General features: G+C 42.4%; 3 protein-coding genes across 6 annotated transcripts; 1 reads left to right on the forward strand and 2 right to left on the reverse strand.

Annotated features, from left to right (window-relative positions):
• Positions 1 to 172,018: 172,018 nt before the first annotated feature.
• RPA1 (replication protein A1) lies at positions 172,019 to 287,936 on the reverse strand. Of its 2 annotated transcripts, XM_089657719.1 has the most exons (17): positions 287,770 to 287,936; positions 281,013 to 281,060; positions 263,394 to 263,472; positions 249,672 to 249,780; positions 247,257 to 247,345; positions 231,303 to 231,377; positions 225,969 to 226,092; positions 220,858 to 220,960; positions 216,633 to 216,701; positions 207,775 to 207,967; positions 207,556 to 207,695; positions 206,671 to 206,819; positions 205,235 to 205,364; positions 203,750 to 203,926; positions 195,461 to 195,568; positions 193,923 to 194,009; positions 172,019 to 173,140 (listed from the first exon to the last, which is right to left on the reverse strand). In XM_089657719.1, exons 1-17 carry the CDS (start codon positions 287,803 to 287,805, stop codon positions 173,030 to 173,032), a joined length of 1,827 nt encoding a protein of 608 aa, XP_089513845.1. In that variant the 5' UTR covers positions 287,806 to 287,936; the 3' UTR covers positions 172,019 to 173,029. The 2 variants fall into 2 exon arrangements, with proteins under 2 accessions (XP_089513845.1, XP_089513852.1); XM_089657726.1 differs by lacking the exons at positions 263,394 to 263,472; positions 281,013 to 281,060; positions 287,770 to 287,936 and adding an exon at positions 249,945 to 250,084.
• Positions 287,937 to 288,048: 112 nt separating this feature from the next.
• On the forward strand, positions 288,049 to 379,404 carry SMYD4 (SET and MYND domain containing 4). Its single transcript, XM_089657713.1, has 11 exons — positions 288,049 to 288,176; positions 307,393 to 307,554; positions 319,369 to 319,513; positions 320,851 to 320,940; positions 337,630 to 338,617; positions 343,207 to 343,389; positions 363,489 to 363,646; positions 363,733 to 363,865; positions 376,564 to 376,680; positions 376,756 to 376,879; positions 376,955 to 379,404. Exons 2-11 carry the CDS (start codon positions 307,418 to 307,420, stop codon positions 377,118 to 377,120), a joined length of 2,241 nt encoding a protein of 746 aa, XP_089513839.1. The 5' UTR covers positions 288,049 to 288,176; positions 307,393 to 307,417; the 3' UTR covers positions 377,121 to 379,404.
• On the reverse strand, positions 377,735 to 486,504 carry SERPINF1 (serpin family F member 1). 3 transcript variants are annotated; one of them, XM_089657747.1, is made up of 9 exons: positions 486,348 to 486,485; positions 456,279 to 456,328; positions 428,471 to 428,553; positions 423,367 to 423,547; positions 419,686 to 419,841; positions 416,046 to 416,249; positions 409,063 to 409,205; positions 382,103 to 382,313; positions 377,735 to 378,995 (listed from the first exon to the last, which is right to left on the reverse strand). In XM_089657747.1, the coding sequence occupies exons 3-9, from the start codon at positions 428,543 to 428,545 to the stop codon at positions 378,733 to 378,735; spliced, it is 1,233 nt and encodes a 410-aa protein (XP_089513873.1). In that variant the 5' UTR covers positions 428,546 to 428,553; positions 456,279 to 456,328; positions 486,348 to 486,485; the 3' UTR covers positions 377,735 to 378,732. The 3 variants fall into 3 exon arrangements, with proteins under 3 accessions (XP_089513873.1, XP_089513882.1, XP_089513863.1); XM_089657756.1 differs by lacking the exon at positions 486,348 to 486,485 and adding an exon at positions 458,797 to 458,815; XM_089657737.1 differs by lacking the exon at positions 456,279 to 456,328 and having other exon boundaries at positions 486,348 to 486,504.
• Positions 486,505 to 564,562: the final 78,058 nt, after the last annotated feature.

Raw genomic sequence — 564,562 nt, forward strand, 5'->3', positions numbered from 1 at the left:
CAGATCACCAGAGTGGGCAAAGGAAACACCTGTTTCTAGTCATGTTGCTCCTTCACTGACCAAAATGCTACAGAATCTCCATCACCAGCAAGGGAATTAGCCTCATTGGTCAAGCCAGCAAGAAAACTGGTGCCATAGAAATGCTATATGAATGATATGCACGGAAGGTCCAGAGTTAACTTTGGGGAGGCATTGCCTCTTCTTGCCTCTCCATGACTTGGGCTTTGACTAACCCCTTTCTTAGTAGCAATATGGCCTCTACAGCAATAGCTTCCACCACTGATTTAGAAATGTGCACTGTGTGTAGTTTCCATATATCTGGTAATAAAACCAGACTTGAAGCATGTAGAAATTTACAAGCTAAAGAGTAGAAATGAACAGAAAAAGTGGTAGCACTGCTGAAGTGTAGTCAGATATTAGTGAGATGCGATTTTATTATAAATGGTATCCTTCCATGTTATCCTTCATAAGACAGTCATAGCACAACTGACAGTCAAAAGCCCTCCCTGGACCCCTCTGACCCAAACAACCTCAGACCCATCTCCCTGCTGCCACTCACTTCCAAACTCCTGGAGCGCTTAGTCTACAACCGCCTAAGCGCCCACCTAACTGACAACAACCTCCTTGATCCACTACAGTCCGGCTTCCGTCCCCTACACTCCACCGAAACCGCCCTCCTCAAAATCACCAACGACCTACTTACCGCCAAAGCCAAAGGCGACTACTCTGTCCTCCTCCTCCTGGACCTCTCCGCGGCCTTCGACACAGTTGACCACCCCCTCCTCCTTAATAAACTATTCTCCCTTGGCGTCAGAGACACCGCTCTCTCCTGGTTCTCCTCTTACCTATCCCGACGCTCCTTCAGCGTTTCCTACAATGGTGCCACCTCCCCTTCCCTCCCCCTCTCTGTTGGGGTCCCCCAGGGCTCTGTCCTTGGACCCCTTCTCTTCTCCATCTACACCTCCTCCCTTGGCAAACTCATACACTCCCACGGCTTCAACTACCATCTCTATGCTGATGACACTCAAATTTACCTCTCCACCCCTCACCTCACCTCCACTTTCTCCGCCCGCATCACTCACCTCCTAAACGACATCTCTGACTGGATGTCGCTCCATTTCCTCAAACTCAACCTCTCCAAAACCGAGCTTCTCGTCTTCCCTCCTGCCCGCGCCCCCCCCCCATCCTATCCAGCACTACTAACATCACCACCATCAATCCCGCCCCGCAAGCCAAAGTCCTTGGGGTCATTCTGGACTCTAACCTCTCCTTCCAACCTCATGTCAAATCACTGACAAACACATGCAGGCTCCACCTCCGCAATATCGCCAAAATACGCACCTTCCTTACCCCAGACACCACTAAACTACTTGTGCACTCCCTGATTATCTCACGCCTTGACTACTGCAACTCCCTCCTCACCGGCCTACCCCAGTGCAAACTCTCCCCGCTTCAGACCATCCTGAACTCAGCTGCCAGACTCATCCACCTCACCAGCCGCTCCACCTCTGCCACCCCCCTCTGCCTCTCCCTCCACTGGCTCCCTATCGCCCAACGCATCAAATTCAAACTACTCACTCTGACCTACAAAGCCATTCACAACACTGCCCCTAACTACCTCACCGACCTGATTCCCAAGTACCACCCTACCCGTACCCTTCGCTCTTCACAGGACCTCCTTCTATCTTGCTCCCTGGTCTCCTCCTCACACGCACGTCTGCAAGACTTCTCCAGGTCCTCCCCCATCCTCTGGAACTCACTACCCCAATCCATCAGACTGTCACCTTCCCTCCTCACCTTCAGGCGCTCCCTGAAAACCCACCTCTTCAGGGAAGCCTACCCCACCCTCACCTAACTGCTGCTCTCCTTCATTCCTCCTACCACTCCATCCCCCACAGCCACTTCCTCCTGTACCACTACCCCCTCCCTCCCAGATTGTAAGCTCGAAAGAGTAGGGCCCTCTTACCCCTCGTGTGCTGTTCGTAGCTGCTGTAATGTTTCATGTATTGTCCCCCCCTCTATTGTACAGCGCTGAGCAAACCCTTTGGCGCTATATAAACTCAATGTAATGTAATAATGTAATAACTGTTTGGTTATATACCACAATTAAAGACGGCCACCTTGAAATACTACATACACATAATTTCCACAGCAGAGAATGACATCACAAACTGTCATTACGACTAGTCAAGGATGCTCATTAAGATAATATAAAATGAGCTTGTAGATGTTTCCAGAAAGAAAGCAAATGTACGCCTGAGTCTCTGGAAAGATATCACAGGATATTTTCTCATTTGTGTCTGTCCCTCAGGTAGAGCTGTGATGTTGTCTCCTAGGTTGCTCACCTGTGCCTGTGTAGTCATGCCTATGTTTTCCCCTGACACCATAATCTTTATTATCCTTCTCTGGCTCTGCTCCTTCACATGAGGGAAAATGTGATAGTGCTAAGAATCACTTTATCATACTTTAGCATCGTTTATACTGTCTGACTGGAGGAAATAAATATCATCCAATTTTGCTATAGGAAACACTTAGATTTTTATTTTCTTTTAACATGCATCTTTATTTTGACAAACATAAACAGGAGGACCTTGTATGAATATGTGCGCAAAAGGAAAACTCTTGTCATTAAAGTAGAACTATAGGCAAAACTTTTTTTTTTTCGTTTTGGATAGAGCTAGAGAGGGTATAACCCCTGTCAGATTTTTTGTTTCTGCCATCTGTGTCCATTTGCGGAGATTTCCCTTCACTTCCTGTCCCATAGCCAAACAGGAAGTGAGAGGAAATCCCTGAAAATTATAGAATATCTTGGGGACCCCAGGTAACCAAAACTAGTGTCCCGATTGGAAGATTTCTTCTCTATTACTTCCCTGGGGGCAATCCAAAATTTGGGATTTTCTTTTACTTTCACTTTTAATGATAATGGTAATCAGGACAAATAGAGAGGGTGAATCTTCATAACGGGAACAGACATTACCAAAAACTGACAAGTATTCTAATCCCTCTCCATTCTATCCAAAACTAGACTGTAGTTATACTTTATGTAGCACTACCCCCTTAGGGGTCACTGAGTTTTGGGTCCCCCTACAGCTCTGCACAGTCAGGCAACACGCACAGTCAGTAAACAGTCCTTGAGCCTGGATTTGTGATTTTTATTAAGGTGTTTATAACTTGGTTGGGTTTGAGGGGTGTATGGGATGTGCAAGGAAACTGCAAACCTGAGGACAAACCCCTTAGCAACTATGTATAGATGTGGACAAAATAGTTTCTCCTTTAAGAGCATTCCAGCCCTCTGGTGTACCTCCTCAGACCCCAGATGGATCTGCCTCTTCATCCAGCTGCACTGAGGGTATTCCCTGGGGACCCAGAAACTGCCAATTTAGCTCAGCAGTCCCAAGATGAGAAGCTGGTTGTGTTTTCCACCTGAATGCCCTCTCCCCTTATCTGGCCCGGGGGGTGTAAGAGTGCTCACACATTCCTCTCTTGATAGCTTAATGGGTTGTTGGCTGCCTTTAGGCCTTTCATTGGGCTGGCTCCTTCCTTGCTGCTCAGGATGTCCTCCCTTGGAGACAGTGGCACAGTGGAGATCCTCTTCTCCAGAGCCTGCTTGTAGGTATGACCTTTCCCTGAGCCCCCTCCCAGGCTCTCACTCCATATTCCACCTGACACTGCCCCTGCTGCACAGGTTCTGCCATGTCTAAGGGTTGCCTTGGTCACCATGCCTAGCCTCCTGCCAGGGGATTGGCCAAGGTCCCTCAACTATGCAAATCTGAGCTTCCTCCATCCCTCCTCCAGAAATCTCTCATGTTTCTGAAGAGGTGGAAGGGCTCCAGAAGCTCTGACCCACAGAACCCTCCTAGCCTGTCCTGAGGTAACCTCTCTACCTCACTCCCAGGCTGACTCATCCCAGGCTGCTACTCAGCCTCTGTCTAAAATAAAATATAGTAACAAACTCTCTCTGGCTAAGCTGGAGGGCATTACACTTCAAGAAAATTGTGATTCTAAGGTTTAAAACCAGCTCCAGTTAAAGTGATATTAAGACCCACCCTCTCTCTCAGTGAGCCAATGGATTCACTGGTTGTGATTGAGAGCAGAAGGAGCCAATGGTTCTCACTGCTGCTGTTTCAGCCAATGAGGAGTGAGAGTCCCTGGAGAGCCGAGGCTCTCGTGAACATCGCTGAATCGCGATGGGGTTCAGGTAAGTATTGGGGGGGGGGCTGCTGCACACTGAAGGTTTTTTTTACCTTCATGCATCGCATGCATGAAGGTAAAAAAAACCTTGAACCTTTTAAAACCACTTTAAGATAGAGTCCTCTTTGCTGCAGGTTGGGATTTCATTAACCCCATAAAGACTGCCATCCCACAATGCGCTGTGGACAGGCGGAAGCTATAGGCAGAGGAATGTACCAGTACTAACACAGCGGGGCACTGCGCGCGCTCGGAATGCAGTGCACTCCCCCCCCCCCCCTCCACAATCAATCTAATTCATAACAGCTTTGCTTCTCTTCCTAGTGAGCTGTGATTGGCCCACAACTAGGGCCAAAGAGAGCCCAATAGGAGGTTACAAGGAGGAGAAGGCTGCTTATTAATAAAAACAGGCTTTATTTCAATCAAAAAGATGCAAAAAAACATAAAAGAGTAATAGATTACCTTCACATTACTTCACATTACTACAATATCAGTGCCATTACTACAGTACAGTATCTTTTATGTTTTTTGCATCTTTTGGATTGAAATAAAGCTTGTTTTTCTTAATAAGTCACCTGGTCCACCTTGTAACCTCCAATCGGGCTCTCTTTAGCGCCTAGTTGTCTGCAGATTAGCTGTGCGTAACGCGGATCGCACTATTTACTTGATATATTATTTTTTTAAGTACAGTGAAGGAAATAAGTATTTGATCCCCTGCTGATTTTGAATGTTTGCCCACTCACAAAGAAATGATCAGTCTAAAAATCGAATGGTAGCTGTATTGTAACACTGAGAGACAGAATAGCAACAAAAAATTCAAAAGAGATGCATGTCTAACAAATTATACACTGATTAATATTAATACCATCAAATATTGGGTAAGAACCTTCTTGGGCATTGAAAATGGGTCATGGATGGGTGTTCCAGCATGACAATGACCCAAAACACACGGCCAAGGCAACAAAGGAGTGGCTCAAGAAGAAGCACATTAAGATCCTGGAGTGGCCTAACCAGTCTCCAGACCTTAATCCGATTGAAAATCTGTGGAGGGAGCTGAAAGTTTGAGTTGCCAAACGTCAGCCACCAAACCTTAATAACTTGGAGAGGATCTACCAAGAGGAGTGGGCCAAAATCCCTCCTGAGATGTGTGCAAACCTGGTGGCCAACTACAGGAAACGTCTGACCTCTGATTGCCAACAAGGGATTTGCCACCAAGTACTAAGCCATGTTTTGTGAAGGCAGCTGCTATGTGTTGGTCCATGGCGTCATTTTTAACTTTTGAAGTTGTGATTGTCCCACAGATCTCCCATGGTACATGGGTTATCACCGCAACTTATACCATTCATGACAGCTCAAATCAAGCATTGCATTGCAGGAGCAACAATCTTTATTGCTCCTGCAAAGAAAAGTGTAAAATCTGTGATCATCTCCCCAGAGAAGAACAATGTTACTATGGTAACATTGAACTATTCTGATCAAAGTACCTTTTTTTATTAATAATAATAAAAAATAATGTTTAAAAAAATTAAAATATTGAGAACATTTTTTCTTTTTAATTTTTTAAAGGTTTTTTTTTTAACTTCATGCCAATCGACTACCCGCAATGTGCGGGCACGGGACAGCTCATTGCTTTCTATCTCTGTGTGTGAGCGTGCATGCATGCACACCCCCCCGCTGCCCCCCTTATCAGTCCAGTAAAAGAAGTGAGAATGCCACACTGTGAGTAAAAGCACTACATTTTACACACACATTAGATTAGCACATTTAACCCTTTGATTGCCCCTATTAACCCTTTGATCACCCTGTCACCCAGCCAGTGCCATTACAACAGTATCAGTATACAGAATTTTTCACTGATCACTATATTACTGCCACAAGCGACATTAGATAGCATGAGGGTCAATTACTGCACTCATGCTCAGGTCACTGATCACCCGCATTACAAGTATAGTGTTTGTACGGATCAATATATTGATCATGAACAGAACTATACTAGTGCCCCCTTAATATAGTGTCCCTAAAAATGCAGTGTTAGCAGGATCAGCCCCTTTTGCTGCCAGCATTAGCATTTAGCCCCTCCGCTGTTTTTCACTGAAGATTTGTATCAGTTGATTGTGGGCCAAATAATATATATGTACAACAATACAACGCCATCCACCCAAATTCAGCTCTTGCCAGACAATTCGCATGGAAACCTATCGCGGTTTCTGAATTTAGAACTTTATTGGGCCTAACCCTCAATATAGGTATTTCAAAAAAGAATGAGTTGTGGTCATATTGATCCACAAACCCAATTTATCATATGTCCATGTTCTCTATTACATATATGCCCAACAAGGACTAGCAATGTACTGGTACATCACTGGACTTTGAGTGGTTGTACTGTAGCTGCAGGCATCATCCTGGTATTGGTTTTTTTTTTTTTGCAGCTGCTGGTCAGATTTCAAGTAAAAGCAATCTTAGCAGCTAATTAGCCACTGGATCACTTTTACAAGCAGCATGAAGGGACTGCCGCTTTCCACGACTTTCTCGGGCTCTCCCATCCCACCAAGGAACCCAAAAATGCCACCAGTGGTTCCACTGGCTGACCATAGAACTGACAGGAAACCGGAATGTCTCCAATAATCTCTATGGTCTAAGAAATTGGGAAAGCATCTGCTCAAACTGATTTTGGTGTGATCAGATGCTTTAAGGGCAGAGGAGAGATCCAGTCTAATAAACCCCAGATCTCTCAGAAAAGAGTACCTGTCACTTTACATTTCCTGTGATAACAATAAAAGTGATCAAAAAAAAAAAAAAATAAAGGTGACACTGTGAAAAAAAAAAAATCTAAGTAAAATAATAATTCTAGTTCAAGATCTCTTTTGTAAATCTAAAGAGGTAACCTGTAAATGCATCGCCTATAGATATTAAAAATGTATGTAGTTTGTCGCTGTGGCACAGATGTGCACAATTTTAAAGCATGTCATGTTTGGTATCTATTTACTCTACGTAACATCATCTTTTATATTTTATCAAACAATTGAACAATATATTGTGTTTTGTGCATTAACATTTAAAAAAAGTGCTTTTTTTTTTTAAAAAATCTGCGTTCGAAAAATCACTGAGCAAATACTGTTCGATATAAAAAATTTCAACACCCGCCATTTTATTCTCTAGGCCCTCTTCTTTAAAAAATATATAATGTTTGGGGGTTCAATGTAATTTTTCTAGCAAAAGAAATGTTTTTCCATGTAAATAAAAATTGTCAGAAAAGGCTTGGTCTTCAAGTTGTTAAAGTCTATAATATTATGTAAGGGCTATAAGTGCATCGCAGATGATCTTAAAGGGACTTGACATTAAAGTAGAACTAAATGTATTTTTCATTTTGGATAGAGTAAGGGAGGGTTATAACCACTGGCGTTTTTTTTTTTCTTTTTTGCCATCTTAGTCCCATTGTGAATAAGTCCCTTCTATTCATGCCCCATAGCCAAAACAGCAATTGAGAGGAAATCCCTCCAGAGTGAAGGAGTCCCTGCTTGTCACCAGGGTTACCAGAACTAGGGTTGAAAGATATTTTGAAGATTTCTCCTCTATTCCTGTTCTGATAACTCCAAATTTGTGATTTTGTTCCACTTCCTGTGCTAATGGGTAACAGGACAAATAAAATGGATGAATCTTGTTACATGGACACAGACAACAATATAAAAAATTGTCAGATGTTGTAACACCTCTCCACTTAATCCTTGCCTTAAGTTATTCTTTAACAGTTCCCAGTTTCGGGTGCCTCCAGAGTTTGGCCAGTCCTGCCACTATAACCACATTCACAGACATGGTTTGCTCATTTTCTCCTTGCAGCTTCCAGGCTCGCCACTTAATGAAGAAAGGATAAGGATCCTTTGAAATTGCACTTTCAAAGACAAATCAAATCATTAAGATGAATGCAATTTTCAAATAATAACCTTTCTCATTAAAATAGCAGACTTCAGATGCAAGCATATCATTCTCTCCACTGCTGTGGTCAGCTATGGGCCTGCAATGGGCATACTTACCTTATTCCTCACTCCCCTGGCAGCCAGTGCTCTTTTCCTCTCTCTGATGCTCTGTTGTGGACAGGTCTTCAGCGTCCTTGCTTACAATGTAGGACTGCTGGTCCTGCATTGACCACGATGACATCTTACTGCTTTGAGTGGACTGGACTGTTTGTGCAGCTAACAGCTGGAAGGAAGCCTCCAGGAGCAAAGGACAAGGTAAGTATAACCAGGGGTGGACTGACAACTTATGGGGCCCCCGGGAAATAGGGGATCATGGGGCCCCTGTGTCCTTGCCCAAACTCAAAAAAGCCTATAAAAAAGGTACCAGGGGCATCTCATGGGGCCCCCTACTGACCCCAGGCCCTCCAGCAGTGCCCGAGTTTCCAAATGGTCAGTCCGTCTCTGGGTATAACTGCATCCCTATAGAAAAAAAATCTGCATTTATCCCTTGCAGTGCAAAGGGACTCCCCTTCAAGAGTCAATTTCTTTTCCCAGAGTTCAGCTTTAAAGATCATCATTATTGGCATTACATGATGATTGGGGATGGGCTTGATGTTCGAGTTGAACATAAGTTTGAGTCAAACGTATGTTCGACTCAAACATCGGCCATTCATGTGTTCAGCGCTCGGTGGGCTGTTGGGCTGTTCCCCTTCTGAGTGCCCCACAATGCACTGCGCTCTCACAGTGCATTGCAAGAGCCATGATTGGCCAAAGCAATACACCTGACCACAATTCAAGTGCAATCCTTTGGCCAATCACAGCACAATTGGCTGGTGCTAGCAGTGACGTCACCGCTAGTTCCACCCAATTGTTTACATCTGACCTGCAAATGTCAGATTGCGGTGAGTGCTTGCGATCATTGAGACCATTTTTGGGCTTTTTTTTTTAATTAAAGGACTGTCGGGGTTTTTTGTTCAATTAAAGGAACTTTTCAAATGTCTGGCATCTTAATTTTTTCTAAATTCAACCCTGTAGAGAAAGGGTGAGGATACAAGTACCCCTTACTCATTCACAAGGGGGGGCAGCATCAGCGTGCCACCTTATTTAAAGGGGTATCATGATGCTAATGCCCTCCATGCTCGCAGACCTCCACAACCACTGGGACAGGGTTGTGGGGAATAGGCCCTTGTCCCCACCGGGCCATGAGGGCACGTGGCCTGGTAAGCCACAGGGAGGGGGGCGCTCGATCACCCCCCCTTTCCTGGACTCCAGGCTTGTACTCGGATCAAGGGTCTGATAGGAATTTAAAGGGACCCAATATTTTTTTCCCCATTTTGGGGGGTGGGGTTTCCCTTAAAAGTCCTACCAGGCCTAAATGACCTGGTATGGCTTTTAAGGGGAACCCCACACACTCCTCCCCCATTTTTGGAAGGTGGGGTTCCCCTTAAAAGTCCTACCAGGCATAAAGGGCTTGGTATGGCTTTTAGGGGAACCTCACACACTTCTTAAAAAAAAATGTTTGCTTTGGGGTCCCTCCTAACCTTCTTACCAGACCTAAAAATGGTACTTTCACTGATTCATGTCTCTCAGGGCAGTACCTGATTCCCCATATCCCTTTTATGGCCAATAACTTGCATATTAGCCTTCAAAATGGATACTTTTGAACTTACAAGTTCCAGTCCCATAGATTTGCATTGAGTTCAAAGTCCACAGTTGAACATTCATTAGGTCTGAATGTTCAACCACGAACCAAACACGGGGGTGTTCGGACATTAACTGACGATGATGCTAACACTAGATATATGTAGTGCTATGTGTGGAACCTATCAAATGAAAGAATCATTCTCTTTTCCAAAGAACAATTCAAACCATCGAAATTCTTTAAAAGAAATTATTTAGCAAACTCAACATGCTACCTGATGTTCATAAACAATGTTTAAATATTCAAAGAATCACTGATGGTAGGTCAATGTATGGTCCTTCTTCAACAGGCAGCACACGTCTACTTTGATCTCCTTTTTTTATATTCCATCTATTGTTGTTTATTTCTATTCAATTAAATAATTTAAAGAGACAGAAAATCACTATTGAAATCATTTCCTTATATTTTCGTTCAAAATATAGTGACATATGGGCACTAAAAATGAATGTAATAAATTTTAAAAAATTGCAAAAACCTGCAGCCATTCTCAAAATATTCTAAAACCTTAGCTGTAAAAAGCTAAAATACCGAGATGATCATATATTTTTAATGTCCATTCATAATTACTATGCAGTCTACAGGTTCATCAAAGAACATTGTTCCACCAGTGCCATTCACTAGATTATTAAAATTGCTTAAAATTGTATTACACACACACACACACACATATATACATACATACAGGACTTCTCTGAGGCCTGGGAACTATTTCACAGGTTCCTCTGGGGTAAAATGATTGAGAAAGGCTGGAAACACCTACTTTGTGTTTACATTAGAGGGCTGACACGCTGCCAAGATTCTGTTCCAGTGCTGTGAATTTTGAAAAATTGACTTCTCCACAATCCTTATAGATACAAAGATGAATAAAGACATTAAAATACCTTTTCTGTTTGTACAAAGTATGTAAATACCATAGTGCGTATCATCTGGGCACAGGTTCAATTTGAGGTACATTCATTCCTTTTTTTAAAAGCTGCTGCTTCTCCTTTGCTGTGTCAGGCTTTGTCATAATAAAAATAAATCATGTTCGTCTCTGCATCGTGTGTATATTTAGTGCTAACATGCAGTGTCTACAGATACAGAAGTAATAAGACTGCTCTGTGATGTGAACTCTGTGATAATGGATGCACTAATATAGTGATTATTGTCTCCAGCTTCAGCCTTCTCTAATTTAATTGTACGGAGGAAGAATACATGTTGTAGTGAGTGATCTCCCAGTTCACTGGACTATTATAATGGAAACATCACTTCCAGACCTCTGCGACAAAGTGGAAATGTTAATAGATGCATAAATAGGATTCATGCAGACAGATCTATGCTGAATTGTTTTATATAACAAAAGCCGTTATTAATGGCATTAGGAACGATCTGCAATGCTGAGATGAACAGAGCATCATGTTAAGACAAGGATGAACAGAAGTGTTATACATAAAAAAACAACATTCTTTTCTCTTACGCCTAGACCATCCTGTGAATGTCAAATTCATAGTTTATCAAAGCTTTATTAACATAAAGCACCCATAGACCAGTGTTCGCAGTATAAGTGTAAGAGTACAGCAATTACAGTTTGTGTCTATTTTACTAAAATTTGACCTTATTTGGTTGTTTAATAGTTATGGGGAGCATGAGAATGAATTGAAGGGGATACGAAGGAAAATCATCAGACTCTCTGAATCTCAGATATTTTGTGGCCATTTCATCTTTCTCTGCAGGGACTGATAGCTGGTCTGTACCACATAATGGCACCACTGCTTATAACTATGGTCTCCAAACTGTGCCCAGATGTGGCCCCTCGCTTCTTTTTATCCAGCACTTGAGCCCTTATTCCCCCCACTGTCAGCAACAGTGAGACATAGTTCCTGCCACTAACACCAACAATGACACACTATTCCACCCCGACACCAACAATGGGGCACTATTCCTCCCAATGACACCAACGATGAGGCACTATTCCTTCCACTGATACCAATGTTAGGGCACTATTCCTGCCATCGATACCAGTGTTAGGGCACTATTCCTGCCACTGGCACCACTGATGGGGCACTATTCCTACCACTAACACCACTGATGGGGCACTATTCCTGCCACTGACACTAACGATGGGGCACTATTCCTCCCACTGACAGCAATGATGAGGCACTATTACTCCCACTGACATCAAGGTTGGGGCACTATTCCTCCCACAGACACTAGAGATGAGCGAATTATTCAAAAATTCGATTCGGCTGATTCGCCGAATTCGCGGAAGAAATTCGATTCGAGGCGAATATATTCGCTGCGAATTTAACTTATAAAAAGGGTGTTTCTAGGCTTCAGAGAGCCTTTATATTAGTGCAGAACACTGTACCTTTAATTTAAATGCCCTTGGAGTCTGCTGGGGAAGAGAACTAATACTGTCAGTCAGTATGACATGCAGATGAGTGCCGTCGATCTTAGAATCACCGCACACTTCACTCATTTGGGCAGTCACGGGGCCAAAACCAGAGTGTGGAGCCACAGTGTGGCGGTGGAGGCAGCAGCAATGGGAGGCCATACAGCATCCTATGACAAAATGGAACCCACCAGCAGTGTGAGGAGACCTGAAAGTGGCACATGGCAGAGTGTGGCGATGGAGACAGCAGCAATGGGAGGCCGTACAGGGACCCATGACACACTCTGGACCTGGCAGCAGCATGAGGAGGCGGTACAGGGGCCCATGACAGATTACGGGCCTGGCAGCAGCAGTGGGCGGGCGGTGGATGCAGCAGTATTCGGAAGCCAAACACAGGCCTCGGTTAAAAAGCGGAAGCCGTCAGCAGCGTGAGCAGACGACAGAGGCACATGGCACAGGGTGGCGGTGTAGGCAGCATTATTCTGAAGCCATACACAGGCCTAGGTTAAAAAGTGGAAGCCGTCAGCAGTGTGAGCAGACGACAGAGACACATGGCGCAGGGTGGCGGTGGATGCAGCAGTATTCGGAAGCCAAACACAGGCCTCGGTTAAAAAGCGGAAGCCGTCAGCAGCGTGAGCAGACGACAGAGGCACATGGCGCAGGGTGGCGGTGGAGGCAGCAGCAATGGAAGGCCATACAGCACCCTATCACAAAATGGAACCCACCAACACTGTAAGGAGACCTGAAAGTGGCACATGGCAGAGTCTGGTGATGAAGTCAGCAGCAATGGGAGGCAGTACAGGGACCCATGACACACTCTGGACCTGGCAGCAGCAAGAGGAGGCGGTACAGGGGCCCATGGCAGAGTGGCGAAGCGTAAGCAGCTTAAATTGAAGGCCATACAGAGGCCTATGTTAAAAATAATAACATGTTTGGGGCATGATTCATGGCGGATTTAGTCAGTTGTGTCAGGAACTGGTGGTTTGAAATCCAAACTAATCCACGCCTGATTCATTTTCACAAACGTGAGTCTCTCCACACTTTGGGTGGACAGTCGTGTCCTCCGCGGAGTTACAATACCTCCTGCCGCACTAAACACGCGCTCCGATGCCACGCTACTGGCCGGGCATGACAACCTTTCAAGGGCAAATTCAGCTAGTTGGGGCCAAAGGTCAAGTTTCGTTGCCCAGTAGTCAAGGGGATTGTCTACCTCGGTTGGCAGGGTGCTGTCCAAGTAGGCCCGAGCCTGTTGTTTGAGGTCCTGCTCCAGGTCCACCTGATGCTGCTGCTGCTGCGGCTGGTTAGTAGTTTCTTCACTGCGCTGGTGAAGAAAGCTACTCATCATCGACTGCAGACTGAGGCAGCCGCTGCTGGTGGAGCTGCCACTGCTCCTACCACCCCACCCCTCCCCTGCTGCCATGGCAGCGGAACGCGAGCGCACAGGGCCCACAGTGTCTGAGGATGGACGTTGGCGCAGAAAGGCAGAGACCAACTGACTACATAGGTGGTTTTTATAGTACTTTATTTTGGCCTCCCTCTCAGCAGGTGTGAAAAAGGCCACCATTTTTGAACGGTAGCGAGGGTCCAACAAGGTGGACAGCCAAAAGTCATCCCTCTGTCTGATGGTTATTATTCGGCTGTCGCTACGCAAGCAACCGAGCATGCTATGGGCCATTTGTGCCAAGGAATGCGAGGGACTCCCTGCCTCCATCTCCACAGCATACTGCCACGGTGCGTCTGGGTCCTCTGTCTCCTCCTCCTCCTCCTCTACCAGATGCTCCTGCTCCTCCACTCCTGTCCGCTGAGTGGAAAAACCACCCATTTCACTCAATAATTCCTGAGCACCAATGTCCTCCTCTACCTCCTTCTCTTCTTCCTGTCCTGCCCCCACAGGGGTCATGTGGCGTTGAGATCTGTGCGCCACGTCTACCGCACCCTGACCAGCCATTGTTAACAGCATTTGTTCCAGGACGTGCAACAGAGGAATGACGTCGTTCATCCCATAGTCCTGCGACTCACGAATAGCGTGGCCTCCTCAAAGGGCCTGAGCAAGCGCAGGTGTCACGCATGAGCTGCCAATGGCTGACATCTAAGTTACACAGGGAATACCTTTATCCGCTTTTAACATCAGGAAATCTGTGATGGCCTTTTGCTGTTCGTAAAGGCGGTCTAACATATGTAGGGTTGAATTCCACCTTGTTGCAACGTCGCAGATCAGGCGATGCTGTGGAATTCCGTTCTGCCACTGCAGCTCAAGGAGGGTGTGCTTTGCGGTGTAGGAATGGCTGAAATGCATGCAAAGTTTACGTGACATTTTAAGGATGTCTTGCAGTGGGATGGTGGATTTTAGGAACCGCTTGACAACCAGATTGAACACGTGAGCCATGCATGGCGCATGGCACAACCTTCCTTGACGCAGAGCAGACACCATGTTCTTTCCGTTGTCGGTCAACATGGTTCCGATTTTCAGTTTGCGCGGAGACAGCCATCTGTCGATTTCTCTGTTCATTACACTCAGAAGTTCCTCCCCTGTGTGACTACGTTCGCCAAGGCATACCAGGTGCAGCACAGCGTGACACCGTTGCGCCCTGCACATGTGATATGCCGGTCGGGTAATGGGACTTGGCACGGGAGTGGCGGCTGAGGACACGGCGGAAGAAGAGGTGGTAGAGGCGGACATCTTTGCTGGACCAAGGACGTGCAAACGTGGAGGCAAAAGCGGCGTGACCTGTCCAAGTTGCTGGTGCGGCTGTGCCGGCACCACGTTCACCCAGTGGGCCGTAAATGACATGTACTGTCCCTGACCGTAGTTACAGCTCCACACGTCGGCGCTGCCGTGCACTTTGGCAGAGACCGACATGCTCAAAGACTGGCCCACCATCTCTTCTACATGTGAATGCAGGGCTGGCACTGCCTTTTTTGGCGAAGAAATGACGGCTTGGCACTCTCCACCGCGGCTCGGCACAAGCCATCATTTCTCGGAAAGGTGCTGAGTCCACCACTTGGAAAGGGAGGGACTGCAGCACCAGCAACTTGGACAGGAGGACGTTCAGCTTCTGCACCGTCGGGTGCGTGCTCGCAAACTGTTGTCTCTTGGAAACGGATTCCAAGAAAGACTGCTGACGGAATCTGTGAAGAGAAGTAGCAGGAGAAGGAGCATCTGAACGAGCGGAAGATGCCAACTCCCCTCAGCAGAGGTGTTGGAACCTTGACTGGTTGATAGAGGGCGATTGACGTCGGGTGACGGAGCAAGTAATGGAGCGGGTGATGGAGCGGGGGCTGGGGCAGGCAGAACCGCCGTATCTTTATCACGGTTTTCCCAGGCCACCGAATGGCGACGCTGCATATGCTGACGCAACGCTGTAGTCCCAACATGGGCCCCCTGGCCACGCTTGACTTTCTGGCCACATAGTCGACATACGGCTACGTTTACTTCCTCGGGCGGCTTGGCGAAAAATTGCCACACCGCCGAGTAAAAAACTTTGCCCCCGCTACTCCTCACTGGCTGACTGCTACTTCCTCCGTGCACACCGGCACCACTACTGGCCGTGGTGGTAGGCTGCAGTGGAGCTGGTGCTCTACTCCGTGGCCGTTTGCCTCCACTGACACTGCTGCGACCCTGCTGCCTCCTGGGCAACCCACCGACTGTTTTGCTCGCTGGCAAGCTGGCACCCTCTTCTCCTGATGATGCGGAGGCAATAGCCTGATGACGACGAGGCTGCCAAGTGCGATCAGCCTCATCATCATCAATTAGGGTCTCCGCGTCACTACTAGCCCCCTCGGCTGCGTGTGGGTCAGGAGACAGACCTGTCTCTAGACCGGCTACCGAGCCACTCTCCTCGCCAGTACTTCTTCGCCTGGCTGCTGAAGAGGCGGATGTCTCCCCCCGTTCCTGACCGCCCTCTGTTAGCTCTTCCTCACTGTACAGTGGGGCTGAGCCCACAGCATGCGATACTTCGCTTGGTGAGGGAACACCAAAGGACAGGGGCAGGTAGAGGACACGTGATTTCAGTGGGCTTGCTCCCGGGCCATGCCAACTAACGGTTGTGTCTGACGTACCCACCGACCGTTGGCTGTAGGTGTCAGAGGTGACCTGGGAAGAGGAAGACGACCGAGTCAACCAATCGATGACGGCAGGGTTGTCGGTGGAGACACGACCGCTGGATGACACCGGGAGCACTGGCCTCTGGCTGCGACTAGTGCTGCCTCGACCCCTTCCTCTGCTGCCACGTCTGCTCGCTCCTGAAACATTGCCTCCTCTGCCACTCCTCTGCATGTTGTCTGACATACTCTTTAATTCAATAGTGGTTGTGAAGCAGAAAGTAACGATTCTGTGTCCCTGAGTAACAATTCTGTGTCCCCGAGTAACGATTCTGTGTCCCTGAGTAACAATTCTGTGTCCCCGAGTAACGATTCTGTGTCCCCGAGTAACGATTCTGTGTCCCTCAGTAACGATTCTGTGGCCCTGAGTAACGATTCTGTGTCCCTCAGTAACGATTCTGTGGCCCTGAGTAACAATTCTGTGTCCCTTAGTAACGATTCTGTGTCCCTCAGTAACGATTCTGTGGCCCTGAGTAACGATTCTGTGTCCCTCAGTAACGATTCTGTGTCCCTGAGTAACAATTCTGTGTCTTTGAGTAACAATTCTGTGTCCCTGAGTAACAATTCTGTGTCCCTGAGTAACGATTCTGTGTCCCTGAGTAACAATTCTGTGTCCCTGAGTAACAATTCTGTGTCCCTGAGTAACAATTCTGTGTCTGTCCCTGAGTAACGATTCTGTGTCCCTGAGTAACTATTCTGTGTCCCTGAGTAACGATTCTGTGTCCCTGAGTAACAATTCTGTGTCCCTGAGTAACAATTCTGTGTCCCTCAGTAACGATTCTGTGTCCCTCAGTAACAATTCTGTGTCCCTGAGTAACAATTCTGTGTCCCTGAGTAACAATTCTGTGTCCCTGAGTAACGATTCTGTGTCCCTCAGTAACAATTCTGTGTCCCTGAGTAACAATTCTGTGTCCCTGAGTAACGATTCTGTGTCCCTGAGTAACAATTCTGTGTCCCTGAGTAACAATTCTGTGTCTGTCCCTGAGTAACGATTCTGTGTCCCTGAGTAACAATTCTGTGTCCCTGAGTAACAATTCTGTGTCCCTGAGTAACGATTCTGTGTCCCTGAGTAATGATTCTGTGGCCCTAAAGTCTCTGTGGCCCTAACTCTGTCCCTAATACAGACAGGTCTGTCTCTCTTGAATGACCAGAGGCTAATGGAGAATTCTAAGATGGCCGCGATTTATAGCTCCACCATTACACAGTGCTGGCTGGCTGGCTGCTGATTGGCTAATGCGATCAGATGTCATGAATGAATGCATTATGGGTCAGCGCGCCTTGTCTGCGCGCCTTCCCAGAGATCCCCGCTCCGTCGCCACACATGTCGCCGCCATTTTTGGGAAAATTCGATTCGTGCATTCGAAGTTTGCTAATTTTCGGATTCGGCGCGAATCAAATTTTTCCTAATCTTCGAAACGAATTCCACTTCGCCATGTTAGATTCGCTCATCTCTAACAGACACCAAGGATGAGGTACAATTCCTCTTACTGACACCAAGGGTGGGGCACTATTCTGCCCACTGACACCAACGATGGGGCACTATTCCTCCCACTGACACCAAAGATGGGATACTGTTTACCCCCACTGACATTTTCTACTTCCGCTGGCCACAATCCAGCCCTCCTAAAGTTTGAAGGACAGTAAACGGGCCCTTGGAAACCCCTGGCTTATAGCATAGATGGCAAGCTACTTCCACTAGCATAATTACATAATCTCATCTATGTGAGAGCTTATAAAAAATGGCACCATTGTTTACGTGTGCATATGCAGCATGATGTCTAACCACTGCTTTGTTTGTAATATACTACATTCTTTTTCTTTTACCAAAATATTTTTTAAAGAAAGGATTACAGAATGGGCCCAGAGACCCCAAGACAATTGAATCAAGTCAGTGTACATGAGCACAATAGAAATTTTTATACAATGAGTGTAGCCCACAGTAGGGTAATAAGAGAACAGTAAAGAAAGGATAACTAATACAGTATATATCATCAAGAGATCAAACATCCATGTAAACGAGCAAAGCTTCAAGATGTCATATGGCAACAACATAACCCTACATAGTGGTCTACTTGAGTAGGTCTGTAAAAATGAGACTAAATATCAACTATAAAAGGACAATGGAAAATGCACATTTCTGCATGAGAAAAGGAAAAATACATATGATGGGTTGAAAGAAAAGATGTTAGTAGAGGCAGAGCTCAGATGAGGAAGGGAAGGATGGAGTGGGGGTGGGACAGGAAAAATAGGGGTGGGAGAAGAGGAAAAGGGGAGGAATAGGCTGCAAGGGAAGGTAGGAAGAAGCTTGGACTAGGAAAAATAGAAACTCCTCAAAGCATAAAATTCAACAATGGGTTTTAGAATTCAAGTAGCCATGTGGTATGTTGTGAAGGTGGAGAGTAATGGCTGAGAGAAGCTTGTCATGCGCATCATCTAGAATAGCAGTTAAATTCTCATTGATAAGTGTGCTTTGTATACAAAGTCTAACCTAAAGATAATTAGGGATGTTGACTTTCACACCTGGGCAATAATCTATTTGGTTGCTGTAAATATGTATATGGAAAAAAACATTCATTTGGAGCTAGGGATGTTTTCAATAGATTCATGGAGAAGGGCTTCCCAAGGATCCTTACAAAGATTAAACATTAGGATTTTATTGATCATGGTATAAATCTATATACATAAATGACGGACCTTGGTATGGATCCACCAAATATTTACCATATTCCTTACATTTGAGCACCCTTGAAAGCAAGCGGCAGGGTATGCCATACTGCATTTCACAATTCTTGCCAAAGTAAAACACCAGAAAGACAGTACCTATTACACTCTTTTTCCTTGTTAATGACTATATAGTATATTTGAGCAGTTAAGTTTCCAAATGTTATGATGCAAAGTAAGTATCATCAAACTACAAATTGTGCATTTCCTAAAAAAGGAAAAACTAAAGTACATTAAATATTAAATAAATACACAATTTCAGATGTCTACATAAAAATGTCATGATCAGCTTAATCAAGCAAAAAGCAGTAGGTAGTAGAAATGAAAAGGCGATGATGTAAGAGAAATGCTGGTTTAGTTTGCATAGAAAGTGTTGCAAGGACACAGCTGATTGATAAGGGGGATAAGAGGAAGCAGTTTTGATTGGACCACCTGACTTCAGAAGACTGTAGTTAGCGTTCAGATTTAGTGAAATCAAAGCACTAAGTAATTTTGCAGTAAAAAAAAAGCTGACCAGGGTGATATCTATGACCTGTCTGGATATTTCTTGAGCTCCAAGCTTATAAAATTCAACATCATGAAAGAAATAAGCTAAAGATTCACTAGTGCAGCACAAATATTATCTTATTTTAAAAAATATATATATATTTCACTAAGTTCTACTGTTTGCTGGGCAAAGAATTCTGATAATCTTCCCGTACAGCCCTGCTTGGCACTGGACAGCCTTGACACAAAAAAGTCCCAGCCAGACTATTGACCACCATGACTTCATTCCCTACTACAGCTATTCCATAATGATGGAGGACTCGCTCATCAAGAGTATTCAGCTACAAAAGTTAATGAGGCAATAGTGCGGTAGGCACAGGGCCCAGTTAGAACATTTTTCAATGCTGTGATTGACAGGACCAGAAAGCGAAGATCCACAAAGAAGAGCAAGTATTTCTGAGGGGGGCTGTAAGAGATGCCCTCACTTGAAGACAAGTTATTGTCCCATAAACTGAAAAAGACTAAAATACTGGACATGTAGAATTTAAAAATATGGATTCTTGCTTTATAAAAGTACTATGATTATTTATATTACCATATTACCATTCTAGTTATTTTTAATTTCGTTGCAAAGTCCACATCTGTTCAGCAAGTGGAGTGCAACCCAATGTAGATATGATTTAAAAACCACTTCATGTAGATCTTGACAGTTTTTATGTATGCTGCCTACAATGATGTTCTTATCATCTGCAGCTGCGATGGTATTACTTTAGATCTATGATCCTATTTTGGCAGCAGCCACAGGATCCATAAAGAAAGCAAAGGTACTGATGTCTGAATTAATAATAGAGTTTATCTCCAGAGTTCCAGCTCTGAATAAACTGAGACATGAAATGACCTTTTATAAGAGGACCTGTCACTTAAGTTCAGTGGGCCATTTTGTGAGATATGTATTTCAGTTATGTGACATTATTTCTACTCATCATATTACCAGATACTTTTTGACTATGCAATCCAATGCACTTCAGCTAATATAATTAAAGTACAACTAAAGGCAAAACTTTTTTTTTTAAATAGAATGCAGATTGAACACCTGTCAGGTTTTGTTGATATCTTTGTTCCTATTAGAGAGATACCCCCTTTCAAATTTCAAATGGTCACCATTTAAGAAGGTGCAGCATTGCAAACACTCAGAGTCCAGTGGAAACCGAACTTGCAACAAACCCCGTGGGGTGTGCAGGCAACCGACCTGGACACTCACAGGCTGTAACAGCAATGTGTAGCAGAGCAGGTCTTGGATGTTCCGGCAGCTTCTATCGTGAGGGGTGGGAAGTAGCCTGGTTGGTCCATACCCAAATGAGGGCGCTTCCAAGAAGGATGACGTGTCCTATGTGGGAAGGTGCAGCGTTGTAAACACTCAAAGTCCAGTTGCAGGAAACAGAACTTATATGAAAGTTAAAGTTCACACTTCACAACAAATCCGGAGGGAAGGCACCCAACCGGGAACACTCACAGGATGTAACAGCGATGTGTAGCAGAACAGGTTACACTATCCAAATGAAAAAAAAAAAAGTTTTATCTTCCGTTCTACTTAAAGTGTATTTTGCATAGGAGGAAATGCTAAATATAAGCATTGCCCAGAACTAGTATTTGTAACGGCTGTGGGAATAGTGTTTCTGCTGCAGATATTGCACTGCTAAAGTCATCAATAGACAGAGGGGGGGTTATTTACTAAAACTGAAGAGTGCAAAATCTGTTGTAGCTTTGCATAGAAACCAATCAGATTCCAGGTTTTATTGCCAAAGCTTAATTGAACAAGCTGAATTTAGAAGCTGATTGGCTCCCATGCACAGCTGCACCAGATTCTGAGTGCTCCAGTTTTAGTAAATCTACCGCAGGGTGTCAAATTACTAGCAACTCAATTTCTGGTTTCTTCCACTAAAGAATTAAACTAGTAGGACATTTGCTAAGAAAATAATATTCCTCCCTAAAGGTTTGACACCCCAGGCTGTGTTTTTTCCCAGAAATTTGTGCATGGGACTATACCAGTACCCATGAAAATACCCAATAATATATAATTTATATACAATATAATATATAACAGGTCACAAATACAGCATTTGATTGGTCCCAAATTCATTCTGCAGCAGGACAATAACTTTAAACATACATCCAAACCTATAAAGAACTACCTTCAGAGAAAAGAAGCATAAGGAGTCCTGAAAGAGATGGTATTACCCACTGATCTCAACATCATTGAGTCTGTTTGAGATTACATGACTAAAGGAACTAAGAAAACCTAACTCATCATCCACATGGTCACAGTGGGCCACACTATGTATAAGGAGTATGTTTTTTGTGCCCAGGAGTGACAGATGTTTCAGTACAGTACCCTGAAGACTGTCTTTAAAAATCAGTGACAGGTTGACAGACTTCACAATTGCATGCATTTTCCCACACATTGGAGTGGTTATATACTGTAAATAGTGCTCACCCCCGGAGAGACTGCTGAAAATATGCCCAGGTCTCTCTTGCTAGTAGAGAGGCTGCCTGCCACAAAAACCATCCAAGCACACAACATAGGCTCAGTCTAGGGGATGTAATTTTGTAAATTTTATTTGCAGAAACTTGAACAGGAGGGAATTTGAGGGTTCGGGATACCCCAAATCAATAGTAGAAATTCCACTATAGACCAAATCTTTACTCCTCTTGAAACAACCTTGACTGGAGGTAATAAGGAAACGCCACTAATTCTAGGAGTCTGTAAGAGCAGACCCAGTCCCTCCAGTAACCTCTGGCACTCAATTCTCTCTAGCACATGCACACCTGAGAATCCAAAACCAGGTCTTACAATGTCCTAGGACAGCTGCTACCACCCAGCTTCCACATGATACTCTTCAGTGAGGGACACAAAAATTCTTCTCCAAACCTGACACCAAGATGATGTCCTCCAGCAAAAATCCTTTAGCATATCTTCTCCAGGCCTTCAGCACAGCAGTTGTTGAGGCCCAAAATGCAACTCCAGTACATAGGCTGCATCCCAAGGGCAGCAGCCCCAGGACATAAATACTCTGAGCAGACCTCTGAAGCATTTATAACCACTCCAGCCACCTTCTGGGTAACCATTTCACAGGGATTGATTGAAGTCTGATAAATATTCATAAATCATTGGTTGACCCTCCTATTCTATTTTCCTCCAGAAGCAGACATGAGCAATCAACCACTGACCATAGGGAAACCCTGACCAGATCAAAAAAACTGAGAAAAAAAGCCTAAATTTAGCCTACATTTTGGCAGAGAGCTACATCTTCATACAGGGACAGATGAGTGACCTTGGATGCAGATAGTTTGTGTCAAAGGCCGCTCATCTGTTCCCATACAGATGTAAATGCTTGAATGAGCGTACAGCCAGAACCATTGTCATTGATTTGTATAGGCTGCTGGCTGCAGCTGTATGCAAACACCTGTGACTCCCCATCACAAACATAATTCTCCTTTGTACAGTCCTCTTTTGCCGTCAGAATGAGGCTTAAAGTGGTTGTAAAGGCTGAAGGTTGTTTCCCTTCATGTATCTATGCATGAAGATAAATAACAAACAGTGTGCAGCTCCCCCACACCCCCTATTACTTACCTGAGCCGGATCTTGATCCAGTGATGTGCATGAGAGCAGCGGCTCTCCTGGATCTCTCCCTCCTCATTGGCTGAGACACAGCAACGCTATACAGGTGCTGTCAATCACAGCCAGTGAGGGGGGTGTGGGGTGGGCCCGAGCCATGCTCTGTGTGTCTTATGGACACAGAGAGGCGGCTCGGGAGTGAGCATGCACGAGTGACCCCAGAGCAACCAGCTTGGGAGGAGCCAGGAGCACCAGCAGGGGACCCAAGGAGAGGAGGATCGGGGTTGATCTGTGCAAAACCATTGCACAGAGCAGGTAAGTATGACATATTTGTTATTATTTTTTTTTTTAATCTGAACCTTTAGTATCACTTAAAATCTACAGAAGAGTTGTGACTCCTTAAAAAACTGTGTGTGACTGTACTTAGGACAATTGATTTAAAGGCAAAGGGTGGACACACCAAATTTTGATTTGATTTTGTCTTTTTGTTGTTTATGAACTTTTTAGGTTGTTACATAATAAATAGAAAATAATAATTGCATTATTTTTGAAAGCATTCTTACTTTACAGCATTTTTTCATAAATGTCTAAAACTTTTGCACATTTTTGCACAAAAAAATAGGAACTGTAACCACTCAGTCATTCCTCCATATTAAGTATTCCATAAGGTGGTAAAGCCACTGTGGTCACCAAGGGGTGTATACGGTGTACAGAAAAATGATATTTTAATTCTTTGGCTTCACAAAATCATGCTCATTAAAATCAACACAGCACAAAATGTAGATCATTCCTTTAAAGATCACATTAATATTCAATGTTCTCCCATGATATTAATAGCCAAATAAACAGATCTGTTAGACTGACTCATGAAACAAGAGTATCTGGTCAGATTCAAATGCCAACAGCTGTTTCATAGTTTCAAACCACTTTGTCATAGAAAGAAAATATATTCTCAATAATTTATTATTAACAGAATATTATGTTCATAACTTTTAGTGTTTTATCCAGTGAAGAGTACTTAGAGGGATCACTAGACCTACAGTTTTTCAGCTAGAAGAACTATGCAGCTAAGAAATATAGTGATATATTAGTTGATCTTTTAGGGAAGAACAGAACCAACAAATGAAAATTTCCTTGAGAGGAAGGAAAATTTACTGCACTAAGATAGTATGGACACTATGAGGGGGATTTACTAAAACTGGAGCACTCAGAATCTTGTGCAGCTGTGCATTATTGCCTATCAGCTTCTAACTTCAGCTTGTTCAATTAAAGTGGTTGTAAACCTCAGACATGAAATATGAACAAAGCGTACCCCTCTATAGTGTGTACAATTCAGAGCACTAAGTGTTATTTCTGTCTTCTGCCTCCTTCCTCTGTTATCAGCATGAATCACTTCTGATCACTTTTTCTGACACCAAGAGAAAAATGCTGACAAGGGAGCACAGCCTGTGATTGACAGCCTCAGCTCTGTTTCTGTGTACTGCGTGAAGGGGGATGTATTCTTTCATTCCAATAAGCTCCAGAGCTCTCCTGACGGAGTGTAACTTCAGCTCCCCACCCCTTGCTTTTCAGAGCTGAGATATCCTGTGTAAATCTTGCACTTTGAATAGATGTAGGAGAAATAAAGCTGCAGATAAACAGGTACAACTTATGTAAGAGGATATGTTTTATCTCCATGTATCACCTGAGGCCAGTCACTTTGCCAGGTACAGTGCTCAGCATATGAGTACACCCCTTTTGAAAAGTAAAATTTTAATCAATATCTCAATGATCACAAGAACAATTTCCAAAATTTTGACAAAACTGAGATTTATAGAACATTTGTTTAGCTCATTACATGTAAGTAAGGTTAATATAACTTAGATTACAAAATTTTCAGTTTTAATCAAATTAGTTGATGCAAAAATGAATACACCCCACAACAAAAACTACTACATCTAGTATTTTGTATAACCTTTAGACCTCTAGCCTTCTAGGTATGAAATAAAAAAGTTGGTGACATATTGCAACATCTATCTTTTTCCATTATTCAAGATTGACCTCTTTTAGAGCCTGAATGCTGGATGGAGAGTGATGCTCTCTTCAGAATTCCCTGTGGGTGTTCGATTGCGTTCAGATCAGGAGACATACTTGGCCACTGTATCACTTTCACCCTGTTCTTCTTCAGAAACGCAACAGTGGCCTTAGATGTGTGTTTTGGATCATTGTCATGTTTGAAAAGTAACTGAATATTAAAAATTTACTTGTGAGCCAATAAGGTGTATAATAAACAGCTTCTATCAATAAGATCGCAGGCTATCTTGCTCACCCTCATAAATGTGAGTTACATGTGTTAATAGTGAATAAATGTATTAGGAAAATATATATCAAAATTGGTGATATAAAAGAAAAAAAAAAGAAAAAAAGAAAAAAATAAATAATAAAAGTCTACAAAATTATTCAAATGTGTGTCCTTCGATGATTAAATAAATAATCCAATTAATAAATGAAAAATATGAAAAATGAATAAAAGGTGAGATTCAATAAATATTGTGCAAAAACACAAAACGAAATTGGTGTAGAGTTCAGCAAGGATGAAATATCTGTGTGCTCTCCTTCCAATCAGCCTGAGGTGATGCAGGTGAAGGTTGCAGATAGAGGGCTACTATGTAAGTCTGAATGGTCATATGGATCTCTCCCTCCTCAGATCTTTCCTTGATCCAGCCCTTTAGGCATTCCTCATACGGATCATGTAAATAGAGAAAAGTGCATAGTGCTTTATCGTTGATAAAAATAAACACTTTAATTTGTGCTCAATATGCACTCACATTGATTAAAAACAATCTACACTTTGTATAATAGCCGCTTAAAGCGGTGAAGACCAGCCTCTCGGGTGTGCTCGCATACACTACCAGTGCTCGCCATGTAAGGATGCAAGGTGATGTCACTGCCCCTCCCCAACGCGTATTTCCACAGGGATTCTGGCTTCGTCCGGGGGGATGTAGTATCATCGAATCCCTGTGGATACAAAGTGTAGATTGTTATTATTATACAAAGTGTAGATTGTTTTTAATCAATGTGAGTGCATATTGAGCACAAATTAAAGTGTTTATTTTTATCAACGATAAAGCACTATGCACTTTTCTCTATTTACATGATCCGTATGAGAAATGCCTGAAGGGCTGGATCAAGGAAACATCTGAGGAGGGAGAGATCCATATGACCATCCAGGCTTACATAGTAGCCCTCTATCTGCAACCTTCACCTGCATCACCTCAGGCTGATTGGAAGGAGAGCACACAGATATTTCATCCTTGCTGAACTCTGCACCAAGTTTGTTTTGTGTTTTTGCTAAATATTTATTGAATCTCACCTTTTATTCATTTTTCATATTTTTCATTTATTAATTGGATTATTTATTTAATCATCGAAGGACACAAATTTGAGTAATTTTGTACAGACTTTTATTATTTATTTTTTATTTATTTTTTATTTTTTTTCTTTTATATCACCAATTTTGATATATATTTTCTTAATTCATTTATTCACTATTAACACATGTTTGGGTATTGATTGGCATTACAATCATGTATGGTTACACACAAGAGATCATGCAGCTATTAGAGATTTAATGTAAATACAGTTTTTATACTATATACAGGTAATAGGTCTTGATAGATCGCGGCATCTATATTTTCTTCATTTGCATGTTTGAAAAGTGCACGACGACCAGGGGGCATGGAGTGATGGTAGCATCTTCTCTTTATCTTGGTTTCATCACTGCAGAGTACAGAGTCCCAATAGTCTTTTTTTTTCAGCATGGACCCTGGCAAAATCAAGGTGACTTTTTTGTGCATGGGCTTTAGGAGAGGCTTCCTTCGTGGACGACATCCATACATGCCATTCCTCTGCAGTGTATGCAATATTGTGCCATGGGAAACAATCACCCCAGTTTGGCTTTCTACTTCTTTAGCTAACTGCAGTGAACTTGCATGTCGATTTTCTTCAACCTTTCTCATCAGAAGACGCTCCTGTCAAGGTGTTACCTTCCGTGGACAGCATGGACATCTCTATGAGATGGTTGCAGTTCCATCTTTGTTAAATGTTTGTATCACTTTTGCTACAGTATTCTGATAGATAAGGAAAGCTTTGCTGATCTTCTTGCAGCCTTCACCTTTCTTGTGTATTAGAAATTGTTTTCTTTCTCAGGCCTTGTGACATTTCTCTTCCATGTGGTGCCATTGCTGACAGTATAAATTGAAAGGTGTTTTCTTTGTTAAGTAATGCCCTTTTATAATCAACTGTTTGCTGGACACCTGTTTATTGAATAAGAAGACTCACCTGTAGTTGAATTCTTGTCAGTTAGGATTTTGTTGTCTAAAATTTAGCTTTGTTCCTAAGACTTTCATTGGGGTGAATTCATTTTTGCAACATGGTCTTGAATGAATTTGTTACTGTGGAATGGGAGATTTGCATCATGGATGTGCAGCTGAGAAATCTGCAGAAACTGTGTGATGCTATCATGTCAATATGGACCAAAATCTCTGAGGAATGTTTCCAAAACCTTGTTGAATCTATGCCATGAAGAATTAAGGCAGTTCTGAAAGCAAAAGGTGGTCCAACCCGGTACTAGCAAGGTGTACCTAACAAAGCAGCCGATGAGTGTATGTGTGTAATATATCACTACATAAGCTCACCAGACTTTAACCCCCTGGCTTCTTTTTCTTTGGTATGCTAAAAGAGAGGATGTACTCAATGAAAATTACAGATCTGAATTACCTGATGGAACGCATCAGGAATGAAAGTGCTATAACTGACAGAAATGTGGAGTTACTACATTGGGTTCGTGTGAATCTTGCAAAGTGCATGGAACTTTGCATCACAAATGGTGGCAATCACATTGAAGATGTTATTGATTAATATTCCAATTAAATAAAATGTTGAAAAATCTACTGAAATTTATTGAAAATATGCATTTTGCCTTTGTGCCCAGGCTTTAGGTACACCCTTGGTTTTACCTACCCTGTGTAGTGGTTTGGCACAGAGCAGCCCTGATCCTCCTCTGATCAGCTCACCCACCAGTGCTTCTGGCCCCTCCCTCCTACATAATGCCCCCAGAGCAAGCAGCTCTGTGTGTCCATTCACACACAGAGCCATGGCTTGGTCCCACTCCCTCTCTCTCCTCATTGGCTCACTGGCTGTGATTGATAGCAGTGGGACCAATGGTTCCTGCTGCTATCTCTGCCAATGGGGAGGGACTGGAGAGCCAAGGCTCTTATGCACATACCTGGATCGAGATCAGGCTCAGATAAGTATTAAGTGGGGCTGCTGCACACAGAAGGTTTTTTTTGAGCCTTAACAACCACTTTAAGGTGGTTGTAAAAGCTGAAGGTTTTTTTACCTTCATGCATTCTATGCACTCGCACCCCCTTTACCACTATTCTGAACCAAGACAGTGCTCCGCAGCTAACTGACACAATAGACATGGGCTAGTTCAGATTTTAAATACATTCTGAGCCCCTGTTGCAGATTTTACGTCACTTCCTGTCTGGTAAAACCTTTGTCAAACCTGACAAAGGCTCTAATCCTTCCCCAATTAATAAAAAAATATATATATATCATTGGGGAAAAAAAACTTTCACTGGACACACACTTTAAAGCCTCCACGCCACATGAATTCTCCATAATCTGATGGCTGTAGTTGGCTCTCACAGTGGTTACATGATTAGGTGTCCATCTCGCTGCCTCCTAGTCAAAAAGGTGACCAAGAGGAGAACATATTAACCTTTGAAGCATATGTGCAGTGCTGTGCATTAAAGAACACTTTTTTCAATGCCACGTATGTGTTTCGTGGTTGACAAGAAGTTAGAGTGGCTGTAAAGGCTCAAGGTTTATTACTTTCATGCATTCTATGTATGAAGGTAAAAAACCGTCTGTATGCCTTTGGCTCCCGCTGCTGTCAATCACAGCCAGTCAGTCAATGAGGTGTAAGGGGGGGGGCAAGGTGCAGCTTCGTGAATGGACACACGGAGCAGCGGGTGCCCCCATAGCAAGCTGCTTGGAGCACCAGGTAGAAAGAAGGAGCCAGGAGAGACTGTGGGGGACCCAAGAAGAAGAGGATCCAGGCTGCTCTGTGCAAACCACTGTACAGAGCAGGTAAGTATAGACATGTTTGTTTTTTATAAAAAAAGAAAACCTTTAGTATCACTTGAAGTACCATATAATGAAAACAAGCGGATTACACATTGTGGTGTATTGTTTAATCAACAAGCATCATGGGTGATTGGTATCATAATTACTGGAGAGGTTCCAGGCAGATTCAAGCTAGGTACATTAGCATACGCTAATGTGATACTCAAATAGCAAGTAAATGAGGTTACAAAAACATAATGCACTGATATACACTCACCAGCCACTTTATTTGGTACACCTTGCTAGTACTGGGTTGGACCCTCTTTTGCCTTCAGAACTGCCTTCTTTCTTTGTGGAAAAGATTCAGCAAAGTTTTGGAAATATTCCACAAAGATTTTGGTCCATATTGACATGAGTTACTGTTGCCTTTCTATCATCTCGAACCAGTTTGCCCATTGTCCTGTGACCTCTGACATCAACAAGGCATTTTCGTCCACACAACTGCCGCTCACCGGATATTTTCACTTTTTCAGACCATCCTCTGTACACCCTAGAGATGACTGTACGTGAAAACCCCAGTAGATCAGCAGTTTTTGAAATACTCAGACCAGCCTGTCCAGCACCAGCAACCATGCCACATTCAAAGTTACTTAAATCCCCTTTCCTCCCCATTCTGTTGCTCGCTTTGAACTTCAGCAAGTCGTCTTTACCATGTCTACATGCCTAAATGCATTGAGTTGCTGCCATGTGATTGGTTGATTAGCAATTTGTGTTACCAGGTAGTGATGTGGTGGAACCTAACAAACGTTTGACTGCAAACTTCGAACAGAGGGGACAATTCACTAAGCAGTATCTTACCACATCTGAGCTACTAAAATACCACGAGTTACAGTTAGGTCCATATATATTTTTTATACAATTTTCATACTTTTGGCTCTGTATGCCACCAGAATACATTAAAAGAAAACAATCCATATGAATTTGAAGTGCAGACTTTCAGCTTTAATTCAAGGGGTTGAACATAAATATCAAGTACAAATTTTAGGAACTGCAACCATTTTTATACACAGTCCCTCCATTTTCAGGGGTTCAAATTTAACTGGACAAATGAATATAATCAGAAATAAAATGTTCATTTTAATATTTTGTTGAGAATCCTTTACTCTCAAATTGCCTGAAGTCTGGAACCCATGGACTTTACCAAAGACTGGGTTTCCTCCTTTCTGATGCTTTGCCAGGCTCTAACTGCAGCTGTCTTCAGTTGTTCTTTGTTTGTAGATCTTTCTGCCTTTAGTTTTGCCTTCAGCAAGTGAAAAGCATGCTCAATTGCGTTGACGTAATTGATTCAGCCATAGCAGAATATTCCACTTCTTTTCCTTCAAAAGCTCCTGGGTTGCTTTTTCAGTTTTGAATCATTGTCCATCTGTACTGTGAAGCACCGTCCAATCAACTTTGCTGTATTTGGCTGAATCTGGGCTGACAGTATATTTCTAAACACTGCAGAATTCATCCGGCTGCTTCTGTCTTCTGTCACATCATCAATAAACACCAATGACCCAGTGCCACTGGAAGCCATTGATGCCCATGCCATCACACTGCCTCCACCATGTTTTACAGATGATGTTGTGTGCTTTGGATCATGAGCTGTTCCAAGCCTCCTCCACACTTTTTTGTTCCCATCATTCTGGTAGAGATTACTCTTTCATCTGTCCAAAGAATGCTTTTCCAGAACTGGTCTAGCTTTTTTCGATTTTTGTTGCAAAGTCTAAGCTGGCTTTTCTATTCTTTGGGCTTATGAATGGTTTGCACCTTGTGGTGAACCCTTAGTATTTGCTCTCGTGAAGTCTTCTCTTGATTGTAGACTTTGACAATGATACACCCACCTCCTAGATAGTGTCCTCACTTGTCTGGATGTTGTGAATGGGTTTTCCTTTACCATAGAGACGATCCTGCGATCATCCACCACTGTCATCTTCCGTGGATGTCCATGCCTTTTTACGTTGCTGAGCTCGCCAGTGCATTGTTTGTTTCTCAGAATGTACCAAACTGTTGATTTGGCCACTCCTAATTTTGCTGCTATCACTCTGATGGAGTTGTTTTTGAAGCCTGACAATGACCTGTTTCACTTGCATGGACAGCTCCTTTGAACGCATGATGTAGGTTCACAGCAATAGATTCCAAATGTAAATAACACACTTAGAATCAACCCCAGACCTTTTACCTACTTAGTTGATGAAGAAATAACAAAGGAGTAGCCCACACCTGGCCATGAAACAGCTTTTGATTCAATTGTACAATTACTTTTAATCCCTTGAAAAAGGTGGGATGGCTACTTAAGAACTGTAATTCCTAAATCCTTGCTGCAATTTGGATGTACATACTCTCAAATTAAACCTGAGAGTGTGCACTTTCAGCCTATATCCATTATATAACTATAGCTTGAATATGTTTTGGTAAATACCTGAAAAAAACTAAAATTGTGCCTGTGTCCAAATATATATTGACCTAACTTTATATTATTAAATCATGCTGTATTTTAGTAGTGAAAACATTCTTTCATATTTCAGCTGTCAGCTGTCAGCAGGGTTCCCAATGACAATGTAAAAAGAATTGCCGACATTGCAAAAAAACAGGTGGGGTCCCCCCCATTCATACCAAGTCCTTCAGGTCTGGTATGGATTTTGAGGGGAACCCCCAAGCCAAATTTTTTTTTTAAATGCCATGGGAGTCCCCGTGAAAATACATACCAGACCCTTATCCAAGCATGCAGCCCGGCAGGTCAGGAAAGGGGGGGGGAATAGTGAGCCCCCCCTCCTGAACCATACCAGGCCACATGCCCACAAAATAGGGGGGTGCTGTGGGGCAGGGGGGCTCCCCCCTAAGCACCTTGTCCCCATGGTGATGGGGACAAGGGCTTCTTCCCCACACCCATGGCTGGTGGTTTTGTGGGTCTGCGGGCAGTAGACTTATCAGAATCTGGAAGCTCCCTTTAATAAGGGGGCCCCCAGATCCTGGACCCCCCATGTAAATGAGTATGGGGTACATGGTACCACTACTCATTCACAAAAGAAAAGTGTAACATAAAAAAATTACAGTAGACAGTCTTTGACAAGTCCTTTATAAAAAACAAAAATTAAAAAAATGTCCCCCGAAGTAGATCCAACATCAATCACGATGCCCACCACCACTGCCAACCCAAAAAAAGAAAAACAAAAGGTTCCACTCTAGGTACTGGATCCCGCCATCTGACAGCTGTGCGGAGATGACAGTTCTTAAATACTGTGATGACATCACACAGGGGTGGGGTCACCCCCGTTCCGTGTGACGTCATCATGTGCTGTGATTGGCCAAAGCTTTGCACCTGATGTTTGGTCAGGTGCATTGCTTTGGCCAATCACAATACACTGTTATGGCGCAGTACATTGTGGGGCATGGCGGACGAGTAGCCCGCCAAACACCCTTACTGTTCGTGAGTTCGACGAACACATGAATGGCCGATGTTCAACTCAAACTTATGTGCGACTCGAACATCAGGTTCAATACTATTACCAGGCAATTGAACAAGTGTACCTAATAAAGTGGCTAGAGAGTGTATGTCATAATATTAATATCATTTAAATACTCTATATTATAAATTATTATAACAGAACACACACAAATCCAAACCCATGAGACCACTTAAAAACACTTCATAATAATCCATAGAACAACCCATCCAATCAAAAAAGATGTTATACAATGTATCAATCATGGAATGATAGTCAATTCAGATAAGATACCCACCAGTTATATGAAACAGACAAAATTAAGTAATAAAACATAGCACCAAACCACTTGAGAAAATGATATAATTACTGTAAATAAACCAATTACATTATATCGACACCATAGAATATATTATATTACATAAGTATATTAAATTATATCAACAACACCGCCACTAGTAATTTATATGAGTATATCCATCGTCATTCTACATAGCTAGAGTACAATGAGATTGAAGGAGAGTTGGTGAAGACCCAAAGGAAAAGAAAATAATTAGCAAGGTAATGATGAAAGGGATCTCCAGTACATGGCTTCACGCATGGCCTCACTACCCCTTCTCCAGAAGCTGCTGTCCAGTATGCAGGATACCATTTTAGTGAGGCTATTGTCACTCTAACTGCAATGGGTAATTTATTGCCCATTCCTGTAGTAATTGAACCAGAAGACCATAGAGTTGTTAGGCTACATTTGTATTCCTGCATTTCCAATGTGTGCAAGTGTGTTTCCTTTTTGCCACATTTTACCTGCTGTTCCATAACAGAAGCGGAATCCTTAAACTACATTACACTAAAATGAATAGGTGTGACTAGCCTTAGTGTTGTTGCAAGGTACTAAACTGACTGGCAAAGGCCAGAAAGCTAGCCTGCTGTTTTGTTATTACACTTGAGAATACTACAGAAATTCTAGAAATAAAATCAAGTGTAGAGCCACAACATGTACAGAGGATTGGTGAAGTTAACACAAAGGTACCTAAAGCAATAGAAGAATCAATATCAATGTACCTGGAAATTTTTTAAAGACTTAGTTGCTTTATACAAAAATACCATATTCTCAATCTCCTTGAAAGCACTCCAAAGATCCTCCAATTCCCGAGTCACTCTCACCTTTCTACAGCCTTCTGCTTTACAGAAGTGTAAAATAACTGCTGAAGTTTAGAATTATTTTATGTACTGAGCATGGTTAAAAGCAGTTTTATTTGTTACCTACTTCTATTACAAAATGGGGGTGTTATATGGTAGAACCACGTTGAAGCTGAATTTCAGGCAACTATCTAAATACAATTTACATTAAACTACATTAACGTAACTGTTTTTCCTGCACAAGGATTTGTATATCCAACCATCCAGTCCTGAGATTTTTACAGCTTTGCTATTTCTCTTTTTCATTTAATACTTCCAGGTCTCCTCTCAGCTTCCCCAGGCTTTGACTGAATAGTGAGGTTCCTCAAGTGACCTCTCTAAGAGGGATGCTAGGATTGTTATAGACCTGGGACATGTGATCAGCACAGGACCAATCAGCACTGTCCAGACAGAGGTTAGGGGTTCTGCATCCTCCTAGAGCAGAATGAAAACGCATCCTACAAGATTAACCAGTGCTTGGCTGGACACTGATAGAAGTCACAAGACTGTTCTAACTGCTGATGAGAAAAGGTATTTAGCAGTTTATATTTACTAAAATAATTGCATTTCCATGTTCTGTGTACTGTGGGAGACCAGATATAGTGAATGTAGGGTCCTGGGTTTAGTAACACTTTAAACATCACTACAATTCATTAAAAAAAAATTAAACTCTTCCATTACAGATGCCCAGCCACACACACAATATAGGGCCTCCCGGCCCTTTAAGGGGTTTCTGGGAGGCGAGGTAGGGTTTAGGGCCATGTGACAACTGTGATTGACTGTCACAGAGGTCACAAAATGGGACACGTTTATTTACATTGGGTACGCAAATATGCGGCCTCTTAACATCAAGGCCTAGCCTTGGAGAGGCTGCATATTTACATACCGTCGGCACCAAGGAGTTAAAGTTTTCTCCCCTCCCCTCCCTTTGTTCCCCCTACTTTATATCCTGCCTCCATTTCCCTTGCCCCTTTTCTTTTTCTCCTTGTTTTCTCCTGCCAAAACCACATGGCTCCCTGCTTGAGGCAGATTTTGGAGTTTATGCTGCTTAAAATATATTTACCAAAGTTCAGTTCTTTATCTGGGATTGCATCTCTACATGCTTTTTATCATTGACTATTTATATTTATTTAGTATTTTTTTTTTTTTTGCACCATCATAATGTGACAATGTATTACCAACATTGCTTCTGCTAACTTGTACTTTACTACTGTACTTTACTCACCCGCTGACCCAAACACCAGGACCGGGAGGCATGTGCACTCATATACATCCCGCTCCCATCTTATTTACCTCACTCTCCTTCTTCTCCCAACCTCAGGAGATATCTCCCCAAAACCCTGGTCCTCCAGTATCTCACCCCCACACCAGGCACCCTCCTTCCTCCATGAATAGCTACAATCCACTCAATTTAATCTCAATCCCCATGCTCCTAAAAACCACCCTCCCTTTTTCATGTGCACTCTGGAATGCCCGTTCTGTCTGTAATAAGCTCACCTCTGTCCATGGCCTTTTTGTCTCCCACTCCATTAACTTACTAGCAATTACAGAAACCTGGTTTCAAGCATCAGATTCTGCTTCTCCAACAGCACTTTCCTATGCAGGCTTTTTCTTGACCCACTCACCCAGACCCAGTGGTCGGAAAGGAGGTGGAGTTGGTTTGCTTCTATCCCCACTGAGCACTGCATCCAGCTGTTTTCTCCCATTTCTCTGAGGATTACAGTGATCTACCTTCCTCCTGGACCTCTGTCATGCTTTCTTGATGACTTCTCTGTTTGGCTACCCTACTTTCTCTCCTCTGAAATACCCACTATAATTCTTGGATATTTTAACATCCCCATTATTTTAACAACCCAGCTACATCCCAACTCTTCAACCTAACCACATCTTTTGCCTTAACACAATGGATACAGTCCTCCACTCACTCTGATGTGAATACATTAGACCTTGTTTTTTTCCATCTTTGCACTCCCTACAGCCTCACAAACACCCCCTTTCTTCCCTCTGATCACAATCTCATCACCTTTACAGTGTCCTCGTTTTCAAACACTTATCCCTCCAAGCAGCAAACAATTACCCGCAGAAACCTTCACAACTTGAACCCTGCTCCTTTCCACTCTGCAACTGACCCCCTCTATGACAGAATCTCTCCCCTGTCCTGCCCTGACCTGGCCACTGCTGTCTACAACAGTTCGCTTTCATTCACACTAGACTCACTTGCTCCTCTAACTACACGAAGTATCAGGCCCCTACCTTTACAACCATGGCAGACTGATGACACAAGAAATCTTAAGTGACATAGTCATGCACTGGAGCAATTGTGCCGTAAAACCAAATCTCAGCATGTAGCTGGCCAGCTAAGACCAGTCCTAGGTTGTTAATATGGTTCATATATGTGTATACCAAACCTGCCAATAACCTCAGTATAGTATATATGTGCATATGTTAAAGCCAAAAGCAAAATCATTGCTGTAATTTATGTCTTTGATTGTTACATGACATTTCTATACTCATTGTGTTAGCAGAAGCAGAAAAGGTAAATATGCCTTTAAGATTTAGTTAAAGATGAGCCAATCACAGACAGCCTCATACTGTACAGAGCCTTAACCAATCCCAGCCAGTTTCACATCTATGCCTGTGTAAAACTCCCTGCTAGGATTTTCTAGAGACACATGCTCACCAGACAGAAGAGGAAACAGACAGTTCCAATCAGAAAAGCTTTATGGAAGTAGAGAAGGCCAAATAGGTATTTAATACACTTGTGTGTTCCTATATTGTTTAACAGTGCAGGTAGATCTGTGTGTAAAACTGTTGTGTGTGTTTTACTTGTAGTTCCACCGAATATAACGAACTTATCGAATATAACAAACTTATTGAACTTATCGAATATAACGAATTTATAAATCCAAGTGAATTTATCAATCTATCGAAATATACAGAACAAATGTATCAAATCAAACCACTGTAATATGAAAGAAATAAGCTACTGTATGATAAATGAAACAAGCCATTGTAAGCAGTGTTATATGAAGAAGATTGAAGTTATTAAAGAAGGTAACTAAAGTATTCGGTGTGCTCTTTAAACCTACTGCATCCATAGAGCGGCATTGGAGGAATTATAGAGTACAGTCAGTCTAATCAAACAAAGAAACAGCAATTGCATAAATTTTCTAATGCCACAGCGCACTAGGCACCAAAGGGTGCTGCGCCTGCCACACAGCAAGCAGTCACCCTATATAAATCTGCTTTCTTAACATACAATTCCTCCCTTCATGCTGCCAAACAAGCCTTCTTTGTCACTCTTATTAATACCTTGTCATACAGTCCTCGTCGTCTCTTCTCTACTTTTAACTCTCTACTTTCTCCACCTCCACCCAGTAACTCACTCATTGCTTACGAGATTGCAAATCATTTCAAAAACAAGATTGATACAATTCATAGGGGCATCTCCACTACACAGACATCTATACTACTTAGCATACCTTATACTAAACCTCTCTCAACACTTTCCTCTTTTGATCTTGCTACTGAAGAGGTCACCAAAGTTTTCTCAGAACCCTTTCTCAGTATGTGCCTCCTGGATCCTGTCCCCTCTGAACTACTATGGTCACCGTCTTCTTCTGTCCTTTGCTCCCTCACTCACATCTTCAATCTCTCCCTCTCTAATGGTGCCTTCCCTACCCCTCTAAAGCATGCACAGATCACTCCCATACTTAAAAAACCCTTGCTGGACCCCACCAACCTGAACAACTTAAGACCCATCTCCTTGCTCCAGTTTACCTCTAAACTCTTAGATATCTTAGTCTACAATCGCCTGAGCTCCTACCTCACTGACAACAACTTTCTTGACCCTTTACAGTCTGGCTTTCGCTCACTGCACTCCACTAAAACTGCCCTACTAAAACTCACTAATGATTTACTAACTACTAAAACCAATGGCCACTACTCCGTACTCTTACTACCATCCCCTCCTCCTGAAAAAAAACTCCACTCTCTTGGCCTCCGAGACTCTGCTCTCTTCTGGTTCGCCTCCTACCTATCTCAACGCTCCTTCAGCGTTAACTATAACTCTGTCTCCTCCTCTCCACTTCCTCTTTCAGTAGGGGTCTCTCAAGGTTCTGTCCTTGGACCCCTTCTCTTCTCCATCTACACCTCCTCCCTTGGTCACTTGATAAACTTCCATGGCTTTAAATACCATCTCTATTCTGATAACACACAAATCTATCTTTCTACTCTTCACTCACCCCTTCAGTCTCCTCCCACATTACTAACCTACTAAGTGACATATCAGCATGGATGTCACTCCATTTCCTCAAACTGAATCTTTCCAAAACGGAGCTCATACTAATCCCTCCAGTTCGTGCCCCCTCCCCTAACTTCTCCATTAAGATCAATAATACAACCATCAGTCCCTCCCCTCATGCCATGGTACTAGGTGTAATCCTAGACTCCCATCTGTCCTTCCAGCCCCAAATCCAATCACTGTCCAAATCTTGTAGACTTCACCTCCGCAACATCTCCAAGATATGCCCGTTCCTAACCTCTGAAACCACTAAGCAACTTATTCACTCCCTCGTTATCCCTCGCCTTGACTATTGTAACTCCCTCCTCATTGGCCTACCTAATCGCAGTCTATCCACCTCCTCAGTCTATCATGAATGCTGCTGCCAGACTCATCAACCTTACTAACCGTTCCATGTATGCCATCCCTCTCTGCCAATCCCTCTACTGGCTTCCCATTGCCCAATAAATAAAATTCAAAACATTAACAATAACATATAAAGCCATTTATAACTCCTCTCCACTCCTCCCATGACCTCCTGCTCTCTAGCTCCCTTGTCTCCTCCTCCCATGCTCATCTCCAGGACTTCCCCAGAGCCTCCCCCATCCTCTGGAACTCTCTACCCCAATCTATCCGACTGTCGCCTACTCTGCCCACTTTCAGGCGATGTCTGAAGACCACTCTCTTCAGGGAAGCCTATCCCGCCTTCAGCTAATAACAAAATCTTCTATTCCTCCTATCAGTTCATCCCCCACAGTTATTACCTTTTGTACCACCAGGCCTTCCCTCTTAGATTGTGTGCTCCAAAGAGCAGGGCCCTTCTAGCTCTCTTGTATTGAACTGTATCGTTGCTGTATTGTCTCTCTTTATATTGTAAAGCACTGAGCAATCTGTTGGCACTATATAAATCCTGTATAATAATAATCTATCTGGGTGTTTTATGCAGCATTATCCCCTTAGGAGTCGCTGAATTATTTTCGGGCTCTCTGTCGTTCTTGACCCCACTCTGGAAGCTCAACCCCTGCTGACAGCACAGTACACTTCTGGACAGGAGAAATCATCTGGATGTTACCAGGCAATAGATTCACACACAATTTAGAGTAAAACTTACATTCTGCTTATATTGAAGTTAAATGAAAGCACAGTAAAGCAACATAATGTAATAGATGTGTGAAAAGCAACAGTTACCAATCTTAGCAACTTTAAGCAAAAGTCAATACGCACAGCAAAAAAACTCAATCAATTCTAGAAGTCCTGCAATTCAGAATTTGATTAATAGCCTCAGCCCTGAGATGTTTCATACCCCAGTGAGCAGAGGAACTACCAATAAGCAAGGCTAGGTTACTTTGGGCTCTCAGAGGCTGGTGAAAAGGTTCACCTCTGAGGCGAGGAAAGAGCTCTTTACCTAGAAAAGGGAATGTCTCTTTGACTGCAGTGAAAGATTTTCTGCACACACAGTGGGGCCCAAGTTGATGCACTACCAGAATTCGGATCTGCTTGGATGCAAATAAAGTACAAGTTCCTTAAAGAATTAATGCAAAGAACAACACTACCCCTTTAAGTGGTATTCAGTTTGGACAGTACCCCTTTAAAACATAGGATGAGATGCAGGTTTTACACAGGGGGTTTTAAGGGGTAGGCAGAAGCACTTGGTGGTAAAAGTTAAGTCCTCTTTAGGCCTCAATGGCAAATGGCAACAATGACAAGTGTCCCTTAATGAATGTGTGGCAAAAATAGAAGAAGTGGTGATATGGCTTAGTCTGAAGAGGGCAGACACTGCAGTGTGCTCTTGTGACTGGATTATGCTGTAAGTATGTTTGCTAATAGGCCAGGTGAACAGGCCTCAACATGTGCAACTTGTAAACAAATGTCAGTAACTAAGTAGAGAATGGCCAGCTTGAACAATGTCAGTAATAATTCAAATGGCTTGGGAATGGGACTCTCTCACCCGATCTGTGGCATCCTTCAGGTAACTGGTGGTCTTTCTGTAGATGAGGGCCCTCAGTGGTCCTGCGGTCCCCTCTTCAGAGATCCCTCCTGCCAGTAGCCACCAACAGGATGGTCCTCCAGACTTGTTGGCAATCTCAGCTGTCAGCGGTTTTTCTCTTTTCCTCCACTATCTCACTCTGGTCTGGACCTTCAGTGTTCCACACAGCCTTATCTTCACACCTGCCTTCTCACTCTCCCAGCTCACTTACTGGCTCCAGGTTCCAGGGCTGCTGCATATTTCTCTCCCCACCCACACACCAGCTCCTCTGGGAAATGTTGTCTTTTAATTCATTGTTTTACAGCAAAGTCCTGTGGTCAGCCTACAAAGTCCATAAAGCATTTCACTAGAGTGCGCTTGCCACTGAGGACACTGCCACCTTGTGTCTCTTTTAACATCCTACAGTCTAAATAACAAAAGGCGTTACATTTATACTAGTTTTGTAAATAAACTTTGATGTTTTATATATTTGTAGTCTATTACCAGTGAGTAACCCTAGATCACCTGTTATCTTTTTATCTACTTTGTGCTGGAGTCTGTAAAGCTGCCTCCAGGGGCAGCAACCCCAAGAGAACTGGAGCCCTCCATGGAGAGGAAAACACACCCTGGAAAGGCCAGAAAAACATTAATCATCTCCACAGCCACCTTCTGGGAGCCTACTTCCAGAGATTGGTTGGGGGTGTGATAAATATTCATACTCGTCATTTGACTCTTCCTGCTCTATATTCTGGAAACTTCTTCCAGAAGTAGGTTGGGGAAATCAAACACCCAGTTAGGAAACCCTGACAAGACAAAAGCAATCTACTGCTGCACTACTGATTACAGTGAAGTCAAAAACTAAATTTAGCCTAAGATCCATGGGCTGTAAATATAATATTTTTTTCTGCACTACTAGAGCCTGTTAAGAGTGTTCTATGTGAACCTACAAAATGGCTATTCAAGGCTAAGTAACATTACCTGGATGTCAGGCCCCCCAACTGCTGGTATTTACCATGCATTCCAATGCTTCTATAAATTATCCAATAATAGTGAAAATGTAACTGTCTTGGTCTTCTTCCAGAAGGTGGGAAGGGGGTCCTTAGTCCTTTGTAAGATTAGATCCAACCCAGAAGATACACATTTTTGGGGGCTCCAACAAGTAAAGTGGAGCAGCTGGAAGCAATTGGAAGGTGAGGGTAAATACCAGAGGGTTGGGTGGGATAAGGCTGCTAACATCAAATGACATATTTGCCATATGTCTACTGTTGCCTTATTTATCCAGAGCATATAAACTTCAGAGATTAAGACAACAGCACAGTCCTAATTAGTATTGTCAGGGCCAGGTGCAAACGTTTGCTCTAGTAAGTGTTATGTTGTAATTCCAGGACAACAACAAGGGGCAGAGGATTGGTTTGAATCTCAATTTGTGCACAGATTATCATTCCTTAAATCCAGCCATCTTCTGACAGCCAAATAATTGTGGGGTTCTATGGGAAGAGAGCAGGAAGAGGAACAAGCTGAAGCAGAGAAAAATACCAATTCATTAAAAATAGAATCTTTGAATAGTTATTCATTTCATGTAAATAATATTAACCATTTGTCCTCCTGAGGATTTACTCCCCTTCCTGACCAGGCCATTTTTTGCGTTACGGCGCTGCGATACTTTGACAATTGCGTGGTCATGCGACGCTGCACCTAAATGAAATTTACATCCTTTTTTCCCACAAATAGAGCTTTATTTTGGTGGTATTCAATTATTCAATTTCCTGTGCGTTTTTTATTTTTTTGCGCTAAAAAAAAAAAGACTGACAATTTTGAGAAAAAAAACAATATTTTTGACTTTTTGCTATTAAACATGTCCAGTAAAAAAATTTTTAAAAAATCTGATTTTTTTCATAAATTTAGGCCAAAATTTATTCTGCTACATGTCTTTGCTAGAACAAATTCCCAATTCGTGTAAATTAATTTGTTTACATGAAAGTTATAGCATTTACAAATGGCGGTATATATACTGGGATTTCTTTTTTTTTTTACTAGTAATGACAGCGATCAACGACTTATAGCGGGACTGCGGGACTGTGGATAGCATTCTGACACTGGGTGGGAACTGACTAACTGCCACTGACAACCCAATGACACTAGTACAATGATCAGTGCTAATAAAAAGCACTGACACTGTACTAATGGCACTGGGCAGGAAGGGGTCAACATGAGGGGCTATCAAAGGATTAACTGTGTGCTGTTTCACTGTGTGCTGTATCCATGTGCTTCACTGTAAGCACACTGCTTTGGATGGCTGTGCTGTGCACAGCCATCCAAAGCAGTGTGCACAAGTTGACAGGGAGGAGAACTGTTTTGTTTACAAACAGTTCTCCTCCCCATTGGAGATGCTTGGCAATCACCAGGCACCGGCGAGTAATCACCGGCTGGGACCCGGTGATTAACAGCTGCATCCGCAAATGGCGGCGCGGGTAGGGTTCACGCACGCCCCCTACCCAGAGATGCAAAGTCACGTATATATACATGATTTTGCACACCCGTGCCACCCTGTTGCAGTATTTCTGTTAGAGGGCTAATAACTGCATACTATGTAATTTTGATATTTGTATTATGAACAATATGGCAACTTTCTAACTTGGAAGAATTCACAGGCAGCTTAACTCTTAAAAAAGTGCAATGGTTGAATCCAACACAATTTTACTTCAGCTAAATACAGTCAGATGTTTTCCAGTCTTTTGAAGTGTAAGCAGAAAACGATTTTCTAAGCCCTGTCTCTGCAATAAACTAAAACTAACTGAAGAAACATGAGAAAAACAGGGAGGACTGTACAAAGTGGAAAAAAGGGGCGGAAAGAAGGGAATAAATCAATGGAACAAATAAACATGTTGCAGTGGTATTAAATTCCCATTAGGTGTCAATAGACAGCACCACACCAATGACACCATGCAAAACAATAGAACAAATAGTATGTAGGACACAACAAAAGTGATTGCAATGTGAAGTAAAAACAGAATGGCTGAGGACTGCAGGAAAGGAGTAAGTGTGCCTTGTGTTAAAGTTACAAAATTATAGAATGAAAGTGGAGACCAAGATTAACAAGGAGAGAGAACATTTAAAAGCTTGTCTGGCATTCCCTCCACTTTTGCTTTGTGGGGAGTGAATTTCAGTCCTCCTTTAGCTAGTGGCATGCTGGGAAAATAACTATGGTACAAGGGAGGAGGGAAAGAAATGTTACTCTCAGGCTGGGGGCATACAAAAACTGCACCTAACATATAATATATGCTGTGCCAAAAGAAAGAAAGCATAAATGAGACATAAGGTAAAAGGTTTAAATTTAACAAGTGCCAACAGAAAACACATTGATGTCTTTCTGTTATAGTGGACGTTAATTTGGATGAAATAAATAATGATCAACAAGATCTAATCCTGTGTTAAATAATGAAGCACTTAATCTTAAAAAGGAAGGAACAATTTTCATTTTTTAACTTGTCTCGCATAAGAGTTCTCTGTAACACACACCCTTCCCAGACATCCAATAAAACGCAATATTTCATTCATCAGCTGAAACTTCACAGTGCAGGATTTAATTTGATTGGCTGTTTTGAGATAATGCAGACTATTCTTCTGTTTGACACATTGATAAATAAAGCAGGATTTGTTTAAATGTCCTTTTTATTGGTTTCCTACATAATATAAATATAGTATATATAACAGAATACTGGTAAAGTCAGCATATTCATTAGCATTAAACATTTGTAGAATAACATTGTGGTTCTAATATTTATTAATCATGCAAAAACTGATGAACTAAGCTGTACTTTTCTGCATCTACCCACGAATGAGGGCGGGCTGCTTAATGTTGCCTTAAACAAATGAGAACCATCCTCGGCAATGGGCCATTTTATATTTAATCAAGGACATCCCTTGTGCATCCTCCCTCATATTAAAAGAAGTAATTAGGATAAATTGTCTCAATTAGAAGGTGGTTTTTTTCGCTTTGTATTCAGAGATTTTCACTCTGCTCATATTTTGCTAGGAAGCCTTCGATAGAGCAGGCCACTTGGTTCAAGTGTCTTGCCTTTCATTAGCTGGTGAAGAACGGCAGGCCTATGCTGTCATTTAATTCTAGGCTTGCATAAGGACATGGCTGTGAAGTTGCTCTGAGGTTTTAAGCTGAGGGATATGGCCTTTACCCCTGCTTGAGTGGAGATACAAAATAGCAACGTCAAGTGCAACACGCCAGACTGGAAGAGGGAGGGAGGGAGGTGGGGGACTGTGACTGTTTTACATCATGCACCTTGGGAATGGAAGTGTTAAAAGAGGCTAAGCATGAAAAATTCATACTTCTGGGCTGCCTTTGTTACGTCCTTCAAACTGAATGCATCGTTCTTTCTGTGTTCATTGGTTTCTCCAAAAACAAAAAATGTAACAATGCTTATACACCCAGGCAGTGGAATATACTGTAAGTAAATATAAGGAGGTAATGCTATGTAAACTGTAAACAAAAAAAACAATAAAGAGAATTGTTAGGTCAGTGTAACATATGCATGTTGTCATAAGGGACTAAACTGTTCAGCATAAATTTATGAACTGAAGTTATGAATAATTATACTTATACAGTACCTGAGCAGTCAAGGGGCCCCAGAAGAAGAAGAAAAAAACTGTGCCGCTTTTAAAAAATGTTAAAATATTGGTTTCAATACTAATTCAAAACAAATAACACATTTAAATAAATGAAATAAAGTGTCATAAAACCCAAACTACGAAAAACTCTCATTACATATTATATAATAGACACCTAAAAAAATGACATTTTACTCCTTCACAACTATACAATATATGTAAATGTGAGTAATGTGAGAGCTGGAAGTCAGTGTGGAGGATCTGCGGCTGCATTCTTCTAGTGGGAGCTGTGGAGGACCCAGGGAGGGGAATCCAGGCATCCTCTGCCCTGCACCCCCCTATGTGTCATGTACTATGAGTGAAAACCCGAGACAGGAATAATATTCCGGCAATGTTACGAACAAAGCAGTGTCATCATTCACAGTGCCCATCTGGAGAAAAGATGACCCTGATGGTGATATCTGGTAGCGGATTCTGGTGACCTTTTCTGTGGAGCTTGGATGGGGATTCGTATGGTATCCTGACCCGAGACCTGATGACCTATCTATGGCCTGGTGGCACAGGATTAATTATTGTGCATTTTAAACGCACATCTGGTGAGTGCGTTTTTCATCCATTCGTTTGGCTTGCACCTGTTGTCACTCCCGGATCAGGACGTCCACACACTTGGAATTGTGATCTCTTCATGATCCACACAATCATATTGAACTAATTATATCACTAATAATCACCTTAAGGTGATACCACGTATCCACATATGTTTGAAATGGCATGATATTGTGTATATTAAAGTGTATTACTATTTAGCGCTGCACCAACTTACTTGAATATATATGAGTAATACGTGCTACTGCTAGGGTCCAACTGTGTTCACATATAACACCATCCTTCTGATGAAGCCTCAGTGGTGGTGTAAAGCGTAAGGGGTAGGAGCTGGTGATGTATGGAGGGGACATGAGATCTGGGCAGAAGGTATAAGTCTCTGAATATACTTTTATGCACAGCTCTGTTTACTTTTTAAGGGGACAGTGGCAAGATAGTGCTACATTAGCATTCATGTTTCCACAAGCTGCAGACTCTTAAACTCATACCATCAGTTGTGGATCTGGGCAACATACAAGCTGGTATCTGTTGTGCACCAGTTATTGTGCTATTTTATTGCTTCTAAAACTTAGTTATTTTATGGATTATACTGTGATGTTTTAAAATATTCTCCAGATTTGTTTCAGTATATACAGTATATAATCATATGGAGGAGACACAGGACTCCAATAAGTCAATACAATGTGATTATCTCCCTTAAAGGGGCACTTTTTGACCGAAATTATAAAGTCATATATTTGAGGTGAGTTGCTTTATGGCAGTGGAGGGTACTTCACGAGGTGTTTGAAATTACTAAGAGTGTGGACACATGCGTGGTGCTTTATTTTTTCAGAAGAATACTATATTGATTATTGTAAGCAAAACAGTCACTATTGGATTATTAAGGAGAGAGTGAATTTGCAGCGATGAGTCAATTATTATTGATTTTTGTTATATATTAGAGTGTGCATACTCACAAAGCCACTAAAGCATTTGTTTTGTATAGAGTGAAATATACCTAGTTGATCCTGCCTTCAGCTGTCCCTCCTATCTTCTCTGTGTCCCCATTGAAGCCTGAGATTGTATAGACCAGCTGGTGACCTCTACTGGGCATGTTCATATTTCAGTTCCCCTCTAAGCTCTTTGATTCTTCCATTTTTTTATCTGTGCAGCCAGGTCTTTTTTCTCAGAGAATAGGTTCAGGAACTCGCACTGAGTCACTTTTTGTCCCCACCCCCTTCCCACCTCTGAGCAATGTTCCTTGGTTCCTCACACTATACACCTCCTAGTACCTTTTAGAGAATATACAACCAAGTATCATTTTGAGGTGATAAGAAATTTGTATGGAATTTTTTAATAACAATAATCCCCTGCAGCCAGCAACAATAGACTATCCCCAGCTACAATAGACCCCCCCAAAAAAAATACCCTACCCCAGCAACAATAGATCCCCCAGCAAAGACAGACCCCCCATAACAAAATACCACCCCAGCAACAAAGACCTCCCCCAACACCAACAGATCTCCAAGCAGCCAGTATCATAAGACCCTCCAGAAACCAGCAACAATAGACTCCTTCCTCAACAGTACATCCCTCCCAACAACATAAGACAGCCCCCAGCAACAATATATCCCCCACCAGCAACAATAGACCTCCGCAACAATAAAATATACCCCCCGTGACAATAGATCTCCCAACTGCCAGCATCAATAGACCCTCCAGCACCCCCCCCAGCACCCCTTTTCATAACATCCATTCAGTGCTGGAGGTACCAAAACTGCATTCCCCCACGTTCCTGCTGAAAAAAATCCCATATGACTATGGAGACACATGTGTGGGTGTATACATAGTGATAAATTACACCCCCTCCCTCCCTCCTCCTCCATGTCCTCCTATTGTTAAACACTCTGGGGGGGGGGCGTGACATAGTATGCTCATTGATTGCATTCACTAAGAGACTCACAAAAAGCTTTTAATATTTATCAGTATGAAAGTGATACTAAACCTAAAAATGTTTTTTACCTTAATGCATTGCTTGCAACTACACTCCAAAACACATTCTGCTACACTCTCTGAGTATGGCAATACCATATGTGGGAGACTTTTTTACAGCCTGGCCACATACAACATCCAAGGAGTACCTTCAGACATTATCCACTTTAATACCGGGCCTTTTTCTGACACTTTTTGTTTACAAGTACAATTCAGTATTTTTTCTACAAAATTACTTAGAACCCCCAAACATATATTTTTTTAGCAGAGGACCTAGAGCAGGGGTCCTCAAACTATGGCCCACGGGCCACATGCGGCCCGCCGAGGCCATTTATCCGCCCCGCTGGCAGGGGTGGGACAGGAAGGGACACTAAGTATAGGGGCGGGTAGGGGGCTGCTGTACCGTACCTGGCTCCGGTCCCAGTCCCATGACGATCTAGTCCAGGAAGCGCTGCTCCTTCATTCACTCTGGCCACTCCCTCACTCCTGCCGCTCAGCTCCGCCTCCTCACCGGTGATTGGGCGCCAGAATTGTAGCTCAGGAAAGGCAAACAGGCGGCCAATCACCTGTGAGGAGGCAGAGCCGAGTGGCCCCACGAACATCGAGTGAGAGAGAGGTCGGAGTGAAGAAGGACAGATGACAGGTAAGTGTGCCGTACTTATGGTGCTGCTGCAACCAGGTATGCTGGCTGCAGTAGCACCTAGGCTGGAGCAGGGGTCAGCAAGTTACGTGTCATTGGTGTCAGTGGGAGGAATAGTGCCCCATCATTGGTGTCACTGATACTAATGATGGGGCATTATTCCTCCCACTGACACCAATGATGGGACACTATTCCTCCCCCCACTGACACCAACGATTGGGCACTATTCCTCCCCCCCACTGACACCAACGATGGAACACTATTCCTTCCCCTCACTGACACCAACGATGGAACACTATTCCTTCCCCTCACTGACACCAACGATGGAACACTATTCCTCCCACTGACACTGATGTTGGGACACTATCCCCCCACTGACACTAATGACGGGGCACTATTCCCCTCCACTGACACAATGACGTACTATTCCTCCCACTGACACCAAAAATGGGGCACTATTCTTCCCAATGACACCAATGATGGGACACTATTCCTCCCACTGACACCAATGATGGGGCACTATTCCCCCCCACTGACACCAATGACGTACTATTCCTCCCACTGACACCAGTGACGGAGCACTATTCCCCCCCACCGACACCAATGACGTACTATTCCTCCCACTGACAACAAAGATGGGGCACTATTCTTCCCACTGACACCAATGATGGGGCACTATTCTTCCCACTGACACCAATGATGGGACACTATTCCTCCCACTGACACCAATATTGGGACACTATCCCCTTCCCCCACTGACGGGGCACTATTCCCCCCCCCACACTGACACCAACGATGGGGCACTATTCCTCCCCCCACTGACACCAATAATGGGGCAATATTCCTCCCCCCACTGACACTAATTCCTCGAACTGACACCAATGATGGGGTACTATTCCTCCCACTGACACCAATGATGGGACATGATTCTTCCCACTGACACCAATGATGGGGCACTATTCCTCCCACTGACACAAATGACGGGGCACGTTTCTTCCCACTGACACCAATGATGGGGCACATTTCTTCCCACTGACACCAATGATGGGGCACTATTCCTCCCACTGACACTAATAATGGGGCACAATTCTTCCCACTGACACCAATGATGGGGCACTATTCCTCCCACTGACACTAATGATGGGGCACAATTCTTCCCACTGACACCAATGACGGGGCACTATTGCTCCCACTGACACCAATGATGGGGCACTATTTTGCTCCATAAGACACACTTGGGGGGAAATGTCTGTGCGTCTTATGGAGCGGCTGGCCCAGTATTTCCACCGCCGTTGTATGTCCGCAGTCTCTGGTCATCTCCTGTACTGTGTCTGCATTTGTTCATAGTTTTTTTTTTTTTTTAAACTATAGTCCGGCCCTCCAACGGTCTGAGGGACAGTGAACTGGCCTCCTGTTTAAAAAGTTTGAGGACCCCTGACCTAGAGAATAGAATGGTGGGTTTTGCAAATGTTTATGTAACACAGTATTTGAGCAATGGTTTTTGAACACAATTTCAACACAATTTTACTAACAAAAAAATACACTTTAATTTGAATATTAATGCACACAAACACAATATAATGCCCAGTTTTTAGGTAAAATATAAACTATGGTGTTGTGCCGAGTAAATAGATAGCAAACATGTCACGCTTTAAAATTGTGCATGCTTGTGAAATGGCTCCAAACTTATTATTTAAAAATCTCCATAGGCGAAGCTTTATAAACTTTTACAAGTTACCAGTTTAGCGTTATAGAGGGGATCTGATGCTAGAATTATTGCTCTCGCTCTGACATTCATGGTAATACCTCACATGTGTGATGCGATTGCCAGTTATGTATACGTACAGGACCAACGCGTGTGTTCACCTTTGCACAGGAGCATGTGGGGACGAGGACGCTTTCAATTTTGTATTTTTTTATTGATGGGACACTGGTACACAGACAGATGTTTTTGTGCACTTGTACACTGTGACACACAGACAAACACCAACAGATATTGACGATCCACTAGTGACAGAGACAGATGTTGATCTTGCAGTGGTACACTATTGCAGATGTTGTTGTGCACTGGTACACTGTGAATGATGTTGATGTGTCATTGGTACAGATGTTTTGAGCACTGGTACTGGTAAAGGGTTTAATTCTGCTTTAACTATTCGAGTGGTGGCATTTAAACAAGCTCCCATCAGCTATAGCAGTCCAGAATTTGTACAAGTACCTATTTATACCTGGCTGCCAGATATGTACTGGAAGTATATCACATAAATATAATACTTAAACAAATTAAAATAAATGTATTAACCCATCACCATACCATCCTGATAACATTCAGTGTGATAAAACTCACTGGGCAAGGTACTGTGAAGCTGTCACACACGTGAGTGGCCCACACGTGCTGGAAGTTGAGATAGAGGTTTTTGTAGTGGTGTGGTTCTCAAGGCATATTGAATGCTGTCATTTTGCTGGGCAGAACACTTGTTTTGTGAGTACTCTTTGTTTTATTCTGATATTTTTGTGCTATGACGCTCTCTTCTCTCTCCTTTCCTTAATGAGATCATGAGGCAATATCAAAAGACTCCCTATTTATCATGCATCATCACACCACACTTTTTGATTATCTTTTGAAAACATGTCAAATAAATCTGGTGAAGGTTACACCGGGCCCTCTGACCCAATGGTACACACTACATCAGTACAGGGGTACACAGGGCCCTCTGACCCAATGGTACACACTGGGTCAGTCACATTAAAATAACTCTGGATCAATAAATATTTGTGATGTCCATGTGGACAGCAATATTCATTATATTAATTGGTCCATGTTGGACCAATGTAAGTATGCATATTGCATACCTGTGGCATCACAGTGGAAGTGGAGTATCATGGAGTATCACTATAGTACCTGCAATCACTACAGTTATCTTCACTATCTCTTTGATGATGTGCCAAATGGCTACCCTGCTGCATATAACCACAGGAAGTCGCCTGCATGGCATAGGTGCCATTCAGAGAGTGCACTGTATTTTTCTCAATAAATACAGGACATGCTCAGATCGGGCAAGGTGGGGATTGTGAAATCACTGCCCTGTTTCTTCACCTCATCCAATCAAAAACTGCTTTGCATTCATCAAGAAAAGTCAAGTAAAGTGTTCTCTGCATGGTGCCCATGCCGAGCGTGCAATGTCCTGCGGTTGCTATAAAGCAGGGTAGTCGCTCAGCATGGGACCTAGAAAACAGTAGAGATCACTGTAGTAGTGGCAGCCACTACTATTCTTTGCTTCCACAGTGATCCTGAGTGATCCTTGGTCCAATGTAACTATGAAAAAAAACATACCTGGAAATCAGCTTTTGGTTGTTCATGTTTGCTTATAGTTCTGCTTTAATATCATCTGAGCAGATTTTAATGACACTTCTTGCTAGGCTGCGTTTAATGTGCCATCCTGTATGGCCACAGATGTCTGTGGCTATACAATTCTGTAGAAATAAGCACATTCTACGTGTGATGAAATGTTAATTTTCTATAAACCTCACTCCCTGCTTGTAGCTATTATTTCTTTGGAGACCTATTCCAGCACTGATTGCTGTGCAGCAACTTCCTTAATGTTCTGTACACCAAGTTAAGACAATGCTCTTTTACTCGTATGCACTATGGAATAAAATGGGATTAAACAACACCCCTTATTTATTACATTATTCATTGACTCATCCAGGAAAAAGCATTAAGTTCTACTACTATTCAAGAGGTTCTAATCATTTTGGAATCAAGGGAGGATATACTATAGCAAATTACTTTGGCATGAAAGAATGAATATATATATATGGGTTAGTCATAGTAACTCCTTAGTGACTGAGTGGCTAATATACCTTTTTTAATGAACCATATCTTAGAGTATGTAGATCTTTTTCATTCATGTTTTTAAATCTTAGCTTAAGGCTGTAAAAAACACAATATAAAGTATATTAATGGGAAATATCAAAAATTTCATATTTGCAATTTCTTCTCTGCAATAAAACAAAATAAACTGCCTGTTCACAGTCATCTTTAAAATATACACAGCTCAGTGTACATTCCCGGCACACCTTGGTGCCAAGATGAACGAATGCTAGTGCGTTTAAGCAGGAGGTATGACATCCTGTGCCAGACAATGAAGACAGCCAAAGAACCTGACCCAGAACAAGCCCGGAACATGATGTCAGTACTGGCAAGGGAGCTCATGAATGTTGCATCGATGAGGTGGACATGAGTATTTGTAAAATTTTGTTCCCCTTTTAAAGGGGTTAGGTTGAAGTTAAGATGGACATAGATGACTCAGATCATTTGTATCATTAGGCTGATTGTAAAAAACTAAATAGATTCCCCCATCCACACAAACGGGCCGAAAGGGGGAATCTTCCTCTCTGTGCTATTGTATTCTGACATCAAGACTCCTCTGCTATCAGAATACACTGATGAGTATTGCAGCTGATCAAGTGGCTGCAAGCACTGATTGAATGATAATGTAACAACAGTCCACTTTGTGAGGAGTCGATCATTAGATCAACTCTTCTCAAACAGGAAAAGCCATAGATGGATCAAAATTCAGCAAGTCCCTGCTGAACCGGCCAAATTTGATCCATCTATGGCTAGCTTTAGGGTGAAAGCTTTTCTGATTCAAATTGTTGTAATGGTGACTTAGGGTCTTTGGTTCAAATCCTGACCAGGACACTTTAGTTGCTCACGTTTCCTCCCACGCTCCAAAGACATGCTGGAAGGTTAATTAACTGTAAATATGCCCAAAATGACTATTCCCTAGAGAGAAAAGTGCTAGAAATTCAAATTGTAAAAAAAATTAGTGAAGTAAAAGTAATCACAGGGTAGAAGCAAACCAATTTACTTGATGGCAATGCTAGTATGCTAGTAATTCACAGGCTGGGGAGGGTCCTAGACAATCCAATTTGAACCTCATCTCATGGTGGAACAACATAAATGATAGCAATATCTTGGGGTCATCCGCTCTCATTAAGATAGCCAGCACCTCCATGAGAACTCCAGACTGGAACACAACTAGAAGTTCCTCCAACCTGGAAGTCACGTCATGCTGATGTCATATCACCTGAGGAAAAAAAAAAACATTTTGGGGGTGTATGAACCCCCTTTCTCAAGCACCTCCTGCTGAAACATTGTTTTTTTTCCCTCCTCCTCTCTCTTTTCACTAGGGTCTGGCTCAGTTATCCTTCTCATTATTCCATTTTGGGCACTGAATTCCTGTATAAATTTCTGAACATCAGCTGCTAAATGAATTAGTGGTGCTCACTTTACCTATGCGCATGCATGTATTTGTGTTGGTTGGAAGTAACAGTAGAGCAAATAACTATGCTGTATTATGCTTGATGTGATATGAAATACTTGGATATTTGTACCTACCATATAATTCTATGGATATGCCTAATACAACTTTAATGCTAAAGCATTTGTTATGTGGTGCTTACTCTATATATTTACAAATACTGTACTAACAGATTGATACACTGTGGGGTGGTTTAGACACCCTGAAAAATAATCTATTGTTGATTGCCTAATGGTGTAGATCAATGTTTCTCAACCTTGTTTCAGTCAAGGCACCCTTTAAAATTATGGACAGTCCCAAGGCACCTTTTAAAATTATAGATATTCCCAAGGTACCATTTAAAATTATGGACAGTTTTGAGGCACCCCATTCTAAAATTGGGTACCTCAAGAATGTCCATAATTTTAAAAGGGCACCCCAGTCTAAAATGTGAAAAACTATTCTAATAGTGTTATATAAAGCAGCAACATCTACACATGTATTACACCCAACATTATAGGTGATTTATTCTTCCAAAGCAAATACACATTTGCACGCTGGCACTGACTAGTATTCCAGTGTTTCTCTTCTCCCTCAGTTTTTCTCCATCACTGAGCTAATATGACCCCAGCACTGACGGAGAGGGGTAGGTGAGGGTCAAACAAGGATGCTGGGCAGGTACCCGACATCCTCCTTATCAACTGATGTAATTGGTTGTCAGGACGTGGGTGGCTAGAAGGTTGTAATGGTGCACAATGAAACATCTGTGACTTTGTGTAGCTAAAAGGCAGGCTTGTTCCACCCATTTGCTTGTATACAAGTTTTGGGCAACTTTTAGACATTTTTTCCAAGGCACCCCTGAAGAAACCTCAAGGCACCCCAGGGTGCTGGTTGAAAAAGGCTGGTGTAGATAATAGTGGTGTGCAAACCTTTATTGCTAATTACGTGTGTTTTCTTTAGCATTATCATCAGTCAGATCCACCATGCGTAAATGAAGACAGATGCAAAAGACCAGAATCCACATAGCACTCCTTCCTACATCGCCCCTTTATTGGGATCCTCCTTCTGATTTTTTCTGCCTCAATGTAGACTGGACAGGACAGACCAAATAAATACAGCAGAACAAGAAAATTTACATTTAAGGAACCTCTAGCTCAACTTCAGATAATGAAATTAACATTTTCGTTCTATTACAACATAGCAAACGTATTTACAAATGAAATAAAGGGGTTTTCATTTTCAAATGCCTAACTAAAAAATAAGGGAACATACTAACAAAAATAAAGGTTTAAATATTAATGGTATAAAAATAGAAATTAGAAAAAATCAGCAGCATAATAGCAAAGAAGAGAAGGGGAGGAAGGAATTAATTAGGACTGATTTGGGCTAAGCATCACTAAGAGGTTGAGCATTAACACATGTTTTTCTTTTACTTGCAAAGTTTAAAAAAAGGTATTTATTTTCATTTCTTTTCATCAACAATTACAATAAACACAGAAGAAAACAGGAGCCCCATTTTACTTGCAAAGGTTGATTTAACTGACATCATATGCAGATCAAAGTTCATCTCTATCTAAAGAAGCTTCAAAGAAGCAACAATCACATTCCTTCACTGTAATTTCTTGACCCGGCAAACTCAATTCTTTAAGGGATAATTTATACAGTGTCAGAAGGATCTGCTCCTGTGTAATTAAAACAAGTCCCTGCTTTCATTTTGACAGCCGGGAGCTGCAGGGGAAGTAGAAGGGATTTTGCTGAAGTTTTGGTTTATTGTAACAAACCTTTTGACATCTATATGTTTAAAAAGGGAAATGCATATGGATGGATTGCAAAAGAGGACATACTTTATGAGTGTAGGACTACCCCCTTGGCAGTTGCTAAAGATTTGGGTCCCCCTATAGTCCTGCATAGCCAGGCAATCTTCATTCTCCACACAAGCTTGCATCCAGAGTCAGAAAATCAGTCCTTGAGCTTGTTTTTTTAGATTTATTAAGGGGAATTAGAACTAGGATAGGGTAAGGAGAGTATAGGATGACCAAGGGAACCAACAACTGAGGACAAACGTCCTGGACCTATTCACAAACCTTTCCTGCAGCACAGTCTCTGTTGTAGAACTAGCCAGCATCTTCTTGATGTACCACCCAGACCTTAGATGAACTTCTCCTCTTCACCCAGCAATCTGGAGACATCCCTGATCCATTTCCTGTTCCTTTAAATAGGTAATCAGTCACTAGTAGGGAGGTAATCTCATTTACCACCAGAGTGCTCCTTCCCCTATCCGCCCAGGGGTGCAGGTGTACTCACTCAGATCCTCTCCTGTACTGCTTGCAGGTTGGCTGCTGCTAGGAGGGAGCAGCCTCGGCCTATCGGCTGGGCTGCTCCTTCCCTGCCATACAGGTGGTCCTCTCTCAGGGGACCAGTGAGTTCCAAGCTTTCTGCCTTTCCAGCTCGAGGCTCGCAGGCAGGCCTCATCCCACTAGGGCTCCTTCCTCAACCTCACATCTTCCTCTCTCACTTCTCCACCCAACTCTCCTCTCCCACAATCCTGCCACTGAGCAGCCTCCAGCACTTTTTAAAGGTGGCCAGCCCCTTGCCAACATCTTACTGGGGATTGGCTAGGACCACTCAAGAGTGCAGCCAGCCGTTCGTCAGGTACACCCACTGCCTTCCTCCAAAAGTCCTAGAGCGGGGGAAATTCCAGAGAGGCTGGCCTGCAGAGCCTCTCAGCCCTGACTACAATTTGACCCCCCTCTGGCTATTACACCTGGGCTCCTGCTCAGCCCCTGTCTAACAATTGGAGTCTAGCTCCCCCTAGCTAAACTAGGAGGATGCTACATGAGCTAAACAAGATGGCGGTGGCATTCTTAAAATGGAATTTTTACCTAAATAAGAATTTGAAAAAAAAAAAGAACTGGTCTTAAAACATCTCAGAACCTCAAAAGGAAGATGATAGTAGAGAACTTGGCTCTGCCAGCTTGCATGAACATGATTTGAACAGGCAGGTCTGAATACCATGGAAGAAAACCCTATTTTTATCTATTCTTAAAAATGTTCCTTCCCCCCTCCTTTTACTTATCTTGCCTAACCGTATAAAACAAGACAAGCATACTTACCTACTTTAATCCACTCCGGTCTAGTGATCCTGCTCTCCGGTCTGGTCTAGTGATCCTGCTCTCCGGTCTGGTCTAGTGATCCTGCAGCTCTATAAAAGGGTGCACTCGATAGTCGCTGTAAATTTAAGGAGCAGTGAGGTCACCCATAGCTTTCTATGGCCCAAACGTTGTCAGTGTTCCCTCCTCCCCCTTGCAGCAGCCTTTTGCATACACAGGGGAGTCAGAGCTGCAGGATCATGTGACCAGCCTGGAGCAGATTAAAAATAGGTAAATATACAGATCTTTTTCATACAGGTTAGGCAGGATAGGTAGGAGGAGGGGGAGGGAACATTTTTCAGAATAGACATAGTTAGAATTTTTTTCCACTTCAAAGAGGAACTATGGTCATTTTTAAATGAGTCATACGTTTTAAGGAACAGACACTTACCAGTCCAGAAGTCCAGCGTTGTCTTCACCCTGGCTGGTTCTTTGCTGGTCTTTGGATATTTGGATTCTTGACTGTGAACACCGACTGTGATTTCCTGCTGTTTTACAGCAGGCTGCCCACTGTGCATGCCCAAGATCACCTGTGCTTTCAGGCTGGTCCTGTAGCCTCACCCTAGCGAGAAATGCAGAAATGGGAGCGGGTACCTGTGGGGGTTTACCCTGAAGGGGTGGGAAGAATGACAAGAAAGATGATTAGAATGTTAACCTCTTTGCGCCGGCCGCACACAAATGTGCGGCCTCTCGGCGTCTGGGCCTTGACGCCGAGCGGCCGCACATTTGCGTGCAATTAAGAAAAACATATCTCCTGCACGCTCCCAGCACACATGTCCGGTACTCACGGAAGGTCCCAATCCCCTCTTTCAATCGGGACCTTTCCCAATCATGTGACCGCCGTGACAGCGAATCATGGCGGTCACATGACCCTAAAACCCCGCCCCGCCTCCTGAAACCCTTAAAGGGCCGGGAGGTGCCGGCGCCAAGGGATTAACATTTAAATTATGTTCCCCTCTGAGGTTTGAATGAAGAATCAAGAGTTGGTTCTGGCCATCTCCGTGGGTTGCTTTAAAAAAGGCCTGGCTTCTTTCTTAGATACACAGAATATAACTGGATACTAACATTTATAGGTAAAGTTGATCCAGGGAATATCCAATTGCCTCTCGGGGGATCAGGAAGGAATTTGTTTTCCCAGCGGGATCAAATTGGATCGTGCTTTGCTGGGTTTTTTGCCTTCCTCTGGATCAACTGTGGGTATAGGAATATAACTTTTTTTTTATTATGGTTGAGCTGGATGGACATTTGTCAGCCAGATTAACTACGTAACTATGTAACTATGAATGGAGAAAATATCTTCACTTAGGGCCACTAGTTCAACATATACTACTTGTTTTGAACAGGGGGCCAGTGACCCCCAGTTAGGTTCTCCATCTTGTTTCATTTTATTGACCATGTTCTGGTAGCCTGTGCTGCTAAAGCAGTAAATGGTTTACGTATGAGAATCACAGAACCTCTAAGTCATGTGCAGGTTTGAATCATATAAACAGTGACCTCTGCTTTGCATGATTTGCAGCAGATTTCCTCACATTTCTTGTTCTACACCCAGAACTCTCCCTACAAGTAATATTTAATAACTATTTCCTCGCTGTATGCAATATTTAATTTTGATTACATTTTCCTCAATTTATTCAATGTAACAAGGTTAGACTCTCAGTCACTGTTATAAAAGCATTCATTGTAATAATAACAGTTTGCTTGTTGTGTAATTGTTGCTTAGCTACAAGCGATGATTAGTTTGAACAGTGCAATGTTTTTGTTCAGTCGCCCAGTGTTGTTTCACAAGAGCTTCGAGTGATTAATCTTATCCATAGAGTTTAATGTGATACATGATTAATGGCAGATTCGCAGAGATGCTGGCTGAGTCTTGGCAAGAAACACTCATTTAAAATACATAATGCTGATTTTTTTTTTTTTTTGTGTAGTGATTAACCTTGTTTTATTAATATTATAAACTATTATTTAATTGTAGTTTTTTTTCTAGCATAATTAATCTCATGAGATTTAACCTTGTGAAGGTACCCACCAGGGGCGGACTGACAACTCATGGGGCCCCCGGGCAATAGGGGATCATGGGGCCTGTGTCCTTGCCCAAACTCAAAAAAGCCTATGAAAAACGTACCAGGGGCATCTCATGCAGCCCCCTACTGACCCCGGGCCCTCGGACAGTGCCTGAGTTTCCAAATGGTCAGTCCGCCCCTGGTACCCACAGATATTCCGTAAGGTCATCCAATATGTGTTTGATAACTGGACAGTGTAGGATTTATAAACCACCACAGATAACAATAGCTGAGAATTTACTAGAAAACCTAGCAATACAGTAATTTAGCTGCAGCTGCTGGGTCATTATTATTTATTATTATTATTACAGGTACTTATATAGCGCCATCAATTTACGCAGCACTTTACACATACTGTATATATTGTACATTCAAACCAGCCCCTAACCCTCAAGGAGCTTATAATCTAAGGTCCCTAACTCACATTCATACTGTATATGCACATACTAGGGCCAATATAGACAGAGCCAATTAACCTACCAGCTTGTCTTTGGAATGTGGGAGGAAACCTGAGTACCTGGAGGAAACCCACACAATCCCAGGGAGAACATGCACACTCCAGGCAGGTAGTGTCATGGTTGGTTTTGAACCTATGACCACAGTGCTGCTAGGCAGAAGTGCTAACCACTTAGCCACTGTGCTGTCATTACCCAAATGGTTATATCCCTGGAATTTTTATTCTGGAAATGTAAACAAAGCACAGCACGTGACATCATTTCTCTGGGTAGCGCACACTGCACCCTGTATGTAATGGCTGCCAGGGGAGGACAAGCTGTGCCTGCCAGGAAAGGAGGCAAGGAGAAGGTAAGGAAAGGAGAAGGAGCTGTGCCTGTCAGGAAAGAAGGAGGGAGAGGAGGCGCTATGCCTGCCAGAAAAGGAGAAAATAGGGAAAGGTGGAGAAACTGTGCCTGTCAGGAAAGGGGGGAGAGGGGGAGGGAGAGGAGGAGGAGCTGTGTCTGCCATAAAAGAAGGAGGGAGAGAAAAGAGGAGGAGCTGTGCCTACCAAGAAAGTAGTAGGGAGGGAGAGGAGGAGGACCTGTACCTGCCAAGAAAGGAGGAGGGAGGGTAGGGAGGAGGAGCTGAGTCTGCCAAAAAAGGAGGAGGTAGAAAGAACAGGAGGATCTGTGCCTGCCAAGAAATGAGGAGGGTGGGAGAGGAGGAGGATCTGTGACTGCCAAAAAAGGAGGAGGGAGGGAGGAAGAGGAGAAGAAGCTGTGCCTGCCAAGAAAGAAGGAGGGAAGGAGAAGAGGAGGAGCTTTGCCTACCAAGAAAAGAGGAGGGAGGGATGTGGAGGAGGAGCTGTGCCTGCCAAGAAAAGAGGAGGGAAGGGGAGAAGAAGCTGTGCCTGCCAAGAAAGGAGGGAGGGAGAGAAGGAGGAGCTTTGCCTGCCAAGAAAGAAAGAGGGATGGAGATGAGGAGGAGCTGTGCCTGCCAAGAAAAGAGGAGGGAGGGAGAGGAGGAGGAGCTGTGCCTGCCAAGAAATGAGGAGGGAGAGGAGGAGGAACTGTGCCTTCCAAGAAAAGAAGAGGGAGGGAGAGAGGGAGGGAGAGGAGGGGGAGCTGTGCCTGCCAAGAAAGAAGGAGAGGGAGAGGATGAGGAGCTGTGCCTGCCAAGAAAGGAGGAGGGGGGAGAGGCGGGGTAGCTCTTCAGGGAAAGTGGAGAAGACAGGGGTGATCTGCCTCCTTAGGTTTTCAACCAGCAGGAGCATGGACATGGTCATGGACATGGGGAACTAAATATGCCAGCAGAAAGGTAAGTGCTTGTGTATGCAGTGTGTATGTACAGTTGTGTTTAAAATAATAGCAGTGTGTTGAAAAAAGTGAATAAAGCTCAAAATTCTAATAGCTTTTATTTCCATACACACAAATGCATTGGGAACACTACACATTCTATTCCACATCAAAACATGAAGAAAAATAGATCAAATTTGTGTTGTTCCTCTAAAATAATTGAAGAAAAGTGAATATTAGACTATTCAAAAAAATAGCAGTGTTTGTATTCTTCTTTACAAACTCAAACATTCACTATATAAACTGAAAAATGTTTGAAGATTTTGCTTTCCTTTGAATCACTTAATTAATATTTAGTTGTATAAGCACTGTTTCTGAGAACTGCTGTACATCTGTGTTGCATGGAGTCACCCAACTTCTGGCACCTGTGAACAGGTATTCCAGCCCAAGATGATTGGACTACATTCCACAGTTCTTCTTTATTTCTTGGTTTTGCCTCAGAAACTGCATTTTTGAGGTCACCCCACAAATTTTCTATTGAATTAAGATCCGGGGATTGGGCTGGCCACTCCATAACGTCAATCTTGTTGGTCTGGAACCAAGATGTTGCACATTTACTGGTGTGTTTGGGGTCGTTGTCTTGTTGGATCACCCATTTGAAGGGCATTTCCTCTTCAGCATAAGGCAGCATGACCTCTTCAAGTACTCTGATGTATTCAAACTGATCCATGATCCCTGGTATGCGATAAATAGGCCCAACACCATAGTATGAGAAACATCCCCATATCATGATGCTTGCGCAACCATGCTTCACTGTCTTCACAGTGTACTGTGGCTTGAATTCAGTGTTTGGGGGTCGTCTGACAAACTGTCTCCGGCCACTAGACCCAAAAAGAACAATCTTTCATCATTCCACAAAATGTTGCGCCATTTCTCTTTAGGCCAGTCAATGTGCTCTTTGGCAAATTGTAACCTCTTCAGCACGTCTTTTTTTCAACAGTGGGACTTTGCGGGGGCTTCTTGCAGATAGCTTGGCTTCACATAGGTGTCTTCTAATTGTAACAGTACTCACAGGTAACTTTACACCTTCTTTGATCTTCCTGGAGCTGATTGTTGGCTGAGTCCTTGCCATTTTGGCTATTCTTCTATCCATTCAAATGGTAGTTTTTTGCTTTCTTCCACGTCTTTCAGGTTTTGGTTGCCATTTTAAAGCATTTGTGATCATTTTAGCTGAGCAGCCTATCATTTTCTGCACTTTTTTATGTTTTCCCCTCTCCAATCAACTTTTTAATCAAGGTACGCTGTTCTTCTGAACAATGTCTGGAACGACCCATTTTCCTCAGAATTTCAGAGAGAAATGCACTGTAACCAGCATGTACAACATTTGCTGCCCTCCTTCCTTAAATAAGGGCAATAATTGCCACCTGTTTTTCAAAGAATGAATGACCTCACTAATAGAACTCCACACTGCTATTATTTTGAACATGCCCCTTTCAGTTAGTGACAGGGGCGGACTGACCATTTGGAAACTCGGGCACTGCCCGAGGGCCCAGGGTTAGTACGGGGCCCCATGAGATGCCCCAGGTACCTTTTTCATAGGTTTTTTTGAGTTTGGGCAAGGACAAAGGGGCCCCATGATCCCCTATTGCCCAGGGGCCCCATGAGTTTTCAGTCCGCCCCTGGTTAGTGATTCAATTACAGAGAATCAGCAGCATGCATGTCATGACTGTTGGGTCTGTTGGATTTCTATTACTCTACTACACCTTCTAGTAAATTATTTGCCATGTAGAAATATCATTTCTACCAAAAACAGTGATTGATCAGGTTAGTGATGTCTGACTGCTATTATTTTGTACACAACTGTATGTTGTATGTGTAAAAAGCCTAAGTAATGAATACCTATTTAACACCTGCACTCAATGACTATAATTATTAACTAAATAACTAAGAATGTTGTGGTATGTAACACTATGGTGCGCTTGCATAAAATTTCATTCTTAATCACAGTGCTTAAGCGAACAACCACCAATCATACAAAATACTAAATTATTAATAAATTGTTAATTTATAACATACCATATCGTGCACCTTGAAAGAAAAAGTCCAGTAACGTCCTTCAAGTGCTGTGTGCAGATATCCTTTATCTTGATCAATACAGTTCAAAAAGTGCTCTCTTCAGATTGTGCAAAGCAAATGCTAATGATCATGAAATGTCCTCTTGTGTTCAGCAGTGAGCCACCACCACATAGGAGAACTCACCAGACCCACTGCTAGAGTAGGTTAATCAGCACTTTCCCCCAAGGGGTTAATCATCCAAGGAACCACCACTCCTTCCTCTCATCACAATCAGAGATTTCATAAAAACAGGGGAGATAAAGGGCTCCAATAGTGTAAAAAAAACCTTTTTTATTTAGACAACTGACATATACAATTTAATATCCATAAACTATCATGCTCACATGTAACTGTTCATTCCACCCTCCACCTGTTTTATGTACCATTTTAATCATACACCACTGGCCTCACTATAACAAGCGCAAGCCCTGTTAGTGGATCCAAATATTCAGACTTCTCACCACAGCCAGGTGTCTCCAATGGACCAATGTTCCTTCCTATAACCCCACCTCAATGTACATTTCGTCATACTGATGTCATCAGGCGGGGATAGTGTCGTTTTTCTTTAAAGGTGCACTATATAGGATAATTTAAATTAACAATTTATTAATAGTTTAGTAATTTAGTATTTTGTATAATTGGTGGTTGTTGGTGTAAGCACTGTGATTAAGGATGAAATTTTATGTGTGCGTGTCTGTTGTGGCTCTGCTGAGAATTTCTGGTGAAGCCTTGAGTACTTTACCAACTGAGCATTCTCTAAGCTCCTAACACATGTAAAAGGAAAGCCATGCTATCTTTGACTATCTTACTGAAAAGCGGTTGTTATGGATAAGGTTCATGGATCACTGTCTTTTGGGTGAAAAAAAAACATATGCAAAAATTTTAAAACGTGCCTGTACAAGTGCAGATTCTAGGACTTGCTGTCTGGTAACAAAAATTGCCCTGGTCTAGGCCAAAAGGTCTAGCCAATGAGGAGTTGTGCAGAAAAAAAGCTTAGGTGTTGTGCCTTAGTGGACTCATGCAGTAATTAAATCCCCAACCCATAGTGCTACTACGGCACTCCTGGAATGCCACTCTCAGGAGATGTTTGAGATTGGTGACCGTCTGCTTTCCAAGACCTTGTCCAGACAAAGTAGCACAGTCAAATTAGGAGGCACGGAGCCCCTCAGAATCCTCCACCAAGGAATAACGCCTGGCTCCATCATACTAACAGAGATACTATACAGCTGGCCATCCCTGCCATAAGGCCAGAATGACAGTGGAGTATCCTTACTGGACGCTGTTAAGATCAGATAATACACTTGATCTTAACCACAAGGCGAGAAGTGATCCAACTTATTTTGCTAACTGAAAACAGTTGGAAAATAAAACATTGGTATATAGATGTAACAAATACTAACATTATATCCCCGCTTCTGGCCCACTTGCCTAGGTTAGGGTGCTGTCACTGCATCTTCTTGCAGATCTTCTCACCCTTTCATACAAGATCAGCTTTAATAGGTCAGAGGCAATATGCAAAGTACAGTAACTCAAACAACTGATATGTAAATATATCTCATTGATTTAGCTGTTATAAACAAATGGAAGATGAAATTTGATCGGCTTTTATGGGTTAGCACACTCAAATTTACATTGTGCTTTGCAAAGCACCATTAAATAAGCCTCATTCTGGCTTGAGGTTCAGTCACAGGACGGTACAATTCGTGTTTTGTTGGCCACTGTTTTGTAGGGTCCTATTATTCCATCTAACATTTGATGCCTCTTTTGTAATGAGCTGACACTCTGTGCTCACTTGTATAATGCAATGTAATGCGTGTTTTTAATTTGTGTGAAAACTGATGCTTCATTGTCTTTTAATGTGTATCTCTCTCTACAGTGTTTCAAAGCCTTTTGCTAATCATTGAAATGCTGCATCTTAATGCCTTGTGATACTTTAATCTAATGTTTCTTGGAAAGGTGCTTTTTTCACACCTAGTTTTCATTATCTGCCAGATGATACCATTTGAATAGTACTCTGAGATTCTCTTAGTATCCAGGGTGCTTATTTGGTTTTGGCACTGAGATCTTTTCTGCAGCTATTCAGAGACTAGCAAAAAACTTGCTTGCAGTTTGCAGGTCTATACAAAGCATTGGTATCTACAATGTTTTAAAATCCTTGGTTTTAGGTATAGCCAATAATTATATTAGTACATGGGGCCAGGGCCTTTTAAAACATTTGATCCCCAGGGCAAACATCTCATGGGTGAACCCTTTTCCACCCCCCCCCCCAAAGAAAAAGTCGCCTGAGAGTGCCACTTCCTGGGTGCAAAGAAATTCCAAATGTATCAACTTTAGACAAGTGTTTTAAATCGGTGGTTCCTCCCACTGCCACAAGACACTGTTCCTCTCACTGGACCCCAACCATGGGGCATAATTCTTGCCACTGACACCAACAAGGTGGCAAATACAAAGGATGGGACACTATTACCCTAACTAATAACAATGATAGGGCACTATTCTTCCTCCTAATGGAAACTGGTGCTTTGAATTTGTTTTACTTCCGCTGCCACCAAAGCCTGAGTCATTCTTTAGGCCTCATTCAGACAGGCATATTACAGAGTACACCTGTGCGAGGGCCGTGTTTAACTGCACAGGTATGCCGAGGTGTTTTGTGCATCCCCATGCAGGCAGTCCCATTCATGTCAATTGGGATGCATCAACTGCACAAACACATTTGACATCCATTTGACATCTATGCCGGTGCACTTGCACAAAGCCAAATGCAGACAGTGTACGTTCAGCGACGTGCACCCACATGTGTGAACCATACTTTACTTCCACATTTTCTACTCCCACTAGCCACAATCTATCTCTCCTAAAGTCTGAAGGACAATAAACTGGCCCTTTATTTAGAAAGTTTAGAGACCCCATTCCAAAACAAATCCTGGAGTAATTTGGCCTCTGAAAAGAGCAAGGGACAAAGTCCACCAAGCTACAGCAACCAATTAGCAGTCACCTTTGATCCTTCTAATTGCTTCAAATTCAGATTTTTTTTTTCTACCTGTTTCTGTTTTCTCTTCATTTATTATCCCAGAGACACAGCAAGAAGTGTGAATAAATCTATACAAAGTGAGAGGAAATATCCTCTTATCCCATTGAATATTTACCTCACCTCCTGCTCCTAAAATTATGGATGGCTGATGACAATGGTGACCAACAGGGAGTGCAAAACTCCCCATGGGGAACCCACGCAGCAATAAAAAAAACACGATTTTGCATGCTCCACTCCAATAAGAGGATCAAAGACTTTACACCTACAAATCTGCACCCTTAAGATTCCTTAATTATCCTCAGGCATTAAACACCCAACATCGGTGTAACACTCCCAGATGCTACTGAAATGTTAAAGGATAGGCTCACTTTGCGTAACATGTTACACCCATATTCAGGGTCTAACATCTTACTGTAGCACCAGCACCCGCACCCCTCCTCCTTCCTACCCCATTGTGACAGCTAGCGGGGGATCTTCTCCTCCTGCTAGCTGTCATTCATTCACAGAGTTCTGTGAATGGGAAATTACAAGTCCCGATAGTCTTTGTGGATGTTTGTCTGGTTTGTTTTAAAATCTCTAATGAAATTCTCATCATCTTAGGCACATGAACATTTTTTTCTGGTTCCCAAAAATGATCTTCAGGTCCATGTTTTTTTGACTGAAGCAAATGTAATTTGTTCCTGAAAATCCTGGAGTCAAGGCTTTTCTCAACCTCAAATTCTTCTTCACCTTGCACATCAACAGGTGGAAGGAGTGGAAGAACTCTCTCAAAACAAGATATTTTGTGAAAAGGTTTCAGTAATAAGTTATTAAAAAAGAGTGAATGTTCACCCTCCCTCCTAGATTGTAAGCTTGAAAGAGCAGGGCCCTCGAACCTCTCATATGTTGTATTGTTACTGTATTGTCTCATGTACTGTCCCCCACTATATTGTACAGCGCTGAGCAAACTTTTTGGCGCTATATAAACACTGTATAATAATAATAATAATAATCCTGTCGACAAGTTTTATGCAAAAGGTGACTGGAATTAATTTAGCTGATATTTGTTAAGGTCCCAAAAACATTTTGCCCAAAAAAGAAGATGGAACATCTTTAGAACCAGACTTTGTCATCTAGGAAAGGTACGCAGTGCTCTCAGAAGGCTTCTTGTAATTTTCCTGAACTTAACTCAACATTTCAAGTAATTTCTCCTGAGTCTCCCTTAAAATTATTTGCTTACAGCATGAATTGCTCTTCAGATATGGAAGTTAGGAATGAAAACTAGATGAAAACTTGCATTTAAGTAAAACAGTAAGAGCCCGTTCACAGTAGAACATGGTACGGGAAACCTACATTCCTTGAGGGTTTCCCAAACCGCATCCAAATCACACTGCAGTTGCAATCTGCAATGGGTGTCAATGTTAATAACACCCCAAATGCAGATCACACACGCATTTGCCTGCACAGGATCACATGGTACAGAAGTACCATGCAGTACAGTTGCAGTGCATTTACAGTTTTGATGCAGTAAGTTGCAATCTGAACCCATTCAAAATGAATGGGCTCAAATCGCAACACACTGAGCTGCATGTGAGTCACACAGGAATGTGCAGCACATTCCTGTCCGATTCCTAGTGTGGACCAGCCTTCAAATATTGAAAATTGGAGCTGTGCATAGAACTGTTTTAAGCAAATTATGCTGTTGAAAGACAATCCACCTAGTCATCATGAAGATAAGATATAATACCAAAGGTACTGTTCCAGTGTTTGATTGGTCCTCTCAGTCTGACTGTTATATTGAGGATGAAGGGCAGAAAACGAATTGCAATGCCTGGGACTGTGCAAAAGGTCTCTCAGAACTTTAAAGTGTTACTAATCCCACAACAGTAAAATCAGTCTATATATGCAGTTAAACATGCTTGATATACTTATTGTGGAACCTAAGGGGTAATCCTCTGCATTTTATAAAAATGCTGTTTGATCCTGACTTCTCTGATCCTCCCCTCCTTTCAGTGCCCCCCTCTTATCTCCTGATAAGACATATTGTGTGGAGACACTCTGCACATGCTCAGTTTTGTGTGTATTGCTAGAAAGGGTTTTTTTTTCTGGGGAGAGTGCATGTGATCAGCAAAAGGCCAATCAGCACTGTTCAGACAGAGGTAAGGGGTTCTGCATCCTCCTAGAGCAGAATGAAATATCCTCCTACAAGCTTTAACCATTGCTCTGCTGGATACTGATAGAAGTCACAAGACTGTTCTAATTGCTGATGAGAAACAGTATTCAGCAGTTTATATTTACTAAAATAATTGCATGTCCATGTTGTGTGTACTGTGGGAGACCAGATATAGTGAATGCCGGGTACGGAGTTTAGTAACACTTTAAGATAAACTGTACTCTTATGACAGACACTACATTCTCTGGGATTTCATGCAAATTTTTCCCAGTCCTTCAGCTCTGCAGTTGAAGCAGTAAGTACCTCTTTAGCGGACATAAAATAGTCCATCTTAGTGAGGCAGTCAATGACTACTAAGTTAGTTATCATGTCTTTAGAGGGAAGTAGATCAGCCACAAAATCCATTTGAATAGGAACCTCCATGGTCGTGATTGGACTGTTTCTGATTGGGCTAATTCCAATGGTAAAGGTCAGGGTGTTTTATTACATGCACAAGTCAGATATGAGACAACATGGTTCTTGACATCTTTTACATGTCTGGCCCACAATAAGGAATGTGATTAAAGTTCTTGAATCTTTGTGACCTGTAAGTTTAAAGTCATGAACTAGCTTGAGGATTTCTAACCAAGCAGATTCGGGTATATGGAGGTGATCAGGTTGAGTCCAGATGCCATTTTTAAAGGAGAGGTTAATGTTCCTTGGTGGGTGTTTGAGGTAATTATGCTAGCTATCTTTAAGTAGGGTCAGTTACGGTTTAGAGCTCCTAGGAATTTCTTCTGAAGCAGTATGGTACAGTCAGGGTTGGTCTCCTGAAGAGGCTCAGTTCTTGATAAAGCATCTGCCTTGCCCTTTCACAATTCACATAAGTATGGGATTACAAAGTTGATCTTGGGAAAGTCCCTGTGCTTGTCTAGAAAACAATCTTTTGCAAACAGGTGAAATCTAGGTTTTAATGAGCTGTGAGAACAGTCATAGGATGATTAGCCCCTTCCAGGAGATGTCCTTATTTCAATGTTGTAATTCTTTTCAGCAGAAGATACAGCTTGTCTGTGAAAGAATATCTCCCACAGTATTAGGGTCCACAGTCAGACCTTTCAGAGAAGTGATGTAACCCAAGAACTGGATCTGGGTTTGTTCAAATTCACATTTCTTTGCTTTTATGTAAAGATTATTCTCCCTTAGTCAATCAAAAACGATGCACACATGCTTGGCACATCACTGATAAATACTGAAATGTTGTGGGGGTAATGCAAAGGCCAAATTGCATGACTGTAGATTCAAAATGTCAATAAATGAGCTTGGAATTCATCATCTGGATGGATGTAGACAAATTTAGAAGCTCCATATTGGTCTAATTTGGTGAAAATCGGAGTGGAGCGGAGTCTAACAGTTCAGGAAGAAAAGAAGCAGATAATGGTTCTTAATATTGATTCTATTTAAATCCCTGTAGTCAAGGCATGGTTTAAGGTTCTGTTCTTTTCAACAAAGAATAGAGCTGCCCCAGCAGGGAATGTTGAGTGCCTGATGAAACACTTCTTTAAAATTTTACTTTTATGCAAGGCTCAGATAGAGAGTAAATGTGGCCAAAAGGTATGTCTGCCCCAGGTAGCTAGGACAATCATTAGGGCAATGAGGAGGCAATTAATCAGCATTCTTATCACAAACATCCTGAAATTCACTGTATTGTGAAGGCAATGGGGTTTATTTACTAACACTGGAGAGTGCAAAACTTGGTGCAGCTGTGCATAACAGCCAAATAGCTAACTACAGCTTGTTCAATTAAGCTTTGGCAAACAGAAAACTGCATGCTGATTGGGTTTCATGCACGGCTGTACCAGATTTATCAACCCCAGTTTTGTAGTATTGTGGATTGGATATTTCCTCAACTTGTGAGTCCTTGATCACAAGTTCTTTACAATGCTCTTTAAAATGATCTGAAGCAAAGGTAATGGTCATGTTTCCCAGCTAATGGAGGAATTAGGCCTAATTGCACATGGGATGTTTTCTTAACTCTCCTAGAAGCCTTTCCTCCTGGCAGTAGCATTTTGGCAAAAAAATTCCTGATGCTTGTAAAAGTGTGTACACGTTTAGGCATGTTTATGCGTGTTTAGCCATGTCAAGCTTTTGGGTGTTAATTCATTTCCTTGGCCAGAATAAATAATTTATTCTAGCCAATGAAATAATTAACGCTCATGCGCTAAACTCATCTAGTGTTCAGACACATTAAGATGACTTTAGAAGCATCAAGTGTTATATGTGCCAAAACTCTGTTGTTCCTGGACACACTGGCACTGTTTTTTTTTCCTGCCTCTAAACTCTCCTGCCACTAAAAACCTCTAAAAATATATGTATGTTTGCATGGACACATAGGGGTTGATTTACTAAAGGCAAATAAGCTGTGAATTGCAAGTGCACCTGCAAGTATACTTCAGGTGCACTGCAAGTGCAGTTGCTTTAGATCCGAGGGGACGCTCTGAAATGAGGCAAAGCTCTGCTGATTTCTTTCATCCAATCATGTGCAAGCAAAAATGCTGTTTTTTTATTTTCCTTGCATGTTCCCCTCAGATCTAGAGCAAGTGCACTTGCAGTGCACAGCTTATTTTTGCCTAGGATACCTAGAATATTAGGAAAAGAGGGTGATGCGATTAGCTGGAAACTGATATTCTTACAGTGATGATGCTCAATTTGAAGTTTAAGAACATTCTCATCGGTAATTGGCCCTGAAGATAAAGGCAAAATATCAACAGTCTCCATATCATTAGATGCAGATTTATTTCTCATTTTGATATGATTGTTTTTAGTAAATTCAGTGTCCATGAATCCCACAGCTCCAGATTCCAGCATAGCAGAACAAGGATTTTCATGGCTCTCAAGGATGATTTGGGTAGGAATGCCAAAATTAGATGGTTGGGTATTAATTATATTTTCTTTTTTGAATTACTGGTGAGAGAGACTGAGCATTTATTTGTTTAAAATACATCATTTGTTAGCAATTTACTGCATAATATCCCATCAGTATAGACAAACATTCTCAGAACGCTGACTTTCCTTTTCCTGAATAGAAATATATGCCCTAATTGCATCAATCTGCAAAGGTTCAGGAGTGTTGAAATCTGGACAAACATTATGATCCTTCTGTGCAGAATGACTGTAAGGAAAATGCATGCCTCAATTACATGCAAACATTCCTAGTCTCTCCTTCCTTCTTTCTGTGAGCTTCTGAATAAATTGTAATTTATGTAATTGAATGAACTTCTCGAGGTCCTTAGGAGTTTCTCTTCTGGCAAGCTCATCTTTAACTTGTTGAACTGACTTTTTTTGTGCTGATGGGTTCCACGTGGTATCTGCAATCCAATGTCAAAATTCAGCTATGTATTCATTAACATAATGTTTACTGTTCCGCAAACTATACAGCTTAGCTTCAGTAGTAGCACAGGGGTTGGGATCACTAAAGACTTGATTCATAGGGGTTACAAACTCATTGAGTTCACCCAAGATTGTACTGTCATATTCTACATAAGTGGAGGCCCAGGCTAGGGCTTCCTCAGTCAGTAGGTTAATAATAAACAGTGTCTTTTTTTTCTTCAAAATGATTGCATTAGCTTGAAACTGGAAGCACATACCACATTAGTTAGGGAACCCTCTGTAATGGTGGTGGTCTCTATTGAATTTAAGTGGTAGAGGCATATGAGCACGTTAGCCTACAGTGGCACTCAATCAGGAGCATAAATCCAGTTGTTGTCTCTACAGATTATGGATCTCCACTTGTTGACCTTTCACCACATTTTGAATTTCAGAAATGTTTTCTTGATAAAAAAACATCAAATATTTGCAATTTTGCAAATGGCTGCTTTACAAGAGCAATAGCGGTTGCCACAGTGGACTCAATGGTGGCCAGAATATTGTGCCATGATCTCAGGACAGGTTTAAAGTCCAGTAGCTGAAATATCTAACAATCTTTTGTTTCTCAGTAGGCCAGATTTGGTACACAAGCCGGCAGTAGTGGTAAAAAAGCATGTAGAAATGTAGTTTCTTATAGGAAGTTCAAAGAGGAGAACGGAGTTCAAAATTAATCAAGAAACTAGGCATCTAGGAAGATTTTCCAAGAGATCAGGCAAAGTGCTATCCAGCACTTTAGGTGGCACAGTAAGAAGAGCCATTACCAGACACAGCAGAGGCCCGTGGTTTGGATCTGGGTCATGATATTTCTACTTATTGATCAACTGTACTATGTAATCATCCATTTATGTTTTCTTTGTATACTTACTGTATTGTGCAAACCGTCAATACATTTGTTTGGAAGAAAAAAAAAGACAGGAAGCAACAGTTTAAAGGAGGAACAAGAGTATCTTTGGCAACTTTTGATAGACATTTTTATTATGACAGATAAAAATTAATATCTTGACTAATCCCTATGGCTTGGCTGTCTAATTGTTTAAATCCATTTAAGTTCTTTACACAATTAGTACAATGACCTTTTTCACAAAGCAGCACATACCTGTATTAAAGCCCCTGTCACCCTCTCTACTTGTCCTGTTGACTGATTTCACTAGTTCTGAAGGTGGGGGGAAAGTCCAATATTGTGAGTTGTCAAAAGGAGAGAAACATAGGGGAAGTCTTCCAATGGAGATACTTGTTCTGGTGACAGCTGTCTATGGGGAAACCTGATTAACTTTAGAGAGTTTTCTTTCCCCTCCCTGTTGTGTTTACTGAACAGGAAACTCTCGAGTGGAACACAGATGACCTAAGAAAAACCTGATGGGGTTCTACCCGTTCCTAAGCTTTGACTTTAGATATAACTTACACTGATGTTGTTATTGCATATAAGTGTCAGGGCTCCCGGGTATGACCAGAGGTGTGTGACTGACGCAGGGAAACGCAGACTTCAGATATGTTATAAACAATGTAATTTATTAACACTAACAATACAAACATAAACGCAGTGCAAACAAACCAACCAACCACCCACAGATAACAGTACATACAATGCAAGCGTCGTCAGGCAGGCCGGGTCAATATCAGTCGGGCAGGTAGGTACAGGGGGAGCAAGCGGAGAATGGTCGGGGTCACAGGCCAGGTTCAGCAGGTAGCGGGCAGCGTGGTACAGAGGGTCAGGCAGAGGAGAATGGTCAGACAAGCCAGGGATCAGAGCAGGGTCAGCAGAGAATCAGACAGGAACAGAGAGCAGGAACAGGATACAGGGCCCAAGAGAAACACAACACCAAGGCAGAGTCTGCAGGTCTGAATGTCCCTTAAATACACCGGTATAATTAGTTCCAGGTGTTTGACTGGCTGCAAGGTTGAGTCTCTGATTGCTGGGAGCACCCGCTGGCCAGCCCTGGTACTGCAGCTCATAAGGCAGCTGAGTCCCACTATTGCTGGCCAGTCCATTCCTGACAGTACCCCCCCCCTCAAGGAGCGGCCTCAGGACGCTCCAAACAGTCCTAGTTGGGCAAAATGTTCCACCGCCCGGTTCTGGTAACTGGCGGGATATCAAAGACTGGCACACCGGGCAGGACTCCGGGCAGCGGCACACCGGGCAGAGGCACATTGGGCAGGACTCCGGGCAGAGGCACATCGGGCTGGACTCCGGGCAGAGGCACATCGGGCTGGACTCCGGGCAGAGGCACATCGGGCTGGACTCCGGGCAGAGGCACTCCGGGCAGCGGCACACCGGGCAGAGGCACATCGGGCTGGACTCCGGGCAGAGGCACATCGGGCTGGACTCCGGGCAGAGGCACATCGGGCTGGACTCCGGGCAGAGGCACATCGGGCTGGACTCCGGGCAGAGGCACATCGGGCTGGACTCCGGGCAGAGGCACATCGGGCAGAGGCACACCGGGCAGAGGCACACCGGGCTGGACTCCGGGCAGAGGCACATCGGGCAGGACTCCGGGCAGAGGCACATCGGGCAGGACTCCGGGCAGAGGCACATCGGATTACCAGGCGAAGCAGCAGGCAGCGGGCCACCAGGCGGAGCAGCAGGCACCGGGCCCCCAGGCAGAGCAGCAGGCAGTGGGCCCCCGGGCGGAGCAGCAGGCAGCGGGCCCCCGGGCGGAGCAGCAGGCAGCGGGCCCCCGGGCGGAGCAGCAAGCACCGGGCCCCTGGGCGGGGCAACAGGCATCGGGCCGCCAGGCGGGGCAACAGGCATCAAGCCCCCAGGCGGAGCGGCGGGCGCCAGACCCCCAGGCGGAGCGACAGGTCTTGGGCCCTCAGGAGGGGCGACAGGCGTCGGGCCCCCAGATGGAGCGACAGGTCTCGGGCCCTCAGGTGGAGCGGCGGGCGCCGGACCCCCAGGTGGAGCGACAGGTCTCGGGCCCTCAGGCGGAGCGGCGGGCGCCGGACCCCCAGGTGGAACGACAGGTCTCGGGCCCTCAGGCGGAGCGGCGGGTGCCGGACCCCCAGGTGGAGCGACAGGTCTCGGCCCTCAGGCGGAGCGGCGGGCGCCGGACCCCCAGGTGGAGCGACAGGTCTCGGGCCCTCAGGCGGAGCGGCGGGCGCCGGACCCCCAGGCGGAGCGACAGGTCTCGGGCCCTCAGGCGGAGCGGCGGGTGCCGGACCCCAGGCGGAGCGACAGGTCTCGGGCCCTCAGGCGGAGCGGCGGGCGCCGGACCCCCAGGCGGAGCGACAGGTCTCGGGCCCTCAGGCAGAGCGGCGGGCGCCGGACCCCCAGGTGGAGCGACAGGTCTCGGGCCCTCAGACGGAGCGACAGGTCTCAGGCCCCCAGGCGGGGCGGCGGGCGCCGGACCCCCAGGCGGAGCGGCGGGCGCCGGACCCCCAGGCGGAGCGACAGGTCTCGGGCCCCCAGGCGAAGCGGCGGGCACCGAGTCACCAGGCACGACAGTGGGCTCCGAGTCAACTGGCATGACCGCTGGCACTGGGTCAGACATTGGATCGTCTGGCTGGACAGCGGGCATCGGGTCACCAGGCATCAGGTCATTTGGCTCGACAGCGGGCACCGCGTCATCTGGCAAGGCAGTGGGCTCCGAGTCAACTGGTATGACCGCGGGCACTGGGTCAGACATTGGATCGTCTGACTGGACAGCGGGCATCGGGTCACCAGGCATCAAGTCATTTGGCTCGACAGCGAGCACCGCGTCATCTGGCAAGGCAGTGGGCTCCGAGTCAACTGGCATGACCGTGGGCACTGGGGCAGACATTGAATCGTCTGGCTGGACAGCGGGCATCGGGTCACCAGGCATCAGGTCATTTGGCTCGACAGCGGCACCGCGTCATCTGGCAAGGCAGTGGGCTCCAAGTCAACAGGCACGACAGTGGGCACCGGGTCATCAGGTACCGGATTGTCTGGCTCGACAGCGGGCATCGGGTCACCAGGTATGACAGCGGGCACTGGGTCACCAGGCATCAGGTCATTTGGCTTGCCAGCGGGCACCGCGTCATCTGGCAAGGCAGTGGGCACCGGGTCACCAGGCATTGGATCGTCTGGCTCGACAGTGGGCATCGGGTCACCAGATATGACAGCGGGCACTGGGTCACCAGGCATCAGGTCATTTGGCTTGCCAGCGGGCACCGCGTCATCTGGCAAGGCAGTGGGCACCGGGTCACCAGGCATTGGATCGTCTGGCTCGACAGCGGGCATCGGGTCACCAGGTATGACAGCGGGCACTGGGTCACCAGGCATCAGGTCATTTGGCTCGCCAGCGGGCACCGCGTCATCTGGCAAGGCAGTGGGCACCGAGTCACCAGGTACGACAGCGGGCTCTGTGTCAATTGGCACGACAGCGGGCACCGGATCAGGTACCGGATCATCTGGATCAACAGCGGGCATCGAGTCAACTGGCCTAATAGGATCGTCAGGCTGGATCAGTTCATCATGCTGGGTAGAGGCATCAGGCTGAATGCAGGCGTCCGGCTGAGTAGAGGCTTCAGGCTGAATACAGGCTTCAGGCCGAGTAGAGGCTTCAGGCCGAGTAGAGGCTTCAGGCTGCGTACAGGCATCAGGCTGAGTACAGGCATCAGGCTGAGTAGAGGATTCAGGCTGAGTAGAGGCTTCCGGCTGAACCACGGAAGGCTGGTTCACCGGTTTGGATACTGGCAGGATGGTATTGGTTGGAAAGAATTTTCGCTTTTTTCTGGTTTTAACTACTGGAGCACTGCAAGTAAACGCAGGTCTGCAAACGAATGGAGCAGCTGGAGACAGAGAAGAGCTGGAGGATGGAACAGGAGAGGGAGCAGTTGCTACAGAGGGCTTTTTTACAGGGTTAAAGGCAGGATAGGTGCAGCGAGTGGGAACAGGGTACTGACATGCGATAGATAGCAGGGCAGGAGGAGCTGTTGGGAATGCAGGAATAGAGCTTTGAGGAAATAGATTAGAAGCAGGACTGGGTCTTTGTAAGCTGACTGAGGCTGGGTGCAACAAGTCTGTCCATGTCTGCAGTATGGGTTGAACAAAGCTGAGCTTACACAAAGCCTGTCTGACCAAAGACTGCACTGCGTTTATACAATCTCTTAGTGTCTGTGGTGAACATGTGGAATAACGCTCCAGAAAGTAACCCACATCATCCTCTAATAACCACACCAGGGACTCTACCTGGTCTGCACTAAATGGTGGCAAAAATTCATCCCTGCATTCGGGGGTACCAGATGAAACCAACTCAGCACAAACCTCAATCAATGGCTGCACCTCAGAGAACTCTGTGCCCTGATCTACTAGAACATGAGCGAGCCGTAAACATTCTAGCAGTTCATCCCGGGGATACTCCTTCAGAGTTTGATAAGCATACTCCCTGTCATCAAACACTAGCAGATATAAATACGCAACCTCATCCAGATCCATCCTTCCCATCAACAAACCAAGATGGCTTCCCTGTGCAGCCACTTCTGGTCAGGATTGGCCTTGGTGTAATATCAGGGCTCCCGGGTATGACCAGAGGTGTGTGACTGACGCAGGGAAACGCAGACTTCAGATATGTTATAAACAATGTAATTTATTAACACTAACCATACAAACATAAACGCAGTGCAATACTAAAACATAACACAGTGCAAACAAACCAACCAACCACCCACAGATAACAGTACATACAATGCAAGCGTCGTCAGGCAGGCCGGGTCAATATCAGTCGGGCAGGTAGGTACAGGGGGAGCAAGCAGAGAATGGTCGGGGTCACAGGCCAGGTTCAGCAGGTAGCGGGCAGCGTGGTACAGAGGGTCAGGCAGAGGAGAATGGTCAGACAAGCCAGGGATCAGAGCAGGGTCAGCAGAGAATCAGACAGGAACAGAGAGCAGGAACAGGATACAGGGCCCAAGAGAAACACAACACCAAGGCAGAGTCTGCAGGTCTGAATGTCCCTTAAATACACCAGTATAATTAGTTCCAGGTGTTTGACTGGCTGCAAGGTTGAGTCTCTGATTGCTGGGAGCACCCGCTGGCCAACCCTGGTACTGCAGCTCATAAGGCAGCTGAGTCCCACTATTGCTGGCCAGTCCATTCCTGACAATAAGAATTACTGCAACCAGCATAAAACATTAACCACAAGCATATAGATGCTGTCAGGAATGGACTGGCCAGCAATGGTGGGACTCACCTGCCTTTTGATCTGCAGTACCAGTGCTGGCCAGCGGGTGCTCCCAGCAATCAGAGACTCAACCTTTCAGCCAGCTAACACCTGGAACTGATGATGCTGGGGTATTTAAGGGATGGCCAGACCCACAGACTCTGCCTTGGTGTTGTGTTTCTCTTGGGCCCTGTATCCTGTTCCTGCTCTCTGTTCCTGTCTGATTCTCTGCTGACCCTGCTCTGATCCCTGGCTTGTCTGACCATTCTCCTCTGCCTGACCCTCTGTACCACGCTGCCCGCTACCTGCTGAACCTGGCCTGTGACCCCGACCATTCTCCGCTTGCTCCCCCTGTACCTACCTGCCCGACTGATATTGACCCGGCCTGCCTGACGACGCTTGCATTGTATGTACTGTTATCTGTGGGTGGTTGGTTGGTTTGTTTGCACTGTGTTATGTTTTAGTATTGCACTGCGTTTATGTTTGTATGGTTAGTGTTAATAAATTACATTGTTTATAACATATCTGAAGTCTGCGTTTCCCTGCGTCAGTCACACACCTCTGGTCATACCCGGGAGCCCTGATATTACACCAAGGCCAATCCTGACCAGAAGTGGCTGCACAGGGAAGCCATCTTGGTTTGTTGATGGGAAGGATGGATCTGGATGAGGTTGCGTATTTATATCTGCTAGTGTTTGATGACAGGGAGTATGCTTATCAAACTCTGAAGGAGTATCCCCGGGATGAACTGCTAGAATGTTTACGGCTCGCTCATGTTCTAGTAGATCAGGGCACAGAGTTCTCTGAGGTGCAGCCATTGATTGAGGTTTGTGCTGAGTTGGTTTCATCTGGTACCCCCGAATGCAGGGATGAATTTTTGCCACCATTTAGTGCAGACCAGGTAGAGTCCCTGGTGTGGTTATTAGAGGATGATGTGGGTTACTTTCTGGAGCGTTATTCCACATGTTCACCACAGACACTAAGAGATTGTATAAACGCAGTACAGTCATTGACCAGACAGGCTTTGTGTAAGCTCAGCTTTGTTCAACCCATACTGCAGACATGGACAGATTTGTTGCACCCAGCCTCAGCCAGCTTACAAAGACCCAGTCCTGCTTCTAATCTATTTCCTCAAAACTCTATTCCTGCATTCCCAACAGCTCCTCCTGCCCTGCTATCTACCGCATGTCAGTACCCTGTTCCCACTCGCTGCACCTATCCTGCCTTTAACCCTGTAAAAGAGCCCTCTGTAGCAACTGCTCCCTCCCCTGTTCCATCCTCCAGTTCTTCTCTGTCTCCAGCTGCTCCATTCGTTTGCAGACCTGCGTTTACTTGCAGTGCTCCAGTAGTTGAAACCAGAAAAAAGCGAAAATTCTTTCCAACCAATACCATCCTGCCAGTATCCAAACCGGTGAGCCTGCCTTCCGTGACTCAGCCGGAAGCCTCTACTCAGCCTGATGCCTCTACTCAGCCTGATGCCTCTACTCAGCCTGAAGCCTCTACTCAGCCTGATGCCTCTACTCAGCCTGATGCCTCTCTTCAGCCTGATGCCGGTACGCAGCCTGATGCCTCTCTTCAGCCTGATGCCTCTACTCGGCCTGAAGCCTCTACTCGGCCTGATGCCTCTACTCGGCCTGAAGCCTCTACTCGGCCTGAAGCCTCTACTCGGCCTGATGCCTCTACTCGGCCTGAAGCCTCTACTCGGCCTGATGCCTCTACTCGGCCTGATGCCTCTACTCGGCCTGAAGCCTCTACTCGGCCTGATGCCTCTACTCGCCCTGAAGCCTCTACTCGGCCTGATGCCTCTACTCGGCCTGATGCCTCTACTCGGCCTGATGCCTCTACTCGGCCTGAAGCCTCTACTCGGCCTGATGCCTCTACTCGGCCTGAAGCCTCTACTCGGCCTGATGCCTCTACTCGGCCTGATGCCTCTACTCAGCCTGAAGCCTCTACTCAGCCGGACGCCGGCATTCAGCCTGATGCCTCTACCCAGCATGATGAACTGATCCAGCCTGACGATCCTATTAGGCCAGTTGACTCGATGCCCGCTGTTGATCCAGATGATCCGGTACCTGATCCGGTGCCCGCTGTCGAGCCAAATGACCTGATGCCTGGTGACCCAGTGCCCGCTGTCATACCTGGTGACCCGATGCCCCCTGTCGAGCCAGACAATCCGGTACCTGATGACCCGGTGCTCACTGTCGTGCCTGTTGACTCGGAGCCCACTGCCTTGCCAGATGACGCGGTGCCCGTTGTCGAGCCAAATGACCTGATGCCTGGTGACCCGATGCCCGCTGTCCAGTCAGACGATCCAATGTCTGACCCAGTGCCCGCGGTCATACCAGTTGACTCGGAGCCCACTGCCTTGCCAGATGACGCGGTGCCCGCTGTCGAGCCAAATGACCTGATGCCTGGTGACCCAGTGCCCGCTGTCCAGTCAGACGATCCAATGTCTGACCCAGTGCCCGCGGTCATACCAGTTGACTCGGAGCCCACTGCCTTGCCAGATGACGCGGTGCCCGCTGTCGAGCCAAATGACCTGATGCCTGGTGACCCGATGCCCGCTGTCCAGCCAGACGATCCAATGTCTGACCCAGTGCCAGCGGTCATCCCAGTTGACTCGGAGCCCACGGTTGTGCCTGGTGACTCGGTGCCCGCCGCCCCGCCTGGGGGCCTGAGACCTGTCGTTCCGCCTAAGGGCCCGAGACCTGTCGCTCCGCCTGGGGGTCCGGCGCCCGCCACTCCGCCTGAGGGTCCGAGACCTGTCGCTCCGCCTGGGGGTCCGGCGCCCGCCGCTCCGCTTGAGGGCCCGAGACCTGTCGCTCCTCCTGGGGGTCCGGCGCCCGCCGCTCCGCCTGAGGGCCCGAGACCTGTCGCTCCGCCTGGGGGTCCGGCGCCCGCCGCTCCGCCTGAGGGCCCGAGACCTGTCGCTCCACCTGGGGGTCCGGCGCCCGCCGCTCCGCCTGAGGGCCCGAGACCTGTCGCTCCACCTGGGGGTCCGGCGCCCGCCGCTCCGCCTGAGAGCCCGAGACCTGTCGCTCCTCCTGGGGGTCCGGCGCCCGCCGCTCCGCCTGAGGGCCCGAGACCTGTCACTCCGCCTGGGGGTCCGGCGCCCGCCGCTCCGCCTGAGGGCCCGAGACCTGTCGGTCCATCTGGGGGTCCGGCGCCCGCCGCTCCGCCTGAGGGCCCGAGACCTGTCGCTCCGCCTGGGGGTCCGGCGCCCGCCGCTCCGCCTGGGGGCACGATGCCTGTCGCCCCGCCTGGGGGCACGATGCCTGTCGCCCCGCCTGGGGATACGATGCCTGTCGCCCCGCCTGGGGGCACGATGCCTGTCACCCCGCCTGGGGGCACGATGCCTGTCGCTCCGCCCGGGGGCCCGGTGCCTGCTGCTCCGCCCGGGGGCCCGGTGCCTGCTGCCCCGCCCGGGGGCCCGGTGCCTGCTGCCCCGCCCGGGGGCCCGGTGCCTGCTGCCCCGCCCGGGGGCCCGGTGCCTGCTGCTCCGCCCGGGGGCCCGGTGCCTGCTGCTCCGCCCGGGGGCCCGGTGCCTGCTGTTCCGCCCGGGGGCCCGGTGCCTGCTGCTCCGCCTGGTGGCCCGCTGCCTGCTGCTTCGCCTGGTAATCCGATGTGCCTCTGCCCGGAGTCCTGCCCGATGTGCCTCTGCCCGGAGTCCTGCCCGATGTGCCTCTGCCCGGTGTGCCTCTGCCCGGAGTCCTGCCCGATGTGCCTCTGCCCGGAGTCCTGCCCGATGTGCCTCTGCCCGATGTGCCTCTGCCCGGAGTCCTGCCCGATGTGCCTCTGCCCGGAGTCCTGCCCGATGTGCCTCTGCCCGATGTGCCTCTGCCCGGTGTGCCTCTGCCCGGTGTGCCTCTGCCCGGTGTGCCTCTGCTCGATGTGCCTCTGCCCGGAGTCCAGCCCGATGTGCCTCTGCCCGGAGTCCAGCCCGGTGTGCCTCTGCCCGGAGTCCAGCCCGGTGTGCCTCTGCCCGGAGTCCAGCCCGGTGTGCCTCTGCCCGGAGTCCAGCCCGGTGTGCCTCTGCCCGGAGTCCAGCCCGGTGTGCCGCTGCCCGGAGTCCTGCCCGGTGTGCCAGTCTTTGATATCCCGCCAGTTACCAGACCCGGGCGGTGGAACATTTTGCCCAGCTAGGACTGTTTGGAGCGTCCTGAGGCCGCTCCTTGAGGGGGGGGGTACTGTCAGGAATGGACTGGCCAGCAATGGTGGGACTCACCTGCCTTTTGATCTGCAGTACCAGTGCTGGCCAGCGGGTGCTCCCAGCAATCAGAGACTCAACCTTTCAGCCAGCTAACACCTGGAACTGATGATGCTGGGGTATTTAAGGGATGGCCAGACCCACAGACTCTGCCTTGGTGTTGTGTTTGTCCTGGGCCCTGTATCTGTCCTGCATCCTGTTTCTGTCCCTCTGCCTGACCCTCTGTACTACGCTGCTTGTTACCTGTTTTGATCTCTGGCTTGTGACCCTGACCATCCCTCTGCTTGACCCTCTGTACTACGCTGCTTGCTACCTGCTGAACCTGGCCTGTGACCCCGACCATTCTCTGCTTGCTCCCCCTGTACCTACCTGCCCAATTGATATTGACCCGGCCTGCCTGACGACGCTTGCATTGTATGTACTGTTATCTGTGGGTGGTTGGTTTGGTTTGTTTGCACTGTATTATGTTTAGTATTGCACTGCGTTTATGTTTGTATGGTTAGTGTTAATAAATTGTATTGTTTATCACATATCTGAAGTCTGCGTTTCCCTGCATCAGTCACACACCTCTGGTCATACCTGGGAGCCCTGACAGATGCACACCAATATAGAAAATAAAAGAAAAAATGAATAACAGTACATACTTTCAATGTACAACCAGGTATTTTCAGCAAAGGGACCAGTAGGAGTCCTAGTGGAATTGTGCACATATCCAGGTATACAGTTAAGTCCATACATATTTGGACACAGGCACAGTTTTCACACTTTGGCTCTGTATGCCACCAGAATTAACTAAAATGAAACAAACCAAATGAATTTGAAGTGCGGACTTTCAGCTTTAATTCAAGGGGTTGAACATAAATATCAAGTACAAATTTTAGGAACTGCAATCATTTTTATACACAGTTCCTCCATTTTCAGGGGCTCAAATTTAATTGGACAAATTAATATAATCATAAATAAAATGTTAATTTTAAAAATTTTGTTCAGAATCCTTTACTGGCAATGACTGCCTGATGTCTGGAACCCATGGACTTTACCAAAGACTAAGTTTCCTCCTTTCTGATGCTTTGCCAGGCTCTAACTGCAGCTGTCTTCAGTTGTTCTTTGTTTGTGGGTCTTTCTGCCTTTAGTTTTGCCTTTAGCAAGGGAAATGCATGCTCAATTGGGTTGAGATCAGGTGATTGACTCGGCCATTGTAGAATATTCCACTTCTTTTCCTTCAAAAGTTCCTGGGTTGCTTTTTCAGTTTTGGATCATTGCCCATCTGTACTGTGAAGCACCGTCCAATCAACTTTGTTGCATTTGGCTGAATCTGGGCTGACAATATATCTCTAAACACTGCAGAATTCATCCAGCTGCTTCTGTCTTCTGTCACATCATCAATAAACACCACTGACCCAGTGCCACTGGAAGCCATGCATGTCCATGCTATCACATTGCCTTCACCATGTTTTACAGATGATGTTGTGTGCTTTGGATCATGAGCTGTTCCAAGCCTTCTGCACACTTTTCTTCCCATCATTCTGGTACAGATTAATCTTAGTTTCATCCGTCCAAAGAATGCTTTTCCAGAACTGGTTTGGCTTTTGTAGATTCTTTTTGCAAAGTCTGCAACTTTTTTTGCACCTTGTGGTGAACCCTCTGTATTTGCTCTTGTGAAGTATTCTCTTGATTGTAGACTTCACTTGTCTGGATGTTGTGAATGGGTTTTTCTTTACCATAGAGAGGATCCTGCGATCATCCACCACTGTTGTATTCCATGAACGTCCATGCCTTTTTATGTTGCTGAGCTCACCAGTGCGTTCTTCTTTCCTTAGAATGTAACAAATAGTTGATTTGGCCACTCCCAATGTTGCTGCTATCACTCTGATGGATTTGTTTCATTTTTGAAGCCTTACAACGGCCTGTTACACTTGCGTGGACAGCTCCTTTGAACACATGATGTAGGTTCACAGCAATAGATTCCAAATGTAAATACCACACTTAGAATCAACTCCAGACCTTTTACCTGCTTAACTGATGAAGAAATAACAAAGGAATAGCCCACACCTGGCCATGAAACAGCTTTTGATTCAATTGCCCAATTACTTTTGGTCCTTTGAAAAAGGGGGGTGGCTACTCTTAATAGCCGTAATTCCAAAACCCTTCCTCCAATTTGGATGTACATACCCTCAAATTAAACATGAGAGTGTGCACTTTCAGCCCATATCCATTATATAACTATAGCTTGAATATATTTTGGTAAATACCTGGGAAAAAAACTAAAATTGTGCCTGTGTCCAAATATATATGGACCTAACTGCATATAGTTATTAAAAGTGAAACCTCTAGATGAATGTTGCAGCAAATCCCCATTGAGGGGGATGCAGCGTTTGTCTTTGTATCGGAGACCCAAAGACAAGATCTGCGGTGATAAGGAGACCCTCCAACCATTACCCAACCAACCTGGAATGCAGTCCTAATTATCTGACATTAATCAACTCTTCTGATCTAGTATTAGTAGCATGGACAGAACATGTGGCTGAGACCTTTTCTCTCTCCACTTCCACCTTCCAGGATCTTTTCCCAACAACCGCAGAGGCAGGAAGTGACACACATAATTATAAATTACAGTGTGGTACCAGCAGCTGACAGTAGAGGACAGCGGATTCCTACACATTGTTTTTATCTGTGTATTTAAAGAACATGAGAAGCAATTGGCAGCATTTGCAGATTTGAATTACAAACTACAATGTCCAAAATCCATTGTCTGAATAGATTGGTTTGATAGCTACCTCTAATTCTGTTGTTCAGTGTGACTGACCCTGTGCTCTGTAATGATATTTAGCTGTGGTACAAGGGCTCACTCCTCAATAATTATGTTAAAGCGTGGTGTACTCAGCACGCACTGCAAATGCAAATGTAAAAATATTATTTCAATATGTTACATTTTCCCCTCCACAGGAAAAATGGTGATATTTAAAATTAGGATACAAAATAATAAGATGTCTCCAATGCAGTAGCAGTTAATTTGTAGATGTTATAACTAACTCATCTGTGCATCAGTTATTTTATCTGTGAAAGCTGTCATTTTAATGGCAACAGACGCTCCTCCATTTAGTATGTAGATGCACTAGGGAGAAGGAGAATTATAATAAAACACCTCAAAGTGAAAAAAGAGAAAGAAAAGAGATATTCTTAGCATTGGTATCTAAGATGTAAATAGCTCATTATGTAATAATGCTGTAAAGGAATGATCTTGCTATAGATTTCAAAATCCAGCGTTAACTCTTTTCCTTCAGTTGTATTAAACACAATCTCTAGGCACAGATTAAAAATCCTTTAACCCTAAAGTGTTACTAAATACAGGACCGTACATTCACTATATCCTTTTTCCCACAGTACACATGACATGGAAATGCAATTATTTTAGTAACTCTCTATCTATCTATCTATCTATCTATCCATTCAGTCATATCCAAGCCTTGGCGATTGCATGGACCGTCACTCGTAAGCGACTTTTTCCATGAATTCTCTTAGCAATTATTTTACAGGGTAGGTTGCATGGTCTTTTCCCAACCCCTACCATGCAGGAAATCTTGCGTGGCCAGGGATATTTTAGTAACTATAAACTGCTAAATTCCTTTTCTCGTCAGCAGTATTTATCAGTCTTGTGAATTCTATCAGTCTCCAGCTGAGCACTGGTTAAAGCTTGTAGGTGGCGTTTTCATTCTGCTCTGACTGTCCTATGAGGCTGCATAACCCCTGACCCTCTGTCTTGACAGTGCTGATTGGCCCTGTGCTGATCACATGCACGCTTCCAAAGAAGAAAAACTTTCTAGCCATACACACTAAACTGAGCATCTGCAGAGTGACCCCAAGAGCTCTGTACTATCAGCAAATGGATTGGGGACAGTAGAAGAGTAGAATCAGAGAAGACAGGCTACAGTGTAATTCCTAGTCTGGCTTTGTGTGTAATAGCAGCAAATTAGACAGACTAAGGATTATATCCAATCAGGTGGAGTCTACTCTAAAGAATAAGACAGAAGCATAGTAGAAAATTGCAGCCAAAGGTTGTTGCTGTAGGTGAAGTTATAGAATTTGTAATCTACTTGATTCACATATGTCAACCGATTTCAGGCCTTGTACGCTTTCCTTTCTATCATAGTGCAATAATTCTGGATATATAGTAAGCATTAAAGTAAGTAGAGTCAGCACTAATTAAGTTTAATCTATGTTTCAATAGTAACATAATATCATCATTGTTTTTATTGTTTAGAGTGGTATCACATGCTCTTAACACAGTTCTCTAAACCAGTGGAACACATATACATACACTAATAATGACACTTTATATACACCTGGGCAGGGCTGCTGTTAGAAACCATGGGGCTCCATACAGCCAACCTGACAGGGACCCCCACCCAAAAAAATGTACAGCTAGTTTATTATGCTTCAGTAATGAATGAACACAGTGATTGGTACCAATCACTCATGTTCATTCAGAAATTACAGGGACTGATAAATGTAACATATTTCCTAGACACTTCCTCCACTCTCAATCCTGAAGGATACTATTGTACTCTTGCAGTTGCCAGTGGTAAGGAGAGGAGGGAAGCCGGCAGCACAGCGGGGGTGGGGGCACACATAGGGGGCCCTGGGCAGCAAGGGGAAATGTTTGGTGCACAGGGAGGGTGATGGTACTGGAACTGATCCCCTGTATGGCTCTCTGTGATCAGTTCCAGTAAATGCACCCCCCCCCCCCCGCTGTGCCGATCGCCCTCCCTGCCCACATACGATTTACCCAGCTGCCTGGGCCCCCCTGCAGATCTGGGCCCTGTACATGAGGACTGGTGGTGCCCCCTTATCCACGGCCTTGCACCTGGGTAAGTCTCCTATGTTCCAGTGCATCAAGCCATCTGAGTAAATATGTTTAAACACAATTCATAGAACTACCAAAAATGTATGCCACTATCATTTATCTCATGATCTGCTACATCAACAAAATATTTACTGGTAAATTTGTAAATTTTTTACATATTTTATAATATCCTTGTAATTATTGTCAATTACTTTTTATCATGCTATTTCTCTTATATTTTACTTTTGTTTAATGTTTTGCAGAATAAACTCCATAGGCAGTGTGTCAGGAATCAGCAACAGGGAAGCCGAAAGCTGCTACACTTAGGAAACTGGGACCAAACCCAAATTTAAAGTAGGATTTATTTACAGTGAAACCAAAATCCATCCAAACACCTGCAAACAGCAAACAAAGATATAAGTGAATCAAAAACCCAGTGACAAATTACCTAACTAAATAACCTAACATAGCAACAGAAATCCTAACTAGCGAACAAACTAAACTAAAAAAATTGTATAACAATTTCCGTATGAGGAACGGTCAGCCTATTGTCTGATCATTAGTATAGTGCTTTCATCAGCCGATTTTGACTTTTCAGATGAAAAAACTGAGGGTGCAAGCTAGAAAATTTTTTTCATATGTGAACACAACATCTGCTTTTTGTTTAATGTGTACAGTATTCGTACGGAAATAATCGTAAAAAACGTGCGCGATGAGAATCATGGGGCGACCCTACACCTCTTCTACGACGTTAGTGCATAGCTACATTTGTCTATGTTTGCCTTTGTTGGCTGGTATCGAGTCAATACCATTCTGACTACATCATGATACACTTTTGTGGAAAATCATTCAGTCGAGCGTACAATTTTCTCATAGTGTGTACTAGACTTAAGACTCTAACTTGCTGCTATTACACACAAAGCCAGCCCATGAACTACACTGTAGGAGAGCCTTCCATGTGAGTTTCTAATCCCACTATCAGCACCCATGTGGGAGACACACACAAGAGGGTGCAAACACCTCGTGCATTACCACCATAGAATTTATTCCAACTTTAAAGACAAATGGGTACTTACAAACAATTAAAAATGTCAGGCATACAACATGAATGTACCAGCCTAGGATGATGTGTCCCATAGTGAAAACATCTGGTCAGAAAGTTAACGTGTTTCGGGAGTCAAGCCCCCCACCACAGCACTGCAGCTCTGAGGAAGAGGGCTTGACTCCCGAAAAGCATTAGCTTTCTGACCAGACGGTTACAGGATGGGACATGTCATCCTAGACTGATACATTCATGTTTTATGTCTGCCATTTTTAATCATTTGTAAGTATCCATTTGTCTTTAAGGTTGGAAAAAACTGTATGGTGGTAATGCACAAGGAGTTTGCATCCATTTGTGTGTGTTTTTACAGTTGATTGGAGTTTTTCTGTTCTGTTGAGGGCTGCACCCGAGAAAGAATTCTACACCACAGCACATTGTAAAGCACCCTGCATTGAAAACTTAAGTATTTATTGAGGATCCATGTGGGAGACACCTGCTGGTGGACACGAGAACTACAACCTACCACTCTGGGAACACCAGATGTGATCCAGGTAATAGTGTACTCCCAGAAAGGGCGTGCTGTGTAACTTACTTTCCCTTAGCTTTCTTCATTACCAATTAAATTCAAGCTTTCATCTGAAGTTTTCATCTAATTGGTGACTGTGGGAATTGTCCGAGTATTTTTTCATTTTTTTTTATATTCAACTTTCCCTGGGTGAGAGACAGAGAATAGGGTGGTTCCAACATCACTAGCAGGGGTCTTCCAGGGCCAACAGATCACTCATTAAAGGAAGAGGGGTGGACTGGTGCAGTAAAGCAGTGTAAAAGTAAGAAAATGAATTGCTCAGCAGTTAGACAGAGCTGTCTGTACACAAGATTTCATTTTCAGTTTTGACTGGAGCGTACCTTAATGATGTGCAAAGACATTACCTAATCTTGGCAAGAGCTCTTCTGGTGTGTGAAGTTTTATTGAATCCAGGTGTAAATGTTACAGTAGTCAGCTATAAATCTGTCAAATATTAAATAGAACTTGTTATTAAATGCCATTTCATATGTATGCTTTATACTATTGATTAACCTGGAGCCATTTATATTTTAAATAAAATACATGCAGTTCCACTCAGTTAAAATCGTAAATCATCCCAAGGCAATTCAGTTTCTTTGATTATTAAACTTTTCTGTGAATTTTGTGGTACTGTATGAAAATCAAATCAGCAGTTATTAAAATATCAAGTGCTCTAGGTAAACCAAATTGCTACTTTATTCATTCACCATATGTTACAGTTGTAAATCTGCACTGCTATTTTTAGTTGTTTAACTTCAATATTGTGAGCCATAGCATAGGATAATGAAGATGAGATTTGCACTGAGAAAAAATCTGTAAGAAATGATCATCCATGGAGTAAGGGTACCCACATATATCCAGTTTTCTGTTAGCAATGCTTGGGTAGTATGGTGGTTGAGTGTCCAGCACCATGCCCATCTTCTGAGTGGAGTATCAACCAGTCAAAAGCAGGAACTATGCAGCACACTTTCCAATACTAGAGGAAAAAGTGCAGTTCTATGCACGTGGAGAGGAATTGCTGGAGTGGTAGGTGATGGGAATATAACTGCTGAAGAAATGCTGCTCAGAAATTGAGGTTGCTGGGTGATAGGTACTGGAGTTGGAAAGGTGGGCATGTACTGGGAGAAGCAATATATCTGAATTGATGAAATGCATAGGACAGGATCCTTAGAGACGTCATGTAGTAAATGCCCCCCCCCCCCGAGATGTTGCACACTGCTGCAACCCTAACAAGAGAGACAGGGGATCTGTGTATATTATTATGAGGAGAGAAATGTTTACTGTTGGGGATGGGGATATGTATTGTATATTCATTTGTGTGTGAGAGAGGTGTGTATACTGTATACTGTTGCAAAACCTCCAAATAAGAAGCCTCAAGGTCCCCAAAAATGTGTTACTATTATTAAGTAAACCAGGAGTCCCTAGTCACCAACATAATGAGAAACTACATAAAAGTATGGCTAGTTGTGGATATCCAAAATATTGGGTTTGTTTAAATGTATTCATATTGGAAAAACAAAAATTCAAAAAGGGCTGGTGGTCAGTGGCATACAATCATTTATTTATTCAACATAGACATTTCTAAAAACAGAAAAAATCATACCACACTCCACAGGTCCCGGGTAAAAACCCCCGAAGGGGAGTACCCATCAATAAACAGATCATTTGATAACAATAATATCTTTCACCATGAATAATGCTCCATATACAAAATTACAGTAGTATATAGCAGTCTTGTGACTTTTATCAGTGTCCGTCTGAGTAGTGGTTAAAGCTTGTAGGAGGAGTTTTAATTCTGCTCTGACTGTCCTATGAGGCTGCATAACTCCTGACCCTCTGTCTGGACAGTGCTGATTGCTCCTTTGCTGATCACATGCACCCTCCTAAAGGAAAAACAAACTCTCTAGCAATAAACACTAAACTGATCATGTGCAGAGTGACTTCTAGAGCTCTGTACTATCAGCAGATGGATTAGGGACAGTAGAAGAAGTGGAGGATCAGAGAAGACAGGATCAAACAGCCTTTTTACACAATGTGGAGGAATATGTGAGGATTAACCCTTTAGGTTCCACAGTGAGCATAACAAGCAAGCTTTACTGCATATAGAGACTGATTTTACTGTTGTGGGTTTAGTGACACTTCAAGCCTTGACTGATCTGATTGAAATTCCGGACTAAACAGTTCAAAAAGAGATGACTGCAATGTATTATTCTCTAGTGCATTAATTCAATCTTGAGCTATTTAATTCTGTAAACAACAGGCTTTAAAAGAGAAATAGAAGAAAACGTTAGAAAAGAAGCTGAGATCTTCCCGATAGCCAAAAGCTATGAATACACTAGATATGTGTGACTTGTTTCCTTACTAATCAAAATTCTGACAAAGGTTTCACCATTCGGAGATTCAGATATATCCAAATTTCACAATCACAATAGTAACAAATTTCAACAAATCCAAAATATATTACAACAAAATGAATTCTCCAAATTCAAATTTGAAAATGAATATGAACTTGAAACTGAATCCGAAAATGAATTTGAAATAGAAACATATGGCAATACATACAGTAAGGTATACAAGTGAAATAAGATGATGATTCCTACTTAGGCTCCTTTAACCACCTCCAGCCCGCTATATAGTCCAATGATGGCTGCAAGATGGTTCTCTCGTTCTAAGAGGACGTCATATGACGTCCTCCCATTCTCACCAGGCATGTGCGGCTCAGGGAGAGGTGCGCTGTGTTCCTCGGACACAGCGGATCACCGATCACGGAAAGAGCCGAAGATGTCGGCTCGGTCATGTGATCAGCTGTGTCCAATCACAGCTGATCACATGTAAACATGGAAATGCCGGTTATCTGCATTTTTCTCCTCTCGAGCTGTCACTCTGACAGCTCGATAGGGGAGGAGAGCCGGTAATCGGCATTCCTCGGAGGGGACATGTACATTGATCATCAGGGCACTGATGATCAGTGTAGCCCCAGCAGTGCCACCTGTCAAAGTCCATCAGTGCCAGCTGTCAGTGCCGATCAGTGCCACGTGCCAGTGCCTATCAGTGCCACATCAATGCCACACATCAGTGCATACCAGTGCACATCAATGCCACATATCAGTGCCCATCTGAGCTGCCTTTCAGTGTCATCCATCAGTGCCAGTCAGTGCCACCTATCAATGCCAAGCAGTGCCACCTATCAGTGCTGCCAACCAGTGCCACCTATCAGTGCCAGTCAGTGCCGCATATCAGTGCCTGTCAGTGCTGCCTATCAGTGTGCATCAGTGCCACCTATCAGTGCCAGTCAGTGCTGCCTAACAATGCCAGTCAGTGCCACCTATCAGTGCCAGTCAGTGCCGCCTAACAGTGCCAGTCAGTGTCGCCTAACATTGCCATATATCAGTGCCATATATCATGCCATGTATCAGTGCTGCCTTTCAGTGCCCATCAGTGATGCCTGTCAATGCCCATCAGTGCCACCTACTAGTGCCTCCTCATCAGTGCCCATCAGTGCAACCTATCAGTGCCCATCACTGCAGCCTCATTAGCGCACATCAGTGAAGGAGAAAAGTCACTTATTGACTAAATTTTATAACAAAAACTAAGAATAAATGTTTTTTTTTTCAAAATTTTCAGTGGTTTTTGGTTTGTTTAAGAAAAAATAAAAAACCCCGAGGTGATTAAATACCACCAAAAAAAAGCTCTATCTGTCACAAAAAAATGATAAAAATGTCTCATGGGTACAGTGTTGCATGACCGCGCAATTGTCATTCAAAGTGCGACAGCGCTGAAAGCTGGAAATTGGCCTGGGCAAGAAGGGGGTATAAGTGCCCAGTAGGCTAGTGGTTAAAGAATAGAAAATAATAGAATAGAGTAGAAAATAAAAGGCTAGAATATAAAAGAATGGAAAAGAACAGAATAAAACAGAATAGAATATAAAATAAAGGAATAGAAAAGAATACAATAAAACAGAACAGAATAAAAACTAAAGGAATCGAATAGAAAAAGAAATAAAATAGAATAGAATGGAAAATAAAAGAATAGAATATAAAAGAATAGAGTGATGTAGAATAGAATATAAAAGAATAGAAGAAAATAGAATAGATGTGAATAGAATCGAATAAAATAGAACATATATAGCGGTCTTCCAAAATGCAAAATTCAAATTTCAAATCAATTTGAAAATGAATATACGAAATGAATCCAAATATATAAAATGTATCCCTAAAATGAATCATTCTAACATAACGAATACGGCTAAATGAAATTATCTTAAGAAACGAATCCAAAATGAAACACATTTTTCCGTCATGCACATCTTTAGAATACACAATATTTCATGTTTACTGAATATAAAAGAATATATATTTTTTAGTCCTGTCTATAAAAAAAAAAAAGAAGAAAGAAAAGCAAGTAAAGTTCCTCCAAACATTCCATTTATTGGGAATTGTCAATAGTAGCACAATAATTTGTTCTGCCTGAATCGTAGTAATATGTTTGAATTCAAACATTTGCTACCTTGATTGTATCCTTCATATAGGGCTGGCAGTTAGGAAAATTAACTCATGCAAAACTGAGCTTATTTAGAGGGTTAACAAAGAAAAAGACTGTTTAAGTCAGAGATCATCTGTAGTATAATTTTCCAAAAGGCATTTGTTTTTTGTTTTTTTACAACATTGTTATTATATTATACGGAGATAACGACATCAATCAATATGATGTTGAAGGCCATTAAGCACTGTTCTCAATACTCTGCATATTGAAGGTTATTATGGTTAGTTGCAATGGATTGTTCTTCTATCCATATAAGCCTTACACGTTCTAAGTGTGTTCTGAGGGTAATCAGTACATATAATCCTTACTACATAACTGGAGTGAGACGCTCCAGGTATGAGAAACAGATATTTACAGAGTGATTTTGACAACCTAGCAAATGTCCCTCTTTTTGATCTTATATGTAGGTCAGCACTGAAAGTATCCTCCCCTCTCTGTTTCCTATATTTTCAACACCAGTTCTGTGCAGCAAATGTACAGCTCTTTGAAGTTTGTAGCTGTGTATAACACGTCGTGCTTTATGCTAATCTATATCCAAAAGATTAGCAGGTTGCACGCTCACATGTTAGGATGGCCATATATACAGAAAAGAGAGAAAAGTGCTTCATGGCAAAAGGGGAGTGAATTTGTAGCTGTGTAGTGTGGTTGGCCATAAACACAAATGAAAGAACACCCATAGGAGGAATGCTTCCAATTGTTAACGGCAAATTTTGCCCATGTGAGGTAAGAGACCCCTTTGTTTTGCTTTCGGAGATGAAGCTTGCAATTAAACCTTGTAGGCACTGATTAGTGCCCTCCATTTTCCTATTAGCTTGGGGTCGATTTGAATGAGAGACAAATAGATCAATTTCCAACTGACAACAGAAGGCCTTTCAAAAATGAGAGATGAATAGAGATCTTCAGTTTGAAAGAATGTTTATTAGAACAACATAAAGCCTAACAATCTCTTGTATGTAAAGGGTGGACAGTTGTTTTACAGAAGGCAGCTTTGGTAATGCCAAGAAATGGACCATGTTACAAAATGGTAGACTGTCATTGAAATGACAGTCTTGCCCTCAAAGGGAGGTAAGTGAATGATAACATCCATTGAGAGATGAGCCCATGGATGTTCAGGAGCAGGTAGCAGTAAAAGTTGGCAAAAAGCTAAAAGTCCTGGAAGATATTGATCATGCACAGCTCTCGCAACCTCTGACCTAGGCCATAGCTTCCTTCCTGAAAGATGGTCATCAGACAAAACTGGAGAGAAAAGGAATGGTGTTGTGAATGCCTGGATGGCAAGCAGACGTCATCATGTGGCTTTTGAAAAATAGTGAATCGGAGTTAAGGACAACAACCTGTTGGCAAGGGCATTGCCAGGAACATAATTTTCAGCCACCTGGACCAGAGATTAAAGGTAGGAATAAAGAGTGGCAATGTCCTGGGCAAAAGGGAGAATGGGGTGTTCCTCATAATAGGAAGCTGAGCACTGTTTGAAACTTCTGAAAAGAGTATCTACCTTAACATTCTTAGAACCTTGACAATAGGTCATGATGAAACTGAACCTGAGGGAACACCAGACCTTCCAGCAATTCAGGGGCTCTTGTGAGCCATACAGATTGTAAATGGATATTAGATCCCCTTCATCCAATATTGCCACTGTCCCAAGGCCCTTTTCATGGAGAGTAGCTCTCAGTTGTCATAGTTAGGCTCAGAGGGGGAGAATTTGCAAGAAAAGAATGCACAATAATGCAATTACTGTTAGAGGCACATTGTGACAAGACAGCTTCTGCCCCAGTCTTAGAAGCATCATCCTCCAATGAGAACAGCAATGCAGGGTCTGGATGCCTAAGGATAGCAGCTAAAATGAAAGCTCTATTTAATACTTCAAAATCGTAGATTGCTTCTAGCGAGCACAATTTAGGATTATCTCCTCCATTGGTAAGTTTAGTCATAGGCACTACCAGGGTTAAGAAGTCTTAGATAAACCTTCTGTAAAAATAAGCAAAGCCAAGCATTCAATAGAAAAAAGATCCATAGGCAGTGGCCACTGAAAAATGGCCTGGACGTTAGCAGGATCCATGACTCAGCCAGTGTTTGAGATAATGCACCCCAATGGGACCTCGAGTAGCATGAAAAACATTATTTCCAGTTCGGCATAGAGAGTGTTTACAAAACTTGGTCAAAGCTGCTTCAATATGATGTTCACGGTTTGCCAAAAGACCTGCCAAAAACCCCCACCCGAGAATGAGCTTGCAGAAAATCTAGACTCCCTGGATGCAGTTGAATAGCTTGCTCATCAAAGAGAGTGAGTACTGGTTGGGAACAGTAATACATTTATGTGTCTGCAGAATTCTGCTGTTTGTTACAGTCCACTATATCTCCCTCCTTCCTGAAGAAGCGGTTATCTTCCATGATACATGCAGAGAAATTCAGGAATTGCTCCCTTGGATACCCCATTGTTGATTTCAACAATTTCAATTTCAACATGGAACTGTTTAAAGCTAGATATTGAGAGTATATACTTTAACTATATTTTTCTTTTAGTGTGTATACACATAATATCAAATGGGTTTCCAAGGAGGGTTAGTTGTATGAAGGAATGTTCCTGTCAATAAGCAATGTGATTCACAGGAAGGTTTTTAACCATTTCATGGATTTTATCATGGTTTATATAAAATTTGGAGGTTTTTTTTAATGTCATTCAGTAGATCCTTGAGCACCATCAAAAGTCCAATTGTTTCAAAACTTGTTTACATGGGAATAGTAATGCAATTCAGGTCTATAGTCAATACATAACCTGAAAGTATCATCTTTTTCTCCACAAAAAAGAAGTCTGCACCAGCAGGAAAAGTGTAAGGGCGAATTAATTGTTTTTGCATGTTTTCCTCAATGTAATCATGGCCTGGTTTTCAAGTTTTGAGGGGGGTAAACTTGCAAGATCAAAGGGCAAGCCAAACATCGTAGAAGAAGAATGAGATCTGCTTTTGATGATGAGTTCTTAGGGTAAGTAATAGCATGGGAGAAAGGAGGTTGACCATATCTTGGGCTAGCAGATGGTTGTTGATAGCAACCAGGGAGAATGAGGGAACAACCAGAACAAGAGGAAGCTGATGCTAAGAGGCTAGAAGATTGTTTATAAAATATCGACTGGCCTGGGTCCACAAAGGCAGAGAAATTATTAAGAAGTATTGTTAGGAGTTTGGTAAGTAATGCAGGTAGGGACAAATAACTTGTTATGCTTCTCAAGGAGACTAGCAAGGCCTAGAGAAGTTGTCCCTGTTCCACTAGGCCTTCACATTTCCCAATTTGTTTATTATTTACATAACAGCTCACAAATGTCCCTTGGTATCACAATAGAGACAGCGGCCAAACTTCCTCCTGTGTAGCTTCTCCTGAGCAGAAAGGCGAGTGGCCCAAATATGCATTGGCTCATCCACTGAAACCCAGCCTTTCCTTTAAGTATGCCTACCAATACTTGGATGCCCCCAGGACTTAAAATGCTTGTAAACCCTTACATATACACTGTGAAGTGACTGGCCTCAGGTGATACACAGAGATTAAACAGCCTCCTACTAGTTGTACTTGTTTATCTGCAGATGTCACTTCTCTACATCCGTTCAAAGTGCTGAATTTTAAAGCTTATCTGAGAGCTCAGATAAAAGGGGGCGGAGGCCTGAAATTATACTCTGCAGAGCTCAGTGAAGGAAGCTCTGAGCGCTGATTGGAGAGAAGATACACTTACTCCTCCACACAGCTCACAGGAACAGAGCTGAGGCTGTCTATCTGATGGAGGTCCCACCCTGTCACCATTTTTCAGAGGAACAAAGCAGCAGATGGAAATAACACTTGTTCTGGATTGAGATAAGTACACACTGTACAGGGATATGCTGTGTTCATATTTCATGTCTGAGCTTTACAACCACTTTAAGGCACAGTGCTGTCATCATAGGGTACCCCAGCAACCCTCAGAGAGAAAGAGTTTACATACAGTAATATGTCAGATGGCTTCATTTTATGGGAAAGGTTCAAGGCAGGGACCATTTACAGGAGTTGCCCAGGATAAATGACTATCTGGATGCCAAGCATGCAGTGGTCAGGACAGGCTAGCAGTAGGCATGGGTAGAGTCCATTATCCAAACAAAGGCCAGGGTAGGTGACAATCAGTAGCATATCTATTATCCAGGATAGGGTCAGGTGGAAGAGGCAATCAGAGAGTAATCCATTTTCCAGGCAAAGAAAAAAGTAGCAGGAGAATCCAGAGATGACAAGACAGGGTTGACAGGCAATGGTACAGGAACCAGGTAGCAAATGCTATCTCAAGCCCAGAGCCCTGGGCTTGTGAAGCTCAAATAGAGCACCACAGTGCCACAGCCAATCAGAGATGAGACACATTGCAGAAACAGCCAAAGGTGTGTTCCCCCCCAGGAGGTGAGTAGGCAGATGGAGCCATTGGTGCTGCCTAGCAACAGGGGCAAAGCCCAAGGGGAGCACCACGACCATCCAGTAGGAGCAGAGGGGCTGGGGCAATATCTACAGAGCAGGGCCTGTTTCTGAGCAATGGACTGAAAGTCCAGAGAAAGCAGTAGGACTGCAAGGTAAGTGAGGCACTCCTAACTGCCTGCAATGACATACTGTAGGTAAGCAATGGCTTGTTTAAAAGCAAATTTTCTGCTATTTAAAAATATGTGAATGTTTGAATACCGAAAACATGGCCACTGTTACACTTTAAAGTCTTCATATAGCAGACATCCTGGTGAGATGAAGTTGAGGCATCAGCATGTAGGGCTATGCTTGATACTTGTAGTATAAAGCATTTTCTTTTACTTTGCCACAATTCTGAAGCTCAGGCCTCAGAAGTCAAACTACACTTTTCTGAAGTGTTGTCAGCATCTTTTTTCTGCATACTAGACAGTGGCAGTGTTCGAACACTATATTTTTAAAGTGAATTGCATAGAACAGAAAAATATGTGGTGTGGCATTTGCACTGTTAGATGGGGTAAAGTTATACACGTTTGTGTATAGCAGAATTCTGACATATGCCCATGCACTAGTAGTCCTCTTCTGGGGGGTTATGATTATGACATATGTTCCTCTCCAAACAGGATACTGTACTAAACCTGTAGATAAATAAGAGGACCAGAACCTTTACAAAGTGGAAGAGTGGGTTTCATAATAACATTGGCAGTGCCTCCACAGAGGATAGGGTCTCTGTAAACAGAAAGGATTCCCTTCCTGGGAATTAACCAGTAATCTAATCAATGTATTTGGAAGTAGAGGAACTACTACAACCAGCATAGAACATTAACCATAAGTATATAGATACACACCAGTGTGGAAATAATAGAAGCTTTATATAAGAAATGATTAATGACAGTACACACACTCAAAGTACAAACACAGGGCTCAACAAGAATCTTGGTGAAGTTGTTTACCTGTATATATATATATATATATATATATATATAGAGTATATGAATGCAGCAAAGTTCGGTTGCAGGGGCCCCTGAGGATGATCATGATGTGTTGTCCATTTTGGTGGCAGTGATCTGTGGTGACATGGAGATCCTTCAACCATTGTCCAACCATCCTGGATTGCAGCTTCTCACCAGCTCTGTCTGTAATGTGCCACTGGAACTCAAAATCCAGTCCCTAGTATTTTCTAATCTGTCATGCAACCGGACCTCTAACTGCCAGAAATTATCATTGGATGCTTAACCTTGCTCTAGCCCAGTGGTGGGCAACCTTTTTTTTCAACTGAGCCAAATCTCGCCAAAACCATGATTGAAATTTATTTTGAGAGCCACATTTTTAAAACTGAAAATACATCTCCCATATAGTAATTCATCCCCCATAGTAATTCATCCCCCATATAGTAATTCATCCCCCATAGTGTAATTCATCCCCCATAGTGTAATTCATCCCCCATAGTAATTCATCCCCCATAGTAATTCATCCCCCATATAGTAATTCATCCCCCATATAGTAATTCATCCTCCATATAGTAATTCATCCCCCATAGTAATTCATCCCCCATATAGTAATTCATCCCCCATAGCAATTCATCCCCCGTATAGTATTTCATCCCTCGTATAGTATTTCATCCCCCGTATAGTATTTCATCCCCCGTATAGTATTTCATCCCCCATATAGTATTTCATCCCCCATATAGTATTTCATCCCTCATATAGTATTTCATCCCCCATATAGTAATTCATCCCTCATATAGTATTTCATCCCTCATATAGTATTTCATCCCCCCATATAGTATTTCATCCCTCATATAGTATTTCATCCCCCCATATAGTATTTCATCCCTCATATAGTATTTCATCCCTCATATAGTAATTCATCCCTCATATAGTATTTCATCCCCCCATATAGTAATTCATCCCTCATATAGTATTTCATCCCCCCATATAGTATTTCATCCCCCCATATAGTATTTCATCCCTCATATAGTAATTCATCCCTCATATAGTATTTCATCCCCCCATATAGTATTTCATCCCCCCATATAGTATTTCATCCCCCCATATAGTATTTCATCCCTCATATAGTAATTCATCCCTCATATAGTATTTCATCCCTCATATAGTATTTCATCCCTCATATAGTATTTCATCCCCCATATAGTATTTCATCCCCCCATATAGTATTTCATCCCCTCATATAGTATTTCATCCCTCATATAGTATTTCATCCCCCCATATAGTATTTCATCCCTCATACAGTAATTCATCCCTCATATAGTAATTCATCCCCCATATAGTATTTCATCCCTCATATAGTATTTCATCCCCCCATATAGTATTTCATCCCTCATATAGTAATTCATCCCCCCATATAGTATTTCATCCCCCCATATAGTATTTCATCCCCCCATATAGTATTTCATCCCTCATATAGTAATTCATCCCTGATATAGTAATTCATCCCCCATATAGTATTTCATCCCCCCATATAGTATTTCATCCCTCATAAAGTAATTCATCCCTCATATAGTATTTCATCCCCCACAGTACTATTCCCCCCCCCCCCTTCTAGTAAGCCAAGTCCCCCGTGTCAATTCACTTACCTTTTGCGTTCCTCTCGCTGTCTTCCCGCGCCGTTCGGGTCTTCAGGGCGGACTGTGAGAGGAGCCTAGCTCCCCTCCCCTCACGTTCGGCACGCTGCCCCGCCTACACACATCCTGACAGCCACATCCGCAAGCCGGATTAAAAGGTCCGCGCGGACTTTTGGGGCTGCCAACCGAGAGGAGGCAGGGGAGCGGCCGACCGAGAGGAGGGAGGGGAGCAGGCGCCCGGCACACAGAAGAGCCGCATTAGACTGGGTAAAGAGCCGCATGTGGCTCGCGAGCCGCGGCTTGCCGACCACTGCTCTAGCCTATGCTAGTTAATGAGACCTGCGCTTAAACTAGCTATAAAAACCCAGACAAGAAGGGACAGGGTTAACTAAAATAACAGGAGCTATGTATAAACTCTATTGCAATAAACAGGTTCATCTACTACAATGGTAATATACTGGAAGGTGACCACTACACACATACATAAGCACAAATCTAACCTTCTGGCACTGTGCACGTGAGATAACAACAAGGCGACAGATATACTTCTGTCACCAGTCTTTAAATATATAAATATATACACCCAGAAGCTATAGGCAACAATAGCAAACTGTTAAACACAGGAACACTTGACTATTAATCCCTGGTTTTGGCATGGGTTAGATCTCCATAGCAGGACATGTGGTATTAGACGCTGTCTATCTTTCTGGGGTTTTCAACCAAGACACACAGAGACAGGAAGTGATGTACATAAACAACTCTGTGAACATCAAGCAGCATAGCCACTTACAGACAGTAAATGGCAGTAGATCCTTACACATTATATTGTGTAATGCAAATTTGGTCTTTAATATCAGTCTCTCAGCACTTATGCCTGTTGCCCCATCTTTTGCTGTGCAGACATCTGCTTGTGTCCTTGGGCATTAGAAGCCTTCACAAGATCATGTAACTGACTATTGTATGCACAGAACTGTGCTCAGTCAGCTGAGAGCAGTGTAAACAACAAGGAGCAGTGAGCTTCTCAAAGCTCAATTACAGCCCATTTTTGTTTTGGATAGACAAAATTATACTGGTTTTGGATAGAGTTGGTAAAAGCAATATATCCCTACTATGAAAGGACTAGCTAGTTGCGCACCAGGCTAAAGATATTCAGTCCTCCCCAATGCCTGTCTTGGTGACCAAGTGCCACAGAAATACTAGAAAAGCTTTCCAATGCGATTACAGAAGGGAACAAAAACTTTATTTTTTGTAAAGTAAAATATGTTTTAGCCTCTGTCTGCTTATGATTGCTGTCTGTGTCTTTCTGTGTCTTTCTGTCCTGGTGACCCTCATGTCCCTGATTTCTGCTGTCACAGGGGCAAGAAAACCTCCTAACAAAAGCTGGAAATACAAACCTCTGAGAGGCTCACAATCATTCCAAATGTATCCAAGGTTGAGCAAAAAGGCTGGTGTTGAATTTTAAATATGCCTGCATGATAAATGATGCATGCATATATGTGATAGAAAAAAAGCGAACCGAGGCTTTAAAAGAATAAATGTTACTCCTATTCGGAATATCTTTATGATAATCTCACTATAGTCTTTTCCCATATAGATTTTTTTTCTTTCTTCTTTTTTTTTTTTTGAGAAGACACCACAAGGAGCCATGACTCAGGCTAAGTCTGTCTAAAGAGATGAGCGTGTATCTTTCAATGCTGTGTCTGCTGAGAGTCGGAGAAGTGCCTTCCTCCAGGGAAGAAAATCGCTTTATTTTCTGTAACAAAACTCGACAGTGCACAGGAGCTGAACTGTTTTCATACATACTCCCTCTGACCAACTTTACTTTGAGAGAGCATATTAATTACAAAGTCAATACGAGTGGCTTTCATTAGTGTATTAAGCACCAGGATCGATATTATTTGTACGTCGTGAAGACTCTACCACAGGAAAGAAAAGCATTTTTGCCCCGGCAGTTCTAGATGTCTGTGTGGTGTGCACGAGACAGGATGAGCTGTAATAGGAAGCCGTATTAGCATCATGGACCGATACCAGATTAGGTACTTTCCCCTCTATCTTCTGCCAGAATGAGACAGGAGGGGGATCCACACTCAACATAAAAGGCACTGCGATCACGTTTCATTTTTTAATTGCCATATTATTTTCTCATACGGCACTAATCGTGTTGAAACTGCTTTGTAAACCCGGCTACACAAATAATGCGGGATATGAGGTGGTGCTGATAAAATACTGGCAGCGTGAAGACAAGCGTTCAGAGGATAGTTTCCAGCTACATGGAGCTTTCCCATCTGAATAGCGAGAAGCCAGCACAGACAGCTGGAGTTAATGTATACTAGTGTTATCTGCTGAGGCAATACTGTAAAGGGCATTTGCTGTGATTATTGTAGTCAATCAGCACGAGCGCCTTTGTGGAATGAAAAAGCAGAGATTTGCCTGCGCTTTGTAATAACCCATCTTTTCATTGTTAGGTGTTAACGGCAGACGCCGCTAATGAAGGCCGTGGTGGTAAATTGAAAGTTTAAAAGGTCAGGCTTCTATCAGGTGAGTAATGTGGATAAACAAAATGACTCATATGAGTCTTCAGAAGGGAATATATGTATGCCCAAAAAAAGGCAGGCAAAGGAGTGGCCACCAGTATTGCCTATAGGCCCCCTGTTGATTTTTTCCCCCCCAGGACCATGCTTTGTTTTTGTGGTGGGGCTCATCTTAAGCCAGACATAGATGATGTGATTTTATTTCCTGCAGTCATAAGTCGATTCCCCCAAATCACTTGATTCCCCCATCAACACAGACAGTGTTGATGGAGGACTATCTCCCCTGGAGCTATTGTGTTCTCCCAGCGGGGAGGCATAGTGGGGAGTAGGCCCTGCCAGGAGAACACAGTGATTATTGCTAGCAGCTATAGCTGACAAGCTGGTTATACCCATACAATCGAATTGGGTACAATCCGCCAGCCTATAGTTGGTTTGAATCTTGGTTGGGCCCTGCTGAACTGAAATTTGAACTATCCATGGCTGGCTTTAGTACAATAGCAGGGCATTACCTCACTTGGACCTGATTCCCTGATGAGAAAAGAGGTACAGACAGCACAGCACAGATCCACAGAATGAAGCAGGGAGATACTTGCTCTGTAGGTCCTCAGGTACACCTTTCATTCCAACAGAGTCTTATAAAACAATAGTATTGACATCAGCAAATTTCACCCCAAGGTTCTTATGTACACTGCAGCTGATAAACTCACGTTTAGAAGATGTTTAGTGTTTTTTTTCAGCAGCCCCGGAACTCACCCTAATGTTTTCCTATGTGTCCATGTACACATCTTCATCTACAGTCGTTTATAGGCATTTGAGTTTACAGTCGTTTTTTTGAACGCAGAAAACTTGCATTCAGCAGTCGATTCTATCAGCGTTTCTAACGCAAAACGCTTGTAAACGCGGCAAATTGTGTTTATAAGCTTTTGCGTCTGAAATTTTTTTTAACTCTTCCAGTTCCCGATGCTGTCCAGAGTCTTTTTTCATCATGAAAAATGCATGCAAAGCGTTTTCAAGGTACTCAGATGGACAAAACACTGAAAACCGGATGTTCCTACCAAGCTTGTCACACATTGTAATGACCAATTCACACTTCAGACCTCTCCCACCCTTGGAAACAAAAGATATGCTAATGACCATTTACACTTCAAATTCCTCATGAAGACCCCCTGCCAGGTGGCCTTAATGACTAACTTCACCAGACACCTTTCCCACCCTTGGAAACAAAACAAATGTTAATGAGCAACTCACACTTAATTATCTCAACACACACTGCTGTCTCTGCTTCTACTCTCTGTATTTCTCTGAAACAGTCTGAAATAATTAATAATTTACCACTTTTCAGTGCATTCTGGGCATTTGGGAGGTTCTCCTGTGCTTATGTTTAAAAAACACTTCTAAACGCAAACACACATAAACGCACATAAACGTACATAAACACGTTATGCAAACGCGGCTAAACAGGCGTTTTTTAACCTTTGTTTTCCAGCAGTCAGTTTCCATCGTTCAGAAGTGTCCCGTATACATGGGGCCTAAAAGACGTGAAAAAGTAATTATTAGAGGCAGGTTTGGGCAGGATATGACTGAACTCAACTTGAAGCTCTAATCACATTCAGGAGGTATATAGCGCAATGAATGGCAGTGCAGAGCACAAATGCACATAATGTGTTTTATTGCAGCACACATCTGAAAAATGGACCCTCAGTATCAGCTGAACATTCACTAATCCACACTGCCTCATTTTATACTAAGTAAGTTATCTCAGACTCTATTTAACCACACCTCTTTAGGCCACACTCAATATTCAGCTCAATGCAAACCACGCCCACATTTGTCACACGCAGCACTCCACTTATTTTTCTCAAAATGGCGGCCAGCTTATGATTTTGCTCACAGGTCCACTGCATTCAGAACACTCCTGTGACCAATGCTGGGACAAGGTCATCCAGTACCTAGGGCAAAGTTGCCACACTGTGCCCCCCATTATCTTCGAGCTTAGGTTGCAGCAGTCATCTACTGTCAAAATCACCACAGACAGTGCTGCTGGTTGAGTTTAACTGACAGATTAGGACTTTGCAGGATTTGCTTTCCTGCCCCCACTGGCAATTTCTACTACCGGGACATGAGCAATGTGGGGAGGAGGTAGCCAGGGTAAGATGGCAGAAGAAAGATGGAGAGTTGGGGGTTGGGTAAGCAAACCCAGCACTGTCCCAATCTAACAGCACTCCTGTATTTAGAAGCCAACAGTAGTGTTCACAGGGATACAGGAGCCTGGAGGGGAAGAGAAAACTCTGCCCGGCCTCCTCCCAACTCAATCCTCGCCTCCTCTAGCAGTTGGCAGTGCAGGTGTTCTCTCTCCCCCTTCTTTTCACCAGAACAGGGCTCCTGTATTCCTGTGAACACCACTGCCAGCTTCTGAATACAGGAGCACTGCACTGGCAGGAAGGAAGAGAGGGAGAGAGAACGCAGCCCACACCGCCTTTTGGCTTTCTAATTCTCCCTTTCTGCTTCCAGTGCTGGACTGACAGGAGTAGTGATGCCACTGTTGCTATTGTTGTCAGCCTTGTAAGTAGAATGAGCTCACCACATGGTGCCCCCATCCCTACAGTACACTACTGTGCAGTGAGTAGCCTCCCTCCTGCCCACCGCTTGTCCCACCTGTCACTAACACTGTACAAATGAGTTCAGTGGCTGGCCCTAAATCATAAGATGCAATCTGAGTTACCGCTATCAAGACAGAATTAACACTTCCTTTACAGCCAAGGAGGCTGCCATCTTTGCCTCTGTTTTATCTGTAATTGCCATGGGGCTGCCCATGTGATCAGCTGTAATGCAAGCCATTTGATGTCTTGACAGTTTGGCTGAGAGCTAACATAAGCACTCTATTAACTGTAATGGTTATCATTCATGACATGCCTTGAATGTAACAGTTAAATCTGTGCATTTCATTCCATTTTAAATGGGTCCCTTTTGCTGGTGTTAGGCTGCTTTCACATTGAGGAGTTTTTCAAGCGTTTTGGCGTTAAAAAAAAAAAACCTGAAAAGCTCAAGAAAACTGCTTCCCTGTGTTTGTGAATATATATCTATGTACTGTATGTTTTCACAGGCATTGTGCTTGTGGTGCGGTGTAAAAATTCCTGCTTGCAGCATCTTCGATGCATGTTTGGGGAGTTAAAAAGAACACCTCAAAATGCCTCTTCCTCTTGAAATCAATGGTAACCACCTCAAAAATGCTCCAAAAATGCACTGCACGTGTGGGAAGGTCTGTAAATAGTGACATGATGTGAAAGGGGGGAGCGCTAACGCTTGCAAAACGCTTGCAAAATGCTTAAAAAATGCCTCAAAAAGGCTCCAAAAACACTAGTCATTTTTCAAGCGTTTTTCAGTCGAACTAGTGTGAAAGCAGGCTTACTGTCTGCTGAATGCAACCGGAGGTATAATCTTCACTGTGGTGCACCACAAAGCGACACAGCCTCTCCAGCATGTATAGGGCTCTCAGGTCACCGATGAACTATGGGAGAGGTGCAGGGGTGGGTGGTAGGAGAGCTTTAAAAATGCTTATCAGCTGCTCTATTTCAACACAAGTGTAAACTAGGCCTAAAAAGGTGAGTCATATCATGTAGGTTCATTACCTATGGACCAGGCCAGGGGTGGGCAATTCATTTTTCCAGGGGGCCATGTGAGAAATTGGGACTGTTGTGGAGGGACAAATCAAAGTTTAGTGTACACTAAATACTTTGATTCAATCAGCAGCCTTAGTTGAACAACACTGCATGGGAAAGGTCTGTAAAGTGCACACACACTCTTATTATTACAGTCTGCTGGTCACAATGTTGGTGTAGGGCAGGCTGGTAAAAGCAGTGAGGGAGCTGACAGGTACAGGGTTAATTAACGATCTGCCATTCTGAAGGCCAATGTATGACTGATTGGCCCAGAGTGATAACTGGTGGACCTGCAAACACTGGAAGGAGAGAGCCTGAGATCAGTACAGCAGGGATTTCTGCAGATCCTGACCTGAAGTGAAGAATAGCTACATGGCTCATAGGGTTTGCAGCAAGCAGGCGTTAACACAGGAAGAACTTTGCTGGGTGGCAGAGTGGCAGGAGACCATCAGGACATCTCACTTTTTGTCAATGGATCTAAAGATCCACATTTTTCCACTTGGAAACAACGGTGACCTCCATCAGGGTAATCATCATTTTTAATTGATACTGCCAATAGTAATATATAATTTTCTTTATACTGATATCCATGTTATTCATTATAGATTTAGCCAAAGTGCTATCCATTGAGATCATCTTGTTTAAGGAATATCAGCCGATTGAGGTTGGCTATACGCAGTACAATTTTTTCTCATCAGCTAATATGATGATGATGAGACACCAAGAAGGTAAATAATGATTATTATAATATTTTCCTCTTCAGAGCTATCAGGAATTATTGGATTTAAGCTTGATGTGATATATACTGATACATGCATATGGTGACTCTTCCCAGATTTTATACTTATTGCACACATTTATCCTCCAGGATTTTCAATACTTATCACCCTACCATCCAACATTGATGAATACATGAGGGAAGTGCAAATATATTTCCAATATTGGAAAACAACAGGAACTTGAAACTGTGAAGATTCAACCATTCAGAATACTATCATTATGGACTCCCCATATACCATAACAACTTCCTATATATACCCCCCCATATACCAATAACGGTTCTCCAGCCATTTAATTGATGCAGCTAAGTGACTGTGCAAGACTTTTTTTGTTTTTATATTCACTGCTTTTATTTTTGGGATTGACTGTGTGTTCACCATGTCTACAATGCCTAACCTTTCCCATGATCTACATGATCTAACTAAAGAAAATAATTTGCATCCACTATTGATGGTGTTGGTTTACTCTGCATAGGATTTATAATATACCGCCTTTTTGGCAGTTTGCTCTAGTCAGCTGCAAACCTTTTTCTCATAAGCTCAATTCGGTGTAAAATCCACACCCCATACTAGGGTGAGTCGGAGAGATCCTTTTTGATGGGTAGTTCCACCCTTAATAATGGCATTTTTTCCTTTTGTATGAGCAACACTCCCCGACCAGAACTGAGCCTCCCTGCTGTACAGATCAGCATCTCAGGCTCTCTCCTTCCAGTTCTGGCAGCCTTCTACACAGACATCTGTCAGTGTGACTCTGTGACCCTGCCAGCTTAGTCCCTGGGGCATGCTGACAGTTGAGGCATCGAGGGCCCGACAGGGACAACCAAACGGCTGCATGGGGCCCTGGGACTGCAATTTAGCCAGGTCTAGACCGGAGCATTCTATCTGTGCAATAAAACTCATTTTACTGAGATCCCATAAATTATTCAGGTATACCTGTTGAAAATAGTGAAAAAAGGAACAGTTGTTAACATACTTATCTACTATCCTATAATGTACACTAGCATGATTGACAGGAACCAGAATCTATACGGTGTATGACTATATGCTGTAATCCGATGACACAGCTATCACATAGCAAGCAGAAATATAAGAATTTCTTACTGACATATCATAGGGTTGATGTGTCACAGATCTGAGTGGTATTTGTACTTTGGGTAAGCACAGATAAAACACGCCATCTATTTCCAGGGATGGCACTAAGATAGGGCAGAAAGCTGTCAACATGATGCCTCGCTTGCAGTCACTTCTCCTGTAAATTGGAGGTTGGCAGCATTAGAAATAAAAAGGTGGGTTACTACAATAGAAAGACTGATCGCTGCTTTTCAACCTATAATTTGTCAATCTTGCAGAGTGTTGAGGATCATTGTGCAGTGTGCACTTCTAAGGAAGGTCAGAGCCGGCGACTTCTCAGCAAGATATCGGCTTAGGAGGGGAGAAAGGATGGCTAGAAACTCTCAGCGCTTTCAGAAAAGGAGGAGGAAAAGAAATGGATGCAGAGAGATGCTGTATCAAAAGAAGCAAAGAGAGATGCGGGGAGTTTTCTAAAGTGTGAATTCGACCTCAGACGCCTTCTGTGAACTGCTGAGAGGAAGAAGAAAGAGGAATCTCTTCTCTGAACATCAGACATGCTCTCCCCAAGAACGCACAGTTCACAGCTCATCTCAATCAGATAGACAAAGATTATATTTATCCCATCAAAGCTTTAATGTCTCGTCACACATAGCAACCTCTATTGGAATTGGAATTGAATGCACTTAGCCTTGCAGTAACATCCCCACCATTATAGAAGAAGGCTACTATTTCATATATATTTAATAGCTTTTGAAACAAATGGTCAGAAAGCTTGCAGAAGGTATTGTAACAAGCATGACGTATTAAAATACACAGATTTTGTAAAGGGCTGGCTTTTATCCCATTGTGGAATGATGCTAATTAGTGCAGTTTATTTGGAGTTTGGAACTGTAATACACCATTTTAAAATAAAAAAAAGAGTTAAAATATGTTAATGTACAGTATATATATCCAAAGTCAAAAACTTTTTTAGCTGTGCATAGAATGGATAAAACTTTTTTTATCATTTGCGTCTTATTAGGGAAATTTCCCTAAACTTCTGACTTGTAGACACAAGTGAGAGGATATCTCTAAGTGAAAACAGTTGCTTCTAGAATTAGTGTCCTAACTGGATGATTCCTGTTCCAAAGACAACATAAATCTAGCTCTAGCACCACAGGGGCCGCTGATTTTAAGTGGTTCTCCCCCAATCAGTACAGAGGCCACCATCCATCCAAGCAACAGTCCATTCACTCTGACTCCTATAAACAGCCTAAGGTTGTCCTTTTGTGATTTATTGATGGTAAAACTTGTAACAGGACAGGGGTTGGGGATGTGGGATACTCCAAAATGGTTAAAGGTTGGCTGTGAGAGGACAATCTTCTCCTTAAGTAACTGTGAGTATTGGATAGTCTAAAGCTTCATAGCTGGGGACCATAAGGCAAGTCTCTGGCATCTGGTTAACTGGCAACACTGCACAGCTATTGGTACCCAGTGCAATCTCAGGAACACTGCACAGTTCAAGAGGGCATTCTTCTTAGCTCGGGGTCAAGGACACTGCTGAGGATGGAGGAATGACCAGTATCCTGAACCCTATAAGAGGAGCAGCTTTAGTCCAAACAACATCTGGCACTTATATCCTAAAAACACAGTTACTAGGAATCAATTCAAGGTCATTACTCACAAGTTCTCAGGACAGCTGCCACCTTCCAGACTCCTCCAGACACAATGCAGTAAGTGAGACAATCCTCTAGACCAGATGCCTTTGGTGAAGTCCTGCAATCAGTTCAAGATCACTTCCAGGTTCCAGCTCTGCCACTGCTGGGATCTCACAAAACAGTAACACAGTCCACAGGCTGCCTCCAGGGCAGTAGCCCTCCTGAGGCTTGGAACTCTCCTTGCTTGAGAAAGATAATCTCTCCAGGGCTCCAGACTATTTATCAGCTTCCCAGCCACCATCTGGGCACACCTCCCCAGGGATTGGCTAGGCCCTGATCAATATTCAAACAGGGGCAGGAGGAAGCACTCAAATTATAAGCCTGTAAAACCCTAAATAGCCAAACCAAACAATCACTGCTCTCTTGGTTACCGAAGGAGCCAAAAACAAAAGTTACATAGCATCCTAAGCACACAAATTTTGGATTTTCTGTCACTTCCTGGTTCCCAATTTTGAATATCACCAGTGAGGAATTACAGAGTTTGAACTGCATAAAATATTATTTTTTATACCTTTGCTGATTAAGCATGCTATGCAAAGTAATGGGTAGGTGTGTAAAGAAAGCTAGTGAAGAGCATGGGTCATGCAGCCTGTCTGCTTGAATGAGAGATAATCTTTGGAAGCCTGTTGAAAGGGGGTTGCTAATTATGTTTCTTCTTTGAATAAAACATGATGCTGATGGGGGTCTTGTATTTTTTTGTAGACATTAGCCTCAGGAATTTTGCGGTTCAGTAAGGGAGAAATGAATGCAACAGCAGTAAAAATGAATGGCAACATCCACTATGTTCTGCAGAATCTGAAAGAAAGAAGTTGGACATAAAAAACTGAGGTATTAAATGACCAGCATTCAGTGACTTAGATATTCTTTGAGATACTGCCTAAAAAGCGAGTGATTTAGAGCAGGGTTGGGCAACTGTGGCCCTCCAGCTGTTGGTGAACTAGAAGTCCCATCATGCCTCTGCCTTTGGGAGTCATGCTTGTAACTGTCAGTTTTGCAATGCCTCATGGGACTTGTAGTTCTACAACAGCTGGAGGGCCACAATTGCCCACCCCTGATTTAGAGGATAAAATTAGGGTATTAATAGTCCAACCTGCATTGTATCTGAAGTATGAATTGTATTTTAAAATGTTACTAAACCCAAAACAGTAAAATCAGTCTGTATATGCAGAAAAGCATGCTTGTTATACTCACTGTGGAACCTAAGGGGTTAATCCTCTGCATTGTGTAAAAAGGCTGTTTGATCCTGACTTCTCTGCTCCTCCTCTTGTTCAAATGTCCACATCTTATCTCCTGATAAGACAGATTGCACTGTAGCCATTCTGCACATGCTCAGTTTAGTGTGTATTGCTAGAGGATTTTTTTTTTCTTGTTAGAGTGCATGTGATCAGCACAGGGCCAATTAGCACTGTCCAGACAGAGGTCAGGGGTTATGCAGCTTCCTAGAGAAGAAAGAAAACTCCTCCTACATGCTTTAACCAGTGCTCTGCTGAACACTGATAGTAAAGTAGCGAGGATAGTGAAGTAAGTACCCAGACTGAATGGTGATATGCAGAAGGTTAAATGAAAAAAGATTGGAGATAATTATACTAGCAGCATTCAAAAACATGTTACAATATTAAAGTGTTACTAAACCCAGAACAGTAAAGTCTGTATATCAGTAAATCATGCTTGTTATACTCACTGTGGAACCTAAGGGGTTAATCCTTAGCATTTCATAAAAAGACTGTGTGATCCTGTCTTCTCTGATTCTCCTCTTCTTCTACTGTCCCCAATCCACCTGCTGATAGTACAGAGCTCATAGAGTCACTCTGCACATGCTCAGTTTAGTGTGTATGGCTAGAGATATTTTTTTTCCTTTGAAAATGTGCATGTAATCAGCACAGGGCCAATCAGTGCTGTCAAGATAGAGGGCCAGGGGTTATGCAGCCTCATAGGACAGTCAGAGCAGAATGAAAACTCCTCCTACAGGCTTTACCAGTGCTCAGCTAGATACTGATAGAAGTCACAAGACTGCTATATACTGCTGATGAGAAAAGGTATTTAGCAGTTTATATTTACTAAAATAATTGCATGTTCTGTGTACTGTGGGAGACCAGATATAATGAATGCAGGGTCCTGGGTTTAGTAACACTTTAAAATCACTATAGGCAAAGCATTCCGCCATTACTGCTCTTTAGGAGCTGACGCTGTGGCTTTTATTTCAGTGGTGGATCACTAAGGGCTTTCTACTTATCGGGGACTATTTAGATGGGAATCACCTATATTCTTCACAATATTGTTGAGATAAGCACCAACTACCCCCTAGTGAAATCTTTTGATATAATCAAATTGTGTCCTTTATCCAATCCAAACTTAAACTATTAACGGAACCCTTAAAAACTCACCTCTTTTGAACTCTCTTGTCGAGTTTCTGGTATACTGAAAGGTCGAATATCTACTATTTATACTTCCCTATTGATCCAACAACTAAGCTTCCCTATATGATACAGTGGGAAAGGGACTTACATACCTCCTTAGAACTAACTGATTGGCAAGATACGGCTTACGCTTTGTCCAAAATTTCTTTTAATGCTACACTTATTGAATCTAATTATAAAACACTCCTGCGCTGGTACCTGGTCCCTACACATCTTGCAGAAATGTATCCTAGCACGTCAACCTCCTGTTTCTGGCACTGTGGACAGGAGGGAACTATCTGCCATATTTGGTGGCAGTGTCCTATGGTAATTAGATTTTGGATTCATATATTTAATTTTATTTATTCAGTGACAGGAGTGAATATTCATAGGTCCCCGGAGATTGCCCTTTTTCAGAAGTTACCCTTGGGTATCCCCAAGAAATCGTTCAAACTGATTCTTTACATTCTCCTTGCTGCTAGAATTATGATAGCTAAAAGTTGGAAGCGATCAGTGATAGCACTTGATTATTTCAAAAATAAACTTAATTAGATAATGATTAATGACAAGCTAACTTGTATTCTTAAAAATACCGACTCAAAGTTTGTCAGTACTTGGGATTCATGGATTCACTACCTCTCCGTTCCTTAATGGGTACAGGGCTGACCCTCCTTTACGTTACTACTTTACTTTCCCTTTTTTTTTCCTTCTTTCTTTTTTTATTTTTATTTACATTTTTTTATTATGGCAATTTACTTTTGCTGTATTACAGTTGCAAGAAAAAGTATGTGAACCCTGTGGAACATCCAGGTGCTCTTTTGCAAACTTCAAACATGCTGCAATATTCTTTTTGGACAGCAATGGCTTCCTCCGTGGTGTCCTCCCATGTACTCCATTCTTGTTTAATGTTTTCCTTATTGTAGATGTGTCAACAAAAATGTTAGCATGTGCCAGAGATTTCTGTAGGTCTTTAGCTGACACTCTGGGATTCTTCTTTACCTCATGCAGCATTCTGCGCTGTGCTCTTGCTGTCATTTTTACAGGACGACCATGCCTAGGGAGAGTAGCAACAGTGCTAAACTTTCTCCATTTGTAGACAGTCTGTCTTACCGTGGACACATGAACATCAAGGCTTTTGGAGATACTTTTGTAACTCTTTCCAGCTTCATGCAAGTCAACAATTCTTGATCGTAGGTCTTCTGAGAGCTCTTTTCTGCGAGGCATGGTTCACATCAGACAGTGCTTCTTGAAACCAGTAAACCCAAAACAGGTGTGTGTTTTTTAAGGGCAGGACAGCTGTCAGCAACACATCCAATATCATCACACTGATTGGAGTCAAGGTTGGCTCACTCCTGGCTCCAATTAGCTCTGGGAGAAGTCATTAAGCTAGGGCCTCACATATTTTTTCCTCCCTGCACTGTGAATGTTTACATGTTATGTGTAATTAATCCATGGCAACATCTAATGTTTGTGTAGTATTATGTTCAGCAGACTGTGTTCTTCTATTGTTGTGACTTAGATGACGTTCAGAGCACATTTTATGCCCAATTCATGCAAAACTCCACGTAATCCCAAGGGGTTCACATACTTTTTCTTGCAACTGTATATGCTGGTGTCTGACTACAGGGTGATTATGCTTATCGTTATTTGTGTTTCATTGTGCACTTTGTACTTGATTCCTGTTTATTGTTGCGGTTTTGTTTTCTTGGCCTGTAGACTGCACCAGAGGGACTGGCAGATCCTGTACCTAATTGTTCAGTCCGATTCTTTCATTCCTTTATCTCATGACTGTGTCATTTATTTTCGCACATGACTATTGTCTGGAAATGTTTTACTTTCCTACTTGTTAGTCTTGTAGCTCTATATATTGTACAGCGCTGAGCAAACCCTTTGGCGCTATATAAACTCGTAGTAATAATAATAATAATAATAATATGTTGTTCTTTTAATAAAAACATTGAAACATAAATAAAATCACTATAGGCAAGGCTGAAGATTTTCATTCGGTCTCAACCCATGTTTGGTTAACCAAGAAGAAAGCTGTCAGTTCTGGCCCAATCAGCTGCAGCATAGCTGTACATACACAGTGGAGCCGGGATACTCATTAAATCACTGATGGGGATGTCACAACCATCCCTGCCCCTTTGTGTACATGCACATGCAGGGCCGGGAATGCCCTGGCTTCAGCTGATCGGACTAACACTGAGCTTCTTTCTAGGTTCATCTAAACATGTGTTCATCCCTAGTCAGAAGGAACCACAGCAGACAGTGGGAGACACGCACTTTAACACCCCTGGAAGTGTGGAATAGGTATGGTGTAGGAAACTGCTCTATAAAGCAAAGTTTTAGCAAATGGGAAAAAGGGCTAGTGTGAATAACACTGCTTTGTTCACCAGTTATCGTTGATGACAAATTTTAGTCCCCTGACAGGGTTGTAGAAATAGGAAGAGATAGCCTGGCCACTGGATACCTCATCTGGCCTGAATGGTTAACAGATAAAAGCAGCCTCTGGTGGATTCATTCAAACCATGGCTTGGCTGAATCGAGCTGAGGCTGATTTTACCTGCTAAACTCTTGGTGTGTGGCGGCCGGGCAATCTCTTCCTATTTCTATAGCATTGACAAATCTTTTGCCTGCATCCGCACTTGTCAGCGGCATCCAATTCATTGGACCTTGTTAGCCTGGGCAGGGGCCACTAAGCAGTTATTGCTTGAAGGTGTGGGTTCATAGAGAAAAACATAGCTTTGCTTAAAAGATGGAAGCAAGAGGCTGGGAAATGTGAGTTCAGTCACGAGATATTTTTATTAACATAAATGGGGTGCATCCCCATGATGCAAAAACAGACCATTTCCAGGACAACAAGAAGAGATCAATAGATGTATATTCTCTCTACTGGAGATCAATGCCTGCAGTGTATATGAAAGCATGATATAATAATGATCACCATATGATTATTTTAAAGCCAGGAATAATAGAATAGATAACTGTGTGCAACGTGGTGTGTATTATGGCAACGTTTGGAGACATGTTTGATTTTTCCTACTTCAAAGTGTTACTAAACCCAGGACCCTGCATTCACTGTATCTGGTCTCCCACAGTACACACAACATGGAAATGCAATTATTTTAGTAACTATAAACTGCTAAATACCTTTTCTCATCAGCAGTTAGACCAGTCTTGTGACTTCTATCAGAGTCCAGAAAACCACTGGTAAAGGCTTATAGGAAGAATTCCCATTCTCCTCTGATTGTCCTATGAGGTTACATAACCCCTGACCTTCTGTCTGGACAGTGCTGATTGGCCCTGGGCTGATCATATGCACTCTCCCAAGAAAAAAAAAAGAAAAAAACTCTCTAGCACACCAAATTGAGCATGTGCAGCTTGCCCCCAGGTTTTCACGTGAAAAATTCCTTACAGCTATTTCCTGCCATAGAAATACATATCTATATCTACTGAACAAAATACTGCAGCTAGTCCAGGATCAAGGTCTGCTCACCCATAAATGAATAAATAAGTAATACAGGGGCCAGGATCCACCCACCCCCTAAGCTCATGGGGGGGGGGGGGATTTTAGCTCTTTTGGACAAAGGTCAAAGTTGCTGATTTTGTATGTAGTTTTGTAAAATTTGAGAGTTTTGTGATTTTTTTTTTAAATTTGAGAGTTTTGTATGATTTTTTTGAACAGGGCAGTAGTTAGATTCTAGTTGCTGATCAAGAGGTGGATTGTTTGGTTATGATTCTAAGTATCATTTTGAGTGATTTTTATGGTAAATATGGGAAACATTAGAATTAGAGATGAGCGAATCGAAGTATCCGAAGTGGAATTCGAGTCGAATTTCGGAAAAATTTCGATTCGTGCCGAATCCGAAAAACAGCCTAATTCGGACGCGCGAATCGAAATTTTTCCGAAAATGGCGGCTGACATGTGCTGCGACGGAGCGGGGATGTCGGGGAAGGCGCGCAGACAAGGCGCGCTGCCCCATAATGCATTCCTCAACGACATGTGATCGCATCAGCCAATCAGCAGCCAGCCAGCCAGCACTGTGTAATGGTCGAGGTATATATAGCGGCCATTTTGGAAATCTTCATTTGCCTGCAGTCATTGAACAGAGGCAGACCGCTCTGTACTAGGGACAGGGACAGAGTTAGGGCCACAGAAACGAGAATTGGGGACAGAGAGAAGTTACTTAGGGACAGAGAACCATTACTCAGGGACACAGACTTGTTAATGAGGGCCACAGAATCGTTATTTAGGGACAAAGAAACGCTAGTTAGGGCCACAGAATTCATACTCAGGGACAGACAGAATTGTTACTCAGTGCCAGAGAATTGTTACTTAGGGCCACAGAAACGTTATTAGGGCCACAGAATTTTTACTCAGGGACAGACAGAATTGTTACTGAGTGCCAGAGAATTGTTACTCAGGGACAGACAGAATTGTTACTGAGTGCCAGAGAATTCTTACTCAGGGCCACAGAATTCATTCTCAGGGACAGACAGAATTGTTACTCAGGGACAGACAGAATTGTTACTGAGTGCCAGAGAATTGTTACTCAGGGACAGACAGAATTGTTACTGAGTGCCAGAGAATTGTTACTCAGGGACAGACAGAATTGTTACTGAGTGCCAGAGAATTGTTACTCTCACAGACACAAAATTGTTACTTGCACAGACACAGAATTGTTACTTGCACAGACACACAATTGTTACTCAGGGCCACAGAATTCATACTCAGGGACAGACAGAATTGTTACTGAGTGCCAGAGAATTCTTACTCAGGGCCACAGAATTCATACTCAGGGACAGACAGAATTGTTACTCAGGGACAGACAGAATTGTTACTGAGTGCCAGAGAATTGTTACTCAGGGACAGACAGAATTGTTACTGAGTGCCAGAGAATTGTTACTCTCACAGACACAAAATTGTTACTTGCACAGACACAGAATTGTTACTTGCACAGACACACAATTGTTACTCAGGGCCACAGAATTCATACTCAGGGACAGACAGAATTGTTACTGAGTGCCAGAGAATTGTTACTCAGGGACAGACAGAATTGTTACTGAGTGCCAGAGAATTGTTACTCTCACAGACACAAAATTGTTACTTGCACAGACACAGAATTGTTACTCGCACAGAGACAGAATTGTTACTCAGGGCCACAGAATTCATACTCAGGGACAGACAGAATTGTTACTGAGTGCCAGAGAATTGTTACTCAGGGAAGACAGAATTGTTACTGAGTGCCATAGAATTGTTACTCAGGGACAGACAGAATTGTTACTGAGTGCCAGAGAATTGTTACTCTCACAGACACAAAATTGTTACTTGCACAGACACAGAATTGTTACTCGCACAGAGACAGAATTGTTACTCAGGGCCACAGAATTCATACTCAGGGACAGACAGAATTGTTACTGAGTGCCAGAGAATTGTTACTCAGGGACAGACAGAATTGTTACTGAGTGCCAGAGAATTGTTACTCTCACAGACACAAAATTGTTACTTGCACAGACACAGAATTGTTACTTGCACAGACACACAATTGTTACTGAGTGCCAGAGAATTGTTACTCAGGGACAGACAGAATTGTTACTGAGTGCCAGAGAATTGTTACTCAGGGACAGACAGAATTGTTACTGAGTGCCAGAGAATTGTTACTCAGGGACAGACAGAATTGTTACTGAGTGCCAGAGAATTGTTACTCTCACAGACACAAAATTGTTACTTGCACAGACACAGAATTGTTACTCGCACAGAGACAGAATTGTTACTCAGGGCCACAGAATTCATACTCAGGGACAGACAGAATTGTTACTGAGTGCCAGAGAATTGTTACTCAGGGACAGACAGAATTGTTACTGAGTGCCAGAGAATTGTTACTCTCACAGACACAAAATTGTTACTTGCACAGACACAGAATTGTTACTTGCACAGACACACAATTGTTACTCAGGGCCACAGAATTCATACTCAGGGACAGACAGAATTGTTACTGAGTGCCAGAGAATTGTTACTCAGGGACAGACAGAATTGTTACTGAGTGCCAGAGAATTGTTACTCAGGGACAGACAGAATTGTTACTGAGTGCCAGAGAATTGTTACTCTCACAGACACAAAATTGTTACTTGCACAGACACAGAATTGTTACTCGCACAGAGACAGAATTGTTACTCAGGGCCACAGAATTCATACTCAGGGACAGACAGAATTGTTACTGAGTGCCAGAGAATTGTTACTCAGGGACAGACAGAATTGTTACTGAGTGCCAGAGAATTGTTACTCTCACAGACACAAAATTGTTACTTGCACAGACACAGAATTGTTACTTGCACAGACACACAATTGTTACTCAGGGCCACAGAATTCATACTCAGGGACAGACAGAATTGTTACTGAGTGCCAGAGAATTGTTACTCAGGGACAGACAGAATTGTTACTGAGTGCCAGAGAATTGTTACTCTCACAGACACAAAATTGTTACTTGCACAGACACAGAATTGTTACTCGCACAGAGACAGAATTGTTACTCAGGGCCACAGAATTCATACTCAGGGACAGACAGAATTGTTACTGAGTGCCAGAGAATTGTTACTCAGGGAAGACAGAATTGTTACTGAGTGCCATAGAATTGTTACTCAGGGACAGACAGAATTGTTACTGAGTGCCAGAGAATTGTTACTCTCACAGACACAAAATTGTTACTTGCACAGACACAGAATTGTTACTCGCACAGAGACAGAATTGTTACTCAGGGCCACAGAATTCATACTCAGGGACAGACAGAATTGTTACTGAGTGCCAGAGAATTGTTACTCAGGGACAGACAGAATTGTTACTGAGTGCCAGAGAATTGTTACTCTCACAGACACAAAATTGTTACTTGCACAGACACAGAATTGTTACTTGCACAGACACACAATTGTTACTGAGTGCCAGAGAATTGTTACTCAGGGACAGACAGAATTGTTACTGAGTGCCAGAGAATTGTTACTCAGGGACAGACAGAATTGTTACTGAGTGCCAGAGAATTGTTACTCAGGGACAGACAGAATTGTTACTGAGTGCCAGAGAATTGTTACTCTCACAGACACAAAATTGTTACTTGCACAGACACAGAATTGTTACTCGCACAGAGACAGAATTGTTACTCAGGGCCACAGAATTCATACTCAGGGACAGACAGAATTGTTACTGAGTGCCAGAGAATTGTTACTCAGGGACAGACAGAATTGTTACTGAGTGCCAGAGAATTGTTACTCTCACAGACACAAAATTGTTACTTGCACAGACACAGAATTGTTACTTGCACAGACACACAATTGTTACTGAGTGCCAGAGAATTGTTACTCAGGGACAGACAGAATTGTTACTGAGTGCCAGAGAATTGTTACTCAGGGACAGACAGAATTGTTACTGAGTGCCAGAGAATTGTTACTCAGGGACAGACAGAATTGTTACTGAGTGCCAGAGAATTGTTACTCTCACAGACACAAAATTGTTACTTGCACAGACACAGAATTGTTACTCGCACAGAGACAGAATTGTTACTCAGGGCCACAGAATTCATACTCAGGGACAGACAGAATTGTTACTGAGTGCCAGAGAATTGTTACTCAGGGAAGACAGAATTGTTACTGAGTGCCATAGAATTGTTACTCAGGGACAGACAGAATTGTTACTGAGTGCCAGAGAATTGTTACTCTCACAGACACAAAATTGTTACTTGCACAGACACAGAATTGTTACTCGCACAGAGACAGAATTGTTACTCAGGGCCACAGAATTCATACTCAGGGACAGACAGAATTGTTACTGAGTGCCAGAGAATTGTTACTCAGGGACAGACAGAATTGTTACTGAGTGCCAGAGAATTGTTACTCTCACAGACACAAAATTGTTACTTGCACAGACACAGAATTGTTACTTGCACAGACACACAATTGTTACTGAGTGCCAGAGAATTGTTACTCAGGGACAGACAGAATTGTTACTGAGTGCCAGAGAATTGTTACTCAGGGACAGACAGAATTGTTACTGAGTGCCAGAGAATTGTTACTCAGGGACAGACAGAATTGTTACTGAGTGCCAGAGAATTGTTACTCTCACAGACACAAAATTGTTACTTGCACAGACACAGAATTGTTACTCGCACAGAGACAGAATTGTTACTCAGGGCCACAGAATTCATACTCAGGGACAGACAGAATTGTTACTGAGTGCCAGAGAATTGTTACTCAGGGACAGACAGAATTGTTACTGAGTGCCAGAGAATTGTTACTCTCACAGACACAAAATTGTTACTTGCACAGACACAGAATTGTTACTTGCACAGACACACAATTGTTACTGAGTGCCAGAGAATTGTTACTCAGGGACAGACAGAATTGTTACTGAGTGCCAGAGAATTGTTACTCAGGGACAGACAGAATTGTTACTGAGTGCCAGAGAATTGTTACTCAGGGACAGACAGAATTGTTACTGAGTGCCAGAGAATTGTTACTCTCACAGACACAAAATTGTTACTTGCACAGACACAGAATTGTTACTCGCACAGAGACAGAATTGTTACTCAGGGCCACAGAATTCATACTCAGGGACAGACAGAATTGTTACTGAGTGCCAGAGAATTGTTACTCAGGGACAGACAGAATTGTTACTGAGTGCCAGAGAATTGTTACTCTCACAGACACAAAATTGTTACTTGCACAGACACAGAATTGTTACTTGCACAGACACACAATTGTTACTCAGGGCCACAGAATTCATACTCAGGGACAGACAGAATTGTTACTGAGTGCCAGAGAATTCTTACTCAGGGCCACAGAATTCATACTCAGGGACAGACAGAATTGTTACTCAGGGACAGACAGAATTGTTACTGAGTGCCAGAGAATTGTTACTCAGGGACAGACAGAATTGTTACTGAGTGCCAGAGAATTGTTACTCTCACAGACACAAAATTGTTACTTGCACAGACACAGAATTGTTACTTGCACAGACACACAATTGTTACTCAGGGCCACAGAATTCATACTCAGGGACAGACAGAATTGTTACTGAGTGCCAGAGAATTGTTACTCAGGGACACCTAATCGTTGAATTAAATAGTATGTCAGACAACATGCAGAGGAGTGGCAGAGGAGGCAATGTTTTAGGAGCGAGCAGACGTGGCAGCAGAGGAAGGGGTCGAGGCAGCAGTATTCGCAGCCAGAGGCCAGTGCTCCCGGTGTCATCCAGCGGTCGTGTCTCCACCGACAACCCTGCCGTCATTGATTGGTTGGCTCGGTCGTCTTCCTCTTCCCAGGTCACCTCTGACACCTACAGCCAACGGTCGGTGGGTACGTCAGACACAACCGTTAGTTGGCATGGCCCGGGACCAAGCCCACTGAAATCACGTGTCCTCTACCTGCCCCTGTCCTTTGCTGTTCCCTCACCAAGCGAAGTATCGCATGCTGTGGGCTCAGCCCCACTGTACAGTGAGGAAGAGCTAACAGAGGGCGGTCAGGAACGGGGGGAGACATCGGCCTTTTCAGCAGCCAAGCGAACAAGTACTGGCGAGGAGAGTGGCTCGGTAGCCGGTCTAGAGACAGGTCTGTCTCCTGACCCAGACGCAGCCGAGGGGGCTAGTAGTGAGGCGGAGACCCTACTTGATGATGAGGAGGTTGATCGCACTTGGCAGCCTCGTCGTCATCAGGCAATTTCTTCCGCATCATCAGGAGAAGAGGGTGGCAGCTTGGCAGCGAGCAAAACAGTCGGTGGGTTGCCCAGGAGACAGCAGCAGGGTCGCATCAGTGTCAGTGGAGCCAAACGTCCACGGAGTAGAGCACCAGCTCCACTGCAGCCTACCACCACGGCCAGTAGTGGTGCCGGTGCGCACGGAGGAAGTAGCAGTCAGCCAGTGAAGAGTAGCGGGGGCAAAGTTTCCTACTCGGTGGTGTGGCAATTTTTCCTCAAGCCGCCCGAGGAAGTAAACGTAGCCGTATGTCGACTATGTGGCCAGAAATGCAAGCGTGGCCAGGGGGCCCATGTTGGGACTACAGCGTTGCGTCAGCATATGCAGCGTCACCATTCGGTGGCCTGGGAAAACCGTGATAAACATACGGCGGTTCTGCCTGCCCCAGCCCCCGCTCCATCACCCGCTCCGTTACTTGCTCCGTCACCCGACGTCGTCAATCGCCCTCTATCAGCCAGTCAAGGCTCCAACACCTCTGCTGAGGGGAGTTGTCGCTCGTTGGCATCTTCCGCTCGTTCAGATGCTCCTTCTCCTGCTACTCCTCTTCTCGGATTCCGTCAACAGTCTTTCTTGGAATCCGTATCCAAGAGACAACAGTTTGCGAGCACGCACCCGACGGTGCAAAAGCTGAACGTCCTCCTGTCCAAGTTGCTGGTGCTGCAGTCCCTCCCTTTCCAACTGGTGGACTCAGCACCTTTCCGAGAAATGATGGCTTGTGCCGCGCCGCGGTGGAGAGTGCCAAGCCGTCATTTCTTTGCCCAAAAGGCAGTGCCAGCCCTGCATTCACATGTAGAAGAGATGGTGGGCCAGTCTTTGAGCATGTCGGTCTCTGCCAAAGTGCACGGCAGCGCCGACGTGTGGAGCTGTAACTACGGTCAGGGACAGTACATGTCATTTACGGCCCACTGGGTGAACGTGGTGCCGGCACAGCCGCACCAGCAACTTGGACAGGTCACGACGCTTTTGCCTCCACGTTTGCACGTCCTTGGTCCAGCAAGCATGTCCGCCTCTACCACCTCTTTTTCCGCCGTGTCCTCAGCCGCCACCCCCGTGCCAAGTCCCATTACCCGACCGGCATATCACATGTGCAGGGCGCAACGGTGTCACGCTGTGCTGCACCTGGTATGCCTTGGCGAACGTAGTCACACAGGGGAGGAACTGCTGAGTGTAATGAACAGAGAAATCGACAGATGGCTGTCTCCGCGCAAACTAAAAATCGGAACCATGTTGACTGACAACGGAAAGAACATGGTGTCTGCTCTGCGTCAAGGAAGGTTGTGCCATGCGCCATGCATGGCTCACGTGTTCAATCTGGTTGTCAAGCGGTTCCTAAAATCCACCATCCCACTGCAAGACATCCTTAAAATGTCACGTAAACTGTGCATGCATTTCAGCCATTCCTACACCGCAAAGAACACCCTCATTGAGCTGCAGCGGCAGAACGGAATTCCACAGCATCGCCTGATCTGCGACGTTGCAACAAGGTGGAATTCAACCCTACACATGTTAGACCGCCTTTACGAGCAGCGAAAGGCCATCACCGATTTCCTGATGTTACAAGCGGATAAAGGTACTCCCCTGTGTAACTTAGATGTCAGCCATTGGCAGCTCATGCGTGACACCTGCCGCTTGCTCAGGCCCTTTGAGGAGGCCACGCTATTCGTGAGTCGGCAGGACTATGGGATGAACGACGTCATTCCTCTGTTGCACGTCCTGGAACAAATGCTGTTAACAATGGCTGGTCAGGGTGCGGTAGACGTGGCGCACAGATCTCAACGCCACATGACCCCTGTGGGGGCAGGACAGGAAGAAGAGGAGGAGGTAGAGGAGGACATTTGTGCTCAGGAATTATTGAGTGAAATGGGTGGTTTTTCCACTCAGCGGACAGGAGTGGAGGAGCAGGAGCATCTGGTAGAGGAGGAGGAGGAGGAGACAGAGGACCCAGACGCACCGTGGCAGTATGCTGTGGAGATGGAGGCAGGGAGTCCCTCGCATTCCTTGGCACAAATGGCCCATAGCATGCTCGGTTGCTTGCGTAGCGACAGCCGAATAATAACCATCAGACAGAGGGATGACTTTTGGCTGTCCACCTTGTTGGACCCTCGCTACCGGTCCAAAATGGTGGCCTTTTTCACACCTGCTGAGAGGGAGGCCAAAATTACGTACTATAAAAACCACCTATGTAGTCAGTTGGTCTCTGCCTTTGTGCGCCAACGTCCATCCTCAGACACTGTGGGCCCTGTGCGCTCGCGTTCCGCTGGCATGGCAGCAGGGGAGGGGTGGGGTGGTAGGAGCAGTGGCAGCTCCACCAGCAGCGGCTGCCTCAGTCTGCAGTCGATGATGAGTAGCTTTCTTCACCAGCGCAGTGAGGAAACTACTAACCAGCCGCAGCAGCAGCAGCAGCATCAGGTGGACCTGGAGCAGGAGCTCAAACAACAGGCTTGGGCCTACTTGGACAGCACCCTGCCAACCGAGGTAGACAATCCCCTTGACTACTGGGCAACGAAACTTGACCTTTGGCCCCAACTAGCTGAATTTGCCCTTGAAAGGCTGTCATGCCCGGCCAGTAGCGTGGCATCGGAGCGCGTGTTTAGTGCGGCAGGAGGTATTGTAACTCCGCGGAGGACACGACTGTCCACCCAAAGTGTGGAGAGACTCACGTTTGTGAAAATGAATCAGGCGTGGATTAGTCTGGATTTCAAACCACCAGTTCCTGACACAACTGACTAAATCCGCCATGAATCATGCCTCAAACATGTGCCACTTTCAGGTCTCCTCACACTGCTGGTGTGTTGAATTTTTTGACATAGGGTGCTGGCAGATTACGGGCCTCCTATAGCTGCTGCCAGGCCCCTAATCTGCCATAGGCCCCTATATACCGCCTCCTCCTGCTGCTGCCAGGTCCAGAGTCTCTCATGGGTCCCTGTACGGCCTCCCATTGCTGCTGTCTCCATCGCCACACTCTGCTGCCATGTGCCACTTTCAGGTCTCTTCACACTGCTGGTGTGTTAAATTTTTTGACATAGGGTGCAGGCAGATTACGGGCCTCACATAGCTGCTGCCAGGCCCCTAATCTGCCATGGGCCCCTATATACCGCCTCCTCATGCTGCTGCCAAGTCTAGAGTCTCTCATGGGTCCCTGTACGGCCTCCCATTGCTGCTGTCTCCATCGCCACACTCTGCTGCCATGTGCCACTTTCAGGTCTCTTCACACTGCTGGTGTGTTAAATTTTTTGACATAGGGTGCTGCAAGATAACGGGCCTCACATAGCTGCTGCCAGGCCCCTAATCTGCCATGGGCCCCTATATACCGCCTCCTCATGCTGCTGCCAAGTCCAGAGTCTGTCATGGTCCCTGTACGGCCTCCCATTGCTGCTGTCTCCATCGCCACACTCTGCTGCCATGTGCCACTTTCAGGTCTCTTCACACTGCTGGTGTGTTAAATTTTTTGACATAGGGTGCTGCAAGATAACGGGCCTCACATAGCTGCTGCCAGGCCCCTAATCAGCCATGGGCCCCTATACCGCCTCCTCCTGCTGCTGCCAGGTCCAGAGTCTCTCATGCCATGTGCCACTTTCAGGTCTCTTCACACTGCTGGTGTGTTAAATTTTTTGACATAGGGTGCAGGCAGATTACGGGCCTCACATAGCTGCTGCCAGGCCCCTAATCTGCCATGGGCCCCTATATACCGCCTCCTCCTGCTGCTGCCAGGTCCAGAGTCTCTCATGGGTCCCTGTACGGCCTCCCATTGCTGCTGTCTCCATCGCCACACTCTGCTGCCATGTGCCACTTTCAGGTCTCTTCACACTGCTGGTGTGTAAAATTTTTTGACATAGGGTGCTGCAAGATAACGGGCCTCACATAGCTGCTGCCAGGCCCCTAATCTGCCATGGGCCCCTATATACCGCCTCCTCATGCTGCTGCCAAGTCCAGAGTCTGTCATGGTCCCTGTACGGCCTCCCATTGCTGCTGTCTCCATCGCCACACTCTGCTGCCATGTGCCACTTTCAGGTCTCTTCACACTGCTGGTGTGTTAAATTTTTTGACATAGGGTGCAGGCAGATTACGGGCCTCACATAGCTGCTGCCAGGCCCCTAATCTGCCATGGGCCCCTATATACCGCCTCCTCATGCTGCTGCCAAGTTCAGAGTCTGTCATGGGTCCCTGTACGGCCTCCCATTGCTGCTGTCTCCATCGCCACACTCTGCTGCCATGTGCCACTTTCAGGTCTCTTCACACTGCTGGTGTGTTAAATTTTTTGACATAGGGTGCAGGCAGATTACGGGCCTCACATAGCTGCTGCCAGGCCCCTAATCTGCCATGGGCCCCTATATACCGCCTCCTCCTGCTGCTGCCAGGTCCAGAGTCTCTCATGGGTCCCTGTACGGCCTCCCATTGCTGCTGTCTCCATCGCCACACTCTGCTGCCATGTGCCACTTTCAGGTCTCTTCACACTGCTGGTGTGTTAAATTTTTTGACATAGGGTGCTGCAAGATAACGGGCCTCACATAGCTGCTGCCAGGCCCCTAATCTGCCATGGGCCCCTATATACCGCCTCCTCATGCTGCTGCCAAGTCCAGAGTCTGTCATGGTCCCTGTACGGCCTCCCATTGCTGCTGTCTCCATCGCCACACTCTGCTGCCATGTGCCACTTTCAGGTCTCTTCACACTGCTGGTGTGTTAAATTTTTTGACATAGGGTGCAGGCAGATTACGGGCCTCACATAGCTGCTGCCAGGCCCCTAATCTGCCATGGGCCCCTATATACCACCTCCTCCTGCTGCTGCCAGGTCCAGAGTCTCTCATGGGTCCCTGTACGGCCTCCCATTGCTGCTGTCTCCATCGCCACACTCTGCTGCCATGTGCCACTTTCAGGTCTCTTCACACTGCTGGTGTGTAAAATTTTTTGACATAGGGTGCTGCAAGATAACGGGCCTCACATAGCTGCTGCCAGGCCCCTAATCTGCCATGGGCCCCTATATACCGCCTCCTCATGCTGCTGCCAAGTCCAGAGTCTGTCATGGTCCCTGTACGGCCTCCCATTGCTGCTGTCTCCATCGCCACACTCTGCTGCCATGTGCCACTTTCAGGTCTCTTCACACTGCTGGTGTGTTAAATTTTTTGACATAGGGTGCTGCAAGATAACGGGCCTCACATAGCTGCTGCCAGGCCCCTAATCTGCCATGGGCCCCTATATACCGCCTCCTCATGCTGCTGCCAAGTCCAGAGTCTGTCATGGTCCCTGTACGGCCTCCCATTGCTGCTGTCTCCATCGCCACACTCTGCTGCCATGTGCCACTTTCAGGTCTCTTCACACTGCTGGTGTGTTAAATTTTTTGACATAGGGTGCAGGCAGATTACGGGCCTCACATAGCTGCTGCCAGGCCCCTAATCTGCCATGGGCCCCTATATACCACCTCCTCCTGCTGCTGCCAGGTCCAGAGTCTCTCATGGGTCCCTGTACGGCCTCCCATTGCTGCTGTCTCCATCGCCACACTCTGCTGCCATGTGCCACTTTCAGGTCTCTTCACACTGCTGGTGTGTTAAATTTTTTGACATAGGGTGCTGCAAGATAACGGGCCTCACATAGCTGCTGCCAGGCCCCTAATCTGCCATGGGCCCCTATATACCGCCTCCTCATGCTGCTGCCAAGTCCAGAGTCTGTCATGGTCCCTGTACGGCCTCCCATTGCTGCTGTCTCCATCGCCACACTCTGCTGCCATGTGCCACTTTCAGGTCTCTTCACACTGCTGGTGTGTTAAATTTTTTGACATAGGGTGCAGGCAGATTACGGGCCTCACATAGCTGCTGCCAGGCCCCTAATCTGCCATGGGCCCCTATATACCGCCTCCTCCTGCTGCTGCCAGGTCCAGAGTCTCTCATGGGTCCCTGTACGGCCTCCCATTGCTGCTGTCTCCATCGCCACACTCTGCTGCCATGTGCCACTTTCAGGTCTCTTCACACTGCTGGTGTGTTAAATTTTTTGACATAGGGTGCTGCAAGATAACGGGCCTCACATAGCTGCTGCCAGGCCCCTAATCTGCCATGGGCCCCTATATACCGCCTCCTCATGCTGCTGCCAAGTCCAGAGTCTGTCATGGTCCCTGTACGGCCTCCCATTGCTGCTGTCTCCATCGCCACACTCTGCTGCCATGTGCCACTTTCAGGTCTCTTCACACTGCTGGTGTGTTAAATTTTTTGACATAGGGTGCAGGCAGATTACGGGCCTCACATAGCTGCTGCCAGGCCCCTAATCTGCCATGGGCCCCTATATACCACCTCCTCCTGCTGCTGCCAGGTCCAGAGTCTCTCATGGGTCCCTGTACGGCCTCCCATTGCTGCTGTCTCCATCGCCACACTCTGCTGCCATGTGCCACTTTCAGGTCTCTTCACACTGCTGGTGTGTAAAATTTTTTGACATAGGGTGCTGCAAGATAACGGGCCTCACATAGCTGCTGCCAGGCCCCTAATCTGCCATGGGCCCCTATATACCGCCTCCTCATGCTGCTGCCAAGTCCAGAGTCTGTCATGGTCCCTGTACGGCCTCCCATTGCTGCTGTCTCCATCGCCACACTCTGCTGCCATGTGCCACTTTCAGGTCTCTTCACACTGCTGGTGTGTTAAATTTTTTGACATAGGGTGCTGCAAGATAACGGGCCTCACATAGCTGCTGCCAGGCCCCTAATCAGCCATGGGCCCCTATACCGCCTCCTCCTGCTGCTGCCAGGTCCAGAGTCTCTCATGCCATGTGCCACTTTCAGGTCTCTTCACACTGCTGGTGTGTTAAATTTTTTGACATAGGGTGCAGGCAGATTACGGGCCTCACATAGCTGCTGCCAGGCCCCTAATCTGCCATGGGCCCCTATATACCGCCTCCTCCTGCTGCTGCCAGGTCCAGAGTCTCTCATGGGTCCCTGTACGGCCTCCCATTGCTGCTGTCTCCATCGCCACACTCTGCTGCCATGTGCCACTTTCAGGTCTCTTCACACTGCTGGTGTGTAAAATTTTTTGACATAGGGTGCTGCAAGATAACGGGCCTCACATAGCTGCTGCCAGGCCCCTAATCTGCCATGGGCCCCTATATACCGCCTCCTCATGCTGCTGCCAAGTCCAGAGTCTGTCATGGTCCCTGTACGGCCTCCCATTGCTGCTGTCTCCATCGCCACACTCTGCTGCCATGTGCCACTTTCAGGTCTCTTCACACTGCTGGTGTGTTAAATTTTTTGACATAGGGTGCTGCAAGATAACGGGCCTCACATAGCTGCTGCCAGGCCCCTAATCTGCCATGGGCCCCTATATACCGCCTCCTCATGCTGCTGCCAAGTCCAGAGTCTGTCATGGTCCCTGTACGGCCTCCCATTGCTGCTGTCTCCATCGCCACACTCTGCTGCCATGTGCCACTTTCAGGTCTCTTCACACTGCTGGTGTGTTAAATTTTTTGACATAGGGTGCAGGCAGATTACGGGCCTCACATAGCTGCTGCCAGGCCCCTAATCTGCCATGGGCCCCTATATACCACCTCCTCCTGCTGCTGCCAGGTCCAGAGTCTCTCATGGGTCCCTGTACGGCCTCCCATTGCTGCTGTCTCCATCGCCACACTCTGCTGCCATGTGCCACTTTCAGGTCTCTTCACACTGCTGGTGTGTTAAATTTTTTGACATAGGGTGCTGCAAGATAACGGGCCTCACATAGCTGCTGCCAGGCCCCTAATCTGCCATGGGCCCCTATATACCGCCTCCTCATGCTGCTGCCAAGTCCAGAGTCTGTCATGGTCCCTGTACGGCCTCCCATTGCTGCTGTCTCCATCGCCACACTCTGCTGCCATGTGCCACTTTCAGGTCTCTTCACACTGCTGGTGTGTTAAATTTTTTGACATAGGGTGCAGGCAGATTACGGGCCTCACATAGCTGCTGCCAGGCCCCTAATCTGCCATGGGCCCCTATATACCGCCTCCTCATGCTGCTGCCAAGTCCAGAGTCTGTCATGGTCCCTGTACGGCCTCCCATTGCTGCTGTCTCCATCGCCACACTCTGCTGCCATGTGCCACTTTCAGGTCTCTTCACACTGCTGGTGTGTTAAATTTTTTGACATAGGGTGCAGGCAGATTACGGGCCTCACATAGCTGCTGCCAGGCCCCTAATCTGCCATGGGCCCCTATATACCACCTCCTCCTGCTGCTGCCAGGTCCAGAGTCTCTCATGCCATGTGCCACTTTCAGGTCTCTTCACACTGCTGGTGTGTTTAATTTTTTGACATAGGGTGCAGGCAGATTACGGGCCTCACATAGCTGCTGCCAGGCCCCTAATCTGCCATGGGCCCCTATATACCGCCTCCTCATGCTGCTGCCAAGTCTAGAGTCTCTCATGGGTCCCTGTACGGCCTCCCATTGCTGCTGTCTCCATCGCCACACTCTGCTGCCATGTGCCACTTTCAGGTCTCTTCACACTGCTGGTGTGTTAAATTTTTTGACATAGGGTGCTGGCAGATTACGGGCCTCCTATAGCTGCTGCCAGGCCCCTAATCTGCCATGGGCCCCTATATACCGCCTCCTCATGCTGCTGCCAAGTTCAGAGTCTGTCATGGGTCCCTGTACGGCCTCCCATTGCTGCTGTCTCCATCGCCACACTCTGCTGCCATGTGCCACTTTCAGGTCTCTTCACACTGCTGGTGTGTTAAATTTTTTGACATAGGGTGCAGGCAGATTACGGGCCTCACATAGCTGCTGCCAGGCCCCTAATCTGCCATGGGCCCCTATATACCGCCTCCTCCTGCTGCTGCCAGGTCCAGAGTCTCTCATGGGTCCCTGTACGGCCTCCCATTGCTGCTGTCTCCATCGCCACACTCTGCTGCCATGTGCCACTTTCAGGTCTCTTCACACTGCTGGTGTGTTAAATTTTTTGACATAGGGTGCTGCAAGATAACGGGCCTCACATAGCTGCTGCCAGGCCCCTAATCTGCCATGGGCCCCTATATACCGCCTCCTCATGCTGCTGCCAAGTCCAGAGTCTGTCATGGTCCCTGTACGGCCTCCCATTGCTGCTGTCTCCATCGCCACACTCTGCTGCCATGTGCCACTTTCAGGTCTCTTCACACTGCTGGTGTGTTAAATTTTTTGACATAGGGTGCAGGCAGATTACGGGCCTCACATAGCTGCTGCCAGGCCCCTAATCTGCCATGGGCCCCTATATAACGCCTCCTCATGCTGCTGCCAAGTTCAGAGTCTGTCATGGGTCCCTGTACGGCCTCCCATTGCTGCTGTCTCCATCGCCACACTCTGCCATGTGCCACTTTCAGGTCTCCTCACACTGCTGGTGTGTTGAATTTTTTGACATAGGGTGCTGGCAGATTACGGGCCTCCTATAGCTGCTGCCAGGCCCCTAATCTGCCATAAGCCCCTATATACCGCCTCCTCATGCTGCTGCCAAGTCCAGAGTCTGTCATGGGTCCCTGTACGGCCTCCCATTGCTGCTGTCTCCATCGCCACACTCTGCCATGTGCCACTTTCAGGTCTCCTCACACACTGCTGGTGTGTTGAATTTTTTGACATAGGGTGCTGGCAGATTACGGGCCTCCTATAGCTGCTGCCAGGCCCCTAATCTGCCGTAGGCCCCTATATACCGCCTCCTCATGCTGCTGCCAGGTCCAGAGTCTCTCATGGGTCCCTGTACGGCCTCCCATTGCTGCTGTCTCCATCGCCACACTCTGCCATGTGCCACTTTCAGGTCTCCTCACACTGCTGGTGTGTTCCATTTTTTGTCATAGGGTGCTGGCAGATTATGGGCCTCCCATAACTGCTGCCAGGCCCCTAATCTGCCATGGGCCCCTATACCGACTCCTCATGCTGTGACGTTGCAACAAGGTGGAATTCAACCCTACATATGTTAGACCGCCTTTACGAACAGCAAAAGGCCATCACAGATTTCCTGATGTTAAAAGCAGATAAAGGTACTCCCTGTGTAACTTAGATGTCAGCCATTGGCAGCTCATGCGTGACACCTGCGCTTGCTCAGGCCCTTTGAGGAGGCCACGCTATTCGTGAGTCGGCAGGACTATGGGATGAACGACGTCATTCCTCTGTTGCACGTCCTGGAACAAATGCTGTTAACAATGGCTGGTCAGGGTGCGGTAGACGTGGCGCACAGATCTCAACGCCACATGGCCCCTGTGGGGGCAGGACTGGAAGAAGAGGAGGAGGTAGAGGAGGACATTGGTGCTCAGGAATTATTGAGTGAAATGGGTGGTTTTTCCACTCAGCGGACAGGAGTGGAGGAGCAGGAGCATCTGGTAGAGGAGGAGGAAGAGGAGACAGAGGACCTAGACGCACCGTGGCAGTATGCTGTGGAGATGGAGGCAGGGAGTCCCTCGCATTCCTTGGCACAAATGGCCCATAGCATGCTCGGTTGCTTGCGTAGCGACAGCCGAATAATAACCATCAGACAGAGGGATGACTTTTGGCTGTCCACCTTGTTGGACCCTCGCTACCGTTCAAAAATGGTGGCCTTTTTCACACCTGCTGAGAGGGAGGCCAAAATAACGTACTATAAAAAACACCTATGTAGTCAGCTGGTCTCTGCCTGTCTGCGCCAACGTCCATCCTCAGACACTGTGGGCCCTGTGCGCTCGTGTTCCGCTGCCATGGCAGCAGGGGAGGGGTGGGGTGGTAGGAGCAGTGGCAGCTCCACCAGCAGCGGCTGCCTCAGTCTGCAGTCGATGATGAGTAGCTTTCTTCACCAGCGCAGTGAGGAAACTACTAACCAGCCGCAGCAGCAGCAGCAGCATCAGGTGGACCTGGAGCAGGACCTCAAACAACAGGCTTAGGCCTACTTGGACAGCACCCTGCCAACCGAGGTAGACAATCCCCTTGACTACTGGGCAACGAAACTTGACCTTTGGCCCCAACTAGCTGAATTTGCCCTTGAAAGGCTGTCATGCCCGGCCAGTAGCGTGGCATCGGAGCGCGTGTTTAGTGCGGCAGGAGGTATTGCAACTCCGCGGAGGACACGACTGTCCACCCAAAGTGTGGAGAGACTGACGTTTGTGAAAATGAATCAGGCGTGGATTAGTCTGGATTTCAAACCACCAGTTCCTGACACAACTGACTAAATCCGCCATGAATCATGCCCCAAACATGTGCCACTTTCAGGTCTCCTCACACTGCTGGTGTGTTCCATTTTTTGTCATAGGGTGCTGGCAGATTACGGGCCTCCCATAGCTGCTGCCAGGCCCCTAATCTGCCATGGGCCCCTATACCGCCTCCTCATGCTGCTGCCAAGTCCAGAGTCTCTCATGGGTCCCTGTACGGCCTCCCATTGCTGCTGCCTCCATCGCCACACTCTGCCATGTGCCACTTTCAGGTCTCCTCACACTGCTGGTGTGTTCCATTTTTTGTCATAGGGTGCTGGCAGATTACGGGCCTCCCATAGCTGCTGCCAGGCCCCTAATCTGCCATGGGCCCCTATACCGCCTCCTCATGCTGCTGCCAGGTCCAGAGTCTCTCATGGGTCCCTGTACGGCCTCCCATTGCTGCTGTCTCCATCGCCACACTCTGCCATGTGCCACTTTCAGGTCTCCTCACACTGCTGGTGGGTTCCATTTTTTGTCATAGGGTGCTGGCAGATTACGGGCCTCCCATAGCTGCTGCCAGGCCCGTAATCTGCCATGGGCCCCCGTACCGACTCCTCATGCTGCTGCCAGGCCCGTAATCTGTCATGGGCCACTGTTGTCGCTTGTTGGCATATTCCGCTCGTTCAGATGCTCCTTCTCCTGCTACTCCTCTTCACGGATTCCGTCAGCAGTCTTTCTTGGAATCCGTTTCCAAGAGACAACAGTTTGCGAGCACGCACCCGACGGTGCAGAAGCTGAACGTCCTCCTGTCCAAGTTGCTGCTGCCAGGCTCGTAATCTGTCATGCGCCCCTGTACCGCCTCCTCATGCTGCTGCCAGGTCCAGAGTGTGTCATGGGCCCCCGTACCGACTCCTCATGCTGCTGCCAGGCCCGTAATCTGTCATGGGCCCCTGTACCGCCTCCCCATGCTGCTGCCAGGTCCAGAGTGTGTCATGGGTCCCTGTACGGCCTCCCATTGCTGCTGCCAGGCCCGTAATCTGCCATGGGCCCCTGTACCGACTCCTCATGCTGCTGCCAGGCCCGTAATCTGTCATGGGCCCCTGTACCGCCTCCTCATGCTGCTGCCAGGTCCAGAGTGTGTCATGGGTCCCTGTACGGCCTCCCATTGCTGCTGTCTCTATCGCCACACTCTGCCATGTGCCACTTTCAGGTCTCCTCACACTGCTGGTGGTTTCCATTTTTGTCATAGGGTGCTGTATGGCCTCCCATTGCTGCTGCCTCCACCGCCACACTGTGGCTCCACACTCTGGTTTTGGCCCCGTGACTGCCCAAATGAGTGAAGTGTGCGGTGATTCTAAGATCGACGGCACTCATCTGCATGTCATACTGACTGACAGTATTATTTCTCTTCCCCAGCAGACTCCAAGGGCATTTAAATTAAAGGTACAGTGTTCTGCACTAATATTAAGTCTCTCTGAAGCCTAGAAACACCCTTTTTTAAGTTAAATTCACAGCGAATTTATTCGACTCGAATCGAATATTGTCCACGAATTCGCCGAATCAGTCGAATCGAATTTTTCATTTCTTCGCTCATCTCTAATTAGAATCTTCCATTAAAGGGTTTTACCAAAGTTTAAATAAGTTTAGACTTCCTGTATTTAAATACTAATAGAGCCTAAAATTTCACGAGTTTTCCTAAACAAAATGGCTGCACAAGATTTTTTTTTTGGGGGGGGGGGGCTACAAGGTGAAGTAGCAAGAAATAAGGATAGTCAGATATTTTTTGGGAAAAAAGGAAACAATTTGACCATCTGCTCTTGGGAAGAGAAGGCTCTATTATGAGCATTGATAGCAAACGAATCATGCATCAGCCAATAAAACTCCCAAGTCCCTGTTTTAAATTAAGTTAAGCAGGTTTAGGTATCTTTGTTTGAATGTGTTAAATTAAGTTAACCAGGTTTTGGTATCTCTGTTTAAATTTATGTTCCTCCTAATTTTGCATTATTTTCCCTTCTTTTCTATTCTAAATGTATAAAGAAATAATTTTTTACACCTTTTGTGTAAACTGCTAAATACCTTTTCTCATCAGCAGTTAGAGCAGTCTTGTGAGTTCAGCAGAGCACTGGTTAAAGCTTGTAGGAGGAGTTTTCTTTCTGCTCTAGGAGGATGTGAAACCTCTGACCCTCTGTCTGGACAGTGTTGATTGGCTCTGTGCTGATCACATGCACCCTCTCTAGGAAAAAAAACCAAAAACCTCTCTAGCAATACACACCAAACTGAGCATGTACACGTGACCATGGGTTCAGTCTGTATCAGGTGGTCATTTCAAGAAGAGGAGGGGCAGAGAAGAAAGGATCAAACAGCCTTTTTATACAATGCAGAGGATTAACCTCTTAGGTTCCACAGTGAGTATAACAAGCATGCTTTACTGCATATACAGACTGATTTTACTGTTGTGGGTTTAGTAACACTTTAAGGAGTCCCAAAAAAAATGCGATTGCCATGGCCCACTTTCCGTGCTATGATTTGAATGTACTAATCAGCTGCCAATAATATATTGTAAACATGAAACTTCCTATTGAATCAACTCATTTTGACTCAACTCCCTAACTAGTCAAAGAATTGGAATTTTAAAGCGTGAATCTCTTAGAGTCCCGTGGTTCAGTTTTTGTTATATTATTCATTCAATTGTGGCTGAAATCTCCTGTAAAAGGATGTGGGAAGTTTGCTTCCTCAGCTTGTAACCAGGGGTGGACTGATAACTCATGGGGCCCCTGGGCAATAGGGGATCATGGGGCCCCTGTGTCCTCATCCACACTCAAACCACACCCAAAAAAGCCTATGAAAGTTACCAGGGGCATCTCATGGGGCCCCCTACTGACCCCGGGCCCTCAGGCAGTGCCCGAGTACCCGAATGGTCAGTCCACCCCTTATTTTGTTCACACAGATGAGAACTTTCATTGGGAACTATCATTTTTTTAAAATAAATTTGTCAGGGGGTTTGAGGTTAAGGAATTGTGCCTTTATATGTAAAGACTTTTAAAATCTAAAATGAGTACAGAGTGCAAAAGGGCAAAGCACTACACTGGGGGGACCCATGTTTTAGAACCACCCTCTTGAAGCACCCTACTATTACTAAAGGACGTGTGGGCTGGGGCAGCAGACTTGCAATCCTCCAGCCATGAAGAAACCATTTTCTACCTGTCTACTATGCCAGGCTGAACATTGATGCAAACCATATAACATTTTTGTCTTTTGAAATACATATAACTCCTAACTGAATTACAATACATTTGCTAAAGCAAGGTGCATAATAAACAACTGTCATTTTTGTCTTTGTGGCATCTTATTGCTGCCAATTTCCGGCAGCCTCTTCCTGTCTACATGCATGCACTCCACCAATGGCTACATGGCATGTCTCAGGGTGGGTTTCCTGATACTGATAACGCTAGGCTGTGTCTGCTTTAAGAGATTCCTCAGTCTCTTTTTAAAAAATTTAGGCCTGGTTCACATATATGCATTTAGCTTTTGATGCTTTCTCCAGGGCTTTTTGTAGTTTGTTTTGCATTTTTCTACAAGTGTTTTTTTTACCTCGTTTTGCATTTTGTTCAGTTATTTTTTCTTTGTTAAAGTGGAATATTTTTTGTTGATGGGCAGAATAAAAATGCTAAACACAAGATGCGGCAAAAACGCACTACCATGCATTTCAGCAGCTTCTCTATTGAACTCTTTTGTAGAAAAAATGCTGCTTTTTGCTTTAAAAAAAAAAAAAGTCCCCGACCTTTCCAAAAACACAGCAACTCAAAAAAGCATAGATGTGAACATGTTCCGGAGCCTAACACTCAGTTCACATCTGTGCTGGTGGTGCAACTGCGGGACCCGCACAAATACCTGCAGCCGCACCACCCACACAGAGGAATGATGGAGCCGCAGGTGGGTGCCATTAATTCTAAGGGCAAGCCGCCCGCACTGGAAATCACAACCGTACTGGGAACCGAGGTTCCCGTGTGGGCTGCGATTTTCAAAGAAAAGCAGAGACTTCTTCCCTGTGTGTCCCGGGGCCCGGGAGTCCATTAAAATGAATGGGCTCTCGTGCCCGCGGAAATCGTGGTCCGAAGTGAGTGAGTGAGTATCTGCCAAAATTAGATACCCATTCCCTAAAAAAAAAAAAAAAAAAGAAAAGTGAGAGAGGAGATGGGGAGGAGGAGATAAAGTGGAACTTCCTTTTTCAGGCGAAATGCAACTTTAAAGCCTTACTGCAGGTTGACTATGACTTTAAATAGCTTTTTTTGTCACAAGCTGGCCCAAACAAAATATTTTCTTAACTAACAGATGGGGACCTTCTCCTTTGCTGGAACAAAAGCGAGTCGGGCTAAGCACTGCTCAGCAGCTCATAGGAAGCTTTGTATTTTTAAGAATGTATACAAGGTTTCCTCTGATTGGGTGAGGTGGAGATTGAGATGTCACCTGCCTTCTCTCCACCTCAGCCAATCAGAAGAAGCCTTGTATTCATTATTTATTTTAGGTATTTATATGGCACTCTCAATTTACACAGTGCTTTACACATATACAGTACATTCACATCAGTCCCTAACCCTCAAGGGGCATACAATCTAAGGTCCCTAACTCACATTCATACATACACATACTAGGGTCAATTTAGACAGGATCCAATTAACCTACCAGCATGTCTTTGGAGTGTGGGAGGAAACCAGAGTACCCAGAGGAAACCCACACAGGCACAGGGAGAACATGCTAACTCCAGGCAGGTGGTGCTGTGGCTGGGATTCGAACCAACAACCCTAGTACTGATAGACGGAAGTGCTAACCATTTAGCCACTGTACTGACCAGTTTCATAAAATACAAAGCTTCCTGTGAATGGCTGAAACAGAGTTCAGCCTGTCTCGCTTTTGTTCTAGGAATGGCAGGGAAAGTCCCTGTACCGCTGCCAGAACACAGTGCTGTATATTGTATGTAGCTGATGCTTCATAGAGTACATACAGCACTGACAGCAGATACATCTGTTAGTAAAGTAAATAGCTTATTTGGTCCAACTTGGCCAAAACTAATTAAAGTGTTAGCTTACTTGTACAAAAAAATGTAAAGGTGAACTAACAACAGACATCCTCCTGGTCTCCGCTGTACTTAACTCCAAGTGTCAGCACCCCTGCACCAATGATCAATGTGACTGGGCTGACCAATCAGAATTCACCTGCTCTGTCCTGGAAGCACTGATGGAGAAAAGGGAGAAGAGTGTGGATTTCAAATCTCTGGATTGCTGCAGTGGCTGCAGGGGTGCTGACAGCTTGGTAACTCTGGAGGTAAGTACACCGGGAACCAGGGGTAGGTAGGGTGTCTGGTGTTATTTCACCTTTACATTTTTTTCTGTAAAGGTGAACTAAACACTTTAATAATACACAATGGGGTTGATTCACTAAAACTGGAGAGCGCAAAATCTGGTGCGGCTCTACATAGAGAGCAATGAGGAGGTTCCAGGTTTTTTTGGGTTTTTTTTGTGCCAAAGCTTAACTGAACAAACTGAAGTTAGAAGCTGATTAACTACCATGCACATAAGCACCAGATTTTGCACTCCCCAGTCTTTGTAAATCAACCCAATTGAGTTAGGATTTAGTGCCTGGTCACACCGATGCAACTTGTCATACAATTTGATAGTTTCAAATCTCATGACAAATTGCACCCTTTTGTCCGCTCTTGAAGCGGTCATATCGGTGCAATTCCGACTTCGTCAGAGTCACACCGATTTTGAAAGTACTGCACACACTACTTTTTGCAAGTTCAGGTACAACTTGCATAGACATTTGTGTCCTGCAAGTTGTAGATGTCTTGCAAGTCGCACCTGAAGTCAAACTGACATCTGACTTTAAAATCGTGCAACTTCACTGGAAGTCACATGATTTCAAAGTCAAATTGGTGTGACCGAAGACTTAAAGTGTTACTAAACCCAGGACCCTGCATTCACTATATCTGGTCTCCCACAGTACGCAGAACATTAAAATGCAATTATTTTAGTATATATAAACTGCAAAATACCTTTTCCTATCAGCAGTTAGAGCAGTCTTGTGACGTCTATCAGTGTTCAGCATAGCACTGGTTAAAGATTGTAGGAGGAGTTTTCTTTCTGCTCTAGGAGGATGCAGAACCCCTGACCTCTGTCTAGACAGTGTTGATTGGTCTTATGCTAATCACATGAACTGCTAAAAAAAAAAAAACCTCTCTAACAATACACACCAAACTGAGCATGTGCAGAGTGACTCCACACGATATGTCTTATCAGGAAATAAGAGGGGGACATTGGAAGATGGGGAGGATCAGAGAAAGCAGAATCAAACAGCATTTTTACACAATGCAGAGGATTAACCCCTTAGCAAGCATGCCTTACTGCATATACTGACTGATTTTACTGTTGTGGGTTTAGTAAAACTTTAATGTATACTTTAATGTATTTAATGTAAACAGCCACTTGCAGTCTCCATGGCAAGTCAAGCTAAAACAGAAAGTGCCTGAATGAGGATCAGGTTTAAAAACATTGAAAAATACTTTTGAAAGTTTCTTAAAGCATGTTAAAGCTTATACAAGACTTAGTGATTGGGTTTACATTCCCTTTAACCATTTGCCTACTGGGCACTTATACACCCTCCCTGCCCAGGCCAATGTTCAGCTTTAAGCGCTGTCGCACTTTGAATGACAATTGTATGGTCATGCAACACTGTACCCGTATGACATTTTTATCACACACATAGAGCTTTCTTTTGGTGGTATTTTATCTCCACTGGGTGTTTTTTTTGCACTGTAAACAAAAAAAGAGCAAAAAATTAAACAAAAAAAAAGTTTTTTTTGTTTCTATTATAAAATTTTGCAAAGGGGTAATTTTTCTCCTTCACTGATGTGCGTTGATGAGGCTACACTGATGAGGTGGCACTGGTGGGCATTGATGAGGCACTGATGATGCTGCACTGATATGCAGCAATGATGGTCACTCATAGGTGGCACTGATGGGCGACGCTGACTTAAGGCACTGACTGACAGCCCTTAATGGCAGCACTGACTGATGGTACTGACTGGCGGCAGTGCTGGGCACCGATGGGCAGCAGTGTTGGGCACTGCTGGGTGGCACTGCAGGGCAATGATCATCAGCACCTTGATGATCAGTGCCGATCTCCTCTGTAACAGCTGCTGGTTATTGGCAGTACTTTCCTCACGCTATGACTGTGTGAGGAAAGTGCTGCAGATAACTGCCAACTGTATTTACTCCATGATCTGCTGTGTCATTGGACACAGTTGATCACGTGGTAAAAGACCGCTGTGATTGGTCTTTTACCTCATCACATGATCAGCTGTGTCCATAGGACACAGCGATTACAGAGATTGCCGGGTGGGTGCCCCTGGGGGTGCACGGGTGGGCGGATTCTGGGAGGACATCATATGACGCCCTCCCAGAACTGGGTAACTGTGCTGTAGTCATCATTTGGCTATAGCGTGGTTACCAAGTAGTTAATGTTAAAGGTGACTACCAGAAACAAAAAGCAAAAAATCCTTCAGGTAAATACTGTCAGAGCCGAAATGCATGTTTTTTTTTTTTTGCAAAACCCTCCTGATTTGTATATCACTCAGTCCAGGTTATATCTCGAATTCAGTAGATTGAGTCTATCAAATCTAGCTACAGTATAACTAGATCAGGGGGCTCCAAACTTTCTAAACAAAGGGACAGTTTTGTCCTTCAGACTTTGGGGCGGCCGGACTGTGGCCAATTTCCCTGGCATCTGTGGGAGTAAATATCACATTTGGTGTTAGGTGGAGGAATAGTGCAGCATCGTTTGTATAATTTGGAGAAATGGTGCCCCATAGGTGGTGTCAACGGGAGAAATGGTGCCCCATAGGTGGTGTCAACGGGAGAAATGGTGCCCCATAGGTGGTGTCAATGAGAGAAATGGTGCCCCATAGGTGGTGTCAACGGGAGAAATGGTGCCCCATAGGTGGTGTCAACGAGAGAAATGGTGCCCCATAGGTGGTGTCAACGAGAGAAATGGTGCCCCATAGGTGGTGTCAATGGGAGAAATGGTGTCCCATTGTTGGTGTCAGCTGACAGAATAGTGTCTTGTATCATTTGGAGGAATAGTGCCCCAAGGGATAAAGGCAAGCAAAGGGCTGCATTCGTCCCCCAGGCTGCAGTTTGGAGACCACTGATCTAGATTATTCCATATCTGTAGGCAACACCTCTGTCTTCCTTAGGTTTGTAGAATACACAATTAAAGTATTCCCATACTCTTAATATACAGTTATCAATATAGAGTATGTAATTGTGTTATTAAATGCAAATTATTGTATGCAAAGAAAGTTTATTTTCTGTGCATTATGTGTGACACTAATAATATTACTGTGCATATTAATGTGAGTGTGATTCCATCGTAACACAAACTAATTGGTAATTACTAGCTAGATAAATCTGTGAAAAATACATTTTTACCAGACTACATGACCTTCTAATTGAATCAGTCAGAGAAGGAGCAGAGGAAAGTGTGAAACTAGATAGGTAAAGATTTGTCACATAAGTATTACATATGCTAGTGAAATACTAGGCAGGATTGCCGTAAGGAAACTCTCTAATGAGCCTTCCACACACATAATATAGAGATAAAGCACTGATTTGATTTCATTTTTTGTTTTATATATATAAAAATAATGCAGCGCTACTCACATACCCAAAATTAATTAATATAAATATAAACAAGTGAAATGATATAATATATATAATATATATAAATAATCAGTGACACACTGTGTAGGTAATACCAAGTGGTGGGATACTATAAGGGTCTAGGACCCAAAACTCTATAAACGTGCTATAAAATCCTTATTGAACCAATAAGTGAGAAAACAGTGAAACAACGCACATCCACAAAGTGTAAACCATAAACTAAATATCAAACGTGATTCTATCCTAAGCAGGATAAGATGATGGTAGTGAATAATAGTCCAAATGGGACTAACAAATGGTGAGTCTATATCAATATAGACTCGATTACAAACGCATAAACATGCAAACCTGCTACATGTGCATAAAAATGCAAAATACAACAAACATGTATCTACTAGTGCCAAAACATAACTACCAAATATATACCAAAAAATAAAATACAAAAATTGATTGACATATAAAACATAACAATGGGTGAAAAAATAAATATATATACCAAAATAAGTGACAAACGATATGTGCCAATATTGTGATAAACCACACACTGTGATCAAACTATAAATGTCTGATCTGTGAAGCAAAGTCCAGAGCGGTGCTATCTACACCACTCAATCCAAGGCAATAAACACACTCGTGCGGATGTGCAGTGACTGTGAGAAACTGCGGCCGAAATCCAACAGGTGGCAAGATTAGCCTCTTCCTTAGAACTTCGACCCATAAGGATCAAAGCGTTTTTGGGATCACACCCTCAGATCCTCCAAGCATATATTTTATATTTTCCAGCGAGGGCTGGAATTCTGCTTTAAGTGATGCTGGGTGTCATTCAACCTGGAAGATTTAGGACATCGTGTGGCAGAAATGAGTACTGCAGGAGACAGTAGGGAGTATTGCAGACTGAGCTTTTTTTTTTTTTTTTAACTTTTGGGGAAAAAAAAAAAAACAAGACTTAGGCACAGTCAGGACCCACACTTGTTTGTAAATCTTTTTGGGGATTAAGGCCTAGCTTCACATTTACTGTCTTTTTCAAGTGATTGCATTTTTATTTTTAAATAGCATGCAATGGTTTTGCACAGAGCACCCCCGCTCCTTCTCTTCTCGGGTCCCCCGCCGGTGCTCCTAGCTCCTTCTCCCTGCTTAGTGGCTTGCTAGAGGGGCACTCATGCAAGCTTGAACCCAAGCCATGCTCTGTGTGTCCATTGACAACACAGAGTACAGCTCAGCCATGCCCACTGCTCTCTGGTTGTGATTGACAATGGCTCCCAGAGCTGCCTCTCTGCCCAGTGAGAAGAGAGAGAGCAGAGAGAGGTGCTGCTCTTGGGTGCAGCACTGGATCAAGATTGGGCTCAGTTAATTATAGCGGGGGGGGGGCTGCATACAGAAGACTTTTTACCTTAATGCTTTCTCTATTTTTAGAACCACTTTAAATAGTTCATTTGGGTCAAGCTGGCCCAAACAAACTATTTACTGCATTGACAGGTGCACTTGCTGGGCACTCTGTATATGAACTGCTATGTGAAGTATACAGTGCTGCGTTCCCGGCAGTATGATGGGAACTTCCCCTTCCACTCCCATAAAAACATAGAGTCGGGCTGAGCACTGCTCAGTCAATAACAGGAAGCTTTGCTTTCTATGAATGAAGACAAAGCTTCCTCTGATTGACTGATGAGGAGAGGTAGAGAGATGACGTCACAGTCTACACCTCAAGCAACCAAAGGAAGCTTTGTATTCATTCATAGAGTACAATGCTTCCCATGAATGGCTGAGCAGTGATCAGCCCAACTCGATTTTCTTCTAGGAGTGGGATGGGAAGTTCCTGAATGCAGCGCTGTATACTGTATGTAGCAGACTCTACCAGCGCAAGTGCACCTGTTACTGCAGCAATGCGTTTGTTTGGGCCAGCTTGGGTGAAACAAACTTCTTAAAGGGACATTAAACGCAGAGTTATGCTTGAAAGCTGAATACCGGGATAAGCAGATATTGTCTAAGTACATGAGACGTGTATGCCTACTGGAATCTTGGTGTGCTCTGTGTATTTCTTCCAGATCTGTGCAGTTATACAGAGTGAAACTTTGCCTCTGCAAAGGAACTTCCTGAAATAAATACCAGTCACTGCGGCTCTCTCAATCCCCTCCTCTAGTTTTCTGCCTGTAGTGGATGGGTCTGCTCAGCCCCTCACACAGCTCTACTCTCTGCCCAGGCTATGTACAGCACAATGATGATTTGCAGTTAATATTAGGGGTCGTAAGGGCATTGGATGCACAAAGTGGATTTATATTATTTTGTGGCTACTGAAAGGTACAGGTCCTTGAAAAAGTATTCATACCCCTTGAAATTTTCCACATTTTGTTATGTTAAAACCAAAAACGTAAATGTATTTTATTGGGATTTTATGTAATAGACCAACACAAAGTGGCACATAATTGTGAAGTGGAAGGAAAATGATATATGGTTTTCAACATTTTTTACAAATAAATATCTGAAAAGTGTGGCGTGCATTTGTATTCAGCCCCCTTTACTCTGATACCCCTAACTAAAGTCTAGTGGAACCAATTGCCTTCAGAAGTCACCTAATTAGTAAATAGAGTTCACCTGTGTATAATTTAGTCTCAGTATAAATATAGCTGTTCTGTGAAGCCCTCAGAGGTTTGTTAGAGAACATTAGTGAAAAAATAGCATCATGAAGGCCAAGGAACACACCAGACAGGCCAGGGATAATGTTGTGGAGAAGTTTAAAGCAGAGTTAGGTTATAAAAAATATCCCAAGCTTTGAACATCTTATGGCACACTGTTCAATCCATCATCCGAAAATGGAAAGAGTATGGCACAACTGCACACCTACCAAGACATGGCGGTCCACCTACACTGACAGGACGGGTAAGGAGAGCATTAATCAGAGAAGCAGCCAAGAAGCCCATTGTAACTCGGGAGGAGCTGCAGAGATGCACAGCTCAGGTGGGAGAATCTTTCCACAGGACAACTATTAGTTGTGCACTGCACAAATCTGGCCTTTGAGAAAGCCATTGTTGAAAGAAAGCCATAAGAAGTCCTGTTTGCAGTTTAAGAGAAACCGTATGGGGGACACAGCAACCATGTGTAAGAAGGTGCTCTGGTCAGATGAGACCAAAATTTTACTTTTTGGCCTAAAAGCAAAATGCAATGGGATTGAATTACTAAAACCAGACAGTGCAAAATGTGGTGCAACTCTGCATAGAAACGAATCAGCTTCCAGGTTTTTTTTGTCAAAGCTTAATTGAACAAACTGAAGTTAGAAAGTGATTGGCTACCTTGCACAACTGCACCAAATTTTGCTCTCTCCGGTTTTAGTAAATCAATCCCAATATGTGGTAGAAAACTAACACTGCACATCATACTTGAATACACCATCCCCACCGTAAAACATGGTGGTGGCAGCATCATGTTGTGGGGATGCTTTTCTTCAGTAGGAACAGGGAAGCTGGTCAGAGTTGATGGGAAGATGGATGGAGCCAAATACAGGGCAATCTTAGAAGAAAACCTGTTAGAGTCCTGCAGGTCAATGACCCTAAACATACAGCCAGAGCTACGATGGAATGGTTTAGGTCAAAGCATATTCATGTGTTAGAAGGCCCCAGTCAAAGTCCAATCTAGATTCAATTGAGAATCTGTGGCAAGACGTGAAAATTGCTCTTGCATCCAATCTGACAGAGCTTGAGCTATTTTGCAAAGAAGAATGGCAAAAATGTCACTCTCTAGACGTGCAAAGATGGCAGAGACATACCCAAAAAGACTTGCAGCTGTAATTGCAGCAAAAGGCGGTTCTACAAAGTATTGACTCAGGGGGGTTGAATACAAATGTACGCCACACTTTGAACATATTTGTAAAAAATTTTGAAAACCATTTTACTTTCCTTCCACTTCACAATTATGTGCCACTTTGTGTTGGTCTATCACATAAAATCCCAATAAAATACATTTACGATTTTGGTATGAATACCTTTTCATGGCACTGTATATTTGCATGCATTTTTGTGCCTGGAGTTTCGCCTTTTTTTTCAATTTAATCCATCACTGGAAATTATGCTTCCAGGTGGGCTAGGCAGAAATTGATCAGGGACGTATATGCTTTTAAGCCATATTAAAAATGTTAAAAAATTATTTGAGCAAGAGGTTCATTAGAACATTCTCCATTCATCACTCAATCCAGTAAGGGAAGGGTCAGATCTCAAATGTGGCAGATCAGTTTACTGATCTTTCAGCTGCCAATAGGCCCACTGGAATGTTGACTAGTAGAGTTGTGTTTCAGCTTTGGTAGGTGTTATGACAATTCTAAAAAAAACATTTTGCTCTGCAAAACTCTGGAAATACACTAGATTTTCCTTGTGTAACATCGGGAACATCCAAAATTGTACTGGAGCCACAATGAAATGTGTGTTCCATAAACTTCACAGCCAAACACAGCATTTTATTATTCTATAAAAGTTATAGTTTACAGGACAATTCCAGGCAAAACACAAAATACTGTTGTAAAATTTGTCAAATAAAAAGAAGTGCATGATTTTAGTTTGGCTGACTCTAATCAGAGTGGCTATTTGCGATTGTTTAGGTCTGTTCTGTGGTTCACAGGCTGCGGATTTGATTACTTCTCCTGTCTTCTAGAACCGTCTGGATGGTTCTGGAACATAGGGGTGTAGTAAAACAAATGAGCAAAATTAATATTTATAAAAGAAGTTGTGAGCGCTATGAAAACAAAAAAAGCAGCCACAGCATCAAAAAAGGATACCAAAGAACCTTACAAACCATATAACATAAAAGATGCGGCGCTATAGTATAAATAAAACGTCCAAAATATCAATATATGGTGGTTAGGTGATTGATGTGATCACAAAAGTTATATCACAAGCAAAGTGACATGCGGTGCAAAACCAGTCCTTGTGACAGTTATTTTTCTTCAAAGTGCTGCTTCCATGCAGTAAACGTGAAAAGGATAAGGCTGTGCACTCACCAGATGCACAGTGTAACTGCGCATTTAGAGATATATTATCTCCACTAGATCCACAAGTAGCTTCAAGAGGTCAGGTCAGGCCAGATATTCCTCCACCAGCTGGATGTTGCTAGTAATCCACGGTCTCTCTCTTAGGTGGCTCTATAGGTGATAAGTGACTCACCAAGGGCCACAAAGAAAGGAGACCAATAGCATGATACCGTTTTAACAGATATTTATTTCATATACAGTATGATATAGGTGAGGAAAACTAACAATCACTGACCATGAGGTGAATAGAAAGATGGCCGCCGGGACCTCCGTGGTGCCAGCGGCAGAGAGATAGTGACGCTGTAGCTCCTACCCTAAGGTCACTATCTCTCTGCCGCCGGCACCACGGAGGTCCCGGCGGCCATCTTTCTATTCACCTCATGGTCAGTGATTGTTTGTTTTCCTCACCTATATCATACTGTATATGAAATAAATATCTGTTAAAACGGTATCATGCTATTGGTCTCCTTTCTTTGTGGCCCTTGGTGAGTCACTTATCACCTATAGAGCCACCTAAGAGAGAGACCGTGGATTACTAGCAACATCCAGCTGGTGGAGGAATATCTGGCCTGACCTGACCTCTTGAAGCTACTTGTGGATCTAGTGGAGATAATATATCTCTAATTGCGCAGTTACACTGTGCATCTGGTGAGTGCACAGCCTTATCCTTTTCACGTTTACTGCATGGAAGCAGCACTTTGAAGAAAAATAACTGTCACAAGGACTGGTTTTGCACCGCATGTCACTTTGCTTGTGATATAACTTTTGTGATCACATCAATCACCTAACCACCATATATTGATATTTTGGACGTTTTATTTATACTATAGCGCCGCATCTTTTATGTTAAAATGAATATTTATACTGTCTCAGCCAATCCCTATGGGAAGAGGGCACAGAATGCTGTTGGGAAAGTGTATAAATAATCTGAAACCAGAATTGTTTTGTCCCTGAGGAGATCACAGCCTAGAGGGGCTGATTTCCTCCCAGGCCACATGCCACGTGTTTGCTGATCATTGTGGTCCCATCTAGGCGAGTAGGGAGGCAGGTTTTTCTGGAAGTTTCGGGAGCAGATTGAAGGGGCCTGTCATCTGTGGATATAGCCTGGTATCACAGAGGGAAAGTGGAAGGCTTTGGAAGGAGGCAGCCAATCATTTGAAGACATTTGTGAGTACAGACAGTTGTAAGAGATCCTAGAGACTGTGAGCTGTTGCCACCCCGCTGGTATTATAGAGTCAGCAGTGTGTAAAGGGGACATAGTGTTCAGTGACCCAAAGAGCTCAGTCTATTAAATTCTTAGAGAAAGGACTTTGCTTGGACTGTCCAGAAAGGAAGATTAATCTCCGCAAGATACTGCTCCAACACTTAGTCCGCTCTTTTACTTGTGCAAGGACTTGGCAAGTGTCCTCCTATTTGTACATAGTTTTGGAGTATCTCACTTAATTCCCTAACCCCATCCAAGTTAGTCAAAAAGAAAAACACCAGAAAGAACCCCTGAGCAATTTATTGAGCCAAAAGAGTGACTGTGACTATGTGCATGGCTGCAGGGAAACTACTGGGAAAAGAACCCTGGGCATCATCCTAGCAGCTCCTGCAGGGGTAGCACTACATGTATCTTTTTTTTTAGAAACAAATTTAATTGTGTGCTTTTTCTGGGGGCTCTGGATAACACTCTAAACACAAGATTTGACAAACAAAAATTGCCATAAAAGAGTTCTGCGACAGGACTTTTGGTTGTACTGTAGCTTGTAATCACAACAGGAGACTCACATCACACACAATATTATGAAAGTTTGCTGGTAATTGTAATTCTGACCGAGTTCTTTGAATTGAGTTTTAAAGCAGAAACCTCATTCTACACATTTAAAAACCCACTAAAGCTTCAGCAACCCAAAACAGTCCTGCAGATCCTCTCAGCTCTTTGAGCATACACATAATCTCCGAACAGTGAAACTCATATCTAGTTTAAGTGAAATGTGCAAGGCACAGTGACATTTCAATTATTATATTTTGCTAGAACATGTTCAGAAGAGATTTGTGGACATTAAATCCACACCTTATAAGCTTAGAACTGACATGCTGATAAGATAAAGCTGATGTCTGTGGCTTTGCTTACTTTGCACTTCAAACCATAGCGTGAGTTATTTGTCATGGCACTGAGACACAAGTGTAGATAATGGATTCATTTGGATGCTATAGACATTAACTGAATTATCAAACACATTGATGTAGGAGGATCATTTTGGTTGCAGCCATGCCAAGAGATAAGCAAGGTCAGCTACTTTCATTGGTGGAATTATGTGTGCTAGAGATTACACCATGTACTGACAACCAAAACCCGTACTAGATGATTGAGTCAAAAAGAGGGTGGTTTTAGAAATTACATTTCCAAAGAGGTAAAGATTTGAACATCTTCACATGGATAATGGAAAATAGGTGAGATACAGGTGAGGATACATAACAACTAGAAAAAGGTAGATGGTTATCTTTTAAAGTCTTAAAAATTCTGCAAAAGGAAAGGTATTTATCGGTGTCTGTGCCGGCTTTTACCAAAGGCTGAAAGAGATCAATGTCACTGAACAGCTTAGGCTGTGAAGGAGTAGACAGGCAGTATTAGGAATGGCCTTTCCATTAGTTTGTCTCAAGTTGTTCCACTAATTCTACTAAAAGCAAAGCCTATCGCAGAGTTGCACAGAAATATAAAGATGTGCCCCTATAGGCCTCGTTCACACAAGGGTTCACCTGTGTGAGGGCTATGTTCTGCCCGCATGGGATGCACAGATGTTCCCAATTTGACATAATATAGGTGTGGATGTGGGTCCCCAAACACACACATTGTGAGTTGGGGGACTTGCTCAGATGTCAAATTGGGAGAAGTGGCTGTGCCTATGCAGCCGCTGCATCCTAATTGACATGAATGGGACTGCCTGCATATGGATCCACACCTATGCATCATACATGGCCCCCACACAGGTATACACTTAAAGTGGAACTATACTCACCTTGGTTCCAGTGATGCGGCATCCCGATCCTCCCCGTCCGTCTGCTGACATCTTCGGGCGGCCGTCTTCTGGGTTTTGATCGACGGCCACTGTCATTGGCCAGGCTGGGATGACCTCACTCCCATGCAGTTCGGTCAGATTTGGCATTCCTGTATTTGTACAGTGAGTTGCAAAAGCGTGGCTCACTGTACAGGGAGGACAAACAGGTAAGTAACTTTAATGCAGAAGAGACAGAATTTGCTCACCATTTTTTTTTTTAACCTAAAGTTCCACTTTAAGTACATCCATGTGCATGAGGTGATTGGGGTAATGATATTTAGAAGATTTCACTCAATATAAATGACTTACGCAGGCCATATGTTATGCATGTTATGGGTTCAAGGAATGAAAATTGCTTGATTCCCAGTCTGTGTTGATAGGGGAATCCCTCACGGAGTGCTATTGTGTAGTGCCGGTGGGGAGCCTTCCCCACCGGCAGAATACAATGATCTCTGCTGGTGGCTACAGCCTCCGGCAGTGGTTTGAAAAAAAAAACCGCCAACAAGCCAGTTTTACTGAAATGCAACGTAGTTTTTTTCTTAGCACACACCTGCTCTAATCAGGGAAGTGCCAATAGACTGCTAAACATGGAGTCTGTGCCTGATCAACAAGTTAAATTGCTGATGCCCCGTTTAATGGGTCATTCTGACTGTTTCTGACTTTGGTCTGACAGTTCATGCTTAGCATTTTCTTGTAAATTGTTTGAACTGCATTAGTACTCAGCTTTTCTTCATGTATCTTGATCAGCCTGTTATTTCTGCTACCATCAGTCATCTGTTTGTCTGTGTCTGATCTGACCTTCAGTCTTCTGACACTGCTACTGTCTGCTGTTTTCACTGACCATGTATGAGTACTTTCACTGCTCTAGCTTCTGTCCTGCTTGTTAGTCAGCTGTGCTTGCTGGTGACATGGTGGGTCCAGCGAACTCCATGACACAATGTAAAAAGACCAAAAGGGAAATAGGATCCTGTTAATCTGTCTGACAAACAAAAATTGACCAATTTTGCTCCCCAGTAAGTAAGAATTCCAATTAATTGGTAGTGGCAATCTTTAATGCTACAAGATGTGGGTGGCTGTATCAATTTATCTGCCCAATATATTTGCTGTCCAGCACTCTTAATAAATGAGTACAGGGCAGAAGAAAACGGAACATGTTTTCAGTTATTTACACAACCCTCTAGCTGACAGAAAAGGAAATTATAGTTATATATGCTCAGTAAATCTCTTGTACACCTCTGAGCAAATATTAGCTCATTTAAATTAGTTTGGATGCATGTTGACTTCACAGCCATTTGCATTTTCCCCTCCTACTCTATAAACACACTTTGAAACATGATTAAAAGAGAACAATTAAAAGAATAAAAGAAGATTGTGTTTAAGAAAACAATTAGGAAACACTGTCATGCTTGCAAAGCTGGGCTATATATTTCTTCCTCTCTGTTAGTTCTCATGTCTTGGCAACTGAGCTGAGTTTAGACTTATTCAGTAAGACAATGTGCAAAGGTCATTAACCTACAGTAGTCCATGTTACACATATTTTAGGTGAACAAAGATCTGATTGGTTGCTTTGCATGGCTTTACTAAATAGGCCCTAATTAATTTAAATTAGCATAAAGAAAAAATACTAAATAGAAAACAAAAGACCAGAAATTATACGTTTGCCATTTCACAAATGACTTTGGGTTTGTATGCGGTCTTTCCTAAAGCGTCAAAGAAAAAAGAAAACAGTCAGTAGTTTCCACATTCAATTGGATTGTCATTTTAGTAATGTTGATGTTTCATTACTCTTCCAAGTGGCTTCCTCAGGTGAAATGAGTATTGGACACACACCTCAACACTGGTACCCACATGGGCAAATCAGTCATCATATGGAGAAGTTACAGCAAGGTCTGGATTATGGTAAATTAGTTTAGCGGAGTAAAAGAGGCTGTCTATGTCAAACTAGAACAACTACTCCTAAACAGGGGTGGCCCAAGCAATTTGAGAACAATCCACACCTTCAGCCATGTAACTCAATCAATGAACATTTGCCCAAGACTTAGGCAAGCCATAGGTGATGGAGGAATTGCTTGATTCCCCCATCAACACAGTCAGTGTTAATGGGGGAATCCCTTCCACAGCACTATTGTGTTCTGCAGATGGAGAGCCTTCCCTGGCAGCAGAACACAATGGTCACTGCTAGCGCCTATAGCCACCGGAAGGAATCGAATGCAAAAAATCCGTCAGGTTGGCTGTACTGAAGTCAATGAATCGAATTCAGTACAACTAGCCTGCCCATAGATTGGTCGAATCTCGACCGGTCCCTGAAGTCCCCTGAAATTTCATCCATCTATGGTCGGTTTTAATTCCACTGTGGTGAATAGGGATAATCTAAAAAAGAAGAGGATGCTTTCAGTTTTTACACATTAAGTCATGTCTGAGACAATAAACACTTACCTTAACACATTTCAAGACACTATTTTGATTAAGGTTGTTCATGAAGGAATAAATGAAGACGACTAATGACTACCAACTATATTATGATCTGGATAAATACAAATCTTCATAGATATAAAGGAAATACCACACTTAGTGAAAAGTGTTTTCTTCATCCAGCACCTGTTACTTTGGTTGAAGGGAGTCAATGGAGCCTGGACAATCATAAGCAAAGCTGCTCTCAATTGGAACATTTGACATCACAGACGTCAGCATACATAAAGCTCAAAAGACTTCAGTAAGGCTACCTTATGTTCATTCTTAGTTCTGTTAAAATGAGATTAGGCTTTTATGGATGCAACATTGCTCGATTCAGGTACCACATAATTTTTCCAGGGTAATGACTTCTATCTTTCTACCCCAAAACCAGCATGCACTGTTAAATTAATTATTAAGTATTGTGAAACATATACCATATCCACACCTTTGCCTGGAGAAGGCATTAGCTAGAGAAGCAACCAAGGGACCAACATAAAGGCAAAGGCCTTCTGTCTACTACAGTTGTACTAGATCCACTGATGTAATGAAATTGCTTATTGTGACTTCACTGCACCCTGCTTCTCCGCCTCTTTTCCTGGCTGCAGGATGTCTGGTATTATCTAGTTCTTTCCTCCCCCGCTTGACTGTCGCTGGCTCACTCAGTTTATTTATTGGATTTCTTTTAATTATGGTGTCACAAGTTAGCCTCCAGTTTCTTGTTTGTGTTCTTATCTTCTTCCTGCAGTCCTGTTCCTGATCCCTTCCCATGTGTTTGTCTGTGCTCATCTATGGGCGTAGTCTGCCATCCTCTGGGTTTTATTTCCTTCCCTTCCATAACTTCCTGGCCCGCCTCCTTGTTTGCCTGTCTATATAAGACGCGCTCAGACTAGGCCACTTTGTCTGAGCAACTTCCTTGTTGTCGGAGTTCCTGTGTGTTACTACTGTCTGAATCCTACATCAACTACTCATGTACCGACCGGGCTTCGTTCTCTAACATTACTTGTTTTCCACCTGTCCTGACCTTGGCTTGCCTATCGGATTCTGTTTGTCTCCTCCCATTATACTCTGCTCCCGCGAGAGGTCTCCTCAACCTCAGCTGGGCGTACCTGGGGGCCGCGACCTGGTCCCAGCTTGCTGCAAGTCCATCCCCACCATCAGGGGCTCTGGTGAAAAAGCAGGCTGGGGCTAAGACTCCGCTCCCTGGGGAACCCCAAGCTGAGAATCAATAAGAGCTCACTACCACAGGTGCTGACATATGGAGGCATGTGGACGATGCTTGGGATGGCCTGAATGCAAATGCAGTCTACCTAGGAGAACCCAATTCTCCAGACATCTGTACATCAAGGCTTTTTGACATTTGTCTAAAGTCTCCAAATAGAAAATTCACTACTTGCAGCAGTAGTGATGGTTTTTGAAAGCATTACTGAGGCAGAATGCGTTGATATTTTTAGGAAGCTATGTACAGCATTTTGCTGCACCCCCCAGCAGCCATATCTCTGCATAGGAGAGATACCACAGAGGTCCAGTGATGATGTCATTGGTGCTAAATTAAGGTAGTTAATGAACATGTTAGTGGGAGTTGGGGGGATGGTACCAGGAGGAGCAAAATATAGGCAGATTAAACCTCTGCTTTTTCGGTTACAGTTAGCTTGACTTACATACAGCATTATCATTCTAATCCAAATACAGTCATTTCAGTTTAAAAACAAGGTTATTTTTTCTAGTAGTTTGAGCAGGGACACACAATTTTATATCAGTGGGTAATAGGCCTGTTTTGTCCCCCAAAAGAAATTGGCCAGAGGCTGTCCTTGTTCTCATTGATGCAAAACTGTTCTGTTGCGGGCCAATTTCTCTCAAACGCAATATAATTCAACACACACAGCTCACAGCAGAAATTTGCCATGCCGAAGCTGACAGACCTCCTGTGCATGCACAGGACTGATGTCATTTCCATCCAGACAATGAAAGCGACCAGTGTTCGATACCTGGAAGCCAGCTGCTCAAAGATGTCATCAGCAGGCAGGGAGCTTCAAGACGTTGCATCGCTGAAGGCACAGTAAGTATAGTTCCGATTTAAGAGTTAAGAGACCACAGATAAAATTGTGTGAAATACTGTTTGCATTTACAAAAAATACATTTAATGATGTATTAACCACTTGCCGTCCGGCCACTGTATATAAACGGCTGGAGGGTAGCAGTCCAGGGGCGGGTTGCCATTCATAAACGGGAGCAAGCAGCACCGTGATCCGGTGCCTGCTGTATCCTCCGGACACAGTGGAACACCAATCGTCGTACAGGACCTCTGTGCGAAGTCCCGATCATGTGATCACTGATTGGCCAATCAGTGATCACATGCAGAGCAGTAAGCAAGATGTCACTTCTGACATCATTGCTTACTACGTGTGAAATCTGTGAATGATCACAGAGGTCACATGGTACAAGGCTATTCACAACAGCCTTGTACCATGTGACAAGCTGTGACCAATCACAGCTCACACAGTATTTCTCAATGGCTGCAAGAATGCAGCCAGAGAGAAGGAGAAATGATTGCTTTTACAGCCTTTATGGGTATAAAAGCAATCAGTGTAAAAAAAAAAAAAATCTTCATCACCCCACAAGTAGTACAGTGTCACCATGGTGACACTGTACTTCTAGGGTGACAGCATGTAAAAAAAAAAACAAAAAAAAACCAACATAAAAAATAAAATAAAAATGTAAAAAGAATTTTTTTAAATTAGAATTTTTAGTTATAAACTAATTTGGGTTATTTTTCTTTTACTAAAAAGATAACTGAATAAAGATTTATGATGACATATTATTTATATGCTAAATTTTATATGAAAAACACTTTTTTTCTAAATTTCTGGACTTTTTCATTTATATAGCAAAAAAAAAATAAAAATCCCAGTGGTGAATAAATACCACCAAAATAAAGCTTTATCTGTCTCAAAAAAAATGCTAAAAAATGAATATGGGTACAGTGTTGCATGACCGTGCAATTGTCATTCAAAGTGTGATAACGCTGAAAGCTGAAAATTGGCCTGGACAGGAAGGGGGTGAAAGTGTCCGGACTTTAAGTGGTTAATGAACACAGATCAATTTGTGTATTTTATATCTGTTAGGAGTTCAGCTTTACAATATGAGGTCTTTGCCTTTTTCCTGGGTGCAATATTTCTTTAAATACATATTACTAGGTGAAAGGGTTAATAGTTAACTAACCTCTGCTTTAGGCTTACTAACTTTTGTTCTCATGAACAGGAGGTTTCCTGGAGAATGGAATGTTGTTATCTATGTAGGCGTCTCTAGGTCTTGAAGAATTGTAGATGTTACTATCCTGTCTGATAGCTTATGACATGCCACATCATTGTTTATGGTAACATCTATAACGTATTCTGATTGGTGCTGCATGGAAACAACCTGAACTATTCAGTCTTATCACTATACTCAAGTCATAATAAAGATTTCTGAGTTTTGCATCTCAAACTTTCGTATCTGACTTGCATTATTCGCAAAGTACTTTGTATTATATGGAATGATTGGATGGAGAGAGCCGGCGTAACATTGAGCTCCTAACAAACTGGTGTCAGAAGTGGGATTCGAACCCACGCCTCCACCTCAGCTTGCATAATATTGCTTCTTTGCAGTGACGATGGGTAACTCCCAGGGTGGGGGGAAGTACCCAGATCCTCCAAAGCCACCATGTAAGCTATTGAGAAAGGAAATTTTTAAAGCTGTTAATTAAAGAAAACGGATCAGCTCTAGAAAAATCCCAGCCACCAGTTAATGAGACATGTAAACAGTATGTTCATGAGTATTGCCTTGGGATTATTATTATTATTATGATTAACCCATGGGTGGACAGGATAGCAAAATGGTCAGAGACTGAGTAGTGCCAGTTCTTTTTCCTAGAGATGGCGACAAAGATTTTCACATGTATATGATAAAGGGTTTATGTTTAGGGGAAAAAACTGCCTTTCCCTATTTTGATCCAGATCCTGATTGGGATATGAAAAATATAAAAGGGGGAGTGTTAGATTGGTTGAAACACGCTCCAGGATACAAGCACCCATCACAAACCCCTTCTGCCCCAATAGGCAAACAGGATAATAATCCTTTCCTTAACACCTCTCTGAACCCCACCACTACCCTTCCAGATTATACTCAACTGTATCCTCAGCTCTCTAAGGATGAGAATTACTTGTCGCATAGATGGAGGAGACATTTATTGCACTCTGCCCCAGCCGTCTCCCACTGATCAAGAAGGCCGTCTGGCATTGATCGATAGTGATGGGGAGGATTCTTCGGAAGAAGTGTCAGTTTATCAATGCGTGAAATTAACAAAGAATGGAAAGAAACGAAAGTTATATTGGGGAGGACATTAGACGAGATTCAGCAAACTGTGGCTGCTATGTTGCCCAGGACCAAGAAGGCAGAAAGTAAAAAAAAGGCAAGGTAGTAAGCAAGGCAATAAAATCAGGCAGACAAACATCAATGGTAAAGGAGCAGACAGTACAGGAGAGGGACGCAGCAAGTGAGGAGTCAGAAGATACAATGGAAGATGGAGAGGCGAGTCAGCAGGAGCAGGATAATTTAGAATAATTTGGTAGGTATCATTTGATCTCCAGAAAAGACATGGGAGATGGTGTAGGAGCCACCCAAGCTTACCCTTACATCATTGTAGGAAATGATGTGGTGATAAACCCAGTGGAAATAACTGAAGTTAATGACATCAAAAAGGTTGTCCTGGTCCTCAGAAAAACCTCACTACTGCCATCAACTACCTGAAAAGAGCAACTCAGGATCGACAATGTTCACAACAGGATATGAGGATAATCATCGACGTAATTTTAGGATATGATATGGAATCAGGTTGGGATTGGACTAATGTGCCTACCATTCATGAGCCGTTTAAACCAGATGTGGACGAGTGGAGAACTGCCACAGGACAAAAACATGGTGGGGCTATGCACCCGGTAGCCTATTTTTCCAAAGTAGTACCTGTGCCAGTGGAAGGCATGCTGGCGTGCCTAAGAGCTTTAGCGGTGTGTGCTATGGGAGTGGAGGCATCTATGGCTATTACATTGCGACATAATATCATATTGCATACCACACACCATGTATTGCAAATTGTGAAGAATCGTACCACACAGCACCTGACGGCTCAGAGAGCTAGTGGGTATGAGGTTATTCTCACTTCCACTGTTAATTTATCTACAAAACGCTGTTCTCCAATTGCAGGACCAATTGCTGTTCTCAACAGCATGCTGGGTTTGAAATCTGAGTCCGATATTACTCCTGAGGAACATGACTGTGTCTCAGTTATACATGAAGACACCTCCCCCAGAGCTGACATGTTAAAAGAACCAGTTGAAGGTAGTACTGACATTTTTTTTGTTGACGGTTCCTATAGGAGACCTAATGACAACACATACAGTTAAGGTCCATATACAGGGCTTAACATTTCGAGTCTAGACCTACTAGCCAGGCACAAATCTTACTCTCCACCAGTTGCCCCACACAACCTTGCCCAGGTCCACCTCCAACCACGCCCCCTTAAAGCTTATGAAATAAAGAGTCCAAAATATAAAACTGTATACAGTAATGTATATCCCAGCTCCCCTGTACTCCATTATAGTGATATGACATGTATACAGTACTCATTACTGTATACATGTCATATCACTATAATGGAGTACAGGGGAGCTGGGATATACATACTGTATACATGTCATATCACTATAATGGAGTACAGGGGAGCTGGGATATACATTACTGTGTACATGTCATATCACTATAATGGAGTACAGGGGAGCTGGGATATACATTACTGTATACATGTCATATCACTATAATGGAGTACAGGGGAAGGGGATATACAGTTGTGTCCAAAATTATTCAACCCCCAATGCTGTAAAGGGGTTTAGGGACTATAGTGTACATTTGGAATTGTATTCAGAATCAAATCCTACAAGGACGTTGTAACTACCCAAATGCAACTAAAATGACATCAATTGTTTATGTAATACAGTAGTAAATGGTTCTTATGTGGTTTCTTCATTGCCACAATTATTCAACCCCTTAAAGACTACCACTCTGAAGAACAGAGGTTCATACAGGTGCTTTCCATCAGGTATTGAAAACACCTGTGGATGTCACCGAGCAGCAATCAAGCATAATAAGCACCAATTAGGCAGCTTTAAAATGACTGTGATACTCAGCTCCTTCTAGACATTTACTGGTGTGGTTACAAACATGGTGAAGGCAAGAGAATGGTCCAGGAAGACAAGAGAAGAGGTGATTTCTCTTCACAGGAAGGGCAATGGCTATAAGAAGATTGCAAAGATGTTAAACATACCAAGAGACACCTTAGGAAGCATCATTCGCAAATTCAAGGCAAAGGGCACTGTTGAAACGCTACCTGGTCGTGGCAGAAAGAAGATGCTGACTTCGACTGCTGTGCGCTACCTGAAGCGTAGAGTGGAGAGAAGTCCCCGTGTGACTGCTGAGGAACTGAGAAAAGATTTGTCAGATGTGGGTACAGAAGTTTCAGCCCAGACAATAAGACGCACACTGCGTAATGAAGGCCTCCGTGCCAGAACTCCCAGGCGTACCCCCTTGCTGTCTCCAAAGAATAAGAAGAGTCGACTGCAGTATGCCAAAAGCCATGTGGACAAACCACAAAAGTTGTGGGATAGTGTTCTGTGGACTGATGAAACAAAATTAGAACTGTTTGGGCCCATGGATCAACGCTATGTTTGGAGGAGGAAGAACAAGGCCTATGATGAAAAGAACACCTTGCCTACTGTGAAGCATGGTGGAGGGTCAATCATGCTTTGGGGCTGTTTTGCTTCTGCAGGTACAGGGAAGCTTCAGCGTGTGCAAGGTACCATGAATTCTCTTCAGTACCAGGAGATATTGGATGGAAACGTGATGCAGTCCGTCACACACCTGAGGCTTGGGAGACGTTGGACCTTTCAACAGGACAATGATCCCAAGCATACCTCCAAGTCCACTAGAGCATGGTTGCAGAGGAAAGGCTGGAACATTTTGGAGTGGCCATCGCAGTCACCAGACTTAAATCCGATTGAGAACCTCTGGTGGGACTTAAAGAAAGCAGTTGCAGTGCGCAAGCCTAAGAATGTGACTGAACTGGAGGCCTTTGCCCATGAAGAATGGGCGAAGATACCCGTAGATCGCTGCAAGACACTTGTGTCAAGCTATGCTTCACGTTTAAAAGCTGTTATAACTGTAAAAGGATGCTGTACTAAGTACTAAGATTGAATGTCACTTGGGGGTTGAATAAAACTGATAATGCTGTGAGCACAGAAAAGACATTTGTGGTTATTTCATTATAACTGTTATGTTATATTTGTCTGACCTACAAGTGCCTCTTTAATGTAAATGTAAGCAAGATGACTGAATGATCAAAAGCAATGTCAAACTGGCCAAAACACTCAATTTCAGTGGGGGTTGAATAATTTTGGACACAACTGTACATTACTGTATACATGTCATATCACTATAATGGAGTACAGGGGAGCTGGGATGTACATTACTGTGTACATGTCATATCACTATAATGGAGTACAGGGGAGCTGGGATATACATTACTGTGTACATGTCATATCACTATAATGGAGTACAGGGGAGCTGGGATATACATACTGTACACATGTCATCACTATAATGGAGTACAGGAGAGCTGGGATATATATTACTGTATACATGTCATTTCACTATAATGGAGTACAGGGGAGCTGGGATATACATTACTGTATACATGTCATATCACTATAATGGAGTACAGGGGAGCTGGGATATACATTACTGTGTACATGTCATATCACTATAATGGAGTACAGGGGAGGGGGATATACATTACTGTATACATGTCATATCACTATAATGGAGTACAGGGGAGCTGGGATATACATTACTGTATACATGTCATATCACTATAATGGAGTACAGGGGAAGGGGATATACATTACTGTATACATGTCATATCACTATAATGGAGTACAGGGGAGCTGGGATATACATTACTGTACACGTCATATCACTATAATGGAGTACTGGGGAGCTGGGATATACATTACTGTATACATGTCATATCACTATAATGGAGTACAGGGGAGCTGAGATATACATACTGTATACATGTCATATCACTATGCAATCATGCGCAATGCTGTACCCAAATGAAATTTATGTCCTTTTTTCACACAAATACAGCTTTCTTTCGGTGGTATTTAATCACCTGTGCAATTTTTGTTTTTCATGCTATAAACAAAAAAAGACCGAAAATTTTGAAAAAAACCCTGATATTTTTTACTTTCGGCTATAAAAAAATATGTAGTAAACTCAAAGTTAGTCATTAATTTAGGCCACAATGTATTCTGCTATATGTCCTTTGTTAAAAAAATTCCAGTAAGTGTATATTGATTGCTTTGTGTGAAGGTTAAAGCGTCTACAAAAAAATGGTAAAGATACTGTAATTTACACCATTTTTTTGCTATACAGCGCTGCAGTATTTTAACTGACAATTGCGCGGTCATGCAATATGGTACATAAATGAAATTTATGTCCTTTTGTTCACACAAATAGAGCTTTCTTTTGGTGGTATTTGATCAGCTGTGCACTTTTTATTTTGCGTGCTATAAACAAAAAAAGACCGACAATTTTGAAAAACCCCCCAATATTTTCTCATTTGTCAAAAAATATCCAAAAAAACTCAAATTTTGTCATAAATTTAGGCCAAAATGTATTCTGCTACATGTTTTTGGTAAAAACAAAATCCCAATAAGTGTATATTGATTGCTTTGTGTAAAAATTATAGCATCTACAAACTATGGTATAGATAATGTAATTTACACAGCTTTTACTTTCTGACTGCCTATCACATTTCTTAGTGCTAAAATACCAGGACAGTACACCCCCCCCCAAATGACCCCTTTTCAGGAAGTAGACACCCTAAGCTATATGCTGAAAGGCATACTGAGTTAATGGAAGATTTATTTTTTTCCACAAGTTTGTGTAAAAGAAATTTTTTTTGTCATTTTCCAAAGTCACTTAAATGATATATTGCTCACACAAGCCATGGGTATATGTGGAATTTCACCCCAAAATACATTCTGCTACTTCTACCGAGTATGGGGATACCACGTGAGACTTTTTGAGAGCCTAGCCACATACAGGAGCCTGAAATCCAGTGACCACTTTGAAAGCCTGAAGGTGCGCAACTTCCTCACTTCACTTCCTCACTACCTATCACAGTTTCGGAGGCCCTGAAATGCTAGGATAGCACCAACCCCCCCTCCCCCAAATGACCCCTTTTTTGAAAGTAGACACCCCAAGGAATTTAAAAAGAGGCATGGTGAGTATTTTTCAGATCTCATTTTTTTCTCACAAGTTTTTGATATATAAAAAAACAAAACATTTTTTGTTTTTTCTTCATTTTCCGAAAACCTTTGGCAACAAATGAAATCTGCAGAATACTCACCATGCTTCTTATCAAATTCCTTGGGGTGTCTATTTTCCAAAAAGTGGTCATTTGGGGGGTTTGGTGCTATCTTGGCATTTCAGGGCCTCCGAAACTGTCATAGGTAGGTAGTCAGGAAGTGTAATGAGGAAATAAAGCCATTTAAAAGCCTGAAGGTGCTTATTGGTTTTTTGGGTCCTGTACTTGGCTAGACTGCCAAAAAGTCTCTCACATGTGGTACCCCCATACTCAGGAGAAGTAGCAGAATGTATTTTTGGGAGTAATTCCACATATACCCATGGCATGACAATTTTGTGTAAAAAAAAATATTTTTTTTTGTCATTTTCCAAAAACTTGTGGTAAAAAAATAAATTCTTCTATTGACTCAATGGGGTTTATTTACTAAAGCTGGAGAGTCCAAAATCAGACTCCCTTCTGCATAGAAACCAATCAGCTTCCAGGTTTCATTGCCAAAGCTTCATTGAACAAGCTGAGGTTAGAAGCTGATTGGTTTCTATGCAGAAGGGAGTCTGATTTTGGACTCTCCAGCTTTAGTAAATAAACCCCAACATGTCTCTCAGCAAATAGTTTGGGGTGTCTGCTTTCCAAAGAGGGGTAATTTTGGGGGGGAGGGGGAATTTTATGCCCAGCATTAGAAATTTATGCCACACATCACTCACTCTTCTAACCACCTGAAGACCAAGCCTTTTCTGACACTTTTTGTTCACATGAAAACAAATCAGTATTTTTTGCTAGGAAATTACTGTATGTTTCGCTCCATAAAACGCACTTTTTTTCCCCCCCAAAAAATGGGAGAAAATGTCTGCGCGTCTTATGGAGTGGCTGGCCAGGTATTCCCCCAGTCATCACCGTGTTAGAATACCGGGCCGGCCGCTCGGCTCTTCTGTGTAGCAGAACCTGCAGACCTCCAGCGGACCTACCTGTTCCTCGGTCCAGTGGTGTCCTCACAGTCTTCTCTCCCCGGCATCTTTAGTGTGGGCACCTGGCTGTGATAGCTTGCGGCTTCACAGCCAGGTGCCCACTGCGCATGCGCAAGAAGCTCTGTGCTTTGTGACTGGCCCTGTAGTCTTCTGGGACCTGTCACGTGTCCCAAAAGACTACGGGGAGGGAGGGGGAAGGACAACTCTGCGGAAGTATGAGCGGGTACCTGTCAAATTCGGGTACCCACTCCCCCCCTCCCCTCAAAGGTCTGCACTCTCTGGTCATCTCCTGAACTATCGCTGCAGTCATTGGCTCAGAATATTTTTCTTGTTTTCCTCCTCTAAAACCTAGGTGCGTCTTATGGAGTGAAAAATACGGTACTTTAAACTTCCAAACATTAAATGTTTTTTTAAAGCAGACATCCTAATGAATAAAATGGTGGGTACTGCAATTTTTATGTCACATAGTACTCGCGCAGTGATTTTTCAAATTTAAAAAAAAAACTTTTTTTTACTTTTAATGCACAAAAACACAATATATTGGCCAATTATTTGGTAAAATATAAAAGTTGATGGTATGCTGAGTACATAGATACCAAACATGACATGCTTTTAAACTATGCATGCCCCGGGGGGCGCGTCCAAGATGGCGACCGGAGAGGCTGTATAATCCGAAGTTCCAGCGCCTCGGAATTAAATCTGCTGCCATCTGGGCAGCAGTGGACCATTGCAGGGCAGCAGAGGCACCTTCAGCATCCCCTGCATCTGGGAGAGGGGTGCTGTGACATATTACCCCTCTCCACAGAAACGGACGCCTGCGGCCTGCTCCACCCGGCCCCGATTTCACCTCATCCGGGCCACAGTGAGTACAGTCGGCAAGGGGGTGGGCGGATGCGAAGCATCGGGTCCCCCTCCTGTGATCCGGGGACTGTAGCTCCCGTTTTCCAGCCCAGAGGCCCCTCCCTTTATAAGCACGACCCACACTGGGCCTGGAGGCCTGCACACTGCTGGCAGCGAGATACCTGGGCTCCCTACACCCGTTCTGGAGGTCCCTAGGGCCAGCACATGGGGGTTCTGTGCCGCACAGGCCCTTCATCCCTGTCAGACCCTATGGTGGAAGTTGCAACCTGCATCTGGGTCTCTGGCCTTTATTAATAGTGCCTACCACAGCTTGTATCCACCCTGCATTTCCACAGATTGATCATCATTTTTACAATATAGAGATTGCGCTGCTACGCCTGATCGCATCTATGTAACTATAACTTTACACCTGTTCCGGGCGTTATAGGTCCCTTGGGGTTAATATCTTTCTTGGCTATCCAATTTTCAGTCGATCACCCCCAGGAGACTTTCTGTATGCCGTCCACCAAGAAAAAGAGTAGGGGAAATGCTCAAAAATCCCTTACGACATATTACATATTTGTTATCTTGAGATTTGCAGCATGTCTCAAGATAACACAAAACGAGCATCCCCGTCCGGTCCCACGCAGGATACTGCCGCTAATCCATTAACTCAGGACAGTGAGTACGCACAGCAACTTACAAAGGGGGACTTGGAATCTTGCTTGGAATCTATGTACACCAAGTTAGCCGCTAAATTCCAATCAGAACTTCACAAGAGCACAAACGTTCTCTGTCAGGAAATAGCCACATTGGGATCCAGAACTGACTGCTTAGAGACCAAACATGATGAACTCAGCTTAGCTTATGGTGAGCTTTCCAGAGATCACAATTAATTACAAATGGCCTTTACACAATTGAGGGCACAGGTTGAGGATCTTGACAATCGCAACCGCAAGAATAATTTGCGAGTTAGGCGAGTCCCAGAGTCTGTGACTGACCTTTCACAAGCCACAACCAAGCTATTTAAGTCTCTCCTTCCAGACCACGAACCTAGGTCCTTTGCTTGTGACCGCATCCATAGAGCCCTGCGCCCAAAACCTCATAATGATAAACCACATAGGGACATTGTTCTGTGTATGAAGGATTTCCTGACCAAAGAAGACGTACTCAGAGCTGCTAGCAATACCCCAATGATCACCTTTGAGGGTTCAGTTTTGCAAATATTTCCAGATGTTTCTCTGGCTACGTTGGAGAATCGTAGAAAAATGAAGGAAATCACAACTGTCCTTTTCTCAGCTCGTATCCGCTACAAATGGGGCTTTCCCTTTAAGCTGATAGTTCCACATAATGGGAGCACATACATAGCCACATCCCTTCCCGAAGGCCGAGAAATCCTGGCCAAATTGGGCAGATGCTTCATCACCTCAACGTCCACCTTCCACCCCTCAGGTTTCTCCCATTTGGCATACTCCATCTCCACAATGGGATAGAAGGAGAGTCAGACAAGAACCGGGATAATGAACCGGGAAATGAGTGTGCTCATTTGCATATTACACACTGTTTTGATGGTCTTTTGAAGGATTCTGCAAAATGTTACATGTTCATATGTCTATTACTTTTGATCTATCATTTAGTTACTTGGATGTGCAAAAACCCAGCATGGGTCTTCGGACCCTCACTTTGCTGCCCGTATGCTCATAGAACTCTTTGACATGTGACCCCACCCTGCCACCTAGCATGGCCGGAGATATCGTTGCCCTGACGAGGAGTGACCGCTCCACTTCCCGTGTTTTAAGGTGGCAGAGTTTAGGCCCATTCGGCCCTTTGATGATAAGTTTTTCTGTCTTTTCAGGGAAGGCAGCTAGCCTACCTGATCCATGGTTTATTGTGATTTTGTTAGTTGTAGGGGCTCTTAAGACCCCAATTCTATTGCTTTATGGTTTTTTTACAGTTTTGGTACATATTATTCATATACGAATTTGTGGACATCCCAGTAGCCATATTGGGACTTGGATGCTCCATAAATTGACTTTGACAGATTTCACCTTCTATGATGTGGTTCCAGATATTCCACTAACTAGACAAACTATTGTTGATACTTTTCAGCTGGGTGCAATAATGCTGACTGACACTATTTTTTTTTTACCATGGCTATTCATTGCATCTCACATAATGTCCAGGGTTTCAATTCTCCAAATAAGCGTAAAATGGCCTTCCACCAGTATAAGTGCCTAGGGACAAAAATCATTCTATTACAGGAAACTCATTTTGCAGTCGCTAAACATCTGACGTATTTTCATAGATCTTACAGACGGGTTCTACACCTTATACCCTACTAAAAGCAGAGGCGTGGCAATTTTTTTACATACTGTAACTCATTCCCGTTCGATATTCAACAGGTCCATCATGACACTGAGAGCAGATTTATCGTTATTAAAGGCACACTTTCGGGTCGTGAACTCACGACCGCGAATGTTTATGCACCAAATTCAGCTCAAGCTTCCTTCTTTTCTCACTTTTTCACAGTTCTTGATAGGTTTCTATCCCATCGTTTACTGGTGGGAGGGGATTTTAATCTGGTAGCTAACCCCTTTTTGGACAGAAGTTCTTCTTCACCATCTTCCCAAAATCCCTTACTAAAAAATTAGAAACACTTCAACTGGTAGGCTCCTGGAAGGCACACAATGTGGGAGCCAGAGATTACTCATTTTACTCCCACCCACATGACTCTTATGCTAGATTAGATCATATCTATTTCTCCCCTATTCTGCTAGCCAACTCTAGGAAGGCATGTATTCATTTAAGTTCCTGGTTGGATCATAATATAATGGCATTGTCTATCACTTTCATAGGTCTTGCACCCACACCCTATTCCTGGCGCCTTAATGACTCAATGCTCACGGATATTAACTCCCGCCAAGAAGTAGTTACATCTATCCAGGAATACTTTCAGCTAAACACAACTTCTGATATCTCCCCTGCTGCTTTATGGGTGGCCCATAAGGCGGTCATGCGAGGCCGCCTCATCTAGAAATAGGGAACGGTGAAAACAAATTCAGAAACTTACCCGAGAATTAGAAACACATTATAGAGCTCACATTGGCAATCCATCTCTCTTGAACAAAACAATATCGCAAAAGCGTTTAGAACTGAACACTCTATTATTCCAGAAAACTGAGAAAGCTCTACGTTGGGCAAAAGCCTCTTTTCTATTACATAGCAACTCAGCATCTACTATGTTCGCACGGAAATTAAACCATTCTATACGACCCCCACATATCTATAAATTATGAACTAAAACCAACAGCGACTCCTCTGTGCCTCATGAAGTCCTGGGTATTTTTGAAAAATTCTACTCTACCCCATTAGCCCCCCCACAATCACCTTCTGCTCCCCTAAACGGCTCATGGCTTGATTCTATTCCCCTCCCTACTCTCACACCTTCTCAAATATCCTCCCTTAATGCCCCATGTACCTTGGAGGAAATAACCCGTGCGATTAGCGCACGAAGAACTTCCACAGCACCGGGCCCTGATGGGTTTACGACCAGCTATTATAGACATTTTGCTCCTACACTGGCTCCCTTTTTGCTGTCGTTATTCAGTCATGTTTTGCAGGGTGGTAGGTTCCCTGAGGAGATGCTAATGGCTAATATGTCTCTTTTGCCTAAACCCTTAAAAGGTCATCATCTCCCTCAAAACTATAGACCAATTTTGCTCATGAACGATCTGAAAAATTTCAGCCGTATTCTGGCAGATAGGTTGGCGCCTATTATATTCACTTTGGTCTCATCGTACCAATCGGGATTTATCACAGACAACATTCGCCTCACGCTAAATGTTATACAGGAAGCCAATTTGCACTCGAAGGAAGTTTTGTTACTGAGCCTGGACATCAATAAGGATCGTGTTCTTTGGCCCTATTTATTTTCTCTACTGCAGAAGATGGGCTTCAATGCTGAATTTCTGTCTGGTGTACATGCTTTGTATGACTCCCCCAAAATAAGAATCAGACTCCCAGGTTGTAATTCCGATTTTTTTACACTGGGCAGGGGTAACCGTCAGGTCTGCCCACTTTCACCCTTATTATTTGCGCTCGTTTTGGAACCCTTGGCTATTGCAATAAGATCACATTCAGACATTTCTGGTTATCCATTATTGGTTTCACATTTCAAATGTGTATGCAAATGTATGCAGAAGATGTTATGCTTTTCCTCACTAACCCATTTGTGTCATTGCCCAATTTATGCACGTTATTGAATGACTTTGCTACAGTATCAGGTCTTACAGTAAATTTTACCAAATCGGTAGTTATGCCTGTTAATGTTACTGATTCCCTGAGTGCATCTCTCCGCAATTCTTTTCCATTTTGTTGGGCCACTGACCGGATCCCATACCTAGGTATCTACCTCATTCCCAACTTCTCAAAACTATTTGCCATTAATTACCCACCATGCGTGTCACGCCTCACTACTCTTTTGAAGATCTGGCATGGATACCCCATCTCATTCTTGGGCAGAGTCTCTGCCGTAAAAATGAACATCTTGCCTTACTTTACTTATTTAGGGCACTCCGTATCCCAGTCTCGAAGGCTTTCTTAGATCACCTTCAACGGACGATTAATAATTTTATTTGGCGTAATAAACGCCCTCATTTTACCTCATCAGTCCTATACCGATCGCAACGGGCGGGAGGCTCTGGACTCCCCCATTTCTGGTTTTACAACCTGTCGGCCTGTTTTGCACAGATATCACAATGGGCAACTATTAATTCCCAGGTCCCTTGGATCAGATTTGAATCCCAGTCTATTCGTCTGTACTATCTTCCAGGTATATTATGGTGAAAAATGCCCCCGTTTATTATTGATCTATAATTCCATTGTTGCCCAATCGCTAATGCTTTGGTCCCTTTATAAACTTAAATTAAATCTTGTCTACTCTATCTCCCCAGGTTTATCATTTTTTGGTGACCCGAGTTTTTTCACAGCATTCTCATCCCTACAGGCATTCCATTGGTGGTATGATAGATCCCTCATTAAGTTATCAGACTTTCAAAGAGGAGGATCTTATTTCACTTTTGAGATGCTTCAGGAATATTATCATTATCGACAGATTAGACATTTTGGTCTGATACCTTCATCCCCGATCTCACTTTTCAAACATATCAGGCGTGACTCTCCCAGGGGTAGGGTCTCATTTCTGATTTGTATCACCAATTTCTGGTTACTGCCTTCCCATCTCCCCCCCCTTTAAAGACAGAAGTGCGAGGAGGATGGTGGTGTCACCTTTTCTGATGAGGATTGGGAGTCCATGGTGGATAATATATGTAAGAGCTCTAGCTCTCTTTCTGTCTGGGAAACTGCCCTCAAAATATTAACCAGATGGTATTATACCCCATTAGATTACATATCATGTTTCCAGGGACATCCCACCTTTGCTTCCAGGGCTGCGGCCTTGCTGGTACCTTAGTGCATATATTTTGGGACTGCCCAGGCCTCTCATTGGTATGGCGCAAAGTCTCGGATGTGGCCTCTGCTGTGGCAGAGGCCCCAGTGCATCTATCTATGCAGTCTTGCCTACTAGGAGCCTATATTCCAAATGTTCGGACTGAGATTATGAGACTAATCCATACCATCTGTATATCTGCCCTATGGGCTATAGCCCTACATTAGAAAACCCTCACGGTACCATTGGCCACAGTTCTGCATAGAGTTGATGCAGTGATGCTCATGGAGAAAATTCATTACACCTTATTGGATAAGATGCACTTATTTGACAGTAAATGGGAAAGCTGGAGAACTCACGAGCATTTACTATCTGACTGAGATCCACTCATATTTTGGTTGTATTATTTATTTATTTATTTTTTGGTAGCTATATAGTTCTGCATACCCTTCTACCTATATTGCTCATGTACTTAATTTCTTTTCTCTTTCTTTTTTTTACTTTGCATGGTTGTACCATTTGAAATATGCTTTACAGACGTGCCTTGTTCCTGTTGTATCTCTTACTTGATGTTGTACTGCCATTTTGTAGTATATTTGACAAAATAAAAACATTTGTAAACAAAAAAAACTGCACATGCCCAGTGCAATGGCAACAAACTGCATACATCTTTAATATCCACAGGCAACACTTTAAAAGCCTTTACAAGATACTATTTTAGATTTACAGAGGAGTTCTAGTGCTAGAATTACTGCCCTTTATCTGACATTCATGGTGATATCTCACATGCATGGTGCAACCGCTGTTTACATACTGGCACAGGGTCAACACACGCAGGTGAGCATGGAGAGGGGGGGGGGTCAGGGGTTTGTTTTTTTTTTTTCTTTGTTAATTTTTTTTTTTTTTTTTTACACTGTCCTTTTTTTTTTTTATCACTTTTAATGCTATCACAGGGACTATGCAAATATCCCCTATAACTCCAATGGGCATTGTCATATTCTTTGAGAAATCTGGGGTCTATCAGACTATAGATATCTCCTCTGCCCTTACATTTTAAAATCTCACCAAGATTGGTGTGATCAGATGTTTTCCCACTTTACAAATGGCGGTTTATATTCTGCGAAACTCAAATGATGAAATACTCATAGCTTCTGATTTCTTAAGACTATAGAGATGATTGGAGACTGGAATGGTGCTAATCAGCTCTACGGTCAGCTGGCAGAAACTCTGGCTACATTCTCAGGATCCCCAGACAGCATGGGACTGCCCCCAGAAGGCCGTGGAAGGCAGCAAGGGCATGTAAAAACAATCCTGCAGCTAATTGGCCACTAGGATTGCTTTTACAGAAAAGCCAATCGCCAGCTGGAAAAAAACAGCTGCAGGCATCATCCTGGTATAACCACTCAAAGTCCAGTGATATACCAGTACATCACTGGTCCTTGTTGGGTGTATATGCTATGTTTTTTTTTTTTTTTTTTTTTATTTTATGCAGCCTGTGAGCTGAATGAAATAAGATATCTCTGCCAGAAAAAGTGTGTGGATTTGAGGATTGGGCCACAGCACCTTCTGGATACAAAAGTGCCAAGATGATCTCTTCCTAGAATTTTAAGAAGGATACACTTTGTCCAGTTGCTTTGTAAAATTACAAGTGTTATATATAGCCAATTGAAATAAATAGACATCTTTTTGTACCAGTGTCAAGCTTTCCAGGAAACTAGGTATAGATTCATCTTTTGGTTGTTGAAGACCGCCCCCTCCTCCCATGTTAAGGTTATAGTCGTGGACACAGAGGAGTTTCTCAACGCCAGATAACGTCTTAATTTGGACTGTCGCATCTGCGCGAATGGAAGACAGGACAAAAACCATCCAGTTTGTCCTTCCACTTCACTGCGAGCAATTAATCATTCCTCAAGCAGACTTTCTCCCCAAGTTGGGTATTTACAAGTCGTTTGGGGAAGCCCCAGAGATTAGGTCGCACAGTGCCATATGAGCCAATTCCAAGATTGTACAAATGTCTAAATAGTGGCACGCTTGTTTACAAATTGTCCACGTATAAGTGGCACCCCTTACGGAAAACAAACACAACACCAAGTTCCAAGCTATCTTGCCACTGTAGTCTGGGCAGTCAGAGGGATTCTACTTTGCTGTCTCTTCCCTCATAAACCCTACATTTGTACATATAGCCTGTGGCCCTCTCACAGAGCTTATACATTGCGGCAATATATTGTTGAGTATATAAATTTCCATGGTCCACAGTCAAATTGTACAAATCTTCTGTGAAACACAGCTCCATAAAATTAAGGGGCGTTAAGTTTGCTGTTTCCACCTGAATTCCAGGATGGGCAGTGAATGGGGGAAGTACGGGTGCTGCAGAATCTGTGGGCTACCAATCAGGATTTGCAAGCACATCCAGGACACTAGGGGCTCTAAAGGGCTGTGTGTGAATACTTGGTGGCTGCAGGACACTACTTGTGCTTGCACCGCACCAGCTTGTACTGCACCTATGGGACTCACCCCATCACCAAGTGATACTGTAGTGCTGATTAAAAAAAAAAAAAAAAAAAAGGACCAGGATAGACTAGGGCACTGGTGCTCGCCCGTTCACCAAAAGGTAGTGCAGCACTAGTACTGGCACTCTGCTGCATATGAGACAAGTCTTGCGCTCCTAGCACTTCAGCTGCATGGGGTCGGGTATGCCTGATTTTAACAGGGACCTGTTCATCATCTGATCTACCTGCCAGGGTGCCACTGCTATCTACAGGTTCCTATTCTGAGGCCAATTATGTTAGGGAGTCTTCCCCTTCGTTCTCACCTGACATGCTCAGAATCCTGTAGGCCTCTTCACTAGTGTACCTTTCGTTGGACATTTTGGACTCTAAATTTACAGGTACCTAATGCGACTCTTGGGAAAAAGAGCACGTGGCTGTCAGACTGCTTGAACCGCTACAAAAAAATGTTCTTGCAAGTCCTAACAGAGATCAGTCCTGATTCTGTGAACACTGAGGTTTTGTGTGAAATGTATTACAGATGACAGTGATCAGAAATTATACTGACATTGCACTTCTTGTTAGGGGGTGGGGGGGAGCATTGGGGCTAAACGCTAGTGCTGGCAGCGAACGGGGATGATCCTGCTAACACTGCATTTCTGGGGACACTGATACAGTTCTGTGATCAACATATTGAAAATATAGAAAAATATACTTACCTAGGTGGATGCAGTTGTCAGCTGAAAATGGGTCACAGGAGTGCAGAACAACTGCACTCCTGTGATCCATGGGAGAAGTATAGCCAAAAGAGCTTTGGCTGTACTTCTCCTTTAAGTAAAGTAACTCTGTCCCTTCACTCAAGAATAAAAAAATCAAAAACCTCCTTGCTACAGAAACCTGCAAACGCTCATCTTTCCAGCAGGCAGCAAGTCCACACACCTCATGCTTTCACCACTACAACCTTCAGGAAAGTCTTCACTTACACAAACACTGGCCAAGGCCAAATAAGCTTGCAGAGGGATGAGAAATGCAGTGAAAATAATCAAGCCTCACGCACTCCAAAGAGCTAACCACTACTGAAACATCCCGCTAGCAGAATTATGGTTTTCAAAAGCAAATGCTAACTCCTGCTTGGTTTCAGGAGGGCTGTGCACATGTCAATAAAAGCATAAAAAAGGTGCTGCCTCAGCTCTTTAAAGACAGTGGAAGCTGAGAATCATATCATAGAGAAGCAAATGGTAATAAGACTGGAAAATGTCAGCTTCACAAGCCTCATCTTTGCAGCACCTTCTGAGAAAATGGATTGATTTCCAGATGAAACTGGTTTATAGAGAGAAAAACAAAAACAAAAAAAAAAACACATGCAAAGAAAAAAAAAACCCCTAAACTTTATTGAGCTCCAAAAATAAGGAACATTTTCTCCTACATAACAGTGCTGATTAATTCCATTACAAAAAGGGGATAAAATACACAAAGCAACTGAAAACACTGAGAAATGCTGTGAATGTACAAACAGCAAACTTCTGCAATTACACACTGTCGGAAAAAAAAGGCGAGTAAGAAAGCACAATATTAATTTAAATGAAAAATAAAGCAAAGCTTTGTAGTTGGCCAGATTTCCCCAGGGGCCAGAGAGTCAATGCTTATCAGAGCTTCTCAGAAGAGACAATTTTGATTAATATCAGGACCATCTGACTCAGTCTATTAAACCCCGAAGGAAAGTCTTCAGATAGAAAAGATAGGTCTTTGATTAATAATTCCTCCATATTGTCATTCCAAGCATTTGCAAACTGTATGGCACATCTCCTCACTGAAAACAGAGGCGCTCAGTGACAGCAATAAGCTCTTGGTCTTCACATGGGGAGAGGAAGCCCCTGATTAGCCACCGGCTTATGGAACTATTCAGGATGTAAGAACATAGTTGTGGGTGGGCATCTGACTTCTCAGCAGCAACCAATTACTTCTGAGAATGCTAATTAAGTCCTGTTTTAATGTAATTAAGCTTTCAAATGAATTCGCATAAGAGAAGGAAAGCTTAGTTCTGCACATTTTAATTATAATCAGATAAACATATGTACAGTAGATGTAGGGGAAGGTATCAAGGTCACATAAGTGCCTTGCTACCTCATACCTCCAGTAGTATTAGCCTGATAAATAAGCACAACCTGCAATGATGTTCTAAAAACAGCTGCAGCCATCAAGAAATAAACCATAGCATTTTCAAGGAGCTTAACAGATTATAGAAAATGTTTTGATGACAGGACCAATGGGAAACTTTATGCATCTTGAAGGAACTTCTTCAGCTCTATTACTAGTTTTACATTGTACACGTAGGAAGAATGTCTCTTCTTGATCGGACAGGTTTCCAAAGGTGGTATGTCAGACTCCCTGAGCAGCTAGTTTCCGGATGTTCATTATAAGGCGCCTAGAGTATTCCTTGTGATCAACTGGTTTTACATCCATAGCTGTGGCTTTGATACGAGATTCATCCTGTATAAGAAAAATAAATGAAAGCATTAAGAAGTCTCAACATAATTACAACAGAATATTTTTAAATGACGTGCAGACTTTTGCTCGTATCTTAAAAAATGTTGTTCGTATTCTGAAAAGAATGCAGTACCTAATTGAAAAGCCACTAAATTTGCAATATAGGAAACCTAAAATACTAGTTGCTTGGCTGACTAAATTAGTGGCCCAAAACAAACATGAACTCATTGAAGTCAGAGCTCTGGATGAGCACACACTTCAGTTTAATGATAGTAAATAAAGTAAACTTGTAGTCTGACCTTAAAAAGAGAAAGTCGGGTTTTGAAAACAAAAAAACAAACATTTATACTCACCTAGGTTAGATACAACATCTATTCGATGCCGCATCTGTTCCCCGCAGCCTCTACACCGAGTGAACAAAGACTGCTAAAATCGCTCAGTTCTTGGTCTTCACTGAGCAGAGTGGCGACTGTCAGTAACTGGTTCTCTGCTGAGCCCCTCCAGCACTCAATGGAGCGTTGGGCTATGGTGGGGCAGGAGTGACCGGCTCAGGCTGTCAGTGACGCACTGAAAGGCTCAGCCAGCTGCCGGTCAGGCATCAAACATCGGGATCTCTCTAGAGTCTAGACCTGCCGGGTACCATCAGCAGACTCCGGACTTTAGGCCACTGTCGGTAGAATATGGGTCACAGGAGTGCAGAACCAATTGCACTCTTGTGACCTACAGGAGAAGTAGGGCAAAAGAAAAAAAAAAAAAAACAAAACACACAAACTTCGGCCCTACTACTCTAAGAAAATTCTAGTTGACTCGCTCCCATGGTTAACCTCTGGCTTTGGTGCTCTGATCTGGAATAATTATTCTAGCTTTCCAGCTCCGCATACTTGTTGTAGGTCAATGACTAAAGTACTGAAGACAGTATGTCAGCAAGTGCATTTGTTGATAACTTGTGAGCCACTAGTAAGATATTAACTGGATCGCTGACATAAATCACATTCTCATATAATGTGTATATGAAAATCTATAAACCAAATATGTCACGCTCCCAACACAAATCATACAGTGATAAACCAATTCCCACAACACAACTAATTATAAAATAAATATGTGCCACCTAATTGATAATCAATATGTTATAAACTCAAGAAAAATATTTAGGTGATATGATCCAAAAGATAAAATTATAAATGTCTCTACTAATCAATAAATATGTGACAGTCCCAAAATAAAATATTAGTGTGATCCAAGACGATATTTGTGACTTAAAAACATAAAGCGCTTTTAAGATACAACAATCTGTCTGTGTGCGCCGCACAGCGTGCATACTTGCCCTTGTCCTCGGGTGCAGTGACGTTGTAGCCCCTCCTCTTGGGGAGGGGCTACGATGTCACTCTGCACTCGAGGACAACGACGAGTATACACGCTGTGCGGCGCACACTGACAGATTGTGTGCGCGTGCTGCACACAGATCGGGTGCAGAGTGATGTCATAGCCCCTCCTTCGGGAGGGGCTACGTCACTCTGCACCCGAGGACAACGGCGAGTATACACGCTGTGTGGCGCACACAGACAGAGATTGTTGTATCTTAAAAGCGCTTTATGTTTTTATCTAATGTGAGTGCAATATTTGGGCACCTTAATAAAGGTTTACTTTTTTTTAAAGGATAAAGCACTATGTCCATATTTCTTTCCTTGCTATATGTTTCGGAGGAATATCTAGGAGAGGATTGAGGAGGAGATTTACAGCAGCAGAAGGAGGGAGAGATCCTTGCAGAGATATCAAGCACACGAGGAGAGGAGTGCTGAGAAGCACTTAGGAGATACCCACCACCCATTTTATGGTGCAACAAATCATATCAGGTTCCATTTGTGAACAAAAAGCGTAATAAGCCTATCTACTAGACTTATAAGGAGGTGAGCGCACAACTTAACCATAATAAGGATTCACAGAAAGTCACAAATATCGTCTTGGATCACACTAATATTTTATTTTGGGACTATCACATATTTATTGATTAGTAGAGACGTTAATAATTTTATCTTTTGGATCATATCACCTAAATATTTTTTTTGGGACTGTCGTGTTATATTAACATAAGTTTAAAACATTATCAATTAGGTGGCACATTTATTTTATACTTAGTTGTGTTGTGGGAATTGGTTTATCACTGTATGATTTGTGTTGGGAGCGCGACATATTTGGTTTATAGTATGTCAGCAAAACAGCCAAGCAACAAGCATGCTCAGCAATGCCAGCCAAGTATATCATGCCAGGTGTACATTAAGTAGTCTACATATTTATCTCAGTATAGATATCCTATGAAATAAAAAAAGTTTGGTCTGTAGCTCCACTTTATTATTTCTGCCCCATTAACACTGGCAATAAACAGCAACATAAAATGCAGCCTGTACTTTAAAAGTGGCTCACATTATTATATAGCTTCATGCCACTCTCAATGTAAATCTTTAAATAGGTCAAATGTTAATAGGGGAATTATATTTCTGCAGCTCTTCAGGATGCCAGATTGCACAGTTAACATTATACTCATGCTGCAAATATTCAATAATCAGCTTCACAAAGAGATTAGAAAATGAATTTGAACCTGCAAAAATTATACATCACATAAAACAAGTAAGAGCCCAGATTGTTCGCATTTAATGTGTAGTTGAGAAGCACTTTGTTTTCCAGAGACTTAACAAGAGAGCAGTGGGATCCACATAACTAGTAAGCATGTTATAAAATAAAGGCTTTTGTGCCAGCACATGGGAGTTATAGCAGCACAGTTTGGTAGATATAATTGATATATAACTCTGCCCCCTTTATTATATTACAATGTTTTGTGAAACGCAGTCCTCATTTTGTAATGTAATCCCATCAAGAGCTCAATTACCTCACACAAACCTAAAATAATGGTGTGCAGGTTAATTGAGAGTAATGGGCAAGATACTGGAGGTCTCATAGGGGCACAGAGCACTCATTCTCACATGGAATATCAGAGAATTAGTGAGTTCTGAGTTTCCACACATTTAACAGAGCAACAGCTGGTGAGCCAGGTAGGTGCAAAACTAGAGATGAGTCTTAAAGTGCCTCTGCGGTTTGGGGGAAAAAAAAACAAAAAACAAACAAACAAACTATGTAGCAGGCTTTCAGGTTACCGTGGTCCCCAGGATCAGGCTTTGCAGTATAATTTACTCTACAGTTAGTCTGAAGGGTTCCATTGCTGAAGACATTCTTAAATAACTAAATAAGCTTTTGCTAGGTTGTCCTGCAAATCCAATGGCTTCTTTGATATACTGACCCAGGAGTTCTAATATTGACTGGCTGTTCCAGGTTAATGACTCAAAGTACTGAAAACTGACGTAAACTCAATCAATACAATTTAGGTTTTAACATGTTTCAGCTTTTAATTAAAAACATTCCTGGCATTGGAGGACCTGGTTTCAGGATGACATTCCTGTATGTGCTCTTGCATTGTCACCCTGTCAGATGTGCGCCAGATGAAGACAAATTACCATGTTAACACACAATGTGCAGATATGTTCCACTATTGTAACCTGAAAAAAGCTACCACTGGAGAAAGTGCATGCAGTCAGGAAGAAACTACAAAGAAGCTGGAGGCAAGCAGATGTACATTGAAACAGGCATGTACACCGAGTTGAGTATATGCAGCTCACTGTATATTCTGAAATTTGCAAGCAGAAGGAAAACCCATTTTTACTGCAGTAAAAAAACTTCCTGCTATCATTAAAAAAAACATAGCTAGTCACTAACCAAGGAAACAACTTTACGAGGTCGCTAAGATGTATTCACACTATACCAGAAGTTTTGTGCTCCCTGCAAAAATTATTTTCTTGGAGTCCAGGGAGGAACACAAGAAAGCATTCATCTTTGGGGTTATGCTGCCAACTAGAGTTTTGGCAAAAAAAAAAAAAAAAAAAAAAAAAAGCAAAAACCATACAAAAAACAAAACAACCTGTAGGCAAGTCCATGATAATCCCCTCCTACTGCCAGCATTTCTCTGTTTTGCAGCAAGCTGTACTGATCTCTTAACAGGTGGTGGCATGTCCTGAAGGTGAATGATTTCCTGTGTCTCTCAATGAGTGTAGAAATCCCATTTTCTTTCTTGCTCATTGAAAAGTAATTCTCCCTTTGCTGTGTTGCCCACCCTTCAGTATTGGACTTCGCAAACACTGCCAAAAGGCCCAAGAAAACAGACAACTTGGGAAGCAGCTCAAAAAGCCACCTGAAAGACCTCACAACCAAAGTCTGTATCAAATAAAGCCTGAACAACCCCCTAGTCGAATTTGCAGGTCTTGAGAACCAGGGGGCAGCCTTGGAAATCTGGGAAACCGTTTGATGCTGCAAAGCCAAGCGGCACTGCCAGATGTAGTACACTCTGACAGGAAAGGCTGGAAACTGATGTGTGAGACCATGTGTTTGAGCCACTTAGCAATAGTGGAAAGAAGCTGGTGCACCTATTGGAATCATAGGATGACAAAAAAGGGAATCAATCTTACATGACTTCCTGCAAGCAAGTGTGCACTGGAAAGGACTTTAAATTCTTTTGGTGGCCACCAGGACTCAAAACCAGTGATTTTAGGGAAAGCAGATTCTGGCAGCAGTAACTTCAGGTTAGTGCATACCACCACTGCTAGTAAGTCTTGTGTGTCTGAGACAGCCCTGGACCCGAGATACCTCCTGGGAGGACATGTCCACAGAGAATTCCTGACCCTCAAAAGTTGATTACGCAGTCCAGCTATGACTGACAAAAATTCTATACTACACACAAGTTAAGTGTGCGCCCCTGAAATAGGGGAAATATCAGATAAGGGTCCGGACGCAGAACTAATCAGACCCTTAGGAACCATTGTAGGGCTAACTTTTTAGGGATCTTCCCTACCAGATTGAGGTATTGGGAGCCCGTCCCATTATTCTCCCCCTAAAGCTCACTAAAGAGATAAAGGAAAGCATATACATTACTCAAGGACACTAGCGCAAAACTAAGGCTTATAGCTGTACTGGGAGGGGTTATATGTGGGTGGGGATTCCTACTTTTTTGGCCAGTTTCTATTCTCTACTTTCCCATAATGACAGAATGTTGCGTTGTAAAGGTCCGGAGTGAAATTGGGCTACCTCAAAATAGGCTACCATTAGACCCAGAATTCTAATGCAATAGCGAAGAATCAGACTGCTACTGGACTAAAGAGCTCGGATCAGAGTGTCTGATGTTTCTCCTGGGGGGGAACACTCTGGCCTGTGCCATGTCTAGGACTAGACTCAGATACGTCATACAGTTGATTCCAGAAATGTTTTCTGGAGTTTCAGGAGCCATCTATAGATTTTTAATGTCTGGACAGTCATGGCCACATGTCCGACAGGCTACATCAACTGTTACCCCAACAGGAGGCAATCTAAGTATCCCACAATGGGTATGCCACAGGAGCAGAGCAAAGCTTGTACTGCTTAAATGACTAGCCTCAGGTCATACACAAATGAAGGCAATCCTTCTATACAAGTTTTACCTATTTGCAGCTCCTCTATAGCCTTCTACAACAAATATCAAAGGCTTTTTCTCAGCTTCGAAAGGTGGGGTTGTGATGTCACACACTTCTCAGAATAGTGAGGAGAGCTCAGTATAATCTGAGACTTGAGTAAAAGGGAAAGGACACACCCCACTCTACACACTCATATGGAAACAGGGACAGCTGAGGCTGTTAATCACCTGCTGTGTGCTGGAGGCGAGGGAGCCTTCTCAGATGTCTGGTATTGACATAACTAGTAAAATGTGACACATGCAGACAGAGGGAGACAATGGAGAGAAATGACACTGTGCTTTGGACTGAGGCAAGTACATACTATAAGAAGGATATGCTTTGTTAAATTGGTTATAAACTTCTGAAATGAAAAATGAACAAACCTTCAATTTGGAAAGTGAGGGCGGAACGAAATGCAGAGGAATGTTTCTCTGAGGATGTAGTAGACTTTGAGCCTCAGACATTACAACTGTGGTTAGAGAAACAAAAATCTTTTCTAAACACTGGTAGTGAGGGAATAAGCCTTTGCGGTTTGTTCCTTAGGCTTCTTTTGCAGAGGAAGATGGGTACTCTCAACACCAGTTGCATCCTTCATAATGAAATCCAGACCTGATAAGAGATGTCTCTTGAACGCCATATGGATCAGGTGCTTTTTAGACGCAGGAGGTTCTGCAGTCCAATGCTTTAGCCAAAGTGTCCTCCGCATGTCCACTAATATGAAATATATTAGAAATGAGACAGGAACACTTAAGCAGACCATCACAACTGTAGATTAAAGAAGCAATCTTTTGCTCCAAACATTCTATGACCAAGAAATCAACCACAGCAGTGGCAAGATCCCCATTAAAGGACTTTCAACAGTCAGCCAGGGTTTGCCAAAGCAAATCACAGCTAAGACATGACCCATCAGGAGAAACAGCGCTCTGGAGGGCGTTTCTAATGTTTTGTTAGTTGGGTCCTTAAAAGACAGGAGCATCCTACACCAGTATGATGGTCACATAGTTAAAGTGTAACTACATGGCATCTGAGCACCACAAACCAAAAATTCTATTTAATTAATTTAGAATACTCAAAGCATCACAGCAAATTAACCCATCCATGTCTCCATGCTTAATTTGGCAGAGAAATTACTTTGAAAAACACTTCCCCTAGAATTTATGGCTGTGGCCGTGTTGGGAAACAGCAGATGATTTATGTAGCATTTACTACCTGGAATCCATCTGCCCTTAGCTCAGGCAGGCAGGAAGGAGGTTGTGCTTCGCAGATAAATCCCCTCCTGAAAACTCTAAGGATGCAAAACATCATTTACCTAGGCTTGGAAGCAATTGAAGAAATGTAAACTTAAAGCATGTAAATATATATATTTTTCTACCCATTTACGAATGTTAGCAGCTCAAGGATTAAAAAATAGTCTGTTTTGATTGAGAGAGTGAAATTCTGTCAAGTCTACAGTAGGGCAGACCACGTTTTAGTTATGTCCTCCTAAAAACCAGTACAAGGGTAAGCAGTGTTTGGAAAAACCCTGACAAGAAGTTTGCTCCCCACAATTTCCATAGCTCAAGACTTATAACTGCAAAGAACTCCAGTGGATTCACTGTTCCAAGGACTTTAAAAAGGACAAAACCCTGGGAAAGGAATAGTAGGAGCAAAAGGTTGATCCTCAAGTTTCAGAGTGGTGTACAATACATTAAAAAGCATCAAAACCGTTTCTTAATTTGTGAGCAATGGCAGAAGGACTGGAAGTCATTGGAGGCAAGTTTGTCCAATAAGGACTGAAACAGCATTTCAGTGGATGAGGACTCAGAGGCCATGGGCAGATCAGATACAGAGAGCACAGGGGAAGATGCAGGGGGAACACCTGTGGTCTCTGCGATTGAAGTTGGCAAATAGCCCAGCTGTTTGGACTATAAAGGCACGCATGAGTGTAGTAAAAACATCAGCTGAGAAGGCAAAGGTTCCAGCCATACTTAATGGAGGTAAGGAAGACTCTGAAGATGGACTGGACTCGTAATACAGAGGGCAACTTGACTGCCATCTAAAGACAACAGCCACATCAGTAGGTGTGCTGTAAGTGGTTAGGCAACATAAGGGTCAGCATACAAAGGTGTCAGATACTCACAAAACAAAAACAGCTGGTTTCAGATCAATGCCAGATGGACAGAGGTGACCACAGCGACGGCAATTCAGGAGAAGGGAGATTCTTCTCTCACACTGAATGGCAGGAAAAGGCACAGAGCGTAAATAACACTCCCACCCAGCCCTGGCCTAACCTTTTTTAGCAGGTATTTAGGCCCACTATTAGGATGCAACAGAACTCCAAATTGAAAGACTTCCTGTGTCAGTCAACGGACAAAAACAAAATATTCTTTTCAAAATATACAACATAAGTGTATCCCTGCAGTGGATCTGTGCAATGTTTTCGACTGCAATTAAACCATTTAAACCCACAAGTATCTATTTTCAACCATAATGCTAGGAAACAAGAACGATCAGTCATTTTACTACTAACCTGGGCTTTGTATGATCTATTGTAACCCTGACAGTTTAAACTCGCAAATGCATCTGGACAAGTCTGCAACCTCTTATCATATGATTCCCTGTTGTGGAACTTCTCTCCCTAGGCAACAGCAAGGATTACACAATCTGGCCCATACAACTGCAAGTTCAGCAAATGGTATCCCCAGAACACTCAATTATTGGCAACAAAGAAAATTAGTATGAGCTACTTACTGAATTACAATCCTGCCCAAACGAACAAAAAAAAAAAAACTTTGAGCCTGGGGGCATTTTCCCACTACAAGCATCACTAGGTTTAAATTTCAGTTTTGACTGACTTGTAATATTTGTTAGAATATACACTGCTCAAAAATATTAAAGGAACACTTTGAAAACACATCAGATCTCAATGGGGAAAAATATCATGCTGGATATCTATACGGATATGGACTGGGTAATGTGTTAGGAATGCAAGAATGCCCCATCGTTTGATGGAAATGAAAATTATCAACCTACAGAGGACTGAATTCAAAGACACCCCGAAAATCAAAGTGAAAAGACGCAGCAGGCTAGTCCATTTTGCTGAAATTTCATTGCAGCAAATCAAAATAGTACTCAGTAGTTTTTATGGCCCCCACGTGCTTGTATGCATGCCTGACAAAGTCAGGGCATGCTCCTAATGAGACGACAGATGGTGTCCTGGGATATTTCCTCACAGATCTGGACCAGGGCATCACTGAACTCCTGGACAGTCTGAGGTGCAACCTGGTAGCGTCGAATGGACCAAAACATGATAGCTCAGAGGTGTTTTATTGAATTTAGATCAGACAAGCATGGGAGCCATTCAATGGTATCAATTCCTTCATCCTCCAGGAACTGTCTGCATACTCTCGCCACATGAGGCCGAGTATTGTTGTGCACCAGGAGGAACCCAGGACCCACTGCACCAGCGTAGGGTCTGACAATGGGTCCAAGGATTTCATCCTGATACCCAACGGCAGTCAAGGGTGCCATTGTCTAGCCCAGTGGTGGGCAACCTTTTTTTTCAACTGAGCCAAATCTCGCCAAAACCATGATTGAAATTTATTTTGAGAGCCACATTTTTAAAACTGAAAATACATCTCCCATATAGTAATTCATCCCCCATAGTAATTCATCCCCCATATAGTAATTCATCCCCCATAGTAATTCATCCCCCATAGTAATTCATCCCCCATATAGTAATTCATCCCCCATATAGTAATTCATCCCCCATATAGTAATTCATCCCCCATAGTAATTCATCCCCCATATAGTAATTCATCCCTCATAGCAATTCATCCCCCGTATAGTATTTCATCCCCCGTATAGTATTTCATCCCCCGTATAGTATTTCATCCCCCGTATAGTATTTCATCCCCCATATAGTATTTCATCCCCCATATAGTATTTCATCCCTCATATAGTATTTCATCCCTCATATAGTATTTCATCCCCCATATAGTATTTCATCCCTCATATAGTATTTCATCCCCCCATATAGTATTTCATCCCTCATATAGTATTTCATCCCCCCATATAGTATTTCATCCCTCATATAGTATTTCATCCCCCCATATAGTATTTCATCCCTCATATAGTAATTCATCCCTCATATAGTATTTCATCCCCCCATATAGTATTTCATCCCTCATATAGTAATTCATCCCTCATATAGTATTTCATCCCCCCATATAGTATTTCATCCCCCCATATAGTATTTCATCCCTCATATAGTAATTCATCCCTCATAGTATTTCATCCCCCCATATAGTATTTCATCCCCCCATATAGTATTTCATCCCTCATATAGTAATTCATCCCTCATATAGTATTTCATCCCTCATATAGTATTTCATCCCCCCATATAGTATTTCATCCCCCCATATAGTATTTCATCCCTCATATAGTAATTCATCCCTCATATAGTATTTCATCCCTCATATAGTATTTCATCCCCCCATATAGTATTTCATCCCTCATAAAGTAATTCATCCCTCATATAGTAATTCATCCCCCATATAGTATTTCATCCCTCATATAGTATTTCATCCCCCCATATAGTATTTCATCCCCCCATATAGTATTTCATCCCTCATATAGTAATTCATCCCTCATATAGTATTTCATCCCTCATATAGTATTTCATCCCTCATATAGTATTTCATCCCCCCATATAGTATTTCATCCCCCCATATAGTATTTCATCCCTCATAAAGTAATTCATCCCTCATATAGTATTTCATCCCCCACAGTACTATTCCCCCCCCCCCTTCTAGTAAGCCAAGTCCCCCGTGTCAATTCACTTACCTTTTGCGTTCCTCTCGCTGTCTTCCCGCGCCGTTCGGGTCTTCAGGGCGGACTGTGAGAGGAGCCTAGCTCCCCTCCCCTCACGTTCGGCACGCTGCCCCGCCTACACACATCCTGACAGCCACATCCGCTGGCCGGATTAAAAGGTCCGCGCGGACTTTTGGGGCTGCCAACCGAGAGGAGGCAGGGGAGCGGCCGACCGAGAGGAGGGAGGGGAGCAGGCGCCCGGCACACAGAAGAGCCGCATTAGACTGGGTAAAGAGCCGCATGTGGCTCGCGAGCCGCGGCTTGCCGACCACTGGTCTAGCCTGTAGAGGTCTATTAGTCCCTCCATGGATATGTCTCCCCATCACCATCACTGACCCACCACCAAAATGGTAATGCTGAACGATGTTACAGGCAGCATAACATTCTCCATGGCTTCTCCAGATCCTTTCACATCTGTCACATGTGCTCAGGGTGAACCTGCACTCATCTGTGAAAAGCACAGGGCAGCAGTAGCAGACCTGCCAATTCAGGTGTTCAATGGCAAATTCCAATCGAGCTCTATGGTGCCAGGCAGTGAGCACGGGGCCCACTAGAGGACGTAGGGCCCTCAGGCCACCCTCAAGTCAGTTTCTGATTGTTTGGTCAGAGACATTTCACACCAGTGGCCTGCTGGAGGTAATTTTTTTTGGGCTCTGATAGTGCTCATCCTGTTCCTCCTTGCACAACGGAGCAGAGAGCGGTCCTGCTGATGGGTTAAGGACCTTCCCCTGCTCTCCTAGAATAACTGCCTGTCTCCTGGAATCTCCACCATGCTCTTGAGACTGTGCTGGGAGACATAGCAAACCTTCTGGCAATGGCATGTATTGATGTGCCATCCTGGAGGAGTTGGACTGCCTGCGCAACCTCTGTAGGGTCCAGGTATTGCCTCGTGCTACCAGTAGTGACACTGACCCTAGCCAAATACAAAACTAGTGAAAAACAAACAGACGGAAAAGATGATTAGGGGAAAAAAAAATGTCATTGGCCTCCACTTGTAAAACCATTCCTGTTTTGGGGGTTGTCTCATTGTTGCCTATCTAGTGCACCTGGAAAGTTCATTAACACCAAAGCAGCTGAAACTGATTAACACCACCCTCTGCTACTTAACTGACCAGATCAATATCCCAGGAGTATAATTGACTTGATGTTATACTCTGCTCAAAAAAATTAAAGGAACACTTTTTAATCAGTGTATTAACACAGAAGAAGCGGGTATGTAAGGTGCTATGGCAGAGAAAATCTCAGTATGCAAAATAAAAATAATAGCAGGAGCTGTATAACCAATTTTAAAAGTCACTTTTATAAGGTAAGGTGATTGGCTGCCAAGATATCAATTGTATGCCTTCAGTGCTCTACACTTAATTAAAAACAAAGAAACTAAAAAAAAAATCAATGATCAAATGAAGTCCAGTATTGCCACTGGCAATCAGATGTATAATCTGGGCTTCAAGTTAACACTACCATTATCTATTATAAGGAAATTTCCAGTTTACTTTAAAATCTGTCATGTAATTTTCACGTATCTTTTCCCACCATATCCGCATCAAAAACAAAACTGAAGCCCTCATTTCACGATTTATACCGTTAAGTGGACAAAGTAAACCTGTCACCTACTCAAGCAATATTATTAAAGAAACAGGGGGTTACCTTCAGAGAAAACTGCAAATCAAAAATTATAGTTTCAAAGATTTAGGCAGCTGAATTTATATACAAAGCTTAACTTTTCCTGTAAGTGTTGCACAGTTGCTTCCTGCTTCTCTACACTGTAATGTGGAACTAAACTGTATCTGACCACCACAAACCAAAAACACGTTAGTCCTTTTGAACACTCAAAGTAAATTCACCCATCCATCCATGTCTCCATGTTTTATTTTGCTAATAAATCACTTTGTAAAACACTCCCCTAGCATTTCTGGCCATGGCCATCTTTAGTAAGGGCAGATTAATTATGCAACATTTATTTCCTGAAAACCCATCAGGCATACAGGCAGGAGCGCGTGCTTAGCTGTGAAAACCCCTTCTCCCTGCCTGAAGACTCCTATGATGTATGACATAATTTGCCTAGGCCTGGAATCCAGGAAGTAACTTAAATGTAAAAAAAAAAAAAAAAAAATGTACAACTAGTAAGTTATGTACATTCCTATCTATTAATGCTAGCAGCACAAGGATTACAAATAGTCCATGATGATCGAGAGAGTGAAGTTCTTCTTTAACTGAATGATGTGCAGCTTCACTCATAAAAAAAAGCTTTGAAGAGTGAAGGTGGACACAAGCACAAAATAAAGGAAAAAAAAAAAAAAAAAAGTGTATATAGCTACAGATGCCCATTTCTTGGGATCTACCAATTTCTCTGACATGTGATTTTTACTGAAGAGAACCTCTGAGTATGCATTGTTTTTATTTTATGTCAGAATTGCCCTGCTTTGTATCAGATGTACTTTAAAGCTTGACTATTAGCTGTCAATACTGCTTATACGGCACCAGTATATATGAAAGGTGAACCACAATACTAAATTTCACCAGCAGGTAAAACATAATGATGGTCATAATAAATAGACTTTACATTCAATCATTTAAAATGCAAAAAAAAAAAAAAAAAAATCCAACTAATCCAAATTCTATTGGATGTTCTACCAGGAGTTTTTAGATGAAAACAATTACTTCGTAAACCATTTTCTAAAAAATACAAGCTCTTCATCGAAAAACTATCAAGCAATCACACTGTTAAGTGTACAGCCTGGATTAAAGCTGCAGAAAGTGGAACTTGTGTGTTAATTCAAAGAGGCGAAGGTTAAACTTAACCGTCATATGTCGTTTCAACAGACTAACAGATGGGGGATTTACATTTCATGTGGATATTCCTTTAAGCGTACTGACGTACAAAAAACATGATGTTCAGCGTTTCAAATTAACAACATAAGATCTGAGTATAGAGCTTGTTGCAAACAGCAATCGTTTCATTTTACTCATCACTAGATGTGCTAGTCAATCATTGGCTTGTCAGCTCTCTGAGATGTTGCCTTTGAGCAACACTAACAGGTGCATAGTAACTATTTCTGAGCGCTTGATGTATTATACTCTTCACTAAACCTGAAACTAAAGCAGAGGTTGACCAATTTATAGAATTACATTTTTTAATATTAAAGACTTTGCAGTGACTCTGTTAAATGAAGATGCCTTACAGCTGAATGTAGCACATGAACTGAAATTGTAAAGGGAGTTCTGAAATACAATGAAATGTAATAAACCAATCGTTCCCAAGCTCTGGATAGTCACATACCTCTATTACGGACTCCACAGTGACCAAGCATCAGCTTACTAGTAGAGGGTATATGCCCCTTTCATGTATCAATAGAAGATCAAGAGAAGGTCACAAGGCTGATAGCAACCATAGGGCCTGGTTCACACTAGTGTAGGCATGGCAGTCCATTAATTTGAATTAACACCTTTGTTTGATGGCATGCACCTTTTCCAAAACGTATCCGCATGGAAAGCACATGGTCTTTTTGACCATGCAGTTCCAGCACCCACAATCACACTGCGGGATGAGATGTGTGGGGGTGCCATTTAGAATGAATGACAGCCCCGTATCTCACAAGATAAACATGATGCGGCTGTGGAACAGGTGCAATTCTTGCACCTGCAACCAGCCCACAGCCATAATGTGTGAGCCAAGCCTTCACCAAAGCTAAGCCCCTTAAGTACTCTTTTAACCATTAGCCGCCCGGCCTATAGCCGTTTGGCGGCCTCAAAACCGCTTTAGCTTTCCGGGGTGTACGCCATTTGGCGTGCTCCCGCACATGCGCAGTTCGCGTGGTTGCAGAGCCACGCGATCTGTCACCGGCCGTGTACCTCGGACACGGCTGATGACAGATCGGAGTACCGGCCCCCGTTGCTGGTACCATGTGACCTGCTGTGGCCAATCACAGCAGGTCACATGACAGTTGTATACAATGGATGGCTTCATTCATACCATCCATTGTATACTAGTGCCTAGCTGTGAATGGTCACAGCAGGTCACATGCACATGTCATGTGATTAGCTGTGTCCAAATCACAGCTAAGCACAAAAAAAAAAAAAACCTGAATGAATAGATTTCATTCAGGTAAATGCTTGCTTATAGCAAAGTAATTCTTTGCTATAAGCAAATTGTGTAAAAAAAAAAAAAAAATACTGATCACTTCCCCAATGTAGTACAATGTTACTATCGTAACATTGTACTACTTTGGTCATAGTAAAATCTTAAAAAAAAAAATCTTAAAAAATTTAATAAAGAATTAAAAAAAATAAAATAAATAAATAAATATATATATATATATATATATATATATATATATATATTTTATTTTTTTTTTTTTCATACTGTCATCAGTCAGTGTCCCTGATCACCGCCATGCTAGTTATATGACAACGCTGTACTGCACTGGTGACAGTATGTGAAAAAAAAAAGTGTGAAATTTTTTTAATTTTCCGAAAAATTATGACAAAAAAAACACAACTTCAAAAAACTCGCCATGCCTCTTATGAAGTACGTCGGACTGTCTACTTTGCAAAAAGGGGTCATTTGGGGGATATCTGTACTGTTCTGACATTCTTGGACCTCAAGAAATTAGATTGGCTGTCAGTACTTCAGGATTGATCAATTTTCAGATCTATACCATAGTTTGTGAACTCTATAACTTTCCTACAAACTAAAAAATACATCCTAATTTGGGTTATTTTCACCAAAGACATGTAGCAGAATACATCTTGGTCTAAATTTATGAAGAACAATTATTTATTTGTAAACTTTTATAACAGAAACAAAGAAAAACGTGGTTTTTTTTTTCAAAATTTTTGGTCTTTTTTTGTTAATTTAGCAAAAAATAAAAACCCCAGCGGTGATTAAATACCACCAAAAGAAAGCTCTAGTTGTGTGAAGAAAATGATAAAATTTTAGTTTGGGTACAATGTTGTATGACCGCGCAATTGTCAAAGTGTGAGAGCGCTGAAACGTGAAAACTGGCCTGGGCAGGAAGGTGTAAAATTGCCCGGTATTGAAATGGTTAAAGGAGTGGCTGGGGGGGGGGTGGTAAAAAAAACAAGTGGGCGAGCCAGCATTTTAAACTCTGGGTGCAGAGTTTGACAGGCAGTATAGTCTGTCAAACTTTCCCATTGAGTTAACAGGGCCACACCGCAACCATGTGCAGTGCACATGATTTCAGTGTGGTAGTGTGGCATTATAGGGTTAAGTCAGGCAGTTAGGAAGCTCTGCAACACCTCACCGGTTAAATGCCCCTGAAAAGCAATCAGAACCAAAATCACTCTTCAGAGGGCATCACACATCATAGCAAGTCTAAAAGAGCCCTTTCAGTGACTCACCACCACTGAAGAGGTCTTGGATTTGGACGTATTTGTATTGTGATTGCTATTCGAGGTTCCAAATATGCCGCACTTCTATACTGCTACTACATTCCTGCTGTTAGTATGACCCAGAATCAATCTAAATTTCTCACTCCATAAAAGCTCCCTCCACTTAGAGAATTGATGTCTACTGCCATTTCCTAAATGGTCACAGAGGAAAAAAGCACACAGATGTAGATTGCAATACTCATGACAGATTTGAAGCCCACCACTGGTAGATAAAAGAATAAGCAAATTCCTACACAAAGCTATTCTGCAAATGAAACCTAAATGACCTGAAAAAAATATTGAACATCCTGGTTATGTCTTACACACTGGAATATCTACTCTATACCATGGGGGAACAAAAAGAAAAAAAAAAAAAAAAAATCAAAAACTCAAGGTCTTGTATACATGGGCGTTTGCATATGAACTGCATTTTTACAAGTGAATACAAATTAAGAAACAGTTCAAACCAAATCCTAACCAACCAAAAGCAAGGCCAGGGAACATAAAAGCTTCCTAGTATAATGCCTATGCACACAAATTCTAGAGTCAAAGTTTTTGAGTATGGCAAATGGCTTAAAGCAGTTTTAAACCCCAAAACAAATATGTACTCGGGGGGTGGAATTTTTTTGTTTAAAATACTACTTGTCCCTCAATACAATCTACTTGTCCTGACAAAAAAAAATTCTCAGAATGGAAAATATAAAAGGGTTGATTTTTTTCTTAGGCAGAGGTGCTTTTAGGGCTTTTAAAAATGAAAGGGGCTGTATGGCAACTTAAACATGTTTTTTATTTTTTGCACAGCAGTTTTTCAAACGATTTTTTTTTTAATACACTTTTTGGAATTTTAATGCAAAAAAAAAAAAAAAAAAAAACCCGACCAATTTTTTTGGTAAAATATAAAGGTGATGTTACGCCAAGTAAACAGAAACCAAACATGTCATGCTTTAAAATTGCACACGCCCATGCAATGGCAACAAATCGTGTAAATTTTACTATCCATAGGTGACGCGTTAAAAGCTTTTATAGGTTACCACAAGCATGTGGGACTGATGCATGCATTCGTTTTTGCACGTGAGCACAGGGGGTGCGTTAACTTTTTTTTTTTTTTTAAATGTAGAATTTCTTTTGCCACAGTCACTTTAAATTTTTTTAATTGCTTTTATTGCTGTCACGAGGAATGTAAACATCCCCTGTGACAGCAAGAGGCAGTGACAGGTACTCTTTATGGCGAGATCTGGGGTCGATGAGACCCCATATCCCTCCTCTGCCCTAAAAAGCATTTGATCACACCAAGATCGGTGTGATCAAATGCTCTCCATTTTTAAAAATGGTGCAGTTTCCAGTTCGGGAAAGAGATGTATGCTCATTGCTTCCTATATCATAGTCTTTATCAGCTTCTATGATCAGCCAGAAGAAGCACTGCCTGGTTGTTCGGGTGCCCCAGATTGGACAGGCTCTGTCTCCCCTCCCAGTGGATGGGACTCGGACAATACAAGGCTGCAGATAACAATAATTGAACTATAACAAAAACTAAAAATGTAAATATATAAAAAAAAAATGAATTAAATGAAAAATATATAATATTCTGCACATAACCATAATCTGATATTACCAACAAAAATAATAAATATATATAAAAAATGTAAAAAATAAAAATATATATCTGCAGATAAAAAATTAAACAAAAATAAATGCAAATATAAATAGAAAATAAAAATATCAAAATAAATGCAAATAAATATAGCTATATTTTATAGAGAAAATAAAAAATATATATTATTATCTATTCATTCTGCAGAGAACTGTAATCAGATTACTACTACAATATATAAAAATATAAATAGAAAATCTACATACATATATTTATATATTAAAAAAGTCCCGCCTCCCACTATTCCAGTAACACCCCCCCACCCCCTGTTGCCCATTGGAGAGCGGCCGGTCAAAGCCAGGTGTTCTCCGTATGGCCACCTGGCCCTGATTGTGTTCTTATGGAGAGCTGCTGGACACGGAGAACACCTGGCTCTGACTAGCTGCGTTCTCCACCAATGGGCAGAGGGGGGAGGGGGCAGGACTGGACTGGCGTGTGCCTCTGCCAAGTGGGAGGGGGGTTCCAAACGTCTGGACAGCCTGCAGAAGGCAATGGGAGGGGACGCGCCCCCCCCCACCTCTCTGAAGCCACTTTATTTCAGGTACTTATATAGCGCTGTCAATTTACACAATGCTTTACATACACATATTGTACATTCACATCAGTCCCTAACCCTCAAGGGGTGTACAATCTTAAGTCCCTAACTCACATTCATACATACACATACTAGGGACAATTTAGACAGGAGCCAATTAACCTACCAGCATGTCTTTGGAATGTGGGAGGAAACCGGAGTACCCGGAGGAAACCCACGCAGTCACAGGAAGAACATGCAAACTCCAGGCAGGTGGTGCCGTGGCTTGAACCAATTTTACGAGAGCCGACTGTTGGCTCTAAACCCTGCTGCCTGCCCACAGCAGGGCTAAATGTATATAAAAAAAAAAACTTCTTGCCTGGTGACCGGAACTGCATGTTCCAGGCATCGGGCGATAGGAATTCAACATCCCTGGTACTAAATTGCAGCTTACCAATCCTTGGATGTGGTGACTGCATTCGTTTTCTTATTAAAGCTTTTACCCCTCTATTTCAGCTGGTGATCCAGCTAGTAACACTTCTTGTTTTAGGGTGTATGCATTCTGGATGATGTAGTTAAAGCAGACATCTTTGAACAGAGCACTGTCAGTTTGGGGAGAGGAGAGAGTTAGTTAAATCCATCTAAATCTGCTAGTCTAACAAATTGAAGCTGAACTCCACTTTTTAAACAGTTACAGCCAACTGTTTTTTTTCCCTTTCGGGATAAAGGATTTACATACATAGATGAATAAAAGCTGACGACTGTAAGCACCCCTGTCAGCGGTAAACGGTTTGCCTCAACCCTCTAACGCAGTGGTTCTCAACCTGTGGGTCGCGACCCCTTTGGGGGTCGAACGACCCTTTCACAGGGGTATCCTAAGACCATCAGAAAACACATATTTCCGATGTGTAAAGAGCAGCTACTGTGTAGAAAGCAGCTGCTGTGTTGAAAGCAGCTACTCTGTTAAAAGCAGCTACTGTGTTGAAAGCAGCAGTATTGGAGGTAAAACAACACTCATGAATTATAATTACTGGGTAAATAATTTTATGGTTGGGAGTCACCACAACATGAGGAACTGTATTAAAGGGTCACGGCATTAGGAAGGTTGAGAACCACTGCTCTAATGGCTACTGTGGAAAGCTTGGTTTGCTAAATTATGTTGAAAAAGAATAGACTGAAAGAATCATCAGGTGAAAAAAGCAAAAAAAAAAAAAGCCTAAAGAAGAAAACGAATGCAGCCACCACATCTAAGAATTGTTAAGCTGAAATACTTGTTTCGTTTTTGGGATTAATATTCCTTTAAAAGCACTAATACCCAGAAGCTTCTGAGTACAATTAAATAAGAATCATTTTTATATTGAGCCTCAGTTTTGTAATTCAAATGCTCCAGAAGCTCAGACAAGCATAGATTAATTTCAAGATCTGGAGCACTGAGCCAAAACACTAGTCACTGCTGTGTAGACAAGCCAACTGTGGTAGTTCATATAATCCCACCTAAACAGCTTTCTTTCTAAAACTATTGGAGTAGGTGGTACTTCACATGAACATAATTAAAATAAATCTTGGACGCCAAGATAAAAACAACTGGGTAAATCTGACACACACATTTGTAACTTGCAGCAAGTTGGAACAGTAGGCTCAACCCACGCATGTACCAGGAACATGAAGCTGGAACGCAATGCTAATGTTAGGTGGCCTTTCCTGGAATTCATTTGTATGGGAGGTTTAACCATTTTGCTATACAAGGACATTACATGTTCAAAGTCATGCTCAACATTACTCATTCTAATGAGCAGGCCTCAAATAAGAATAGATGTTGTCAAATCAAATAAATCCATTATAAATTATGGATGTATTAAACAGCCATTGTTAAATATTAAAGCAGGGATTTTTTTCATTCTGTTATACCCAAGGAAGTAGCAGAAAGGGTTACGAGATGCATATGTATTTCTCATATGTCCCATTTCACAAAAAAATAAACATTATTTTTGGTCTATGAGTACACAGCAGGTGTGGAACGATTCACATTTTATTTGCATATTTATAGATACTTTTTATGACATACAAGAGATTGTTCTTAAAACTTAACTCCATGCATACATTTCTATTAGGGCATTTTTGCAAATAAAGCAGCAGCCAATGAACAATCTGATATTGAATGCAGCATTTCTAGGACTCGATTTTCCTAACTTCCTGTAAGTTTAGTGACTCCTGCCACCGAGCACCAGTTGTACAACTTCTCCATTGCAGATTATTTCTAGCAGCAGCATCAATATGTAGGGAGGACCTGGGTGTTTCAGACTCCCAGTCTGTTCCACCCACCCACACGGTCCAATTAGATTGACAGGCCAGGAGACTCCTGGTCTGTCCCACCCACAAGGACATCATACCTTTGCTGATATTCCAGGGGATTCCTGGACTGTCAAACCCATTCCAACCTACCAGAAATGATGTAGTGGGCAGCAATGTGTAAGCGATCAAAAGACTAACAGACACTTCAGATTGGCCACAAACCCACCCAATTTCACCAGCTTAAAAACCAGCTTGGAGTTCAAAGTTAAGATTAAGATCGTAAGATAGCCAGCCCAAAAGCCAACAACCATCCCCCCCCTCACCTTCCGAAACAAGGGCCTAAATGGGTCCAAAGGTTGCAAGGGACAGGACCAATATCCACTTTCCCCAAGAAAAGTTAAAATCAGAATATAGCTTCAGCTCGGCCATCTAGTGAACATTCTGATATGTGGTTTTCACTCAAGATGAAGGTAGCCTCTGTTTCATACAATTTTCATCATGCTTAGCTTAAATTTGCAGGGATTTAGGAATGTTTTCTCTGAAGTTCATACTTACATTGTACGTTTCCAACTTCACCCGAATTCTAAAGGTGTAGGAGCGGAAATTGGCATTCTGAAATACCTCCTCGAAAGCTTGTTCATTCTGCACAGACAACACAGAAATGGTCAGAGGGAGCAACACAAAGGATCTGTCAGGAGGAAAACTTGCCCCATCCAATAACATGCACCTTTACACTTGTCAAAATAGCTCAGCAGTCATCAGGAAAGTCATTTAGACTTTCCCAAAGAGAAATGTGTTTGTTCTAAGCCTAGGTTCACACTATAAATCACCTATGAATTGCACAGGAATGTATAAGCACACCCCTATGCAATTCAGACACTATTCAGTGCAGTGCAATTTGAGCCCATTAATTTTGGATGGGTTCAAACCACACTGCATTGCACCAAAGATTGTGCATGCAGTACTTTTGGAATTGCACTGCAACTGGATTGCATTGTAGTTTAGTTTCGTGCGAACTGGTGCAGGGAAACGTACTGTGCGTACGGCCTGCTTTTGGGGTGTCATTAACACTGCAGCTACACCCGATGCAGATAGCAAAGGCAGTAAGTTTTGAATGCGGTGCGGGAAAGCGTGCGGATTGTGTGTATCCTATGTGGAGATGGGGCAAAGTTCCAAAAGGACAACCATCACTGCAGTCCTCCACCGATCTCAGCTTTATGGCAGACTGCTTAGATGGAATCAACGCAAAACGCATGAAAACCCACTGAAGGTCCTTCAGGTGCTTTTTTTGCAAACTCCAAGTGGGCTTTAATGTGTTTTGCAGAGGCTTCCGTCTAGCCACTCTACCATAAAGCCCAGATTGGTGGAGGGTTGCAGAGATGGTTGTCCTTTTGGAACTTTGTCCTATCTCCACACAGGATCTCTGGAGCTTAGTCAGAGTGACCATCGGGTTCTTGGTCACCCTCTCTTACAGAGGCTCTTTTCCCCAGTTTGCTCAGTTTCAGCTGGGCGACCAGCTCTTGGAAGAAGTTTGACACAACCAGCACTCTTGTCATTTGAGAATTAGGGTTGTCTGTGCTCTTGTGAACCTTCAGCGTGGCAGAAATTTTTAGTAGCCTTCCCCAGATCTGTGCCTTGCAATAATCATGTGCCTAAGCTTCGAGTTCCACACTGTCTGTATTGTTTAAGTTAATGGTGATCAATCTGCTACAATCCCAGCCTAACCTTAAACTAAACCCTTTCTAGTGTGAGTATAATTAGTAAATAGAATTGTGCATGCATATACCAGCCAGGAGTCTTATGTAAAGACTTTGGAGCTTGATGGGTGAGCAGAATAAACAAAAATACAAGACTATGAGAATGCAAAACCCTCTTGAAGCAGGTCAAATGCACCTGTCAAAGAACTCAGAACAATCGTCAAAGCATCCCAGACTGATGTTAAACTGATGCTATCACTACACGCCTAAAGCCTGTTGACACAGGCCATGCTCCTTTAACTCATTCCTACAGAAATTTTAGGTAACAAGGTCCATAGAGTGCTCTATGTTGTAATACAAGGACTTCATCTTAATATAACCTAAGAAACATCAAACCTTTTCCTTGAGTTCACCCAGGTACATCGCATTCTGGCCAAGAATTGATTCAGCTGCTTCCTGGAAGCATGTAATCCACTGATTCTCCCCAAAGTCTGCAATGTTTGCCTGCAACAGAAAATTAAGTCATTAGAACATTTCTGATATGTTAAGGCTGCTTTCAGACGGATCAGTATTTCTTCTGTTTTTGCATTACCAAAACCAGAAGAAAAGTGCATGGACCATTAAATCCTATGGAGCTCTTCACACTAGTCAATTGTGGGTCAGTCCTGCTTGCTGCATTTTTGGTGCATGTTTGGTGAGGTAAACAAAAAAAAAAAAAAACCACAAGCACCAAATACACATCTACGCATTGAAATGAATGGAAATGCATCAAAAATGCACTCACGGCTACGTTTTTGGTGTTGCATCTTTTTCACAGGTGCAAATACACCAGTGGTAAAAATGCATATGCATTTTTGCAATGGAGCAGTGAGAAAGCAGCATTACACTGCTTTAAATTTATGGTAAATAAAACAGAGGAACCAGAGAAAAATTTACACGTATCGAAGACTATTGAAAATGCTACTTGGCTACAATAAAATGGGTCATATTTATAAAGCAGTGAATTGCTTTCGTCAAACATTTACAAGTGGTGAATCAATGCCCGCACATGAACATCAGATTTATAGCTTTATAAATATGCTTTGATGAGTTGTTAAAATTAAAAAAAACTCAATAATGCAAATAGAGAAAGAGTGATAAAGTTCCCGGCAAGAAGCCATAGTCTCTGTATGGTAGGACCAGATGTATTGCATCCACTTCTACAATGGCTGCAGCTCTTCTAACAGGTTATTGGATATCTCTGTGCACCAAATCAAACAGAAGGCGACACCATCTAAGTGTGTCAATTTAATTAAAAACAAAGAAAGAAAAGGTTAAATAAAAAAACAAAACTCACAAGGATGAAAATAAATGGGCATATCATCAGTCCTTATTTGCTGGCAAGCCTCGGTGGAAAGAGGGTGGATGGATGAGATGTCACCTTTAAAACTGCTCTGCAGGACAGGTGGAATAGAGTTGGACTGTCAGAATGCAGCTTAAGTCCATATGACAGGCTGTGTCTTCCTTCAGCAACTATGGCTGCACTGGAACGCAAGCCAGCACTAGGACCAGAACTGGAAGCGACTTCGGGAAGTATTGACATCAAAACGTGATGGGTGATAAGTTTTGGAGCAAACATGTTATCACCCGTCACGCCTTGATGGCAATATGCTCCAATGTCACATCCAGTCCTAGCGCTGGCTCGCTTTCCAGCGTGGTTATAGTTTCTGCTGGAGGAAGACACAACCAGCCATACGGACTTAAGCTGCATTCTGACAGAGTCCACCTCTATTCCATCTGTCCTGCAGAGTGGTTTTAAAGGATACATTTCATCCACCGACCCTCTGTCCACAGAGGCTTTCAAGCGAATAAGGACTGATGATCCGCCCATTTATTCTCCTCCTTGTATTTTAACCCTTTCTTTACATGTTAAATTGTTACAATTAGATGGCGGCGCTTTCTGTTTATTATCTTGATGAGCTGCTAACCTGCAACAAGTATGCAGTAAAGAATTTATAAAGTCATCAGATTCCCTGATCTGCACACTTATTCTGGGCTAATGTATCAAAGTACTATAGCCAGTAGATTAGTCTGAGAGCAACTAGTAGTTTGAAGAAAGGTCAGCCAGTGAAGCCTAAATATTTAGATCAGCTTGTACAGCTCCAAAAACAGCTCTACAAGAAAGCAATCAAGGATTTGTAAAGTGTCGCTAAAACAAAAATTCACATTGCTGCAAAGAAATGTATTCTGGAGAAAAATTAGATGACAAAACCTATAGTGTAAAATTCTTGATAGGGTAGGGAAAAGGAAACGGCTTCATTCAAAAAGTTCTCAGAGTTTCACCTCTGATAGACAGCCAATCACGGCAACCTGTATGAGATGGATTTTTAAATATAGCTCCTGACATCGTCAACTATTGTGAGATCTGCAATTACAGGGCATAAGCTACCCTCACAGCCCACAGCAGGTTCAAGGAAAAGGATGCTAAAGTTTTGCTGTTGACAAAGCCCCGAGCAGGGCAAGAGGGATCATGAGTCAAGGCAAATAAACATGACTGGAGTTTGTTTTCAAAAAATTACAACAGTACAACAAAAATAAGTCTGTTATTTAGATATTCCACACCATCCTTCTGCCATTTGAGACTTTCAGGATTTTGACCGGCATTAAAAGGCTTGATTGTAAGTCGTCACAGCTGCTGAGGGCTGATGAATATAATAAGCCTGCAAGAAGAAAGAAGCGCGATCTCCCTACCGGGTCAGGGCCAACAAGTACTTGTATGGAAGTGGCGAGGCCGCATGTGGAGAACTGGCAGGCTTTTGCAGGAGCTCGAATTATCATTACACTCCGACATATAAATTCATCTCCCAGACAGGCAGAAATAGGCTTGGCTTTTGAAGCAGGCGCCACTAATGCAGTAGGTGCAGGGCATGGCTCCCGAGAAAAGACTAAACAAAGGCCCCAGGCCCTGAGTGCAATTTCATCTCTCTACAAAACATTTACTGTTCATTTATCTTCATAATGCTTAGTTAATCTCTGCCTTTAAAGGGAGTCATGCCAACCTATAAACAAGAACTGATAAGTAACCTCTTGCAAACCCAATGCTATCAGCAAAAACAGCATAATTTAGCAACAAGAGAAAAAAATGAAACTGTTAGAAATTATAGTGTTTGTGCATAGAACAAGCTGTTTGATAATTGAGCTTCACAAAGACACAGCACGGACATCTGTACTAATACAGAGCAGATTCAGTTTTGTGGTCTTTATACAAGTACAAAGACTTCTCAGAGGAAAAACTTGGCAGGAGATTTGAGCTTTATATCTCGGATTTTGGATCAATGACAGAGCGAGTGAGCCGTATTTAAACAAGAACGTTCAGCAGTTACTTTGCACTGAAATAAGAATGGAACTTTAGTTAAACTGCCAGTCCCAGAGCAGTTAGGATGACTACACAAGCGTGCCACTTTCATTAGGAATGCTATGGAGGCCCTTTAAAAAGGCACTAATTTAGGTATTGCACTAAATGCTCAAAACAAATGTTGGTTAAGCTGCTAAAAATGTTTTTAGGAGTAAAGGAAATCTAGAATGAATCGCTCTCTCTCTAAAGTAAAGTCCAGATAGTGAATACGTCCAATTTGTCCCCAGATACTGCTGACCCCTATACAAAAACATACTATTCACTATATATTACTAGCTACAAGTGGAAACTGTAAAAATAAGGAACCCTTCAGACTTATGTGTAACAGTGTATCCAATTTTCATTTCAAATGGCAACTGAGGTGCAGAAGGTGCCAAAAGACCGGCACTGTTTCACATTACAACACATATTTAACCACTTGCCTACAGGGCACCTATACCCCCATCCTGCCCAGGCCAATTTTCAGCTTTCAGTGCTGTCGCACTTTGAATGACAATTGCACGGTCATGCAACACTGTACCCATATGAAATTTTTATAACTTTTTTGAGACAGATAGCACTTTCTTTTGGTGGTATTTAATCACCTCTGTATTTTTTTTATTTTTTGCTAAACAAACCAAAAACAAATGAAAATTGTGAAAAAAAAAAGTTTTTATAAAATTTAGTAAATAAGTGATTTTTCTCCTTCACTGATGTGCGCTAATGGCTGCAGTGATGGGCACTGATAGGCTGCACTGATGAGGGGGCACTGATGAGGAGGCACTGGTAGGTGGCACTGATGGGAATTGACAGGCATCACTGGTGGGCACTGATAGGCGGTACTAACTGGCACTGATAGGTGGCACTGGCTAGCACCGATAGATGGCACTGAAAGGCAGCTCAGATGGGCACTGATGTGGCATTGATGTGCACTGGTAGGCACTGATGTGGCACTGGCAGGTGGCATTGATGGGCAATGACAGGTGGCACTGCTGGGGCTACACTGATCATCAGGGCCTACTGATCATCAGGGCACACTGATGATCAGCATACATGTCCCCTCTGAGTAATGCTGATTACCGGCTCTCCTCTGATAACTGTCATTTCCTTATTTACATGCGATCAGCTGTGATTGGACACAGCTGATCACATGCCTGAGCCGACGTCTTCAGCTCTTTCCGTTTATCGGTAATCCGCTGTGTCCCACCAGCGATCGCTGCACGGTTAGAGTGGGAGGACGTCATACGACGTCCTCCCAGAACGAGAGAACCGCCTTGCGCCCATCATTTCCTTATATGGCGGGAGGGAGGCTTTTAAAGTGCTGCATTGGCGACATCACCTTAAGACCCCCACTTTCACCCCCTTCCTGGCTAGGCCAATTTCTAGTGCTACCACACTTTGACTGACCATTACTTAGGCAGGCAACATTGCATCTAAAATGAACATTTTATCATTTTTGGAGACAGATCGAGCATTCTTTTGGTGGCATGTAACTGCCACTGTTTTTTCCTAAATAAATGAAAAAAGTAACAAAAATGTTGGAAAAACACTTTTTTTTTTTTTAGTTTTTGTTTTAAATTTATGAAGAAAGATTTGCAAAATTTTATGTCAAAATGCATTCTTCTGCATTTCTCTGGTAAAAATAACCCAAATCAGTGTATATTATTTAGTCTGTGTGAAAAAGTTATCAAGACTACAAAACTATGGTATATTTGAAAATGGATCAATCCTGATGTACTGCCCCTCTCATTTCTTGAGGCCCTAAAATGCCAGGATAATACAAATACCCCCCAAAAGACTCCTGCTTGAAGAGTGAACAAATCAAGGTCTTTATTAAGAGGCCATTTTTTTTTGAAATTGTAATTTTCTGAAAAATGAAGAAATGTAATCCCCCACCCCCCACCCACACAGTTGTCATTTTAAGTTATATTACACAAACACACACACCATAGGTATACTTACAATTACACCTCAAAACACATTCTACTACTCCCAAATATGGCAATTCCACATGTGAGACTTTCAGTCTAGCCACATAAAGGGGCTCAACATCCAAGGAACACCTGCAGGCATTCCAGGGGCATAAAGCATGCATCCAATTTCTTTACTACCTATTAGATTTTTGGAGGCCCTGGAGCACCAGAAGAATAGAAACACCCACAAAATTACCACATTTCTGAGAGTAAACACCCCAAGGTATTTAAGAGGCATGGAGAGTCTTTTGATGACTTTTTTGCCACACGTTTTTCGAAAATCATGGAAAGAAAATGTTAAAAAAATAAAGTTGCCAATTTAACTTCTCACACATAGCATAGGTATACTCAAAACATTCTATTAATCCTCTTAAATATGACAACACCACATGTATCTCACAAATCAACCAATTGTGTCAAAACCAAAGTACTGTAATGGTCGCCTCTGTACGAGTGGTCAGGGAATATAGCTTAGTCTTGCGTCACCTATAGCAGTCCCAGTTCCTACAAGTCAAACAAGCCCAGCCTACTCATACGTGGCAGCCCCCTGGAATGTCATGTTTACAGGCCATGAAGTACAGTAGGCTGAAGAAAAGAAGAACAAAAGGGGTTCTTGTGGTTCCAGGAGTGCAGTTGTCCAGAGAAAAAGGCTGGGATAGGTGTCTCGCAGGAAAGTAGTCAGAGGGATGTCCAGATTGGTCAGTTCAGATGCATGAACACCAAGTGGGTGTTGGTGATTAGGGATACTGACTGGCAGCACTGGTACACAGTGATGTCAGAGCAACCAACCATTGTACACTGTAAAATGATCACCGAGTCAGCAGTAAGATAGTGGCACTGCGCTTGCTGTGGTGACAGTATGTGGGGAAAAAAAAAAAATTAAAAATTATATATAATCAGGGGTGTGCAAATTTTTGAAAACTACCTGTCCAGGAACTAAATCTGTGTATTGGGACTTGTCCCTACTACTTGACCCTCATGACAATCCACTTGTCCTTTTAAAAACAAAGCAGCTTTAAGGCAACTTAAACGTGTAATAATTTTAACATTGCGCTGTTTATCTCCTCCTCCCCTCCTTGCCTGTCTCCAGCACCTCACCCGGGGACTAGCAGGGAGGGTAGAGACCTTGCAGTGTAATGAGCACCGATTGGATGCTCATCAGGAAAGGAGAGTGTCGGGCTTATCCTTTTCCCTGCCATAGCTGTTTTTGTGTTTTCTGCACATTTAAAATATAATTTTAGGCCTGAAGATGACAAAAAAACCCTAACATTATATATTTTCTTAAAGCAGAAACCCTAGAGAATAAAATAGTGGTAGTTCAAATTTTTTATGTCGCATGATATTACCGCAAAATTTCAGTAAAAAATACAAGTTAATTTTAGGACACAAAAAAAGCAATAAATTACAATATTTTTTAGTAAAATATAAAAACCCAGGTTGCACCAAGTAAATATATATCCAACATGTCAAACCTTAAATTTGCATGCGCTCATGAAATGGTGACGAACTTCAGTACCCTATATTTTCTATAGGTGACACTTTTAAAGTCCCTTATAGGTCATCAGTATAGTGTTACAGAGGAGGTCTGGTGCTAAAATTATTTCTCTCATTCTGGCATGTACGGTGATATGTAACATGTGCATCACAATTGACGTTTTCATACGTAGGCACCCCAGCGTGTTCTTTTACGTTTGTATGCTCAATTTTTTGGGGGGAGGGGATGTTATGTGCTTTGGTGTAACGTTCAATTTTTTCACTTCTGTCCCCTATGTGATGATTTTTGGTGACAGGGTCTCTTTATTGAGATATCCAAAGTCTAAATGACCCTGCATGTCTCCCCTGTGCTCCACTGAATGTAATGCAGTGCACATCGTACTGCATTACATTCTTTCCCGGCCTCCATGGCCAGGAATCTGTCAACGGGGAACCGGAAGTTGCATCTTAACGTCACTTCAGGGTCAGGACACGAGGGGAGCGGACGGCTGGCACTGTGTGGAAGCAATCAGCAGCAGCGCTGCCACCCGAATTCTTCCACCTGACAGGTGAGCCCTGCTGCTTGCCCGCAGAAGGGCTAAAGGTTAAATAAATTTAAAAAAAAAAAACACCTGCCCAGTGCTCAGAACTACAGGTTCTGGGCGATACAAATATATATATATATTTTTTTTATTTTCCATTTACCATAGCAGTGTCACCATGGGGTTGGGGAGCGATCATTTTTTTTTTTTTTTTTGTTAAACTATGATTGTTGTAATCGCTCCATAAGCAATAAATCATTCACACTGTTTGGCATCCATTCATAATGCCAGTATTTACTATTGTGATAGCTGTGATTGACTACAGCTATTACATGGTACAGGGCTGCTGTGACGGACCCATACCATGTCCAAATCACAGTAGTACACACAGTGGTAAGCAACAGCATCATGAATGATTGCCATTGTTTACCACTTATCATGGGATCGCTGTGATTGATTACAACGATCACATGGTACCAGGAACATTCACAGCAGCCCAGTACATCGATCTGTAATCTGGTGGTCACAGACCGCACAAGACCTAGAAGTGGAGGATGCACTAGTGCATTCAATTAGAATCCTGCCCAGCCACTTCTGTGCAGGCGACAGGCGGTGAAGTAAAAAAAAAAAAACAAAACAGGCCTAGTTTGGCTCCTTTGGCCCTGTATTAGCAGCCCATTCTAAATACGCACAATAACACAATATGGTGCATGTAATAGGACGGCATAGTGTGAAAACGGCCTTTGTGAAATTTAAAAAGCGCTAAAATCGGTAGTTATGATCAGGATGACAAAAAATCTTTCCAACTGTGAAGGAAAACTAAAGAAAAATGTAAGCCAGCACCATATTACCCTTCTGTCCACCCAGCATGCCTCAGTTTTGTGAGAAAGCAGTACTAAAGACTGAAAAACAAACACATAAAAAACAGAGGGGTGGGACCTGAGAGGGAATTTAAAAAAAAAGTTTAATTATAGTGAGGGAGGGTTAGATGAACTGTAAGTTTTTATTGCTGTCTTTGTGATCACCACTACAGGAACTATGGGGAAATGTCCCCAAAAGTGACAGATGGCAAAAGAAATCTGAAAAGTTTTGAACCAGAGGTACACATTCGGCCATATAAAACAAACCTAAAGACAAAGAATACATTACCCTCCTATATTCAATTTTTAATCTTATTAAATGTATTTAATCTTCATCCCACCCAAAGAAAAAAAAGACAGACACCCAAATTTATCAATGCTTGTATCTTTATGGGTGTACAGTTAAAAGAGCATCAGTATACCAATACTCAGTTAACTCCTTTTTTCTAGACAGTTGTACTTACTGACAGAATGAGGCGATACTTAAAGTTGGGAAATTCCTTGTCACACTTTTCACAGCGAAAGAGGCCGTTCTGCTGGTCTATGACTTTCTTATTGCAATCCTGTGAAGGGCATGCCTGATACAGGCAATTCTCCTTTCGAAGATACACAATGGTAGCAACACTGGTAAAATAATCAGCCTGCAAGGGACAAAACATTTGTGAAAATCTACAACATTCAAGGATCAAAACTCGTACCATGCATCTAAACATAAGTCAAAAACATCACATTATTAGTAAACCTGTTTACTTCTTGACCCATGTACACATCCCAGACACTGCTCCTGGGCTCCAATAACTCAAACTACCAGGAAAGACCATTTTTCACTCTCTCAGACTAAACAGCGTCTGCAGGCAAAAACCAAAATTTGTTCTTACCTCTTGATCTGTGGGAAAATATTGCATTGCCCTTGGACACAAGTTATATTTTAACCTATGACCCTGGAGAAAGAGGATTAAGGCCATTTCAATAATGGTTGGATATGCAAAATTCTTAAAGGGGTTTTAAAAAGAACGTTTTCCATTTCTTTTTATTCATACTTTGTGTTTTTTGTTTTTTAACTGTGCAACTATTAAGGAGATTCACTCTATTTGTCCTGGTGACTGTTCTTACCGAAAGTAAAAGAAAATCCCAAACTCTGGGCTGTCATCAGAACAGTAACTGGGAGAGGATGTCTTTCAATGGGACATCAGTTCTGATGACCTTGGTGACAACCAAGGATTCCCTCACTTTGAGGGATCTTCTCTACCCGTTTTAGCTATGGAACAGGAAGTGAAGGAAAATCTCCCCAAATGGGACAGAGACTACAAAAATAAAACAGAAGGGTCATAACCCTTCCTTACTCTATTCAAAATGAAAAAAAATTTTGCTTGAAGTTCCGCTTTAGTACGCAAGTGTCTCCTGCAGTTGAAAATGGTATGCATGTTTCTTCATTTCACGTTGTACAGAGATAGCAAAACAAGGCATGCAAAAGGAGAAAAAGACTGGACAGAAGACAGCACCATATCCCCAAAGCAAAGTTCCCTCAAGGGAGACAGCTGTCACCTAAGTGAGCAAATACTCTGTGGTATAACATGATCATGACAACAGCTCAAGAACTTGAGAGAACAGGATGTTTAAATTGCACAAATATACATCTCAAACAACTCACACGGCTATTTTGGAGTGAGCAGCAATTTGATTAGATGTGCACTCTCAAAGAGAACATAGAATAGGAGTAGCCAGACATGAGCAGATATTCAAATGTAAGTAAAAAGGCAGAAATTACAGCAAATGCATTTATTCAATAACATAACAGAAAGTTCAGTCTTCTATAACTGACAGACTAATCTGCTATGTCTCTAAGCCCCAGCTACTAAACAATTATTTCATAGTGAAGGTCAGATACAAGAACAGAGGTCCAGCTTAGAAGACAGATACATAAAGCATTCTTTTGATGCCTTACTTACTTTTTCACCATGGCCCAGATTCTCATTCTTCACCTCCAGCAAGGACTTCCAGTTGGTATTTCCTGCTCCTCCACTACCACGAGACTCTGAGATCGATGTACCTTCTAATACCTGGCCCTCTGAATCAAACCTTTAAGATAAGAGTTTATTGCATAAGAAAAAAAATCTATTTTAAAAAGAACCTGTCAGGACAACCTAGCAATGCCAAAGCTTCCATACAATGTTAGAGGCTACAAGAGCTGGGTAGCAAAAAAACCATTGCAAAAATCTAGTATGGGCATATCAAAATAGTGTGACCCATTAGCGAACCTGCACTGCTTCTAGCAATCAGGGAATGGTATCTTTGTGACATAGAAGCTGCAACAGTTCTGACAGGTTCTCTTTAACCTTACTCCTATGTGTTTCACAGTTGTAGAAGTATCACATTGAAAAATGTATTTCCTGTATTCTTAGACTTGCAAAAAATGGCAGTTTGTGCCCCCAAGTTCTGAAAAAATGCAAATTTTCTAGAGGATGACAGGCCCAAAACAATTCAAATCTAATATTTAAGTTGTGATAGGAGTGTAAAAGATCAGTTTTTATCATAGGCATTTGCAAATTACCCATAAGCTAGGTCAAATAGAAATTGGTGTGATGCAAACTAAGAATCTAGGGCAATCGTAGGTTGACGCTGCATGGGAGTTTTACTAGCTGCATTTTTTTTTTTTTTTAAACTGAAAATCGCAATGAGTTTTCCCATGCTGAGCAGATAAATTCTACTGCAGCTCAGCATCAGTTTTACTGCAGATTGATCTCCCCTGCCACACAAGCACAGCAAAGAGCAGTGTTTCATAAACCGCTATGAGCAGAAACAGGTTTTCATTATGCATATCTTCTCAGCATGTATGACTGGATATCCCTTTGAACTAAATATGTATCTATATGAAGGCATGCAGGGTTAGATAAACACATCTATATAAGCACACATTTTTATACAATCAACACATAGCCATATAGATATTTATGTATGGCAGGCATCTTTAGTACCATAGTTAAGAAACAGGACAAGTTCCCCAGCTATCCCATGGTACTACATTAACTTAAAGGAATCCATACAGATAGCGAGGACTAGAAAAGAACCAGTCAAGGGACTCCTAGGAACGGTAATGTATGCTTCTGTTCTGAGCCTCTTAAATGCAAGACTTGCAATTTTATCTTCAGCTAGGATTTGATGTGCTAGCTTTGGGAAATCATTACACAGACATTTCTCCAGTACCAAACAGGTTAAAGGCCTGCAAGTGCTGTATTCTAACATTTGGCATTGCCAGAGTGCCCACTAGTGTCTACACGAGGAAATATTTTATGAGTCTATTGATGTACAGGCATGTCCTGTTATGGCTTCACGCTTTGCTAAACACTCTTGACTGGCCACTGTAACATTAGAATCCATGGCCTACCATCCTCTGAGCTTGAACGCCTCAGGAATATCTGGATTGATCATGACAGTACTGGATGACAAGACTGACAAAGACCGCCCTCCAAAGTCAGACAGCCGTGCTCCTTTGATTGCCACAACAGGTTGTCTGGAGCCATCAAATTTATCTGCCTGTTTACAAAAGTTGAGGGGAAAAAAAAAAAAAAAAAAGTGGCAAGTTAAATAATAAACACAGGGTGCAAATTCAGTATTAAAGCATTTATAAGCAATCATTACGCTACAACTGGTATCCTGACAGCAAAATATACTTCCACAATCCAGCCTCAAATTACCAGTTATGTAAAAGAACATATGTCTTAATGGTATATCATTTAAAAAAAATGCCTTAGCAATTGTACCAGAAATGGCAGAAAACAAGATCCAATCTCCAAAGCAAAATAATGAAACGATATGCAAATTTATTTCTGACAAGCATGGAGGATATGAGTTTCCTTCCTTTGTATATATTTCTGACATCACGCTACAGTCTAAACCACACAATTTTTATTTGGAAGTGCTGTTATGAGTATATGGTACAAGAGCTTCAGAATACATTCTGAGCCAGAGAAAACCAACATCAACTATTTTTGGTTTACTAAGCAAGTTTATTATGCCTCCTAAATGTACAAATGCTTGGTACAGTATTTTCAATTACTTTCAGCAGCTGTACCGGTGTAACGCCAGACTTGGGGCGACGGGGGTAGACAGTTGATTGTTATTGTATTTTCAGGTTTCCCCCATAATGTTAATTAGTAATAATTTGGTTAAATACTGTGAGCACATGCCGGACTAGAAAAAATTCTTCTAGTATTTCCTTTACCCAACCAGCTACATCTTTGTAAAAAAGGACGCTTAAAAAATTACTTACATCCTCACCCCACAAAGTGGTTGTGACCATCTTGCCCGATGTGTCCATTAAATGAATATTTCGCTTTGAGACTTCACGGTTGTTCGATTTTATAGTCACCTTGCCAACATCATCAAAACTCTTACAAATGCCAATAACATCTAGGATGACAAAAGGCAGGTTGAGGAATACCTGGTGAAGCTAGAAGGATGCCTGGCAGCCACAAATATAAATACCAACCTAGTAGCGTATCCTTGTTTTTGTTTTCCAACTCTGAAATGGCAACAAAATCAAACTGCACCATTGGGACATCAGAGGAGTCATCACACGGAATCACAGAAGTTTCGCTATTGAACGTCATTTCATAGTCATTCTTTACAGCTGTATACTGTTTGTTAGCAATCTTTAAAGTTCCTTTTGAGAAGTAATATACCTAGACAAATAAGACAATGCTAAGTATGCCAGTAAGAGGGTTTGATTAATAAACCTGCACTCCAGACATTTTAAACCTTTCGAAAGAAGACACTTACCAAGAGCAGGCAACAATAGGTGTTCACCATTAACACTAATTTGGGGGTTAGACCCCCCCAATCATGCGAACATCACCTGTCTGCCACCAACTAATCCAATGGTATATTAAAACAGTTGAATAGTTGTTGCAACATTATTAGTTTCGAGCACAAGGCTTGACTGTAAAGTAGTAATATAAACCCAAAATCAGAAAACCACACTAAAGAGGCTTTTGTGGCTCATAAATGTAAAAGTAGTAACTATGTGGTACCTAGCTTTAGAATATTTATAGTTTTAATAGAAAACTGCACTGAGAGAAACTACCACTGCTTACACAGGCCTCCTACTGATGAAGTACCGCCAGGACGTAACGCATATAGAGTGTACATAGACACATTCTTGACGTTATCCTGGGGCCATCTTACCAAGTGGTAATGCGCATGTTACATTGAGCATTTATCCCTGCACTGCAGTGTGCCTTATCTTGTAAGTGACGGTCAACTATTCGCAGTGTTAAAATATTGTGAATAGAAAGCACGATTGGCTGTTCCTTTATCATGCGTGAATGTTCCTGCATGTCCGAGCTTCTGAGCAGAGGAGAGCAGCATACTATTAGGACATTAACCCTTGAAAGGGAAAGCACACTTTACCTACTGTTGGCTCGGAGGTCATACTCTGGAGGCGAGTAGCTAGTCATTTTTGGTGGAAGTGTTGGGCACAATGGATGTTATTTCATGAAAAAGAAAAAAATATTTAACCCTTGCATTGCAGGGCAAGGGGGGATCCAGTTATTAGGATAAAAGGAATTTTGACCTCACTAATATCAGAATCCATTGAGGAACACAAGAATTCATATACTGAAATACTGCAATCTACAGGAGGACTTGACAATTGCAAAACAAAAAAACTTTTAGGCCAGCACAAGAGAACTCCTCCCCTACCCAGCATAGCTCAGTTTGTAACCAGCACTACCAAGTGTTTTAAATTTCATATCTTTGAGTACAGTACAAGACACAGGCTTAGTATTCATAGACCCACGGTTATAGGGTTGCACCTTTGGGTGACTGGACACTTAAGTGGTTAAGGACACCTCCCACCACCACCATCCCAGAGGAAGCCTTCACTATACCCCTGCATCACTCAATCTCCAGGTTTCTTGTTGAAAGGTTGGAGCCACCATGGGTACCGATTGATAACTTCTGTGAGTAGATTCTGTTGGCGCAGAGTGAGATTTCAGGTAGGCACAGAAGATGGTAAAAAGGACATTGATAAAAAGTGAATCTACAATCTCTGTTTTGAAAAGTTTACATTTACACCTAGAAGAAAAAGACAGGGGTAGGCCCAGTTCTGTAACAGAGGTGTAAGGCGCAGACTGCGGCAAACTGGTTAGGAGAACAACTAGAAGAAACTGGGTTAGAGAGTGCACTCTGAATATAAGTAGTTCAGTTTATAGAATAGAGAATACCGAGGGTGTGCCTGAAAACTGTCTACCTTGTATAAGGGAAAGGAAGAATAATTAAGGAACTCAAAAAACACAATTTTTAGTAAGGGAAAGCAAATGATAAAATCTCTGTAGTGCCAAAGATGTAAGGAAAGAGTCAAAAGCAGGTCTTGTGAAAAGGGAAGGATCTATTGAGAAGGATATGGAATCCGTCCAAGACTGAAGAGCCTGATAAGAATAGGTTGAAACAACCAAAGTGGAATAGGAAAAGACCTTCCCTAACTTAGTTTAGATCTTCATAATCTAGACTACCAATTAAAAATAAGCTTGGGTTGAGGTCAGGAAACCATTTAATGCCTTCAACAGCAGATCTTATGGATCCATATGTTAAAAGACAAGTTCACCATAAAAAAAAAAAAACATCATTCATTCACAAAGTTCTTTGAATCAATGCCTACAAGTACTATCATGCATTGCAGCGGACAGCTTGTAGTTCTCAATGAACAGGCTTCTAAGAAAAAAAATGCATTTGATTGCATCAATCTCCAAAGCCTCCCTTTTGCTTGATTGTGAATAGGGCAAGAGGACAAGCGTTTGCAGATTTGAGCTCAACAGCTTTGCGAGAGTCCAGTCACCTAAAGGTACAAGCCTTTAGCCCAGCGTCTATGAACGCTATGCCCATATCCTGTACTGTATGATTAAAATATCCTATTTTCTTTCTCATCCATTGCTGTTACCTCCAAAAGCATCCAACTGCGGGGTTGGCAACAGCCACTAACAGGTCCAGCAAAGAACTGGGGACTGCTTGCAGCCTGGGAACTGCCTGAAGGACCAACTTCTGAATGTGAAACCTGTTTAGGCTACGCCCCTACCAGATAGGGGAACCTTCCAACACAACCAGAGGGAGGCATGGAGAATCAACCCGACCTAGACAGAGGCCCAGCACCAGAGGGGAAGACTCCACAAGAACAGGAACAGAGAGCCTGAACTATCAAGGACATCAACCAATACCCACAAAAAAACATGTAAAATCATAATTTTCCATGTGGGAAGAAGAGAACCCACAATCTGATGTAAAAAAAGTAATAGGGTTAAAAGCTTAGAAGAACAGGTAAAAAGAAAGGACCTAGGACAAAACATTTCCTGATGAGACCAGGTGGCCTGCATAGGAATGCACTAGGCCTTTACATGCCTAATATTCTAGGACCAAGAAATGGAACTTTGACTAAACATGCTTGCCAGGTGAGATTTATCTGGGAACTATAAATTAGGTACAACAGTACCAACTAAATCCAATAGAGTTAAAGCTAGAAAGTCAATTCATGGGAAGAACCCCACTAGGGTAGGCAGGAAATGGGAGGAGGATGAAGGCATTCCATTATCCCTGGCACACAAATGGTGTCTCTGGGACTCCCTCTGCCCATCCCTAAAATCAAGCCATAAGGTCTAAGAAAGTGCCTGATACAATTATTTCAAGGGGCATATTTAAAACTTTTATACAATTGCAGAGAGCTACATATTGCCTTAGGGTGGCACTTCAGGTGCTTACAATTATGCCATGCAGCAGAGGTGCAGCTGGGACTCCGGGAGGTGCGTTTAAGTAATTCTAAACTGGAGTGTGCCTTTCATCTAATCACATACAACCTATTTCTACTCATTAATCCTTACTACAGGATAGACCTTCCCGCTCAGCTAACTAAAGTACAAGAAAGGTGGCTGGTTGATATGCCGGACCTCTCTCCAGATGACTGGAAGGAGGTGTATGCCTCATATACTGATACTGTAATCTCTGCTAGGGACAAGCTTGTACAATGGAGATACACAGAATGTATTATACACCTAAAGATTTCTTATACGCAAACGCGCCACCCCCACATGCCATAAATGTGAGTCGGAACAAGGGGACTTTATGCATATGGTTTGGTCGTGCGTTAAAGTCAGACCGTTTGGGTCTGAGATTACAGCATTTGTTTCACTTAATTTTGATCTCCCCAATGTATGTAGTCCTAAGTTGTGTCTGCTCTGGGTATTTGATGGTATTGAATTGACTGCTAAAGCTAAAAGATTGTTACGAATATTGCTCAATTACGCCAGGAAGACCATTGCATTATACTGGATACGTTCTAACTCCCTGCATATTGAATTGTGGAAACGTTTAATCAGAACCTCCCACTTTATAAGCTAACCTATGAGGCAAGAAGGTGTCTAGGGAAGTTTACTAGACTCTGGGGACCCTGGCTGGACACACAACACACCAGTGATTCTCTTCATTTGGTCTCTGACTTAAAACAGAGGGTAACTAAGGTATGGTGTCAAACACTGCCCGCTGTTCTTGCTACTAACATTGTGCCCTTCTTTTTCCTTTCATAACTTTTTATGGTGCTGGGCGCCTGGATGGAACCACTCAGTCTAACAACATACGTGTGCAGTATTCTTATCCGATTGCACGCTCTGGGTTTTTCTTCCCTTTTTTTTTTTTTGTTACTTGTGTAACGTAAGTCTTTTCTTGTTTGGTTTTTCTTATTGTTCTTAAACATGGATGTACTTATTTGTTGCTGCGGTATGTGTTGAATTTACAGGCTTTGATACTCCAGAGCTGTGACAATTTCCTTTGTATACACTATTTGCTGCATAGTATTTTGCCATTGTATTGGCTTGACAAGTATAATTTGAATGTGCAATTTTTATCAATATACCAAGTTTTTTTTTTTTTTTTAAAAAGAAAGGTTATAGATCAGCCAAAGAAGGACCCATGAGGTACTCAAGACATACTCTATTCTCAGACAGAACCTTCAGTAGTAGACCAGTGTTATCCCTCCTGCTTACACTTCAGAGAGACAACAGGCCCTCCAGTGACGATCTTAATATGCCACTTGGAATCAGAGCTACTAGGTGCAAGAACCTCATCTCCACGACCAGAGAAGATCTGACTCCCAAGAGACTGGATGAAAATGTGGAAATATACTTTAAATGACAAAGTGGGATAACACTTCAAATTTGTTACATGTCCCAATTCACATAGAATAAAACGGCAACTTCTCTGATTTAAGATGCTCTTTTCTGCAAAGTCCAGCACTGTAAAATCATACTACTAGTTTTCTATGTTTGGAGGGGACTGGGGAGCTATGCTTGCATTAATTAACCCTGTGTGCACTGAGCTGGCAGATATCTCATCAGTTGTAAAAAAGATCTGAACACTGTCTACCATAACAAAGGATTAAACATTTATAAGTTTTTCAATTGTGTGTTAAATGGGATCTGGATTCACCCAGTCCCCATCCTTTCTACTGGACAGAACCCATAATGAAGGTGATCTTACCCTTTAATGAACTCTATGCAAGCAAGGCTGAGACTCATGGTACCCTCCATCTGAAGCCTACCAGATATGGGGAGAAGCAGCCCTGCTAGCAGTCTGATTGAGAGGCTGTGGGATTACAGCAGAAACGATTTTGTTCATAGAGAAAGACACAGTAGATTGCGCAGAAACTAAACTTGTTACAGACACGGAAAAAGGGCAAAAAAGGTTGAGCGGAAATGGCAATGTGTGGGACGAAGATGAAGAGGTGGCCTCATTGCTTTGGAGAAATCCGAGGCAACTCCCTGTCTGATGACAAGGGATCTGAGGTAACTTCCTTTCTTATAAAGGATCTGAAGGTACACATACAGTGCATCCAGAAAGTATTCACAGCGCTTAACTTTTGCCACATTTTGTTATGTTACAGCCTTATTCCAAAATGGATTAAATTAATTTTTTCCCTCAACATTCTACAAACAATACCTCATAATGACAATGTGAAAGAAGTTAATTTTGAAATCTTTACAATTAATTAAAAAAAAAACAAAACAAAAAAAAAAAAAACACACACGTACATAAGTATTCACAGCCTTTGCTCAGTATTTTGCTGAAGCACATTTAGCACCAATTACAGTCTCAAGTCATTTTGAGTATGATGCTACAAGCTTGGCACACCTATTTTTGGGCAATTTCTCCCATTCTTCTTTGCAGTACCTCTCAAGCTCCATCAGGTTGGATTGGGAGAGTCGGTGCACAACCATTTTCAGAACTCTCCAGAGATGTTCAATCGGGTTCAAGTCTGGTTTCTGGCTGGGACACTCCAGGACATTCAGAGTTGGCCGTAGCCACTCCTTTGTTATGTGGGCTGTGTGCTCAGGGTCATTATCCTGTTGAAAGATGAACCGTCACCCCAGAGCGCTCTGGAACAGGTTTTCAACAAGGATGTCTCTGTACATTGCTGCATTCATCTTTTCTTCAATCCTGACTAGTCTCCCAGGTCCTGCCGCTGAAAAACATCCCCACAGCATGATGCTGCCACCACCATGCTTCACTGTAGGGATGGTATTGGCCAGGGGGTGGTGCCTGGTTTCCTTCGACATGATACTTGGCATTCAGGCCCAAGAGTTCAATCTTTGTTTCATCAGACTAGAGAGTTTTGTTTCTCATGCTCAGAATCCCTCAGGTGCCTTTTGGCAAACTCCAGGCGGGCTGCCATTTGCCTTTTACTAAGGAGTGGCTTGCACCTGGCCCCTCTTTCATAAAGGCCTGATTGGTGGAGTGTTGCAGAGATGGTTGTTCTTTTGGAAGGTTCTCCTCTCTCCACAGAGAAACGCTGGAGCTCTTTCAGAGTGACCATAGTGCTTGGTTACCTCCCTGGCTAAGGCCCTTCTTCCTCGATTGCTCATTTTGGCTGGGCGGCCTGCTCTAGGAAGATTCCTGGTGGCTCCAAACCTTTTCCATTTACGGATGATGGAGGCCACTGTGCTCATTGGGACCTTCAAAGCTGCAGAAATTTTTCTGTACCCTTCTCTAGATCTGTGCCTTGATACAATCCTGTCTCAGAGTTCTACAGACAATTCCTTGGAATTCATGGCTTGGTTTGTGCTCTGACATGCACTGTCAACTGTGGGACCTTATACAGACCGGTTTATGCCTTTCCTAATCATGTCCAATCAACTGAATTTTCCACAAGTGGACTCCAATCAAGTTGTGGAAACAACTCAAGGATGATCAGTGGGAACAGGATGCACCAGAGCTCACTTTTGAGTGTCATGGCAAAGACTGGGAATACTTACGTACGTGTTTTCATTTTTTATTTTTTAATAAATTGCAAAGATTTCAAAAACAAACTTCTTTCATGTCATTATGGGGTATTGTTTGTAGAATGTTGAGGAAAAAATTAATTTAATTCATTTTGGAATAAGGCTGTAACATAACAAAATGTGGCAAACGTTAAGCACTGTGAATACTTTCTGGATGCACTGTATACCAGACTTCCACAGACAGGAACTAAGCTGGTCAGGTGACAGTATCAGATTCTGAGACTTTATGAAGTTAGATCCAGTCAGATCTTGCAAGTGTTAAGCCCTCGGGCACATGCTGATCACAGATCTACAAAACCAACTCTTCGCAGAAGGTCATTTGAGCATTCCATAATGACTATGTAGAAACTTGCCGGTGGGGAACACCCAGAGCTGGTCCAAGTTGAGTTAGTAGGTCAGAGGATCCCTCTAGAAACAGTACAGGTAAATGGTGTGCAAGCAATTAAAGACATTTTGCAGAGGATGACAACAGGGCACACTTAGAACCTTTGTGGATTTTATCCACAAGGAACTGGGCGAATACAGCCACAAAGTCCTGAGACACTGCAGTAGAGGTGACAGGGTAGGAACATGGCCTCACTCAACAGAGCCTTCAACGGTGTAGACCTTACAACTATAGGGACACTGGAATCCAGATTACAGGCATCAATTTCCTGAGGGGCTACAAAGTAGAAGCCCCAGAAACCGTTAGGGACATTGATTTGGGTCACCCATAGCAGTTTGACTGTTCAGTGTGTGTGTGTAGATATATCCCAACCACATGGCAGAGATGTAACTGGACCCAAAGTGCGAGGCAAGGGTATTCAAACACTCATGCAGCAGGTGCTGACAAGGGTCAGACGGCCAGAGTACAAACCAGAGGTCGGAGTTCCATGTGTCACTTGTAAAGCAGCAGCACAAGCAGAATAGTTGCCTCTCAGTGCTGAATGGTGGGACAAAGCCTATGCACGCATCAGATGTCAGCACTTTGTACCTCGGTGTTAACCCCTATTGTGCGGAAACCGGTGGTGCCCGGAATTCAGAAGAAAAGTGCCCAGCAGTGCAATAGCAAGGTAGCTCCCGGTGCTTTAGCCCAACCAGCCTTACTCAATAAAAGTGAGATATAAAAGATGGGTCATGCAATGGATGTAGACCTGAAATGTGCTCCACGGGCTTATTTTTTCCAGTACACGCAGGTCTGGAAAAGCTACACAATGCAGAGTTCATATCCCATGGTTACATTCCAAGCTAGTCCTGCATGCCCAGCAATCCAAAATCTAAGAAAAGGCCAATCCAGATTGTGGCTATGAACAGACCCGCTCAAGTAGTGATGTAGAAAGAAATCTAGACTCAAGTTGATAGAAAAAGAATCCAAAGAAAAAAAAATAAAAGCAAAGAAATAAGACTATCAAAGACTGGTTAGAATTTCTTAGCTGTTTGCTAAGAAGATGGATGTCTTTTCAGCTTGGCTTAGTCATGCTGGGTAGATGGCTTATTCTGGGCTGGCCTAAAGTTTGCTTGCCAGTGTACAATCACCTGTAAGTGGTTGTATAGCTGATATCCGAATTCTTATACTCCTCAAAATGATGGGAAAAAAAAAAATCAAGATGCTTGTACTTTGATCAGCTGCTGATTTGCATATCAGCAGGCCTACCAGCTTCAGAATCCAAGACAGAATGGATTTTCGGTTATCAGAGATACTGCTAGAGGTTACAAAAAAGCTGTTTAGACTGGGAAAAAAAAAAAAAAAACTTAAGATATCTACAGTGTCCTCCAAGCCATTTACCCATTACACTTGAATGCTATGAAATTCAAACAAACCCTCTATCTGCTCACATTCTAAATGGCTTATTACTACAATAGGTTGTTTCATTAACCAATAAGAATGGGCTGGAAGAGGTGGCCAAAGTTTCACACTATCGTAACTGCTGGAAACTGATCTGTCAAAGGCTCATCATTGGGGCATAACAGCAGGTAATGAAGGCACCCCTATTACTTCACTGTGATACAAAATTGTAGTGACCACTAAAAAAGGAACAGAAACAATTACCTTATTCATTTCAATAAGTGAAAAAAACTTGTCAGCTTGCTCGTTGAAAGCAGTAGCACGGATCTCGCCCTGAAAAAAAAAATTTAGTTACTGAAGTTTTGAATTTTACTGGAACAAGGATAAAAATATACAAGATATGGAAAGAAAGCAGTTAAAATAAGCAAGCCACTTGAACTTTGGATTTGTACGTGACATTTGGAAGAAGGCATCCACATAATTACTATTAGTGTTTTTTGAAAAGTGCATTTTGCATCATCTTGCACACCAACGCAAACCCTCTTTGGCTATTTGGCTGCCTGGCAGACCTTACAAGACCCAAATAATACAGATTACATACAGAACAGCAACTACTTGACTTGGGAAAACTATTTTCAATTGGCCAGTTCACAATTTAAAAAAAAAAACAATATGCCTCTAGTTAATAATAATCAGGATGATTAACTAATTAGCTGAAAAAAGAGCACGTGATGTGTGGGCTACAGTGTGCTTTGTACCTAATTTGATGACAAAGATGTCACTACTTGCAGTTGCTGCCCAGGCTCTGAGATGACTCATCCACCCCCTCCATACCCAGGGCAAGCAGAGCTAATTATTTGATAACAGATTTTTGTTCTCATATCAGAGAAACAACATCTGCACATGAAAACATTTTACTCACTTTGCTTTTCTATAAGTGACCGAGAATAGAAAGCATGACGAGTCCCATGTATATCAAATGAGGTTAGGAGGGCAAACTCAAAATCAGGCAAAACAGAAAATGAAGCTTGTAGGTAGCAGAATTATTAGAGGAGGCTCAAGATATAAAATAGCTTCATTTATAGTTTGTACAAGCGGATTCAGTCCTTCCTAAATATTCAGCAGGCTTTCATTAAACATATACAGCTTTTACCAAAGCTGTAAAGTGCTGCCCTGCTTTCCAGATATGAAATGTATACAAAAGGGTTGCAAAAAGATGGAGCCACAAAAATAAAATTAGATTTTTGGGTTACCTGTAAAAGCATTTTCTTGGAGTAAATCGCAGGACACATGGAATCTTTATATCCATTAAGATAGGGATATGCTGCCACCTTTAGGTGATTGGACACTGGCAAACCCCTCAAAAACCACAGACAGGAAATCCCCCTCCCGGGAATAATCCTCCACGAGCAAAGAAAAGGGGTGGAATCCGCATGTCCTTTCATGTACTCCAAGAAAAGGATTCTACAGGTAAACGAAAAAATTTATTTTCTTTATCATACATCCCAGGACACGGGGTATATCTGGATATCCATTACGATAGGGATGCCTCAAAGCATGAAGGGAGAGCAACACGGCAACAGGCAGCGAACAACTAAACAAGAACAGGTTAGAACCTCACACAGCTGCCCGCAAGTCTAAATAAATTTCACATCCTCAAAAGGCATGAACATCCACTTGGTAAAATTTTGTAAAGGGATGAACCGAAGACTAGGTGGCAGCTTTACAAACTTGATATGAAAGCCTGGTATCAAAATTGCCCAGGAGGTACAAACACTTCTGGTGCCAAGAATATTGAACGATTCCCTTTTGACCGTAAGCTTGAGAAATAAGCGGATTGATCCATTGAGAAATGGTAGATTTGAAGCTGCTTCACCCTTCCTCAAGCCTCCAGGAAGACAGAGAATCAGACTGATGAACTGCAGCAGTTGACTTCACGTAACTCTTGACTGCATGAACCACATACAAGGTATGAGGCACCTTGTCCCCCCAGCCTCTGAGGTTTTGGACAGAAAGAAGGTAACACAATGGCCCGGCTAAGATAGAATGAGAAGACCACCTAAGGTAAAAATGACAGCTGAGGTCGTAAAACCATCTTGTCATGGTGAAGTATCAGGAAAGCCACCTTTCCAGCAAGAGCAGCAAATCCCAAGAATCTACAAGCAAAAGAAATGACATCCGGGAAATGTAACTTTCTGTGTCAAAGACTAAAAAACATGCTGGATGGGTTGAAAATGAGATTTATGCAATATAGAAAGTATCAATTTGAGATCCCATGAGTCAATACAGTCTTAACCAGTGGAACAATATGGGCAACCCCCTGTACGAAGGTAAAAACCAAGGAATGAGAAGCAATAGGTCTCTGAAAGAGAACCGCCAAGGCTGAAATCTAACCTTTGATTGTACTCAAGGCCAGACCCTTAGCAACTCCAGGATGTGTTCCACAACGTACTTATCAAGATGCAGTGATCTAGCTGCACAAGTGATAAAATTGGACTTCCAAGTCCCGTAGTAAATGTCTTGAAGTTGCCAGGATGACAATCTGAGACACCCCAGTCTCTTAGGACCCTGGTTTCAACAGCCATGCTATTAAAGCCAACAACGGTAAAAAAAAAAGTTTAGAAGATCAGACCTTGAGACAAGGGGTCAGGTTGACCTGGAAGGGTTAGAGCAATTAGAATAACCAGAATGCCTTTCACTTGATTCCAGCAAAGCAAGTGAGCTAGATGATGTAATAGTGGAAGGCATAAATTAGGACCTGATCTCATGGCGTCAGCAGGACATCCACCATAGACGTCCCTGAATTTTGAATCTGTTTAGCTTTGCAATGAACCTGGATGCCAGGAGATCCAAATCTGGGGTTCCTTACGTTCTGCAGAGTTCCTTGAACACCTTTCAGTGATGACTCACTCCCCGAAGTCTGTCAGTCACTGGTGAGAAAGTTGAGCTGAAGGATTTGTCGGTTTGCAACAAATCCATTTGAGTTCTGAAAGCAAAGCTCTTGTCCAGGGTTAGGATTTCTCTGGACTGAACCATATCCAGCATTAGACCAATATTCCAACTTTTAGGTTGGACTATGGATCTGGATTCTGAATTTTCAGAAGTCAGCCTAACTCCTCCAGAAGCAGCAGACTGTTCACTCAGGAGCAAGTCGTCCAGGTAACATAGAACAATGTACCCTGAGCATGTCAAAGTCCAAAGACTAGGGCTAGCACAGGTGAGAATAAAAAAAAATCATGAAATATTTTATTCTGTGGAACCATAGCAATCAGTTCCTGAGATAGAAGGTGATCAAGTGTCCAGAAAAGAACAGTCCTTTTTTGCAAACTCAAAGAAACATTTAAAATCATAAAAGGCACAGAGGGGTACATTTTGAAACTCCAGCTTGCAACCTTCAAGCCTTTATGTCATCTGTGAATGAGAGACTGTAGTTCTCAATGAACTACCACAATGCTGTGGAGCACCATGGTAATTCATGCATTCTTCCTGTCAGTATATCTGTAGAAGACCTGCATGGTACCAGCGATCTGCTGATCACTGGTGCAATGCTTTACAGGCTCCTACAGACAAAATTAATAAATGCACTTTTTTTACCTGCAAAAAAATGTGCATTAATCATTATCTTTTAATACTTGAACCAGGACGGTCATGTTACCAGAATAGTGTCTGGAAAATACATTACATAGAACCCACTGTCCAAAGGTCACTTCCAGGTGTTCCCCCACACAGCCCAGTCTAGTAACACTCCAAAGGTGAGGCTGATGATGGCTGCACCAGATTGGCTGCAATTAGAGACCAGCTCAAGTAGCAATGGTAGGAAAAGTATCAATGAGAAAAAATTTAAGTGATCAGGTCATTGTTTTTCACAGAAGTCTGCAATGAGCAAGAGGAAAAATCCTAAACATGCTCTGCTCAGTCACTTGGTTTGCTGCAGTGTCTATCTCAGGATGCAATGTTTCTTAACAGTGTGGCGGATTAAATGATAGATAGCAAATTCTACAGATGCACCAATACCGAGTATTTTCATGAGTTCTTGTGAAAATGCTCCCAAAACTCAAACCTATACTTTGCGGTGCGTTTTGTGTCAATACCAAAATGTATGGAAGCAAATTGCACCACAAAGAGTAGCATGTGGTTTGAACAGGAATGCAATTCCTGTCCAAACCAGAAGGCTAGACGACTTCTGACTGGTCAGCACATGACGGTGCTGACCAAACAAAAGCCGTCTAGCCCATACGGTCATCCCTGCAAGGAGAGGAAAGCCGGTATCGGTGCATCCCTAGTAAACTATCTAATTTGCTAATGAGTTGAAGGAATTTACTGGAGTGTTCCATCTCAGGAACTCCAACAAAGACACAAACATTTGGAGAGACATGAACCAAAATTCTTCTAAAGCATTTGGGCGGTTTGTTATTTTAACATGTGGAGTTTCTCTGCAAAGTGCTTAAAATGTGTTCAAGTAAAGAAACCATTGTAGGTCGTCACTTACACTCTCATCCACCATCTCGATAGAAAACAGCTTCCCCTCCCCACGAGAGTTGCTCCAAGTGCGAATCTGACCTTTGTTGGTAACTCGAGCACGGATAGTCCACCTAGAAACAAAGCATGTCATACAAAAGCTCTTAAGCCCTCTGTTAAATTTTAAGTCCGTCATATAAGAATTATTAATACAAAGAATAGAGTAAGGGAGGGGGTGACTTGCTGGCATAATAAGGAGTTTAATGATTGGATACAGCAGTGAATTTAAAAGCACAGCAATAAGTGTGCGGTACCACAGGAAGCTTTTACAGATTTTAGCACAGCCAACAAATCTAATCAATAGCTAGTAACCTGCAAAAAAACTCACTTCTCTAAAGCACCACAGCCTGCGTTCTGAAAGAAAATCCAATACTACAGACAAGGTTTACATTTAAACTACCGCAGTGGAAATGGGCTAATGTACAGATAATATGTGCTACATTAATGTTTATGCTGGGAATAGAGTGGGTAGAGTAGTCACATTATTCTGATTGCAGAAAGGCTCATTTGGGGAGAAGACATACAAGATAATATAAGTTATCAGGCAGTAATAACAGAACCCCTTTTTCTTATTCTTCTGATTCCTCAAAGCAATATCTAGTGTCTTTGCCTGGTAGCAATGAGTTACTATAATCTGCATGGCACAATTCTGTTTTTCTTGAATACCCCATAGGGCTGTTTGTCTGAAAATGTAAATTAACTATCCTATGTCAAAAAGCTTTGCTGCGCTAGCTTCAAATGTTTATTACTGGTCTAGATGTACATCAATATGATTTATGATGAAGATGTTGACTTATAAAGTGACCCTGTTAGGTTCCAATAAAAAAGGCAGACAAAAATTTCCTGCAAGAGAAGTGGTAGTACACTTTACGCCACCTACTTCCAGCTCTCGGACTCCTCCTTCAGTGCTATGTTCTGCAGTGACATAAGGGTCAGAGACTGGTACCATGCCTTGCAGCAGGAGACACTGCCACCAAACACCAAGAAAACATCAAGTGCTGAAGTGCTGCCAGTGGGTACAGCGCTGGAACGGCAGAAAAGTATAGGACATGGGCTGCCCTCCAGGGAAAGTTAGCCTGCCCTTTCTTACAACCTGAAAGGTATGCTTTAGGCAATCTTTCACATCAGATGCTGCATTTTCAAACACAGCAAAATCATGAACCAGATAAAAAATCCAGTTTTCAACAGGACCCCATAAATAGCAATATGTTGAATTGTAGATTTTTGTGCTGTATGGTGCATATTTGGTATGGTGGACTGCATTTTACCATTCATCTAGTAATGGAAGAATTTTATTTTGAACTCCTACATCACTTCAGGGTGGCCCCTTTTGTAGGTACAGCTACAGTACGTAAAACAGTAAAAATAAGTGCCTATACGGTTTCAAATACAGTAATTTTCTGATTGCCTCAGGCGATCGCAGCAGAAGTGGGAGCGCGTACCTGTCAAATTCGGGCACCCACTCCCCAAAGGTGACAATCCTTAATGGGGAGCGGGGGACAAAGACTTAAAGTAGAACTTCTCCTTCTGGGTGGAGCTCCGCTTTACTTAAAGATCTAATCCAGAGGATCAAGCAAAACAGCCAGGCAACAGTTTTAGGAGCTAATATTGGCCATTGCATTCTCTCATGACAGGTGTACTTTAAAGCAGGTCTTAAAATTTCGAGTCTAGACCTACTAGCTAGGCACAAACCTTACTCTCCAACAGTTGCCCCACCCAACCTTGCCCAGGTCCACCTCCAACCCCACCCTGACCCATCCCCCAACCACACCCCCTTAAAGCTTATGAAATTACATTTTGCTTTAGAATAAAGAGTCCAAAATATAAAAAACTGTACACAGTAATTATTTCTCAGCTCCCCTGTACTCCATTATAGTGATATGACATGTACACAGTATGTATATCCCAGCTCCCCTGTACTCCATTATAGTGATATGACATGTATACAGTAATGTATATCCCAGCTCCCCTGTACTCCATTATAGTGATGTGACATGTACACAGTAATGTATATCCCAGCTCTCCTGTACTCCATTATAGTGATATGACATGTATACAGTAATGTATATCTCAGCTCCCCTGTACTCCATTATAGTGATATGACATGTATACAGTATGTATATCCCAGCTCCCCTGTACTCCATTATAGTGATATGACATGTATACAGTAATGTATATCCCAGCTCCCCTGTACTCCATTATAGTGATATGACATGTACACAGTAATGTATATCCCAGCTCCCCTGTACTCCATTTTAAGTGATATGACATGTATAAAGTAATGTATTTCTCAGCTCCCCTGTATTCCATTATAGTGATAGGACATGTACACAGTACTTACTCCTTGAGTCCCCCGCAGCGGTGGAGAAGGTGTCTCCTCTCAGCGGAGGAGAGCGGACTTCTCCTGCACCTGTCCCCTCAGCGGCAGTGCCGAAAAAGCCCGAAACCGGAACTCGGCTTCACAATGCGGCTTGGAGCGCAGCCGCTCCATCATCTATGCTCGCCGCTAAAGAATTTCTCCACGCATTTGGCGAGCGGCTTTTTCAAGTCCTGCTTTAATGGATAAGTTTACCTTTCATAACATGTTACACCCATATTTAGGGTGCTATGAATAAATCAGCCCCCACTTTGACAGCTAGCGAGGGATCTTCTCCCACTTGAGAGCTGTGAAATTTTAAAAAAAGTGGCTGTGCTGGGATCCACCTACCTGGCCGCGTCACTCATTCACTGTGTTCTGTGAATAAAAAACTACAAATCCCGACAGCCTTTACTATTTTTTGTACAAAGGTGAACTTATCCTTTCAAGATTCAATTAACCTATAGTATCATGTTTTAGCCATTGTTGGGGTGTAACAAACGTGTTACGATGCAGCACCCCCCACTCACCTCCCTATATCCGCTCGGACATTTTAAAAACGGGGAGGCTGTAAGGGGCTCCCCGCCATTCATCCACAGAGATCTCTAAATTAACAAACTACAAGTACTGTATTCCACTGCAGATGTCTTGTAGTTCTGCACTGTGTGGTTTCTCCTTTGAAGAGGAGAAACAGACTATTCCTCTATCAAGCAGGTAAAGATACAATGATTTATCTTCTCTGCTTGAAAAAGGAGAACTCTGTACAAAAGTCTGTTGGAAAACAAGATTAGCTAGTTAAAGGCCTTGATCTAGTTTAGCCAGTGTTAACAGTCAGTGTTTCAGCTAGTGGTGGTGTCAGTAGTAGTTAGTGGCAACGTTAGGGTCAGTGTATTTTAGATTAAAAAAAAAAAATTATATTTAGTGTCAGCGTGTTAAGATAGGACGAAAAACCCATAATGAATACAAGGGTTTCTTGGCCCTACTACGAGTACAAAGAACAAATTACGATTGGTATTGCCACAATCGTCTGTAGAATAGTAGGATTTATTTTGCAGGGTGGTTGGCCATGGTAATGGAATAAGAATATACAAAGTAAGTTTTTTTTATACCATGTTTCCCCGAAAATAAGACACGGTCAAATTAATTTTAGGTTAAAAAAATGCACTAGGACTTATTTTCGGGTAGGTCTTATTTTTATTGACACCCCCTCCGAGGTTCCCTGCAGGATGGATCGGATCTGCGGATTGAGCATAATGGATCGGAGTCTGATCCATTATCCTCCCCAATCTGCAGATCTGATCCATCCTGCGGGGATCGTCGGCTTGCAACCTGATATCTCCACCAGCTCCACAAAAAGGTATGTTTAAAAGCAAGCCCCCCCCCCCCTCTGCGCCCTCTCTCTCCCCCCCTCCCTCTGTCTCCCTCTCGCCCTCTGCCCCCTCTCTCCGCCTTCTCCCTCCCACCTCCTCCTACATAAAGCTGCAGTGCTGTCACCAGGGTCGGGGAATTACACTGACCTGCTGCATACTCTGCCCACCCCTCCAGCTCTCCGTCTTCAGCACCGTGGCAGGGATGTGGACCCGACCCTCTGCTGAAACTCGGAGGAGAGGTGTCTGCAGTGCCTGCCTCACTGTCCATCCCCTCAATGCCTGCTTATTTCAGAAGTGGCATATACAGGGACAGACTGAGCCTCTCATGGGGCTCTGCAGTGACCCCGGGCAGTGCCCGAATGGTCAGTTCTCCCCTGGTGTAGGTAGGTCTTATTTTCGGGGGAGGGCTTATATTAGTGGTACGACAAAATGTACTGCTAGGGCTTACTTTCGGGGTAGGTCTTATTTTCGGGGAAACACGGTATTACTATTTCCTTTCAAAATAAAAATTGGTAAATAACCATGACTATTTACCATCAAATTAAAGTCCAATCTGTCCTAAAAAAAACAAAACAAAGTATAAAATTCACCTGGATACACAAAGCAGTTGCAATGAGATGTACGGATCTAGTAACAATGTCAAATTTGCAAATCTGGGTTAAGGCATTAAGATGTGTTTTGATCCTGGTCATGAAGGAGTTGATATGCCAGTTCAAATACAAAGCCAATGGAAAACACCAACTGCAAACACTTGCAATGCATCTAAATTCTGAAATTAAGTAAATATATGTTATGCCTGTACCACTAAATGTTTCCCTTGTATTAACAGTTCTGCTACCAACATGAACAGAATTAGGCTACACATTGAGGAAAATTGCACCTGCAACTTCTTTTTCCTGCTGAGGTTATGCCATGAAATGAGCTTCCCCAACAGACTTTAACTTTTAAAAATGGGTAACTCTTCACCCTTTTCACACCACACATCACATTCATTTATTTCCATGCTTCCAACCTTAAGTTCAATCTGCTTATGGTTGTGCCTCCCCCATCAACATGCTACAGACCTACTTGAATTAAAACCTTTTCAGTTTTCATTACATGCCATATAGTTTAGGCACAGTGACCTGCAAGCTGTGGACCCACTATTTTGAGGAGTTAGGAAAATATCAAAAAAAGGGTGATGTCAGTGTACAATCTTAGACTGCATATTGCCTGCATGTGGTACAGAGCCTCCATGGTTGCAAGAACTGAGATGCAATGAATGAAAAGGGGTGGACCAGTATCCTTAGTCAAAATGTTAAAAAAGACTTCTAAATATTTCAAATTGGCTCTAAAGATCCATTAAAGGTTGCTTACTTTGACTGGTATGGGTTTAGACTGGCAATTGGCACCACCTTTGCTTGAGATCCACCAGGGGTACTTAATATACCTCCCCCGCCAAACGTTTTAGATATCCCTCTGTTCATGAAAGGAGGTGGAGCTGTGGTAAAAATAAAAATCCATACAAATCTCTTAAGCAAGATGACTAAATAAAACACACACTTAAAAGATGCAGAATTATTAGACACATATAGGCGGATGTAAATGACTGCAGTGTTCAGCCCCCAGGTCAGAAACCACACAAGCTTTTAAGCCTCCATAATACAATGAAGTAAAAAATAACCATGGAACCCACAAGACTCAGGAGAAATCATGAAGATAAAATCAAGAGCCTTTAAAGGGTCTAGTCTAGAAGGAAGATTGAGCCCACATATCATGGCACTGTCTGCAATGCAGATCTTAATAGACATGCCAGAATAGAGTGATATGCCTTATGAGGCATTCCGTTAACTCAAATCTGCTTGGCACCAAATACAAGAAAAACAGTGATGTAATCCCCAACAGTGAGCTCTAAAAATATACCATGTTCATTAGGATTCCCAATACTTTGAAATTCCAGAAGTGAGGTAGAGGGAAAAAAATAATAAAACACACACAAAGCATTATATATTAAAATGTATCAAGCTCAGGAGAGGCCAAAATTTTGAGCCGAAAAATAAATACAATTAAAAAAATAAATAAATAATGCTAAAAGACCAAACTGCTTTGAAAAGGACCATGAATGCTATGATCAATCCAGAAATGCCAGACATGCATTCACATATCTATTATCTTTTCTTTACAATTAGATTTAAATTTACCTGAATGTGATTTGTCACTGGGTTTAGTGAACTAAGCAATTAACTCTTTACTGCCACCAACTACTTGTAACGGAAAACTATGAATGTTCATAAGATTTGCAATAGCAAATACAACTTTGGAGTAAACGTCTGTAACACTGTCACCACAGGCAAGTATAACCAGAAATTTACACAACAGTAGCATTCTTCAAGAGATGAGAATTCTTAAATTTTTGGGTTAGTGCACTAGAGATAATTTTAACACTTTTCAAAACATGGTTTAATGATTAAAAAGAAAAAAAAAATATGCAAATAAAATATTTATCGAAAAAAGGTATTACAAAAGGTTAAGAGACAACAATGCAACGGCAAACAAAAGAGTTGAAAAATTAAAACATTTATGAAGTTCAGTTTTAGATTTAGTTAAATTCACCTCTAAATAAAGCTATAACTAGAGTAGTGCAGCACTAGCCAAACCTTGCAGTAGAGAAGGTTAAGAGATCTGTCATGTATCTTTTGCTGCTGGAGGATATTTTCTCCCAACCTCCCATCTCACTATAAGCAGTGATGACAACCAGAAGAAGAAAAAAAAAAAAACACACACTGCTCAAAGAAAAATAAAGGAACACTTTTTAATCAGATTATATCAAGTCAATTAAACTCGTGGGATATTGATCTGGTCAGTTAAGTAGCAGAGGGGGTTGTTAATCAGTTTCAGCTGCTTTGACATTAATGAAATTACCAACAGGTGCACTAGATGGGCAGCAATGAGACGACCCCCAAAACAGAAAATAGTTTTACAGGTGGGGGCAACTGAATTTTTTTTCCCTGCTCACCTTTTCTGACTGTCCAGACTGTTTCATTTGGCTAGGGTCAGTGTCACTACTGGTAGCATGGGGCGATACCTGGACACTACAGAGGTTGCGCAGGCAGTCCAACTCTGCCAGGATGGCACATCAATATGTGCCATTGCCAGAAGGTTTGCCGTGTCTCTCAGCAGTCTCAAGAGCATGGAGGAGATTCCAGAAGACATGCAGTTACTGTAGGAGAGCTGGAGAGGACCATAGAAGGTCCTTAACCCATCAGCAGGACCAGTATCTGCTCCTTTGTGCAAGAAGGAACAGGATGAGGACTGCCAGAGCCCTACAAAATGACCTTCAGCAGGCCCACTGTTGTGAATGTCTGATCAAACAATCAGAAACAGACTTCATGGGGGTGGCCTGAGGGTCCGAGGTCCTCTAGTCCATTCTGCTATGCCTCTCATGTGTGAGACTTTCACATCCTAGATGTAAAGAAGGAGCCAAAATCCAAGGAGCACATTCAGTCTTTCAAGGAGAATATATTACATGTCAATTACACAATTAATTTCCTTACTGCCCATCACATTTTTGCAGGCCCTGGAGCACCAGGACAGGGAAAACAACAAGATGACACCATTTTGGAAAGCAAATACTCTAATGGTATTTTCTAATCAGTCTCTTGAAAATTTAATTTTTGCAGCACATTTTTGGATAATGCAAAAGATAATGCAAAAATGATAGAGAATGAAAATGCATTTTTTTTGTTTTTACACAAAGTTATGAAGATATTTCTAACATGCATCCAAGGCATACTTAGATTAACACCCCAAAACATATTCTTCTACTCCTCCCGAGTATGGGGATACCACATGTGTGAGACTTTCATAGCCTGGCCACACAGAGGGGCCCAAAATCCAAGGAACGCCAGCTTTCAAGGGGCCTAGATTACACATCTAATTTCTTAATTACCCATCACATTTTTGGAGGCCCTGGAGCATAAATTGGCTACATTTTTGTAAAGCAAAGAGCCCAAAGTATTTTCCAAGAAGCATGTTGAGTCTTTTGAAGACTATTTTTTTACCGCAAATTTATGGAAAATGTGAAATGAAAACAATTAATTTAAAAGGATACTTCTTACATACATGGGTATACTTAGACGGAGTAGCAAAATGTGTTTTGGGTTGTAATTCTGAGTAAGGCGATACCACATGTAAAAATTTCAGCGCCTGGGCTGATTATGTACCAGACATAGCTTGTGCATCACACAAATCAACCAATTGTTTCAAAAGCAATGAACTGTAATCGTTGCCTCTTTAAGAGTGGTCAGAGAATGTAGCGCCACCTATAGCAGTCCCAATTCCTATAAGGCAAGCAAGCCTAGCCTACTGGTACGTGGCTGCCCACAGAAATGCCATGTTCACTGACTAGGAAGTACAGGAAGCTAAAGAAAGGATGATCAAAACAGTTTGTGTTGTTCAAGGAGTGCAGTTATCTATACGGGATGATTGGGAATGGTGTTTTGCAAGAACATACTGAAGTTTAGGCACAGGCATGGTCAGCATACGGGCAAAAGGGTCAGTCGAGGCAGAAACATGGTCAATAAACAAGCAAATCAGGAACACCAAATCTAGCTACACTGGTCTGGGGACATTGTGGCTGGTGTGGTGGTGATTGAAGAACTGTGACTGGCTGCAATATTAAAATTCATTAAAACATGAGGTTGGAGGGCAGTAAACCTTGCGGTTGAGCTGCAGTTTTATCACCGAATCGCTACCCCCTTTAGCTGCAGAGGCAGCATTTATACACCTACTGGGGCTACAATGCTTTGCTGCTGTAAAAAGAATTAAACCCCCTGTATGCATGCAGATCATGATCCATTAAAATGGATGAGGTTGCTTGAACGGATGGCTCTTCAGAGTGCATCGCACATGTCAAGAAGTCCTTATGGGGACACTGCAACTGGTGTGGCTGTGGTTGGGAAAACTACTCTTCTGGAAAGGTGATCAGGATTTTTTTTTTTATTTCTTTTTACACTGATTGCTTGTACAGTGATGATCAATGGGTAGTCGGCAGATCAGTGGTAATCAATTTAAAGAGTAACTCTACTTTTGTCAAGAAAAAACATTCCCCTCTGGGTGATCTATGCACATTGCAAGGATTTTAATAAGCTTTGTAGCAGATTCCCAGTGAATCTAATGGGAGTGGTTTCATAATTATCAATCAGCTGTTGCACTTGCAGGGTCTGCATCCCTTTAGATGTGATTTCCTATTAGGATTATCTCCACAAAAATTTGAATTTTGTTGCAGGGGATGCCTGAAATCTGGCTTCTATATCTTAGAGCAGATGGGAAAATCAATAATGCAATCACACAAGCAGGAAATTACATTTTACTATTGTATCACATGGTACAGTACTATTTGGATTGGCCCTGAATTATGTGATCACTGGGACCAATCACAGTGATCATAATAGTAAGGAATTTGGTGAAATTCCTAATTAACATGCATAACATTAAAGTGATACTAAAGGTTTAAATTGGGAAAAAACAAACGTGTTATACTTACCTGCTCTGTGCAGTGGTTTTGGACACAGCAGCCTGGATCCTCTTCTTCTCGGGTCCCGTCGGCGCTGCTGGCCCCTCCCTCCTGTTGGGTGCCCCGACAGCAAGCAGCTTGCTATGGGGGCACCCGAGCATACGCATGCTCCTCCGTGTGTTCACACACAGCTCGGCCCAACCCCTCTCTTTTCTCATCGATTCAATGGTTGTGACTGACAGCCATAGGCTCCAGCTGCTGTCTCAGCCAATGATGAGAGAGAGTCTTGGGATAGGCGAGACTCCATCGCTGGATCAAGAGGGGGCTTAGGTGAGTATTAAGGGGGCTGGGTGGGATGCTGTACAGAAAAGGTTTTTCGCCTTCATGCATAGAATGCATGAAGGTAAAAAACCTTGAGCCTTTACAACCAATTGTCAAAGCCATTAGCTTCTGCTGCTGCCAATCACAGCCAGTGAGGGGGCTGAGCTGAGCTCTGTGTGCCTTATGAATACAGAGGCAACTCGGGAGCGAAGTGAGCATGCGCAAGTACCCCCAGAGCAAGCAGCTTGCTCTGGGTGCACTCAGCAGAGGAAGAAGCCAGAAGTGCCGACAGGGGACCTGAGAAGATGAGGATTGGTGTATGACTCCTTATTTTACAAAAATAAAAAAATGAACCTTTAGTATCACTTTACCTCTCAAAACAGAGCCCTGCAAGCGCTGAGCTGTCACCACTCCTGGCGCTTTCATCTTTGCCTAGTCTTCCTTCCAGGTTTGCACTCTCCAGCTGCTTGAATGGCCAGGCCGTGATGATGCCACTTCTGCACACATGCGGCAGTCACTTCATCACAGCACGTAACAGGTGATGTAAATGTGGTCGGAGCTGCACATGCGTGGCTGAGATTGGACTACTGCGGACAGGCATTTATGACAGAAAACACCACTAGGATCTCTTCTATTAGAAAAACCCTGCCTGTCAGTGTTTTAAATATTAGTATTTAATACCTTATTGACTCCAATAAGGTGAAATGTGGCAGGTTGCAAAGTGTTAGTACCCATCACTGTCCTTGTCTCATGTTCTAAAATAAATCCTATATGTTTATACTTTATTACCATTTAAAAAGGAAAAAACAAAACAAAACACGATATTTAACAATATATGTGCAGCTATGCATACTAAATGCCATAGGAACACTCACCTGAGTTCTGAACTGGTTTACTCTGTACAGGAGCAGGAGCAGAAGCTGGAGCTGCTGGAGTGGATGCAGTCTGACCTGGAAAACAGTGTGTATATTAAAGTTTTTTTAGGATTTTTAGGAAGTTTTTTTAGGATTCCCATCAGGGTTTTTACGGTCATCTGTCCCGGCTGGGGTAACTCACTCTCCCCATTTGTCTTGGTGGCCAATGTAAAGAGCACTAAAAGTCAGGAAAACTCCAAAATTCTGAGTTGTCACCAGAATAGAATCCCCTCTGGAAGACTTCCTCTTTAATCCGATTTGTGGTGACTACAAAAAGTATTTCCACTTGAGTGCTGTTCTGTTACTATGGTTCCTGGTAATTAGTCAAAGCTGTGATTAATCCCTACCACAAAGGCCTTTATTTATCAAAAGCCAAAGCCTCTATAGCCCCATGAATTTCATACACTTAAGAGGTAAAGGACAGGGTGTAGGGCTTAATCTTGAATTGGGCAGAAGTTGCAACTCCAGGTACAGCCAGGGATTAGAATCCCAGGGGGTTCCACAGAGTGATTTCTGCACAATGGTGGTACCTTTGAAACATTTCAGCTAGGTCACTTACACAGCTAATCTCTACTTATGTTAAGATTCGAGAGAGCCATGTCTTATTCCAGTCTCATTTCCACCAATAAGCTACCATAGTTAACATGCGAAGGACAAGAAGGAAAAAATCCTATTGGCTCAATAAACCTGATCTAAACATTTGGCTGTTTTTTTTGTTTTTTTCATTAATACACACAGTGGGGAAAATATGTATTTGATCCCCTGCAAGTTTTGTACATTTGTCCACTTACAAAGAAATGAAGGGTCTAGAATTTATTTAATCATAGGTGCATTTTAAATGATAGAGACATAAGATCAACCAAAAATCCAGAAAAAAATACATGTTATAAATGGAGTTGCAGTTCAGTAATTAAAATAAGTATTTCATTCCCAAGCAAAACAGGACTTAGTACTTGGTGGAGAAACCCTCGCTGGCAAGCAAGACGTTTCTTGTAGTTGGTTACCAGTTTTGCACTCATCTCAGGACGGATTTTGGTCCGCTCTTTACAGATCTTCTCTAAATTCTTTTTTTTTTTTTTTTTTTTTAAAGAAGCTTTATTGGGTTTTATTGTACACACAAAATAACCAACGATGAGGTTTGTCAGTATTCATAGCGTGGCAACATGCCAAAACAGATGAATAAATTCCAGGATAACAATTTACTCATAAACATATTACAGAAGCCCCGAAAGAATCCTAGAGGGAATGAAGAAGTTTGGAATGAAGAGTATCTATGGGAAAATATAGCACATGTAATATGTCAGGGTACAAGGGCTTGAAGTTAAAGTATGCAGGATTTCGAAAAATCACATATATATATATATAAACATACGTAAAGCAAAAGAATAAGCGACGTGAGCAATGTTAACCATTTGTCATATCGACCGATAGGGAGGTCATCGTGCATGAGAATAAAAAAGGAAAAAAGAAAGTAAAAATATAGGATAGAGATAGAGCAGTAGGGACATAAGACCAGAGAGTTGGAAAAGCCAGCATATAAAGAATATGCCAAAAGGGAAAGAAAAAAAAGGAGAACTGGAGTACAAGAAGTTATGTACCAAAAGTCTGAGGCCAGAGGACCATGAAAACAAGCCAGGATAAAGAGATTAGGATAAAAAAGTAATAGACTGATAAAGTAATAAGATAGTAAAGTATAATGAGATATTAAAGTATAGTGAGAAGCAGCGCATCAGTATGTATAAAGATGTGCTAGTAGGGGACCACTTCATATAGGTCCGCCAGGAAAATGAGAGAGAGATTAATAAGCCAGATTGGCGAAGTGGGAGTGGAGCAAAGCGAGAACAAAAGAGATTTCTGAGAGGTACACAGCATTTATAATGTTGCAATCATTTGACCCCTTGAGCAATAGAAACACCATGCATCAGGAATACCCTGAAAACTAGCTTAAATCTAGCTTAGAGAACCATGAGAAGGGTGCTGGGGCTCAGGACTTGGGAGAACTTTTGAAACATATTGACCCCACTTGCGGTTGAACTTTTCCACTCCTGTTGTAGAAGGAGCTATATGCAGACCAAGCCGATCCAATCGAAGTAGAAAGTTGAGTTCCAATTTGACGTCTGAGATGGTAGGTGGACAGTTGGAGACCCATTTTTTCAAAATAGACCTTCTCGCCGCCATCAAGCAAATGGATAGCCAAGGTTTGGTTGCTCTGAACAAAGCAAGATTGCAGTGTGAGGCAGCAGACACTGATATTTCCAGATTGCCAAAGAGAAGAAGCAGCGGGTCCCTAGGTAACTGGAGAGTAGTGACGAAAAGCACAAAATTCAAAAGTTGGTTCCAAAAGATACAGACCCGTGGACAATTCCAGAATCTGTGATGAAGTGACGGTTTATATGAACCACAGAGCGGGCATGTAGAGATCAATGAGTCTGCTCGGGAGTACAGGCAAGGCATATATGCATGGTGCATAATTTTGAATTGCTGCTCCCTCCAAAATTCGTTCGTATTGAACGCACAGGTAGTATTAAAACCTGTGAGCAATTGCTCCGCGGTGAAGGCATTGTCAAAGTCTCGTATCCACGTTTTGATGGAAGTATAAGAATCCAGCGGTTTTGCATAGTGCATAGATAGTTGACCATAGATATTGGATATGTTGTATTTTTGATTCCTTACAAGGACTTCTATCATAGAAGAACAAAAGCGAGAAGACTTATTTTGTACTATGGAATTCACATAATTCCTAACTTGCAAAATATACAAAAAATGATGTGAAGGAAAGTCAAACGCGCTGATAACTTGTTGTAACGGAAGGGGGGATCCTGATGCTGAGTCATACAACTGACTTACAAATCTAAGACCCTGGTCATACCACTTTTCATAAGCTGCATACTGTTGAGAGACAGAAAAGGAAGGATTGTGATGGATAGGAAGATATCGAGACAGCCAGGGAGAAACTCCTAGTCTACGTCTGACCTCCCTCCATGTGAAGAGGGTGTCCCGTATGAGTGGATTGTGTTGAAGATGCGGAGGAAGTGAGGCAGAATTAGAATGTAGGAGGGCCGACAGATCATATGGGCTCACCATGGCAGATTCGAGTCGGTAATTAGAAAACACGGACGAACGGGAGATCCAATCTACACACACCCGTAAAATACAAGATAGGTTGTAAAGCCTAATGTTAGGAAGGCCCAGACCACCCTCACATCTAGGAAGAAACAACTTATGTATAGCTATTCTCGGACGGCGCCCCCTCCATAAGAAACTAGAAATCGCTTTATTCAGCCTGACTATATCCGTATGTTTGAGCAGGAGAGGAATAGTTTGAAGAGGATACAGAAGCTTCGGAAAACTCGTCATCTTGAAGAGATGGACTCTACCCATAAGTGATAATGGCAGTTCTTTCCACATTTCCAATTCCCCTAAAATTTTTTGAATTACTGGTGAATAGTTCAGAGAATAAAGGGACGAGGCCAATTTCCCAATTTTAATACCTAGATAAGTGATATGGTTCGTATTAATTTTAAAGAGTGAGTCGCCAGCCCACTCAGGGAGTCGAGCGTGATACAACGGCAGAACCTCACTTTTCGCAAAATTAATACGGAGGCCCGAGCAGCATCGAAAATCTGCGAAAACGGATTGAATGTACGGTAAGTCTAGAGTCGGGTTGGAGGTGAATATTAGTATGTCGTCCGCAAATAAAGCTAGACGAAGATCCTGTTGGGCAATTTGAATGCCATGGAGTCGTGATTGAAACAACAGGAAGCGGGCTAAGGGTTCTAAAGCTAAGTTGAAAAGCAGGGGGGACAATGGGCAGCCTTGTCTTGTACCCTTATGTAATGGAATGGGATTGGATATTTTCCCCACCGCCACTACCTGCGCCGTCGGGGCGGAATACATAGCCTGAATTAAACGCGTGAACGGACCGGAAAAGCCAAATTTAGTGAGGACCGAATAAAGCCATTGAAAACTTACATTGTCAAACGCTTTTTCAGCGTCGAGGGAAACAATCGCTAGATCCTGTAATGGGTTATGTTTAGCCTGATGTAAAACTGTGAGCACTTTGCGAATATTTGAGGTGGCCGAGCGCCCCTTTATAAAGCCAGCTTGAGAAGGATGAATAAGGGTGGGCAAAATGATGGCCAAACGATTAGCTACTATTTTGGAGAGAATCTTTGCATCTAGATTAAGGAGAGAAATCGGTCGATAAGAACCAGGGTCCGAGGGGTCCTTGCCTTTTTTGGCTATTAATTTAATGTGGGCCTGCGAAGCTGATGGCAGATATACCCCGCTCTCCTGAATAGACTGATATACCAGCTGTAGAGTAGGAGAGAGAGTTTTATCCATAAGTTTATAAAATTCAGAAGTGTACCCGTCCGGGCCTGGAGCTTTACCATTGGCTAAGGAACTAATAGCTAAACAAATATCCGCCTGCGATATCGGGGCATTTAAAGATTGCAGTGCTATTGGATCAATTTGTGGTAGATGTACGCTGTCAAGAAAGGAGTGCGCCCGTGCCTGGTCTATAGGGTCCGGCCCATATAAATTTGCGTAAAAACTTTCCAGAATAGATATAATCTCTTCCGATGATTGTTTAAGTATCCCCTGAGAATCCTTTAAAGAGGTGAATTGTGTGGGGGTAAAAGGCTTCCTACACATGCGCGCCAAAAATTTTCCTGGTTTGTTACCAAACCTGTGATACTGTAGGTCAAGGTATGAGTGATGAAATGTTTCCTGTGCTGCCGCCCAAGTGTTGAACTGGTTCTTAGCGTCCGCCCAAGCTGTCCTATTGTCCTGCGTATTTGAGTCCGTCATCCTGCGCTGAGTCAGTCTAAGAAGGTTACTAGCCTCCGTGAAATGGTGCAGAATTCTTTTTTTATATGCGGACGTAAAAGCAATAATTTTACCGCGTAATACCGCCTTCCCCGTATCCCAAAATAAATTTGGATTAGAAACATGAGCCGCATTAGTAGATTGGAAATCTGCCCAGGTGTCTTGTAGCTGCCGGGAAAGCTCCTGATTATTTGCCAAAAACGAGGGGAAACGCCATATCCTAGGGTGCGGTGTAGGATCTAAGAAATTTATCATGATAGAAATTGGAGAGTGATCCGATATGGCTATGTCATGTATAGTAGATGATACAACATGTTGCAACGTTGTGGGGTTGCAAAAAATATAATCGATTCGAGATAAAGAGTGGTGAACGGGAGAATAGAAAGTATAATCTCTACCATCTGGGTGAGTCAAGCGCCATATATCAGTAAATTGCATAGCTTCAACAAAATTACCAAGTAAAGTGGGCGTTGGACGGGGAGGCTTAGTAGAGCGAGAGTCTCGGTCAACACTCTGCGATTTATCCTCCTGCTCCTGCATAACAGAATTAAAATCACCTCCTATGACAAGCGGCTTGTGGATATAGGGTGCCAGCCGTGAAGACAGGCCCTGAAAAACCTGCCTCGTCGGGGAGTTAGGAGCATATATATTGGCAAGGACCAACTCTTGGGGTCCTATTTTGACATGTGCTGCTATGAAACGGCCTTCGGCATCTGCGTCCACAGAGACCAATTCAGGATTAAGTCTCTTGTGAATAAGAATAAGTACTCCTGCTTTATTATTAAGGGAGGAGGAGCCGAAGACGTGACCCACCCAGAGTTTTCGCATACGAACAAAGTCAGGCTGTGTAAGATGAGTCTCTTGGAGTAGAGCTATATCCGCGCGTAAGCGCCGCAAATGTCTTAGTACTGCCATGCGCTTGTGAGGGGATCTGAGGCCCTTAACATTCCAGGAAAAAATACGTGTCATTCTAGCTGGGATAAGGTATGTGATAAGATACGGGACTTACCAATTAGAGATGTAGAAACAATTAGCGCTGCTTCATTAGGCGGACGTGGGTGGTGTAAGTCTGGTCTCAGAAGACGACGGAGATCTCCAAAGAAGAGAAAGTGAAATTGGAGAGAAAAAAGAGGAGAGAAAGCGAAGACAAGAGCAGGGGCCCTAGCAGAGCCCAACAAAAATACTAAACATATAATATACCACAACAGTATAAAGGACTTCACGTCATTCCGCATGCTGTATCCACCAACATCAGCGTGACCGGGAGTAGCATTGAGAGGAGCCTGCCCCAGGGACCAAGTTATAATTGCTAAGGATACGTGAGGGCGTCCCTCAAATTAACTCCCGACAGCGGCTCCAGCACCCCTCCCCCGCAGCACCGCTGATGTATGGAGCAAGGCAAATGCAGGCAGGAAGAAGTAAAATTCAGGCATATATGTAAATAAAACACGACATTGAAGTAGGCGACAATGCAAAGGCCTTGTGCCAAACAAATAATACATAGAACATCTAGCGCTGAACAATCGAACAGACTCAGACTGTAGAACGTGTGAGCTGTCAGTATTCAAAAAAAAAAAAAAAAAAAAATACCATTCAAAAATAAGAATACCAATAGAAAGCTCTTTCATCAGAGCCAATCGAATCAAGAGAAAAGCTTGAAGCTTTAATGTAGAGACCAATGGCCTCCTAGACCTTCAAGGCGGACGAGCTTTAGAGGACGATGGAATGATGCGTTGACGTTTAGGTGGGTCTTTGCGGGGACTGCGTTGATCTCTGGGCCCAAAATTTCTACCCGCTGGCTGTGATGCCGGATCCCCTTCGGCTAGGTGATCTCGGATATATTGGTGGGCTTCTTCAGGATGGACAAAAGATTTAGAGACCCCAGATGGTGCAGTAAACCGTAACGTGGCCGGATACGCCAATGTGAACTTTATTCCTTTCTGATAAAGAGTGCCACATACTTGTTGGAATGCTTTCCGTTTACGCGACACTTCCTGCGAGTAGTCCGCAAATAGCAGTAATTTGTGACCCTCAATCTGCAAAGAGCGTGAGTTACGGAAAGAGGTGAGGATCGCCACGCGGTCAGCATAATTGAGATAGCGGACAATCACTGAGCGAGGCGTTCGGCGCTCGGTAGACGGAGGCCCCAGGCGGTGAGCTCTCTCGACCTGGCAGGAGGAGGATAGGCCTAATGCCGCCGGGATCCGTGTTGAGCATAAATCGGGGAGAGATCCAGTATTAAAAGATTCTGGAAGACCTACAATGCGTAGGTTATTCCTACGTGATCGATTTTCCAAATCTTCGATTTTATCCAAAATACTTTGCTGTATACTATTGGATTGTGATGTACCCGCTTGCATGGAATGGACTTCATCTTCTAAATCAGATAAACGCTGCTCAGCCTCAGTCAATCGTTTAGAATGATCACATAAATCCTTTCTCAGCTGTTCCATGCCCATTGTGACAGCTCTATCTACAGCCCGAGTGATATTAGGGAGCAATATAGAGGACACTGCCTGTGCTATCATAATATACTGCTCATTAAGGCAGTCAGTGCCCAAAGGGAGTGGAGAGGCAGTGAGGAGGTTGGAGGGAGATTCCATTACAACTGCCCCCTGAGTGTGATGTCGCTCCTTGCCTGTGTCCATAGTGTGACAGGCATCGTCGGCCATCTTGGCTGCAGGAGGGGGAGAGCCGCACCCCTCCGCTCTAGCCGCCGACTCGTGGCCGGACTGCGCCGGCAGAAGGTACCGCTCCATGCTGGGGCCACTGCCAGAAGGTAAGGGACACCCGAGGGCTGCAGAGCGGGGACCCGGAGGCAGTTAGCGGGATTTGTATAGCCGGGATCCCGGGAGCCGCGGGTCCCGCGTTTACAGCATCCGGCGCCGGAACCGGAAGTTTCCTCTAAATTCTTAAAGTGTTACTAAACCTACAACAGTAAAATCAGTCTGTATATGCACCAAAGCATGCTTGTTATACTGTGGAATCTAAGGGGTTGATCTTGACTTCTCTGATCCTCTCCATTTTCCAGTGTCCCCCTCTTATCTCCTGATAAGACATATTGTGTGGAGTCACACTGCACACGCTCAGTTTGGTGTGTACTGCTAGAGGTTTTTTTCTTTTTTTTTGGCAGAGTGCATGTGATCAGCACAGGGCCAATCAGCACTGTCCCAACCGAGGGTCAGGAGTTCTGCATCCTCCAACAGCAGAATGAAAACTCCTCCTACAAACTTTAACCAGTGCTCAGCTAGACAGTGATAGAATTCACAAGACTGCTCTAACTGCTGATGAGAAAAGGTATTTAGCAGTTTATATTTACTAAAATAATTGCATTTCCATGTTCTGTGTACTGTGGGAGGCCAGATATAGTGAATGCAGGGTCCTGGGTTTAGTAACACTTTAAGGCACAGGTGTCCAACTGGCGGCCCTTCAGCTGTTGCCGAACTACAAATCCCATGAGGCATTTCAAGACTGACCGTTACAAGGATGACTCCCACAGTCAGAAGCATGATGTAGTTCCACAACAGCTGGAGGGCTGTCAGTTTGACATCCCTACTTTAAGGTTTCTTGGCAACTCGAAGTTTCAGCTCCCTCCATAAATGTTCTATAGGATGAAGGTCTGGAGACTGGATAGGCCACTCCATGACCTTAATGTGTGTCTAAATAGAAAGTAAATGAACAAAAACAGAAATCTTAATCAAATCAGTATTTGGTTAACTACCCTTTGCTTTCAAAACAGCATCAATTCTTTTAGGTACACTTGCACTCAGTTTTTGAAGAATCTCGACAGGTAAGCTGTTCTAGATATTTTGCAGAACTAACCACAGATCTTGTGTGGATGTACAGTGCTGTGAAAAATTATTTGTCCCCTTCCTGATAGCAAAAGACAAAAAAAAAAAAAAAAAAAAAAAAAAACGAAAACATAATTTGTCACACTTAAGTGTTGCTAAACCCACAACAGTAAAATCAATGCAGTAAAGCATGCTTGCTATACTCATTGTGTAAAGGGATGATTAATCCTGTCTTCTCTAATCCTCCCCTTCTTCCACTGTCCCTGACTCGAGTCCTGATAAAATAGAGCCTTGGGGGCACATGCTCAGTTTGATGAGTTTTTTTTTTCCCTGGGAGAGTGTATGTGATCAGCACAGGGCCAATCAGCACTGTCCAGACAGAGGGTCAGGGCTTATGCAGTCTCATAGAACAGTGAGAGGAGAATTAATACTCCTCCTACAAGCTTCAACCAGTGCTCTGCTGGACATTGATAGAAGTCACGAGACTGCTCTAACTGCTGATAAGAAAAGATATTTAGCAGTTTATAGTTACTAAAATAATTGCATTTCCATGTTCTGTGTACTGTGGGAGACCAGATACAGTGAATTCAGATCAAACAAATTTTACATTTTACACAAAGATAAATAACCTGAGTAAATACAAAATGCAGTTTTTAAAATGATGATTTCATTTATGAAGGTAAAGAAAACTGCTCAAACCTGCGATGTGATAAACCACATTTTTTGGAAAGCGGTGTTACATTTCGCTTGCCACACCCAGATCTGATTACTGCCAGACCTGTTGAATTAAGAAATCACTTAAATAGAAGCGTCTGACAAAGTGAAGAACGCTAAAAGATCTCAAAAAGCAACACATCAAGCTACAATCTAAAGAAATTCCAGAACAGATGAGAAAAAGTATTTGAGATGTATCAGTCAGTAAAGGGTTACAAAGCCATTTCTAAAGCTTTGGGACTCTAGCGAACCACGATGAGAGCCATTATCCACAAAATGGAGAAAACTTGGTACAGTGGTGAACCTTCCCAGGAGTGACTGGCCTACCAAAATAACTAAGAGCACAAAGACAACTCATCCAAGAAGTCATAAAAGAACCCAGAACATCTAAAGAGCTGCAGGCATCATTTGTCTCAGTTAAGGTCAGTGTTCATGATTCAACAATAAGAAAAACTGGGCAAAAATGGCATCTATGGCAGAGTTCCAGGGCGAAAGCCACTGCTGACCAAAAAGAACAAAAGGACTCGGCTCACATTTGCCAAAAACATCTCGATTATCCCAAAGTCTCTGGGGCAAATTCTGTGGACTGATGAGACAAAAGAAACATTTTGAAAGGTGTGCATCCCGTTACATCTGGTGTAAAATGAACAGCATAATTATAAAAAGATAATTATACCAACAGTCAAACAATCGTGTTCTGGTCTGGGGCTGCTTTGCAGCTTAGAACCTGGATAACATGCCATTATTGATGAGATCATGAACTCTGTGCTTTACCAGAAAATCCAGAAGGAGAATATGTTCGGCCATCAGTTCGTGACCTCAAGCGCAATTGGGTTTTGCAGCAGGACAATGATCCACAAAGCACTACCAAGTCCACCTCTAAATGACTCAAACAAATTAAAAAATAGAGTTTTGGAGTGGCCTAGTCAAAGTTTAAACAAGCCAATCATGCTACAAAACTCTCCAATGTGGCTGAATTAAAACAATTCTGCAAAGAAGAGTGGGCCAAAATTCTTCCACAGCAATGTGAAAGACTTATTGCCAGTTATAGCAAACACTTGATTGCAATTGTTGCCGCCAAGGGTGGCACAAGCATTAGGTTTAGGGGGCAATTACTTTTTCACATAGGGCCAGGCAGGTTCGGACAGCTTTTTTCCCTTAATAAATGAAATAGTCATCAAAAATTGCATTTTGTATTTACTTGGGTTATCTTTGTGTAATATTACAATTTGTTTGATGATCTGAATCATTTAAGTGTGACCATGCAAAAAAAATAAAAATCTGAAAAAGGGACAAATACTTTTTCACAGCACTGTATGCTGCCTCAAATTCTTCGGTCTCTTAATGTTAACCCAGACAGACTCAATGATGATGCTCAGGGCTCTGTGGGGGCCAAACCATCACTTCCAGGACTCCTTGTTCTTTGCACTGAAAATAGTTCTTAATGACACTGGCTTCATGTTTGGGGTCGTCGTCCTGCTGCAGAATAATTTGGGGCCAATCACATGCCTCCCTGATGGTATGGCATGATTGATATGCAACTGCCTGTATTTCTCTGCATTGAATTCTGACCACATCTTCAACTCCATTTGCAGAAATGCAACCCCAAAACGGAAAAGGGAACTTTCACCATGCTCCACTGTTGCCTGCTGGCACTCATTATTGTACTGGTATCCAGCCCTTTGCAAACTGTCTCCTGAGTCTCCACATTTTTCACATTTTGACTCACCTGCTGCCATTTTTCTGCACCCCAGTTAATGTGTTTTCGTGCAAAGGATGTGGAAACAAGGCTCAGCTATTCAACTATGCATAAAAACACAAGAACTGAGGAGCAGAAAAATGGCAGCAGGTGCTCTGGACTAATGAATCAACATCTGAAATATTTGGCTGTAGAACTATCTTCAGAAGATACAAGAACAAGGAGTCCTGAAAGTCATTGTATGGCCCCTACAGAGCCCTGTTCTCAACATCAAGTGTCTAGGATTACATGAAACTGGAGGAAGGATCTGAGGCAGCCTACATCCACAGATCTCTGGTTACTTCTCTAAGACGTTTGGAACAACCTACCTGCAGAGTTCCTTCAAAAAATGTGCAAGTGTACCTAGAAAAATGTATGCTTTTTTTTTTAATAAAGGCAAAGGGTGGTCACGGCAAATATTGACTTGGATTTCTCTTCTGTTCATTTACTTTCCATTTTGTTAATTGAAAAAAAACTATTAGCACATATGCTGCTGAAAGCATTTTTTCACCCCTGCCTAAAACTTTTGCACAGTAATGTAATATATATAAAAAAATATATTTTAGCATATGCAAAGAATACTTACTGGTGTACTCCAGCTTTAACCATGTGTGGCTATTTTGAGTGACTACAGCTTGTTGAACATACAGTTTCTCTATGAATGTTTTGCTCTTAAAAAAAACTATATATTCTGAAAAGTGAAGACGACTAACATCCAGAACTGAATGTGTAAACACCACGTCAGCGAACAACGTCATGTTCCATTTCAAAAAGCAGATACGTGAAATGATACATTCTTCTAACATGTCTCATGCTAACAGATGGCCGAGAGCAACAGATGCAATAATACGCAGACAGCACAATCACAGATGAGTTATCGTGGGGTTTATAATCAATACACAATAACATCCGTTAAACTGCCAGGAAAAGTAGTGGGAATAATACTGGAAAACAAAACTCCGAGAATATAGCAGACTTTTCTAACTTGCAAAATAGTATAATAAAAATACTCCGTTTTTGAACAGATGTCAATTAACTTGAGTCACTACAAGTTGTTTGTAAGTGGTTCCATATATGGAAAAAGCACATGGAAGACAAAAGCTATTACATGGCTCCTCCATGGAACCTTTTACCTCCCTCAAAAAAACCTATCCACATCTAACAATATTCACGAAGTCAAGGCAGAGACAACGAGGGGAATGCATGGCCACCACGTTTTGGAGGGGTGGCCCTTTAAAATAACCTGGGCAAGGATCAAAAAGCCATGCCATCAGTTTTGGTAGCTTTATCAAAATGTGCAGCAGATTCGGGTAGTTCTTAATAGCACCACTGTTACAAAGTGGTGATTATGGTTGCACCAAATTAAAAATTACCTGCAGTTTGTAGATATTGAAAACAAGAGGTAATGATGTATGGGGGACTCAAAAAAAAAAAAAAGTCACCTCAATGCTACAGCATCAATCTGGTGCTGCAGCTGTCCCCCTCCAGATCTAAGCCTGAACTGAGCAATCACATGACCCCTGATTGAGCAGTTCTCTGTCTTTTTGGAGTGGAGAGCAATGACACTCACTGGAGTGCCGGGCTGGAAAGTGGGCGGGTGCAGCTGACTTGGCTCTAAAATGCGCACCGAAAGCCAGCGCTAGCTGGATCCAGACAATATGGTCAGGATGCTTCCAGAGCCTGGGGCAGCTCTGTAACATCAGCTGACATCAGCTTTAAGTCCACTGTTGGCTGATTCTGTGACAGAAGAGAGAGCAAAGCTAGTGCATTCCTGTGACCCAGAAGAGAAGTATGGGGGGTGATTTTAATTCACTCTAAGTTTGCACACAGAGACAGGCAGAGTGCCTGTCCCTGTGTAGCAGGGGGGCATGTTTGCCACTACACCTTACCCACCTGTCACTGGTTGTCAAGAATGCTGTTCTTCGTAACAAGTGACCACCTTGAGATTGAAATCAGGCAATGTGTGGATTCTTTAGCCAATAGTAATATGTCATGACTGTGAATCCGCCCATTACCTGTGCAAGGTATGGGCAGGCAGCTATCCGGAGAGTCTGCAGTCGCCCAATATTGCACCTGTGATCTGCTGATTGTGGGTGCAATGCTCTGCAGGCCCCTTTTGAAAATGTTGTCATTAAAATTGTGGGAGTAAAACCAAAATTTTTACTTGTGATTAGTGCAAGTGAGGGAAATTCCTCCACCTTTTCCTGCGACAATTCTCTAAGATGGGAATTGGAGAGATTACATTTCCTCCGTCTGGATACAAACAGAAAAAAAATAACCTGATAATGGTTTAAAAAGGAGAAGTACAGCCAAAAGCTCTTTAGGCTGTACTTCTCCTGTGGATCACAGGAGTGCAGTTTGTTCTGCACTCCTGTGACCAGTTTTCAGCTGAATGAAGGCTGAAGCTCAGCCTTCCAGTGAGCCGCTGAGATCCTGAACAAGCCGCTCCCTCCCCCTCCACAGCCAAGCGCTTCAGTGAGACAGTCAAAGCAGACAGTGGCAACTGACAGTCACTGCTCTCTGCTCAGAGTGGCTGTCAGAACTCGGCGATCATGTGGTCGCTGAGTTCTCCCACTCAGAGCCAGCAGGGGAAAAATGCAGGATCAGACTGATGCTACATCCACCTTGGTAACTATAATTTGGCAAGAAAAAAAAAAAAAAATGAAACTCCTACATCTCTTTTAAGCCTTCTCTAGTCTATTAAAAACTGGGCATTTTATACACTCTAAAAACATCTTATATCAAGACAAGGGCAATAAGTGGTGTAAATATTTAAAAGGAGAAGAAAATGGTAAATTGGGATAAAGAGAGGTCAGAAAAAAAAAACAGAAAAATGGAAAGTGTGTGGAGGGGAAGTGATCGGAAGGGGCACAAGCAGTGCAATACGTTTTTAAATCGCTTAAAAGAAATAATCATCAAGATGAAATTTTTCACTTGAATCCAAATGTTTAACCCTGTATAACAAAAACGAGAGAAATGCGTTGATTGTCAGGTTACCAAATACACCTAAACACTAGTAAAAAAAAGACTGCAATCTTGATAAGGATGAGCAAGGTTAATTAGGAGTAGCGAAGGATGAAGGATGGATAAGGTTCTAGTGTTACTAAACCCAGGGCCCTGCATTCACTAGATCCGGTCTCCCAAAGCACACAGAACATGGAAATGCAATTATTTTAGTACATATAAACTTTTATCATCAGCAGTATATATTAGTCTTGCGACTTCTATTCGTTTCCAGCCAAGCACTGGTTAAAGTTTGTAGGAGTTTTCATTCTGCTCTGATTGTCCTATGAGGCTGCATAACCCGATGCTCTGTCTGGACAGTGGCGATTGGCCCTGAGCTGATGACAAGCACCTCCCCAAAAAACAAAAATTCTCTAGCAATACACACTAAACTGAGCATGTGCAGAGTGCCTCCTAGAGCACTGTACTATCAAAGATTAGAAGGGGAGGATCAGAGAAGACAGGATCAAACAGCCTTTTTACACAATGCGGAGAATTAACTCCTTATGTGCCACAGAGTATAAAAAGTAGGAGATATTTGCAGTGCGCATCAGTGAAGGATGCTCTGGAGAAAGGACAGCTGGTGATGGGAGATAAACTGGAGCACAGGCACTGGGCAGCACTTCTCAAAGTTGATGCAAACTCTCTATGTGGAGAAAGATAAACAGGAAGGCATTTCTAAGTGCAGTATGTCCAGATTCTTTTTAATAAGAACGGTTAAAACCACTTACAGGGTGAAAGTAAAAACAGGCTCTGACTGATCAGTCATAGTGTGGGGCTCTATCTACTGTGCAGGGACCCGCTGTACCAGCCAGCAGCTGCAGGGAGAGCTTGAGATGAGATGTAAGATGACCGCCGCTCTTCCGGGACCGCTGGAGCGCACACTATCCAGAGGAGCGCCGACCAAAAATGACGTGAGCGTGGAGCAGTGACGCGTTTCAGAGCATTCAAATAGCCTCCTTCTTCAAGAGTAGAGGGGCGGGGACGGGGTGGCCTCGGGAGACAAATGGTACACGCCTCCCAGAGACCAAAAATAGTGTGGACGGGGAGACAGTAACATGGTAACAAGATGGGAAAAAAAGGGGAGAAGGGAGAAAACAAAAAACGGGACTATAAGGGGAGAACTAATCTTAGTAAAAAATATATATGATATCTAAAGAAATATATAATATAAATGTAATGTACTTGGTAAAAAAACTATATAGGGGAATGGAGGAAGAGAAGGGGGAGGGGAAGGGGGGAAGGGAAGGGGGGAAGGGAAGGGGGGAAGGGAAGGGGGGAAGGGAAGGGGGTGGGGGGTGAAGGGGAGGGGGGGGGGAAAGAGAATTGAGTACGCGGGTGGCTTGCCACTTAACAGTGATAACTTGCCAGTTAGCATGATGGTAAGGATACATAATATATTATAAATTGTAGAATGCAACAGAAAGGAAGACAGATTTGAGAGCCCCCCCATAGGAGGGGCGTATGGATGTGATGAGCAGGTATGGAGATGATGGCTAATAATTCTATAAAATGGTATGAATCTCCAAGTCCTCATTCAAACGCCTGGTTTGTTTTTACTATCACCCTGTGTTTTTAACCTTTCTTATTAAAGTGAACTTGGACATACTGCACTTAGAAGCGCCTTCCTGATTATCATTCTCCAAGTATACCAAGCATGCTTTACTGCATATACAGACTGATCTTACTGTTGCGTGTTTAGTAACACTTTAATTTCATCATTATCATGAGATGAATAATACTGAAAGCCACTTGAAATAATGTAGACATTTTTGAATGGACAATGAAGTTTATTATACCTACAAACTAAAAAAAAAAATGTATAATAAACAATTTTACCATCATTGTAAGGTTGAGGATTCCCAATCTTTCCATTAACTGAATCGGCTTCCTTCAGTACTTCCATCTCCATTACTATAACCACACGTCTGAAAAGCAGAAAACAAACAAACATTCAGTGAGGCCATATTTATAACTGTAATCCTCAAATCATGGCTGTAGTACTCTGGACCTTCGCAGAGACTACCCTGCAGTTATGCTATGCATTCTCATAGGAATCCCACCCTTCCTTCCTTCCTTGCCTGTGATTGAACAATAAGGAAATAGCAAGCCACCAGAGATCCTTTATTTCCTGTAATAACGATTAGGATATTTTGTTTACCAGTAAAATCCTTTTCTTGGAGCACATGATAGGATATAGTGTAATCCATGTTCATACCGGCTTGGTTATGCTGCCACCTCCAGGTAAATGAAAAACTGCACTCTTTGCCCAGGTATTGCCCTAAATAGCTCAGCTAACCCTCAGTTTTCTGACAAGCAATGAGGAATAAATAAGAGAGCAGAGATCTCCGTGTCCTGTGATGCACTCCAAGAAACTAATTTTACAGGTAAAACGAAAAATCCAGCTATGTTAACCGATTGCCGACTGTGCTATAGCAGAAATATTGCTACAGGGCAGTGGGCAAAAAAAAAAAAAAAAAAAAAAAATCACATATATACAGGATTTTGTATTTCCAGGTAGGGGGCGCGTGCTCCCTACCCGCGCCACCATCAATCACCAGGCCCCAGCTGGTAAGTACTCGCCAGCACCTGATGATTTCCGAGGATCTCCAACAGAGAGGAGGGCGGTTTTGTTTACAACAGTTCTCTCTGTCAGCTCAGGCACATTGCTCTGAATGGCTGTGTACAGCGCAGCCATCCACAGCAGTGTGATTACAGTGACTCTCACACACCGTCCCCTAGTAAAACACTCCCAGCACACAGTTAACCCTTTAATCGCCCCTCATGTTAACCCCTTCCTGTCCAGTGCCATTAGTACAGTGCTTTTTTTTTTTTAGCACTGATCACTGTATTGGTGTCACTGGGGATGAGTAACACCAAGTCAGTTCTCCCCAGTGTCAGAATGTCCACCGCAGTCCCACTATCAGTTGCTGATCGCAGCCATTACTAGTAAATTACCAATTAATTTACACATATTGGGATTTTTTTTTTTTTTTTTTTAGCAAAGACATGTAGCAGAATACATTTTGGCATAAATTGGTGTGTGGCAGCATAACTTAAGTAGTCAAATATGAAATCCTCCTGAAATGTCCTGTGATGTACGATTAAGAAAAGCCCAGATTAGGTCAGAGTTCTGACCCTCCTTTTCTTGGTTTGAGTGCTGATGTGCAGGGAATTGCGTAAACTACGTTAGGCACTTTTACTAGTTCACAGCAACTAAAAAGTAAATTAATGAACACAAAATTGGATTTAAGGTTTTTAATTTTACATCTGTCCTTAGGTTATCTTTAAAACGTGTCAAAACAGTGCCACACATCATACTACTGTATAAAACCTTAAAGTGAATGTAAAGCCTATAATTGAATTAATTTATTAATTAAACATGTTATACTTACCTGCTTTGTGCAATGGTTTTGCAGAGTAGCCCAAACCTCCTCTTCTGGGGTCCACCGCCGATGCTCCAAGCTCTGCCTCTTCTGTGTACCCATTATAGCAAGCCGCTTGTTCTGGGGGCACATGTGTGGGCAAGCTCATGAGCTGCCAGCCTTTAGAATCACTTCAATATCTAGACAAGATTTGTTGCATGACTTATACCAAGGAAAAGCCACACAGAATTTTATCTGTCTTGATCTGTATAATCATTCCCATAAGCAAAAGCTACAAAACTTGCAGGCTGTCCAATGCTGTAGTATAGAGTAAAGACTGATTTGCCTTAAAAACCACTAACTTCCCTTGCTGCTGATTGTGCCTTTTTGTTTTAGTTATTAGAACACTTGATAGAAGGGAAAGAAAAGGTGGTAATACCATCAACTATTCTACTGGCTTGTTGAAGGAGCAAAAATGTGACTTTTACGTTAGAACAGTTTACCAACCTTTGGGGAATGGCTCATTTTTAAGTACATTCTTAAACCACTATTGTAGACTGCAGACAAGCCAAAAAGGTATTTTATACAGATCTTTTAAAAAGGCTGAAAGCACTAAACATACTGTATTCAAACATTAACTGAATAGAGCCCAAATTGGTAAAAAAAACAAGGTACAGCATTGACATACACAATGTGCAGCATCTGACAACACATGCAATATTAAACAGCTAAAATCAATACATTTCAGAGAGTACCTTGGAGGACAATACACATGTGCATGAACCTGTACAGCTACAATTTGGTGAAGTAAAAGACAGAAGTGAATTTTCATTGCATAGCAATGGTGTGCTCAATGATACAAATACAAAGAAAGTAATGGGCTAAATACCTTCCATCTTTAAGGTTGTTCACAATGTACCGGGAGACCTTGCAGATACAGTTTGCCGCAAGGAGATTTTGATCCACGAGAGAGTTCAACTGGGTAGCCAACATGAAAGCTGAAAGATAAACAAGTAGTAAAGATCAAGATCCTCACTGAGCAAAATAAGAAAACCAGTATTAAACACCGCAAAGGAAATGCAAGAATGATAAAAACCACCTCAAAATATGATTGCCTGGTAAAAAAAAAAAAAAAAAAAAAACTTTACAAAAACATCCTCACCTTTTTTACTACCACTGCAGCAATGCCTTAAAGTGGTTGTAAACCCTTACATACACCCAATGAAGCCTCAGGGGATACAGAGATGAAAAATACTTCCATATAATTTATACCAGGTTATTTGCAGCCCTCTGTCCTCTACAGCTATTCAAAGTACACCGTTTACAAAGTATTTCTGAGCTTCAGGCGACAGGGATCTGAGGTCACACACTGCATAGCACATAAAGGAGAGCAGAGTGTAATCAGAGTAGAAGGAATGGGCACATACCGCCTCTACAGAGTCTCACAGGGAAACATGCAAAGTAGAGGCTGTCAATCACCTTCTGTGTGCTGGGGGGCAGGGCTTTTTCACGAGATTTTGTGATTCATGCAAGATAGAGGGAGGTGAGATCAAATAGGAATCACAGTTGGTACTTTGGATTGAGGCAAGAACACGCTATAGAAAAAGTATATACTTTGTACATTTTTCATTTCAGATGTTTACTTTGAAGCCCAATATTAAGCGCACAGATGAAAGAAAAGGGAATGGACCTATAGGAATTGGCAAAAGTCTGCCAAGTGATTGGTCCTACACATCTATACTTTAACATACAATATGACACATTGATCCATCAGCTGTGCATAGCAAATGAGATATTAAAATATAGATATTTTTAGATATTTCAGAGTTCCTTGACAGCCATCATCACCTCTGCTTAGGCTGCATACACGGCTCAAATTACTCCAGATGTGCAGAAGAGAGCAGAAAGAAACTGCTTATAAGCCATCTATAGCAGCTCTAAAAATACTTTAGTCCACAACACAAAAAAAAGGCTGAACCAACCAGTGAGAATACAAACTCTCTTCTGTAATTATTTGGAGTTAAAATTACCTTAAAAAAAAAAGGAGAAGTATGGCTGTTGGCTATACTTCTCCTGTAAGTCACAGCAAAGCAAGTTTGTGCTGCACTCCTGTGATCCATTTCAGGCTGACATCACTCAGCCGACGTCACTCAGCCGGTCCAGACTCAGGAAAGATCCCAACTTTACAGTCGGGATTCCACCCAGATGCCTGGAACAACAGCTGGCTCAGCCTCTCTCAGCGAACTGCCTATTGCTCCACCAGAGAACCGGTGACTGACAAGAAACGTCAAGATTTCAGAGTTCCTTGACTGCTAGTCATCTTATGTCTGCCATCATCCACACCCCCAACCCCCCCCACCCACTTAGGCTGTATACAAGGCTCAAGAGTCTGAGCCAGCTGCTCCCATCCCCTCCACAGCCCAGAGCTCCAGTGAGAGCTGGAGGAGCAGAGCAGAGAGCCAGTGATTGACAGGCCAGGAGGTACCAATTTGGCATCCCCCACCTGCAGTACAGGTCCTGGAACACATCCATGTCTACAGCCCATTCTCCTGGATCCAGGTTCAGAAATCTGAGGAATTCTGCCTGCCAACTGTTCACCCCAGGGATGCAAATGGTGTAAAAGCCCTGAACATTCTGTTCTACCCAAGAGAGAATCCTATATACCTCTATTGCTGGGGCCCATTATTGACTGTTAAGGGGTTGTCCATCTGAATCTGGAATGCATGACCCTTGGAAGGTCCAGTGTTGCATTGACAACCAAACCCCTCAGATCCAGAATGTTAATCCTCTATCTCCATTCCTCTAGCAACTAAGGCTACTGCACTGACAAGGTGTCTAGGACTTTTCCCCATCCCTGGCATCCATTGTGAGTAGTTTCCAAAAGATTGAAAAGGAAGGAAGGATTTCCCCAACGCTAGAGCTGAATTCCTGAGCCACCAAGCCAGAGATAACCTGGGCCTCTGTGTCAGGCAAATAAGTTAGTCTAGAGACTTAATTTATCCCACGATGACAGAAAATTGAATTGTTGGAGTCTGCAGTGAAACTGAGCAAAACAGGACTGCCTCAAAAGGAGATGGCCATCAGACCCATGACTCTTATGCAGAAGCAAAATGTTAGAAGCTTTTCTTTGAGGAAAAACTCTGGCTTGAACTGTGTCTCAAAAGTGTCTGAATGATTATCCTTATGTTGCTGGCCAGAACCTGTGGTGACTGTTCCGTTAACGCGATGGTATCCAGGTATCCCACAAAGGGAAAGCCGTGGAGAGCATAGCAAAGAGGCCAGCACCTTGGTGAACACGGAGTGTTGAGCACAGACACAAAAGTTGAGGCCTGAGAGTAATGACATGAACCCATCCTGTCCTCAGAAGGGGGGTGAGATTTTCCTGCCCAAATCCTAGGCTTCTCTTCTACTGTGGCAGACGAGTAGTCTTATCGTCAGTGACTTGAGGGTGTCCAAGCACTATAGCCAATGTAGGTTGCAATGCAGGGCCAGTGAGCCACCGAAAACAAGGCTCTGCAAAGAATTTCCAAGTGCTATCCTTAAAAACAGGCGTATCCCCTACAGCGGGTGTCGGCAACCCGCGGCTCTTTTTCACCTTTGCTGCGGCTCCGGAACACTCTGCCCACCAGGTGACAGGCAATAGGGTTGCCGTAGCTCAGTGGTCGGCAAGCCGCGGCTCGCGAGCCACATGCGGCCTCTTTACACATTTTAATGCGGCTCTTCTGTGTGCCGGGCGCCCGCTCCCCTCCCTCCTCTCGGGCGGCCGCCCCAAAAGTCAGGACTCTGCAGCTAGCCCAGCAATGGGCAAACTACGGCCCAGCAGACCTTTTAATCCGGCCCGCGGAGCATGGCAAACATTGGCTGTCAGGATGTAGGCGGGGCAGCGTGACAAACTCCTCTCCTCTCACAGTCCGCCCTGAAGACCGGAACGGCGCGGGAACACGGCGAGAGGAACGCGCGGAGCAAAGGTAAGTGAATTGACACAATATGGGGGATGAATTACTATAGGGGGGATGAATTACTATAGGGGGGATGAATTACTATAGGGGGGATGTATTTTCAGTTTAAAAAATGTGGCTCTCAAAATAAATTTCAATCGTGGTTTTAGCGAGATTTGGCTCAGTTGAAAAAAAAGGTTGCCCACCACTGCATTAAGGTAAGAAACAATATATGCAGTGTCGGATTTGTTTTAAATGTTGCAATGGTTTTGCGGCTCCCAGTCTTTTTTTTCCCTTCGGAAACGGGTCCAAGTGGCTCTTTATGTCTTAAAGGTTGCAGACCCCTGCCCTACAGGGATCGTATTATTAACAAGGCATATTGCTGATTCCACAGCATGATGACTTCTTACTTAAAAACTCCTTAAATGAGTAAAGGGCCACCACAAAGAGCCACCACATAGATCTTCACAAATATGAGTGAAAAGCTTAGCAGGAGTGTCTGAGCGACCATAAGACTGACTGGGACAAGCATGTGCTTCAGGAAGGTCTCTGTAGTTTTAGGACCACTTAAGAACCTAAACAGATAGAAAATACTAGTAAAAGCTAAATCAAGCTTACAATATGTCACTTAAAATCTTGTATGGCTGAAAGTGAAATACTATCAGGAGAACCAAGGAGGGGCCTTGTGAGAGAGATGAGGAAGAATGAAGAGTCATGTAGAGGACAACATTTCAGGCTATCAAGAGTCAGCTGTTCTATAAGTGCACTGAAGGCAGCACCAGAGCTGTTATTGCAACACCAGTTGGAGAGACCTGTTAGAGGGACTGCAATGTGACATATAGTGCAGCAAGGCAGAGACAAGGTAGCTCAAGGGACCAAGCTTAATCTTGGGTGCTCCCAAACCAGCTGCCAGTACCTGGAGAGGTTCAAACGGCTGGGAGGTAACTAGGTCACTGGAGGGAGACAGCAAATTCCAACCAAGGAAAATCCTCAAGTCACTTGCAACTAGCAGCAATAGCAGGAAGCTGTTACCTCACACTGAATGGAAGGAACACGGGTGAAGTGCATGTGTACGATATGAGTGACAATACAGAGCCCTAAGGACACAATCTAAGCTACCCCTGCAATTGCTGAATCCAGCAATTTCCAGGCACAGCCTCCAAAAGCTAAAAGAAATGTATAATCTAAAAAGGAAAAAAAAATGGCTAGTAAAAACAGTTAAATATTTCACCCATCCTCCTAGAACACTAGCAAAAACAGAGGCATGCTGGGAGTAGGAGTTATACCAGCTAGTCAGTTTCTTGGTTGTACAAATCTACCTACAGCGGAATTAGAACCCAACTCTTTGTATTCTTTGTTCTTCCATGAATGATAAAATATCTTGATTTTGACAGAAAACAATAACTCCCTGTTCTCTCTGCTTGTACACAGAGAAAGGTTATCAACATCAGGAGGGGAAGGGGATCAGAAGTCTAAGCAGTTTGTAATGCATCTAATATGAAATAGGCAGGGCTGACAAGTGTTTTGGAATTTACAGCCAAAAATACCAAGTGGTATGTCAAAAAGGGAAGAATTAGTTCATACTACTGGCAACATCAAGAGTAATTCTTCTGTACTTTTAGTGGTCTTAAAAGGAGAAGTACAGCCAAAGCTTTTTTGGCTGTACTTCTCTTGTAGATCACAGGAGTGCAGTTTGTTCTTCTCTCCTGTGACCCAGGTTTAGCTGACAGCGGGGGTTCCTGAGCAGAGAGCGGTGGTGAGAACTGTGATCATGTGCAGGGATGTTCAATTCCTATCGCCTGACGCCCAGGACATGCAGTTCCGACCGTCGTGCAGGTACTTTTTTTTATGCCTTTACACTGCTGTGGGCAAGCTGCAGGGCTCACCTGTCAGGTGGAAGCATTGTGATAATGTGAACCTGTGAGCTACTATGGTGGTATATAGATACTTATAGATAATTAACTCCTATAAATGTGATGGTGCATCAACACAAAAACACACTCATAATATTATGTGAAAATGAATAAATAAATAAAATATTAAGTGTGTCGCGCTCCTCAATATTATTAAGTAGTGAATACTGTATAAATATAAAAATAATCAATAAATAAATAAATAAATAAATGAAATTTAAATAATTCTGAATAAATCCATAGTGATAAAATTTAAAACCCCTGGTGTTATATTTAATTAACCATACACATAAAATAAATAGTGTAAAAAAACTAATAAATTCAAATATGGACACAATATTAATTAAATCAGGTGAACAAAAAAAAAAATCAGATAAACTAAAAAAATCCCCATACGTAGTGGTATATTTATGTGCAAACCTTATGTGCAAAAATTGCAGAAATATTTCATAAAACAGTGAAAAATAAATAAATAAATAATAATAATAAATATATATATACTAATATTAGTATATATACTATATATACTAATTCATAAAAATTGATCACCCAATTGCTTCCACACAGCCCGCAGTGTCAGCCTCTCCCCCCCCCCCCCCCCCTATATGTCCCGGGCCCCGCTTGCCCATCTGCGGGCCCAAGACTGGTTGGGTGGGTGCTGCGGGATGTGGCATAGGGGAGGGAAGGAAGTGGACATATCCAGACCCCTCCCCCTTCTCCGGAAGTGATGCAACGTCACTTCCAGGTCCCCATTCGACAGATTCCCAGTCATTGAGGCTGGGAAAGAATGTAATGTGGTGCGAAGTGCACCGCATTACATTCAGTGTAGTACAGGGGAGACATGCAGGGTCTTTTAGACCCTGCATGTCTCACGAAAAAAAGAGAACCTGTCACAAAAAATCATCACACAGGGGACTTTTTGTCCCCTATGTGATTAAAAAAAAAAGTTAATTTTTTTTTCTTTTTTTTTTACACCCAAGCATATAACACCCCCATTTTTTTTTCAAGGCCCCCCATCCCCACATATATATGCACGCACAAACTTAAAAGCATTCGCTGGGGCGCCTACACATGAAACCGTGGATTGCGATACACGTTACATATCGCCGCGCACGCCAGAATGAGAGCAATAATTCTAGCACAAGACCTCCTCCATACACTATACCGATGACCTATAAGGGGCTTTAAAAGTGTCACTTATAGAAAAATATAGGGTACGGTTTGTTGCAGTTTCACGAGCACACGCAAATTTAAGGTTTGACATGTTGGATATCTATTTACTCGCTGCAACCTCGTCTGTTATATTTTACAAAAAAAGGATAATTTATTGCTCTTTGTGCCCTAAAATTAACGTAAGTGTATTTTCTTTGTGATAATATTGTGTGACATAAGAAATTGGAACTACCGCTATTTTATTCTCTAGGATTTCTGATTTCAGAAAATATATAAGGTTTGGAGAGTTTGTGTCATCTTCAGGCTTAAAACAATTTTTTAAAGGTGTGCAAATAATGCAAAAACAGCTCTGGCAGCAAAAGGGATAAATAAGCCGGACACTCCCCTTTCCTAACGAGCAGCCAATCGGTACTCAGACTTCAAGGTCTCTCCCCTCCCTGCCAGTGCCCAAGTGCAGTGCTGGAGACCGGCAGCAAAGGGAAGAGGAGATAAACAGCGCAATATAAACACTTTAAGTCGCTATAAAGCCCCTTTTGTTTTTAAAAGCCCCAGACATTACTTAAAGCAGATTTAAATACAGTTTTTGTGAAAATTTGTGTTTTTTATTAGGACAAAGTAGATTGTTATGAGGGACAAGTAGATTGGGACACTGATTTAGTTCTTGGACAAGTAGTTTTTTCAAAAATGTCCACAACCCTGATGTGATCATTGAGTTCTCACACTTTGAGCCAGTGGGGGACAGATGCAGCATCAGACCAATGCTGCATTCACCTAGATAAAGTATGATTTAAAAAAAAAAAAAAAAAAGCCATCCCATATTCTTTTAAAGTAATAAAACATGGGGAAATGGGCATGTATTGCAGAGATGTGCTATATATAATTTTTTTTTCTTCCCACTCGCTTTAAGCTGGTTGTGATTATCCAATTTACAATTAATTACATTTAGAGATATATAAATGTCAACATACATGGGCTCACATATAAAAATGGGATGAGGTTGTATCAAACAGCGAGTGGATATACTGCAGTTTTTATTAGATTACTATTACACTTGTGAGCACACACAATGCACTTTGAAAGCAAATAAAATAAAATCTATGGTTGATCTTAGTCTAGCAATCACATTATATATCAACCTATCAGAGCAGAGCTAAATAAAGTGTGAATGCAGAAATGATTTAATGGATAACTGAACTGCCCCATGCCCTTCCATCCTTATCGAATTAAAGGGTCAGCCCACTGATATTTCATTATTTTGTAGATGTTGGAGAGCTAAACCACCTATGTTTCTTACATTTTTCAGTGATTGTAATGGTGAATTTTCTGCACGCCTGCTTTAGCCGTTTAGAGTCTGAAGAACTCAAAGAAAGATACTGAAACATGAAAATATGGGTGGACTCCAACCCTAAAACAAGGTGGTGGAGGAATTATGGCTCTTTTTCCTTGTCCTCTAATAGTGGTGCTGTCTTCTTGCAACCCTGCGAGCAGAGTCTCCATTAGGGTCTACGGAGGTCAGCCAGAGAAGTGTAGAATTGTATGAAAGATCAGTGGTGTAGAGTATTGGGATAGAGAGGGCAAGTGGCCAGTTGGCTCCAACTTGGTTAAACAGTACCATTATTCTAAACATTATGCACTGTAACAGAATTATGTGTAATCTGTTTTATTGACATTCAGAAAGTAACAAATAATTAAAGTTTTGAGACTTACAGTTTAGAAAGGTTCATAATCATTGAATAAATACACTTTTTTCAAACTAAAAGGAATTTTGACTTGCCTGTAAATTCCATATCCTAGAAGTACAGTACAGGACACAGGCTGGATATCCACAGACTTTAGATTATATGCTGCTACCTTCAGGCAATTGGGCACACCCTTATATAATGCAAAATAACAGGAAAAGAGGGGAGGGTGCCCTGTGCTGTACTAGAAGAAATGGAATTAAAAGGCAAATCAAAATGTCATTTCTCCTATCAGTACATTACAAGACAGGCTGGATATTCACAGGCCTTGGTCTTTCCCAACAAATGAATCAAAAGGGTGGACAGCAACAAGGCAAACATAACCATGCCAATGGGTCAAACAAAAGATGGTCAAAGACCTGATTTGAATGATGAGGAAAGAACATTGCATCTAAAAGCTGCATCTCAAGAGGCCTGGACATCCACCTTGTAGAACTTGGAGAATGTGTGAACTGAAGACTGGGTGGATGCCCTGCAATGTTGAGCAACAGATGCCTGATGGTGGAATGCCCAGGAAACACCATACTGATCTGGTGGAGTGAGCATATAGGGGTATCATATCTTAACATATAGGATCTTACAATGAGCTGTCCTATCAATCAGGCAATAGTGGACGTGGAGGCAGAGTGTCCTTTTCAAGACACTTTTAGCAGGACAAAATTAGTGTTTTTTTCTGTATAGAGGCTGTGGCTTTCAGTTAGACTGACAGTACCGACTAGGTCTAAACAATGGACCACAATTTCCTTGGAGTAGGGCAAAAGACCAGGTCTTCAAGCAGGTGGAAGGCTGAGACCACCTTAGGGAAAATGGAGGGTTTGGGGCATAAGGCCACTTTGTCCCTGTGAAAGGTTAGACTGGCTCTTCACAAAAGAAGAATACAAACTCTGAAACATGTGTATAACAGATGTGACAGCCATCAAGAAGGCTACTTTCAGGACAGATCACCCAGTAGTTTCTGCAGAGCAGAGGGGACCAGATTGAGAGGAAGCTGTGATGGGGAGGCCTGATCTGTAAGATACCTTAAAAAGAAAAAAAAAAAAAAGCCAGAAAGGCTTTTGGGATATAATGCAAAGGGCTAAACCTCATAGCTTTTCTGGTCTTCAGTAGGTGGCAATGACATTGTTAGCTATACCATTGTCCTTCAAGACCTGGGCTTCAACAGGCATGCTGTTAAAGCCAGAGACTGCAAAAAGGATGGTAACGGGGGATGGGGGGGCTTAGGACAGCACATCTAGTCAGTTTGGGAGAGGCCAAGGGTCATCCCCCCTAGGAGTCTGAGTATGTCTGTGTACCAAGTTCTTCTGACCCAGTTTGGTGCAATGAGAGTCAGGGTTTTTATTCTATCTTGCAGAGCAGTCAAAGAATCCACGTTGAAGAGAAGATATTAACCACTTTCCCTCCGCCCTTTAGCGGAAGTACTGCTACAGGATGGCAGGGCTGCACAAAATCACGTATATATACACATGATTTGCATTTCCAGGTAGGGGGTGCACGCGCCGCGCCCTACCTACGCCGCTACTGGCAGCTAGGGATGTCAATCACCAGGTCCTGGCCAGCAATTCCCTGGCTGTCAGCGATCGTAGGCTAAAACCGACAGGGGAGAGACCTGTTTGTAAATTTTGTATCTCTGCACAGCAGAGAGATACAAATCAGCATGTCTCCCTAGTACAACACAAAACACAGTAAAAACACACACACAGTTAACCCTTTGATTGCCCAAAATGTTAACCCCTTGCTGTCCAGTGTCATTAGTACAGTGTCAGTGCTTTTTATTAGCATTGATCTCTGTACTAGTGTCACTGGGGATGTCAGGGGCAGTTAGTTCCCACACAGTATCAGAATGAACGCCGCAGTTCCACAATAAGTCGCTGTTTGCTGCCATTACTAGTATAAACATAAAAAAAAAAAATTCCAGTATATAAACAGCCATTTGTAGAAGCTATAACTTTCAGGTAATCCAATTAATTTACATGTATTGGGATTCTTTTTAGCAGACATGTAGCATTATACATTTTGGCCTAAATTTATGAGAAATTTGATTTTTTACAATTTTTTTATTGGATAGGTTTTATAGCAAAAAGTCAAAAATATTGGGTATTTTTAAAAACGGTCAGTCTTTTTTTGTTTATAGTGCACACAATTAAAAAAAAACACAGAGATGATCAAATACCACTGAAAGAAAGCTCTATTTATGAGGGGAAAAAACAATGACAAATTTAATTTATGTACAGTGTTGCATGACCGCACAATTGTTAAGGTAACGCAGCACTGTATCGAAAAAAATGGCCTGGTCAGGAAGGGGGGTAAATCCTCTGGAGGGCCAGTGGTTAACGTGAACTGAGCTCATTGAATTACCAGAGAATAGAATGCCAGTGCTAGAGGATTGTAGGTCTTGGTAGTAAACAGGGTTAAATTGTTGAACCTGGAGGCTACCATATCCACATTTGGGAACCCCCAGTTCCTAAGGTAGAGAAGAGGCCATGATGGGAAGGGACAGACGATGACGACTGAGGAAATCCATCTTCCAATTGTCCACTCCTTGGATGTGAACAGCAAACATTGCTGAGTAGTGCTTTCCAGTCCAGATGATGACTTGGTTCCCCCAAAGTGGTCTGACTCGTGGTCTCCCCCACCCCCAATGATTGATATAGGCCACCAACGTGGCATTCTCCAACTACACCCTAATTGAGTGTACCTGGAGAAGTGGGGTCCAGAGGAAATGGGTGAACAGGTTCCCTGAACTGTAAGAGATTTAAACACTCCATCCCAGCCTGTGGGGACGATATCTGCTATCACCTTGAGTAAAGGTGGGGGGGAAAAAAAAAAGGCTTTCCCCATTTCTAAAGCTTAAGTATAAGACATGAGACATTAGAGAGAATCTAGTTTGGTAGAAGGAAAATTCTGTCTGCACTGTGTCTAGAATGAGGCCTAGATATTCCAGATGCAGGGCAGGCTGGGGGGCAGACTGTTGGCCGTTAATTATCCAACAGAAAGTCTGAAGAATCTGAATAGTTCACAGGATGTTTGCAAACAGGGGTGGACAGACAACTCATGGGGCCCCCGGGCAATAGGGGATCATGGGGCCCCTGTGTCTTTGCCCAAACTCAAAAAAGCCTATGAAAAAAGGTACCAGGGGCATCTCATGGGGCCCCCTACTGACCCCGGGCCCTCGGGCAGTGCCCGAGTTTCCATATGGTCAGTCCGCCCGTTTGCAAACACCTGTGGGGGAAATGAAACCTTCAGGAGGTCATCTAGATACCCTGTAACCTGGATGCCCTGAGTCCTCGAGGGAGAGAAGTGGTGCAAGCACCTTTGTGAATACTGTGGGTGCAATGGATAGGACAAACAGAAATGCAACAAAATCAAAGTGTTACTCTCCTACTGTTCAAGTTTTGACTGACAGCAGCAAGAGCCAAGTCTGTGAGACAGGACAGAAGAGCTGCTTCAGACATTCACAGCGCTGGACTGAGATCAGGTCTAGGTCAGTATTTGGAGGGGGCAGTGGGGGAGCTACTAATAAAAAGTTTTTTACCTTCATGCAGAGAATGCATTAAGGTAAAAAAAACAAAAACAAAACACTTTACAACCAGTTAAGAAAACATCAATTCTAAGCGATACACCCCCAACAACACAGGACTGAGCTTTTTTCTTCATCAAAACTAGTGCATGCGCAATACCCCCAACCCCCTCCTGTAATAGCAGAAGCCAAGCTTTGTGCTGTAGTATTTTCAGAGAACTTGTCTGTCAAAGCTGAAATAGCTTAACCACCTCAATACTGGGCACTTTTATCCCCTTTCTGCCCAGACCAATTTTCAGCTTTCAGTGCTCTCACACTTTGGGTACAGTGTTGCATGACTGTAATTATCACTCAAATTAAATTTTTGTCGTTTTTTCACACAAATAGAGCTTCATTTTCATGGTATTTGATTAGCAGTGGGTTTTTTTTTGCGCTGTAAATTAAAAAAAAAGACCAAAAAATTTGAAAAAAAACAACAATTTTCTTCGTTTGTTATAAAAGTTTGCAAATAAGTAATTTTTCTTCATAAATTTGGGCCAAAATGTATACAGCTACATTGCTTTGGTAAAAATAATACCAATTGGTGTTTTTATTTGGTCTGTGTGGAAGTTATAGAATCTACAAGCTATGGTACCAATCACTGAAAGTTGAACACACCTGACGTACTGACAGCCTCTCTCATGTCTTACACCAACAAGCCAGGTAAGTACGAATACCCCACAAATGACCCATTTTTGGAAAGTAGGCATTCCAAGGTAATTCGTAGGATGCATGGTGAGTTTTTTGAACCTGTATTTTTTCCCCTGTACATGGAGTACTGACCTATTATACCGTTCTAAATATCTCTGGATGTAAGTGTCCGGTTTTTAACTTTTGCTTACAATTGTAACTCCACTTGTCTAATAAATACTACACTATTGGAGTTTTTCTCATTCTCTGGGCTGATTTTTTGGCAATTGTGAGCCCCCCCCCTCCTTTAATGTGCACCATGGTAGGAGACTTACACTAAAGTGCATGATCCCCCCGGTGGCTGAAGTCCGTACTACATGATGTATCCAATATGATGATCATACACTATACTGGAATGAGGAAATCTGCCTTGGTCTGATGATATCTGGTGACTCAACTCCACCTGACGACCTCACCTGTCTGCAGAGTTCCTGCTTCCAGAGTACCTTGGAGTAGGTCTTATTTACTCCAACGCACAAAACCTTGTGCTATCTGGTTAGTGCATTGTATACTCATTTTTTACAAGCCACGGAAGTCACGATAATCCAACAGCCATCTAATGAACCGCGATTGTCACATTGCACTTTATAAGGCTTTTAATTTATCTATTTATCTACGTCATTTCTATTTTGCACTCTGTTTAAATGAATGGCAGCTCTGTAGACATTACATGACAGCTATGATTGGCCGTCATGTGATCAGAGGGGCCAATTAGAGGGCCCTTCTGCCGAGCGGTGTTTCGCTGTGTCCAAGGGACACAGGTACACAGAGCGCGCAGCCACGAGGCCGCGCTTGTGCGAATGTTCTGAATGTCCCCTCAGAACGCCGAATCTCCCACCTGGCTGTTTATGTGCAGTAGCCAGGTGGGAAGTGGTTAATATGTAAAAGGAAACAATCCCTCTCCATCTGCTGGCTGGATAGGAGACGGCAGATTACTACATTTTGAATGGCTCACAAACTAGGATTTGGGTCAAATACTAAGCACCATTTAAAGCAATTAAATGGAAGAATGAAAGAATACAGATTAGACCCTGCAAAGCCTGGGAGGACAAAAAAACTAAACAAAAAAAACCAAAAAAAAATAAAAACCACACAAAATAAGAAAAGCGAAACAAGCCATTGAAAAATTCTAAAAATTCTGGAGGGCCAAGAATGCGAATATCTACTGAGAATTGGTCAAAAGTTATTTACTTGTGTAGACAAAAAAAAAACATTTTGACCAACTGTGTGTCATAGGTTGGCATTTTAAGATCACAAAAAAAGGGCCACAAAAACATGGGGCAGCTCCCAGGGCTTCTACTATTTTATCCCCCTTTCTGGAGGGAAAGGTGTTCAGTTCCATTTCCAAATCATTCAAGAACCCCTCTGCTGTGCCAAGTCAGCTCAGTTTTCATTACCTCAGCAGAACAGGGTGCCAACATACACAAGTGTAATAGAAACTTGGATCTATACATAAATCAGTTAAGACTCGCTTACAAGAAACAGCCCTAAATTACATGGCTGTCTACTGTTAAAGCCAGTTCGCAATCAAAATCTTTATTATTAAGAATTGATTATCCCTAACCATATGGCAATAGAAACAGTACATTTTAAAAAACATACACGAAAGTGTGTTTAACCCATCACTCATCAGCAATCTGTATCGAGGAGGACCAGTAGCAGTGTTGATCGGACGAATGTTCTAAATCAGAGGGGAAAAAAACAAAAACATTATTTACCACACTAAAAAAATTGCAAAACTTAGATTTACATGGTAAATACCGAACAGTGACTCCCCAAACCCCCAGAACTACGATTTGATTATTTTCTTACAGGTCTCCCTCAGATACCTAGTTTGAATAATTGGATTGTTGTACTCACGGCAAAATCTTTCAGAGAGTTAATTCAGAGACACATAAAATCTTCAACTTCCAGCTTATACTGCCAACTACAGAAGGATTGAACACTGACAACTGAAAAAACTGTCAACACAGCATTCATTCTACTACTACCAGCAAGTGTCAGCTTTCTAGCAAGCAGTATCAAGAGAAGGAGTATAAACACGGAGATTGGACCTCTCTCAAGACAAAAAAAAAAAAAAGTTCATAGCAAGTATAAAAATTCTATTTGCTTGTCTACTGAGGGACATTTGAAAGCAGTCCAACCGAGGGGTGATAAACACCACAAGCAACTGCTAACAGGCCAAATAAAACAGAGAACTTGAGATGGTATGCCCAATGGTGCATAACATCTGAAGGACCTTAAACTTGAAGCTGGCATCAGAAATCAGACAAATATCCACCTTGCAGAAATTGGAGAAGAGACCAGGTGGCAGATCTGCAAATTTGGGAAACCGGGTGACAACGCGTCGATACGCGGTGATGTAATCACGGCGGTAGCCATCTTGGTACACCCAGCTTCATGTAAAGTACACCCAGAACATGTGGTGTGAATGCTTATGTGAAACTACTGAAAAATGAGTGTAAACTTGGCGGTTTTTACATCTAAACCTACTGGAATAAAGCATTGTTGCACTATGGAGGATCTCTCTTCTTTCATGAGCTACATATGACTGCAAGTAAGTTGACGGTTTTGAGGTCGCCTACCTACCTACCCAGGAAAAGGGAATACCTTTATGCTGTTTGTGGTGCCAGTGAGGGAAGAGTCCTTATTTGGAGATCAGATAGCAAGGAAGTCTTACCCGTGAAGGATCCAGGTGTGATCCAAAAGGCACATTGGCCCATTGGGTCGTATGTTGGAGGTGAGGGGGCATTTTAGTCATTGAAGGATCTGTTTTGGGTGCGCACACCACACAGCACCATTTTGCATGACCAATAAATAGCCAAGCACCTTAGCTGTTTGCACTTTATTGGACATTTATATGATTGTTTTTTCACTCAAATAATTCTTCATATATATATATATATATATATATATATATATATATATATATATATATATATATATATATATATATATATATATATATATATATATATATATATATATACACATACACACACTTTTTTTTTTTTTTATTTGTTTGATTCACATGTGAATATTGTAGGTGGTCATTTTTTTAAGCACTTGTCATTTTGATATTTGAGTTATGAATATCCCACATTTGGGACTCACTGTTTACACACTTGGTGTATGATTATTATCCCCTTTTTTCTGCGATTGGGAAGTTTGTTTTATTTCACCATATATTGAGTCCAATTTTCAGGACCAAGTTGATTGTTTCACTATATACACTATATTGTAGATCCTTGTAGGATCTCAACACTAAATAGTCTTGTTGCAATAATTTTTTATTGTATATATGTTTTAGCGCTGCACCACATTTTTATGTTATTTGGTATTTACACCTATAGGTATAGGATTAAGGTGCTAGCAGCTTTAATACTGTTCACAGGTCCATTTATTAAGCGCAGGAGGAACATTGATTTTATTTACTCCACTTAGTATATAACATTAGCAGTCTGTTCCACAGCATCAAAGCTTTGTAGGTGAAAATGAATGGGGAATAAAGGTGCTCAGAGCCTTATGCAAATGATAGATCCCACATGATTGGCCCGACCAGTCTATTCACCAAGTCTTCAGAGCAAGCCCCAGGGGGGCATGGGGTAAAGCCATCAGCTCTAGTTCTGGTAAAATTTAGCTGCGGAATTCTTTCCAGAACAACGTATGGAGAGTACCCTGCATGGAACCCAGTGCCTGAAGGTTACTTTATAAGAGTTTCCAGCATTATCCAGTCAAGTGGTCTGGATGCAGTACAAAGCCAACAGCAATTAGAGGAGATTCTTAATATAAAAAAAAAAAAAAAAAATTGAATAAAGTGCCAGCAAAAAATTAGGTTAGTTTGTAAGGCACCAGTCCCACACACATTTAGCCATGCTGCAAATCCCAGCACCAGGAATCCACTGATTTCTATGGCTGGGATTAACAGTGGCACGCGAATAGCATGCAGGTAATTGCTGGCTGTGTGAATAGCTGTGGCTCCAGACAGCCTGACATTGCAGTGTATGGGCCCTGCAGCTATCTGCATGCAGCTGTCAATCCCAGGTGCAGGAACCAGTAGATTCTTGCCACTGGGATACGCAGTGTAGCTAAACACCTGAGTGAATGATGCTTAACACAGCAGAAATGAATAAACAATGTTGCTACTTCTAGAACACTAGCAAAAAACAACAACCCAACAGGGACATGCTGGTAGTAAGAGGCCTGGCCAAAAATCTTTCTCATCAGCGTTCAACCCTCCTATAGGTGGTAGTATTGCCCAAAGCTTACAGACTTCTGTAGCTTTCAATGGATAAGAATTGAGATTTTAAAGAAACTCTAGGCAAATTGCTTAAATCACAGTTGAAATACATATAATCCACGTACGCCATTTTACCTGCTAAAGGATTTGTAATTTTCATTCTTAAAAGATAGGTTCACTCTTTGGAACATGTTACAACCATATACAGGGTGCAACTTGTAACATGTTATGAAAGGATCAGCCCCCACTCCCCCATTGTGACAGCTAGCGGGGGACCTTCTCCCCCCGCTGGCTGTCCAAATTAAAGAAAAAAAACACGTGACCGTGTGGGGCTTTACATTTTAAGTTTTCAGGACTGGATGTAATTCAGCAACAGGATTAATCCCAATTTAGGCGCATTCCCTATGCATGGAGGTAGGGCCAACACCCTATTACTCCCCACCACCACCAACTCCTAATTATGCAGCACTGATTGTTCATCGTGAAGACCTGTGCTTCCTCTGCAATCTCTACTGTGCAGAATGCTTGTGAGCACAGACCCACTCAACAGCAGCAGTCTGCTATTTTGGATCTGAGGTGAGAGTACATATGTAACTGACAACTTGGTGTTGTAGATGACCAGCCAACAGACTTTACCCCTAACAGAATTCAGGAAAGGGTGTAAGAAACATTCTAACATTCAAATATAAAATATTGTGGCGCCTGGTGTCATTGTGTTAAATAATACTGTGCCCACACTGTGCCAACAATGAGAATTTACAGCTGCCCCTAAAAAGTTAAATACACTTTACACATATACAATCGTGAATAGGTAGGTGCTGTGCAACCATAAAAAATAGTCAAAACAAACATTTATCTACATTTTGTAACAAATATTTAAAACTGGGTGTGATACTACATACTCCCAGCATTGACTAAACAATAATAAACCTTAGTCTTTAGTGAACATAAATTGAATCACAGTGTTCTAGTAACATTCCTTTCAAGATAAGTTGCTATGGACCAAAAATCTGTGTGCTTTTACCAGAAGCTAAAAACCTTTGCATCTCATCCCAGAAAGTAAATTATTAAAACTTTATGCTGGTCAGCCGCCAGAACCATTAGAGTCCATCTATTGTCGGTTTACCTGAAATCCTATGATTACTCACCTGGGGCCATTACCAGCAATGTGCCGATGATCATGAGGAACATCCTAGGAAAGCCAGAGGCAGATCTTTCTGTACATATTATAACAATGCACTATTGACCACCTTAACCGGGGTCAAATAAGTCTGGTGAGTGAGAAATTCACTTATTTCATCTGCACGGGGTGAAAGCACACAGATTTTTGGTCCACAGCAATGTATCTTGAAAGGACTGTTACTAGAACACTGATTCACTTAACATTTACTAAAGACTATGGTTTATTATTGTTTAGTTAATACTGGGAGTATGTAGTATCACACCCAGTTTTAATTATTATTTGTTACAAAATGTAGAGAGATATTTTGTTTTCACTATATGTTTTATGGTTTCACAGCGCCTACCTATTCACAACTGTAAACATTCTAGCATTGACCATAGGAAAACTGGAGTTAGACTTACTGGTAACTTTTTCCAGGAGTCTTCTAGGACAGCCCACAAGACGCAGAGGTCCTACCACAGGACAGGAAACATGTTACCCCTCAGAGATTAAAAGGCGGTCCTCCAAGCCCAAGCCTCAATAAAAACACAAGTACCTAAGGACAGAGCTGAAAAACATAATACAAAATAGCATAACATAATGCATCGGGTGGGAATCCGGCTGTCCTGGAAGACTCCTGGAATTAGAGTTACCAGTAAGTCCAAGTCCAGTTTTCCCAAGTCGTCTTCCAGGACAGCCCATGAGACGATAAGCAAGAACTTACCAGCCTAGTGTATAGAAAGTGCATTAATGAAAGGTACCGACAGCCTTTTAGTCTGGTAGCAACAAGACATGGCTTGTTTGATCCATCTGGTAATAGTTGGCTTAGAAGCCTTAAATCCTCGACAATTGCAGGAAGAAAGGACAAATAGAGTATCAGACATTCTGAATTGTTTTGATACTTCCAAGTAATGCAAGAGACATTTCCTTACATCCAGCAGGCTGAAATAATTTTCTCTCTCATTTAAGGCAGAGGCACAAAAGAAGGGTAGCACAATGTCTTCTGACCTATGAAAAGCCGTGGCTACTTTCGGCAAAAAAACAGGGTCTGTTTTCAGAATTATCCTGTCATCAAAAACCGACAAGAATGGTTCTCTGATTGATAGAGCTTGCAGCTCACCAATTCTACGAACCGTAGTGATAGCCACCAGAAATACTATCTTCCACGGTACAAGCTTCACGGAAGCCTCTGTCAAAGGCTCAAACCTTTAAGACTAATGAGAGGTCCCAAGAAGGGCAAGACTTCGAAGGTATGGGCCTCATTCTAGCCACTGACTTAAGGAAGCGGGAATCTGTAGGATCTCCCAGGAGTGAAATGTTCATAAATGTTCCCAATGCCGCTACCTGCACCTTTATGGTGCTGAGTGATAGGCCCTTGTCTAAACCTTCCTGAAAAAAAAAAAAAAAATCTAAGATTTTCTGAATGGAAGTTTTCAAAATTTCCTTCATCCAAGAAATAAATTTCTTCCATTTCTTAAAATAGATAGCTCCAGTAACCAGCTTTCAATAGCTGACCAAGATTTGCACTACCTGATCCAAAAAACCTTCCTGCTTTAATAACTGCTCCTCAGGTACCATGCTGAGAGGTTTAACATGTCTGGCATGTTAGAGTGAAATTTTTTACTTTTGACTGCTGGTGCTTGTAGTCTTATTTTCTTCTTTGGGTCTTGCTAAAAGCTTTTACTTTTTAAATCCCTTTTTCTGTCACTTTTGAAATAGCTTTTTTATTCTTCCTTTCCTTGTCTTCCTTCAGTCTGCTAATTAAAGGGAGGAGATAATTGGTCACAGGTGATACAGGTCCTATATAACTTGCTGTAGAGCTCACTCTGTGCTTGCTCATTTTGAGCGCTGGACCTTTGACCAAGTGGACATTTGATAAGTGGCGTTAAAAACCGGAGTTGAAAACAGCAGATTATAACAGGAGTATACTAATCTGAAAGTGACAACTGATATTTCCTGTTAATATTGTAACTGGGTTATGAGTCCTAGCAGGGTTGAAGGTTTTGTGCAATGCAGTGTGCCCCACATGTATGCAGCAATGGAGCAGCAGCTCCAGGATAGATACCGCTGTGAGAGATGTGAGTGGCTTGCCCGTCTGGAAACTCGCGTTAGAGATCTGGAGGAGCAAGTTGCAACACTGGGCAGAAAGAACAACCCGGAAAGGGGTCTTCTGCTTTCTGAGCAGGTAGCTAATGAGATTGATGTGGAAGGGGGAGGGGATAATCAGGAATATCAGGTAGGAAGATGGGTTACTGTAACGAGAGGGAGTGGTAGGGGCTCACCGAAAAGGAAAGCTGGCCCTGGGTTTGAGCTCCCAAATAGATTTGCCAAGTTGGGTGAAGATGTGGGGGTAGCAAGCTCAGGGGTAGCAGTCCTGGATGTCACTGCTATGCCTAACAGCAGGGAGGGCAGACCATCTAGGAGGGGTGGTGAGGGTTGTGCAGTTCGGCCTAGACAGCTGGTGGTAGTAGGGGATTCTATAATCAGAAGGACTGATAGAATAATTTGTCGCCAGGATCGCCTCAACCGAATGGTATGCTGTCTCCCTGGTGCCAGAGTTCAGCATGTGGTGGACTGGGTTGATAAATTACTGGGAGGTGCTGAGCATGACCCAGCTGTCTTGGTTCATGTTGGAACCAATGACAGAATACATGGAAGGTGAAGGCTCCTTAAGAATCAATTTAAAGAACTAGGCTGCAAGTTGAAGGGAAGGAGCTCCAAGGTGATATTCTCTGAAATATTACCAATGCCATGAGCAACTCAGGAAAAACAGGGGGAGATTAGAGAACTCAATGCATGGCTGAAGACCTGGTGTAAGAGGGAAGGATTTGGGTTTCTAGAGCACTGGGCTGACTTTTCCTTGGGGCGCAACCTATATGCTAGAGATGGTTTGCACCTAAATGGAAGGGGCCTGCTGTGCTGGGGGCGAGGTTTATGGGAAGGCTGGAAGAGTATTTAAACTAGGATCAAGGGGGGAGGGAGAATTAGATTATAAACTGGGTAGACAGATCAGACGGGGGTAGACAGATCAGACGGGGGTAGACAGATCAGACGGGGGTAGACAGATCAGACGGGGGTAGACAGATCAGACGGGGTCGGCTCGGTCATGTGATCAGCTGTGTCCAATCACAGCTGATCGCATGTAAATAGGGAAATGCCAGTTATTGGCATTTCTCTCCTCACGAGCTGCCACGCTGACAGCTCCTGAGGAGAGCCGGTAATTGGCATTCCTTGGAGGGGACATGTACACAGATCATCAGAGTACTGATGATCAGTGTGCCCTGATGATTTGTGTAGCCCCAGCAGTGCCACCTGTCAGTGTCCATTAGTGCCACCTGTCAGTGCTCATCCATGCCACCTGCCAGTGCCCATCAGTGCCACATCAATGCCACATTTCAGTGCCTACCAGTGCACATCAATGCCACATATCAGTGCCCATCTGAGCCGCCCGTCAGTGCTGCCTAACAGTGCCCGTCAGTGCCGCCTAACAGTGTTTAATAAAAGACCACATAGATTAATTCTTGCTGGAAAAAAATATTTTAGAGCAACAGACAACATGGATTCATGAAAGACAGAAGTTGTCAAACAAATCTGATTTCTTTTTATGAGTGGGTGAGAAAAACCTTGGACAGAGGGGTGGCGGTGAACATAGTATACTTGGATTTTGCAAAAGCGTTTGCCACAGTTCCCCACAGATGGCTAATGTGGAAGGTAAAGTCTACGGGCTTGGAAAAATTCATATGTAAATGGATAGAAAACTGGCTAAAAGATCGCATTCAGAGTAGTGGTTAATGATTCATACTCTAAATGGTCTAGGGTTGTCAGTGGTGTACCCCAAGGTTCAGTGTTGGGACCCTTACTTTTTAATATATTTATAAACAATATAGGGTCTGGGATTAAAAATCCCATTTCAGTCTTTGCAGATGACACCAAACTGTGCAGTGGAATAACGCCCTTACAGGATGTCTTCAACTTACAAGCCGACCTCATTGCACTGTTTAATTGGGCAACTATGTGGCAAATGGGGTTTAATGTTGATAAATGTAAGGTTATGCACTTGGGGGCTAAGAATATGCATGCATCATACATACTAGGCAGGTTACAACTGGGGGAATCAGTGGTGAAGAAGGATCTGGGATTTCTGGTAGATCACAAGTAGAGATGAGCGAATTATTCAAAAATTCGATTCGGCTGATTCGGCGAATTCGCGGAATAAATTCGATTCGAGTCGAATATATTCGCTGCGAATTTAACTTATAAAAAGGGTGTTTCTAGGCTTCAGAGAGCCTTTATATTAGTGCAGAACACTGTACCTTTAATTTAAATGCCCTTGGAGTCTGCTGGGGAAGAGAAATAATACTGTCAGTCAGTACGACATGCAGATGAGTGCCGTCGATCTTAGAATCACCGCACACTTCACTCATTTGGGCAGTCACGGGGCCAAAACCAGAGTGTGGAGCCACAGTGTGGCGGTGGAGGCAGCAGCAATGGGAGGCCATACAGCACCCTATGAAAAAATGGAACCCACCAGCAGTGTGAGGAGACCTGAAAGTGGCACATGGCAGAGTGTGGCGACGGAGACAGCAGCAATGGGAGGCCGTACAGGGACCCATGACACACTCTGGACCTGGCAGCAGCATGAGGAGGCGGTACAGGGGCCCATGACAGATTACGGGCCTGGCAGCAGCATGAGGAGTCGGTACGGGGGCCCATGGCAGATTACGGGCCTGGCAGCAGCAATGGGAGGCCATACAGCACCCTATGACAAAATGGAACCCACCAGCAGTGTGAGGAGACCTGAAAGTGGCACATGGCAGAGTGTGGCGATGGAGACAGCAGCAATGGGAGGCCGTACAGGGACCCATGACACACTCTGGACCTGGCAGCAGCATGAGGAGGCGGTACAGGGGCCCATGACAGATTACGGGCCTGGCAGCAGCATGAGGAGTCAGTACGGGGGCCCATGGCAGATTACGGGCCTGGCAGCAGCAATGGGAGGCCCGTAATCTGCCAGCACCCTATGTCAAAAAATTCAACACACCAGCAGTGTGAGGAGACCTGAAAGTGGCACATGGCAGGGGCATGATTCATGGCGGATTTAGTCAGTTGTGTCAGGAACTGGTGGTTTGAAATCCAGACTAATCCACGCCTGATTCATTTTCACAAACGTGAGTCTCTCCACACTTTGGGTGGACAGTCGTGTCCTCCGCGGAGTTACAATACCTCCTGCCGCACTAAACACGCGCTCCGATGCCACGCTACTGGCCGGGCATGACAGCCTTTCAAGGGCAAATTCAGCTAGTTGGGGCCAAAGGTCAAGTTTCGTTGCCCAGTAGTCAAGGGGATTGTCTACCTCGGTTGGCAGGGTGCTGTCCAAGTAGGCCCAAGCCTGTTGTTTGAGGTCCTGCTCCAGGTCCACCTGATGCTGCTGCGGCTGGTTAGTAGTTTCCTCACTGCGCTGGTGAAGAAAGCTACTCATCATCGACTGCAGACTGAGGCAGCCGCTGCTGGTGGAGCTGCCACTGCTCCTACCACCCCACCCCTCCCCTGCTGCCATGGCAGCGGAACGCGAGCGCACAGGGCCCACAGTGTCTGAGGATGGACGTTGGCGCACAAAGGCAGAGACCAACTGACTACATAGGTGGTTTTTATAGTACGTTATTTTGGCCTCCCTCTCAGCAGGTGTGAAAAAGGCCACCATTTTTGAACGGTAGCGAGGGTCCAACAAGGTGGACAGCCAAAAGTCATCCCTCTGTCTGATGATTATTATTCGGCTGTCGCTACGCAAGCAACCGAGCATGCTATGGGCCATTTGTGCCAAGGAATGCGAGGGACTCCCTGCCTCCATCTCCACAGCATACTGCCACGGTGCGTCTGGGTCCTCTGTCTCCTCCTCCTCCTCTACCAGATGCTCCTGCTCCTCTACTCCTGTCCGCTGAGTGGAAAAACCACCCATTTCACTCAATAATTCCTGAGCACCAATGTCCTCCTCTACCTCCTCCTCTTCTTCCTGTCCTGCCCCCACAGGGGTCATGTGGCGTTGAGATCTGTGCGCCACGTCTACCGCACCCTGACCAGCCATTGTTAACAGCATTTGTTCCAGGACGTGCAACAGAGGAATGACGTCGTTCATCCCATAGTCCTGCCGACTCACGAATAGCGTGGCCTCCTCAAAGGGCCTGAGCAAGCGGCAGGTGTCACGCATGAGCTGCCAATGGCTGACATCAAAGTTACACAGGGGAGTACCTTTATCCGCTTGTAACATCAGGAAATCGGTGATGGCCTTTCGCTGTTCGTAAAGGCGGTCTAACATATGTAGGGTTGAATTCCACCTTGTTGCAACGTCGCAGATCAGGCGATGCTGTGGAATTCCGTTCTGCCGCTGCAGCTCAAGGAGGGTGTGCTTTGCGGTGTAGGAATGGCTGAAATGCATGCAAAGTTTACGTGACATTTTAAGGATATCTTGCAGTGGGATGGTGGATTTTAGGAACCGCTTGACAACCAGATTGAACACGTGAGCCATGCATGGCGCATGGCACAACCTTCCTTGACGCAGAGCAGACACCATGTTCTTTCCATTGTCGGTCAACATGGTTCCGATTTTCAGTTTGCGCGGAGACAGCCATCTGTCGATTTCTCTGTTCATTACACTCAGAAGTTCCTCCCCTGTGTGACTACATTCGCCAAAGCATACCAGGTGCAGCACAGCGTGACACCGTTGCGCCCTGCACATGTGATATGCCGGTCGGGTAATGGGACTTGGCACGGGGGTGGCGGCTGAGGACACGGCGGAAGAAGAGGTGGTAGAGGCGGACATCTTTGCTGGACCAAGGACGTGCAAACGTGGAGGCAAAAGCGGTGTGACCTGTCCAAGTTGCTGGTGCGGCTGTGCCGGCACCACGTTCACCCAGTGGGCCGTAAATGACATGTACTGTCCCTGACCGTAGTTACAGCTCCACACGTCGGCGCTGCCGTGCACTTTGGCAGAGACCGACATGCTCAAAGACTGGCCCACCATCTCTTCTACATGTGAATGCAGGGCTGGCACTGCCTTTTTGGCGAAGAAATGCCGGCTTGGCACTCTCCACCGCGGCTCGGCACAAGCCAACATTTCTCGGAAAGGTGCTGAGTCCACCACTTGGAAAGGGAGGGACTGCAGCACCAGCAACTTGGACAGGAGGACGTTCAGCTTCTGCACCGTCGGGTGCGTGCTCGCAAACTGTTGTCTCTTGGAAACGGATTCCAAGAAAGACTGCTGACTGAATCCGTGAAGAGGAGTAGCAGGAGAAGGAGCATCTGAACGAGCGGAAGATGCCAACGAGCGACAACTCCCCTCAGCAGAGGTGTTGGAGCCTTGACTGGCTGATAGAGCGCGATTGACGTCGGGTGACGGAGCAAGTAACGGAGCGGGTGATGGAGCGGGGGCTGGGGCAGGCAGAACCGCCGTATCTTTATCACGGTTTTCCCAGGCCACCGAATGGCGACGCTGCATATGCTGACGCAACGCTGTAGTCCCAACATGGGCCCCCTGGCCACGCTTGACTTTCTGGCCACATAGTCGACATACGGCTACGTTTACTTCCTCGGGCGGCTTGACGAAAAATTGCCACACCGCCGAGTAGGAAACTTTGCCCCCGCTACTCCTCACTGGCTGACTGATACTTCCTCCGTGCACACCGGCACCACTACTGGCCGTGGTGGTAGGCTGCAGTGGAGCTGGTGCTCTACTCCGTGGCCGTTTGCCTCCACTGACACTGCTGCGACCCTGCTGCCTCCTGGGCAACCCGCCGACTGTTTTGCTCGCTGCCAAGCTGGCACCCTCTTCTCCTGATGATGCGGAAGCAATAGCCTGATGACGATTAGGCTGCCAAGTGCGATCAGCCTCATCATCATCAATTAGGGTCTCCGCCTCACTACTAGCCCCCTCGGCTGCGTGTGGGTCAGGAGACAGACCTGTCTCTAGACCGGCTACCGAGCCACTCTCCTCGCCAGTACTTCTTCGCTTGGCTGCTGAAGAGGCGGATGTCTCCCCCCGTTCCTGAACGCCCTCTGTTAGCTCTTCCTCACTGTACAGTGGGGCTGAGCCCACAGCATGCGATACTTCGCTTGGTGAGGGAACACCAAAGGACAGGGGCAGGTAGAGGACACGTGATTTCAGTGGGCTTGCTCCCGGGCCATGCCAACTAACGGTTGTGTCTGACGTACCCACCGACCGTTGGCTGTAGGTGTCAGAGGTGACCTGGGAAGAGGAAGACGACCGAGCCAACCAATCGATGACGGCAGGGTTGTCGGTGGAGACACGACCGCTGGATGACACCGGGAGCACTGGCCTCTGGCTGCGACTAGTGCTGCCTCGACCCCTTCCTCTGCTGCCACGTCTGCTCGCTCCTGAAACATTGCCTCCTCTGCCACTCCTCTGCGTGTTGTCTGACATACTCTTTAATTCAACGATTCTGTGTCCCCGAGTAACGATTCTGTGTCCCCCGAGTAACGATTCTGTGTCCCCCGAGTAACGATTCTGTGTCCCCCGAGTAACGATTCTGTGTCCCCCGAGTAACGATTCTGTGTCCCCCGAGTAACGATTCTGTGTCCCCCGAGTAACGATTCTGTGTCCCCCGAGTAACGATTCTGTGTCCCCCGAGTAACGATTCTGTGTCCCCCGAGTAACGATTCTGTGTCCCCCGAGTAACGATTCTGTGTCCCCCGAGTAACGATTCTGTGTCCCCCGAGTAACGATTCTGTGTCCCCCGAGTAACGATTCTGTGTCCCCCGAGTAACGATTCTGTGTCCCCCGAGTAACGATTCTGTGTCCCCCGAGTAACGATTCTATAAAAAAAAGGTATGCATCCCTCAGATCTAGGGTCACCATAAAACATTCTTGACACAGGATATACCAGAGAGAATATCGACTCCATACGAAAATGTCTGTACTTTGACTTGTTGAGAGGTTGCAAATTCAGAAACAGGCGAAATTTGCCTGAGAATTTTTTCACCACAAAAAATGTGAGAATAGAAACCCTGACCCCTTTCTTCCGAAATTGGGACCAACACCCTCTGATCTACCATTTCTCTTATCTGCAAGCACAATGCACTTGTTTTCTCCTGATCCCGAGATAGATACAGTATGTGATCAAAAACCTTTGGGGGGGGGGGGGGGGAGTTGGACTCCAGCCTGTAACCCTGACTTATCAGAACAACGAACGGACTAAAGGCGACAGACTCCCAAGGTGGGAGGAAGGCCACCAATCTTCCTCCCTCTGGGGAGGAAGGAGTTATTGGGTCTTGGAGGAGGGCTGAGGAGGATTAAACAAGATTCCTCCTTTACCTTTGTTACCTGACCAACGTTTCCTTGGCCTGGCCTCTTTACCTTGGTCGGCTTGTTGTCTTTGGCTATGAAAAAGCCACCTAAAACCCTGCGTCCTTTTCTTTTCTGGGAAGGCCTTTTTCTTATCAGCTGTGTGCTCTAACGCCTCCTGTAATCTGGGGCCAAAGATCTACCGAAAAGAGCAAGGCACACAACCGCGCCTTAGAAGCAGAAACACCAAACCACGTCTTTAGCCGAAGTGATCTTCTAGCGGAATTTACCAGAGCTGACGATATAGCTGCCATTCTGTTTCCACTGAAGAATCCGCCAAAAACCCAACAGCTTTAAAAAGCATAGGAAATTTAAAAATTTCCTCTCTAGATGTACCACCAACTAAGTGAGACTTAGGCAACTAAATGGCCTTCTGCAATTCATCTACTTCAACTAGAGAGCTTGTATCTAGAGGAACTAAAAAGCAGAGCCCTCTCCCTCTTCTTCTGAAGAACTCCCCTGATCCTCGCTTTCTGAAGAGGATGTGGAGTTCATCATCGAAGCCTTACCCATGACCTCTCGTCTGATCTCAAGAGATGTATAGGTCCTGCCTGTGGAAGGGCCGGCTTCCCCTGAGGAAGGTGGAGGTGGGGTAGGTTTTTTTAAAAATCCTCCAAAAAAAAAAAAAAGTCTTCAAGGAACTGAACGTGGTTACCAATTCATTATTGACTGACGACAGCAATTTGACACACATTGAGTAAAGAATCTTCCTTTACAAGACTATTAATACAAGACTGGCACAAGGGCTTGATCCAAGAAAATACCAATTTGGCCGCACAAACCGCACACTTCCTTCTCTTGGGGCCATGGTCTGGACCTTTGTCCTGATCCTTAGTCTGTAAACAAATAACAGAAGAACAAAGGGGATCTTCAGCCACTATTTCACTAGATAACACACCCTGTGCTCTAGCAGGAGGAGCAAATGTGCTCTGTTAGAAAACAGTCCATCACCCCAGGAGCTATATGTGACAGAAATAAGATCCTGCACAGGAATACATCTGGGAGCCCTCCCCACTGAAATTACCTGAGAGGAGCTGGTGCCTGCTTGCCCGCAATCAACCACCTGAGTAGCAGTTGTGGGAGGATGCATAAATGCCAGTCTTTCCATTTCAGCCTCTGCTGTAGCGAAGACCACCGCACCAGCTGCCTGAACAGTAAGCAATGAGCACTTTTTCAAATGTGGATCAGAACTAGAGTCCCCGGCGCCAGATGATGACATCACTCACCACCTGGATATGATGTCACTACAATATCCGGATCCAGTCTGGAACGCAGAAGCTCTGCCCCCTGCCGCATGAGGAGGAAGGCTGGGCAGCAGAGGAACTCAGCCACCTACATTTCCACAGAATGCAGCTGGCAAGTGAAAGTAAGGCCGTGGAGACCACCCTACTTCCCTTCACAGATAGTGGGACATAAACCAGCTGAGGGAATGTCACCACCGTCCTGGCCATCTCTGGACCCTGGGATGGCTCAGACTGTTACAGCCTATTCTCCTACCACCCCTAGAGGAGAGTGCTGCAGGGCTAAAAGACAGGAGATTTTGAGTGAACCTCCCCCCACCAACCTAGCTTCCAGCCAGCCCAGGGGAAAGTACTTTTTACATTGTTCCAGGAAACATGTTACCCCCGTCCAGAGGAACCATTAAAAACTGAGGCTTGGGGAACCGCCTTTTATTCTCTGAGGGGGGTAACGTGTTTTCTCTCCCATGGGAGGAGCTCCACGTCTCATGGGCTGTCCTGGAAGACGACTTGAGAAAACTATTCTGATTCAGTGCAGGAGTAGGTGGCTATAGATGGATTGGAATGTGACTGGTTCAGCAGCGACCAGATGAATTTTGATCTGTGTGGTCATCCCTGTTTGATGGAAGTCAGTTGTTACACTTCTGTCAAACTAACACTTTTGTTGATCAGCGGCTGCAGCTGCTGATCAGTTTATTCTAATAGCACTATCAAAAAACAATTTACTAGCAAAGGGATTCCTCCATCCATCTCGCTTGTGTAGATGGAGGTATCCGTTTTCTTTCTGTTCAGCCCCCACTCATCACCCCCCCCCCCCCCCAAAAAAAAACCAAAACCAAATGATCTCTAGCTTTACGGAACTAATCAGGTACAAAACAGAATTGAAGCGTATAGAAGTTGGAATATTTAAAGTGATACTAAACCCAGGACCCTGCATTCACTATCTGGTCTCCCACAGTACACACATGGAAATGCATTATTTTAGCAAATCTAAACTGCTAAATACCTTTTCTCATCAGCAGTTAGAGCAATCTTGTGACTTCAGCAGAGCACTTGTTAAAGCTTGTAGGAGGAGTTTTATTTCTGCTCTAGGAGGGTGTGAAACCCTTGACCCTCTGTCTGGACAGTGCCGATTGGCCCTGTGTTGATCGCATGCACTCTCCCAAAAAAAAAAAAAAACCCTCTCTAGCAATACACACCAAATTGAGCATATGCAGAGTGACTGCACACAATATGTCTTATCAGGAGAAAAGAGGGGGACACTGGAAGAAGGGGATGATCAGAGAAGTCAGGATCAAACAGACTCTCTAGCAATACACATCAAACTGAGAATGTGACTATGGATTCAGTCTGTATTAAGTGGTCATTTCAACAAGAGGGACAGAGAAGAAAGGATCAAACAGTCTCTTCACACAATGCAGAGGATTAACCCCTTAGGTTCCACAATAAGTAGAACAAGCATGCTTTACTGCATATACAGACTGATTTTGCTGTTGTGGGTTTAGTAACACTTTAAAAAAGGTAAAATCAGATTATGTGTAAATGATGACAATGCAATTCAACATATTTTGATACTCAAATCTGGAAATCAAGAAGTTGAGCAAGCCATACAGAAACCTTGGTCACAGCCATTAGATAGTGGTCAAACATGGAGGAACAAGCAAGCTATCGACTGTTTGCATCTAGAACATCTGCTGCTTAATCATACACTCTGCCTGAATGTGCATGTATAAAATAATGGAGGAGTTTCAAGTCATCTCTGGAACCAATTTTATATTAAAGAACTAAAAAGGTAGAACTCTTACCATTTCAGATAAGAGTAAGGGTGGGTTATAACTCATGTGAACCGTAAAACTGACATGTCAACAATGTCAGTTTTACGGTTGCGTCACATTGGGGAGAATTCCCTTCCTGACCCATAACGAAAACAGGAAGTGAAAGGAGATCCCACCAAAGTGAGGACATTGCTGGTCGTCACCAGAACCAATTCCCCCATTAGAAGTTTTCCCCTTTGTTTGTTCTGGTATCAACCTAAAATTTGCTATTTTCTCCTACTTTCTTTTGAGTTTTGGATAGAGTGGAGAGGGCTTAGAACACCTGTTAGTTTCCATTGCCATCTGTGCCCGTTAGGGATATTGACTATTTGTTCTGTTTACTGTTCGGGTGCATTCACACCTGCGAATGCACCCTGCCGGAAATTACATGCGAGAACCCCAGTGGGTGTTGCTGCGATTAGCAATGGGATGCTGCCAGCTCTCCCAGCTAATCGCATATAATCTCCCATGCTGTGATCACATGCAAGTGATCAGCCCTGGACACAGACTGACCAATTGGGACACTAGTCCTGGTGACCCTTTAATCACACTGGGATCCCCTCACTTTGAAGGCAATTCTTCTCACTTACTGTTTTAGCTTTAGGACAGGAAGTGAAGGGAAATTTCTCCTACAGGACACATGGCAAAAAAATGACAGGGGACAACCCTAACTTACTCTATACAAAATGAAAAAAAACCTTTTACTTTAAGTGCCATCTTTGCAATCATCATATAACCAACGTACCAGTGTACATTAATGCACTTATAGTTGCACAGCCAATGGCAAATAAACTAATTCATTATTTTAACGAATGCACACACAAAACAAGTGTATACTTAGGACCTCAGGTCAGCCCACGTTTTGGCAGTCTTCAGATCAGCACCAATGTCTGCCCATTGAGATCTTAGATCAGCCCCAATACCTACATACCTTCAGGCTTAGATCCTTCCCAAACCCAAAAACATCTTTAGACTTCATATCAGCCCCATAACCAGCAGACCTCCACCACTCCATTTCCCATTCCCACCCTCCCGAAAATCTACTCCAACGCCAGCTCCAACACTGCACTCCCTCAATGAAATTTGCTCCAGTACTGCCACCCCCCTCCATCCAGTGCACACCAAATTGCTACTTTAGTGACCTTACTTATTTTTAGTGCTTTTCCTTCATTATCCAACCAGCAATTTGAGAGTTGGTTCTTCACCAAGCTGTTCCCTGCTGCTCACAATAGTTATGTGCGATAATAAGTGGAAGTATGAATCACAAAATTGGCTTAGCAGAATTACAAAACCTTTGCCAACAGCGCAGGTCACATATGTATTTCAACTGTGTTCAGCGGTTTACCCAACACAAAATTTTAATTTAATGATAGGTAAAAAAAAAAAAATCCAAATACTGGAGTAATACTTACAATGACTTGCAAAATAGGATGTAATGAAGTCTCCCCTTGCAAAATACTCTGTAATGTTTAAAAAAAGTAGATGTTATCATTTCTGAGCAAGTTAAAAAAAAAAAAAAAAGTAGCATTAGTAGCAGATAGTTACTGAAAACAATTATGAACTTTATACTAAAAAAAAAGTTTTATTAGTAAGTTGAATTGCTATGTTGCCCATAGATAGATCAAAATTCTTTGATTCCAGCAGGGACCGGCTGAATTTCATTCCATATATGACCATTTGCGCAGGACTGAGAAATAGTCACCTGTTTCCACATTGCTCCAAAGACACATTGCCAAATCTTGCACAGGCGTATACAGAGATCTGGCACTGGGTCTTTATTTATTGTTCTATGAATGGAGGATAGTTTTGCATCCTAGAATATCACATACCTGGAGGCATTACTACCGTCCATTAACATTTTCCCACTGGAATACCTCATATGGGAGGAGAGGCTTTGCTATCCTCCAAACATAGAGCAATATGTAAACAAAGTCATAGGGCCAGATCTCTGTCTGCACTGCACAAGCACAACATCTGGTATGCCTTGCACATGGTTCCGTGAATAAGGGAAGTATTGCCTCCTGGTATATGTGTGATGTCGGTATCCCAAAAGGCATTACTGTCCTCTAATCATTGGTGGTAGAGGCATTGTCTGTCCTGTATCTGCACGTATATAAGGGGTGAAGGGAATCTGCCTATGGGATAGCTCAAGTGGGTGTCCAAACACACCTGAGCTCATTACTACTGGAATATGTGATGTCCATAGCCCCAGAGGCAGCAGGAGACTGAAATGTCATTGTCGCCTAGATAAGAATGGAGGCAGAGACAAACAAAGAAAAAAACTAAATCAAAGATTTTGTAAGAGCGAGGGGGTTGAACTACCAAATCTATGTACTATGAGAACCTAACCAAATAGGCACACCTATCCACTACATACTTTTGTTAGATCTAAAGGCGGTCATATAATAAGATTGTAATGTGTGCTGAGCTTAAAGTAGAATTAAAGTGCAGCTTCACCCAAAGGGGAAGTTCCGCTTAAATGCTTTGTCTCCCGCTCCCCATTAAGGATTGGCACCTTTAGAGAGTGGGGGTGAAGCGGGTACCAAATTTGACAGGTACCCACTTCCGCTGCGATCGCCTAGAAATATGTCCTCCCCGTAGTCTTCTGGAATACACGACAGGTCCCAGGAGACTACGGGGCCCATTCACAAAGCGCAGCGTTTCTCGTGCATGCTCAGTGGGCATCTGGCTGTGAAGTCACAAGCGTCACAGCCAGGTGCCCACACTAGAGATGCCAGGGAGAGAAGACGGCCGGTGAAACCAGCGGTGGTGAGGACACAGCTGGATCAAGGGACAGGTGAGTGGCTGTATTTTAACCGGTTCCCACCCGGCCTCCGGGTGGACGTCATATGGTGTCCTTTCAAGCATGCGCAGTTTGCATGCCAGCAGAGCCGCGCAATCTGTCACTGACCGTGTACCTCGGACACGGCCGATGAAAGATCTGTGTACCGGCCCCATTGCCAGTACCATGTGACCAATCACAGCAGGTCACATGACAGTTGTATACAATGGATAGTTTCCTATCGTGCCATCCATTGTATACAAGTGTGGCTAGCTGTGAATGGTCAAAGCGATCACATGCACAAGCTGGGGCAGTAACAGCCCAGCTGTGTCATGTGATTAGCTGTGGCCAAATCACAGTTAAGTAAAAAAAAAAAATCCTGAATGAATCGATTTCATTCAGTTAAATGCTTGCTTATAGCAAAGTAATTCTTTGTTATAAGCAAATTGTGTAAAAAAAAAAAAAAAAAAAATTATTATATCACTTCCCCAAAGTAGTACAATGTTACTATGGTAACATTATACTACTTTGGTCATAGTGACATATGAATAAAAAAAAATCTTAAAAAGAAAAAATGTAATGAAAAATAAAAAAAAATTTTTTTTTCGTACTGTCACCAGTGTCCCTGATCACCACCATGCTAGTTATATGATGACACTGTACTGCACTGGTGACAGTATGTAAAAAAAAAAAGTGAAAATCTTTAATTCTTCATTTTTGAAAAATTATGACAAAAAAATTACAACTTCAAAAAACTCGCCATGGTTGTTATGAAATACGTTGGACTGTCTACTTTGCAAAAAGGGGTCATTTAGGGGATATCTGTACTGTTCTGACATTCTTGGACCTCAAGAAATTAGATTGGCCGTCAGTACTTCAGGATTGATCAATTTTCAGATCTATACCATAGTTTGTGAACTCTATAACTTTCCTACAGACTAAATAATAAATACTAATTTGGGTTATTTTCACCAAAGACATGTAGCAGAATACATCTCGGCCTAAATATATGAAGAACAATTGTTTATTCGAAAACTTTTATAACAGAAACAAAGGAAAACTTTTTCAAAATTTTTGGTCTTTTTTTGTTAATTTAGCAAAAAATAAAAAACCCCACTGGTGATTAAATACCACCAAAGAAAGCTCTAGTTGTGTGAAGAAAATGATAAAATTTTAGTTTGGGTACAGTGTTGTATGACCGCGCAATTGTCAAAGTGTGAGAGCGCTGAAACCTGAAAATTGGCCTGGGCAGGAAGGGGGTAAAAGTGCCCGGTATGGAAGTGGTTAAAAATCAGCATTTACAGTTTTTGTAGCTGCCGACTTTTTTTTTTCCAGCTGGAACTCTGCTTTAATGGCAATTTTTTTTCATTTTGGAGTTCCTCAACCTTTTTTCAGTCAAGGCACCCTTTAAAAATTATGGACAGTCTTGAGGCACCCCATTCTAAAATGTGAAAAGCTATTCTAACAGTTTTATATAATACAGCAACATCCACACATGTAGGACACCCAACATTAGAGGTGATTTATTATTTCAAAGCAAATACACTTCTGCACACTGGTACTGACTAGTATTCCAATGTTTCTCTTCTCCCTCAGTTTTTCTCTATCACTGAGCTAATGAGACCCCAGCACTGATAGAGAGGGGAAGCGGAGGGTCAAACTAGGATGCTGTGCAGGTAGCGGACATCCTCCTTATCAACAGATGATGTCATTGGTTGTCAGGACGCCGATGGCTAGGTCGTAATGGTGCACAATGAAAACCTGTGACTTTGTGTAACTAAAAGGTGGGCTTGTTCCTCCCGCTGACTTGAATACAAGTTTTGGGCAATTTTTAGACATTTTGCTAAGGCACCCCTTAGAGAACCCAAGGCACCCTGGTTGAGAAAGGCTGGTGTAAAGGAGGGATATAACTCCATCAGTTTTTTTTTGCTATCTGTGTTCCATTGGGGAGACTTCCCTGCACATAACTAAAACAGCGAGAGTAAATCCTTCCAAAGTGAGGGAATTCTGGGCTGTCACCATAACTAGTGTGCACATTAGAAGCTTCGCCCTCCATTACTTTTCTAGAGACCTCCCAAAAGTTGGGATTTTTTTTTACTTTGGGTGATAACGGAAAACAGGATAAACAAGGAGAGTAAATCTCCCTAACTGGGACACAGACAGCAATAAAAACTGACAGATGTTATAATCCATCTCTACTCTAAAAGGTTTTGCCTTTAGGTAGGGGAACACATCTCCAGGACAGCCCTCAGACATCACAGCTCCCCACAGATGTTCCTGCCAGGCCAGAGGAAACACGTAAGGAGTGGCTGGAGGCATCCTTTAAAATAATTTGTTGAGTTTCCCGTCACCTGTGGGAGCAGCCATGATCTCTCAGGTCCTGTCCTGAAAGACATCTTGGGAAATACAAGTTTTGCCTTTAGTTATACTCTAGCCCTGGTTCACATCGATGCGACTTCAGATGTGACATGCGATTTACAAATCGCACCTGAAGTAGCAGGTAATGTACTTCTATGGAACGTTATCAGTGTAATCTGAAGTAGCGCAATATGAAAAATAGTTCCTGCACTACTTTCTTCCAATTTCATTGCAACTTGCATTGACTTTTGTTAAATGAAGTTGCAGGCCGTAGTAAAATTGGAGGTAAAAAAAAAAAAAAAAATGCACTGATCTGCAGCTTTGACATCACGCTACTTCAAGCAAAGTAGCGTGATTTTAAAGTCGCATTTGGTGTGAAGCAGGGCTTAAAGCGGTATTAGGGCCGGTTCACACTATAGAAATGCAGTCCGGATGCATTTCGCATGCACGTTTTTGATGAGTTCCAGTTTATTTTTTCCCCTCTCTTTTTCTTCAATTTAAATAGGGACAGGTGCATTCCAGTGCATTTTTTATGTGTTTTACCTGTTCCAGTACAGTTCTGCGCAGAAAAAAATGCATGTTCTACTTTTTTTTTCTGCAACTGGAACGCATTGGAACTGCAAGTACTGATGTGAACTAGGACACTGACAACCATATAACATACTTTCTGTGCGTTCTGAATGTAGAAGAAAAAAAAAAAAAAAAAAAGTACCTGAAATGCATGTAGTGTGAATTGGCCCCTAAACCCAAAAACAAAGTGCTTACCAACCATTAGATGTGGTAGCTGCATTAGTTTTCTTTTCCTTAGGCTTTTTACCCTCTGTTTTCATCTGGTGATCTGGCTACTGTCACACCTCCTGTATTAAAGTGCCTCCACTCTGGATGAAGGAGCAACAGAGGCACCTTTGAACATCAGCTTTGTCAGTCTTGGGGGGGGGGGGGGGGGGTTGGATGAACTAGCAGATATAGATACTCTAAAGCTGGGTATACACATAAGGAAAGTTGGCTGGTTCAGCAGGAACTGATCGATTTTTGGTACATGTGTACTGCTGTCTGTTCCACAGAACTAATTTAATGACTGGCTTCTGTTAAACAGTCTTACTGGAAGACCAGCGTGCCGTCAATTCTTGCAGCCAATGCCTGCAAGTGCTGATCTGTGTATTCTAACCAGGATTGGGTGGGGGGGAATGGGGGAGAGGAATGTGGGTTGGGGTAGTCCCCTCTGTCAGAAAACAAACACAGTGGGGGAAATCCCTGCATCAACATTGCTAGTGTTGGTATAGGGATCAAGGATTTCCCCCCCATTCAACCCATTGGTTGAACAGCAAAACAAAAAAAACTCAGCACAGTGGCTAAATGGTTATAACTTCTGCCTGGCAGTACTAAGGTCATTGGTTCAAATCTCAACCACAGCACTGCCTGGAGTTTGCATGTTCTCCCTGTGCCTGCGTGGGTTTCCTCTGGGTACTCCGGTTTCCTTCCACACTCCAAAGACATGCTGATAGGTTAATTGGCTCCTGTTTAAATTGGCCCTAGGATGTGTATGTAGGTTAGGGACCTTACATTGTACACCCCTTGGGGACTGGGACTGATGTGAATGTAAAATATATATGTAAAGTGCTGTGTAAATTGAAGGCGCTATATAAGTACCTGAAATAAATGTATACCCAGATTAACAAATTGAAGCTAAACTCCAGCAGCTTAGTCTAGGTTCACATTTATGTGATTCCCGTGTGCCGCGTTTGAACGGGCAAAGCAACCCATTTGAGTGGGTTGATGCATCTGCGGGAAACAGTTTCCTGGAACTTTTTAAAAACCATAGCAGCATGGCAACTACATGGCGCAAAAGCACCTGAAAGTGCACTGCGTTTCTAGATGCATGGGTGGGGGCTCAGAAGTCATTAAGAGTTAACGGCACCCTGACACGTTTGCTACAGTGCGGCATGTTTTACCAGCTGGTGCGGGAATGAACACAATTTACATGCATTCCTGTACCAGCATAAGGGCTCATGTACACTGCAACTGATAAACTGACGTTCAGAAGCTGCTCTGAGTTTTTTTCAGCAGCCCCTGAACTCTCCCTAATGTTTTCCTCTGTGTCCATGTACACCGTCCTTTACAGACAGTGAGTTTACAGTCATTTTTTTGAACACACTAAACTTGCGTTCAGGAGTAGATTTTATCAGTGTTTCAAACGCTAAATGCTTGTAAACGCAGCTAACTGCGTTTATAAGCGTTAGCGTTTAGAAGTGTTTTTTAACTGTTCCATGTCCAGAGCCTGTTTTCATCATCAGAAATGCATGCAAAGCATTTTCCATGTATTCAAATGGACCCGGTACACCAGCACAGTCAGTTCCAGGTTTCGTGTGAAGGAACAAATGGTAGAACATGCTGCATTATACTCATGATGGGATCCATAGTGAATACAACCAGAAAAGACAGGTCATCTCAACACATACTGCTCTCTCTGCTTCTGCTCTCTCTATTTCTCACAAAATGTCTGAAATAGTTACTTTTTTACTGTTTTCAGTGCATTCTGGGCATTTTGGAAGGTTTCCTTATGTTCTCTTTAAAAAAAATGCTTCTAAACACAAACGCACTTAAATGCAGTATGCAAACACGGCTAAACTGACGTTTCTTAACCTACGTTTTCCAGCAGTTTCCATCAGTCAGAAGAGTTTTCCAAACACCCCGTATACATAAGTCCTTACTACTACATCTGCAGGACAGCTTGTTCAAGAAAAAACAGACTTACTGGCAGGATCAGCGGGTTAAAATAAAACTTAAAAAAAAAAAACCGAATGCCGCCATCACACCTAAAAATGTTTAAGCTGCAATATAATAAATGTTTACTTTTGGATACATAACCCCAGTGGTAGCACACTGGATTAATGCAACCTAGGAGACTGTCCAGCTGGCGAACTACAAGTCCCAGAGGACATCACCCTTCGCACAAAGGCCAGCCACACTCCCCTCCCCCAGTGTCAGAGCCCCCACAGACTTGTCTGGACAGATCTTCTTGCACTCACCGCAATGGAGCCCTCGCTGAGCTTAGGTAATGCCATACCGGCTGTGTATGTGAGAGGAGGAAGAAGCTGACACTTGTCTATACAGCACCGCTCTCAGCGCGCCAAGCTAACCCTGAACTGTCTGGCGCCAAATCCCACATCTGGTCACGTTGGACCATACAGTGAAGTGACGCAGCGGCAAAGCCTGGGTTTCCTGACGGCCATCTTTAGTCTTGGCAATATCCGTAACCAAGCGTCTTGTTGCGCACAGAGCGGCCCCACAGCCCTGTAGCTAGTTGCCCTCAGCAATGATGGCGGCAGCGGAATAAGCCCACCGGCATGTGATACTATGTGCTTATTGGAGCATCGCAGCGTGGGAGGGGAAATGTTTATCCACGTGACTCCAACTACAAGCGACAGGCAGAGAAGTGAGTATAATGTGTCAGTGCCCATGAATGAGGTTCGGGTATGGGTCAGGCACTGGCAGGGGCACTGGGGGTGGTCAGGAAATAATAGGTCTGGGTTAAGAATCAGTTGCTCAACAGTTAACAATTAGTCTTTCCTGGGTTGGAAATGTACAGGCAGAACCTTTAGATCTGAATGGAGGATGGCAGGCTTAAACTCATTCTTGGTTTTTTTGTGTTTGTCCCTTTGGGGAGATTTCCCTTTACTTCCTGTTCCCAGCGTGACAACAGGAAATCTCTCCAAAGTGAGGGGACCACCCTTGTAGAGGGATATCACTGGATCCTGTGTTGCTATTGGAAAAGATCTCCTGTTCTGGTGACAGCGGGGTTACCAGGAGTGGGGCTGCACAGTCAAGCTATTTCCAGTACATAGATATGACCTCAATGTATACAGCCTTGTTATGGCATGCGCTGAAAAAGAGGGCAGCATTCTGTACCTTTTTTTTTTTTAGTTCAGAAGGTGTGAGTATAGAGATGAGCTTGTGTGCCCTCCAAACTCTTCGCTAACTGAACTACCACATTTAGCTCCATGGAGCTGCAACACAGGTCATTCCCACCCTGCATATATCAATCACGTAGGGTCAGCAACAAGGTGAGAATGAAACTGTACAAACCGTATTGTAGATGCAGAGTATAAAAAGTTCCAGGAGACCAGCAACACTAATGCGTTTCAGTCAAACAAGACCTCAATCAACTATGATAGTAGAGAAACGGGGCAGCAGACAGAAATGACACTTACACCCCGGTCACACCGATCCTGACTTTGAAATCGTGCGATTTACAGTGAAGTCACACGATTTCAGAGTCGGATGTCATGCTGATTTGAGGTGCGATTTGCAAGACATCTGACACAGATGTCTATGCAAATCGTACCAAAAGTAGTACATGCACTACTTTAGAAATTGTTGTGACTCCGACCAAGTCGGAACCGCACCGATATGACTGCTGTAATTGTGGACAATAGAGTGCGACTTGGCATGGGATTGGCACGGGTGCACAAAATCGCATACAGTTGCAAGAAAAAGTATGTGAACCCCTTGGGATTACGTGGAGTTTTGCATGAATTGGGCATAAAATGTGCTCTGAAAGTCATCTAAGTCACAACAATAGAAGAACACAGTCTTCTGAACATAATACTACACAAACATTAGATGTTGCCATGGTTTAATTGCACATAACATGTAAACATTCGCAGTGCAGGGAGGAAAAAGTATGTGAACCTTTGGACTTAATAACTGGCTGACCCTCCTTTGGCAGCAATAACCTCAACCAAACGTTTCCTGTAGTTGCAGATCAGACCTGCACAACGATCTGGAGTAATTTTGGACCACTCCTCTTCACAAAACTGTTTCAGTGTAGCAATATTCTTGGGATGTCTGGTGTGAATCGCTCTCTTAAGGTCATGCCACAGCATTTCAATCGGGTTGAGGTCAGGACTCTGACTGGGCCACTCCAGAAGGTGTATTCTGTGCTGTTGCAGCCATTGTTTTGTTGAATTACTTGTATGCTTTGGGTTATTGTCCTGTTGCATCACCCATCCTCTGCGGAGCTTCAGTTGGCAGACAGATGGTCGTACGTTTTCCGGCAAAATGTCTTGATAAACTCTGGAATTAATTTTCCCATCAATGACAACAATCCGTCCAGGCCCTGAGGCAGCAAAGCAGCCCCAAACCATGATGCTCCCTCGGCCATGTTTTACAGTGGGGATGAGGTTTTGATGTTGGTGTGCTGTGCCTTTTTTTCTCCACACATAGTGTTGTGTGTTCTTCCCAAACAACTCAATCTTGGTTTCATCTGTCCACAGTATATTTTGCCAGTAGTGCTGTGGAACATCCAGGTGCTCTTTTGCAAACTTCAAACGTGCTGCAATATTCTTTTTGGACAGCAATGGCTTCCTCCGTGGTGTCCTCCCATGTACTCCATTCTTGTTTAATGTTTTCCTTATTGTAGATGTGTCAACAAAAATGTTAGCATGTGCCAGAGATTTCTGTAGGTCTTTAGCTGATACTCTGGGATTCTTCTTTACCTCATGCAGCATTCTGCGCTGTGCTCTTGCAGTCATTTTTACAGGACGACCACGGCTAGGGAGAGTAGCAACAGTGCTAAACTTTCTCTATTTGTAGACAGTCTGTCTTACCGTGGACACATGAACATCAAGGCTTTTGGAGATACTTTTGTAACCCTTTCCAGCTTCATGCAAGTCAACAATTCTTGATCGTAGCTCTTCTGAGAGCTCTTTTCTGCGAGGCATGGTTCACATCAGACCGTGTTTCTTGAAACCAGTAAACCCAAAACAGGTGTGTGTTTTTTAAGCACAGGACAGCTGTCAGCAACACATCCAATATCATCACACTGATTGGAGTCAAGGTTGGCTCACTCCTGGCTCCAATTAGCTCTGGGAGAAGTCATTAAGCTAGGGCCTCACATACGTTTTCCTCCCTGCACTGTGAATGTTTACATGTTATGTGCAATTAAACCATGGCAACATCTAATGTTTGTGTAGTATTATGTTCAGCAGACTGTGTTCTTCTATTGTTGTGACTTAGATGACGTTCAGAGCACATTTTATGCCCAATTCATGCAAAACTCCACGTAATCCCAAGGGGTTCACATACTTTTTCTTGCAACTGTATATATATACATGATTTTGCAGTTTTGGGTAGAAGGCACAGTCCGCCTTTCGCGGCCTCAGCTGTCAGTCACCATGTCCCAGCCGGTGATTCCCTGGTGATCTCTGAGTATTACCAATGGAGGAGAGACCTCTGTATAAACAACACAGATCTCTCCACTGTCAGCTCCTGCATACTGCTTTGTATGGCTCTGCATAGCAGAGCCATACAAAGCAGTGTGCTTACATCGTAAAGCACACACACAGCACAGTTAACCATTTGATCCACATGTTAACCCCTCCTGACCAGTGCAATTAGTACAGTATCAGTGCTTTTATTAGCACTGATCGCTGTATTGGTGTCACTGGGGATGTCAGTGATGCCAAGTCAGTTCTCTCCTGTGTCAGAATGCCCACCGCACTTCCCCTATAAGTCTTTGATCGCCACCAAAAATAAAATAAAAATTTAAAACAAAATTTAGAAAAATTATAATTTTTGGTTATAAACTAATTTGGTTTATTTTTTTTTACTAAAAAGATAGCCGAATATATTTTGGCCAAGATTTCTGAAGACAGATTATTTATTTGCAAAAGTTTATAAGAAAAACACTTTTTTTTTACTTTCAAGATATTTGGACTTTTTCATTTATATAGCAAAAAAATAAAAATCCCAGTGGTGAATAAATACCACCAAAATAAAGTTTTATCTGTCTCAAAAAATGCTAAAAAATTCATATGGGTAGAGTGTTGCATGACCGCACAATTGTCATTCAAAGTGTAATAATACTGAAAGCTGAAAATTGGCCTGGACAGGAAGGGGGTGAAAGTTTCCGGACTTGAAGTGGTTAATACACACAAGGCATTTGCCAAGCATCCTTAAGGCAAATGGGAGTACAAAATTTGTTTTTTTACTGATCTGAAATGAGATGCATTGTTGTCTATGAGACATTGCACACAGCTGAGTAAAGATCAGTAATACAGCGTTGAGCACAGAGCAGTAAAACAAAAACAGACACTTTTTCATTTGAGTGCAGTAATCTACTTGTGTGTTTACTTGTTTACACGAGTATAAATGAGTATATTACAATACTGGCAATGACCCTAGGTTCACACTTATGTGGAATTCAGTACGTTTTCCACTTTGCAGAAATGCACTACAGTCCATTTAACATGACTATGGATCTAGCTCACATTTGTGTGCTTTGAGCCAGTGCGTTTTCTGGAAAGGGTCAGGTACTTTTTTTTCCACAGCAGATTGCATTTTGTGTGTAATAGACTTCAATGGACCCGCATCAAAAACACAAGTGATGTTTTTTTTTATTTTTTGTTTTGTTGACTTTGATTATTATTATTATACTGAATTTATATAGCGCCAACAGTTTGCTCAGCGCTTTACAATATAAAGGGAGACAATACAGCAACGATACAGTTCAATACAAGAGGGATAGGAGAGCCCTGCTCCTTGGAGCTTACATTCTAAGAGGGAGGGGCTGGTGGTACAAAAGGTAATAACTGTGGGGAATTAACTGATACAAGGAATAGAAGATTCCGTTATTTGCTGAAGGCGGGATAGGCTTCCCTGAAGAGATCACTTAAAAGTGGGCAGAGTAGGCGATAGTCGGATAGATTGGGGTAGAGCGTTCCACAGGATGGGGGAGGCTCTGGAGACGTCCTGGAAATGAGCATGGGAGGAGGAGACATGGGAGCTAGAGATCAGGAGGTCATGCGAGGAGCGGAGAGGATGGTTTGAGTTATATATTTGAAGACAAGATTGGTGATGTAATTTGGGGCAGAGTTACAAATGGCTTTATATGTTATTGTTAATGTTTTGAATTTTATTCATTGGGCAATGGGAAGCCAGTGGAGGGATTGGCAGAGAGGTATTGTGTAGGGCAAAAGGGAATGGGGGCCTGGGTATGTCCCAATATGAAGAAATACTATCTAACGGTGATACTATCATGTATAATAGAATGGACATTTAATGCACAAGGGAAAGGTTGGGTGAACATGGAAGGGATTTTGAGTAGGGCACAGTTAGGGAAGATGGTGTGGGTACCACATAAATTTCACACATTAGATGTGAATATCAGCTCACTAACAAAGATAGTTTTACATGGTTGGGATAGGTTGTATAAGCAAAAAGGATGGAAATATAACTCGCTTATGACTCCCCTGGGGGGGATTGGAGTATTTCACCCCAGGGAAGGAGAACAGTTCTGGGAAATGGCTTAAAGATAAAAATGCAAGTTTGAAGGATATATTGAACAAAGGGAAATTGCACACTTTTTTAGATTTAAAGAAGAAAGATGATTTATTTTTCACATTAGAGTGGCGGTATTGTCAATTAAGTCACTTTGTTTCAATGCTCCCACAACCATTGAGGACTGAGGAGGATCTGTATCCATTTGAAAAACTGGTAAACTTAACTACAGTTCCTAGACAAATTACCTCTAGGATCTATAGGATTCTTTTGGACATGGAGAGTACCAATCCTCCTCGGTTCTTGGGAAAATGGGAACAGGAACTTGGCATAGAACTAACTGAACAGCAAAGGAATAAAATATTCAAATTAACAGTTGGGGTGATGAATATGAGTACAGTCGAAATTAATTATAGATGTCTGGCGAGATGGTATATTATACCGAGTAAGGTACATAAACAAGTGAATGTTTCACTGTTGTGTTGGAGAGGTTGTGGGGGAAAGGGAAAAATGGGACACATGCTGGGACTGCTCGAATATACAAGACTATTGGAAGGGAATAATACAACTTATCCAGGAAATATGTGGAATTACGGTACAGAGAGATCCATGGATGTCTGTTTTATAAACTCGAGCCTTCAATAAACTTGTTTAGGAATAGGGTACTATAGAATTTAATCAGTGTGGCTAAGGGCTTGATTCCCAAGTTTTGGCAAGTCCCAGAGCCACCAAGAATAAATGATTGGATAAACAGAGTGGAAAATATTTATAGGATGGAGGAGTTATATCATACTGAAACGGACAAAATAGATAAATTTAGGAAAATGTGGAGTAGTTGCTTAAATTTTAAAATATCTAAAAAATATCTGGAATTAGTTGGAGTCTAGGTGGAAAACATTAGAGAAAGTCTTACGGAGATCCCGAGAGAAAGAATGGATGTAGGATGGAGGGGTATAGATATGGATAGAAAATCATGAGAGAGGATAGACCGGAAGTAAGAGGATGTGGACTGGGGTATGTGGAGGGTGGGAGGGCGGAATGAAGGGTGGGGAATGGGAAAATGTGTTGCAAAGGGAACTTGTGTATTGGTGATGTACTTGTGATTTGTATTTCCTTCTTATTTTTTATGTATTAGATGTTCTTTTTTGTACCAGAAAAATTAAATAAATACAATTTAAAAACGAAATGTTGGGGTTAAGGACTAACACTACTTTGATGCTACTTGAGTGCCAGAGAGTGTAAAGTCACATCAAAGTTGCACTACATGAACAGAACTATTATACTTTTCTATTAGCAAAATAAAAAGCAAAGTTGCACCCATCCAAAGTTGTATCAAAGTTGAACTCACATGGCATCAAAGTCAGTACTTTCATATTGGTAAAAAGAAAAGCATTAAAAATGCACTGTGAAATTGCACAATCCGCAATCTGCATAGATGTAAACCAACCTGAAGAAGAATTTTACTCTCCTATACGCTTACAGACCTTTACTCGCCTATATACAATATTTAGGTCTTAACACATATTTTGTCCCCTTGCACATGGGCCTCACAAGTTCCTGAGTAAACATCAGTAAATTATGACACCCGCGTGTAAAGGTACTAAAGCTTCAAAAAAACATCACTGAAGCATCAAAAACGCCTCAAAAAAGCGTGTTGAAGCGGTGGGCGGTTTAATGTGTGTTGAATTTGAAGCAAGTATAAATGAGCCCTTAGTGCTTTGGATTTAGACTTACTATAGAGGGATATGCTTTGTTCAGATTTCATGTCTGAGGTTTACCTCATATGTGGTGTCCTTATAGCAGTATTATACTTACTACACTGTTGCTTATAGTGGTGTTCTGTCATTTATTTATGTTTTGGTAGCTGAAACAAAGCTTAAAAATGGCATGAGAATAACTCCATTACATCAGTGGGGGACATCATGTCAATTCTATCTTGGGTAGAGAACTCATTTTACAAAATTGTCACTATGCTGTCTTGTGTACTGTCTCCCATTATATTGTAAAGCGCTGAGCAAACTGTTGGCGCTATATAAATACTGTATAATAATAATGAATGTATGTCTTCCTATAGCCCTTCAACCAAATGGCCCTCAAAATTTCCACTAGCCCGCTCGCATTGGGCGAGTGGAAATATGGTGGGGGCAAGCAGTGCCGGGACTAGGGGTATGTGAGAGGGGTGGCGGTGGGGGCAGTGACAAGCAGCTATCTCCTGTATGGCTTTCTATGAAGCAGCTGAAAGCCAAGAGAGGGAGTGGAGAAGAGCGGCTTCAAGCTGTTTCACTGAAAGACATGCAGGAGATCGCTGTTTGTCACTGCCCCCACTGCTGCACCGAACATTCCATTTCTTTCTGGGCCCCCACCCCCTCACTGTGTGCTCCTCAGTGCCCAGCCCCTCACCCCAATCCTCTGCACCAATAGGAGAAGAGGGGAGAGAGGCTGGATCTGCTCTGCATGTGAGTCTGACCTCCCTTCCTTCCACCCCTCCCTTCCACTTCTCCCTTTGTCCCTTCCATCCGCCCTTCCCTTCATTCCTTCCTCCCTCCCTCCCTTCCCTTCATTCCTTCCTCCCTCCATTCCTTCCACCCCTCCCTCCCTGCCTTCTTTCCTTCCACCCCAATCTTCCTTCGTTCCACCCCTCCCTGCCTTCCTTCCACCCCTCCCTTCCTTCCTTCTACCCCTCCTTCCACCCTTCCTTCCCACCCCTTCATTTTTTATTGATTCCACCCCTCCCTTCCCTTCCACCCCTCCCTTCCCTTCCACCTCTCCCTTCCACTCCTCCCTCCCTTCCTTCCTTCCATCCACCCACCCCTCCCTTCCTTCCACCCCTCTCTTTCTTCCACCCACCCCTCCCTTCCACCTCTCACTTCGTCCCTTCCATCCAAACTTCCCTTCCTTCGTTCCTTCCTTCCCACCCTCCCTTCCTTCCACCCCTTCCCTTCCGTCCACCCCTTCCCTTCCTTCCACCCCTTCATCTCTTCCCTTCCTTCCACCCCTTCCTCTCTTCCCTTCCTTCTTTCCTTCCACCCCAACCTTCCTTCATTTCACCACCTCCCATCCTTCCACCCCTCCCTTCCTTACTTCCACCTTTACCTCCCTGCCTTCCTTACACTCCTCCCTTCCTTTCTTCTTCCACCCTTCCTTCCCACCTCTTCTTTCTTTCTTGCTTCCACCCCTACTTCCATTCTACCCCTCCTTCCCTCCCTTCCTTCCACCCCTCCTTCCCTTTCTTCCTTCCACCCCTCCTTCCCTTTCTTCCTTCCACCCCTCCTTCCCTCTCTTCTTTCCTTCCATTTCCTTTCTTCCCTTCCTTCATTCAAAATGTAATAGTGCCATGTCATGTGATAATTTACGAGTGCTTGTTTAGGGATGACATTAAGGGATGGGTGGGACAACTGGTGTTGAGTAACTCTTAAGTCCTGGGTAGTAACTCAGGACTTGAAATTTTGAGTCCTGCAAATGGGCATTGCAGACAAGACAATTTTAAACAATTTTTAAAAAAAATACAAGATCCACTTGAAAGAGGTACTCATACAGCACATAAGAATGACCTGATGTGATTTATCACACCCAGAGTCTGGTACAGACTTCAGAACCTAGCTCTAAAGGGGGGAAAAGTTACAATTGTATATTATACATGTCTTTAAAACGAGAATTGCTTTCTTAGAAGATGGAACTCCCAATGTGCACTGCAAGGTGCAAATTTTCCAGGGTACCAGGACCCTGTATTTATGTCTGCCCGCTATACAAGCTGTGGGTGATGTCATCAGGAGCCACACACATATGAATGAATATGATATCAATGATATGTAATTGAATGTATCCATTGGAGGAAAATGGAGGGGTACTAGACAATAGATAAACTATTAGGGTGGCTGCTACCTGGCACAGCTGGGAGAACAAATTTAACAATACCCAGAGACCCCCATACAGAATGATGAGTAGATACAGGCCATTGGAAAGTGAAGATAGATTTTGAACACATACACGATGCATTTCATAATTAAGTGGCTCATTAATTACATTATTTAGGGCTTAGGCCTCATGCACACAGGGCATTTTTGCAGCCACTTTTAGGGGTGTCAGGCAGTTTTTTTTTTTTTTGTTTTTTTTTACTGCTTCTAAAGGGCCCTCTATGTTAACCTATGTGTCCACACACACATAGACTTTTAGTAGCAGTAGCGTTCATCAGTAGGAACAAAAAAAAACAGGGCCAGTGTATCCAGGAGCAGCAGTGTTTTGACAGAAAAAACGACGCGGCTAAATGAGTTTAAACGCTAGTAGCATTTAGTGCTTGAGCATTAATTCATTTCAGTGGCTAGAATAAATTATCATTCTTGCCAATGAAATTAACGCCCAAGTGCTTGACGCTTGTAAAGGTGTCTAAACGCTTGTAAAAGCATTAGATACCTTTAGAGGCCTCAAAGCATTTTTCCTGTGTACATCAGGCCTTAAAGTGGTTGTAAAGGTTGAAGGTTTTGTACCTTCGTGCATTATATGCGTTAAATGTTCTGCCCCGGAACTAGCATTTTTCACTGTAGCACCCAATGGAAGCATCAGCTGTGCTAGCTATCAACGGTCCTCACTCCCCACTTCCCTCACTTCCCTTAAAAAAATTATGTGAAAAGCATTTGCTTGTATAGGAGAAAATTTGCAAGTGCCGAGTGGCAGAGGTAGGTGCTTAGTTATTAAAATTGAGGGCAGCATCTTGATTTGACGTGAAGTATATCTAGTGTAGATAATGACATGCTCTTAAGCATCTCCTCAACAGTACAGTACACTAAAATAGCGTAATTGAAAGCTTGTTAGTTCCTCAGTTAACATTAGTGATCTTAGTTTCTTTGCAGTTGCCAGTAAAGAGATGACTAATTAGCACGGGGAAAGCCACCGTGTGTCAGTGTTATTATTATTCCAGTTCTACTTCTATATCTAAAATTGGAAAACTTTTCACTGGAGTTCTACTTAACATGACCTGCCTTTTGCCAATGCTGAGCAGCAGCTTCATTTATTTGCCGCCCTATCCAGCTGCATATACTCACTTTTCCTTTTATTTGCCTACCTCCCAAATTTAACCACCAGGAGCAATAACAGCTACCTGGTACTTCCTAATATGGGAAGCAAGCAGCTCTCTTCCCTTGCTACCAATTGACTACTTTAATACTTAGTGATTTTTTACATGGTTCATGGAGACAGTCCTTAGTCCTGTAGCTTACATAGGTCTCCCTATTTTTACTAGAGCCTTAACACATGCCTGTGGGATTCTTGGAGAAGTTGGATGGGCACTAGTTCCCGGGTCCCATGCCGAGCAACTGCCTTGCTGCTTAATAAATATACAGTGCCTTGAAGAAGTATTCATACCCCTTGAAATTTTCCACATTTTGTCATGTTACAACCAAAAACGTAAATGTATTTTATTGGGATTTTATGTGATAGACCAACACAAATGACACATAATTATGAAGTGGAAGGAAAATGATAGTTTTCAAAATTTTTTACAAATAAATATCTGAAAAGTGTGGCATGCATTTGTATTCAATCCCCTTTATTTTGATACCCCCAACTAAAATCTAGTGGAACCACTTGCCTTCAGATGTCACCTTATTTTAAATACAGTCCACCTGTGTACAATTTAACCTCATTATAAATATAGCTGTTCTGTGAAGCCCTCAGAGGTTTGTTAGAGAACATTAGTGAACAAACAGCATCGTAAAGGATAAGGAACACACCAGACAGGTCAGCGATAAAGTTGTGGAGAAGTTTAAAGCAGGGTTAGGCTATAAAAAAAATCCCACGTTTTGAACATTTCACTGAGCACTGTTCAATCCATCATCCGAAAATTGTAAAAGTATGGTACAATTGCAAACCTACCAAGACATGGCTGTCCACCTAAACTGACAGGCCGGGCAAGGAGAGCATTAATCAGAGAAGCAGCCAAAAAGCCCATGGTAACTCTGGAGGAGCTGCAGAGATCCACAGCTCAAGTGGGAGAATCTGTCCACAGGACAACTATTAGTCATGCACTTCACAAATCTGGCCTTTATGTAAGAGTGGCAAGAAGAAAGGCTTTGTTGAAAGCCATAAGAAGTCCCGCTTGCAATTTGCGAGAAGCAATGTGGGGTACACAGCAAACATGTGGAAGAAGGTGCTCTGGTCAGATGAGACCAAAATTGAACTTTTTGGCCTAAAAGCAAAGCGCTATGTGTGGCGGAAAACTAACACTGCACATCACCCTGAACACACTATCCCCATCATGAAACATGGTGGTGGCAGCATCATGCGGGGATGCTTTTCTTCAGCAGGGACAGGGAAGCTGGACAGAGTTGATGGGAAGATGGATGGAGCCAAATACAGGGCAATCTTAGAAGAAAACCTGTTAGAGTCTGCAGAAGACTTGAGACTGGGGCAGAGGTTAACTATCCAGCAGGACAACAACCCTAGACATACAGCCAGACCTACAATGTAATGGTTTAGATCAAAGCATATTAATGTATTAGAAGGACCCAGTCAAAGTCCAGACCTAAATCCAATTGAGACTCTGTGGCAAGACTTAAAAATTGCTGTTCACAGTTCTCCATCCAATCTGACAGAGCTTGAGCTATTTTGCAAAGTAGAATAGGCAAAAATGTCACTCTCTAGATGTGCAAAACTGGTAGAGACATCCCAAAAAGACTTGCAGCTGCAATCGCAGCGAAAGGTGGTTCTACAAAGTATTGACTCAGGGAGGCTGAATACAAATGCACGCCACACTTTTCAGATATTTATTTGTAAAAAAATTTGAAAACCATTTATCATTTTCCTTCCACTTCTGTGCCACTTTGTGTTGGTCTATTACATAAAATCCCAATAAAATACTAGTGGTGCACCAAAATGAAAATTCTGCTGCTGAAACCAAAAATTCAGGATGCACTTGGCCAAAAACCGAAATAGACAGTTTTTAAAAATTAATATATTTTTCAGACACAATTTTTTGGGAAAAAAAATACACTTTAATGATTTAAAAAAAAAAATCCACAATGTATACCCCAATTTTTTTGTAAACTATGAAGATGATATGCCGAGTAAATAGATACCCAGCATGTCATTCTTTAAAATTGCGCACGCTTGTGAATGGTGTGAAACTATGGTGCTTAAAAATCTCAATGGGTGACACTTTAAACTGGTAACCTGTAGAAATTTGTAAAGTTATAGAGGAGGTCTAGCACTATAATTGTTGCTCCTGTTCTGACATTTGTGGCGATACCTCACGTGTGGTTTGAACACCGTTTACATATGTGGGCGTGGCCTACGTATGCATTCACCACTACGCAGGGGGATGGGGGCACTTTAAACTTTATTTTAAAAAAAACAATTCTACACTGTCCCTTTACAAAAAAAATTTCAAAATCACTTTTATTCCTATCACAAGGAATGCATGCATCCCTTGTGATAGAAATAAGTAGTGACAGGTCCTCTTTATGGAGAGATATGGGTTCACATCTCTCCTCTACAATGTAAAGCATTGATCTAGTGCGTTAAAAAAAAATGGCCGTCTTTACAAGGCGCTGGAACCGGAAGTGATGTTGCTCCAGTCCTCCAAGGGCATAGAGAAGAGTCGAGGCCATCTTTCCTTCACTGATCTCTATGCCCAGCGCCAGGATCGTTCAATGGTTTCTCAAGTAAGGCTGAGAACCACTGAGTGGCGGCAGTGAGCGGAGTTATTTTCGGCACCTGTACTGGTGTTTATTTTCATATCGGCCAAAGTCCAATAGGGGCATTTTGATACGTTTTGGGAACTGAAATTTCGGTGCAGCCCTTCTTATGTTACAATGTTTTTGGTTGTAACATAAGAAAATGTGGAAAATTTCAAGGGGTATGAATACTTTTTCAAGGCACTGTAGGAGGTCTCTCACTCGACAAGGGTGCCATTCAGAAAACCAAAACTGACATGGACAGTTTTTAAAAGAGATTTGATTTTTTCCATTTTTTTTTGGATATGTTTTATAGCATAAAATGTAAAAAAAATTTGTTCTTTTGTGCTCTCTTTCATAGCACAAAAAATGAAAAACCCAGTGATGATCACGTACCACCAGAGAAAGCCTTGCTTACGGCAAACAAATAATATAAATTTAATGTACAGTGTGGCATGAATGTGCAATTGTCAGGTAGCCTCCCTGACGGCATTCCCTAGTGTAGCTCGGGGTAAAGTTTCAGTACCAAAAGCGGTAACCCCGAGCTACACTCGGGAATACCATGCTACTCTGCTCCGGCATCTGTTCTTCACTTACCTTGTCCTGCGCTCCTGCGATGTCCCTCCTGCAGTGTCCCCGGCAATGTAATCCGGCGGATGCCGGCATCTTTCATTTGGGTTCTGTCCCCTGCGAGCGTCGGGACGTACGGGGACGGAACTGGCGGGAAATTTGAAAATGAAAAAAAGTGACATTCACTAAATACACTAAAATCACATAGTATAACAATACTGTATCAAACCATTTCACATACATTTTGTCCCTAGAGCTTTGTCCTGTCCCCTGCCTGCATTTTTACTGTTCTTTCTGCCTGGAAACTGAGAAACGTCCATGGCGTCCAAAAAGCGTCCCTTTTAGGTCAAAATCGGTTTTAGACCAGCTAGAGAACAGCGATAGTAAATCAGAACCACTTGCAGAATTGAGTGATAATGATTCGTGGGGAAATTCGTCATCAGGCACTGAAAACGATTTTGTGGCTTTGCTCAGTGATGTCCGAACTTGGTGCTATATTTCAAATTTCAGTGTTTTTGGTTTGATTATATTATTGAATTAAATGTATTATTATTATACTATTATTTTTTATGATTATTTATTAAATTATAATTTATGATTTCGTGTTTCAAATTTTATCATACCCGGGATGTTTACTAGACTTTTTTGGACAGATTTCAGTGAGTTATTCCTAAAAATTACAGGCCTACAATAAAAGAACATATTTCCATGCAAAAAAATGTACCGCTTTGAGCACAGAAATATGGACATAATCAGACCGCTAGGGAGGTTAAAGTAATGCAGCGCTATATAGCAAAATATGACCTGGTCATAAAGGGGGTAAATCTTCCAGAGGTCAAGTGGCTAAATTTAAAAAGCACTACCATGTGGTCAGTAAATAACAATGCTCTTTTTCTAAATAGCATGAATAATCACTCAGTGTTGTATGTACTGTATGCATGTATTTTATTCTTTGTCATTTAATTCTAAACTTTCCAAAGGTGAGGTATGCAACATAATGCAGTTGGAAAGATCTCCAGCTGATATTCTCTGTCTCACCTATATCATATAATGTATGTAGGTCTTATTGAGGAGAGACCCAGCCTGTTCTCCCAGAGCTAGCCCCTTAAATGTGCTGTAAGCCATCACCTGGCGGCGCAACCACTACCACTGGGCACACGAAACTGTGAAGGCCAGCGGTGCAGCCACTACCACTGGGCATGCGCAACTTCAAAGCCAAGGCATCCTCTTTGCCCTGAAGGAGGAGGGGACAGTGCGGCCCACGGCTCTCAAGTGAGAACGGGGCAGGGCGGAACCAGGATGTCACAGCCCCAACTTCTGCATGGAACAGCATGTGGTGAGCATCTTGTGAGCAAAGGCGTAAAACCCGCAGCCTACAGCAATCAATCCTGTGAACATTCAGTGCGTAAAATGCCTAATCCTGGATAATCGACACTTAACCTGTCGTAAAATTGCACAAGAGACAAATCTTTCTGTAAGAACGATGAACACAATGATGACAAAGTGAAACAGGCTGTCTTAGAATGGTTCAGATGTACTGACAAATCTTTCTATGCTGAAGCTTTCCAGGCATTAGTTAAATGCTGTGATAAGTGTATAAATGTAGTAAGGGAGTATAAATGCAGTTTCCACTCCTTGAAGTTTGTTTTTATTTTATAAACTCAAAAGTCCCAGTTTGACTTGAACCCCCCTCGTATAATGTGTGCAGTGCACACAGGCCCAAAGAGGTATGCAATCCACTGTGCACCAACTGCAAAGATTTTGGATGTGCTCCACACTGTTTACCAGCACTTACAGATTGCCCTGGTGCAATATGCAGAGTGGCAGTAGTATGCGGGTTACTGGAATGCTCTCTGCATTCCAGCACCTGGTGTTAGAAGAAGCCTCTGTCCTGCATCCATTTGGACAGTGGCAGAGGGGAAGAAGGGTGCAAGCTACTTTGTGGTGCATGGTGTCCTATTGGACAACTCACATCTCAATCAGAGCTGTTTCTGATTCCTGGAAGTGACTTCCAGAGTGAAAAGAGTGTTACAATAGTGTCAGCATGCTCTGGCATGCACAGTCACTATGGGACTGTAGGACAGGAAAGTGGTGAATTATGTTTCTTCACAGAGTGTCTCACCAGGCTACCAGGGAATATAAGGGGTACCTTCCAGCCAACCACTGACCACCTACAATAGAGAAGGGGGGAGGGATAATTGTTCCATCCACTGATCACCAATGCTAAGGGAGGTTATTGTTGACCACTGGGGTGGTCTGAATGCTTAATAAATGTTGATAAATAGTCACTGACTGTATTATAAAATTCTTCTTTAAAGCTGAACTCCAGGAATTCACTTTGTAAAACAAGATGCATGCCACCTCTGGATTTATCTCTTTTATTTACATCTAGTAGTTTTATGTATCTCTAGGAGGATAGCTATGGCTACACTCCATGGCGCTGAAAGGAGAGACACTGTCTTCCCCCCTCCCACCACCGCACTAGCATGGTGGTTATAAGAGGGGGTTAAGATTGGGGGGACAAACTCAATGGTTGGAGGAGGTGATGGGTGTCAGATGGGGTGTTTAGGAGAGTGGATGGGGGGGGCTTAGTAGTTAGAGGAAGGGTTTGGGATGTGTTGCATTCGCAGTGGTTGGTACAGAGAGTAGGGATTAGGGGAGGGTTTGGGAATGTGGGTCAGGCACAGTGATTTGGGGAGGGGAGAGTTGGATGTCAGGCATAATGGTTAGGGGGCATAGCTGGGAAATGAGAACAGATGTGGTGGTTAGGGAGGGGATTGGGACTAAGGTGGTCAGGTGTGGTGGGTAGAGAAGAATGAGGATATTGGGGTGGACAGGAAAGGGTTGGGAAGGTTTAGTGCAGTGGTTAGGGGAGCAGATGAGGTTCAGAAACAGTGGCTAGAAGGGGGAGTGGGGATGGGGTTAAGTGAGGGGGTTGGTGAAGGGGGTGGGTGTGGGATGGGGGGGTCATGTGTAGTAGTGAGGAAAGGGGGGTAGAGATCAGATTCAGTGGATAAGGAAGGGATGAGAAAGGGGGTCAGGTGCGGTAGTATGGGGAGGGAATAAAATGCAGTGGTTTAGATACAAATAAAATTGTAGCGTATTACCACTGTGCCTCTTTATGCGTCTTACTATGTGGTGTTATGTTCACTACACAATTAAATATTTATGTGCTCAATAAAGATCCTTTTATTACTGCAATAATATCCAATAGAACAATCTCATGCACTTTCATATATTATATACAACAGATTAACAAAAATAACTTATTGTCTATAACACCACAAACATGTTGTGTAAATCATGTAAAAATGTCCCATCAACTAAATTACTTCAATTGTGCCTTCTCCAAAGTTGTGAATAAGACGCATTCTTTAGTCTTTCGCATGCATCAATTTCACAAGTGAGTCCCACCACCAGTCATACTGTAATGTCACCTGAACATGTAGACCTGTTATTACAAACAATAGGTCAACTGCACCTTCCCCTTTAAGGGGGTCTATTTCCAGGTATCCTCCTGGTAACTTTCCTTTCTAGAGATCTCACCACTGGTTCCTGTATAAATATATACACTCACAAAATAGCAGGGCATAACTTTAGAAGCTTACCACGATAACTGGGTACAGTTGTCCCCTTAAGGCTTAAACCTCAGCATCATCTAGTAGCAGCAATCTGGCGGCACTTCCTGGTTGACGCAATGACATCATAGACCCCATCTTATCTCTGGGTCTCAGTAGTCCCGGACATGTGGGTTCAATCAGTAGTTTCAAAGTGGTACATAGAGTTCCAAATCCTACCCCCTCCCGACTTTCTTGTATCAATCCTGCCAAAATCTATCCATAGACCTGAAAATTTTTTAAAGTGCCCAGAACGATCTCTGTCCCAGGGAGTAGTTGTTCCAGTACATCTAAAGGATAGGTTCAAAAGATTCTCCTTTACAGTAAAAAGCCAATGAGGGTGTTCATCCTATCCTTGAACTAAAATCCATAAACAAACTCCTTCAAATTTCACATGGAATTCACTAGGTCAATCATTGCCTCTCTGAGACAAATGAAATACTTGGCATGCATAGATATCCAAAATGCCTACTTGTCATTTCCAGTTTGTCACTTCCATTTGGCCTATCTTCTGCACCCAGAATGATTACTAAAGTGCTGGCACCCCTTGTGACCCTACTAAGAACAAAGGGCATCCAGGTCATAGGGTATCTTGTTGACCTTCTGAAGGACTCATCTCCCTTCCAACTATTTACAAACGTTCAAAAGACAATTCAGATGCTTTCAGGCCTTTGATTGATCAACTTCCAAAAATCAGTTCTCCAACAGTCTCTTTACCTAGAATGCTGGGCCTAATTGTAGACTTAGCTCAGGCAAAAGTCTGTTTTCTAAAAAAAAAACCTACTCTCTCAGACTGTCGTTGATTAGCTGCATCATCGGCTACAGTAGCTGAGGAATGATAGCTGTAAAACAGGAAGTGACAAAATCATAGTCTCTTCCAGGTACATTATTTACAGAGAAAATTAAGGAACAGGTGTTCCTTGATCTCCTCTGTATCTAACTATTCCAGTCATTTACCACAGTCCCAGCTCCCCAGAGGAATGGGGAAGCCCAGGAACCACCACGGGTGGGGAGGGACTTGGGGGCCTTTCTCACTACCATAAAAGTGAACATGTGATTATGAAGCTGCAGCCAAGAGCTGGTTTCAACCACTTCAAGTACATATTATTTTAAAATGTCCAAAGGACCTGAAGTGGTTAAATACACTTGTCATTGGAGCAATCTGTGGGCTGTCAGGGCCAAACTCCTGAAAATGATCTTCTGTTATGAGAACCCCCTGGCTTCAGTACTTTTTGATGAATTGATCCATAAAGTCAAACGTCTTTATCTTAAAATGTTCTGGGTAAATGAAGCAGAAAGTATTAAATCTAGTGGGTAAGTCAGTCAAGTAGCATTTTCAACAGGAGAGATTAGTAATAACAGCCTCCATATTTCTCTCATGACAAGGCTCCTTTAAAGTGGAACTTTACTCGCAAAATATACCAACCAACCTCCTTATTCGCAACGTACACTAAGATCTGCATGCTCAGCTCTGTGTACAATGTCACATGAAATGAATAAACTCCCACGCGTGTGTGAAAGTTATATCACCCCAGCCCAGCCAATCAAGATGGATGAAAATCCAAATCCAGAAAAAGACCATCTGAAGATGTCAGTTGCTGGCGAGTGAGCTCATGGATACATCACTGAAGTGGAGGTGAGTATAATTCTGCTTTAATGTAGAAATCAGTAACCAATTAGACAGTATACAAGCCGGAAGGCGGTAAAGAAGGGGATGTTTTTTTCCACCAGCTGATATTTTTTTTAGGTTTGCTGTTTTCCTAGTACTTTGATTACCTATCCCTGAATTAAATTACATTGCTCCTAAATGTAATATAAACTGTTATGTCGGAAATTTGGCTCACAATAATATACGTTTGTAACCTGTACTGGGAAAGTATGGCAAACAACATTGCAAAACTCTGTTTCTGAAATTACTATTTCCCTAACTATCAAGCACAATACATAAATCATTGACCTAGAGGAAATATATAGATTAGAAGCGCTGACTTTTTTGATCTGCATGCTTGTCCCAGATTAGTGTCTCAGAATGTGTTAGGTTCTCCAGGCAACTCACATTTTAAGAAGTAATGATAGCCTTCACATTTGGATCCTAAATTCTAGTAGCTCTTTAATTGGTGGAATTCTGTGCTGTAATCTGTTTCTCCACACCAAAACTAACTAGTGCTGAGAGCATTGAGCTCCTGGGGCATGGTGTTTTATTTGACTTGTTAGGGACAGTGGCATCAGTTTGAGATGATTTTGAGATCATTCAGAATTCATTAAAGGGCGCATCTGACCTGCAGTTGGCTTCCCTCTAACCTGTTTTTGACCCACTTCAGGTTTTGCATTCCCATAGACTTGTATAGGATTGCAAAACACGTTTGAAGTGAACAAAAGCCTGTCAACATAGACCCTTGGGAATTGCTCAGGTCTGAATGTATTTCAATGTTTTAATTTAAGGTGGAACTCCTCATACTCACCTTTTTGTATAAACTATAAAGCTCTTTCTGTACTAATATTTAATCATCTCCCACAGTATAGACCCAGATTTGGTTATATCCATGATGGAGCTCCCTTTGCTGGAATGGCAGGACTGTGCTCGTAGGAAGTGGTCACAACTTCCACAATGTGAAAAAGCAAAGTTTTCTGCAACCTCAGGTCTTATGGACAGCTTCATGGCTTGTTGGTCACAGTTTCAGTAAGTAATTATCTAGGATACCAAAAGATAGCTGTAATTGTGAACACATGCCAGTATCACTTAATGGGTGACATAATGTTTTCAACATGCTTCCCTGACTTTTATGTGCTTGTTTATTGGCCGTGTAGTATTTTTCTAATGAGTTTCATGGTTAAAGCTCATCATTAGTTATTGAAAGTTCTCATCTGTATTAATTATTTGCTCCATTGTCTGCTTGTTTCTTGAACAGCTGTTTCTGCCTATAAATCAAGAGGATATATTTTTATAATTTTTGTAACAATAGATTGTTTATATTGTATAATAATTGTGTATATTATAAGAAGCAAGGAATCATTAGTTGTAGCATTGTTAGCAGTGTCATGCCCATATATTTCAGCCTTCTAATAACTGTGCTGGTCCAGAGGAAGGCAACACAAATACACAAAGCAACAGTCTTAGATTAGCCAGGGGTTAAATAATTATTGGCAGATAGTCAAGAAACTACCAATTTACTACAGCACAGGAACTGAAAGCAAAAACCCTGAACCCATGAAGAAAAACTAGATATATTGCAGCTTACTAGTCTTCAGATGTGGTGGCTGCATTTTTTTTTGTAGGATTTTTTTATATCATATTATAATATATTATATTTGCCTGGTGATCCTGCCAGTTGCACATTTGTTGTCCTTTACTGTATATTTTGGAGGAGCCGAGTTGTTACACTAGGAAAGAAACTGTTGTAGAACTATTGAACAGCTGCCCATTTCCTCATCTCAATGAATTGTTCATTACTCCTCTGAGAGAGATGGGAACAACATTAACAGCCAGAAAAGGTACAGCAAGATCGGGAGTTCAAAATTAAAAAAAATAGGAAGGAATTTTACACTTTAACAGACCAAAATGTAGCTCTTCCATTTTAGGGTTTTGGGTTTTATGTCACAGGTATTGAATTAAAATTCAATAAGGTTTGGTCAGTAAAGGTTTCTTTTAGGTGAAGTCCAAATCTTATGTTTGTGCTATGATTTAGATCCCTCACATATCACAGCCCCCTTCACATAACATTCCTGTCAGGAATGGACTGGCCAGCAATGGTGGGACTCGCCTGCCTTATGGGCTGCAGTACCAGGGCTGGCCAGCGGGTGCTCCCAGCAATCAGAGACTCAACCTTGCAGCCAGCTAAAACACCTGAAACTGCTTACACTGGTGTATTTAAGGGATGGCCAGACCTGCAGACTCTGCCTTGGTGTGTGTTTCTCCTGGGCCCTGTATCCTGTTCCTGCTCCCTGTTCCTGTCCCTGTCTGATTCTCTGCTGACCCTGCTCTGATCCCTGGCTTGTCTGACCATTCTCCTGCTCCTGATCCCTGGCTTGTGACCCCGACCATTCTCCGCTTGCTCCCCCTGTACATACTTGCCCGATTGATATTGACCCGGCCTGCCTGACGACGCTTGCATTGTATGTACTGTTATCTGTGGGTGGTTGGTTTGGTTTGTTTGCACTGTGTTATGTTTTAGTATTGCACTGCGTTTATGTTTGTATTGTTAGTGTCAATAAATTATATTGTTTATAACATATCTGAAGCCTGCGTTTCCCTGCGTCAGTCACACACCTCTGGTCATACCCAGGAGCCCTGACATTACACCAAGGCCAATCCTGACCAGAAGTGGCTGCACAGGGAAGCCATCTTGGCTTGTTGCTGGGAAGGATGGATCATGATGAGGTTGTGTATTTATATCTGCAAGTGTTTGATGACAGAGAGTATGCTTATCAAACTCTGAAGGAGTATCCCCGGGATGAACTGCTAGAATGTATACGGCTCGCTCATGTTCTAGTAGATCAGGGCACAGAATTCTCTGAGGTGCAGCCATTGATTCAGATTTGTGCGGAGTTGGTTTCATCTGGTACCCCCGAATGCAGGGATGAATTTTTGCCGCCATTTAGTGCCGACCAGGTAGAGTCCCTGGTATGGTTATTAGAGGATGATGTGGATTGCTTCTTGGAGCATTATGCTGCATGTTCACCACAGGTACTAAGAGATTGTATAAACGCAGTGCAGTCTTTGGTCAGACAGGCTTTGTGTAAGCTCAGCTTTGTTCAACCCATACTGCATACATGGACAGACTTGTTGCACCCAGCCTCAGTCAGCCTACAAAAACCCAGTCCTGCTTCTAATCTATTTCCTCAAAGCTCTATTCCTGCATTCCCAACAGCTCTTCCTGCCCTGCTATCTACCGCATGTCAGTACCCTGTTCCCACTCACTGCACCTATCCTGCCTTTAACCCTGTAAAAAAGCCCTTTGTAGCAACTGCTCCCTCCTCTGTTCCATCCTCCAGCTTTTCTCTGTCTCCAGCTGCTCCATTCGTTTGCAGACCTGCGTTTACTTGCAGTGCTCCAGTAGTTAAAACCAGAAAAAAGCGAAAATTCTTTCCAACCAATACCATCCTGCCAGTATCCAAACCGGTGAGCCTGCCGTCTGAGAACCTGCCTTCCGTGGTTCAGCCTGAATCCTCTACTCAGCCTGAATCCTCTACTCAGCCTGAATCCTCTACTCAGCCTGATGCCTGTACGCAGCCTGATGCCTGTACTCAGCCTGATGCCTCTATTCAGCCTGATGCCTCTACTCAGCCTGATGCCTCTACTCAGCCTGAAGGCTCTACTCAGCCTGAAGCCTCTACTCAGCCTGAAGCCTCTACTCAGCCTGAAGCCTCTACTCAGCCTGATGCCTCTACTCAGCCTGAAGCCTCTACTCAGCCTGAAGCCTCTACTCAGCCTGAAGCCTCTATTCAGCCTGATGCCTCTACTCAGCCGGATGCCTGCATTCAGCCTGATGCCTCTACCCAGCATGATGAACTGATCCAGCCTGACGATCCTATTAGGCCAGTTGACTCGATGCCCGCTGTTGATCCAGATGATCCGGTACCTGACCCGGCACCCGCCGCTCCGCTTGGGGGCCCGATGCCTGTCGCCCCACCTGGGGGCCTGATGCCTGTCGCCCCGCCTGGGGGCCCGGTGCCTGCTGCTTCACCTGGTAATCTCCCGATGTGCCTCTGCCCGGAGTCCAGCCCGATGTGCCTCTGCCCGGAGTCCAGCCCGATGTGCCTCTGCCCGGAGTCCAGCCCGATGTGCCTCTGCCCGGAGTCCAGCCCGATGTGCCTCTGCCCGGAGTCCAGCCCGATGTGCCTCGGCCCGGAGTCCAGCCCGATGTGCCTCGGCCCGGAGTCCAGCCCGATGTGCCTCTGCCCGGAGTCCAGCCCGATGTGCCTCTGCCCGGAGTCCAGCCCGATGTGCCTCTGCCCGGAGTCCAGCCCGATGTGCCTCTGCCCGGAGTCCAGCCCGATGTGCCTCTGCCCGGAGTCCAGCCCGATGTGCCCCTGCCCGGTGTGCCGCTGCCCGGAGTCCTGCCCGGTGTGCCAGTCTTTGATATCCCGCCAGTTACTAGACCCGGGCGGTGGAACGTTTTGCCCAGCTCCTTGAGGGGGGGGTACTGTCAGGAATGGACTGGCCAGCAATGGTGGGACTCGCCTGCCTTATGGGCTGCAGTACCAGGGCTGGCCAGCGGGTGCTCCCAGCAATCAGAGACTCTACCTTGCAGCCAGCTAAAACACCTGAAACTGCTTACACTGGTGTATTTAAGGGATGGCCAGACCTGCAGAATCTTCCTTGGTGTGTGTTTCTCCTGGGCCCTGTATCCTGTTCCTGCTCCCTGTTCCTGTCCCTGTCCCTGTCTGATTCTCTGCTGACCCTGCTCTGATCCCTGGCTTGTCTGACCATTCTCCTGCTCCTGATCCCTGGCTTGTGACCCCGACCATTCTCCGCTTGCTCCCCCTGTACATACCTGCCCGATTGATATTGACCCGGCGTGACGACGCTTGCATTGTATGTACTGTTATCTGTGGGTGGTTGGTTTGGTTTGTTTGCACTGTGTTATGTTTTAGTATTGCACTGCGTTTATGTTTGTATTGTTAGTGTCAATAAATTATATTGTTTATAACATATCTGAAGCCTGTGTTTCCCTGCGTCAGTCACACACCTCTGGTCATACCCGGGAGCCCTGACAATTCCTTCATTCACACCACAGCCCCTCTTCACATCCCAGTAGGCCATACCCTCACTTCACAGCCCTGTTTACATCAGTTTCCTTAGTCCCCTCTTCAGATCGCAACCCTCCTTGACACTACAGCCCCCACTTCACACCACAGTCCGTGTCTGGATGGAGGACAGCATCTTCCCAATGTTGAAAAGTACATTGCTAGGATCGACCAGCGGGGAGAGTGAGGGTGACGGGATGGAGGACGGTAGAGGAACTTGGCTTGACGGCCAGCTGCTGAGTGGCACCCAGGGCATGTGCCATAGTTGCCACATAAGCCAATGTGACTGGTATTCCTTTATCAGAAATGCATCCCAGTCCAGACAGAACTGTCACTCTATCCAGGCCACAGTCTGCATTCAGTGATGCCTGGTTTAGATACAGTTTTGAGTTCAGGAGCAACCCTAGATTTTAATGTTGTTTATACAATGATTACCTTTGACTCAATCAGATATTCTAACTAGTGGCCAACTACTGACAAAACTAATCATACAGTACAGGACACAGGCTGGATGTTTTCAGCTCCTGTGTTATAGGCTGTTACCTTCAGATGATTGGACAAAGGTTTCCTGGGCATGCCCCCATATTCCTATAACCCTTTCTCACTCCATGAGTCCTCAGTTTTTTTTTATTGCTAGTTTCCTTAACCTCCCTGGCGGTATTCCCAAGATTAGCGCTGGGTAAAGTTTCAGTACCAGAAGCGGTAACCCCGAGCTACACTCGGGCTTATCATGCGGTGCTGCTCCGGGATCTATTCTTCACTTGCCTTGTCCTGCGCTCCCGCGATGTCCCTCCTGCAGTGTCCCCTGTAATGTCCTCTGGCGGATGCCGGCATCTGTCTTCTGGGTTCCGTTCCTTGCGACGTCGGGACGTATGGGGGACGGAACTGGCGGGAAATCTGAAATTTGTAAAAGTGACATTAATTAAATTTACTAAAATCACATAGTAAAACATTACTGTATCAAAGCATTTCACATACATTTTGTCCCTAGTGCTCTGTGCCCTGCCTGAATTTTTACTTTTTCTTTCTGCCTGGAAACTAAGAAATGTCCATGGCATCCAAAAAGTGTCCCTTTAGGTCAAAAGTGGTTTTAGACCAGCTAGAGAACAGCGATAGTAAATTAGAACTACTTGCAGAATTGAGTGATGATTCGTGGGGAAATTCGTCATCAGACACTGAAAACAATTTTGTGACTTTGCTCAGTGATGTGCGAACTTGGCGCTATATTTCAAATTTCAGTGTTTTTGGTTTGATTATATTATTGAATTAAATGTATTATTATATTATTTTTTAGGATTATTTATTAAATTATAATTTAAGATTTCGTGTTTCAAATTGTATCATACCCGAGATGTCTACTAGACTCTTGTTCAGACAAAATTCAGTGAGTTATTTTTAAAAATTACAGGCCTACAATAAAAAAAATACATATTTCCTTGCAAAAAAAATGTACCGCTTTGAGCACAGAAATATGGACATAATCAAACCGCTAGGGAGGCTACGTGATGGACCTTTTCTTCCCTAATGAGAAGTTTTCTAGGCTTAACCAGTTGTTTAAATTCAGATTCTCTAATAAACTCTTCACTGATTTCTACTATACTCCTATCCTGCTGCCTTCTTCCTGTCCCGCTGCCCCCCTCCTGTCCAGCTACTCCCCTCATCCTGCTGCCCGCTCCTGTCACGCTGCCCCTCCACCAGGCTCCAACTTTTTTAGCTGGCTCCTAGATTCAAAGCAAATTTGTCAAGCCCTGTCTTAGATTACAATACACCTTGCTAAAACGCTGAGGACTTATGGGGTTGGCTTATAGTAGTACACTGTGGGGCATGCCCAGCAAAGCTTCTGTCCAATCCCCTGAAGGTAGCAGCCTATAACCCAGGGTCTATGCATATCCAACCTGTGTCTTTTAGTGTATTCCCAAATACAGAATTTACATGTATGTAAAAATCCAGTTTTTGTTGTTTTGTTTTGTTTTTTTCTAAGCTTTGATATAGTAATCACTGCTGAATTTTTTCTTTTCTTTGTCTTCATTGCGGAGATCTTCCTTTTTTGAAGAAGAAATGTAGCATAACCATCACCACTGAAACAGGTAGTGAGGAGGATCTCCTAAACAGAACACAGGCAGATGTAAAAATTTCACAGAGCTCTTAACCCTTCTCTAGTTTTTGTGAGGCATTTGTTGTTGTCTGTGCTTTAGTGTTGTCTGACCCCTAATTTCTTTTCCTTGTATCAAGGGGAGAAAGAAATGAGTAGAAATGACCTTTGTGTGGCCATAGACAACAAAAAAAACCTAATTGACGTTAATAAAAAACATCTTAGGAGTTGGGCTTTAAGAAAGGCAAGTCATTATGTGGCAGCCAGCCATGCATGCATAATCTAGCCACCAGATAACCTTTCTAAAAAAACACTTTATACATAATTTGCAAGTTTGTGGCTATGAAGGAGGGAAAGGGGTTGAACTAAGTAACAGATTATAAAAAATCATAAATGTTGCGCTATGTGTGAAAGAATCAAAATAATTTAAATACACTTATATAAATGTGAAAACAGCCATAAATATAAATTAAAAACAGATTCCTGTATAAAGACAGTAACATGTATAGTCCATATACAGGACAATAAAGTCCACGTGAGTAGTGACTTCTACAAATACTTGAATAAAGGATTTTTCGTTCCTTGAATATAATGTTAATAATGTGAATAATTTTTCATCCAATCAATCACCAACATGAGCGAACCACCACCATGTGAATAAATGGAGGCTTACCAGATGGAAAGACCCCTTAACTATAGGGGGTTGTAGTCAGCTTTTTGTATTGATGAGTTATCATCCAGACTTCCATAAGCTGTCAAGACACAAGATCTCTCAAATGGTATCAGGACCCAGAATCCGTAGACATCAATGCACTATCCCCATTGCAGTGTCAGGATAATGTCACATACAATATGCCTCTTATAGTGCAATACAATTGATGTACTTTTTTATTTGCGCAAATAAAATCCTACTTACAGATTTACAGAGGAATAGAAGCATTAAAAAAAAAAAGCTTCCAAGATGGCAGACAACGCGATGATGTCAGAGGGAGGCTCCACCCGACACATTTCGTCTTCAGAAGACTTCTTCTGGGGATAGGGAGCTGTCCTCCGTCACCGCACTTAAATAGAAGAAAATCAAGCCTCGTTTTGGAACACAACCAGCCTCAATCATATACATGAACCGGAAGATGTCACATCCAGGACCAAGCTTCAATATCATGTAAATACCATTCCCATCGTTTTTGAATACATCCGGACTGAATCCTCAATTTGGGATAAAAACTAATCCAATCATTACAAGGAGCTGGATCAGATGTTAAATCCAGTCACCAAACCAGATCAAACCCCACTCCAGATTTGAAAGTACAAATTTCATGATAATGCCCAAATAGGGGGGAATAATATAAATATATTCATAAAAAGGAAATCAAACATTATTGCTGTTACCAAATTGAAGTAAGTGAATTTTCCGAAATGGAAAGCACAATTCATTGATATATTTTACTAACTCCGACGCCATCTAGTGTTCCACATTAAAATGAAAACGAAATAAAATATAAATGTATAAAACATGATATCATAAGCCATAATCCTAATCGCATGGATACTTCACCATAAAACTAGAATGCTAAATTTAAAATAACATCTAAAAATATAATAAATGTAAAAAATAATAAAATAAAATAACCCCCCCAAAAAAAACAAAAAAAACATAAATCATCATACCCTACCATATCCCACAAGGAGGGATGGAATGAGTAAGGGATAACGGAAAAATAGAACAGAGTATCAAATATTAAATAAAAATTAATATCCATCAGGCATTATTAATAAATGTGTTAATATCCCAATCCACATTCATTCCATAGGGTTCATAACACCTAACATTGTGTATCCACTTAGTTTAGAGCCTATAAATTTCCCTCCTCGTAGCACTCCCTCTCCAATGTGGATTGTATCTATCTATTCCTAAAAATAATGTACTAGCAGGGTCCTTATTATGGAATTTGGCATAGTGTCTGGAGACACTGCGCCTTTTAAAACCTCTCTTAATATTCCCCACATGTTCCCCCAATCTGATTTGGAGGATGCTGGTGATCCTTCCGATATATTGAAGGCCACACGGGCACTGTAAAAGATAGACTACAGTAGAGGAGGTACAAGTAACGAAGGATGAAATAGAGTGATTCCTAGACATGGTGGTAGATACACAGAACGTAATGCCCTTCCGTGAACATGTATTATTTGGCATATTACGCACTTTCTGCATCTATAAAAACCTTTCAAGTCCTGAAAAAGTAGTGCGGCATGGGGGATCATATACATTTAGGGCAATCTTATTACGATGGAACCCCATGAAATATGACCTGCGGTTTGGGTGGTAACACACACCCCAGTATTCCATTGTTGTGTAAAATATGCCAATGTTTTTTTTTAATTTTTTTAATAGAATAGTGTTGTACTGCATAAGTAGTAATAAAGGGGCAAACAAACTAGCTAGTATCCTTGTCTTTCTAAAATAAGATCCTTCCTATCTAGCCTTTGAACTAAATCCAAATTTCTAAGCTCGAAACTAAGTGGATACACAATGTTAGGTACTATGAACCCTGTGGAATGAATGTGGATTGGGATAGTAACGCATTTAATTATTATAATTGATTTAATATTTGATGCTCCGTTATCCCTTACTGATTCCATCCCTCCCTGTGGGATATGGCGGGGTATATTGATTTATATGTTGTTGTTTTGTTTTTTTTGGGGGGGGGGCAGTCTTATTTCATTTTATTCATTTTTTTAAATTTATTATATTTTAGATATTACTTTAAATTTAGCATTATAGTTTTATAGGTGAAGTATTAATGCGATTAGGATTATGGCTTATGATATCATGTTTTATACATTTATATTTTTAGTTTTCATTTTAATGTGGAACACAAGATGGCGTCGGAGTTGGTAAAATATATCAATGAATTGTGCTTTCCATTTTGGAACATTCACTTACTTCAATTTGGTAACAGCAATAATGTTTGTTTGATTTCCTTTTCATTAATATATTTATATTATTCCCCCCTATTTGGGCATTATCATGAAATTTGTACTTTCAAATCCGGAGTGGGGTCTGGTTTACTCCAGCCCACTGCCGGGAATGTCTGTGACTGGATTTAACATCTGATCCAGCTCCTTGTAATGATTGGATTCGTTTTTATCCCAAATTGAGGTTTAAGTCCGGATGTATTCGAAAACAATGGGAATGGTATTTACATTGTATTGAGGCTTGGTCCCGGATGTGACATAATATGGTTCCTGTATATGATTGAGACTGGTTGTGTTCCAAAACGAGGCTTGATTTTCTTCTATTTAAGCGCAGTGAAGGAGGGCGGCTTCCTAGCCTCGGAAGACGTCTTTTGATGACGAAACGTGTCAGGCAGAGCCTCTCTCTGACGTCATCGTGTTGTCCACCATCTTGGAAGTGGTTTTAATTTTAAATGCTTTTATTCCTCTGTAAACCTGTAAGTAGGATTTTATTTGCGCAAATAAAGGTATATTGATTGTATTGCACTATGAGAGGCATGCTTTATTTTCTATGACATTATCCTGACACTGCAGTGGGGATGGTGCATTGATGTCTGCGGATTCTGGGTTCTCATACGATTTGAGAGTTCTTGACAGCTTATAGAAGTCTGGATGATAACTCATCAATACAAAAAGCTGATTACGACCCCCTGTAGTTAAGGGGTCTTTCCATCTGGTAAGCCTCCATTTATTCACATGGTGGTGGTTCGCTCACGTTGGTGATTGATTGGATAAAAAAGAATTCACATTATATTCAAGGAACGAAAAATCCTTTATACAAGTATTTGTTGAAGTCACTACTCACGTGAACTTTATTGTCCTGTATATGGACTATACATGTTACTGTCTTTATACAGGAATCTGTTTTTAATTTATATTTATGGCTGTTTTCACATTTATATAAGTGTATTTAATTATTTTGATTCTTTCACACATAGCGCAACATTTATGATTTTTTATTGTTTAAATTAAGAGAGGATGTCCTCCTAAAGTGTTTGCAGCTTTGTATACGGTGGAATTGGGGAATTTGCACAGTTTAATTTGTTTGTGAAGTAACAGATTATGTCTGGGAAAAGCAATAATAGTTGGAAAACTCAACCCAGCAAACAACTTTGTTGCCCCTAGAACTCCTGGCTAGACTTGCCTGGTACATGGCAGGAAGGACCTACAAGTATGCCTAAATTATACTGTAATCAGCCAATGCCTATTTATTGCAGAAAGTATGAACAACTACTACCTCAAAAAGCTCACACCACACAAAAATACAAATCGAACAGTGCTGTAATATCCCCAAAATCAACTAAAATGTCTTATACCTGATTATGGCAGACGCTTCAAAAAACACTGGACTGAAATGAATTTGTGTTAACACAACTATGTCATTATATCATTTATAATTGGCTATTGACCATAATTGCAGCTTGAAGTCACTTGTTTATAACTAAGAAACTGATACTGTGAAGCTCCCTGGGTAAACCTTCCCTCCTACAGAATGTCGTAAGTGATGGTTGGCTATTAACTTTTAATTACTACGGCAGAAAAGGGATTTGCAAATGAGAAACAGTATGAATATTTTTATATGCAGAAAGCAAAATTATTACAAAGCTCAGGTTGTAGGGATAATGTGGGGATGACCTGCTTGCATTACCGACTGCGTTTGGTAGAAGGAATAAGCTTGCGTACTGCTAAATTATTCTTGTATGCCAGATTCACTCCCATCGTCCTTAACCGCTTCAGATCCTAAACAGGTTTTATAGAATTGTCACTGCTTCTGAACCCTTTGCGTTCAAGGAATTCCATCAACTCTGAACCTGTGTAATATCATCAGGTCTGGATTTGTAAATTCATATTTCACTTGTATTTATAAGCCCACTGTGGCTTATAAGAAAGATACTGCAGGGCATACCCCATTACTTTTATTTAGCCTAGGAAATCTTGCAGAAGATTTCTCTCTGAGTACCTAGACAAGTTTCTTATCAGTGAAGTCTGCATCAGGGTAAGGAATTGTAGACCTCTTTCTCTTTCTTGTCAGTACATGCTTGTTAAAAGCTTGAGACTGTGTCAGTGGATGGAGTTCGCAGTTGGCCGAAAAAAAATAACCATGTCTCAATTATAGGATTTCTCTGTGACAGGTTCACTTTACAGAGATAGCAGTTCAGTTTGTGAAAGATGTTCATAGTGAAGTATGAGATAGGGTCAGAAGGCTGGCAGAAAGGTAAAGCCAGCAAGACACAAATTCTCTGCTAGTTTGATCTCTGATTGGCTGAACTGTGCTTTACTCTAGATCTACAGTCCTGCAATTTTAAATTATAAGATAAAGAGCCAGCAATCTACTTTGTAATGGAGATTGACTTATACAGGTCAGTACGTTTCCATACAGAGCTCACAATCGTTTTTTATCTGTCACAAATAGATCAAGAGCAAAATCAGCTGAGTCTAGAATTAAGAGGAGTATAAAGTATTCTTTTCTATTCAGTACACAGTGGGGAGGAATGGTTTTTAGATACCGTGAAGAACAGCCTTTATAAATGGTAATGCTTATGTCAAAGTCAAGCAGAGGGGATTGGTTTTGGAAGGAGTGGGGGACAGAGTATGTGAATGCACACAGTGCAAGCACCTGTCTTTAATTTCTCTCCACAGGCAGGAAGAAGAGGAGTTACTAGAAAAACTGTGTTGTGATCAAAATGTTGGGAAAGAACCTCGTGCTGTGCTATTCTACAAGGAAGAGGGAAATAAGAGGTTTGGAAGAAAACAGTACACAGCTGCAGCAGTTTTATATTCCAAGGTACAAACCGCAGAAAGTGGGTCTGAAATTTTTCTTTGCTAATAAGCTGATCACTCCAGAAAACATTGTGCTGTATTATAAGACATGCTTTCAGGGTTTGTACTCGCTAGCCCACATGGCAAAAGTCAACCTTTTTACTATGAGGGCAGCTGGCAATCTCTGGCCTGCCTGGGGGCAGTGTGATATCAATTTCAGCGCATCATTCTGTATACTTTTTTTTTTTTAATTATTATTAAAGTGGAACTAAAGGCAAAACTTTTTTTTTTTCCGCATTTGGCAGATGAATGTTGAGCAGAGCAGGGAGGTAGTGCGAGGATTCCTAAGGTGCAAGTAAGACAGGCTGGAGCTTGCACACAGACCTGGCAGCAGGACCTGGATAGGAGGGGTGGCATATAGAGGAACTGATGCCCTCCACTTTCCACCTCCAGCTGCTGAATGCCTGCAGGAGGGAGAGGAGGAGAAGCAGGCATTCAGCGGCTGAAGGAGTAAAGTGGAGGGAATCAGTTCCTCTATATGCCATCCCCCCTATCCAGGTGTACAAGGGGCAACACAGGCCCCCTGGAGCATGGGGCCAGGTCGCTATAGCGACCCCTATAGTTATGCGTCTCTTTCCCACAACCCTGGCCTGTGGTTGTGGCGGTCTGTGGGGGCTTATCGGAATTTGGAAGCCCCCGTGTTAAAGATCCAGGCCCCCCACATGTGAATGAGTAGGGGTACATAGTACCCCTATTCATTCACCAAAAAAAGGTGTGGTGTACATAAAAAAGGAGGCAGTTTTTGACAAGTCCTTTATTTATAAAATAAAAAAATAAATGTCCCCTGAAGTAGATCCGGCGTCAATCACAATGAACGCTGCCGTCGACCCAAAACTGTATTGAAAGACCACATGGCCCTTTACCAAGCTGTCAGTCAAAGATGAAGAATAAAGTGCTTCAAATTCTGTCTTTACAGGGTAATACCAATGTTTTTCCATACCTAAGATGTATTCTACAACATGCTCTTGCATTAAAAAAATATAAATAATTAAAAAAAAAAAGATAAAACTTTTGAAGCACACTTGGCCTTATGGATGACTTTTGGTAATTTTACCATTTATAGAAAGAAGGATCAGATGTTATCTACCAACATTAATTGGCCTGCTGGTTCTGCTGGGTAATTGCTGTTAGGTTAAAATCCCGCTTGCTTAGGGAGAAGGTACATTTTTAATTAATGTGTGCCAAAACATTTTGTTGTATCTGAAATAAAAATATAACATTAGTTTATTAAAAGGCTTTTTGGGTAAGAGTTTCTCAGCGTCCTCAAGGCATCTTTGCTCATTCTGAGTATGTGTCCTGCAGGCTATATCCCATGGCAGTCCTGGCACTGAGGAAATTGCAGTATGTTTTGCCAATCGATCAGCAGTTCTCTTTCACCTTGGCCATTACACAGTGAGTATTGTTTACTTCTTTGCTGTCAGTCTGGAGGTTTGTTCTGAGCTAGATTTCAATGTAAATCATCATTTCGGTGAACCCCATGCTGTAGATCTCAGTTTTTCTTAGCCCTGTCATTTTTCTTATTTCCTTGCTCAAACATGCTGTTGTACACCGTGATGTCTCCCTCATTCATCTGTCATTTCTCCAGCCAAGCCTTTCAGCGCTCTAACTATTTTTTAATTATGAAGACTTTTAGAAGTATATAAATAGCGTGTTCACAAACTGCAGGTAGCATGGTAATTGAATTATTTTTCCAGTGAACTTTTCTACTTAAAGGTGCCGTTCCTGTGACAAAGTAGACGGCTTAATTGTGGGCAGCTTACTGTTCTGCTTCCCAAATGCATTAGCTACTATATCTGATCTAGAACAGCTGGATGTAATTTTGTGCAAATTGACTTTATGGATCCTTATAATGCTCCACAATTACTGTGTCCCTCGGGTTAGAGAAAGATTGCAATAAAAATATTGTTTGCTCTGCATGAAAAGTATTTTATAACTTTTCAGTTATATGAGGTGAAGGAATGGACTTTCATAGAATTTATTGTATACACAGCCATATTTGCTGTTCTTGCAACCAAGTATACAGTATGTCTGGGCATGAAAAAAAACATATATAGTACATTTCTGCAATACATACACTTTTCTCCATGTTTTGCATCCCTGCCAATACAGAAAAATAACTGTTGATTCTGCCAGAAATTCAGTGAGCTCATATCTTCCTATAGAAAGCTGACAACACTGGCTCTGCTGAACCGAAATCCCACCCGTATGGAAGAAAAATATATTTGAAATATATTTTAAAAATATTCTTCCCAAATATATTGACATACACGTGTACCTCGGGTAACACAATTTTCGGTTTACGAATGAAAATTCATTGAAAATAATGCCTCGGTTTACAATTTTGTTTTCGCAATAAGAAGTGTATGTCGGTGCCGATTTTTAAATGCAATTGCCGGCTTTTTTTTCTTTGCTATACCTCACAGAGCTGTCACTTTCCCTGGAAGCTTTGTTTCTTTTAAGAAACTAAAAGGAAACATTGTTTCTTTTAACTTGGGGAAATAAACTAAAAATTAACTTTCTCTTTTAGCTGTGGGGAAAGTGACTGCTGGATCTCTGAGATATAGTGAAAAAAAAAAAGTGGTAATTTAAAAACCGACACCATAATAAATAAAAAAAAAAAACAACGTGGGGTCCCCCCTCCCATCCATACCAAGCCCTTCGGGTCTGGCATGGATTTTGAAGGGAACTCCCACACCAAAAAAACCCTTATACGACCCTTATACGAGCATGCAGCCCGGCAGGTCAGGAAAGGGGGCGGGGGGACAAGCCCCCCCTCCTGAACCATACCAGGCCACATGCCCTCAACATGGGGGGGTGCTTTGGGGCAGGGGGCTGATCGGAATCTGGAAGTCCCCTTTAACAAGGGGGCCCTCAGATCCTGGTCCCCCCCCAATGTGAATGAGTATGGGGTACACGGTCCCGATATTCATTCACAAAAAAACAAAAAGTGTAGTGTGAAAAAAGACTTGACACGGTCTTTGACAAGTCCTTTACTAAAGAAAAAATAAAACTAAAAGAATGTCCCCCGCAGTCGATTCAACATCAATCATGATGCCCTCCGCCATCCCGGAAAAAATAATTTAAAAAAGCGAGCGCCTCCCCCTCCTGAACCATACCAGGCCACATGCCCTCAACATAGGGGGGTGCTCCCCCCCCTCCCCACAAAGCACCTTGTCACCATGTTGATGGGGACAAGGGCCTCTTCCCCACAACCCTGGCCAGTGGTTGTGGGGTCCCCAGATCCCGCCCCCCCCATGTGAATAAGTATGGGGTACACAGTCCCGATACTCATTCACGAAAAGCAAAAGGTGTACTGTGAAAAAAGACAGAACACGGTCTTTGACAAGTCCTTTTATTAAAAGAAAAAACTAAAAGAATGTCCCTGTCAGTAGATCCAACGTCAATCACGATGCCCAGCGCCGCCGCGTTCCCGCAAAAAAAGAATTTTAAAAAAAGCTCTGCTTCCGATGATGGTTTCCAGCTGTCTGCCTGCTCCGGTGGTTTGACAGTTCTTAAATTGGTAAGGGGCGGGGCCACACAGGCACATCGGGGCAGGGTCACTCGGGTGATGTCCCCGGATGCATTGCCCCTAAATTATTTAAGAACTGTCAATCCACCAGAGCAGGCAGACGGCTGGAAGCCATCATCGGAAGCGGAGCCTTTTTTTTTATTATTATTTTTTTGGGGGACGGCGGCGGGCATCATGGTTGATGTTGGATCTACTGCGGGGGACATTCTTTTAGTTTTTTCTTTTAATAAAGGACTTGTTAAAGACCGTGTCCTGTCTTTTTTCACACTACACTTTTTGTTTTTTTTGTGAATGAGTATCGGGACCATGTACCCCATACTCATTCACATTGAGGGGGGCCGGGATCCGAGGGCCCCCTTGTTAAAGGGGGGCTTCCAGATTCTGATCAGCCCCCTGCCCGCACCACCAGCCAGGGTTGTCCCCATCAACATTGGAACAAGGTGCTTTGAGGGGGAGCCCCCCCTGCCCCAAAGCACCCCCCCCATGTTGAGGGCATGTGGCCTGGTATGGTTCAGGAGGGGGGGATGCTCGCTCGCCCCCCTCCCCCCCTTTCCTGACCTGTCGGGCTGCATGCTCATATAAGGGTCTGCTATGGATTTTGTGGGGGATCCCCACGCCATTTTATTTATTTATTTTCTTTTTAATTTTGGCGTGGGAGTTCCCTTTAAAAAAATCCATACCAGACCCAAACGGCTTGGTATGAATGGGAGCGGGGACCCCATGCAGTTTTTATTTATTATTTTTTTACATTCAGCTGTCTGTGGGGCACCTTTCTGACAGCTGAAACATTAACACACGGTTGTCACTACTAAAATACCGCATGACTTGATAAAATAACTCATGCGGTTAATAGTACTTACTTTTTTCTGACCTCAGGAATGGATTATTTGGTTTTCAATGCATTCTTATGGGAAGCAGCGTTTCGGTTTACAAATCTTTTTCTATACGAAAAGTCCTGCAGAACAAATTACATTCATAAACCGAGGTATGCCTGTATATTTGAAATACTACAATTTTGGCCATATTCAATATATTTCAATAAATATATATATATACACCTTATTTTTAGCTCCATAAGACGTACCTGATCATAAGACACACCTAGGTTTTAGAGGAGGAAAACAAGAAAAAAATATTCTGAACCAATGGACTGCAGACATAGTACAGGAAATGACCAGAGACTGCAGACATAGTACAGGAAATGACCAGAGACTGCGGACATAGTACAGGAGATAACCAGAGACTGCAGACATAGTACAGGAGATGACCAGAGACTGCAGACATAGTACAGGAGATGACCGGAGACTGCGGACATAGTACAGGAGGTGACCGGAGACTGCGGACATAGTACAGGAGGTGACCGGAGACTGCGGACATAGTACAGGAGGTGATCGGAGACTACGGACATAGTACAGGAGGTGATCGGAGACTGCGGACATAGTACAGGAGGTGACCGGAGACTGCGGACATAGTACAGGAGGTGACCGGAGACTGCGGACATAGTACAGGAGATGACTGCGGACCTTTGGGGAGCGGAAGGGGGGGGCAGCGAGTATCCGAATTTGACAGGTACCCACTCCCACTTCCACAGAGTTGTCCTCCCTCCCCATCTTCTGGGACACGTGACAGGTCCCAGAAGACTGCCAGACCATTCACAAAGTGCAGCGCTTCTCGCACATGCGCAGTGGGCACCCGGCGCCAGGGAGAGAAGATGGTGAGGAGACCGCTGGACCGAGGAACAGGTTCTGCTGCACAGAAGAGCCGAGTGGCCGGCCCGGTATTGTAGCACGGCTGTGGCGGGAATTCCAGGCCAGAACCTCCATATTCGCTCCATAAGAAGCACAGATACTTTCCCCATTTTTTGGGAGGAAAAAAGTGCATCTTATGGAGCGAAAAATACGGTGTATGTGCATGTTGAAATGCTTTTTTTTATTACAAAATATATGAAAAATATTTTTTAATTCAAATATACTCTATGTTTTTAAAGATACAAATCTACATTTTTGGAATGCATTTACTTTTTTTTATATGTTAAAAAAAATCTGAAGAATATACTTAAAAAAAAATATTTTTTCATATACTTTGTAATATATACAAAATGCATTTCAACATGCAGTGTCATTTATTTCAGTAATGCAACTTAAAAGGTGAAACTAATATATGAGATAGACTCATTACATGCAAAGCAAGATAGTTCAAGCTGTGATTTGTCATAATTGTGATGATTATGGCTTACAGCTCATGAAAACCCCAAATCCACAATCTCAGAAAATTAGAATATTACATGCAATCAATAAAACAAGGATTGTACATAGAACAATATCGGATCTCTGAAAAGTATAAGCATGCATATGTACTCAGTACTTGGTTTGGGCCCCTTTTGCAGCAATTACTGCCTCAATGCGGCGTGGCATGGAAGCTATCAGCCTGTGGCACTGCTGAGGTGTTATGGAAGACCAGGATGCTTCAATAGCGGCCTTCAGCTCTTCTGCATTGTTCGGTCTCATGTCTCTCATCTTTCTCTTGGCAATGCCCCATAGATTCTCTATGGGGTTCAGGTCAGGCGAGTTTGCTGGCCAATCAAGCACAGTAATCCCACGGTCATTGAACCAGGTTTTGGTGCTTTTGGCAGTGTGGGCAGGTGCCAAGTCCTGCTGGAAAATGAAGTCAGCATCCCCATAAAGCTTGTCTGTGGAAGGAAGCATGAAGTGCTCCAAAATCTCCTGGTAGACGGCTGCGTTGACCCTGGACTTAATGAAGCACAGTGGACCAACACCAGCAGATGACCTGGCTCCCCAAATCAACACAGACTGTGGAAACTTCACACTGGACTTCAAGCATCTTGCAGTGTGTGCCTCTCCATTCTTCTTCCATACTCTGGGTCCTTGGTTTCCAAATGAGATGCAAAAGTTGCTCTCATCAGAAAAGAGGACTTTGGACCACTGAGCAACAGACCAGGTCTGTTTTTCTTTAGCCCAGGTAAGACGCTTCTGACGTTGTTTGTTGTTCAGGAGCGGCTTGACAAGAGGAATATGACATTTGAAGCCCATGTCCAGGATCTGTCTGTGTGTGGTGGCTCTTGATGCACTGACTCCAGCCTCAGTCCACTCCTTGAGAAAGTCCCCAACATTTTTGAAAAATCCTCTCCAGGTTGCGGTCATCCCTGCTGCTTGTGCACCTTTTTCTTCCACACTTTTCCCTTGCACATAACTTTCTATGAATGTGCTTTGAAACAGCACTTTGGGAACATCCAACTTCTTTGGCAATTACCTTTTGAGGCTTTCCCTCCTTATGGAGGGTGTCAATGATGGTTTTCTGCACAACTGTCAGGTCAGCAGTCTTTCCCATGATTGTGATTCCTACTGAACCAGACTGAGAGACCATTTAAAGGCTCAGGAACCCTTTGCAGATGTTATGGCTTAATTAGCTGATTAGAGTGGGACACTTTGAGCCTAGAATATTGCACCTTTTCACAATATTCTAATTTTCTGAGATTGTGGATTTGGAGTTTTCATGAGCTGTAAACTATAATCATCACAATTATGACAAATCACGGCTTGAACTATCTTGCTTTGCATGTAATGAGTCTATCTCATATATTAGTTTCACCTTTTAACCTCTTGCTGACCGCGCATAGCCGAATGACGGCTTCAACCGCGGCCGGCCAGTTCTGAGTGGACGTCATATGACGTCCTCCCAGAACGCGCTCTCCTGCGCGCCCCAGGGGGCGCGCACCCGGCGATCTCCGTGATCGCTGTGTCCTACGGACACAGCTGATCACGTGATGTGGTGAAAGGCCGATCCCACCGGCCTTTTACCACGTGATCAGCGGTGTCCAATGACACGCTGATCACAGGGAAATGCAAGTGCCGGTTCTCGGCTGCACTTTCCTCACGCTGTCAGATCGTGAGGAAAGTACTGCCGAGAACCGGCAGTTGTCAGAGCGGGGATCGGCACCGATCATTAGGGCACTGATGATCAGTGCCCTGATGATCGGTGCCCAGCAGTGACACCCGCAAGTTCCGCCCAGCAGTGCGCCCACTAGCCCCGCCCACCCGTTCCCAGCAGTGCCCCCACCTGTGCCCAGCAGTGCCCCCACCTGTGCCCAGCAGTGCACCCACCTGTGCCACTCTGCAGTGCCACCTACCTGTGCCCAGAAGTGCCACCTACATGTGCCCAGCAGTGCCACCCACCTGTGCCCACCCACCTGTGCCCACCAGTGCCACCCACCTGTGCCCACCAGTGCCACCCACCTGTGCCCACCCACCAGTGCTGCCCACCAGTGCCACCCACCAGTGCAGCCCAGCAGTGCTGCCAGTCAGTGCCACCAGTCAGTGCCCAGGGGTTGTGCCAGTCAGTGCCGCCAGTCAGTGCCCAGAAGTGATGCCAGTCAGTGCCGTCTATCAGTACCCATCATCAGTGTCACCTATCAGTGCCGCCTATCAGTGCTGCATATCAGTGCCGCCTATCCGTGACCCCTAATTAGTGCTGTCTATCAGTGCCGCCTATCCGTGCCACCTCATTAGTACTGCCTATCAGTGCCCTTTAGTGCTGCCTATCAGTGCCCATCAGTGCCGCCTATCAGTGCCCATCAGTGCCGCCTCATCAACGCAAATCAGTGAAGGAGAAAAAATACCTGTTTGAAAAATTTTATAAAAGATACAAATAAACTTTTTTTTTTTTTCAAATTTTTTGCACTTTTTTTAATTTATAGCGCAAAAAGTAAAGCGCCCAGTGGCAATTAAATACCACCAAAAGAAAGCTCTATTTGTGAGAAAAAAATGATCAAAATTTCATATGGGTACAATGTTGCATGACCGCGTAATTGTCAATCAAAGTGCGGCAGCGCTGAAAGCTGAAAATTGGCCTGGTAAGGAAGGGGGTATAAGTGCCTGGTAGGCAAGTGGTTAAGTTGCTTTACTGAAATAAATGAACTTTTGCACGATATTCTAACTTTTCGAGTTTCACCTGTATATAGAGTTGGAAAGAATATTTCTAAAATATATTTCAGATATATTTTTCTTCCATGTGGGCAAGCAGTTCTATCAGCCCTGCAGTCTGGGCTGCAAAATGCGCCCCCCCCCCCCCTTTTTCCCATCTGTTAACATAAGGAGGAGCTGTTCTGTAGTCTATCTTGGGAGAACCTTAGCAGGAATGACACTGCTCAAACAGAAATTTAGGGGCTAAGTGCATTTTTTTGTTTGATATTTTTGCAGTATTTTTAAAGTCACAATAACATAGGAAAATGTACTTGTACTGCACTGGCTTTTTGTTTTTTTGCACAGACATAAGTCTAGCTGTGATGGAAAAAATGAGTGGGCTGCCATTGTAGACTTCCTAAAAATGCTAGTTGGTGAGAGACAGTAGCTGTAATCTGTCATGTGTAGGACAGCAGGTGTATACACAGCCAAAACCAAAAGGTCAATAATGCTCAAACCCAAACATATGCTTTCTCAGATTTATTTTAATCCACTCCTTCTTTTTACACATCCCTGGGCAAGCAAGCTCAAGTAATGCTGATCTGAATGAAACCTATTGCAGCTTACCAATTCATAGATGTGATGGCTGCATTAGCTTCCTTGTTAGGCTTCCATTCTTCTATTTTCATCTGGTGATTTAGCCAGGAAGTCTGTTATTTTTTAAGTGCACAAGCTCTCCAGCAGAAAGTATCAGTTTTCATGGATGAAACAAACCACTTAGCTAGGGGTGATTAAAATGATCAGCTTTTATTTATTCATGCAAAACTTTTATCCCATAAGGAAAAAAAACTGCACCCGATTATAAAGTGTGAGCTGGAGTTTGGCATCAATTAGTTGATTTAAATCTGCTAACATATTTAATACTTCCTCCCCCCCCCCCCCCAGACTGACAGTGCTGCTGTCTGCTGTGCCTTCTCTGCTTGTTCATGCAAAGTTGTGTCTTACTAATACAGGTGTGTTGATGGCCAGATTACCAGGTGGGAACTGAGGGAAGAAAGCCAAAGAAAAGAAAATAGATACCACTCCAAAGCTGAATTCCACCGTATGCATATTCCATACCTGGCTGATTGTAGTGGAAGCAGAGGATCACTGTAGTAAATGCTACTACAGTGATATTTCCTATATTCTTGGTCTTGCGCTGATCATCTTCCCTGCTGCGTAGTCAAAACGGGATTATTTGCCTGGCACAGGTGACATTTACAGTGAATGCAGAGCATTCGATGCTTGGATGAGGTAGAGAAACAAGACAGTGACATTGTGATCTTCACCTCATCCAATCAGAGATAGTCCTGCACTCAGTGAGAGGAATACAAAGGCATTCTCTGAATGGCACTATGTTGAGCGAGCAACCCACTCTGTTCACTATGCAGCAGTGCAGCTACACAGGACCCAGAAGATAACGAGGATCACTGTAGTAGTACGGGCTACTACAGTGATTCTCCGCTTCCACAGGGATCAGCCAGGTATGGAATATGCATAATCACATTGGTCCTAGCTGGACCAATGTAACTATGCAAAAATATCCATACCTGGAATTTAGCTTTAACATGAAAAAAAACCATAACCCCAGGTTCAAAAAAATTGGGACACTGTAAAATCTACTTAAACAATGAATGCAATGATTTGCAAATCTTATAAACCTATGTTTTATTCACAGTAGAAAATAGAAAACATCAAATGTTTAAACTGAGAAAATGTACCATTTTAGGGGGAAAAATGGTAATTTTTACAATGATGGCAGCAGCACGTCTCAGAAAAATGTTGGTACAGGGCAACAAAAAGTTGGCAGTGCTAACAAGGAAGGGCTGGAGGAACATTTTACAACTAATTAGGTTAATTGGCAACAGGTCAGTAACATGATTGGGTATAAAAAGAGCACCTTAGAGAGTCAGAGGGGTGGATTTACAAGGCAAATAGACTGTGCACTCTGCAAGTGCAGTTGCAGTCATTTTCATTAGTCTATTTAGTAAATCAACCACAGTGTCTCAGATGTTGATGGTCAGAGGTTCACCAATCTTGAAAAGCTGTGCCTAAAGATTGTCAAACAATTTTGGAATAATCTTCCTCAACATAAAATTGCAAAAGCTTCAAATATATCATCATCTACAGTATATAATATCCTCAAAAGATTCAGAGAACCTGGAGAAATCTCTGTGCAAAAGGGACAAGGCCGAAACACAATATTGGATGACTGTGATCTTTGGGCCCTAAGAAGGCACTGCACTATAAACAGGCATGATTTTTTGATCGGCATCACTGCGTCGGCTCAGGAATACTTCCAAAAATCACTGTCTGTGAACACAGTTCATCATGTCATCCAAAAATTCAAGGGTAAAGCTTAATCATGCAAATAAGTCCTATTTGAACATTATCTAGAAACACAGCCATCTTCTCTGGGCCAAAGCTCATTAAAAATGGTCTGTTGCAAAGTGGAAAACTGTTCTGTGGTCAAAATGTGACATTCTTTTTGGCAACCATGGGTGCCTTGTCCTCTGGTCTAAAGAGGAGAGGCTTCCAGCTTTTGATGACTGCTCACTTCAAAACCTGCATCTCTGATGATATGGCGGTGCATTATGCCTATGGAATGGGCAGCTTGCACATCTGGAAAGGCACCGTCAATGCTGAAAGAAATATCCAGGTTTTAGAGCAGCATACAATATGCTCCGATCCAGATGACATCTTTTTCAGGAAAGACCTTGCATATTTCAGTAGAACAATGCTAAACCGCATACTTCATCTATGAAAACAGCATGGCTTCTTAATAAAAGTGTCCAGGGACTTAACTGGCCTGTCTTCAGTCCAGACCTTTCACCAATTAAAAATAGTTGGTGCATCTTGAAATGAAAAATATGACAAAAAAGACTGGGGGCTGTTGAGCAGTTAGAATCCTATATCAGGCAAAATGAGACAATGTTCCTCTCCCACAACTGCAGCAAATGGTCTCCTCAGTTCCCAGACGTTTACAGAGTGTTTTTAAAAGAAGAGGGAATACTACATCGTAGTGAATATGGCCAAACTTTTTTGAAACATGTTGCTTTCATCTATTTCGAAATTACTTTATTTTTTTCCCTAAAATGCTATACTTTCTCAGTTAAACATTTTGGTATGTTTTCAATTTTCGATTGTGATTAAAATATGGGTTTGTGAGATTTGCAAATCATTGCATTTTGGATTTGGGGTTGCATTTGGGTGCTTGGTTTCCTTTAACACTACATGATCTATAAATATACACTCACCGGCCACTTTATTAGCTACACCTTGCTAGTGCCAAGAAAATATCATCCACACCATTACACCACCAGCAACAGCCTGAACCGTTGATACAAGGCAGGATGAATCCATGTTTTCATGATTACGTCAAATTCTCACACTAACATCTCAATGTTGCAGCAATTAGTCTGTCCATTCTCCTCTGGCATCAACAAGACATTTTCGTCCACACAACTGCTGCTTACTGAATATTTTCTCTTTTTCAGAGCATTCTCTGTAAACCCTAGAGATGGCTGTGCATGAAAATCCCAGTAGATCAGCAGTTTTTTAAATACTCGGACCAGCCTGTCTGGCACCAACAACCATGCCATGTTCAAAGTCACTTAAATCCCCTTTCTTCCCCATTCTGATGCTTGGTTTGAATTTCAGTAAGTCGTCCTCACCATGTCTACATGCCTAAATGCATTGAGTTGCTGCCATGTGATTGGCTGATTAGCAATATGTGTTACCAAGCAATTGAACAGGTGTACCAAATAAAGTGGCCAGTGAGTGTATGTTTTGGTAGTTTTAGAACAAATGATAAATATTTCAGTTTTTAGGTTGTTTTACTATTCCAATTAAATTATAGGAATGCATGGTATTAAATAAAAGTTACAAAACTATTACATTATCATTCCAGTTTAATCTGAAAACACAATTCCAGGCATTGAGTGAAATCAGTTAAAGGATACGTTCACCTTTTGACCAAAAATAATAAATGCACATTTTTTTGCAGGTAATGTGCATTTAATATTTTTGGTTGCAGGAGCCTGTACAGCAGATCGCTGGTGCCATGCAGACCTGTGAAAATATCTGCTTGCCTGTACATGATCCCAAAGGTGAACTTGTACTTTAATGAACTGCTAATGTTATTTGAGAAATTCTGCAACTGTACAGAAGTCCACTCAGTTTACCCAAATCTAAAGTGCTAACTGCACTGTAGTCAGATTCCTTAGAGTCCCCCCCCCCCCCCCCCCCCCCATGTAGATTGGATGAGTCAGGAGTATGTGCTGTGTCAGAGCTTCATTTATAAAAAATATGCTTGTGCACTGATCTTTAAAGTGATATTAAAGGCTCTTTTTTTGTGCTAAAATAAAAAACAGGTTATACTTCCTGCTCCGGATGCCCCCTTAGCAAGCCTTGTGCTATGGGGGTACCAGTTTATGCATGATCCTAAGCCGCAGGCTGTGTGTGTTGATTGAGGGGCACAGGAAGTCATTAACTGTCAGGTTCTACTGTCACCCACAGGAGGACTGGACACTGGCAGACAAAAAGGAAAACATTTATAAAAGCACAAGCCAGCCCAGAATGAACCCTCCTACATCCAGTAGGCTTCACTTTTTTGCAAATATCCTAGGAGAATAGACTTCTTTACTTAGGTCCGCTGGAAAAGGTCTAGCTATTTTGCTTCTAGCATTTTTCAAGATTCCTCTGTAAATCATTTCAAGAGCTAGTCTGTACAGTTGCAGCTATCCAGAAAGGCCTTTTTCCCAGCCTAGTTTTGTTGTGCCATGCCCAGACTCTGCTTGGATTTTGCAGGTCTAGCCTAGAAGTGACCTTTAGGCCCTGGGTGCCACATAAGACGCTTTGTAGGCACCATTCAGGTAACAAGTTATGCACAGAGTGCTTTCCAGGCTCCAGAATTGTTTGCATTGCTTCAGCGCAATGGTGAGTATCCTCACCGTTGAACCGCTGGCTGCATTTAAAATTCTTGCTCTTCTCCAGTTTCTACCTCCTGTGGGACTGAGCACTGACATCCACTGGATGGCTTTCTCTTCTGCCATTCAAAATCAAGGAAGCATCTACCCGTTGCTGCTGCTGCTCCAGCATTGCACAGAGACATGTGGAAATCTGATCTCCAGTTTGTTCCTACCACACATCCGCTGTGACATTGGTTACCTGTGGTTATCTCATTGGCTACTGGCTGTCTAAGCTTTTGTGATTACCTAAGGTCTTGGTTGGTTGCATCACCCTCACATGGTTGCAACGTCTTTATCTATGCCTAGAACTTTCCTTCGCTAATGGTTCCCAGGGCTGTTTGTTTTGTACCGTTCGATAGTACTGACTTCTTCAATATGGAATCCTGTTACCCTATATAACTAGTTATAGGGTCTACCCTGTCATTGGAAATCCCCTTTGCTCTGCCAGGTGAGGCCAATCCCCATGCTTTATCAAATAAGTCCCCTTCTACAGTCACTTACCACTGTTACCTCTAGTTTTGTGTTTTTCAGAGCTCTTACAGCTGCAAAGAGGAATTCTTTTATTGGGATTGGTAGCATTCTGATGGGTCCCCTGAGCATCCACTGGATTTGGTTCCTTTTGGAAAGGATTTTATTAAGCAGTGGTCTATACCCACGGTGGATGTGTCAGTGACCCACCTTAATAGGGAAACCATAAGGTCAATTGAGGGTATCCTCACTTTCAAGAATTGTACAGACTAACAGAATCCCAGCGTGCCATTATTTTGACATGGCACAGCAAATCGCATAGTGTGAAGCTTGTTGGCCTAAAAAAGCTTATGGGGTTTTTTTTTGGGGGGGGGGGGGGGGGGGCGACAAGCTTTGCGTGATACAGATTGCCACGCAGTAAATCGCACATCAGTCGTGGCAAATTGCATCACATGAAGCTTAATACCCAAAGGAAGCTAAGATCACCTGCTACACTATAAGTTGCTAATCGCTGCCATTACTGGAATAAATAAAAAATTTCAATATATATACTGTCAATTGTAGAAGCTATAACTTTCACACAAACCAATTGATATACACTTATTGGGATTTGTTTACCAAAGACATAGCAGAATACATTTTGGCCTAAATTTATGCAGAAACTTTATTTTCTATTGAATATATAGCAGAAAGTAAAAAAAAATTGGGTTTTTTTTTTGTTTTTTTTTTTAATTTTTATATTTTTTTTAATTTATATAATATAAAACAACCCAGTGGTGATCAAATACCACCAAAAGGACGCAGTATTTGTGTGGGGGAAAAAAATTATATAAAGTTTGTTTCCGTACAGCATTTCATGACTGCGCAATTACCAGTTAAATTAGCGCAATGAGGTATAGCAAAAAATGGCCTGGTCATGAACGGGATAAAATCTTCTGGAGCTGAAGCGTTTAAACAGTATTTTGAAAAGTGTTAATATTGTCCCTAATGCACTAACACAGAACTTAAATAATTCCTGTCTCTTTGAATACTATATGGTAGACAAGGCTGAGAGTGTCATTGTCACATATCAGCGACAGCACATTGTGAGTCTGATCAGCCGCTTGTCACAAGTTGGTGAAGGTGGCCCGGGGTCTGACACTGCATCCATCACAATTGCCCTCTCAGAATTACAAACTGAACCCCCCACGACTATTACTCTAGTTAGAACCTCACCTTATACCTTCCAGAGTCACAGCACAGATTAGTAGACCTAACTGAACCCCTGGGGTATCTTGGATCAAAAGATCTTTGTCCTAGCTCCTTCTTGGTCTTAGGCTACAGACATGACACTTCCTGCTGTAGGACCGCTGCCATGTCTATGGACAATTTTTACAGTAAATATAGACGCTTCATGATCTATCCAGTGTGCCACAGCCTTTTCTTTCACCTTCAGTGGACTGTGTACCCCGGTTTTTACAATAAATATGGACACTTCATAATTTATCCAGTGTTCAGCAGCCTTTTATTTCACTTCTGGATGACTGTGTCACAGTGCTGGCATGCCTCTACCATTGAGGAGGAACAGGAGATCATGCTGCTGCAAGAAAAGTAGTTTAGGTCCTGAATCGGACACTACCTTGTACTCTAGTGCTGGCCTCTCTTTTCTTGTCGATTGCAGTCTTCGAAAGGTCAGTTTTTAGAAACTGCCAAATTCTGAGTGATCCAGCACCAAGGTGCGTTTCTGATCCTGCGTTGCAAGAAGATGACATCAGAGGGAGGCTCCATGGTTCCCTGAGCCGTCCGCATTTTGAACAAGCTAGCTTCCTGGCACAATAACCTTCTGGCAGCAGCAGGAAATGGTCTCAACCAGATCTAGGTCCTTCCTCATTGTTTGCCTCAAAGACTCGAGAGGAGGACTCAAGATAGGAAGGGCTTTCATCTAGTCTCTTACCTTAGGGCTTCACCTCAAGGGTGGTTCCTTGCTGATGAGGTGCTGAGCTTGATCCTCTGTCAGATTGTAGCTTTCCTTCCAATATTAGAAGAGGTCTACTTTCTATTCCCTGGCTAAGGTTGTCTTGTATGGGATTTCCTCTTGGAGCCAATGTTACACTCCCAGGAGATGTTCTGACTTATGTTAAGAATTTATCTCTAATAGTCGTTTAGGTGAATCTGTTTGGCAGCCTTTTTAGACATAGGCCTTTTTAGGTTCCTCTTTCCTCATGAGATCAGGTGAGTTGATGCTTAGGGCCTTCTTTTTTTTTCTTACTTTATCGGTACATTCATCTTAGGGTTTTCTGTCAAGTTGCAGTTTCCTGGGGTTCTCTCTCCACTATTTGACCACATCATTGATTACCAGTCTTGTCAGAAAATCTTTGTTTGTTCCATCCTTCTAGTTATATTAGGTTAGTCAGCTTCATGCTTTTGGAATGTGGCTGGTGTCTGTCAAGACATTCCCCAACTTCAACTTACTTTCTCTTGGCCCTGGGACATCAGACATAGTTCCTCATCTCTTTTTGCTCTGGTTATTTTCTTCCCCAACCACATGGGGGTTTGAACTCATCTGTTCCCAAGGTGGCTCTTGAGCCTGTTAGTCGTTATTTGCTTTGTCCCTCATGGGGCGAGAAGAAAAATAAAATTTTACACTCACTATAAGAAGAAGGGATACAGCAGTGCTTTCTGTGTGAAGTATTGTAATGAAAACAATTTAATAATAAAATAAAGCAATTCACGAAAGAAGCACATAAACTTGCATATGCAAGTTTATGTGCTTCTCTTATGAGTTGCTTTATTTTATTATTAAATTGTTTTCATTACAATACTACACTCAGAAAGCGCTGCTGTATCGCATCTTTTTTGCCTGCCATGCCGCTTCCATTGGTCATAGTCACATGGACCTATTACTTACAAGGACTATAGACAATAATCTGTTTATTTAGATTACATGTGTTTATGGGACATTGATCATTTGGTCATCATTTTCCCCTTGCTTTTGACTCCCTGAGCACCACCACTACCTCTCTCCTATTGTCTTGTACTCAGTATAAAAATCTTTTCTTGGAGTCCATTGAAGGTCATAGATTCCACCGCTTTGTGTTTGTAATTATGTTCTTATAACATTCTTGGTATTCCTTGCTACAAAATTGAAGCATGCCAGTTGTTTAAGAAGTTATCCTGGGTTGTCCTAAGATTTTTATTTTGTTTGCCAGTTTCCAGTCCAAAAAAGGATTGCTGCACTTAGAAAATCTTAAAAAGCGGAGTTCCAGGCGTTTTTGTGTTTATTAAAAGTCAGCAGAAAAAACTGTAGCTGCTGACTTTTAATAAACACACACTTACCTGTCCCAGGGTCCAACTATGTACTAACCCGTGCAGTCCCTTCTCTTTTTCTGTGTGCTATGGCGCCGGCATCTCCACTGTGGGCACCAGGCTCTGACAGCTTGCGGCTTCACAGCCTGGTGTCCACTGCGCATGCGCGAGTCACGCCGCGCCTCCTGATTGGTCCAGCAGTCTCCTGGGACCTGTGAGAGTTCCCAGGAAGTGGGAGTGGGTACCTGTCAAAACCAGGTACTTGCTCCCCCCTCCCCCGCAAAAGGTGCCAAATATGGCAGTGGAGGGGGGAGGAGGCAAATAAGCGAAGCTTCCACTTTTGAGTGGAACTCCGCTTTAATGTAGAAAAAGATTATATGCAAAAAAAAATCAATACAGTGTTCAACACTGTATTGATTATTTTGTATTTTTTGTATATTATCTTTTTCTACATTAAGATTTTTGAGTGCAGCATTCCCCTTCCTTTTTCTATATATGGCCTTTTGGGAGGGCCTGATTGCTATGCACTGTAATCAGATACTGCTGTGCACCTCACCTATGCGATTGTGTGTGTGTGTGTGTATATACAGTATATATGTGTGTGTGTGTGTATATATATATATATATATATATATATATATATATATATATATATATATATATATAAAACAATTATAAAATGTTTAATGCTTAAGGTGCTGTAGGCCCTTTAAATCTAGTTTGTGTGTAGTGTGATTTCACTTCTACATTAAACCTAATAAGAAGAATGATCTTTGTGTGCAATTCTCAGTGATGAGACAAAAGAAAGAATAGAAACCACTTTGGGAATGTGACAGTGATGTTTTCTTCCCTTGGGGAATTCTTTGTTTAGGAATGCCTGGAAGACATCGATCGTGCACAAGAGCATGGATATCCTGAACGAATAAAGAGCAAAATACTTCAGCGGCAGGCAGAGTGTTTGCGAAAGCTGAAACAATCTGAATTCTCCAGCATTCGTCTTCCCAGCACAGAAAGTATTAACCTGACTGATCCCACAAGGGAGCATGCTGCAGATGCGTTATGTGGCAGACTACAAGAGTTGAAGTTAGACAGAAACCTGCAGCTAACTAATGCTTCCAGTTCCCTAGACATGCATTTCAGCAATTCCAAAGGTCGCCACTTGGTGGCTACTCAGGATATTGCACATGGAGAGCTCTTGATAGGGGAAGAAGCCTATGTCAGTGTGATTATTCCTGACAGAAAGCCAAGCAGCATTAAAGCTACATGGGATGTCAGTGTTACTAACTGTGATCTTTATTGTCACCACTGCCTACAAAGGAGTTTGACCTCCCTACCTTGTCACCAGTGCAGTTTTGCCAGATATTGTAGCCCTAACTGTAGAGATGTGGCCTGGAAGGGGTATCACTATGTGGAATGCTCATTGGGTAGCTGTCTTCTTGCTCTAGGTGTGTTCTGCCACACAGCACTGAGGACAGTCTTACTGGCTGGCCTCAGACAGGTTTTTGAGGTCTTTCACCAGGCGCTGGATGTGAAGACTAAAGCTCAGGACAGTGTAAGTGGGATCATTTATAATGAGCAGTATTGTAGCAACTATAAATCTTTATTTACTCTCCAAGCACACCCTGAACTTCAGAATGAGGAGCAGAAGTTTCTTTATGGCCTTACAAGTGCAGCTTTGTGTAAGAAATTATGTCCCGACATCCTGAAAACAAGCATGGAAGCATCAAGTCTAAATGCAGAGACGACAACAGAAAAAGAACAATCAGATATGCACATAATTGGTTCAACTATATTCTTTCACATGCTCCAGCTCCATTGCAATGCTCAAGCAGTGACAGTCCTCCAACAGGATTTTGATGGTAATTATTAGGAATTCTTTCTTGTATGTTTATATTAGCAGTCTCCAAAATACGAAGACAGCAATAGTATTAAATGCATTGGTATTTTTAGTATTATGAAAGAAAGCATGTTACATGGTATAGAAGATGCATTTGTAAAGCAGGTTAAAAGTATGTAGAATGTATTTCCCCTGTGATATTTTGGGGGTCCAGATCAATAGCCAGCCATCTTCGTTAAAGCAAACTGATTTTTATTCAAAAACAGGCAAACAAAGTAGCTTTTCTTCAGCATAAACCAAACAAAAAACAGCCCATACATTCTGGTACAGAAACAGAAATTTGGATCACTACTAGTGTAAACCTGACCCACAACAGGGTTTAAAGTTCCCACCTGTTTAGGAGTTTTGAAAGGTCGTAAGAGCTCAGCAACATCCCAATATCCAAGACAGACCACATTTCTCTCATAGCTGTGCCCTGTTCTACTCAACACCTCATGGACACCTGTTGGCTGCTTCTTGCCTTTTCATTCCTCTCTTGCAGGTGGGTTAACCTGATCACCAAAAGGACCAAAGCACCAAAAGTTTGGGTTGGAGACTCTTTACCACTCAAAATCTCTCCAAGCCTCCAAATTTCAGGACCCATATGAGGACTTAATAATCCTGGGTAAATTACAAGTCAATGTTCTCCTTTATCGAATCACCCCAGAACCCCTCACCCTGCACGGGTGAGAATCCCTGAGTACTTCACACTGCTTTTTGTCATTCCGCTTAAAGGGATCACAACCCAAACAAAGAAGACACCCTGGTCAGTCCCATCCAGGACCCATCCCTGGTGTCCTGTACACTACAAACTTTTTAAATACAGGGTGGTAAGAAACAAAAGGAAATCCATCATTTATTGAAACTCTCGGTTTCTGACCACAAGCTTAAAATATGATTTTACAATATCCTTTGGATTTACTAACATCTATTTAGTGTGAGACCTTTTTGAATAGATGTAAATTGAAAGGATAGTTTAGAAAAGCCCATGCAGTTATTAATTGTTGGTAAATCCAAAAGAGATTGTTTTAACCAGATGGTAATGTGTTTGATGCCTAAACACTGGAGGCAGTTATTGAAAATTATGTCTCCCTGAGTATAGTGATGTTTGGTAGCCTTTTATTAGGAGGATTCACATTTTGTTATACATGTATTACTTCATTCATTGTAATTTACTATTCATAGGGTACACAACTCTACAATAAGCCTCCAGTACGCTTGTTTTCATGCGGTTTTTGTGCATTGACACTTCCTGAATAGGGTATTGCGTTCATTTCAATGAGGTGCCCTACATGCAACAAATGCATCGAGTAAGCTCAAGAATCATTCTGAGTACTGCAAGTTTTTTTAGCCATGTACAGTATGTTGTGTTTTTTTCACATATAAACCATGCGTCTAGCTGGCCATGTTTAGAGTGCCACTAATAAGGAATGGCAACTACAGCACTAATTTTTTGCCCAATTTTGCTTCCATGGGTCCATGTGCTACTGTAGTGTATATGAAGCCTTAGTGTATCTATTTTGGACACAGAGATATACTACTTATGTCATTATTTCACACATTTATAATGTGTATGCATATATAGAGAGCATATGTTGTTAGGTGGCAAATATGCTAATACATTTCCAATTTTTTTGGAACTGGCTCTAGCCTAATTTTGTTTGCAAGGTGTACACAGGATTTCTAGAATTAGTAACTGATGTATTTATTAGTCCAATATTTCAGAAGGTCCCTCTGTTTCTGAAACGGAGGGGAATGTGTGTGTGTGTATATATATGTATGTGTATATATATATATATATATATATATATATATATATATATATATATATATACAGTTGCAAGAAAAAGTATGTGAACCCCTTGGGATTACGTGGAGTTTTGCATGAATTGGGCATAAAATGTGCTCTGAACGTCATCTAAGTCACACCAATAGAAGAACACAGTCTGCTGAACATAATACTACACAAACATTAGATGTTGCCATGGTTTAATTGCACATAACATGTAAACATTCACAGTGCAGGGAGGAAAAAGTATGTGAACCTTTGGACTTAATAACTGGTTGACCCTCCTTTGGCAGCAATAACCTCAACCAAACGTTTCCTGTAGTTGCAGATCAGACCTGCACAATGATCTGGAGTAATTTTGGACCACTCCTCTTCACAAAACTGTTTCAGTGTAGCAATATTCTTGGGATGTCTGGTGTGAATCGCTCTCTTAAGGTCATGCCACAGCATTTCAATTGGGTTGAGGTCAGGACTCTGACAGGGCCACTCCAGAAGGCGTATTCTGTGCTGTTGCAGCCATTGTTTTGTTGAATTACTTGTATGCTTTGGGTCATTGTCCTGTTGCATCACCCATCCTCTGCGGAGCTTCAGTTGGCGGACAGATGGTCGTACGTTTTCCTGCAAAATGTCTTGATAAACTCTGGAATTCATTTTCCCATCAATGACAACAATCCGTCCATGCCCTGAGGCAGCAAAGCAGCCCCAAACCATGATGCTCCCTCCGCCATGTTTTACAGTGGGGATGAGGTTTTGATGTTGGTGTGCTGTGCCTTTTTTTCTCCACACATAGTGTTGTGTGTTCTTCCCAAACAACTCAATCTTGGTTTCATCTGTCCACAGTATATTTTGCCAGTAGTGCTGTGGAACATCCAGGTGCTCTTTTGCAAACTTCAAACGTGCTGCAATATTCTTTTTGGACAGCAATGGCTTCCTCCGTGGTGTCCTCCCATGTACTCCATTCTTGTTTAATGTTTTCCTTATTGTAGATGTGTCAACAAAAATGTTAGCATGTGCCAGAGATTTCTGTAGGTCTTTAGCTGACACTCTGGGATTCTTCTTTACCTCATGCAGCATTCTGCGCTGTGCTCTTGCAGTCATTTTTACAGGACGACCACGCCTAGGGAGAGTAGCAACAGTGCTAAACTTTCTCCATTTGTAGACAGTCTGTCTTACCGTGGACACATGAACATCAAGGCTTTTGGAGATACTTTTGTAACCCTTTCAAGCTTCATGCAAGTCAACAATTCTTGATTGTAGGTCTTCTGGGAATTTTTTTCTGCGAGGCATGTTTCACATCAGACAGTGCTTCTTGAAACCAGTAAACCCAAAACAGGTGTGTGTTTTTTAAGGGCAGGACAGCTGTCAGCAACACATCCAATATCATCACACTGATTGGAGTCAAGGTTGGCTCACTCCTGGCTCCAATTAGCTCTGGGAGAAGACATTAAGCTAGGGCCTCACATACTTTTTCCTCCCTGCACTGTGAATGTTTACATGTTATGTGCAATTAAACCATGGCAACATCTAATGTTTGTGTAGTATTATGTTCAGCAGACTGTGTTCTTCTATTGTTGTGACTTAGATGACTTTCAGAGCACAGTTTATGCCAAATTCATGCAAAACTCCACATAATCCCAAGGGGTTCACATACTTTTTCTTGCAACTGTATATAGATCGTTGGTACCTGCTTAGCTGGTGCCTCTGTGACTGAAGTTGTCAACTAATTTGCGGTGTCGCAGGGTACAGATTAAAGGTTATGATGGCATATACAGTTTCTGGGGAAACATACTCTAATAACCATAATCGCATTTGACATGGTCAACTGCCTGAAAGAGGAAAAAGGACACTGCACAGGATTGTGACCCAGAATAAGAAAACAACTGCTGCAAAAGTGACTGCAGAGCTCAATCTCAGTCTTTCAAAGTCTTGTCCACAAAAATTGTGCAGTGGGAACTCCATAAGCAAATTATTCACGGGTGAGCTGCAGTTGCCAAACCACTAGTTACTGATATTAATGCTCAGAAGAGGAGAGAGTGGTGTAACACCCATAAATCGAGGACTATCGATCAATGGAAGACTGTATTATGGTCCGATGAATCGAGCTTTCACATTCTTCCTAACCACTGGACATGTTTACATGTGGCAAACTCCATCCCAAACGTGCGACTAGGACTGTCTTGTGCCAGTGGTAAAGCATGGTAGTGGCGTAATTATGGCTTGTGCAGTCATATGTTGGTATTCTGCAGGCCCCATCATCACCTTGAAAGGTAGAGTCACTGCCAGCGACTATGTACAAATTTTGGGCAATAATGTCCACCCCATGGTGCATACATTGTTTCCTTAAGACCGCGCCATTTACCAAGACAAGAATACTCCAATTCACACATCTGGTGTTGTCAAATCTTGGTTTGATGAGCATGCAGACAAAGCCTTGCACCTTCCCTGGGCGCCGCAGTTACCTTAATGTCATAGAGCAACTATAGTCAATTTTAAAGAATAAGGTTCGGGCTCCTTTTCCACCTCCGGCAGCTCTGTGAGAGCTGGAGTGATTTTTGCATGAAGAGTGTTTTAAGATTTCATTATCCACTATCCATGACTTATATTCCCAGAAATAGGCCGTCTTGGATGCCAAAGACTGTCCAACACCATATTTGGTAACAATTTTGTTCTTTTATCTAGTATTTCCATAATTTTGTCCATCCCGTGTGTGTGTGTGTGTGTATGTATATATATATATATATAATTACATTTTAAACGTTACAATTTCTTTCTATTATTTCTAGAAACTGCTGCCTCAGTAGTGGAAAGCAGCAAGTTCTCCCGTCTTGCCACTGCAGTTTTTCCAGTTCTAAGCTTGTTAAACCATTCATGTGAACCAAACACAAGTGTATCCTTTCAAGGTAGATGTGCAATGGTTAGAGCTTGTAGAGAAATCAGAAGAGGGGAGGAGGTGGTCCACTGCTATGGTGAGTTTTTTTAATGCATTATTAGAAAAATCATCATCGAAACATTCTAAAATGGTTTCCTTTTGTACAGTCTACACAGTTAAAGTTGTTCTCAGATTAAACCATTGTTTACCCTAATGCATTGCCTATCTGTCATTTGCATTAATTTTCTTTTTTTAGGCTTTTTCTTTCTGATTTTGCCTGATGATCTGGCCAATAACACATCTTATTAGCGTGCCCCCACTCTGGATGAAGGAGCATCAGAGACACCTTTGGAGAGCAACATTGTCAGTCTGCAGGAAGGGGAGTGTTGGATACTAGGGATGCACTAATACTGTTTTTTTAATTGGTGAGTACGAGTACCGATATTTTCAATATCGATTACCGATACTTTGCAGTGCAATATGCATCAATACAAAATGTATGGACACAAATTGCACCGCAAAGAATTGCATACGATTTGAACAGGAATGCGATTCCTGTCCATATCGCAATTGGTTTCATCACTGCTCCTTGTGAGCCCAGGCTGTCATAGTCTGAGTTCACACAGCAGCAGTGCAGAGAGTGGGGATGTATACTATGGTAGCAAATGCTACATATTCCCAGTGGTAGGAGAGGAGTGAAAGGGGCGGGATTTCAAATCCCCACCACTTTCTTTCCTCTCCTTGCAGTGATGACAGTTCAGGCTAGAGGGCTTTTGATTGGGTAGCACTGTCACATGGACAGCCATGCCATCTACCCCATACTGTCATCGCTGCAAGGAGAGCAGAGAAAGCCATTTAACAGGTCTGGGGATTTCAAATCCCCACTTCTTTCTCTCCTCTCATACCGCTGGGCAAATGGGGGCATTTGCCTCATACATCCCCACTCTCTGCTTAGCTTGGGATGCCTGCAGAAAGGTTTCCCACACAGCTCCTGTCTGAACTCAGACTATGACAAGCCTGGGTTCAAACAGGAGCATTGGGGAAAATGCTTCCGATTTGGACAGGAATCGCATTCCTGTTCAAATCGCACACTAATCTTTGCGGTGCAGTTTGTAATGGCGCAAATCGCACCGCAAAGTATCGGTTTCTGGTATTGAGTACTCCTAAAAATACTCGATATTGGCACCAGTACTGGCATCAGTGCATCCTTATTAGATATACAAGCAGATTTAGATACACTAAGCAAATGAAAGCCATACTCCAGCTCACACTTTATAGGCAGTTGCAGCAACAGTGTTTTGTTCTTTTTGGGGTAAAGGTTTTACATAAATAAAAGCTGATAATTGTATGCACCCGTCAGTAATACATGGTTTTCTCAACTCACTAACTACTATATCTGCAGGGCAGCTTGTTCTGTTGAAAAACAACAGACTTATTAGCAGGATCACTAGGTGAAAAAAAGAAAGAAAGCTTAAAAAAGAAAATTAACATCCCTAAGAATTGGTAAGCTGCAGTACAACAGACGGTTCATTTAGGGATTAATACTGCTTTAAAGTGTTACTAAACCCACAACAGTAAAATCAGTCTGTATATGCAGTAAAGCATGCTCGTTATACTCCCTGTGAAACCGAAGGGGTTATTCCTCTGCATTGTGTAAAAAGGCTGTTTAATCCTGACTTCTCTGATCTTCCTCTTCTTCCAGTGTCCCCCTCTTTTCTCCTGATAAGACATATTGTGTGGAGTCACTCTGCACATGCTCAGTTTGGTGTGTATTACTAGAGAGGGGTTTTTTTTCTTGGGAGAGTGCATGTGATCAGCACAGGGCCAATCAGCATTGTCCAGACAGAGGTCAGAGGTTCTGCATCCTCTTAGAGCAAAATGAAACCTACCCCTACAAGCTTTAACCAGTGCTCGGCTGGACACTGATAGAAGTCACAAGGCTGCAATAACTGCTGATGAGAAAAGGTATTTAACAGTTTATATCTTCTAAAATAATTGCACTTCTATGTTCTGTGTACTATGGGAGACCAGATGTAGTGAATGCAGGGTCCTGGGTTTAGTAACACTTAAAGGCTGCTTTTCCTATGCTTTCCAATTTGCTTACCTTGTATGGGAATATATGTTGTTTTTGAGTTCAATAGCTTGAGTTGAAATTAACAAACTCAATTATCGTCTCTTTTGTTATTGGACTGCTTCGTCCAAAGTGTTTGTAAAAGCCAGTCTGTCTGATAGGATGTGATTATTTCTGTGCTTTCTTTTTAGATAACCTAACTTGCTCGGGGAATATTTTGTCTCATATTACATGTTTATTTTTAAAACGTATACAGATAGTAAAAAAAAAAAAAAAAAGATAATATACATCAGTTTAAAAATATAAACTTAAAAAAAAACAACCTTTGCCCTAATGACACTGTCACTATCCTATTGACACTGTCTACTGCTCTACTGACTGGTGATGTCTACTGCTCTACTGATTGGTAATGTCTACTGCTCTACTGATTGGCAATGTCTACTGCTCTACTGACTGGTAATGTCTACTGTTCTACTGATTGGCAATGTCTACTGCTCTACTGATTGGTAATGTCTACTGCTCTACTGATTGGTAATGTCTACTGCTCTACTGATTGGTAATGTCTACTGCTCTACTGATTGGCAATGTCTACTGCTCTACTGATTGGTAATGTCTACTGCTCTACTGATTGGCAATGTCTACTGTTCTACTGATTGGTAATGTCTACTGCTCTACTGACTGGTAATGTCTACTGTTCTACTGATTGGCAATGTCTACTGCTCTACTGATTGGTAATGTCTACTGCTCTACTGATTGGCAATGTCTACTGCTCTACTGATTGGTAATGTCTACTGCTCTACTGATTGGCAATGTCTACTGTTCTACTGATTGGTAATGTCTACTGCTCTACTGATTGGTAATGTCTACTGCTCTACTGATTGGCAATGTCTACTGCCCTACTGATTGGTAATGTCTACTGCTCTACTGATTGGCAATGTCTACTGCTCTACTGACTGGTAATGTCTACTGCTCTACTGACTGGTAATGTCTACTGCTCTACTGACTGGTAATGTCTACTGCTCTACTGACTGGTAATGTCTACTGCTCTACTGACTGGTTATGTCTACTGCTCTACTGACTGACAATGTTCACTACCCTTCTGACACCAACGTCTGCCCTACTGATACATGCACTGCTTACTGACACTGTCCACAGCCCTATTGACAATGTCCACTGCGCTGCTGTCACTGCCCTACTGATACCATTCACTGCCCTACTGACATTGGCCACTGCTCTACTGACTGACACTGTCCACTTTTGAAAAAACACAGTGCTGCTTGGACAAGATCCTCACAGGATTTGACTGACAGCAGAGGCAGCCAATGACTCCCACTGCTCTCAGTGTAGTATAGTGGGAGCAGTGAGAGGGGAGAGAAGACTGGCAGCCAGGCACAAGACGATCAATGTACAGGGTGTCCCTAAAGTCTGGACACATAGGCAAACTGTATATTTTCAACAACATTTTATATCATTGGAATATTAATCAATAACATCCTCAATGTGATTTCCATCATTTGTGATGCAAAGTTCCATGCGCTTTGCAAGATTCACTTGAATCTGATGCAGTAACTCCACATTTCTGTCAATTTGAGCACTTTTGTTCCTGATGTGTTCCTTCAGGTAATTCAAATCTGTGATTTTTCATTGAGTACACCTTCTCATTTAGCATACCCCAGAGATGAAACCAATCCTCCTACATAATATGTACCTGATTATCTGCTCTTTGCTTCTCTACTTCCAAATAAAGTGCTATATTTAAAAAAAGCGTGTCTGGGAGTTCAGAAAAAAGGGACGGAGAGCTGAAATTACACACTGCAGAGCTCAGTGAGGAGAGATCTGAGAGCTGATTGGAGGGAAGGGGCATACCATGACTTCACACAGCTCATAAGAACAGAGCTGAGACTATTAATCTGCTGGAGGGCACTTCCCTGTCACCATTTTACACTGGGTATCAGGAAAACTTGTCTGAAGTGATTCATGCAGATAGCAGAGGAATGAAGCAGCAGACAGAAATTACATTTAGTGGTCTTAATTGAGACAAGTACACACTATAGAGGGATATGCTTTCATATATCATGTCTGAGGTTTACAACCACTTTAAGGTAAAAACCGTTTTAGCTTTAGAGCCACATTAAAGCTTGGAGGCTTGAGCTGCATTCACAGTTATGCATTCCTGTATTGAGTGCATTAAAACACCATACATGGGTTAGTGTGAATGAACCACACATATGCTTCAAGGCACCACAACGCATGGAAACAAATCACCCTGGTTTGTGGTGCTCTACATGGCTAAAAATGGTGCAGGTCTGTTTTCCTATCCATTCTGGTGCATTGGCAGCTTATTGATTTTAATAAACTACCTCAACTCTACATGCGTTAATACGCAACATAATGCATATTGACGCAGAGTACTGGAGCAGATAGGTGTGAATTCAGCTTCAGTGATTGCAATATACAAGTCACTCTAAGGCCTAGCTTGCTTGTTGCTGTGGGGCGGGGGGCCACCAACTGCTCCCTCTTAGGGCTCGTTCACACTTGACTAATTTCTAACTCTTCTTTGACATGCGTTAGGCATTTGGGAAGCATTTTTAATGCTCCTCAAACGCTCCCCAAATGCCCTATGCGCATTTTTGAGGCGTTTGCCAAGCTTTAAAACTGCACCACAAACGCCTATAATGAAGTTTAATGGTATTAACGCTCCACAAACGCCCCGCAAACGTCTGCCAGGAGTTTGAGGAGCATCACCATAGACTTTAATGGGAGGCTTCAATTCCTCTTAGCTGGACATGAGGTGTCAATTTTGACACGACGGTAACACTTTAGTGTGAACAGCACTGTGAGCTACCTTGTGTAGAATTTTCATAGGCGTTTGAGGAGCGTTAAAAACGCTTCCCAAATGCCTGTCAAACGCCTGCTAACAAAGCTAGTGTGAACTTAGCCTAAAGCTGCAAAGGAAGAAGAGGGGGTGAACAAATGCATCACAGTGCAGCAAAAATGATCCTAACTGAAAAGGGAGTGCAGGTCCAATGTAGATTGCTCCTCAGAGGGCTACGCAAGTGTGATTGGGACCTCAGGGTTAATCTGCATATCTATAAATATAATACAGAAAAAAATATGCATGTAAAATACATATGCATGTAAAAAAATTAAACATCAAAACCTATCTCATTATATAGTGAAAAAACAGGTGGCGCACACACCTAGTGCATTATCCAAGGTTTATTGTAGGAATGAAATAATAAAAACATACTCACAGACGAAGCATGTATCTAAAAAGCATAGAAAAATGACAATGACCACAACGGCGGGCAAGGTGTTCTCACTGTCAGTGCGGTCAAATGGCTGACGCGTTTCGGGGACATTTGACCGCACTGACAGTGAGAACACCGTGCCCGCCGTTGTGGTCGTTGTCATTTTTCTATGCTTTTTAGATACATGCTTCGTCTGTGAGTATGATTTTATTATTTCATTCCTACAATAAACCTTGGATAATGCACTAGGTGTGTGCACCACCTGTTTTTTCTCTATCCAGTGGCTGATTTCCCCGTCTGAGGAGGGCAGCACCCCTGGAACATTTCCTTTGGTTGTCGCTGTCCTGGTACCCTTGGCTTCCCTTTTGGCTGTGCATATCCTGAGGCGCTGGAGAGTACATACGCTATCTCATTATATATAAAAACAAAATTATAAAATACAAAGCAATCACATTGAAGAAAAAATTGAATACTTACCTGTCCTGACACCTGTGTCAGATATTGAAGAGCTACACTTGTCAAAAAATATTCCTTATTCAACAGTTCTGGGAGTTTTGGGTGCCTGATCCCCCTCTGTGTGCTGTTTTTTTAAGATATTTTCGACATCACTACAAAACACAGTAAAAACCATAGGGGCCAGTGAAATCCACCACAGCATGCAATGTGTCCAATTCTAATGATTCTCTGACAGCACTAGAGTAAAGATCTGCAGCGTGGGTAGAGGGACATGTAACTATTCACTCTTTTCTTTGCCTGGAATGCATTTTAGTTTTTTTTAATATATACGACAGTCACTTTAAGGTAAACACTACAATAATAACTCAAAATATGAGCTCACTATATTTGTCTATTATTTCAATAAAATGCTTCCTGAGAATCTGAAGAAGAAATCAGCTTATAAAAAGGAAATTGATATTTGATAAGGGTATTATATTTTTGTGGGGGTTATACTGGTTTCAACAATTTCACCTACTTATAATGCAGCTCCATGCAGTTGCGCCACTAATGTATTTTCCATTCTACAGCAGTAATAACGAAAAACGTATTCCAAAGGATTTTTGGGCTGTAAAACGTGCAGAGAATTTTCGTCACCCTAAAATTGGCCCAGTCTTTCATTTTCAATAGAGAGGAGCTGGAGAATACATTTTTTAAAGTGGTGTAACTATTTTTCCACTTTTAAATAGCAGAACAATTTTCTATCACAAATTGCAACAACAATAGTTATTAAAAAGATTCCTGAAGATGTTTATTTGTACCAAATCTTGTACTTCTAATATTGTATGGGTCAGTTGCTATTTTCACATACAGAAGTTACAATATCCTCCTAAACATCTCACAAACTACTGCTTGGCTCAGATAATCTGCTTCTTCTTATTTGTAAGAGAAAGACAAGTACAAAAATAGAAAAAACGTACAGCGGGTAAAATAAGTATTGTACACGTCACCGTTTTTCTCAGTAAATATATTTCTAAAGGTGCTATTGACATAAAATTTTCACCACACGTCGGTAACAACCCATGCAATCCATCCACACAAAGAAACCAAAACAAATAAATTCAGAAATTAAGTTATGTGTAATAAAATGTAATGACAGTGAAAAAGGATTGAACATGCTAACTGAAATTTAATTAATACTTCATACAAAATCCATTGTTGGAAATGACAGCTTCAAGATGCCTCTTGTATGGAGCACCTAGTCCTATGCATTGCTTAGGTGTGATTTTGGCCCATACTTCTACACAATCTTCAGATCTTGAAAATTCTGGGGGGCTTTTCTATGAACTCTGACCTTTAGTTTTTTCCACAGATTTTCTGCTGGATTCAAGTCGGGTGATTGGCTTGGCCATTCTAGCAGCTTTATTTTCTTTTTTTTTTAAATCAGTTGAGTTTCCTTGGATTTGGATTTGGGATCATTGTCTTGCTGAAATGTCCACCCTTATTTCACCTTCATCATCCTGGTAGATGGCAGAAACTTTTAATCAAGAATGTCTTGGTACATGTTTCTATTCATCCTTCCATGAAATATGAAGTTTGCCAGTACCGTATGCTGAAAAACAGCCCCACACCATGATGTTCCCACCTCCAAACTTCACTGTTGGTATGGTGTTTTTGGGGTAATGTGCAGTGCCATTTGACCTCCAAACATAGTGTGTATTATGGCATCCAAAGAGTTAAATGTTGATCTCATCTGGCCAGACTATATTCTCCCAGTATTTCACCAATTTGTCTAATTGTTGTGCAAAGAACTTTAAGTGAGCTTCACAATGCTTTTTTTTCAGCAAAGGAGTCTTCCTTGATTAGTGTGCATACAGGTCATGGCGGTTGAGTGCATTACTTATTGTTTTCTTAGAAACAATTGTACCTTCTCATTCTAGGGCTTTCTGAACCTCTCCACAAGTTGTCCCTGGCTCTTGGACAACTCTTCTGATAATCCTTTTCACTCCTCTGTCAGAAATCGTGCAAGGAATACCTGGTCGTGAACGGTTTATGGTGAAATTCTTTCCACTTCCAAATTATGGCCCCAACAGTGCTTGCCTTCTGTAACCAATGCCATCAGTATGTTTTGCAACAATAAGGTTGCGAAGGTCTTTAGAGAGCTCCTTGCTTTTAACCTTCATGAGATGTTTCTTTTGTGACACCTTGGTAATAAGACACATTGTTATAGGTCATCAGTTAAGACTGAACCAGCTGATATTAATTTCCACTGACAAGGGGCAGGATTTCTTTCTTATTACTGATAGATTTCAGCTGGTGTCTTGGCTTTTCGTGCCTTTTTGCACTTCCCTTTCTTCAAGTGTTCAATACTTTTTCCCTGTGTGATTCCATTTTATTACACATAACTTAATTTCCCAACTTATTTGTTTTGTTTTCTTTGTATGGATTGCATGGGTTGTTACCGACATATGAACATTTCATGTCAATAGCACCTTTAGAAATATATTTACTGAGAAAAATGTTGACTTGTTTAATACTTATTTCATTATCGTACATCATGGGACACAGAGCAGGGCATAATGACTATGTGGGTTACATGCCACCTATAGGTGAATGGACACTGGCCGACCAGTCAGAGAGGAAGCCCTCCCCTATATAACTCCTCCTACACAGGAAGTACTTACATTTTTTGCCAGTGTCTGTAAGGTGGATGGTCACTGAAGTGTTGCATGTGCTCTTGGAGCATACCTGAAGGTCCAGTATGGTTCCATTGTAGAATCAGGAACTTTAATCGGATCCATTTGGAAAGCTGTTAGCCAAAATAGATGGTACCCGAGCATCTCTGGATAAGGAGAAGAATTCTTGGAGTTTTGCCTGTAATGCTGCCTTATGGTGCTGGACCCTGCATTATGGAACCCTGTGCAGTATAATACAGACCAAGGTGCTTTCCGGCAGGGTGCTGTACAGGTCCAAGGCACTGGCCCCACATTATGGGGGCCGAGTCCTTGAAGGTCTGCATGACAAAGCCCACTGTGATGGGTGAAGGTTGGACTCCTATTATGATTCAGGGTCCTGTGGCAGGAATGGTAAGTTTACATTTGCAGTATTTCTTTGAAAAACCTGACTGGTCATTCTTATGGTGGCCACTGGGGGCAGTGTGCTGTTGGTCTGGCCAGGCCATGGTGTGTAAGTCTCTAAAGGAGTATTGGGCTGAAGTTTCTCCTCCAGCCACTAGAGGTCATGGGGTTACTCTGTACTTGCATACCTGATGATTAGGCCGCATCTGTACTTGCATACCAGATGCTTAGGCTGCATCCGTACGTGCGTACCAGATGCTTAAGCTGCATCCATGCATGCGTACCAGATGCTTAAGCTGCATCCATGCATGCGTACCAGATGCTTAAGCTGCATCCATGCATGCGTACCAGATGCTTAAGCTGCATCTGTGCATGCGTATCCGATGCTTAAGCTGCATCCGTACGTGTGTACCTGATGCTTAGGCCACGTCCGTGCATGCGTACCTGATGCTTAGGCCGCATCCGTACATGCGTACTTGATTCGTGGGCGGCATCTGTACATGTGTACCTGATGCCTGGGAGGCTTCCGTACATGCGTACCTGATGCTTGAGCTGCATCTGTACATGTGTACCTGATGCTTATGCCCCATCCGTACATTCGTACCTGATTCTTAGGTTGCATCATGCGTACCTGATGCTTGGGCTGCATCTGTACATGCGTACCTGATGCTTGGGCTGCATCCGTACATGCATACTTAAATGCATACTAACATAGACTGTATACCTACACTTGCATGGACTGCATAAATTGGGTACTGGTATTATTTGCATACGTACATGCCTATGTACCTACATGGCTGAATGCTTGCTTGCCTCTGCGATCGCATAACTGTAGACCAAGATAGCTATGGACATATATCCCTGCGGGACTGCACAGTTCGATGACAATATAGTTTTTTCCTTAAAGGGTCCCAAAAGAGGTAGCCAGCAGAGAGGCAAGTGTACCACCCTCGGGGGGGAAATCTGGCGTTGGTTTCATTTCACGATTAACCAATGGTGTCTGGGCCACTGTGTTTGACATTGCAGCTATTCCTGTTGGCAGAGCTTCAATGGACTACGGCCACATTACCCTGATCTCATCTGAACTCGGAATCTAATCAGGGTCAAGCCCTGTTTATTACTTGAAGGGGAGACTGCCTGGGTATACCAGGTGTTGTATGCTTTTCCCCTCCAGAGTCTGAGACAGCTGTGTTTTGAGAATTATCTCAGCAGAGGATGCTAGGGCAGTCTCTTGAGGTGATTTGAGACACTCACAGGTTCACAGGCTCTAAACCAAACAGGGTTGTGAGGTCAATCCTAGATCTCAAAGCACTAGAATTAGTCTAGACGTCCTTCTGGTTTGGATGGGATTGGTCCAATTAGCGGTGGCTGCTCTGCAAAAGATAGATTTGGGTATCAATAGTTCTTAATGACGCATATCTTCCTGTGCCAATTTTTTTTTTTTTTTTTTGTAGACTTATCAGGGGTTCTGTGATTGCTATAGAGAATCACCATTTTATTGTTGTGGGGCACTGCCCTTTGGGCTGGTCACAGCCCTCTGAGTGTTTGCAAAGCTCCTAGCCCTGGTGCTGGGTTTGCGGAGGACACAGGGTGGTGTCTGTCTCATAATATCTTTATGTTCCTTTGCTCTGAGAGGAGTCAGTTTCAAGTTTAAAGTGAAATTTGAGAAGCAGTGAGTATCCTTTGGTGCATCTCTGCATGAGGAAATGATATATCCAGGTCTTTTGTAGAGGAACATTCTATCTGTCTGGATCATGAAGGTGCAAGCATTGGATTACTGGAGGGCTTTGCCCCCGGGGTATTGCAGAGTCTGAATAGGTGATTTGAAAGATAGTAACCATTGATGCCAGTCTCTCTGGTTGGGGGTGCTGATTTAAATGTGGGTACAATTCTTGGGACATTTGTCTTCACATTAGGGAGTACGGCCCATCAATGTTTGGAACTTCAGGCAGTACGCCTTGCGCTGGATTATTAGACAAACCCGTTGCACAGGTTGTGGTCAGAGTTCAGTCCGACAATGCCATGGCAGTGGCATATATCAACCACCATGGCAGCAACAGGAGTCATGTGGTTTAGGAAAATGTGAACCACATTCTGCCTGAGGCAGAACAGCATTTGCTTTCTGTCGGCAGTACATATTCCAGGTCTAGGAAACTGGCAGGGGTTTTTTTCCCCAGAGGTCAGCAGCTGATACTGGGAGAATGGTGCCTGCATCCTGAGACGTTTTCGGCAATCTGCTAGCGTTGTGGAACTCTGGATGTGGATCTGCTGACTTGCAGGTTCTGTAAAAGGTTAGACAGGTTGTGCCCATGACCCACCGGCAATAGGGGTAGATGAACTGGTAACACCTTAGGGACCAGCTCCCCTTAATCTATGCTTTCCCCCAATTCACCTATTGCTGTGTCTTGTGTGCAGGGTCTGGGAGGAGGTAACACTAAAAATAGTGGTAGCCCGGCCTAACCCAGGAGGGCTTGATACACCAACATAGTGTATCTGGCAGGGGACACTCCAGTCTGCCCTGACCTATTGTTTTGGGTCCAATATTGTATCCTGTATATGACTGCTAGGATTGGAGGCTTGGCTTTTTAAGAACAATTCTAGTAAGATTAAGGGGTCTTCGGTCCTGTTTTCTCCGCATTGTTGAGTGCTAGAAAGCCGGTGTCAGGGTGCTTCCAATACAGGACCTGGAAATCTTATTTGCTTGATGGGAATCCAGGAAGTGGCACCCACAGAAGTGGGTGGATATAAGGCTTTTTTTAATCCTTTTTCCAATCAGGAGGGGAAATGAGTACCATTTAAAGTCAGATTTAGTTTTTATCCATTTTTTTCCCCAGAGGCCGTTGTTCTCGCTCCTTGATTGGAACTTCCTGCAGGGTGTAACACGGATGGTCCCGTCTATCAGGCCCCCCATGTGTCCTTGTGACTTGGGCTGTCCTTGCGAAGGCCGCCTTTGGAACCATTTAAAGAAATGTAATCCTTTGTTTCGGAAGGTGGCTTCTTTGATTACTATCACTTCGGCAGGAAGAGTGTCGAAGCTGGTGTTCCTTTCATGTAAGCAGCCGTTCTTGGCATCATAATAGGGTCCTCATCCATCTTCCTGCCTAGACTGCTTTTTTGGTTTTCACTTAAATCAGGAAAGTGCCTTGCCTTTTTTTTTTCCTAGTCCACAGTTGGCAGGGGAAAGAGCGCTACATACTCTGGATGTGGTTCAACTGGTCAGGATTTACTTGAGCTGGCGTTACAGGTCAGGAATCCTGGTTTGTGCTGCCAGAAGGGCCTAAAAAGGGCAGGCGGCATCCAGGTCAACTATTTTTCATTGCATCTGCCAGTTAATCATTCTAGCCTATGGTTTGAAGTCCCAACCTTTCAGGTAAGAGCACACTACCAGGAGTGTGGGGGTATCTTGGGCTATCTGCCACCAGGCGTCAGTTGCTCAGGTTTGCAAGGCTGATACATGGTCTTTGGTTCATACATTCACAAGGTTTTACCAGGTGGTTGTCAGAGCCACAGAGGATTCTGCCTTTGACCACAGTGTTTTGCGAACAGCTGAGTAGCTCCTTTTGGAATGTTGGTGGTAGTTATTATGATGTCCACCCACCCCTCACGTTTTATTGCTTTGGGATGTCCCACATAATCAATATTATGACCTGCTCATTGTCCCGTGATGTACAATAAAGAAAACTGTTTTTTTTTCTACATACTTGTAAAATCCATTTCTTGGAGTACATCACTGGACACAGAGGTTGCACCCCTCTTTCTGGAATGTCATTGCTTGGTACAAAAAACTGAAGTATTTCCTGTGTAGGAGGGGTTATATAGGGCAGGACTTCCTCTCTGATTGGTTGGCCAGTGTCCATTCGCCTATAGGTGGCATATAACCACATAGGCATTATTATGGCCTGCTCTGTGTCCCGTGATGTACTCCAAGAAATGGATTATACAGGCAAGTATGTAGAAAAAAAATCCAATTTTTACCCACTGTGTGTATAAATATATATGTGTCTGTGTGTGTGTGTGTATATATATATATATATATATATATATATATATATATATGTATGTGTGTGTATATATATATATATATATATATATATATATATATATATACACACACTATACCTGTATATACACAAAGTACCGTATTTTCCGTCGTATAAGACGACTTTTTAACCCATGAAAATCTTCTCAAAAGTCAGGGGTCGTTTAATACGCCGGTATACGGCTTGCTGACACTTCCGAGTCGGTGTCAGGGCAGCACTTTTTAGGGGGGGGCGGTGCTGCTGCCCCCCCCTTCCAACGGAAGGGACACTAAGTAGAGGGGCGGGCAGAGGGCTGCTGTTTCTTACCTGGCTCCGGTCCCAGTCCCACGACGATCCAGTCCAGGAAGCGCGGCTGCTCCTTCATTCAGTTCGGCCGCTCCCTCACTCTGTTCGCACAGCCGCTCGGCTCCACCTCCTCACCGGTGATTGGGCGCCAGAACTGTAGCTCAGGAAAGGCACACAGGCGGCCAATCACCTGTGAGGAGGCGGAGCCGAGCGGCCCCGCGAATATCGAGTGAGGGAGCGGCCGGTAAGTGTGCCGTGCAGATGGTTCTGCTGCAACCACGTATGCTGGCTGCAGCAGCACCATGCTGGAACAGGGGTCAGCAAGTGTCAGTGGGAGGAATAGTGCCGCATCATTGGTGTCACTGATACTAATGATGGGGCATTATTCCTCCCACTGACACCAACGATGGGGCACTATTCCTCCCCCCACTGACACCAATGATGGGGCACTATTCCTCCTCCCCAATGACAACAACGATGGGGAACTATTCCTCCCCCCACTGACACCAATGATGGGGCACTATTCCTCCCCCCCCCCCACTGACACCAATGATGGGGCACTATTCTTCCCCCCCACTTACACCAACGATGGGGCACTATTCCTCCCCCCCCACTGACACCAACGATGGGGCACTATTCCTCCCCCCCACTGACACCAACGATGGGGCACTATTCCTTCCCCCACTGACACCAATGATGGAACACTATTCCTTCCCCCACTGACACCAATGATGGGGTACTATTCCTCCCACTCACACCAATGTTGGCACACTATTCCTCCCACTGACACCAATGACGGGGCACTATTCCTCCCACTGACACCAATGACGGGGCACGATTCCTCCCACTGACACCAAAGATGGGGCACTATTTCCCCCACTGATACCAATGATGGGGCACTATTCCTGCCAATGACACCAATGATGGGGTGCTATTCCTCCCACTGACACCAATGATGGGGTGCTATTCCTCCCACTGACACCAATGATGGGGTGCTATTCCACTGACACCAATGATGGGGTGCTATTCCTCCCACTGACACCAATGATGGGGTGCTATTCCTCCCACTGACACCAATGATGGGGTGCTATTCCTCCCACTGACACCAATGATGGGGCACGATTCTGACACCAATGATGGGGCACTATTTCTCCCACTGACACCAATGATGGGACACTCTTTCTCCCACTGACACCAATGATGGGACACTCTTCCTCACACACTGACACTAATGATGGGGCACCATCATTGGTATCAGTGGGAGGAATAGTGTCCCATCATTGGTGTCAGTGGGAGGAATAGTGCCCCATCATTGGAATACCATACTGAAATATCATACCATATTGAAATCAAATCTGATGTTTTTTAATTTTTATTTGGTGTGTGTTGGAAAAGGGGTAGTCTTATACGGCGAGTATAGCCCAAACCCTGTATTTTAAAAGGAAAAGTAGGGGGCCGTCTTATATGCCCAGTCGTCTTATACACTGGAAAATACGGTATTCAGATCCCCTCACTTTTTTCAATTTTGTTATATCGCAGCCTGATACTAAAGTTGTTTAAATTAATTAAATTAATTTTTTTCTCCTTAATCTACACTCAGTACACCATAATGACAAAGTGAAAATGGAATTTTAGAAAATGCGTGTGAACGTAATAAAAAGAAAAAAAACCAAAAAACTGAAATATCACATGTACTTAAGTATTTAGACCCTTTACTCTGTACTTTGTTGAAGCACTTTTGGCAGCAATTACAGCCTTGAGTCTTTTGGGGTATCACATGACCAGCTTTGCACATCTTGATTGAGGGATTTTCTGCCATGCTTTTTTGCAAATCCTTGCAAGCTCAGTCAGTTGGATGGGGACCATCGGTGTATAGCCATTTCCAGGTCTCTCCAGAGATGTTCAATAGGGTTCAAGTCAGGGCTCTGGCTGGGCCATTCTAGGACATTCACAGAATCACTAAGCCACTTTTGTGTTGTCTTGGCTATGCGTTTAGGATCGTTGTCATGTTGGAAGGTGAACCTTCAGCCCAGTCTGGGGTCCTGAGAGCTGTGGAACAGGTTTTTATTTAGAATATCTCTCTACTTTGCTCCATTCAGCTTTCCCTCAACACTGACCAGTATTCCAGTCCCTGCTGCTGAAAAACATCCCACAATATAATGCTGCCACCACAATGCTTCACTGTTGGGATGATATTGGGCAGGTGATGAACTGTGCCTGGTCCAGACATACAGTGCCTAGAAAAAGTATTTATACCCCTTGATTTTTTTCCACATTTTGTCATGTTACAACCAAAACATGTAAACATATTTTATTGGGATTTTACATGATAGACCAACACAAAGTGGCACATAATTGTGAAGTAGATGTAAAATGATAAATGGTTTTCAAAGTTTTTTTTTTACAAAGAAATATCTGAAAAGTGTGGCGCATATTTGTATTCGGCCCCCCTGAGGTCAACCACCTTTTGCTGCAATTACAACTGCAAGTCTTTTTGGGTATGTCTCTACCAGCTTTGCACATCTAGAGTAATGTAGAGATTGAAATTTGTGCCCATTCTTCTTTGCAAAATAGCTCAAGCTCTGTCAGATTGGTTGGAGAGCATTTGTGAACAGCAGTTTTCAAGTCTTGTCACAGATTTTCAATTGGATTTAGGTTGCACTTTGACTGGGCCATTCTAACACATGAATAAGCATTGATCTAAACCATTCCATTGTAGCTTTGGCTGTATATTTAGGGTCGTTGTCCTACTGGAAGGTGAACCTCCGCCCCAGTCTTTTTCAGACTCTTAACAGGTTTTCTTCTGTGTTGCCCTGTATTTGGTTCCATCCACCTTCCTATCAACTCTGACCAGTTTCCCTGTCCCTGCTGAAGAAAGGCATCCCCACAACATGATCCTGCCACCACCATGTTTCACAGTGGGGATGGTGTGTTCAGGGTGATGTGCAGTGTTCGTTTTCTGCCACACATAGCGTTTTGATTTTACTCCAAAAAGTTCAATTTTGGTCTCATCTGAGCAGAGCACCTTCGTCCACATGGCTTCTCGCAAACTACAAAGAGGACTTCTTATGGCTTTCTTTCAACAATGGCTTTCATCTTGCCACTCTTCCATAAAGGCCAGATTTGTGGAGTGCACGACTAATAGTTGACCTGTGGACAGACTCTCCCACGTGAGCTGTGGATCTCTGCAGCTTCTTCAGAGTTGCCATGGTCCTCTTGGCTGTTTCTCTGATTAATGCTGTCCTTGATCTGCCTGTCAGTTTAGGTGGAAGGCCATGTCTTGGTAGGTTTGCAGTTGTGCCATACTGTTTCCGTTTTCGGATGATTGATTGAACAGTGCTTTGTGAGATATTCAAAGTGTGGGATTTTTTTTTAATAACCTAACCCTGCTTAAAACTTCTCCAAAACTTTATTCCTGACCTGTCTGGTGTGTTCAATGGACTTCATGATACTGTTTGCTCACTAATGTTCTCTAACAAACCTCTGAGGGCTTCACTGAACAGCTGTATTTATACTGAGATTAAATTACATGCAGATGGACTCTATTTACTAATTAGGTGACTTCTGAAGGCAGTTGGTTCCACTAGATTTTAGTTAGGGGTATCAGAGTAAAGGGGGCTGAATACAAATGCATTCCACACTTTTCAGATATTTATTTGTAAAAAAAAATTTGAATACCATTTATCGTTTTCCTTCCACTAAAATTCCAATAAAACACATTTACGTTTTTGGCTGTAACATGACAAAATGTGGAAAATTTCAAGGGGTATGAATATTTTTCAAGGAACTGTAACATTTAGAGCTGAGGCCAAACGGTGTAATCTTGGTTTCATCAGACCAGAGAATTTTATTCCTCACATTCTGAGAGTCCTTCAAGCGCTTTTTTGCAAACTCCAAATGGGCTTTCAATTGCTTTGGAAAGGAGAGGCTTCCGTCTAGCCACTCTGCCATAAAGCCCATATCGGCTGAGGGCTGCAGTGATGATTGTACTTCTGGAACTTCTGTCCCATCTCCACACGGCATCTCTGTGACCAAAGTGACCAATCAGGTTCTTGGTCAACTCTTTTCCTAAGGCCCTCCCCCCCCCCCCCACCAATTGCTCAGTTTGACTGGGCAACCAGCTCTTGGAACCTTCAGTGTAGCAGAATTGTTTTTGTAGCCTTTCCTAGATCTGTGCCTTGCAACAATCTAGTCTCTGAGGTCTGAAGGCAGTTCCTTTGACCTCATGGCTTTTGCTTTGATACAGTATGCATTGTCAGCTGTGAGGCCTATAGAGAGCTGTGTGCCTTTCCAGATCATGTCTAATCAATTGAATTTACCACAGGTGAACTTCAATCTAGGTGTAGAAACATCTCAGCAATAATCATGAGAAATTGGAGGCACCTGAGCTAAATTTCAAGTGTTTTTGCAAAGGGTCTGAATTAATTTTTTTTTTTTTTCATACATTTGCGAACATTTCCAAAATTCTGTATTCACTTTGTCATTATAGGGTACTAAATGAGACAAAAGTTAATTTAAACAACTGTAGTATCAGGCTGCAACATAACAAAATTAAAAAAAATGAACAGGGTCTGAATAATTTATGAATGCACTGTGTATACAGTATGTATGTGTACAGCAGAAAAATGGAAAAAAAGAAAAAAAAAAAAAAATATATATATATATATATGTATCTCAATCCGTGCTCGCCATAAATGAAAAGTAAGATGTTAAACGATATCTCAATGAACACAAGGACAATTTCCAAAACTTTGACAAAACTGAGGTTTTTTTAAAACATTTCTTTAGCGCATTATATGAAAGTAAGGTTAGAAATATAACTTGGATTACAAAATCTTCAGTTTTTCTCAAATTAGTTGATGCAAAAATGAAAACACCCAACAACAAAAACTACTACATCTAGTATTTTTTATGACCTCCATGATTTGTAAGGACAGCTCCAAGTCTTCTAGGCATGGAATGAACATGTTGGCGACATATTGCAAGATCTATCTTTTTCCATTCTTCAAGAACGACCACTTTTAGAGCCTGGATGCTGGATGGAGAGGAATGCTCAACTTTTCTCTTCAGAATTCCCCATAAGTGTTCGATTGGGTTCAGATTAGGAGACTTGGCCACTGAATCACTTGCACCCTGTAATTCTTCAGAAATGCAATAGTGGCCTTAGATGTGTGTTTTGGATCATTGTCATGTTGGAACAGTGCACGATGACCAAAGGCACGGAGAGATGGTAGCATCTCTTTCATTATAGAGCAGTACATCTGTGAAGTCATGATACTATCAATGAAATGCAACTCCCCGAAACCAGCAGCACTCATGCAGCCCCACAGAGGACACTGCCACCACCATGTTTCACTGTAGGCACCATGCATTTTTCTTTGTACTCCTCACCTGTGCGACTCCATACAGTTTTGAAGCCATCAGTTCCAAAAACATTCATCTTGGTCTCATCACTCTGGAGTACAGAGTCCCAGTAGTCTTCTTCTTTTTTAGCATGGGCCGTGGAAAATTCTAGGTGTCTTTTTTTTGCATGGGCTTTAGGAGAGGCTTCCTTCGTGGTGACACGACACATGCCATTCCTCTGCAGTGTACTCCTTTATTGTGTCTCGGGAAACAATCACCCCAGTTTGGTTTGCTACTTCTTTAGCTAACTGCAGTGAACTTGCATGGTGATTTTCATCAACCCTTCTCATCAGAAGACACTCCTGTCGAGGTGATAGCTTTTGTGTATGGCCTGAACATCTCTGTGAGATGGTTGTAATTCTATCTTTGTAAAAAAAATGTATCACTTATTATACAATATTTTGATTGATAAGTAAAGCTTTGATGATCTTGTGGCATTCACCTTTTTTTGTGTAAAGAAATTATTTTCTTTTTTAGCCTTGTGACACTTCTCTTCCATGTGAGCATGAAATGGGAAGAGGTTTTTTATAAACAACTGTCTGATGGAAACCTGCTTAATGAATAATTAGACTAACCTGTAGTTGAATTCTTGTTAATTAAGATTTTGTTGTCTAATACTGACCATACACTATACAATTTTCTTACAATTTTCTGCCTAATTTCCTTTAGAAATTCAACTATGTAGTGTAAGGGCCTACCTAATTGGATACAATTTGAAATTGTTGTTTGGGTTTGACCTCATATTATATGGTTTTTGGTAAATCTAAAGCAAAATTCTCAAGAAAATTGTATAAGGTTTGGCCAGCCTAAAATTAAGCTTTGCTACTTATATTGGGGTGTATTCATTTTTGCAACATGGTTTTGAATGAATTTGTTAGGAAAAATACTTTTTTGTGTGTGCAAATTAACAAACCTTATTTGCAATCAATGGCCTTCATTTGTGGGAGTATTTTGTAGTAGTGTCCCATAGAAAATGTTGATTCTGAATGGAAAGTAAAGGTTTTCTGACAGATCTGTTGGGGTGTACTCATTTATGCTGAGAACTGTGTGTGTATGTATGTGTATATGTATATATATGTGTATATATATATATATATGACTTTTTTTTTTTCATTTATTTTTTTACACACAGTATATAAAGTGGGGAAAATAATTATTTGATCCCCTGCAGATTTTGTAAGTTTGTCCACTTACAAAGAAATGAAGGGTCTATCATTTTTATAATAGGTATATTTTAAGTGGTAAAGATACAATATCAACCAAAAATCCAGAAAAATGTTATAAATTGAGTTGCAGTTCAGTAAATAAAATACGTTTTTTGATCCCCTACCAACCAACAATAATTCTGGCTGGTGGGTCTTAATGGCCAGCTGCCACATACTATATGTGGGTGCACAGGATCATGCTATTGTTTGCTGAGTGAGCTCCCAACATAGTGACCCACAGCTCCCAATCACTGCCTACAATAGGGGAGCACTGGGATAGGCTCCTGATCATGTGACAATTCCTGCTACCTGTTCAAGTGGGGAGTTCACCTCACTTTGGAAATATTTTCTCTCCTTTTTCTGTTGTATTTCCAGGTAGATGTAAGTAATGCCCCTTTCTACTGTTGTTAATGTTTGTATATTCTGTAGGACCACACAAGTTACGAATGGGCTTTGAAGAAAGACAAAAGGTGCTGAGGGACCAGTATTTTTTTTCCTGCCAGTGCAAGGCCTGCACAGAAGAGCAGAGACCCACAGTTAAAGCTTCATGTGAATTCTGCTGTGACAAGTGTCATGCTGCGTTGGAGGTAACTTTACAATATAGAGAATTCTAGCTGAGTTTCTCTGGTATATGCACTGCATATAAAGGTTTTTTGGGGTTTTTCTTTTCAAGGGAGATAACATACTGCGCTGTTTCAGTTTGTCCTGCTCACATACTGTAAGAAGACAGCAACTGGTCCTTAGGTTGCAGAATCTTCAGAAGGCTGTTCAAAAGGCTCGAGAGCACATACAGGAGAACCATCCAGGTGACAGCTCAATTAACATTACAGCACACATTAGTGTTAATTGGTCAGAGAAATGAGTTACTGTATTTCATATGGGTGACAAGGGTAATGGAATATAATTATATATAATTTAAAAAATCAGATACATTTACAATGAGATTAAAAGCCTTCTTTGCATATTAAATATTTGTAGAACTGCAGTACTGGTATTCACTAAATGTATTTTAACCCAGTTTTTTTATTAATTTAAAGTGGAATTCCAGGAAAATCGCTAAATGCCCATTTAAAGAATTTGTAATTTTCTTTAGCATGTCTTGCAATTCAGCAGCCACACTGTTAAGACTACCCAACTATATCTTGCTTTAGGTGTACAGTTTCTTGAGTTGCCTGCCTGGTCATTGTACAATGAATTAGCTGTGTTTAAAGTATGAATTCAGTGTCCAATGACTATGCTGAAGTAAAGAGGTGTTCATTACAGGTTATGTGGAGCTACCTTCAGCTGCTAAGACATCCCCTATATAAAGCTGTCCACTCCCAGCTGGCCTCATTTTTCCCTTGTGTCCTTAGGCAATATACCTCTTCTCCCTACCAAGAGAACCTTACCTTGTATTATCTGGAGTTTTTTATTTTTTCTCTATTTTGAAGATGTATTTCCAAGATGTTTTATTGTACTAATCGGCTGCAAATAGCCACTTGGCTCTTTATGCAGTTTCCAGATCGCTAGACTCTGCCAAACCTTTAGGGACCATACGTGAAACCCACCTGGTGGAAGATGTGAGGCCAGCCTGTAATGTTGCTTCTGCACTGGATCCTGCAGGGGAAATACTCCATAGCAACACATGGAAATAGCTACAGGATTCTTTACAGGTCCAAAGCTGTAGTCGGCCTGGTGCAGAGCCCTGTCCCTGAAGACCCCAGCGGGGGTAAGTTCCTCATGGGATGCTAAAACAGGAAGGGAATAAACCCCCTGCTAATCCTGGATTGGATTACTGGATTGTAGTGAGCACAGTGTAGAAGCCAGTTAACCCTTGCTGCCTGGGCAAATTTTGACTTTCCTCACAAAATCAGGTTTATTTTTATTTTTTTTTGCTAGAAAATCCCCAAACATATATTTTCTGAAAACAGGCCCTGGAGAAAAAAATGTTGTATTTTTTTATGTTGCATGATTTTTGCACTGCCATTTTTCAAATGCAACTTTTCATGAAAAAGTGCACATAAATGCATTTTAGTGCACACAAGCACAATATAAAGGACAATTTTTTGGTAAAGTTTAAAAGATGATGTTGCACTGAGTAAACGGTTATCAAGCATGTCAAGATCTACAATTGCACATGCCCTTGAAATTGCAACAAACTACAGTACTTAAAAATCTCTAAAGATGTTGCTCTAAAAGACTTTTCCGTGTGTGGGGCAATCACGGGCAATACCCGTGTACATATGCTTGCAGGACCACAGGGAGACTGGGTGCTCTTGTTTAACCACTTCCCGCCCGCTATATAGTGTAATGACAGGCGTAAGGCGGTTCTCTCGTTCTGGGAGGACGTCATATGACGTCGTCCCATTCTAACTGCGCATGCACGGCTCCGGGAGCGCGCAGCATGGCGATTGGCGGTGCTCTATGTCCCTCGAACACAGCGGATCACCGATCAACGGAAAGAGCCGAAGATGTCTGCTCGGTCATGTGATCACCTGTGTCCAATCACAGCTGATCGCATGTAAATAGGGAAATGCCGGTTATCGGCATTTCTCTCCTCACGCGCAGTCACACTGACAGCTCGAGAGGAGAGCAGAGCCGGTAATCGGCAACCCTCAGAGGGGACATGTGTACTGATCATCAGGGCACTGATGATCAGTGTGCCCTGATGATCTGTTTAGCCCCAGCAGTGCCAGCTGTCAGTGCTCATCAGTGCCACATCAATGCCACATATTAGTGCCTACCAGTGCCCATCTGAGCTGCCTTTCAGTGTCACCCATCAGTGCCAGTCAGTGCCACCTATCAATGCTAGTCAGTGCCACCTATCAGTTCCAGTCAGTTCCGCCTATCAGTGTGCATCAGTGCTGCCTATCAGTGCTACCTAACAGTGCCAGTCAGTGCCGCCTATCAGCGCCATATATGAGTGCTGCCTTTCAGTGCCCAACAGTGATGCCTGTCAATGCCCATCAGTGCCTCCTCATCAGTGCCACCTATCAGTGCCCATCACTGCAGTCTCATTAACGCACATCAGTGAAGGAGAAAAATCACTTATTTACAAAATTTTATAACAAAAACTAAGAAAAAACTTTTTTTCAAACATTTCAGTGGTTTTTGGTTTAAGAAAAAAAACCAGAGGTGATTAAATACCACCAAAATAAAGCTCTATCTGTCACAAAAAAATTATAAAAATTTCATATGGGTACAGTGTTGCATGACTGTGCAATTGTCATTCAAAGTGTGACAGCGCTGAAAGCTGGAAATTATCCTGGGCAGGAAGGGGTTATAAGTGCCCTGTAGGCTAGTGGTTAAATTTAACTTTTTACATTTTTTTTTTCATTCAACTCTATTGCCATTACAAGGGATCCACAACATCCCTTGTGATAACTGGGGCAGTGCCAGCTACTCTTTAGTAGCTGTTGGGGTGATCCTCCCTCTGCCCTCCAAACCAGCCAATCAACCAAAAAGCCCATCACCTGCTGAAAATGTTGATAATTACTTCCTGTGCAGGACATATATGTATGTACTCTGGACATTGATTAAGCATTCGGCTGAAGGTGCCCCTTTTCTTTTAGAATCCCTTGGGAAGCACGGGAAGTTGCCAACCACCCTTCCATGGTCACAGCAGACAACCAAGATTGCTTGGTTAAATCTTATCTTGGCTCCAAATTCAGTCACTAGCATGTCTGTTGCAGTACTACTGTGTCACCATGTGGTGCCTGGTGCACCTGCACAAGCCGGGCAATACTGCATCTGCACAGGCCAAGCACTTTCTGTGCCTGTACTGTCTCGAAAGCAGAGGGGTTACTGCGACTGCGCCCCCTGCCTCTTCATTTTAGCAGGCGGGAATTTGGACAGGCAATATCTGCTGGCTCTCTCTGCTGAAGGCACATTACAAATGGCTATTATTGCAATACCTTGGTTACTGCAGCCTATAAGTGCTTGGGCCTGAGGCATTTCCCCTCCCTCTGTACTTCTACAGAGGTTTACAGGCCTGCCAGATCATAAACTAAGGAAAATTGGGATAAAATTCCCTAGTTCAGGCTCAGCTTTAAGGGAGGTGGTAGTTTATTCATTCCAGGCCCCAGTACCATTTCCTGTGATCGTTGTCCCCACACTTACTCCCTGCCTCCTCTGGCCTTTCGGTAGGCCCATCAGCCACACCAGTCTAGAGAAGAATTTTCTGCCACCATGTCACATTTCTTTGGGCTGAATTTATAACTTTTTTGAAGGCCATTAATAGCAGGGGTCACACTTGTGCCTCTTCAACTTCCTTTCCTGAATCTGTCTTTGATTTTGAGGAGATGACAGTTGAGGAGGATCCCTCTCTTTCTGAGGTATCAGATCAGGGTGACATACCTGCTACAGGGAGTTCATCCAACCTAAAGGATACCATAGCTACTCTTATTAGAGGTGTATGTCATTATTTACCTTTAGAGCAGCTAAGTCTGCTCACCCTGAGGTATCCAGTATGGGGTACCTAAAATTCCCTAATTTAGGCAAGACCTTCCCTCTCCATTAACTGGTAGAACTCATCCTGTATGGGAACTGGCCTCAAAAGATGAAGATTTTTACTTCTCCAAAACATTTCACCCTATTAAGGGAAATTTATTTCATAGGTGCGTACTTCCTGTAGTAAGTCCTTCTATTTCTTGTCCTAACAGGATCCTTATGGCCCCCACAGAGGTCATTCTCATGTCAAAGAATTTGTAGATAAGAGGTTAGAGGCTCTCTAAATCCACATGCACAGGATTCTCTGGCTTAAATGCTGTTCAACTAAGCTCCCATGCCATGAGGTGTTACCCTTTGACAGCAAACTCCTGTTTGGCCTCTCCGCAGATAGGTACATCAGGGAAATCACAGTGAGTAAGTGTACTTTCCTCCCCAGAAGAAAAAGGATTGCGCCTCTACCAGTAGATAGTCTACACCTGCAAGTCTAAGAAACATATTTTTGTAAAAAGACATGGTTCAAAAAGCAAGCCAAGACTGTTGCCAAGGCTTTTTCACAGTGATGGGGTGTCCCTATGTCTCAAAGTGGGGGGGGGGTGTCTGTTGGCCTTTTGGTCCCAAAAAATCTAATATGCCTGGGTTCAGCATGCTATTTCCCTTTGTACCAACACTTTCAAACCTTTCTGCAATTCCCAAATCCAACAGTAACTCTAGCCCATTCTGGATATGAAGTCTTTCAACTTGTTCCTATGATTTTGTTTTGCATGGCAAATTCCAGGGATTTTCTGGCCACAATAGACATACAGAATGCCTCATAAATGATGTGTGGATAACATTCTAATTTACAGGCTTGAGTAATTATATCAGTTAACATCCATTAGTCCGACATCTCCCAAACTAATAGCCCATCATGCATATTACCATATCATAAACTAGTTTAGCTTCAGAAAGCAGAATTCACATTTCTGGCTCAATAGCCATCACTGCAGAGTCAAAATTCATAAATAATTCATAATTCTGGGGATGGTCAAGTTACATTAATACAAGGCATCCACCCACGTACACTATATTGCCAAACGTATTGGGACATCTGCCTATACACTCACGTGAACTTTAATGCCATCCCAGTATTAGTCCGTAGGGTTCATGATGAGTTGGCCCACCCTTTGCAGCTATGGCAGCTTCATCTCTTCTGGGAAGGCTGTCCACATGGTTTAGGAGTGTGTCTATGGGAATGTTTGACCATTCCTCCAGAACGCATTTGTGAGGTAAGGCACTGATGTCGAACGAGAAGGCCTGGCTTGCAGTCTCTGCTCTATTTCATCTCAAAGGTGTTCTGTTGCATTGAGGTCAGGACTCTGCCCAGGCCAGTTAAGTTCCTCCACCCAAAACTTGCTCATCTATGTCTTTATGGACCTTGCTTTGTGCACTGGTGCACAGTCTTGTTGGTACAGGAAGGGGCCATCCCCAAACTGTTCCCACAAAGTTGGCAGCATGAAATTGTCCAAAATGTCTTGTTATGCTGATGCCTTAAGAGTTCCCCTTCAATAGAACTAAGAGGCCAAGGCCAAACCCTGAAAAACAACCCCACACCATAACCGCCCCCCACCCCCCTTTTCCACCAAACTTTGGCACAATTCAGTCGGGCAAGTACCGTTCTCCTGGCAGTCGCCAAACTCAGACACGTCCATCAGATTGCCAGACAGAGATGCGTGATTCGTCACTCCAGAGAACACGTCTTCACTTCTCTAGAATCCAGTGGCGGTGTGCTTTATACCACTGCATCCGACGCTTTGCATTGCACTTGGTGATGTAAGACTTGGATGCAGCTGCTTGCCCATGGAAACCCATTCCATGAAGCTGTCTACACACTGTTGTTGGGCTAATCTGAAAGCCATACGACATTTGGAGGTCTTTAGCTATTAACTCTGCAGACAGTCGACGACTTCTGCGCACTGTGCTCTTTAGCATGTGCTGAGCCTGCTCTGTCATTTTATATGGCCTACCACTTGGTGTCTGAGTTGCTATTGTTCCCAGTTGCTTACACTTTATTAAATATTCCATAGTCAACTGTTAGTAGTATTATAACAAGTAAATTTTGCAAATGGACATATTGCACAGGTGACAACGTACCGGTACCACGCTTGAATTCAATGAGCTCCTGAGAAGCGACCCATTCTTTCACAAATATTTGTAGAAGCAGTGTGCATGCCTAGGTGCTTGATTTTATACACCTGTTGCCATGAAGTTGATTGGAACACCTGAATCCAATGATTTGGAGGGGTGTCCCAATACTTTTGGCGATATAGTGTATGTCAACCACTTACCATCATCTTAAGACTAAGTACATTGTTATTGCTAAGTGGAGTACATGTTATCCCTTTTTAGGGGTCCCACACATAATAGACATACCACTTTTAGGCTTGTTAAAATTGTGAGAGCACGATGCACAATAAAATATTGGCTGCCAGGCCCCTGCATACTTATATTCATTGTAAGAAGTACCTGTCGGACCTGCTGTTCACTTTATATTGACTACTGCCACTATTTTTGTCTTCCATGTAGTGGTGCACCGAGTAGTGGTGCACCGAAATGAAAATTCAGGATGCACTTGGCGAAAAACCGAAATGGACAGTTTTAAATTTTTTTTTTTTATTATTTAAATAATGTGGCTGGCAATTTTGCTTTGAAGTAACTAGGGGGCGTTTTGGCATTGAAGTCAATGGGGGACACGACTTAGCATGAAAGTCTATAAGACGTGATTTTGCACTGAAGTAATTAGGAGGCATTTTTGCATTAAAATCAATAGGGACTTGACTTTGCTTGATAGTCTATGAGACACAATTTTGCATTGAAGTCACTAGGGGGTGTTTTTGCATGAAAGTCTGAGACGCGACGTTGCATGTACCAGCATCTTTTTTCCTATTGGCTTTTTGCCGATAGCACAATTTTTGGCCACCAATATATCAGTGCATCCCTAATTATGAGAGATTAGTTCTGCCTAAGGCTCCATGCATACTAGCATTCTTCAAACTCAAAATACGCTGGAATAAAATATGCTGGTAATAGGTAGGAAATACAATTAGCATGTCACTGCACTACTGCTGCCAAGCATTAATAAGACACAGCCACTGGAATACAGTTAGCGCCTGGGTTTTTGGGAGTCCTATATCCAGACACACAAAACTCCATCCTTATTGCACACCATTTCTTTAGCACACACTGGGAATCTCTCACTTAGCAAAGGCAGATCAGGGATGCAAGAAAGCTGGGACAAAAGGGCTGAATAACATGCATTCTGTACACGACGTATAGGAAACCCAAAACACCGCTTAGGGTAATAGCTATTCCCTTGTCTTATTATGACATCGCTTCCCTCTCCTGACACTAGCTCCCTGTTAACCATACACCAAGACACAGCTTGTGTGGCAAAAGATTTCTTTGCCACTATGTCTGAATTCTTCAATACATTTTTGGCACTTCTAGAACCTTCTTTTTCCAGAAGTCAGAAATACAACATAACCTATTTTCTCTTACGTTCATTGATGGACACAACTGCTTCTTCTATATCCATAACCAAACAGGCTTTTATAGCCCCACCTACAGGAGTAGGACACTAGGCAGAAAAAAAACTTGGCACCTCCTATGAGCAGTCCTCTCTGGGCATAAAATCCCCTCTCTTCTATAGGCTTCCAGTCATTCTGCCTAGTGTCTTCTGGAGTATGGCTTTTGTCTTGTTTATTTTTCCCTGGTGTTTTTTCCTGCCGAGATCTTCTATCAACAGTCAGGCAGCGCGACGGGCTGGATAATTTAGATCCAGAGGTCACCCCAGTCTCACCAGCAGGCGCGCGCCGGCCTCCAGCTCCGGTCTTGGTCGGCCACAAAAAAGCCCCAGCCTGGATCAGGGTGGCCAGCAAGTTAAACATCTGTCATGGGAGTCTTCCCCGCACACTCTGCATGGATCAGTAAGTAGATGCCCCCCCTTCCTCCCCCAGGATGCGGTGTGGGCTCGGGTACTCCTTGGGTTGGTCAGTCCCTATGGGGTTCTCCTCTGCCTCCCTACAGGCTTGAGCTTCCTGTACCTTAACCCTCCTTCCTCAGATACTGGCTTACCTCCTGGGGCCACTGTGCTGCCCTATGTCGGTTAGTCCCTCCTGTGCCCCCTGGTTGATGCGTGGTCCCTGTGTTCATCCAGAGACAACCCAGTTATACCCTGCCCAGAGGTAGGCTGCAGCCACCTCCAGTCTACTTGCCATGTGTTCCCCTCCCCTGTCCCTGGGGTTTGGTAGTGGGCCTGAGGTGGGTCTCGGTTGTGCAGCATCAGCGCTAGCACCTGTTTAAATTGTCCTTTTCGAGGCTTAGCAGTCCTGCGGGTGGAGGAGGGGGTAATTCTGCCCCCTCCGCCCCAGGTGCTGGCACCATGCGGTTGGGCAGCCTGCCACTATAGGCCAGGGTAAGCCACCATCTTAACTGTGGGCATCTGCATAGGTTATTCCGCCCGCACTCTTTTCCTGTGGCTAAGGTGGATATGTGGCAGGCCAGGGTCCTCCCGAGATCTTGCGCACTCCTCGAGTGGGCAGTCACTGATGCGCTGCACCCACCCGCTATCTTGTGAGTGTTTCGCCCTGCTGCCCGCCAACCTCTGTGACAGCTGGGTGCAGGGATTGCAGCTGTAGATTCCATTGTGTTGGGATGACTAAGGTGACCTAGTACAGGTTGAGCTGCTGCCACACAGCCTAGGGAGGCATGGGCACAGAGCGCTCCAGCCCCTGACTTCCTTGCCCACATCTTACTCACTGTCACTCCCTTTTTCAGCCAAGCACGTGCATATTGACGGGTGCCAGTCCGGCCTTGATCCATTTTGCTTCGGGCCATTGTTCTACAGGGGACAGTCTGCAGGTTTCCTGCTGCATTTGTTTGACAGCTGGGGGTTGACAGTGTTGTGCCCACCATTCCGTTCAGGTGGGGGGTTCAGGCCTCCAGGCAGCTAGTGTCGGCTTTCCTGCATCCATGCCAGTGCTTTGCAGTGCTCCCAACTGGCCCTTGGGCTCCCGTGAGTGACTACATTGCTCTCTTGGACTTTGAGAGGTCTGTTGATCTTTGCCTGTTTTTTGGGTGGTTTCTTGGGTCTCCAATACCTCTCAGAGCACATTGCTACATTTGTTGCTGGGCTGGACTCCCCTAGTGCGCTGTTCAGATGGCTGTCCGTTATGTTTTGGTTCGCTCCAGCTGGTAGTCTGGCAGACGCACTGGATGCATCGTAGCGCAGGGGATCGATGCAATCTTCACTTGCTGCGCAGGATAGAAGCCATAGGAATCACGGTAGTGACCCTGGACTGTCTTCACCGCCCATGGTATGCCGCAGTGGTGCGGGTGCTGGCTGTCGCTCCCGGGCAGCTGCTTCATTTGGAAGAACTGTCTGTCCTGGGGGCCAGTCTCCCCCCCGCTTTACTTTACTGTCACTGACCTTGTCGACCTGATCTTAACAACCGCATTCTACTGGACAAGGGGGTTGTCCCACTTGGTGATTACTGCTATGTTAAAGGGTCATGTGCCTACCTCCAGGAATCTTTATCATCACACCTGGACAGCTGGTGTCATTTGCTGCGACACTGGGGCTCCATCCTTGCTCCTCCACGGTGGCTCCAGGTTTGCCCCTTCTCCACCATGGTGTTGATCATCAGTTCTTTGGCCAAACATTCTTTGAGTTGCATTTTTAGCCAGGGGGCTCATCCTGTGGTACCCTGTGCACTCCCTGCTGCCGCTGTGGCAATTGCAATTGGTGCTGTCAGCTCTCAGTAGCCACCTTTCGAGAGCATTCAGGATATTCCTTTTCTTCCGCTTTCACAGGAAATTGCTTTCCTGCTTGCTGTCACCTTGGCCCAGTGGGTCCCGGAGTTTGCGGTTTTGCTTTGTAAGCCACCTTCGCTGATTTTGGACAAGGTGATGCTTCGACACACTCCTTTTATTCTGACAGGGGTGTTGGATTTTCACTTGATTAGGGCCATTGTCCTTCCTTGTCTGTGTCTCGGTCATCACACCTTAAGGAGGTAGCTCTGCATTCCATGTGTACCTTTTGGTGACAGCTGCTTTTGGAGGTCTGATTTTCTTTGTGTTCTCGGACAGAAGGGAAGGTGGCCTCTGCTGCCATAATTTCCCGTTGTATTTGTAGATGATTATGCCAGCGTATGCCATTAAGGGGCGGGAATTTCCCTTCCCCTGGAAGGTGCATTTCCCTTGGCAGATAGTGCCTTCTGGGCATTTTGACTTCAGGCATCTGTTTCTTAAAATTGTTAAGATAATTCCTGGTCAGCTATGCTTGTTTACTAAGTTCTCTATAGTTGAAGTGTTGCCATCTACTGATGCTGGTTTTGGCTGCAAGGTTTTACAGGCGGCTGTTTTTAGGACTGTTGGGCATCTCTTAGTTGGTTTGGTGTTTTGGCTTTTTGCCCCTGGTTTCTTTCCATTAGTTGGTTTTCCCACCCCTCATTGTGGCACTGCTTGGGGACATCCCTGTTTGGTTATAGTTATTCTGAACAGGGTCAGGGGAAACAGTATTTTTTCTTACCATAGAATGAATTTCTCTGAGTTTTCTCTGTTGACACTGCTTGTTACTGACTGGAAGCCTATAGCAGAGAGGGGGTTTTATGCCCAGAGAGGACTGCCTATAGGAGGTGCCGTGGTTTTTTCTGCATAGTGTTCTACTCCTGTAGGTGGGGCTATAAAACCCTGTTTGGTTATGGATATAGAAAAAGCAGATGTGTCCATCAATGAACTCAGAGTGAGGGATTTTACGGTGAATAACAAAAAATCCTGTTGTCCCCTGACCCTGCTCAGATATCAGAGGTGGAACCTCCTTTACTTGAGGATAATATGGTGGTAAATATTGAAGACCATGATTTCATAGCGGAGACCTCAGAGGATTTTCCTTCGCCTGCATTTTATGAAGCTCAAGCTAGTATTTTGTTTAGCAGCATCTGATTCTCCACAGCCAAATACTGTAAGCCCAACTGAGGCTGGTTAAGAGGTTAGCTAAGCGGCTGGCTAAGTCAAACAGGACTTTTCCTATCCATGCACAGCTTCATTGTGCACTTTTTGAGGACTAGCCCAATCCATACCTAAAGGGTATTCACTCCTAATAGTATTCACTAGGAGTATGTTATGCAGAGTTCACAGGTCAGAATTAAGGTTGGACATACATTATTAAACAATTTTTTTTGTACAATTTTCCTTTAGATTTACCAAAGCCATATAATATTAGGTGAAACAAACTCTTTCCGTTTGTATGCAATCAGGCAGGCCCTTGCACTACATAGTTGAAGGTAAATCTAAAGAAAATGAAAAAAGAAAAAGTGGTTAATAATTATGAAACCACTCCCATTACATTCACTCTGCACATGCACACAGACAAACCACTCTCTCTTTAGAATAACAAAAACTAGGAATTTGCAACAAAGTTTGTTAAAATCCCTGCAATGTGCATCACGCAGAGGGGAATGTTTTTTTCTCAACAAAAGTGGAGTTGCTCTTTAAAACTTCTTTTGTAAGCAAACACAAACAACAGGCTTGGTCTTCTGCTTCAACTCAAGCAAAATGGGTGCAGCTTCTTATCAGTGCAGTACACAGTCCTAACAGAAGTATGGCCAGCACAGTGGCTAAATGGTTAGCACTTTCGTCTGGCAGAACAAGGGTCATTGGTTCGAATTCCAACCAAGGCACCACCTGCCTGGAGTTTGCATGTTCTCCCTGTGCCTGCGTGGGTTTTCTCCGGGTATTCCGGTTTCCTCTCACACTCCAAAGAGTGTTATCTGGGAGGTTAATTGGTTCCTGTCTAAATTGGCCCTAATATGTATGAATGTGAGTTAGGGACCTTATATTGTACGCCCCTTGAGGGTTAGAGATTGATGTGAATGGACTATATATATATGTAAAGCACTGCGTAAATTGACGGCGCTATACAAGTACCTGAAATAAATAAATAAATGTGCTCAATTTCCGCACATATTCAAAATGCAAAAAGGCAAGCTCATCAACCAGCTGAGTTTCAGTCAAGTAAATCTTCCAGTAAAATCCAGGCTACACACAGGTCACCCCTCTGTAGACACTAACAGCCCTCTCTCTGTTTGCCTGATTAATAAGCTGGATTGTATGGGAAGTACCTGTCCTCTACAATTAACCCCCTCTAAACCCTGCCCCAAGGCTGACTCTCCACATATTTCTGAAGTTTTATTAGGTGACTGTTCAGGCCTCTGTTGATGCCAGCTTCAGCCGTAAGGTGCTTCAAGCCACTCTTTGAGTTGGCCACTCCTCAGCTGTATTGCTTGGGGATGTCCCATGGTCATGCAGGAAATCCTTCTATTTTCACTGTCCTACAACTTAAAAGGGAATTCCACTTTCATTAAAAAAAAGTAAGTGGTTTTATCGAACCAGACCTATTTAGGAATCAGTCTTGCAAAGACCAAGGGCTCATTCACAAGGGACAGCCAGGGGGGCAATAAAAGCAGGCAATTGAGCCTCAGTTTCACTGCTAAGACCCTTGACTGCCCACCTAAACCCAGACAAGCAGCTGCTCAGGTCTGTACACAAGTTACAGCCCTGATGTTTTGCATCATGGCCATGACAAAAAATAACACCCCCCCAATCACATTTTCAGATGGGAGACAGTGATTGCCACACACTGAACAACCCTATAATGGAGCAAGCCGCTTTTTCTTCATAACAAAAAAAGTTAGGACTCTGCAAGCATTTGAAAACACAAAACATTCTAGCCAAGTACATAGATGACCCAGAAGGGATTGTTTTTTTTTTCTGCTCAACAAAGTGGAGTTACTTTCTGTAATATTCTCCTGTCAGCAGCTTCAGGTGTCAGGCTAGTTTTACTAGTTTCTCTCCTATTACGTTTCAAGGTTAGAAATGCTAACCTCAGTACCTCTAGCAACATTTCATTTTAAAATTACATTCTTCCTTCCCATTAAACCAGAGCTGATTATATTTTCAGCCTGAGAACACAGTTGTATACAGTGTGGAGAAGCTGTGTCCTATTGATGTAAACTAGTACACCTTATATTTTTATCTACAGATGTGGCAATAGGACTGCTAACGTCTTGTTTATCTGAAGCCAGTGAATTTCTTTCGAACAATCATATGTTGGTTGGCGAGATTTTTGATCATTTGGCACAGGGTGAAGCATCAAGAGGTACTTTCTTATATTTCTGTATGACTATATAACAACTTGTCTTCTTCAAAACTTACTTTGAACTGTGATTTGTAGGTGATTGGGTCACAGCAGCAAGGCATCTTAAAAAAAGTATCCAGATTGTGACACAGCGTTTTGGAGCCTCCAGTTTAGAAGTTGGACATGAATTGTTTAAGCTGGCACAGATCCTATTTAATGGGTAAGTGTTGTGAGCATTCAATAATTTGCCAGCCATTTTATTTGTTGGGATTACTATGCGTGATTTTCATTTTAGGTGCAGTGTGGCAGATGCATTGAGTACTATTGTGAGAGCTCAGCATATACTTTGTTTGCATTATGGACCCGACCATTGCTTAATCCAAGAGCTGCATGAAATGAAGACGTGTCTGCAGGAGCTCCCTGGAATGGATGCTTCACTGGAGAGAAAATGCTACAGCTAGGGATTAAAACACCAGATTTGAACTGTCATCAAATTTGAACTGTCATCAAATTTTTAAAGCAATCTTGCTCTAAGCAGGGCCAAACTAATTCTAAAAGCCAGGGGGACATGGCACATAAAAATAAATTCCATTTTTCAATGCCTAAATCAGTTATTCTGAAGACAAACATTCAACAGGCACTTCTGGAAAACACCTAGCTGTGCTTGTGCTTCTAAACCTTGGTAATAATCAGTTTTTTCTTTTAAACTAAATAGTAATTCAAAATTAGAGTGTTGACCATACACAAAAAAAGTCTTCTTAAATATCTTATTTTCACTGGTTGCTATAGGTAATACCACCATTTTCTTGAGCAAGCTTTTATAAATGAAACCCATTATTTCATAACAGATGTGTAGTTAGATATCTGCATCTGTCAGCACTCGGAAACTCCCGCGACACACTGGAAGTTAATGTATCTTTGTGAAACAACTGTTAAGAGAACATTCTTGACTAATTAGACTTGTTATGCCATCCACTAAAGGTGCTATTCCCTGTGCATTAATTATTTTAATAAACTACATAGCTCCAATACTGGGTTATTATTCCATTGATGGAATGAAGCAAGAGAGACATGATTCCTGAGCAATAAGTAAAATGTACTTTATTGCAATGGATTGTTCTGGCATATAGCAGAGAAGAGCTCAGCTGGGACCTCACCACTTTGAAGGAATAGAATTATATAACAGAAAACTGGTTCAGCTAAAGGGAGTACAGAGTTATTATTCTATATTTTTCTCAAAAAAACAAGATACAAGGCAAGTACTCAATTAGATGAGAATTGTTTTCTCCTACATCATTTGAAGGGCACCCAACAAGTTGTGTTTTTCCCCCTATTTTTATTGAAATAAGATTGTCTTTGTGATTTTCTTAGAAGATGTATACAGACTCAGTTAAGGTAAGTAGAAGATACTCTTTTAGAGGAAGCAGAATTCAATTATAGATATGATGGGCTATTTGATAAAGAGACTTATAGACTTATAACCAGAAAGGCCCCAAAAAATGAAGTTGCCTAAAACAGCAAGTGTTTATGAATTCTCAGAATAGGAAGGTTCTGAAGTAGAGTTACAGGGTTAGGTTGTTTGTTAGTTAATAGTTATTACTTCTTGATAGATTTAATACATATACATGTAACATGCCTTGCACTTAACAAAAAAAAAGCTAACAGGCATTTTCAATAAGGCAAAGAAACTATGCAACGTGCCTTGACCTGTAGCAGCCAAGCGGCAATCATTTTTATTGGCTGTAGTAAATTCTGATTGGATGTTATGGGTTTTTGCACACATTAATTGTTCCTTTCAATGTTTTTTTGAATAGACTTTGTATACTTGCTGTTTTCTATTTCATATTATATCAGTCTATACAGTTCCCAACTAGACATCTAATCTATGGAAAACTAGTTTTATACAGTGCATTGAGGGAGAATCTGAGGCTGAACTCATTGTGTTAACCCGGTTCTTCAGGGGGATTCTAGTTTCTGATTAGAAGGCAAGAGTACTCAACCAGTTCATCCTGTGGCTGCCAATAGAATCCATAATTCATTCAATTTATATCATTTGCATAAAATGCAGCAAGATTAGCGTGAAAGTCCTTTAGGATTCATGACTTTTCCAATAAACAGGAGCGCACCGTTATCATCAGCACGAAGTACAAAGATGAATGGGTGATCCAAATGGAACTCTAGAGGGAAGTAATTGATCTGCTTGGGATCCACCTTCGGTGATTCCTCTCTTCCATCTTCATTTAGTTCCATTACAACCTTGTGAACAGCCTGAGTGACCTTCACAGATTTGGAAGAAATTTTACTGAAGTCTGGAGTTAAGAAGAGTGGCTGGAGCTCTAAAGAGAATAAAAATTACAATACATTAGACCAAATTTAGACACATGGTGACATTTTCCTGTTTCTTATTATTGTTTGAGTAAAACTTTATACATCACTTCACATTCTGGGTCAGATCAAGCTAACCTGTAATGAGGCCATGATGTACCAAAGCAGAATTTTCCTCCTGCTTAAACATTACATTGCTCATAACAGATCCATATAGGATTTTCTATTATTGCAATGTGGTAAGGAACAGGCTTTGAAGTGCATAGTTTGAGTCATGTTTCATTCATTGTCGTATTGGCAGAAGATGAATTGTGGTTGTTGACTTATTGCACTTTGCTATTGCTTCATTAAAAAAAAAAAACACATTCAGACAAAAAATATAAATTTACCCATTTATACCAATAAAGTCATTAACTGTAATTTTTTTTATTTAAAACTGTTACATAAAATCTGTGTTCATATTTAGTTGCCACAGGCCAACTGACAGTTAAAATCAGGTTTCAATTGGTTCTGCCATCTTGGTAAACTAAGAGGAGCAGAGGTCAACACAGGAGGGCTTACAGGGGAAAGAGAGGTCAAGCAACTAACGTTGTTATGGACACTAGAGTCCAAAAACAGTGGCATGGTGTATATAGGGTTGTTCTATCTATTTTGTGCATCTGTATACTATACCACAGTATGAGTAGGTGGATCATAAATGTTTGCACACTGTATTAGGAATCTTTGCGCGTGGCAAAAAAGTTGCTATATACAGTATGCATCTGCCTACTGTGATTTAGCATTTAGGATAACATTTCCCTTTTAATAAGCCCACATTTGTATATATTTTATGTAGTATATTACAAACAATAAATTGAAATATATGCATACAAGATATATAGTATCTCACAGAAGTGAGCATACCCCTCACATTTTTGTAAATATTTTATTATGTCTTTTCATGTGACAACACTGAAGAAATGACACTTTGCTACAATGTAAAGTAGTGAGTGTACAGCTTGTATAACAGTGTAAATTTGCTGTCCCCTCAAAATAACTCAACACAGAGCCATTGATGTCTACACCGCTGGCAACAAAAGTGAGTACACCCCTAAGTGTAAATGTCCAAATTGGGCCCAAAGTGTCAATATTTTGTGTGGCCACCATTATTTTCTGGCACTGCCTTAACCCTCTTGGGCATGGAGTTCACCAGAGCTTCACAGGTTGCCACTGGAGTCCTCTTCCACTCTTTCATGACGACATCATGGAGCTGGTGGATGTTAGAGATCTTGCACTTCTCCACCTTGCGTTTGAGGATGCCCCACAGATGCTCAATAGGGTTTAGGTCTGGAGACATGCTTGGCCAGTCCATCACCTTTACCCTCAGCTTCTTTAGCAAGGCAGTGGTCGTCTTGGAGGTGTGTTTGGGGTCGTTATCATGTTGGAATACTCATGCAGCCCCAGACCATGACACTCCCACCACCATGCTTGACTGTAGGCAAGACACATTTGTCTTTGTACTCCTCACCTGGTTGCTGCCACATGCTTGAACACAGCATTTGAACCACACCATTTGAACCAAATACATTTATCTTGTTCTCATCAGACCACAGGACATTGTTCCAGTAATCCAAATCCTTAGTCTGCTTGTCTTCAGCAAACTATTTGCGGGCTTTCTTGTGCAACCTCTTTAGAAGAGGCTTCCTTCTGGGATGACAGCCATGCAGACCAATTTGATGCAGTGTGCTGCGTATGGTCTGAGCACTGACAGGCTGACCCCCCACCCCTTCAACCTCTGCAGCAATGCTGGCAGCACTCATACGTCTATTTCCCAAAGACAACCTCTGGATATGATGCTGAGCATGTGCACTCAACTCTTTGGTCGACCATGGCGTGGCCTGTTCTGAGTGGAACCTGTCCTCTTAAATCGCTGTATTGTCTTGGCCACCGTGCTGCAGTTTTGTTTCAGGGTCTTGCCAATCTTCTTATAGACTAGGCCATCTTTGGGTAGAGCAACAATTTTTTTTTCAGATCCTCAGAGAGTTCTTTGTCATGAGGTGCCATGTTGAACTTCCAGTGACCAGTATGAGAGAGTGAAAGCGATAACACCAAATTTAACACACCTGCTACCCATTCACACCTGAGACCTTGTAACACTACCAAATCACATGACACTGGGGAGAGAAAATGGCTAATTAGGCCCAATATGGACATTTTCACTTAGGGGTGTACTCACTTTTGTTGCCAGTGGTTTAGACATTAATGGCTGTGTGTGGAGTTATTTTGAGGAGACCGCAAATTTACACTGTTATACAAGCTGTACACGCACTACTTTACATTGTAGCAAAGTGTCATTTCTTCAGTGTTGTCACATGAAAAGATATAATAAAATATTTACAAAAATGTGAGGGGTGTACTCACTTCTGTGAGATACTGTACATATTTGTGTTTTTATTTGCAATACTACTGCGTGATACTAATGAGCTTTGGAAAGTTGAGGTCTTCAGCATTCTTCAAGCATCCAATTTTGTTTTTTGCATTATGTGTAGAAAATTGTTATGGGGAATTTAGTTGCAAATCAGACATACAAGTTACACATTGCTTAGACCCTGAGCAGCTGCTCGTGCCCCCTCTCCAGCCTGGCATTACAGTGAGTGCTGGACTGTGAGTGACTGACAGTCACCGATGTCTGCTCCAGGAAAACCGTGAACTGAGGGATCAGCAGTCATGTGATTGCTCAGTTCTCCAGCTTAGAGCCGGGGACAGCTGCAGCATCAGACCAATGCTGCAGTATCAGACCAATGCTGCAGCATGGAGGTGAGTATGTATGTTTGTTTTTTAATACGTCCACGCATCTCCTTTAAAAAACATCTTCAGCCTGCATAGGTACTGTATCTATGCAAATACTGACTTTGAAGACCAATATCTGCAGAGGTTAAGGCACCACCACCGACCCCCACCACACACACACCTAATTGGTTGCTCATTATCTGAATACTGTTACAAGTCAGATGAGAACCTTCTGTATTTCAGCAAGTGCTGTGAGGAGTTAAATACATAATATAAAATGTACCACGTAGTATAGTTTAAAAAGTTTTGTAAGAAACTTTCAAATTTATAAAAAAAAAAAACAACCTACTCATATCTGCAAATGCGCTACCAAGTTCTGCCTCGTAGTCCAGCTTCATTTTTGGTACACTAAGCTTCATGGTGACCGATTGTAACGCCTGGTCTATATCATGGACAAATTCAGATGTTAAACCCTCTTCAATCAGGGTAAGGTTCTGGGTTACCGTAAGAGGCAGGAAGAACATGATGCTGATTCCTCCACTGAGTGGCAGCTGTATAATCTGGGAACAGGAGAAGAGAAATGAAAACTCCACATTACAAGACAATCCTACTTAATGAAATATTGCAACTTTTTTTAAGACATTCTTGTTTTTGAGACACATCTGTGTTTTATTAAATAAATAACATATGACTGTAAAAGTAATAACCTTATTTACTCAGTTTTTGCCTGTTAAAAGCTTAGTACACCTATTAAAAATGGTCTGAGGTACCTGAGACAGTTGTCTGAGAATCTAGCCAGCTGCTTTTCTTTATTGTACCAAAGCTCTGCTGTATATTTATCTGCATTCTCAGCAGCTCAGACACAGTCTATACCATGGGTGGGCAAACTTTTTGACTTGAGGGCCGCAATGGGTTCATATCTTGGACCCGGGGGGCCGGACCAAGAGTAGATGAATGATGTGTATGTGTCATCCATAGTAAGTATAGTAATATTCCCCCATAGTAAGCATAGTAATTAATCCCCCATATAGTAATTCATCCCCCATAGTAATTCGTCCCCCATAGTAATTCGTCCCCCATATAGTAATTCGTCCCCCATATAGTAATTCGTCCCCCATAGTAATTCATCCCCCATATAGTAATTCATCCCCCATAGTAATTCATCCCCCCATATAGTAATTCATCCCCCATATAGTAATTCATCCCCCATAGTAATTCATCCCCCACATAGTAATTAATCCCCCATATAGTAATTTATCCCCCATATAGTAATTCATCCCCCATATAGTAATTCATCCCCCATATTAATTCATCCCCCATATAGTAATTCATCCCCCATAGTAATTCATCCCCCATATAGTAATTCATCCCCCATAGTAATTCATCCCCCATATAGTAATTCATCCCCCATATAGTAATTCATCCCCCATAGTAATTCATCCCCCATATAGTAATTCATCCCCCATATAGTAATTCTTCCTTCCCTGGAGAAGGAAAAGACCCCACCAGCAGTTATTGTTTGTGTCACAGAACCAGTACAAAACTGTTTATTTTTTAGTCGAGGCTGTGTATTCCACTTTAGTGTCTCAATTGATAGCTATAGCACTACCTGCATGGGGATGCATAGGACACCTGTGCATCCCCAAGCAGGTATACACAGACCTCACACAGGGCACAGATTCATATTCCCCCATGGGAACAAGGCCTTAAACTTAGGATTCTCCCGTTACTTTACCTACTACAGTGTGTAATCTTGTTCTTCAGAAACCAGAAAGTGCCTGAGTTTTTTCTCTTTCCCTATTCAATACATTTTTTAAATATGTTGGATATTCCTGGACAAGCAATTGCTTGTTTCTAAATGATTCTATACACTTTACCCCTTTCCAGAAAATGATGTCAAGAAATGGTCTACTCCCCCTGAGTTTAACGCTCCAGTGCCTCGTCTTATCAAGGCTCAGGCCATCCCTATCGAGGATGCTCTGTCATTTAAGGACCCTTCTGATAAAAAGCTAGTTCTTTCCTACTATTTAGTTGCATCAATCCTTCAACCTTTGTTAGCTACAGATCTCACTTCCTAGACTTTAGCTACTTGGTCCATATCTCTATGTAGGGATCAGGTGGCTGCTGGCGTTGGTCCTCATTTTATTGACTATGGTGACCAAATACTGTTGCATCACAATTATTGTGTGATGGACTACTTGGTCATCTTCTGTCTCAGGAAACCCTTTCTTTGGTTCAGATTCGCAGAGCAATCTGGCTTAAGAGTAGAGCAACAGTGTAAGACAGCTTGTTAAGGTTACTCTTCATGGGAGACCGTTTGTTTGACTCTTCATTATCATTAAAAGGTCTACAGTGATGAGAGTAATCAATCACCCCACCTATGTACACATATGGATCCACAGAGCAGGTTGACACCTTCCTATCCTACATTAAAACATTGTTTTTGTTCCTCCAAGTACTGTTTTTAGTTCCTGGACTCACAAGTCTTCTTTCACTTTCTTGACTTCTGAGAAGGCAATCCAAGAATCTGCAGCAATATCTGCTTCAGCATGAAGGTCTGCCCCACCAGCTCCATCTCAGGTAGGTGACGTGATGGCCTTTGTGGAGATCTGGGAAGGTTGCTCAGGTAACTCTTCAGTGAGAGAGATAGTCTCTCAAACATAGCCATTTAAAGATTGTTGAACCTGAGTGTTATTGTTCCCTTTCTATAACAGAAGGGTTTTACTCAAACCTAATCAGGTTGGAAGACGTTTAGTCCTACTACCTATACCAGTTGTCAATTCATCTTAGTCCCTGGAGTACTGTTGGGGGAAATGTGAATGTAATCTGCAAACACATTGTATTAGTACTTTACATGCACCATGATGGTATTGGTACCTCAGTCAGTGTGATTGATGTGTAAAGGAGAAAATTACCTGGTTGGCTGGCATACTTGTCGTCTGCTTTGTAATATAGGGTATTTTAAAAGTCTATAGCATTTCTTTTGACAACTTCTCCAGGATTTGTCCCTGAATTTAATTACAAGCATAAATATCTACTATACACAGAAGGGTATTTATTCCTAATTTTATACATACCTGTTTGCAGTTCCAAAACCCAAAGGAGGCCTTTCTCCCATCAATATATTCATACTCCCACAAATATTTTGGATGGAATCTTTTTGGGCAGTTATTGCCTTCTAGCATTCATCTTCAAAAGGAATGCACATTTAAACATTCCTGCCTTTCTTGGTCACCAGTGTTTTCTTTGATTTGCTGTGGCTGACCACCATTATGAGCTAACAGCTCTTTCTTCTGCCTTTCTTTGGTCCCTAGATTATTCACAAAGCTTGCATCTAGTTCTCGGCCTTCTTCATCTCGAAGGAATTATGATCATTGCAAAGAGATATAGTTATATAATTCTTATGGACTATGCCTCCCAACTGGGGTATACAGTTATATATTTGGACACAGGCACAATTTTATTTGTTTTCAGGTATTTACCAAAACATATTCAAGCTATAGTAGTAGTAGTAGTATAGTATATATAATGGATTGAAAAAAAGGGGGGCTACTCTTAAGAGCTGTAATTCCTAAATCCTTCCTCCAATTTGGATGTACATACCCTCAAATTAAACCTGAGAGTGTGCACTTTCAGCCCCTATCCATTTTATAAATATCGCTTGAATATATTTTGGTAAATACCTGAAACAAAAACTAAAATTGTGCCTGTGTCCAAATATATATGGACCTAACTGTATATATTAGGATTTAATTTGTGTATGTTGTTCTTTATTGGGAGGTGATGCTGATAATTTTTCCTGCAGCTGCTATGGTTGGAATTTTGTAATAATTGGACAATTATGGTTTTATCAATTAGTAGGTTTTTGTATAGTCTAGGTTTTTCAAAAAAACAATTATTTTCATTCTAACCTTTACATGTGTCAAGTGGTTTACTGGGACTTTCACTTATGTAGGGATACACTATAGAATTGATGCATTGAGGTTGAGCTTAAGTCTGTTTTTTATTAATTCCTTTTTTCATCACAAAGAGACCTTTCAGACCTTAGATTCCACTCTGTTAATCATGCTCTGGATCTGGAAGAACTTTAGATAGATCCTGAACATCAATAAGTCATTTCTGATTTTGCTGAAGTGTTGGAAGTGTTGGATTACTTGGACCTTCACCTGGATACCTTTTACACAAAGTTTCACTACCCCTGGAGAAGCTGACAAACCTGCAGGGCAGGTTTTGCAGTTTCCATCTTGTCATCAGTCTTCCCTGTGGAGCTGCCTATGCTGATATTGATGATATCCACCTTTAAAGCAGATCCATTTTGCCCATTCCTCACAGGGTTTGAAAAGTCCAATCTTTCTCTGGAAAACATGGTTTACATGCTCAAACCAAGATGTCTCTGTTGTGATGCTTTCTTTCCCTTGCATTCTTAAAGTGCAGGTCTTTTTTTCCTTAATATTGCAAGACTGCCTTCTGGAATTGGGTGGCAGGATGTATGGAGTCTGGAGCATCTGTTTGTTCATGTTTGTCTGTTTAGGGTTGGAATCCAAACTTTCAGTCAACATTCTGGAGTTGCAAGCAATATATTGCTGCATTGGATCCCCCTTCTGGTCAGACATCTGGTTCGGGTCCAGTCTGAAAATGCCACAGCTTTGGCTTACATCAGGGGTCACCAGGAGTATGGCGATGGCAATGGGAGTAGAGTCCATCCTGTCCTGGGCAAGCTTCATTTTCCACTGATCTGCATGGTGCACATTCCTCAGTTGGAGAGCTGGCTGCAGATTTCCTAGTGAGATAGTATCTGGACTAAGGGGAATGGTCTCTCCATCTAGAGGTGTTTCAGGATGTGTCTGGCCTTGGGGAACACTAGATGTGGATTTGCTAGCATCTCAGTTAAGCAAGAAGCTGGACAGATTTGTCTCCAGAGCAAGGATCTGAAAACAGATACTTGGATGCCTTGTGCTGTAGGATCTCTATGCCCTGATATAAGCATTTCCTGTACTACCTTATCTGCTTCCTAGCATTGAAAGTAAGGACATTCCAGTTATTTTCATAACTCTAGATTGACTTTGCACAGAGTGGTACACCTACATTGGACGTCTGTTAGCCAACGCTTCGTAGCCTCTGCCAGATCGACTTTCCCGGACAGCAATCTTCCATCCTGCTTCTTGTTCAACGGTTTTGACAGTTGGGTTGTTGAAGCCCAGCTTCCGAGATACACAGCCATTGGGGATTCTATTATCCTGACCATACTTTAAGCTCATAAATCTACTTCTCACAAGATCCATAATCAAATGAAAGCATTTTTTTTGCTGTTCTGAAGCTTTGGGGTTTCCCCATATACCTTTTCAGTGTGCTGCATTCTTTCTTTCCTTTAGCTGAGGGGTAGAGCATACTTGGACTTTAGTACTGTCAAGGGTCCGGCATCTGCCCTGTCTTCTTTTTCAATGCCACCTTGCCACTAATTTACAAATTCATATTTAATTTGAATTTAAACATAGTATTGTCAGTGTTACAACCCCACCCCCCCTTAAACCTGGTTATAAGGCCATTACTTTAAAGCTGTTATCCTGTATGGTAGCGCTCCATGTGGCCATAACGTCAGCTAGATGTGTCTCCTGTTTGTCAGCATTATCCTGTAAGGAGCCCTATTTGCCAAGGTTGTTTTGCACCTAAGGACTTTTTTGCCTAAGGTGGTCTCTGCATTTTACCTCAATTAAGTGTCTTGTTATGTTTTTGTAGTACGTTGTAGTGTGTGTATGTAGTTTTGTGTCAAACTATATTTCATCCCAAGAAGATCTCTCTTGAGGTTTTCTCTTGAGGTTTTAACTCTCAGCCACTGATTATTTTGTACAAATTGAATCTTTGTCTATTGACAAATTTCTATTCCAGAAGGAGGTTCTCCAACTTCCACATCCACAAAGTGGATTTGACAGATTGTTGCGCAGGCATGAGTTGAGAGATAAAGTGCCTCCTTTTCCCATTAAAGCTTACTCAGCTAGAGCAATGAGTATCTCTTGGGCTTTTCATTATCAGGCCTCTGTGACTCAGATCTGTAAGGCTACAGCCTGTTTTTCTGTTTGCAAATTGTATAGATTTTATAAGGTAGATATATCTACCTCAGCTTTTGCTAGCTGTAGCCAGAGTTCTGTTTAATGCCCATGTTTTCCCCTTGTTTTGCCTTTTTATCTTGTTAGGCTGCTTCACCTATGATATTTAGGTGAACCCACCCCTCAGTTAACACTCCATTTGGACGAACTTCCGTTGCTTAATAATACCAACCTGTGTCAGTCAATGGATGATTGAGAATGATTTGTACACCCACCAGAAAACCCATTGAGAGACACAACTTGATGGTATTTAAGCAACATGGAGTTATACTGCTGCCTACTAGAGAAATTGACACTAGCCACATAAAAACTGAGGGCCTGCCCATTTAAGTCTATAACCCCTCCCACCTCATCAGTGGTGGCAAGCAGGTCAAAGAGGAAAGTTAGAAAATGGGGGGAGAAAGCTGTGTCCCTCAATGGACTGAGAATCTGAGAAAAGAATTTTATGGTGAAAGAAAAAAATCCTATTTTTCTTATCCATTGAAGGAAACAGAATTTAGAAACTTGGGTTATATTTCTGCCTACAGAAGGATTGGACACTGGCAAACAAAAAAAATGTGGGCCAGCCCAGGATAATCTCTACTACAACCAGCATGCCTCAGTTTTTCACTTGTGTCCTGGGAGGTTGGATGCCTTTTCACCCTCCTAGTCTAACCTTTTTTTGTGTGCTACTTTTTTCACTTCTTCAATTAGGATTCCTGTTTTGTCGCTGGTCTGTACATGGTTATCCAGATCGGCTTTTCCTCCGTAGTGGCACACGTCAACCATCAGGGAGGAATGGTGGCAGGAGAGTGTCCTCTACTCTTGAATGTGTTCCAGGATCTGTGTCACAGATAGAGGATGCTTTATGTGGACCTCCTGGCCTCCAGGTTCAACTAAATACTAGACAGGTTTTCATCCAGGTACAGGGGTCCTCTAACTGAAGCAGTGGATGCTCTGGTGGTTTTGTGGAACTCCTTCCTTGTCTGCAGGATCTAGATGGAGGGCATTTCAGTGATCCTCATAGCTCCCGACTGGCCCAAGCAGATTTGGTACTCTAACCTGATCAGACTCCTGGCAGATGCTTCATGGGATTCTCCATAGTTTCTGGGTCTTTGTCTTAAGGATAGGTTTACCACTTGCTTCACAGATGCTGGCTTCAACAGTGTTCCTGTTGAATTCAAGGCTCTGAGGAACAAAGGCATTTCTGAATTAGTGATTTCCACAGTTCTAAAAATTAGGAAGTCTCCTTCCTGCAAGATCTTTCACAGAACATGGAAGGTATACTTCACTTGGTGCAGACCGAGAAACTTTCATCCCAAGAAATTCTCAGTGGGGCAAATCTTGGCAGGTGGGCATCGGTCAGCATTTGACCCTAGCAACCATCATGAATCATGTCTGTGTTTGCAATCTTTCTCCAGAAACTGCTGGCTTCCCACTCTTTGATTAAGAACTTTTTGCAGGATGTTTGCCATATGGCTCCCTCTGTGCACTCCCCTGTGGGATATGAATCAAGTCTTTTCTGTGGTTCAAAAACTATCTTTCGAACCACTCAGGGATGTTCCCTACTTTCCTCTCACTTACAAGGTTGCTTTCTTCGTTGCCATCACCTCTGTGGATTGGATGTCTTTGCTGTCTGTCTTAACCTGTAAAGAATTCCTTCTGGTTCTACACAGGGAAAGGTGGAGTTGAGGCCAAGAACCTCCTTCCTTCAGCCTTTAACCTCAAACAGGGCATCACTCTTCAATCACTCTGCTTGTCTCTAGTTCAGAAGGAAATCTCCTTTAAAGTTGGAGTAAACTCCCTTTGTTGATTTACACCTACAGGTAAACCTATGTTAAGGCTTACCTTTTAGGTACTGTAAATATCTCCTAAACGTGCACCATTTAGGAAATATTTACATGTAAAGCAGCCTGTGACATCACCAGCGCATGCACACTGTGCTCTCAATGGACAACATGCTCATGTTAGACAGACTGACTTCTCATCCCACCATTTCTTGATGGCTCAGGCAGATCATCATCCAAACCTATGGTCTTAAAGCAATTGTAAAGGTTTTTTTTTTTAATATAACAAAAATGTCTATACTTACCTGCTGTGTGCAGTGGTTTAGCACAGAGCAGCCCAGATCCTCCTCTTCTCGGTCCCCCGCAGGCTCTCCTGGCTCCTTGTGTCTCTCGGGTGCCCCCACAGCAAGCAGCTTGCTATGGGGGCACCCACTGCTCCATTTGCTTACCTGCTGTGTGCCGTAGTGTTGCACAGAGCAGCCCAGATCCTCCTCTTCTCAGTCCTCCACAGGATCTCCTAGCTCCTCCTGTCTGTTGGGTGCCCCCACAGCAAGCAGCTTGCCCATTCACACACGGAGCCACACTTGGACCCGCCCCCTCTCTCCTCATTAGCTAACTGGCTGTGATTGACAGCAGCAGAAGCCAATGGCTCCCACTTGCTGTCTCAGCCAATGAGGAGGCAGAGACCCGGGACAAGTAAGGCTTTCATTCACATCGCTGGATCACAAAGAGGCTCAGGTGAGTATTGAGGGGAACTGCTGCACACAGGAGGTATGCATTAAGGTAAAAAAAACTTTCAGCCTTTACAACTACTTTAAAGATTGGGTTCAACATTTTTCTGTCAAGGCACACTCCACTAACACTGTGAGTGCTTCTTGGGCTTTTCAGCATCAACCAACCTTCGTTTTGGCCAGGCTACCACCCGGGTTTCTTTTCACACATTCTCCAAAGGTGGATATTCAGGCCTCATCTGAAAGTTTGATGCTTTTCTTCAGGCAGCTCTTTGGGCTGCACTCCATCCCCAGTTTTGTTTTGTTTTTTGGTCTCTGAATTACTGTGTCCGAGAATGGAAAAAACATTTTGTACTCACAGAAAAATCCTTTTCTTGGAGTTGAAGGACACAGGTCCGAATCTTCGGTTTACTATCTTGCTCTTTGTACTGCTTTGCTACAAAACTGAAGCATGCTGGAAGTTGGAGGGGTTATACTGGCCTGGTATAATTTTTTTTTTTTTTTTTGCAGAGTCCAAACCTTCTGTAGGCAGTAGTATGACCCAGCAGTCTCTGAATTCATGTGTCCCTCAATAGACTCCAAGAAAAGTGTTTTACAGTGAGTACAAAAAATCCAATTTTGTCATATGACAATAAGATATATGCACAACCACTCCTTACTTACAGGAACTCTGAACTACAGCATCCTGTGCTGATTGTTACTAATTTACTCATCATGAGTTCAATTTCAAATAGAGAGGTATTCTATTAATATCAGCAGGAAAGGCTCTGCAACAGACGAGTTGGTCATTATTCATTAGTACTGGTGGCTTAACAGGGCATTGTCAGGGACAAATGGGGGATGTTGATATATACTGTTCTAGAATGGAAGGGCTTGGCATTTTTTATAACAGTAGGCTGGCATTTTTACAATGTAATGATCTTGGGTAAGTCCACCAATTGCCCTTTCTAATGTTAGAGACCATGGCGTTTGGTGGGGTGACATGGGGCTGTCACTCTACTTACAGCATCTGTGTATATTTATTAATTCTGATGTAAAGAATAGGGCAGAATGCAAAAAGAACCCTCATTTGATTTCAAAATGGCCACAGTGGAACAACCAAAAACTTCAATGAGGACATCTTCCATAAGGAGACTCCAAGAGAAATATGAAGGCAGTGAGGAATTTTATTATTTTCTGCAGGTGGCTTTGACTGAAAGTGGTTATAAACGCTCAAGGTTTTTTATCTTCATGCATTCTATGCCACTTGCTATGGAGGCACCCAATGGGAAGGAGGCGCTAGGAGTGCCGGCGGGGGACCCGAGAAGAGAAGGATCTGGGCTGCTCTGTGCAAAACCACTGCACAGAGCAGGTGAGTATAACATTTGTTTGTCTTTTAAAAAACAGAGCCTTTAGTATTGCTTTAATCATCTTAGAGAAATAAAAAATGGAAGAGTGATCATTTCTTTCTCATCTATTGAGGGACACACAAAGTCCTTACCTCCACACATTGAGCTCACGAGGAGGTGATTGGAACAAAACCTTGGTCCAATGTGAGCTCAGATGGATCTATAAATTAAATGCCACTTAATTTCCAGGATTAAATGAAACAATGCCTTTTAAGCCATTCTTGGAGGGTTTTGTATCAGGTGGATGTGAAAAAGATTTTTAATTGTTTAATTTTCTTTCCTTTTTTTTTTTTTTGTTTTGTTTTTGCATATATATGATAAATAAATATATATTGCAATGTGGTAATAAAGTTTGCTGAACTGTTGTAAAAATGTTATGAACATATATTAGGATTAATCATATATCTTTTTGTGCATGTAATTCCATAACCCTTTTTTTTCCATACATCAATTTTGCCCTTTATTTGTTTATTCTCCCTTTTTTTAATTGTTTCCTTTTTTCCTCTTTTTTTCTTTTTTTTTTTCTTTTTCATACATATATTTTGTCCTTTATTTGTCTATTCTCCCCCTTTTTTTTCAATTATTTCCTATTTTCCCCTTTTTTTCTTTTTCTTTCTTTTACTCATCATCATTATCATATTTTATTAGTTATTTTTCCAGTGGGGAATTTTTGGTGCTGCCCTGATGCCTCCCCAGTGCATGGAAGCCGCTGTCCCCTTCTGGGGGCTGGGGCCGCATCTGACCGGGTCCGTGGGACGATGCCTTCAATCATCAGAGGGAGGCTTGGTTTGACCTCCTCCTGGCCATCCCTGGTTCCTGGTAACATATTTTTTTGCTACAAATCTCATGATTCCTCTCTACATTACTGCTAGTGCTGGTCTATTTGGCATGTCCTATATGGAGTTTGGCGTACTGTGACCAGTCTCTGCTGGACTTGCATGCTGCATGTCCCCTTTCCCACCATTCAGTGTTGAGGAAGCATCTCCACACTGCTGCTCCTTCACTTCAAAGAGCCACGTAGAACTCCTATTTTCAGTCCATTCCTGCTGTCTGCCTACAGTAACCTTTGTTACTTGTGACCAATTGACCCTTACTGGCTACCAGCAGTCTGGGTTTCGTGAGTACCTGAGGCCTTGCCTTAAAGCAGAGCTCCACTTTAAAGAAGAAGCCACACTTGTCTGCATTCTACCCCCCCCCCCGCCACATTTATTATTATTATACAGGATTTATATAGTACCAACAGTTTGCACAGCACTTTACAAAATGGCACCTTTTGGGGGGGAGTGGGAATGGGTACCTTATTTTGACAGGTACCCACTCCCTCTTCCGGCTCAGTTTGCCATGGCCCCCCTTCTTTCCCTGCAGCCTTCTGGTACACTTCACAGGTCCCAGAAGACTGCAGCCCATTCACAAAGTGCAGTGTGCTTCGTGCATGCGCAGTAGGTTTCCCTTAGTCAAGATGGTGGCACCAGCACCCAATAGCCAGTTGAAGAAATGGCTCAGGTAAGTGCCCTAATATTAAAAGTATTTTTAGCTGCTGAGTTTAATTTTTTATTTTTTTGTGGGGGGGGGCTTTTATTGATTTAATGCTACGCAGTCACGACATGTCTGTTTCAAGACATAGAGGGGGCAGCCTCGCTGCTACAGGTGACCCCAGATCACACTGTCATAATACCAGGATCATTTGTTCCACGCCTTCCAAGGTCACTAATGCCTGCAATCTTGGAGTCCCGGTACTCAACAATTACCTCATCTCTACCACATCTTTTGGTATTCCACCTTAGTTCTGCCCGGTGTCAACCTGCGTTTCTGCTACAATCACAGAAAACTTTGTGGCCCAGTTTACCCAGTTTCTGGCTGGTTCTGACTTCTGAGGCTCTAAGTGTGCTCCCCTGCAGATTTTTTTTTTTTTTTTTAACAATTGACTTTAATTCCGGAAGAAAAAGCAGAACATATGAACAAGAATGAGCTACAAGAAAGCATAGCATGTTATCATATCATGTAATACACAGTTTACAAATTAGTTTCGGAGCAAACTCAGTAGTATAATCAAAACAATAGGAAGCATTCACATAATAAAACGTTTACAATTTGCAGGTATAATCATCAAATCTGATAGAATAGTAAGAACAGAGGAAAATGAAAAGCAAGAGAATAGCATAAGTAAGGACAGATCTGTCTCCGCAAGAGATGCTCAGTAATCACCAGCATGACCTACATGTCCAAAAGAGAAAAAGAGCTTTTCGCCCATCAGCCGTTTTATATCTTTCCGAAAAAGTGAAAGCATACCAACTGGACCACAATTTGTGAAACCTGGGAACCATGTCATCAGTCATAGTGTCTGTTCCAATTCCTGAATAACATTAACCCCTGTTATCCAGTCTTGAATCGAGGGGGTGTGAGCGGTCTTCCAATGTCTGGGAATGAAGGACTTAGCTGCATTCAAAAGGTGCTGCACTAAGGATCTCTTGTATGATTTCATTGAGCACTCAGAAAAATGGAGGAGGCAACATTCAGGAGTTAAGGGCAATGCAGTCTCTGTAATAGAGTAGATCAACTCTTGAACTTCATCCCAGAATGGTTTAAGTCATGGACATTGCCACCAAACATGGAACAAGGAGCCCTCCGCTCACTCACAGCGCCAACATAACCCTGATGTCTGGGGGAAAACACCTATTTAACCTGTCCAGTGTAGCGTACTAACATGTTAACAATTTGTAGGAGGTTGCTTGAGTCCTGGTGCTGATGGAGCATTTATGAGCAAAAATGCAGGCTTTTCTCCATTGGTCATTGGAGAACTTTGCCTGAAAGGCTATTTCCCAATCTAGCCAAAAATTGTCATGGGTGACAGAAAGATCTTTTTGAAGCCAAGAATAGGCCAAAGAGGTGGTTTTGTCAACGGGGTTCCTTTTCAGACATCGTTTCTAGAGTCGTAAGGGGTCTGGAGAAGGCTGCCTTCTGTCTGTGGTTAGTCAAGTAATTATGTATTTGAAAATAAGTCTAGTATGGAAGAGAAACCTGACCACATATCTCCTGAAGCTCTCCTTTGGACCTAACTTCCCCTCGCTTGAGACAATGAGTCGCCAATAGAGAGACCCAACTCGTACACCGGAATCACTCCACATTCCAACCCAGGAGGAAACTCGAGATTATCAGCAATGGGGGTGAGGGGGCCTGGAGCGCTAGTAAAACTTTCAATTTTTGCAAGATTATGATATGCATCTAAACTTGCACCAATTAAGAGATGAGCCATCAAACGCTTCGAATAGGTAGACACTGGCAACCATGGTGAAAATCTTAAAGGAGCTGAAGAATAGGAGCTTTTAAGGGAAACCCAGTGTTTATGTATGGGGTGACAATTCCAGTCTATGATTCTGGTAAAGTGAGTAGCAAAATAATACTTTTTAAAGTCTGGCAACCCCATACCACGGAACTTCTAGTGCACGTGATTAGTTGAAATCGAATCCTTGTTTTTTTTTATTGGCCCACACAAAGGCTCTCTGAGCCTGTTGTAATTGCTTAAAAAAGATGTAGGGGAGCCTAATAGGGATAGCATTCATACAGTTCAGTATACGAGGGAGAAAATTAATTTTGATGATCGCTGTTCTGCCCAACCAGGAGAAGGTTTTCGCATTCCAGATTTTAAGAGCATTCAGAATCTTGCATAATAAGAGGACAAAGTTTTGCTTGTAGAAATCCTCCAAATTTTGGGTAAGCCAAATGCCTAAATATTTAAGGGCTAGAGGGACCCATTTAAAAGAGCAATTTCAGTTAATGAGGGCTAAGGAGGAAGAGTGGATAGTTAAATTCAAGGCCTTTGACTAAGTGTAGTTAATTTTCAAATTCGAGAGGAAATATTAGCGGTCAAATAAGCTCAAAAGGTTAGGTACGGATATGTGGGGTTTGGATATGAAAAATAACAGGTCTCCATTTTGTAAGTCTCATTGTTAATGCAAAATCCATGAATCACCTCATTTTGCTGAACCAGCCAAATGAAGGGTTCAAAGGTAAGGATGAACAGAAGGAGTGACAGAGGGCAACTCTGTCTCGTTCCATTCTTAATAGTGATTGTGTCAGAGAGAGTGCAATTGACCTTGATCTTAGCTGTGGGGTTTTGGCACAGAGCAGCGACTTGTTCTGGCCCAATGATATCAGAGAGATAAGGCCTAAGCCGGTTAGCCAGTATTTTTGCAAGCAGTTTTATGTCAGTGTTGAGTAGCGAAATAGGTCTGTAGCTTGTGCATTCAGCAGGGTCTTTATCTTTTTTGGGGATTACAGTAATATGTGCAAGAGAGAAGGAAGGGGGTATTGACTGAGACGTAGTTAGATAGTAAAAGATCTGGAGTAGAGGCATATAGAGCAGAGAACTAAAGGTCTTATAATACTGTGACGTCAACCCGTCTGGGCCTGGGCTCTTCCCCGGTTTTTAGCTTTTGATAGCATTAGCCAGTTCCACCTACCCAATGGGACATTCTAGCAATTTGACATCTGAGCGGTTTAGGGAGGTCAGTTGGCTTTTCCTAAGAAAATCCTCAATTAAGTCAGGTTTTTCACTTTTAAGATTTTTGGGGGTGTGAGTGGGGGGAGCAAATTATACAGGTTGGTGTAGTATTGATGGAACAATAAAGCAATCACTTTACTATCGTGTTCCAGGGTACCTTTCGAGTTCCTGACCCCATGGATATTTTAATTTAGCTTAGCCTCACGCAAGACCTGGCCAAGAAATGCCCACCTTTATTTGCTCCCTCATAATAAACTAATTTTTTGAAGAATAAGGAACGTTTGTAATTAGTGTCTAGAATAGCCTGTAATTCCAACCACGCCTTCTGAAGTGCAGCCGCCATAGAATTAGCAAGGGATAGTTTATGCTGGGATTCAAGTTTCGCGATGTTTGTGGAAATTTCAGCAATTCTTCTGGTCTGTTCCCGTTTCCACCTAACTGCCCCACTTAATAAGCACTCTGCGAACAATGCATTTGTGTGCCTCCCACATGTTAATAGGCAAAGTTTCCATGGCCTTGTTGGCATCAAAATAATGCTTAATAGTAGTGGTGACAGCGGTCAGAATTTCCATATTAGTCAACAAGGCAAGGTTAAGACTCCAGTTAAACGTCTTAGCTACCTGGCTGGGGAGAGTCAACCTAAGTGTTATTGAGGCATGGTCTGACAAGGATTGGATCCCAATCTTATCGTCAAGCACCAGAGGGAGGTCTCTCTGTGAGATAAAAAGATAATCAATCCTAGCATAACAATTGTGCTGTGGAGAGTAGCATGTTTAATCACAACCAGTGAGGATCTCCAAACGTCAATCAGCTGCAAAGATCTCAGGAATAGTTTGATCTTTTTAAGATTTTTATATGCAATGCAAGTAGACCTGTCTAAAGCAGGGTCAAGAGGAATGTTTGTCTCCCCCTAGAATTATGCAACCAGACGCGAACCTTTTAAGCTCATCAACAACTTGCTGACAAAAGAAAATGTGGGCTGAGTTGGGGGAAGTAGACAATGGCCAAGGTGATTGTCATACCCGCCCATGTGCCTTTTAAGAAGACGCATCTATCCTCTGAGTCAATTGATTGGTCTGTGATCGAAATCTGTGGCTCCTTACTGAGCAATATGGTGACCCCCTTAGTCTTAGCCAAGGTATCAGTAGAATGGTATGCTTTCGTAAAGTATTTACTTGACAACTTCGGTATCTGTCCAGTTTTAAAATGCTTTTCCTGCAGGAACACTATGCAAGGCTTGACTTTGTGAAGTTCCCGTAACAGTTGGGATTGCTTCTCTGGAACATTTAAGCCCCTGACATTGTGAGAGATAAGCAGAGGCTTGTTTCCTAAATTCGAGTAGGCTATGCCGGTGAAAGAAGAGAAAAGGAAAAAAGGGGGGGGGAGAGAGATGACAAGAAACCGCAAAGAATGCAGGAGTGGGCTTGCTCCAAACAAATGCGCAAAGAGAAATAAATGTCTCGTTTATCGTTAACCTATAGGATACTGCATACCAATAAGAGCAAGCGAAAAATGGTGTAGGGATAAAGTACTGTATTGCAAGGTTAAATAAGTATCAGCAGAGGTAAGGAGGAATGTTAAATGTAATGTACAACACAAAGTGGTACTCTGCCAATGTGGCGCTAATGGGAGGGGCTATCGTACAAGCAAAGCCATCAGTCACTAAGAAAAAATAGTGCCTATTGTAAAGTACACCCTAAGGACAGCAAAGATGACCAACAGATGTCAAAACATGAAGGCAGGTCTGAGCTCAGAGCCAACAACGTAAATATTAAATGCACGTTTCAGGTATTTTCAAGAACTATATCACAGGAGTCAGCATATATCCAAGAATCAGTTGCAAACACTAGAAATAACCCTTATATAAGTGCAACAATTTCAAACAAAAAGCCAATGGGCACAAAACTATTAGACCATATGGGCCCTGCTGGCCATTTATAGATAGCAGCCTAACCATCAGGCCATAAGCAATATAAAATAGCTGCACCTGGCAGATTAAACATGCTACCTAAATCAGACAGGCTGGGATGAACATGCATCCAGGGAGGCCAGACCATGGTGGTCAGCCGCATTAAAGTCTCCCCCCCAACACGCGAACCCCCAACGCCTCATCCTTCTGGAAGAGGACAGTAAGGTCTTCAAAAGAGAAGAGAACACATATTGACTAAGCACAGTCAGGTATCATCAAAATCCTCTCTAGCTCTGCGCTGTTTGGACTTCAGAGAGGACAAACTGGAGCATGGACTGCCCTGCTTCTGGTACCAGGTCTTCCTGAACTGTTCTTTGGAAGGGGTTTGCAGAGGCGTTTGTGCCGTGATAGGTACTACTGATGGAAGTCAAAATTGTTCATACCATTCAGGAAGTTCCACATTCAGGAAGTTGGAGGTCGTCACGGAAACCCAGAAGGTCTGCAGGCAGCCTGAGCAGATAGTGTTTGCCGTTCAGAGCTCCTTGTAAGGCAAAAGGAAACTGCCATCTGTAAAGAATCCCCTTCTGCATAATGGCCAGTAGGGGGCATAATGCTCTTCTATTTTTCAGCGTAATAGTGGAGAGATCGTGAAATAGGGCGAGTTCATCACCGTTAAAAGTAATGAGCTCATTTTGCCAGGCTTTTTTAAGGGTTTCTTCTTTCAGTGTGAAATTGGCAATACAGCAAATAATGTCTCTGGGAGGGGATCCAGTCACCCCCCCCCCTTGGCCTAAGGGCTCTGTGTGCTCTCTCAAAATCATTGACAGTGTTCGCAGGCCACTCTAACAGATTATTGAAGATGGATTATAAGGCTGACATGAGCTGTTCAGCAGACACAGATTCAGGGACACCTCTGACTCTAATGTTATGTTGTCTCCCTATGTTATCTAGATCTAGGTGGCGATTCACATTAACCACTTGCCTACCAGGCACTTATACCCCCTTCCCTACCAGGCCAATTTTCAGCTTTCAGCGCTGCCGCACTTTGATTGACAATTGCGCGGTCATGCAACATTGTACCCATATGAAATTTTGATCATTTTTTTCTCACCAATAGAGCTTTCTTTTGGTGGTATTTAATCGCCACTGGGCGCTTTACTTTTTGCGCTATAAATAAAAAAATTGCAAAAAATTTGAAAAAAAAAAGTTTATTTGTTTCTTTTATAAAATTTTTCAAACAGGTATTTTTTATCCTTCACTGATGTGCGTTGATGAGGCAGCACTGATGGGCACTGATAGGCGGCACTGATGGGCACTGATAGGCAGCACTAAAGGGCACTGATAGGCAGTACTAATGAGGTGGCACGGATAGGCGGCACTGATAGACAGCACTAATTAGGGGTCACGGATAGGCGGCACTGATATGCAGCACTGATAGGCGGCACTGATAGGTGACACTGATTATGGGTACTGATAGACGGCACTGACTGGCACAACCCCTGGGCACTGACTGGTGGCACTGACTGGCAGCACTGCTGGGCTGCACTGGTGGGTGGCACTGGTGGGTGGGCACAGGTGGGTGGCACTGGTGGGCACATGTGGGTGGCACTGCTGGGCACATGTAGGTGGCACTTCTGGGCACAGGTAGGTGGCACTGCAGAGTGGCACAGGTGGGTGCACTGCTGGGCACAGGTGGGGGCACTGCTGGGCACGGGTGGGCGGAGCTAGTGGGCGCACTGCTGGGCGGAACTTGCGGGTGTCACTGCTGGGCACCGATCATCAGGGCACTGATCATCAGTGCCCTGATGATCGGTGCCGATCCCCGCTCTGACAACTGTCGGTTCTCGGCAGTACTTTCCTCACGATCTGACAGCGTGAGGAAAGTGCAGCCGAGAACCAGCACTTGCATTTCCCTGTGATCAGCGTGTCATTGGACACCGCTGATCACGTGGTAAAAGGCCGGTATGATCGGCCTTTTACCACATCTCGTGATCAGCTGTGTCTGTAGGACACAGCGATCACGGAGATCGCCGGGTGCGCGCCAGAGCGCGTTCTGGGAGGACGTCATATGACATCCACTCAGAACTGGCCGGCCGCGGTGAAGCCGTCATTCGGCTATGCGCGGTCGGCAAGAGGTTAATCAGGTGTGTGGCATGTGTTTCTGAAACTTTATCCAGCCTAGAGATCGCCCTGTCCCTGTAAGCACCAGCCTTCTGCACAGTTATCAATTGCTCTGAGAGAGAGAGAGGAGATCTTCCTTCAAATCGGTGATGGCAGCTGTGAATGGTCTCTTCAGATCTGCAGCGATCTGCACCATCTCAGAATATGTGAGTGGTGGATCGGGGCGAGTGTTCTCTCTTACCCTATCCTCAGATGCTGGCAGAGACTCCTCACTATGAACCTCCTCATGCTGTATAGGTGCCATCTTGCTCCCAGCAGGGCTGTTCCTCTGTATGCCTCTATTCTGGAAAAGATCCTGGATCTGTCATGCTGAAGACCCGGAATGCGAGCATTGTAGGCGATTTGTGGGAAGTGGGCTTAACAATCCTGCCCATGATCGTCCTGCTGTGTACCGCTTAAATGGCTCAAAAGCTGACTTCTCCCTAGAGCTCACTCAGTGTTCTGCCATGCGGCTCAAGGTCCAAGTCACACCCCCCCCCCTTGCAGATTCTATAGATGAACTTCTCATGGCCTTAGCAGTTATGCTATATTTCTGATTATTGGTCTCCGCTACTCCGCTATCTCTACCAGGAAGAGTATCTTTGTGGAGTCACAAACATCTGCTATTACTCAAGAATTAAAAGACAGTTTCAGCTTTTCTTCATTCAGTACCTACTACTGTGAATTTGGAAGATACACTCACTGTGGATCCACCAGTAGCTTACCTTAACAGGGAAACCACTAGGGCAGTGGAGGGAGTTTCTACATTTAAGGATTCTACTGATCAGCAGCTGGAATCTCTCTTTGAAACCCAGTTCTTCCTGGTGGGTCCTGACTTTTGCTCTTGTCTTGAATCTGTCAAGTCATGGTGGAATGGTCGAAATCCCTGAAAATGAATCTTTCCACTGAATCAGGTGATCTTTTTCTGATCTGAGCATGTGAAGTAGATTTTTGAAGCATTACATTTGAGCTGTGATGGCCTTCTGAAAGCATTTTGGCTTGTCTACAGTATAGGTCTTTTGTTAATACACATGCACAGAGCACTCTGGTTAAAGTGCTGAAATGCAGATACTACACCTGAACCACTTGGCTTTCAACGGACAAGATTTCTTCAGACTGACCATTGACATTATTATCAAGTATATCACTGGAGGCAAGAGAACTCAATTCCCTTTCCTCTGCTGCTGGAGTATGCATGCCTATGCCTCACAAAAATTGTTCTATGGCCACCCACAAGTTCTGGGGTAAGAAGCTTGCTATAACCCCAGAGAAGCCTTCATCAAAATCAAGATGCACCTCCATATTACAGAGTGGGGGGACATTTGTTAATCTGTGCAAACTCTTGGGTAATTTGCTTTTCAGGCAGCTAGTTGTGATATTTCAGGATTACATATGAACCTTTGTATTAGCTCCTCACCTTCAATCTACCCCTGTCACTACATAGATTAGAACACAGGGAGCATTGTCACGGCTCCCAGCTGGTTCGGTCTCAGAATTTGTATCTAAACCTGCTCATCGTTCCCTTTTCTAGTGAACACATCGGTCTCAGAATTTGTATCTAAACCTGATCATTGTTCCCTTTTCTAGTGAACACATCGGCCCCTTTTGGGACCTGCAATCCAAACAAATTTTACACAGTTTCCATCAGATTTACCATCGCTTTTCCTTTCCAGAACTCTCTGACCTCAGTGATCAGCTAGGGTGTGCTGCTATATATCACCATCCTTCCTTTGACTTTTCAGTTTCCACCCTGCACCTCATGTTTTCTCCAAAGTGCTGGCCCCAGGGTTTGCCCTAGTACCTTAAAATTAGCACCCCTATTGTGTGATGCTTAGACAACCTCCTGTTGAGAACAGAGTTAGCGCAGGCTCTATTCAACAACATATCCCTACTGTCCAGATGCCTCCATGATTCCTCTGGAGTCTGTATCATCAGAAATCACACTGGAACCTTATCACCACCAACAGGCAGCGTAAATAAGCATTTTTTTTTTACATTAAAATGTTACCCGTTTCTGTTGCAGGGGAGTTTTTCTCTTCCCACCTTCTGGAAGATCTTATAATTAGACTGTTCCCATCTGCAGATCTACATTTTTAAGTTCTTACAGCATTTGATCATCCCCTGGCAGTTCACTGATTACTGTGACAAGAGAGGTTGATCCTGATTGAACAGAATTTTGTGTCTTACTCCTGTTCACTGTGTTTGTCTCAACTGGCTGCTTTTGGACATGGGGAACCATGAAGGACATATAAAGGGCGGCCCCATGATCACCTTGGTTCAACAGCATGCTAAACAGATTCCAGGTGCAGGAATCCTGGCAGTAACTGAATTCTCTGGTGACTCCTGGCATACACACACAGATCTAAGCCTCTACATCTTGTTTGCATTGCAGAATTAGGAGGAAGGATTTCTGGCAGCATCCCTTGCTCTGGACTGGCCAGGCTTTCCTGGTAAGGCTCATGACCATTGCTCCATGGACTGTAACAAATCATTGGATCAGTAGAATCAGGAGCATCTCAAAACACATTACTCTTTGATGCCCAGGGATAGGCAGGATTTTACAGCGAGGATTTTATGGTATTTGAGCCTGGCTCCCTATCCTATTAAGTTTGCATTCTTCCTTGCTAATTTTTAGTGAAGAGTTCAACCTTATACCCCTTGCCCAACTGTTGGGTGGGGAGTTCCTATGTTCCTTATTCCATTGGCCATTGGGACTTTGTGGGATCCTACTCTCGTTCTCTATGCATTCCCAGGAGCCCTGTTAAACACTTTGAAAATAATTCTACAATAAGTCAACCCCTGTTTTTTTTTCTTTGTAAGTCATCACCTTGGTGAAGTGAATGCGTGCCCTCTCAGCCATTTCATGCATGGAAGCCTTTTCTCTTGTTCGTCCTATCAAATGAATTGGGGCCTAGAACCTTTTTCTGGCCTAGGGTAGCCCTGATCATTCTTCTACTAGGACACCTTTCTCAAATCCATCTGACCCCAGCTCTCTTAAAGGAGCTATTTTTCCTTTGTGACCAAGGCGCAAGCTGTCAGTCTTTTCCTCTTAGTACTGACTCACGGTTAGCCATTCTAGATGGTTCCTTTTTGCTCCATCCTTCTGCATGGGTCGGGTAGGCCAGTTTTCAAGCTTGATCTTATGGATCAGTGTGCTTTTTTCAAGACACTGCTCACCATTAATGAGAATTTTTCTTGTTATTCTGGTCCGTGTTACCAGGTAGCATTTGCAGTCTTATGTGCCAACTTCTGGCTGGCTTCCTTCTGGCACATCTTGAGCTGTAGGCTCAGTCTGTAGTTTACATGGTTTACACCTGTTAGTGGTTGTTTGTTGTCGTCCATCCCTGAATTGGACTGCTTATGAATGTCCAGGCTTTGTCATTCAACTGATAAAAAATTAAATAGGTTTTGTTTTTGTTTTTTTACTGTAAAATCCTATTCTTGGCGTCCATTAAGGATCATAGATCTCACCCCTATGTGTTTATCATTATGCTCTTGCTACTGCTTGCTACAAAACTGTGTCCAATCCTGTTAAAGGCAGCAGTATTACCTGAAAGTAAAGACATCCTGTGTCCCTCAATGGACTCCCAAGAAAAGGATTTTACAGTAAGCCCTATTTTAATTTATAATCCATTGTTTCCATGTATAGTTTTATAATTACCATCTTCCAGCTTTCTATCCTGCTCCAGTTTTATCCTCCCCTATAAAAGTATGTCAACTGCTAATTTATTTTTCTGCATGTTTTGTGATTTGCCAGCCACACGAAGGTTTCCTTCTTATTTATTGCTCAGCAGATGTAAGATAAAGGCCTACAAAATATTTTGTGAAGCCTCTGGCAATATGAAATGATTCTGTAAAAAAAAAATAAAAAATACTGGGCTCATTTTTGAGCTGCATAAATAGCTGTCCAGAGAATTACTGCCTGGTGCATATTTTAGCAACAATCATTGAATTACTAAGAATCTAGAATCATTTATTCTTCAGTAAATTCAAATAAGTTATGTTTTAGTTCTTCTTCCCTTCAAGCAGTGTGACTAGTATACACAGAGGAAATGCTTATGATTTGCTGATGTAGAGAGCATTGGTTTTTCAGCGTGCTACCGTTTTAATCCATTAATACAAGCCTGGCAAGGTCATAACGAGTACAAAGAAAGACAATGAACCTTATTTATCAAGGTGTCCAAAAGTAGAAATGTGCTTATTGCCCTAAACCACCAATCAGACTTAAAATGTGACTGTGACTGGTGTCTCTAAATTGGATTGGCCACCCCTATCTAAAGGAAATATAAAACGGTCCAATATATATATTCTTGCTTTTTTAATCATGATCAAACATAGCAGCTCTCTGGATACTCAGGGAGATCAGATTACACAGTAGAATTTCTCACAACCCCTTTTCTGAGGAACCAGCCGAAATCCAGTCAGTGGGTGGCCCTGCCAGATCCACTCTGACTTTTGCAGAAGGAGCCTGCTGAAAAATATTTGGACGAACAATGGCTGCATCCAATCAGATGCAGTCACTGTCCTGGTATTTAAAGATGTCCAGATGCCAAAATACAATAGCTGCAGCAGGAGATTTGTTCATCTGTACTGTATAACTTGGATGGAAGACTTTTTTGTTTTGTTTTGTTTTTTTCGTTCAGCCCACATTGCGAACAAAATAGAACTACTGATGTATGACCGACTAAAGTCAGATAGCCCATCTGACTGACTGAGCTATACTCTGGAGGTATGCAGGTGGTGCTAAATATGCTTCGTAATACCTTTTGATGTACCCTGTTTTTATGTAGATGTAAATCCAATACTAAATTCCTATATAATCTTTACAGAGACACCGTCAGTTTGTCTATTTAGAATAAAATATTAAATTAGACCTCAGGAGGTCAATAATGATAGGTTGAATAATCATTTCAAAAGCATTTTCTAAGGGCTTGTTCACACAGAAACATGGTGCGTTAACCCCGTGTTCTGTGTGCATTTCCTGAACCACATTAAAATTGCACTGGGTGTGCGATCTGCTGCAGGTGTCAAAACATGTCTAACCACACCTCAAACGCAGATATGCTGTGTTTTTTGCCTGAACTGGATCGCATGGTACCGCAGTACCTGTAGATTTGGCGCAGTATCAGATGCAGTCACTGTCCTAGTATTTAAAGATGTCCAGATGCCAAAATACAATAGCTGCAGCAGGAGATTTGTTCATCTGTACTGTATAACTTGGATGGAAGACTTTTTTGTTTTGTTTTGTTTTGTTTTTTTTGTTCAGCCCACATTGTGAACAAAATAGAACTACTGATGTATGACCGACTAAAGTCAGATAGCCGATCTGACTGACTGAGCTATACTCTGGAGGTATGCAAGTGGTGCTAAATATGCTTTGTAATACCTTTTGATGTACCCTGTTTTTATGTAGATGTAAATCCAATACTAAATTCCTATATAATCTTTACAGAGACACCGTCACTTTGTCTATTTAGAATAAAATATTAAATTAGACCTCAGGAGGTCAATAATGATAGGTTGAATAATCATTTCAAAAGCATTTTCTAAGGGCTTGTTCACACAGAAACATGGTGCGTTAACCCCGTGTTCTGTGTGCATTTCCTGAACCACATTAAAATTGCACTGGGTGTGCGATCTGCTGCAGGTGTCAAAACATGTCTAACCACACCTCAAACGCAGATATGCTGTGTTTTTTGCCTGAACTGGATCGCATGGTACCGCAGTACCTGTAGATTTGGCGCAGTATTTTTTTTTAAAGTAGTGCATGTACTATTTTTTGTGTTATTTCATTGAAATGAATGTGCTTAAAATCACACCACACAGGTGTGAACCAGCCCTAAATCTGAACACACTGGGATTGACCTGCTAAATAAGTAGGGACTGTTCAGTGAGCAAAGTCAACATTTTCCAAACTTCGTAAATAAGATGAAGTCTTCAACAAGCATGGAAATAAGAATTTCTGTTTTTTCTGATCTGCATGCTTGTTCTAGATCAGTGACTAAGATAGTATTAAAGCTTGTAGATCAGCATAATATCCAAGTAAATAGCACTTTCAGAACAGGTTCAGCAGTGGCAGCAAATGGCTTTCTCCCAGGAACAGTTAACTTTAAATTGTTACTAAACCCAGGACCCTGCATTCATCATATCTAGTCTCCAACAGTACACAGACTATGAAGATGCAATTATATTATAAACTTTTAAATACCTTTTTTTCATCAGCAGTTAGAGCAATCGTGTAACTTTTATCAGTCTCCAGCAGAGCACTGGTTAAAGCTGGTAGGAGGAGTTTTCATTCTCCCCTGATTGTTCAATGATGCTGCAGGACCCCTGACCCTCTGTCTGGAGAGTGTTGATTGACCCTGTGCTGATCACGTGCACCCTTCCAAGAAAAAAAATATCTAGCAATACACACCAAACTGTCCAGCTCTGTACTATCACTAGATAAATTGGGGACAGTAGAGGGGGAAGATCAACACACAGAGATCACAATGTTTCCTGCACCACACAAGTGTGAACTGGGGCTTAAGCAGTGGTTTTAAAGTGTTACTAAACCCAGGACCCTACATTCACTATATCTGGTCTCCCACAGTACACAAAACATGGAAGTTCAATTATTTTAGTAAATATAAACTGTTAAATACATTTTCTCATCAGCAGTTAGAGCAGTCTTGTGCCTTCAGCTGAGCACTGGTTAAAGCTTATAGGAGGAGTTTTTGTTCTGCTTTAGGAGGATGCAGAACCCTTGGCCTCTGTCTGTACAGTGAGGATGGGCTCTGTGCTGATCACATGGACTCTCCCAAGAAAAAAAAACCTCTCTAGCAATACACACTAAATTGAGCATGTGCAGAAGGGCTACAAGTTCAGGAGATAGGATGGGGAAATTTGAACAAAAGGAAGGGCAGAGAAGAAAGGATCAAACATCCTTTTTATACAATGCACAGGATTAACCCCTTAGGTTCCACAGGGAGTAAAACAAGCATGCTTTACTGCATATATAGATTGTTTTTTCTGTTGTGGGTTTAGTAACACTTTAATTAACTGATGTAAACAAAATAGATATTTGAAAACTTAAAGAAGTATAACCAAAGCTCATTTGGTTGCACTTCTCCGCCGTTGGATGATGTCACAGAGCCGCTCCAGTCTGGGGAAAGAACGTGACCATATGGTTGGGATCCACCCAGGAGCCTGGACCGACACCTGGCTCAACCTCTCAGCGAGCCACTGAGAGCCTGAACCAGCCACTCCCGCCCCCTCCAGTGAGCACTGGGGGTGCAGAACAGAGAGCCGGAGACTGACAGTCACGGCTCTCTGCTCAGAGCCGAGGGGGAGGACTGAGCGATCAGCGGTGTTTGATCGCCCAGTTCTTAGCCTTAGAACTGGCTGGGGGACAGATGCAGCATCAGATCAATTTAAAAAACAAAACCAATACTTCTCTTTTAAAGAGGTTGTTCAGTCATTTTTTAAACTAATTATAAGTCAACAGCTATACATACTGTAGCTCCTGACTTACCTGTCCGGGGAACCAGTGCTGTCCTTGGGTGATTCCATCGGAAGTGTAGAGTGGGTACCTGTCAAAACTACAGTAGCTTCCCACTTCCCCCCTCCCCAAAAAGTATTTTAATTACTTGGCAGAGGAAGTAGAGCAAATTTTCTGTTTTTCAGTGAAGTTAAGCTTTAAAGTATATGTGTATTAAGGAAAATGCAATGGTTGTATAGCAAACACTATAGATTGCCTGCCTGTGCTTACCTTGATTACACTTACTGTGCTTGCCTCTTAGTTCTGTTACTGGAGGCCCATAAAAATACTTTGCATTGGACTAGGCCAGGCATCACTAAATGGCAGACCGCAGTCTGGATCCAGACCCAGAAACATTTCCGGACCACAGCCTCACCAAATAGTTGCCTGAATGTCCTCTCCCCACCGCCGACACACCAGCAATGCCGCTGCCGCTATTATCCTCATGGAAGGACACAACATTCGAGACGCAGCAGGTCTATCCCTTTCATAACATTGCACCTTATTCACACAAGCATGGCAGGTCTTGACATAGGACGGGGCTTTTCATGTTAGGAAGAAAGTGATTGGTTGCTAGGCAGCGGAGCGGTCCAAGCATTCATTTACCAGCCTTTAACATGAAAAGTCCCGCTCTATGCCTAGACCTGCCGTGCTTGCTGTCTTGTGTGAATAAGTTAGGACAGTGTAGGGAAGGGGGGAGTGCTGCGATATTATGAAAGGGACAGGACTCTAATATGCAGGGAGGACTGTGATGGGGCAACCTGTGACAAGGGGACCTGAGATGAGGTGATCTGTGATAGGGAATCTATGATGGAGGGGATGGAACAATCGGTGATGGGGGGGCTGTGATGGGGCAGTCTGTAATGTGAAAGGGGAGGAACTGTGATGCGCACAGGAGGCTGTGATGTGAAGGATTTGATTCATAGCAGCAACATGACGCTCGGACCTTCACTGGAAGTAAATTTTATTGACCGAACCTCCGTGAATTTTTATTCAGTACCCCTGCATTAGGCACTAGCTCCATGTGACTGGGCACTACATTGTAAGAAGTAGGTGCCCTGTATAAGTGCCCTATATCTTTAAATACTGGGTAGTATTCAAAGGAAAGGAGATGAGTTCTCAGTCCCATTAATGAAAACGTAATAGTATGAAATAGGAAGCGGAGAAGGGATTGAAGTAGAAGTTTGTGTATTACAACAGGTGCATTTCTAAGAATACTGGCTTTTCTCACCCTGCAGCTAAAATCGGAGTCTAGGCCGTATCTCACAGGAACATTGTTGGCTGTCATCATTGAAACAGAGGTGGATGTCTGCTCATCTGTGTAGAATTCACGTTGGATGGTTTCACGGGGATTAAATTTGTACACCCACTGACCTGTGATAAATTCCAAAATATGTTACAATGATTCTCATCCCAAATAAAATACCATTACACAGCATGCTGTTTAAAAAGAGAGATGAGCTTTTGTTAAGCATTACACTCTTAACTTCATAAAACCATTAATTTGTTTATAATTACAGAATAATCTGACAGCATTAGTAACTTTCATGACAAAAATAATAATTAACACAGTTGCCTTCTTTATGTAAATGAAGGCGAGACAATTGGACTATAGCAGTAATATAATACAGACAAGGATTTACAAACAGAGCCCAGTAAAATGTATAAGTTGTTCTTGTTTCCCATTGTGACTGCAGAGTTCCATATCATCAGATAAACAGATACAGATATTGCATTCAACATATATTTAAAATAATATTGAAGAACATCACTTAATGTAGAATTATTTTTCAATATCTGACTTGCAAAGAAAAACCCACTTGAGTAAAATGTCCTTAACCAGTAGTAGGTATGTGTGTTAGTAAAAATGCTAAAGCCTGCTGTCCCTGATGGTTTGATGCCATAGGAACAGGGCTTACATTCCAAAAGTTCAATCTTTCTTTTAAAACCCAACTCCTGGTACAAAAAAACTGTTGCTGTGGACCCCCCTGCACTGCAGGAGTTACAGTGCCTTGAACAAGTATTCATACCGCTTGAAATTTTCCACATTTTGTCATGTTACAACCAAAAAATGTAACTGTATTTTATTGGGATTTTGTGATAGACCAACACAAAGTGGCACATAATTGTGAAGTGGAAGGAAAATGATAATTGGTTTTCCAATTTTCTGCAAATAAATATCTGAAAAATGAGGCATGCATTTGTATTCAGCCCCCTTTACTCTGATACCTCTAACTAAAATCTAGTGAAACCAATTGCCTTCAGAAGTCACCTACTTAGTAAATAGAGTCTATCTGTGTGTAATTTAATCTCAGTATTAATACAGCTGTTCTGTGAAGTCCTCAAAGGTTTGTTAGAGAACTTTAGTGAACAAACAGCATCGTGAAGGGCAAGGAATGCACCAGACAGGTCAAGGATAAAATTATGGAGAAGTTTAAAGAGAGGAGTTTAAGGCAAGGAGAGCATTAATCAGAGAAGGAGCCAAGAGATGAGGCCCATGGTAACTCGGGAGGAGCAGCAGAGATGCACATCTCAGGTGGGAGAATCTGTCCACAGGACAACTATTAATCATGCACTTCACAAATCTGGCCTTTATGGAAGAGTGGCAAGAAGAAAGCCATAAGAAGTCCTGTTTGCAGTTTGCGTGGAGCCGTGTGGGGGACACCGCAAACGTGGAAGAAAGTGCCCTAGTCAGATGAGACCAAAATTGAATTTTGTGGCCTAAAAGCAGAACACTATGTGTGGCATAAAACACACTGCACATCACCCTGAACACGCCACCCCCACCGTGAAACATGATAGTGGCAGCCTCATGTTGTGGGGATGCTTTTCTTCAGCAGCTACAGGGAAGCTGGTCAGAGTTGATGGGAAGATGGATGGAGCCAAATACAGGGCATTCTTAGAAGAAAACCTTTTAGAGTCTGCAAAAGACTTGAGACTGGGGCGGAGGTTCACCTTCCAGCAGGACAACGACCCTAAACATACAGCCAGAGCTACAATGGAATGGTTTAGATCAAAGCATATTCATGTGTTAGAAGGGCCCAGTCAAAGTCCTGACCTAAATCCAATTGAGAATCTGTGGCAAGACTTAAAAATTGCTGTTCACAGACGCTATCCATCCAATCTGACAGAGCTTGAGCTATTTTGCAAAGAAGACTAGGCAAAAATTTCACTATTATTATTATACAGGATTTATATAGCGCCAAGTTCAGTACAGAAGGAATAGGAGGGTCCTGCTTGTGGAGCTTACAATCTAAAGTAAGGGGGAGGTGGTACAAAAGGTGATAGCTGCAACGGATGAAAGATGGTTCTACAAAGTATTGATTCAGGGGGGCTAAATACAAATGCACACCACACTTTTCAGAAATTTATTTGTAAAAAAATTTGAAAACCATTTATCATTTTCCTTACACTTCACATATATGTGCCACTTTGTATTGGTCTATCACATAAAATCCCAATAAAATATATTTACGTTTTTGTTTGTAACATGACAAAATGTGGAAAATTTCAAGAGGTATGAATACTTTTTTAAGGCACTGTAAGTGCTTGTTAAGTCTAGGGGGGTACAGGAGGAGGCTGCATTACCTATCTGACTCCCTGTCCTGGCTGGCTCTGACACTGTCCTCTTTTTCCCAAAGCTCTAGCCTGTGCGGCCAGTATGCAACCATGGTGGAAAGCAGCTTAGAGAGGAGGCTACAGGACACCAGTTGAATTGGTGGAGGGACCCTGCTGGAATGCAAAATTGGATAAGAAATGCAGTCTCTTCTGCAACCTCCTGGACATACAGTTGCAAGAAAAAGTATGTGAACCCCTTGGAATTACGTGGAGTTTTGCATAAATTGGGCATAAAATGTGCTCTGAACGTCATCTAAGTCACAACAATAGAAGAACACAGTCTGCTGAACATAATACTACACAAGCATTAGATGTTGCCATGGTTTAATTGCACATAACATGTAAACATTCACAGCGCAAGGAGGAAAAAGTATGTGAACCTTTGGACTTAATAACTGGTTGACCCTCCTTTGGCAGCAATAACCTCAACCAAACGTTTCCTGTAGTTGCAGATCAGACCTGCACAACGATCTGGAGTAATTTTGGACCACTCCTCTTCACAAAACTGTTTCAGTGTAGCAATATTCTTGGGATGTCTGGTGTGAATCGCTCTCTTAAGGTCATGCCACAGCATTTCAATCGGGTTGAGGTCAGGACTCTGACTGGGCCACTCCAGAAAGCGTATTCTGTGCTGTTGCAGCCATTGTTTTGTTGAATTACTTCTATGCTTTGGGTCATTGTCCTGTTGCATCACCCATCCTCTGCGGAGCTTCAGTTGGCGGACAGATGGTCGTACGTTTTCCTGCAAAATGTCTTTATAAACTCTGGAATTCATTTTCCTATCAATGACAACAATCCGTCCAGGCCCTGAGGCAGCAAAGCAGCCCCAAACCATGATGCTCCCTCGGCCATGTTTTACAGTGGGGATGAGGTTTTGATGTTGGTGTGCTGTGCCTTTTTTTCTCCACACATAGTGTTGTGTGTTCTTCCCAAACAACTCAATCTTGGTTTCATCTGTCCACAGTATATTTTGCCAGTAGTGCTGTGGAACATCCAGGTGCTCTTTTGCAAACTTCAAACGTGCTGCAATATTCTTTTTGGACAGCAATGGCTTCCTCCGTGGTGTCCTCCCATGTTCTCCATTCTTGTTTAATGTTTTCCTTATTGTAGATGTGTCAACAAAAATGTTAGCATGTGCCAGAAATTTCTGTCGGTCTTTAGTTGACACTCTGGGATTCTTCTTTACCTCATGCAGCATTCTGCGCTGTGCTCTTGCAGTCATTTTTACAGGATGACCACGCCTAGGGAGAGTAGCAACAGTGCTAAAATTTCTCCATTTGTAGACAGTCTGTCTTACCGTGGACACATGAACATCAAGGCTTTTGAAGATACTTTTATAACCCTTTCCAGCTTCATGCAAGTCAACAATTCTTGATCGTAGGTCTTCTGAGAGCTCTTTTCTGCGAGGCATGGTTCACATCAGACAGTGCTTCTTGAAACCAGTAAACCCAAAACAGGTGTGTGTTTTTTAAGGGCAGGGCAGCTGTCAGCAACACATCCAATATCATCACACTGATTTGAGTCAAGGTTGGCTCACTCCTGGCTCCAATTAGCTCTGGGAGAAGTCATTAAGCTAGGGCCTCACATACTTTTTCCTCCCTGCACTGTGAATGTTTACATGTTATGTGCAATTAAACCTGGCAACATCTAATGTTTGTGTAGTATTATGTTCAGCACACTGTGCTCTTCTATTGTTGCGACTTAGATGACGTTCAGAGCACATTTTATGCCCAATTCATGCAAAACTCCACGTAATCCCAAGGGGTTCACATACTTTTTCTTGCAACTGTAATGAGCATATTTAACCTTTCGGGTGGAGAGAGACCCCACAGCTAGGTTATTTTTGTGTTGTGCGCAGAGTTGGGCTTTTGGCCTGGTTCACACTAGTGCGATTTCAGATGCAACTTGAGTTGCATAGAATGGCATGGCAAGAGAAATCACATTGTTTTCAAATGCCCCTGTTCACATCAATGTGACTACATGCGTTGCAATTTTGGAAAAGGTTTGTGTGCTACTTGGTGTGAGTTAGAGTGCGTTTTGGTCCCTTAGAATATGCAAAATACAACCAAAGTGGCATCAAACTTGCACTATATAATCACAATAATGTCAACTGAGTCCTAAAAACTAGCACTGACAATCTGTCGGGGACCACTTACCAAATCATTCCATCAAAGACAAATTCATTACATACAGCTTACAACACTAATTTTAATATTTTAGGCCATCCAAAATATTTCAGTTTTTTGTACACTACAGAGTTCAACCTCCTAACAAGTTCCTATATCTCTTTGAAACTCTACTACGATCTCTGTACTTATGTTCCTAGCTCTGCTCCCCTGTTGTGGCTGTTATAAGGGGTTCTCACTCTGCCTTTTGTACGTTTGATTTGTTTTATACTGTGCAAAATGCAACAGGATGAACTGGAATGCATAAAACTTGCAAGGAACAGTCAAGAATTGTGAGAGGGATATCTGACAGTTGGACGATCCAAAAGTTACAAGGCCAGAGACTGACTCAAAACAATATGCTCCACCCATAGCAATTTATCACTCTTGGGGTGGATTGACACTCTAATTTCCTAAATGTTTTAACTGTTTTAGGACTCTTGCCTTACTTTTATACAGTATGTGTATGTTTTTTTGACTGCATAATTCCTTAGCTATGAATGCGTTATATAGTCAATGGAAACATATACTGTATTTTATCTTTGCCAGAATGTATCCCATGTCCACCATTATACTAGTACTAAAATGTAGCTTGGCATATTTAGTACTCTAGCCAAATTGTGTGACTATAACCATGGTATTTATCAAGCTAGTGTGTTCTAGATGTTTATATATTAGCATTGTGGTAGGACTAGTAAAATGACAGAGACCATTTGGTAAGTATTGTCTACAATATCTTTTCTTTATTATAATTATGACATGGTTGACTGAGTGCCGATTCACACATGTGCGTTCTGGATTTCAAGGTCCAGTTTCAGTGCGGATTGCAATCTACTTGTTCAGCGGTTCAGGACTGGCTTTTGTGACACAGCTGCGGATTATATTGTTCACAGGTTCAGGGCCAGTTTGGATGAGGTTTTGCAAGGCTTTTTTTATTTTGCTGAGGTGGAGAGAAGGGGGAAAGCAGAGAAACTGTGCTGAAACATTATCATGAACTGAAATCCTGATCCTAAACCAAAATCCTGTTCACAACTGATGATATGTGCGATTCAGAAGCGGTTCCCAAAGAAGTCAATAGCTTGTAATCCAAACTTGAACCAAACCACACTGCTCAAATCGAACAGGACTCTTTTAATCTGTGCTGAATCTGCACTGCCAGTGCACTGAACATATGTGAACAGGCACCATAGGAAGCAATGTTATTGAACATGTCATGCGTATTGGATGCGTTTCGAACTGCATCCAATCCGTATATGTGAACCAGCACTGAAAGTGAGGAAGCCACGGGATTTTATACCAGGACACAAACAGTTTGACAAACCCTTGTCCTCAAAGAGTTTTTGTCATTTCATCTATTCAGGGTCACTCCATACCCACTGACCTCCCCCGCCATTTTGTTGGAGCCTTTACAAATATCCTTCTGGGTATGAAGAAACGTGACCTTCTCCAGCAAAATAGTATCCAGGCCTGGCAGCTATTTCGCAGCACCAAACACAGTCACCTGAGCAAAAGAAGTCATCAACCTGAAATGGAGCTTACACAGAGTTGGATTCCCGGAGGAACAAGGTAGTGAGGGGAAATTGAGAGTACGAGGCTGAATTAGTAAAAGACTCTCATGTTATCTTTCATGGACAAAGTGAAAGAGCCTATTTAACAGCTGCTGAACTGCCATTACAAGCCTGAACAATAACAGCAATGTATTCCAAACTACTTCTCTGTTACCATTACTAGGGGTAGTTTTTTACCACTTCTATACAATAGATGGATTAGGACCTTGTTTATTATAACTGGCATTCTTATAAGAGTTGGCTGCTTATCATCCTCTAAGATATGTCAGTATGTTTTCTACTTACAAGCTAGACTTATTATTTTGTTTTACTAGTTTACAGCCATACATTGGTTCCCTGATAATTGGTAGTAAACTCCGGATTTTGATTTTTACCTACAGGTAAGCTTATAATAAAGCTTACCTGTAGGTTAAATCAATATCTCCTAAGCATGCACCGTTTAGAGATTTCCAGTTGGTTGGCAGCCGGTGACGTACCTGTGTCATTCTTTCAGAGCTCTGTGCTGTGACTCCCATGTGCATGTGCTAGAGTGACATCATTGTGGCTCAGCCATTCAAGCAACCACAGCCCATGAATCCAGAAGGAAGACTGGGTGAAGATGGAAGCCTCTGCAGCGGTAACAGCTGCTGGAGGGATTCATTTGAAGTCTTTCATAATGTACTAGTATGAAATCCATACTAGCACATTATGCCTTTCCCTTAGTGGAAGAATTTTTTTTATGTTTACTATCGCTTTAAAGGGCATCATAATGGGTGGATACTATAAAACAAAATGTTGTAGTTTTGCTAGCTTGGTTACGCAGGAATAGACATGTACAATACAGCTGACAGTTTCAGACCATCTATGCCTGCCTAAGGGTTTACCTTTAAAATAAGCAGCTCCAAGCAAGAGAACACTGACACCTGAAGGGACTTCTTTAAAAAATTTTAAAACTTTCCCATCCGTCCTCTTTTGTACAAAATCATTGGCTTCTGAGATATCGAGGCGTGCATTTCCTGACAAGACACGAGGCTTGTATCCGTAGAATTTTTCCATCTGAGTCACAAAATCAAGCTTTAGCCTGAGCCCTGCAAATCAAAATAACTTTTATAAACATCCATATACGCATGAACAGATCAATAGAAACATGTATGAATTGTCTGTGTGGAACTTTGTGTTTTCCCTTAACCAATTTGCTCTAAAGGGCAATGCTGTTTAGTTTAGCATTCCCTTTTAAACAAACGTAGCATGCACATTTTTTTTTTTCATGCTAAGTGCTTGAAAGCACTTGTTTGTACTATTACCTTTTAAAGTGGAGCTCTACCCAAAACGGGAAGTTCCGCTTTAAGGACTGCTCCTCCGCTCCCCATTAAGTATTGGCACCTTTGGGGGGCGGGGGGGGAGCGGGTACCCGAATTTGACAGGTACCCGCTCTCACTTCCGGTCTGATCGCCTAGGCCAGTGGTCAGCGAGCCGCGGCTCGTGAGCCACATGCGGCTCTTTACACGCTTTAATGCGGCTCTTGTGTGCCGGGCGCCCGCTCCCCTCCCTCCTCTCGGGCGGCAGGGACTCTGCAGCGTGATCCAAAAAAAAACAGCCAGGGCAGCGCGCTCAAATGCAATGATTGGCCAGTCTCACATCCTGATAGCCAGGCTGTCAGAATGTGTGTAGGCGGGGCAGCGTAACAAACGTGAGAGGAGCTAGGCTCCTCTCACAGTTCGCCCTGAAGACCGGAACGGTGCAGGAACACGGCGAGAGGAACGCGCGGAGCAAAGGTAAGTGAATTGACACAGGGGGGACTTGGCTTACTACTTGCTACTTACTTACTACTACTATATGAGGGATGAATTAATATGGGGGATGAATTACTATATGGGGGATGAATTACTATAGGGGGGATGAATTACTATAGGGGGGATGAATTACTATATGGGGGATGAATTACTATAGGGGGGATGAATTACTATAGGGGGGGTGAATTACTATAGGGGGGATGAATTACTATATGGGGGATGAATTACTATGGGGGATTAATTACTATATGGGGGATGAATTACTATGGGGGATGAATTACTATATGGGGGATTAATTACTATATGGGGGATGAATTACTATGGGGGATGAATTACTATAAAAACTTATTGAAACTAAAAACAGTGTACCATCCTATGTATTTTCAGTTTTAAAAATGTGGCTCTCAAAATAAATTTCAATCGTGGTTTTGGCGAGATTTGGCTCAGTTGAAAAAAAAGGTTGCCAACCACTGGCCTAGGCGATCGGAAACGGAAGGTGTCCTCCCTCCCTGTAGCCTTTTGGGACACTTGACAGGTCCCAGAAGACTACAGGACCATTCATGAAGCGTAGCGCTACACGCGGCATGCACAGTGGGTACCTGGCTGTGAAGCCGCAAGCTACACAGCCCAGCCGGGTGCCCACACTGAAGATGCCGGTCTCCTGGAATACAGGACGGCTGGTGAAAAGGGCTGCGGGGGACACACCGTGGGACCGAGGGACAGGTAAGTGGCTGTTTTTTTAAAAGTCAGCAGCTACAGTTTTTGTAGATGCTGACTTTTATTTTTTGACAGGGTGAGTGGAACTCCGCTTCTAGTACCTTCCATAACAATGTTGGTGCCATCTTTATTTAGGCATCATCCATCATGAGCATACTCCGTTTACATTGATTCTGGCCTATAGATTTTCCAATTATCTACATCCTGGTGTCTATCCAGTTATCCAGTAACGTTAATGGTGTTTAGCATCACACTGTCAATTCCCTTGCTACTGTCTGTCACTTTGTGACAGCAAAGTTGCAGCACTATAGGCTGGTCACCAGGGAAAGGCTGAGAAAATGCTTCCTACTGCCTGTAGCTGCCTGATTGCATACTTTAGTCTGGGCAGAGCACATGCGTGGAGTTAAAGGATTGCCTTGTAATGATAAAAGTACAGCTTTGAAAAAAAATATATTGTTGGTGTATACTTTGACAATGTGTAAAATTACTAATCTGCATAAGGGATACATACAGCTCTGGCCAAAAGTTTTGAGAAGGACACAAATATTAATTTATATGCAAGGAAGCATGTGCAGTCATCATTAATTAGGGATTCACAGTCAAGGATATTGCTACTACTAAAAATGCACCTAAATCAATTATTTATCAGATCATCAAGAACTTCAAGGAGAGAGGTTCAATTGTTGTGAAGAAGGCCTCAGGGCACCCAAAAAGTCCAGCAAGTGGCAGGAATGTCTCTTAAAGTTGATCCAACTGGGGGATCGGGGCACCACCAGTGCAGAGCTTGCTCAGGAATGGCAGCAGGCAGGTATGAGTGCATCTGCATGCACACTGAGGCAAAGACTTTTATAGGATTGCCTGGTGTCTGAAGGGCAGCAATGAAGCCATTTTTCTTCAGGAAAAACATCAGGGACAAAATGATATTCTGAAAAAGGTACAGGGATTGGACTGCTGAGGACTGGGGTAAAGTCATTTTCTTTGATGAATCCCCTTTCCAATTGCTTGGGGCATCAGGAAAAACCTTCTCTGGAGAAGAAAAGGTGAGCGCTACCATCAGTCCTGTGTAATGCCAACAGTAAAGCATACTGAGGCCATTCATGTGTTGGGTTGCTTCTCAATGGGCTCACTCAAAATTTTGCCTAAGCCCCAGTCATGAATAAAGAATGGTACAAAAACATCCTTCGAGAGCAACTTCTCCCAACCATCCAAGAACAGTTTGGTGACGAGCAATGCCTTTTCCAGCATGATGGATAACCTTGCCATAAGGAAAAAGTGATAACGAAGTGGCTTTGGAAACAAAACATTGAACCTTTGGGTCCCCAAACCTTAATCCCTTTGATAACTTGTGGTCAATCCTGAGGAGGCGTCAAAATTCTGAAAAACCCCAAGTATTGATTATGCAAGAATGGACTGCCATGAAACAGGATGTGGCCCAGACGTTTATTGACAACGTGACAGGGCGAATTGCAGAGGTCTTGAAAAAGAAGGGTCAACACTGCAAATATTGCATAAACTTAATGTAATTGTCAATAAAGCCTTTGACAATTATGAAATGCTTGTAATCATACTACATTGTACCATAGTAACATAGTAGACAAAAAGATCTAAAAATGGGAGACTTTGTAAAAATGAATTTTTGTGTCATTCTCAAAATTTTTGGCCAGGGCTGTATGACATAGATTGCATTCTTATTGTTATACAGAAATGTTGCCATTACCACATGAGGAGTCATTATGTAAGCAGTATATTTTACCCCAAATTTCTAACAATGAAAGCAGATTCAGTATCTTTTCTTTCAAATTTGTATTTCATTTCTTTGTATAATCGTGCAAAGTCAGATTTTTATTGACCTTCATTGTTTTCTATAGTTGCAAAATTAATTAACTTCTTCTGTCTGTCAGCAAATTTGCTCATGTTAGCAAGCCCACTTCCCACATTCCAAAGACTGTTTTCACAGATCACAGTTTGCTATTGTTTTTAATAAGGTGATGTGGAAAGTGATTTAGCAGCTTACTTCTCTCCAAGATGACTCGAGATGCGCTTTTTACTCCTTTATCCTTGGAAGAAAGACTTGCGAGCAGCTCCTTATAGGTGGCATGGACCTTTGGGTCATTAAGCAGGTCATAGTACAGGGTGCGATGTATTAAGGATTCAGTCCGCTGTCCAGCACCTGTACAAATGAAAAGTTTTTTTTCTTTTACTACACATTACTAGGAACTATACATAACACACACTGGAAGTTGTTGACACAATTCTAGATATCAGATATTTAACCTCTTGAGATGCGAGAGGTTTTACATCCTTCATGACCAGGCCATTTTTCACTATTCAGCACTGCACTATTTTAACTGACAATTGTGCGGTCATGGAACACTGTACCCAAATGAAATTTCTTTAATTGTTTTCACATAAATAGAGCTTCCTTTTGGTGATATTTAATCACCACTGTTTAGTTTCTGTCATAAAATGTTGTGAATAAAAAATCTTTCTTCGTTAGTTTAGGCCAAAATGTATTCTGCTACATTTCTTTGGTAAAAATAACCCAAATAGTGTATATTTTTTAGTCTGTGTGAAAGCTATAGACTATACAAACCATGGTATATACTGTATATTTTAAAATTGATCAATTTTGATGTACTGGCAGCAATCTTATTTCTTGAGACACTAAACTGTCAGGACAGTACATACACCCCCAAAATGACCCCTTTTTTGGAAAGTAGACAGTCCATGGTATTTAGTAAGAAGCATGGCGAGTTGAAAATTTTTGTAAATTTTTTTGAAAATTAGATTTTTTTATTTACATACGGTCACCGCTGCAGTACAGTGTCATCATATTACGGATGTGGCAGTGATCAGGGATACCAACTGGGGACAGTATGTAAGAAAAAAAATTTAAGTGTTTATTATATTTTCAAACTTTTTTTTTCGTCTTGCAACTTTTTTTTTTTACAAATGTTTTTACATACTTTTATTAAAGTAGTTCAGTGTCCCCATAGTGACACTATACTACTCTGGGGGGGGTGATCAGGGATTTTTCAGGGAATATCACAGTAACCACAATCGTTTGAACTGAATTTCATTAATAACAGCTATGCTTCTAGTGATGATGTGATTGGCTCACAGCTATCACATGGTACAGGGTGCTATGATTGGCCCAGGTACCATGTGATGACTGTGGTAAAAGCTTTGTTGACAATGTGAACGTATACCGCTCACATGATCCCCCGGCCGCTTAATGTGGCCTGATACTGGGGACCATAATCCATTATGAGAGCAGTGAGCTGCTTGTCCCAGGAGGCACGCCGATGCGCATGTGCTCAGCAATGTATGTTTACATTGCTGAGCCTGCCCATGCTGCCTGTCCACAGTAAAAGTATTGTGGGTGGCAAGTGGTTAAAACTGTGGGTACAGATATTTATCCAATAAAAATATTGACAGATGTAATGATGTACTGTGGCAGTGACCCCTTTTAGCAGGAATTATTTAAGCCATTTTGAATAACTGTCCACCATTGTTTGATATCAACTTGGTGACATATTTGACTACTCCATGCAATATTTCTTTTCTTTTCAAGATGTTTATGGGTTGTGTGTTTCCTTATACAAACTGCCTGTTTCAAATATCCCACAACATTTCAATGAGATTCAAATCAGGACTTTAATTATGCCAGTCTATAACCCTCCATTTCTTTAGTTTGAGACATTCTTTGGTCCATTTACTAAGGTGTTCCAATTATTATCACGTTGAAAGATCTTCTGGTTCACCTTTTAGACAGGCAGCCTAATATTCATATTAAACACACTTTGATATGAAATAGAATTCATAGTTGACTCAACGAACACTAGCTGCCCAGGTCCTAAAACAACAAAGCAATCCAAACTATAACAATTTGGTATTAGGTTTTACTGAAATTTTACTGATCCTTACAGAAAAGACTTTATATTAACATCTGAGTATCGCTCTGCTTTTTTTGGTTATAGTTAGTTGGATCCACCTTATCAAGCAACATTTGGAAGTTCAATACATTGCAGTTCTTTAAAATGTTTACCTAAAAAAATGTGATTAGTGTTGAATAAAAAAGAAGGAAGGTAACAATTAGATTTCAGAAGCAGCTAAGCAAACTACAAAGAATCAATATGTATTTTTTCATTTCTTGCCACTGTCAGGTAGAGGCATATTCTGTGTATGAATTCAGCTTCGTAGGCCCCTGCCATTCATGAGTTTTGCTGTGTGTGGCGTGAATGCCAATGAAATGATTTAGGCTAAAATTCTCTATTTTTGGATGTTGACTGTGCAGCACCTAGCAAGCAGGATCAAGCACAGCAGATCTCAGTAATAATCAATAAAGAATCATCAACAAAATAAATTATTCACGACTTGAAAACAATGTTTAAAAATGATGAGCTGTATTATAAATGCAGAATATTATGCGCAAAAAAAAAAAATTTCCTGTGGAAGCATGGGAAATGCAGATGTTGCACAAACATCAGTAAATGTCGCTTAAAGCAGAGTTCCACCCAAAAGTGGAAGCTCCTCTTGACTCCTCCTGCCCCCTTCGCAATTTCTTTTAGCTTGTCTGGGTGAGCTGAGACCATGATCAACTGGCAGAGTGGGCAGCAGCCATACACCTGCAAGGAAATGGGGAGACACTGGTCCTTGTCAAGAAGCAAGAACGAACAGAGGTGATGAGTATGTGAATGACGGGGACAAGCAAGTGAGCATATCCAGGTACGGGTATCCACTGTGATGTACGAGCGGTGCATGTGGGGAGCGGATGGTGAAAAGCCTGAAGGCTGGATGGTTTGCCGTGGTCTATACAGTGTTTATTGTCTATGTGCTGCTCTTGAACCTACTGCTACCCAATTTTGCCACTAACCAGTTACCCTTGCCACTTGTCTGCTGCTTCTCTTGCTGACTAACATTTATCTGCTAATAACTGTTGCCTTCTGTGCATCTTGCTGTTGGTTGCTTTATATACTGGCAATCAGCGGTCCATATCTTACTCCATATATGCTGCATTAAACAAGGGCTCTACACTATACTGGATTTACGTGATGTATTGAGCCACATATTTTGAACTATATGGGACTTTATTCTAATAATTCAATTTAGCGGCACTATATTGCAATTGAATTATACTGATATTGGTCTGGTGAGTAAGGGCTAGGTGTCGCTGTATGTTCATTCTCTGTTGAGACTTAGTTATTGCAGCTATTCCCAGTATTATTAGACATTTTGCTCCTTTTTATATGGAGACATCTTAGCTGGTGTATGTGTGTGTTGGTGTAACCTTGAGCCAGACATTGTTTTTATAAGTGACAACGTTGCCATTTGGTTTTTAACCGTGATTGGTGGAGGCTACTAGGTTAATCCTTTTTGTACTTGATAATTTTTCTACTTAATAAAATTTTTGAGAGTGAGACTGCTGTTTATCCTTTTGTGGAACTGCCTTATGCAGTAGACCTTGGGTCCCTGTTTGTTAATTTGTATAGCGCTTTGGTTCAAGGACACCGCTGCATTTACTAGGGGTGAGTCAGTGCCCTCTGTTTCTGGGCAATAGTCTTGAATACTTCTACTTTCCAGGTGTGGATCCTGCATGTTTTATTATTTAATGTATTTCAGTAACAAGTTATGGAGTACTTTATCACTTTTTAACCAGGCAAATAAAATAATATTTTAAGAATAATATACTCACCCAGGGAAATAGCTGAAAGAGCAGTGGCAAGGGTCAGTGGTGACATAAAGATGTTGATGGATGGATTCTTGCTTGCTTGAATGCGAAAAAGGTCATAGCCAAAGTTGGATGCAGAGGATGCAAGCCTGTTGAGTGGAGTCTTGTAGAATGGATCCTCTTCTTCTTCCACAACAGTTGGGTTCTGGATTGGCAATATTAATAAAAATGATTACTATAAAAATATTATCAGAAACATTTTATACCTGAAATGTATGGGTTTGTGTATATGGATATAATTCTGAAACATTTTTTGTAACCAAATTCAAAAAAAGAGAGGTGGCTACAGTACCAAGAAAAACAATTCCCCCTTGCACTATGATAAAATAAAATGTAGTTTACTAGTTGGCAAATCCCTCCCCTTTCAAGGTGATGGTTTTTCTCCATCTCGCAGGAAGGTCAAGTACATGACGGTGTCCTAAGATAGTGCAGCTTGTAGACCAGTGCATATATTTAGGGTGTGTGTACATTAGCTTGCATGTCTGGAACTTGCTTTTTGGCACCCAGAGGTCTATTTAAAGCACAGCAGGAGTAAGGAATATTGCTGAGTGGTCATCAGCTTCTGTGACTTGTGACCAAATATGTGTCCTGTTATCCTATATTTGATCCTGATTGCTTTCTAACTCTGATTTACCCTGATCTGCTGTAGTTGACCCTAGCTTATACTCTAACCTTGTCCTCTGCCTACTGTTTTTGTACTTCTGGTGCCTGTGTTATATTTATTCTGCCATGGCTTCTGATCCTGCTCCTGATTTCAGAATTGCTGCCCGGTTGTTGCTGACTTGTTTTAACTAGCTTTTTTCTGCATCTGTGAGCTCCTGTGCTCCATCTGTGTGCCAGCAGTCTGCACAAGTTCCAATCTGAGCATCCCAACAGTATCCAGAATGTCATCTTACCACCTACTGTGTTGGGACCTACTGCAGCTACCTGTGTCATTCGTCTTAATGGCACCAACTCCAGGGGGCATTGGATAGGAGGTGTAGGGGAAGCCCCTCTCATCATCAGATCCTCTATCAAGTCTGTGACATCATCATTATGCTAAACTGGTCCAGTCAGCAATATGCAACTTTCTTTATACCATTACATCAGTAAAAGGGAGGAAACCTATCTATAAAAATACATTTTGTTCTCATATCACCCATTTCTACTGATAGCGAATTACTTGGATTTTACAAAAAAAATCAGTAATCTCTTCTCTTAACGATATTAAGGGTTGTCTTTGAAGAAGGTATCTAAAAAATTTTCTTGATGTGTTTTGGATCAGACACCTAGAAAGTATTAAAGTCAGAGGAGTAACAATGCAGCCAGTTATCTGGAGAGAGCAATAGTGGCATCCTGTGCATTTCTCTCATAAGAGATTTATTTAAAATAGAGGGAGACAGAAAACAACTTGCATTTTTAGACATTTAGGCTAGGTTCACATCTGTGTGGGTGATGCTGCTGCGGATCCGCACGAAAATCCGTGCAGCCGAACCACCCGCACAGAGAAATGCGGACCTGCGGGTTCCATTAGTTCTAATGGCATGCCACCCGCACTGGAAAATGCAACCGTACTGGAAACCGAGGTTTCCGTGCAGGCTGCGTTTTCAGAAGTGCAGGGACTTTTTCTCTGCATGTCACGGAGTAGAGGAATGGGCTCTCATGCCCGCGCAAAACACGGCCCGCACGGCCGCATATATGTGAACCAGGGCTCACATTCAAATGTTACAGTCATACATACTTCATGTGAACTTGTGTTTACTTTAAAACTGCAGGCATACATGTAAAATAGGCACCTAAATTTGCCTCAAGTAGGATTGTATATTTTTAGAAGCTCCCAAAAAACACCATCTCCTTACTGCCTGCTCAGACACGGCCATATGACATCTTAATGGGAGAGAGAGAGACTGCAAAATAATAACTATTGCTGTGCTTTGTCTTTTGGAAACCCATAGTGCTCTGGAAATTTTTTTTCATGAGGGTCATTGTAATAATAGAATTTGTATAAGCAGTAAAAAAAATTAAAACTAAATGAGAGACAAAAACATGATAGTTTTAATTTAAAACACATTTCTGGGCAAAGTGACTTCTCTCTTACTTCGCTCCCAACCTATGTTTAGTTGAATATGTATCCCTTGTTCTGCTGTGTCCTGGTTTAGATGGAATCTCCTCTTTTTAGTTAATAAAACAAAAAAAACTTAGTCTGAACAGTGCTGATTGGCCCTGTGCTGGTCACATGCACACACCCCCCCCAAAAAAAAACTGTAGCAATACACACCAAACTGAGCATGTGAAGAGTGCCTCCTAGGGATCTGTACTATCAGCAGATGTATTAGGGACTGTGGAAGAAGGGGAGGATCAGAGAAGACAGGATCAAACAGCTTTTTTACACAATGCGGAGGATTAACCCCTTAAGTTCCACATTGCGTATAACAAGCATGCTTTACTGCATATACAGACTGATTTTATTGGTGTGGGTTTAGTAACACTTTAAATGAATATCAGTTAGAACTCATGCACAGGAACAGTTTGTTTAAGTTAGTAAAGAAGAACTCCGGGCTAGGCAAAAAAAATCGCCCATTAGTACACCCCCTACACTAAACAGTTAATAAAATTTCGAAAATCCTTAACATTTAGGAGAAAATATATTAAATCGGATGCTGTGCTGCCACTCTAACTGTGGAAAAAAAAATATGTGTGTGTGTGTGCTTCTGTGTGAACCCCACTCCAAACATAGACGTGATTGAGTTTGTATGATGTGCTATAATACCCCTCCCTCCTCAACGGGTGAATGTGTGGTCACATCTCTAATAGATAAATGTAAATACCAATAATAAGTGTATCGTGCTACAGTGCACCTCCCTCCTCAGTGAGGATACCTATATAGCACTCTATAATGAATAAAAAATCATAATAAAAAATATATAAAATCATATGCAATGTTTTTTTCACAGTTATAGGAGTGGCAGCGCAGCATCCTACTTGATATATTATCACATCCACTTGTGTTAGTTGCTAGCAGCAGCCTACAGATCCTAATCTTCCCATTGTGCAGGGTTTTTCAATATAACTTAGGAGAAAAGTCTAATAGAATTTTCATGACCTCATCTTTGTAATTCAAAAGATAACGGCATCTGTTCTGCCAAGGAGGAGGTGTAACAGCAGTGATTACATCATATCCTCTCTTCTCTCTGCAGTAAAAGGAAACTACAGTGCCCATCAACCACAGGGAATTGTAGTGAATGTGGGGGGGAACACTAGGCCTGCACATGTTGCATGTGTCTGAGCGTCTTGGTCCACCTACTACTGTAAGCGGGGCTGAATTACACCCCTGCTTCCTGGAGAAAGAACTACAGAAGGGATGTGCCAAGGTCAGTGGCTGTGGGAATAGAAGGCATAGCAGCCACTGGTATTACAAACAGGAAACCAAAGAGAATTAACGGTTTGATTTGAAAATGAATAGGCTATTTCATAGAACCAGAAGATGGATGACATTCAGTGAAGATGGAAAATCAGCAACAAGGAAGATTTTGGCCAGATTTGTGCTTTAAGAACACTCGAGCATAAAATCCTGGTGTTTTTCGGTGGCGTATACAGCTGGCTGTACAACTGAATTACTGTGCATGCGTGCGTCTACTTGGATATACACCGATGCTATTGTGCAGAACTGTTGTGTTCGGTAGTGCATCATATGCTCATGTAAACACCAATGCACAAACACATTGACGTACAGTATATCCTAGTACAGCCATTAACTTCTATGGCCGGCTCTGAGGAAGAGGCTAGTGCTCGAAATGCGTCAGTTTATCCAGAGTTCTCATTACAGACAGACACACAGTGCGAATTGGACAGAGCTGTTCGTTCATGATGTGCCTTTAATTTATTGACTATTTGTGAGTACAATATCTATTAACATTTAATAAACATACTTTAAAGGTAATGCACTAGGCCAGTGCGCCCTCTGTTTTTTTTCCTATTCAGGCTTTACACACCACCTGCAACTCCCAAGGTGCAGAAAAAAAAGACAGAACTTTATGCTAGAGAGATTTTTATGCCTTCAACCATTCATGTGCATGTGAGGCCTTTGTTTATTTATTTCAGATACTTATACAGCGCCGTCAATTTACACAGCGCTTTACCTATATATATTGTACATTTACATCAGTCCCTAACCCTCAAGGGGTGTACAATCTAAGGTCCCTAACTCACATTCATACATACACATACTATGGACAATTTACACAGGATCCATTTAACCTACCTGCATGTCTTTGGAGTGTGGGAGGAAACCGGAGTACCCGGAGGAAACCCATGCAGGCACAGGGAGAACATGCAAACTCCAGGCAGGTGGTGCCGTGTCTGGGATTCGAACCAACGACCCGAGTACTGCCAGGTGGAAGTGCTAACCACTAAGCCACAGTGCCGCTCTTTGTTTGCAGTACTGTACATCAAATAAACTTTTGCCATTGTTTTTGGGTTCTTTTTCTACAGAATATTTTCACAATTTTTCATGCTTATATGCTATCCTCTTTGTAGCCACCTATCTATGTGCATGCATCCACGCAACTGCTGCATGTCATTTCTTAGGGGAAATGTCTTAATGGTGAAGAACTGAACGTGTATTGTGTGTCAGCACAGCAGCTTGTAGTCTCCATTGGGAGAGCATGTGACAAGGTTGACACTGCAGAACAATCAGGAGACAAGGAGTGAGCACTGTCACCCTATATCAGGTAGTGCGTGAACAATTAATAACTTTGATGGCAGGAGCGCAGCTTCTTTTTATATGAAAATTGCACATATATATATATATATATATATATATATATATATATATATATATATAAAACAACTTGTAAAATTACATGAGCTTGTTATGGGTTATATGAGATTTTAGTAACTGGGTTTACATCTACTTTTTGAGAACTAGATAGCACTTCAGCCTCATTTCTGCAGATGTCCGTGTCCATAAAACATCAACCTCCTCTCTGCATTGCATCTGCGATGTTGTTTCACACTCACTTCTATGTGTATTTGTTTACAAAGCTCAGACACAAAATATTTGTTGGCTGAAAACATGCGAGTTTCTCACCTCCTCTGCAGCATCTTGAGAGCTGGTGAAAGAGAAAATAGTCGCAGCAAGAAGGAAAACTAAATAGTTCTTCATGATGAGTCCTGTAAAAAACATATTCAAGATTGTAAAGGAATATGAAAATAGATAAGAAATACAACACAAATACGTGCTGCAACACCTTCATAATATGAAGAAATCAATGTATTAAAAAAAGAAGAGGTGGAATAGATGATTGTTATGCCATTGTCAACTTTTTTTTGTTTTGGATACAGTGGAAAATACATAGAACTTTTTTTCCTCACTTCCTGTCTCTAACAGACACAGACAGCAATAAAAATCTGTTTGGGCTTCAACCATCCCCTGCCCTAATGATGTTTTTAATTGTTCTGTCTCTCTCTTAGAGACTTCTCCTTAAAGTGGTTGTAAACCCTTACATATAACTAGTTAAGCGATTGGTCTCAGGTAATACACTGAGATAAAACAAATCTTCCTACATAAGTTGTACCTGTCTATCTACAACCGTTTGTCCCCTATATCCATTCAAAGTGCAACATTTCCACAGGCTCTCTCAGCTCTGAAAAGCAGGGCTTGGGGAGCTGCAGTTGCACACTGAGAACTGATTGGAGGGAAGAAACACACACAGCTCACAGAAACAGAGCCAAGGCTGTCAGTCTGCTGGAGGTCCCTCCCCATCATCCCTTTACTCCTGGTGTCAGGAAAATGTGTCAGAAATTATTCATGCTGATAGCAGAAGGAGGCAGCAGTCAGAATTGACACTTAGTGCTCTGGATTGAGACAAGTACACACTATAGAGGGGTATGCTTTGTTCATATTTCATGACTGAGGTTTACAACCACTTTAATGCTTGTAATGGTGACACATCACCAGAAAAGGAAATGGGGGGAATCTCCCTAACAGGCTATTTATTTTTACTTTCTTTTCATGGCATTGGCATTCCTCTGTGAGCCACCAAAACAGGATGCCAAGAAAATCTCTCTAACATTTTCTTTTTTAATTTTAGAGGAAGCCTTTTGTTGGTTTTGGTTTATTGCTGTCTCTCATTCTGTTTGCGATTGTCTCCTTAAAGCGGAACTGCACTGCATCTGAGCACCACAAACCAAAAATGTTTTATTTTTTTCAATTCATTGTTAATATTCAAAGCAAACTCCCCATCCCTCCATGTCTACATGCTTTCTTTTGCTGGCAAACCATTTTAAAAATTGCCCCCTGGCATTTCTGGCAGTGGCCATCTTGAGTAAGGGAAGATGATTGATGTAGCATTTACTTCTTGGAATCCATCTACCTTTAGGCCAGGCATTGGGTGAGCTGGGAACCCACCCTCCCCTCCTGAAGACTCCTTGTTCAAATATTTAATTGAGGATAAAAAAAACATATAGCATATTGTACGTTTCCTAGAGTTGTAAGCATTCCTTAAGAGTATTAACCATGCAAGAAAGAGAGAATGATTAGGTTCACAATGAAAAGTTACACAGCTTCAGAATTGGCAACATAAGAGTTGGACATGAGGTGGGGGGGCTCTTGTATAAGATAATGTTATTACAACAAATAGGTATAAAAACGTATAAAGGGTTGTAATGCATAACAGTAGGCTAAAGATGAGTCTCAACTAGGTGGGTGACCTGAGCTGGTAGAGGCAGTAGGATCCTACCTAGGAGTTATCAAACCAGAACCTAGAATATGGTAAAGAATACATAGAGGCATTGACAAATATAGATGGCAATGGAAGCATATAGTTGGTTACTGAAAGGTTCAAAGTGAAGGACAGATAAAAGAGAGGAAAAAAAGGTAAGTGGTGAGTAAGAGAAGGAAGGAGCCTCTAGAGGGGGTTGGGTGAGAGAAAGGGATGTTCCTGGGGGGGAGACTAGGTCTTTTGAAAGGTGTTGATGAAGATACAGTATGTGTGCCCCTCCTGAAGACTCCTGGGATGTATGACATAATTTGCTTAGGCATAGAAATCACAAAATAACTGAGGAAAATGTAAAAAAAAAGTTTAAAGCATAAATACGATATACTTTCCTATCTATTTACTAATGCTAGCAGCATAAGGATTCAAAATAGTCCATATTGATTAGGAGAGTGGAGTTCCACTTTAATTTCAGACAGAGATGAGCATGGGTGTGCTCTGAACTGATCTCTAACCTCAACTCCCATTGAGCTGCAGGTCCGGTCATCCCCCACCCTGCAGCTTCCATAACATCATCAGTCTTGGCCAAAGACACGTCAAAAAAGCTATGTATAGGGTTTGTCTTTTTTTTTTTTTACTGCTGCAAAGGCTTTGTATTAAACTTTTAATAAACCAAGGCAATACAGACTAATCATGTTAAGAAAATGTATAAATAGTGAGAACAGATCAGAAGATCCAGAGACAGCATAATTTATAGGCAAATCTTGATTTGTATCTGTAAAAGTGAAGCATAGCTCCATTTTTTCATCTTCTGGCATCTCATTGGGCTTCCTACTGGTCCTTCAATATGATAGGATGTAACCATATGAACATTTAAAGGAAGTTGAAATTTGCATACAAATACTGCTCACATTATATTTTCAGTTTGGATTATTGTGACAGGTTTATTTTAAGCTAACATTCTGACTCCAAGATTCTTTTTAATGTAATCCCTGCCAGATACCATCAATGGGCACTGAGAGCCCTTACTATATAAGCAATTCTTTATTGTTCTAATAAACAAAGAGAATTTATCCTGCCCTCCTTCTACTATATCCTATAGCTAATTAAAGATAATCTGACTAATATAGGTGGAAGGGACACACGAGAGTCACTAACAGCTTTAATATAACATTTATGGTAACCTTCTAGTCCTATTGAACCTTCCTGTTTAATTATGTGAATCCATTGAGGAGTTACATCATTTTTGTCTATGAAGCAGCTCCAGCTCCCTTTAAACAGCCTGTCCACCCCAGGAGGGACTGGGTGTGCACAGAGGAGAATATCGAAAGCAGAATGTATTAAGCACAGACTTAATTTGATTCACTCTCATGTTATATATAATCTAATGCCTCTCAGAGGGTCAAAGGGTTTCCTTCATCAGGACTTGTACCCTTGAACAAAGGGTGTACTGGCCTGAAAAAAATGGAGGGATGCTTCTGTTGTCTAACCCTCTGTATACCCAGTTCCCACTCATGCAAAAAGCTGACCTCTGACCACCACTCATAAGATAGCTATCTAGAGAGAATTATTCCCTGTATATCTGACTGAGAACATCTACTGTACCAAACAACCCAAACCTTTCTTCTACTTTCCACTATGGGTAGTCTTCTGAGAAGTTAGCGGTCTCTCAGCTCCCTGTTAAGCCTAGTACACGGGATCAGAAAATCATACAAAAAAATACCAATTTCAAAACGATCGTATGGTAATCTGATTGTTAGTACACAGCTTTTGTCCGAAATTATTCGAAGGGACAATCACAAAAATTTTTCTTGTTTGATACCAAGTTCTGCATGGGAGATCAGGGGGTAAAGTACACCTCTTCACATCAGTCCCAGTACTAGGCAACTACCTGTTCCTTGCTGCCCACCTGGAGCTTGCTAGTTTTCATTAACTGCTCAAGGACCGCCTTATAGCAGATATACTGCTACAGGGCAGCACCTGTGCTCAGAATCACATATATATACACATGGCTTTGCATTTCCGGGTAGGGGCACACGCCCTACCCGCGCTGCCATTCGCAACCGCGGATGTCAATCACCGGGTCCCAGCCGGTAAATACCCGCCAGCTCCCGGTGATTACCGAGCATCTCCGATGGGGAAGAAGATTGTTTCGTTTACAATTTTCCTCCGTCAGCTTGAGCACACTGCTCAGGATGGCTTTGCACAGTACGGCCATCCCGATCAGTGTGCCTGATCAGTGAAGAACACCCCCCCCCCCCAGTAAAACACTCCCAGCAGGAAGGGGTTAATGTGAGGGGTAACCCTTTGATCGCCCCTCACATTAACCCCTTCCTGCACAGTGCCATTAGTACAGTGTCGGTGCTTTTCTTTTTTTTTTAGCACTGATCACTGTATTGGTGTCACTGGGGTGTCAATGACAACAAGTTAGTTCCCCTCAGTGGGAGTCCTGCTAAAAGTCGCTAATCGCTGCCATTACTAGTAGAAAAAAAATCCCATTATCTATACCACCATTGGTAAACGCTGTAACTCTCACTTAAACCAATTAATTTACACGTATTGGGATTTTTTTTTTAGCAAAGACGTCTCAGAATACATTTTGGCCTAACATTATGACGAAATTTGTTTTTTTTTATTTTTTTACTGGACATGTTTAATAGCAAATAGTCCAAAATATAGGTTTTTTAATCAAAATTGTTGGTCTTTTTTTGCTTATAGTGTAAAACATAAAAAACACACAGGCGATCAAATACCACTGAAAGAAAGTTCAATTCATGGAAAAAAAAAAGACGTAAATTTCATTTGGGTGCAGCGTTGCATGACCGCGCAATTGTCAGTTAAAGTAAGGCAGCACTGCAACGCAAAAAATGACCTGGTCATGAAAAGGGGTAAATCCTCAGGAGTGCAAGTGGTAAAAGTGTCTATGCTTTCCAAGAGATTAAAGGGTCAGTCTACCAAAAATTGACATTTGAGTATTTGATAGATGCTAAAGGGTTAAACCACCTTACAATTTTCACAGTTTTAGGTCTCCTACTCTCCTGTTCCTGCACATCTGCTGTAGCCATCATGAATGTTTTCCTCTACCCTTGGATTTTTTAATATGCAACAGGAGGTTCTGGAACATGCAAAGGCGGGTAATACACAAAAGTTACCATCTAGCTTAAGCAGCATGAGAAGGATTTGGTTCATAATGTTCAAAATCTGTTACTATAACAAGCACGTTGACTCATACATTTTATTATATTTTGTATTTTCCAGTAGAGAAGTTGAATCACTTTTTCATGTCAGAAAATCATATTCTAAATTAAGTGAGAAAAATATTTAAAAAGAAAACAGGATTTATAAGTCTAATAGAAATACCAGATTTAACATATGTCCAAATTGCCAAGAGTGCCCCCCCCCCCCAAAAAAAGAAAATAAAATGATGCATCCAGTCCATCTGTGAAAGTGTAATGTAGACAGACTGGATTTGAAGGCTAGCAGTAATATACTATTGAGAGTGTTTAGCTACATCTGCTTACAAAGAGCAAAAAATATCTATTGATTTGTGATTCAATAACTGCCTGTGCACAATGAAGAGTTATGGAGATGAAGAGGGGGAGGAGATGAGGAGTGGTCCATGTTCTTTGTAATCCATCAGAAATGAAGTGGGCACTAGGCAGGGCTGACACCACGTTTAGAAAATCAGAGCTGTGTTGTCATGTCGAAATTCACACATCAAACGTTAATATTCTGTAAGTACAGCTTAAATGGATAAAACATGGGGAAATGTCATGTATTTTAGAGATGTACTAAATGTGTTGAGTTGGTTTTGCCTCACCACACACCTTAAAGAAGTTCCATGGCCACAGCATACATTTTCATATTACAACGTTGGCATTGTAACACCAATACAAGCAATAGTTATTTTTAATAATCCAGTATAAACTTGAAACAACTCCTTTCATGGTCTGTGTTCTGTCTGATCATCTCTTTCTACAACTTCCTGCATGCTTTTCAGGTTGTCCTCTGTTGTTTACTTTCAGTTCCTAAGGACTACATATCCCATGGTACCTTGCTACCTGCAAGCAGTGAATCCTGTACTGAGCCCACCTCCTGAAACTCCTCCTTACAGTACCTCTGTAAATCAGTAGGCAAGCTCTGCAAATGCGTGCCACAGCAGTGCCTACTCACAAGGCAAAGTGAATGTGTTGTCACAGAATTAAAGTAAATGTGTGAGATTGTTCACAAAGTAAGTTTACAAACTTCCAGATTGTTCAGATTAATAGGAGTAGGATAGAAATAATTGAAATACAATGTGAAAATAATTATATGATCTCAAAGTTTGACAATAGATATGTTTTATAAGTGAAGTTGAGAAATGCTGATTGTGACAGACCCAACTGGGACGGGTTTTGGAGGGGACTGCAGGCTAGCCTCTTGCCTACTGACCATGGGCCCTGACATTTGAGGGGGCACTATTCTTTGGGAGGTGTGTGCCTAGGGGGACCTTTTGGAGTAGTTTTACTTTGGATTCAAGTCCATGTCTCCTCGAAACACACAGACTCTGAGAACTGGAGTACCAGGATACAGATTTGGGGTCTCTGTGCCCAAACCAACATTGACTGCTTTATCCCCCTCTTGGACTCAAGGTTAATATAATCAGCTCAAAACAACCAGATGCTGAAGTTTCTTGCTGTAATCTGTTTATTAAAGTGTTATGTGTTTACTGTCAAGTCTCTTTCTCCCGTTGTTAATTGAGTCACTTATTGTTTCTGTCTGTTAGCTAGCTCTCCTGGAGGTTCCTACAGGATGGGATTAGAATGGTGTCAACTTTATCTCCGTTATCTAATCAGTGTGTACAATTTGTTTTTATTGCTCTTGCGGGGACTGCCCCTATTTCTGAAGTGTATAAAAACATATATTTCTGATCAATAAAGAGTTCCTTGTTGCACCTAAGCTAGTGTTGTCTAGTTCTTGGGTGCAAGGCCCAGCTATAATACCTTGGTCCTGTGTCCCAGGAAGCAGTGTTGTCTAGTTCTTGGGTGCAAGGCCCAGCTATAATACCTTGGTCCTGTGTCCCAGGAAGCAGTTCTCTGTTGGGGACTGCCCCTATTTCTGAAGTGTATAAAAACATATATTTCTGATCAATAAAGAGTTCCTTGTTGCACCTAAGCTAGTGTTGTCTAGTTCTTGGGTGCAAGGCCCAGCTATAATACCTTGGTCCTGTGTCCCAGGAAGCAGTTCTCTGTTGGAAGCACCCAGGTGGTGTGCCAGGCAGTCCGGTACAGTGATCTTATGTCTATACTATAGAATCTCCATGAAGTAAGGCCTGGAGGGTCACATGTCCCATACCTTAAATGAAGTTCAAAAAGTTTGAAATAGCTTTATAAAGGCAGTGGCCAGTAATTTGACAGGCCTGTTAAAGAATACCAAGCTTCTTTCACCAGTACACTAACCTTGCTCACACTATCCAGACTTATGACCAGCTTAGTGAGCAAGGTAAGTCTCCAATTTGCACTTCCTACAACAGCGGTGTGCTTCTAGTCATATGAAAACTTTCACAAGATGCAGAACTGCAAGGGACATGAGTAAAGGACAGAGGATTCCTCCATCTCCAAGTGGGCACCATGTTAGCATGGGCAGGGAAGCAAGAATACTGTACCAGTTACAGAAGCTCAGTGTTGTAACAGTTGCTGTATTTACTCCAGGTTCTCACATCACCACCACCAATAAATGTGTTTCTTTTTTTTCAGAACACCTATGTTTCTTAAAAAAAACAGAGCCTCACCCCACTACTTTTCCTGTATAGTAGGCACCCACAAAAATGATCTGAGCAAAATTTCCCTTTCCTTGAATCTGATATTAGGTTAGAATTGTTGACTTTCCAAAGATTAAGGGAAACTTGCAAGTCATGAAATTTCACACATAAAAAGGACTTTATAAGTTCTTTATAAAACTGGATAACTAAATCTTAATGACCAGTCAGATTCCTTCAACAAAATGGTGGCTGTTTGCACACAGACACTGACTCCCTGATGCATAAATGTAATTAGATGGAAAAAAGATGGCTTCAGCTCCTGTTCTCTACTTGTAGAGAACGCCTCAGATGCGCTTTGCCCTTTTCGGGGCTTAATCATAGCGGTCTCTACAATTAAGCCCCGAAAGGGTGAAATGTATCGGAGGCGTTCTCTACAGGTGGAGAATAGGAGTCAAAGCCATCTGTTTTCCATCTATTTACATTTATGCAGCGGGGAGTTGGTGTCTTTGTGCAGACGGCCACCATTTTGCTGACGTCTACTGAAGCCTGACAATCAGATTCTGTCTTGCACCAGTCTTTTCCCATGCTGATCTGACTAACACAGGTTTGGACGGGCATTCAAGCAGTACACTTTTTATTGTTTTGGGCTGTAATTAGATTCCTTGTTTCATTTTTCTGTATTTGTTTTTTGAACAGACCCAATACATCGTTAGAAATTTTAACAAAGGCATTGTTCAGTAAAAAATAACTGTAGCTGTATAACTCTATAGTTCCTAGAGGCAAACTTTTATCATTTGAAATTGGACACTATAGATATTTCATATGCATAATTGTACAATGCAGATACTATATAAGAAGCACTTTTCTCAGTCAGTTTTTCACAAATTCATACAAGGGTTTCTATTGTGGTTAAAAGTACTACATCTGAAACTACACAGAATTTATACACAAAAAGAAAAGTGGATTTTTACGGCACCATGCAGACAAATAACATTTTTTAAAATTTCAATTTATTTTAATATCCATTAAAACCATATAAACCTATATAAAAATAAATCCCATAAACGCATAGGGTCTCATGTTAAGGTTAGATATTACATCAGCATAACTACCATAACAAATAAAAATTTCAGTTCTTGCTACATTAATGTGATTTATCCCGATGTTGGTTCCAAAGTGACTTGTGGCAGGCTTGACTCAACTTGACTGTTTTAATCACTTGCCCTCCTGAGGATTTACCCCCCTTAATGACCAGGCCTCTTTTTGCTACTCGGCGCTGCACTAATTCAACTGATAATTGCGCGACCATGCAATGCTGTACCCAAACAAAATTTACGTCCTTTTTTCACACAAATAGAGCTTTCTTTTGGTGGTATTTGATCACCTATGTGCTTTTTATTTTTCACGCTATAAACAAAAAAAGACCAAAATTTTTGAAGAAAAACAATATTTTTTACTTTCAGCTATAAAAAATATATAGTAAATTCAAAGTTGGTTATAAATTTCAGCCAAAATGTATTCTGCTACATGATTTTGGTAACAAAAATCCCAATAAGTGTATATTGATTGCTTTGTGTGAAAGTTATAGCGTCTACAAACTATGGTATAGATACTGCAATTTACGCCATTTTTTTGCTATACAGCACTGCGCTAGTTTAATGGACAATTGCGTGGTCATGCAATACGGTACATAAATGAAGTTAATGTCCTTCTTTTCACACAAATAGAGCTTTCTTTTGGTGGTATTTGATCGCCTGTGCGTTTTTTATTTTTTGCGCTATAAAAAAAGGCTGACAATTTTGAGAAAAAAAAACAATATTTTGGACTTTTTGCTATAAAACATGTCCAGTGAAAAAAATGTAAAAATCAAATTTCGTCATAAATTTCGGCCAAAATGCATTCTGCGACATGTCTTTGCTAAAAAAAAACCCCAATACGTGTAAATTAATTGGTTTACATGACAGTTATAGCGTTTACAAAAGGCAGGAAAGATACTCGGATTTTTAATTTTTTTTATACTAATAATGGCGGCGATCAGCGACTTATGGCGGCGATCAGTGACTTATGGCGGCGATCAGCGACTTATGGCGGGGCTGCGCGGACACTCTGACACTGGGGGGGAACTGACTTGGGGTCACTGACATCCCCAGTGACACCAATACAGTGATCAGTGCAAAAAAAAACACTGACACTGTACTAATGGCACTGGGGAGGAAGGGGTTAACTTTTTTATTCACTGAAAGGGTTAACTATGTGAGGGGAGTGTTTTACTAGGGGGCGGGGGTGTGTACTGCACAGGGAAATGCTGATCAGGAGAGAGAAACTCTTCTCTCCTGATCAGCCTGTCAGGAGCTGTCAGGGAACTGACAGAGAGCAGAGCTACTGCAGCCCTGCTCTCTGTCAGTGATTGCCGCTAATCGGTGGGACACAGCTGGTAATGACCGGCTGTGACCCGGCGACTGACACCTGTGGCCGGGATCGGCGGTACAGGTAGGGCTGCGGCGTGCCTCGTGCGCGCCCCCTACCTGTTTTGCAAAAGCGCTTGTCTATACGTGCTTTTGCCCAGCCGTGCCGCCCTGCTGCCATATTTCTACAGTGGCTGGGCGGCATGTGGGATCTATAGTAAATCATAAAATGCGCTTGATGGGAGCAAACATCCTCCAAACATATATTTATTTATAAATATAGAATAAAATGGTGGCAGTTGCAATTTTTTTGGGTCACACAATATTTGCGCAATTGCTTATGACACATATTTTCAGAAAATTAAAAAAAAATACACTAAAATGAATTTTAGTATACACAAACACAAAATGACACCCATTTTTTAGGAAACATATAAACTATAGTGTTGCATTGAGAAAATAGCTACCAGACATGCCAATCCTTAAAACTGCACACACACGTGAAATGGCCCAAAAAAATAATGGTACTCAAAACTGTCCACGCTTTAAAACCTTTACAAGTTATTAGTTTAGAGTTTACTATAAATTGTCACCTTAGATTTATCGCTCTCACTCTGATGTTTATGGCAATACCTCACAAGTGTTGCGGCGACCTCACATGTGTTGTGGCGCGATTGCCATTTTCAAATACATGCGTGCCCTACATGAGTGTTTGCATTTGGGTGTGTGCACAGGGTGTCAAATTCCTTTATTTGTTTTATGTATTATATTTTAATCTTTTTTAACACTTTTTTTAATTTGACTTTATTGCAATTTTAGGGGGGTGCAGGAATGGTGATGGGACACGCTATTTGATAGCATTGGCAGGAGACAGCTTCTATTTAAGACATCAGGGGTGTCCTTGTTGCTTCTGGATTCGTTAGTCACAGAGGAGATCCAGAAACGCAGTCCTGGGCTCCTCAGAGGAACTGGAAAGTATGGGAACCAATGCAGTTGTGGAGAGGCATATTCATCATACTATGAAAGTCATTAGGCAGCTTTACAGAAGTCCAAATCACTTTTACATGAAAGCCCAAAGTCAACTGAAGAAAATCAATATCAAACCCATGACTCCAGGAGCAGAGAATTTCTTTTAACCCTATTGACTACCAGGACATGTTTGTACCTTGGTAGACAAGTGGATTAAAGAATTTAAGATCATATGGATTTTTAAAAGCCCCCGCAATGGAAAGTTTTTAGAATGTAAAATATTGTTGGTACTACATCGCAGGACAAATAACAAAACTTGTACCATGGTATCTGTCCTCATGCTTTCAAAGGTGTTCAGAATTAGATATGATTAGACACTTGTGGATACAGGTATACATCATTATTAATACAATTTCTTGCTGCAATCATGCGCTTATTTCCCACATATTCATAGCAACTAACACTTATCAATGGGAACCTGACAACTAGGTTCCTCTTGGTTTGGTAGCCATCCCTCAAATATTCCCTACCTTCTCAACGCACCACACACCCATTAGAACTCTAGATTAAATTTTTGAACTGTTGCCTGCTATAGCCTCTGGGGTTTCTTCTTTTCCCTCCTTATCCCCTTCTTTTACTTTTTGCTTTCACTTACTTACATTTTCCCCCTTTTGTTCTCTTTGTCTATTTTCCTATCTTTCTTTTATGGAGGGATTGGGTTTAGCACCTTTCCCTTTGCTCTAGTTAGTACCTAAAGCAGAACTCAAGTGTATCTAAGCACCACAAACTAAAAACGCTATGCCATTCATTTTGAACATCTTGCCCTCCAGAAGATGTACCCCCTTTCCATTTTTTGCTATACAGCGCTGCGCTATTTTAACTGGCAATTGCATAGTCATACAACACTGTACACAAATTAAATTTATAGCATATTTTCACTCAAATGGAGCTTTATTTTGGTGGTATTTGATCACTTCTGGGTTTATTTTTTGTGCTAAAGAGGAAAAAAAGACCAAAAATTTAAATAAAAAACAATATTTTTTTCTTTTGCTATAAAACATATCCAATAAAAAAATGTTAAAATTAAAATTTCTTCATAAATTTCGGCAAAAAAGTATTTTGCTGCATGTCTTTAGTAAAAAAAAATTCCAATAAGTGTATATTAATTGGTTTGCATGAAAAATTATAGCATCTACAAACAATGGTATAGATACCTGAATTTTTTTATTTTATTCTTTATATACTAGTAATGGCGGCAATCAGCGACTTATAGTGGGGCAGTGACTGTACGGTGGGCATTCTGACGCTAACTTACATTAGATGGGATCTAACTGCCACTGACCTCTCCAGTGACACTAATACAGTGATCAGTGCTAAAAAAAAAAAAAGAGTACTGTCACTGTACTAATGACGCTGGGCAGGAAGCGGCAGGGGCGGACTGACCATTTGGAAACTCGGGCACTGCCTGAGGGCCCGGGGTCAGTAGGGGGCCCCATGAGATGCCCCTGGTACTTTTTTCATAGGCTTTTTTGAGTTTGGGCAAAGACACAGGGGCCTCATGATCCCCTATTGCCCGGGGGCCCCATGATTTGTCAGTCCGCCCCTGGGAAGGGGTTAACATCTGGGGTGATCAAAGGGTTAGCTGTGTGCCCCGGAGTGTTTTTACTGTGTACTGCATAGTGGTTTAGTAGGGGATGTGCTGGTAGCGCAGGTAGGCAGACATGCACGCTCCCTACCCGGAAAAGGAGGGTGTGCTTAGCTGAGAAAGATGAAAGAAAAAACAAAATACCAATGAAGACTCCTAGGATGTATGGCAGCATTTTGGCCTAGGACAGAAACCAGGAAGGAACTTAAGACATGTAAAAAAAAGTTTAAAACAAGTAAATATAATAAACCTTTTACCTATCTATTTACTAATGCTAGCAGCATAAAGATTAAAAATAGTTAAAGTTGATTGAGAGTTTAGTTTGGCTTTAGGCTATTTATATAGGCCATCAAATGTATCTTCCATGCCACTTTCTAACATCCTGTGAAATCACCCTCTTGATGTGTACTTGTACTTTGAGATAAATATTGGCTATCCTAATGTAACATTGCCATTTTCTTCATTCACAATGATGATGATCCTTTATTATGCCTCAGTTAGGTACAGTATCTCACAGAAGTGAGTACACCCCTCACAGGTTCCCCCTTGTCTCTGCCCCCACCTTGTCTCAGCAGTTGGCAGGAGAATAGAACTGCTCTGCCAAATCCTGCACCTCTCAGTGCAGCTGCAGCACCCCCTCATCTCTGCCTCCCCTGGTCTCAGTATTCAGCAGACTTTGGTAACTGACTCCACTCCTCCTCTGGTCTTCCTCCAAACCCTGCACTTTCTGCTTTCCAGCTCTGCCCGGTCTGGGATTCTTGACATCTGATGTAATGGGGGTGGGGTGCTCTGGACATCTAGTCTTACAGATACAACCGGCCCTTTGAGGGCAACCATAATGCTGATACAGCCCGCAATGAAATTAAGTTTGACACCCCTGATGTAGAGCAACAATTCTTTTTTTCAGATCCTCAGAGAGCTCTTTGCCATGAGGTGCCATGTTGAACTTACAGTGACCAGTATGAGAGTGACAGCAATAATACCAAATTTAACACACCTGCTCCCCATTTACACCTGAGACCTTGTAACACTAATGAGTCACATGACACCGGGGGAGGGAAAATGGCTAAGTGGGCTCAGTTTGGACATTATAATTTAACGGTGTACTCACTTTTGTTGCCAGCGGTTTAGACATTAATGGCTGTGTGTTGGGTTATTTTGAGGGAACAGCAAATTTACACTGTTATACAAGCTGTATACTTTACATTGTATAAAGTGTCATTTCTTCAGTGTTTTCACATGAAAAGATATAATAAAATATATACAAAAATGTGAGGCGTGTACTCGCTTTTGGGAGATACTGTATATGTACATGTGAATGGATCTCTGTTGTTCTCATTTATGTGGATTGCAATCTGTGGCTGATTATATGTACATGTGAATAGATCTCTGTTGTTCTCATTTATGTGGATTGTAATCCGTGGCTGATTATATGTACATGTGAATGGATCTCTTTTGTTCTCATTTATGTGGATTGTAATCCGTGGCTGATTATATGTACATGTGAATGGATCTCTTTTGTTCTCATTTATGTGGATTGTAATCCGTGGCTGATTATATGTACATGTGAATGAATCTCTATTGTTCTCATTTATGTGGATTGTAATCCTTGGCTGCTTATATGTACATGTGAATGAATCTCTATTGTTCTCATTTATGTGGATTGTAATCCTTGGCTGCTTATATGTACATGTGAATGGATCTCTGTTGTTCTCATTTATGTGGATTGTAATCCTTGGCTGCTTATATGTACATGTGAATGGATCTCTGTTGTTCTCATTTATGTGGATTGTAATCCTTGGCTGCTTATATGTACATGTGAATTGATCTCTGTTGTTCTCATTTATGTGGATTGTAATCAGTGGCTGATTATATGTACATGTGAATGGATCTCTATTTTTCTCATTTATGTGGATTCTAATCAGTGGCTCTTAGCACTTTTTATCAATAAACCTTTTTTTCGTTAAAGAATAATGATCTGGATAGGCTCTATTTTAAGACAATCATAATATTCCAGAACCATGTAACTAGACATTTTTGTACATCTTTGGCTAAGTTTACACTTGGTCAGGTAAGCAGCCATGGCCAGGCTTTCAGAAGGCAATCCCGACTTCAATTGTTTTTAGTACTAAAGTTCCGGGGCAGGCACATTGACTTGAATGGGAGAATTTAACATTTGATGCCACCTGTCTACTCAACAAGTTGCATTAAATTTGCAGTGACCACGGCATGTATACAGGCCTTTCCAGCTGCTTTTCAGAGAACACGTCTGTTCTACCTTTGGAGGTTAGGATATCAGTTATATTAAAAACAATTACAGTGGACTAAAAAGTAATCCTACCCTGTGAACCAATCACTTAGTTTAGTAATACAGCTAATTTATTCAAGAATTGTTTAATCCTTCCACGTCTAAATAACATAGGTTCAAATAAAAATAACAAAAATAATTTTTTGGGTTTACAATATTCACTTAGCCAGAAAACTGGATTAACACTTTACAATTTCCGAAATTTGTAGTTCCCACTATTGCCTGAGGTGATTGTAGCTGGATTAGTGCACTTGCGACAGAAACAATTCAGTACTGTCCATGATACTTTTTTTATTTGCACTAACTAGAGATGAGCGAATCGAACCAGGCGAAGTGGAATTCGTTTCGAATTTCAGGAAAAATTTGATTCGCGTCGAATCCGAATTTTTGCATAATTCGGGTGCGCGAATCGGATTTTTCCCGATCAGCTGGCAAAAGTGTCCCTGCAGAGAGCTCCGCTATTTCTGACAGTTCTCTGACAGTTCCTTCACATGTACAGCGGTTGAAACATTGTATCTATTTGTTTCCATTTAGGATACAGATGTTTTTATTCGGAAATAAATAGATACAATGTTTCAACCGCTGTCAACCACTGGAACTGTCAGAGAACTGTCAGAAATAGCGGAGCTCTCTGCAGATACACTTTTTGCTGTACTGGAATACTTCTTCTTTTCATTCTTCTTTTCATTCTTCTCATTCTTCTTTTCATTCTTCTTTTCATTCTTCTTCTCATTCTTCTTTTCATTCTTCTTCTTCTTTTCATTCTTCTTTTCATTCTTCTTTTCTTCTTCATGAAAAGAAGAATGAGAAGAAGAATGAAAAGAAGAATGAAAAGAAGAATGAGAAGAATGAAAAGAAGAATGAAAAGAAGAAGAAGAATGAAAAGAAGAATGAGAAGAAGAATGAAAAGAAGAATGAGAAGAAGAATGAGAAGAATGAAAAGAAGAATGAGAAGAATGAAAAGAAGAATGAAAAGAAGAAGAAGAAGAATGAAAAGAAGAAGAAGAATGAAAAGAAGAATGAAAAGAAGAAGAAGAAGAATCTTTTCATTCTTCTCATTCTTCTTTTCATTCTTCTTTTCATTCTTCTTCTTCTTCTTTTCATTCTTCTTCTTCTTTTCATTCTTCTTTTCATTCTTCTTCTTTTCATTCTTCTTCTTCTTTTCATTCTTCTTTTCATTCTTCTTCTTCTTCTTTTCATTCTTCTTTTCATTCTTCTTCTTCTTCTTTTCATTATTCTTCTTCTTTTCATTCTTCTTCTTCTTTTCATTCTTCTTCTTCTTTTCATTCTTCTTTTCATTCTTCTTCTTCTTTTCATTCTTCTTCTTCTTCTTTTCATTCTTCTTTTCATTCTTCTTTTCATTCTTCTCATTCTTCTTTTCATTCTTCTTTTCATTCTTCTTCTCATTCTTCTTTTCATTCTGCTTCTTTTCATTCTTCTTTTCATTCTTCTCATTCTTCTTTTCTTCTTCATGAAAAGAAGAATGAAAAGAAGAATGAAAAGAAGAAGAAGAATGAAAAGAAGAATGAGAAGAAGAATGAAAAGAAGAATGAAAAGAAGAATGAGAAGAATGAAAAGAAGAATGAAAAGAAGTAGAAGAATGAAAAGAAGAATGAGAAGAAGAATGAAAAGAAGAATGAGAAGAATGAAAAGAAGAATGAAAAGAAGAAGAAGAAGAATGAAAAGAAGAAGAAGAATGAAAAGAAGAATGAAAAGAAGAAGAAGAAGAATCTTTTCATTCTTCTCATTCTTCTTTTCATTCTTCTTTTCATTCTTCTTCTTCTTCTTTTCATTCTTCTTCTTCTTTTCATTCTTCTTTTCATTCTTCTTCTTCTTCTTTTCATTCTTCTTCTTCTTCTTTTCATTCTTCTTTTCATTCTTCTTCTTCTTTTCATTCTTCTTCTTCTTCTTTTCATTCTTCTTTTCATTCTTCTCATTCTTCTTTTCATTCTTCTTTTCATTCTTCTTCTCATTCTTCTTTTCATTCTTCTTCTTCTTCTTTTCATTCTTCTTTTCATTCTTCTCATTCTTCTTTTCTTCTTCATGAAAAGAAGAATGAGAAGAAGAATGAAAAGAAGAATGAAAAGAAGAAGAAGAATGAGAAGAAGAATGAAAAGAAGAATGAGAAGAATGAAAAGAAGAATGAAAAGAAGAAGAAGAATGAAAAGAAGAATGAGAAGAAGAATGAAAAGAAGAATGAGAAGAAGAATGAGAAGAATGAAAAGAAGAATGAGAAGAATGAAAAGAAGAAGAAGAAGAATGAAAAGAAGAAGAAGAATGAATGAAAAGAAGAATGAAAAGAAGAAGAATGAAAAGAAGAATGAGAAGAAGAATGAAAAGAAGAATGAGAAGAATGAAAAGAAGAATGAAAAGAAGAAGAAGAATGAAAAGAAGAATGAGAAGAAGAATGAAAAGAAGAATGAGAAAAATGAAAAGAAGAATGAAAAGAAGAAGAAGAAGAATGAAAAGAAGGAAAAGAATGAAAAGAAGAATGAAAAGAAGAAGAAGAAGAATCTTTTCATTCTTCTCATTCTTCTTTTCATTCTTCTTCTTCTTCTTTTCATTCTTCTTCTTCTTTTCATTCTTCTTTTCATCCTACTTCTTCTTCTTCTTCTTCATCCTCATCCTCTTCTTCTTCTTCTTCTTCTTCTGAGGATGAGGATGATGAAGAAGAAGAAGTAGGATGAAAATAAGAAGAATTCCAAGCCGGCAAAAAGTGTATCTGCAGAGCTCCTCTATTCTGCAGATACACTTAGAGGAGCTCTGCAGATACACTTTTTGCCGGTTTGGAATTCTTCTTATTTTCATCCTACTTCTTCTTCTTCTTCTTCATCCTCATCCTCATCCTCGGAAGAAGAAGAAGAGGATGAGGATGAAGAAGAAGAAGAAGAAGTAGGGTGAAAATAAGAAGAATTCCAAGCCGGCAAAAAGTGTATCTGCAGAGCTCCTCTAAGTGTATCTGCAGAATAGAGGAGCTCTGCAGATACACTTTTTGCCGGCTTGGAATTCTTCTTATTTTCATCCTACTTCTTCTTCTTCTTCTTCTTCATCCTCATTCTCTTCTTCTTCTTCTGAGGATGAGGATGAGGATGAAGAAGAAGAAGAAGAAGAAGAAGTAGGATGAAAATAAGAAGAATTCCAAGCCGGCAAAAAGTGTATCTGCAGAGCTCCTCTATTCTGCAGATACACTTAGAGGAGCTCTGCAGATACACTTTTTGCCGGTTTGGAATTCTTCTTATTTTCATCCTACTTCTTCTTCTTCTTCTTCTTCATCCTCATCCTCATCCTCGGAAGAAGAAGAAGAGGATGAGGATGAAGAAGAAGAAGAAGTAGGATGAAAATAAGAAGAATTCCAAGCCGGCAAAAAGTGTATCTGCAGAGCTCCTCTAAGTGTATCTGCAGAATAGAGGAGCTCTGCAGATACACTTTTTGCCGGCTTGGAATTCTTCTTATTTTCATCCTACTTCTTCTTCTTCTTCTTCATCCTCATCCTCTTCTTCTTCTTCTGAGGATGAGGATGAGGATGAAGAAGAAGAAGAAGAAGTAGGATGAAAATAAGAAGAATTCCAAGCCGGCAAAAAGTGTATCTGCAGAGCTCCTCTATTCTGCAGATACACTTAGAGGAGCTCTGCAGATACACTTTTTGCCGGTTTGGAATTCTTCTTATTTTCATCCTACTGCTTCTTCTTCTTCTTCTTCTTCTTCATCCTCATCCTCAGAAGAAGAAGAAGAGGATGAGGATGAAGAAGAAGAAGAAGAAGTAGGATGAAAATAAGAAGAATTCCAAGCCGGCAAAAAGTGTATCTGCAGAGCTCCTCTAAGTGTATCTGCAGAATAGAGGAGCTCTGCAGATACACTTTTTGCCGGCTTGGAATTCTTCTTATTTTCATCCTACTTCTTCTTCTTCTTCTTCATCCTCATCCTCTTCTTCTTCTTCTGAGGATGAGGATGAGGATGAAGAAGAAGAAGAAGAAGTAGGATGAAAATAAGAAGAATTCCAAGCCGGCAAAAAGTGTATCTGCAGAGCTCCTCTATTCTGCAGATACACTTAGAGGAGCTCTGCAGATACACTTTTTGCCGGTTTGGAATTCTTCTTATTTTCATCCTACTGCTTCTTCTTCTTCTTCTTCTTCTTCATCCTCATCCTCAGAAGAAGAAGAAGAGGATGAGGATGAAGAAGAAGAAGAAGAAGTAGGATGAAAATAAGAAGAATTCCAAGCCGGCAAAAAGTGTATCTGCAGAGCCCCTCTAAGTGTATCTGCAGAATAGAGGAGCTCTGCAGATACACTTTTTGCCGGCTTGGAATTCTTCTTATTTTCATCCTACTTCTTCTTCTTCTTCTTCATCCTCATCCTCATCCTCTTCTTCTTCTGAGGATGAGGATGAAGAAGAAGAAGAAGAAGAAGTAGGATGAAAATAAGAAGAATTCCAAGCCGGCAAAAAGTGTATCTGCAGAGCTCCTCTAAGTGTATCTGCAGAATAGAGGAGCTCTGCAGATACACTTTTTGCCGGCTTGGAATTCTTCTTATTTTCATCCTACTTCTTCCTCTTCATCCTCATCCTCATCCTCTTCTTCTTCTTCTGAGGATGAGGATGAAGAAGAAGAGGAAGAAGAAGTAGGATGAAAATAAGAAGAATTCCAAGCCGGCAAAAAGTGTATCTGCAGAGCTCCGCTAAGTGTATCTGCAGAGCTCCGCTAAGTGTATCTGCAGAGCTCAGCGGTTGAAACATTGTATCTATTTGTTTCCATTTATGGAAACAAATAGATACAATGTTTCAACCGCTGTATGGAGTGAATGTCAGAGAACTGTCAGAAATAGGCTATTTCTGACAGTTCTCTGACATTCACTCCTCAACCGCTGTATGGAGTATTGAATGTCAGAGAACTGTCAGAAATAGCCTATTTCTGACAGTTCTCTGACATTCACTCCATACAGCGGTTGAAACATTGTATCTATTTGTTTCCATTTATGGAAACATCCTTCTCCTTCTTCTCATCCTTCTTCTTCTTCTCATCCTTCTTCTTCTTCTCATCCTTCTTCTTCTTCTCATCCTTCTCCTTCTTCTCATCCTTCTTCTTCTTCTCATCCTTCTTCTTCTCATCCTTCTCCTTCTTCTCATCCTTCTTCTCATCCTTCTCCTTCTTCTCATCCTTCTTCTCATCCTTCTCCTTCTTCTCATCCTTCTCCTTCTTCTCATCCTTCTCCTTCTCCTTCTTCTCATCCTTCTCCTTCTTCTCATCCTTCTCCTTCTCCTTCTTCTCATCCTTCTCCTTCTCCTTCTTCTCATCCTTCTCCTTCTCCTTCTTCTCATCCTTCTCCTTCTTCTCATCCTTCTCCTTCTTCTCATCCTTCTCCTTCTCCTTCTCCTTCTCCTTCTTCTCATCCTTCTCCTTCTTCTCATCCTTCTCCTTCTCCTTCTTCTCATCCTTCTCCTTCTCCTTCTTCTCATCCTTCTCCTTCTCCTTCTTCTCATCCTTCTCCTTCTTCTCATCCTTCTTCTTCTCCTTCTCCTCATCCTTCTCCTTCTTCTCATCCTTCTCCTTCTTCTCATCCTTCTCCTTCTCCTTCTTCTCATCCTTCTCCTTCTCCTTCTCCTTCCTCATCTCCAAGGGCATTTAAATTAAAGGTACAGTGTTCTGCACTAATTTAAAGGCTCTCTGAAGCCTAGAAACCCTTTTTATAAGTTAAATTCGTAGCGAATAAATTTGCATCGAATCGAATTTCTTCCTCAAATTCGGCGAATCAGCCGAATCGAATTTTTGAATAATTCGCTCATCTCTAGCACTAACATACAATTTTGAGGAAAAGCCCCCCCAGTCTTTGCTTTTTGCTGTTCTTATCTCTAGGCTAACCTTAGGCTTGTGTTTCTTTTTGCTTTTTTTTTTTCTCAATCCCCACATATCTTCTAACATTCTGCTAAAACTTTGTAACAGTACTGCTTGGACCTTGAAGAAGGGGACATACCCCAAAAGCTTGTCCTCAAAATTGTATGTTAGTGCAAATAAAAAAAGTATCACGGACAGTACTGAATTGTTACTTCCCACTATAAAAGGTAACGTGTCAAATATCCTATGTAATAGCTATACTGGTGGCAGGGATTTTTAATGGAGTTTACCATAGCGGCGTCCAGGTAATTCTACAATGAGAATTTTCTGTTCAACAAAATGTCACTAGTTCAGTAATATAGATCCAGTTGAGCAGAAACAAGATTATAGAAGCTAATTTCAGTTATTTATTACATAGGAGCTGTCAGCTTTTTCATGGGGCAAACACTTTAAATAAATTTACAGGTATTCATAGATAAAAGAATGTCCCATCTAATATGATTTATGGGATACGGAAATAGCCTTATCTCCATTTTTCTGCCTTAGGGTTCACTTTAAAAACGATACACATCAGTATTTTTATTGGAGCATTTTTAAACAGTTACCTCTATCTTATGAAAATTATCATTAAAAAAAACATTGTAGAACTAAATGATTACACTATGGCAAAGTACTCTTAAACCGTGTATGTTAGAGCTTGACTCCTCTACTAATTCTATAGGACATTAGTTGTTTCCAGGGAAATGAGAGTGCCAATGACCCATGGATATCCTTCATGGTCTGTTTCATTCCTGTGAAATCAACATAGTTATGTTTATCATGTGCCTGACATCAAATAGCACTACATCCATGAATTACACATTGCTGTCTGGTGCAATTTCCTAATACATAGAAGATTAATTGCACTGCCACATTCTCTACTAGTGAAATGCAGATAAAAGGCGCTGCACAATTTTTTTTTTTGCCTAACTTAGGCATATTGAGCTAGTGCAGCAAACTTTGCAAATAGTAGTCTGAATGCTAATTATATGCACTTGCTTACCCTGCAAATCTCATTTTATTGCTGCAATATTTTTTCTTATTGATATGTAAAGCAAAATACAGCCAGTAAACAGTTATTTCCTGCATCAGAATTAAAGTATGTGTAACTAAATGACATTTAGTTGTTAAGGAATTTGTAAACTCAGCATTTCATATTCCTGATATGAGCTGTACCATGTACTTGTATGAAAAAGTATCCTGTTCTCTTTGTATTGCGTCCTTTGTGTGAAATCCCTGCCAGTCTGTCTGCTTTTCTATTAAAAAACTAACCACACTTAGCAGAGGAAGTGGTTAGCTCTCACCCCCTCGGTCTCTCGCCCGAATCACACACCTACTGAGCGACATATCAGACTGGATGTCGCTCCACTTCCTTAAACTGAACCTCTCCAAAACCGAGTTTCTTGTCTTCCCCCCCAGCCCGGACACCACCCCCCATTGACTTCTCCATCACATCAAACAACACCACCATCAAACCCGCCCCGCAGGCCAGAGTACTTGGTGTCATTCTGGACTCCAACCTATCCTTCCAGCCCCAAGTCCAATCTTTAACAAACTCGTACAGACTCCACCTCTGCAACATCGCCAAAATCCACACGTTCCTAACCCCAGAAACCACTAAACAGCTCATCCACTCCCTCATCATATCACGACTCGACTACTGCAACTCCCTCCTCACTGGCCTGCCTTGCCGCTGGCTATCCCCGCTTCAGTCGATCCTGAATACGGCTGCCAGACTCATTCACCTTTCCAACCGCTCGGTTTCCGCCACCCCCCTCTGCCAATCCCTCCACTGGCTTCCGATTGCGCAACGGATCAAACTCAAAATCCTAACGCTGACGTACAAAGCTGTCCACCATACTGCCCCGAACTACATCACTGACCTAATATCCAAGTACCGCCCAGCACGCACACTCCGCTCCTCACAAGACCTCCTTCTCTCTAGTTCCCTGGTCTCCTCCTCCCATGCCCGCCTCCACTACTTCTCCAGGGTGTCACCCATCCTCTGGAACTCCCTGCCCCAACCCATCAGATTATCACCTACTCTCCTCTCCTTTAGGCGCACCCTGAAAACCCATCTCTTCAGGGAAGCCTACCCCACCCCCTGCTAACTTGACCGACCTCCTCCACTCTTACTACCACTCCATCCCCCACAGCTATCTCCTCCTGTGCCACGATCCCCTCCCTCCTAGATTGTAAGCTCGAAAGAGCAGGGCCCTCAATCCCCTCATGTTTTGCATTGTATTGGTATTGTTCTGTCACATGTTCTGTCTCCCTTTGTAATGTACAACGCTGAGCGAACTATTGGCGCTTTATAAATACTGTATAATAATAGCTGTGCTGGGAAGTCAACCTGCTCCTGAAACGCCCCCCACTCCACGCACAGCCTGCCACTGGGAAGAGCAGTGTGCTGCAGTTTCTCCTCCCCCAGCTCTAATTCAGCTGAGAACAGAGAGAATGCGATCACTTATAAAAAAGTGAAAAAAATTTGTATTTATGATGGTGTTTATATCTATGCACAAATGTTTGGCTTTCATTTCTATTTTAACCTGAATGGGTTGTTTTATAAGGAGAGGGCTTACAATAATTTTGAACAATCATTTTTTTTTCTTCAAATAAAGTATTTTTTCACCATTATTATCCTTTCCCTTCCACAAGAACACCTTACAGCGATAGTTGAATGTCATTTCCTGATGGTGCCAACAGTGGACCATACCTTTGCAAAGTGCCCACTTATAGCCACTTGTAGACCCCTGTCACCCAAGTGTTCAGTCTGGATCCGTTTGTTTGTATTTCAGACAGATCCAGATGGAAGGGCAAGACATCTCAATGGGCAAATTAATGTAAATAGACATATATTCAATTACATCCACTTAATATCCGTGTCCGTTTAGGTCTGCAAAAAAAAAACTAGAAAAGGTTTGCATTCTTTCTGTTTTGGCAGACATAAACGGATGTAAATAAATGCCATCCATCTACATCCATTCCATTTAAAAAAAAAAAAAAAAAAAAAAAGAACACATTTTATTTTAATGCCCAAACAGATGTGAAAGACAGAAGTAAACTGATGACGAAAACAGATGTAAACAGAACTGAATATAATGGATCTGCAAACTGATGTAAACTGTTAACATATTCATCAATTTTTTTTTACTGAACTAAACCAACGACATTTGCATCACAAGGGCCATAGTCAACACTATGCTTGTGACAAGGCAGAACAAATAGGAGACAGAGACCAAGCATTTTTCCTATAACAGGTACTTTATCAAGGAATTTCATAGCAGGGTATGACAATCAAAACTGCAGAATGAAATCAAAATTACTTTTGATCAAAATTACTTTAACATCTAAAGTTTACATGAGGTTTTAGTGATTGGCTGTACATATACTTATAAGAACACTCAGCACTCTAAGTCTAATAACAATGTGCACATCAGTGCTTGGGATATATGAAAACGTTTAATTGTCCTCAAATAGAGTATTATTCCAGCTACTGGAATGCTCCTTTCCCCAAAAAGGTCTCAAAATAATAGCCCTTATTCCCAGTGCTAGAATATCCCCATGTGCAAAGTTCCTTAATAGACAATCCTCTGCAAGTGATCTTCTCACCAATATCTTAAATGCTTATCAGATAGTGAGACCCCTCTTGTATAATGTATTAGTTTCTTCATTTTGCAAAATATTGTGACAAAAATTACAACTTCAAAAAACTCACCATATCTCTTATTAAAGTGTTGCTAAACCCACAACAGTAAAATCAGTCTAACCCCTGAGGGGTTATTTCTCTGCATTGTGTAAAAATACTGTTTGATCCTGACTTCTCTGATCCCCCTCTTATCTCCTGATAAGACATATCATGTGGAGACACTCTGCACATGCTCCGTTTGGTGTGTATTGCTAGAGAGGGTTTTTTTTTCTTGGGAGAGTGCATGTGATCAGCACAGGGCCAATCAGCACTGTCCAGACAGAGGCCAGGGGTTCTGCATCCTCCCAGAGTAGAAAGAAAACTCCTACAAGCTTTAACGTGCTCTGCTGAACGCTGATAGAAGTCACAAGATTGCTCTAATTGCTGATGAGAAAAGGTATTTAGCAGTTTATATTTACTAAAATAATTGCATTTCCATGTTCTGTGTGCTGTGGGAGACCAGATAGAGTGAATGCAGGGTCCTGGGTTTAGTAACAATTTAAATACCTTGGACTGTCTACTTTCCAAAAATGTTCATTTGGGGGTATTTGTATTGTCCTGGCATTTTAGGGCCTCAAGAAATGAGACCACCATGGCCTGTATGCATGCTCACCACGCAAGACTGCGTTGCTGAAGAATAAGCATTTTGCAGCTCGTTTAAAGTTTTCTACACAACATTTAGACAAGCCTGTGAAATACTGGGAGAATATAGTCCGGTCAGATGAGACCAAAATTGAACGCTTTCGATGCCATAATACGCACCATGTTTGGAGGTCAAATTGCACTGCACATCACCCCAAAAACATCATACCAACAGTGAAGTTTGGAGGTGGGAACATCATGGTGTGGGGCTGTTTTTCAGCATACGGTACTGGCAAACCTCGTATCGTTGAAGGATGAATGTAAAAATGTACCAAGACATTCTTAATAAAAAATCTGCTGCCATCCCTCAGGATGATGAAGATGAAACGAGGGTGGACATTTCAGCAAGACAATGATCTAAAACATAAAGCCAAGGAAACTCTCAATTGGTTTCAAAGAAAGAAAATAAAGCTGCTAGAATGGCCAGCCAATCACCTGACTTGAATCCAACAGAAAATCTATGGAAAGAACTAAATATCAGAGTACATAGAGAAGGCTAAAGGAACCTTCAAGATTTGAATACTAAAAGTCTCCTTCTCACCAGTGAGGGTGTGGGTGAACCACAGTTCCGTGTCATATCCGGTGAGTGGAATGCACGCCATGCGGTGCGTTCCAAGCGGCCTTTTTGATAACTGTCTGAAGATTATCCTGTCATTCCCTGCTGATCAGGCTGTGTGGTTTCTACTATGGCGCTTGGAAACACTGGATTTTATGTGAGCCTATGGAGGCAATAAAAAAGGCTGTTTTTTCATCTGACAAATGTGAGTGGTCTGGCTATGTTTTTTAGCAATATATATTAGTAGCAGGATTACACTATTTTATATTTCTTTCCTTTGCACTGCTGTGGAGTCTGGAGTGAGGACAAGGCAGGAGCCAGTAAAGATTTCTTCCCAAAATCCTATATGGTGGAAAGGAGTCCAGGAGGTTTAAAGGGGGTTTGGGATCCCTGTATATCCCAAAAGGTGTAATACTCACCTTTAGATTGTAAGCTCGAAAGAGCAGGGCCCTCGATCCCCTCATGTTTTGCATTGTATTGTTATTGTTCTGTCACATGTTCTGTCCCCCTTTGTAATGTACAGCGCTGAGCGAACTATTGGCGCTTTATAAATACTGTATAATAATAATAATAATATTGGTTTTCTCACTGGTAAATGGTGGAAGCAATTTCCCAGTTTGGACTATCTGATTTTTTCACATATGATTTTTTATTTATATATATATTTTTTATCACTTGGGAATAAGGACTTTCTATTATGTTTTTTTATATATAATTTTTCAAGCGTTTTTTGATTTGGACATTTTTTATTGATTTTATCACTTTCAAGTTTGTATTTGAAGTAAGGTGTTTATTTGCGCTGTTTCTTTGTATTTTCACAAAGATTTGAATACTGTTTGTGTGTGAAGAATGGGTCAAAATCACACTTGATCAATGCATGCGACTAGATTCTCCATACAGGAGGCGTCTTGAAGCTGCCATTACCAACAAAGGATTTAAATACATTTCAGTGAGAGTGTTCAATATTTTTTCCCTGTGTAATTCCAATTTATTACACATAACTTAATTTCTGAACTTATTTGATTTGGTTTCTTTGTATGTATGGATTGCATGGGTTGTTACCGGCATGTGGTGAAAATTTCATGTCAATAACACGTTTAGAAATATATTTACTGAGAAAAATGGTGGTGTGTGCAATACTTATCTTACTCTCTGTATATCCCATAGTTTGGAGACTTTATAACTTTCACACAGAATAAATAATATACACAGATTTGGGTTATTTTTAACAAAGAAATGTAGCATAATACATTTATGAAGAAAGATTAGTTGTTTGCAAGATTTGTTTTTTTTTGTATTTTTTGGTTTATAAAGCAAAAAATAAACAACCCAGCGGTGATTAAATACCAAAAAAAGAAAGCTCTATTTGTGTGATGTAAATTTCATTTGGGTACTGTGTCGCATGACTGAGCAATGCCTGTTAAAGAATAAGTTTACCTTTTAACAAAAAATAATAAATGCACATTTTTTTTGCAGGTAAAAAATGTGAATTTATTATTTTTTGTTTCTGGAGGCTCAAAAGCATTGCACCAGCGATGTGCTGATCGGTGCTGCAATGCTTTAGAGCCATGCAGGTCTCCCTCTGACCTGTCGCTGTATCTGCTTTCCCGTACATCTCGTACAGGCAAGCAGATGCTTACCGTTAGGAAGGCTCAATGAACTACCACAACGTTCCACAGCCCACCTATAGCACCTGTGATTGGTGACTTGTGTCTGTCATAAAGGTGGCTAATAACCCATATCTGCACAGACAGTGAAGGTGAATAGATCCATCTCACACTGACTTTAATGTTCCCCTTGGCACAGCAGGGAAATTACGGTTGGCTGCACTCCTCCTTTGAGAAGTCAGTTTGCAGTAATGTCGGGGCCGTTGTGTAAAAACATGGGGAGCTTTCCACTAAGGAAACCAGCACCACTGCTCTAGTCCCAGTCATGCTTGGATAGCCAGTGGCTGCTTGCTGCTCCTCCTCTATCTGATGACATATAAATACCTGCCTCTGGTTCTCTTGGGTTTTAAAGACTTCTTCAAGGAAAGGTCTCCAGTGTACTATACGGTAGCAAACGTCTCAATTTTTAACACTTGTTTAATTGCTATAGTTCTTGTAACTAAGGTGCAAACAAATTGCAATCAGGTGTGACACAATTGTAGGAAGTAGGTAGTCACACAACCCTGTTCGCTGCCACTGCACCTACACTTCCTTATTGATCCCTTACAAGTGGGCACACTTTTCCTTGCTTTTTAATTTAGAGAACGCAACAGGAGCTCAAAGGTTGGCAAGAACATGATCAAAAGTGATGGCAGGGCATATAAAATTCAGGGTCTGGCTTTGCCCACTAAGCATTATCTTTGACTAACTATTACCTTTGAGTAGACAGATCCTTAAATATGCTTCAGGGTGTGGTTTTGGCCTTCTGCAACAGAAAAAAATGAATTTCATGTCAAGTTAAGAAGTACTGTGTACACCTACCAAATTACTGTGTCAGTTTCTTGGTGACTTACAGGTGAAACTCGAAAAATTAGAATATCGTGCAAAAGTTCATTTATTTCAGTAATGCAACTTAAAAGGTGAAACTAATATATGAGATAGACTCATTACATGCAAAGCAAGATAGTTCAAGCCGTGATTTGTCATAACTGTGACGATTATGGCTTACAGCTCATGAAAACCCCAAATCCACAATCTCAGAAAATTAGAATATTGTGAAAAGGTGCAATATTCTAGGCTCAAAGTGTCCCACTCTAATCAGCTAATTAAGCCATAACACCTGCAAAGTGTTCCTAAGCCTTTAAATGGTCTCTCAGTCTGGTTGAGTAGAAATCACAATCATGGGAAAGACTGCTGACCTGACAGTTGTGCAGAAAACCATCATTGACACCCTCCATAAGGAGGGAGAGCCTCAAAAGGTAATTGCAAAAGAAGTTGCTGTATCAAAGCACATTAATAGAAAGTTATGTGTAAAAGTGTAAAAGAAAAAGGTGCACAAGCAGCAGGGATGACCACAGCCTGGAGAGGATTGTCAGGAAAAGGCCATTCAAAAGTGTTGGGGACTTTCACAAGGAGTGGACTGAGGCTGGAGTCAGTGCATCAAGAGCCACCACACACAGACGGATCCTGGACATGGGCTTTAAATGTCGTATTCCTCTTGTCAAGCCGCTTCTGAACAACAAACAACATCAGAAGCGTCTTACTTGGGCTAAAGAAAAACAGACCTGGTCTGTTGCTCAGTGGTCCAAAGTCCTGTTTTCTGATGAGAGCAACTTTTGCATCTCATTTGGAAACCAAACCAAGCATCCTGGTCTTCCATAACACGTCAGCAGTGCCACAGGCTGATAGCTTCCATGCCACGCTGCATTGAGGCAGTAATTGCTGCAACAGTGGCCCAAACCAAGTACTGAGTACATATGCATGCTTATACTTTTAGAGATCCGATATTGTTCTATGTACAATCCTTGTTTTATTGATTGCATGTAATATTATAATTTTCTGAGATTGTGGATTTGGGGTTTTCATGATCTGTAAGCCATAATCATCACAGTTATGACAAATCACGGCTCGAACTATCTTGCTTTGCATGTAATGAGTCTATCTCATATATTAGTTTCACCTTTTAAGTTGCATTACTGAAATAAGTGAACTTTTGCACGATATTCTAATTTTTCAAGTTTCACCTGTACATGTCCTGACAGGAGATCTCTCTTAAAATGGCATGTAGTAAAGCCCTTAACCTCCCTAGCGGTCTGATTATGTCAGTATTTCTGTGCTCAAAGTGGTACATTATTTTGCATGGAAATGTTTAGGAATACCTCACTGAAATCTGTCCGAACAAGAGTCTAGTAAACATCCCGGGTCTAAAAAAGCTTTTGACCTAAAGGGACGCTTTTTGGACACCATGGACATTTCTCAGTTTCCAGGCAGGAAGAGCAGTAAAAATGCAGGCAGGGCACAGGACAAATCACTCGGGACAAAATGTATGTGAAATGCTTTGATACAGTAATGTTTTACTAAGTGATTTTAGTGTATTTAGTGAATGTCACTTTTTCACATTTTTAAATTTCCCGCCGTTCCGTCCCCGTACGTCCTGACGTCGCAGGGACCGGAACCCAGAAGACGGATGCCTGCATCAGCCGGAGGACATTGCCAGGGACACTGCAGGGGGGACATCGCGGGAGCGAAGGACAAGGTAAGAAAAGAAGAGATCCCAGAGCAGCGCTGAAGGGTATTCCCGTGTGTAGCTTGGAGTTACCGTTTGTGATGCTGAAACTTTACCCCGAGCTAAACTCTGCATTGCAGAGGGAGAGGAAGTCAGAAAGATCTTTCTCCTCTATGGTTTCCTGGATTACTGGGAAGCGATCCGGTTGGATATTGCTCTCCCATGCGACTTTGGTGGCCATCTTGGGTCAGGCAGAGTCTATTAAGACCCTGACTCCCGGGCTTGGTGAGCATTTTGAGAGTGGTCAGGATAGTGACTGCTCACCCATCTGTCAGGGAAAGTGATTAGTGGTAGGGAGAGGTTTCAGACAAGTAGGGGCAGTCAATGGACACACCATCCTTCCTGGAATCCTCCCAATGGGTGCCCACAAGCCAGGCCACATTCCTCCCTCTGAGACAGACTCTGTCAGCAAGCTGCACCCACCCACATGTTGTGCCTACAAAACTGCCACATCTCATCATTGACAAACCCATGTTTTCTAGTTATGCCTTCATTTGTATTTGCGCCATTCTATACTAGGGTTATGCCTCTACAGAGAGATCTGTGTGGTTAGTACTGGAAGGAAGGATCCTTTTCCATCCCAACCATCTGGTTCCAGATGTGGTTTACACTTCTCATTGGCCACCATTACCTACAGATTTCCCCATGCAGGAACACAAGTAACATACCTGCCCCTTTATGAAGGTTATTCTTACTAACAGAGAACCTATGAAGAAATAGTAGATGTTACAACACAGATAAACTGTTTAATTTATGCAATCTCAAAGAATTCCTCAGGGCCTACTGTCAACCTCTCTCAGTGATTGTAACAGCAGGTGTAGGGATTTGTGAGTGTATAGCACCAGCTACGTGTCTCTTATGAATACCTTTAAAAAATAAAAAAATAAAAAAGTCATGCTGGGAATGCAACATCAAACAGCAGTCACCTTGCGCTTTTCTCCACTTTCCGTTTTCATGCTGATCACATACCTCCTAATCATATATTCAAGACCTATGCAAATTTTTTTCTATCAGTGGGCCTCATTAAAAACAGTGATGCCTTCACAGGTGATTTATAAATCCACTCTGAGTACACAAACAGTCGTTTGCTTTTCCTTGCTGTTCAGAGCAGACAGCCATTAAGGCCTGCAACTTCCAGCCATCTATTGTAGCAAGCCATTGTTGTGTTTAGTGTTACTGCAATAAATTGTCATTCTTTCAATTAATGCATGGTCGCTTGCCCTCTGCTACAATACCTGCACAGAAATATCTGTAAAAGAGACAAGTCTGTGGGTTGCCTTTGTAACGTGCTTACTTCTGCCTTTTGTGCATTTCCATTATGGGTCACTGAACAAAATTCAAATGCTATTAAATCGTTAAAGGAAGCTACCAAACTTTGGGGAAAAAGAACACAGATGGTGGGTGGTTTCACCTCCTTGCAACCCCAATACATCTTTGTGCTTGGAACTAAACTTTAAATGAAAAACAGTTTCATCCGCCTGTCCAAGTCCCCTCTTTTCTGAGCCTCCAGCTGTTATTTTGTTTAATCTCATTCAAGCATTGAAATGTCTCCCTGGCTTCGTCTGACCTTCTCTTGTGTCCATAAAACAGGCTGGTTGAAAACAGACATAAGGCCGCCCAAGGATACAAGGATATTTTATGGGATATGTCCTGAGAGGGCAGCAGTCGAATGTTTCACACTCCAGAGCTGTGATGGATCTTGGATTGACTTAAGCCTTTTAGAAATCATCCAGCACAATGTGTTTGGAAAATGATGTGTTTTCTTAGGCAAAAAGCAGAATGAAAGGCGCTTAGATGTAAGAGAAAGCAAAATAAATTTGCGCATACCACAGATGTTAAACATCCATCATTGATACCCAAATGTGGCATGTATCGATAAATAGGTAGATGGATTCCTACCAACTTGAAAACCGTTCTCATAATAAAGCTCAGAAGAATAAATTACCCTAACTATGTGAAACTCAGTAAAATGTAAGATAATGGAGCAGACTAAACCTTGAGACAACAAGGCTCAGCCCCAAGCCATTTAGGGAACATTCACACTTGCCAATGTACCCAACTATGATTAGATGCAAGAACCCCAGGATTCCTGGCAATAAGCTGCCTCAAGAAAAGCAAGGGAAGGCTGCAGGCTCCCGCAGCCTATCGCAGCCACTCGCAAGTGATCGCTCATGCAATGATCACCCCGAGTGATCGGCCCTAGATGCAGACAGCATGAATTTGCTTTGTGGGTGGCTCTGTCGACACCCTCCCATCCGACATTCTTTGATTGAAATTCAAGGAGGCTGGGCAGAAAATTGTGTGCTGAACAGTGGCTGTAGCTGATCAGATGCAGCCACTATTAAAGTGGTATTAATCCAAAAATAGAATATATAGTGGGTAAAATAAGTATTGACCATTTTTCTCAGTAAATATGTTTCTAAAGGTGCTACTGACATGACATTTTCATCACATGTCGGTAAGAACCCATACAATCCATACATACAAAGAAACCAAAATAAATTAGTTCAGAAATGATGTTATGTGTAATAAATTGGAATGACACAGGGAAAAAGTATTGAGCACATGAAGAAAGGGAGATTCAAAAAGGCATGGAAAGCCAAGACACCAGCTGAAATCTATCAGTAATTAGAAAGCAATCCTGCCCCCTTCAGTGCAAATTAATATCAGCTGGTTCACTCTCAACTGCTGGTCTATGAAAAGGTGTCTCATTACCAAGGTGTCACATAAAAAGCAAAGAGCACTCTCAAGACTTTCGCAAACTTATTTTTGCCAAACATGGTGATGGTATTGGTTACAGAAGGATGTCTAAACTTCTGTTCTGAATGTTCCAGTGAACACTGTTGGGGCCATAATGGTGATGTGAAAATGGTGACGTGTTCAATACTTATTTTACCCACTGTATTTTGCTTTCACCAATCCTTAGATGTGATGGTGTCATTTGTTTTTTTGTTTATTTTTAGTCTTCTTTCCCTTTGTTTTCACCTGATAATCAGGCCTGTAACACACCGCTTGTATTAGAGTACCCCTACTCTAGAAGAAGGAGCACAGACACACAGCAAACAGTAGCATTTTCAGTCTGGGGGGGAGTGTTAGGTGTACTAGCTGACTTAGGTACACTAACACATTGAAGCCAAACTCCATTTCACATGGCAGTTACAGCAACAGTTTTTTTTTTCTTTTGGGATATAGGTTTTACATGAATAAATAAAAGCTTATCATTGTAAGCACCCCTGTCAGTGGTAAATGGTTTGTCTCAACGCTCTCAACTGCTTCAGTTGCAGGAAAGCTTGTTCTGCTGAAAAGCAACAGACTTACTGGCAAGATCACCAGGTGAAAATAAAAGAAAGAAAGCCTAAAAAAGAAAACTAATCACATGGATCATGCCTGCACTATGTGTGTTAGCACAGCTGCTTTTAATCTACCCCAGGGGTGTATGTGACATGTTGAGAATGCAGGACATTTTGGAGACATGTTCACCCATAAAACATAACATGTATGGAAAAAACCTTCATGGCAGGGTCATCAGGTACTATTTTATTCAAAGATTTAAAACAATTGGAAACAATTTTTTAAATTACAGTAGCATGTTAAATCTTACTTAAAGAAGAACTCCAGGATAAGCAAAAAAATCACCCATTAGTACACCCCCCTACACAAAACACTAAACAGTTAATAACATTTTCAAAATCCTTACCATTTCGGAGGAATGTCTAAGTGAATTTTTATGACCTCATCTCTGTAATTCAAAAGATAACAGCAACTGTTGTGCCAAGAAGGGAGTGTAACAACAGGGATGACATAATATCCTCTCCTCACTCTGCAGTAAAAGGAAATTACAGTTCCCATCAACCACAGGGAAGTGTAGTGAATGTGTGTGGGTACACTAGGCCTGTACATGTTGAATGTACACAAATACACTGTATACAAATACAGTGTTTTGCAAAATTCGAAACGATATTCTATGTTTGTGTTTGAACCACCTTTACAACATCCACTAAACCCTAAGGCAGAGGTCTCCAAACTTTCTAAACAAAGGGCCAGTTTACTCTCCTACAGGCTATAGGGGAGGCGAACTGAGGCCAGCAGGGATAGATATTTTCTTGGTATCAGTGGAAGTAAACAATGCCCCATCTTTGGTATTAGGGAGAGGAATAGTGCCCCATCATGGCATTGGTAGGAGGATTAGTGCCCCATTGCTGGTTTCAGTGGCAGGAATTATGCCCCATTGTTGAAGTCAGTGGGCAGAGTAATGTCCCCTTTCAGTGAGATGAATAGCGCCCCAAGGGCCAGATAGGTCCATTTATCAAGAAAATTTTTCCTTGGGACTTTAATGCAGCAATACACAACGTCTATCATAAAAGCCTCATATTTTATTGTACAAAGCATAAAAAGGTATATATGTAGTATATATACATTAAAACCACCACAGAAACAACATGACCTCTGAAAATAATGCAGAGAGATACTATATATTTTATTCAGCTGATGCATCCCCTTTGATTATAGGTCTTTGCTCTGAGGGTTTGCATACTGGGACCCCCGGCAGTCAAGTATAGTGACTAGAGATGAGCAAATTATTCAAAAATTCGATTCGGCTGATTCGCCGAATTTGCGGGAGAAATTCGATTCGATGCGAATTTATTCGCCGCGAATTTAACTTATTTAAAGGGTTTCTAGGCTTCAGAGAGCCTTTATATTAGTGCAGAACACTGTACCTTTAATTTAAATGCCCTTGGAGTCTGCTGGGGAAGAGAAATAATACTGTCAGTCAGTATGACATGCAGATGAGTGCCGTCGATCTAAGAATCACCGCACACTTCACTCATTTGGGCAGTCACGGGGCACGACGAAGAAGAAGAAGAAGAAGAATGAAAAGAAGAATGAAAAGAAGAAGAAGAAGAATGAAAAGAAGAAGAAGAAGAATGAAAAGAAGAATGAAAAGAAGAAGAAGAAGAATGAAAAGAAGAAGAAGAATGAAAAGAAGAATGAGAAGAAGAATGAAAAGAAGAATGAGAAGAATGAAAAGAAGAATGAAAAGAAGAAGAAGAAGAATGAGAAGAAGAAGAAGAAGAGTGAAAAGAAGAAGAAGAAGAATGAAAAGAAGAATGAAAAGAAGAAGAAGAAGAATGAAAAGAAGAAGAAGAAGAATGAAAAGAAGAATGAAAAGAAGAAGAAGAAGAATGAAAAGAAGAAGAAGAAGAAGAATGAAAAGAAGAATGAAAAGAAGAAGAAGAAGAATGAAAAGAAGAAGAAGAAGAATGAAAAGAAGAATGAAAAGAAGAAGAATGAAAAGAAGAAGAAGAAGAAGAATGAAAAGAAGAATGAAAAGAAGAAGAAGAATGAAAAGAAGAAGAAGAAGAATGAAAAGAAGAAGAAGAAGAAGAATGAAAAGAAGAATGAGAAGAATGAAAAGAAGAATGAAAAGAAGAAGAAGAAGAATGAAAAGAAGAATGAGAAGAAGAATGAAAAGAAGAATGAAAAGAAGAATGAAAAGAAGAAGAAGAAGAATGAAAAGAAGAAGAAGAAGAAGAATGAAAAGAAGAAGAAGAATGAAAAGAAGAAGAAGAAGAATGAAAAGAAGAATGAAAAGAAGAAGAAGAAGAATGAAAAGAAGAAGAAGAAGAATGAAAAGAAGAATGAAAAGAAGAAGAAGAAGAATGAAAAGAAGAAGAAGAAGAATGAAAAGAAGAATGAAAAGAAGAAGAAGAAGAATGAAAAGAAGAAGAAGAAGAAGAATGAAAAGAAGAATGAAAAGAAGAAGAAGAAGAATGAAAAGAAGAAGAATGAAAAGAAGAAGAAGAATGAAAAGAAGAAGAAGAAGAATGAAAAGAAGAATGAAAAGAAGTAGAAGAAGAATGAAAAGAAGAAGAAGAAGAATGAAAAGAAGAAGAATGAAAAGAAGAAGAAGAATGAAAAGAAGAAGAAGAAGAATGAAAAGAAGAATGAAAAGAAGTAGAAGAAGAATGAAAAGAAGAAGAAGAAGAATGAAAAGAAGAATGAAAAGAAGAAGAAGAAGAAGAATGAAAAGAAGAAGAAGAATGAAAAGAAGAAGAATTAAAGTACAGCAAAAAGTGTATCTGCAGAGAGCTCCGCTATTTCTGACAGTTCTCTGACAGTTCCTTCACATTTACAGCGGTTGAAACATTGTATCTATTTATTTCCGAATAAAAACATCTGTATCCTAAGTGGAAACAAATAGATACAATGTTTCAACCGCTGTAAATGAACTGTCAGAACTGTCAGAAATAGCGGAGCTCTCTGCAGTGACACTTTTGCCGGCTGATCGGGAAAAATTTGATTCGTGCACCCGAAGTTTGCTAAAATTCGGATTCGATGCGAATCGAATTTTTCCTGATATTCGAAACGAATTCCACTTCGCCAGGTTCGATTCGCTCATCTCTAATAGTGACCCTTTGTGGGCTTATCTGTGGGGACATGTGGCCTAGTGGATGCCCTCTGGCAACCTGGAACACTGTCTCCTAAATGCAATTTTGGGTGCTTCTAAGTTTTCTGAATAAAACTGTACTATTGTGTTTGAATTTTCATTTTTTTTTCGTTATTATTTGATGTTATTCATTTTTTAGAAATGTCCCTGTTTCCCTCTGATGAAGATTGTGAATTTCAATTGAAATGCGTTGTACAATAAAATATGAGGATTTTATGATGGCAATGGGAGAATTTTTTTGCTTAATGTACAATTGTGCAGGTAGCAGCCATTTGCTCTCACCTGTACGTTAATGTTTCATTTAGTTACAATATAGTAACTCCGCAACAAAAATAAGTGATTGTGAACATTTTTTGAGAACAGAGAGTGATTGAGAGTCCAGTAACAGCATGAAAGGGGCTATATTGTTCATTCTGTATAGGTTTCAGAATTTTCAAAATCTCTAGAGCCATGTATGTTGTCAAGTCTGATTTCTATGATACTGGAATAAAATTTAGTTTAAAAAAAAAACTTTTAAAAAAAGCTTCTATGCACATGCACCAATATAATTAAATTTCCATATTTCTGTATTATATATTTTTCTTAAACTCCAAGGTGTACAGGTAGTCTCTTATCTGAGAATGAAAAAACTAGAAATGCAAACCTTTATACTGAAGGACATGTGCCATCTGAAGGAGATTACAAAATAAATGGAGGCGACTAGTACATTCAATCAATAGACATCCTGCAATAAAAATGCTGGAGTCTAGTGCCCAACTCCATTTCCAAAAATTCTGTGCATTAAGCGAGACAGAAGAAAACTGGCCCAAACCACACAGGAAAAGAAGCCCACAGTTTTCTTGGAATATGACAGCACTTCAAATCCAGTCCACTTCAGAAGTGCACGTTAAGGGAAATAATTTTGCTGATACCACGAAAAAAAAAATGTGTCGGAGAGTTGAAACTATTTCTGTGATAATGAAAGACATGTCAGACAAAGATCTGCAATGCTAGTGGCTAGATAGATTGCATTTAATCACATATTTCTCTAATGCTGCCAGAATACAATTTGCCAAAAGACAAATCTCATAGTTTTAAGAAAACTAGTCTGATCTGGAGCTGTAGGCTCAGTGCTATCGTTAAACCTTCCTTTTTCTCATGGATGCGCGATGAGCAGAATCACAATGTTTGCACATTCCCCTGAGTACAATAGTATCCCACATATCCCCCTGAGGTTTTATGTGTGAAAAAATATCTCTAGAACCTGCTGGATTCCCCTCGATCCAATCACATGGGGATGCCATGGCTTGACATCATCTTTGTACACGTCAATAATTAGTATGTAGAACATAATAGTGCTTTCCCAGGATTTAAAGTGATTGTAAACCTCAGACATGAAATATAAACAGAGCATATTCCTCTATAGTGTGTACTTGTCTCAGGAGCACTAAGTGTCATTTCTGTCTACTGCTTCGTTCCTCTGATATCAGCATGAATCACTTCTAACAAGTTTTCCTGATACCAAGAGAAAAGAGGTGGCAGTGAAGGGATCTCCAACAGAGACAGCCTGTGATTGGCAGCCTCTGCTCTGTTTCTGTGTGCTGTTTGAAGGGGGTGTGTCCCTTCCCTCCAACCAGCTTTCAGAGATCTCCTCACTGAGCTCTGCAGTATGTAACTTCAACTCTCCCTCCCCTGTTTTCTGAAAGCTCAGACAAGTTTTTATAAATTCTGGACTATGAACGGATGTAGATAACAGAAGACTGCAGATAAACATGTATGGCTTATGTAGTAGGATTTGTTTAATCTATGTGTATCACCTGAGGCCAGTCACTTAACTTCAGTTTCAGTGGTATAACTAATTATGTCAGGGTCCCCCATGAGCTGCCACCATGTGCCACTCTAAAGCTGGCCACAAATGTCACATTGTTAGTACAATCTCCTTTAGAATTACCAATAACCATGTAGTGCAAGGTCTTCCTTGGACTATTGTACTATAGTTGTTGGTAAATGTGAACAAGATTGTTTCACCACGTTGTAACATGCATGGCCAGCTTTAGTTTTAACAAGAATTCACCAAGCTGAGATGTGCCATTGTCACACTCCAGAGCAGATCTGCACATCAAATCTGTTTGAAGTCAGAAGAAGTACACTTATGTGTACCCCTGCTTGGTCATGTTCAAACCTAACTGGACTTTTAGTTTAAATCTACTATATACAATCCAGAAGAATCAAACATAAAAGGTGTTCAAAGTTTTTTTTCAGTTTGTTTTCTTTAGAAAGCAGAATGAGGCCCCATTCACACCTTAGCATTTTGTAGCTTGAAGCTCTCAACACGCTCCGGGAGGAAAAACAAATCAATGCATCTCTATGATGATAGCCCACATCTCCACTCAAAAGCTCAAAAAAGTTTTGAAGCTACTTTTGTAGCTAGAATTTGGCAGATCGGTGCATTTTTAAGCTTTTTTCAAATAGAAATGCACAAATCATGGGTTTATGCGCATTCGTGCATGTTTTGTTATGCATTCAGGCACAGTTGAGCTTTAAAATCAGTCCAGTTGTAAATACTGGTTAACATTGTTCATCAATCCCGGAACAAAGTAGCAGCATCTCCAAACACAATTCATTATTTTCCCACTAGTCTTGTCTCACAAACAGCATACACATTTTGGTCCAAGTAAGCCTATACAAATAAACTCTGTTAAAAGAACATAAACATGTAAAATAAGTACGTTTGACCCCTTGCTGCCACCTGTACTCGTATATGCGGCCAAGAGCCCTAGATCTTATATTAACTATCAGGACCAGTTCCTGATCACCTGATCGCTGTCATAGCCTCTGATTGGTTATCACAGTGACCAATCACTGTTCAGTCTGCCCGTGTCTTCTTTGATACATTGTATCTTTCTCTCCATGCTAGAGGAGACAATTGCAAACAAACAAAAATGTGTGTGTATAAAAAAAGAAAAAAAAGCTATATCAAGGTTTGTTCTAGGCCAGAGTCAAAGGTCAAGGTCACTATATTTCAGGTAGGAATTGAAAAAACATTTTTTTTTAAAATTAGTATCAGTGTGTTTTAGGTAGGATAAAAATAAAGCAAAATGCTGGGCCCTACTGCAAACAACAAATAACATATGCATATGTGGTATTGCTGTGCTCATCAGGAGCAGGAACATTTATTTTTGGTTGTTCTTAGGTGGTAACTTTTGGTAATAGCAAGAAATATACAGCTAACTTTTAAAAACATTTATGTGATTTCCATCTTCCACCACCCTCTCCAGTCTGTTTAAAGGCCCAGCGCTTCAAAACATCACTACACAGTGCCAGAGGCTGCGTAATAGTATAATATTATTATACTGTATATAATATGCGAGTGATGGTGAACGCTCATTGGTCAGTACTGGCCGCATGACCACAATGACCAATGCGATTCCCTTTCAGTTTTCTTTCTTCTGGGGCAGTGTACTGAAATAAGGAAGAGATTCTTATTGGCTAGCATGGTCATGTGTCCAGTGCTGACCAATTAGCGCTCGCTATTGTGAGCAACATGATGTTATACAATCTTCATTGCTGTTTGGTGAAGTTTTAAGGCGCCGGACATTATACAAGCTTGAGAGGGCATTGGAACATGGGGATCACATAAGTTGAACTCACCCTAAAATGCTTTCTGACTCACTGACTTGGAACAATTGTGTAGATCAGCAGTTTGTATTTCACTCAAACTTATTACAATGCATGGTTTTTTGGAGTCAGTAACTGGAATGCATTGAATCCAGGGAAAGGTAGGGAACTAGCATTCTTAGAAGAAGGTAAGTGAGGACATCCCCTGTACTTCTGTCAGTATAGATTTCTTTTACAGTGATAAGTTTTTAGTCCTAGTCTAATATGGCTATGGTTTTCTTGACTTCCCAGAGACTAAGGCAGGCCATACATTATACTTTTTTTTCATTTAATCAAAAAAGAAAAAAAAAGTGCTGATTCATCCATCCACACATTCGAAGTGAATGTGGGAATCACTCCTGCAGCACTATTGTGTTCTGCCAGCGGGGAGCCTTCCCCTCCAGCAGAATACAATGTTCAGTGTTGGGAAAAACACAACAGGCCATTTGTACACAAGTTGATTGATAGATCAACTTGTGTACAACCCGGGGGCCCATACATGGATCAAAGTCCAGTCAATCCATATATGACTGGCTTAACATTCAAGTCTTAGTAGAGGTGTTAGTCTAAGATCTGAGTACTTCACTTTTTTGCAGTGTATCCAAATACAAATTACAGACATATGCCAGTAACCATCCTATGTCCCATTTTTTGCTATATGAATTCTGGTCATAGTTCCACTTAAAGGTTTCTACTTTAATCTTTAAATGGAACCTGGCTTCATACTTATTTAAAAAAAGAAGGAGCTCTGGGTAAAAATAAAACACTGTAAAAAGCAGCATACTTTTTTTTCCCCTGCCATTAAAGCAAAATGTGTTCATAAAGATAACTGATTCCTTGTATTGGCAGAGGTTGGTGAACTCACAATGGGAGTGATGTAATAAGGCACCCTTTCACATGACTGGGCTGGAAACCTTTCTGCATTTTGGCCTATTTGATAATGCACACTTTTGTGTTCTTGGTAACAACCTTTTACTAAAAATTACAGGAATGCTCAGTTTCTGCACTAAGTGACTTATTCCATTCTTCTTGCTATACCATCTAATAGCACCATTCATAGAGGTTGTTGTGAACTCTTTGCAGCTCCCTTTCCCATGTCATGGCTCTAGCTATCCCTAGATAGCAGCTGTAAAACTCAGTGTAAAAATCTAAATTGCCTCCTTTCCCTTTAGTGTCTTTCATTCCCCATTGGTTGCAATTATGCATTTGTTCTATTGGCTGACCTCAATTGTTCTAGCCAATCAAGTTAATGTCACTACATTCGACTAAGACTTGTGATTCCTAGTGATTCCTAAAGATCTTTGACATGTAAAAGGAGTAATAAAGAGCTTACTATAGCTTCCATACTCAGATAAGTGTTTGATAGGACAGAAAGAAGAATGGCATGGTTCATAATCATATGGAAGGCCAGATTGTGGAAAATGGACATTGTAAGAGAACACTGGGAAAAACATGACCACTGCAGACACATCTGTAGAACAAATGACTGGAAATTCTGCATAAGAACGTTGATTACTCTGTCTAGTCTTTGAAATAATTTAGTCCCAGACTGGCACAAACCTTAAATAACATCAATAAAATTTTCAGTGAGAAAATAAAGATTGAAAAAAAAATTCAAGTGACCACCAACCCTCCCAATAAAGTCCTCAGTGCAAAAACACAATATACTTCAGCACAAAAGGCAGATGGTGCAAGGTCCATTCATACAGAAACTGCCTGTCCTTGCAGGTTTTCTTTTTGTAGCATCTCAGCACAGACTTTGCAGGTATGGTATCTACCCCTGGAATACAATGCCTTTCAGACACCAACATGAGTTTTGCAATGACTTTTTAAGATGTTTTGGGTATTTTAAGACATTTAAAAAATAACCAAGTTTTCAATAATGCATATCGTCTTAAAATATAAAATAAAAAATCCAAACTTACAGCAGTACATACAGCAGTGTAGATATGTCATGTTTTGTCTTACATAGTTAGTCTGGCTGAAAAAAGACAAAAGTCCATCCAGTTCAACCATTAAAAAAAAAAAAGTTATAATCCTATACCCACATTTGATCCAGTGGAAGTAAAAAACCCCCAAAAAAACAGCAAATTTGCTCCTGCAGGAGGAAACGTTCCTTCCTGATCCCCTGAGAGACAATCAGATATTCCCTGGATCAACTTTACCTATAAATGTTAGTATCCAGCAGGGGCGGACTAACAACTCATGGGGCCCCCGGGCAATAGGGGATCATGGGGCCCCTGTGTCCTTTCCCAAACTCAAAAAAGTCTATGAAAAAGGTACCAGGGGCATCTCATGGGGCCCCCTACTGACCCTGGGCCCTCGAGCAGTGCCCGAGTTTCCAAATGGTCAGTCCGCCCCTGGTATCCAGTTATATTCTGTGTATCCAAGAAAGAATCCAGGGCTTTTTGAAAGCAATCCACTGAGCTGGCCAGAACCAACTCTTGAGGGAGTCTATTCCACATTTTCACAGCTCTCACTGTGAAGAAACCTTTCTGTGTTTGGAGATTACATTTCTTTTCCTGCAGATGTAAAGAGTGCCCCCTTGTCCTCTGTGATGACCTCAGGGTGAATAGCTTTACACCGAGTTCACTATATGAACCACTGATGTATTTATACATGTTGATCATATCCCCCTTTAATCTCCTCTTCTCAAGAGAGAATAAATTCAGTTCCTCCAATCTTTCCTCATAGCTGATCTCCTCCATGCCTCTTATCAGTTTGGTTGCTCTTCTCTGCACTTTCTCCAGTTCCCCAATGTTCTTTTTGTGAATTTGTGCCCAAAACTGAACTGCATATTCCAGATGAGGTCTTACTAATGATTTGTACAGGAGTAATATGATATATCTCTCTCTGGAGTCCATACCTCTTTTAATGCAAGAGAGGATTTTGCTCGCTTTAGAAACCGCAGCTTGGCATTGCATGCTATTATTATTCTTGTGATCTACCAGAACTCCCAGATCCTTCTCCACCATTGATTCCCCCAATTGTACTCCCCCTAGTATGTATGATGCATGCATATTCTTAGCCCCCCAAAAGCATAACTTTACATTTGTACTTGTTACTGAAATACTTTGCAGTTTTCCTACACTTGATGACCAAACCAGCAATATCCATTGCTTTGATGTGCCCAACACCCCGGTGAGCTGTATGAAGGTTATCATTTCAGATCTACAATTACAGTTTAGTACCTTGATATCAGAAGGCATCGCTAATTCAGAGTGAATGATGCACCAACCAGATCTTTCTAAGTTTCTAAGCACTTATTTTTTCCAGTAGACAATTCAGTCTCATGCAGCAACTTTACTGTTTTAAAAATGTTATCCTTCTGTGTTTCTTTATATAAGGTTTGTACTAGTCTGGGATGAAATGATCTCAAAGACTAGACAGAGTAATCGACTTTCTCATCCAGAATTTCCAGACTGCCAACTGCTCTACAGATGTGTCTGCGGTGGTCATATTTCCGAGGGAATATGTGTCAATCAAGTCATAATTCTGTAGATGCAACAACATTCTTTTTAGTTTTGTAGGAAGCTGGCCAATGGGTCCTGCGGGAATAGCCTGTAGTGTTTAAACTGCACCTTTATTTTGGCTCCATTGATGCATTGGTGGAATTTCTTTGTTTTAAACACAGATGCTTGCAGTTGTTTTTTCAGGCTGTGAATGAAACGGTTATGGACCTAAGGCTCTTGATGCTTAAAGGACAGGTTCAATTTAGAACTAAAGTAACACTAAGCTCTGGTTTAAAATATCTTCTTGGCTCAAAAAATACCTTCAGTAGCTCACAGCCTTTTCCAAACACCCCCAAATCTTTTTTATTTGCTGCTGCAATCCAACTTCCTATTAGAGGGTGGCTACATTGATCCTTTATGATTCCATTTGAATGGAAGAGCATAGCCACCCTCTCTTTCAAACCCTCAAGAGGGACCAGGCACTATGGATAATGGGAAGACCCCTGTGCATAACAGCAGTGACATGGTCCCGCAACTAACGTGCACTGATTGTTCCAAACGGAAGTGAGGCGGAAAAAGAAGAGGTTTGGGAGCTCACAGAGGATGTCATAAGGATGCAGAAACACACACTCAGAAAGGAATTATTGAAAAATAGATTAAAGGGCCATTCAGTAGTGTATGTATGGATTACTTTTGAAAAATAAGGATATAGTTTAGTGTCACTTTAAATCTTGCCAAGCTTTTTCTCTAACCATTTTTAAATTTAAACCCCCCCACCCAGGTGCTTACCTACCTCTTTCTGATGGTGATACCCTCTTCAGGTTTAGAAACATTTTCAGCATTGTCCACACCTGCATAGTAACTTCTCATAGTCTTGAATGGACCACTACTCCAGTAAGGTAAGGGTACAACCTATTCACGTTTATGGGAAGTCACTGCAGTGGCAAAAACATTTCTGAACTGATCATGAAAATGTAACACACTGCACCGTTACTGTTTGCAGTATGTTGATTAACCACAAGATGGCGGTGTTCAACAGTTTAGCAATCACAGACTTGCGTTTAGCCAGGTATTGTTGAACTTGTATGCTGAAGGCAGGACTGTTGTGTATGGACATATTACAAACAGACTACATTTCCCAGAGGAGATGGTGAAATGGGCAGGAGCCTTTTAAAAAAAAATATCAAGATATTGGATGAAGCGCTCTGCTATAATAATGCTAAAAAAACCAAAATTTTATACACAAATGTAAAAGTGACTAATACTTAAATAATATATGTGCTAAAATTATATAAAAAATTCATATAAGACCAGTCTGCCCCCAAATGGCTAAAACTGGTTATACATGTGCACACACAACAAAATAAAAAGTGACCAGGTGCTTGGGTACATAAATAGTGTCTTAATAAATATAAAAAAGGTTTTAAAATCACAGTGAATACTCATAAAAAGTGCGAAGTGTTTAAATAACAATCAATATACATATAATATAATCATGTGCAAAAAACATGCTATCACTCTTCTGTGAAGAAAATATATATATATATAGAAGTGCTTTTTCATTCAAATAGTGTCACTCCAGTGAATCAATCCTAAATATCCAGAGTGCCTCCTCACCTCCAACATTCGACCCCTAGAGGTCACAAATCATTTATTTAAATGATGTTCCAAAAACCGACATCAGGATATAACTTGCCCCACGATTCAAAATCTCAATATATACGATGCCTCAGCCATATGTCCATGGACCATGGAAGATTTAAGCACAAAGAGAGATCTCCATAGCGCAATATGTAGTTTTATTATAAAGAAAAAAGCAGATAGAAAACTCACATGTTCTTAGAAGTGTACAAGCAGTTTCCCCATATCCTATGGGTGTAATAGGAAATCGTGTTTGCCGAAAACCGGAAATACGGTTATTTATTTATTTTATTTAGTCTTTTAAAAAAAAAGCCTGGGAACTTCTGGGAGGGAGGAGAGAGACTGTGTGGGAGAGAGGGTATGTGCTGGATGCTGGTGCGGGGCTTGGCTGGTCTAGACCAGATCAGGTTGCATTGGAGAGCTGGATGGAAGGACTACAGATACAGTAGCTGGCATTGCTAACAAGCAGGAGAGCTGACCCTGCAGGCCGACAGATCATGGTTATATCCAGTTGTCTCTATTGAACAGGTTTTCAGTAGAGTCTTCTGCTCTGATCCCCACTACTATAAAATGTATATTTAGCATTTCTACGTGGCATCCACACATGTATGTGATTTTATTCTTGCTGAACATGATATTACATTTTTATAGGTTTTGCATTTTTTTTGGGCTGAAACAGTAGATTTGTTCCAAATAATAGATTTTATTATAAATCGCAGCGATACATGCAGTAATTTGCAAACCAACGATCTAGTAGCCATCTTTATACTCTAAGATGTGGAAGAATTGTTGTATTTATATAGATTTTATATCATTAGGTATGGAAATGGAGAATCCATTTATCTTTTGACTGTTCTTTATTTCTTTACCATAGTAGTTCTGGTTTAGGCAGCAATTTCTAAAGCGATTCTTGCCCCCCCCCCCCCCCCCCCACCTCCTTTCCTCCCAAACAAGTGCTATAAAAAAAATTTTTTATGTTTATTTTTATATTGAGAATGCAGGTAGCAAAGAGAGTGACTGCAACATTTTGCCAGTAAGGCAACCTAGAAATGACAATTTACAGTTTGGTAGTATAATTTGAAGACAAAATAGGAGTATTGGGTAGACATTAAAAACATTTGGATGGATGACGTGCTATATTTATCTTTAACCACTTGCCCTCCTGAGGATTTACCCCCCTTCCTGACCAGGCCATTTATTGCGTTACGGAGCTGCATTACTTTAACTGACAATTGCACGGTCATGCAGCGCTGCACCCAAATGAAATTTATATCCTTTTATCCACATGCATTGAGCTTTGTTTCAGGGGTATTTGATAGCCTGTGCATTTTTTTTTTTTGCTAAAAAAAAAAAGACCAACAATTTTGAGAAAAAAATAGTATTTTTGACTTTTTGCTATTAAACATGTCCAGTAAAATTGTAAAAATCAGATTTTGTCCTAAATTTAGGCCAAAATGTATTCTGTTGCATGCCTTTGCTTAAAAAAATCCCAATATGTGTAAATTAATTGGTTTACGTGAAAGTTTTGGCTTTTACAAATGGCGGTATAGATACTGGAATTTGTTTAATTTTTTTACAGTTTTACTAGTAATGGGGGTGATCAGCGACTTATAGTGGGACTGCGGCAGGCATTCTGACCCTGGGATAACTGACTTGGCGTCACTGACATCCCCATTGGCACCAATACAGTGATCAGTGCTAAAGAAAAGCACTGACACCGTACTAAAGGAACTGGGCTGGAAGGGGTTAACATGGGAACGATCAAAGGGTTAACTGTGTGCTGGGAGCGTTTTACATAGGGGCCATGCCAGTGTGCTTCACTGCAAGCACACTGCTTTGGATGGCTGTGCTGTGCAAGAACAACTTGGGACTGCACTGCAGTGTGGTGCAATTAAATGCAGACATGCTACATTTTATCACAGCGCCATGAATGAAGCAGGTATTTTGTACACGTCAAATAAAGTTTTGACAAGCAAAAAAAAAGAAGGGAGCTGAATCACGCTCCACACTGCCCCCTAGCACAGCCGGCAATGGACAGCTGCTAGAGCAGTAAAGCACTTCAGCAGATGTCCATTAAAGTAGAAACTTAATCCTCACTAAAAAATTACACTTGTGCAACAATCAATATGAGTACAAACCAATCAGTATACAAACTTGATGACAGTAAAATCTGAGTAAATGGCTACTGTTGTATGGGGGCCCAACAGCAGCAGCAAGCCACTTGTAAAAGCAAGTAGTCTTTATTTGAAAATGCGAACAGTTAAAAAACAAAACAGTTTTGGCAAAAGAACACAACACAGGCCCTCTCTGGTTCAATGACTCAAAACAAGATAATGGCGCAACGCCACCATACTGGTTCCACAATGGGGTTTTGGGTTTTCCTGCCTGCTCTAGGGGTCCCAAAGAGGAGACTCTCACAGTCAGCGACCTTGGCTCAGTCCCAAGCTTAGCTCACCCCGTTCACTTATGCTAGGTTTACACATGTGTGGCCATGCAGGCCGCAATTCGCACTGGCATGAGAGCCTATTCATTTGAATGGGCTTTCATGCCCCGAGACACACAGAAAAGAAGTCCCTGCACTATTTTTTATATCGCAGCCTGCACAGCAACCAAGATTCCCAGTACAGGTGGGATTTCCAGTGTGGGTAGCGTGCAATTAGGATTAATGACTCCTGCCCGGGGGTCCCACATTTCTCAGTATGGGTGGTTTTGGCTGCCGGTACTTGTGCAGGTCCTGCAGCGGCACCACCCACACAGATGTGAACCTAGCCTCAGACATGTCCAGCTCACTCTCTCAATGGCAAATGCCGACTGATTCTTCTTCTTCCTTTTATGGACTCACACACAGACTGGTGAACCCTTTTAGGGCCAACATCCCTTTCATCAGGGTATGGAGGTTCTTCCCACTCAAAACTCTTTGAACCTCCGAAATTCTAGGTCCCTAATAAAGAGCAAATAATCCAGAGAATACTGAAAGCCAGTCCTCTCCTCTCTAGCTGTTCTAACCTGGAACTCTTCACCCTGCATGGGTGAGAACCCCTGTGTACTCAACATACCTTCCAATCGTCCCCTTTAAATTGACTACAAGCCAAATAGTTGGGGAATATACCGGCTGTTCAGGACCCAACCCTGGCGTCACGTACACAACTTAAAAAGCAATTTCAGGAAACAAGAAAATCAATTAATTGGCTTGTAATGCGTTCCAGTAACCTACAACTGTGCTAAAATCTGAAAGTTCGCTCTATTAATAGAAATCTGTTTTGTATAATATACCTTATTCATTTAGACCACCCTACATAGTAAGTAGGCAAAAGAGGTACAGAAACTGCAACATTTGCAAAATCCAAAATATTGATAAATGGAACTAAAATATTAAAACTCATGGGATTTACAATAGTATTGTGAGGGTCTGATTCTGCAGGCCTGCATTCAACAGGAGCAAGTGGCCCCTTATCCAACTCAAAACCCATTTTTAACACCTGAACCCGCTCCATCTTCCTTACCCAGATATCTGGTTTGGCATATTTTTCTTTACAAAGATCAGTTTTTCTTACCTCTATGCTGCAGCACAGCTGCAGCTGTCCCACATTGGCTCTGAGCCCGAGAACTGAGCGATCAGATGACCACTGATTGCTCAGTTCTTGCTCAGCTGTAAGCAGAGAGTGGTAACTGTCAGTCACCAGCTCTCTGCTCTGCCCCTCCAGCGCTCACTGGAGGGCTGGGCTGGATAGGGGCAGGCACAGCTGGCTTTGGCTCTCAGTCAGCCTGGTGGATCCCGACAATATGGTTGGGATAATTCTACAGCCTGAAGCAGCTCTGTAACTTTACAGGACACGGGAGGGAAAAAGTAAGTTCACTTCTGTGACCCAGAAGAGAAGTACAGTCAAAAAAGCTTTGGCCATACTTCTTTTTTAACACTGTCTAACTTTACTCATAACAGTGCTACTGTGATGTCCCTCTATGGTAACCCTGAAGCTAAACTCCAAGCAAATATAAAAGACAAAAATAATGCAGCGTTATATTCATTAATACATGTTCCAATGCAGTTTCATAAATGCAAGCAATTTTATATCAGCTCATTGCAGTCCTCATACATCAGAACTCATACTTGGAGAGGAAACAGCAACACAATCAGCCAATCAGATGTGTTGCAGGAGCATGCTGATAGGAGGAGGTACATAAGTATAAGTATTTCATTTTGTATATTTAGTTGTTTGCCTGGTGTTCAGCATTATCTCTGGATGGATATTCGACACATGGCCTAAAAACGATACATATAATACAACCATTTTCTTGCATGCTACAGTAGGTACAGACAGATGTCAACCAATTATATAAATGCATAGACACTGGCATTCTTGCTAACACATCATTCATTAGACTTTTTGCTTTTATAATAGGTATTTTACATTTTGAAAGCAAAAACTATAGTAACCTTCAGTTCAGCCATGATTGTAGAGATGTTGACTTATAAAATAAATGAACACCTACACTAGGTACATGTATATATTATATATATGTGTACACATCTGGCTAAATGTAGATATATGCATTGGCATTCATCACAAACTCACTGGATATGTCACCTTTGTCATTTTTAAAGATGCTAAATTTAGACTAGGATTGTTTCCTAATTACAATGAAAAATCACCCTGCAGTTTACCCTAAAGCCCTTAATGAGATCAGGCGATGAAAAATAATTAATCTTGTCCAGCGCTGTATGAAGTGGTTCAAGATTGTTACTCGCAGGAAAACAAATACAAAAAATAACGTGTAAACATTTTTTTAATCTGCCATAATGATTATGGACAGTATGATAATAATAATAAGTTAGACGTATTTACCATTCAGTGTATAGGCATGTGGACAAATAGGGGGGAGGTAAGGAGATCTGAACAATCTGCCCTCATAGACTATGTTTACTGTGCTGCCTACTTTAACACTAAGTCCATATGACCACAGATTTCCATATATTTCTGAAAAATTAAAATAATCATAAGCTGTGCTGCCCTAGGACCCTTCTTTATAGATGTGACTTCTACTGCCTATGCTGATTTGTGGCTGGGATCTCCACTTGTTCTTTTTCTGGAGGTTTGCACAAGATGCCGGTGACGTCTTAACTTTTCACTGCCATTTGACCAGAAAATTCACATTTTGAATAGTCCAACGATAATACTGACTTACGAGTATTGTGACAACATTTATTTTACTTACAGCAGGGTAAAGATCTCATATCCTAGATTGTAAGTTCCGAGGAGCAGGGCCCTCCTATCCCTTTTGTATTGAACTGTATTGTTGCTGTATTGTCTCCCTTATATTGTAAAGTGCTGAGCAAACTGTTGCCGCTATATAAACCCTGTATAATAATAATAATAATAATAATAATGATGATGAACAAGTAGACATTTAAAAAAAACAGGCAAATCACTGATTTACAAATTTTTCAATCTTCATGAAAATTTCCATGAAGATCTGTCCAGTCCTCATCACCATAAGTACTTTATGTTACTTTTTTAATGGCATTAACAAGTCAATTTTCAAGCAAGCTTTCTGAGGTCTACAACTTTCCTCATGGTCCAAGATGTTACTGATCAGGTGCTGTTTGCACCACAAAGAAGGAGGTAGAACTTTGAAAGCTTGTCTTGAAAAATGCTGTGAGTTGTTCAAAATATGGAATAATGATTGCCTAGATTCCTGAATTGTATTATTCTATATGAATTACATGGAAATATTTAGAACAATCAGAAAGTGATGAATTGGCAATTCTCTTAATTCCGTCATCAATAATACTAAGCAGTCATAGCAATTTTCAACCAGTTTTAAAAGCAAATACAATAAAATGGCTCAAGCTAGTCTACCAGTCAGCCTATAGGTCACTTCACTGTGTTGAAAGAAACTGTTGGTGGTAGGTTTAATCCACTCTTTTAGTTACCATTGTAAGCAAGGGCTGGCTAAAAATGCTTAAAATTGCCTGAAGATTTCCACAAGTGGTCAGCTAAACTGGGGTACAAGTATGCAGGCAGAAATCAACATCACTACAGCATACCCAATACAAGCTATACCATTTTTTAAAAGAACCTGGATCAGGACTGGAGTATGAGCAGTGCTGTTTAGGTGAGAGTTAGAGGGTCAGGGTCACCCTAAATCTGATATTTTGTCAAATGGTCTCCAGAACTCCAACCAAAAATAACAACATTAAAATGGATAGCTCCTAAAAGATAAAATATCAAAACAAGCTTTCGCTGGCTGCAATATCCAGGTTCAATCAAGTTCCTTCACAGTACTTTTTTCTACCCCTACATGTCCTCTGTGAGTTATGGCCAGCATCATTCACCTACTCCCTCTGAGCCAGGTCATCCTGGATCCACCCCAGCCTGTGACTGGACAGTGAAAAGAGAAGCAGCACAGTTACTCTCAGTTCTCTCTCTCACTCTCCAGTCATGCTGTTCAGGGACTGCAATGAGGCTACACATTGACGCATTGTAAAAATATGCTTAATAATGTATTGACTACAAAGTTGAATAAATTCAGCTTCAACATTATTTTCTGAGTATGCAGTGTGTCAGATTTGGGACTTTACAAGCATCAAGTATCCCTAACACTCCAGCTATACTGTCTGCTCAGACAAAGCAAAGTAATGTAACATACGGTAAGTGTCCATATTAGAAAATATTTTAACACAGGAGATCACAAGTAGGATATAGACAAGAATGCCTTGGTGGGCACAGGTAGGTAACAACATCTTTACCATTGACCAAACTTGAAATGGCTACAACACATACTGTGTGTAGGGAGTACTGAAACCCAGCATCCACTTTAACACCCTGCTAAACTTTGTCTGGCAAAACTACATCTGGGAATTAAAAAAAACCCAGAATGATATATGAGCTCCAGAAAGGTCCTACAAAAGGCATAATGCACATACAGGGACATGTTTTTCTGTTCCCCCACCCCCTCCCCAGCTGACTTGCCCTTTACTCCCATGCTGCTCTATTATTTTGCCCAGCATGGGCAAAGAGCAGGTTCAGTTTAAAGTCAGATTAATGATCTTGATGAAAAGGGTGCACAGAAACCTTCCAAATGAGCCCCCAGCCAGGGCTTCACTCACAGAGAGATTAAAGCTGGTTGCTCACCAGTACAATTTTGTTCAAAATGTTAAATTTTTTTTGCATATTCATCAGATTTTCTGATGAGATTTTTTTTTGGTTGGTGGGATCAAACTGAGGCTCAGTGTCAACCATAGTGACAAGGTTATTTAGAGGAGAATGATGGATTTTTTTTTTCAAACACTATAATGTGAATGTGTTTTTTTCCAGGAAAAATCAAACATATCGTAGTGCACATGTAGGCACACAAGAAACCAGTTTACCACATCTTGGATTCCATTCTGGATGAAATTTGAAGGGTTTTTGAACTTGTTGCCTCAATGATGGCAAGATCAAATGCCCCGACTTTTCCATATGAATGTTTGAATATTCAAACAAAATTCTATTGGTGTATGGCCAGCTTAAAGCCAAACTAAACCAATTCATTTAACTGCTTCCCCAAACTGTTACATTAAAGGCATGTCAGAAACAATAAATGTTACAGGTGGAGATTTACTAAAACTGGAGCACTCAGAATCTGGTGCAGCTGTGCATGGTAGCCAATCAGCTTCGAACGTCAGCTTGTCCAATTAAGCTTTGGCAATAAAACCTGGAAGCTGGTTGGTTTCTATGCAAACTTGCATCAGATTTTGCACTCTCCAGGTTTAGTAAATAATCCCCCCCCCCCCCTTCTCCATAGTGTCTTGTGCTCTCAACTGAACAGTCAAGCCATGGCTGGTGCCATAACTGCTCACATGTGCAGCACAAAGGGAACTGCAGATCAAACAGAGGCTAACATGACAGCTTCCTTGACTGTAAACTGTGTGTGTTTAGTTCCACTTTTGGGCCCCATTCACACAGGGCTTTTATGCAGCTCTCCTACACACCTTTCCTCCTGGCAGCAGGGTTTTAGTAGAAAAAACACTTGATGCTGGCAAATGCATCTACAAGAATGTAGGCACGTCAAGCTCTTGGACGTTAATTCATTTCACTGGCCAGAATAATATTTTTTTGGCCATTGAAATGAGTTAAATGCTGCTTCTTGTGGACACATTGGCAGTGGAGTTTTTTTCTACCTCTAAATGCTTCTAAATGTCTGTGTATTCATGGAAACATAAGCTGATATGGAGGGGCATTTAGAGGCAAAAAAAAAATGCCAGATGCTCCTTAAGCCTAGGTTCACACTGAGCATGTGAATAGCATAGGAATCGCACCACATTCCTGTGCAAATCACATGCGATTATGTGCAGTGTGATTTGAGCACATTAATTTTGAATGGCTCAGATCACACCTCATGCACACCAAAAATTGCCTGCAGCATTTTCGGGAATGCACTAGAATGTGATCGCATGGTCGTTTTGTACCATGCAATCCAGTTCAAGCAAAGGCACTGCATCTGAAACCTGCTTTTCAGGTGTCTTTAGCTTTGAATTGACACCCGCAGCTGATCGCAGAATACGTTGCGTTTGCAGTGTGGTATGGGGAACACACAGAGATCGCAATGTTTCCTGCACCGCACAAGTGTGAACTGGGGCTTAAGCAGTGGTTTTAAAGTGTTACTAAACCCAGGACCCTGCATTCACTATATCTGGTCTCCCACAGTACACACAACATGGAAGTTCAATTATTTTAGTAAATATAAACTGCTAAATACCTTTTCTCATCATCAGTTAGAGCAGTCTTGTGATTTCAGCTAAGCACTGGTTAAAGCTTATAGGAGGAGTTTTCGTTCTGCTCTAGGAGGATGCAGAACCCTTGGCCTCTGTCTGTACAGTGCGGGTGGGCTCTGTGCTGATCACATGCACTCTCCCAAGAAAAAAAAACCTCTCTAGCAATACACACTAAATTGAGCATGTGCAGAAGGGCTACAAGTTCAGGAGATAGGATGGGGAAATTTGAACAAAAGGAAGGGCAGAGAAGAAAGGATCAAACAGCCTTTTTACACAATGCAGAGGATTAACCCCTTAGGTTCCACAGTCAGTATAACAAGCATGATTTTTTGCATATACAGACTGATTTAACTGTTGTGGGCAGGGGCGGACTGACAACTCATGAGTCCCCGGGCAATAGGGGATCATGGGGCCCCTGTGTCCTTGCCCAAACTCAAAAAAGCCTATGAAAAAGGTACCAGGGGCATCTCATGGGGCCCCTTACTGACCCAGGGCCCTCGGGCAGTGCCCGAGTTTCCAAATGATCATTCCGCCCCTGGTTGTGGGTTTAGTAACCCTTTAAGCCACCACTCACCCCCTCCACTGTCTTTGCTAAAGATTGCAATAAGCAATCCCAAAGTCATCCAATCTGCATTATTTATACTGGCATTGCCAGTCACAACAAACATCAATGACCTATAAGTACAGTACATCCTCCCATATGAAGTGATAGGTTGTAACATAGCTTTGACCAGTCAGCCCATTCCCTGGTTTACAGCAGGAACATGGAGGTTGTACCTGAGCCCCCTTGACATCCACTGAGCCCAAGGCTCTAGCCTTGGCTGCATTGTCGATCATCCAGCTCTGGCTCCTCCGCATATAAAATTGGAACCTAAGAATTGACATACATTTCAAAGATGCTGAAAACCATTCTCAGCTGTACATTCTATAGTAAGACAGACACAGAGGATGTTCTGTTTCCAGTATGTGTCTTTTTCATCTGGGGTCCAGGCTCCCCGCTGTAACACCTGGCCAAAATCCTTCCTGTTTCATGGATGAAGAAAAGCATATTTCTGGAACAGAGGATTCTTTGTAGTCCTGACTGGTACAATACGCAGGATTCTGCCATTTCAGTGCAGCACAGTTTAAATGCAAGTCTGTATTTTGATAACATTCTGACATTTATTCTGTTGTGCTCAGACTGTTCCAGGCTATAAAATCATCCATAAATGATTTTTATTCCATAAACCCAGCATGCAAACATCTGTTCTTAAATGGCAAAAAAAGTTTTCACATGGCAACCAGAGATGCATTAGGCTTTCATTGTATGGTAGGTAAAAATGATGAAAATTCTGCCATTGGGAGATCACTGTTCAAAGTTTTCCAGCTGCTATACAAAGGATTTAAAACTACTACATGCAATGTACAGAGAAAGTTAACCTGATCCAATCATAAAAAGAAGAAAAAAAACTATTAACAATAGCTAGGGGCTATTCACACGGCAATGCTGTGCCTGCCGTTCTCACATTGACATGCCAGTGATGTCATTTTACAATGGATTCTTGCCTTAGTTTAAACCTTGAAAACAGATCAGTTAAAGCTCAAGCTAACCAAGGTGAACAGCAATCCAGCAGTTATGCCAAAATGTTCCTTTGGATGTGGGAGGGAGAGATGGAAAAGAAACGTGGCACAGGGAGCAGATCACAAACCCTCAATAATGTGGAAAGCTGGGACTTGTAGTTCTGTCATCAAACCTCAACATTAAGACCTACATAATAAAATTGAGTCTGCATGATGTTCTCATTATATGGGAAATTCTGTAAAGGTGCACATCTTTATCATTATTATTTATGGTTCAGGAGGGCAGTATTTTCAATATGGGATCAAGCTAGGATTAAGAAGACGAAGAGATGAACCAAACTAGCGGGAGGAAAGTTCAAAACTAATCTTAGAAAGTGTTATTGTATGGAAAGAGTAGTTGATGCCTGGAATAGACTTCCAGCAGAGGTAGTGAGTCAGTCAACAGTAAGTAAATTCAAACAGGCTTGGGACAAACATAGAGCTACAGTATACTCAGAAAAAAAATGAAAAAAGATAATCATAAATAAATTTAAAAAAATTAAAATGATGCAGACCCGATGGACCGCTTGGTCTTTTTTTCTGCTATCACTGTTCTTTGTCACACCTGAGCGTTTCTCTGCTTGTTTCCCTGCAGCTGACAATGCCGGACATGCAGAATCCTATTCTTTCTAATTGTTCAGGTTCGTACTTGTATGTTCAATCACCCTATGCGCAAAAAATGTACCTGAGTCCCATCGACTACAACGGGAGCATCTGATAAATGCATAATATGCATGTTTATTGTGCATGTTTTTACCCCTAAAGAACTCCTCTCCTCCTATAGAACCACCCTCCTCCCCTTGGCCAACTCAGTAGACAAACTCCTGAAGCTTGAATACACGTGCAAAACTGCTTGTAAAATGGCTGTTATACGCCTGTAAAACACCTCTAAAACACCTGAAAAAATGATACACCATGGAACGATAAGGCCCAATATATAGACTCTCATTTCTCAGGTTTATTTATTTAATTTTTTTTGCCAGTAAAGGTTTATTATTAATAATGTGTACATGGGATTTTATTATGGAAATTAGTTAATTATGTATCGCACCATTCAGGGACTTCTAATGGGAACTCCAAAGACATGCTGGTAGGTTAATTGGCTCCTGTCTAAATTGGCCCTAGTATGTGTATGTATGAATGCAAGTTAGGGACTTTAGAGTGTACGCTCCTTGATGGTTAAGGACTGATGTGAATGTACAATATATATATACATGTAAAGCGCTGCGTAAATTGACGGCGCTATATAAGTACCTGTAATAAATAAATAAAATGTATGTTTTTAAACAATGACAACACAAGTCTCTTATCTTATCATTCAGTGAAGCTAGCCATACAAGCAACCGAAATTCCAGAATGATTTAAAATACAATCTTATTATCAATTAATTTATGGTCCAGGAGAAAAATAGGATCAGCAGAAAATCATCCGATGTATCATACATTTATCAATCATATCGATCTGTCCTCTTTCCTAAAATCAGATTTTCAGTCCACACCGATCAGAACAACTTCTATGAAACTGATCAGTTTTTCTCAAAATCAGTTAATGACAAAGTATGTTTCTTTTCAATAAATCACAGATTTGATCATATTGTCCAACTCTGTGAAGAATTGAACAATCGGATCATGACTTGTATAGCCACCATAATTGTGGGTGCCCCTACCAACTCAACAAAACTTATTTACTCAAGCAGCTTTTGTCAAAGGAGATGGGCTAAAAGTTGTTGGCTGCAGTGAGCTGCAGGCGCAGTTCAGGTTATCTGACATCTGGCGCTGTCAGAATACAATCACCTGGTAGGGGGACTTATCCATCTATGCCATTTGTGCGGATGGAAAAATACATTCCATTTCTATCCTTCAGCCCACAGGTGGAACGAAAGAAATCTGTTAGTGTATGGCCAGCATGAGCCTGTTTTTTTTGTTCTAAACTGATTAAAGCTGTCACAGATCTTCCAAGGTGGCGCTGAAATCTCTTCCTTTAGGAAACCATTCATACTTTCTTTCCAGATTTCCAATGAAATGATTTCCAGGATGTTCATTGGTTTGCAGTGTATTGTACAGCGTGCACAATACACTGCAAATGGCAGCCACCAAAATGACCACATTGTCTCTGATACTTAGTACACACAAGGAGAAAATCGGACATAAAATACCACTTTCGAAGTGATCATCTGATAGTCTGATCGTTAGTACACAGTTTTCAAAAGCCGATTTGGACAGTTCATGCAAAATCATCCGAAAAGACAAGAATAAAAACTTTTCTTGTATGATACCAGAACAAATGATTTTCATATATATTCAGTACAGTATTCACCTGAAAAATCTAAGTAAGCAAGACAGCTCATGCTCAGAAACGAAAGAATACATTACAATACAATACATCACTTCTGAAGTTATATTCTGCCTTATGAGAGTTTTCCTAACTTTAGTAACCTCTTTATTTTCAATATGTGACTAGCATCCAACAAAAAAAAGGACGATCATTTGTCAAATATTCTCATTATTCAATAAAGCCTGTTGGAAAGCATATCTTACAGATAAAAGCCTATGACCCTAATAGTAGGGATAACCCTGAAGTGCCTATCTCTACAATATCAGATCAGCTGGTCTCCATCCCCTGTCTCCAGCCTGTCATAGTGGAAAGTTATAGGACTGAGAAGTTGCAAGGAGAGGATGGCACTCATACCTTAGTAGACAGGGATCCTTTCACCCACGGGTGCTGAGTGTTGGGGTTTGGCTGGCTCCCACCCCCAGGTGGTGGCTCTGATGATCTGGATGTAGGGAAGCCCCCTCTTTATCTGTCCTTTAGATGTGAGAGAACATGAGGTGGAGCTGAGGGCGGCTCTGAGCACACACAGCTGGACTGGGAGGGAGTCATTCCTCTTATTACTCACCCTGGAGATGTGGCATTCCTAGGAGCTCCTGCAGATGTGAGATCTGCTGTCACACTCCATCACAATACTACACAGGACAATAAACAGTCCATATATCAAGAGAGGTCCCTTCTCTGGTTATATCTCTGCTGATCAACAATATTAACATTACCATCAATATTTATAATCACGTTTTCTTACATATTGTTGTTTTGTTATAATTGCTTTTGTGTTTTTGGTGTCTCTTTTAATGGTCAACAAAAACCCAGGCTGTTGTATTAGATTTGTGTGGCTGATGGCATATTGAAAAACAAATGTATATCTCTGTATATCTCTGGGAATCTCCATTGGATCTCTTCTGTGTTATCGCTTTTATTTCGTAACAGTGCATAGAATTAAAGAATGTTATTAAATGTATTTATTACAGGTTTTTATATAGTGACAACAATTTACACAGTGCTTTACATACTGTACATTCATATCAAACACACGCAAAACACTGTGCACTAATGTGCAAATCTCTTCTCAGATTGTCATATAGTAACCACATAACATCATAAAAAACAATGCTTACAAAGAGTAATAATCACACTTTTGGATGAGGGGGTACATTTTTGGACACTCTGTAATTCATATATTTTATCTATATTATCACTCTTTATAGTGATTTTCTAAGCACTGTTTTTTTATGTTATATATATTCATATCAATCTTTGTTGTAAAGGAGCTTGCAATCTAAGGCGCCTATCTCACATACGGTAGACACACACACAAACTAGGGCTAGTTTAAAGCTTAACGTCTGGAAAACTAAAAGTCCTCCCATGCAGTGGGGCTGCACTGCAAGGGTTAACAGCTCATTTCTGTCTAGAGGTCAGTAAAAGCACATTACCTGACCCTCTGCTCTCCAGGCAGATGGTACTCCCAGCAGTGGACTGTCCCTCAACCTCTTTAAGTACAATGCAGGGCTATGGTCCCTTCATCAGTCTCAATGATGTTGGAGGACCTTACCAGGGAAGAACAGTCTAGCAGTACATAGGAACCTGCAGGAGCAGATCATCAGGTAAGTAAAACTGCTGTACCCGGTCCTCCTAGACAGGAAGGCGTAGGTGACCCTTGCAGTGCTTGTACAGCCCCACTGCTGGGGAGGACCTTTACTTTTCTCAGAATTCAGCTTTAACCCTTTTGCTGCCAGGTCTGTATATCATATGGACCTGGCAGCAGGGGATATTACACACACTCCTGGTGGCTGCAGCCATTGGCATTGTATGTAAATCTGACAAGCTGACATCTGGCTGGCTGATGATAGCAGTCTGGCACCTCCAGCAGCACTGCTTTGCTTTCCCCCCCCCCACATGCATGTGTGCCCCCACCATGTATCCTGGGCTCTGCTTGCCCATCTGAGAGCCTTGGACTGGCATAGTAGCTGTTGCCAGGTAGAGGGGAGTGAGCAGAGAAGACACACGTCCACTCTCCTCTCCTTCTTGTTACTGACCCAAAAGCAACATGTAAAACCTCACTTCCAGGTCCCCCTGTCAGTTTATGGATTGCATTACATTCAGTAGAGCACATGGGAGACATCCAGGGGTCTTTTAGCCCCTGGATGTCTCAAGAAATCATCACATGGGGACTTTTTGTCCCCTATAGGATGAAGAAAAAAGTTATGTAAAAAAACGTTTTTTAATTGTAAAAAATTTAAGTTACACCCAAGCATATAAAATCCCCCCCCCCAAAAAATGTTTTTTAAAGCCCCCACCCCTACATATACGCACATACAAACATAAACGCATGCGTCGGGGGTGATACACATGTTACATATCACTGCGTATGCCGGAGTGAGAACAATAATTCTAGCAGCAGACCTCCTCCATGATGCTAAACTGAAGACCTATAGGTGGCATTTAAGTGTCGCCTATAGAAAATATAGGTTACTAAAATTTGTTGCCATTTCATGGGCACATGCAAATTTGAAGTTTGACATGTTGGGCATCTACTTACTTGCAACCTCATCTTATATATATATATGTATACAGTCATGGCCGAAATTGTTGGCACCCTTGATATTTTTCCTGAAAATCAAGTATTTCACACAAAAAAGGTATTGCATTAACACATGTTTTGCTATACACATGTTTATTCCCTTTGTATGTATTGGAACAAATATAAAACAGAGGCAGAAAAGCAAATATGACATAATGTCACACAAAACCCCAAAAATGGGCTGGACAAAAGTATTGGCACCCTTAACTTAATATTTGGTTGCACACCCTTTGGAAAACATAACTGAAATCAGTCGCTTCCTATAACCATCAATAAGCTTCTGACACCTCTCACCCGGAATTTTGGACCACTCTTCCTTTGCAAACAGCTCCAGGTCTCTCTTATTGGAAGGACACCTTTTCCCAACAGCAATTTTAAGATCTCTCCACAGGTGTTCAATGGGATTTAGATCTGGGCTCATTGCTGGCCACTTCAGAACTCTCCAGCGCTTCTTTGCCATCCATTTCTGAGTGCTTTTTGACGTATGTTTGGGGTCATTGTCCTGCTGGAAGACCCAGGATCTTGGACGCAAACCCAGCTTTCTGACACTGGGCCCTACAGTGCGACCCAAAATCCTTTGGTAATCCTCAGATTTCATGATGCCTTGCACACAGTCAAGGCACCCAGTGCCAGAGGCAGCAAAACAACCCCAAAACATCATTGAACCTCCACCATATTTTACCGTAGGTACTGTGTTTTGTTCTTTGTAGGCCTCATTCCGTTTTCGGTAAACAGTAGAATGATGTGCTTTACCGAAAAGCTCTATCTTGGTCTCATCTGTCCACAAGACGTTTTCCCAGAAGGCTTTTGGCTTACTCAAGTACATTTTGGCAAACTGTAGTCTTGCTTTTTTATGTCTCTGTGTCAGCAGTGGGGTCCTCCTGGGTCTCCTGCCATAGCGTTTCATTTCATTTAAATGTCGACGGATAGTTCGCGCTGACACTGATGCTCCCTGAGCCTGCAGGACAGCTTGAATGTCTTTGGAACATGTTTGGGGCTGCTTATCCACCATCCGGACTATTCTGCGTTGCAATCTTTCATCAATTTTCCTCATCCGTCCACGACCAGGGAGATTAGCTACAGTGCCATGGGTTGCAAACTTCTTGATAATGTTGCGCACTGTGGACAAAGGCAAATCTAGTTCTCTGGAGATGGACTTGTAACCTTGAGATTGTTGATATTTTGCCACAATTTTGGTTCTCAGGTCCTCAGACAGTTCTCGTCTCCTCTTTCTGTTGTCCATGCTTAGTGTGGCACAGACAGACACACAATGCAAAGGTTAAGTGAACGTCTCTCCTTTTTATCTGCTTTCAGGTGTGATTTCTATATTGCCCACACCTGTTACTTGCCCCAGGTGAGTTTACAGGAGCATCACATGCTTGTAACATTCTTATTTATCCGCAGTTGTGAAAGGGTGCCAATACTTTTGTCCAGCCCATTTTTGGAGGTTTGTGTGACATTATGTCGAATTTGCTTTCTTTCCTCCCTTTTTTTGTTTTGTCCCAATACACACAAAGGGAATAAACATGTGTATAGCAAAACATGTGTTAATGCAATACGTTTCGTGAGAAATACATGATTTCCTGGAGAAATATCAAGGGTGCCAACAATTTCGGCCATGACTGTATATATATATATATATATATATAATTTTTTTTAAATGGGTAATTTATTGCGTTTGTGTGCCCTAAAATTTACTTTAGTGTATTTTTTACTGAAATTTTGCATTTTATGGATGTTTGCGGTAATATTGTGCACCATATGCAATCCTCAGGCCTAAAATTATTTTTTAAGCATGTGTACAAAAAAACATGGCAGTGAACAGGTTAAAGTGGTCTTAAACCCAAAAGCAAACATTTGTTATATTCTTTTTTCTAGTTTCATCTGGTGATCTGGCCAGTAAATCTGTTGTTTTTCAATAGAACAAGCCTTCCAGCAGAATACAAAATAAACAATATGGTAAAATGTCCCACCATATGAACTGTTTTTGCCAACATCCCAATAAGCATATACCAACAAAATCTAGAAATGTTCCCCTGGGACTTTGTATGGCAAAAACCACAATGAGTATACAAAAAATATAAAACAGTAATGTTTATTACAAAAGATAAACACAATAAAAGGAATCAAAAGATTCGATATAGTGACTTGGATAATCCTGAGGTGGCTACTTGTGAGATACATAGAGATCTCCTTATTGGCTGCTACTATGTGGTCATCGCTGGTGGATGGCTTGCTGAGGTGTCTCTGCTCTGCCCTCTCCCTGACGTGTCATTTGGAGATCATACTCAGTCAATCTTCCATGAATACCTGTCACTTATTATCCGATGTGGTGCAATCTACCTGACACATTTAGTCCCTGAAAAAGGAAATAAGAGATCAAAACGCTTTGGATTTATCACAGTCGACCACCCCCTCCTCCTCAAAAAACTACACTCCCTCGGCCTCAGAGATTCTGCTGTCTCCTGGCTCTCATCCTACCTGTCACAACGCTCCTTCAGCGTTACCTATAATGCTACCACCTCCCCCTCACTCCCCCTCTCTGTTGGGGTCCCTCAAGGCTCTGTCCTCGGGCCCCTTCTCTTCTCCATCTATACCTCCACCCTTGGCCAACTCATACACTCTCACGGCTTCAACTACCACCTCTATGCCGACGACACACAAATCTATCTCTCAACCCCCCACCTCACCCCCTTGGTCTCAGCCCGAATCACACACCTACTGAGCAACATATTAGACTGGATGTCGCTCCATTTCCTTAAATTGAACCTCTCCAAAACCGAGTTTCTTGTCTTCCCCCCAGCCCGGACACCACCCCCCATTGATTTCTCCGTCACGTCCAACAACGCTACCATCAAACCCGCCCTGCAGGCCAGAGTACTGGGTGTCATTCTGGACTCCAACCTATCCTTCCAGCCCCAAGTCCAATCTTTAACAAACTCGTGCAGACTCCACCTCCGCAACATCGCCAAAATCCGCACGTTCCTAACCCCAGAAACCACTAAACAGCTCATCCACTCCCTCATCATATCACGACTCGACTACTGCAACTCCCTCCTCACTGGCCTGCCTCGCCGCTGGCTATCCCCGCTTCAGTCGATCCTGAATACGGCTGCCAGACTCATTCACCTTTCCAACCGCTCTGTCTCCGCCACCCCCCTCTGCCAATCCCTCCACTGGCTTCCGATTGCACAACGGATCAAATTCAAAATCCTAACGCTGACGTACAAAGCTGTCCACCATACTGCCCCGAACTACATCACTGACCTAATATCCAAGTACCGCCCAGCACGCACACTCCGCTCCTCACAAGACCTCCTTCTCTCTAGTTCCCTGGTCTCCTCCTCCCATGCCCGCCTCCAGGACTTCTCCAGGGTGTCACCCATCCTCTGGAACTCCCTGCCCCAACCCATCAGATTATCACCTACTCTCCTCTCCTTTAGGCGCACCCTGAAAACCCATCTCTTCAGGGAAGCCTACCCCACCCCCTGCTAACTTGCCGACCTCCTCCACTCTTCCTACCACTCCATCCCCCACAGCTATCTCCTCCTGTGCCACCACCCCCTCCCTCCTAGATTGTAAGCTCGAAAGAGCAGGGCCCTCGATCCCCTCATGTTTTGCATTGTATTGGTATTGTTCTGTCACATTTTCTGTCCCCCTTTGTAATGTACAGCGCTGAGCGAACTATTGGCGCTTTATAAATACTGTATAATAATAATAATAATAATAATCTGAACAACTGTAATAGCTCTCTTGGGCCTTCAACCCATTTGCCAGTTGATGTACTGCAGACTGTCAGGCTTTATGCACACTATGTATATTCTGTATGTGTTATAGGAATCATTGTACCACAAGTCACTATATCAAATCTTTTGATTAGTTTTATTGTGTAAATATTTTGTAATGAACATTCCTGTTTTACATTTTTTGTATACTCATTGTGGTTTTTGCCATACAAAGTCCCAGGGGAACATTTCTAGCTTTTATTGGTCTAAACCCTCCAGCAGCATGTATCAGTTTCAGAGATGAGACAAACCATTTATCACTGACGGAGGTTGTTAAAATGTTATTACAAAACGTTTGTCCTAAAAGGAAAAAAACAGTTTTGCTGCAACTAATTATAAAGTATTAGCTGGAGTTTGGCTTCAATATGTTAGTATATTTAAATCTACTAGTACGTCTAACATGTGGGAGAGTACAACTGGGGGAATCAATGGTGGAGAAGGATCTGGGAGTTCTGGTAGATCACAAGCTTAATAATGGCATTCAATGCCAAGCTGCGGTTTCTAAAGCGAGAAAAATCCTCTCTTGTATTAAAAGAGGTATAGACTCCAGAGAGAGAGATATCATATTACCCCTGTACAAATCATCAGTAAGACCTCATCTGGAATATGCAATTCAGTTTTGGGCACCAATTCACAAAAAGAACATTGGGGAACTGGAGAAAGTGCAGAGAAGGGCAACCAAACTGATACGAGGCATGGAGGAGATCAGCTATGAGGAAAGATTAGAACTGAATTTATTCTCTCCTGAGAAGAGGAGATTAAGGGGGGATATGATCAACATGTATAAATACATCAGTGGTTCATATAGTGAACTTGGTGTAGAACTATTCACCCTGAGGTCATCACAGAGGACAAGGGGGCACTCTTTACGTCTGGAGGAAAAGAAATGTAATCTCCAAACACAGAAAGGTTTCTTCACAGTGAGAGCTGTGAGAATGTGGAATACACTCCCTCAAGAGTTGGTTCTGGGCAGCTCAGTGGATTGCTTTAAAAAGGGCCTGGATTCTTTCTTGGATACATAGAATATAACTGGATACTAACATTTATAGGTAAAGTTGATCCAGGGATATCCGATTGCATCTCGGGGGATCAGGAAGGATTTTTTTTCCCTGCAGGAGCAAATTGGATCATGCTTTGCTGGGGTTTTTTTTGCCTTCCTCTGGATCAACTGTGGGTATAGGATTATAATTTTTTTTTAAATGGTTGAACTGGATGGACTTTTGTCTTTTTTCAGCCAGACTAACTATGTAACATTACCCTCACCCAAGACTGACATTGCTGCTGTCCAAATCTGCCTGCTGTGCTCATTCATCCAGAGTAGGGGCACTCTAATACAGAAGGTTTTTACTGGCCAGATTACTGGGTGAAACAGAGGGGAAAAAAGATTAACCAAAGGAAAACTGATGCAGCCACCATATCTAATGTTTGGCTTTTGTTTTGAGGTTTAATATTGCTTTAAGCTGGACATACATGTATAGATTTCTTTTGTTCAGTCTGCAGGCTGAACTGCAGGATAAATCCCTGTGCTGGGCTTTTGTATTCTGACAGCACACAGGAGGTATTTACTAAAACTGGAGAGTGAAAAATCTGGTGAAGCCCTACATAGAGACCAATCAACTTCCAGGTTTTATTGTCAAAGCTTAACTGAAGAAGCAGAAGTTAGAAGCTGATTGCACCAGCTTCAGTAAATCTCCCCCACAGTGTCGGCTGTCAGAGAACCTGAAGAGTACCTGCCTTTGATTGGATGCAGGCACTGTTCAGCTTCAACAAAAGTCAATTGAACAGTCAAGCAGTGCTGGCAGCATCATACATTGTTCAAATTTCAGCTGAACCAGGAGGAATTGACTAAAATTCAAGCAGTGTGTGGCCAGCTTTAGACAGGAGCCAATTATCCTACCAACATTTCTGTAGTGTTAGAGGAAACCGGAGTACTCAAAGTAAACCTACGCATGCACAAGGAAAACATGCAAATGCTTTGCAGATAATGTCCTGGCTCATATTCAAACTGAGAATGCTAGTGCTGCAAGCAGAACTGCCAGGGCAACCACAGATTCCACGGGTGGAAGGAAAGAAAATCGTTTGGTTCCCCGCTCAACACCATCAGTGTAGATGGAGGAATCCTTCCCACAGCACTATTGTATTAAGCTGATGGGAGCGGGGGAACCTGCAGAACACAATGATTACAGATAGCAGCTATAGCAGTAATCTCATGAAGGCAAGTTCAACAGGCTGGTTATACCTAAGTCAATCAATGGATCAACTTGGGTACAACCATCCTGCCAATACATGGATTGAATCTCAGCAAGGCCATGCTTAACCAGTTGAATTTTCATCCATCTATAGCGAGCTTAAGTCGCTGTGCCACCAAACTAATGCTTAGTTTTATTTGTTATGTATGACTAATTGCTCCTGTATGTCATACAAAGAGAAAAATTCCCAGCTCAACTTACCGACCAGCCTGCTACCAACTGAAATGTCCTGTCTAACAGTTTGCAATAAAAACAGGAGTTTAGTTTGAACATATTTGCAAATACATGCGTAAGCTGCAGAGCCTCTTCATGGCACCCCAGTATTCTGCAGTTCCTAACGCTATAGTTTTGAGAGAATCCATTGTAGGAGCACATGTATCATAATGGATAGACTGAGGGCCGGTGAGCCTGAGGGAGCCACCCCACCTTAAAGGCAGAGTGGAGCACTGGACACCTTGGCTGCCGTTATGCTATATGTTGGGTGTCCAGTGCACCCCTGTGCCTTTAAGGGGGGGTGGGCTCCCTCAGGCTCACCAGCCCTCAATTGTGGCACCTGACAGTTTGTTTTATTTTTCTCATGTACTTTAATGCTGAACACACACACCACAGTTTTTTTTCAACCCATGGTGAATGGTTTTAAATTGTGGAGAATGCAGCAGAGGTTCTGGAACATACAGAGGTGGGTGGGAAAACACAAGACTCCCAGTTGGAGTCAGGAATCATAATATAATGATGGAGTCTTGAAGTATCTAAGACATAAAGTAGCCATTTTCTGACTAAGTACACCTTGGTAAAAAATCTCTTGTATTCATTTTGGATAGACTAAAAAGGGATATCAACCACTTGTCTTTTTTTTTTTTTGCCATCTTTGTGCCATTTCCCTTGAAAGAAGGGAAAGGGGAGACAGGATTTAAACCTCAAGGTGGTGAATAAGGTTCAGGAAGGCAGGATTTTCAACATGAAACCAAAATCAAGAACACGAGGACATGACCTGAAATGAACTGAAGGAAAGTTCAAAACTAATCTCAGAAAGTACTATTTTAAGAACAGTTGATGCTTGGAATAAACTTCCAGCAGAGGCAGTGAGCCAGTCAACAGTAAATAGCTGTAAACATGCTTGGGACAAGCATAGATCTATACTCAGACAAAAAAGTTAACAAAAAAAAGAACACCCCCCTGAAAGGATGATTTTCTTTATCCCCTCAGAGACCCCTGGTCTGTGGAGAGATTCCTGGTTTATCAGCAGAATTCTGGGAACACCCCTTGAACACGGAAATAACGGCAGCTTATGTTCAGAGATGTTCAAAGTTTATTAGACATTACTAAGATTATATAGAATACAGAAACAATAAGGGAGGGGGGAGCAAGTTTCAAAAACTGTAACTTGTAAATTTCCCTCATGAACTAGCTACATGAAACATGACATATACATTTCTTGGTACAAATTGTTTTGGCTAGCTTTCTGAGAAACAACCAGACAAAGACATTGTCAGGGTCATGTTAGCTTCTGTTGATACATCCTTGAACAACTAAAACAGTTTCATTAAACTTCTAATATATCTGCAAAAAGCTAACTTAATACTTAAAATGGCGTACATTAACAAAATGGAGGTTATCTAGATCCTTTCAATCCCCTCTGAGATCATGAACATAATCTCAATTCTTTACCTCATTCATCTTTTTGTACATAGCCAGATAACCGTCATTTGTATTTTGCGGCTTGGTAGCTCTAGCAATGCAATATAATGAGCATTTAAAACATAGATATAAAGATAAAACAAAAAACAATATCATGACTATGCTTACAGCGATACCTTTTATCCAATGAAAAGACAGAACCAAATCCTGATCCTAGCCAATCAAAAGGAGTCCATCCATCTTTTCCTATAGCTCTAGCTTCTTCCATTAAACCATCTACCTGTTCCCTGTGTTGCTTTATTATTTCATAATAATCTGGAACAGTCATTGTGGTATTATATATCCAAGTACAACATTCATAATCCTCTGTTATCTCACACAAACCTGTCAGAGCAGCACTCATGCTTTCAATAGCTAATTCTTGCATCTCCAGCTGTTTTCTAATAGCTCTGGTCTCGGTATTTAGCAACCCTATGTCCTTAGAGTTCCTCTACAGTATATCATCAATAATGTTTGTGTAATATTTATTTTGTTCATGAGTGTTATTCCCCATCCTGTGTAGGTAGGGAACCATGACCAAACCTTATCACCTGTAGAGTATAGATCTACCTTTTCTTGTTTGGTTTCCCTTCTCTGTCTCAGAGTTAGTTGGTGTTTTGGGTATGTACTGGCTTTTACCTGGTGTTCCTTTTGGTCTGTAGCTGCCATAATTGGCACTAATTGGGCTACATAGCACCAGCCCTGGACATTACTCGGTATCCAAGGGTAACAGATCTTACCACAACAGATATAGGTATTGTTTCCCAAGGAAATCAGCAATTTTTGTATTGCAGAGCGAAATTCAGGGGTGACAAGTGTAAAATAAAAAATAAGTTTTCCAAACATAGTTTTCCCCACATTATCTTGTATCCCTTCTAAACTTTCATTCAGGGCTCTACCATTTACTTGCCAGAGTTTCACAGAAGAAGTTCCATCCCTCCTTCCAGGATCAGATATGTTTAATATGGACTGAGAGCACATTCCCTTTCCCTTGTGGGAAGTATTCCCCAGTCTAAAACACCAATCGGGGAGTTGAGTGACTCCCAGAGTTGGAAAAGATATGGTGGCATTAGAAGTAATATTGGTCAAACCAATACTTACATTCCCTTTTTATTAACAAAAATATTTTGACTGGAGTGGCCAGAAGAGGAATTTCATATGTGCTAGGATACTACATATCCAACATTTATCAGAACCTGACTTTTGAGCATAAGCATATTTAAACTGCATCATCAACATTTTTCCTGAAAAAGGATTGTTCTCTTCAAAACTTCTTTTTGACTTTCTTTCACTTTTGGTTATCTGGGTCTCATTTAAATCTAGTCCTTGACCACAGATACCTTTTATTAGACCCAAGTCCTCAGGGTGATAAATACAGTTAGTTAGGATCCATACTGGCAGGAAAAAGAGCACAGTCAGTGTGCCCAATAGGACCCAGAGCTTCAAAGCACCATGAGGGCAGTAAAAAATGTCATCTTCAGGGCCTTTTTCACTTACTTCACCCGCTCTTCGAGGATTTTCCTCTCATACTTCTCCTCCTTTTTCCATCTCATGTTTCTCAGGTGTTTGGTTCACCTTCTTCACTCAACTAGCATGGATACAGGACTGGGAATTCTCCACCAGAACAGCCGTTCTGGTAACCGCTATCACCATAGTAGGTGGTCCAAAGAGGTAGCCTTGCTTCTTGTCTTTAGCGAGTTGGCGGACCACTACGACATCTCCCACTTGGAAAGGGTGTGTTGGTTCCTGAAAAGATAAAAGTGCGAGCAACATTTCTTTCAACCTTATCTAAAATCTGAATCAATTTTCTCACATATTCTTGTTATACCAGGTCAAGGTCCCCTCTTTCTAACATAAGTGGCTGTCCAGTGAGCAACGGTCTTCCCATTAATATTTCAAAAGGAGATAACCCTGTAGTCTTATTAGGTGTCATTCTTACCTCTGCTAGAATTGCAGGTAACATCTTCTTCCAGTGGGTGTAGGTTCCTCCAGTGGCCTTCCTCAACTTATCCTTAATTGTCCTGTTCATCTTTTCTACTATACCCGAACTTTGAGGATGATAGGAAATATGAAATTTCCAATCTATCTTAAGTACTTTTACCAGGTCTTGGCCTACCTTGGCTACAAAAGCTGGTCCGTTATCAGAATTTATCTGCAGTGGACATCCCCATCTGGGTATTATCTCCTGTGTAAGAATTCTGACTACAGTCTGCGCGTCTTCTTTATTAGTGACAAATGCTTCCACCCATCTGCTAAACATATCCACCATTACCAACAAAAACTCTTGCCTCTGTCCTGTTTTTGGCATGTAGGTAAAATCTATTTGTAAATGGGTGAAAGGTGTAGTTGGGTACACTAGATGCTGGTGTTGTGGTTTCTTTGGGTTCTGTGGATTGTTCCTTATACATGTAATGCACCTAGAAACATATTCTTTCACCAACCTAGATAAGCCTGTAATGTAAAAATCCTGCAATAATGTTTCACATTTCGTTTTCCATCCTCTATGTCCTAGACCGTGGTACTGTGCAATGAACAGTGGGGAACTTGACATGGGAGTGCATGGTTTCCCCTCTAAGAACACTAGACCAGAAGCTGAATCTAGTTGTGCTCCAGAACCATTCCTGTCTGCTAGATCGACTTTTGTAGCAAATTTTTGTAAATCTGCATACATCTGGTCATGTGGGGTGGTTGTGACGCCTGAAGTGAGCATAGGCATCTGCTCACTGGCCACCTGTTGTAATGCAGCTTCCTTTGCTACCTTATCTTCTAATGCATTTCCTTTGGCAATATGATCTCTGCGATTTGTATGTGCCCTGCAATGAAGAATGGCTAATGTTTTTGGTAACTGTATGGCTTTGAGTAGATCAAATATCAAGGAAGAGTGAGATATGGTTTTGCCATCAGCAGCAATGAATCCTCTTCTCTCCCAAATGACCCCAAAATTGTGTACAGCACCATGGGCGTACTTGGAGTCTGTGTAAATGTTGACATCCTGTCCTGCAAATAATTGACATGCTCTTGTAAGGGCAATCAGTTCTGCTGCTTGGGCTGACTGATATGGGATTGGCTTTGCCTTGAGTATTTTGTCAGGAAGTTGCACAATGGCATATCCTGCATGGTAAATGCTGAGGGGGTGGTAAGTATTATCATTTGGCCTAGAGCATGAGCCATCTACAAACACATCTGGGGCCCCATCAAGAGCCACAGCTGACATGTCGGACCTAGGGGAAGTGTCTTGCTGTATGTGGGTTATACAGTTGTGTTCTGGTGCCACTTCATCCTCTTCCTCCTTTAGCCCCAGTAGGGCATTCAAAATTGGAGCAGGGCCTGAATTTGCTGAAGAATATTTAATAATCAAATTGGGATCAGATAGAAGGATCACTTCATATCCGCTCAACCTTTGTGCTGAAAAAAAAGAAACTGCAATGGTGCCAAAACAGGTTGAGTACCTTGGTTTTATTCTAAGTCATGGTGAGAGGAATGTCAGTCACAAAAGAGCTGTGGCTCTCGTGGGTCTGCCCCGCCCACAAACATTCCTCTCACCATGACTTAGAATAAAACCAAGGTACTCAACCTGTTTTTGGCACCATTGCAGTTTCTTTTTAGATGCTTTGTGACCATTCCCTGACAACCATTCTAACAGAGACCAACTATCCTCCCAACTGGCCGCCTGACTTGAACTACAAATCAATAGGTCATCCACATATATAATGAGGACCGAACCATTGGGAGGGGTCCAGGACCTCAGTGTGGTCTGGAGGGCAAGTGAGTAGACTGCAGGTGAATCTACAAATCCCTAAAGCATTCTACACCAGCTCATCTGGCGATTTTCAGAATATAAATACAAATAGCGCCCTTGTCTGGTGGTCCACAGGAACCGAAAAAAATGCATTTGTTAAATCAATCACTGTAAAATATTCTGCATCGGACAGAATGGAGGTGCGAAGTGATGGTACATCAGGCACTATTGGGGCTATTGGAACCACCAAATTATTTGTGGCCCTCAAATATTGTACAAACCTGTAAGAGCCATCCGGCTTCTTAACAGGATTGATAGGTGTGTTGTAAGGAGAAACAGTTTCTTCTAAAATACCTGTTTCAAAAATCTTTCCTCTAGAGGAGCAATCCCTTCCTCCTTCTCTGGCGTTAATTTGTATTGCCTCTGTTTGTAGGGCAATGCCCCTTCCTTGAGTGTGACTGTGTATGGTGTACATGAAATTAATCCTACATCCATAGAATTTGTGGCCCAAACTGGATGTGTATCGGGAGGGGGTGTAATATGTGAGGGATGACTCTCATCATTGAAATAGGTGGGTATAATCGGTACTTTGGAGGATCTGGCAACAATACCTCCTTCTGATGTTACTCTCAGAGAAATCCCTAAAATTCCCATAAAATCTCTTCCTCTCTGGGGAATGGGTCTGTACTTCCCATAGCTTCTGTCCAACCAGCCATACAATCCACCCAGGGATTTATTAAATAGTAATCCATTCCACAAACTCTGACAACATAATCCTTACAATTTTCTCCCTTTTCTGGGGGACCTGGTGGGTAACTACCTCCTTGACCCATATTTAGACAGTGGATAAGACAATTTTATCTTAAAATCTTATTTTGTTCCACACAACAAATTATCTTATACTTCTACGCAACAGAAAGAAAAAGCAAAAGACAGATAAACCAGAATCTGCTCCACAGACTTATTAACCTTTTGATAACTTCCCAAAAGTTATCTCTTCACTGTTCTACCGAAGAAACAGTGTGTTCTAACAAAGAACAATCTCTTTTATGTTCTGCCAAAGAACATACTGTGTTTTACCAAAAAACACTCTTTTTTTTTTTTTTATAGTGCACTATTTTGTAACTCTACCAAAGAGTTAAGTCTGCTTACCAAAAGCAGCTACAGGTTATCACCGGTCTATATAGACAATACAGAATGATTCAAGATCTTCTCTCAACACAGGGCAAGAAAGAACTTTTAGTCATAAAAAGACAAAAGGTTTACTTACCAAGTGAGGTGGGTGGTCATCCCGGGCTGAGCCCCCAGCTGAAAGGATGATTTTCTTTATCCCCACAGAGACCCCCGGTCTGTGGAGAGATTCCTGGTTTATCAGCAGAATTCTGGGAACACCCCTTGAACACGGAAATAACGGCAGCTTATGTTCAGAGATGTTCAAAGTTTATTAGACATTACTAAGATTATATAGAATACAGAAACAATAAGGGAGGGGGGAGCAAGTTTCAAAAACTGTAACTTGTAAATTTCCATCATGAGCTAACTACATGAAACATGACATACATTTCTTGGTACAAATTGTTTTGGCTAGCTTTCTGAGAAACAACCAGACAAAGACATTGTCAGGGTCATGTTAGCTTCTGTTGATACATCCTTGAGCAACTAAAACAGTTTAATTAAACTTCTAATATATCTGCAAAAAGCTAACTTAATACTTAAAATGGCGTACATTAACAAAATGGAGGTTATCTAGATCCTTTCACCCCCCCGCAAAACAAACAAAAACAAAAAAAGGCCATCACTTTTCTATGTTTCTGTGTTTTGTCACATTGGGGAACATTCCCATTCACTTCATGTCCTATAGCCAAAACAGGAAGTGAAAAGAAATCCCTCCAAAGTCATCACCAGTGACTGCAGAACTAATGTCCCCATTGGAAGACTTTCCCTCTTTGCACTCGTGTTTCTGAGAAGAAAAAATTTTTTATCTTCACATCACCAATGCACCTTTACCTCTAGTGTGTAAAAAACTCTCACACTTATGGTTGGATCTCCTCGATATAAGAGATCATTTGCAGCTTTATCAGCATATCTCAGGTGTTGCTGAAATAATCCTTCTTTTTCACATCATTATCTCCCTGATGAAATAATAAACAGACTCATAATGCTCTCTGCTTCACCATTTATTAAAACCAGGGGTGGACTGACCATTGGAGAATTCGGGCACTGGCAGTAGGGGGCCCCCATGAGATGTCCCTGATACCTTTCATAGGCTTTTTTGGGTGTGGTTTGAGTGTGGGCGAGGACACAGGGGCCCTATGATCACCTATTGCCCGGGGGCCCCATGGGTTGTCAGTCCGCCCCTGATTGAAACCCAAATAAAAATTAAACAATCAGTCTGTGTGAACCAACCAGCATTAGTTCACACACACCCTTCTGCTGAGCTCTCTCACTTCTCACCTCCCTTTCCTCAACTACATATAGTATACAGCCATGTGTTCCTGCAGTAAGGCAAAACTTTGTCTCACACTCGCAACAAAATAGAGTAGAAGCCAAGTGATGCTCAGCCATTCCTAGGAAACTATGTATTTACTGAATGAATATAAAGCTTGCTCTGATTGGCTGAGGTGGAGAGGTGGGCAGATGACATCAGGATATCTGCCAATCAGAAGAAGCTTTATATTCATTCAGAGAACTGGGTCAGAGCAACTCCAAAACTGCAGTTTTTGTGGGATGTTTCCAGTCTGCAGCGGTAAAGACCTACCAAAAGTAGTCCAAGAAAGAAAAATCAGGGAATCAATAACAAGGTCATGGGCGACTAAGGCACACAGATGCACATGAGGAGCGAAGGCTGGCCCATGTAGTCCGATCAAATAAAAGAACTAATGTAGGTCAAATTAATGAAAAAGTTAAAGCTGGCTCTCATAGGTGTGAGAACATCAAGTGTTGTGTATGAGGCTGCATAGTCAAAAACCAGTCAGCGTACTCATGCTAACCCATCTCTATGGGCAATAGTGCTTACAATTGGCACATGAGCATCAGAACTGGAATTTTCCCCAAAACTCTAGAGCAGGGGGAAGTCCCAGAGAGCTGGTCTGCAGAGCCTCTCAGCTCTTACCTAAATCTAACCTCCCTCTGACTAGAACATAGGCTGCTGCTCAGCCTCTAACAATTTAGCTATCTAGGAGGGTGCTACATGAGGAATGACTACAAACATTAAACTTATTCTCCCTGGAAAAGATATGTTTGAGAGGAGACACAGGGCCACTCAATGAAATTGGAGGAGAAGCTGTTTGACCTTAAACTGTGTAGGGGATTTTTCACTGTCAGGGCAGTAAGGATGTGGAACTCACATCCACAATCAGTAGTGTTGTCAGGAAGTATTGACAGTTTAAAAAAACCCTCTTAGATGGGAATCCTAGCGAGCACAATATACAGAGATATGGGATAGGATTTTTGACATGGACACACACATCCACACTGGTTGAACTGGATGGATTGGTGTCTTTATTCAACCTTACTAACTTTGTAACATGAGATGCTCTGGATACCATTTGTCTTTTTTGTTAGCGTCAAGCACTCTTGAAAGCAAATGCAATATTTTTCAGAATTGTATTAACTGAAAAACTGTGTGTAAATGTCACTGCTAATTTTTGTCCACATAACCTACTGTGGGCCTATCTTAAAGTTGCGCTGACAACTTATGTAAACAGATTTTTTCTTTCTTGTGTCAATTGCAATACAAGTTTGAAAGGAGAAAACAGCCTTCTTAAACTTTTATTTTTTAGAATGTGTAACTGGAATTGGAATTCTGAAAAAGCAGCATTGCAAAAGAGCACCAGTTTATTAAGTCTTTTGATTATCTTTTCAACACCGTCCTATTAAAAAAGTTCAGCACATTTCCAAAATCACCACTACCGTGCAGCCATGTTGACAGGGGGTGCACTTGAAATCCACTGTATTTACTATCTTGACCACCACAGAGACATCTGGCAGGGGTGTCTGGATCACCAAACTGGCAGAACCAACTATAAATCCTTTGCAGATAACTCAGTTTACATGTACAATATGTATTTGATCTGTAGAATTATCTGCAGTTCATATTCATGATGGGGTTTCTGTAGTACTTAATAGCAAAAAAATGTTATACTTTTTGTCTTAATTTCATAAAAGCCCAACTCTGAGCAAAAATAAGAAAAATAAAATGGAGCACTATCAGGTTATTAAAATAAATAGTAGATTAGGTGGCAAGAATGTTGCTTCAATTCGAGCTGTCTCTTGCAGTATCACTTGTTTGCCACATGATGGCCTCGGTCTTCTATTTAAATGACACCCAGCATCATTTTAGTTTGAATGCTGGGTGTCATGGGCCTGCTCTATGAGGGGGCATTATCATAGTACCCTTCTTTAACGAAGCAGAAAGCAACACTGATGTCATCACAGTTAGGGATGAGCTGATATTTTGGCAGAACCATGGGAAGCTGTCACATGATTGCTTTTTCGTCTTCAGCTACAGCTGGGTCATTCCCCACCTCGCAGCTGCATGTACAGAAAGGGAAGACTCATTAAATCATTGACCTAATATGGCAACATGGCCATCTTTGGTCAATGCCATTGACCTAACAAGGCTATGTGGCCATGTTAGATCAACAGCAGACTCCACTGAACTGGGTTCAGACTGAACCCAGCTCATCCTTAACCACTTGCTGATGGACTTCCGTATATAAATGTCCTGTTAGCAAGTGGTTATTACAAGATGGCAGTAGCTGCAGTCATAATATTGGCACTGTCTCTTTTAGCAGGCAATCAGCTGTTTTGATCACTTTTACAGCGCTGTGAGGAGCCCCCCCTCTTCTACTTCTGCCCATGATGGTTCCCTAGACCTTCCCATTCCTCCAGGGGGCATGAAACCATGGTAAGCATCTTCCAACAGAGGAGATAGAGAAACAGCTGTTCCTCGATCTCCTCTGTGATTAATGAACCCAGAAGCAACAAAGATTGTGTTACTTCAGATTTCAGAACTGTCATTCCTTGGCTGTTAAAGCCAAGGAGAAAATTAACCAAACATGATCTGTGCCATAAAGAGGACCTGTCCCTATCCAATGTTAATTGAAGTTAAATGAAAAAAAAAATAGATTTAAATAAAAGAAATAAAAACAATAAAAAATGCAAAAGCACCCTGGTTCCCTGTGCATGCATGCATATGTAAACAGTGTACACATGTGAGGTATCACCGCGAACGTTGGAGCAAGAGCAATCATTTTTGCAAACTAAACCATTTTGACTCTAAACTGATAACCTGTAAAGGCTCTTAAAGCGTCACCTATATATAATTATAGATACCGTAGTTTCTCCCCATTTCACTAGCATGTAGAGTTTTAAATCTTGACATGTTTGTTTTCTGTTTACTCGATGCAACATCATATTTTATATTTTAACAAAAATTGGGTATTATATTGTGTTTGTGTGCACCAAAATTCATTATTATTGTATTTTTTCCGGAAAATTTGTGTTTGATAAATATCTGCATAAATGTCGTATGACATAAAAAAATTAGCAAAAGCTACCATTTTATTCTCCAGGGCATCTGCTTCTAGGAAATATATAATGTTTAGAGGTTCTAAGTAATTCTAGCAAAAATATTATGATTTTAATGTGTGGGAAATATTTAAAAATTGCCCGGGACAGCTAGCAGTCAATCACAGGTAAGCCTCCTAAGATTTTTAGGTTTAGATATACAGTACTTAGTCTACAATCAAACAAGATTATTTTCCTAACCCAGCCATTTACAGTTAACGTAGTATTAACCCCAAAAACAAACATTTATCATATTGCAGCTTACCAGTTCTTAGATGTGATGGCTGCATTAGTTTTCTTTTTAGGCTTTCTTTCCTTTATTTTCACCTGGTGATCTGGCCAGTATGTTTGTTGTTTTTGCAAGAGAACAAGCTCTCTGCAAACTTAACAGTTAGAGTTTGAGACAAACCATTTACCACTGACAGGGGTGATTGCAATGATCAACTTTTATTTACCTATGTAAAACTTTTATCTCAAAAGAAAAAAAAACAGTTGCTGTAACTGCTAGTGTAATTGCAGTATGAGCTGGAGCCTAAATTTGCTAGTACACCTGTAGAAGGTAAATGAATAAACCTATCAGTAATGCTATTACTAGACTGCAGCTAAAGGGAGCTCTAATGATTTGTAATGTGACTTCAGTAGACTAACAACCAACAAGCTCACATTAAACTCAGAATGCAAGTGAGCAACATGTGTTTTCTGTCTTCTCCTTAAAAACAGACTAGTCACATTTTGTTTCTACTATCTTTTTATCATTAATCAGTACACATCAGTTTTGTGTTTGTTCTGACACTCACTTTCTCTGTTTAGTGTCTTGTATGTTAGCAATGGTAATTCTCTGATACAAATTGATTCACTTTTCCATATGGCCTGCACTGCCATTATAAAGAAAGTAATTACCTGTATATTGTGATCCACTTCTGTTTAACACATTAAACTCAGAATACAAGTGAGCAACATGTGTTTTTTTGTCTCCTATTTACAGATACTGCAGGCTGCGACTTTGTCATACCTCACACTCAGATCACCGATAATCCTGTAACACACCTATCACTCTTCTCCCCTAGACTGGCAATGCTGCTGTCCAAAGGTGCCCCCTGTGCTCCTTCATCCTCCTGTATTATCGTGGAAGCACTCTAATACAGGAGGAGTGTTACTGGCCAGATCACCAGGTGAAAGGGAAGAGAGAAAAAAGCCTAAAAAAATGCCACATCTAATGAATAATATATTACATTTCTGGTTTTGGGCTTAGTACCACTTTAAATTGGGTAACAATAGAATGTTTGAAATATTTCCCTGACAACTGCCTGACCTTCCCCTAGGGAACAGAACTGAAGTGAGGCTTCCTAGAAATTGTTATACCTACCCCTTGGAAGCACACATATCACTGATTAAAAAAAAAATGTACAGTTGTGTTCAAAATAATAGCAGTCAGACATCACTAACCTGATCAATCACTGTTTTTGGTAGAAATGATATTTCTACATGGCAAATAATTTACTAGCAGGTGTAATAGAGTAATAGAAATCCAACAGACCCAACAGTCATGACATGCATGCTGCTGATTCTGTGTAATTGAATCACTAATTGAAAGGGGCATGTTCAAAATAATAGCAGTGTGGAGTTCTATTAGTGAGGTCATTCATTCTTTGAAAAACAGGTGGCAATTATTGCCCTTATTTAAGGAAGGAAGGCAGCAAATGTTGTACATGCTGGTTACAGTGCATTTCTCTCTGAAATTCTGAGGAAAATGGGTCGTTCCAGACATTGTTCAGAAGAACAGCGTACCTTGATTAAAAAGTTGATTGGAGAGGGGAAAACATATAAAGAAGTGCAGAAAATGATAGGCTGCTCAGCTAAAATCATTGCAAATGCTTTAAAATGGCAACCAAAACCTGAAAGACGTGGAAGAAAGCGAAAAACTACCATTCAAATGGATAGAAGAATAGCCAAAATGGCAAGGACTCAGCCAACAATCAGCTCCAGGAAGATCAAAGAAGGTCTAAAGTTACCTGTGAGTACTGTTACAATTAGAAGACGCCTATGTGAAGCCAAGCTATCTGCAAGAAGCCCCCGCAAAGTCCCACTGTTGAAAAAAAGACTAGTTGAAGAGGTTACAATTTGCCAAAGAGCACATTGACTGGCCTAAAGAGAAATGGCGCAAAATTTTGTAGACTGATGAAAGTAAGATTGTTCTTTTTGGGTCTAGTGGCCGGAGACAGTTTGTCAGATGACCCCCAAACACTGAATTCAAGCCACAGTACACTGTGAAGACAGTGAAGCATGGTTGCGCAAGCATCATGATATGGGGATGTTTCTCATACTACAGTGTTGGGCCTATTTATCGCATACCAGAGATCATGGATCAGTTTGAATACATCAGAATACTTGAAGAGGTCATGCTGCCTTATGCTGAAGAGGAAATGCACTTGAAATGGGTGTTCCAACAAGACAACGACCCCAAACACACCAGTAAACGTGCAACATCTTGGTTCCAGACCAACACGATTGACGTTATGGAGTGGTTAGCCCAATCCCTGGATCTAATCCAATAGAAAACTTGTGGGGTGACATCAAAAATGCAGTTTCTGAGGCAAAACCAAGAAATAGAGAAGAAATGTGGAATGTAGTCCAATCATCCTGGGCTGGAATACCTGTTCACAGGTGCCAGAAGTTGGTTGACTCCATTAAACACAGATGTACAGCAGTTCTCAGAAACAGTGCTTATACAACTAAATATTAATTAAGTGATTCAAAGGAAAGCAAAATCTTCAAACATTTTTCAGTTTATATAGTGAATGTTTGAGTTTGTAAAGAAGAATACAAACACTGCTATTTTTGTGAAGAGTCTAATATTCACTTTTCTTCAATTTTTTTAGAGGAACAACACAAATTTGATCTATTTTTCTTCATGTTTTGATTTGGAATAGAATGTGTAGTGTTCCCAATGCATTTGTGTGTATGGAAATAAAAGCTATTAGAAGGATTTTGAGCTTTATTCACATTTTCCAACACACTGCTATTATTTTGAACACAACTGTATATCCCATTGAAAAGATATCCCCTTATAACAAGAAGTTAGAGGAAATTTTACTGAAGTGAGGGTAAAGCCCTTCTTAGACAGTTCTTAAGTGATTTAGGGGTGCGCATTGAAAGATTTTCCCCACCTTTCATTCCAATGTCAACTGTAAAATTTGGAATATTGCATTATTCTGTCCAAATAGAGAGAATGAATGTCCCTAGATGGGAAAAACACAGCAATAAAACCTGGCAGAGGTTTTAAACCTTCCAATCTGCATCTACAAAGACATTGTTAGCTTTTAGATACACTTTAAGCAGTTTACAAACAAAAGCGATCATTCTCCTAACCTAGCCATTTACAGCTAAATGGGGGAACCATTGTATGTCTGTATTCCCTGTAGGCAGCTGTAGTTTGGCTTCTTTGCATAGGTGATGCTGTTCAACGGCCGCCATGCAGGGAGAGAGGAGGACCAGGAGAACCCATTTTCCTCTGAAGCCTCTGTAGGTGTCATCAAGGGAGCAGATGACGCTGCCACTCTGGTTGACCTCCACTGCCATCTTTGATGTGGGCAGTGTTAATAAATAGCACTGTCCCCATTGGGTTGGCATGTATTTGTGAATTGACTAGGTCAGGGACAGAGACCCCACTGGTCAGGGATAGTGTGTCTAGCGCAGGGTGAGGTTCCAGAGGAGACAGAATAGGGACCATCGCTGTGTCCAGGTAGGAGGCCGCCCTCAATTAGGTGCCTTGCTGCTGGTCTGCCTTCCAGCCACCTCCTCTGGCAGATGCTCTTGGGTGTAAAAAGGGTGTACAAGGATTCTATGCACAGCTCTCCGTAACTGCTATGAGCCAGTATAGTTGTGCATACAAACTTCGTACTGCTTTCTCAGTATCCTCTTGTTAATATATTCTTCTGCACTATTTGGCCTCCATGTGAGTCTCCTCTCTTTTGGGAACAGAGCTCTGCACCCCACCTACATACTTCCCTTGCATTGCTTGGCTGAGCCAGCTTGAAGGAAATATTGATAAGTTTGAATGGATTCCCTGAGGCAATAAATATTGTTTTGCCCGCTAAGGCAAGCCAGCACTTGAACGTACCCCTCTTTCTATAGGCATTAATATGTATATTTTTCCTAAAGCACTTGTACAGCAACCACTGATAAGAAGGATCATTTAGTAGCCAAATTGTTCACATATACCTGACCGCCATCTAGCGTCAGTAAGCACACGTACATAGATATATGCGTTATGTCCTCGCCTTTAACTGTCTTGGAGACACAGCATGAATGTTAATGACTAGCCTTGTTATGGGACATATACCAGATCAATGTTCTGATTTCATTACCTTAAGATATCACTGTTCTTCAAATTGTCATGAATATTTAAAAAATGCAATATTATACTGCAAACATTAGTATCTTCCTGAATAATTAATATATATCATCTAAACTAGGTTTCTTATGTATATTTCTTGGGGTAACTCTGTTGTTCCGAAATAATTGTTACTTGTTAGTCTATATTTTTTAAGTTTCTCAGCAACTAGGATGTGTCAGGTTAAATTATTGATTAGGCTGGGAGTTTTGCACTTTTTGCTGTCATGCTATATTTGTGCTGATGAAGTTACTGTAGCACATCTGTTCAGACACACTTTCAACCAGTCTAAAATGAGGCTGTTTATGTATCCTAGCCTCTGAAGCAAAACCTCCACACTACATCATTTAATCCAAAATATGCAGCCTGCTATGGAGCACTTGTCAAATAACTAAAGTCCAGACACAAGTGCACTATTTTACTGACCAACTTTAAAAGTATCATGTTCAAAATTACTTCAAATAATTTTAATATTTTGCTGAGAAATAGAGCAGTATGAAATATTTACAAGATCCTTAAAATAAATAAAACCTGATTCAGGGCTAAAAATAAGACCAAAATATATGCATAGCAACTGAATACTTGTCTTGAAAAAAAAGAACACTTTTAAAGAGGATCTGAACTGTGTGCAAAAAAGGCAAACAGAGGGAATAGCCATAAGTTTTGCATGTAGGCTCACTGCAGTTGATCTTTTTCCCAATACCAACGTACAATACTTACAATGCCTTGTCATGAACTATGACTCTATAGAGTTGGTCCTCAGGTTGAGGAATAAGGCTTTGTGTCATTATGCCAGAGTTGCCCCCATTACTAATGATCTATAGACTGGTGGGGTAAAGATCAAGAAACAGCTGGAGAGGTAGAGGAACAACAGATCCACGAGATGAATAAAGAAGAAGCTGTGAGATTATTGCACTACAGGTCCTCAGGTACAGCTTTCTCTGCAGCAGTGATCAGCACAATAGTGACTATAAGGCAGACGAATGACTGGGAACTTGGACTATGCTGTTATTTATGTGGTGGAATGCAAGACAAAAGGTTTTTCAAGGTATTGATTTGGCACAGTAAACATTTCTAGATGATAGCAAATCACTTAATGAGTTCAGGAACACTTTATCCACTTGCGAAATTTACTGTGAACGGGAGGCCCGCAAAGGCAAAGTGACCTACCCATACGTCACTGCCTGCTTCTGGGTTTGATTGCACCCAGCGGGAACCTGCTAGCAAGTCCTGGCCAATGATTCACGGCCAAGACCTGGAAAGCAGGAATGAAAAACTAAGAGATCATTAGTAAAAAGCAGCACACTTTACACATAGTAAACATTGTTAGGCACACATTTAATCCCTTGATCACCCTAGATGTTAACCCATTCCCAGCCAGTGTAATTAGTACAGTGACAGCATATAGTATTATCACTAATCACTGTATTAATGTCACTGGTTATTTCAGTGGCAGTTACTCAGTTCCCCCCAGCGTCAGTATTAGATTTCCTGCGCACTGTTGCAGTCCCATTACAAGTCACTGATCACCGCCATTAGTAGTATTTTTTTTTTAAATTCCAGTATATAAACCATAGTTTGCAGGCACTATAACTTTAACGCAAACCAATTAATATACACTAATTGGGATTTTTTTAGCAGAATACATTTTGGCCAAAATGGGTTTTTTTGGTATTTTTTTATTGGCTATATAGCACCCTCTAGAATTCCACTAGAGTAGTGTAGGTAAATCTATTATATATGACTCATGGTGTGTGAATCTGTAAATTAGGTCAGGTTATTGCAGGTGAGGCTGGATGATTTAACAGGTTTGGACTCTATCGCCTCCACTTGGTTCTGGAGGACAATGGAACCTTCCAGAAGCCAGTGGGTGGAAGGGGTGGAGGCGTAATCTGCATGTTTTTGGGAGTTTCACTAATCCCAGCTTTGGAGGTCCTGGTAGAGCAGTGAGATCAACCCATAAATATGGGAAAATCAGGCTGGTGCGGGAGTCGGGTGGAAGAGGGAGTGCTGAGGAGAATGTTGGTGGCTTAGGAGAGGTCCCCTAGGTCTAGGGGGAGCTGGCCTCCTGTCTATGCTCAGGCTGGCTCAGGAGGGTCCATTGAGCATCACAGCACAAACGGAATCAAGGCCTGGAAATAGCATTCGCTGCAGAAGAATGAGCATTAGCTGCACATAAATTAACATTAGCTGCAGGAGAATGAGCATTAGCTATATTAGTTTCCTGACACTTGTATACAGAGTTTACTAGTTTAGGTTAAACTTGCAGACATGGCTGAATGTATGAAGAGTGCCCCATCTTCTTTCCTGCTTTACGCTCTCTAAAGCTGAAGAAAACCAATAGAGACCCTAACATCTAGAACTACTAAGACTTAAAGGTACCACACCAAGATTATATGTAAAAAATATACATGTTTATGATACAAAACTTTAAAAGTTATTAAAAAACAAAAAGCCTTTCTACAGTATAAGTGTCACAAAAAAACTGTATAGTTGATACTTGGCAGCTAGGCATAATCCGAAATGGTCCTGTTCATGCAGACATCTCCCACGCATTTCACAGGGACAATGCCCACTTCTTCAAGGAGAACTAATACAGGGTTCTGTCATCAATGCATAACCACAAACAGTCTGGGCCAGAGGAGCAAGACCGCAACCACTACCTGGGGAGAATGCCAACCATACCTTATATGATGTGAAGGTTCAAAAGGGAGACATGATATATATCTCTTCATTAGGTTAAAAAAAAGCAAATTGTAGATCTGAAAGGTTGTGGACAGCCAGTTTGGCTCAGTGTGGTCCTCCTCTTAGGTGCACAGATGTTGTTTACCCATTCTAATATTTGCCAGAGCAGCCAGTCTAATCACTGGAAAACCATATAGACATTGAGTCTGCCTTTTCAGCCTCCTTCCCAGTCTTCTTTCTACAGCGTTTGCTCTCTAAAGCTCCATACAGACTTTCAATTATAGAGAGACAATCTGAAATCAAACATCTGCTGTGTTGGCACCTTAGAAAACCCTTAATCTTTTGTAATGCCATTGACATATGTGCTTCCTGCAATAAAATTATTTGTAGAACTTTTCTTATAAATAGTAAATCAAGATAATTTAAACATCATATTAAAAGCTTGATAAACAAGCAAACAAAATCATTAAAATGATTATAATTGATCCAAAAGTCCACACTGACAGAAATTGTAGGACAAGTTGCTTTTGTGTTAATGCTCTTGTTTCAGTACTGTGTGAGCCCCTCAAAACAACTCTTTAGATCAACTGCTTTGACTTTGCTTGGTGCATTCTTATTCTAAAGGCTGAAACTCTGTCAAAGCCGGAAACATTCAGGAATTTTGCATATTGAAAAGTATGTCAACCTACATGTTTCTTGTAATAAAAGTTTCCTTTAAGGAAGAATCCTCCTAACATCATATACTGTATTTTCTTTTTATTATAAGATGTTGAAGACATGTTTATACAATTTTATTTAGTTTTTGGTCCTAATTTGAAGACTGAATTTCTGAAGCTCTTTCTCTGACTGAAACTTTGAAATTGTCAATGATGTGTCATTTATCAGCAATTTTAAACACATTTCCTCTGTAAATGCCAATGCTGCTGCAGTACTTTCTGTACATCATGGAGATGCATCCCTTCACAGGCAGGATTAGGACACCTCCGGACATGTTATATACAGAAATTGGCCATATTAATGTCTCAATTTAAGCATTTCGAAAATCACTGCTCCTGGACAAATTGAATTTTTTCAAGTTTTTTTTTTCTTTTTTTTCATTGGTACGTGTTTCCCAGGGGAAGTGCCCACCACATGCTATTTTTGACATCCCATTGCCTGTTAGTCCAGAAAATGGCCATTTTATTTTGACAGATTTCACTTTCATTATATTCAATAGGTTTCAGGTTTTGCATCCAAACTTATTTGAAGTTTGTCGAACCCAGCTCAAACCAAACCCAGGACAGTTTGACTCATCCTAACCTGTAATAAATTTGGCAAGGTCCCTGAATTAGCTCAATAGGCTTAGTTGTCATTAGAAGTTGTCAATTGCAGAGTTTGAAAAAAAAAAAAAAATCTGATGCTCCACACGGTGGCTGTTGCCTAATAACTATTGGCACATCTAAGCAACTGAGTGAAAATATGAAAACTTGTGAGTTAAAGGGAAAACTTTTTTTGCATTCTTTATTTAAAGGTTTTCAATACATCACAAGAAACATGACATAAAAAAACAAAGAGCCTGAGCTATATATTAACAAGTAATTACTGAGGAACTCCAAGCAACAATACAATTAGAAATAGGATGGGTACAGAAATACAACCCTGTAAGCCCTAATGAAAGGTGAAATGTGCCTGTGGTATCTAAACTAGGAAGAGAACGAAATACATTAGGAAAAGTAAAGTATATATAGAATAAATTATGTATAATGTATAAAATTATGTCAACCCCGTAAGATACAGTATATGAGAGAAGACATTTTTGTTTCCTAATGCCCAATACACAGGACACTCAGGACGTGGGAGCTCTCTATGTGTGGCCAGCCAAGTCCTGGGCTGCTTTCCAACTAAAGAAAGCTCACAATGCCCCATTTGTACTGTATATTCAACTGACCGAGTCCTTTGCAAATGTAGTAGTGCCTGATGTGCCGGCTGTATTCCTCTGTCAGAGGAGTCTGCTTACCAGCACACAGTGCTCTCCACTCTTGCGCTCAAACAGATGTCTTCATTGGACAGCATGTCAAGAGCTGCTGCCTGCTATATGTGAAGAACTCGCTAGGTGATACATCAAGCAGTGGTTCCCCTCTCCGGCATTCCTTCCTTTGCAACCCCGGTTATGTGGGGTCTCAAGTGGTGATGTTTGTGTGAGGCTGAAACTTACAGCTGATGTAGAAAGCCCTGCAGAAGTTGTCAGTCCTGCCCTGCAAACTGAGAGGGAGAGCTGAAGAAGGCCTTATTCACATATGGTATTCATATGGTCTGGTAATGTGCACTACGCTGCAGGAAAATGGACCAGAAAATGCAACTGTACATCATAACGCATAGTCGTGCCTTACTGTGTGTTTCAGTTAACTGCAGGTGTGTGAAAGGGACACTGTGGTACCATTCAAAAAGAATGACACTACAACGCACTAAAGTGTGCATGATTCATAATAGCGCATTGTAGAACACACCTCCTAAACACACAATGCACTATGGGGGGAATTTATCAAAACTGGAGCAGCCAGGATCTGCAGCAGCTGTTCATGGCAACCAATCTGTATTTCATTTTCAAATCTTAAAGTGGTTCTAAACGTTGAAGGTTTCTTACATTAATGCGTTAAGGTAAAAAACCTTCCAAGTGCAGCCCCCCTCCCCCCCATCTCAATCCAGCACTATGCACGAGAACAGCAACTCTCACAGTTCTCTCCCTCCTCATAGGCTCAGAGACAGCAATGTGAGCTATTGGCCCCCACTGCTGTCAATCACAGCCAATAAGGAGGGAGCAGGGGGTGAGCACACACGAGTGCCCCCATAGCACACAGTTTTGATATAATTCATTCCTATGTGTGTTGCAGTGCGCTAAAAGCTATGCAGCAGGTCCAAACTTTTCAGGCGTAAAGGAGAGTTACAGTTGCGCAATTTTGCACAATGCAACACACCTCAACACACAAAAACACATTGCTATTGTGCAGCTCAACCAGGGGTGGACTGACAGCTCATGGGGCCCCCGGGCAATGGGGATCATGGGGCCCCTGCGTCCTTGCCCAAACTCAAAAAAACCTATGAAAAAGGTACCAGGGGCATCTCATGGGGCCCCTACTGACCCCGGGTCCTCGGGCAGTGCCCGAGTTTCCAAATGGTCAACATAGTTTTAAAGTTGACCATCACTGTTTTAACTTATTCTGTTAGAATATACACTGCTCAAAATACTTAAAGGAACACTTTTTAATCAGATTATAGCATCAAGTCAGTTAAACCCCTGGGATATTGATCTGGTCAGTTAAGTAGCAGAGGGGATTGTTAATCATTTTCAGCTACTTTGATGTTAATGAAATTACCAACAGGTGCACTAGATGGGCAACAATGAGACAACCCCCAAAACAGGAATGGTTTTACAGGTGGAGGCCACTGACATTTTTTTCCTTACTCATCTTTTCTGACTGTTTTTCACTAGTTTTGTATTTGGCTAGGATCAGTGTCACTACTGGTAGCATGAGGCGATGCCTGGACCCTATAGAGGTTGCAAAGGCAGTCCAACTCCTCTAGGATGGCACATCAATACGTGTCATTGCCGGAAGGTTTGCTGTGTCTCAAGAGCATAGAGGAGATTACTCTAGGAAAGCTGGACAGGGCCGTAGAAGGTCTTCAAACCATCAGCAGGATCGGTATCTGCCAGCAGGCCACTAGTGTGAATGTCTCTGACCAAACAATCAGAAACAGACTTCATGAGGGTGGCCTGAGGGAACGACGTCCTCTAGTTGGCCCTGTGCACACTGCCCAGCACCATAGAGCTCGATTGGCATTTGCAATTGAACACAAGATTTGGCAGGTCTGCCACTGGTGCCCTGTGCTTTTCACAGATAAGAGCAGGTTCACCCTGAGCACATGTAACAGATATGAAAGAGTCTGGAGAAGCCGTGGAAAACATTATGCTGCCTGTAACATCGTTCAACATGATCGTTTTGGTATTGGGTCAGTGATGGTCTGGGAAGGCATATCCATGGAGGGACACACAGACCTCTACAAGCCAGACAACGGCACCCTGACTGACATTAGGTATCAGGATGAAATTCTTTACCCCATTTTCAGACCCTACGCTGGTGCAGTGGGTCCTGGGTTCCTCCTGGTGCACGACAATGCCTGGCCGCATTTGGCGAAAGTATGGAGGCAGTTCCTGGAGGATAAAGAAATTGATACCATTGAATGGCCCCCACGCTCTCCTGACCTAAATCCAATAGAACACCCCTGGGATATCATATTTCGGTCCATCCAACACCACCAAGTTGTACCTCAGATTGTCCAGGAGCTCAGTGATGCCCTGGTCCAGATCTGGGAGGAAATACTCCAGGACACCATTCATCGTCTCATTAGGAGCATGCCCCGACATTGTCCGGCATGCATACAAGCAGGTGGGAGCCATACAAACTACTGAGTGCCATTTTGAGTTCCTGCTATGAAGTTTCAGCAAAATGGACTAGCCTGCTACATAATTTTTTCACTTTGATTTTCGGGTTGTCTTTGAATTCAGTCCTCTGTAGGTTGATACTTTTCATTTCCATCAAACAATGGGGCATCCTTATGTTCCTAACACATTTCACAGTCCATATCATTATAGATATCCAGAATGATATTTTTCCCCATTGAGATCCGATGTGTTTTCAAAGTGTTCCTTTAATTGTTTTGAGCAGTGTAGAATATATACAGAATATAGTTATGTATGCTTCCAATGGGGCAGTTCTAACAGTTTAAACTTGTTAATAAATGCCTGATGAACTCTGATTATAATATCAGTTTAAAGTTTAAGAAAATAAATGTAGATTATTTAAACATTTATTTTATTTATGAAAACAAGTATTTAATTATATAAGGTCATAAGGGATTCTTTGGAAATCATATTCAGAGAATGAGGGTATAATAACAAATATGCACAGATCAGAAGGCACACAATATTAGCTTACTGACAACAGGGGTACTTGTAAAATGCAAATTTTTAAAAAGGGGTAAATACAGGGGTTATACAAAAAAAATGGAAACACTACATGATTTGCAGGTATAAAAGTGATGACATGTTTCGTGTTAAAAGCAGAAGTGATGTAACATTCTTTTGCTTCTGCTGTGTGATGAGACACCTAGCTAACAGGTGGGAAGCCTCACGTTTGTCATTCACTGCGTGTGCTGCTTGTAATACAGAGTCATGTCAGAGCTTACTGAGCTTCAAAGAGGGCAAATTGTTGGTGCCGCTTAGCTGGTGCCTCTGTGACTGAAGTTGCCAATTTATTAGCCGTGAGGTACAGTATCAAAGATTATAACGGCATGTACAGTTTACAGGAAAACGTCATCTGATATGGATAAGCGTGGCTGACATGATGAACTGACCGAAAGAGACAAAAAGACATTGCGTAGGATTGTAACCCAGGATAAGAAAACAATTGCTGCAAAAGTGACTGCAGTGCTACATCTCAGTACAATGAAGACTGAGATTGAGTTCTGCAGTCACTTTTGCAGCAGTTGTTTTTCTTATTCCGGGTCACAATCCTGCACAATGTCTTTTTGTCTCATGCATGCAAAAAAATCCAACAGGCTGGTTGCACTGATGTTGATCAACTGGTTGACTTCAGTACAACCAGTCTACCCATAGATGGATCGAATCCTGGCCAGTCCCTGCTGAACCGGCCGAGATTTGATCCATCTATGGCCCTGTTGGATAAGTGCAGCGCAGTGTGGCAGGCAGTGAACACACAGAATATCGGTTGCCAGAAACAATGTGTTGTAAAAGAGTTCAACTTGTACAAACGGGCCAAGTGAGAAGGATCACTGTCTGGTATCACTTACAACAGCAAGGCAGCGGACCGAAGAGCCAAAAATGCCCACGATATCTACCACAAGGGGCGGAATGCAGCCTGGCTGGTCCAAGGGGAAGCCTCCTGATGAAGTAGACATGGTCCCTGTGCTCTCTCTGGTCCTCCGGAACCTTTCCTTAACGTTCAGCACTGTCCCTGACAGATGGAAAACCTGTCCTTACACTAGCCACTCACATAAAGCATGCAAAACCCTACAGTCAGAGTCAGGGGCGGACTGACAACTCATGGGGCCCCCGGGCAATAGGGGATCATGGGGACCCTGTGTCCTTGCCCAAACTCAAAAAAGCCTATGAAAAAGGTACCAGGGGCATCTCATGGGGCCCCCTACTGGCAGTGCCCGAGTTTCCAAATGGTCAGTCCGCCCCTGGTCAGAGTCTTAAATAGACCACATGGGGCACAAGCATCCAACCAGATCTCTGGCCCAAGTGCCCAAGAAACTCACCTCCTCTTAACTTCCTCCCCCATCTGCATTGCTACTGCACAGGAGCGCCACGTGCAGTGGAGATTACAGACTGCACCTGCCTACAGTTGGCTTTAGATTGTCAGCAATATAGATCTGTATTGCTAAATTCTGTAAGCAGAGCCCCTGTGTTTTTTATCTCTAGATACAAAGCAGAAGAATACCAAAACAAGATAAAAATTACATGGTGTTGGGGCTGGAAATCTATGCAGCAGAAGAAATGAAAATACAAAGTAAAGCCCACAGCATTAACAATAATGGAGATTGATTACATACAGAGGCCACCCATGAATTGGAATAGCATAAAGGTTTCATTGTAACAACTACTATTTAAGCAGCAGGATGATCTCATCTTTAGACGTGTATTAAACCATGAGACATAAGAGAAAAGTGCTGTTATTTGCTGTAATGGGTTGGAGAAAAAGGTAAGACATTTACAGCACATTGGGAGACATAGCTGCAAAAGAGAGCAAACAGCTCAATGGTTATTACATACACCAAAATAAAATGATTACGTGAGCCTCCAAGAAAATCCTTTTTTTTTTAACAAGATACACAATTTACACTCACTGGCCACTTTATTAGGTACACCTCTTCAAATGCTTGGTAGCACAAATTGTTAACCAGCTCAATGCATGTAGATATCTAGACGTGGTGAACACAACTTGCTGAAGTTCAAAGCAAAGATCAGAATGGGGAAGAAAGGGTATTTAAATTACTTTGAACATTGCATGGTTGTTGGTGCCAGATGGGCTGGTCTGAGTATTTCAAAAACTGCTGATGTACTGGGTTTTTCACATACAACCATCTCAAGAGTTTACAGAGAATGGTCCGAAAAAGAGAAAATATCCAGTGAGTGGCAATAGTGTGGGTGAAAACACCTTTTCGATGTCAGAGGCAAGAGGAGAATTGGCAGACTGGTTCGAGGTGATAGAAAGGCAACAATAACGCATGTCAATATGGACCATAATCTCTGAGGAATGTTTCCAACACCTTGTTGAATCTATGTCATGAAGAATTAAGGTAGTTTTGAAGGCAAAAGGGGGTCCAACCCGGTACTAGCAAGGTGTACCTAATAAAGTGGCCGGTGAGTGTATACAAGGGCACTAAGTATTTTTACCCAAATACCTATATTAGCCAGAGTCTGTTTATTTACCATCATTGACAAAATATTTAATGACTAAATTATATTCAGAACAAACTTCCCAAAGTACAAGAGAACAAAGAGCATAAAAATCAAGGGCACAATCAGAGGGCCCAGGTGTGAGAGCAAAGGGACACAAATTTGCACCTGGTTCTGGATTAATATTATGCACAAGTACTCCAATCTGTGAGATGGGTCCGGCGGTAACTTCCTCAGATTTAGAATCCAACTGAAGTTGCAGAGTTTGTACCATCTGTTGGATGTTGGCTAACAGGCATGATGAGGACTGGTCATTTGCCAGGATATCAACCAGACACCCACATTATAAATCCTCTTAGTACAGAACTGACCACAGCAAAATGCAGAAATCGTTGATGTCAAGAAAAAAATGGGAGTGTCTGATATGTTCGGGGACCAAACAGCCGAGAAGGCAAACAGGTGCTATGTTTTGGGTCAGAAACCCTAGTAGTGACAGTAGGCAGTGTAGGTGCTTAGGTGACCACGAGAGGTCCCCAGAGTGGGATGTTACCATAGAGGGTGAGGTAGTGCCAGCCCTGCCTCAACCAATGTGGGGCATCTGGGAAAGAGAGGTCTTTGTATACAGTATAGCTTAATGGAAGTTAATGGGAGTCCACCTGGCTTGTTGGCTATCGTGGGAATTGTTGCAAGGACCAAACCATGGCAAAGATGTAATCCTTTATGCTAGGTACACACGCAGAGTTTTTTTTTTCAACCAGTAGAATAGTTTACTACATCCAGGCATACGATATGGATGCAGGGATCTCCCCCCACCACGCTATTGTATTCTGACAGTGGAGACAGCAGGACCGTTTGTCAAAAGCTGGTCTAATGACCGACTTCTGTTGAACAGAGAGGGGTGCACATGGACTGAAAATTTAGCCAGTTGAGTCCAGCTGAAGCAGGTTTGTACTTGGCTTTAGGCTTTAACCCTGGGAGCTTCCCTTCAGGGAGGAAGCAGTGATGGAAAGGTGAAGGACTATCGGAACATAGTTTTCTATTTTGCATGGGATGCAGGACTCTGGCAGAAAGGTACAGTCTGATTCACCTATACCAGTCTACTAGACTTGGCTCTCTGCTTGTTATTGCTGCATTTACTGTTTGCAATTTTAAAGGAATGTGCTTTTTGTTGTTGGGACTCTTCCTTCTCCTAACCTATAGATGAGGATATACTTTGGAAACAACCAAATGCAGAGTGAAGATGCTGCTGATGTCCATAGCCATATGGCTTTAGGAAGGTATGGGATGGACTACTGGTGTTACTGGTTAAGTCAGAATGGGATACCCCCAGGAGTGCTCACATATTGGTGCCCAGGGGAGGATCCTAGTACCTGTGGAGTTTAAGGGGACCAACAATTGCCAGGCAGCAAATGTGGAGGTGGCCATTTTTGGTAAAGGCAGGGCATGTGTCCTCATGTCAGAATCTCCAGCAAGAACAGTAAACAGCATAACAGTGGCTCCACCTCGTCTCGCTCCAAATCACCTGAGACTAGCAGTCAGGGATGTCAATGCCTTCGATCGAACACTGCAGATATGCAGTTGTGAGGTTGCAGGCTCAGGAGTGCCTAAGCATCCTCATATGCCAGGAAGTGCACTGCTAATTTTCAGGAGAAATTTAAGACAAAAGGTAGTGGTGGTATTTTTTTGTTTTTTAAGTATGCTCGTAAAAGGTGTTGAGCCCACACATTAGGTACATTCAAATATAATCAATAAAAAAACCTTCTACAAGTAAACTCCCATTTTGCTTCAACTCCTAATACCTAAATAATACTATTAAATGGTATAATTTGCAACAAAAACTGCAGAAAAAGTAATGCAAGAACTACTTTAGATATCGCGCTGCAGCAAATTGCATGTTAAGACATTGATATTGACATTCACTAGATGCGATTTCAGGTGCAATTTCAATTAGCAAATTGTACCTGAAATCATACAGGTATGACCGGGCACTTAAAGTAGACAGAAACTATTTAATTCTAACAATAAGTACATTTATGTAAATAAACTTCTCTCACTTGCTTCCTTTTTGTTTGTTAAATACTTCTGGACCACCCACTCACGATGTACTGCAGGCGGGCTGCCCATGCAGGCGCAGTGATGCACTGACTGTACACAGCGTGTGTCTGTCAGCAACACAGGGCTCTGTAAAGAGGGATCAATCTCTCTGTTTCTCATTCCTGCAAAGCAGGGACAAGAAACAAAGAGATCTCTTAGTAAAAGCAGCACACTTTACAGATAGTTTATTTATTTATTTATTTATTTCAGGTACTTATATAGCGCCGTCAATTTACGCAGCGCATTACATATATATATATATTGTACATTCACATCAGTCCATAACCCTCAAGGGGTGTACAGTCTAAGGTCCCTAACTCACATTCATACATACACATACTAGGCACACATTTAACCCCTTGATCACTCTAGATGTAACCCTTCCCAGCCAATGTCATTAGTAGAGTGACAGTGTAGCAATCGTACATACAGAGATGGACGCGGTCATCCATCTTGCTCAAGACACTCCATCTTGTATATCTCTTTCCCTCCAATCCAACTCAGTAATGTGGTCTGTGTGTGTATGCTGAGTTCAAAAGGCATCAGGCCCCAGCTGGAGAGCTTCATGGTGATAAATCCCAAATTAGCTGGTGCCCGGGTGTCTGTTAGCTTCTCAATCTGAGATAATCGTAAAACCATAAACCAGTCCTTCACTGGGCTTCAAAGACATTCCAGCTAGCCATAAAACAGACCTCACATTTAAAACCCATTTTTCCATATAAGTTTATATCTTAAGGTAGGAAATAATTACATAAACATAAAGCATATATTCGGATAGCTCAGTTTAATACGAGTCGTCTTATATCTTACACCCTTAGTGGAAGTCTACAGTAGAGCAGAAAGCCATATAGTTCTAGCTGGAATAGTCAAATATGGCATGTTTGATATCTAGATGTTCAGCAGATGATTCTGCATATTAATCTACCTGTGGATAGAATGTTACATGTACCTAGTGAAGGTTATTGTCCTGGTATAACTTGTGAGGGATTTTGGTTCTAGCCTGAGTCCCCCGCCTACAACACCCATCCCCAAATGAGGCGATTGGTTCTCTGCTGTAAGGAGACACCCTGCTGAGTTCCTAGAAAAAGGCTGTTATGCTTGGAGCAGGAGGTAGAGTTGAAGAAATCTCCCTTTTAACATCAGAACCAACTTGGGAGAACGGCACCCTTTTGTTCTGAAACTTGATCTGCTTAACCCAGGACATTTGGCAAGTACTCTACCTCTCTAAAACTTCTTTCTGTTATCTCTTTACTGTGTTATTGCTCTCTGTATTTATATATATATATATATATTGGCTCCATCTTTTTCTGTAAATATTGTTATTGCACCCTTTTGACCTTTTTAGTAATAAATCCTATTATCTGAAAAGTGTTGAACTGTTTCTAATGCTCTTTAATGCAAACTAAGAATCCCTGTCTCTGAAGAGCGCTGTGTGTTGAAAACCTCTGTATACCTCTGCCTGCGGTGACAGTGGTATACAGATGATTATTCAAACATCATTGTGTTATTGCTAATATTGGCGAGTTTCCTCCTTTTCGCTACAAAAAGGTGGTGGTGGCAGTGTGAAGGGTTAATTGCGTAAGTAACCTGACCTAGTAACAATCACTTTCAGGCTGCTGGCACATAAATTGTGGTCCAATAGCTGGAAAATCTTTGTGCAGGGTGCAGCTAAGCCTGGCATTGTTACGCACGTGACAGCGCGGTTTTGGATTGGCTAGTCCTTCGGTCACGGGTTGGTGAGAAGGGCTAGGGTCTGACACCACGATCGTCACAGACAGTGTATAGTATTATCACTGATCACTGTATTAATGTCACTGGTGATGTCAGTGGCAGTTAGCTCCCTCAGCGTCAGTGCCATATCTCCTGCTGTTGTCGCAGTCCCATTATAAGTTATTGATCACCATAATTAATAGTATAAAGTAAAAAAAAGTTTGTTGTGTAACTTGTATAACTTTCACACAAACCAATCAATATACACTTATTGGGATTTTATTTACTAAAGACATGTAGTAGAATACATTTTGACCAAAATTTATGAAAATGTTCCAAAAAAATTTATTGGATATGTTTTATAGCAGACAGTAAAAAAATATTGTTTTTATTTCAAAATGTTCAGTCTTTTTTCATTTATATCCTGTAATATATAAAACCCAGTGGTGATCAAATACCACCAAAAGAAAGCTCTATTTGTTTGGGTACAACATTGCCAATTAAAGTAGCGCAGTGTTGAAAAGCAAAAAATGGCCTGGTCATGAAGTGGGGAGAATCTTCTGGAGCTGAAGTAGTTAAATATGCTGTTGAAAGTGTGTTATAATAACTTCCTGGAGTCAGCTGACAACACAGTGCCTCTGTTGCTGCAATGAAATCTCAAGCATTGTTATAAGCCCTGCCTAGTTACCAGTGTGAACTACAGAACACCTCCTCCAGTGAGGGGCGTGTTCTGTATTGTACAAACAAGGATCAAGCTAGTTCTCCATAGGTATACAGTACAGTGAGGACAGAAAGTGTATTAATTGTAAGGTCACCAGGTGAAAATAAAGGGAAAACAATCTGAACAAAGAAAACGAATGCAGCCAGAACATCTGGTATGGAGCGGTAATCTGTAATATATCATTTTTGTTCTTGAATTTAGGCACACACTATTACACTTAAGGAAAGTCGCATAGTACCGTCTTAATATCTGGTATTGAATCTGCACAGGAATTTCAAAGGAAGATAAATCGTGTGCACAGAGTAGTCTGTTTTGTGAATGATCTCTTAGTGTATAGTAGCACCAACAGAGAATGTAACCTTTTTTTTTCAATAGTTTTTAGACTTTTCAGCAGTTTACAATAGGGAGTCGGAACAGTGTTGTTGATGTAAATATTACAGGTACGCATTGCAAATCCCATCCAAATTAACCACTTACCTACCGGGCACTTATACGCCCTTCCTGCCCAAGACAATTTTCAGCTTTCAGCACTGTCGCACTTTGAATGACAATTGTGCAGTCATGCAACACTATACCCATATGATATTTTTATCATTTTTTCACACACAAATAGAGCTTTCTTTTAGTGGTATTTAATCGCTGCTGGGTGTTTTATTTTTTGTGCTATAAACAAAAAAAGAGCAAAAAATTTGAAAAAAAAAAGGTTTTGTTTCTATTATAAAATTTTGCAAACAGGTAAGTTTTCTCCTTCACTGATGTGCATTGATGAGGCTGCACTGATAGGCAGCACTAATGGGCACTGATAGGTGGCACTGATGAGGTGGCATGGATAGGTAGCACTGATGGGCGGCACTGATGAGCTGGCACTGATGATGCAGTACTGATAGGCAGCACTGATGGGCAGCACTGATGGGTGGCACTGATGGGGGGAACAGCTGGGCACTGGTGGGTGGCACTGCTGGGCACAGGTGGGTGGCACTACTAGGCACTGCTGGGCACAGGTGGGTGGCACTGCTGAGCACAGGTGGGTGGCACTGCTGAGCACTTGAGGGCGGCACTGGTGGGTGGCACTGCTGGACACTGATCATCAGGGCACTGATCATGCCCTGATGATCGATGCCTATCTGTCCTCTGACAATTGCCGGTTATCGGCAGAACTTTCCTCTCGCTGTGACAGCGTGAGGAAACTGCAGCCAATAATCGTCAACTGCATTTACCCGGTGATCTGCTGTGTCATTGGGCACAGCTGATCACATGGTAAAAGACCGCTGTGATTGGTAGTAAACACGATCCTTCATAGTGTGCCTGTGCCATTCCAACAGAGCTGCGTTCTGTGGCCCTGGACTCCAGTGCGCATGCGCGGAAGTAATGTTGTCGCAGCCTGGCCAGTCAGTTGGCTGGAGCTCTCAAACCTGAAAGGAAGACCGGGTGAAGATGGAAGCCTCTGCAGCAGTGACAGCGCTTCGCTGTAGGGCTTCGTTTTCGGGTAAGTTTTACATAATGCACTAGTATGTGATGCATACTAGCACATTATAACATTACCTTGCAGAGACTTTTGTTTTTTTCCTGCGATTTACTACTGCTTTAAATTGAACAGCATAGAGCTGAAGCCAAATTGAAAGCCTAAAGTTGAATATCCGGAGTAATATTGGTTAAATACAATAGTTAAAATGCCTTCTATGAGCCAATGAAGTATGTTGGCCACATTTTATCATCAGAAGGTCTGAAACAAGATCCAGACACAACTGAAGCAATCTCTCAGATGGGACCACCTGAAAAAACAGTCAGAACTAGAAACATTTCTAGGAACGAACAATTACCTGGCAAAATTCATCCCACATCTTGCAGATATATTCTCAGTTCTTGGGAAACATAAAAAAGTGAGATGTTCAGTAGATTTTTTACAAATGTGTATGTTCACATGTTTGTATTTTATAAATCATAGACTTTATAATTTTCATGTGCTTTTTTCTTCTGAAGTACCTGTTGGATTCTGCCGGTCACCTTTATTCCTTGTTCTAAATTGACCGCACAAAGCACAGAAACTAATCTGTGCTTGTGTGGTCAGTTTTCATCCTTTGGCTGGCCAGTCAGTGGTACAGGACACTGTGCAGACACACAGCATGCCAGTATTGCACTGGCAGCCCTCCAGCTGTTGCCAAACTACAAGTCCCATGAGGCATTGCAAGATTGACAGTTACAAGCATGACTCCCAAAGGCAGAGGCATGATGGGACTTGTAGATTTGCAACAGCTGGAGGGCCACCAGTTTGACATCCCTGTTACTGGGTAGCCTGTTCAGCTACCACCTCCCCAACCAATCTTAGCCTGCCTCTAGCACACTCCCTCTCCCAATCACAGTTTGTCTGTTGAACACGTCCTCCTTAAGCACAGCCAGCATCTTGCCTCAGGCTTAACAGACTATGGAATACAGGTACATTGTATATCTGCACAGTATCCTGTAACCCAGCCCCCACTATCAGGAAAACGAGAGGACAGATCACATGAGAGAACTTTTTAACTTTGTAAAAAAAAAAGAAGGAATGATAATTTCTGAAACTAACTAAAGGCAGTTATGGTCCTACATAGTTATCTTATGTATTAGAAAGTGTGTATAACATGGTATGTTTACAACTACTTTAAAGTGGAGTTCCACCCAAAAGGGAAAGTTCCGCTTTAATGCTTTGTCCCCCGCTCACCATTAAGTGGGGGGGGGGGAAGGGGGGGGAGAAGGTACCCGAATTTGACAGGTACCCGCTCCCACGTCCACTGCAATCGCTTAGGAGATCGGAAGATGCAATTATCCTCACTCCCTCCCCATAGTCTTCTGGGACACATGGCAGGTCCCAGAAGATTACGGGGCCATTCACAAAGTGCAGCACCTCTCACGCATGCGCAGTGGGCACCTGGCTGTGAAGCCGCAAGCTGTCACAGCTGGGTGCCCACACTAAAGATGCCAGTGCCAGGGAGAGAAGACGGCTGGTGAAACTAGCGGTGGTGAGGACACCACTGGACCGAGGGGAAGGTAAGTGTCTGTATTTTACAAGTCAGCAGCTACAGTTTTTGTAGTTGCTGACTTTTTTTTTTTCAGCTGGAACCCTGCTTTAAGTCTTGAAATACAAACAGGGGAAGCAGGGCAGTGCGTTAAGGATTCAGTTTTTCATCTAGGCATAGAGGTAGTGCAGTTAGCCACCCCATTCTCTCTGTTTGTAATCTAGTGATCTAGGAACCTCTTGATAAGGCAGGGGAGGTATTCACATATATACCCAATGCAATCCTTGATGTCTTGCATATAGAGAAAGAATTTCTTTTGTAGCGTTAGAAGCTTCCTTGTTGCCTGGAATCCCTCTCTAGCATACTGCCAAGTGACAGAAGAAGTTGTTGGCTTAAGAAATAATTTGTATTGCTGCAGTTCATAGGAAACCAATGTATGCTTTATTTATAGAGCCAACGTTCATTCATACCCAAATACAAAAGATATTTTTATGTAGAACAGTTCTATAAATATACTGTATTGTTGAGTGACTTGGGACAGTATATCGTATCACTTCTTCCTGTACATGGCATGGCCAGCTGGACTACAAGATGATATGTCTACAGAAATATATCTATACAAACTATTGAAGATAATTCTAGTTTCTGATACTTGCGATAGACTGCTGTACCAAGCTGTCAGCTTTCACTTATCCTCTTCACAGATCTGGTCCACTCCTCTTCCATCCACCCCCCTGCTACAAGATTCTCTCTATCTCAGAAACTAATGGATGCCTTCTATTGGCTGAATGTGTAGTCACATGCATTTACACTACTTGGCTATAACATCACTGGTAAGCTAGTATATATTCAGCTCAGGGCACTACAACAGTGCCTCAGCAAAAAGGTTCATTTTAGTTCCAGTCAGCTACGGGTTCCCATCTGGTAATCTTGATCATTACTTTTGGCTGTAGTGTCACGTACCTGATGGGAGACTGAATTGACGAGGTCGGCCTCACTTCTGTCACTAGCCCTGACCCCGCTGAAGTTGGAACAGAGGGAGTCTAGGGACCAGGGGGACAAGAGCGCCAGAGGTTTGCTTGCGGCTCTTGCAGATGATGACCTTGGTAGGCAGGATATCCTCTGATTTGGGTACTGTAGTAATAGACCAGGCAGGTACCGTGGATTGCCAGATGTACAGCAGAGCCAGGTTTGTAGCCAGGACACAGGAATGGAGCGGAGTCGTAGGATAGCCAGGGTCATAACATTCTGGCAGCGCGGTACAGGATCAGGAGGAAAAGCCAAAGTCAGGATCAGAGCCGAAGTCAGGAACCGGGGGCAGGAGAGTACTCAGAGTCGGGTCAGGAACAAGCCGGGTCAGCACCAAAGTAATCGCACAGAAACAAGCAGGACACAGGGAGGAGCTGAAGACCAGTCAGCACTGAGTCTGGGCAGAGGCGCACCTTAAATAGCCTGTCTGGCGCCAATAGCCCGTCTGGCATGTGTGCGTGCATGTGCGCGATCGCGCATTCCTGCGCGCCTGCGCACAACCGGCAATTCTTCTGTGGGATCTCTTTCGCGCATGCATGTTCCCGATCACGATTCTCTTTGTGGAGATCTCTTACATTGCCCCCCCTTAGGGGCAGCCTCCGGATGCCCACTAGGGCTTGTTTCTCAGGATGACAACGGAGGTAGGTTTGGACTATCCGTGGGGCATGGCCATTAGTGGACGGTTCCCAGGAATTATCCTCTTGTCTATAACCCTTCCATTTGATGAGGAACTGGGTTTGCCCGCCCCTCTTTCTACAAGTCAAGATAGCCTCTACTTCGTACTCTTCATTTCCCTCCACCAGCAGTGGAGCAGGTGCTTCTGAATTCTGGTTTGGAAACCCACTTGGGACGTGTGGTTTTAATAGAGAACAATGAAATACCGGGTGGATCTTCAAGTTAGCTGGTAGTTCCAATTCAAATGACACGGGGTTAACCCTTCTCTTGATGGTAAATGGTCCCAGGTATTTTGGACCAAGCTTCTTTGATGGACAACTCAATTTCAGATTGGCTGTGGACAGCCAGACTCTATCTCCTTGTTTCAATTTCAAGTTGCCCCTTCTCTTTCTATCAAAAAATTTTTTGTTACTCACTTGCGCCTCAGAAATCTTTTTTTGTAGCACTTTGCTGTTCCTCCTGAGGATCTCCATACTTTCTTGTACCGCCAGAACAGCAACCTCCACTGGTATTTCTGGAAGAAAGGAGGGATGGTATCCGTAGTTAGAGTAAAAGGGGGATTGTTTGGTGGTGGAATGGATGGAATTATTATAAGCAAATTCCGCTAGAGGAAGGAGTGATGCCCAGTCATCCTGTGAATATGAGGAGAAGCATCGGAAATATTGCTCCAGAGTTTGATTTGTCCTCTCCGTTTGTCCATTTGTCTGTGGATGATAGGGGGAGGAGAAGCGTAACTTGATTTCTAATGCCTCGCACAGAGCTTTCCAAAATTTTGACGTCAATTGCACCCCCGATCAGACACGATATTCAAGGGAACGCCATGTAGTCTTACAATCTCCTTGATGAAAGCAGAAGCAGTTTCCGTAGCAGAAGGAGTCCCTTTCAAGGGAATGAAGTGGGCCATCTTGGACAGGCGATTAACTACTACCAAAATAGTGGTGAATTCCTCAGATGGGGGGAGTTACACAATAAAATCCATGGAGATCATGATCCAAAGCTTTTCTGGTATGGGCAAGGATTCCAACAGGCCCCAAGTCTTGGCTCTATCAGATTTGTTCCTCAGACAGACTGTGCAAGATCTCACATAATCCTGGCAATCCTTTACTGCGTTAGGCCACCAAAAAGAGCGAGAGACTAAATCAGATGTTTTGCGAATCCCAAAGAGACCTGCTAAGGGATGGTCGTGACATCTCTGGAGAATGAGTGCTCGAAGTTCTTCGGGTACAAAGATCTGTCCTTTGTGGAAGTACAGGCCATCCTTAGGTTGCAGTTGCATATCTATGGGAGGTGGAAGCTTGTCCATGGCTTCTTTTATCTGAGTTACGAGATCGGTCTGTAGAAGTAGAAAGTTCTTGGCAGGCAAGTTTGTGTCAGGTTCAGACTGCACAATTGGGTCAGGAAACATGCAGGGGAGTGCATCGAGTTTGCCATTTTTTGATCCCAGGCGGTAAGTCAGATGGAAGCTGAAGCGTGAGAAAAATAGTGCCCATCTTGCTTGTCGTGGCCTGAGTCGCTTTGCTGTTCTCAGGTACTCTAGGTTTTTGTGGTCAGTAAAGATAAGAATGGGATGGGCTGCTCCCTCTAGAATGTAGCGCCATTCTTCAAGTGCTGCCTTGATGGCAAGTAACTCCCTGTCTCCCACATCATAATTACTTTCAGAAATACTCAATTTCCGAGAGAAGAAAGCAACAGGATGCAGGAGGGATTTGGGCCCCTGCCTTTGTGACAAGATGGCTCCTACTGCGTTGTCCGAAGCATCAACTTCGAGGATGAAGGCCAGAGCAGGGTCTGGGTGTTTCAGGATGGGTGCGGTCGTGAACATGGTCTTCAACTGCTCAAAGGCTGTTTGGGCCTCAGAAGTCCATTTGAAGGGAACATGTTGCCTGGTGAGCTGTGTCACTGGTGCTAGGATTCCAGAGAAGTCCTTGATAAACTTTCTATAGAAGTTTGCGAATCCTAAAAAGCTCTGCACTGCTTTCCTATCTTCAGGGATAGGCCATTCTAAGACGGCGGACACCTTCTGAGGGTCCATAGAGATGCCTTCAGGAGTGATCACCAGCCCAAGAAATTGGATAGATTGTTTCTCGAACTTGCATTTTTCGGCTTTTGTCTAGAGGTGATGCTGGCGTAGTCTATCTAGTGTCTTCTTCACATGGTCACGATGACTTTCGATGGAACATGAAAAAACCAAGATGTCATCCAGATAAACGATCAAAAATAGGTCCAGGTAGTCCCAAAATACATAATTTACCAGGTGTTGGAAAGTTGCTGGGGTGTTACAAAGACCAAAAGGCATTACCAAATATTCAAAATGCCCGAATCTGGTTCAGAAGGCTGTCTTCCATTCGTCCCCTTCCCGAATTGTCACCAGATTGTAAGCGCCCCTCAGATCTAACTTGGAGAAAAAACATGCTCCTCGCAACCCTTTAAATAATTCGAGGATCAAAGGAAGGGGATAACGGTTTTTGACCATGATTTTGTTCAAGTCCCGATAGTCTATACAGGGTCTGAAAGTGCCATCCTTCTTTTTCTACAAAGAATATGCCGGCTACTGCTGGTGAAGTAGATGGCCGAATGAACCCTTTTTCCAAGCTTTTGTCTATATACCCCCGGAGAACTTTTAATTTGACTTCGGATAGAGGGTAAATTCTACCGAAAGGAATTTCGGTGCAAGGCAGGAGTTCAATTGGACAGTCATAGGGGCGATGCGGAGGAAGGGTGTTTACACTCTTTTTGTTGAACACATCTAGATACTCGTGGTATGCCGTAGGGACAAGCTTCATGGTTTCAGGAGCAGAGTGGATACCGAGAAGAGGATTTGTCACACCTGTCTCCTTGAAAGTGCAGTGAGTCCGGCAATATTCCGAAGGGAAAGAGATCTCCCCAGACAACCAATTGATGGTTGGGTTATGTACTTTTAACCAAGGCATACAGAGGATAATTGGAAAAATCAGAGAGGTGATAATATCCAGACATAGGAATTCTTGGTGTCCTGAGAGAGAATAGAAAATACTGGCACGGTTTGTTGTGTTACCGGACCAGAACTGATACCAGACCCGTCTGCCAGATGAACGGCAAGCCTTTGAGTTTTAGTGCGGAGGGGAATCTGATTCTGAGTAGCAAAATGAGAGTCCATAAAGCAGCTACAGGCACCTAAGTCGATGATGGCCGGGACCGTGATGGTCCTTTCGGCCAGTTGTAGTTGCAGATGGAAAGAGAGGTGCGTCCGGTTTGTTTCCTGAGGATGCATCATGTAGAAGAAGTTGGGAGAAGGTTTGTGAGGTTTAATTGGGCAGGTAGCCACGAAATGTCCTGCTTCACCACAATAGAGGCAGAGATTAGACTTCTGCCATCGGAGGCGTTCTGCTGCGGATAACTGTGGTCTCCAAAAGCTCCTAGCTGGATTGGTGGGTGATTCAGACGAGACAACATCTGTAGCAGGCCCAACTTCAGGGCATAACAGAAGTTTCCCACTAGTCTTTTCGTTCGACCTTTCCCGGATTCGGCGGTCAATATGGATCGTTAAGTCTATCAGACTCTCCAATCTTGTTGGTACCCCCACTCGGGCCAGCTCATCCTTCAGGTGTGTCAGAGAGACCAAGGCAGAACTGATAATGGAGAGCAGACTTGTTCCACTGAGTATCGGAGCTCCAGATACAGAAGTCTGTGACATAATCCTCCACAGGCCTTTGGCCTTGTTGTAGCTTACTGATCATAGATTCCACAGTTTGGCGCTAAAAGGGATCTGTGTAGATCTGTGCCATTGCTGAGAAGAAAGAATCCACAGAGGTTAGTGCCGGATCATGCTGTTCCCGAAGATGATATGCCCAGGACTAGGGTTCATTTCCAAGAAGGGTGATGATAAACCCAACTTTAGTATTTGGTAAGGAGAAGGTCCTGTGGAGTAGGGAAAAATATAACTCACAGGAGCTACGAAAAGTCCTGAACTTTTGGCGATCTCCTTGAAAGAACTCAGGCATAGGTACCTGGGGTTCCGGTAGGACAGATGTTTCAAGGAACATACTAGTCTCTGTTTGAGTAGCTGTACCAAGGGTTGCTGTGTCTGGGAGGACATTAGAATCGGTTTGCAGTTTACTCTCCACGTGTTTGAAATTTCTTTGTAGGTTGTGTATCACGTTGAACAAAGAAGTCACAGCTTGGCGAATGTCCCCCAGTTGTGAGGCCTCCCTTTCAGACTCCATCATTGGCTGACTGGTACTGTCACATACCTGATGGGAGACTGAATTGAACTGACGAGGTCAGCCTCACTTGTGTCACTAGCCCTGACCCTGCTGAAGTTGGAACAGAGGGAGGGAGTCTAGGGACCAGGGGGACAAGAGCGCCAGAGGTTTGCTTGCGGCTCTTGCAGATGATGACCTTGGTAGGCAGGATATCCTCTGATTTGGGTACTGTAGTAATAGACCAGGCAGGTACCGTGGATTGCCAGATGCACAGCAGAGTCAGGTTTGTAGCCAGGACACAGGACTGGAGCGGAGTCGTAGGATAGCCAGGGTCATAACAGTTGGGCAGCGAGGTACAGGATTAGGAGGAAAAGCCAAAGTCAGGATCAGAGCCGAAGTCAGAAACCGGGGGCAGGAGAATACTCAGAGTCGGGTCAGGAACAAGCCAGGTCAGCACCAAAGGAATCGCACAGGAACAAGCAGGACACAGGGGGGAGCTGAAGACCAGTCAGCACTGAATCTGGGCAGAGGCACCTTAAATAGACCGCCTGGTGCCAATCTTCACCGTGCATGTGCACGTGTGCATGCATGTGCGCGATCACGCATTCCTGCGTGCAACTGGCAATTCTTCTGCGGGATCTCTTTCGCGCATGCGCGTTCCTGATCGCGATTCTCCTTGCGGGGATTCTCTTACATGTAGTCTGGCTATTGATATGTTTACCACCAACCCAACCTTCCAACTAGTTTTATTTTTTTACAAAGCTTGTCTCCACCTGTATTAACCTTACCTGCTCATAAATACATTTCCACCCAGGGGCGGACTGACCATTGCCCGAGGGCCCGGGGTCAGTAGGGGGCCCCATGAGATGCCCCTGGTACCTTTTTATAGGCTTTTTTGAGTTTGGGCAAGGACACAGGGGCCCCATGATCCCCTATTGCCCGGGGGCCCCATGAGTTGTCAGTCCACCCCTGTTTCCACCTCTACAATCTGGTACTTTGCCTTGTTATCTTACTGATCGTAAGCTGTCACCAGTAAGACAAAACCTGGTACTAAGTTTAAGCTGACATTCCTTGCAGGAAGTCATGCCAGAGACTTGGCACACCAAAGGCTCCAAGCACATCTACTGGCAATACAAATTATTTCAAGTGTTACTAAACCCAGGACCCTGCATTCACTACATCTGGTCTCCCACAGTACACACAACATGGAAATGCAATTATTGTAGTAACTATAGACTGCTAAATACCTTTTTTCATCAGCAGTATATAGCAGTCTTGTGACTTCTATCAGTGTCCAGCCGAGCACTGGTTAAAGCTTGTAGAAGGAGTTTTCTTTCTGCTATAGGAGGATGCAGAACCCCTGACCTCTGTCTGACAGTGCTGATTGGCCCTGTGCTGATCACATGCACTCTCCTAAGAAAAAAGAAAACTCTTGCAATACCAACCGAAAACTGAGCATGTGCAGAGTGTCTCCACACAATATGTCTTCTCAGGAGATAAGAAGGGGACACTGGAAGAAGGGGAGGATCAGATAAGTCAGGATCAAACAGACTTTTTACACAATGCAGAGGATTAACCCCTTAGGTTCCTCATTGAGTGTATCAGGCATGCTTTACTGCATATACAGACTGATTTTACTGTTGTGGGTTTAGTAACACTTTAATAATGTATGTGATAATTGTCACTCAAATACTGGGGGCAAAAAACATTCAAGACCCAAGTGGATTTAATTATCACCAGTTTTCTCTTTTCCCCTACAAAATTTTATACTAAATGGCTGTTATAATGTCAAAAAGTTAAATTGTAAATGAGATCTGGAACTAACACAGAAAGGCCTAGGCATGTATGCAGAGCGGACCCAGGAACTCAATCATAGAAATCTCATCCGCCAAGAGAAATAAGACATTGTCTGGTGGTTTAATTCTTCAGCATCTACCAATAAAAATACATCACTTATGGTGAGTGAGTGAATCTAAGCCATCACTGGTATACAATCCTTAGGGCCCTACATGGTTCGATGACTCCCTGTAAATGACAGGCTGAAAAAATCAACATGACACTTGGCTGGCATATACTTGGCTGGCATACAACAGAAGCACATCTGTACTTTCCTTCCTTTGACACTCTTCAGATAAGCTCGCACTTGGGCAGCTTCTGAGACGCGATCTTAGGTGGATAGCCATTTAGATGGGGGCTAAGCAGCCACTGTCAGGTGTTGGGGAGGTAATCATGCCGTCTCTGGAATGCCTGTTTTGTTTCCTTTTAGTTTCCTCAGGTACAGTGATTTATAATGGAATAAATGTGCTGCAACTGCGAGCCAAGCATTTGACTTGCAGTAGTGGCATTGCCCTATTGACTTGACTAAGGTGGTGCCATGTCTCAACTGTATGGCACTATTTATTTTTATTCTAATTTTATTGAGATTATTGTAGAAAAAGAAAGTGCATCTCACTAAATAATAGACAGTAGTCACTGATACAAAGAGCCACAGTAAAAGCCACAGTAAAAATGCATAGTACAGCAGTGACAGGTATACATAGCCAATGTTCATGAGGTCTCCTGAGATGTCATATATTACATCACTTATATATTGGGAATAAAGGTATAGGGAGATTTAGAAAAATATCATCATAGCTCTGACGTAGCAATCTACAGGAGTGTGTTAACTCAGGTTAATGGTCACCTATTTAGGATCACAATGCTGACATTCAATCTCAAGTAAAGGGAGGTTGGAAAGCTAGAAAGTTATAGGGGTATAGTAGTATGTGGTCAAACCCACATAAATTCAGGTTCCTGGAGGGCTAATACAGATATATATATGAGAAGGAAGAACAACAAGTTGTAAAGAAGGAAGAGGAAAAAAGGGGGGAAGGGAGGATGGGAACTGGACAGTATCTAGTACGGGGAGAGGGTGGGGGTCTCCCCTCCTTGGACCCATATGCCACCTCTTACTCCACAGAACACAGCCGCATTAGAGTCCCAGGGATCATGCCCATGAGACACCTTTTACAAATATGTAAAAAAATCTGAAATGGAACCATAAGGTAGCATTTTGATGGGTAGTCAGAAATGGTAAAATCATTGCTTGTCCACCTGATTTTACCACCCCCCTCCCTACCCAGAAAGAAATCTTGAAAATCTGATAGAATCTAATACATCTTCCAAATCATAGCATGATTGGCCAGCTTGAAACAAACCTCTGCCAAATTAAACAAAGTAACTTAATATCTGCATTCTGAAACCTCTAATATGAAATATGCTACAGAGAGACATAGTGCATAATAACACAATAAACAAACACATAGTGTACAGCCATTTCAATATATAAAATCACAGCGCCTGTTATCACTAATGATCTTTTCTCTCTGTAAACAGTGTCTCTGCAAGACATTTGCTTTTTAGCTAGTTTTATATTATAAAAAGGAGACAGTGTCCATAAAGATATAGTGAAATCACTCCAAGCCCTAACCACAAAAATGACTGTAATTGTGAAGGAATAGTAACTATTGTTTTTTTTTCTGTTTAGGTTCCATGATTATAATTTTCATATGTTCTGTAAACGGAACCTTTTTCCAATTCAGTTGTTGGCAGCGTGTAACATTCCTGCCGTGTTTGGGGCTATTACTCCCTTTTTTCTGTGTTTCTCAAAAGAACCAAGCCTTTACCGAGAAGGAAACCTGGCATTGTTTTCTACAGTAATTGAATGTAGGAAATCTCTTTGAAACCTACAGGGGTCTGAAGTGCAACGCAAATAAATAATAGTCCAATTGGCTTTAATAGAGCTTTTTGTTACGGAAAATATTTGAATATGGTGAAGTGTTAGGGAAGGTCTCATAATGAACTGCTTCTTCGCATATTATTGTATTGTTATCTGCTAAGGAGCTATGTTTTTTAAAACTCTGAGGATAAAAATAATAGTATCCATGTATTAAGAGTCTGAAAGAGGTGTTGCTTGCAAGAACCAATCAAATTCTTCCTTATATTTCCATAACTACTGTATATGTGAAAAAAATAACATATGGAATCTGATTTACTGTGTGCTGTTCAGTGTTAATTTCGTTGACCAAAATATTTTCATCATAATTTTCATCAAAGGCATGTTTCCAATGATGAAAATTAAATGAAAATCAATTAGCATTGTCAAATGACGAAAATCAATTCAAATCAAAATGTGAGGGAGGGACATTTACCCACGTGAACTTCCACTTTCCTCCACCTGTAATGCCTATGAGTGTTTCCTTTCCCAGCAAGCAAGGTAGTGACCATAGTGTGCCAGCACTGTGCAGCATTACAGGCCTTCTCAGATGACCATCCAGAGCACTGTGTGCATTACAGACCTCCTCAGACTGTCCAGACAGCACTGTGTGCATTATAACCTCTTCAGACCTTCCACAGAGCACTGTGTGCATTATAGGCCTCCTCAGGTGACCATTCAGAGCACTGTGTCCATTATAGGCCTCATTATGTGACCATCCAGAGCACTGTGTGCATTAGAGGCCTTCGCCGGTGACCATCCAGAGCACTATGTGCATTAGAGGCCTTCTCAGGTGACCACCCAGAGCACTATGTCCATTAGAGGCCTTCTCAGGTGACCACAGAGAGCACTATGTGCATTAGAGGCCTCCTCAAACTGTCTAGTCCAGACTGTGCCAGTCTGGTTTTGAACCTGGGGGCCTTCTGTGCTGCAGCTTTGTCCACTCTGTCACTGCAGGGTCCGAAGATCTTCAGCATAGACTCTGCTTGGTGTTTTTACCCTGAGGACTCATTAGCTCCACCTGCCTTCCAGCTGCAGTCAATCTCTAATCAGATCAGCTTGTAAATAGCAAGACTTCCTGTTCTCTGTGCCTGATTATGTGGATTTGTCCCCTGGGTGTGTGTGGTCCTGAGGAACTACTGGATCTTTGGACTTTTGCCTGTTTTCTTGAATGCTCTCTTTGCCTGATGATTCTGCATTACTCTGCCAGTCTGTGTATGACCCTGCCTGTCTCTGACCGTGCTTCCGGATTCTGACTTTGTATCTTGCTGTCAAAATTTGTTGCTGAACCGACCTGCCTGACTATGCTAATGCCTCAACCCCCAGCCAAAGCTCTACCCTGGACTAAAACTTTCTACAGGTACCTTACAGTCCAGAGAACTACATTACAGCATTACAGGCCTCCTCAGACTGGATACTGAACCTACCCTATACACCCCTCCACTTAAACAGATAAATTGCTTGTAATTTTCCTATAATGAAGACATACAGTATACAGTATCTCACAGAAGTGAGTACACCCCTCACATTTTTGTAAATATTTTATTCTATCTTTTCATGTGACAACACTGAAGAAATGACACTTTGCCACAATGTAAAGTAGTGAGTGTACTGCTTGTATAACTGTACAATTGCTGTCCCCTCAACATAACTCAACACACAGCCATTAATGTCTAAACCCGCTGGCAACAAAAGTGAGTACACCCCTAAATGAAAATGTCCAAATTGGGCCCAATTAGCCATTTTCCCTCCCCCGTGTCATGTGAGTCGTTAGTGTTACAAGGTCTCAGGTGTAAATGGGGAGCAGGTAGAAGGTGTGTTAAAGTTGGTGTTATCACTCTCACTCTCTCATACTGGTCACTGGAAGTTCAACATGGCACCTCATGGCAGAACTCTGAGGATCTGAAAAAAAGAATTGTTGCTCTACATAAAGATGGCCTAGGCTATAAGAAGATTGTCAAGACCCTGAAACTGAGCTGCAGCATGGTGGCCAAGACCATACAGCGGTTTAACAGGACAGGTTCCATTCAGAACAGAAAGCCCAAAAACAGTTTGCTGAAGACAAGCAGACTAAGGACATGGATTACTGGAACCATGTCCTGTGGTCTGATGAGACCAAGATAAACTTATTTGGTTCAGATGGTGTCAAGCGTGTGTGGCGGCAACCAGGTGAGGAGTACAAAGACAAATTTGTCTTGCCTACAGTCAAGCATAGTGGTGGAAGTGTCATGGTCTGGGGCTGCATGAGTGCTGCCAGCACTGGAGAGCTACTGTTCATTGCAGGAACCATGAGTGCCAACATGTACTGTGACATACTGAAGCAGAGCATGATCCCCTCCCTTCGGAGACTGGGCCACAGAGTAGTATTCTAACATGATAACACACTTCCAAAACGACCACTGCATTGCTAAAGAAGCTGAGGGTGAAGGTGATGGACAGGCCAAGCATGTCTCCAGACCTAAACCCTATTGAGCATCAAGGTCTCTAACATCCGCCAGCTCCATGATGTCATCATGGAGGAGTGGAAGAGGACTCCAGTGGCAACCTGTGAAGCTCTGGTGAACTCCATGTCCAAAAGGATTAAGGCAGTGCTGGAAAATAATGGTGGCCACAAAAAATATTGACACATTGGGCCCAATTTGGACATTTTCACTTAGGGGTGTACTCACTTTTGTTGTCAGTGGTTTAGACATTAATAGCTGTGTGTTGAGTCATTTTGAGGGGACAGCAAATTTACACTGTTTTACAAGCTGTACACTCACTACTTTACATTGTAGCAAAGTGTCATTTCTTCAGTGTTGTCACATGAAGAGATACTGTATATGTATTTCTGTTCCATTATTTTGTATTTTTTTCACTAACTCTGCATTGACTATAAGGTTATACACCTGTCATCCTTATGACTTCCTTTCATTTTCTACATTATGAGTTTTAGACAGTTATGAATAAAGGTGAAGTTTAAGGTCATAGTCAGTTTGGTGTGTAGGTATAGTGCACCCGTGCTGCTATTTCTCTATTAATATTTCTCACGTAAAGACCAGTCTTACAGTATATGTATACATCAGGTAGTTGTTTGTTTGTTTGTTTGTTTTGACCTTTTGCCTCCCAGACCATCCATAGCACTGTGCATTACAAGCCTCCAGTCCTCAGACTGTAAAGAGCACTCACTGTACATTACAGGCCTCCTTAGCCTGTCCCAACATTCACTGTGCATTACAGGCCTCTTCTGACCATCCAGAGCACTCACTGTGCATTACAGGCCTCTTCTGACCGTGCAGAGCACTCACTGTGCATTACAGGCCTCTTCTGACCGTGCAGAGCACTCACTGTGCATTACAGGCCTCTTCTGACCGTGCAGAGCACTCACTGTGCATTACAGGCCACCTCTGACCGTCCAGAGCACTCACTGTGCATTACAGGACTCCTCTGACCGTCCAGAGCACTCACTGTGCATTACAGGACTCCTCTGACCGTCCAAGGCACTCACTGTGCATTACAGGACTCCTCTGACCGTCCAGAGCACTATCTGTGCATTACAGGCCACCTCTAACCGTCCAGAGCACTTACTGTGCATTACAGGACTCCTCTGACCGTCCAGAGCACTCACTGTGCATTACAGGCCACCTCTGACCGTCCAGAGCACTCACTGTGCATTACAGGACTCCTCTGACCGTCCAGAGCACTTACTGTGCATTACAGAACTCTTCTGACCATCAAAAGCACTCACTGTGTATTAAAGGCCTCTTCGGACCATCCAGAGCACTCACTGCACATTACAGGCCTCCTCGAACCGTCCAGGGAACTCACTATATATTACAGGCCTCCTTGGACCGTTCAAAGCACTCACTGTGTATTACAGGCCTCTTTGGACCATCCAGAGCACTCACTGCACATTACAGGCTTCCTCGGACCGTCCAGAGCACTCAGTTTGTATTACAGGCCTCTTTGGACCTTCCAGAGCACTCACTGTACATTACAGACCTCCTCAGACCTTCCAGAGCACTCACTGTACATTACAGACCTCCTCAGACCTTCCAGAGCACTCACTGTACATTACAGACCTCCTCAGACCTTCCAGAGCACTCATTGTACATTACAGTCCTCCTCAGACCTTCCAGAGCACTCACTGTACATTACAGACCTCCTCAGACCATCCAGAGCACTCAATGTACATTACAGACCTCCTCAGACCTTCCAGAGCACTCAATGTACATTACAGACCTCCTCAGACCTTCCAGAGCACTCACTCTACATTACAGACCTCCTCAGACCTTCCAGAGCACTCAATGTACATTACAGACCTCCTCAGACCTTCCAGAGCACTCACTGTACATTACAGACCTCCTCAGACCTTCCAGAGCACTCATTGTACATTACAGGCCCCCTCAGCCCGTCCAGAACACTCAGTGTGCATTACACGTCTCCTCAGGCTATCCAGGCCATTCTCACTTCCATCTACAGTACTTCCCATCCCTACTTGGTGCACAAACTGTACAGAAATGTCGGCATCTGGGAGAAAGAGAAGCTTTTTGGATGCATTTTATATTTGATGCTAAGGAGAAAAAGACTCTTTGCAAACCATGCGCAGTGACAATCGCTGGTTAAAATACAACAAACTTGAAGCATTATTTGCAGACGAGTCATCCCGAATTTCATACAAAGGTAAGCACACTTAACTGCACTTTTATTGAGAAAAATAAATTCTCCTCTACAGGGGCGTATCATGAAATCAGTGGGCCCATATGCAAGATCAAAAGTTGGCCCCAGGCAATGTTAAAGAAAAAATGTGGCACGCAGAGCCAAGGTAGGTGTGGTTTAAATTGCGCTTTTAAAATGGATGTGGCTTAACCTCCCTAGCGGTATGATTATGTCAATATTTCTGTGCTCAAAGCGGTACATTTTTTTGCATGGAAATATGTCGTTTTTTTATTGTAGGCCTGTAATTTTTAGGAATAACTCACTGAAATCTGCCCGAGTCTAGTAAACATCCTGGGTATGATAAAATTTGAAACACGAAATCATAAATTATAATATCATAAACAATCATAAAAAATAATAATATAATAATACATTTAATTCAATAATATAATCAAACCAAAAACACTGAAATTTGAAATATAGCGCCAAGTTCGCACATTGCTGAGCAAAGTCGCAAAATCGTTTTCAGTGTCTGATGACGAATTTCCCCACGAATCATTATCACTCAATTCTGCAAGTGGTTCTGATTTACTATCACTGTTCTCTAGCTGGTCTAAAACCGCTTTTGACCTAAAGGGATGCTTTTTGGACACCATGGACATTTCTCAGTTTCCAGGCAGAAAGAACAGTAAAAATGCAGGCAGGGCACAGGACAAAGCAGTAGGGACAAAATGTATGTGAAATGCTTTGAAACAGTAATGTTTTACTATGTGATTTTAGTGTATTAGTGAATGTCACTTTTTAACCACTTCCCAACCGGCCGTTGCATATAAATGGCCGGACGGTGGCAGTGCAGGGTCGGGTGGCCGTTTATAAACGGCCTCCCCGCACCCTGCTTGTGCGCGCTCCCTGGGAGCGCGCAGCACCGCGATCCGGTGCCCGCTGTGTCCTCCGGACACAGTGAAACACCGACCGTCGGACGGGACCTCTGTACGAGGTCCCGATCATGTGATCACTGATTGGCCAATCAGTGATCACATGCAAAGTAGTAAGCAAGATGTCACTTGTGACATCATTGCTTACTACGTGTGAAATCTGTGAATGATCACAGAGGTCACAAGGTACAAGGCTATTCACAACAGCCTTGTACCATGTGACAAGCTGTGACCAATCACAGCTCACTCAGTACTTCTCAATGAGTGCAAGAATGCAGACAGAGAGAAAGAGAAATGATTGCTTTTACATCATATATGGGTGTAAAAGCAATCAGTGTAAAAAAAAAAAAAAAATCTTCATCACCCCCACAAGTAGTACAGTGTCACCATGGTTGACAAACATGAAGACAAAAATCAAAAAGAGACTGGTTGCTGCCCGGAGAGTATCTATTTGCACTGATTTGTGGACAAAAAAAAGGACTAACAGCTTCATTCCTTGCTATAAGTGCATGACCCTTGAACAAGTAGTCCACCCACACACTGCACAGTCAATCAAATCATCACAAATGCTTATGGTGGCAGCATTTATAAAACCACAGCAGCAGAAGTACCACCCAGCTCTACTGAGGAAGACTCTCCCATGACGGAGAGTGACTCTGAGACTGAGAGTCCAAAACTGATGATCTGAAGTGAGCCATTTTTATTTTTTAATATTCTTTTACATGATGACCATTATTTATCACATATGTAAATAGAACATGCAGCGCTAGTAGAATTCTAAAAATGAAACATGCGATCTTAAAATGCGATAGTCAAAACAATAACAACCTAAACATTGCTTGATTATATACAGTGGGGATCGAAAGTTTGGGCACCCCAGCTAAAAATTTGTATTAATGTGCATAAAGAAGCCAAGGAAAGATGGAAAAATCTCCAAAAGGCATCAAATTACAGATTAGACATTCTTATAATATGTCAACAAAAGTTAGATTTTATTTCCATCATTTACACTTTCAAAATAACAGAAAACAAAAAAATGGCGTCTGCAAAAGTTTGGGCACCCTGCAGAATTTATAGCATGCACTACCCCCTTTGCCAAGCTGAGACCTGCCAGTGTCATGGATTGTTCTCAGTCATCGTCTGGGAAGACCAGGTGATGTCAAGCTCAAAGGTTTTAAATGCCCAGACTCATCTGACCTTGCCCCAACAATCAGCACCATGGGTTCTTCTAAGCAGTTGTCTAGAAAACTGAAACTGAAAATAGTTGACGCTCACAAAGCTGGAGAAGGCTATAAGAAGATAGCAAAGCGTTTTCAGATGTCAATATCCTCTGTTCGGAATGTAATTAAGAAATGGCAGTCATCAGGAACAGTGAAAGTTAAAGCAAGATCTGGAAGACCAAGAAAAATATCAGACAGAACAGCTCGCAGGATTGTGAGAAAAAACAATTCAAAACCCACGTTTGACTGCACGATCCCTCCAGAAAGATCTGGCAGACACTGGAGTTGTGGTACACTATTCCACTATAAAGAGATACTTGTACAAATATGGTCTTCATGGAAGAGTCATCAGAAGAAAACCTCTTCTATGTCCTCACCACAAAAATCATCGTTTGAACTTTGCAAATGAACATATAGACAAGCCTGATGCATTTTGGAAACAAGTTCTGTGGACCGATGAGGTTAAAATTGAACTTTTTGGTCGGAATGAGCAAAGGTACGTTTGGAGAAGAAGGGGCACAGAATTGAATGAAAAGAACCTCTGTCCAACTGTTAAGCATGGGGTTGGATCAATCATGCTTTGGGGTTGTGTTGCAGCCAGTGGCACAGGGAACATCTCACAAGTAGAAGGAAAAATGGATTCAATAAAATTTCAGCAAATTTTGGATGGTAACTTGATGCCATCTGTGAAAAAGCTGAAGTTAAAGAGAGGGTGGCTTCTACAAATGGATAATGATCCTAAACACACCTCGAAATCCACGGGGGATTACATCAAGAGGCGTAAACTGTAGGTTTTGCCATGGCCTTCACAATCTCCTGACCTCAACATAATTGAAAATCTATGGATAGACCTTAAAAGAGCAGTGCGTGACAGACAGCCCAGAAATCTCAAAGAACTGGAAGACTTTTGTAAGGGGCAAAGATACCTCAAACAAGAATTGAAAGACTCTTGGCTGGCTACAAAAAGCGTTTACAAGCTGTGATACTTGCCAAAGGGGGCAGTACAAGATATTAACTCTGCAGGGTGCCCAAACTTTTGCAGATGCCATTTTTTTGTTTTCTGTTATTTTGAAAGTGTAAATGATGGAAATAAAATCTAACTTTTGTTGACATATTATAAGAATGTCTAATCTGTAATTTGATGCCTTTTGGAGATTTTTCCATCTTTCCTTGGCCTCTTTATGCACATTAATACAAATTTTTAGCTGGGGTGCCCAAACTTTCGATCCCCACTGTATATAAAAGGGATGATAAAATATAATTAGCGTCCAAGGATATGATCTATAATGATGAATAAATACAACCAAAATTAGTGTTCTGGAGTGCACAGTGAAAGCTTTCAAGGCAAAGTGGTAAAAAAATTGGTGACTTCTATGACCATGTTCATCATAACGAGATGAGTGCAGATTGCTCTAACCGGAAAGCGCAATTTAATGCGCGTTTTAGTAATAACCAACTCCTGGTCATCCACATATGCAAACTGGATCTCAGCGGGGATCGTCTGGCCTGCATCAGCTAAGCAAGTATCGCACCCTCAGGGTCTCCAGGTACCAGGGGGAAAGCAATCCTCTCACCAGCAGGGGGAGCCTGTCTCACCATACATGCAGTGGCCACCAGGTCATCCTTAAATGCCTTGAAAAGGGGGGGGGGCTCGGGAGTAATGAGCCAGAACATAGAAAAATCTGATAATGTAGTTTCCATATGTGGATGACCAGGAGTTGGTTATTACTGAAACGCGCATTAAATTACGCTTTCCGGTTAGTGCAATCTACACTCATCTCCTTATGATGAACATGGTCACAGAAGTCACCAATCTTTTTACCACTTTGCCTTGAAAGCTTTCACTGTGCACTCCAGAACACTAATTTTGGTTGTATTTATTCATCATTATAGATCATATCCTTGGACACTAATTATATTTTATCATCCCTTTTATATATATAATCAAGCAATGTTTAGGTTGTTATTGTTTTGACTATCGCATTTTAAGATCGCATGTTTCATTTTTAGAATTCTACTAGCGCTGCATGTTCTATTTACATATTTACTATGGAGGCTTCTGGTGCACATTTGTCATTTTTCCATTTATTTGTAATCTCGTGTAAAAGTATTCCCATAAGATGTTGAGGGTCAAAATAGAATGGAAACCTTTTCTATACTTTTTGCTTATTTGGCTGTGTTCCTCTTATTATGTACCAACAGATCGACATGGACTGGACACCGTGTGTGGTGCATACCTCACAACTTGTGGTCCACATTGTGCAGAAGGAGGCAAGTGTTAAGAGAATCCTTGATAAATCAAGGTCAGTAGTGAAACTCTTCCACAAGCCTTCCGTTGCAACACAGAAGGTATTGGAGCAGTGTGGCTTTACTCTTTTAAATGACTGCCCCACATGCTGGCCAAGTACATACAATATGATAGCAAGACTCCTCAAACTGAAAACTGAAAATTGTGGCTGTCAAGTGGTCACAGGATTGGGAGCCAGGTACCAGTCATAACCAGAGACTGGTAGCTGTTCATGACAGCTCTGTCACTGTGCTGGGAGTTTGCTGTCAGCACAGAAACCTCAGCCACCATAGACACATATGTGCAGCATGTGGGCGATAAGGTCCAAATGCATTATGTGGTTGCTGTGGGATTAAACCATTGGATTAGCATGATAAGCAAGTAACCAGTATATTAGAAAAGATATCAGTATGCTCCATACATCCTCAGTACAGGTTTCCTTTAAATATCAGTGCCTGGAATTGCCCTTTAAACAAGACTGGCTATTAGAATCATGCTGACAGATTAAAAAAGGCAAGCTATCTTCTCATTTTTGGTAAATATTTTTCAATTTACTTGAAGGTCATTTTTAATAATGATTGTTATGCTGCTGTGCCATAGTTTCAGGATAATAGTTTATAATGTTTAAGCAGTGGCAGAATACAATTAGGGCAGCTGCCAAGGACCCCAGCTTCTAGGAAGGGACCAGGAGGTTGCTAACAATTTATTTTCTTCAAGTGTTCTTTCAGCTGTGCGTGTATTTAGAGGATGATGAGCAATGGCAGTTTTGGTAGATTATTAGATGATCCCAATACGTAGACATACTCCCTGCTCCTGGAAGCATTGTTCCCATATCATCTGCTACCATCATATGAGTGTTAGGTTAGAATAATCATTTACCGCTGCATAAAATCCAGTTTGAATTCAAACACTGTGTTCCAAATTCTGAAGAAATGTTTCAGAAGAAAAACACATATCTGTGTACTCATATTCTTATGCATGATCCTATTAAACTGGTGGGGCCCCATGAATTAAAACCAGCTCAGGGCCTAAAGCATAGGGCCTCTGTATATAAGTCTTCTCTCCATCTGTTGGCGGGCAGTTCAGTTAGCATTCCTACTGAGAGGCTACAGCAAAAACATCAACTCCAGACGTAGAAGGAGAACATCTAAAGGAAAATAAAGTGAATTCATGACATAAAGGACCCCATTAATTGGAAAATAAGAAGCTGAGCTGTATTTCATCACAATTGAGAAGAGGGGATTAAAGAGAACTGGTCACTAATGGGTTTGTGTCAGCAGCCCTGGCATTTGACGAATACTAGCCCAAGTCTGAGACCAATTGTAAATTGCTGAACAATTTTACTACCTGGATAAAATGTTACATAGCGATACTATATAGCACGCACTGTACTATTGGGTGTTGCTTTAGTAACACTTGAAACCTTTCCATCATTAACACAAGTGATCATTTGAACAAATGTTAATGATATAATTCAATTTCAATTCAATATTCCACTTTCATCTTGGATTATCACATACTGTAGTTTAATGAATCAAATCTATAGGGATGGGAACATTTCCCAGAAAAATAAAGTTTCATTTTGAATCTATGATTGGTTTATTTTATACGGCTGTCATAGCCGCTAGCACTAATCGCATGTAAAATCTGACAGTCTGGTTGTACACATTGTACATTTAGCCTGCCCTTACGTGGTTCGATGGCCGGTCCCTGCTTAACCGGCCAAGGTTCGAACCATCTATGGTCAACTTTAAAGTGGATGTCAAGGCAAGCTCTTTATCATGTATATGTTGCAATTGTTATTTCTAATCAATGAACCTTGCATTTTAGATTGTTGCAGCTGACATTCTTGAAATACCAGTCACTAAATCTCACCCCTGTTGTTGTAAGCTGTATTGATAGCTCCACAGTACAATGTAGTGATTTTAACACTTCTGGGCCACCATGTCTTGGAGAGTATACTGCTGTCAGAACCCATATGTAAGATCACCTGTCCTATCTATTTATGTGTGTTGGGGAACCAGTGCTCTTGCAGCTAATGCTTGTGTGCATGTGCCAGTACATATACAGACTCAGGCTAGTAACCAGCATGATTTGACACACATTTGTGCACTCCCCATAATGGGACCAAGCTGCCTCTTTTAAGGAGGTTCTAGCATGTGCTGATTAGTGGATGTCTTCAGCTCTTAGTGACCCTTGTTCCTGTGCTTCCTGCTTACCCTACTGTCTGACTTTCTGTTACTGACTTAGTCTGTTTCTGGATTTCCCTCTGACTCTTTCCTGATCATGACTTGCTGATTGACCCTGCTCCTGCTTGATCTCCTGTGCTTGACTCAGCTTGTCTCCAGACACAGCTCCTTCTACCTCTACTCTTCCATGTATGACCCTTGCCTGGCTTTTAACTATGTCCTCTGCTGCAGTCATCTGACTATGCATGACCTTGGCTTCAGTTTCCAGACTCCTTCAGAACCTGGTTACCAGATCTGCCTTCCAGGCCCTGTCTGGCATTCCCAGACAATCGGTACGTGGACTGTCTACCACTGCTGATCATATAGACCACCATCCCTGCAGACTATACCTACTGATCATCACGTGCCATCTAGGTATTTTTGGATCAGAGCTGCAAGGGAAGCTCTCCCACCACTTCAGCCTCCACCAAGGTACATTACAGGCTGCGTGACAGCACTTTACTAATCTACTGACTGGTTTGCAGAGCAAATATGTGCTTTAAAAATGCAGGACAGATCCATTCTTGTCAATTGAACATACTTCCTACTGACGCAATGTTTGCCAACTGGCAGCCCAAAGACTAAACACTATAAGTGGCAAGTCAGCAAGCACCAGTGCTTGCCAGTCACCAATCCCCAGCACTACTACGTGAGATGAAGGGGAATGAGTCGCATGCTCCCCATTAGAGATGAGCGAATTATTCAAAAATTCGATTCGGCTGATTCGCCGAATTTGAGGAAGAAATTCGATTCGATGCGAATTTATTCGCTACGAATTTAACTTATAAAAAGGGTTTCTAGGCTTCAGAGAGCCTTTATATTAGTGCAGAACACTGTACCTTTAATTTAAATGCCCTTGGAGATGAGGAAGGAGAAGGAGAAGGAGAAGGATGAGAAGAAGGAGAAGGAGAAGGATGAGAAGAAGGAGAAGGATGAGAAGAAGGAGAAGGATGAGAAGAAGGAGAAGGATGAGAAGAAGGAGAAGGATGAGAAGAAGGAGAAGGATGAGAAGAAGGAGAAGGAGAAGGATGAGAAGAAGGAGAAGGATGAGAAGAAGGAGAAGGAGAAGGATGAGAAGAAGGAGAAGGAGAAGGATGAGAAGAAGGAGAAGGAGAAGGATGAGAAGAAGGAGAAGGATGAGAAGAAGGAGAAGGAGAAGGATGAGAAGAAGGAGAAGGATGAGAAGAAGGAGAAGGATGAGAAGAAGGATGAGAAGAAGGAGAAGGATGAGAAGAAGGATGAGAAGAAGGAGAAGGATGAGAAGAAGAAGGATGATGAGAAGAAGAAGAAGGATGAGAAGAAGGAGAAGGATGAGAAGAAGAAGAAGGATGAGAAGAAGAAGAAGGATGAGAAGAAGAAGAAGGATGAGAAGAAGGAGAAGGATGAGAAGAAGAAGAAGGATGAGAAGAAGAAGAAGGATGAGAAGAAGAAGAAGGATGAGAAGAAGAAGAAGGATGAGAAGAAGAAGAAGGATGAGAAGAAGGAGAAGGATGAGAAGAAGAAGAAGGATGAGAAGAAGAAGAAGAAGGATGAGAAGAAGGAGAAGGATGAGAAGAAGAAGAAGGATGAGAAGAAGAAGAAGGATGAGAAGAAGAAGAATTCCAAGCTGGCAAAAAGTGTATCTGCAGAGCTCCGCTATTTCTTAGCGGAGCTCTGCAGATACACTTAGCGGAGCTCTGCAGATACACTTTTTGCCGGCTTGGAATTCTTCTTATTTTCATCCTACTTCTTCTTCTTCATCCTCATCCTCTTCTTCTTCTTCTGAGGATGAGGATGAGGATGAAGAAGAAGAAGAAGAAGAAGTAGGATGAAAATAAGAAGAATTCCAAGCCGGCAAAAAGTGTATCTGCAGAGCTCCGCTAAGTGTATCTGCAGAGCTCCGCTATTTCTGACAGTTCTCTGACATTCACTCCATACAGCGGTTGAAACATTGTATCTATTTGTTTCCATAAATGGAAACAAATAGATACAATGTTTCAACCGCTGTATGGAGTGAATGCCAGAGAACTGTCAGAAATAGCGGAGCTCTGCAGATACACTTAGCGGAGCTCTACAGATACACTTTTTGCCGGCTTGGAATTCTTCTTATTTTCATCCTACTTCTTCTTCTTCTTCTTCATCCTCATCCTCATCCTCAGAAGAAGAAGAAGAGGATGAGGATGAGGATGAAGAAGAAGAAGAAGGATGAAAATAAGAAGAATTCCAAGCCGGCAAAAAGTGTATCTGCAGAGCTCCGCTAAGTGTATCTGCAGAGCTCCGCTATTTCTGACAGTTCTCTGACATTCACATTTACAGCGGTTGAAACATTGTATCTATTTGTTTCCATTTATGGAAACAAATAGATACAATGTTTCAACCGCTGTAAATGTGAATGTCAGAGAACTGTCAGAAATAGAGGAGCTCTGCAGATACACTTTTTGCCGGCTTGGAATTCTTCTTATTTTCATCCTACTTCTTCTTTATCTTCTTCTTCTTCTTCTTCTTCATCCTCATCCTCAGAAGAAGAAGAAGAATGAAAAGAAGAAGAAGAAGAATGAAAAGAAGAATGAAAAGAAGAAGAAGAATGAAAAGAAGAAGAAGAAGAATGAAAAGAAGAATGAGAAGAATGAAAAGATTCTTCTTCTTCTTCTTTTCATTCTTCTTCTTCTTTTCATTCTTCTTCTTCTTCTTCTTCTCATTCTTCTTTTCATTCTTCTCATTCTTCTTTTCATTCTTCTTCTCATTCTTCTTTTCATTCTTCTTCTTCTTTTCATTCTTCTTTTCATTCTTCTCATTCTTCTTTTCATTCTTCTTCTCATTCTTCTTTTCATTCTTCTTCTTTTCATTCTTCTTTTCATTCTTCTTCTTCTTTTCATTCTTCTTTTCATTCTTCTCATTCTTCTTTTCATTCTTCTCATTCTTCTTCTCATTCTTCTTTTCATTCTTCTTCTCATTCTTCTTTTCATTCTTCTTCTTCTTTTCATTCTTCTTTTCATTCTTCTCATTCTTCTTTTCATTCTTCTTTTCATTCTTCTTCTCATTCTTCTTTTCATGAAGAAGAAAAGAAGAATGAGAAGAATGAAAAGAAGAATGAAAAGAAGAAGAATGAAAAGAAGAATGAGAAGAAGAATGAAAAGAAGAATGAAAAGAAGAATGAAAAGAAGAAGGGAAAGAAGAATGAAAAGAAGAATAAGAAGAATGAAAAGAAGAAGAAGAATGAAAAGAAGAAGAAGAATGAAAAGAAGAATGAAAAGAAGAAGAAGAATGAAAAGAAGAAGAAGAAGAATGAAAAGAAAAAGAAGAAGAATGAAAAGAAGAAGAATGAAGAGAAGAAGAATGAAAAAAAGAAGAAGAAGAATGAAAAGAAGAATGAGAAGAATGAAAAGAAGAAGAAGAAGAATGAAAAGAAGAATGAAAAGAAGAAGAAGAATGAAAAGAAGAATGAGAAGAATGAAAAGAAGAATGAAAAGAAGAAGAAGAATGAAAAGAAGAAGAAGAAGAATGAAAAGAAGAATGAAAAGAAGAATGAAAAGATTCTTCTTCTTCTTCTTTTCATTCTTCTTTTCATTCTTCTTCTTCTTTTCATTCTTCTTCTTCTTCTTCTTTTCATTCTTCTTTTCATTCTTCTCATTCTTCTTTTCATTCTTCTTCTCATTCTTCTTTTCATTCTTCTTCTTCTTTTCATTCTTCTTTTCATTCTTCTTCTCATTCTTCTTTTCATTCTTCTTCTTCTTTTCATTCTTCTTTTCATTCTTCTTCTCATTCTTCTTTTCATGAAGAAGAAAAGAAGAATGAGAAGAATGAAAAGAAGAAGAATGAAAAGAAGAATGAGAAGAAGAATGATAAGAAGAATGAGAAGAATGAAAAGAAGAATGAGAAGAATGAAAAGAAGAAGAAGAAGAATGAAAAGAAGAAGAAGAATGAAAAGAAGAATGAAAAGAAGAATAAGAAGAATGAAAAGAAGAAGAAGAAGAATGAAAAGAAGAATGAAAAGAAGAAGAAGAATGAAAAGAAGAAGAATGAAAAGAAGAATGAGAAGAATGAAAAGAAGAATGAGAAGAAAGAAAAGAAGAAGAAGAAGAATGAAAAGAAGAATGAAAAGAAGAAGAAGAATGAAAAGAAGAAGAAGAAGAATGAAAAGAAGAATGAAAAGAAGAAGAAGAATGAAAAGAAGAAGAAGAATGAAAAGAAGAATGAAAAGAAGAATGAAAAGAAGAATGAGAAGAATGAAAAGATTCTTCTTCTTCTTCTTTTCATTCTTCTTTTCATTCTTCTTCTTCTTTTCATTCTACTTCTTCTTCTTTTCATTCTTCTTTTCATTCTTCTCATTCTTCTTTTCATTCTTCTTCTCATTCTTCTTTTCATTCTTCTTCTTCTTTTCATTCTTCTTTTCATTCTTCTCATTCTTCTTTTCATTCTGCTTCTCATTCTTCTTTTCATTCTTCTTCTTCTTTTCATTCTTCTTTTCATTCTTCTTCTTTTCATTCTTCTTCTTCTTCTTTTCATTCTTCTTTTCATTCTTCTCATTCTTCTTTTCATTCTTCTCATTCTTCTTCTCATTCTTCTTTTCATGCTTCTTCTCATTCTTCTTTTCATTCTTCTTCTTCTTTTCATTCTTCTTTTCATTCTTCTCATTCTTCTTTTCATTCTTCTTTTCATTCTTCTTCTCATTCTTCTTTTCATGAAGAAGAAAAGAAGAATGAAAAGAAGAAGAAGAATGAAAAGAAGAATGAGAAGAATGAAAAGAAGAATGAAAAGAAGAATGAAAAGAAGAAGTATTCCAGTACAGCAAAAAGTGTATCTGCAGAGAGCTCCGCTATTTCTGACAGTTCTCTGACAGTTCCTTCACATTTACAGCGGTTGAAACATTGTATCTATTTCCGAATAAAAACATCTGTATCCTAAATGGAAACAAATAGATACAATGTTTCAACCGCTGTACATGTGAAGGAACTGTCAGAGAACTGTCAGAAATAGCGGAGCTCTCTGCAGGGACACTTTTGCCGGCTGATCGGGAAAAATACGATTCGCGCACCCGAAGTATGCTAATATTCGGATTCGCCGCGGAATTTTTCCTGAAATTCGAAACGAATTCCACTTCGCCTGGTTCGATTCGCTCATCTCTACTCCCCATAGCTGAATGCGTTGCCTTTGGCTGGGAGTAAAGGGAAGATGAGAATGTGCAACTGGAAAGAGCAGCAGTTACATGAACCTATTGCTTTTTCCTTCATATTATTTATTATTGAGTTTGATTATACTTACCGGTAGTTCACTTATAATCAACAGCTGCACAAGGTTTGTGTTATAGTTGGGATAGTGCAGATTTTTATATATACTGTAATAACATTTTCAAGATAAACCTCTGCGGTGATCCCACCCCCTAAAAGAAATAATTTTGAATAGAAAGCAGAGCAGCAGGATCATGTGGCCTAATATTAGAATAGAATTTTATAAAGGTAAAGTAAAGGTTTTCAGTGAATAAATTATTATGGAAATAGGTTTTATTCTGGTGCCTTGTCTTTTTCTTTGAGGTAGTGTGATCCTGTCTTATAGTGCTTTTTCTTGGCGTGGGACAGAGGCTTAGGCTGGCTAACACTTATGTGGTACATTAACGCAAAGCATGTTGATGTGTGTTATTTCATGCAATAAGGTGTGTTGGGCTAGGAAAGCCTGTTCATTTACATAGCCTCCCTAATGCTCCACAAGAGGTTCATGGACTTTTTTCTTTTAAAGGCAGCGCACCGCAATGCACCATAGTGCATTACCATACTTTGTGGTGTGCTAAAATGTACGTGCCTTGGCAAATCATTTAGAATGAATGGCACCATAACACCCATTGTGCAACATGTGAGTTTTTGCGTATTTCCACGGTGCAAAGTGTGAACCCAGATTGAATGTAGATGGTCATGGACAGGGGCGGACTGACAACTCATGGGGCCCCCGGGCAATAGGGGATCATGGGGCCCCTGTATCCTTGCCCAAACTCAAAAAAGCCTATGAAAAAGGTACCAGAGGCATCTCATGGGGCCCCCTACTGACCCTAGGGCCTCGGGCAGTGCTCGAGTTTCCAAATGGTCAGTCCGCCCCTGGTCTTGGAGTCATATCTGTGTGTAGGCATTTTGCCATCTTTAGTTTCAGGACAATATATTTTCTAGGATCATTTGTCACAAATATTCCAACTGTAACTTCTAATTTAGGTTCTTCTTAACCTCACAATATTAACCTATAAACTTTCTTTAAAACGTGAAGAAAGAGCTTGATCTCGGGTTAAGCAACTGAGATGGTATAATACTTAGTATAAAATGATATACTGCGTCTGTATTTAAGTAAATTACAAGTTTTCGAAAATAAATTGCAGGTTATAAAGTATAATTCAATGAATTTTCCAGATGGTTTAGATGAACATTGCAGGCTGCTTTGCAAGATGTAAATACCTTCTGTAAGTGTGGTTGGCACATTGCTGAGGTCTTTAGCTGAAACTTTGTGGAAAAAAAAAACAGTAAGAAAACACAGCAATAAAATACATGCTGAAAAAAACATAAACAAGCATGACCTTAATAAAAAAAAAAATGAGCAAAGAGTTTCTTCAGGGTTTACATTTTAAATATATTAGTAGGGCCAAGTTCCTGCATAGCCGACATAGGCCATAGAATTGGGCAGCGGGCTGCCATGTGGGGCACTTTGTCACCGACGTGTCTTGTTGCTGACTGTCGCTAATATTCTTGTTTATAAAAAAGGTCCCAGACTATTGATCTGCCTGAACAGTTTGTGTATCTTACCTGGTGGAATGGTGTACTGGATCTTTACACCTAGAACTGAACATCAGACAGAAAAGTGTGACAGTTTATGGGTGCAGATTTTGGTGGCTCTATACAAATATTCAAACAAGAATATTCAAGCCCAAAGTGTAGAAGTGTTCCACGTGAACAGAAGTTGAACATAGGTCATTTGGTCCCCAGAAGTCTTTTAGCCATCACTTCCAGGTGTACTAATGCTGAGCAGGCAAACTACCACTTTCCATCTCCAGCCTTGACCCGTATTATGTGGCTAAGATGTCTGATCTCATCAGTTTGATACGAGGGACCAGTGTCAATGAGCTTTAGGGCTCATTTACATTTGTTTTGGCTTCAACACACATTAAAGCGTCTACCACTTCAACATGCTTTTTTTATGTGTTTTTGATGCGTCAGTGATGCTTCGGTGATGAATTGATGATGCTTCAAGTTTACCTTTTTGAAGCTTTAATGAAGCCTGGCAAATGACTTGTGTTTGTTGATTTTCTATTTGTTTTAAAGGGGCCCAGTAGAACCTCAGCTCACTAGTACCCCCAGTCAGCAGATCCCCAGCTCATTAGTACCCTTGTTCAGCAGATCACCTGCTCAGTAGTACTCCCAGCTCTGCTGATGCTCAACTAAGTAGTAACCCCCAGCTCCGCTGATACCCTACTCAGTGTTAACTCCCAGCTCTGCTGATCCCATGGTTTGCTGTTCCTCCTCTCTCTCTGATCCCCGCTCTTGCTCCCACGCTGCACAGCACTTTTGATAATGCTAGTTTCTCCTGCTCCAGTCCCCCAGCTGTGTGGATCCTCTCCCGCTCAGTCCTCTCTCTCCAGTCGTCAATCACCTTCTGCTATAGCATTCCCATGTTGCACACCATGTGTGCCGTCTGCTCTGGTCCGGACCCCGCTCGCTTACCTGCTGCTCCACGCTGCACATCAGATGTGATACCTGCACCAAACACTCCCATAATATACACAATTAATTGGAAGTGACTGCTGATGACGTCTTTCTGAGAGCCAGCTGTTGCCATACAATATCAGAAACACTCAAAAATCTCATGGAACGCCTTCCCAGAAGAATTAGGGCCATTATAGCCACAAAGCAGGGGTGAGTAGGGGTTAGTGGAAACATGCCTATGATTTGGAATGGGATGTCTAAAAAAGATCATCTAGGTCAGGGGTGGGCAAACTTTTTGACTTGAGGGCCGCAATGGGTTCATATATTGGATCCGGGGGCCGGACCAAGAGTAGATGAATGATGTGTATGTGTGAATTAATATAAATTAAATTAAAATTTGTAACATTAAATGTTTAGATTAATTTAAGGTAGAAAAGCATAAAAAGTTATTTTACAAATCTTTTATGCCCCCCACTAGCTGCTGGCCGGCCCAGCCACTACCATGCCATCCATAGTAAGTATGGTAATATTCCCCCATAGTAAGCATAGTAATTAATCCCCCATATAGTAATTCATCCCCCCTATAGTAATTCATTCCCCATATTAATTCATCCCCCATATTAATTCATCCCTCATATAGTATTTCATTCCCCATAGTACTATTCCCCCCCAAGTAGTAAGCCAAGTCCCCCCTGTGTCAATTTACTTACCTTTGCTCCGCGCGTTCCTCTCGCCGTGTTCCCGCGCCGTTCCGGTCTTCAGGGCGGACTGTAAGAGGAGCCTAGCTCCCCTCACGTTCGTCACGCTGACCCGCCTACACACATCCTGACAGCCAATGTTTGCCTGCCCTGGCTGTTTTTTTTTTTCATCACGCTCCGCGGGCCAGATTAAAAGGTCCGCCGGGCCGTAGTTTGCCCATTGCTGATCTAGGTATTATGGTCAGATGTCCTCAAACCTTTAACTACACTGCTTAAAAAAATTAAAGGAACACTTTTTAATCAGAGTATAGCATCAAGTCAATTAAACTCCTGGGATATTGATCTGGTCAGTTAAGTAGCAGAGGGGGTTGTTAATCAGTTTCAGCTGCATTGAACAGGTGCACTAGATGGGCAACAATGAGACGACTCCCAAAACAGGATTGGTTTTACAGGTGGAGGCCACTGACATTTTTTCCCTACTTATCTTTTCTGAGTGTTTTTCACTAGTTTTGCTTTTGGTTAGGGTCAGTGTCACTACTGATAGCTTGAGGTGATACCTGGACCCTACAGAGGTTGCACAGGCAGTCCAACTCATTCAGGATGGCACATCAATACGTGTCATTGCCATAAGGTTTGCTGTGTCACCCAGCACAGTCTCAAGAACGTGGAGGAGATTCCAGGAGACATGCAGTTACTCTAGTAGAGCTGGACAGGGTTGTAGAATGTCCTTAATCCATCAGCAGGAACGGTATCTACTCCTTTGTGCAAGGAGGAACAGGATGAGCACTGCCAGAGCCCTACAAAATGACAGCCAGCAGGCCACTAGTGTGAATGTCTCTGACCAAACAATCAGAAACAGACTTCATGAGGGTGGCCTGAGGGCCAGACGTCCTCTAGTAGGCCCTGTGTTCACAACCCGGCACAATAGAGCTCGATTGGCATTTGCAATTGAACACCATAATTGGCTGCCACTGAAGCCTTGTGATTTTCACAGATGAGAGCAGGTTTACCCTGAGCACATGTGACAGACGTGAAAGGGTCTGCAGAAGCCATGGAGAGAGTTATGCTGCCTGAAACATCGTTCAGCATGACCGTTTTGGTGGTGGGTCAGTAATGGTCTGGGGAGGCATATCCATGGAGTGACGCACAGACCTCTACAGGTTAGACAATGGCACCCTGACTGCCATTAGGTATCTGGATGAATCCTTGGACCCATTGTCAGACGCTACACTGGTGCAGTGGATCCTGGGTTCCTCCTGAGGCACGACAATGCCTGGACTCATGTGGCGAGAGTACGCACGCAGTTCCTGGAGGGTGAAGAAATTGATACCATTGAATGGCCCCAAAGTTCGCCTGACCTAAATCCAATAGAACACCTCTGGGATATCATGTTTTGGTCCATCCGCTGCCGCCAGTTTGTACCTCAGACTATCCAGGAGCTCAGTGATGCCCTAGTCCAGATCTGGAAGGAAATATTCTAGGACACCATCTGTCCTTCTCCTGTCCCATCTCCCCCATTTTATGTCCTTCTCTAGTCCCATCTCCTCCATCCATGTCCTCCTTCTCCAGTCCAAGCTCCTCCATCCCATGGCCTCTTCCTCCTCCTACAATCCCATGTCCCCATCCCTTGTCCTCCTCTTCTTCCAGTGTCCCATCTCCTCCAACCCATATCCTCCTCTTCCAGTGTCATCTCCCCAATCCCATGTCCTCCTCTTCCAGTGTCATCTCCTCCATACCATGTCCTCCTTCTCCTCCAGTCCCACAGCAGGGCATGGGGCACACAGCAGGGTAGGGGGTACACAGACTGGCATATAGATTAAAGAGAGAGAAATTCTGGCAATCTGCAGAGGTGTAAGCAGATAGTATATGCATTTACAGGAGTTAGCGAGTAAGTATTGAAGCAGCTTGTGGCAGAGTACAGAAGGACCAACATTCAACAAAGTATATTACTTTATTTGAAGGAGATAGCTGGTAAGCTGGTTAGTAAACAGTTAATACGGTTTAAGCAGCTTGTCTTCATGAGACTAGTAAAATAGCTATGTCAGCCACTGTATGAGCATTGGAGCCAGTATACTGTATACACCCACGGAGCAGCAAGCTCATAACCTGTAAACCTAGTTGATGTATCAAGGGTTAAATGGATCCCTGTGCTGGGAGCAGTTGCTGGCCTTATGCAAAGCTTAAGTGAGCTGAGATAAGGAATGGATAGATAAGAGTAGGACTCAGGACTCCTTTAGAAGCTGTGAAAACACCAGATATGTGTAAGAAGTCATCTCCAGCTCACCAGACCCATCCTTTTATCTTCTACTGCCATCTACTGCCACTTCCCATTTCCTCCTTCCTAACACCCTCTTCCTGCCCAGGCCAGTTGTCAGCTTTCAGTGCTGTCACACTTTAAATGAAAATTGACCGGTCATGTGACACTGTACCCATATTACATTTTTATCATTTTTCTAGACAGTGCTTTCTTTTGGTGGTATTTAATTACCACTGGTTTTTTTTTATTTTTTGACAAACGAAAAAAACACCAAAAATTGTGAAGAAAAAAAAAATTTTTTTTTCTTAGTTTCTGTTATAAACTTTTGCAAACAGGTAATTTTTCTCCTTCACTGATGTGCGCTGATGAGGCTGCACTGATGGGCACTGATAGTCTGTACTGCTGGGCACTGGCGAGGTGGCACTAAAGAGGCAGCATGGATGGGCACTGATAGGTGGCACTGAAGGGCACAGATAGGCAGCACTGATGGACAGTGACTGGCAGCACTGATGGACACTATTGACAGCATGAATGGACACTGTTGGAGCTGCACTGATACATACAGATGGATGAAAAACAGACAGAACACCTATGCATAAGGGGGGCTTAGAAGGGTTAAATTCACATCAGAACTGAAAGGGTTAGTTCACCTTTGCCAAAAACTCCCTATGCAAATAAGAGATGTCTGGAGATAAAAACAAGCTGTGCGACTTTGGCTAAAGCTGAATAATGCTCTTGCCATGTAGGCCATTTATGTACTGTGACGGCGCGGCGTCAGACCCCAGCCTTTCTTACCAAACTCGTGACCGAAGGACTAGCCAATCTAAAACCACGCTGTCACGTGCGTAACAATGCCACACCCAGCTGCACCCTGCACAACGATTTTCCAGCTAATGGACCACAGATCGATGTACCGGCAGTCTGAGCGATTGTTACTGGGTCAGGTTAATTACGCAATTAACCCTTCACACTGCCACCACCTCCTTTTTATACAGAGAAAGAGGAAACTCAAAAATACACTAGGATGATTGGTTAATCGACAGTATACCGCTATCTCTTAATAAATAATTTGCGCTAGTAAATATATATAAATATATGTAAAGAAATCATCAAATCATAAGTCCAGAAAAATATATATATACCAATACCACAGAAAAATATAAAAAAACTTTTTAGGTGCAAAAAAACTTTTGTGCAAAAGGAGTGTCTTAATATAAAAAAAAAAAAAAAAAAGTGTCTCAATATAAAAAAATTTCACCAAAAAACCTTGATAATATAATGGCAGATCATCCATAAAAATATCTTCAGAAACGGAAGCTCTCCAACACACCGATCCTCATCGATCGAAATAACAGGACGAAAAACTTTGTAGTTAATCGAAAATCCACTTCTCCAATAGAAAAAGGACCACCTTCAAACGTATCCATGGGGGGAAATGCCAAGCACTCGAGAGAAACAGAAAGACTTCATGGTGCAATATTATAAAAACCAATTCCTTTATTAGATACTCATTGCACTTACTCAAGAGGTGTCCCAGCCGACACCAGCATCAACAGCATCAACAGCAATCACATAAACGAGCCTGACTACTCAGCACATGTGCAATAGCTGGCAGTCAAAAACGTAATGGCATCACATCAATCAAGCTCCGCCCTACGCGTTTCGTCATCGACGTCCTCACGGAGCGGATGTCCGCTCCGTGAGGACGTCGATGACGAAACGCGTAGGGCGGAGCTTGATTGATGTGATGCCATTACGTTTTTGACTGCCAGCTATTGCACATGTGCTGAGTAGTCAGGCTCGTTTATGTGATTGCTGTTGATGCTGTTGATGCTGGTGTCGGCTGGGACACCTCTTGAGTAAGTGCAATGAGTATCTAATAAAGGAATTGGTTTTTATAATATTGCACCATGAAGTCTTTCTGTTTCTCTCGAGTGCTTGGCATTTCCCCCCATGGATACGTTTGAAGGTGGTCCTTTTTCTATTGGAGAAGTGGATTTTCGATTAACTACAAAGTTTTTCGTCCTGTTATTTCGATCGATGAGGATCGGTGTGTTGGAGAGCTTCCGTTTCTGAAGATATTTTTATGGATGATCTGCCATTATATTATCAAGGTTTTTTGGTGAAATTTTTTTATATTGAGACACTTTTTTTTTTTTTTTTTTTTTTTTTTATATTAAGACACTCCTTTTGCACAAAAGTTTTTTTGCACCTAAAAAGTTTTTTTATATTTTTCTGTGGTATTGGTATATATATATTTTTCTGGACTTATGATTTGATGATTTCTTTACATATATTTATATATATTTACTAGCGCAAATTATTTATTAATTGGTACACTTTATATATGGTGGTTTTTTTGCAGCTGGTACACTATTAGTAAGTTATACAATTTTGACCTTAGGCGCTATTATTTATTTTTCTTATACCGCTATCTCTACAGACCGGTTATACAGAGGGTTAAACACACATAGTAGCGCTCTTTTTAGAGGCAGGGATTCATAAATTGCAATTAAGATCTATAGAAACAATTCAACACTTTCAGAAAGCATGATTTATTAGCGAAAGGTTAAAAGGGTGCAGTACGAATATTTACAGAAAGAAGATGTAACCAGTATATACTGTATATATATATATATATATATATATATATACAGAGTACAACAGCAAACAGATAACAGAAAGAAGTTTAGGTAAATAAGTACTTGCCAAATAAATGCCTGGGGTTAAGCAGTTTCCAGTCTGATGAGCTAGAAAAGGGATTTCTGGTCTTGCACTTGTAGTTGTGATGGTCCAACAAGACTCTTGGTCAGCTAGATGGTACAGAGCCGACAGTCCTCACTTTTCTGACTGAACACAAAAGATAACACTTCTTTTCTCTACTCAAAATCTCTGCCCACGATGAACAAGCCAAGCCTTATTTGGCAAAGAATTGTTAGGCAGGGACTCAGCATCATACGCTGGTTGCATTCCTGACAGAGGGGAATGAGGAGATACATGTAGCCTTCTTACTACAGGGAAAACTGTGCCTGAACACCAGAGCTGCTACACCTCTGAGCAAAATGGACAACTGCACCTCTCCCTGTGTGCATGATCGTGACATGTACCATCTGAATCCTGATTGGAAAACTCTCAGGACGTTGCTAAATATGTTGCTAAGAGAGGCCAAGCTGTTACTGTTCACCTTCAACTTCAAAGGACTCTGTTTATACTTCAAACCCTATTTTAGGCCCAAAGATGTTGTGCTTTTCTGTGCGATCCAGACAGATCATGACTGATGGAAGAGCCTGGTAAGTGCTATACATAGCTTCCTAAAATCATGACAGTACCCTGCCTAAGTCCTCGTCTCAAAAATCTTCAACCTTGATGCAGAGAGTGGGCTGGCTCTTGAGAGGAGTTATGCAAGTATTAAAATGCTTTGATAAGAGAATATCAGTCTTGATGACTGGATATTCCTAAACAGGGTGCATTTGCATGCAGACCACCCTAGGTAATGCCCACGTTTGATGCTAGACCTGCATGAATAAAAGAACAGAAGTGCAATGAACGAAAGGAGCAGTCTTGGGACAGTAAAGCGGGGGAGGAACAGAGATAGATGATGCTGGATGTCCTCCAGGCAAGAAATGAGGTGGGCTGTGTCTGAATTGCTGCAGGTTCTATTACTCACTATGAAAAGCTCACAGTGTGCAGTGAAATCAGAGCAAGCATTTTTGGACAGTAGATGAACATGTACAAGACTGAAGATGAGGCTTCAGTTCAGATTTTTAGTTATTCTAAACAGTCAGTCCTTGATGCTATTGTTACAGGATAAATTCACCTTTGTAGAAAATAAACAAATAAATAAATAAATCGCACTTTGAATGACAATTGCGCGGTCATGCAAAACTGTACCCATATGAAATTTTTACCATTTTTTTGAGACAGATAGAGCTTTCTTTTGGTGATATTTAATCACCTCTGGGTGTTTTATTTTTTGCTAAACAAACCAAAAACAACTGAAAATTAAAAAAAAAACATTTTTTTTCTTCGTTTTTGTTATAAAATTTTGTAAATAAGTGATTTTTCTCTTTCACTGATGTGCGCTGATGAGGCTGCACTGATGGGCACTGATAGGTGGCACTGATGGGCACTGATGAGGAAATAGGTGGCACTGATGGGCATTTACAGGCATCACTGATGGGCACTGAAAGGCAGCACTCATATATGGCACTGATAGGTGGCACTGATAGGCGGCACTGTTAGGCAGCACTGACTGGCACTGATAGGTGACACTGAATGGCATTGATAGGTGGCACTGACTGGCACTGATAGGTGACACTGAAAGGCAACTCACATGGGCACTGATATGTAGCATTGATGTGCACTGGTAGGCACTGATATGTGGCACTGCTGGGGCTACACTGATCATCAATGCCCTGATGATCAGTGTACATGTCCTCTCTGTGGAATGCCGATTACCGTCTCTCCTCTCGAGCTGTCAGATCGTGAGGAGAGAAATGCCTATAACCGGTATTTCCCTATTTACATGTGATCAGCTGTGATTGGACACAGCATACCACTGATCGCCGCACTGCACGCTCCCGGAGCTGCGCACGTGCGGTTAGAACGAGAGAACCGCCTTGCGCCCGTCATTACCTTATATGGTGGGCGGGAGGCGGTTAAAGGAGAAAATGCTGATATACTATATGTGTGTAAGTGCTTTTTTACTGAATAAATAACTGATTTTATTACTTTAATACACTAAGAAAGCCTTTTTGTTCTGACCCACTATATACTGCTATTTGGAATCAGAAGCATTACTGGCTAAGAGTAACCGTTGCTATTCAACACTGGAGGATTGGTGTACCCCGATTGCCATGTGTTATTTGGAGTAATAGTGGCCAGGAGGAGCCTGTTATCCCATGCTGATGATCTGGCTTGGTCCAGTAAGGTGTATGATCTGTGAGGTGGTGGAGCGTGGATTCACTTTTCACTGGTGGCACAATTGATGAGTGAAGGGAGCACAATATTGAGGAATCAAAGATATCATATTATATTGTGATCTTTTCAGAGGGTTCATCACTTGTAAAAGGAAGGACAGAAGAAAAGTCTATCTAGTGAGAGAATCCTGATGGTGGAATGTGTTATAAGGCGATTTTCAAGTAGTTAGAGGGTAAGAGTAAGGATAACAGACATTTAGACGTGGACACATGGTGGAGTGTGGAGCACATTTTACACAAAAAAAGATAAAACGCACATAGTGTATTATCCTCAATACAAGCACAATTGTGACTACGACTCACACTTACAAAAGTGTGAGTTGTAGTCACAATTGTGCTTGTATCGAGGATAATACACTATGTGCATTTTATCTTTTT

Source organism: Staurois parvus, unplaced genomic scaffold, assembly GCF_062004578.1.
Source record: "Staurois parvus isolate SC_StPar_1 unplaced genomic scaffold, SC_StPar_1.0 ptg000029l, whole genome shotgun sequence".
Lineage (NCBI taxonomy): Eukaryota > Metazoa > Chordata > Amphibia > Anura > Ranidae > Staurois > Staurois parvus.

Bases quoted from the DNA above. Each gene is read 5' to 3' on its own strand.
- RPA1 (XM_089657719.1), bottom strand. From the start codon at position 287,805: ATGGCATTACCTAAGCTCAGCGAGGGCTCCATTGCG. The intron at 206,820-207,555 runs GTAAGTAATTTT...TTTTGTAAACAG, and splicing joins CCACTTTGTGGGGTGAGGAT to GCAGATAAATTTGATGGCTC. The intron at 194,010-195,460 runs GTTTGATGTTTC...TTGTCTGTGCAG, and splicing joins TGGGTGAACTCAAGGAAAAG to AATGAACAAGCTTTCGAGGA.
- SMYD4 (XM_089657713.1), top strand. From the start codon at position 307,418: ATGATGGAGCTCCCTTTGCTGGAATGGCAGGACTGTGCTCGTAGGAAG. The intron at 320,941-337,629 runs GTGAGTATTGTT...TTCTTTGTTTAG, and splicing joins TTCACCTTGGCCATTACACA to GAATGCCTGGAAGACATCGA. The intron at 343,390-363,488 runs GTGAGTTTTTTT...TATATTCTGTAG, and splicing joins GGAGGTGGTCCACTGCTATG to GACCACACAAGTTACGAATG.
- SERPINF1 (XM_089657737.1), bottom strand. From the start codon at position 428,545: ATGAAGAACTATTTAGTTTTCCTTCTTGCTGCGACTATTTTCTCTTTC. The intron at 409,206-416,045 runs GTAAACCCTTAG...AATTTATCACAG, and splicing joins TGGAGCTGCTTATTTTAAAG to GTCAGTGGGTGTACAAATTT. The intron at 378,996-382,102 runs GTAGGTTGTTTT...TATTCTCTTTAG, and splicing joins TAGCGCATTTGCAGATATGA to AGCTCCAGCCACTCTTCTTA.